At 42.5% G+C, this 576,716-nt stretch overlaps 11 protein-coding genes and 4 long non-coding RNA genes across 25 annotated transcripts; 9 read left to right on the top strand and 6 right to left on the bottom strand.

The window, feature by feature from the left end:
* Window positions 1-96,359: 96,359 nt before the first annotated feature.
* LOC133209409 (uncharacterized) lies at window positions 96,360-456,872 on the top strand. The gene is made up of 2 exons (XR_009724670.1): window positions 96,360-96,585; window positions 456,621-456,872. It is a non-coding gene; the product is annotated as an uncharacterized LOC133209409 (long non-coding RNA).
* On the top strand, window positions 106,737-114,220 carry LOC133209389 (uncharacterized). The gene is made up of 3 exons (XR_009724667.1): window positions 106,737-107,642; window positions 112,596-112,711; window positions 113,984-114,220. It is a non-coding gene; the product is annotated as an uncharacterized LOC133209389 (long non-coding RNA).
* MREG (melanoregulin) lies at window positions 164,625-177,707 on the bottom strand. Its single transcript, XM_061348044.1, has 5 exons — window positions 177,586-177,707; window positions 173,689-173,848; window positions 167,144-167,234; window positions 165,400-165,563; window positions 164,625-165,280 (listed from the first exon to the last, which is right to left on the bottom strand). The coding sequence occupies exons 1-5, from the start codon at window positions 177,672-177,674 to the stop codon at window positions 165,146-165,148; spliced, it is 639 nt and encodes a 212-aa protein (XP_061204028.1). The 5' UTR covers window positions 177,675-177,707; the 3' UTR covers window positions 164,625-165,145.
* Window positions 181,387-185,196, top strand: LOC133209405 (putative methyltransferase DDB_G0268948). The gene is made up of 6 exons (XM_061348069.1): window positions 181,387-181,529; window positions 181,800-181,960; window positions 182,217-182,430; window positions 182,974-183,074; window positions 183,786-183,923; window positions 185,070-185,196. Exons 1-6 carry the CDS (start codon window positions 181,419-181,421, stop codon window positions 185,158-185,160), a joined length of 816 nt encoding a protein of 271 aa, XP_061204053.1. The 5' UTR covers window positions 181,387-181,418; the 3' UTR covers window positions 185,161-185,196.
* LOC133209388 (interferon lambda-3-like) lies at window positions 190,506-192,361 on the top strand. Its single transcript, XM_061348032.1, has 5 exons — window positions 190,506-191,179; window positions 191,446-191,523; window positions 191,691-191,834; window positions 191,918-191,998; window positions 192,097-192,361. The coding sequence occupies exons 1-5, from the start codon at window positions 191,018-191,020 to the stop codon at window positions 192,190-192,192; spliced, it is 561 nt and encodes a 186-aa protein (XP_061204016.1). The 5' UTR covers window positions 190,506-191,017; the 3' UTR covers window positions 192,193-192,361.
* Window positions 205,539-323,189, top strand: UBE2F (ubiquitin conjugating enzyme E2 F (putative)). Of its 6 annotated transcripts, XR_009724669.1 has the most exons (11): window positions 205,539-205,630; window positions 208,176-208,309; window positions 218,168-218,197; window positions 220,670-220,735; window positions 228,205-228,272; window positions 236,473-236,543; window positions 242,563-242,620; window positions 255,670-255,702; window positions 258,064-258,126; window positions 280,697-280,810; window positions 323,177-323,189. XR_009724669.1 is itself a non-coding variant. In XM_061348073.1 (10 exons), the coding sequence occupies exons 2-10, from the start codon at window positions 208,192-208,194 to the stop codon at window positions 280,745-280,747; spliced, it is 558 nt and encodes a 185-aa protein (XP_061204057.1). In that variant the 5' UTR covers window positions 205,539-205,630; window positions 208,176-208,191; the 3' UTR covers window positions 280,748-281,240. The 6 variants fall into 6 exon arrangements, 5 of the variants coding, with proteins under 5 accessions (XP_061204057.1, XP_061204058.1, XP_061204054.1 ...); XM_061348073.1 differs by lacking the exon at window positions 323,177-323,189 and having other exon boundaries at window positions 280,697-281,240; XM_061348074.1 differs by lacking the exons at window positions 280,697-280,810; window positions 323,177-323,189 and adding an exon at window positions 278,143-278,572.
* RAMP1 (receptor activity modifying protein 1) lies at window positions 283,769-306,495 on the bottom strand. The gene is made up of 3 exons (XM_061348043.1): window positions 306,314-306,495; window positions 293,753-293,891; window positions 283,769-284,454 (listed from the first exon to the last, which is right to left on the bottom strand). The coding sequence occupies exons 1-3, from the start codon at window positions 306,471-306,473 to the stop codon at window positions 284,199-284,201; spliced, it is 555 nt and encodes a 184-aa protein (XP_061204027.1). The 5' UTR covers window positions 306,474-306,495; the 3' UTR covers window positions 283,769-284,198.
* LOC133209387 (uncharacterized) lies at window positions 310,484-311,631 on the bottom strand. Its single transcript, XR_009724666.1, has 3 exons — window positions 311,335-311,631; window positions 311,167-311,240; window positions 310,484-310,854 (listed from the first exon to the last, which is right to left on the bottom strand). It is a non-coding gene; the product is annotated as an uncharacterized LOC133209387 (long non-coding RNA).
* FRZB (frizzled related protein) lies at window positions 342,761-361,646 on the bottom strand. Its single transcript, XM_061348068.1, has 6 exons — window positions 361,146-361,646; window positions 351,942-351,989; window positions 347,515-347,580; window positions 345,367-345,571; window positions 345,071-345,134; window positions 342,761-343,335 (listed from the first exon to the last, which is right to left on the bottom strand). Exons 1-6 carry the CDS (start codon window positions 361,597-361,599, stop codon window positions 343,225-343,227), a joined length of 948 nt encoding a protein of 315 aa, XP_061204052.1. The 5' UTR covers window positions 361,600-361,646; the 3' UTR covers window positions 342,761-343,224.
* NCKAP1 (NCK associated protein 1) lies at window positions 374,876-435,975 on the bottom strand. 6 transcript variants are annotated; one of them, XM_061348037.1, is made up of 32 exons: window positions 435,753-435,975; window positions 424,952-424,969; window positions 423,706-423,816; window positions 413,506-413,598; window positions 413,272-413,328; window positions 412,142-412,284; window positions 411,963-412,053; window positions 409,981-410,118; window positions 408,870-408,918; window positions 408,237-408,393; window positions 407,646-407,702; window positions 407,039-407,135; window positions 406,707-406,813; window positions 405,523-405,655; window positions 403,527-403,608; window positions 403,024-403,082; window positions 402,122-402,267; window positions 401,488-401,620; window positions 399,620-399,739; window positions 399,190-399,329; window positions 397,900-398,031; window positions 394,854-395,072; window positions 394,393-394,523; window positions 393,905-394,002; window positions 389,155-389,248; window positions 388,302-388,384; window positions 387,761-387,841; window positions 384,093-384,186; window positions 382,441-382,557; window positions 378,941-379,050; window positions 376,513-376,602; window positions 374,876-375,935 (listed from the first exon to the last, which is right to left on the bottom strand). In XM_061348037.1, the coding sequence occupies exons 1-32, from the start codon at window positions 435,858-435,860 to the stop codon at window positions 375,819-375,821; spliced, it is 3,405 nt and encodes a 1,134-aa protein (XP_061204021.1). In that variant the 5' UTR covers window positions 435,861-435,975; the 3' UTR covers window positions 374,876-375,818. The 6 variants fall into 6 exon arrangements, with proteins under 6 accessions (XP_061204021.1, XP_061204022.1, XP_061204025.1 ...); XM_061348038.1 differs by having other exon boundaries at window positions 413,506-413,592; XM_061348041.1 differs by lacking the exon at window positions 413,506-413,598.
* On the bottom strand, window positions 443,300-448,847 carry LOC133209386 (uncharacterized). The gene is made up of 3 exons (XR_009724665.1): window positions 448,744-448,847; window positions 444,707-444,900; window positions 443,300-443,489 (listed from the first exon to the last, which is right to left on the bottom strand). It is a non-coding gene; the product is annotated as an uncharacterized LOC133209386 (long non-coding RNA).
* DUSP19 (dual specificity phosphatase 19) lies at window positions 448,977-455,803 on the top strand. The gene is made up of 4 exons (XM_061348079.1): window positions 448,977-449,295; window positions 449,469-449,515; window positions 450,528-450,680; window positions 455,442-455,803. The coding sequence occupies exons 1-4, from the start codon at window positions 449,070-449,072 to the stop codon at window positions 455,661-455,663; spliced, it is 648 nt and encodes a 215-aa protein (XP_061204063.1). The 5' UTR covers window positions 448,977-449,069; the 3' UTR covers window positions 455,664-455,803.
* A 2,499-nt stretch (window positions 456,873-459,371) lies between the features above and the next one.
* Window positions 459,372-462,678, top strand: LOC133209437 (uncharacterized). Its single transcript, XM_061348134.1, is given in 8 exon segments — window positions 459,372-459,454; window positions 459,784-459,844; window positions 460,020-460,073; window positions 460,076-460,143; window positions 460,145-460,565; window positions 460,934-461,203; window positions 461,453-461,549; window positions 461,789-462,678. Coding segments are annotated over 8 exon segments (1,944 nt in total).
* Window positions 462,679-465,044: 2,366 nt separating this feature from the next.
* NUP35 (nucleoporin 35) lies at window positions 465,045-473,787 on the top strand. Its single transcript, XM_061348035.1, has 9 exons — window positions 465,045-465,173; window positions 465,822-465,992; window positions 468,040-468,167; window positions 469,727-469,787; window positions 470,355-470,496; window positions 470,876-470,945; window positions 471,036-471,164; window positions 472,641-472,808; window positions 473,150-473,787. The coding sequence occupies exons 1-9, from the start codon at window positions 465,155-465,157 to the stop codon at window positions 473,225-473,227; spliced, it is 966 nt and encodes a 321-aa protein (XP_061204019.1). The 5' UTR covers window positions 465,045-465,154; the 3' UTR covers window positions 473,228-473,787.
* A 28,755-nt stretch (window positions 473,788-502,542) lies between these two features.
* On the top strand, window positions 502,543-521,714 carry LOC133209393 (uncharacterized). Its single transcript, XM_061348034.1, is given in 5 exon segments — window positions 502,543-502,666; window positions 515,773-515,907; window positions 517,857-518,927; window positions 518,930-520,908; window positions 521,607-521,714. Coding segments are annotated over 5 exon segments (3,417 nt in total).
* Window positions 521,715-576,716: the final 55,002 nt, after the last annotated feature.

The raw sequence follows: 576,716 nt of genomic DNA, 5'->3' as shown, positions 1-576,716 counted from the left end.
ACTTTCTTTTCCCTCCTCTTCCACCCTCTCCCTTTCAGTGCTCTAGGTCTCCTGGGCAGCAAGATGTTCCCTGGTTTCTGATGTATTTATTTTAGCTTGGCTGTTTCTGTGGCCCAGCAGTAGTGTCACTTCTCCTGTGGGATGTTCACAACTATTCCTCTGCTGTGGGTGGGAATCCAGCCTAGAGTGAGGCCCAGTAAGGGCTGTTTCTGACTTATTCAAACCGTTTGTGGAAGATTTTAACAAGAGGTTTTTAACAAGAAATTTTACTAAAGCAGGCTGGAACTTCATCCTGCGTTCATTACTCAACTCATTCTGAATCTGAAGTCAGGGCCTCTTACGGGTATGATTCTTACCTAGGGAGCTTTGCTAGTGGAGAGCTTTCGTCCTGTACAGGCATAGGTATTGGTAAGATTTATTTCCTCCAAAGTCACTTTTATTGGAAACGTCTAACTGTAAAGCCAGGCTGAGAAATGGAGCTACCTCAGTCCTATGTCTCATCGTGTAACTTTCTGGTGTGGTTACGTGTTAAAATCTATGTGTGCTTTGAATAATTTTTTTTTTTTTTGAAAGCTGTACCTCATGGCAAAGGAGTTTCTACACTGACTCAGATAATTTCTGCTCTCTCATTAATCCTTTTAATTAATTCCTTACTTTCAATTTTTTTATATTTTTTTTTATTTTTTCAAATAAAAGACAGACTAGGGACAAAGTGGGCCCTCTCCGGAAGCTATCAGTAGAACTGGCTGCCCTGAATTTGGAGGAAGCTGAGGATCTCAATGATTTATTTGCCTCAGCCTTCACTGGCAAAGGCTCTGACCACACCATCCAAGTCCTGAAAAGCAGACGCAAGACTACGAGAATGAAGATTTTAGGCCCACTGTAACAGAGGGTCTGGTTTGAGGCCATCTTAAGAACCTGAACGTGCACAGGTCCATGGGTCCTGATGAAATCCATCCACGGGTCCTGAAGGAGCTGGCAAATGAAGTTGCTAAGCCACTGTCCATCGTATTTGAAAAATCATGGCAGTCAGGTGAAGTACCCAAAGACCGGAAAAAGGGAAATATAACCCCCATTTTCAAGAAGGGGAAAATGGATGACCCAGGGAATTATAGACCAGTCAGTCTCACCTCTGTGCCTGGCAAAATCTTGGAGCAGATTCTCCTGGAAGGCATGCTAAGGCACATGAAAAACAACAAGGTGCTTGGTGATAGCCAGCATGGCTTCACTAAGGGGAAATCCTGCCTGACCAGTTTGGTGGCCTTCTATGATGGGGCTACAGAACTGATGGACAGGGGTAGAGCAGTTGATGTCATCTACCTGGGCTTGTGGAAAGTGTTTGACACTGTCCCAAACGACATCCTTGTCTCTAAATTGGAGAGACATCAATTTGATGGATGGACCACTCGGTGGATAAAGAACTGGCTGGAGGGCCGCACACAAAGAGTTGTGGTCAGTGGCTCAATGTCCAGCTGGAGACCAGTTACGAGTGGTGTCCCTCAGGGATTGGTGTTGTTCAACGTCTTCATCACTGGCATGGACAATGGGATTGAGTGCGCCCTCAGCAAGTTTGCTGATGACACCAAGCTGTGTGGTTCGGTTGATACGCTGGAGGGAAGGAATGCCATCCAGAAGGACCTTGACATGCTTGTGAGGTGGGCTGATGCCAATCTTATGGAGTTTAACCATCCCAAGTGTAAGGTCCTACACCTGGGTTGGGGCAGTCCCAGGCACAGCTACAGGCTGGGCAGAGAAGGGATTCAGAGCAGTCCTGCGGGGAAGGACTTGGAGGTGTTGATTGATGACAAACTTAACATAAGCCAGCAGTGTGTGCTCGCAGCCCAGAAAGCCAACTGTATCCTGGGCTGCATCAAAAGGAGTGTGACCAGCAGGTCGAAGGAGGTGATCCTGCCCCTCTACTCTGCTCTCGTGAGACCTCACCTGGAGTATTGTGTGCAGTTCTGGTGTCCTCAACATAAAAAGGACATGGAAGTGTTGGAAGAAGTCCAGAGGAGGGCCACGAAAATGATCAGGGGACTGGAAGCACCTCCTGTATGAAGACAGGCTGAGAAAGTTGGGGCTGTTCAGCCTGGAGAAGAGAAGGCTCCGTGGAGACCTCATAGCAGCCTTCCAGTATCTGAAGAGGGCCTATAGGGATGCTGGGGATGGACTCTTCATTAGGGACTGTAGCAATAGAAGAAGGGGTAACAGGTTAAAATTTAAACAGGGGAAGTTTAGATTGGATATAAACAAGAAGTTCTTTCCTATAAGGGGGGAGAGGCACTTGAAAGCATTGCTCAGGGAGGTTGTGAATGCTCCATCCCTGGCGGTGTTCAAGGCCAGGTTGGACAGAGCCTTGGGTGACATGGTTTAGTGTGAGGTGTCCCTGCCCATGGCAGGGGGTTGGAACTAGATGTTCATATGGTCCTTTCCAACCCTATTATATGATTCTATGAAATGTTGATAATAGTGATTATTGTGGTCTAGACCTTTATTTGTTTTGTGTTGGGTTTATTTTGCTGGCACTCAAAACTGATAATAATGTGCATGTGCTTTTTTATTATGTCCTTGTTCTGGCTCTGGAGTTACTTTGCATCTTGAGCTGACTTGCAGTTTGTATTTTCAGTCTGTATTGAACTACCTGTACATGAAATCATACAGGTTTGGAGCTGATGCTTTCCAAAGTCCTCACTTTTTTTACCTTTCCGATAACATTTATGTGGTTTGTAGTGTTCCTTACTCTCAAGATGATGAATTATTGTAGTAACAAGAAATATACATGGTTCTCATGGGCCATTTTACATAATTGTTTTTGCCATCTATACTGATACAGTCACATTAAAGAAGTTTCTGTGTGCAAATGAAAGCTTTATCACCGACAGTATTTAGCCGTTGACGTATGTATGATTGCCTTAGCTAGATACACTGCAAGAAGTTTTCCACGGGGACATGACAAGTGAAAACAAGTCAGTTTGCCCAGAACAAGGAGCCATGCCTATGTTCCAGGAATCTGATGCACTGCTTCCAAGTGCTTGCACACTGATTTGAAGTTTTAGGCACATGTCTTCTCCTCTCAAAACCAGCAAGGAGTGTGTGGGGAATGGATGGCATCGTAATTTAACCTACACTTTCTTGCCTACACCTCTTCAGTCGTGGCATACGAGCAGTTACCATGTAATGGATGGAAAACTAAATCCTTTTCCTGGTTATAGCAGGTAACTGCAGTCCAGCCTGTTAAACTGAACAATAAAACACATTTCTCTTAAAATAAGCAGGATTTGGGCCTGTTAGAAGGTAGAGCTAGGGGCTTTCCAAACTGGCTAACTATTAGCATTTCCATAGATATGGAAACAGAGGGTAAAAGGGGGGTTTCAAAGGAAAGAAAAGCCTAAATAGTTTGACACAGTCTGGAGGGGAAAGCTTCTCATTATGTTGTTCAGGATAGCTTCTGGCAACACCAAAAAAGCTGAGCATGATTCTTAAATGAAGTAGGAAGTTTTGCAAACATGCATCATGTGTTATGGTCGTATTAAAAACAAATATCCCAAAGCTTTTGATGATGCATCTGGTGTTTGTACTCATTGAATATGTCCCAAGCCTGCCGTATTTATTAGAGGCACATTTTTACTTAGCTGGCTCATGTAGAAGTTAAAGCAAACATTACCTAAATATATGTCATCAAACAGGGTTCTTAACCCAGCTAGATTAGTATAAACTACTTGCTGACCATTCCACAGCTGAAAGATTTATAGGGGCAGGTAGAAGCTTCAGAGTCTGGAGATATACGTTGCTTCTGCATTTGATTATCCTCTCCAGATTTATACACAATGTGGAAAGAGGTCATAGCTAACTTCTTTCCAGGAACAGCATTCATATTTTCCATAGTGTGCATTAGTATAAGATGCAGATTGCATGCACATTAAATGAAAGGAAAGGTTTTGACAGTATGTCACTTCAATTAATTTAGAATCAGAATGTAGTGTGTAATATTGAAGATAAATGCTACACATGGCATTTATCTCCTGATTGACATTTCCTTCTTGCTGTTCTCAGGTTCTGTTTCAGTGCTGTGCAGGGATGTGGAAATGAGAGTCTGTAAAAGGCCTGTGTCAGTCTTCTGTCTTTAGAGAATATTTTGCTGAAATATAGCTTCTAAAAATCACCCTTTTTTTTTTTCCTCTGGCAAATAAAGCAGACTGAGACCCTTCTTATATGGAAAGCCTTGAAGGAGAAAATAAAAAGGGGAAGAGAGAAACATACCTTTCATAGGAAGTTTCTATAGAAGAGGGAGCATCTGTGCATGGGAAAGAAATACTGAAGACAACAAAATTCTAAGGATCACAGGAAAGTCAGTAGTATTTTACCAATGTTGTTGTAAGATGACTTTATGGTCGAGCTTTGAGTCCTGGAGTACTGGTGGTTAAGCTCTTCTGAAATGCCTGGGGCTCAGGTCAGCATACAAACATCTACCTCCCATGTGTTTCAGACCTAAGACAGTTTGACAGGCCAGATCTAAGGGACTTGTGAGCCTAAGTCTAACTAAAAGACAGTACAATTTAGGTTTCTTGGTACATGAGTCTATATAGGCATGTCTTTTAGGCCTCTGGCTTCCATAGGTACACAGGGTCTGGTAGAAGCACTGCCAAGATGAAGGTAGGTCAGCAGCATCAAGCTAGAGGCAATCCAGTACACTGAACTCCTTACTGTTGTTGGCTCACAGATTAGAGATTTGCAAGGGACTTTTCGTAGCTGAAAGGCTCAGATGCTAACCTTACGAAGATTAATTAAGGTGTCTAGCTTTACCTGTTCCAGTAATTCCACTATTTGATTTACCTTGGCTGTCACCTGAATAAAGCTAAGCATGTGCTTTGTCTCTCCAGAGCCTGCACCCCACACCTCTGTGAGCAGCATTTCAATATATCACTACCCTCAGCCTTGCCACTGGGAAAGTGTGTATGAAAAGTTGCATGACAGGGTCATAAATTACATGGACAGTAGAACAAATTTTGGCAGCACATCATAGCTGCTGGAGAGATGAGAGCTGTGGCATGCACATGAGGAGAAAAGGAAAGGAAGACTTATATTTAAAAGGAAGGCAGAAATTTTGCTACTAGACTACATTCTATTGAAATGAGACCATTTCTGACCTTGATTTCTTTGGGAGAAGGTTTGGTCTACTAATTTCTGTTAATGTTTTCCTTTTTGTCTAACCTCTCAGGGAAGAATTGATGCTTTAAGACCATTAGAAATTCTGCTGTCTTTATAGAAAACCGAAATCCAAACCATAAAGTGAAACTGATTTTTCAGCAGGCTGGAACAATCCCACAAAAGCATGTATACTGTGCATGACTACGTTTAAATCCATGACTGCAGCTATATCCTTAAATTTGTGTGTCAGCCTTTATGGGATGTGAGCCTAAATGTTCTTCCCATGTCTAGTGCCCATCACAAAGTCTAAACACCATTACCATGTAAAATTCATTTTTTTTTCCTTTGAAATTTCATAATCTCATAACATTCTTAGAAATGTGTTTAAAAACTGTAGTGTGACTTTAAGGCGTGCTTGGAAAACCTTCAAACAATTACAAACATGCACACACAAAATATCTGTGCTTAGATGAGGTAATCCACAAGAGGGTTTCCAGTTGGCCTTTGGAAAACCAACTATTTTATATATAAATGTCAACGTTAATTAAAAATCAACACAAAACAGGAAGTAAAAGCCCATAATGCTGTATTGGTTGTGATCTGAACACACTGATTGCGTCCTACCCCATTACTAAGAGTTTATTCCTGGGTTTGGAGGCAAAGAAAGAAGCAGAGATGCGCCCACTGGAGGATGCAGCCCATCAGATGATTTCATATTGATCAGATGATTTCATATTGAACAACTCTCAAAGACATTGTGGAGCCTTGCATATGAAAATGGAGCCTCCTAATCCTTTTGGCATCTGTAAAAATCCCTCCCATGATTTAAGCGTATCGGCAAAAGTCCCCTCCCTTGAGAGCTGCTGTTGTCTGCGTAGGCTTATACCATGAATCAGTGAGAGCTCAACAGAGAGAGTTAGTATTTGTGTGCTTATGCTCTTAACTGGCTTTTATGAGTGGTACTAAATGGCTTTTTGGATACGGTCCTCAGATACACAGAACATGCCTTCCAACACTGCTGCTTCTATCCAAGCTGCTGGAGGGAATAGAAAATGGCCTGAGTTTAATCCATCCTCAAGACAATCTTAAAATTATTCATTTACACTTGTCCTCAAGTGCCACACAGCAGGTTTCACTACTACTGAGTTTTTCCAGAAATATGCTTATTTATTACTGCTGCATAACAATACTGCATTTTATTGTAGGGACGGAAGAATATGCCAGCGCATTCAGGGCACAAATCATTACCTCACTTGAGAACATTCCCAAATCAGAGCACTTTAAATCAGAAGTGATACGCAGAAAAATTTAATTTCAAAACCATGCCTCATAGTGTGTCCAGTGCTATGAGCACCATTTTTTATGAATGCACGGGGACAGTGCAAACATGCCTCAGCTAAGGGTGACTGCTTACATCTTGAAGTCCTGTTCAGTCGAATTCTCTCCTAAATGGTAGACACAATATAAATAGATGGTGAACGACAACCATCTTCTTCCAAAGCTAAATTATCCATCCTGGGGACAGGATGGGGTCAGAATGGTGTGCTCACACTTGGAAGGGGTGGTGGGGTGTTAGGTGAATGGGAGCCCCAGGATAGAAAGCCAGCTGGCAGAATCAGTTCCCCCAGGAATGAAGGGAGTGTTCAGGGTTTCCCTCAGGTTACTGGAATTTGCTTTGCGTGCCATGTGAGGTTTAGACAGTGGAAAAGAGAGTGGTACCTCTCCAGCAAGGTGGTTTGCATGATGCTCATCTTTGATTGTCTTTTTATCCTTTCTTCTGCTATACAGTTTAAGGCAACGAGAGCCTTTGTAAACTGCCAATCCACATGCTTCCCTGATGCAAAAAGTCCCAAGTATGAGAAGGAGAGATTTAGACCTGCTGTATGGTGCTGTGATGAAGGTGACTTTCCCCATTTTTCTCTCTTGCCTGTTTGATCTGACATGCTGCCTGGCCTAATGACCACAGGCAGATAGAGTCAGCTGAGAAAGCAGCCCTGTGCCCTTTCTGCCCCATAAAAAATGATCCACTAGATCTCTGAGGATCCTTTTTAGCACCTGCGTGTGAACACAGATGGCTGGACCTGCTGATGAGCATCCGGCCCTCCTGCTGTGTGGCTGATGTCACTTCCAGTGCAAGTTACGTCACAGTGCATATGAATATGGACTGTGATTATGCAGTTCTAGACAAACATGTTCTTGTTCGCATATATAATTCCAGTGAGTTTTATGTTTAAAGAAGAAATTAATCTCCAGGGAAGGCAACACTTTCTGAGATTCAAATGTCACACTAGAAATCAGTCACTGATTTGCTTTGCTTCATTGAAAGAAGAGACTTCATTTATAAAAGTGAGGTTTTGATGTTGATTTTAAATCCAAGCATAGCTTCAGGGCATTTTGATCTGGGACTTTTAAATTTACATTCATATGTTGCTAGATACTTGTGCTGTATAAATTCTTTATAAATGAACAAAATCTATAGTGTTCATTGGGTGGGAACTAGAAGACATAACTTTGTTAAACTGGTGCTGGAAGAATCAACAACAGGGACAGCATCACCTGTGAACAATGAACAATGAAAAGTCAAGGGTTTTGGTAGGGCAAAGGCTCAGGAAATGCCCCTAACTGCCTGCGAATGTCTAGAAATCAGTGTTCAGTCTTTCCTGCTGCTAGGAAATGTGAATGAGGCTGCAAGCACCTCGAATCTTGCAAAGTAGAAAGGAAACTTTTCACCTGTCCCCATTTACAAGTTGACAGAGGCAATGAGAGTATAAGTACAGTAACTCACTGTGGTAGGAATAGCTTCGCAGTGAACTGCAGAGTCATCCTAAACCCCCATGTTACTTTATAAGGGTACGCTGAGCATGATGAATGCTTCTGGTTTCAAATATTCCAGAGAGAACACTTTTTTATCTCTCTCTCCTCTTCCAGACGTCTACCAACTGTGTTTGCATCTAATAAAATCCAGATGCTTCTTGAAATAAAATCTTTGCTATATTGGCTTGCAAAACTTCTTTTAAAATTACAGTTTTGTCATTCTTAGCAAATGCTCCCTTTCACTGCAGTGGACTCAGAGCAGGAAGCTGTAGATTTTCTGACAGTGAAACACAGACAGGAGGTGTTTATTCTTATCTGCCAATAGTGGTTTTACTGCTCTGTGGTGCTCTGGTAGACAGTTTCTAACATGGCTTGTATCTAAGATTTGTAGACAGCTAGGAAAAACTAGTCTGGTTTCTCCTAACATAGTGTGTCCTTACCTATATGTGGCTACAGGCCATCTGAAAAATACTATAGGGTGTCAAGATGACCTGAGGAATTCAAATAACAGTGTACACATTGCAATTTTGAGGCATGCTTCCAAAGGAAGACATTTTGGGATGCTATGTCAAGGCGTTGTTTGTGACACATTATGGCAGAGGACCAAGCTAGACAAAAAGTGAATTTATAGTGGGTCTGTTATAACTACAGTAATAACCATCTTTTATGCTGGTATCACAGCCTGCTTTCATTTGGTTTAAAAGACCAAAGGATTTTCTGTGCAAGCCCTGGCTTGAACATACCTGCTTTAAATCATCTCCACTATCACTACAGTAAAATACCATGGATCCTTGTGTACTGTATTGTCGATCACCCCGTGCACAAATACCTCTTCCAGAAATCCTCCCTTAACCACATCTTTAGTATGTGCAGATTGTCCCCAACCCAACTGCCATTTTAAGATCTATGTTTCAGGGTTTTTTGAAGAACTGAAATATTCTGATTGCAAGAACTGGTCCTCCTGGGGTCAAAAGGAATTCACGTGGCCAGATGCTTCTGAATGCCTGTTTGCCTTTCTGAAACAAATGCATCTCAGATAATCACTGAGTGTTTTTCCTTAGTGTTTCCTCAGGTCAGGTGCTACATGGAATAGCATGATGCTGAGTATGCTCTTTTTTAATCCTCCAATTGTTTCTGAGTCAAAGAAAACTTTTGGAGCCCTTCCCTTTGACAAACAGAAAGTTTACAGGGAGAAAATCAGTTTTCAAGTTAATCTTTATAGGGAAAAAGAGTCTTTATTTTGAACAAACGTATCATTTATGTAAAGAAAAAAAGCCAAAAGAAATGTTTCAACTTAAATGTCATGGCAGATCCTAATAATAAATGGAAAAATAAACCAGTTTAATGTCCATGAAGGTTTCTAATTATCCTGATACTGACTTGAAAAACACTACTGAGGGAACTCAGGAAGGCAAAATATTAAAGCAAGGATTGCTTCCTGAGAGGTATATTAAAGTGTCATAAAATCAGATGTGTATTTTGGATGTCATAAGTGGAAATGACAGAAGGTGCAATAAATGAAAGAAAAGATGGAGATCTCCATTCTGCAGGTCCTAACGTCAACCATTAACTCTGCTAATGTGTCTGTGTGTATGCTAATGCAGCCTAGTTTGTGTTGAAGGTACAGAAGACGAAGAACATCCAGTGTCTTCAGAATATTTAGATTTTTAAGGAACTTCCTCTGAGAACAAACCAGAAGATGAATAATTGAATAATGGAATTACATTAAGGAAAAAAAAAATCCCAAAACTATTTTTCAAGAACTATCACTTCTGTCTCCAGTTAAACATCTGCTGGGCTTCACCAGTGAAATACAGGCATGTGCAGGTAGGCAAGTCACAGCTTGTATCACATACCAGCCATGTACATTGGCGAGCTGTAGCTGAGCAGTACACCCACTGCTGTGTGATGTCTGTAAGGATTTTTCAAGGCTGTAACACAGAAAACTTGAGCTCATGAATTTCACTGGTTATTGTCTTTCAACTTCACACTGAAGATGCTAGGATTCAAAGTTTGGGATCTAGGTTACTTTCTAGTCTGTGATACAACTCCTTCAGTTCTAAGGAGTTCAAGGCTTCAGCTATTAATCATGACTGCAGAAAGGAATTGGATGTAGACTTGTTTACTAAGGGTGCTTGTAATCATTGGAAAGTAAGGTTACAGGACTCTTTTCTTCTTTTCCTCTTTCTTTCCCTCTTCCCCCTTCTCTTTTTCTCTCTCTTCTGCTCTTTCTCATACTCTTGTTCTCTCTCTTCTTTTATCCCGTTCTTTCTCCCTTCCTTCCTTCTTTTCCACAGATAAACCCCACTTTCCCATTGCACCTTTTCTACTGCCCCTATCTAGACATTTTCCAGTTTGGCCCGAGCCAACCCATTGAAAGGCTGGAGCACCAGAATTAATGGAGTGGTATCAGAACTGATCAGGCAGAGCATGGGGATAACCCTCTGAGTCTTGCCTACAGTGCTCTGCTTTTCTCCATTCCTACAGTTCAGAAAGAGAACAATAATTTTTGGCAACAACATCTTACTGATACTTCTGTAATCTGAAGTTTTCCTTATCCCTTAATTCTCTGCTGAAGTTTTGCTGCTGCTCCCTTTATTGCTGACCAATCTTCACTTGTTTAAATCAGCTTTCATGTTATTGGTTTCAGAGGTGATGGCAAGGTCATTTTGGAATCTGACACTGTCCTTGAAATTCTTGGAAGTTTTGTGACTTTTGGCCACACACAAATGTCCCAGTTATGTTCTATTTATTCTTGACAGCTGTACTAGGGAACTATGTTTTAATTGGAATAACTTGAATTTTTAGCTTCAAGTCACTCCCTAAAAAAAAGAGCATTCAAGACTGAAAAATCCTAAACATAATCGTATTTAATGCAATCTTTATCCTACCTTATCTCTTCTTTCTTTTGTTTTGTTTTGGTTTTTTTTTGAAAGAGATCAAATAAGTGATTTATTCATAGTCCTTTTAAGTGAGCACTAGCAGTTATGTTCGATGTGGTAATGATGTGCAGCAGCAAAAGAGAAATAGGAACTGGATTATGTGGCAAATGGTTCTTTTTTTCATGCATTCTTATGACTTGCCATGGATGGAACATCCCAAGGAATACATGAAGTTTACATACAGAGTAACAGACAGAACAACAAAAATGCCTCTCTTGCTTGCTGAGCTGTATGAAAGCAGCAGTTCTGCTCCTAACGGAAACTGCAGTTGAAGTGCCTCATGTACATGTGTTTGTGTATATGTATGTCTTTTGAAAACAAACTGGAGTGGATCACATTGGAAGAGCTTCACAGACTCATGTTGCTGGCAGAGCCTAGAATAGCAGTGTCATGGAAAAATTAGCTGCTCCAGGCAGGTAGGGACAACAGTTGTTTTCTCACTGCGTAAATCAGGAGGATTTTTCCCCTTCAGTTTATATTCCTAACCTGTTCTGTACATTTCTGCATTCCCATTAGTATACTGAAGACTGATGTTCTTTCATCAACAGGCTTTTAAACACAGATCCATCTGCTCTGCTGGTTTAACCACACTGTCTATTGTAGCCCATGAAAAATGAGGGATTCTTTGGTAGGAATTCACTGGGGTAAATACATTCACTTGTAAGAATTCGGACCAGTCTTCTCCATTGTAGAAACTAGACTGCCCACAGCCACCATTAACACTCAGTATGCCATTTCTTCTAATGACTTTGCAGGGAATTAATATCAACAAAGATCAAGACATAGCCAAGACTGTTGCACTCACTGGGGAGGAGACTGCTGCAAGAGAAGCAGTCAACCCTGTCTTTGATAGAAGAGATAAATCAGATAATGGTTTGCATGGGGTCAGGCTACTGCCTTATTTACTCAGTTTTTTGCTGCCTTGGTGCAATGGATATTGAAGGTTTTGTAGTGGTGGCGCTTTACCTGCTAAGCATGTTCAGCCTTTAGGAACCCCATGGATTCCTCTCTTGCGACTGAGGATACATTATCCATCCTCTGACCCACCCCAGCCACCTTTGAGCATGAGATCCTGCTTGCTCCCATTCCCTTCTCTGGAGCAACACTCATCCTGACTATCACATGGTCTCTCGCTCCCTCTTTATTTTGTATCCTGACTTTCAGTTCTGGAGGACATGCCAGAGGTTATGCTGAGCTCTGAGAGACAAAGGGAGTATGTCCGCCTCCTCCATTAGCTAGCTGATGGATTTGTGAAAGCTTAAGGTGACTGACAGCATTTTGAGCTGCACAGAGGTGTCAGGGTAGGGATTACAACGTGTAAAATGATGTGCATTAAACACCCAGGGTATTTATTGGATCTCAGCTTATAGCAGCTGATTCTCCTCTACATCTATTTTTATTTTACTATACCATTACATACTGGCCTAAACCCAGTCTCTAAGGAGCAGATTAGTGGGACTGTTATGCCATCTTGCTTAATACCCCTCCAGATTTATTCCCACTGAGAACTATAAAAAAAATATTGTGTAATCTCCTCCAGGTTACACAATACATTGGACACATTGGCAATCACACCTCCTTGACAGCAGGATCTCCATCGACTTCAGTGTTGATGAATGATACTGTAGGAACAGAGATACACTTGGCCCCTGGTGTATCATGAGTCTGATTTCACAGGCAGCAATTTTTGAAGAGAGACTGCCATTTCAGGAGACATTAATTCAGGGAATCCATGCTTTGGCTGTCCTGAGCATGTGAAACCCCTCAAGAGAGCATCTACAGCCACGCTGCTGCTGCTCTAATTAATTCTCTTGCGCATTGGCATTTACAAGCAAATCATTTGACTCTCTCTGGTTTATTAAAACACATATTGTAAAGCTAAAGAGGAAATTAAAATTTCCTTTCACACCCAAGACTTTTCCTGGTAATACAAATACCTTGATATTGCAACAGCCAACACGTGCAGACGAAGTAAGGCAAAAGAGTAAGAGACGTGCTTCATGAAGAGTGTGATTAAGGGTGTTCATGGAGGCATGAAATCCTCTGGCTGCAGAGCTGAAGAGAACAAGAATAACCCAAGTAGCTCTTTAGCTGGTGCAGTTTGGTGTAATTTAATTGATTCCTGAGGAGCCATTCTCCCTGCCACAGTGGGAGTGGAAATCCCCAGAAAGGCTTGCATGAGGACCTAGCTAGTCATAAGCCGGCTGTTACAGAGCTTTATTTTACCAAAGGCAGCCCCAAAATGGGCTTGAAGTAAAGGGCTCAGGAGAGAGACCAAAGGTACAGCTATTGCAGCTGTTCCACAGCTGGGATGGAAGATGTGCTCCACTCCACCCTGTAAGATTCTGAAGTGCTTTTGTTATTCACCAAAATAATTACTCGGTGGAAATCCTTATTCAAGGGAAATAATGACTCAAGAGAAAGCAGCCACGCTCAGGGGGAATGAAGCAGCATATCCACGCACCACGCACAACAGCATTTACGAGAACAGGAGGGAAACAGCAGCTTTCCTGGTTGAAACCACAAGTGAAATTATAACCAGGCAAAATCTCATTTGAACCTGAGCCAGGGCTGTGGGCTATCACTCCTACTCTTGTGGCAAGTAAGATGGGGTTTTGAATGATGAGGCACAGTTAGTGGTGTAAAGTGATGCCTCCTGTGAGAAGCAGGAAGATGCCCTGACATTTTGGAACTCCTCAGTGGACTTAACCCTATGTCCTTGTCATCCATCCAATCCATCCATCCGATGTCTTGTATGCCTCTTAGGAATGTGTATCTTTCTTTTTCTTTAACTTAATAGCTGTTATTTTGAATTCTTTCATGATCCAGGTGCACTCCTGGGTGAGAATCTGTTGGACTCGAATGCCTTCATGGAATATTTTTCTGTTGGAAAGTATTGTATCCTCAAAGTCAAAACTTTGGAAACTTAAGCAAAATGTCCACAAAATTTATAGACAATCAGATCCATCATTAGGATAATATCAACATCCCCCAAATCACAGAATATTTTATTTTAAAAATTTCTACTAATTTTAACATTTTAAAGAACATTTTCTTTAAAAAGCCGTTATGAAATGTCATCTACCTGGACTTGTGTAAAGCGTTCAACACTGTCCCACACGACATTCTTGTCTCTAAATTGGAGAGACATCAATTTGATGGATGGAGCACTCGGTGGGTAAAGAACCGGCTGGATGGCTGCACACAGAGTTGTGGTCAATGGCTCAGTGCTTGGCTGGAGACCAGTTATGAGTGGTGTCCCTCAGGGATCGGTGTTGGGACCGGTCTTGTTCAACATCTTCGTCGCTGACATGGACAGTGGGATTGAGTGCGCCCTCAGCAAGTTTGACGATGACACCAAACTGTGTGGTTTGGTTGATACGCTGGAGGGACGGAATGCCATCCAGAGGGAACTGGACACGCTTGTGAGGTGGGCTGATGCCAACCTCATGAAGTTTAACCATGCCAAGTGCAAGGTCCTACACCTGGGTCGGAGCAGCCCCAGGCACAGCTACAGGCTGGGCAGAGAAGAGATTCAGAGCAGCCCTGCGGAGAAGGACTTGGGGGTGCTGGTTGCTGAGAAAATGAACATGAGCCAGCTTCAGTGTGCCCTTGCAGCCCAGAAAGCCAACCGTATCCTGGGCTGCATCAAAAGGAGTGTGACCAGCAGGTCGAAGGAGGTGATCCTGCCCCTTTATTCTGCTCTTGTGAGACCTCACCTGGAGTATTGTGTGCAGTTCTGGTGTCCTCAGCATAAAAAGGACATGGATCTGTTGGAACAAGTCCAGAGGAGGCCACAAGAATGATCAGGGGACTGGAGCACCTCCCATATGAAGACAGGCTGAGAAAGTTGGGGCTGTTCAGCCTGGAGAAGAGAAGGCTGCGTGGAGACCTCATAGCAGCCTTCCAGTATCTGAAGGGGGCCTATAGGGATGTGGGGATGGACTCTTCATTAGGGACTGTAGCGATAGAAGAAGGGGTAACAGGTTAAAATTTAAACAGGGGAAGTTTAGATTGGATATAAGGAGGAAATTCTTTCCTGTTAGGGTGGTGAGGCACTGGAATGGGTTGTCCAGGGAGGTTGTGAATGCTTCATCCCTGGCAGTGTTCAAGGCCAGGTTGGATGAGGCCTTGGGTAATATGGTTTAGAGCGAGGTGTCCCTGCCCATGGCAGGGGGGTTGGAGCTTGATGATCTTGAGGTCCTTTCCAACCCTAACTATTCTATGATTCTATGAAAGTGAAAGAGCGGTCACTTTATCATAGGATCATAGAATCACAGAATTGGTTGGGTTGGGAAGGGACCTTAAAGCTCATCCAGTTCCAAGCCCCTGCCACGAGCAGGGACAACTTTCAGTAGAGCAGGTTGCTCCAAGCCCCATCCAACCTGCCTTCAGTTTTGCTCAGAATCTTGAAAAGCAATACTCCTGTTTGTTGTGATTTAATCCTAGCCAGCAGCTAAGTCCCACACAGCACTCACTCAGTTCCCTCTCCCCACTTTCATCCACAGTAGGATGGAGAGGAGGGTTGGAAAAAAGGTTAAAAGAGGTTGAGATAAGAACAGTTTAATAAATTAAATAAGGTAAAATATTATGATAATAACAATAATAATGGAAATAACAAAAACAGAGTGGAGAGAGGAAACCCAAGTGATGCACAATACAATTGCTCACCATCTGCTGACCGATACCCAGCCCAACCTGAGCAGAGAACATGGGTCTCTGCTTGGGATGGAAGGGATGGAGTTCATTCCATACAACTCCCCCCATTTTATATACTGGGCATGAAGAGTTGTGGTATGGAATACCCCTTTGGCTCCTTTGGGTCAAGTGTCCTGTCTCTGCTCCCTCCCAGCTTCTTGTGCCCCTCCTCACTGAGACTGAAAAGTCCTTGATCAGGGTAAGCAACACTGAGCAACAACTAAAACATCAGCGTGTTATCAGCATTATTCTAATATGAAATCCAAAAGACAACATTCCATCAGCTACTAGGAAGAAAATTACCTCATCCAAAACCATTCTTCTGGGGTGAAAATAAATGCTGAAATTGCAGGACTTTTGAAATTCCTTGTGTGCAGGTTGGTTCTGATAGGAAAGTCAGATTTAAAACACAGGTCAATACTAACCCTCACTGATATGCAAGAATCATAGAATCAGCTAGGTTGGAAGAAATCCTCAACTTCAACCATTACCCCAGAAAGAAATTCCGATGGGTTAGGGGTAGCTTCACTTTTCTGCACAGGTATGCCCCTTGATGTCTCTTAAATGCTTCTGTGTTACAGTGTTGGGGAAACCACCACATAAAATAACCACCTCTGTTTTTCTCAGGACCTTTGGAGCACAACAAACACGAGATCCTCTGGGCTATTTTTTTGTTTTTTGCCCTGCTCTATTAAACAGCAGTCACAACTTCTAGGGTGGGGCTGCTGCCCTTAAAGCATCTTATTGTAAATACCTGCATGGAGTTTATCAGCTCTTGATGTGTTTCGTGAATGGCTGGATTTCTGTTCCAAGACCTGCCACATTCCCTGCATATGGAAGCAGTTCAGGAGTGGGCTGATTTGAAAAATAAGCATGGAATGTGCCCTGAGCTGAGGTGGTGGGAATGGTGGTTTGGATTGAAGGGAGAGCAACTCTGACTTCTTAATCATCCTGTGTTTGCTTATTTATCCCAAAGTATGTCTTTCATTCCCCTGCCCCCTCTGAGTATGTGAGACGGGCTTGTTACAAATATTAGGAAGCATGAAAGGTGAATTTCCCCTGAATTTAACCCATTTCCAAGTTGCATGTTCTCCTTTAAGAACACAGCTGCTTTGACTGCTGGGTTTTGTTTGCTTTTCTTCCAGGAGTCTTGCCTTTCTTTGGCCTGTTTTTCCATCTTCTCTTCCTCCTCTTTTGAGTCATATGTTGACACAACTCAGTGTTGGCCCTGGTTTTTAGAGTGGGCATTGTTACTGTATATAGGTACAAATAAGGGTTATTCTCATGCTTGGCGTGTGAATACCAAAATACCTTTAAATTCTTTTTCTTCGAAGGCAGTTATTTAGTGTCAAGATGTTCAACAGGTGCCAGCTCACTTTCATAGATCTATTCTGGTGGGCACCAGTTGGAATAGATGGAGACAACTGGCAGTTTCCAAATTAATTTTTCCTGTTTTCAAGAGGGACCTGCCTTCTATGAAGTGATCTTTGTTCAGCCTCTAGACCCACACCAGTGAAAACTGGCATCATAACTTTGAAAGGTTCCTTTGCACAGGTGTCCTATTGCAAAACACACAGCAAAACAACATGGTGAAGTGCTGCAATAGAGTATTTGTATCCTCTGGGGTAAGGAAGAGGACTCTTTGTATAGATCATGTTAAGGCATATATCATGTCCTGAAGTGACCTAAAACTTGATTTGCTCCCCAACCCCCCCTGCCCCATAACCCTGTTTTGAGTGCTACAAGAATGCAGTGTTTCCAGTAACATGGAATCATAGAATCACAAAATGGTTTGTGTTGGCAAGGACCTTAAAGCTCATACAGTTCCACCCCCCTGCCATGGGCAGCGACACCTTCTGCTAGACCAGGTTGCTCCAAGCCCATCCAACATGCAGGTATGGAAAGTCCTGCCCCATTGTCAAGTTGTAAATGGTGGTGAATGATAGCTGAGAACTGCAGCTGTGTTGTGGGATGACCATGGTCATTTCATTGTGGCACTGATTTCCATCTCAGGATAGCTCAGCTGGGAATCTTGTCCTGATCTGTGGACCTGATCATTTTGGAAGACCTTAGTCCCTGTGACCACAGGAATGCAGCTCTATCAGGCCACTCCTGTGCACTGGGGTAGCCTCTCCTCACTTGTTTCCTGCTTTCTTGCCATCCTTATTGATTGGAAGATACCACTGGTGAAAGACTGGGCTGATGGGTTTACAAATAACACTTCAGACTTCATAGTAAAAATGATGAACATTTATTAAATGACAAAGATCTGTTCTTCCCCGAGGAAAAGACAAGGGAGTTGCTACACTAAACATTTAACTGATGTCAGGAGAATCAGTGTGCTGTTCTCATTCTCTCTGCTACGACTGCCTTCATTTTCTTTGCCTCTGCTCTTGCCTTCCATGCTGAAGTAGTAAATACTTCAAGGAAAGGACTCTCTTACAGCTTGTTTTACAGAACATCATGCATTAGAGCTCTTGAGCATCATTTTAAACCTCGTGGTGCTAGTGTAAAGTAAAAGTGAACATTGTTTTCTCAGATATTACAGGACATATCTTTAATGGAACTTCTTTTCTCCTTTTATGATGTGCTTTGGTTTTAGAAGGATTTCTGGTCTTTCTATTTTTGTGTTATCCTTTTCTCTCCACTCTTCCTTCTCTGGGTGATGGCTCAGTGTTGCATGGTTATTACATTGCCCTTCACTCTGCTTGGAAGACAGCGTACAATGAGCATAGGTTGTGACTGATTGATAAAGACGGATGAATCTGTGTTTATTTTATAAGAAACTGTGACCCATTTCTCCACATCAGAACAGAGTTGATTGATTGCGCTTTGATGGGTTTTGTGACCCCTTTTCTCCTTTTTTTGCAAATACTGTACAACCATTTTGACTTACAACAGTATAGTCATGGAAAAGAGTCTCAAATATGGAAAGGAAAAAGTGTAACACCCTCCGAAAGCATTTTCTCAGCTGTTTTGGAAGTTCTTTGTGGGTGTTGGAGTGTTTTAATCATTCAGTAAAAACAATGCCGTGTAATTTAGGATTTCAGAGACCATTTACACAGCCTACTCACTATTTGAAGGCTGAAATACATTCAGCTGGTCTTGACCACCAAAGATCTACTTAATTCTACTTGATGCTTTACCATCAGTTCTTACATAGCCTAATTTAAAATAAAATAAGAAAGAATTTGTTGTAGAGGAAGTGATTCAGGAACAGGAGCAAAGATGCCAAAGAGATGGACCCACACAAATGAAATAACAATCCTCCACTGGGGTGAATTAGGCAGAAGAGAAGTACAAATGAAAGCAATCAGAGGAGTCTCTGGGGGGGGCAAGTTAACATGAGATCAGAGCAGTAGGATGAGATGAGTACACTGGCAATCTTTAAAATCCAGGGAGTGACTCTTAACTGGATTAAATGCTGGATGAATGGTTGTAAGTATGAAACCAGTCAATGTGCCTGAAAATGGGGGAGATTTACTTCTCTTTCTTGCAGCAAGAGATTGTTCTGTTCCTGGATTTGGGATCCTTACAGGTTTGTGAGAGTAAGGATTTGAGAATTTGTCTTTTACCAGGCAGAAATAATGTCAAGAGGCAGGATCGAGATAAGTACAAATGCTAAACACTTGCTTAGGTGAAGATGGGCAAAATTGCTAGAGAGGGATAAAAACCCCAGGCATTAATCTCTTGCTTTTCAACCACAGGACATTAAACAGAGTGCTTAGCACTTCTTGCTTCTATTAATCACAGTAGCTGGTGATTAGTAGAAGCAAGAAGGGTTTTATTAAGAGTAAGATGATAAAAGACTGGCTTTATAATTCTGTACAGAGGAACATCATTCAAAAAGGAAAGGCAGAATTTGTAGCAGAGAGAAGAAAGGGAGAAAGTTTTCTGGGATATTTTGTTGAGTCAAATGGGTGGTGGGTCCAATGCTCTGAAAAGAGTATTGGTTTAAAACATGACACAGCAGCTAGAATTAGACAGCCCTTGTGAATGCTGCTTCCTTGGAAAGCTGGGCACAAGTGTCTGCAGCAACAGGAAACCGGTCTGTAAATCATGGCAATATTTACTTTTTAATTCAGTAGTACACGGGCTGATCTGCTTTTGTAGTATAGCTGTAGTGAATGTATTAAATATGCTCTCAACAGCTGTTCTCCATGCTTCCCACTTCCTAGGATAAAACATGGCATTGTCTGTCTACATACCCGTTGCATAACTCTAAAACACGTTTCATGTTTGAGCCTCCTTGTGATAAATTCTACTCAGCTTTAGACTTGCTTTGAGTCTTTCTATCTTGTAAAGGCAGGCATTTAAGGAGGGAGAAAGACAAGGTTGGTTTACAAACCATGAGATCATTTTAGCTGTGTTGCCTACTCTTTGTTTCCTTACATGATCATGCTCCACTCCCCTCAGTTCCTGAACCAACTGACTAATGTCAACCAATTTCACCAGAAGGGTAGAAATGTCAAAGATAATTTTGTTTCTGTAAGTGTCATCAATAAATTGTTGAGTAGGAGAGAGAGAGATCTTGTGACTGAAAGGAAAGTTTGAAGTGTGAGTTCAGGCATGAGTAGGTCTGAATATGCCCAGGGGAGATGTTATGAAAGCTCCTCTAATGGGGAAATGATTGAGAATCCACACATCTGATGTGCCTCAGTAGCAAAGCAGCTTTCACTGCATGTTCAACTAGTAAAATTAATTGGGGGAGATTTTGACTTGTGGCCTTTGAATTTGTAAGGTTCTCTGTTCTGCTTTCCTCTACATTCTGCCAGGTTACTCTTTTACCATGAAAGTCGACATTGTTCTACAGCTCTAACTCTTTAGAATCTGAGCTGTGAAGAAAAATGCCAGATAAATGGAGATTAATGATAAAATTCAAGGTGTTGATGGCACAGCAGAGAGGTCTTTGGAGAATCTTAAATTATAATGGTATGCAGGCCCAGAGGTGATGTGCCACAGGAGCTCCATGAATTTATGAACCATCAGGAAACCATTTCATGGCAGTGATGCTGATAGGATTGATGGAAAAAAATATGCTTCTCTATATACACTTCACTCCATTTTCCTATACCTTCCCATCAACTGACTTAATCTGATGCCTCCCTGGATTAACTCTGAGGTCCCTGTGTTTCCTGAAGTAGCTCAAGTGGCTTTAGAGATATTTAAAAATGCCTACACAAGGCCTTGAACAGCCTGATCAAAGCTGTTTCTCTTCTGAAGAGGAGGCAGGTTGCACCAGAAGACCTCCAGAAGTCCCTTCCAACCCATATTGGCTGTGAGTAAGATTCTCTGACTCTTATGATGTTGCTGGTCTATTGTGGAACACCCTTTGAAGATGTTTGCAAGCTATCCAGTCATTAAAGGGAAAGGCAACTGCTACTTTCAAAGCAGCCCAGTATTGAGGATCCTCTTTTTTCTTCCAATATGTGGAAAGACAGGCAGAAATAAGGCTGCAGAATTGAGCTGACATATTCAGTCTGACTTGCAGGCACCTCATGCCCTGTGACAAGAAGACTTGGACAGCTTGAGGGAAATTGAGGCCAACAAGTTCCTTCAGATCTAGGTCTGGGTGCAGGCAAAGTTGCCAGTGGGAGAAAAATGCTGGCAATGCCAAAAATAAGTTCATTGTCCTGCTTCTCACTTCCTTATGCCCGAGTCCAGAAAAGAAAATTAGCTGAGGCTGTTATTTCTGCTGAAGAGGAGATTGCGATAGGTAGATTTGGCTTTTGCAGGAGGCAAGACTCTGTAGTAACATCAGGCCTTTTCCTCATCATCCATGGTTTGTTCCCTTGGTCTACATGGATATGAAAAAAGCTTTTCAAGTTTTGGAGGGGAAAAAGAACACCTGGAAGCTTTCCACAAGTGTTTGCTACTCAAATCTCTCTTTTTATATCCTGAAAATTTAAATAAGGCCCATAAAGAGAAATCTAGAAATGAGATAGAGCCTAGAAGTCAGAGAGTTCAAAGAGTTGTACCTCTCAGCCCATCAACTCATGGATCAGGCACCGTCAGATCAGGAAGCTGGCTTAACTATCATGATGGTTTTGTACACCATAAATGCTCTTCTTCCCCATTCAGGACGTTTTAGGTGTAAGGGTGGTGAGGCACTGGAATGGGTTGTCCAGGGAAGTTGTGAATGCTCCACCCCTGGTGGTGTTCAGGGCCAGGTTGGACAGAGCCTTGAGTGGCATGGTTTAGTGTGAGGTGTCCTTGGCTATGGCAGGGGGGTTGGAACTGGATGATCTTAAAATCCTTTCCAACCCTAACTATTCTATGATTCTATGATTCTGTGATGCCTTTAAATATGTTACATTAGGCTCAAGGTTTATTGGATATCTTAACAGGACCAGGACTAGTATTTAACCATGTTATGCCGAAGCTGGGGCATTAAGTACAATAACCAGATGTTGAGAGACCCTTGAAAATCTCAAGAAATGGTATAACAGTTTTTTTGTAGACATCTGATTCTTTATTTTGCCAGTGAGGACTGACTATAAGAAATGTGAGAAACTGAGTTCCAGAGTGTTTCTTTGTCTGACCTCTGATGTTTTAATTAGAACTGAGAGGAAATGCCCACTTCCAAGATAAACTTCAACTCTCTTCCATGGGGAGAATGTAAAAAAATAACACACCCTCCAACCAAAACAAGGGGGACAGGGTGGAGAGGGCACACGCAAGGTCTTGGTGACTGTGAGGAAAAATGCTGGCTGAGGAAACTTGTCTGTTCAACTTCGTAAAACACAAAGCATCAGCTATGGTGAACCAGTATAATTTCAATGATGCTGAAGTGGTAGATTTGGCAGTGTCAGGTTTACAGCTGGACTCAATGATCCTAAAAGTCTCTTCCAACTGAAATGATTCTATGATTCTATGTAGCTGCTTTGCCTTGCACCGGATGAATCACTGCTCTCAGTCCTTCTCATGAGGATTGCCTGCAGAGGTTTACATTGGCTATTAGAAGCAATTTCTTCACCAAAAAAGCGTGGTCAGGCATTGGAACAGGCTGCCCAGGGCAGTGGTGGAGTCATCGTCCCTGGAGGTGTTTAAAAGATGTGGTGCCAAGGGACATGGTTTAGTGATGGGCTTGGCAGTGCCGGGTTAACAGTTGGACTCAATGATCTTAAAGCTCTTTTCCAACCAAGACGATTCTATGATTCTTCTGGAAACAATCATTACTGCATATCTGCAGATACATTCTTCACTCAAAGCAAAGCAAAATCTGAAGGTAATGCATTCTTTTTGTTGTACATTAAAACCAAAACAACCCAGAAACCTTCTGTAACCTCCATGATCTATTGATCCTGGAAAATCTAGATACTTAGGCTTTACCTGTTCCCTGTCCCCAAGTCTGATCCTTTCCTCATGATAATGGGATATGTTGGTAGCTACATGAGACAGAGGTGATGCACTGATACCTTCTCTGCCACTGACGCTACAGTCGTGAATTGTGTGGGTTCTCTTGAGCTGTTGCTCAGGGTAGCTGCTGCTTTGGAGTACTGGGTTTGTGTGGCAAGGTTTTGGTAACAGAGGGGCTACAGGGGTGGCTTCTGTAAAAAGCTGCTGGAAGCTTCTCCCATGTCTGACAGAGTCAATATCAACCGGGACTTTGTCTGATGGAGCCAATGCCAATCAGACCAAGATGGACCTGCTGTTGGCCAAGGCCAAGCCCAGCAGTGACAGTGGTAGTGCCTCTGGAATAACATAGTTAAGAAGAAGAAAATGCTACAGGGCAGGAGCAATTGCAGCCAGAGAGAGGAGTGAGAATGTGAGAAACAGCTCTGCAGAGATTCCCCTGCAGCCTGAGGTGCAGACCATGGTGAGGCAGGCTGTGCCCCACAGCCCATGGAGGTCCATAGTGGAGCAGATATCCCCCTGCAGCCCATGGAGGACCCCACACCACAGCAGGGGGATGCCCAAAACAAACTGTTCCTGAAGGACTGCACCCCATGGAAGGGACCCATCTTTGATCAGGTTGTGAACAACTGCAGCCTGTGGGAAGGACTTACATTGGAGAAGTCCATGGAGGACTGTCTCCTGTGGGAGAGACCCCATGCTGGAGCAGAGGAAGTGTGTGAGGAGTCCTCCTCTCGGAGGAAGGAGCAGCAAAGACTATGTGCAATGAAGTGACCATAACCTGCATTCCTCATTGTTACTCCACTGGGTTAAGGAAGAAGTAGAGAATTCAGGATTAAAGTTAAGACTGGGAAGAAGGAATGGGTGGGGGGAAGGTGCTTTTAAGGCTTAGTTTTATCTCTTATTATCCTACTCTGATGTGATTCATAACAATTTAAACTAACTTCCCCCAGTCAGGTGTGTTTTGCCTTTGAAGGTTATTGGTGAGTGATCTCTCCCTGTCCTTATCTTGACCCATGAGCATTCTGTTCTGTTTTCTCTGCCTTGCCCTTCTGAGGCAGGGAGTGACAGAGCAGCTTTGGTGGGCACCTGATGTCCGACCAGGGTCATCCCACCACATTTGGTCAAAGTGCTGATACTTCCCTCTGAGGCTGTACCAAAACCAATCATGATATAGCTGATAACGGAGGAGAGAATGGTCCTTGTCTTACGGTCCCAAGCTCAGGAGCTCTCACTGTGTAAGGTGTCACCGCCCTTGAGGAGATGGTGCCACCCCCAGAGCTCCACAAATCTGTGTAGCAGATGATGTGGGGTGCTTCTGGACCAGTAACCAGGAAATACCATCCGTGGTTCCCTTCCACCCATATAATTACCCTCCACTCCACTGAACCAGGGTCAGTTTTGCCATTCACCTCCCCAGGAGCAGGGAGCAGGATGTGCTGCTTAAAGAGTGATGGTTAGAAGCATGCAGGAGAAGTAATGAAACTGTTTGTTGTCCGTTTTTCTGATGGTTTTCTCTTTTTCCAGCTTTTCTTAATGGAGGGCTAGTGAAAAGGATGGCTGTATAGCTCTTTTAGTTCATAAATGACGGATTTAAGGTCACAGATTACAATTTCATTTGGCCATATCCTTGCTGTAACTGAGTAGTAATTAAAATCAGGCTAAAAATGGGTTGTAACAGAAATCAGAGAAACACTAGTGCTTCTAAAGGGTTGGTAAACAGAATTGCTGAATTGGATGAGGAGTGTGATTTGAAATTGAAAGCCCCTTCCTGTTATGATCATTTGCCTCTAATATATTCAGGGTGAAGGAATACTGGCTGGAAATTTCCTGTCAAAGAAGAGTTTTGATGGAAAATGCCAATTTTTCTCAAGCCCACATTGTGTGATTTAGGTGGCCAAGCCCCTGTACAGGAGTGAGGCCAGGCTCTGTGTGTGGTAGGAGGCTTAGGAACATGGAGCAGTGCAAGGTGGAACACATCATTTTAGCATGTACTGAGTAACATTTAAACCAAATTAAGCTTTGAATTTACAGGATCTTTTTAGTTGTATTGAAAAGGGAGGGGGAAAACAACCTCAGCTCCTATCAGACAGGTGCCCAGCATCAGCGCCCAGGTGCAGCACAAAGTCAGTACTGGGTGATAGTGGGAAGGGAGGGGGAGAACTACAAGGGGATCCAGTGGCATGCACTAAGTGATTGCTGTTTATACTCTTTTAAATGGAGCAGATGCTGTTTAGGTGGTGCTTTATAAGGGAGAGTCTCTATTAGGTGTCTTTGTGGAGTGCAAAGCTTATAGTGAATATTGGCTTTCCACTGCTTTGAAGAGGTATACCTGGGGATTGTTGTGTTATTTCTTCTACTTGTTTTTTTTTCTTGTTTGATCCAACTTTGCACAGAGCTTTCTCCAAGCTCAAAAGCATGTGGGGCTTTTTATACAGGGCTGTCTTTATCTCAAGAAAAAATCTGCTGTTAGAAGTGTGGTCTGTCTGAAGGGGGATTCTAGATGCTGACAACTTTGCTCCATTCTATATGCCCAACTACCCTCAAAGGTGAGAAAGTCTTAGGGAAAGTTGAGCCGACTCTTCAAGTCTCCCTTTTGCACAGGAAGATATTTAAAATGAAGAATAGTCAACATTTTGCTGCTTGTGCTTTCTGCTCCTACTAACCAGTGGTGACTGGAATAAGCCCTTGCATTTCTTTTGCCCCTGCTTGCTTTGGGTAGCTCTGAAGTGTGAGACTGGCTAGAAAATCCCATGAAAGACCAGATATGAAGATGATTTAATGTGGGGGCTTTTTGTGCTCTTTTTCAGGATTTAATGTGGGGGCTTTTTGTGCTCTTTTTCAGCACCATGCTTTCCTGTGCATGAGCTTACATTGAATGCCAACAAATAGTCTGCTACTGCTTTATGACTGAGTGAACATCCTCAATGTGTGTGACAGGTAATGCCTTTCCTTTACCAACTTATGGATATCCTTTCTGCATTTTTTGGTCTGGCTGACTTCAGTTTACAGGTAACACAACTATTCTTGGAGTTGATGTGGAAAAGGGGTGAAAAAAGATAATGTAGCAACAGAAATACAAGTTTTCTGCAGTAGCTCTTCATATTGTTGCATGGTAAAACTGAGTCTGTTCGTACTACAGAAGCTTAAAGACAGCATCTCTTCATGCATGTAGGAAATGAACAAGTGCATAGTGAATGGCTGGCCACAATGAAGAGATACTCACCCACCTGAGACATCACCCATGATGTTCTTGAGAAATAGCATCACAAATACTGGATGGCTTTTTTCCTTGCCTCTTTTCCTGGCCAAAATAATGGAGTAGTTTTCTCTGAACACTTCAGACAGGGCTTAAAAACATTCTCTTAGCAAACAGAATAAAAATAAAAGCGAGTTTTTGTCCAGAAAGTAATTTTGCTTCAGTTTTGTGCCCTTTATGAGAAGGAAAAAAATTTATTTTAAGAAGAACATGTGTAGGGCATAAATAAGAGTTTACTATAATTTGTCAATTATCCCAATTCTAGTATTTTTTTCTCATTTTAAAACCCTGTCTTTGTTCTCATATGAAAATGGTGTAAGTTTTGTTTTCGTATTTGGGGAAGTGCTAATGTTTCTGCAGAAAACATTGGAAGTGTTTTTTGCAAGGAGGTCTAGACAGTGATATTTCCCTCAGAGCAATGCACAAAACGCAGCCTGAGACAAAGCCTGTCTTGTTTGTGGGTTATAGCACAATATAGCAGCTGCAAGCAGTTGAGGGTTAGAGGAATCCTTTCATAGCTGCTGCCTTCCCCACGCAGACCCACCCATCTCTTACACTCCTAGTCCTGGGGGAGCAGGCAGAGTAAGATATTAATGTAAATTTCTTCTTATTCCTGTCATTTTGGGAACAGTGCATGATAAACTGAAATAGATAATGATCTGGGAAGGCAGTATTGTGAATACTCTTTAAAATGTGCATAATGTTGGTACTATTGGTTCCCCTAAAGCCCTTAAGAGTTCTAGTTTGTCTAGTTTTATAACCAAGGGAAGGAGGAAGGTTTTCTGATGCTTTTGCTGTTCCCACTTCTCCCAGTGGAAGAGCAGCACTGGTCCTTGAAGGTATGTTGTCAGCCTACAGGGCATGTGTTGAGTGTCAGATGGGATGAACTGGATAATGGCCATTTGGAGCACCTGCACAAGGAGCTGTGGTGCAGTCTTGTGCAAGTTAATGACTGTGTTCTGGTGTTATGTTTTGCTTATAGTTGTCATAAGCTGTTGGGATGTTTACCCCAGAATTAATCAACCTTGAGGAAGTGCTACCGTCCCAACCTAAAAGGCCTGCTCTGATACCTCCTGTCTACCACAAAAGTGTAGGATTCTTCCTGGAAACTTCTACCCTCTCCTGGCTTTAAACTCTGGCAAGGCTGGCTGCCATTCTGAAGGTACATTCAGCTTGCACCCTGGGGAGGCTACAAGCTTGATATAACTAAATGCTGTCCTTTTTTAACTAGCTGAGAGCCTGGTTTTGCTACAAGTCAGTTTGGAGTATCCTGAGTACAGACAGTAGCTGGCTAGAACAACAGACAGAATTACAACTTGCACTGTTTCTGCAGTGATGGCCCATTGTGATCCACCATATTATCCCCTCTCCCTACTGCTGCCTCTGGCTTTACACCCTACAGTGGGAATTTTATGTTCCAAACACTGGCTGAAGTCTCTCACAGCAGAAAAGACTGGAAGCCATGGCTCAATAACCCTCCTTTTCCTTCTTTTTCTTTCTTCTTTTTGTTTTTTATTATTCCAATCTTAACATTAGTGTCTGTGGATATTTTTTTTTTCTCCTGGCCAGCCCTTTGGTTCCTTTGCTTTGATGTTCTTTCTGGCTCATTTGCTGATTATGCAAGTAAAATAGCAAGGCTACGTTTTCTCCACTGAATTGCCACATTTGAACAAACGTAACATTCTCACTGCAAAGTTACTGGTGCAATTTGTGCATGTGTCTGAGATCTACCCCTTGGAAGTATTTCATTATAAATACAGGAGAGTAGAACAGTGGTATCTGATGTAACTTGTTTGAATATAATTCATTCTAAGGATGTGTCCCATGGTGTGGGCTTGGTGCATGCTCTCGTGCAAATACGTTTTCACCACCAATTCCCTAGTTTCATGTGGAAGAGCACTGGTTAGAAGAGCTGCTATTATCCATGTGTGTAGTGCCACTGGTTTACTAAGTGGGAACTGCCCAGGAGAGTGAACTTTTTGCTGGTTCTAACCTTAAATTATGAAAAGTCAACTATTTATTAAACACTAAGCATGTATCTCTCAAAAGGCTGCGTGGAAAGATGATGCATGTGCACATAGAGTATTCCTCACCTGGCTGGAACCTCTCAGCACAAAATTGGTGGCTCCAATGGAGGTATTGCCCATATAATTACCACCCTGAAGTATGCCTCATAGAAACTGTGATTGGAAGCTCTATAAATGCTGTATTTACAGTCTAAAGTTTTATCCTTCTTGTGTTGATCTAAAATCACTGAGGTGGGGAAATCGTGCAAAATTGGGGCTGAAGCAATAGGCAAGGAAGGGAAGCTGGGGTCAGCTTTAAAGAATATAAAGCAGCTGGAAACCTGTTGCTTTGTAAACAGTATGGGTGGAGATGCTGATCACTAGTAGCTGTGTCAGTAATCTACTGACTTCCATTCACAGGGTGCATTGCTCAACAGGCGTGTGATGACAGCTAGGAGGCAGGATCTCCAGAGCAGATGTGGTAGAAAGCTTTCTGACAGAACATTTCCACACAAAGAAAACTTGCTTTAGCAAATTCAAAACTCGGTAAAATGCTGGCATCAGTGTAGCTCAGTCATAGAAACAAATGAAGATGAAGGATTTCCTTTCAGAATAAAATTTTCACTTAAAACATGCTGGGTTTTATAGTATCGGCCAACTTCAAAACATCACTACTGAACAAGTCTTCCCAATTTTATTGAAATAGAATGGTACGTTTTGATTCCAACAGGCATTTTCCTGAGAGGATGATTTAACTGTTGAAACATGAAACTTCTCTAATTTGGGATGAAAGCTGACTTTGAGGTTTTCAGTAAAATTGACATCTCATTTCCTATGTTTCTAATTAGGAGTTCTGAGAATGTCCAACATAGGGAAGGAAAACTTGAAAGGCAGGTTAGGGGAAATGGCAAGCCCTGTTTTAAACATATGCCTCCAAGTGTCACTTTCATTAATGAATTTCTGTACCGCTCTCCATCATCTTTACCAAGTCTTGGGAAACGGGAGAGGTGCCTGAGGACTGGAGGAAAGCAAATGTCACTCCTGTCTTCAAAAAGGGCAAGAAGGAGGACCCGGGTAACTATAGACCGGTTAGCCTCACCTCCATTCCTGGGAAAGTGATGGAACACCTTATCCTTGGTGCCATCTTAAGGCATATCAAGGATAAGAGGGTTATGAGGGGCAGTCAACATGGCTTCACCAAGGGGAAGTCGTGCTTGACCAATCTTGTAGCCTTTTATGAGGAAATAACACAGTGGATGGATGATGGTAGAGCGGTGGATGTGGTCTACCTTGACTTCAGCAAAGCGTTTGACATGGTCTCCCACAGCATCCTTGCGGCTAAATTGAGGAAGTGTGGTCTGGATGATCAGGTAGTGAGGTGGACTGTGAACTGGCTGAAGGAGAGAAGCCAGAGAGTTGTAGTCTATGGGGCAGAGTCTAGTTGGAGGCCTGTATCTAGTGGAGTGCCTCAAGGGTCGGTACTGGGACCAGTATTATTTAATATATTCATCAACGATTTAGATGAGGGAATTGAGTGTACTATCAGCAAGTTTGCTGATGACACTAAGCTGGGAGGGGTGGCCGACACGCCAGAAGGCTGTGCTGCCATCCAGAGAGACCTGGACAGGCTGGAGAGTTGGGCGGGGAATAACTTGATGAAATATAACAAGGGAAAGTGTAGAGTCCTGCATCTGGGCAGGAACAACCCCAGGTTCCAGTATAGGCTGGGGAACGACCTGTTAGAGAGCAGTGTAGGGGAGAGGGACCTGGGGGTCCTGGTGGACGACAGGGTGACCATGAGCCGACACTGTGCCCTTGTGGCCAAGAAGGCCAATGGTATCCTGGGGTGTATTAGAAGGGGGGTGGTTAGTAGGTCGAGAGAGGTCCTTCTTCCCCTCTACTCTGCCCTGGTGAGACCGCATCTGGAATATTGTGTCCAGTTCTGGGCCCCTCAGTTTAAGAAGGATGGGGACCTGCTGGAGAGAGTCCAGCGCAGGGCAACTAAGATGATTAAGGGAGTGGAGCATCTCCCTTATGAGGAAAGACTGAGGGAGCTGAGTCTCTATAGTTTGGAGAAGAGGAGATTTTTTTGGTGGTGGTCAGTGTTAAACAGCACCTTTGCAGAGCCATCCCTTGTTGTCACTTGTAGCTGTGAAACCAGTTCTGATATCAACAAAATGCATTTTGTCATGGTAAATTAATAGGACAGCAACTGCCTAAAAAGAGCAGTAATTAGGAGCTCTGGATGAGTTTAGGTACTGAAGAAAGGCCCTGTGCAGGGGGATAATTTGGAGAAGAGGAGATTAAGGGGTGACCTTATTAGTGTATATAAATATATAAAGGGGGAGTGTCACGAGGATGGAGCCAGGCTCTTCTCAGTGGCAAACAATGAAAGGACAAGGGGTAATGGGTACAAATTGGAGCACAAGAGGTTCCACTTAAACCTGAGAAGAAACTTCTTCTCAGTGAGGGTGACGGAACACTGGAACAGGCTGCCCAGGGAGGTTGTGGAGTCTCCTTCTCTGGAGACATTCAAAAGCCCCCTGGACACGTTCCTGTGTAACCTTATCTAGGTGTTCCTGCTCCAGCAGGGGGATTGGACTAGATGATCTTTTGAGGTCCCTTCCAATCTCTAACATACTGTGGTACTGTGATAATCAATGACTAAGCACCATAATGCTGGGAGTGCTTCACAGAACCTCATTAGAAGTTGGTGGTGGAAGCAGAATTGTAATCTCCTCCATTCAGAGATCCTCAGATCCATGCCTGATAAAGTAACATACTGTTTGAATCTTTAAAGCTTATTCTAACTTATTCAGCTGTCTTCAGGCTACATCTCTGATCCACAGTGGAGAATGAAGTGGCTGTAAAAAGGACAGGAAGGGAGTGGAGTACAGAGAAAGGGATTTCCTTAGGGAAGGGTTGTGCTGGGGATCCACTAGGGAAAGCAGTGCTAAGGAATGCAATGTGGAGACTTATCTCAAGCACTCCTCAGAACATTGAGTGCCACTGCTATGGACATGAGTTAGCCTTAGGATGAGCTCCTGTGTGGCTGAAGCTAGGGGTATATTTAAGTATTGAATGGAGATAGTGAAGAAAATGTCTGAAGAAGGAAACAATTGAAGATATTGCTGGCATAGGGTTATGAATGTAGGAAGTCCCATAGGAATAACCCTTTTTAGCCATGTCTGCCTCTATGGAAACTATGAGAGAAGCCACAAAGGCAAAGGGCAGACACCTGAAGTGAGAAACCTCTGTTGACAAGGATTGCCTAGCACTTGTCCCTAGGGTGCTCTCCCTACCATGTGTTTCCATAGCCTGATGCCCCAGGCATTGTGCTATCAAGCCAGTGCTCCCTGACGCATGGCCAAACCTGCCTCTTAAGAATGCCACTAATTGAACCTAATGCCATGTGACTTATTCCTTCTCCAGCTGAAAACAGGTGAAGGTGCTGGCTGTTGCCTCATCCCAGAGCAGCTGACTCTGACTCTGTTCCATGACTCCATCATGGGGGGCAGCAAAGATGAAACACTTCAGCTGTGTTGACTAAAAATCAGACTGCTGATTCCACACCAGAGTGTGAAAGGAGAGATGGGAGCCTGGCACTGCAAACCAGCCTCCTGCTGCCTTCTAAGTATTGCAAGTCAGCGCTAAGGAGAGAATTTGCTTATTTAAATCAGTTTCTAGTATCCATGGCAGCTTTGCCAGCTGTCTGTCCTGGTCTCTGCTTGTCTCAAGTCAAAAGGCTTCTCCTCCTTTGGACAGCTTTCTCCAAGGGGTCAGCTGTAGAGGGGCAAAAGCCTTTGCTCCTTCCCAAATAGTGGCTATTTCCTTTGAGGGAATAATGCCTATTTAGGCAGGATGATTTTGCAGAAGATGCGATCTCTCAGCTATCCCCAGGCAAGAAACAGCTGCTTAATAGTAGTGAAAGAAAAATGTGAACAGATTGAAAAAGTAAAGGCAGAAGGGATTTTTCCATGTTTGTTGAATAAGTGTCTTTCATCTGGCTATGAACTCTGTATGCCAGATTTATCACTGAAGAGGCAGTAATAGAAGAGGTAGTTCTGTTGATAGCACAAATTGGAGGAGTTCTGGGGCTGTTCTTGCTCTTCAGTGCTGTCTCCAGAAAGCCAAGTTGATGCCAGAGCTGTGATGCACAGGGAATGGCACATGAGGAGCATTTGTTACCTGTGAAGTTTATAATTGAAAGCAGGAGATGAATATTGCTTTCTTGCTGATGCCAGGCACTTCAGACATAACTGAAAAGCAACACTAGCACATCTTACTGATGTCAGTTGCAGGGTTGGAGGAATCTTGTACCTTTGAGTCATATGAATAAACCACAGTTTGTATGCCTCCTCTTCTGTCCTTGGCTTCTCCAAAGGAGCTTGAAATAGATAATAAACCTTCTGAGGGAGAGAAGATAACCTGTCCTGGATCACAAGGTGATGTATCAGGAACAGACCTCAAATCTTGCTTTACAAGTCAGCATCCTCTCTACCTGCATTAATTTTGTGTTGGTGTGGGGCTAAGGAAATAAGATCTGAGCACCCTTTAATCCTCCTAGAGATACTTGACTAGGGGCAGCACTTTCTATTTCATTTTGCCCTATACTGAGTGCTGTGAAGAGGGCGGAGTAGGTGCTGCTGCCAGTTCTGCAATAAAATTTTTCCCCACATCCAAAGAACTAGCTCTGGGTGGAGTTTAGGTCACCAAAACAAACCAGTCCTACTGGGACTAGGGCTGATGGGACCACTCTTGCAAGACTAGATGTGAATGTCTGAGTGTACTAAATGTAGTCAGTAAATGGCAAAAGCTTGTATTTGGATGAGGCCTTAAATGGTCACATCAGCCACAATCTACTCCATGCCAGGATCATAAAACCATGCTAAATCCTTGTTTGCCAGCTTTTGATAAAAAAGCAAAACTGGCATGCAAATTCCTTGCAGATAAAGCTGTATGTTTAAGCACTTCCTCTCTATAATTCAGTGCCCTTTTAAACTGCTCAAAATTGATTACTTTATTGCAGCTGACACAACTCCAGTAGATAAATATTATTTCTAAGTAAGGGGTGTAATGGTGGCTTGTTATCCTAACATTCAGGCAACTCGTACTGCTCTTCTAGCAGCTTCTGAAACTTCCAGGCTTGTATTTTCAAGCATGGGTGGAGTTGACTACTGAAAGTGTAAAAACTCACTAGGCAAAACCCCATTGTGCTAATGACTGAGCAAGGACTAACTTCAGAAAGCCCTGATTCTGCTTGTAGGAGAGCTAATTCTTCACAGGTGCCACTGGCTGTTTTGCCCTTGCCCAAATTCAGTGAGCATACTTCAAGTCCTAGGAAGTGGTGAGACTTGGTTTCAAGTGCCTCTGACTGTAGCAGGCCTGTGGTAAGTGTGATTATTTCACAAGCTTGGAGGCAAGCCAGTCATTTGGAGCCTGCCACTTCCAGTAAGCATGTACAGCTCAAATCCACATCCAGTGTAATTGTGGGCTTGAGCTAAAATGAAACTCTAGAATGAAAGCAACTAATTCCAACTTGAAATTGGCCAAGAGACATTGAGTTTGCTAAAAGGAAGTACATTTCTACAGTAATGTCTCTTGATCAAGACTGCTGGTACAGTTCAGTCTGCAGAACAGCTTTAGATAAAGCTGCCATATGCTGTCAGAGGAAGTTGCTGTTCAACTCCTACCACATAGGTGCCTTTTTGATAAGATGCTATTCAGGAGCAGTGTTGGCATCTTCATGTGCCACCACATCATTTGTGTGGCATTTCTGGTAGAAATGCAACATGCTGAGCCACAGCTGTGCCTTCAGATGGTGTGTTCTGGTTTTGCAGGGGGTCCTGGGCAAAATGTGTGGTGGATCAGATGCAATTTTAGCTTGCTGAGTGGATCAAATGCTGCAGGGTAGTTAGCCTGAGCTTAGAAATTAGCATAAGCTTACTACTAAGCTCCCAGTCTCTACACTAGCCTAGAGTAGCAATTGTCAGTGTGAATAATACTTGGTAGGACAAGGGGTAATAGGTTTAAACTAAAACAGGGGAAGTTCAGGTTAGCTATAATGAAGTCCTTTACTGTGAGGGTGGTGAGGCACTGGAACGGGTTGCCCATAGAAGTGGTAAGTGCTCCATCTGCGGCAGTGTTCAAGGCCAGGTTGGACAGAGCCTTGGGTGACATGGTTTAGTGTGAGGTGTCCCTGCCCACGGCAGGGGGGTTGGAACTGGATGAGCTTAAGGTCTTTTCCAACCCAAACTGTTCTGTGATTTTTATTATGCAGCCAGCATGTTACATGGTGAACAAATAGGTAAACACATCTGACCACCAAGTATGGGACTGTATGTACCTGCCTGTCTCAGCCCTTCTGGCTCTGCAAGTTGCTACTGCAGGTGTACTTTGAATTGCTGGAGGACTTGCCTTGTGCAGTTTAATGCGAAGTATACAGAACTAGCTTGCAGCCTTAGGTCTTGATCAATGTAGGTGCTTAAAAGCAATATAAATACTGGTGATGCTGCTCAAAGAGCCTGCTGAAGTTTGATCCTGCTTCTGTACCTGGTGTTGCACAGAAAAAGGGGAGGGATGACACAATCCCTGCAGTCAGCTAAATCACTTAATCTATGACTAGTATTGACCCTCAAACACTGCAGCAAATAACACCTGCTTCCCCCATCTTGTTTTAAGATCATATCTCTTTTCCCCTCTTTGTTCTCATAACTGCAGGGGGGCTTGGCTTTTACCTGTGGGCAATCTTCAGGCTGAGATTAGCATACTGATTGGAGGAAAGGAAACCTGAGGGCAGTTTAAGCAGTGCCCAGCTCTTGTTTTGATCCTTGATTTCCCCCACCTGATAAGAGCTGGTTCCTTCTCCCACAGAAAACTCACAAACAGCAGCTGGTTATACAGTAATGGAGATTAAGAAAAAGGAATTTGCTGAAGACCTCAACACGCTGGGAAGCCTCTTGTTTAAACCCTGTTTTGCACTTTGCTATCATAGTTTACTTGAGTTGTTCTAAACCCAAGGAAAGAGAAGGTGTGCTGTCAACTCATGAGTCAGTAATTTTCAAACCAAAGGTGAGCATGTTTTTCTTGGTGGTTTACTGGCAACAAATATTTGTTTGTGACAGAGAGCAGGGGTTGTGTGCTGGCTTGGAGCTGCTCATTGCACCATCCTGCACCTGAGGTATTTGGAAGACCTTAAGGCTGCATGGGATGTGCCTAACAGGCCGTGGTAGTAAATCACAGCCTAAGTTTTTCAGGATGATAATGGATGCTGAGTTTGTTTTGTCAGCTGTATGCTAATACTCTTCCTTTAGCAAAACTTCCTCCCTCCACTTACTCAGTAGAAATTCTGCAGCCTCTAGGCTGTGAAGTTTTGGAGCATGTTCCCCTCCAGCTCTCTTTAAGCTCCTGTGCAATATCTTATCTCTTGCAGGTGATGCTAATGGTGCTCAAACCAGTAGCACCCTCTGGGGCTTGCTCAATTAGGATAAACCTTTGGCAGAGGTGTAGAGGCAAAGTTTTGACTTGTTGACCTATTGCTAAACAGGCTGTGGTATGCTTTTTGTTCAGAGAAATGATGTAAAGTCCAGGTCAAGTTTTAACTTAGTCTGTAACTTTCTTTCTGTCTGTACTTTGAATTCTTGTTCAAACCTGACGGCTTTATTTCTTAGTATCTTCTGTGCTATAGAGCTGCTGAGCAACTTTAACTTGCTTTAGAGGTGTCTGTATTTCAGAGGTGTCTCGGATCTTTCATGCATACTCACTCCTGCAAATACATCAGCTGGTGAGTAATTTTAAATAAATGAATAATCTCACTGAGCTGGGAATATTCCTATGAACACAAGCCCTCAGGGGGTTCCTAGGGGTTGAATGGGTTCCACATGTAAAGGTCTGTGGGAAGAAGTTTCTGTATAAAACACATTTCTAAGCATTTGTTTGTATTTACACAAAATACATTCCTTCAAAGGTAAAGGAATACCTTCCATTTGTAGCTTAAACGAGTTGTTATAGGTAGTTTTGAATTTTTTTTCTATGCCTATTTTTATGATCTTAGTTATGGTTTCCTATAGTTAAAAGAAAGTTTCTCCTTGTTGCTAAGAGAAAAACACAAACAACAAAGCAACTAAATACAGTCAATTTAACTATTCATAAGAAAGCTACACTAAATGTAAAACCAAATCCTTTCTTATTTTTTTTTTATTTGCACTATACATGTATTTCACAGAGCAATAAGAAGTAAAACTTTTGGACATGAGCATGATGAAGACCTACCCTTTAAGGCGGTGATAAGTTGGGTTTGTAGAGCTGCACACTTAAAACATGCCTCAGAACATGGTGTGACTGCAGAGCTGAGCAGCTTTGAATCAACTCTGTGTACTCAAAACTAGATCCCAGGGTTTCTTATTTGATCTTGGATACTCTTTCAGCTCTGAGTGTTGTATTTATACATATCCGCAATGCTGTTCTTATGACTGTCATTAGAAACAAATGTAAGCATTTGTTATGTGAAAGCTGAAATGCACAATAAAGTCACCCACCCCAATGGCTTTAGTTACATTGCAGGCTGTACTACTTCAAATATTACGGCCCTAAGGGCTTGGGGGGAAAGATGTGTCGTCTTTAACATGGATTTTATCTGGGTTTTGTGTTTTTCACTGTTAGTTTTTTCAAGTCAACAGTGAGGGCTTTTCATGTGGAAATACTCGGGGCTCTGAAATTTCTATAAAAGCATTAAAAACATGAAACCCTGAAAACTTGGGGGCTGAGAGGCAGCCCTCAAGAAATAGTGTAAAGGACAAAAGAGAAAAGTTAGTTTAATGAAGTGAGTGTAGGTGAGAGCAATGTATGTGGTGCATGCACACATGCATGCGCTTTTATGTGCAAACAATGCTGCTTACACAGCAGGGGTGGCTATGCATTAGTGTGCGCATTTGATCTGGTTAAGTCTGGAAGTGAGATAATGCAGCTGCACAATGTACAGATGTGCTCAGGAGCAAGAGGGAGGCTCCCTTTGGAGGCAGAGAGCTCATATACTGAATTGTATTTATAGGGTGCTTGAAATTAGAGAGAATGGTCCCCTCAGCCCATCCACAAGTACAAACAAGAAGTGGCTTGTGTGGCCTATGAAAAGACATGGAGTTAATGCTGGGTATTTCTGGATGCAAAATATAGGCAATATTTTGATGTTATCTGTGTAATTCAGTCTACCAAGGTGCATTAAACAGATGCAAGTCTAAAAGGTTTTCAAAACCACGGATCTCTGAAAGCCAGTAGGGTATAGTGGGACATACTCCATACTCTTCTCCCCAGCCTTCTCCTCCCTAAATCTGCCTTTAGCTGGAGTTAGAAGGTAGTTACTGTGTTATGATTGCTCTTAAAGCTTCAATGTGTCCAAAAAGCAACAAATGTGAATTGTCTTAGTGTCTTGTCAAAGGTGTACAGAAATAGGTTTAATCATTGTTAATGTAGGAATGTTAATGTATCAAAATGTGGATGGGGAGTGGTGAGCAGCTGTAAACCATGCATGTAAGGAAATGAAGACCACATATGCAGGGATGCTTCTCACGCATGGAGAACAAAATGCTTTTTTGAGGGAGCTATGCTTGATTTGTACATTATGGTAGACAGTGCAAGTGAAATTGTAGGTTGTAACTGTACATTGATTTCAAATGTGTGGAGAAATATTATGGTGAATATATGGAATGTGTTCTAAATGTAACTAATACGTGCATATAAAAAACAGTGGCATATTCTTTCCCCAAATATACCAAAATGGGCACTACAGGTTTATGTCAACATGCATTCAAAATTAAGATTTTTTTTTTTCATCTGGATTTGGTTCAGGTATAATACATTCTTGTCACTAAAAGCATCTCATAAGATCACAGACTGATTTGGGTTGGAAGGCACCTTAAAGCTCATCTTGTTCCAACCCCTGCCACAGGCAGAGACACCTTCCACTAGAGCAGGTTGTTTCAAGCCCCATCCAACCTGGCCTTTGAACCATCAGATTTGAGGAACAGCTGAGACTTGACAGTTTCCTGTCAGAGTAGAGTATTTCAGAGAAGTAGAAAACAAAAAAAAAACCCTCCTGAGTTGCAGACACAATGCACTCTAAGGCACAGCAAACATAACCATGCAGTTCACAACCATTATTTCTGCTATGTCTGTTACTCATAATTTTCTATTTGAAGCAATGGCTTAAAATGGAGAAAAAGGTGGTATCTCTGACTGGGAAGGTCATCTCTTAGCATGCCTTAGATAACATGGCTCGTACTTTGCACAGAACAACATTTGCTCCTCGGTGACAGTATTGCGGAAACTAGTATTTTCAGTAGGGTAATGTGTACTACTGTGGGGTGGAGGAACCTCCCCAACAAACAGCTTCACTGTAAGCATAACTATGCTTTTTGATGAAAACCTTATACTAAACCACCTTAAGTTTCTGCTTTAGATGGCTTTAAGAACCTGTATCAGAATCAACAATCCTGTAGTTAAGACTGGCACAAGGACACAGTGAAGTAGAAGCAGGGATGTGGATAAAGAATTCAACTATTCCTGAATGCCTTGTCCAATAAACTAAAGCAAAGAAGACTAGTCATTATTGCCTTTTTGGTAAAACCTTTCTTGGGTCCTTGCTGCTTCTTTCTGCCAAAGCTGCTCATCTGGGTTTAGTCATCACCTCTGAATAAGGCTTTTATCTAAATATTTATGTTATAAAGGCTTTTGTTATTGTTTTGGTATAAAGAAAAGTACACAAATTTTGATTCTCCTTCTAACAAAGCATATGGTCCTCATAAGGACCAGTCAGAGACACTTAAAATTGAATTCTGGGTTTCTCTTTTCCCCTGCAGAAGTGAGAAACATGCTGATGTATGGCAAGCCTCACACCACTTCTGACCTCTCCTGGACCTGCCTCTTCAAATGCAACCAGCTCCTTCTTCTGCTGCTGCTTTCAGAGTTACATCTTGACCTGTGCATCTGTCACGAGATCTTCATTTTTTTGTCCTGGTCTTTAAGTGACCTTTCCCAAGGCCTGTGCACATGTGACATGTGCTGTTGCTGTATGTCACATGGAAGATGCTCTCCTCTTTATTTCATAGATCAGGGTTCTCATTCCCTAGTTTGTCATTAAATATGATTCCAGCTCTTTCAAGCATTTCTGTGGCTCCAGAATGGTCTGTTTTCAATAAGTAGTCCAGAGACACAGTGAGTCCAGACTTCCCAATACTGTCATTATGTACAGAGCAAAATAGGAAAATATCAAGAACTAAGTTGTCTTGCTTTTTAGAATGTGTTCCTGAGGATTTTGATTGCTATCCAAGAATGGTCAAATAATCCCTTGTTCATGCAGATGAGCAGTGAATTTCCAGCAGGAATGGTCTTAGGAGACTGGGAAATCCACATGTAGTTTCATCTCTTCCAGGCATTTCTCCTTGCTTTTTGCCAGCCAGTGCTTCTCTTAAACATTTTCATTTTTTGTAAAAAGCCCTCCTTGTCCTATTTCTAAGCTTCTTTGTTTTTTTTCCCCAATCTCCAAAGGTTTTTTCCTTTAACCTAGATATTAAGTACACTTTTTGTCATGTACTTAAATCATTAAGAAATCTCAGTTCTAAAACTCTGAGAATTAGCAAATAAGTTGCTGATATCTGATCATTGCTACTTTAAATTTGAGTTCCGAGTATTACTCAACATACATGGAGCAACTGAGCTATGAACTGTAACCTCATACTCCGAGGATATTTAGAAGTCTCCACCAGGGAGAGCTTGCTGTAAATGAGCCAAGCTGAGGAAAAGCTGCAGTTGAAGCTGAAGTTTGCCCTTTTGATTCTTAGGTTTCAAAGCTAGAAAGTGTGGGGATGCTCCTGAATGCACCTGGTGACAGCTGAAGTTGTTCATGCTATGTGCCAGTCTGGCTTCACTCTTTTTGGAATGCTCTTAGAAACATTTGTTTGGGTTTTTTTTATATATATATTAAGGTCAAATCCATAATCTGGTCACTAATACGGATACGTCCAAGCTAGCATCTACTTAGCTAATACATAAGTAATCGGGGAAGGGCTATAGATGAAACATCAAGAAGGATAATGCTAAATCCCTGGGGCACCTGGTGGTTATTTCACTGTGCTAAAAGTCTGTGCTTCTATGCTCTCACTGCTGCTGGTAGTGTGCTGGCTCCTTGAGTCCACCTCTTCTGCACTACACTTCTTGTGTTAATGTTTGTGTTATATTTATCTAATATATTACAGGCAGGCCTCCTTTTTTAGCACTGGTGGTAGATTATTTGAAGCCTGTAGCCTCTACTTACAATATCGACAAATCCCCATTTGATGCTTAACTCTTAAGGAAAATAACACTCTTTTTCAGTGAATGCTGCCAGAGTGGCTGCCCAGCTCTACTTCATGCAATGAAAGCTAAATAGCTCTCTTTTGCTCTTCTAACCTCCACATTGCTTTGCTGCCTGGGACACTGAAAAGGACCAGTGTACCCGTACCATCATGACACAAGCAGCTTAACATTTGAAAGCAAGCTGTATTAGATCTTGATGAAACAAGGGTGGGGATGGCAGAGACTCTTGTCCCATCCTGACAGTTCTGCCTTGGGGGTTTCTAGATGCACTGGAAATCATGACTTTTCTGGCTTTGGATTAAGCTGTTCCCAAATGTTTGGATTTGCAGGGATACTATCCAGCTGTTACACCCCTTCCTCTTGCAGAGCAGCATGTGTAACCCTCACCATGTCCTTTTTCAAAAGATGGTAACAGACAGTGTAAGAAAAGAGCCCATGTTCCAGATCCCCTCATTTGTCAGAACAAGCATTGCCATACAGCACACTTGTATACAGGTACAAAATCTACAGGCTGGTATTGTCTGATAGCTGCATTCTAACTGGTCTGAATCTAGGAGGGTGAGAGCTCATACATGATATAGGATGAGCTCATCTGGCTGTCAGGAACCTGTTTTGAGCCCATGTGCTTGCAAAACCCTTGGGTTAAAATTATTACAAAATACCAAACTGCAGGGTGCCCCAGGATATCATCTGGATTCATATGTGAGGAACAAAGCAATCAATAGGGAATAATAACTTGAAAAGGCAGTCCTGGAGCCTCTGAAACCACATCAATGTTATTGGGAGGAATTTCCAGACTGGCATCAGCTCTCAACAGCTTTGATTTCAGTTGTAATAAGATATGGCAAAGAGGTCAGGGTTTAGCTTGACAGTTGGTAGTAATATCAAACTCCATACCCACTGCCTGCAGTATCAGAGTAAAGATAAGGCTTGGGATTTTAACTTCTCTTATTTTCTTAGCTTTTCAGCTGAAATCCACTTATTTGGAGAAAAAAACAGCTAAAACCTAAACTCTTGTGTTGCTGGTAAGATGGTCTTGGAATAAAATTGTTTGGGAGAGCTTGGTGCCTCCAGTTCACATGCCAGAACAGAAGACTTCAGGCAGGGTGAAACTTCATGAAATGCCTTCCCAGGGAAGCTTTAATTTGTATAAAAATAAAACCAAATTTATGAAACAATACAGAAATCAGTCCTATGTGACCAGGAGAACAGTGAACGAATCCATTGTTTAGTGCCCAGTTCTGCCTTTGTTTTACATAGCTGGCTGCTTCTCAGGAGTGAAAGATGCAGTAGCAGATGAAAGTGATTTGCCCATCCGTTAGAGGATATAGGGAGCACTTTGAATACTCACAAATACATAATGATTGAATCAAAAGAGCTTAACTCTGAATCGAGAAATTAATCTCATCCTGCTTAGCCTCTGTCAAAATACAAGTGTGCCCAATTTTGAAATGAAAAAGCTATTGGAATTGTATTGGATACATTGCAGAGATGGGTATTGTGGGGGAGAGAATTCCTATAGAAGTCTGGAGTAGAAACATTTTCAGGGAGCAATGGCTTAGCTTGAATTCATCCAATTTTGGCTTCACTTGCTGGAAATTCACTGGTTTCTAGATGAGGCAAATCATTGTTCCCCACAACTGAGATGTGAACAAGCATAGCAGTAAAAAGCTTTACCCATACAAACATTTGGGTTTTTTTTTTTAATACTGCATGCCTCCCTCAGCTTAGTTACAAATAAAACCATTCCAGCAGGCTAAATTACTCGCCCTTCACAAGTATCTCTTGATGGAAGAGCACAAGCTTAGGAACTGTTCTAATTCCCTCCAACGGGTGTAATGAGACCCCACATAACACTTGACAAATTCAAGAACTGACAAGTGGATGTTTTTCTATGCCCAACTTCTTTACTGCCTCACAGGAGCTGTGGAATAAAGTGAGAAACATTTCATGTATCTCAGTACAGGCTCAGGGAGTTGTTACAAATGCTCACTGCAGCAGAAGATGGAGGATAACACAATGAGAACTGAGTTCTGTCATCTCTCTACATATAAACCTGGTAACCACCGTGAGACTGTCCTGAGTATTTTCTAGGGCAGGGATCCCATAGGGGAGAGGGGAAGAACATGGAGAAAAGGAAAACCCATCCCATCAAATAGGGAAAGCCAAAGGTGCTCTGCAGAGTGGGTGTCAGGTGCTTCTTTGAAGCCACAGGAAGGTAACTGCTACTGTCCCTTGCAGTGCTGAGCTACCACTAAAGCTGTTGAAGCCTTGACTTTTTTTTTTTTTTTTTAGCTGTCTGCAGTTCTTTTGGGTAGCCAATTAGCAGCCTCTTGAAGGAGGGGGCATTTTCAGGGGTGTAATTCTAACTGGAACTGAATTTGAGCACTGAAACTGGTAATAACCCTCCAAAACAAAACATCAGTACCAAAAACTTAAGTCAGTATTGGGAAATCTTTGAAAGGCACCAAATGATTCAGATGTAATTGAGATAGAAATTACCTCAAACCTTTTGGCTTGGATAGTCTCAGTCTATGTTTCTTCCCTGTGATGATGTGCTGTTTCCAGTTGCATCTGCCTGGAGCACTTTCCTTTGCAAGGTAGTACTGATTTGAAGAATGAAGTGTCATAATCCACAGGTCTTCCAGCAAAACCTTGAGGCTACAGTATTGTAGATGGCTATAGCCAGAAGCCATTGTGCAGCTTGGAAGCTGAGACACTTCAGGACACCTAAAGCCTCAGATATGTTCTCTGCTCTATTAAACACCTCACAAGATAATGTTTCCTGGTGAGAAACAGCAAATGGAAGCATTAACCAAACTTCAATATATCTTTTAGCTCTCTTAGACATACTAAAACATCTTGATTCTTCTTATTGCCACTAGCATCACTTAGCAGAGTACTAATGGTAAGGTATTAATGTTCTTCAATGTGTAGAATGTTTTCAGAGGGTACTGCATGTTTTACATACATTGGATTGAGAGTGCACAAGCCGTTTGCAGACAGAAAAACATGGTGCTGGAATATTTTGGTTTTCATTCCTAAATTTCATTAAGGAAATGGTAGGTTGACTTCTAGATGCTGTGAGCATTTAATCAGGTGGATTTGAAAGGGAGGCGAGTAGTTTACTTTTACCAGCTTGAATATTATGCACTTTCTCCTCTAGAAGATATATCATGACTTTATTACAGTATTGTGGTATCAGTCATTCAAGGTATGAGCCAGCCATTGGAAATGCTATGGAAGTGCTGGGTATGTCCTGCTTCACAGGATTTTCCCTGCTGCAACAGGGAAGATGAGCTCATACCCCATCAAAGAGACTGGTGGGCTGACATGGTCATTTGTTACACTTGGACTAAGAGGGGTGTGTGTCTAATTGGCAGCACTAATTTTGTATCTTATAATTATGTAGTCATGCCAATACGAATCTGTTGGACAATTCCTTAATGGAACTTTACTTACTGTTCAAATCCTTTGTTTAGATGTGGTGTTTTGTTTGCTTAAGTTGAATGAAGTAATGATCGCTTGGGCCCCTTGAAAAGAAACATTAGCTTTGAGGAAAACAATAAGTTATTTCTCCTTAGCAGCACCTCCCTTCCATTTCTGTTTGTTTCTCTTTCCTAGTCCCTCTGAAGTTCAGAGGTTTTGCAGTCTGAAGTGGTGGTCATTTGGGAAACTCTTGATATAGAGAGATAGGAATTGAATGTTTCTATCTCTGAAATAAATGTATCTAATTTCTTGTTAATGAGAATATTTCTCTTGTTTTGGGGTTTTGTGTTTGTTTTCTTTTGTTTCCCTCTGGGAGAGATTCTTTAGCAGTAAGGCTCTAAGAATGTATGGCTGAACTATCTACTGCTGCTCTGATTCCAGTGGAGTAGGGCCAGCAGAGGCTCTGGCCCACTGTTTGTCCGTTTCTCAGAAATGCTTTTCTGAATAGATTTGCATTGTTTCCCAGAGGAAGGCAAACTTCACTTAATGCATTAATCCAGGCAAGTCCTCAAGTGGAAGAATTATATGGCAAAAAATACACATGGGAGTGAAAGCTACCTCATGTCCAATTTCCTTAACAGGTTATATAGTGCATGAAGCAGTCAATAATAACTCTTACATCTTCATCTAGATATAAGGATCTATCATTTATCTGGCACCTGAATGTGTATCTCTTTTCCCTCTAGCAATTTTTGAGTACTAAACAAATGTCTTGCATATCACAGGACAAAATCAAGTACTTGGAGTGTCTCCCACTTACGTATAGTGAGGTTAAATCTGGCCCATAACAAATAAGCTGAAAAAAAGCAGGTAGGTGCTCATTCTTCAGCAGCTTGCTTCAGCTTAGCTATTTCTGTAAATATATCATAATGATCATGTCATGTAATGAGTAGGGTGAACTCTGAGGCCCACTGGTTTCTGGATTTTGTGGCTGGTATTTGTTACTGGTGTAAGTGATGTCAGGACACTGATGCATCTTGTTGGTAAAGTATCTATTCGTTATGGGCACACATCTTTGTCTAAATGTGCCAGAAAGGTCAGCTGGGAGGAGCTTGCGTGATGTATTGCTGTTGTTGGACACTTGCAAAGCTGGAAGCCTTGCCATGCTTGCAGCTTTCATCCATGAGTGCAGGGATAGCTGCATGATATAAACATTTATGGTCCTTTGTTGTAAAGTCATCTAACTTCAGTTCTAAGCAGCCAGCTCTGTGTGAACAGCCAGACTGTGATGGCCTATCTAATGATATTTTCCTTGAGCCACTATTCCTCCTTGGGCGGAATTCTGTGGCTTATTGCAGGATAGGGTGCTTGTTACTGAATAAGATGACCCCTTGGGCTGAGTTAGTGAGGGGGAGCACTTCTGTCCTTGGAGTTAGAGGGAATTGCAGAAGGTTAAATTTGCATCCCCACTCCAAAATGAATGTCATAGGCAGCATGTGAGCCCCATTGCATACAACCTTCTATAGGTATCTAACTTCCTTGAAGCCCCTCTTTTATAGGGGATTACAGTAGAGGAGTCTTGTCTCTAATCCTGAAGCACCAAAAATATGTTGTGCTCACATGGAGGGAGGAATTCTTTCCATTTCATCAGCTTTCAGGCCTTGTTGCAGACACTGGACTGTTTGACTGCATATCTTCCTGAGAACAGACTGAGTTACTGGCCAGTTCTAATGTCCCTTTTTGCACAACTGACAGCATGTCTCTGCTTTTTTAGATGTGGAACAGTTGTGGCATCTCTCCCTGCTTTGGAGAGAGGCATGTCATGGACTTGTGGCTCCGTGCAAAAGGCCACAGCCTTACTGACAAGATGCCATCATATGAGTCACCTCAGAGTAATAATATTCCAAGCGGTCTGAGCAGCTGTGAGAAAGAGCCTGGTATGAGGAGTCTTCTGAGCTCTAGCCCAACTGGATCCATCCTTTCATGTTGTTTCCCATTGTCCCCTGTTGCAGACTAACTTAAGAGCAGCTAACTGTGGAGCTAGGAGGAAATTTTCAAAGTGCTCCCAAAAAAGACCACCCAAAATTCCTGACCTAAGGTAGAAATGGTAACTGGGAATGAACCCTTCTGTAGAGAAGAAAAGCTATGGCCTACTGCTACTTAGAACAACCTTATTCTCCTTTTTGGGGAACCTTCCTTGGTTACCTTGGTAAGGACTTCTGTTGGGGACTAGAATATGTAACCATATACGAGGGGCAGAGATGTGTCTGCAGGTTTTTCTGCAAGTTGCTCCTCCAAAAGGGGAGCAGAGTGTTTGTGACTCAACGTCACTCCTGGAAGGAGTGGGGGTGACCCCGATCTGTCCCTTTGGTAAGCTTCAGTAAGAGCTAGAGAAGGAAGAGGCATGATGATGGGGACAATGTTATGCTTCAGTGGATGATCTGTGCACTAAAGGTCTATTCTCAAGCAGCCTGGAGGGGAAAAATCCCTTTAGTAGACTAGACAAGGTACAACTTACTTCTGTTTCACCTGTGCTTGTTCAAGAACAGGACAAAGTCTGGCCTGCCAGGTATGTTTGTCCCCAGAACACCGTAATCATTTACCATAAAACACTAGCCACTGGAGCTTCCATGAAACACACTCTGAATAAATATTTTCTCTATTTCTGTGAAAAGGGTCTTTTGATGAAAGTATTAGTACATTTGAAAAACCCATCCCCTCACTAGTTATTTACTGAGTCTTTAAATACACAGGCTGAATAATTGACTCTTGTGAAAGCTCTGCCACTGTAGACCGTGCAGAAATGCCCCATCTCTCAGTTTGGAGGCTCCAGTAATTTCCTTTCTGTGCTGCCGACAGCGATGCGGCTGCATTTGTGTGGATGCTCAAGGGGAGAACTTCTGCCACCACTCCCTGTCTGACCCACCAGTGCAGGACATAGTGTTTCAGATCTTCTTTCCTGTGCACCATGCTCCAGACTGTGCTCAAATGGAGAATGGGTCTTGAAAGACACTGTGAAACCTGCAGATGTCAAGGGGCATTGAGTTTTCAACACCTTATGTTTCTTGTAGGGCTGGGGTCAGTCTTGTCCCTCAATACTGTCTAACAAAAAGACCAGCCTCAATTACTTTGGTAGAATTTAAGGGGTTTCGATGTGGTTTTTGTACCCCTCTTGTGTGGAGGGGAGGGCTGGTAATGTGGTAGTGCTGTGGCAGTGCCAGAACAGCAGAGAGTCCCCAGAACTTACTTGTGAGCCTTGCTCTGTGTATTCAGGCATAGCATAGATAAAAATGTTGTCTATGACTGTGCAGTTGCAAAGGTGATGGGAACGTTTTGCAATCTGAAATCACATTCCTGGTGTATTTTTGGGGGGAATTGAAACCCTTGGTAAAAGTCTGATTTTATTAATGTATTGCTACCATGTACACATTGAAACCAAGAACCTTTTGAGGTTTAATGATAGATTAAGTCTTTCTGCATGATTCTGGAAAAGATTATTGAGGAGATCCCTTTTTATGCTACTAGTGCCATACAAAGAGCCATTAGTCTAAGCTGATATTCAGTTCTTCACATTTAAACTTGGGGAGAGAGTGTTTGACCCAAACCTCTATATAAATAGTCTCAAAATCCATTTAGATACATACCCTGAGTTACAGTAGACTGAACTGAAAACTGCCAACTTCCTTGTGTCCTGAACCCATGGAGCTAGGTTTGTGTGGGTAGGAACTGCGTATTTTAAGCATGTATTTTGAAATGTGTGGTTTAAGGGCTAGAAATTGTGCCTCTGTTCTAGGTTTTTTGTTTTCCATACTTTCCAGGCTGGTCTCTTAATAAAATGATATTGATTGTGCTAATAATCAGTGTTAAGGGGAGGATTCCCCTCTACCCAGCTCATCTTCAGGTCACAGTGATGGTCTAGCAGTGGCAGCACAGCAATATTGTTCTCTAGTGCTGTGTATGAACACTTCAGTGCCCTTTTGAAAATATCATTTCACCCTCATCTGTGCTGTCATGCAGGCAGCACTTAATGCATTTATTTATTCATCTAACTGCCTATTCGACTGCTGTTTTCCATGTTGTTTCTGCTACTTAGAAAAAGCTTGGTGTGCTCAACAGGCCAGAAGAGCCGCATGTTCCAATCCCAATGGAATGGGCCATTTTAGCTCTTCTAAGTTACCTTGGAAATTTATCTCCTGTATTACTATAGCTCTTGTCTTATAATAACAAAGCTCATGGTTGCAGGATAGCATACATAAGATGTTCAAAGCAGCAAAGGGGACAACAACATCAATCTATTTCTTGTAATAGGCAGTGTATCAATCATCCCTTAATGTCAGCATTACATTAATATATTGAACGAGCCAGCCCCTGTTTGAGAAACCATTGAAACTGCCAAAAAAGATCAAACCAGAGACTAGTTGCTATGCTGTTTACCATGTAGAGCCCCTATTCTGACTGGATAAGGAATAAGCTGCTTTCCATGTTGTGAACTGTTTTCTGAAGGGGATCTGAAAGGGGGCTGCGTGAGGGTGTATGTATGAGGGGGAAATGAGCAGAAACAGTATTAGCTGTATCAACAGATCTTAAGAAAATAAAACAATCTGAGCATCAGCCTCAATGTGCAAAAAGACTTTATCTGGGAAGATCTGAGGAGAAGCCTATAGGCTAATGTCATAGCTTCATTAGCTTTGAAAGCAGCTGAGTGTTGGTGCTAGCATTGCTCAGCAGCGTTATGTATGGTATGACATAGGATCCTCTACCTCTAACACCAATGTCCTTGCCAAAGTTGGTGTATGAACGTACGTTTTGAGCTGTCATTTATCACTGTAGGCAAAAATAGGCTTGGCTAGATGTTCTATTTAAAGCAGAGATGATAATAGCACTTGCTATGGTTATAGGCTTCCCACAGTATGGAGGAAACATGACAAATCCAAGCCAACTATTTTTCCGGATTTAGTGCCAGAGCTCAGTTTGCATAGGTGGCAGTATTGGAGACTCTCCAGAGAAAGCTTTTTATCTGACCATTCATTTCTATGAGCTGTTCTCATTTTGAATCCCACTCAAGTTGAGTCTAAACCTGCCATAGTTGAAAATGTCAACCAAGCTGCTATCCAAAACGACTTGCTGATCTCAAACCTACCACAGACTGAGACAAGCGAGTCTCAGATAAAGGCAGAGCTGGACTTTCCCGTTTCCTCTGATTATCACAGCTAAAAGCCCTTTTCTAACAAGTTGAACTCATCCAAAAGGAGTGAATATGGATTATTGGCTGGTTGCGTTCTACAAAAACATGTAGTTTTCACCATTGGCATGGGCAATATAATATCACATAGTATGCTGAAGCCCACCCACCCAGGCAGATAGATGGGTAAATGTGAGCTTGCCTCTGAGTTGTTCTTGCTTCACTTCAGGCAGTTCGGAGGTGAGAGCACTGAGCTGTAATGAGTTATTTCGGCCACTGGGAGTTGTGTTTACACCTCGGCTGAGTGACTGACACCTATGAGTAAGAGCACTGAGTAATAATGAAGTTTGTAATGAGCTCTCAGAGGCCAGGTCTATTGTAGTGAAACTTTGGGGAATTGGGCTGTTGTTCAGTATCTGAAGATACTGGAATTCTCTGGTTCACAAGTAATAAAAAATAATACTCTTCTCTTCCAGAAATAATGCCAAAACCCGCTCTTCTATAATATAGGTACTCTTCTAGAATGTGCATGCATACACATACTTACATGGGAAAAAAATCACAATGTTTTACTTTCTGAGCAGTTCTATCAAGTGGCCGCCCACTTTGAGCTCGTCCCTTTCTGGAAAGCAAAGCTCCTGGAAGCTGAGTCTTCTGCTCTAGGAATCTCTGTCAGAAGCCTTGGAAACATGGCCTCCTTCTTTCAGACCAATGTTTTCTGCCTGTATTTGGAGGGAACCAACAAAGATTGCCACAAATGGGGTCACCTCTGAAATTCCAGGTTGTGAATGGGGATGACAGAGGCAGGTGAATTCTTAAGCATTTGAAGATGAAACATTGCCCAGCAGGTTGAAACCTCTTGTGTGCTATATGCTTTGAGAACGGTGGTTAATGATAAGCTGTCTTGAAAATCGTGAAGCCACCAATTATTCAAAGGCTTGAACAGCCTCTGAAAGCCTTTGCTGACTGATGTTCTCTTATGCTGGAAAGCAAAAGAAGGATCAGAATCTCATGACTATGAGAATACCCTGAGTTTAAGCATGTGGAATGCTGAGGTTCCCTTGTCCTCTAGAGAATTGTTATTACTTTGTGCTGAGTTCTGAAAAACCAGACCACACCACATGCAGAAAGAGCAGGTAATGATGCTGCATGATCTGGCTGATCTCAGATGTGAAGTCGTTCCTGCAGACTATGCTCCCATGGGATTCCCACTGGAGAGGTTTCCTGATTGCAGCAGTAAACATAGTCTGAGGCATTTGGTAAGCATCTAAAATTCTTGTGTTCATTACAAAGTAAGGGCCATTTCACCTTTATGTTCACTTGGCTCCCTAGATTTGCTCAGCCTGTTTCTCTGTTGTATTTTCATGGTTATAGTAGCTACACTGAAAGCCCTTCCCTGAGATTACTGGTATCTTAGGCATACGTTTGAGTAACTCACCAGATGATTTTAACTATGTATAAAGCAATTTGCTCTGTTCTCTAGTCTAGGGGAAACAGGAGCCATGCAAAGCTGGAAGGCATTGCCAGCTGGAAGCAAAGGAACCCCAATCATTAGAGGCCTCCTGAGCCTGGGGTTACAAAATTAATCTGAAGCATAACAGCAGTGTCAGCATAAGGTAGAACTTGCCAATAAGAAGTGAAATGCTGTCTGAAACAAATAGCCTCACAAACCTGTGCAGCTGGATTGATTGAGAAGCTTGATTACTCATCCTTTCCTGTCTAGACAAACCTAGCTTTTAGATTTTATTTAAAAAGTGAATACTTATCATGTTTGATGACTGCCTTGGTGCTGGGGTGAGGTTTTGGGAATTACTGTCAACATGATTGAGGATTGGAGTTTGGGAAAGTATTACTACAGTAGTCTTACCTTTTGCTGTAGTTCAGTGGAAAAAACATGCTCTTCATCGGGGTGGGTATAAAAGAGAGGGAACTCTCCCTTGCCCCCTTTGCAGAGTTTGACCACAGTGAATGTCCTTGGCATATTCTAAGATGGAATATTTGAGAAAATCTTGGCCCTTTTGGGTATAAACAAGAAATATTGAATCCTACCAGGTATAAAACTGAACAAAAGCAAGGTAGTCAAATGTATCAGGTGTATGGAGAAAGGAAAGTACCTGGAAAACTTTTATATCTTGGGGATAGTGTAGCTTGTTTAAAACCATGAAAGCATAAGGTGACTTGTGTAAACTGTGCCCCAGGCTTTACATTGTATGATGGTGGTAAAGTTGTCCCCTTACTTAGAGCATGCCAAGGCAGGGCAAAGGCTTTGTTTTCCCCCTTCTACTTGTTGCTTTTGTTGCAAAGTGCTTTCTCATTATTGACAGGCAGAGAAGGGGATGAGGAACCATGGAGGTGACAGTGTGCCATGCAGTCTTTAAAGGGGGCCATTTGTTGTCAGCCCTCTAACTTATACATCAAGGGCTTGAGAGCTGAAGACCCTGATTTGAACCAGTGTTATTTATTTTGCTAGACTCCAACAGATTCAAGGGAAATGGTTATGAGAAATAGATTTGACACTATCAAAACTCATTTTTGTTGGAGAAAATGAGCTCACTCTTGTTTTCCAACTTGCTCTTGAGTTAATCTGGGCAAAGTATGAAGAATCCAAAGAGATTTAAAATACTCAGGCTTTGCAATAAGACTTTACAGGTGAATAAAGAAGCATGATGGCTTATGATGGTATTTACCAAACATATTCTTTGGAAAAATAATATGTCAGGAAGAAAAATATCTCCTAATGTTGCATTTATGGTGAATTTCAGAGCCCTTCAAAGAAGTTAGAGAATGGTCATGGCTGTTTACTCATAAAGTAGCACAGATAATAGATCTACAACATGGTATTAACTTAGTGCTGCTTATTGCTCTATAATTAACTTCTGAACATATTAGACCTTTTGCAACCCAGCCAATATTGAATTCAGAGTTGGGGATAGCTGAGTATACTTCCCACTTCAAATGCACTTGCTTTAAATGGTTGAAAATAGGAGAAATTAAGTCATTTTAGCAGAAGGGAAAACGTAGGCAAATCTAAGATCTGCATTTATAGAGTCTCCAACTCTTAAACTGGAAGAGAACAACAGGTTCAAAATACCTGCAGAGATGAATGCTGAAAGGGCATGCCTACAGCAGAGTTGAGAGCTAAATGAGAATCTCAGTCTAGTACTTCACTGGATGCTCTTTCTAGGTAGTCTGTACTACCTGAGTCTACTAAGAAGATCACTGAAACATCATTACATGGGGAACCAAACAGAGTACTAGAGATGATGCTGTGCCATACCAGAGTGTGAGCTGACTTCATTAATGGTCTCTTCCTGATCTCTTCATTATCTCTCTATAGACATTGGATATACTAGCTCCAAGAGTGTCTGAACCTGAAAGCAAATTGGATCCGGAAAGTGACTTGGAGAGAAGCTTTAGCAGGTATTTGAGCTGGCCTCTCTTCTTTTATGAAGAGTGTCATTCTAAGTGCTCCTTGACTGGTGTTTCAGGGAGCTGGCACAAAGTGGAGTGCCACGGAGCTCATTTTAATAGAGCTGGACTCATTAGCATTCCAGATGCTGGAAACCTGCATAGCTGGATCAGTGCCGAACAACAAACCTCTTCATCTGTGGCTTTCTGCTGGCCTAAAAATAAACTTCAAACTGACTTTATTAAAAATCTCTATATGTATACCTATATAAACATATATATTTATACATATATAAACACACATTATGGCCAAGCTGGTGTTTGCCCATTGCCTGCTTAAAGGATGAAGTCCTGCTCTGTCCTTTGCTGGTGGACACTGTCAGGTTGCAAGAAATATGTTCACATCCAGGTCTTGAGGTGACAAGTTAGGTTTGCCTCATAGCAAGAGATACTCTGAGGTACTCTGCTAGCTCCCCAGCTCAAAGAGGGACTGTCACTTTAGAGTACTGCATCACCTTGGTTAACATGGCTGTAACCCCTCTGTGACTAGGCTGGCATTTCATCGTGCATATGGAAATCTAACTTCTTGTGAGTGGGATGTTTTGAAACCCAACTTCTTCAGTAAAAGCTAGAATATGTGATTGTATGAAAATGGCAATTCAGCTGGGGTAAGAAAAAGATGAAATGATGTTAAAAACTACCAGGACAGGAAAAAGAATGAGCTAAACCTGTGACAAGGTATGGGTTATTAGCACATCCTTCCCTTAAGATCTGCATGGGGATTTTGATACTCAAAAGTATACAGAGAATGACAGAAATAGATGAAGGGTGTGGAATGGCTTTTTTACAAGAGGTGACTGAAATTGTTGTTTCAGCATGGAAGAGATGAATAAGAAAGAACTGTCTTTAACTCCATGACCTGTGGGGAGAAGGTCAGTGGGGAAGGCTTAGTCACCTCATGGTTTAAAACTCTGAGACAGCAAGTTAAATTGCTAGCTAGATTCTTCAAAACAAATAAGAAGAGGTACTTTGTCACACCACATATGAATTGGGTGCAGAAGTCATTGACAGAAGTTGCCAAGCATCTTTTAATCCAAAAAATCCAAAAAGCATCAAAAAAACCCACAACAAAACAAAAAAACCACAAACAAACAAACAAAACAAAAAACCAAACAAACAAAAAAAAAAACCCAAAAAAAACCAAACCCCAGCAAAAAAAAACCTTTAGAAAAACTACTGCAAAGATTTACTGGGGATTGTTAAACTCAAAGGCCTGCTTAAGCTCAAGAAGTCTGAGCTGCACATAGCCGAAACCTGAGAGAATGGGAGGTGTTGCTGAACGTGTGCCCTCATGAATGTCTGTCCTCACATGCTTCCTTACAGTGGGCTGCAGCAGTTCAAGGGAGGTTACTGTGCTTGGGTGGCCCCATAGTCTAATCCACTGTATGCAGGTCCCCCAGGAGAGGAAAAACTTCCTGAGTCAATAGGCTGCAGTGCTGCAGAACTTGATTAACAAACTTATCCCCTGAGCAACCATTTGAATTTCTACCCTCTTTCCTCTGAGGAGTTAGTATTCTGGACTTGATTATTTTCAAAAGGCAGGGCTGGATCTTTAAAGATGCTTGGAGATTTAAATGCCATGTATTTTAAGGAGAAATCTGTTACCTTATGGATCTTTCAAAAAATATGTCACCTATATTTAAATAAACCTATATAACTAGTTCTTACATGCTCTGTTTTAGCAGCAGAAAGGAGATTTACCTGCTTGTCTGGTAAAGGCCCTGTTCTTTCCCAGGCTTTGCCCATTCCTGCATTTGTAGACATGAGAATTTCTGCTTGGGACCTTAAAAAAGTCTCATCCATCTAAGCAAGTCACCCAGTGACAGAAATCAGATGAGAGATGGCAGGGGAGAAGTTTCATGAATCACAGTAGTGTACAGGCTTGATTTTAGGGGAAAGGGAAGAATGAGGAAAAGCATAGCAAATTCAGTGTGGGAAAAACTGTAGGAGAACGCTGTCAACAAATAACACCCTAGGAAGTGGTCAGCAATGTACTGTCAAATCATAGCTATACTTAAAGATTAATTAGGCTCCCTTCTGAATGGAGATGGTTTACCAGAGTATACTGCACCATTGCAGACCTTCCAAGGATGTCTGAGACGGGAAATACCCATCTACTAGGTGTTTACCTATATATGGTGGCTCAATGAGTGTGTCTGCAAATGATCCTGGTTCCCAACAAGATGATGTTGGGTATAACCACTATTTTCTCCATCATAGCCTAGTTCAAAGTTAGTCTTGTGGGTTTATGGCTGGCTAGTTCCCTCTCCATTCTGTTACATGGTCTCATGTTTAATTAAACACCCATCCATCATTTAAGGAACTAAAAACAGTCCAAAAAAGTTTTGTTGACCAAAGTCTGAAAATATGAAATGTTCTTTGGGGGGTTTTGGGTGTGGATCGTGAGGCACATTTTCGTAATATTTCATATGTCATCTTCAAGCAATGTTTTTAAACCTCAAAACTCCAGGGAAGTTCTGTAGGCTTTAGCAAACAGATGTTAGCAGTCAGCAAAGAATTATAATTCCTGCCCAAAAATATTCCCTCCTGCCTATCAAGATATAGGAACATTTTCAAGATATGTCTCTTATGGAAGTGGGGACACAATGTTTCTGTAGGCCTGTGAATCAATAGATTACAAAGGGGTCTTGAGTTCCTCTTAATCTACCATCAAGGCCACGTATCATTTGGAATGTCCTGATATACAAGAGCATGTATTAATGCACGCTTTGTCCCTATCTTGTAGCTGCCTAAAGTTGACTCAGCTGCTGCTTGTACATTAACAGTCTTTTAATTTAAATGTGTACACTAAGAACCTTCATGTCACAAATTCTGTAATCTGCTTCAGGGATCAGTGGGAATTAACTGTGAATCCAGCCCTCTGCTGCTTTGAAAACTAAGGAAGGGTTGGCCCTAGAGTTCTCAATAGCGGGAAAGCTACAATATCAGGTCAGTGGGAAAAGTTTAGCTTCACCTCTATGGAACTACATCAACTTTCTGGCATTTTTTTTTAAAGCTTAATGGTAAAGGTGTAAATAGGTTCCTGGGACACAGCATGAAACCATGGCTCACCAATCCAAAAGGACTGGGAGCTTCTGCTGTTTAGCAGTTTAACAGTAACTTCATGAAACTACCAAGCAACATGGGGATAAATGCTTGAAAATGAACTGACGTTCTGCTGTTGTACAGTGAGAAACCAAAGGACTGTCTCTACATTCCCATTGCAGAAGCACCACATAATAACGCAACTGCATTATCTTTGGGTTGATGCAAACCCATGCTGCTTTCTTCCCACGGGAGAGCATAAAGGATATTATCCTATCATTCTTCAGAGCTACCATGCTTTAAGATTGAATGGAAGCATCTGAAATGTTTCTCTTTCTTTGTAGAAGCCCAAGGTGGGGGTGGTATAAAAGCCTGTTAACAACTTGCCTATACAGCCAGCTGTGACCCTGTGGCTTCTTGTTGCCCTCTACGTTTATGTCCCTATCACCACCAAAAACTGAAAACACAGCAGAAGAGCTGTGTGTTTAAATCCAGAGGTAGCTGAACTAAATCTCTGCATGTGACTTCCCTGTTCTGCTGCTTTTCCTAACCTTTCCTGGGCTATGAAGAAAATGGGAGAGAGGCATAAAGGAAGTTATAAAGGTTTTAAGTTTCCTTTTAGTGCTTTTGTCAGTGGGAAGCAGAGAATGTTTTGGTATTGGTCATAGTCTGAAATGGTGTACCATTTTCTTCTCATATCTAGCCAATGGATCCAGTGGCATAGCTCCCCTTTTATCCTCTGCTTACACTTGCATGATGCTCGTTACAATGAAGGTGAGAGTCACAATTTCAGCGTATTGGGAGTTCTGATGTTTGAACTTGTGTTGGGATTTATTAATAATTTCATATGGAGAAAATTCACTCTTTGAAATAGAATGAAAATCCTAGAATAGTTAGGGTTGGAAAGGACCTTAAGATCATCTAGTTCCAGCCCCCTGCCATGGGCAGGGACACCTCACACTAAACCATCTCACCCAAGGCTCTGTCAAGCCTGGCCTTGAACACTGCCAGGGATGGAGCATTCACAATTTTCCTGGGCAACATATTCCAGTGCCTCACCACCCTAACAGGAAAGAACTTCCTCCTTACATCCAATCTAAACTTCCCCTGTTTAAGTTTGAGCCTGTTACCCCTTGTCTTATCACTGCAGTCCCTAATGAAGAGTCCCTCCCCAACATCCCTATAGGCCCCTTTCAGATACTGGAAGGCTGCTCTGAGGTCTCCACACACCCTTCTCTTCTGCAGGCTGAACAGCCCCAGCTTTCTCAGCATGTCTTCATATGGGAGGTGCTCCAGTCCCCTGATCATTCCTGTGGCCCTCTTCTGGACTTGTTCCAACAGTTCCATGGCCTTTTTATGCTGAGGACACCAGAACTGTAAGAATACTCCATGTGAGGCCTCAGGAGAGCAGAGTAGAGAGGCAGGATCACCTCCTTCGACCTGCTGGTCACACTCCTTTTGATGAAGCCCAGGATACGGTTGGCTTTCTGGGCTGCAAGTGCACACTGAAGTCCTTCTCCGCAGGGCTGCTCTGAATCTCTTCTCTGCCCAGCCTGTAGCTGTTCGTGGGATTGCCCCAACCCAGGTGTAGGACCTTACACTTGGCATGGTTAAACTTCATAAGTCTGGCATCAGCCCACCTCACAAGCATGTCAAGGTCCCTCTGGATGGCATTCCTTCCCTCCAGCGTATCAACCGAACTACACAGCTTGGTGCCATCAGCAAACTTGCTGAGGGCGCACTCAATCCCATTGTCCGTATCAGTGACGAAGATGTTGAACAAGACCGGTCCCAACACCGATTCCTGAGGGACACCACTCGTTACTGGTCTCCAGCTGGAGCCATTGACCACAACTCTTCGTGTGCGGCCCTCCAGCCAGCTCTTTATCCACCGAGTGGTCCATCCATCAAATTGATGTCTCTCCAATTTAGAGACAAGGATGTCGTGTGGGACAGTGTTGAACGCTTTGCACAAGTCCAGGTAGATGACATCAACTGCTCTACCCCTGTCCATCAGTTCCGGAGCCCCATCATAGAAGGCCACCAAATTGGTCCGGCAGGATTTCCCCTTAGTGAAGCCATGCTGGCTGTCACCAAGCACCTTGTTGATTTTCATGTGCCTTAGCATGCCTTCCAGGAGAATCTGCTCCAAGATTTTGCCAGGCACAGAGGTGAGACTGACTCGTCTGTAATTCCCAGGGTCATTCGTTTTCCTCTTCTTGAAAATGGGGGTTATATTTCCTTTTTTCCAGTCTTTGGGAACTTCACCTGACTGCCATGATTTTTCTAATACGATGGACAACTAGCTCCACATAATGCAACTACTACATTTAGCATTATGTTCTACCAATATTTACCATAATAAGCAAGCCCATTCTCCACATGAAGTTTGCCAGGCCTTTATATTGCAGTAAAGTGAAATTGGCTGACCATGAAAAGTAAATATCTTTCTACTTAATACACACTAATATTATCTGTGCAGTGAATATAAGACCCTCCCATTCATCTTCAAAAAAAACCTTCTTGTGTCTGTGCTATACTGTCTCATCTTACAAAAGATTCATCCTTTGTGATAGTGGGGTAAGGACACAATGGATTCCCTAGGAAAAAGTTGTATTTGTCATATCTTCAGTTTATTCATATTTTTCTGTGGAAATAGATAATACTGTGCATGGATCAGCTCTTTGGAGACCCAGCCAAGATTGAGTGCTTGAAATGCACTTCCCCTTGATTTGGGGTCTGTGGTGGAACTGTTACTTTGAGAGGTATTAATTAAACTTTAAATGATTATGGTGTCTTAATTATGTTAGGGCAATCACCGCTAGTTGAGAAGGCAGGAAGTCAGTGATGAACCTCAACTAGAGAACTGCAGGTATCATAGGCCAAAAACTGTTTTTTTGTGACTGATATGAAGGAAAAGAGATGTTCCAAAAATAATGTTAATGTTAGTAATTTTTTTTCCTATCTCAAAATCCATTAAGTCTTTTGAAAGGCTTCTTTTTGTACTTCAGGCTTAGGACATGCTCACAGGGCCCAAGAAAATACACTGTGTCTTCACTGAACGTGAAGTCAGACATGCTGGCACATTCTCTGATTTAAAGTGAAATCCCTTGCAAATGGCTGAGTCCACCTAATGAAAATCAGAGCTGTGATCTCTCAGTTCAGGCAAGTCCAGCACAATTTTGATGACAGCCTCCTGCTGTCCAAGCAGCATGAACGCCACAATAAAGAAAGGTAGAATTTGCAGATTTACTTACTTATTGCTTTCAATTTTTTAGTAACTGGGTAAAGATAAGTTACACGATTGCCAGGCCAAGAAAGGCGCTCCCTGGACTGGTTTTGAAAGCTTCCAGAAATAGTGAGAGTTTGACGAGTTTGGATTGTAAAGTGCAAAATTCCAAGCACAGAAGTTCTCAAGTGTTTTTAAGAGGCAAAGAAGCTCACAGGTTTTGTTAGAGGCAAAGCAAGATTACATTTATAGCTGCTTCAGGCCTGATGTCAATGGAAATCCCTTTGCTCAAGTTCATCAGGAAGGCTCTGAAGCTGGAGAGAAACAAGATTTATGGAGAAAACTGTAAATGGGCAGTTTACACCTTTCACCCTGTTCAGTAGAAAGAGCTGCTGAAGATTAATCTCCAGCACTTTCATTGCTGAAGGCATTTGAACCACGAGAAGACTCATCAGTGCTAGTAACGAGTGCTGAGATGCTGTCACTTGCATTTCCATGGTTTTGGAAGAGTAAGCAGTGACTGCTGCGCAAGTGATGGGCTTAGAAAACAGTGTCTAGCTGGGTATGTGAGAAGAAGCAAGGCTTGGCGGCGGGGTGGGGGGTGGCATTCAGGAGGGAGGGGTGAAGTGTGACAGCAGACAGCACCACCACCAGTGTACTGGAGACAGGCCAGATACACATATTTGGTTACAGAAGATAAACAACCATCTGTCTAGAAGAGGATGTAAACATCAAGTTTTAACTTTGTGTCAGCCTCATCTGCTGCAGAAAGGAAGCCTTGTGTGTTGAGTTATTCTGCTGCTCTGTTAAAAGCTACTGGAATTTGGACTGTGATGAAAAGGAGCAATTTAGGGATAGATTTTTAAAGTTTTACTCTGTTTTTCCAAAAGATTACTTTCTCACATAGGTCCCTTCTGACTCAGGAAGGAGAAATGATTTGGAAGGGAACAAATCTCTACTGATATCTACTCACAAGAGGAAAGCAGCCAATGAATGTGGGTGATCTAATATTAATAAATGCCATGGATGATGCACTGAATAAGCTCTCAGTTGTTTTGTTATGTTATTAAGTTTAGCTTGAGGCTTCCAAGAACCACAGGCACACTTTTTTGGGCTGTACACATTGCAGTGAAACTTTGACTGGAGTATCAGCACAAGGACTGAAGTCCTCCAGTAGTATATCATGATAATAGCATGATCAGTCTGTAATACATGGGCTGTCAGGCTGGAAACCTACTGAATGCAACAGATCCTTGCATCTCTTTAGCATCAGGGTAGCTGCTGGCCAGGGGTCTGCTGGTGTTGTAAACGAGGATAACTTCTGCCTGAAGGATGACTGAACCATCTAAAACAGCATACTGCTACAAAATGGTGTCAGAACAGGAATGGACTTACATGTGTTAAGTGTACACTTGACCCATTCGACTCATATTGTGTCTTCATTGTTCTTTATCCTAAAATGGTAGCTGAGGACAGGGAGTCTATTCCAGTCAGAATTAGGTTGGGTACAAGCAAGAAAGGTCCCCTTTCTGCTGTGACTGGTCTTTTTATCTTGTTTGTTCTACAATCCATCATCTTCTGCTCAGTCCCTTTTCTCATATCTTATTAAAGCTGTTGAATACAACACCTTTTCTGTTCAATCTTCAACTGCAGTCAGGAGCTGGATGGCAGATCTAGACCTTAAATCACAGATTTCTAGACAATTTTGCTCCCCAGGCTTATTATGGATGTGCTCACAGGGCCCAAGAAAATATATGGTGTGCTCATGGTGTCACTTTTCTTGTTGTTGTATTTGCAAGGTAGGTAAATATCATTTAACTGGAGCCTGTCATATATCTGACTTAATAGAGAAAAAAACGCTTCCCAGTGTAATACTGCATCTTAGACTTAAGTAGAAGACGAGTAATTAAACTGTCTAATTCTCACTGTTGGACTCCAGTCTGCAGGAAATGAAGAGCATTGGATGGGGTTGTTCTGTGCTACAAAACAGAAAATTGAAAAAATACAGGAGAGGTGTGATTTCCGATCACCAAACTAAAATCTGAGGACATGGCATAAGATGATGCGGAGAAGGTGTCCCAGGCCGCTTATGAAGTTTTGAAATATTGGTAAGGAAGAGAAATGTGTGCTGGGAATACAAACACAGCTAGGTCCAGATCCAAGATCACTAAAGGCAACGTACAGGCTCCCACTGAGTCTGTCTGTGTCTTCATGTTGGACCAGCCTGTTTCCTCCACCCTCCCCACTGAGCCTGGGTCTGGAGTATGTCCTTGCCATTGAGACATCCAGCCTTTCAGAATAGGAACCTGACGTTAATGCATCTGGAACAGCCAGAGCCTGGCTAACAGCCTGTTTTGATTTGGTGAAATATTCTTGGCAACTGCCAAGCATTTTTAAACCAGTCCTTCATTAAGTACAGTTTTATATGCCAAAGTATGCCAGTTTCACTTTATATGCAAACTGTTTTGAGGAAACTTATGTGCAGGCTTATATTCATCATAATAGCTGGAGGGCAGGATTCCCTGAGGGAATGAGAACTGGCATTTGCTGTGTCAGGCAATGTAAGTGCTTCTGTTATTTCTGTCATCTTTTATCCATCTCATCTATGTGGTCACAAAATCTCGGTCATATGGACTCCCACTTTTGTGGGGCTCTGGTGGCGTAGAAGTGGCTTCTCTAAACTGAGCCCAAAGTGCTGAGGCCTTTCAAGGCAGTGGCTGTTCTGTTCTGTGTGAGTTGTAGCTGGCATTTCATATGTGGTTGTAGAGCAAGGGATGGCAATGCTGTTTATATCTTCTCCTACTTTTATGGGAGGGGATAAATGCCATCCTCTCAGAAAGCTAATTTTAATAAGCCAAAATCACTTTCTAGGTTAAGATAGTACTGGTAGTAAAGACATAAGTAGCAAACCTTGTTTTCCAAACATGTTTGGAAATACTGAATGGTTAGGTTCAGTACTCTCATTTTCATAGTATTGTCAGGCTTGCTGAATTTGACCTTCTAGGGTCTAATACTTTGCTGTTTAACATTCACATGGCTTGTGTGCCTTTACCTCTCCACAGACTTCAAGGACTTGATCTAGTCTCCTTTGTAAATCCCTTGTGTGAAGGAGAGGAAGAACCAAATGCAACACTTGGCAAGAGCCATCACAGCTATTGCCTGTGGTGAGGAAGTCAGTGTGTGGATGGAGTGGGTTTAGTAGCATAAGAGCAACCACAGACAAGGGAAGGGCTGATAGGCATGTTCCTCTACACCTCTTATCCCAGGAAAAAAGGGCAGGAGCTACTAAAATTGGCAGTTATTGGCACCCCAAGCAAAAGCAAGCTTACATGCATCCTCTTTGGCCCTGGATCAGCTTCTGCACTTGCTGAAACCTTGCAGTGGTTGAATAAGCTGCAGTTCTCCTATGCCCTTGGCTGGGATAGCGGAATTGGCATGTGTGTGGCTCTCCTCCTATAATGGACTTATGGAGGTAGCTCTGGATCTCAGAGGTGGGAATAAAGTGTGTTTGAGAGGTTTTCCCACCTTCATTAATACATAAATGCGTTGATTTTCTGGAAGGTTATCACTAGCTCTGTATTTGCCCATGCCCTTCTCCAAAGGGGATATGTACTCCAGTTCCAGCAGGACTGACTTCTCCAAGCACCATGTGTTTTCCATGTCTTATCCTCTATGTAAATGTGGAATCTATTTACCGAATGCAGGTCATGGCTGAATTAGGCTGGAATAGTGTCCACACTGAGACTATTGAGCCGTGGAGCTGCCAAGCACAGGAGCAAAACGTGAACTCAAGTGTTTGGGTCTGGACATGTTTGGGTTAAGAAATGTCTCTATTGCAAGCTGGCTCACGGCTTCTCAGATGGGCACCTCAAGTAGTCTTGTGCTGTAATTGTCAGTGGCTGGGGTTGCTATAGGAAGGAGCATGGGGAGGAAAAGGAAGGTGCAGTAAAGCACCAGTGTGGCACCTGGGTAAAGTAGGCAGGAGACCTACAGCCATTCTGCTGTACCTGCTGCCTGTCTTGCCTGTGCTGAGCTGGTCCTGTGTCAATCCTTCAGGCTTCCTGAAAGGTGCTACGTATTTTCAGTGTTGATTTGAAAGCCCTTGAAATTAAGGTGTTTCTCTTCTGTTGCATATATTTGTCAGCCATGTCCTGGGCTGCATCCTCAGATTGTAAGCAGCAGATCAAGGGAGGGGATTCTTCACCTATGCTGCACTCTGGGGAGACCCCACCTTGCAGTCCTGACCCAGCTCTGGGGCAACAGCACAAGAGGAACATGGAGCTGCTGGAGCGAGTTCAGAGGAGCCCATGGAGATGCTGTGAGGGCTGGAGCAGCTCTGCTCCAAAGACAGGCTGAGACAGCTGGGCTGGTTCAGCCTGCAGAAGAGAAGGCTCCGTAAGGGGAGACCTCAGAGCAGCTCCAGTGCCTCAAGGGGCTGCAGGAAACCTGGAGAGGGGCTTTGGACAAGGGTCTGTAGGGACAGGACAAGGGGAATGGCTTTAACCTGCCAGAGCAGGGGAGACTGAGATGAGCTCTTAGGCAGAAGCTCTTCCCTGTGAGGGTGCTGAGGCACTGGCACAGGGTGCCCAGAGAAGCTGTGGCTGCCCCATCCCTGGCAGTGTTCAAGGCCAGGTTGGACACAGGGGCTTGGAGCACCCTGCTCTAGTGGAAGGTGTCCCTGCCTGTGGCAGGGGGTTGGAACTGGATGAGGTTTAAGATCCCTTCCAACACAAACCAGTCTGGGATTCTGTGAGTTTAGTACTCTGCTGAGGGTATTGTCACTGGCTGAAAAATGCACATTTAAAATAATATTTTTGTTTTTTTCCTTCTGGGCTAAATGCAAGGTTTTGTTTGACCTCAGGTGGGGGGCAGATGAGTTCTACTTCTTGGTGCACTCAAAAATTTTAAATCCTTTTCGGATGGATCTGAAAAAAATACTGTGTTTTTAAGTTCAGCCAGGAAACCAAAATACAATTATTTGCACAGCTGTAATCATACTTCAAAGGAGACATGACTCCTCCTGGAGCCCCAGGTGCATGGAGAGGCCACTCCAGCCCCTGCCATGAGCTTTGCATCCCTCCTGTCCGTACCCATGGAAATGCAGGACGATCACTGCCCTAATCCTCTGTTGACCCCTGCAGCATCCCAACTAACAGGTTGTGTTTTACAGTAGGAAACTCAAGGTATGTCTACACTATTTCATGAGCAAATGCAGCTCCTCCTTTGCTCTGGGTCATTGAGCTATGTTAATGTGGTGCTGACTTTGTCCTTGCAACTCCATGAACGTAATCGTGTTTATAAGTAAATAGGAGCAGCTTTCATCCCCTTAGCAGCACTCCAAAGACTGTATGAAAATCAATGGGCTTTTTAAACCAAAAATTTCCACAGAAAGGTACCTCTGTGAAAGTATTTTTTCATAACCTTTTCCGTCCCCCAAAGTTCTAAAACTTTTTGGTTATCAAAACATTTTTGTCATCTTCCAGTGGTCAGAATGTACTCCTGATATTTGCATTAAAAACCTGGGGAGCTGCCCTTAAAACTTTGGGAAGGTTGTAAAAAACAGTGTGTTCTTTAAGTGCTTTCCAAAGAAAAATAGTAATTCTATTTTTATGTCAGCAAATAGGTTTATATCATTTCACCAGCTTGTCTCTTTAGCTTCCTCGTACCTCCAGCTTGAGCCAGTGTTCCATGGGATGTGGACAGTCTCGGAAGACCATTGCTCATGTGGCAAGGTGAAAGTTTCTTCTGTCTGGACCTGCTCATCTGTCTCTGCTCATTGCAGGTGGAACTAGATGAGCTTTGAATGTCCTTTCCAACCCAAACTGTTCTATAATTCTTATGCAAAAAGAGAATTCTTAAATGCAGACTGTATTTTAGTGATCATGCTTAAAGATTTGCTTAATATGAGAGGGCAAAAATATGCATTTTTGAGACATTTTTCTTCTTTCTGTCATAGTCTATTCTGCCCTAAGTGCTGTCATGGCTGGTACCTGTTTGGTCCAGAGTTTGCAGCTAAGGGCTGTTCTGTGGCATGTTCCTTTCAGGTGAAAAAAAGAGAGAAGGGGGCTGTGAAAAAAGAGAAGGCTGCAGGTCCACGTTCTTTAGCACAAAGCCATGTGGTTCGATATCCTTTAGGGGTCTGGCCTGTCCAGTTTCTTTCTGCAACTGAGTTTTAGTGGAGATGGGGGAATTACTGAAAGGACTGCAGAGTGCAGCAAGGCAGGGTCTGGGAACACAGAGGAGAAAGTTCACCAAATTAAACCCACTGTGTTTTTTTTTCTTCTTTCCTATTGAGTTCTGTAGCTGATTTTAATGGGTATTTATTCCCAGCTCGCTTTAGAGAGCGGTTATTAAAAACCAGCCTCTTAAAAAATTATTAGAAGTTGTTTCCATTGGCAGGGGAACATTTGTCCAGACAAGGTATGTAAATACTTCTGAAACTGGCAAGGGACCTGTTGTTTCCTTTGGTCACTGACAGTGTTGCCTCTCTTTAATGACTGCATACATATATATATATATACACACACATATATTTATTATTAAAGCTTTTGGGAGCATTAGCACAAGTTGGTTATAGCAGACTGGAGGCTTCTGGGGTGCTTACTTCTCCAGCAATACTCTTTGAACAACTCTGTGGTCCAAGCAGACATCCAGCTGGATATATTGATACTTTACTGGAAGGATCCAGGAAAATGTTATAGCTAAGTTGTATCTTGACTGGCAAGTCCATACTCAGTAATGGTCTGAGATCTGCCCAGCTTGCCCTTTTAGCATTGCTTGGGGCCATCTGTCTCACTTAAATATGGGGCAGGAGTGAAGACTGCTCTGACATTGCAGCCTAATTGCTGTTTTCTTTCTTTCTCTATGATCGAAGACCCTCAAATAACTCGAACTGGTGCAAATTCCTTTGAGAAATGCAAGGTTGCTGTGTCCCATGGAAGTTAGAGGTAATTGAACTGACCTCCCATGTCCTGCCTACCTGTCCCTATAGCATCCTTTCACCTTAGTTCCTAAAGAGACGGAGATGAATCCCCAACAAGCATGACAGCAAATACACACACAGACTTACAACAGGACATGGCCTCAAGGAAGATGAAGGAAGATTTCTGCCAAATAAAATCCCTGTAAGGCTGTCTGGTGTTGGTTAGACACACTGAAACATCTGCTGTGCTGTTGAACACTGCTTCCTTCACTATCTCCTGCTGCTACCCATGTTCTCATACATGTGTCCTGTCTACCTGTCCTGACGTATGCATTGTATGTCTAGACAGAAGTCTGCATCTGCCTGGCAGCTCAATTGAATTCATTCTCCTGGATTGTCTGGACAACCTGGAAATTCTTACTCTGGGATGCAAACATTTGTGGCTTACCTAGAGCTGCATCGTAGCTTTAAACCACAACTATTTTGTGTCCTGGAATAAGCTGTTCATTTACAACTGTACTGGTTAAAACAGCAATAGAGCTCTAACCCAGAGACCCCTGTGCCACACAGGCTGCAGGGACAAGAGACATCCCCTCTTCTGATACATCTGCCCAGATGCTGTTTCTACACTGACTGCTTCTGCATGTATTCAATTCCCACCACTGATAACTGTTAGTTCAATGGTAGGCTCAGTGCCCTGAAGCACTGTTTTCTGAGATGAGGAGGTAACAAGATGTAAATTCATGGCCTTTAGCAACATGTATTCAGTTTTCAGTAACTCATCAACAGCATGATACTGTGAAATTAGTGGGATATTAAGAAAAAGTGCAACTTCAAAGGCTGGTACAGACGCATCGTTGCAGAAAAGGTTTGAATACTAACTATGAGTAATTTAACAGAGCAACACTGAAGAGCATCTGTTTGCCAGATAGTCTCTAGTTCAGAATTATGGTATTGTCCCAGAAAAGACTGAAAGCACCTGAATCCAGAAAGGGGTCCCCACATCCTCAGTCAGCTGCTGCCCAATCCCAGAAGGAGATTCACTGGTCTTTCCTTGGTAGCAAGAGCATCCTAAAGTGGTCCCTATGTCCCCTCCCTTTACCTGCTTGTTTCTGACCCAGTGCCTGGCATGCCTATCTGCATGGTAAATCTGGATCTGAGCAGCTCTGGGCTATAAAATAACCCTATAAGAAAAGTCTAACTTGATCTGTTCACTAATGCTGTCCCCTGAGCAGCCCTGAGATCAGCTGGGTTGTCAAAGCAGAGGGGATGATTGATGGGAGACAGTCAAAGGTGGGAGCTGTTTAAGCTGGCATAGCTGCTGAGACTAACATGGGCTGACTTCACCAACCACCTAAAATCCTGCTCGTAGTTAGGTATGCTTGTGGTCTAGACAGAGCCAGACATTTCAGTACTTAATCCTTGCCCCATAAATTAGTTATCCTTCAGTTTGTTTTATGCACAGGGTTCAAACTAGTACATGTCCTCAGCCTGTTCAGGGTCAGACTGGTCACGTCAGGGTACAGTAGCGTTTGCCCCTTCCCAAGAAATGATGGTTATAGCACATTGAAGAATGAGCTACGCTGAGCTTCAGGTTTTCTCAAGGTGAGTCAAACCCAGCACATCATCCCTGTCATTCCCCAGTGATTTCTACCTTGTAAAATGTTGATTGTGGGATGGAGCAGTCCCACTTACAAGTGTCAGTCTTTGCAAACTTAGGATCCTGCACCCAAACCCTCTCTTCCTGTCAGTACCCAAAAGACTAAACATTTGTCCTAATTCTCAGCTCACTTCTAATGGCTGTGGTATGCTGGGAAATAGAGGGAATGAGAGCACCACCTTCACAAAAACCTGGGTGCTAGGGCAGCCTGCTGCAAAGCAGAATCTGCAAGTTTTAGTCCTCCCAGCAATGGGCTGAACCCCTTTGCAATAACCACCAGTGAAACAGTCAGATGAAACAGGGGGCCATACAACTACTTCTTCAGCCTTTAAAAGTTAAGCTCCTAGGAAAGCTTTTGCACTGGGAATCACAAATGGAAGGAGTTGCTTCCTATTTAAGGTTAGGTGCCAAACTCATGAGATGATGGCATTTAGGAACTACTGTGGTGCTGTTTCAAATGCAGAGCAATTCCTGTTCTGTGGCAGTAAATCTGCCCATACACTTTACAGTGCATCTAACTTGGGTGCTTGAGTTTCAATAGGTGAAAGTGCACTTCAGCTCTGAGCTCTGAGTTAGTGATGGGTGATTATATTCTCAACTATAAACTATTACTTATAGGAAATGCCAGCCTTCAGCTATGCTTGCTTGATCCTCCTGCTCCAGAAAGGTCTTTCTGACCCTGAAGCATTTCTGCAGCTTCTTGACATCTGCTGTTGAAAACTATTTTATGAGCATCGTGCCCAGCTTGTAGCAAACAGTGGTGGCCTTACTTACTGCCTGGGAGGAAAAATGAGAGGGAATCCAAGGGCTTTGGCATGCAGGGCATATAAAGGATACTAATGACTTCATACATTCAGCATCAGTCCTTACCTCTAGTGGCAAACAGGAACAGCTGATGAGTGGAAACACTAAAAGCTCACCCCAACTCACATGTGACACTTTTATTAGGGAGTGAAGTTGTGAGTGGGGAGTCCAGGAAGCCTGTGGACACATCTATTTGGTACCTTCTCACCGCTGAGCTTGGCTGCGTGTGAGTCCAAGGCTGTTCTCAGGCCTGAATTACCCTAATTGTGTGGTGCTGGATTCAACTTTCTAGCTAAATAGCTGGATTTCATCTAACAAAGCTATTGTGCCTTTAACAGACAGGATGCTGTTTTATGGCTGAACCATTCATTCTTTAGTCCCCCCTTTGTCTCACATTTGCTATAGCTACCTGTAGTCTCCCTGTGTCAGTCAGTGCCAGCGGGGACTACTCTGAGCTGTCTTTTCCTTTTAATCAAGATACCTCTCACTATTATTGTTAGATATAGTCTTCAAAATATCCAAGCTATCAGACCAGTCTTTCTCAACATGAGTTTTATCTTGAATAGGCACATAAAAATGCCGGTATGCTTTGGGGTTTCAGAAACAGGCAAGGGGATTTTATAGAGTAGCTTTGTTTGGGTCTTCTTGGCTGTGAGGTTCTTTGAAGATGATTTAAATAAACATCACTTGCTGGTGGCTCATTATGTAGTCAAACAAGGAGATTTTATTGTTTGGAGTTACAGAAAGGAAGGCATCAGCTAATGTAAATAACAGTGGATGATTTTTATATTCATGGTTGTCACAAAATGAAGCTGGGACTTGCAGAGCATCTTTGAAATGATTCCATCAAATCCTTAACAATGTTGCACAGAGCAGGGGAGCAGCAGGGCTCCCTGTTTGCTGAGAAGTTAAATTCTGCCAAGGTCTTTTGCTGGATTAGAAACACTGTATGACTTTCTTTTCACCCTAATAGCCTTACTTTATGAGTATTAAATATTCATGGTATATTAAATATATAGGCATCATTATCTTAGACCTACTTATGCACCCGGTCTGGGGCAAGGGCTGGGATAAGGCTTAAAGAAACCCGATAAACAGACAAAGTAGTGCACAGAGCCAAATCCTGCTTGGCAAAGTTCCTCCAGCATTAGAGCCTTTGGCAGACAATATTTAACAAAGCACTTTCATCCACACTTACAACTTCACACCATTAACATTCTCCATCTCTCTTCCTATGCATTGTTTTCCTTCAGATGCTATTCAAATGGTAGAGATGACCATTATAGCTTTCAAGGTGTTTGTGTCAGTGCAAAGTAGAGGTGTTAGGTATTGTGTGTACCACCACTGCTCATACTTTGGATGGGCTAGTCGTTTTCTGTGCAAAGATTCCCTGTCTCAATTCAGTCCTTTGCAAAATCCCTTCAGCCAAGAGCAGAAAAGTAACAACTACTTTAGTTTAACTGCTATCTGTAGAATGCTTTAAATGCAACATTACATTTGGTTTCTCACTCTGCTGAGAGTGTGAGCAGCTGAAAAATAGCAAGGAAATGGTTAGCTGTGGTTGGGAAGCCTTGCTGGGGATGGGAACCCTCCCCAGCTCCACTCAAACAAGGGCAAAAAGCCACTTACCCCTCTTCAAAAATGAGGGAAATTGAAGGCTCTTTGCAGGTTTAAGGCAAGTTTCTCACTCCTAGGATGGGAACCATGGACAAGTCATGGAGTGTTGAAGTCCTCTCTGTGAAAACTGGGCAACAGCAGGCTGTCAAACTGATCTGTGAAAACTGTGAAGGTCGGAGGGTCCTGTGTGCCTTGGATAGAAAGAAAGTGCCTGAACTGAGCTGGCTTAGAAATAGAGTGACATGCTGGCTAACAAGAGCCTGTGTGGCTACCCAGATAACATGCAGAACAGGCAGTGACAGCAATGTTTCAAGAGATATTTTAGAGCACAGAAAACCATAGAGGATGCAAGTTCCTACACCTGGCCACCTGAATTTGAACACTTTCTGCTAATTCTACTAAATTCTACAATTAGAAACAGATAGATGTGAATTCCTTTGCTATGTTGGTACATTCACTCCTGTTCATCAGGCTTGAAAAAATAATGCATTGATACTGTATGTATACAAGGCAGGTATTTTCCTGGATGAGTGCTTTCCAGCTACAGTGTTGGAAAACCTAGAGTTTTTTTTTTTTAGCATATTGGTTCATATTACCCCCTCTTACTTTAGTTCTGCAATATTCAGGAGCTATCTCTTGCTCAAATATTTGAGTTTAAAGCATTATAGTTGCTTAGAACCAAGCTATTTCATTCATCCCATGGAGAGCAAAAGGATACTGTAGTGTTCTTCCCAAGTATCTGACCCTCTTCTCCATCCCTCACTGTTGTTCAACTGCATCTTGTTCCTCTTGTTCACCTTATAATCTCTGGGTGATAAGGGAGCTTTCTTCTTTATTTTATGCCCAGAGAAGCTGTGGCTGCCCCCTCCCTGACAGTGTTCAAGTCCAGGTTGGGCAGGGCATGGAGCAACCTGCTCTAGTGGAAGGTGTCCCTGCCCATGGCAGGGGGTAGGAACTGCATGAGCCTTAAGGTGCCTTCCAACCCAAACCATTCTAGGATTTTTCACGTGGAAGAAACATAAGGCAATTAGAGATTTCCATAGGGTCAGATAGAGGACCCTGCCTGAGCTGGAGCTGAATCACCCTTTGGTGCAGTATTTATCAAAAGAAGACCTGAGCTTTTGCTTAAATTTTACAATTATTTTTAAAATCCAGTGCTTGCATCTGGCTTTTTTTGAACTCAGAATCATCTGTGGGTGAGAAAAATGTCTCCCTGTGTTTCTAGCCTTCAATGACATGTAACACACATTCCTCTTTTGGTACGTAACTTCTTCTCTAGGCTGCAGTATTGCTTGCTCTGGATGCTCTCCCCTGCTCTCCCTCTCATCCACCCTGATGTGGCTGGTAAGGCCACTCCAGCTCAGTGTACCTGGTGTTTTTCCCCTGCCTGGCCAAGCTGTAGCCCATGTCCAGCACCTCAACTGGCCTCTGAAGACAGAGGCACTTTAAAACTTCCCATCTTCCCTCTGCAGGTACCCTGGTAGCGAAGGCAGTAAATGCTATTTCTGACCACAGCAAGCTGTCCAAAAGAAATAACTTTCACATCAAATGCCCAACAGAAATTCAAGATTATACCCCAGCTGCATGGTGTGTATGAGAATCACATACATGGTTCTCCAAGGGGCTCCCCAGGCTGCAGTACAGGTGCTTGACTTTTCTTGCCCTGGTTTAAGCCCAGCCATTCGTATACCCTGCTTCACCTTGGCACTCAGTTGCCCTTGAGCATTGCATTGCCATGGGTGTGGATCTATTGGAAAACTCACAAGCCAAACCTTCGGAGATGTTTTTCCAGAGGCTGGGAGCTGTGCCCTACCTGCTCATGAGACCCTGAAAGCATCTTATGGCAGGCTCACTGCTGCAAGGAAGATGGTAGCAAAGGGCAGGACATGAGGGGGTATGGCGTCTGACAGCAAATGACATGCCTAAGGTTGTGCAGCCCCTTTTTCTTTGTAACCTATTAGAGGGATCTGAGAAGTGCAAGAGGAGGTAGTGCTGAGAGTTATTGTTCTGATTTATCTCATGAGAACTAAGTTAGAGAGGCCTCCCTGCAGGAATCCTGCCTCTATTTCTCCTTCCTCTCCTGCAAGCCTGGAAGGGGAAGACTGAAGATTTTGTTAACAGAGGAACAATGTAAATAAATATGCTGAGTCAAGGTGCTAACCCATTCATGCTGTAGGTAGACCCCCACTGCCTTAGGAAGGCTGTGATATGAGTCACACCTCAGAGGTCTCCAGCACCAGGAAAGGGGGATCCCTGAGCTGAGGAGACCAACATTCCGTCCTCTTTGCACTGCTCTCAGTTAAGGATGCTGCAGAACCTGGTAAATGGTTCTTCTGCTTATTTATTAACAGGGGTGAGAGGAGAAGGCATTTGCAGCTATGGATTGAGCCTGGTAGGGGCAGAAACCCCCTTCTAAACAGGTGCCCAAATTTTGCTCTGAGCCCTCCAGCACTGCTTACTCTAAAACACATGGTCACTTTGATAGATGCTAGTGCTTGCTGGGGCAAAACCTTGCTATGGAGTTGTGCTTTTAGGAGAGAAAAAGCAAAATGTCAGGTTTGCTTGATGGAACATCTATACTTCCAGGCTTCATAAAGCCCCATCCCTGGCAGTGTTCAAGGCCAGGTTGGATGGGGATTAGAGCAATCTGGTCTAGTGGAAGGTGTCCCTGCCCATGGTGGGGAGTTGAAACTGGTTGAGCTTTAAGGTCCCTTCCAACCTAAACCAGCCTGTGGTTCTATGAAACAGAGTAAGAAACCAAACCAGCCAAAGCTTTTGTTACCCTCCAGGCTGTGCCTCATTCCACATCTTTTCTTTAAGGGATGTTTTCATATTCCTTTGCTTGGGAGCAAATCCTGTTGCCCTACCAACTGCAGGTCTGCTGGAGAGCAGCTCTCTCTCTCTCTCTCCTCACCCTCTGTTCCCCCTTCCCCAGGAGGGGATGGGAAGTGCAGGGCTCTGCATCTGCCTGCCAGGCATTCTGCTTCACTGACAGAACCCACCACCACTATCCAAGACAGGAAGTGTTGTGCAGGCTGGAGGTGACTCTGGGTCTGCTTGTCTAAAGCTTTCTAGTGACTCATCTGTCTGCAACTGATAGGATGTCGTCTGATATGTTTGTATTAAACTGCAGACAGCATTTATGTGCTGAGATACTGAATGGCTGATTTCTGTTTTGACTGTTGTCATGTTGGCTCGCAAAGCATAAGGTGTCACTTTCTGGGGTTAACCATTCTCATTCAGTAATTTTATTAATAGCTTCTAGGCTCATGAATGAGAAAAAACCTTCAACTTGTTGAAACTGGAAGACTAAGAAGGAACTTCTCACTTTTTCCAGTCTGCTGTGGATTTTAGAGGCTTTCCTCAGAAAGAGACACTCAAAGAAGGCTGAGTTTCATTCTGCCTGGGTGGAGCCCCAGCTAATTACAGCACATCTGACTCTGGCTCTGTTATGCTACAGAATAGATTGAGACTTATGAATGAAACCTGTTACACATTAACGTGTTAAATATATCCCTGTAGTGTCTGGAGCTGTGTAGTAGCAGCTTAAAGGTTTAGAATTTAGAATAAAAATATAAGTCAGTAGATTGTCTTAGGTTCATTAAAGAGATACAGATGTAACATACAAATTAAAGGACAAAAGAAATCAGCTTAAAAGGATCGGCTGGGACAACTTGAAAGTATTTCTCTGGCCTCTACCCAAGAAGTAATGATAGCAAATATGCCATTTCATAGAAATGTAGAAACAAATGTGCCATTTCTTTCTTTTTAAGGAATCTGTTTCTTTTGGTTTTAACTGTATTTATTTACATAGCCTGTGACCATTCTGTGATTCTTCTACTTTCTGACTAGACCCAACCTCTTAAATAATTTGGATGGCCTTTTCAAAAAGCCCACAGGCTTCGGAGCTGTGCAGCTTTCAGATGAAAGTTTTATCATGCCTTTCAAGGGTGGCCACATGTCATGTCCCTCATTGCTGATTCAGGGCATTTACCACCAAGCAGAGCATCTCCTCTGAAATGATGAGCTTGGAAGGGAGAGGATCTGAACAGGACTATCTTTTATTGCCTAAGGAAGCCCAGGGTTCCAGCTAGAGGGGGGATGGACTAGATGGCTTTTGAAGGTCCTTCCAACCCAAACAACTCTATGATTCTATGTGAGGAGGGAGAAGAGGCTGCATAGGGGTATAAAAATCCAGTTCTGCTGCACAGCTCCTGGTCCTAATCCCGCACAGTGAGAGCTTGCCTCTGGTCCAGTAGGGTGCAAATGATGCTTGTCATCTTTGGTGAGGATACCAATAATCCTGTGTGTCAGAGGGACAGGGAAATTAATTGATTACTTGAGGAGCTCAGCCTGTGCATTAAGGAACCTGCAGATGGACAGGGCTGCATGAGCCGCTTGCTTAATAACAGATAGTGGTGGATAAACAAATCATGGGGAAATAGGGAAACAGCTGAATGTCAGAGAGAATGAGGACACTCCCTCTCCAGAAGACCAGGGCAGATCTACTGTGATGGTGTTGCATTCCCCCCTCAAAACAGAAGTCCCTGTGGTTGAAGTAACAGCAGGAAGCCAAGTCCCACTCTGGAAGTCTTAGGCAAAGAGGCAGAGGGGCCAGGTTATCCCTCTGGAATTTTTATCGGCTCCAGCTGCTTTTCTCCAGGCTAATTCACCCCTGTCTCTAAGGAACCATGGGGAAAAGATGATGTTTCCAGCAATCTGGAGGGACTCAATATGCCTTCAGGGCACTGGGTGTATAAACAGAAGAATTTGAGATCAGTTACCTGGGCTGTTTAGGTTGGCTTTTCCCTCCCCTTCCTTTGCTGACATGTAACAGAACTTGTACTGAGGTGATTCATCCCCCAGGATTCTCGCAGTTACTGTGGAATACTTTCCCAACAGCATGTACCTGACATAACCAGTCACGTGTACACGCACTGAAATGGTTCTCAAGGAGCTGATGGTGGGCTGGCCTGAAGTTCTCTTAACTATGTTTTCATTCATGTTAGTGAAGTTGCAGTAATTACAAGGATAAAAATTGACAAGTTACAGAAAGAAGCCGACGTCTGTGATTCATGATGGGATTTTGTTGAAGAAGAAGAAGCCCTTGTGAGCGAAGTTACTGAATATATAGAAAAGAGATGATTCCTCCATGGGACTTTTAAAATGCGCTTCACTCAGGTGCAGTTAACAGGTACAATGAAAGCACCTCATTCCTTTGCATACAGCTACTATGTATCAGGTCTCAGGAGAGACCTTATAGCAGTCTTCCAATACCCAAAGCGGCTACAAGAAACCTGGAGAGGGGCTTTTGACAGGGGCCTGTAGAGACAGGCCAAGGGGAATGGCTTTAACCTGCCAGAGCAGGGGAGACTGAGCTGAGCTCTTAGGCAGAAGCTCTTCCCTGTGAGGGTGCTGAGGCGCTGGCACAGGGTGCCCAGGGAAGCTGTGGCTGCCCCATCCCTGGCAGTGTTCAAGGCCAGGTTGGACACAGGGGCTTGGAGCAACCTGCTCTGGTGGAAGGTGTCCCTGCCCGTGGCAGGGGTTGGAACTGGATGAGCTTTAAGGTCCTTTTCAGAAAGAAGAAGAATAAAGACCCTGTTGCTGCTCACCTGTGCCCAGAGCACAGGCTGCTGCTTTGCAAACAATGGGTCAAGTCTTGATCTGCAATCTGGAAATCTTTGGTCAGCAGCACTAGGCAGTTCAATGGAATCTGTGGTTGTGCAGCAGAGCTGCAGGACCCTGTGCTGCAGCAGGTTGGTTCTGCATGAATTACATATTCTTACATTAGAAAAATTATCTGTCAAAGATAGATCCCCATCCAGTGAGCAGTCTCAGTTAAAAAAAGCATGTAAATTTATGGTAAGCCCTATGAACTACTGAGAAATGTCTATTGGGGCCCATAAATGTGCTGGCTTTTGGTCTTGGCCTTAATTACCCTGCGTGCTGCTTTACTGTGTACTTCCAACTCCTGCAAAGAAAGTAGATGGGAGCTGGATTTAACAGCTGCTCACGTGTTAAAGATTCATCCTTCTGGAAATATATATATATATTTAATAGCACTGACCAGTCAGGAGTGTGTTGATTGCATTTATTCAGTAGGATGCTGGAATTCCTTCAGATGAAATCTGAGCCTAAACAAAGTGTGAGCACATCTATAGACTGAAATTGATGAGGAAAATTGCAGTGATACTAATTTCTAACTAACGCTAACTCCTGCTTGAATGTGAGCTCTTTATACAGGCTAGGAAGTAAAGCTGCTTCACCATAAACCCCCAAAGCAGTCTAAAACGTCATATTTTTGTTAGCAAAGTTTGTATTTTAGTCTTTTTATTTCTTTTTCTCCTTCTCTGCCCCTGCTTCCCCTCTTTGGTTTGTATCTTTTGGTTTGAATCTGCTTTACTGGGTTTATTGCACTTTCTCACACCTTCCTCTCTGGAGATTTACAAATCTGAGATGTTTATAAGCTCCAATACTCTGATTTTATTGGTCCTCCAAGAGCTCCACGTATGGCTCAGCCTTACAGTTGGCTAACGTTCTTCTCCATGGTTTAGACAAGGCTGTTAAAGAAATGAAACCTCCAAGGACACCACCACCACCACCACCACCACCCCCCCCCCCCCCGAGTCATTTATCAGACATTTGGCAGGCTAAGTAGCAGCCCTGATAATACTTACAATGGGCTGAATGAAAGATCTATAATTCCTTTTCTGTAGTAAATGTGGGCAACGCTGAATCGATTCCTCCTAGCAACAAATAATGTGACATAAATTACACAGCAACTGCTTAGCAGGATTTAGAGGCTAGTGTGTTTTTTTTCTTTGCCCTGAAGATGAACTTCATTTGCAGTGGGGCTGCCAAATCCATTTCATTGTAAAGAAATTTGCTTTCTGAACTAGATATCCCTAGGGATTGAAATTGTGTGGAAGCAAAGCCAAATCCAAGTGCTTGGCTATCCTTATGGGCTGGATGTATGTTAACAAACAGCATCATTCTTTACATCTTACATTTACCAAGCTGTTTGTTTATTGGCTTTGGGCTGTGTTCCTGGAAGCCTATCAAGCTGCTAAAATGTGTGGAGCCTGTTGGAGAGCTCTGGGAGAGGCTTTCACCTTAAAGTGGGGAGGATCAGACGTAGCTTGTTGCAAGGACCTGTTTTGTAACCCTTTAAGAGCTTCTCTTTGTAGGCTGGTGTGGGGGGAGATCCCATCAGCTATTCTGCCTCCTCCCAGCCCTTCTGGGTTGGCACTTGTGCCCTCCTGTGCCACTTAGGATCTGATCCTCAGGCTTTTGCTGCCAGACAGTGGGACTTGGTTTTCATTCTTCTTTACATGCTAGTATGAATATTGGAAGTCATTGCCTATCCCTAGGGAAATGTCAGAGCAACAACAACGTGTGCCAGAGCTGTAGTGCTGGACAATTTTACCCTTTCTTCTGAGAACTGGTTGTAGAGTAAACCTTCCTTTTTTTCACAACAGCAATTAAGGCTGCTGTTACCTTGCAAGTTAAGAGGTTTGCTGCTGTCTTTGAACCTATGAGATCCAAACTCCAGGGCTTCTGTAGGTGCAACTCTAATGTAAATAAACCCTTTGCTCTAGCAAGCTCTTCCCTGTGAGGGTGCTGAGGCACTGACACAGGGTGCCCAGAGAAGCTGTGGCTGCCCCATCCCTGGCAGTGTTCAAGGCCAGGTTGGACACAGGGGCTTGGAGCAACCTGCTCTAGTGGAAGGTGTCCCTGCCCGTGGCAGGGGATTGGAACTGGATGAGCTTTAAGGTCCCTTCCAACCCAAACCAGTCTGGGATTCTGCAGCAGCAGGATATTTGGCTATCTTTGCCTTTGAAAATCCCCCCCTTCAACCTATCCACTATTGCTATCAACTTACCCTTTCCGGTATGGTTTGGTTGTAAGTATAGTGCTCAAGCTCAGTAAAATGATACAGTCCAAAAGGGGAAGGAAAAAGTGTTCTCCCAGCCAATCAGAGCATGCATTAAAGAATGACTCATGTCTGATGGATTTAAAAATATATGGCCTGTTCTTGTAATGTAAAACATTGCTACAGCTCCCTGCTCTAATACAGTGGAAATTCCATATTTATTTCTCATGAAGCCTATCTGTTCTGTTATCCAAGTGAGTTACTTAGAAACAGCAGTCACTCCAGTGTTTTAACAGGGGACTGTAACCAAACTTTCCTTTGTGATTTCAGTGTAGGCTTGTCTTGACAATCCATGAAGATGATGTAACCAGAAAACAGCCCATTAATCTCATCCGAAGCTTTATATTCCGAGATGCAATAAATCAAGTTTAAATGAGTTTCCACTGAACAAAAGTAAAGAGGCTTTATGAAAAACTTTTATTTTCAGTGAGGGTTTCTTTTACTGCATATTATGATATAATTATTCAAGCAGCATCTGGTTATGGTAAAGTGGAAGTGAATTTCTTTTTGTTGGTGCATGCTTATATTTTGTTTAACAGTTGCTGAAAGAAAATAAAAGGGGGGAGGGGGAGGAATTTTGGTGTTGTATTCCTGGGGGAAAACGCAGAATTCCTTTCTTCATAGCCTATGAACAAGGCTGATTGTATGTTGGAGCAGTGCAGAATGACCAGAATCAGCTGGAGATGTCTGAATGCTCAGCTGGGTAGGAGTCTGTAAACTTATTTTCATGTTCTGGCACCTCTAAAGCACTAGAGGTAGGTTTCTTTTAAGCAGTTTCCAGCATTGAATCTTACCCTGTTCTTTAGCACATAAAATTTGGCATGCTGTGAGTACACGAAAGGATATAACAGAGGTATGTGCAAATGTAGATTTATATGTCTTTGCTGGATATAGATGCTGGAGAATGTAATATATACAAATGTATGTGCATATGCGTGACTGTGTATATACAGTTACATCAAATAAGCACTTGCAGTTAAGGCTGGCTCTCATTTGGTGACTTTGCAGAAGTTGTTCGCAGTGTCTCCCTGTCTATACATGTGTCTGTGTTCCCTCAAACCCCCTCCTTGTTTGCTCAGCTCCCTCAAACAGTGACGCTCCTCACTCTGCAGAGACAAATGTCAGCTCAGAGAAGAGGAGGGGAGGTCTGAAGAGCAGAGGCTTTGCCAAAAACCACTGCTCTGCCTTTCAGCAAAGTCTCCTTACTTCTTTGCAGTACCTGCCAGCTCCTGCCTGCTGTAGGATGCGGAGGCTCTAAGATTACTAATGCCTGCACCAGACCCGTCAGGCTCCACAAAGCCTCCAGTCAAAGTCCCATCAGCCATCCAAAGCATTGCAAAGGAAACAGGAGGCCCTGCAAGGGGAGTGGGGAAGGGGGAAGAGTGCATTTATGTCCTCAGTGTGCTATCTCTGTGATTTTCAAGGCACGTTTATAAGCACAACTGATGTGGAAGCAGGTCTTGGCTGCCTGATGGTGCCTCCCAGCATGACTGCAGTAGATCTCTTGGCTTCAGAGCGACCCTAATTCTTTGGGTATTTTATAAAATTCCCCAAACTACTCAGCAGCTGGAGCCACATTCGAGCATTTCAGTTCCTTTTTCTCATGTAGTCCCCTCTCAGAGTGCTGACCTGGGGCAGAGATCAGCAAAGCTAAGAAGAGTAATTTTTTTGGATGGAGCTGCTAGGCAACAGCACTGTCACCAGCAAAACTAAAGAACCAGCAAGTTCTAACACTGGGGTGCTGTCAGAGCAAAAAGCTCTGAAGACAGGCAAAAAGCTGTGGCAGTCACTTTTTCACACAGGTCAGCTATAACCAGTGCACCATGTCCCTGCTGAAAGAGCAAGAAACCTCTCCTGCGTAAGTGGCTTGTCTGGAGTGTACAAAGCAACTTGGTGACCTTTTGATGCCTGAATTTTTCTATGCAGAAAGTGCAGACAACTGTTTTTTAACCTTGCAGAGCTGAGAGGAGACCAAATCATCAGTGTGAGGTTCCCCCATATCTGTGTTATTGTGTTCCAGCAGTGATTCTGGTTTTCCATAAGTAACTGTATCTGCTTGGCTTCTACTGATTTGTGTTTTATGCAAGGAATAAAAAGTAGAATCTATTAATTTTCCTGTTGAATATTAGAATGTCTGGAAGCATAGTGGGTGTTCGGATAGGGAGAGGTCTCTGTGGTCAAGGATGGGAGGACACCTCTGCTATGGAGGCTGAGTTCCTCCCTACCCTGCCAGGCCACTAAGAATCATAGAATCATCATGGTCACAATGCATCTTGGTTTCTAGAAGTAGAATCACAGACTGGTTTGGGTTGGAAGGGACCTTAAAGCTTCTCCAGCTGCAACCCCCTGCCATGGCAGGGACACCTTCTACTAGAGCAGGTTGCTCCAAGCCCCTGTGTCCAACCTGGCCTTGAACACTGCCAGGGATGGGGCAGCCACAGCTTCTCTGGGCACCCTGTGCCAGCGCCTCAGCACCCTCACAGTAAAGAATTTCTTCCTTTTATCTAACCTGAATTTCCCCAGTTTCAGTTTGAACCCATTCTCCCTTGTGCTATCACTACAGTCTCTGATGAAGAGTCCCTCTCCAGCATTCTTGTAGGCCCCTTCAGATACTGGAAGCTGCTGTCAGTTCTCTCCAAAGCTTCTCTTCTCCAAGCTGAACAGCCCCAGGTTTATGTTTGCTGGCAGGCCCTGCTGAGCTGCAGCAGCCTTGCGCTCTGTTGCTGCCAGAAGTGTGAGCTGCTGGGTCTTTTTCCTCATGCAGAACTCTTCCCCCAATCTTCACATGGCTCTGCCCCAACGCTCACCAAGGGCTGTGGAGCCTGGATTCTCTTCCTCCTCTTTTCTTCCTCCAGGATTTCTGTGCGGATATTTGGACCTGTGTGGAGTTTGGTGAATGAATAGGAAACACTTCTGACCATTCTTAGGAGATTAGGACCAAGGAAATAAATGTCTTGGGTCACTTCCCACTGGATGGAGCAACTAGGGAGGTCATTTCCCTTTATGTCAAAAGTTATTAGGTTGATGCTAGCTGACCAGACATTGTGTCTAAGATAAAAATCATAAACCAGCCATACTGATACCTGTGTACAGAAGTCTTCTGCCTCATAAAATTCAGGTGAAATCAGTAGAGTTTCTCACTGATGTAGCAGGAATCTGAGTGTGCCTCTTTATCTGAATGATCTGTGAACTTTGCACAGTGACAGCAGGGAAGTGGAATCATGTTATCACATTCTGCACTCATGACATCAAATACCATTTTGTTGGAAATCATGGCAGCATCACATTACTTTGTGTTAATACCAGGAGATGAAGCAGAAAGGCTGCAGAAGAAAGGTGTGCTCAAGTCCAACTATTTACATCACAGTTCATGTTCCTGCCTTAGTTCAAGAATGTGCTCTGAAAAAGTCAGTCAAAGTTATTGGGCCTGTTAGGGATGGCATAGATAGAAAAGAAAGGTATTTCTCACCCACAGGAAAGTAATGACAGAGGCTCACTGGCCTGGGTGACGGAAGAGGTGAAGATGTGTGAACAAATTGGTCCTTTCTGGCCTTAGCAAAATATATGAATCCACAAATTTCCTCTGACTTGAGCAAAGCTCTCACTGAACTGAGTAAGAGCTGAAGCATGCAACAGTTGGCTGCAGTATCTTTTGCAGTAAGTAGATGCAGTAAGAAATAGAGTGAAAGAAAATGGTTTCCTGATTAAATATGACCTAGGCTTATAGAGCTCTCCAACATGGGAACAGTTCAGCTGACCAGCAGACCACCTTTGCTGTCTATCTTATCAGGTGATCTCTTTAATGAAAGCCATGTCAGTCTGCTGCTTCTCCCTTCCAAAAAGCATTTATAGGCAGCTTGAGAAACACAATAGGTTTACTATCATGTGTTCTTTTAAGCTAACTAAAGGCATATGTGAAGGCACGCCTTCCTTAATAAAATATTTAGTGAAGGGTTCTATTTCTAGAATCAGCACAGGAATGCTCTTGGGAAGTCTAGATTTCCACACCAAGACTCTCCTCCCTTTTCTAGCTTTAGGACAATGCCCTGCCTCTGTTGGCACTGTCACTTTTTCCTTTCTTGTTATAGTGGTTTACAACAGTAAGCACCCAGGATAGCTGTTGCTTCAAAAACATGATGTTTGCTTTTCTTTTCAGTCCTTAACGAGGCCAGGAACTTTTCTATTAAGGTGCCTTCCCATCTAATTTCCCCTTTCCTCCTATCAAATGCTTTATTGCCTGGACTGTATTTCACACTGCCCATTTCATGGGGCTGACTATCAAGTTTGTGTGTTCTCTCAGGCACTGTGCAGATCAGGCACAGTTTCTGATTTTGATCCTTCTCTTCCTCCCTGAAGTCAGGACATCTAGAAATGGCTGCTTTTGTGCTTCTCTGAAAGCCAGGCCTTCCCTAGCTATACACAGATGAGGTGTCTCCCTGCATCCCCATTCTTGCAGTAAGAAGAGGACAAACAGCATCATCAGATCACATGTAAATGGTCTTGCAGCATCAGCAAAGGCAAGAGGCTTGTTGAGTCAGCCTTGAGTCATAACCATCCAGCACTAGAATCTGGCTAAAGAGGCCTTGATTACTGGCCTCTATGTGGGAGCAAATTGCACAACCTTGAGGAAATAACCAGAGTCCTAGAAGCCCACCAATCTGAGCTCAAAGCCATGTCCTGGAATAAAGTTTGGACTCTCTATTCCAACTGTATGGTTAGGGGAAGCAACACACAGCTATTTTGAGTAAAGGAGATTAATAAAAGAGTTTATTCCCTTCAACACAATTACGAAGTCCAGGGCATATATAGAAGGATGAGTGGGCTTTCTGATCTTCAGGATTCTGGAGGCATATTTATACCTCTTCAGAAGTTTCTCTCAATGGCAGTAGGTTTCTGGGACTCTGGGGTCATTGCAGCCTTGCACTGAATGGAAAAGAACAACAGAGAGTACAAGGAACAAATGCAGATTCTCTCACATGTTGAATTTATGAAAGCCTACATATTTTCATTTACTTTGGAGCATCTCCCCCTTTCCCAAGTCCCCTGAAAACAACCCACTAAAAAGCCTACAACCTCAAAAGATATATCAACTGTTTTACCAGCAGGGAAGAAGTAATGTTTACCAATGTATGTTCATTTCCAGAATGAACTAGAATGAGGGGAAGATCTCATACTTCTCTCTCTGGCATCAAGTGTCAATTGGTTTGTGTGCTTAAGAAATTCAGAACCATGATGTTGGAAGTAACTTCCGGAGATCATCTAGTCAAAAACCTCTACTCAAACAGGGTTGGCTATAGTGGATTGGCCATGACCACGTCCAGTCAGGAGTTTAGTATCTTGGGAAGGTATCTTATTAAACTGTAGTGGAAAGAAGCTGCAAAAGAAGACCCTTGTGAAGAGGCAGAGAGCAGAGCTGCTTGCCTTTGGGCTTGTGCTTGGCCTTATCAGGCATCTGGTCACTAGCGCTGTTCTCCAGAGCTGAGTATCTATCAACAGTCTGGATGAGAGGATTGAGTGCACCCTCAGTAAATTTGCAGACACCATGTTGGCTGGGAGTGTTGATCTGCTGAAGGACAAGAAGGTTCTGCAGAGGGATCTGGACAGGCTGGATAGATGGACTGTGGCCAATGGTATAAGGTCCAACAAAGTACTGGGTCACAACAATCCCATGCAATGCTCCAGGCTTGGGGAAGAGTGGAAAGTTGCTCATGGAAAGGGAGCTGGGTGTGCTGGTTGATGGAGCTGAACATGAGCCAGCTTGTGCCCAGGCAGCCAAGAAGGCCAACAGCATGCTGGCTTGTATCAGCACCAGTGTGGCAGCAGGGCTAGGGCACTGATTGTCCCCCTGTACTGGGCACTGGTGAGGCAGCACCTCAAATCCTGTGTTCAGCTCTGGGCCCCTCACTACAAGAAGGACATTGAGTTGCTGGATCAGGGCCAGAAAAGGGCAATGGATCTGGTGCAGGGCCTGGAGCACAAGTGTGATGGGGAACGGCTGAGGGACCTGGGGGGTTCAGTCTGGAAAACAGAAGGCTCAGGGGGGATCTTATGGCTCTCTACAGCTACCCAAAAGGAGGCTGTAGTGAGGTGGGGGTTGGTCTCTTCTCCCACATAACAAGTAATAGGACAAAAGGAAACGGCCTCAAGCTGCACCAGGGCAGGTTTAGATGGAGCTGAGGAGCAATTCCTTCCCCACAGGGTGCTCAGTTATTGGAACAGGCTGAACAGGGCAGGGCTGGAGTCACCATTCCTGGAAGTGTTCACACACCGTGGAGATGAGGCCTCAGTGCCATGGGTTAGTGGTGGCCTGGGCAGTGCTGGGGTAAGGGTTGGACTGGATGAGCTTAAAAGTCTTTTCTAAGTTAAATAATTCTATGATTTCAAACCCTCAGTCTCAGAAATTTGTGAGAAAGTTGTTTCCATACCACAGGGAGAAGTAAAAGGGCAATTGATGAAATTTCAGGCCACCTTGAAGCATAGAACTGCAAAGCCCAGCAATGAGCTGGAGAGAGGTCCTGGAGGAAGCACAGTTGTGTACCTGAGCTCCTGTGACGCTCTGGGTGGAGGAACCCTGGCTTTCGGCCCTGTGCAGTGTTCCTGGCAAAGTGGCAGGCTGGACCCAGAGCTTTTGCTGCTGGTGAATGCTGCTGGGCCAGGCCCAGGCTGTGGAGGAAATAAGAGGTAATTACGAATGATGGGTTTCTTTCTTTTTCCTTTGTGTTTTCCCTTTTTTCCTTCTTTTCCTCTTGGTAAACTTGGAGAAGCTCTAGGGATCAGCCAAGGGGACCAAGCTCCCATGTGAGACTCTTGGTGAGAGTACCCACCTCGGCAGAGCTGGTGCTCCTCCCATGAGGGTGTGGTGGTGGCATGTTAGGCATCTGGCATGTCATATACCACGTAAACGCATTAGGTCACAGTCTGTCCTGCTCCAATGAGAAAAATCCATGGAAGTCTAACATAGTGGAAAATTACTGAGGGTAAACAAAAGTGTCCAAAGGAACAGAAACCTCTTCTGATGTACAGCCAGGAAACCTCAAGGTTTGCAGGAAGCTGTGCTGGAGATTCAGGGAGTGGTATTCTTTCCTTTGAGTCAGTCCTGAGTCCAGGCCTGGGTATGATCACATCTGATATACAGCTCCTCTGACAGCAGTGTGCCCATGAGCACTGTGCTGGAGGGTTGGTTGCTCACTGGATTTTTCTTGGAAAACTCCTGTCCAGGAAGAGTTCAGGCTTGACCAATGTAGCCAATGAAAGCTGGCACAATCACAGCAAGGGCTTTGTAGCTCTGCTTGACCAAGCAGAGGAATGCAGATGTATTAGATCAGATCCTCAGTTAATAAAAGACAGTATAACTCTGGCTGAATTGCAACTGCAAAGAAATGGTCCAACGCCATTAACAGTACAACTCTGCTGATTAAATGGGAAGGGAGGAGAAGAGCTGAAGACCTGCTTATTTGATATAGTTACAAAAAGATCACTATTACTAGGTTGGATTGGATGGGGCTTGGAGCAACCTGCTCTAGTGGAAGGTGTCCAGCCCATGGCAGGGGGCTGGAATTGGATGAGCTTCCACCCCAAACCATCTGCTTCTAGAAACCAAGATGCATTGTAACCAGTGAGGCAAAAGCAAGCAGGACACTGATAACGGTCACTGCTTGAATGATTTCCAGTTCTCTGTGTCCTGCCAAGGTTGAAACACTGCTCCGTGCAAAGGGAAGTGAACTGGCAGTGGATTTCCTATCTTTACTGAAGACACTGTTCAGACATCTGTACTAAGTAAGTTGGTTGGATGCAATGCTGTGGACAGGATGTAGGATGGCAAATCACTTCATTTGGCACAAATTCACACCCTGGCACAGGAATGACTGGCTCAGAGGCTTGAATACCTTCTCATATTCATGCATGGTTGCCATAGATCTAGATTGTATCTTGCCTGAAATATGTAGAGATTTTTGTGCTGCTACTCCTCTGCAGCAGTAGCTGTTTCTAATAGAGTATTTCTGTCTATAGATCAGTTCATGCACTGTGTTGTAGGGAGCAGAAGATCCTTTAGCTGGAGGACTTTAATGCTTGGGAAAAACAACAAATGACTAAGAACTATGACTTTGTTGTTGCCTTACAAAGAACCTATTAAAAAAAGCAGCTGATGTGGGAGCGTGAGAAGTGATAAGGCCTAAGGAAACACATTCAATAATAATATTCCATCACTTAATACTGGAATGGTAAAATGGCAAACAGCTGGGAAGTTATTCTCCATAAAAGTGAATTCACTGAAAATAATGGGGCTTTCTACTGAGCAATGCTTTATAAAGCAGTGTGTCGATGCAGATGTAGTCCAATGGATGTCAGTGGTGTGGAAGTTCGTTTAAGTGTTTTCCTGGATTAGGTTAGGATTGTAGGACCCATAGGAAATTGTGGAGCTGTAAGAGCACTTAAGCCTATGTTAGTTCATGTTACCCAGAAGCTTATTAGGCTCCTCAAATACAGGGGCTTATGCAATTGGCAGGTCATGTATCTGCAGAAGTTAGTGGTATTACCTTCGGGTATCACATCACTTGACTTTGATCAGATACTCAAGTACATGTAGCCTTGCATAGATGTGAGTGGGAAGGAGAGAGGGTATTGACCACTGCCCCTGGATTATTATTTTTCTGTTGTCCTGTCTCACATGTGGGAAATCAGGTGTTTCTGGCAGTATCCCTCTCCAGAGATGTTAGAATATTTATAAGCCCCATGCTCTGGGACTTGATAGAGATATCTGAATAGGAAGTGGACTCCCTCCTGCATGACCAAAGCCCCTTGTTCACACCCAAGTAGAGTCTACAGCTCACAGTATTGTTTTGCACTAATAGGGCCACTCTATGAATGCCTCACAGACCTGATGGCTCCTGGCTGAGGAGTGGGTGCATATTCTGTGGAGTCCCAAGCTGAATAAACTCCATCACTGAAGTGCAGCAAAGCAGCTTCACAGGTTCATTCAGCTGTTTGATTTCTAAACCCATAGTGATAGATGTGATGATGGTCAGTGACCTGGGTTCAGCAGTAGCAGTCATTTTTTTTCTACTTCTTAGTAGCTGGTGCAGTGCTGTGTTTTTGACTCAGGCTGAGAACAACCCTGATAACATCAATGTTTTTAGTTGCTGCTCAGAAATGTTTACTCTGACCAAGGACTTTCTGAGTCTCATGCTCCGCCAGAGAGGAGGGGAAGCCAGGAGGAAGCAGAGACAGGACACCTGACCCAAACCAACCAAAGAGGTATTCCATACCACAGCACGTCATGCCCACTGTATAAACTGGGGACAGTTACCTGGAAGGGCTAGGTTGCTGCTGGGGTCAGGTTGGGTATCAATTGACGGGTGGTGAGGTGTTGTATTCTCTTCCCTTGTTATTTCCCTTATCATTATTATTATTGGTGGTAGCAGCAGTGGTTTGTGTTATACCTTAGTTACTGGACTGCTCTTATCTCAACCCGTGAGAGTTACATCCTTTCAATTTCCTCCCCACCCGTTCAGGAGCTGGGGGGAGGAAGAAGGGGAAGTGAGAGAGCGGCTGCGTGGTTCTGAGTTACCAGCTGGGCTTAAACCATGACAGTCAGAAAGGGTTCAGCTGTACAAAGGTGGGAGCATGCTGAAATGGATAATAGTTTGCTCTTTCTGCCAACAGCTTTTCACAGAAACCATTTCTCTGATCCCTAAATCCACCCATGAATATTATGAGCTCAGAAATGAGGCCCACAGCCAAACCATTCTTGGTATTGGTTTTGCAAAAGCAAACAAAAAACAAGTGATGAGGTCTGTCCATCTGTTTTTAACCCATTTCTAATTATAGCATGTTTCTCAATACAGTCAATTCCTCCTGTTGCCCTGGTGGGATCACTTAGATGGTCACTGGGACCTGATATTTCTTGCTGAGCCAGATTCCAAGGAACCTGCATATGTTACAAAGCAGTGTTTGTGTGGCAAGATGGTTTCTAGCTACGTGCATAGGTGCTGAAACTCATTAGACCCGATCACTGTCAGTAACCTTTGCTAAGCTGGTAAGAAGGGACTAAATAGTGCAAGAGAGGGAGAGCCTTGCTAGATGACTAGGCAGAGAAATAAGTGCCCTCTCCAACACCAGGAGAGCGGTGTGACAAGGCAGCCACACATTGATCTGACCAGCTCACCTTGCAGGTGTAGTATGTCATGTCATTGGGCTGCTCCAGTGTGTGTCATATTCAGTGACAGTGATGTTATGGAGAGACAGAAAGTATTGTCTCCACTGCTGTCCATAGCTTCCCTGTGAGTCAGTTCAGAGGCAGCTGGATAATCCAAGTTACACTATTTTGGGAAGCTGGGCTAATTATGGTGGTGATACCAAAATCGTGGAGGGGAGAGAATGAAAGATTTAAAGAGCTTGCTGGTGGTGATTTTTTGCTAATAACTACCTACAGGTTTTATATGTTTTTATTAAATCTAGTCAAACTACCGGAAGGAAATTAAAAGTATCTTTCAGACACGTGCATGAATGCTTTTTGGCTAAAAGTTTTGGCTTTCCTGTCATTGACTGGATGTAAAAAATGAGCTTGAGCTCAAGCATCCATTTGAGTTTGTCCTTTTATGCCTCACAAATTATTCTGAGAATAATTTCTGACCAGGATTTTTTTAATCCTAATGACCTCTGCAGCAGACAGTAGCTCTTTCTGTTGCTCACCCTTAAAGCAAAATGAAGCTTCAGGGCAGGATCTTGGTTTTGTGGACAGAGATGGCCTGATCCATGTAACGTGTTTGAGCAGAACAGCCAATTCCACCATAAATAACTTGCAGCAATGTCTGTAGCTTGTTTGGGTTCTGTAGAGTATTTCTGTGTTTGGGTTGTATTTTTTTTCTCAAAACATCCTTTTTCCCTCAATAATTATGTTATAGCATCTAGCAGGGTAAGCAGTGCCAGTGAAAACCCTTCTAAAATGCCATTTTTCATGGTCATCCTGCCGGCAGGACTTAATGACTCATGTGAATCTCACTTCCTCTCTCCCAGTGGGAGATAATAAATCCTAACGGAGTAGCTGCCACTTTATAGCTCTGGGAAAGATGGAGGAAATTAGCTCCATTAGGACTCCTGGATGTGAGACACAGAAGTCTGAAGACTGAAGGAAGCTCAGAAGAAGCTGAGGAACAAAGTGATGGTCCTTCAGCTGTTCTGCACATCTGGAGCTGAAGACACAGAAGCAGCCTGTTTGCATGACCATGTGTTGATGCCGTCTGACACTGAAATGCCCTCGTGTTTGTGTTGGCATAAATGAGCTGAAGTCTGTTCTCTAGTGTTGTAAGACCTCAAGACACCAAAACACCTGAGGTTCCTCACTCCCTTTCGGTAACATATTATAGTTTCTGAGGATTTCGGTCTTTGCTAACAGCCTTATTTTGTTAGGTCTGTTTTATGGTTGCAGTGAGTGTGGGATGAATGTGCTGTGGATTTTCACCGACTAAACAGCTCTGCTGTACTTCTCTGGGACTTGTGGGGAGAGATTTCAGTGTTCCAGCTGGCCTCCAGTCTGGTGGAGATAACTGACATTCATATCCCATTCTCCAAGCACTGTCAAGGGAATGATTTATTGAGTGCAGCCTCTTTCATGAATGATGCATTTGCAGAGACTATCAGCAAGAAGCTCGAATGAGAGACTGGGGTCCCAGTTTGCTAAGCACAGGGATTCACTGTGCAAGGAGATGGCTTATGTTGTCAATGTGTTTGTTAGAAGGCCTAGCATATGAACCCAGCCAGACACAGAAGCCCAAATAACAGTGGGAGGATGAGTAACGAGTCTGTAAGCAGCAGACACTGCAGCACACTGCCATCACTCATTGCTGTCACAGCTGAAGCAGCTGCAGAGGTGAAGTTATGCCATCCCTCACAACCTTTAATGCAAGGCTGGGCTGGAGCAGGGTCTGAATACATAAAAATCTTATGAATTGGCTAGGTAAGCTGAGAGGGTGTCAGCTGAGAACTGTTTGAGGGCAGTTTCTAAGTGCAGGTGCTTTGTTGTAGGCATTACAGAGAACCTTGTCCTGATGAAAGTTGCTTTCAAAAAATACCTTCTTCAGCTCCTGTGGTGATCAGGGTTATCCTCTCTTCTATCAACAGGATACCTGGTCTCTGCCTGCCATTTATCCATCGTGTGTCAATTTAACTCCAAATCAAGAACAAATTCTTTCTCCCTTCCTCCCCCAAATGTGTCCCCAAAGTGAAGTTGAGTAAGTTGCACTTTCTCTGATATTAGACATCTCGTCTCTGGGATTTACTGCAAAAGCAAAGCATGAAAATTTTGGGTGGAAAAACATCCCCGCTTTTATTATCATGTCCCGCAGAAAGCCACCCACATAGCTGCATGAGACAAGTGAGGCTAGAGCTACTAAACAGCCCACAGACCAGAGATTAATTCCCTCCACTTTTCTTTTGGCTTTACATTATGCCTTGTACATCATGTACTTAGTTGAGGTGGAACATCAGTTTTCATCGCTGCTAAGGATCCTTCAGTGATAACTCAGATAACTCTGTAGCATGTGTAGCTGATCAGAAATCATAGAACCACAGACTGGTTTGGGTTGGAAGGGACCTTAAAGCTCATCCAGTCCAAACTCCCTGCCATGGGCAGGGACACCTTCCACTAGAGCAGGTTGCTTCAAGCCCCTGTGTCCAACCTGGCCTTGAACACTGCCAGGGATGGGGCAGCCACAGCTTCCCTGGGCACCCTCTGCCGCTGTAATATGGAAGAATACTTTCCTAATGCTCTGGACATTTAGCTTTTTTTTGCCAAGGAATCAGACTTTTTAAAAAGTAAATGTTGCTTTTTAAACCAGAAATTTGTGAATTGTGGAAAAAGAAATCCATGGAAAACTTTTACCTTTAAGCTGAGTACTCAAAAAATCCAGAAATGCTTCTGGTTTGCACCCCGAACCATACTGTGCTAATTCATGGGAGCTCTAGCACAGATACCTTACAGCACTGAGCTTCCTCAGCTGTGCAGCAGCTCCCAGGATGCCTTCCCATCATGTTTTTTCTTGTGATAGAGCACTGATGCACCCCTTGGCTTACAGAAGATAAGGGGAGAGGAAGATCACCAGCCAAACCCAGAGGTTTCCTTGAATGCCACAATTTTAGTTTTAACTGCAGTAGTCAGGTGTACAGATTTCTGCCCCAAAGTTGAAATTGTCACTAGACATGTTGTTGAAACCACAGGTTTGTGACATTAAGACATGTCACAAGATAATTTCACGTTCTGCTGGCTTCCTGCAGTATTCCATCCAGAACTCCAATCTGCAGCCATGGATGCGTTATTACAAGAATAAAGGAGAGAATCTGATTCTCAGTCTCTTCCTGAGTCTTCATCGTGAGCTGCCCTGACTCTTGGCATTAGTTAGAGCAGGTTTGGTTTGCATTTGTACCAAAGACGGCCAGTCACTGACTCCAGGACTGAAACTAGACTCACCCACTGAAGCCAGATGTGAGGCCACTGAGAAACCTTTTCCCTAGTCTAACAAGGCAACACACCCAGCCCTCCTGGGTGAGAATTATTGTCCCTTAAACCAAGCCTGGCTTCAGCTGGGTGCCAAAGGACAGGAATGCCAAGTTTGTCTTGGAAATGTTGCTGTGTATCTTGGTGTGAGTTGGTCTACTCGCCTCACTTGAGAATGGTGCATAGTTGAAAAATCTCATCTGGGCTCCTTCTGGAAAATCTGAGGGTTAAATTGGATGTGAAGTTAAATATAGCAGAGCTGAGTCTGAAGAGAAGTCTGAACTTCATGTCTCAGTCCAGGAAAATGAGGATGAGAACAAATTTGCATGGCTTAGGAAAGGAATAACACAGGAATGCCTTCTTTACTAATTTAAGGAGGTAGGAGAATGGATATTCAGCAAAACGGAGATGAGAAAAACTAGGAACATTTCTGGTGCACAGACCCTCTGCTGGACTCTGTAGACCAAGGTAAGCCTCTGAGGGACAAAAGGCTTTAGGATCTTACTGGAGCAGTGAGGCAACCTCAGCACTGGCAGTGCAACAGGCAAAACATGACTGCATGTCAGGGTGAGAGGTGAGGTTACAGGAATCAAAAGCCGTGGAAAGGGTGGGGTTTGTACCACATTATTATAACTTACAACATGCCCTGTAAAAAAGCTATGATCCAGACCTCCAGCTTTTTCCAATTGTTGCCATAGTCCAGAGGCTGAGATAGGCTATTGGAGAAAGGAAGGATAACCCCAATGAGTTTTTAGGTGGGGTCATGTGGATTTGCAATGTATTTATTAATACTTTTCACTTGCACAGTGGTTCCAGATATTCTTTGAAGATTGCTGGCTGTTTGCTAGGCCCTTTAGAGTGACCTTCAAGACACCATCCATCGCTTACACATCTGTTAAGAAATGAGCAATGCTGAGGACAGGGAGGGGCTCCTTCCTCAGAAATGTTTGGGATCCACTCAGCTGTAGCATTGGCAAGCAGTAGACACCAAGAAGGATGTGCTTGCCCTCAGTTAAGGATACGGTACTGAGAAAGGCAATGAGGAATGTTGTAGAAACTCAGGGTATGTCTGCTGAGGGTTCACCCATTTCTGAGCTGGGAAATCACTCTGAATTTCAGAACTAGATGATCTTTAAGATCCCTTCTGCCCCTAACCATTCTGTTGTCACTCTATGAACTCAGATAGGATATATCTGATATATATATCAGATATAGGATGGTGGATCAGAAGTATCTTGGGGCAGCTCTCACCATGGCTATTTCGTGGGTCTCTGTTGACTAGAATGCAGTCCTTGGCATTGAATAACAGAAGTGAGAAAACCTTGTTTAAAACCAAAATCTGAGCCTGAGAGTCTTGCCTGTCTGGATGGATGCTCCACTTTTTGTGCTGCATCCAGGAGAGGATAGAGGTAGGCATGAAATCTTCCCTAGCTATTTTGCCCATGGCTGTTACCAGCTGTAAGCTGGTGCCTCTTCTCTTGGTGAGGGCCCATGGCTTTCAACAGATGGGATCGAGGCTGTCCACCTCCTGCACAGAGCAGGCCTGTGCATAACTCCTTCATACTGAGGTTGGTATTTTTTTGTGATTCAAAACTGAATCAGGACTGTGATTCACTGTAGCTTGAAATCCTGAGGGACTTTCTGCTGCTCTCAGCACCCAGAGCAAGAGGCAAGGCACACCCTGCTCCAGGAGGCTCCCAGTTCCGAGGCAGGGCAGCATGGCCATTCACTTCCGTCTGCACACCACTTCACTGGGAGCATAATCTGCACACCCTCTTAGAAACCTATGGAGCAGTTGCTTGTACATGCTGAGAGTTCCTCTCAGCAGAGAGCTGCACTACCCCATAGGATAACAAAAAAGATTGGAGGGAACAATAGGTGTTTTTCCATTGGTGTTTTAGGAAAGTTTTCACTTTTCCTTCCACACTTCCAGTATAGATATAAGTCTGGACCAGAACCAAACTTTGTTTTCTCCTACTTCGTAACCACCCCCTTCCCACAAACTGGGAGCTGCTTATGCCATAGCCAAGAACCTCTCACACATCAGTGGCTCATCTTATGGGTCCTACTCCAATTACAAATGTTATTTGCAGTTGTTCCTGGACTGCTGTAATGGAAAGGTCTGAATATGACCAATGCAGTGCTCTTCATACAAGAACAGGTAATATTTCCACATAGTAGTTGGTGTCTTTCCATTTAAATGGGAAAGACAGAAAGAATGGGGACCAGGATCATGGCAACAAGGAAATGCCCAAAGCAAAATGTTTCTGGTAAGTGTGACTCACAAGAGTCAACATATTTCTTCTTAACCACTGGCTAGCTGAGCAAAAAGAGGAAAAGAGGATAAACAGGACAGGACAACAGAACAGCATCTCTGCAAAGTTTCCAGTCTTCCTGCCCAGTCTCTGATCATTAGTTTCCAAATGTCCTTCCCCCTTTTACAGTTCATTGGCAAGGACAGCAGGTGCTTCAATAAGATCCTTTCATATTATGTTTTCCAGGAAGGTACATTTTATAGGATTCTTCAGGATTAAAGTAAAATCAAAATAAAACTGAGAATTGTAACAGCTTGACTTAAGTGCAACTCTGGCAATGATATCCTGATTGCCTGTAAGTTTTTAGAAGCATCTTCCCTTCATTTTCTCTACTAAACTACACACACTCACACACCTGTATATGAATGTATTTATACACACCTGAAACCTTGAAGAACTAGGGGTTGCAAGCCCAGATTAGACCAGCAGTTCACATCCCTAGTTTCTTGTTTACAAGAGTGGTCGTTGCTCAGTGCTGTAGAGGAATGTGTAGAAAGCACTTTATGAACCAGTCCTCAAGATACTCTGCTTCAGGAAGCTCTTTCAGCCTGCAGTCATTAAAAGTGAGCTTCAACCTGAAATACATACCATAACTTTTGCAAGTACCACTGATTGGTTTAGATAAGTCTGGATATAGCTGTCATCCATAATTTCTTTATGTCCATGCTAAGCTGTCAGGCTCACGTTCTTCAGTGGCAGGGGGCTAGCCATGCACCGCATGGCAAAAATGAGACAAGGGCTGTTTAATCACAGACTGGTTTGGGTAGGAAAGGACCTTAAAGCTCATCCAGTTCTAAACCCCTGCCACGGGAAAGGACACTTTCCACTATACCAGGTTGTTCCAAGGTTTCCCTAGATCAGGTAATTAGCTGCTTGAAATGAACACCTTGAGTATCTTTTCCATTTGTGGGCAGGCTGGGAGCAGTTCTCTGTGTATGGGATATTCTCAATGCAAAGATGCCTGCAGAGGGAGATGAGGCTTATCGTTCTAACTAGCTCTATCGGGATACTTTATGTAAAGCTTTTTTTGAGGCCAGAGGAAAAAGACTAGCACTGTGCTCTACCAAAATACTCCCTTTCCCTCCCAACAATGGAAAATAGTATTTTCTCTGAAAACAATGCATCCACATGTTTTTCTTCCATTAGAAAATAATATATTCTGCTTAGTCTCCAGTACTGGCAAAATCAGAAATATATTTTCCCTAGCAATACTAGGATATCTTATGACATCTTGGAGATGTGGACACCAAAACCATAAAGTTTTTGTACTGTTCCTTGACATAGGGTGAGTTTCCACTGCACTTTTAGCCTGAGTTTGAACCCTGACTTCAGCCTCTCCACACAGAGAAGCCTCCCTGGGGGTGGTTTAAGCCAAAGTGAATTCAGCAGAGGGGATAGATAAGAAAATGCTGCTGTATTTCACTTGAGTTCAAATCACCCACTCACAAGGACTGCTTGTTCTCCATTTCCTTCCCAGACTGCTCCTTACAGGATAAACATGTTCTCCATAGCTGTGCTGCACGTACCAGTGCAAAAGTAGTAGAAGTATTTATATTTATCTTTATTTTCCTTATCAGTGAATAAAATCCGAACACAAGAATAAAGGGTGCAGGACAGAAGGGCTTTTTACTCCCAATCAAAAGGTAAATTGTACTGATAGATGAATAGTACTGGTGGATGCCATTGTGCTGATGACATTTACTGGTGTCCAAAACTCCGTGTATAAATTCAGAATAAAATTTGATATAAATTAGAAATATATTTTTCTTTTTTATTTCCCTGATACTTTTTTTGTTAGGAAACTTGGAACTTAGTTCTTAAAGTACAGTTATCTGTAGGAATCTGCTTAGCAGAGATCCAGACTTCAAGTAAATTTGGAAGGTTCACAATTGTATACTAAATCCTGGAGTGTGCTCACAAGGAAAAGCAATGTTGGACAAATGCAATGCCAACACAGTTTTCATTCTCTTGTTACATCTTGGAGCAGAGACAGATGCAACCCAATATGAAATTCAGAATTGGAAGCTGCTCATCTTCTGTAGCGTTTCTGGTGGAAACCAAAGAACAGAAATTCAGAGTGTGTTTATTTTAATGGATTTTCATCAGAAAACAAGAGCCTATCAGTATGCCATGTATCAGATGTAATACCATGGAAACAAATAATTAGTATAGCCTCAGATTTTCTAAACTCTCTGATATTAAGCTGCAAACCCTCTGTCAGTCTTCTGCTGACATTGCCCCAGGAAGCTATTTGTTTAGTACCTCTTGCTACTATGTAGGATCAAGCAAATTCCTCTGCCTTTGTGGCAAGCCAGATCTCCCTGAACTCAAACTGGGAATAGATGGATAGATGAGGAAGCCTGAAGCATTGCTAAAGAAAATCAATGCAGATGTATCTGACACTTGACAACATATTTTCCTGATTTGAAGTGAGTCAAATTTAGGATGAGATTTAATTGTCAGCTCACTGTACATCTGGCATTGCACTGCCCAGTGGCAACATGTCCTGAATTAATCCTAGCCGGCACTAGGGCTCACAAAAATAATGATACAGCAGCTAATAGGGATTGATATTTTGTCTGTGAAATATCTGTTTTTCTTACCTGGACATAAAGTTAGAATGAGTAAATGTAGGATCACCTTCATCAGGGACTGTAGCGATAAGACAAGGGGGGAATGGGTTCAAACTGAAACAGGAGAAGTTCAGGTTAGATATAAGGAAGAAGTTTTCCCTGTGAGGGTTCTGAGGTGCTGGCAGAGGGTGCCCAGAGAAGCTGTGGCTGCCCCATCCCTGGCAGTGTTCAAGGCCAGGTTGGACACAGGGGCTTGGAGCAACCTGCTCTAGTGGAAGGTGTCCCTGCCCATGGCAGGGGGTTGGAACTGGATGAGCTTTATGGTTCTTTCGAACCCAAAACACTGTATGATTCTCTCTGGATCTGATTGACTTTCTTAGGTGACCTTGGGCAGGTCCCTCCATTTCTCTGCGCTTCAGCTTATTAAGTTATAGTTTTCTTGATTTCTCCATTTATATTTTATTCACCTCAAAGCAGAATGGTTTTGCCTCTTTATATATTTTTATTCACCTTTCAGTGTGAAGGTGATAGTCACATTCAATATTTGCAGCAATCTCCTCATTAAAAGCTCACTCTAAACCATATCACCCAAGGCCTCGTCCAACCTGGCCTTGAACACTGCCAGGGATGGAGCATTCACAACCTCCTTGGGCAACCCATTCCAGTGTCTCACCACCCTAACAGGAAAGAATTTCCTCCTTATATCCAATCTAAACTTCCCCTGTTTAAGTTTTAACCCATTACCCCTTGTCCTATCACTACAATCATAGAATCATAGAATAGTTAGGGTTGGAAAGGACCTTAAGATCATCAAGTTCGAACCCCCCTGCTATGAGCAGGGACACCTCACTCTAAACCATATCTCCCAAGGCCTCGACCAACCTAGCCTTGAACACTGCCAGGGAAGAAGCATTCACAACCTCCCTGGACAACCTATTCCAGTGCCTCACTACCCTAACAGGAAAGAATTTCCTCCTTATATCCTATCTAAACTTCCCCTGTTTAAGTTTTAACCCATTACCCCTTGTCCTACCACTACAGTCCCTAATGAAGAGTCCTTCCCCAGCATCCCTATATGCCCCCTTCAGATACTGCAAGGCTGCTATGAGGTCTCCACACAGCCTTCTCTTCTCCAGGCTGAACAGCCCTAACTTTCTCAACCGATCTTCATACAGGAGGTGCTCCAGTCCCCTGATCATTCTTGTGGCCTCCTCTGGACTTGTTCCAACAGTTCCATGTCCTTTTTATGTTGAGGACACCAGAACTGCACACAATACTCCAGGTGAGGTCTCAGAAGAGCAGAGTAAAGGGGCAGGATCACCTCCTTCGACCTGCTGGTCACACTCCTTTTGATGCAGCCCAGGATACGGTTGGCTTTCTGGGCTGCAAGTGCACACTGCTGGCTCATGTTCATTTTCTCATAGACCAGCACCCCCAAGTCCTTCTCCGCAGGGCTGCTCTGAATCTCTTCTCTGCCCAGCCTGTAGCTGTGCCTGGGATTGCTCCGACCCAGGGGTAGGACCTTGCACTTGGCATGGTTAAACTTCATGAGGTTGGCGTCAGCCCACCACTCTTTCTGATGCAGCCCAGCATACAAATGATATAAAATTATATCTCAACTCCAGTTTGCTTTTGGAGGAATATTTTCATGCAGCCCATGAAGTACAACCAGCTTCAAATATTTCAGTAACTTTGAGGAACTTTTGAGATTAAAACACACTGTGCTTGTTGCTCATAGAATTATGGTAATACGCAAGATTGAAAATCACAGCAAAAGCAAAATATGCCAAATTAATGCTAAACACCACAGCCCTGAGTATGTTGAAACCGTTCTTTGCTGGTGCCTGTAATGTTGTGTGAGTTTGATCCACCAGGAAGCACTTGTTTACAGCCTCAGCAATTTCTATTTCTCTTTCGCAAGAGGAAGGCATCATATTGTCTCAATCCTGCCTCAGTTATCTGGTTTGTTGCTCTGAAGTCATATTGCTCAAGCTCCAGTCTCATTTTCTTCAGCAGTGAAAGTTGTATGGATGAAGCAATATCAGGAGCAATACAATCAAATTACAGCCATTTCTTGGGAAAAGAGTAAAAAATGATAAAAGCAAGCTGAAGGGAAGTAGACTTGGGAGAAGATTCTGAGCAACTTGGTGACACCGAAAAGGAGGAAGGCAGAAATTACAATGGTCTCCACAGAGAACATGAAAGTTATAAAGAAAGAATTCTTTCTGCAGTTGAAGATTACAACAGTATCTGTAGGAGATAACTGGTATCATCAGGAGCTTTACAGGAATTAATTGTATTTAAGCAAGTTATTGCTGATAGAGGTTACAGGGATCATCACTAGTTCTTGGGAGACTTTCCCACACTTAGTCTTGAGAATGCTTGGTATGCATTAGGCATTGCTAGGAGGGACTTAGCCCAGATTTAGTCTCTACTGCAGTCCTAGTACTTCAATATTTAGCTTTAAAAGGAGATGGTTTTAGAGGGGCTTTTTACAAGGGACTGTAAGGACAAACAAAGGGGAATGGCTTTAACCTGCCAGAACAGGGGAGATTGAGATGAGCTCTTAGGCAGAAGCTCTTCCTGTGAGGGTGCTGAGGCGCTGCCACAGGTTGCCCAGAGAAGCTGTGGCTGCCCCATCCCTGGCAGTGTTCAAGGCCAGGTTGGACACAGGGGCTTGGAGCACCCTGCTCTAGTGGAAGGTGTCCCTGCCCATGGCAGGGGTTGGAACTGGATGAGCTTTAAGGTCCCTTCCAACCAAAACCAGCCTGTGATTCTATGATTCATCCATTGAAATGCATCAAGTAGCTGGGCTGCTAGAGACACCTAAAATCAAAGTAGATCACTGGGCAATGCACACTGCAAATTTAACCCCAGAACATGACTGTGCAGATCCTCACAGTTCTACTTGAGGTAAGGACACTAGGCACACTTAGTATCTTGGAAAGCTATAATCTTTCCATATATCTTTTTCTGGTAGTCTGACCTTGAAGTTAGGATATGCTGAGTAGTATAAAAAGATGATAACAGGAGTTGGTTTTTCTAAGCTTCATCCTTATCACATATAATAGCGCAGAAGCAGAGCCTGGCTGTCAAACAGCTTGGTAAGCTATGGAGCAGATCAGTAAGATGCTTCTTCCCAAGCTGCTTACGTGTCTCTGACAGTCACATCATGTTTTCCATGTTCAAAAGCTGATACCTTTCGCACAGAGATTCATGTAGTGCTTTTTCCCTAGTGTGCAGTCTCCTTCTTGGTATAGAAGGGAATAATAAGAGCTAATATCAGGTTTTCTTTCTGTGCAGAGGGAGAGCATACACCTGACTGTGCATCTGCAGATGGTTTCTGCAGTTAGCAGTAAAAAATAGGGGTTTCTACCGTTTCAGGTATGGCTTAGGCGGTGAACAGTACAGTGTGTCTGATAACATGAAATGCATGTAATCCCATCACTAGCTTTGGTCAGGAAAAGAAAATCATAAACAAAACTTCAGTGAACACCCTGACTTCATCCTAATTCTTGCTCTTGGTACAAAGTTTGTTTCTCTAAATAAAGGTCTCTCTTGCAAATAATAAGGGGACGCTGAGAATTTCAGTTACATCTGAGTGATGAAGTGTTAGAACTCCTTCCCAAAGCAAGTCTTTAGCTGATCAGATAAACATTGCACAAACATTTCTGCTGGGGCTGCAAAATCTTTTCTCTCCAGTGTGCCTCAGCCTAGGAGAATGAATAAGGACAGCAGATGATGCTGAAGAGATGTGTCTGCTGCATTTCCTGATTGCAGTAGACAAAACACACATAAAGATTCCCCCCTTTCTTCTCTTAAAATTAATGCTGATCTGACACAACGCCTTCTCTTTCCTTCCCCCAAAATCTGGTATGGTCCCTTGAAATATAACTTAAAGTCTGGGTAGTCTACAGAAGTAGGATCTTTATAGCTCTCCAGCCTCTATAATCTACCAGCAACTGTGTGTGTAATCACAGGGAATCAAAGCTTCCTCTGAGAGGAAATTTAGGCTAAAACGAAGAAAGAAATAACAACAAAAAATTTGTTATATTTAGGGAAAAAAAGGAGGTAAATAAAAATACTGTTCTCTTGCAAAATCATTACTATCACAAGTGAGGGCCCAAGAGCTCATTGCCTGCCCTAAAATCATATTCAAAGCTGCATATCCAGCAGAGATCTTGACCAAAATTTTCCCCAGAAGCTGGCACATTGCTGTAAGAGGGCATCACAGTGTGGGCATGGTGTACCTTCTCACTGCAGAAATGTGATGCATCATAAATTATGCTCAGTATTTTAAGGGCATTAATTGATTTACTCTCTGCAGAAAACACTTCAGACAAGCTGAGTTTAGGTAGAATCATAGGATTGTTTAGCTTGGAAAAGACCTTAACCCAGCACTGCCAAGCCCACCATTAAACCATGTCCCTGAGTGATACATCTTGACATCTTTTAAATACCTCCAGGGATGGTGATTCCACCATTGCCCTGGGCAGCCTGTTTCCAGCCCTTTCAGTGAAGAAATCTTGCCTAATACCCAATCGAAACCCCCAGTCTCTCCAGATCCCTCTGCAGAGCCTTCCTACCCTCCAGCAGATCAACATTCCCACCCAACTTGGTGTCATCTTCAAACTTGCTGAAGGTGCACTCAGTCCCCTTGTCCAGATAACTGGTAGAGATATTAAACAGTGTGGTTGTGACCAACTAGATTTAACTCCATTCACCACCATCTTTTGGGCTTACAAATCCAGCCACCTTTTTACTCAGTGACCAGTACACCCATCCAAGTGTACCAGTCATCTAACAGGAACAGAGCTACTGCAGATAGAAGTGTTGTTTATCCACTGCAAGTAAGAGAGTTGTTTATAAGTGAGTGTGGTCTTGAGGGGCCCATCCTTATTCCTGTCACGTCTGCAAAGCTGCCTGGGAAACATCAGCAAACTGTGTGCACAGCAGATCTCTGTGAACACATGAAGCCAACTTTGTCGCTCCCAAACACTGGTTTCTGCCCTGGGAAAACACAGGCAGTCACCTGCAATTCAGGAATGCCTCCAGTTCTCCCTTCTTCTTGATGGATTCCCCGCTATTGCAACACTCTGACTTTGTTCGTGCTGAAACTACCTCTCAAAAAGATTAGGCTCTGGCATGAAGCTGTGCATGCTGAGGCTTAAGCCAAACTGAGAGCTCAGGATGCTGTTTTCTAAACTAAAAGCTAAGGTGATGTAGCTTTTATTTTGGCACAAAGAAGAACTGCTGTGTGTGCTTGCTGGAGGGGTAAAAGCAGGGTTTATAAACAACGTGCACCTGAGGTTCAGAGGTTTGGCTCCTATTCCACATTTAAGCAGCAGCAAATCTTTTGGAAGACCATGTTGTACCTCAGAAGCTGGGAGAAAGAATTGGAGAAACAAAAGCTTGTAGCAGAGCACTGATGCCTTGTAAATCAACATGGATGGAGACTATTAGTGATGGAACTGTTTGCATTTGGTGCCTCAGCAAGTAGAAAGGAACATGCTACGTAAAAAGCATGAAGCTAATGAGACGAGTAATTCACTTTCTCAAGCAAAGCAGGCCTGTGCAGCAGTTTGTTTTCTCTCTTCTCTTTCCATACACAGCCAGTCCCCATGAGTTTTTATTGTGGATGGACTTAGAGCTGGCCAAAGCATTTACAAATTCTTGTCCTGCAAAGTGCCAGGACTTCTGCATGCCTGCATGTTTTCAACTTCCAATTCTGTTTGCAAAACACATCCATCCTATGGCAGCTGGTGATTTTAGTTGCATAGTAGATTCTGACTGCTCTCGTGAGTAAAAGGCTGCTTGCTTGAGACAGGCTGTGGGATAGGACCTTGGTACTGTAAGCATCTTGAAACACGGACTTTCTCCTTGGGCTTTCAGTAATGCCCCAGGACTGACACTCATAAACAAAATGGTATCTGGGATTGACATTGTTCTCTAGATTAGGGTCCCACATCTGCAAATATTTGCACAGATGTTTATCCCTAAGCACATGGCTGGGCCCATCAGTTGCAAGCTGCTTAATTTGAAACAGCAGGGAGCTGTGCTGGGTTTGGTGGTAGTCCTGCTTTAAACAGCACCAGAGCATACAAAAGGCAGAGGGAGAGGAGTGGTCAGATGAATACATTTCTCTCAGCCTCACTGGCTAACCATCATGGCAGGAGAGAGAGCTTCTAGTCTGCATCCAAAGTGTTAGCAGAATCATAGAGCCATAGACTGGTTTGTGTTGGAAGTGACCTTAAAGCTCATCCAGTTCCAGCCCCTGCCACGGGCAGGGACACCTTCCACTAGAGCAGGTTGCTCCAAGCCCCTGTGTCCAACCTGGCCTTGAACACTGCCAGGGATGGGGCAGCCACAGCTTCTCTGGGCACCCTGAGCCAGCGCCTCAGCACCCTCACAGGGAAGAGCTTCTGCCTAAGAGCTCATCTGTATCTCCCCTCTGTCAGAAGGTGATATACAGCCTAAACTGTGGGGTGCTCAGGCTTCGTCCTAGAGCATCTTGGACAGACCTGAATAGGTGTATTTTGCAAAACCTGTCTGTTTGTAAGCCTGCTGGCAACAGCCCTGCCTCTGTGTGCAGTATGTTAAAAAGTGTGTCCTTTTCAGACGGTGCTGCCTGGATACCACCACGTTGGCTTATTCTCTCAGATTAGGATAACTTCATCAAGTGCATGACAGCTGATGGGCCCAGACGCAGAACTGATTTTCAGCAGCTTAATAAATTACCACTCATCAGGTGAGGTGCAGATACTGTAAGGGTGTGCTCAGAGCCTCCCCACCTGGGATGGAGAGAAACTGGGTGAAAATCTTCAGGAATGGGACTGTGTTGCTTCTCTACTTGACAGTAAATTGCTGTGGCTCAGTAGGCAAGAGTGGTGACTTGTTACACTGGTATACACAGCCACAAGTCTCATCCCGAAGTCATCATTTACAATAGTATACATGAAGGGTGTTTGGTTTTTACATTTCCTTTCACTTCCAGATAGGTGAAAGATGATGCTCATGAGAGATTTCTGCTGAAGTGTGTGATGTAGCCTGTAGCCAAGTTACTGGGACCTTCTGACCTCTACTTTCTTTTGGCCAAGATTTTACTCACTGGCCTCGCTTCAGTGGTGCAATGATACTCCTACTTGGCCCACAGGTTCTCATGACAAAGAACAATGTTTATAATAACTTATTAAGGAATATTCATAGCAGGTATAAATAGTTGCTGCATGTCTTTTCTGTCTATATTGTGTAAATCATTTATTTCTGTTAAATATACCTGGGTATCTCAGATACCTATTTACTTTTAACAGCAGTAAGAGAAAAGGGGGATGATGCAAACTTCTCCAAAAACCAGAAAGTCATTTCTGCTATATTCTGCTATTCGTTTTCAGCAGGCTGTACAATGCAAAGGAGACAGACAGGTTCAGGAACACGTACTGCTTGTAAATAAAACTGCTTGCCTCTGAATCTCAGATGAGAGTGCCTGTTGGAAATGTGCAATTGCAGTTTGTGAAACAGGAAACAGATGTATTCTGTATTGTAACTCTCTGTGGTTGGGAGTTGGGAAGGTAGGAAGAGTATGATGGCTACAGTCAAAGATACACTGCAAAGTAAAGGACTGTTAACTCGGAGAATAAGAAGTAACACTTACCACTTACTGCCATGCTTCTCTGTGGGCTTCAGGGTGCTTTGCAGATAGTAACTAATTAGCTATTGTCCCCTCTGCTTCTGATTTGTGATAGGGACATGAAGACCATGATTCAGTGGTATGGTAAAACCAGCTCTTGGGTTCCTAGCATTAGATCAAACCATGATAGCAGCATGATGCAAAACAAGACAATCCCATGTAAAGTCACTTTTCTACCTCAAAAATGTTCTAAAAAGTGCAACTGGATGAACCCTGCACTGGCAAATGTTATGCTAAGTTAGGAAGTGTCTGATTTTTGACAGCTAGGACAAAGCTAACATAAAAGCATGAAGCCAGGTGAAATTCCATTTCATATACTCTGTATTAGCCGATGGAAATGTGATTGTGTGAGCTGCTGTGATGAAGGCTACATCCATGTTGCAAGTACATAGATCTGGTTCCAGTTACTGTGGAACCAAGTCTGCAGGACCTGGACCTGGAGAACAGAGGTGGCAACTTGCAGTCCCAGCTCCATGCAGCTGGGCTCATAAAAGCAGGTTTTGGCCACCCAACGACAGCTACTGAGCTGCTTTTGCTTCAAATGTGTGTAAGCTAATGAAGCAAGTTCATGCTCATGTCTGCCTTGCTGAGCTTTTGTTCCAGACACATCAGCCATTGCCTGGGCATGTGCTGCTTCTCTGCTGATGGGGCACATTAGGAGATGACCCACAAAATGCTTCCTGCTAGGAGTTTGTCTCCAGTGGCATCTTTATCTAACATGCATTGATGTGTCTATCACCAGAATACCCAGTGTTTAAACTGCTGGCTCTACAGTACCCCTGTAAGATAGCGGTGAGCTATTGTCCCTGTTGACCAATGGGGCAGTGAGGCACCAAGGCAGAAAGCACTGATCCTGAAGGGCTGAATTGTTCCTACTCAAGGCCAGGTTGGACTGGGCTTGGAGCAACCTGATTTATTGGAATGTGTCCCTGCCTATGGTAGGGGTTGGAACTGGATGAGCTTTCAGGTCCCTTCCAACACAAATCAGTCTGGGATTCTATGATTCTACCCTTGGTGCCTATGATGAGACTCACTGTTCTATTGGCAAAGGAAAGAAGAAAGTAGATAGGAGAGATATGTTTGGATGTAGACTGCTGGACTGCAGCTTCCTTGGAGTTCAGAGCTCAGCAGGAGCTCTGAGAGCTGGCTGTTCTCCCAAGACACTGCCTCTCACAGCTCCTGCTGAGCACAGAGCTTAGCAGGCGATCCAAGAGTCTGAGGTTTTCTTCAGATTCCATTGCTGAGCTGTGCCTTGCAGCTGCAAGAGACAGGGGCACCTAAATCCACCCCGGTTTTGAACATGCTGGTATACCCATCTCATTAGCAACATAAGCAGCTGGGAAAGTGGTATGCCATCCTGTATCTCTCTATCATGCACACAACTGTCTGCTTCTCGCAGCATGGCCACTGGTTATGCTCTCAGCATCTGAGCTCCATGGGAAAGCAGGGATACAAATGGATCCGAAACTCATTTCAGGCTAAATTTCTGAGAGATTAATGCCTTTCTTTTCCCAGCAGCTCCAGTGGACTTTGTTTAAATTCCCTGATTTGTTTCTGCTGTTGGACTCAAATTTATGAGCCTGCTCTGAAAAGCAAAGTCATGTTCCCAACTGAAAAGCAAAGACATGTTCCCAAAGCCTGGGGACCGGCATGTGTGAGATGATGGGAAAAGTAAACAGCAGTCCACGGGGAAGAGATTTTACCTGGGCTTTGATTTCTTTCCTGCATCCAACAAGAAAGGAGGTAAGAACTTGACCTAACTTTGGCTTCTTCATTGGCAAGATCAGACAGCCTGTTGGGAAAGCAAGGTCAAGCGGAGGCAAGTGTACAGAGTTGGGAAGCATCAGTGCGACGCCGGGAGCAGAGGGAAGGAAATTGGCACATCGAGTTGTTTTCTTCCGTTGTGCCAAGCAAGAGCAACTGGGAAGAATAGGTTGTTGCAATGTAGGCAAGCGGAAACAGATGGAACTCTGATCCCCCATGGCCAGGCAGCACTGCAGTCAGCTTGAGAAGGGGATGTGATAGAAGCCATGGGATGCCCAAGGATCAGATCAGGGCAGCTGAGGTCACCAGGGTGGATTTCAGAGTGAGAGCTGGCTAGTGTCGAAACACTCTGTGGTATTGCAATGGGAATATGAAATAAAGCCATCCTTACAGCATTTGTTGGGCTGTTGCTAGGCAAACGTTTCAAAAACAATCGTATTTTCCAAACTGATTCCTTCTTGTCTTTTTTTTTTTTCCTCTATTTTTCTCTCCTTTCCTGAGGCCCCTAATAAACTGTGCGGGCAGACCATGATTTTTATTACATTAACTCTTCTTTGCTGTTATTGTGACTTCTCGAATCACACATGAGTTGGTTTACAAAACATCCATCCAGGTATTTGGTGCATTGCAATTCAAGTTCCTTTGGCTGCATTGGTTCCTAAGGCACAGGAATTGTTTCTTCTCCCTAAGAACTGGCTGAAGGAGGTGAGTTTTCACAGTTTATAGCTGGTACAACTTTTCTTCTCTGTGGAGATTGGAAACCCTTATTTTTTAGACATTAAGTGCAATCTGCTAGAATGTGTTAAAGCATATCAAGTGCTTTAAATTAAGTGCACCAGAACAAAGCTATTTACTTCCTAAGATTACTTTGTAAGTGAATCTAAGCTACTTGTCAAATATCATGATTACAGCCATGAAATGATCCGCCTTTTTTTCTTTTGTGAGTGGTGGATGGAAATAAACCTGGATTCACCCTTCCAAATGTTTCCCCTTGTGCCATGACATCCCACTGCCTACACTGATTTGCTGTTTGCCATACTGTTATGGGTGATCTCTCTTGTGTCCTCCAGGGCAGCTTGCTTTCCTCACTGCTATTTGGGGCCATGGCAATGAGATATGGTTGCATCAGTGTCCAGGACATGCAGATCAGTGGTGGGAGTGCAGCCCTAAGCATTGGCCACACTTTGCCAGCAGGAGAAGAAAGAGTCATGTATTGCTCAGAGCCTCAGCTGCTTGCTTTTGATCTTCTGGGCTGTCATTAAGACCTACATTCACTGCATTTAACTGTAGGCATCTACCTGGCATATCTCTCAGCTACTCTGAACCCCTTCTCTGGGATTACAGCCATGAAGCAGTCTCTGCAGCTGTAAGCCCTGCATGCTGACACATGGATGATGACATCCAGAGCCTCCTGGCATGTGACCAACTCCAGGCCTCACTGTCCAGTTTGTCCATCCCAGGAAAGATCAGAAGCACCTAAGCCTGGTTTCCAATGAGCTAGAGGTGAGATCATCCCTGGCACAAACGCCAGAGCAGAGATCTCCTGCCTTTCTCGAAGCCATGGCGTCCCAGCCCTACTCTGGCCCACTAAAGGCTGCTCTTTCAATCTTCCCTCTCCTGAATGTATTCCATCCTGAGTGGAAGGCTGAAGGTAGGAGGTCACCCCTCCATGTTCCCTCCAGGGCAGACAGCTGAAGATAGGAGGTCCATGTCACCCCAGCTCCTAAGCTGCTTGGCTCAACAATGACTGGCAAGAGACACAGGCGGCTGGTTTTCAAGGCAAAGGACTAACATCACTTCCTGAGCTTCATGACATAATGCTGATCCTCACTGCTGGAGCAGCTTTGAGGGTGGTCATGCTGCTTGGCCACAAAATCAGCAGCCAATTTCTTGGCATTGACTAGTGCTGTTGGCTTCATTTGGTTAGTATCAGCAAAGGATTTCTGCTCAGGTTTATATCTGTCACTCATTATTCCTACTCAGTGTCTAGTATCTTGTATTCTCTCCCATCATCCGAAGTTGACAATTAGGTTATCCCCAAAGAGTACATAGGATACATTTGAAAGCACATAACTTCACTCTACTTGCAGAGCACCAATTGTTTCCTGTGTGCAAATGCTTGCTTTTAGCTCCCTGGTTTTCCCACAGCACTTTGTATGCATTCTATCTCCTCAAGTGCCACAAAGGAATCTGCATTGTCACACACAAAAAAGTGGTCTTGAATGAATTAGTCTTTGCATCTCAGCTGAAAAATAATAATTTGAACCATTCCCCTGAAGCAGTGAAATAATATGTGTAAAGTGCCTGAGAAGAGCCCAGCTTGGAGGCTTCTACTGGAAAAAGAAAGTTCAGATACACAAAAAGCCTGGCACAAAGGAGAATGTCATGAGATCAGCCCATAGAATATACTGAGGAAGACAGAAAACGAGTCTAAGTAATTTTGGTAGAAGTTTGCATTTATGAAGTTCTGGCTCATCAGATGTATCAAATTAGGCAAGTGTACAAGTGCTATGTTTATCATACCAGGCTCCTAATGAGCATCTTCTGTCTTCAGGAGCTCCATTTAAACAAACAAGAGGCAGAATGGCTGGGAGGTAATGAGGTGGTGAGAGGAATGTATGTTGAATTCAGCACTTCTCTGGCTAACTCTCAATGCATTAGTCCCACAAGAAATTCCCAAACATCTTGCTTGAAAGATAGCTCTCTTACACCATGTTGTCTAAATGGCCTGAACCACGTAATATCTACTGCCAACAGAGCCCAGACCCCAGCTCAGATCCTGCTTCCATGGAGAGTGTTGGATAAATCCAAGATTCCCGGGGGTGCAGGATTTGCTGATGATGTGAACCAGGCCAGTCTTTGCTTTCTTCCGTGCAGACTTGCTTCCTGCATTAAGCTCTTGTTCCTCAAGTGCTTCATCTAGTCTAATTGGGCTGCTAGACTGAAGTGCTCTGATATTCCAGTGAATATCCCAAACAGCATTTTCATCAGTTCCTTCTCACTGCATGCTCTGACTGTAACTGACAGCCATGAGCAGCAAAACCACCCCAGGAAAGAAAACTATAAACAAGTCAGAAGATCTCATATGCAGAGACGGACAATTTCTCCTTAAACTCAGCTTCTCCCCATGTCACCAAAGGAGTAAACTCACAGATGCAATCTTAAAACCTAGTTAATAGGTAAGCAGGCGTATAGCCTGGCTAAAGATGAGGTTTGCATACCAGAGCGCTGATACATGTCTTCAGTATCGATGACTGTATCTCTGCACTGTGGTTGCCTTGTCCCACATCCTACGTCTCTTACTAGGGTTATGAAAGGCTGAGATGTGGAATATTTTCCTGAACGAATACCCAGTGCCTAGTGGGGGCTTGTGAACGTTCTTGGAGCAGTGATATCACAGCTCTCAAAGGGTAAATTTACCTTTTCTTAAGGGTTTTCTAAATGTAACTATTTCAATGTGTCATATAATCATATGCATTTATCCCTTAATTATTCCTATTATACCTGCTGGAGTTCTTTTTTCCCCTTCAGGGTTGGAATCACCAGTAATTTCCACATAGTCTCACTGGTGATCCCTTTGCCAGAGATGTTCCATTTCTAATGCACACAGCAGTTACATACAAATCAATTATAACCATCTTCACTTACTGTTTTACAAATCTGTGTCTCAGATGATAACCTCCACCCCAATCCCCATTTTCAGATTGTATTTCTTCCACTGAATATCTGTATTTTGGATCACTCTCCATGCGGCCCATTCACCTTTCCTCCCCCCCATTCACTACCCTAAACTGAGTCTTGTTTCACTGTTCCCTCCTCATATTTCAGAGTGCTCAGTGCAACACGGATGTTGGGTGCATGTTTCAAAGTCATTTCAGATGTGAATGTACTCCTTCCTTTTTATTCTCAAGGAATTAATGAGGTTGTTAAATAAAACCAGACACCAACTTTAATCTTTTTACCTGTTCCCTCAGTATCTCTGCTTTTCAGTGTGGAACAGCTACTATTTCTTCTTGTTCTATGGCTCTTCCATCAGTTTGCCTTCTGGATGAAGGGCTTCGCATCTTCTCCACTCTATATGTCTCTTGAGACATCATACTAAATTTTTCTTTCTTTCCCTGCAACATCACCTTCAACTCGTTTGGGACTACTTGTCCATGTCTAAAGCAGGGTTGTGGTTTATTTGGTGCAATAAGCTCTCTTCCTGTGTACGTGTGAATACGCAAAGGAGACTAAAAATGAACATGTAGGCTTAGCACCCCTGCTGTTTCTTGTTCCTAGGACTTTTTGTATTCTGAACTATAATTTGCCGTCAAGGATACAGCTAATGCGGGTTTCTCTTTCCCACATAATCTTCTCTGTGTTTGTAGAGACAGCAGGAGACAGGGTTGTGACCTGTTGGGTTGTGTCGCTCATCCACAGAGAACAGAGAAGGTTAATCTTGGAAATGTTTTCCAGGACTTTGCTCGGACCACCTTCCAATGACTCAGGCTCAGGCTGTTCCCTTTGAGAGCTGATGCTACCATCTAGCAGACTTCACAGCCAGGATTCATCTTTAGCCTCTTGGCTGCTTCTTTGCTCATTCCATCCCTTTCATCCAGGTGCCATGTCCCATTTCCTCACCTTTCAATGTGACTGATGCCTTCAGCACCACTGGGACATGCTCCTTCTGGTTACAAGCTTCACAACTCCTCAGAAAATGCCTACATTTTAAAAAGCATTGTGCATCCAGCATCTTCCCTAAGGAATAGTGAAAGCTTTTGGGTGCTTAGCACATGTGAATTATGGTAAACATGGACTTTTAGCCCTAGTCTCTATTCTGAAAGTTTAGGCTGTAAATAGGACTGCAGAAATATTCACTAAAGGAGCTGTCAGTACACATACATCATCTGTTTATCATTTCTATATTGTACCAAGCTCAACCCAAAGGAAGCATCCTTCCTTTATCTCCTCTCTCTCCAACAGGTTTGAATACTCAACTGTTTCCACTGTGAGTTCATTTCTTCTGCAGGCAGCAAAGTTAGAGCAACTTTTGAGAAGAAATTTATTCTGCAGTTGTTACAGCTCAGGCACTTTTATATGTGGAGCAATACTGAACCAGCAATTTGGAGGTGGCATCTTGGCTTGACTCAGGAATGAAGTGGTGGACAACACTACTAGATTGTTTCACTGCCCCTATGAGACATTTCAGAGATCTGCTAACAAGAAGAGCTATAGTGTCTGTAGCCTGTGACCATACAAATACACATCCACATCATATCATGCAGTGGCTTCTGTTTAATGCAAATGGATACCACCTAATTCTCACAGTGTTTAAGAATGTAGCATAACTGTCTTTGAATGGAGTTCTTTGGGGTCAAAATCCTATTCCCATGAAAGCAAATGGGAATTTTTCCTCTGGCTTTCCTGGAATCCTGATCTGGCAAGCCATGAATGCAGATATGTCACATTTCTTTCTCTTTCTTCATTAACTTACTGTGATTTTTTTTCCTGGGAATCAGATTAGAGAATTCTCATTTGGCGAGATACATCTCTGAGGTACTCCAGTGAGACTGGAACATTTCCTGTGGCTATCATATCCACTTCAGTATGCTTCAAAGTGAGCGTCACAGCCTTTAACCATTGAAACAGGCTTTTCTTTCACAGCAGCAAAACAGCAAACCAGCCTGGATAAGATGAGAGGAAGACCATAAATATTACATAGGGTCTGAGGTATTTGCTGTAAATTCAACAGGAACTTTTCCTGCTTCTCACTGGGAGAGATTTCTTGGGAATAGAAAACTCTCTGGACTTTCTAATAACTTCTTAAGTGCTATTGGGATTTTTAACATTCCATATTACACAACAGGAAGCAGAAATGCTGCATACAGTTGCCTTTAATAGGAAACAGAGTCTATATAGCAGGGGAGGAATATTTTAAATGGTCTTTCCCTTTCTTCTGTATTTTTTAGTTAAAATGTGGTTTAGATAATTTTTCATTTACAGAACTCTCTACGCTGCTTTATACTGACAGCCACAAGGACAACTGGTTATACTCTACAGGCTAATTGGATCCTCATTCTCTCAAAGCTATGGGACTGGGCTGGGAAGCCCAGGAGAAGAGGCTGTCATACAAGTGCCCTCAGGCTTCAGCTCTGTGTTTGCAGATGTTCTTGCACAGATAGGACTGAGCTGAATCTAGATCCAGGCATTCTTTAATGTCAGCAGGACCTCCTAAACTTTAGGTTGAAGCAAGATGAGTTTCCTGTTGAGCCTCTCTTAGAATGGGGCAAGCTTCAAACTTCAAATTGGCAGTGTCTGGTTTTGTTCACCTGGAATATGAGTTTAGGATACAAAAGCCTGACTGGGAATTGCAAGCCCACATAAAGGGAATGGGATGCTGGTTAAATCTACAAGTCAGACTTCTGACTCCTCGCTTATGCTGAGCATCAGAAAAGGCAGGCAGCAAAGAAAGGCAGGTAGGGCCATTCCTGAAAAAAGAGTTTCCATACCCTCCCTAAAAATGCCAAATGCCTCCTTTTCTCATTTACACAAGTGAAAAAAAACCCACAGTCAGTACAACATATATAGCAAACAATAGTTAGCAACTCCTTAGTAACTCCTTCACAGAGAATTTACTCGCTAGGATCTTCATTCACTGAGGCATGGCTTAGCCACCTGTTACAGACAGCTTATGCCGTTTGAGGTTGTGCATGCAGTCAGGGTGTTTTGCTGAACAGGGTTTGCTAGTCATATAGCCAACACCTGACAGCAGGGAAGGATTCCCCCTGCTCCTCTCTCTAGAGAACTATCTTTGTGCTTATTGAGAAATACCTAGACCATTTGAGAGTCATAAATGTGTTTCCTGACTTTCAGCTGAGAGAAATTCCTTCCAACTGATGTTGCTTCTTTATACAAACCGCAGGGTACATGGGCTTGAATCGAACCCAGCCCTTTCACTTGAAGGTTGTTTGCGGCTGTTCCTTGGGTCTGAGCAAAGAACGGGGCTTGAACTTCTCCTTCCCCAAAAGCAAGTGGCTGGTGAGTAACACTTGTGAGTAAGCCTCATCTGATGTCTGTGCAAATGAACCTTTCCACCACCCTGTCTGTAACACGTACAGAGTGATCCAAAGAAAGTTGGGGTTTTCTGTGAAAGTGGGGCTGGAGCAAGCCTTGGCACCGGACTTCACCTCCAACTGCAGGGAAGCTCTGCCTGGAACCCTTGTTTCATTTTCAAATATACATGTGGGATAATGTTTACAGTAAATACAGGTCACCTCCATGTCTGGGAAAGAATTTCATCTGCATGCACTTCCATGCTTTCCAAGAGAGTTACATTTTATAGCATGTTTTTTATTTATAAGTGGTAGAAAGGGGCCTGTGTTGTAACAAATGAGTAATCAATGGATAGCACCCAGCAGCTTGCTGCTGGTTGTGTGTAATTTTCCCATCGGTAAAGTGCTCATAGAGCTCCACTGACCATTTATGAACTCTGTGCACCACTTAGAAATCAGACTGCTGAAAAGGTGAATATAAGAGGCCAGATATTAAAGGAAATTTCATGCCTGGGAGTTGCATTAGGTCCTGGGTGGTTTAGTTCCATACTGTTAGACGACAGTGAGAAAAGGGCTTCTGTGCCTTTCCAGCCTCTCCCAAAAAGAGCAGGACAGGCAGAGTTTTTGTCCTGGAAGTTTGCTTGCATGCTCATCCTCAGAGTCTGGTACTTTTTGCTCATGTTTGTAGTCATTTCCAGGCAAATCTGTTGTGAATAATAACTAGACTGAGACTGAGATCTGGATGTGAGCTCCTGAAGAAAGCTTTTTTCCCTCTCTGCCAGAGGCTTGCATGCTGAGTCCAGATTCAGACAAACCCTTACCAGGCCTCCCTGCAACAGGCTTGGAGGGACAGAGCTGTACCAGAGGGAAGACTGTTTACAGCTTAGATGTGATTATAAAACAACACTATGGTGGGAAGTAGCTCTGGCTGGAGCAGTTGCTGCTGGGGATGGGACCGCATAGCTCCCTCTGTGCTTTTTTTCCCTTTAAATTGGAAGCTGTCTCCTTGCTTGGAGATGCAGGAATCCTGTCTTCACCTTCTCCACCCTGCACCTGAGCTCCAGAGCAGAGGCCACCACAGCCGGGCAATGGGCTTTGCTGGATGACGAGAAGAAACATCAGCTCCAGCCCCAGCTGGGAGGGATGGGAAGGATTCTGCCCTCTTGTAATCTGCTTTTTTGCTGCTCTGGAGTGAGGCATGGGAGAGCAAGCTGATGACAGATCAGGCCTTTTACCTCACTTCAGCTCTTTCCTGCAGGCTCTGCGTAACCTCCGTTTCAGCATTTCTATGCCCTTGGGATCCAGGAGATGCAGATTTCCTTTGCAGTCCTGCTCCTGACCCGCAGTGTGACTGTAAGAAGTCATTTCGCAGCTGCCTGCCTTAGTTTCTCCATGCAGGATTCCTGTCTCTCACCACTCTCTAGGGGATGCTGAGCATGAGGTTTATCCAGGAACTAAGTTACCTGTAAAAGAGATCAAAGAAAGGTTCTGGTTAGTAGCTTCTGACCCCTCTCATTTCTGGGACTACAATCCATTTCTATTTCTGGTTTTGAGCATGTCTGAACAATTTTGGCAAGTTTGGTGTCAGGCGTTTCTGATCTGGGGCTGTCTGCAAGAAAAATAGAGAAGTCTGTGTGTATTTTTGCTTTCCAGGACTGAAAGCTGCTCTAAGTCCCAGAGAGCCTTTTCCTTCATTAATAACATTTTGTGGCTTCTATCATGAGGCATATTTTAAAAGGCTTGGTTTCCATAAGGTGAGTAATAAGGTGAAAATTGTCTCCTGTTACTATTTCTCAAGTCTAGCCCTCCTCCCAGTTAGTATCAGAACTGTCCCCCCTGCCCCTGAGCATTGAATTCAACTGCTTAGGCTTGTTAATAGCTCTTAGGTTTAGCTTCCTGCATAAAGCCATAACTGTAGCTCCTCAGTGGGTATAAATAGACACAAATACACAATGCAGTGATGCCAACTGACATTAACTGGGAAGAAAGCCCAAACGTGTATTCCTTCTCATCACCTCTGCTGTCTTCCGAATGCAGACATACACACATACCAGCATGCATCCTTGTACAGACCAAGACACTGGAAAGGGTTTTGGAACTTAACCTCTTGAAAATCCTACAGCTTTCCTTCTACTGTGTAAATGGATCCGTAGTTTAAATCTGGATATGAAAAAAAATGGCCATAACAAGAACTGTGTGCAGACTTTTGATGGCATTTTTCAAGAACACAAAGTCTGCAGATGAATGTGGTGACCCACCAGAAACACTGCAAGTTTAGCATTCCTTCTCCATAACTTTATGTATACAGTGTTTGGAGGAGGAGGCTTTTCCTGGAGCTTGGGGCTTGGGTGGTTTTTTTCAGAATAATAGTTCTAACCCAGCAAATCCTTTTAGAGTTAAAGGGGAAACCATCTCCTGCAAGTCTGTCTGGAGTGACTCAGCTTTGTGTTGGGCATCTACAGTGCAAAAATGGGGATACGAATGTGTTCCTCAGCCATTTCTCCAGGGATAGCTGCTTCCCACACAACCCTAACCACGGGTCCTTGCTCACAGCCAGCATCCCTCCACCCTGAATGAGGGCTACATTCAGCCCTCAGGGACGGGTGGAAGAAGCAGGATTCTATAGGAGCATGTGCTCACATGTTAGCGTGCATGGACGTACCCACTTCAGCACAGGCAGATCTGAAAAGTGAAGGACACATAGTCTGGGGTCAGCCATCACAGCATCAACGGGGCACACTGGCCCCATGTTCATGGGGCACCATCCTGAAGGCTCATTCCCCAGCTGGAGTTGCCAGCAACAAGAAGCCTATCTGTAGGCAGTGGACATTGCTTATCATACCTTATCTTTGCCTTCCCCCCCACACTTCCCCCAAACTCTGCTTTTGGCAGCTCTCTGAAGGTCATTTCAGCAGCTGGTCAGAAGTGTTTGGTCAAGGCTTTCCTTTTCTTCTCCCCCATGAAAATGGCTTTTAGACAAACTACTTCCCATGGAGAAATTTCCTTTTGCATGGACATTCCTGGAGGAGGGGGGAATGTCCAAAACACTGAATTGCCTATGGAGGATGTAAACATCTGATGATGCTTAGACAGAGGAAAATAACCCCAAACACATTCATTTTCACTGGACTGAAGTGCTTGAGCATGTTTTCTTACAGAAATAACGTGTGATTATCCTTAAGTGGTTTCTGTGACTGATAAGCCTTTTCTAAGGACTTGCTCTGCACTGGTTGCTCAAGGCATAAATTCCCAATGTTGCCTTTTTTTGAGCCTTACGTACCACTTGGAGAAAAGCATCCAAGGGGATCACCTGCATCAGGCTAGATTTATAGGAAGCAGGCAAGAAAGGAGGGGGAATATTTTCACATTCTTTTGAAACAGATTGGAAAATTTCCCTAGGAAAGAAAAGTGCTTATGCAGCTTTAGTTACTGTACATGTGCTTTGGATTGTGTGAAACCCTATCTGCTTTTTCTCAGCAGAGTCCTGATCCCCACATGAGAGAGGCAGACAGACAAGCAGACGGGCAGACCCAGCCACAGGGACTTGCTGCAGAGCCCCTTCAAGATCCTATAGGAAAGTGCTGAGAAATGCCCCCACCGCCTGCATTTGTTGGTTCAGAAGGGTGGGAGGAAGAGGAGGAGATCTTCCTCCTCAGGCTCAGACCCAAGGAACTTGTGAAAGCACAATGATCAGGGTGCAAAGTCTAGAAAAGATGATCATGGCTCCAAAGTGCCTCAAACTTGTAATCAGGGGATGAGTCTTAAGGGTTAGAGGCTCTGTTCCTTTACTCCATGTCTTGATGCTGCTCATGAGGCTGGATACTCCCTGCCCATGGCAGAGCATACTCAGGATGGCAAACCCAGGACAAAGCCTCTAACAGCATGCCCAGGAGGGCAGTGAAGAATGGATAAAACACTTTGCTTAGTCTCAAGTCTCCAGTACTCTATCCTACCTGTGGAAGGTCTCACCTCCTGTCCAGGGGCTAAATGCTCAGACAGCTTTGTTTGCTTTTCCTGGAAATGAGGAGATTCCCTCCTCTGCTGTGCACATGTGTGTCTTGAAAAAGAGCCTGGGGAAAGATGCTTGTGGGCATGTGTGTATGTATGTATGTATGTATGTGAGCAGCCACATTATCACTATAGATGCCAGCAAAATAACATCTTTTTGTTGCTCCTGGCAGGATCCAAGGGCAAAAGCACCTGTGAGAGGACAGAGAAGTCCCCTCGTGCTGTAATGGAAATGTGGTACTGGAGAAAGCAAGGAGCAGCTTCCAGGAGACAACTGGGCTAGCACAAGGACTTCTCCACTGCTCCTGCCCATGGAAATGTGTATTCCCAAAGAGGCTCGGCGTATATGTGAGGAGGAGGAGACAGCTTTCTGAGAGGGGGTAAGGCAGGGGAAGCATTGGGAATGCAAATACCACAAACCTAAATCTGCTAATAATTACAGCCCAGGAGTGCTGCTAGCAGTGCTGCTTTTCAGGCTGGACCCTCACCTTCAACAGATTCCATGGGCACCCCTGGACTCCTCTTGGCTGAAAACTGGGCAAGGTCTGGTAGAACAGCATTGTGGGGGCAGCTTCCAGTCTCCTGAATCAGCATTTTGAAAGCTAGACATGCTGAGTTACCCGCCTCACTTCCTTCCCCCAAGACATGTGTAGCTATATACAGATAGAAAATACACATCTAGCTATTTGTTAGGACACACACTCCCTTCTCCATGAAATGTCAGCCAAAACGTAATTCAAAGATTGCTCAGCCTGGTTCTAGTGCTATTAGGCTTCAGAAACTACACCCCCCTCCAGGAATGGGTAAGAGCTGACACAAAGCAGCAATAACAAAAAATTTCCCAGCTGTTGTGTCTGGCCTTTTGAAAACAGGAATTCCTTGTTACAGAGCCTGAAATCTTACTCTTTCCATTTGCCATTGCCTGAGGGCGCTAGCACTAAAAGGATGTATGAGGAAGGATTTATTGTCAGTAAGGTGCTTCGAGCAGCAACATCATTTTTTTTAAGACCTGCGTATAGACAGACATTAAGGGGCATGGGGGGTGGCCTTTGCTTAGGTCTGTTTTTCTTCCCAGGACTGTCTGCACGTCGAGCCACTTGCAAGAAACACGTTTCGCTCCAAAGTCTAATAGCCCTATACCACCAGCAGAGATGGCTCATAGCTCTTCATGGTTTAGTCAAGTTGGCTGCAGTCAGGGCCAAAGAAACATGAAGCAGAACAGGATCCTCTAAGGAGTATCCCTTGGGATAACAAGGTACGAAGTTCCTCTTGGCCTGTTTCACCTGAGTTTTCTCTGAGGATATCAATTTTCAAAGGAACAAACTGTAGGAATAGCCTGTGATTCCCTTAGCTTCTATCAGAGTATATGTAGATTATTCCCAGAAATTCAGGACTACGATGGGAAGCAGGTTTCAGCAAGACCCGGATTAAGAGCAGAAGCTGTTGTCTTTTAACTTCCTGGTGCACAGGACCCAAGGCAGGTAGTATACCCCTGATAGCATCCCAGGCCAGGGCTACAGGATCTGGCTGGCAGGTATGAAGGAGCTTTAAAATGCTCCACTGAGCTCCAGTGTGCCTTCCATAGGTCTTTGGTCGGTGACTTGATGAAATGGAGCTTCAAGTAAAACACTCAGTAGCCCAAGGTGCTATTGCAGGAGTTCGTTACTTGGTATATCTCACCTCAAGCACACAGAAGCCTACAGCTTTTGAAACAGCACGTTTCCTCCAGTTTGTAACATGCCGCTATTCCCAGGGCAGTCAAAACCTATAGTTTTTTTGACCTGGACATTTTCCTTTCATGGCTTGTGACATTGTCTCTAGCTCAGGTGGTTGGAAATGTGTTTTCAGTTCATGAAGAAGGCTGCAGTGATTTAGGCTAAACTTTGTGCTTCCTCTGACAAGAGCAAAAGCAAATCTTTGGGAGCTCAGAGCTTTCCTCCTTTCAGCCTTCCCCCCGTCAATCTACATCTTCCCTCCATCTGATGATACAAACATGCAGTTATTGCAGTGCAGACTCCTATTGTTCACAAAGTCCTTTAACGGTAGAAACCAAACTTTGTACTTGGAGTGCTTAGTTGGGTACTAGTACAAGCCCTGATTTATAGCCATACTCTACTTTTTATTAATGCTGTGTGCATAATCATGCCACTAAAATCAGATCCTTTCAGTCAGAACTCCACATAGGGCTGAACATTGGGGACTGGGCATTGTGATAAGATTTTCACTGATCAGAATGTCAAACAGTTGGAAATTACACTGAGGTTTCTTCTACAAAGTGCTACTTTTAAAGGTTTGGGTTTTTTCAATATATATAATACACGAAGAAAAAACTGGTTCAAAACACTTAGACTTGGTGAGCATGTAGTGTAAGTAAGTGTAAAAAATAGCCTAGATGAAAATTTGATAATGAGAACTCATGATTTGTCTCATGACTAACACAATTACTTGGAGTTTGTTTTGTAACAAATGCTGCAAATGTAAAATCCTGGAAGAGAGATTTGAAAAGTTCCTGGTGCTTGCTTTGGCTCTAAGAAACCTGTTGGTTTGAGGTGAAGAGCATCTGCAGCTCCTGTTAATTTCAGGAGGAGGACACTACCTCCAGGATTTGAACAACATGTGGTGGAAACAGTTAAAAGAGAATCATCACGTAAGTCAGACTGAGAAAATGATCTCATATTTATTTATGTCCCTAGCCAAATTGGTACTCATTTCCTCTGTGAAAGGTAATAAATTGCCTCAGCTAGAGTCTTCCACATCAAACTTCTAAGCAACATGATGCCTACAATCCCTGTGGCATTACTTATAGTCCGAAGAGCTCATGCATGGCTTCTAAAGCTGAATGAACAGGAAGGGCTCCTGTGCACCACCTTTTCAGTGCCACCTTTCCCAAGGGCTTATGGAGGCTCAGACCACCAGTCTATTCCTTCTTACTTGTCTCAGCAGACTGTGTTTGTCTATTCCATGTTTCTCAAATTATCAGAGCCTGCCAACTATTTCACTGGCCAGGCCTTCAGCTTTGCTCTTACAGTAGGGAAGCTGAAGACCTGGGGTCATTGTTACATCAGTGAAGTTAATCTGTAAGTGAAATATAAAGAGCATAAATACATAAAGCATAAAGACTATAAATAACAGTACAAATTTAATCACTTAGCACAAACTATTAGCAAGTCCATTGAATTAATAGAGTGCCTTTAACCAAGGCTTAAAACCACCTCCATCACTTCTCGTTTTGTTTCTGACCATTAGTGATTCTACTTATACTACATGTACAGTGTTCAGTCCTCATTTCTTGTTTAGCCATCCAGCAATTCAGCATGGAGCTGAGAAAAAAGATTCACCAGTATATCGAATTCTAAGAGTAGTAGGTTTGTACTTCTAAGTTGATCAGTATTTCCAGTAACTGGTAGGGCTGTGTAAGTGGTAATATTATAATTATAGTTACATTCCATGATGTTTTATTTAAACAGACTTTTTGCTTTTCCAGTCTAAGTAACATTACTGTGTTATTTTTATTATGTAGTCCTGTGGTTTCTAAACTAAGGCTTGCAAAACCCTGCGAGCTGACTGTCCCAGAGCTGATCCATGGGTTGCACTTGCTTGCAAACTCAAAAAGAGCCCCCTGCTAGCTGAGATGAAGCTTTGTGTCCCACTGCCAAAGGGCTTGACATGTTAGATGGGTACCCTGGTAGGTGATGATTCCTGTTGCAGCTTAGTAGTTCCATACACATAAAAATTGAAACAGATTTGGGAACCTCTTGCCTACTACATTCTTGTTCTCAAAGGGACGTGTTTTTTTCAGTATTTTACAAAGAATTAACCCTAAAGCATGGCCCTGGAGAAAGAAGGGTTTAATTGGTTCAGAAAGAGCAAAAAGCTGCTCCCATAACTATCAAAGGAGAGTTTGACATTGTTTTATGAAGTTGGAAGAGTTTTAGAGCATTCCATGATGGCTGCTTTGGGTTATAAGAGTTATGATTATGGTTTCTATTGCTGTTCTTTGAGTCACAGCTTGCTTCAGATGCAAATTCAAAAAGTCATGGGTTTGGTGTATAAAATAGAGACAGGCTGGGGAGATGGGATAGGATGCCAACTGCAGGTGCAGTTTCAGCCTGTGGGCTGGAAGGGATGTGTTATACATTTCATTTCCCCCACTGTGGAGCTAATCTGGAATTCTGAAAAGATGTTTCTGCTATAAAATAACTTGTACTTACTACAGAAAGACCTATTCACGGTAGTGTCAATGATGGTTATGGTGGTTGCAACCCACCTGAAAGCACAGAGACAGACATCCTTCCCTCTGGAGCTGCAGGTGTGGCAGAAGACCATTTCTGGGAGAGGATATGGTAACAATAGTAATTTCTTATAAGCAAGGAGATGTCACAGAGTGCTTTTAGAAGCAGAGTCTCCATGCATATCTCCAGGAAGTTATGGCACCCATATGTATAATCTACTTTTGTACACCTTTTAAGGAGGTGTTCACACCTGTGTTTCACAGGAATCACAGAATCCCAAGGGTTGGAAGGGACCTCAAAAGATCATCTAGTCCAACCCCCCTGCAAGAGTACATCACACAGGAACTTGTCCAGGCGGACCTTGAATATCTCCAACATAGGAGACTCCACAACCCCCCTGGGCAACCTGTTCCAGTGCTCTGTCACTCTCACAGTAAAGAAGTTCTTCCTGATGTTCACATGGAACCTCCTATGCTCCAGTTTACACCCATTGCCCCTTGTCCTATCACTGGACATCACTGAAAAAAACCTAGCTCCATCATCCTGACACTCACCCTTTACATATTTGTAAACATTGATGAGGTCACCCCTCAGTCTCCTCTTCTCCAAGCTAAAGAGACCCAGCTCCCTCAGCCTCTCCTCATAAGGGAGGTGTTCCACTCCCTTAATCATCTTTGTGGCTCTGCGCTGGACTCTTTCAAGCAGTTCCCTGTCCTTCTTGAACTGAGGGGCCCAGAACTGGATGCAATATTCCAGATGCGGCCTAACCAAGGCAGAATAGAGGGGGAGGAGAACCTCTCTTGACCTACTAACCACACCCTTTCTAATGCACCCCAGGATGCCATTTGCCTTCTTGGCCACAAGGGCACATTGCTGGCTCATGTTCATCCTCCTATCCACCAGAACCCCCAGGTCCCTTTCCCCTTTGCTACTTTCCAGCAGGTCAGTCCCCAACCTGTACTGGTACATGGGGTTGTTCTTCCCCAGATGCAAGACTCTACACTTGCCCTTGTTGAATTTCATCAAGTTTCTCCCCACCCAACTCTCCAGCCTGTCCAGGTCTCGCTGAATGGCAGCACAGCCTTCTGGTGTGTCAGCCACTCCTCCCAGTTTAGTATCATTGGCAAACTTGCTGAGGGTACACTCGGTTCCCTCATCCAGGTCGTTGGTGAGAATATTAAGCAGCACTGGTTCCAGCACTGACCCCTGAGGGACTCCACTAGTCACAGACCTCCAGCTAGATTCTGCCCCACTGACCACAACTCTCAACCTTCTTCCTTTCAACCAGCTCTTGATCCACCTCACTACCTGATCATCAAGCCCACACTTCTTTAGCTTATCTATGAGGATGCTGTGGGAGACGGTATCAAATGACTTACTGAAATCAAGAAAAAAATATAATAATTTAGGTAACACTTTCCAACAGGGTGAGAGTTCAAAGGAAGTTTTAATAAACCACCCGAGCAGGAACTGGCTTACATGGAAAGATGGCACTATAAAATTTGTAAGGCTATCTCACAACCTTTACAAGTTACAGTTGTTTGTGTGTGAAGTGAATACTTACATGGAAATAAAAGACATACTTGCAATTTAAGGAGTCCAGGGGAAAGTTCGTTTTCATTAAACAATTCATGAAACAAAGGACAGCAATGAAAAACAGGAATTCTCCCAAAATCATCAGCTCTATTAAAACCTGCTTTTTCTGGTGCACCAGGGCAAGGAAAGTGCTAACCCCATGGCAGAGGTGTGAGGTGAGGCCGCATCAGTGCATGTATTCTTCCAACCACACCTGGTTTGAAGGCCTGGCCTGGGGCTGGTGGTCCCTGCTAGCCTGTACAGCACTAAAGCTGATTTCAGGTGGAGATCCTGGGCTATGAGATGTGGCATCAGGCTGAGGGAAGAGTTCAAGAGTGCTGTAAAGGCATGTGGCTTCTGGCTTCCAGATGGTTTTGGATGTGCCGGTATCAAAACTGTAGTCCATCCCTGTTGTAACAGGTGAGCATAGAATCATAGAATGATTGTTTGGATTGGAAGGGACCTTAAAGCTCACCAAGTCCCAACCCCCTGCCGTGGGCAGGGACACCTTCCACTATACCAGGTTGCTCCAAGCCCCATCCAACCCATTCTCACTTCTCTAACATAGTCACCTCCTCAAAACCTGTATTTCAGTGGAAACAGGAATAGAAGGTATCTTATCTCTGGATGTATGAGGAACCTGCTGTAAAGACTGAACCTGAGTGTCCCAGGCTCCTGGCTCCAACTCAAATCACCAGATAACTCCTGCCCTCTTCCTCTACAGCCACTGATCCGGAAAAAGCTATGGCAATAATCTGGTGCTAAACCTTCAGATAGAATAGCTTTGCTGTTAACAAAATAATCCTATAGAATGACTTGGCTCTCAGCTGAGAGCAGGAGGAAGATCTGGGCAGTGTATCACTGTCAGGGCACAGCACCAGGAAATTAAGCTTTATTATGTGTGCTCTGGCAATGGAGTGTACACGGAAGTAATGTTTATAGCATGCACGCCACTGCTCTGTCTCTTAATTCTTAATCCTTTGCCCATCACACTATGGTTGGGGAGTTTTCTGAGGGAAAAGCAAGGCTAATTTCTAGGCTTACTCTTGAGAAATAAATAAATCTGGCTGTGAAGTTTTGCTTCTTTCCTCCTTTGTTGTCAGCTGAGCTGACTGCTCTGCCCTGCCTCTTTCTGTTCACTTCTGCATTGGGCATACCAGGAGGGGCATGAGCCAGAGGTATTCAAGGGGGGCTTCATCACCCAAATAGCTCAATCCCCTGACACCCATTTCCCTCTTGTGCTGTCACTATCAGTTTGTCATGAGGCCAAGACCACCAATGTGCCTCCTGTTTGGAGCTCAGGGCAGAATATAAATGGTTTTGTGCATCATCACTGCTGCCCAAACGCACAGAATAGGGGACAAAAGAGTCACTTTGACACCAGCATGTCTGCCACATGGTAGCATGTCTATGACACTGTGGATTAGCAATGTGGCATTTAAAAGCATTTCCCCCCCCCCCAGCTGTAGGAAAGTGGTAGTGGTAATGAAAGTCTGAAGCTGTGTCTTTGGTTCCTTTCCAATTTAAAGGTTAGATACCAGACTATATAAGGCAAGAGATTTGGTGGCTGGTCTCTAGTTGTATGGTAAATTTTTCTCCATTTCTTCTGGCCAAAGCTGTGAAAGCAAGCTAGAGTCCTGACCCAAAGCGAAGTCCCCAGCTGCTGTCCAGTTGCCAGCATGTCTCTTTGCCTCTGAGAAACTCTGTTACATTGATGAATCCCAGGTTTTATTTTAGAGTATAATAATACTGATAATCAGGGACCTGTCTCTAAGGATCTGTTCTGCAGAAATATTGTGGTGTTCAGAAAAACACTCTCTCTGTTAACAGCAGTGCTTACTGAACCTTCAGCTAGCTTGCATTTGTGTTGGTGAAGTATTTTGCTGAGCATGGCCAAAAGGAGGTGTATAAATGGCAGATTGGTAGTCCACAGAAAAAAGTTTCTCCTCAGAGGCTTTTCAGGAGAAAATGAGGAGATGCTTTCAATATAGCAAGGTCTCGGCCAGTTAGAGACATCCATAGTTCAGACATAGTGCAGTTGCTTTATAGCAAAACAGAACTTTCCTTAACTGCGGAGCTGCAAATGTCACATTTCTAATTGGAGCCCCAGGAACAAGGGGGTTGTGGTTCAGTTCTACTTGGTTAACACTTCTCAGCCTCTCTGTGAGCTTGAACTTTCAATTCATCAACACATTAATGCTAAACATCGTTGAAACCACCAGGTCTCTCTCCGATGGACTTCCTATCAAAACTATTAGTTTTACAGGATCTCTATTCCCAAATATGTAGTTGTTTAAAATTGCTGGAAAACATTTGGCTAGGCTTGTTCAGAACTGGATCTTTGCTCATTTCCAGGGTTCATGAACCTTCACAACTCTCTAGGTGAACTTGGCCTGACTTCCCTACATAAAACCAAATCCCAGTCCAGGTCAGTCTCATTTGGTTTCATGTTTCACTACAGATTCGTTTTACAGCTCAAGATTTAAAGACCTGAGTGTAGAACAGAGACACGGCTCACATAAACACAGGCAATAGCTGTGATAATAGCTGTACATCTCATTTGTAATATCTGATGCTGAAATGTATTTCCCTATAGTGACTCTTGCAGTTACTGTGATGGGAATTAGTCGCAAAGCAGAAACAGAAGTTGTTCATATGTTAAAATAATTCCACCAAAGTTTGATTTACTTCAACCCTCTGTTTGGTCTAAAGCATTGCAAGGTTGCAAAAGTACCCAAATGTAGAGGGAGGAAGCTCAGTTTGTTCAGAAATGACCACAAAAGGGCAAAGGCATAGGCTAGAAATGTACACTGTAATGCATAGTATGTGAAGTCTGACGAAAAGTCTGAATTAGACAATTCTCTCATGCTATTTCCTTATAAAAGCCCAAAGAGGCGGTGCTTTATGTCAAGAAGCATGAGTCAATCCCCAGAGGAGGATGCTCAAATGGAAAACAGATCGAAGGAGGGCTCTGCAGGCTGTGCTGCTGCAGGTCCTGTCCCTTGAAGTGAAAAGCAGAGGAAGGGAGGAAAACTGGGATCAGTAACGCATGATGTGATGGCAGAGTGTCAATCACAGCAGAATTTCATCCTGGCCCAGTGTTACAGCAGCGCTGAGAGAGCTGCTCCAGCAAAGGTTGCGTCAGCACTTTGTTTAGTTTATACACCCACTTACTATCTGCCCTTCGGGCTGAGGCTGATTGTTCTAGGAGTCAACCTGGCAACAGTTCTCTTCATGTATTCTCAGCTGAAGAATTGTTTAACCTCTCAGTCCTGCAGCCCCAGTCCCAGCTTATCCCACCACCTGAAATGCAGGCTCTGTAGCAAGGACAAGGGTTTGCACAGAGCCCCATCCCCAGAAAACACGTGCACCCTCTGCCCCTCCTTTCTTTAGGCTGAAAGCCCTTTGGAGGCTAATGGAACTGGTGGCTATTTTTGAGGCAATTTACAGCTAGTTTGAATATGAACATTGTGTTCACCAGGGAACATGATTTACAACTGCAAGCAGCAGAATCATCCTATCTAATCAGTTACTGCCTGTCAGCAAAGCTGGAATAAATGCATCTTCTGCATCTAATTCTGTTGTGAAGTAAAATGCAATAGCTTAAAATCCGCCATCTTTGTAATGGGACATGAATGCAGTCAACTTGCCTGATAGGTGATGGCTCATTAACCCAGCACAACTTGATCAGACCAAGCTGAGAGAATAAACAGCAATAAATTGATGGAATGAGATGCTCTTCTCCCAGAAGCTCTGGTGTTGCTTAGATAGGAAACTAAGGCACCACTTGGTGTAGTGTGAAGCCTCTTGCTTAAATCAGTCTCTGAGCCTAAAGTTTGGAGCATGGTAAATATGTCACCAGTTCCTAAAGCATCTCGTGGGACCCATATACCAGGAAGACTGACTTCTATGTCAGACAAGCTGACAGAAAATGTAGAATTAGTAGGCACTTGGATAAAACTGATAGACTGGGGACGAGTTAGTGTGGCATCTGTGGGGAGAAATCACACTTCACAATTCTATTACAACTATTTGAAGTGTCAAACAACCCTTAGCTAAGGCTGAGCTGGCTGATGGAGCCAGAAGGCTTTTAATAACCCCCTCACAGGGAAGGAAAGACTTTTCATCAATTACAAACTTATAACACTAGCAAACAAAGGACAAAAATCCTCAGATTCTTCAATGAAGTGTTTTACAAACACTCTAGAGTGTGGCAAAAAAAAAAGTGATCATGTTTGCTAATAATGAACAGTTATTTACAACTACAGCTGACTGCAAAGAGGTCCAGAAGGATCTCCTGGTACTGAAGGGTTCATGGAACCACAGACTGGTTTGGGTTGAATGGGACCTTAAGCCTCATCCAGTTCCAATCTCCTGCCGTGGGCAGCAACCCTTTCCACTAGAGCAGGTTGCTCCAAGCCCCTGTGTCCAGCCTGGCCTTGAACACTGCCAGGGATGGGGCATTAAAATGGGGCAGAGATATTCATTAAAACTGGCAAATGAGATTTGATTTTGCCAAAGGCAAGGTAGAGCACACAGGAGAGAGGCACCCCACCCACAGGCACAGCTGGTTATCACTGCTTTGGAAAGTGTACTATGGATTGGCCTGTGCAAACATCAGCTCAGTGTTCACTAGAGACCAAAAGGTAGGACTTAGCACAGACAAATAACAAATAGCACAGAAAACACTCTTTATGATTAAATAAATCCCTGGAGCAGGGATTCTGTGTGCAGTCCTATTCATCTTGTTTCATGAAGGACATAGTGGAAAGAGGAAGAAAACAAGTGAAAGGATGAGTGCTTTCAAGGGATATGAGAGAGGGCTTCGATCACACGTGGCACAGAGAACACAACATTGAAACTCCTCGACAGGGACTGAAAATGTAACAGGATTCACCACAGTGCAGGTCAGGTTCAGGAAGAAGATATCTGGCAGTCCCTGACCTATTGGTGGCTGCAAGGAGGAGGTCATGCCAAGGGAAAGATCTCTGCAGGCTTCCCTCCTCTTGCTCTCACTCTCTAGATATGGTTATGTGCTGGGTTTGATGGGCCTTTGATTTGAGCTCAAAAAGAGCTGTTCCTATGATAGTTTCTGCCCTAGCTGCCATTAGGGTCCATTCATATGCTGTTTTCTAGCTGAAGACTTTAATGTCCTGTGCTGCTCCAGCAGCTTGCCATGACCATCTCCTGAAGATAATAGTTTGTTTTTCCAGTGCAAATTGCCCTTGGGCCTTCTCAGTCAAAGCTATGTGTGTTAGTGAGGTCTCTGAAATGCTTAAGCTAAAGGACTGATTTGCATTGAAATGCTTTTAGGAATCAGCAAGCAATCTCTCCTAAAAGGAGAGAAGCTAAGGGCACTTGTTCCTTTTCATGCACAGCTTCAGGATGGAAGAGACTTTTCAGGATCAGGTATATGAACCTGGACTGGTTTATAATTCATTCCACCTTTTGGATGGAAACTCACATTCTGGTAAAGAAGTTTTGGGTTTATTTAAATTCATGCTCAATCAGTACTTACTTTAGGTTTACCAAACAAAAGCTAGGTAAGGTTATCTACCCTTGTTCTCAGTGCAACAGATTAAACTCACAGCCAAGATCCTAGTGAGAAAGTTTTCCTGAGAAGTCCTAAAATCTGGTGATGGATGAACTTATGCCATGACCTGAGGATGGTTGTTTTTTGACCAGTAAGTGAAATATCTCTTGTGACCAACCTCACTGTGAAAGTCCAACAAGGGAAGCAGTAGATCTTGAAAGGAGAGCTGGCCAGATAAGAGTATTTGATTATGAAGGGGAGAGATTTTGGGCTGTAATGGGAGTGGAAATACTAATGAAACACAGTACCAGAGGAAAGGACAATCTTTCTGCTAGGATTCAAGCTATTTTGTACTGTGTCACCCACAGCAATGTTCATAGCAGCTCAGCTGTGTACCTACATCCCTCCAAATCTGTCACGCTGTTATATTTTGGAGATTTTTTTAGTCCTTTTAACAGAAGACTTTGGCTTTTCCAAAGAAAAACATACATAATTTCACCATCAATGACCAAAGCCCTGAAACACAAGGTTAAATGGCCAGGAGCAATGGGCCTGCTTTCCAGAAAGCAGGATTCTGGAGGGCTGCAAACGAAAGACACCCAAATTATGAGCTACACTGGAGTGCTGAAGCTGCACATAGGAAGGTATCCAGTGATTGTTGGAGAATAGCTTGTCTTGGTCGCTGACCAGGATGATTGCATGAGAAAGTTATTGCTCTTACCAGATATACACCACGCACTGTGAGTCAGTGGCCAAAATCAATTAGGAGTGATCACATCACACCACAGAAGGCAAATATACTGTCAATCTTCCACTGAGCAACAGGACTGCTTATTAGCTTATTGAGGATATCATAGGAATAGCAAGGGGTGAATAGTTCATGACAGATTATTTATGCATCAGATTTCCTCCCGTCCGGTCTATTTGCAAACTGACCTTGACTTTCCCTCATATATTCATAATTCAGTACTACTTGGTAACTAATTTTGGTGGCACAGCTTCTTTGAGCCTTCTGATAGCTCAAAAGGGGGCTGGCTCTGTAATGGCTCTTAACTCTCTCCATCCAGAAGCCTAAAGGAAGCCCATATCATGCTGGAGATGTACAGGGGGACTCTATCATGATGGAGATGTTTTATGGCAGCAGTATGGTGAAATACAGAGGGACCCAACAGCCAAGTGCCAGGAACAGAACCCCTCTTCTGCCTTCTTTTGAGCTCAGTGCTTTACCCCCTGAACTTGGCATCCACACCCATATGCAAAGCCTGATGATATCCCTGTGTGCCTTCCCACTGACCCCCGTAGGTTTTGAGTCAGTGTTGGATCTCCTCACTCCTCTGTATGTGATATCACAGCCTGCTTTCATACAAATGAGTGGTGAGGTCACACATTCAGGCCCCCAGGTCTGCAAGTACTGAGGTCAAAACCCGTTTCAGTAAGGGGAAATAGAGCAGAAAAGTATTTGGCTCTATTCAGAGTCAAGGGAGATTAGAGGATGAGCTGGGCAAGAGCCCACATGTGTTTGAAAAGAACGTGTCTGATGCTTTGCAGACATGGGGAGGAATGCTTCGGGAGACCAGACTGGAGGAGCTGCTAGAGCTCTCACTTCACAATAAAAGCCCATGCATAAGGGACAGGAAAACTAGTCACTACTCGCAAAGCCTGCCTGCGTTATCAGGTCTTGAGCTTGGTAACGCTTTTCCTTGGCCTGTGAAGCTGGGGTCTGCAATGCTGAGAAGTGACAAGCTTCCTGACACCTAGGAAAAACCAGCTCAAGAGCACTCCCAGCATGGGTAGTGCTTTGGTGGTCCAGCAAAACCACTGATGAGACAAGGCCACTTCTGCATTTTCTAGGGTATCACAGTCTGGGGTTATTTTGATGAAAGTCTGGTTGTGTTTGAAGAGCAATAATTATCCCTCCTGACAATGTGAAGGATCAGAAATTGTCTGCAACATGTAGAAAGTTCAGGGTCACCCTGACACAAGCTCTGAGTCAGACTGCCCAAAAAGTGTCTGTCTCCATGGGCAATGTGTTTGTGATTTCCCTGAATACAAGTAGGGGCCTGGGACAGTCCCAGAGAGGCAGATGCCACAAACACAATACTCCTGAGATGCTTTCCAAGGTAGCTTGGGAAAAGTGCTTTTGCACTTTGGGCAAGAACCGTGAAGAGCAGGAACCTGTCTGAAGACACCTGCCCTGGCTGCTAAATGGGTAGTTGATTCAGCAGTGTTAGGGTCAGCTCTACCCAACATAAAATCACAGAACCCCAGATTGGTTTGGGTTGGAAAGGACCTTAAAGCTCATCTGGTCCCAATCCCCTGCCATGGGCAGGGACACCTTCCACTAGAGCAGGTTGCTCCAAGCCCGTCCAACCTGGCCTTGAACATTGCCAGATGTTTAACCTCTGGCAGGTTAAAGCCTTTCCCTCTTGTCCTGTTCCTACAGGCCCTTGTCAAAAACCCCTCTTCAGATTTCTTGTTGGCCCCTTTAGGTATGTGAAGACTGATCTCCCCTGAGCCTTCTCTTTTCCAGAGATGCACAAAGGTGGCATGTTAAGTGCCAGTGAAGTGGCACAACCAAGGGGCTGACTGCTGCGGTAGATATTAAAGACAGTAGCCACCAAGAGATGTGAATGTTTTCTGAAAGGGAAAGTTCTTAGCAGGATATAAGGGCAAATCAAAGGAGCCCTTGAGAATTCCTAAACCCTACAAAGCTGTAAGTTCCATGAACTCACATATATTGTGGTGACGAATCAGACACAAGGAGATGGAAAAAGTTGCTCATCCTGGCAGGCCCTTTAATTGCCCAAGCTCTCTTTAATAAAATAAACAAGCTTTTCTTTTTCTTTAACTAAAAAAGCCATCACAGCTGGTTTTTCAGAGAGTTTCTCTGTCAGGAAGCAATGGGGTCTTGCTGCCTGATTGATAAAACACACACAAACTTGAAGTAAAGAGGTTTCAACTGTTGTGGTCTTCAGGGCAACACTGCACTCTGTAATATTAAAGATCACTCTGCTGACTCATGCTCTGCTCTCTGGAAACTGGAGCCCTCTCGGCAATTCCCTTCCTTTCCACTCTCCACCCCTGACATTTTTTTCCTTGACAGCAGTTTTCCAATTTCTTTTTCTTTTTTCTTTTAACTCAGACTCCATCCAGAAGAGTACAGCTTGTTGAAGGCAGTGTTTTGCCTCCTCTAATCCTATTGGGAATAGATGGAAGATTACAGAAAAGCATGCAATGGTGGCTGGAGAAAATGATGCAATATCTATAGCTGCTCGTGTACTGTTGTCTTGCACACAACTAGCCAAATGCAAGGCAGACCTGGATGTTTCTTCCCAAATCACTTGAAAAGATTTAGGGTGAGAATTGTGAACATTTCAAAACTACTTTAATTTCAAAGCTTTCTGGAAAACAATACAGTTCAAAACATTCAGTTGAAGTTTTCCCCAAACAATACTATTTCAGAGTGGGGTTCTTTTTCCTATCAAACCAATGATTTTACTTGGGATGTTTTTGTAAGACGAAGGTTAAACTATTCTAACTGTTGTCAGATACACACCTCTGATATTTGTCCCCTTTGAAAGGTCATATTTTTTCTTTCTGTGTTCTCGGTGCGAGCTAATGTGGAACACACTTTGAGCATTCCTGGAAGGTGGTTTGCTCAGGGCAGAAAAGAGTTTCAGAACCAAGTTGTGTTTCCAGAGTGCTCATGGCCCTCATCTCTTTTCAGCCTGGTGTTCAATGTCTATTCTAGTCACTGACCGCTGTTTCCAAAACAGCAAACCCTCAGTGGTCAGAAATTCCCAGTCTGACTTGCTGGCCTCAGACATCTCTCCTGAGAAGCAGAAGGGTAGATGTGTGGGGGGACACATCACATGCAACATTATTAACATTATTAATGCTTGGGGAACATTAAAAAAAAATAAAAAAAAAATTAAAAAAGCCTTTGAGCAATCTGCTCTAGTGGAAACCATGGCAGGGGTTGGAACTGGATGAGCTTTAAGGTCCCTTCCAACCCAAACCATTCTATGATTCTATTACTATGCTAACATTGCCCTTTTTGAGTTTCTTCTTACTCAACTGAGTTGCTACTTAGCATCTGATACCTAATGACAGTTTCAAGATGATCCCCCAGCCTTTAAATCCCTTTTTCAGTTTATTGTTGTTGTCACTGGGTTTATTGTCATAATAAAAGCAATTATTATATTGCTAATCACAATAACAGACCAGCTGGGTAATTCTGGCGTTTGCAATTGTAGGAAATTAGTTCCAAGAGCTGAGCTGAAAGTATAACATGTATTGGGTTTTGGAGGATATAATCCTGCTTTTCCCAGGAATGGCAGGTCAAAAGTGAGTAAGTATTGGCCACTCATGCTGCTACTAAGATTTTCTGTATCTGCTGCTGGAATTTCAAGCTTCCCCTTCTCTTTCCTAGCTCAGAGTTGTGTAACTACTTGAGATTCTAAAGGGGTTTTCTTTTCTTTTAGCAAAAGTGTTGCAGAGAAAATCGTGACAAGTGCAAAAAGAAATCACATATGCTCAGTTGTGTGATTAGGCTGAATGATCAATGTCCTTAAAGCCTGGTGTTGCCAATAAAAATTTTTCACATATTTTCTTCTAATAATGGCTACAGACTGTGTTAATCCAGTAAAAGGGTCTGTTCAGCTCACACTTCTGCTTGCTCACTTGACTATTGTTGGTTTCTGCTGTTAGAATTGTAGTATCAGAGACTGGTTTCGATTTGGAGGAACCTTAAAGCTCATCCAATTCCAACCCCCTTCCACTAGAGAAGGTTTCTCCAAGCCCTGTCCAACCTGGCCTTGAACACTGCAGGGATGAGGCAGCCACAGCTTCTCTGGGCACCCTGTGTCAGTTCAACTGAAAAGAGGGAAGTAATGCTCTCCATAGCATTTTGGGGAGCCAAGTATTAGCATATCTGCTAACAAGCCCATTGCAAATGCTAACACGTGCTCTCTGGTGCAGTGTTTTGCCCCGGTTCGTTCACTAAGACATGGAAATTCTAAGCTATCTAGGGAGTGGTTGTATTTCTTGTAGGATGCCCAGTAGGGACCAATTTGTCTCTTAGTGCAACTGAAGTGATGAGTGTTAGGTGAATTAGGGGGCTTTGGGAGGGTTGTTGGGGTTTTTTGAAAGCTTTTCTTTGTGGTTGATATTTGTGGTGCTATTGGCCTACTTGGCTTTTTTTCCCCCATCTGCTTCTGTGTAGTTTGGTGACAAAATGCACATCCAAGTAGAAAGAAGGAGAATCAGCAAGAAGCAGTTTACTGCCCTGTCTCAGAAAAGCTTCTTGTGAGAAATTTGGAAGAAAAACAAAACAGGCCAGAACTGCAGCTGACGACATAAACTAATTGGCAGAGCTGTTCCAGTTCATACAGGTTTCGGTAGTTGAGGTTCTGGCCACAGATCTCTCATTTCTGGAGAGCATGAAACAAATGAGCTCCTCCAGCATTCTTCTTGCACGGGAAATGCCACACTTGTTTAGTTTAAGATCTTGCTGCTCTTTCAGCCAAGGAGCAGCCATATGAGCTTGAGCTCCCTCTGTATAAAGCAAATAACCATTTTAAAGGAGCCAGCTTTAATGGGACCCTGAAAGGGATTGAGAGAGTAGAAAAATGTCTATATCTCTGTCCTGCCTTTCGAGACTTGCCTTTTTAGGTTCATCTTTACTGGAGACAGAAGAGCAATAAGGGCACAAGATCACCGTCCATTTCCCCAAATCGTGGGTGCCCCAGGCCCATGTGAGGGACTGTGTGACGCAACTGCTATCACAGCCTCCCAGGAAAGTCACTGTTTTTGCAGGACCTGGAACATTTTCCATGTGCCTGCTTGCTGGAACATGAGTGTTTGAGGGCAGGCACCATATTGTTTTGTTCTGTTTCATACAATACTTGGCAAAGAGGAGAGAGAAGGGTGTCTTGGGTCTCCAAAGTGCTAAAATAATACTAGCCCTGTAATAAATCTCCAATTTTTATCATTGGTTGACACTCTGCAGCTTATTTTGGCTCTGGGAATCTGCAAATTTGGAATGTGAAAACTTGTCAATGTGGAGCAAATGAGAGCACCCAGCTTTAGTCTGTTTAGCAAGACACAACTATGAATCACTGCTTCGTGGTGAGAAGCACACAGGATTTCCTGGAAACAAATTCAGGCCTTGACAGAGCTGTTTGATCTTCAGTTGATGTTTTGTTTTTGTTTTCTGAGCAGCAATAACATCATTGTCAGTTATAAACAGACCTTTTTTCCTTGTCCTCAAAGCGAGTCATTAATTAGTCAACAACATGAATTAATTACTGCCTGGCCATAATTAAAGGGGCCGTATTTGTTTTATCTGCTATGTTCTTTCTAATAGTGCATTTGTACTAATATTCTCTCAGTATCCAGTTCTCTCTGCCCACCTCAGGATCAGCTCTCCTTAAAGCCTGGTACAACACCTATCCCTATGGGATGTAATGAAACGCAACCATCAGGCTTACGCAGACATGAAATATGCAGAATAATTACTCTTGTATGACAAAGAGAAGCCCCACAGGCTGGGTTCACAAAATAATCCCTTGTTTTTTCTTAAGGTTTGACCCATGCTTGCACTGCTCACCAGAGCCACGCTGTTACCTTGGAATGGGAATGTCAGTGCTGAGTTTATGGGCTGAAACTTTTGACAATTGCTTTGTCATCGTATTTGGTGGCTAAATAAATGGTTTGTCCAATTCATTCCTGAGAAGGTCTTGCTGATGGGGCTGTGGACAGTTTATATGTGTGTATTTCAAGCTTCTAAAAGAGGACACTTCATATGTCCTCAAATAAAATAGAACTTACTCTTTGATGGAGATATTTCTGGTAGACCAGCAGGGAAGAAACAAAAGCCAAGCCTGGGAGTGCCTTCCCTTTTTCTGGGAAGCCAGTTTGTGCTTGCCTCTTGCCCTTCCCTCACTGGCCTGTGTCCTGTTGACCTTATAACCGTCTTCCAATGCTTAATGGGACTGACAAGAAACCTAGAGAGGTGCTTTTGACAAGGGTTTGTAGGGACAGGACAGGGGGAATGGCTTTAACCTGGCAGAGGGGAGATTAAGATTAGACATTGGGAAGAAGCTCTTCCCTGTGAAGGTCTTCCCTGAGGTGCTGGCACAGGGTGCCCAGAGAAGCTTTGGCTGCCCCATCCCTGGCAGTGTCCAAGGCCAGGTTGGACACAGGGGCTTGGAACAACCTGCTCTAGTGGAAGGTGTCCCTGCCCGTGGCAGGGGTTGGAACTGGATGAGCTTTAAGATCTATTCCAACCCAGACCAGCCAGGGATTCTGTGATTCTATGACACATGCCCTGAATTAGGTGCAATGGTTTGTCCTTTGAACTGAGTTTCTGTAACCTGTTAGTAGAAATGAATGAGACATGCTGCACAGACAGCAAGTGTAGTAAGTTCCAGGAATATATCCCTCTGCCAGATCCCTTCGCCAAACTTGTAATGGAGAAGACTAGTGCTGCAGCAGAGTGAATCTGAAAACCTGTTCCGTTCTTAACAGCATCTCTTAATAACTTACCGTTACGCTTTAAACACACCAAAAATGCATTCCCCCCCAGCACCTCAAGCCAAACAGAAACCTGACATATTCAAAGGGAAAAAATAATCTGATGGCTTCCTTTACTGAAGTGGTAAAACTGCCTTGGTGATTCCAAATTGCTCTGTGTATCTGGGGGACAAATACTTGTCATTCTTGAGAAACTCTTGGTCAGACTGGGCCATTAGTGGGCAGCCCAGGCAAGCTCAGGCATCTATATTAAAAAACTGTGACTTTACCAGATTCATCAGATCCTTCTTGTTCTTTCACAGTATCCTTCCTCTGTCTGTGTGCTGCCAGTCTCTGAAGGACTTGCTATGCCCACAGGTACTGCACGTCAGGCAAATCCATTCAGTGCAAACAGGAAAAAGCCTTCCTTCCTTCCTTCCTTCCTTCCTTCCTTCCTTCCTTCCTTCCTTCCTTCCTTCCTTCCTTCCTTCCTTCCTTCCTTCCTTCCTTCCTTCCTTCCTTCCTTCCTTCCTTCCTTCCTTCCTTCCTTCCTTCCTTCCTTCCTTCCTTCCTTCCTTCCTTCCTTCCTTCCTTCCTTCCTTCCTTCCTTCCTTCCTTCCTTCCTTCCTTCCTTCCTTCCTTCCTTCCTTCCTTCCTTCCTTCCTTCCTTCCTTCCTTCCTTCCTTCCTTCCTTCCTTCCTTCCTTCCTTCCTTCCTTCCTTCCTTCCTTCCTTCCTTCCTTCCTTCCTTCCTTCCTTCCTTCCTTCCTTCCTTCCTTCCTTCCTTCCTTCCTTCCTTCCTTCCTTCCCTGTTCTAGCATGTCTACCCTTTATAACAAGAGACATCTTGATGCTTTGCTAGGTGTGGTGCACGCCCCACATCAGCAGCCACCATACATACATGCATGCACATATCTGAACCAAGCAGTTGCTTACACAGATGTCCACTCAGTCTTCTTTGTTGTAGAGTTTTTGGGTTAGTGGGTTTATATGTGCTCCAAGACTTGACAAGCTGAAAGAAATGAGATATGGCTGGCTGTCACCATGTATGATTTGTGTGGTCCTTGGGGGAACTGCAGAAAGCTCTAGGAGTGAAGTCGTCCTTCCCTATCCCTCCCATTGAAAGAGCCAACCATTGCACCAGGGCAGTACAGCCCCCCGGAGGTGTCTGTGAGGGATTGCTGAGGGGCCTGTGCCTGGGACAGTGCTTGGAAGGGCTGTGGCAAGAGAGAGGGACCTGAGGAAATCTGTGGTGGTGAGGAGGGAGTGGGGCAGCATTCCAAGCAGAACTGAGACTCTTCCAGCAATGGAAGTGTACCTGAGAAGTGGCCATTAGCCCATCCTGGCTGGGGTCAGTTTCCCTGCAGGTGTGACACCTCCTTCCTGCTCATGGCCCCAAGCAAGCTCTTCTCCCAAGAGAATGGTTTGGAGCTTGTCCCTTTATGCAAGATTACACCAGCATCAGCTGATATCATGTTCTCATTCAAAATGCTTTCCCACATTCTTGAGGTGTGTTTAGCAGGTAAGGAAGAGCTGGCAAAACAAAGACTCCTCTGCTGTGTTTAGCTCCTCCTAGCTCCTTTATAGAATCATAGAATAGTTGGGGTTGGAAAGGACCTTTAGAACATCTAGTTCCAGCCCCCCTGCCATGGGCAGGGACACCTCACTCTAAACCATGTCACCCAAGGCTCTGTCAAGCCTGGCCCTGAACACTGCCAGGGATGGAGCATTCACAGCCTCCCTGGGCAACCCTTTCCAGTGCCTCACCACCCTTACAGTAAAGAACTTCTTCCATATATCCAATCTAAACTTGCCCTGTTTAAGTTTTAACCCATTACCCCTTGTCCTGTCACTACAGTACCTAATGAAGAGTCCCTCTCCAGCATCCTTATAGGCCCCCTTCAGATACTGGAAGGCTGCTATGAGGTCTCCACGCAGCCTTCTCTTCTCCAGGCTGAACAGCCTCAGCTTTCTCAGCCTGTCTTTATACAGGAGGTGCTCCAGTCCCCTGCTCATCCTTGTGGCCTCCTCTGGACTTGTTCCAGCAGTCCCATGTCCTTTTTATGTTGAGGACACCAGAACTGCACACAGTACTCCAGGTGAGGTCTCACGAGAGCAGAATAAAGGGGCAGGATCACTTCCTTTGACCTGCTGGTCACGCTCCTTTTAATGCGCCCAGGATACAGTTGGCTTTCTGGGCTGCAAGCGCACACTGAAGCTGGCTCATGTTCATTTTCTCATCGACCAACACCCGCAAGTCCTTCTCCACAGGGCTGCTCTGAATCTCTTCTCTGCCCAGCCTGTAGCTGTGTCTGGGATTGCTCCAACCCAGGTGTAGGACCTTGCACTTGGCATGGTTAAACTTCATGAGGTTGGTATCAGCCCACCTCACAAGCGTGTCCAGGTCCCTCTGGATGGCATTCCTTCCCTCCAGCGTATCAACTGAACCACAGAGCTTGGTGTCATCAGCAAACTTGCTGAGGGCGCACTCAATCCCATTGTCCGTGTCAGTGATGAAGATGTTAAACAAGACCAGTCCCAACACCAATCCCTGAGGGACACCACTCGTTACTGGTCTCCAGCTGGAGCCATTGACCACAACTCTTTGTGTGCGGCCATCCAGCCAGTTCTTTATCCACCGAGTGGTCCATCCATCAGATTGATGTCTCTCCAATTTAGAGACAAGAATGTCATGTGGGACAGTGTCGAATGCTTTGCACAGGTCCAGGTAGATGACATCAACTGCTCTACCCCTGTCCATCAGTTCCGGAGCCCCATCATAGAAGGCCACCAAATTGGTCAGGCAGGATTTCCCCTTAGTGACAGCCATGCTGGCTGTCCGCAAGCACCTTGTTGATTTTCATGTGCCTTAGCATGCCTTCCAGGAGAATCTGCTCCAAGATTTTGCCAGGCACAGAGGTGAGACTGACTGGTCTGTGATTCCCAGGGTCATCCATTTTCCCCTTCTTGACAATGGGGTTTATATTTCCTTTTTTCCAGTCATTGGGAACTTCACCTGACTGCCATGATTTTTCAAATACGATGGACAGTGGCTTGGCAACTTCATTTGCCAGCTCCTTCAGGACCTGCGGATGGATTTCATCAGGTCCCATGGACTTGTGCACGTTCAGGTTCTTAAGATGGTCTTGAACCAGATCTTCTCCTACAGTGGGCCCAAGGTCTTCATTCTCACAGTCCCTGTGTCTGCCTTCCAAGACTTGGGTGGTGTGGTCAGAGCCTTTGCCAGTGAAGACAGAGGCACAGAAGTCATTGAGAACCTCAGCCTTCTCCAAATCCAGGGTAGCCAGTTCTCCTGATAGCTTCCAGAGAGGGCCTATGTTGTCCCTATTCCGTCTTTTATTTGCTACGTACCTCTAGAATCCCTTCCTGTTATCCTTAAAATCCCTAGCCAAGTGTAATTCTAACTGGGCCTTAGCTTTCCTAACCTGGTCCCTAGCTTCCTGGACAACATCCCTGTATTCTTCCCAGGCCGCCTTTGAGCTCTAGTTCATTTGACTCAGGCTTAGCAAGCCATGTTGGCATCTCTGTATCTCCATCCTGGCTTTAAACCCACCCTGTGAAATGTTAATGCTGGCTTCAGCTACCTGAGTGTGGGATCACACTAGACAAAGGGGTCAAAGCATTGAAAGCATTGTGGAGATTTTCTAGAGCCCTAGAGGTCCAAAGGCCACTGACTCCCCTCTGTGTGTGGAATGGAAGAGTAATGAGGGAATTTAAGGGCTGTGTGTTTGGGGTGTTTTTTCTGCTGCTGTCTCACAGGTCTCTTTGAAGATGTATTGGGCCACTCGAGCAGAGGTTGTGACCTATCTTCTGTCTGTAGGAGGTGTGCATGTAGCCAGGAGTCAACATGGACTTGACCTCTGATTATGAGCCCTGGAATGCAGAAGTCCTGGTAGCTGCACAGCAGACACCAAATACCCTCTCTTTAGCTGCAGCTTCTTCCTCGTCCCCCTCACACCCTCTCTTTACTCTGGAGAAACTAGCCCGAGGCCATAAACCAGCAGTGAATATTAACAAAAGCAGCTCAGTAGCGATGTGTGTTCCCCGCTGTGCTGGAGGCCCTGATGATAGGAGTCTTTTTGTCCCAGCCACAGGCACTGCAGTGGCCTCTGCAAGATACTTGGCTCAAACAGTGGGCTTTGGGGCCAATGCTTGCTACTGGTGAGAGCATATTCCCTATTCCCCAGTCGAGGTGGCATGAAAAACAAATACTTGCCTATCCCTTCACGCACAAGCAAGCTTCCCAGTAGCTTATGCAGGACACAAGGAGTTTTATAGGGAGTCCCAGGGTATGAAGACAGTCTGAGAAAGTTGGGGCTCTTCAGCCTGGAGAAGAGAAGGCTGCGGGGAGACCTCCTAGCAGCCTTCCAGTATCTGAAGGGGGCCTAGAAGGATGCTGGAGAGGGACTCTTCATCAGGTACTGTAGTGATAGGACAAGGGAGAATGGGTTCAAACCGAAACAGGGGAAATTCAGGTTAGATAAAAGAAGTTCTTTAAGGTGAGACTGGTGAGGCACTGGAACAGGCAGTGTTAAAAGCCAGGTTGGACAGAGCATCCCTGCCCATGGAATGGTGGTTGTAACCGTATGACCTTAAGGTCCTTTCCAGCCCAAACCATTCTGTGATTCTATGATTCTATGCTCAGTGCTTCATGCTGCCCCAGTGCTGCTGTCCCTCATGGGCAGCACTAATTCAGACAGCTGCAACCTGCTGCAGTCCCCTGGAGCTGCATGTAAGGTGTGTGCATGCTTTGGGATGTGGGGGGGTCATGCTCATGGCTGGCTGGGAAGAACCTCTCCCATTCATCACTGTGGAAAAAACGTGTTTTGCTTCCTGAAAGATGTATTTTGCTGCTCTCCTGGGAAGGCTGCGTGTGAAGGGCTGTCAACAAGTGCAAGTTGTGTGAAGGGCTGTCAAGAAGTGAGGATGGGCCTTATTTTCACATTCAGCTGAACTGGCCCACTGTGCAGCTGGGGAGAGGGTGTAGCTGCTCCCTTTTTATCCGGCCCAGTTGTTGAATGTGACTGCCTCTGCCCACCTTCAAGAGCAATGCCTTCCTTCCTTGGAGCTCCATGGACCTCTCTGGTCTTAGCAGAGCACAGCTGCAAGCGCATGAGCAACTGCTGGGCTGATGCTGCCATCTGTTTCTAATAATCATAGAATCATAGAACCCCATTCTGGTTTGGGTTGGAAAGGACCTTAATATCATCAAGTTCCAACCTCATACCATGGGCAGGGACACCTCACACAAGTCCATGTCACCCAAGGCTCTGTCCAGCCTGCCCTTGAACACTGCCAGGGTTGGAGCATCTGCCATTTCTCTTAGCAACCTGCGCCAGCGTCTCACCACCCTCACATTAAAGAATTTCTTCCTTTTATCTAACCTGAAAGTCCCCTGTTTCAGTTTGAACCCATGACCCCTTGCCTTACTGCTATAGTCCCTGATGAAGAGTTCCTCTCCAGCACTCATTTCTGTGACTGTAGATTTAGTTAAACAAGCACAAAACTTAAAGAAACTTCTGCTTTCACCTGTTATTTGAAATAGTCCAACCAGGCCAGGTTGGACCTGATCTAGTAGAAGGTATCCCTGCCTGTGGGAGGGGGATGGAACTGGATGAGCTTTAAGGTCCCTTCCAACCCAAACCATTGTACCATTACATGATTCCATTATAAAAGCTTTGTACTCCTGCAGAGACTATAAGGGTCCATGCCAGTAGGTACTATTGGTAATAAGGAGCTGTGACCATCAGCTGCTGCATGTGGTAACAGGTCTCTAATCAAAGAAGCTTGTTCCAGCCTGACCCAAGTGGAACCAAAAATAGCACTGATCTGGGAAGCAGGGCATGACTGGCTGCCATGTTTGAGGGGCCTTTGGACTCAGTCAAGGTGCATCTGACAAAATTCCCACAAGGAATGGGCTTGGCAGCTTGCTGGGAGGGAGGTTAGGTTGAAAACAACCACTTAGTTCTGCCACTGGTTCAACATGAATCTCACACAGGGCTCTTAAGATCTCTAAAGCCTAGGTACTTCATTCTTTCACACCTTTGACTCTCAGGTCTGACGAGGGAGTCCTCAAGAACTCTAATGGGAATCAATAAACTGTAAATAACCATTAGGTATATCAGGTTAGATATAAGGGAGAAGTGGATGAGAGTGGACACGCAAATGAAAGTGCCATGAGAACCACAAAACCTGAGCTTGAAAATACTGTATCACAGAACAGTGTTTCTGTTGTGAGCACAACCACAAAACAAGAAACTCATCTCATGATAATTAGCTGTGTGGGTGTTCTTGTTTTTAAACACAGATTTCCATATGCAAGAGATGTGGGCAGTTCCTACTTCATTTATCTTTGCTATTGAGTTGATGTACAAATAAACCATATTCCAGATATGTTATTTCATGGTGATAAAGTGAATAGGATCCCATAATACAGAGCCAGGTTAAGTGACCCTAAAACTTTGAGAGGTATGTTCTGAACTTATGTAAACTGCAATTAATGGGATTGCTCCTAACTCTGGCTTTCTGTAAGCTGATATAACCTTGGCAGAGCTGTGTCTGTTTCTAGAGTATCTTGTTGTCTCCTCTTTTTCTTTCAGATTCCTTAAAGAAAGTAAATCTACTTTATATCTAGAGAACAATGGTTTGTGGAGAGATAGCGTGTTATGGCATCCTTTAACATTCAGATGTGGGGTGGAATACAGAACAAAAAGCAAAGTAGCTGGAGGACAGGCTGTGAATTATGTTCTCTGTGTCTAATGACCTCATTCAGCCCTATGAGGTGTTCAAGTACATGTCTGGGTAAGGGAAGCTGGAAGAATAGCTATGCTTCTGGAAGAAGTGGTGTAGTAACTCATGCCTTGCCAGCACACCTAGGTACCACTCAGATAGTGTTGGCTGGCAATATTTGCTCTATTTGAGTCTTTAAGAAGATAGAAGGTTGAGCTGAAAAGAGTAGGTTTTCCTATTGAGGATACTGGGAAATTTCTCAAGACACATCTACCTACATCTAGGATTCTCAGTGCTTTTTGCAAAACTCAAGTGTTTTGTAAGAGGGAAACTATATAAGATTGTCTAGCTCCTTTTCTGCCACGATCTTCAAACACCTAGGTAAAATATCTGAAGTGGGAAGTTCATCATAAATCATTGTTCTTGGCTGATCCTCCTGTTCTGTTTGCAGCATGCAGCTTTGTGGGGTTTTTTCTCCAGTATTTATGCAATGCAGATGACCTTATTTGTGATTAAATGAGAATACAACGAAAACTTCAGTCAGCTGAGTCGGAAATCATGTGTACTTCCCCTAAATGCCAGGCAGGGCTAAGTGAGCTTTTGGATCCAGTGATTTCACTGTCCTCAAGGCTGAAACTGGATTCCAGCAATACCCACTCTTACCGTTATTCCAGTGATGACTCATCATCATCATCATGGCTTGACTTCGCGAACAAAGATTTGGGAAGGGCATTTACCCACGCTTACTACAAGCACACTGATGACTAAGAAGGCCAATGTGGGATAGGCAAATCTGGCTACAAAAAGCACAGCAGAAGGTAATTCCAGTGATGATTAATTAGCCCTCTGCACGCTCCCTAGTTTGTCCAGCCCTGGCTCTGACTCCCCCTGCTCATGATGCTCCTGGAAAGGATTAATTCTGATTGTCTTCTTTCCATTCACAGTGTCAGTGCCCAAGAAAGGACAATTTCAAGTAGGTTAAAGGGTAGAAGACCTTGTCATTAAGCCTTCATTGAACTCAATGATTGAGGTGTCCAACTGTCCTGGTAGGTATTTCAGCTAAAGAGTGAAAAGGGTTGTTGCAAGGGTAACAAAGAAACCTGTGTAGTTGCCTGACAGTTTAAAGCCATACATAATACATTGCTAAAGCACTGGCTCTCAAGCCCTTTGGAGTAATAAGGGAGACCCCCACTAGTGGTGGATACAGCTCCCCATACATTCAGGCAACAGCGGCAAGTCACAGGCAGAACTGATCTTTCCTCTGTAGCAAAGGCTTAAGAAAAACAAAATGCAGGAGTGAGAAATGTAAGCCTTTTTCCCTACTTTCAAAATTAAAACTAAGCCAAGCAATGCTTTTTTTTTTCCACTGTATTTTTATTTTTTAATGGATCTTTTTCTCATAGCTCTGTTTCCTGAAGTGATTCCATTTCTCAAGGTCATCCTAAGGCTGCAGATCCTCATGGCATCACTCTTCCAGCAGCCTCCCTGGCCTGATGGAGATCTCAGGATTCTTAGGGAAACTGAGAAGCAGCAATAGCTTGTACCTGCACCAAGCTGTGATTTCCTTGTGTCTCCAGGTTACCCCTTTCCTTTGGGGCTTGCACACTAGCATGTTGCTTCTGATTCTCAATTGAAGATGGAGATGTGACCTCATGTTTCAAGGTTCAGAAGTTAATCCTGTAACCGTATTGGATATCTCAGGGTCTGTAGAGCTCCAGGCATTCACCCCCTGAGGTACTAAGGGCACTTCTCGGGTAACTTTAGCCACTGGAAGCTGAGTGTGTGGTTTCTCTAGGCTGGAGGAGCCTTTTGCAAATGCCAGCCTCCATTCAGAGCACCAGAAAATGGTGTGGCTTCCTTAAAGGACTGTGGGCTAAATTAGCCCTTGGTTGTGGGGAGCAGCTGAATGGTTTTTTGTGCCCAGATGATTGGTTAACTGGAAATTTTAGGTATAATTTTTTTCCTTACTGACCCTCTTCTCCCAGTTATTCTCCCTTGTTCTCTAAATCAGATAAGTACAACCCAAAGAGTAAAACCAGGAACAGCAACAGGCATGAAAGCCGAGAGCCTGGGTCTGGCTGTCTTGGAATAAATCAATTGGCCTTTGTACTCTTGAGATAAGGAGCACAAGGGGATAAGGGTTTGTGGCTGAAGTTTGTAAGTTCACAAATGTTATCTGCTTTGTGAAAAGCAAATATTTGATCAATCACACTGTGTGGGATTTTGGGGGGGATATGTACACAATCTTGAATTTGTGCTGTTACTGTTCAGATGTGGTACGGGATGTCTCTTTGGCTTGAAATGGTGTATGAAGGGTTTAGTTAGCAGGATGTGAAAGGCCTCTGACTAAGAAAGGGTTCACCATTAAAAAACAACCTCCACATTCCCCAAAGGGGAAGCCTCTAGCCTCTGCTTCCACAGGCATCTACTGGATGTAGGTAGACATCAGTGTGTAAGTGGACTGCAGAGAGGAAATATAAAGAAAAGGAAGTTCACAGGGTAAATCCCGCTTGCTGCAATGTTCCCATGGGCTGGGAAGCACTCCTGGTCATCTCAAAGATTGCTTTCAGTGGGAGAAGTATTTTGACAGATACATGGAATTGCAAAGCAAGAGAATTTTCTTGTGCTTTGTTCCATGTTTTTGCTGCCAGGAAACAAGAAAAGGCTGCTCCTTGCACATTTTTTCTTAAAGTCGTTTCTGTAATGGCTACTTTATTAGAAAGGGAACATGGAAACTTACAGGAAGGGAATAAAAGCTCAGCCTAATTATCATTGCTCACCAAATGTAGGGATGTCTCCACAGTGGCTCACAGCAATGGCTCAATTTTACAAGTATCCTTCTTCCACAAGTAACTGGTGTTGTGTGCAGAGGGGAAGAATTCAAGGGTAGCACAAGACAGAATGAAACGTCTATGGACTTCTCCACCCAACATCCACCAGTCCAGCCTGGGAACCTCTGAAGCCCACAGGCTGTGTCTACATCTTTGGTCTGGTTTACTCTCTTGTGTATTCTGAGCTGACTACAAGATACCAAAATTTAGTATGTTCCTTTTCTACTTAACAGCATTTTACATACCAGAAATTCTTTCAGTAGCCCCATTTTTGCAAGGTGAAATATATTTTGACATTAATAACACTTAAATGAGTTCACTGTCAGTTTACTTTCTCCACAACATACTAGCAAAAAATGCCAGCTCTTCTTATTACAGTAGATTTAGAAGCCAGATCACTCATTGTTTTAAATCAGGGTGTTTCCATTCGGAAGGATGAGTTGTTCCTTGCTTTTATCAACAAACCAGCTGAGAATTGGGTCATGCAACAAACCCACACACGTGGGTGTAAACCCAGACAGAATAAAAATAGCCTTTTGCACATCTTGATGTGCAAGTCCTTCCCTTCAGCCCCTGGTGAGAACCAAAATCTGACCAAATACTGGCTTGCCTACCAGAAATGGAGACTGGGAACAGAGCTTTAATGTCAACAGCCACTCCCTGAGCTCCAGTAACTCTGAAACCTGCAAATATGTCAGAGAAGCAGTGAGAAGAGCAAACCTAGGATAGGACTGGTTAGTGGCTGGGCTTGAGACAACATCACCAAGATCTACAGTTTCTAACACCAGTGTTAAATACAAAGTATATTGTGCAGAAGAGTAGAAAAAGTGAGAGGGAATTGCAGTCATCTCCCTCCCATGTACCTGAAATGGGAGTCCAGGAAGTCTCTCTGAAGTGTGGAGATAAACCACATCCAGGGAATATTGCAGCATGTGAATATTGCAAAACACGTCTGAGGCATGTACCTGTAGTACTTCTGACGGGTGAGAGAAACTCAGACCTCACCGACTCTAATTCTTGCAATTTAGTGGAAATGGCTCCTGAGCTGATTCCAGCCAGGCAAACAGATGTGCTTTGGTCCTTGTTGCTGCTTTAGGACTTAACCTATGCAGTGCCCAAGACATCTATATGCATTTGAAGTAGTTTTCCACCTCAAATGTTTTCCATGCCAGATCTCTTCAGTGGCAGACTTTCTCTTGCATGCGTCTCCTTGAGCTGCGACAGCATCTCTTGCATCTCTCCTTTTCCCTGTGCAATGCTGTGCACTCTCTGATCTAACCCGAGCTAGCTGACCTGGATTATCCCAAACTCAGTGAGGAGCTGGACCACGTGCTGTGGCTGACTTTGGCTCCCTTTTATCATTCCCTGTGGAAACACACCTCTGCTGGGCAGCAGATTGGCATTTCAGCCTTGACTCCAGCAGCATGTGAACTGCTGTCCTCAGGTGAGTTTATAGGTATGCTTTCTGTTCCCATGAACTTGATGTAGCAGATATCTGCTCATGAATAAATAACTGCAGGCAAGGTTCCTTCTACAACATTTGTGATAGGCCAGCTTTCAATGGGGTTTTTCTGCTGAACATGAGCTCTCTTCTCCAACTAAAGCAGTGTCAGATCAGACTTCTCCAGCCTGAGGTCTAAGCAAAAATGGAAGGCTCTTTCTCTTTCAGCTCACACATCAGACTGACATGTAATATTTCACAGTGCCTGCTACAGGACTCCAAAGAGTTAAGCTGTTGCTTTGGATAAAATCTATCAAAAAGAAATGGAATAAATTTAATTCTGCTATATCTGGACTCTGAGAGGTCTGATGGCATGAGGTATTGTGCCGTGCAGCCATTCGGTGTTCATCCACACTGGTGTCTACCTTGCATTTTAAATTATGTGCAGTAAGTACAAACATGTGCACTGCATTTTCTTACATCTTATTCTAACGTTTCTATGATTTCTTTAATAGACTTCCCCCTTTTCTTTTCCTCTCCGCCATCCTGGGTATCTGGTGTTCTTCTCATTCCAGGGACTGCAAAGCCATTTCTCTGCTTTATCAAGGCCCACTGCAGCCACCAGATCCGCTCTTGCAGAGCAGCTTCATCTCACACCCTGCAGCAGCCAGAGGCAAGAGTTTTCTTGCAAAAGGAGTAGTGTTATTTGGATGCACTTCTCTTTGCAATTCTGAGAGCAGAGGTCAGCAGGATGCAAAATTTCCTCTCTGGCAGTGTCACCAGCTCTTGCAACTCTTGTGTATTTTGTGCTTGAGGACCTTGAGATAAACTCAAGAGGTGAAAAAAAAAGGAAAAAATCTGTAGCTATCATAATTGTAGATTCAAAGCCTGAAAATACAACCCTACTGTCTGACAAACTGAGATCAAAAGAACCCAAGTATTACTACTCGGTAAGCCGCTCGCCTCGTTTCTCAAGGTTTGTTTCAGGATTACTTGTAGCACTTTCCAGTTGGCTAAAGGGCAGGTAGTGTAATAGCAGTTGTACTTCAGGTGTGTAATCATACCCTGAGACAGGTAGACTGTGAGCTGGCCTGAAAACTGAAAGATTCCATGGAAGCAACAGAAGTGATCGAGCAGCTGAGTCTCTCGATGTCCTCTTTAACTCCTCAAAACCCACTAACCCAAAAACTCTACAACAAAGAAGACTGAGTGGACATCTGTGCAAGCAACTGCTTGGTTCAGATATGTGCATGCATGTATGGTGGCTGCTGATGTGGGGCATGCATCACACCTAGCAAAGCATCAAGATGTCTCTTGTTATAAAGGGTAGACACGCTAGAACAGGGAAGGAAGGAAGGAAGGAAGGAAGGAAGGAAGGAAGGAAGGAAGGAAGGAAGGAAGGAAGGAAGGAAGGAAGGAAGGAAGGAAGGAAGGAAGGAAGGAAGGAAGGAAGGAAGGAGGGAGGGAGGGAGGGAAAGAAGGAAGGAAGGAAGGAAGGAAGGAAGGAAGGAAGGAAGGAAGGAAGGAAGGAAGGAAGGAGGGAGGGAGGGAGGGAGGGAGGGAGGGAAGGAAGGGAGGGAGGGAGGGAGGGAGGGAGGGAGGGAGGGAGGGAGGAAAGGAAGGAAGGAAGGAAGGAAGGAAGGAAGGAAGGAAGGAAGGAAGGAAGGCTTTTTCCTGTTTGCACTGAACGGATTTGCCTGACGTGCAGTACCTGTGGGCATAGCAAGTCCTTCAGAGACTGGCAGCACACAGACAGAGGAAGGATACAGTGAGTTATGTGAACTGAGGTTGTCAGTTAAGATGCTTATTCATTTGTTTCTCTGATCTCACATGCATCCTTGCTTCAACGTCTTAGGGTGCTGAATATAAGCTCAACGGACCAGTGCCCTGGGGGATGGAGATGCTTGCCCAGAGCATAAAATATGCTTGAGCAGACCTACTCTAAGACCACAGCAGGCTTAGAGAAGACCAAGGTAGTAATCTGGGCAAGCATGTACCAGCATCTGCGTGTGCCCGTGCACATGTGTGGTTGAGGACAAAGGCTGTTGTGGGGCTCTTGCCTGACTTTGTGCTATATTTATCTTTATTTCAAACAAACATTGTGGTACTATTCTTTGATGGGCTGAAGGCCATGCGAGCCTCTTTTTCCCAGATACTTTTTCTGGGAATCTCTGTTCTCTCCTCAGAGTGCAGAATAAACAAACTAGAAATTTTGGGTTTTAAAATCAAAATAAATAACTATTGTTCTGCCTTTCCCCCTGCCTCCTTCCCTTCCCGTCATCTCCCCAGCTGTCTTCCCTTGACCAGAGCATCCCTTGGGAACTCTGTCCCAGATATGATGGCAGTCCTGAGATAACATATCCCACCATCTCCTCCTGCTGAGACCAGAAGCAAAACCATCCCAAACCACTGAACCTTGCCTGCTATGAGAGGAAGAAAGATATCAGTGTCTTCTGAATCCCAGGCAATCCTAGTATGGCATATGGGGATGTAGATGTGACCTTGTAGAGGGCCAAGAAGAAATCCAGAGAGGGGCTTTGGACAAGGGCCTATAGGGACAAACAAAGGGGAATGGCTTTAACCTGCCAGAACAGGGGAGACTGAGCTGAGCTCTTAGGCAGAAGCTCTTCCCTGTGAGGGTGCTGAGGTGCTGGTACAGGGTGCCCAGAGAAGCTGTGGCTGCCCCATCCCTGGCAGTGTTCAAGGCCAGGTTGGACACAGGGGCTTGGAGCAAGCTGCTGCAGTGGAAGGTGTCCCTGCCTGTGGCAGGGGTTGGAACTGGACGAGCTTTAAGGTCCCTTCCAGCCACACCAGTCTGTGTCTCTATGATGATAAGTTGATATGAAAGCTGGTGACAGTTTTTAACTAAATGTTGCAATTAAAAAAAGAATCCAATAGGGCACTTGGCTGACTGTAATAAGGCAATTTTGGGGGTGTTACTTGGTAGAGATCTGAGAGAGAACCTTTGTTAATTCACATTAGCTGTAGTGCAGCTCAGATCCATTGGTTATTTCTGGGTACCAAGGACATCCGTCGGGGACTGGTGGTTCATTAACCATGTCGGCAAAGCAAGGACACAAAATGGCAACTGGAACAATGTGCAGCAAGCATGTGCCAGTGCCAAGTCTAATTACAGTTTGTAACAAGCTTCATTCTGCGAGGTGTGTGAGAGGTGGAGATGGGGGATCTTCACTGAGGCACTTCTATCCTGAACAAAACAGGCAGTGGAGCATATCCCAGTCTGTGGGTTGTGGCCACAGAGACTGTGGGAGAGGAAACAGCCATTAGGAAATAGGTCGTTGTCTTTAATTGCTGAAACACCACAGCAAGGCCGCAGGCAGAGTGGCTGTAAGGAACCATGAGTTTTCCCCACAGCTCCCACCTCCCATGTGTCCCCAGGCACAGTGAGCAGGACCAGCGAGTCTGGCTCTGCACCCCTGCTCTGTTCTGGGAATCACAGGAAAGGAGCATTTATTTGCAGTGGTAAATCCAGTGGTGCTCCTTGCCTAACCCTGGAAAGACTGAGCTGCTGCCAGCAACTCGTGGTAGTTATGCTTCTCTTGAAGGTGTAAATAGCTGCAGGAGGCTCCGAGGTCAAGGAGAGGAACAGGACATGAAGGCAGATGATCCCAAATAGACAGAAAATGGAAGAATGCTGGGAATACCCAGGTACAAGCACCACTACTTGGCTACTTCCAGAAGGTCTGCAGGAGCCCAGGGAGATGCTTACGTTCCTGTAGCACAAGAAAAGGTGCTTGAGCCTTTATCAGAGCTGTGACTTTGTGCTGTGTCTTTGGGAGAGACCACAGCATCTCCCCTCAGATGTCTGGCAGTTTGGAGATGTTTCTTTTCTCATGAAGGACCCTAGATAATGCGCTCTGATAATAATGGACTAAAAGATGTTAATGGACTCCAAGACAATAACAGGCTCTGATCCCCAAAGCCCTTTCCACACAGGGACTCTTCCCATAACAACAAGCAGATTGGTAAGGAAGGGCTGAACTGGTTCTATTAAAAAATATATAGATAAATAAAAAAGATAGGCTAAGGCCCCTCACTCCTACTAGGTGCAAATAAACAACATCAACAACCATTAAATATGAAATTATATATAATTACTATATGATATATCTATTTATATATAGTAAGTATGAAACCAATCTTAAACATCCAGAGAGGAAGACTCCACAGGCAAGCTTGGAGAGCAAGCATAGGGATGTATGAAACTATTGCTTAATATGTAACCAAAATCGTCCTTGATGCAATTTAAGTCTGGATAACACAGACACTTGAATGTGAGATTAATTGCTGGACTTTCATATAGACAGACATGCCTGTGCGTGGGGAAACAGAAAGATACAGAAGTACTGGGGAGCACTCAGTGTAAGTGCCATAGTCCTACCCCCTACCTCCATCAGCTACAGACAGCATCTCAGTTCTGCAGAGCACCAGCAGACAGCACCCTCTGCCCATGGGATACATAGGATTTTGTCCCAGTTTGACCAGTACTGGGCTTTTCTCACTGCAGCATCCTCCAGGTGTGGACAAAGCCCAGCTTTTATGCCTCGGGATGGCCAGGCCCTGTTTATAATGGACTCTTATTACCAATACTCACGGAAAAGTGCAGATAGGACGTGTTTACTTGATGTGAGTATCCCACCCTGGCCCCTACCAGAAGAGCAAACCAAGAGAACAGAGCTGTATTGGGAATGGCTGAAATAAAAGCAGGACAGCCACAATGTGTGTGGAGCCAAATGCTTTGCATAGTTGCACTGTCAGCAAACACAGCGAGACTTGGAGCAGGGAACCAGAGGCTAGCACGGCTTTTTTCTCTGCTCTTATTTGCCTTTGCATTTGTTATCTTGGACATAAAGAGGTCTGTAAGCCAGGGATTTGGGCAGTTTACCTCAAATAAACCCTAAAAGCACTACTCCAGTGAAGTGGAACAGTGTCTGTTGAATTTAATGGAGCTGGGCTTGCTTTCACCAAGGGTGATTTGGACTCTGAAAGCTGTTTCCTGAAAGCTAATGGCATTTTGGGGGTGTCTCGTTTTGCTTTGTGGGTAACTTTGATTACTTTTTTTTTACCTTGGCTTTATGTCAGTCTCCTCTGCACAACTGAGCGTGTGTACACATGTGTGAGAGGGAACATCCAGCAGTGAAAGGATGCACCACTGTAAAACCAGGCATTTGGTTTTGCTGTGAAATATCCTTTATACTCAGACAGACAGCAAATATTTGACACTGAGCAAGAAAATTAGGTATGCTGTTTGACAAAGCGGATGTTGTGACTCACCAGCATATCATTTCATTGCCTCACCCAGCCCCATCACTTAAAAACTCTGTTTAGGATCAAAGCATCCTGCAGGCAGGCAGTTCTGTTTCTTTAAACAAACCTAAATAATGCTTTATAAGGTCAGCAAGCTCCCAGAGAGTGACTTGGTGGAATACAGCTGCAGATGGATATCTGTGGCATGAAATGAAGCTGTTTGGAGAGGCCACCAGCAGCTGACAGCGTTAACACAGAGGGCTGGGTGCAGGAGCTCTCTGGTGGCACTTTGACAGGTTGGGGATTCACTGATGGGTAAAGGAAGCTCACAGCAATCAGAAGCACTGGTCTCAGCTCTTGGCAGGTAGTGGATCATGGATCATTTCCAGCTGTACTTACTGATCTCTTGAGGGCTTTGGGTTGTTCAGGTGCAGGCTGTAAAATAAGCCCTCTCGTGGGCTGTTGGAAAGAGAGCCAGGAATTGTAGTTAAATATAGGCTTTGACCAAGCAAAAAGTTATCCAAATGGTTCTGTTCTCTTGCTCTATGTAACTGCTAGCAATTGAGAGATCACTGAAATAAAATACAGATCCAGCAACTTGGAGGCCCTGGAAGATAAAAGCCTGACTGCATCTGTTGCATCTCCTAAAAGCACTAAGCTGTTTGATACAGCTTCCAGGACTGGGACTTCTGATGCGGCCCACCTTGAGAGCAGCAAAGCAGAGGAAATAAAGCATCCCCCACTTGGGGTGGCTTCTGGACAAAGTCCAAAGTGGTCTCATGTCCTGTTGGAAAAGCTTGGCCAAAGGCAGGCAGGAGCAGAAAGAATTCAACTCCTAGTGAAACCTTGTTTTTAACAGGATTGGATCCAAGCCACAGTTTGGGAATTCAGAAGGCCATATCCCGTTCTCTGGTTGTCAGTGATGTCAAGCACGATTTCTTCCTAGTTTACTTAGTTATAAAGATGAAGCATTGTATGTTTACAGCTCTCCCGGTGACTTCAGGAAGCCTGGATTGACATCTCTCTAGGGTCACAGGGCAATCTGGCACATCTCTGTTCTGGTCTCATATGTTCTACAGAGGTATGCTGGGTCCCAAACCCGAGAAACCTCAGCAGTTATTGAGGATTAGGAAACTGTCCTTCCCCTAGTGTCTCCTTGTAGCCCTTTGGAAACCCAACAAAAGCTACTAACCCTTTCCCAAAACTCAGCCTATCTATTTTCATGGCATTTCTAAAGAAAGATGCATCAGATCTTGGTGGTTATTCCTTTTCAAGCCAAGCTTCTGCATGTGGATGAGGCTTATGCTGTTGCTGAGGAGGATCTGTGCATTCAGGGGCTGATGGGGGATACAGCAAAGCCCTTTTCAACTCACAATCTCTTGCAAGTTTTCTGCTCCCCCTGGTTATTGCTGGGTGAATGGTGAAGGAAGAAGTACTCAAGTCTGAGAGCTCAGATTTAGTTCAGATAGAGCACACAAGGCAGAGTGGTTTCTCCATCCCTTCCTGCCAAGGAGAGAGCAGGATGTTTATGTACTGCTCAGCTAAAGCTACCAGCGGCCTCAAAGCCTCTTACTCAATTTTGCCTGGTAACTGGGATTTCTTATTGGCATATCCAGTATCAGTGGATCCAGCTGAAACCTGATGTCCCTAAACAAACCGTGCCTTCAAGGTCTGGCTTGCAGCATCCTCCCAGAGGTTCCTGGCTGGCTATCATCCCTCCTGGAGTTCCTTTCAAACAGTCCCTTGTTAGCCCGGGAACAGGGCGCATCACTTGACTGCATGTTCACAGCCCCCATTGCTGCTCAGGGCCCAACCAGCCAAGGGATTTATGAGACATGGAGCCCAGAGGAAAAGATTGGGTAATTGGAGAAGTGGCCTCAAGGAGCCGGTGAGGCTGTTTATCTCAGCCTCCCCTGGGAAGGCAGCTGCACCGTATCACCTCCATCGTGCCCAGCCTCATTCATAACATCCTACAAATGGGATAATGCTCCTTTATCCCCCTGTGCCTGGATTCAGGCCAGCTCAGCCGAGGGGTGCCTTTGTCTTCCCTGGCAATGTGTATGTTCAAAGTCTGGCAGCAGCAGGATCAGGCCTGCCATAAATGCCATTTGCAGGAGGAGAGCACCAGCCATCAGCAGGTAGGACAGAAATCCCCTGCTGCCGGCATCTCAAGGAAGGAAGGAGCAAGGACATGGTGTTGTGGAGCTGAACTAGCTCTGAACCAGCACTGTGTGAGATGGAGGAAGGAGGCCTGATAAGTTATTTTTTGGGGCGTGTTGCTTTTTTAATGCCATCACACATGGGCCTGTGGGTCATTCCTGCCCTGCAGGAGCAGCCCGGCTGCAGGTCAGCCCCTCAGGGAGCGTAAATCTGCTCAATTCGGATCAAAAGCATGTTTGCCACCTGCATGCTTTGTTAACTGGATTAGCCATTTACAGGCAGTCACTCTTTTATGGCTTCAGTGTCTGGGTTTCCAACATAATTCTTCCTTTCCCTGTCTCGGACTCTGTTGAGTCTGGCCCCTCGCTCTCTGTAATTGAAACATAAGAATTGCTGTGCAGCAGACAGACTCAGGCTTTCTTTCTGGGCTTCTTTTCCTTTTTTTTCCCCCTTTAATTTCTTTCATGGTGACCCATGGGAGTATGGCTGTAACTTTAAATACCTTCCAGCACCATCAGCTGAAATGAGGTTGGGGAAGAGGGAGAATTAAAATATGCTTCAAAGGAGTACACAGGAGGAATACAAATAGGAACAGGTACCCTGAATTTAATCATTTGTAGGGTCTTTCATAGAGAATGATTATCAGCTCAGGAGGGGCTAGCGCGTGTAAGGGTAGAAGGAGACAGCTGCCTGCTGCTTCCTCCTCTTCCCAAAGTCTTTTATGGAGAGACTGCTGCACTCCAGGGTGGGCAAATGTGGGGTCCTGGGGAATATTTTCATCTCTCCCATCAAACCACATAGCCTAAATTCATTCCTCACCTCTGTCTGGCAAAGAATCCTCCTAGAGCAGGATATGTGGATAGGTATGTGGACCTAGAGAAGACTAAAACTAATAAAAACCTCCACTGAAATGTCAGAAACTAATTGTACTCACTGATGTGCTCTGACCAAGCAAGGTACTGAGCTGTACAGTGCAAAGCAAGCAAAAAGCCTGTGAAAACATCGCATCTGTCTTTTCCTGGGGTGGAAAATCATTTGAAAAAGCTGTAACAAATGCTGTAAATTCAAACTGAAAAGTTAATAGCTAGGAAAGCGTGTGTCTGCTTCCATCCCCTTGTTTACTGAAGACTTGTATCTGACAGTCAGAGCAAATGCTCTTCACTCCTCACTGTCATTTATCACGTATGAACCCAGGCAACAGGTCACCAGCTCTCAGGGGGAGCCACTGCCCTGGCTCAGGATGAAATCAGTTCTGCATCTTCAAAAGACACAAATCATTCAAAGGGAGGAAGAAATTGTACAAATAGAGTGTCTGGGGCCAGGTCTGGAGACACCTGGAGTGGGCAGGGCTGCAGTGATTTATGTGAGTGTACTCCAGGGCATGGACCCTCCACTTGTGCACTGCTTGGAGAGCTGACCTCAACCAGGAATGCTTGCCAAAGCCATCGAGAGAAGGCTGTGTCCTGAGCCACAACCATCTTCACTGCAGGATAGGAAAGAGTCTTGGGAATGGCCTCTTGGGAACTCTGTGACACAAAGGATTGGGTATCCTCACATCCTGTTGCTGTTGTTGACCATTGAAGCTACAGAAACATCTCAAGGGTGCTGCCTGCTGTGAGCGATGATGCACTACTGGCCTGGGGGATGCAGGCTGACATCCTGCTGAACCAGGGAGGCACTTGAGAAAGGAATTCAAGTTAAAAGTAGTATTTGGTGCACTTAAACCCAGAAGAGAAACTGCTCCAATCAGGTGTGTTTACAACTTTGTCATAGACATCCACGCTGACCTCTTTATTACCCACAATTTGCTGTTCCCTGCATGTAAAGCACCCTTTACATGCAACACTGTAAAATTAAATGGGGAGAGACTTTTTAGCAGGGTCTGTTGCAACAGGGTAAGGGGTGATGGGTTTAAACTAAAAGAGGGGAGATTCAGGCTGGATGTGAGGAAGAAATTTGTTACAATGAGGGTGATAAAACACTGTCAACACCAAGTGCAACTAGTCTTTAATGTAAAAGAAATGGAAATAATGGCAAATAGAACCTCCAAAAGTTGCTCCAAACATAGGAATGAAAAGCTGGGTGCTGTGGACCACTCTCCTCTTCTGGATGATCTTTCTTCAGCATTGAAAAGTGTATTTGTTTTTACCTAGAAGGTGCATGGTGACTACCCACCCTCCCAGATTTAAGCCTCTAGCTCTCTCCACTGAAGTCAACAGCCGTTTTGGCATGAATTGTTACAAGACAGAGTTTTCTTATCCCTAACAAACCTTTCTGCTTAGTGTGGTGGGTGGGAGGCTCAGTCCCAGGCTGATGGTTACGTCTCTACCACATATTTCACAGTATAGCTGTAGGTTTGCCGACTGTCAGTTCACATAGTTTCATGGCTACATCTTGTTCCAAATATAGGAAAAGCCTGGTAACTGCTGACGTCAGGCTGTCCTGTTCCCAGCCAGCCCCCTACCACCTCATTAACTCTGAAACATGCAGGTTTACATTAATAAAAACTAGGAAATAGAGAGGTGTGAAAGGTAAGGCTCAAAGGGAGAAAACAAGTACCATCAAACCTGACTTGAAATAAAAATAATAAAACCTAAGGAAAGACTCTGACAAAGGGGTGATGGATCGAAAAACAAACCCCAGCGTTTGGAACTAAGAGTGTAAATTGTTTAAGGAAAAATAAAGGCTGGAGAGGAAAGAAACTGCTGCTCTGATCCTGCAGATGCTCTGCAGTCATGTGAAGCATGTGTGGTGCTGTTAAACTTCTTGAGACCTTGATAACACATCTAAATAATTGAAAGAGTAAGTGCATTTGTAAGTGGTATTTACGAGTATAGGAGCAAAAATTGCACTGAGCTTACCTTTAAACATCCTGTTTGTCTGTTTTCTAGCAGGGTTTGTGTTGGCTTGCAAACAGGGGGCCAGATTCATAGCTGGTCCAACTGCCCAGAGAGTCTTTTGACACTGAGATTTCCTGCTGGACAAGGAGCAAGTAATAGTGAGAGGATGCTGCATTTGTGACCATGTTTGGCCTCTGAAGTGTCTCCAGGCTCAACTGATCTTGTGGGAGACATCAGGGCTGCAGGGGACTTGGCCCTGATGAACAGCTGACTACAGCTTCACCAGGCATCTGATGCGCTCATCAGCAGGACACCACTAAGCACCTCAGCATGGGAACGGTGGTGTTCAGGTCTAGGGTGCCTCCTCGGATACTTAAGCAGATTTAAGTACCTGTTGGGTTTTCCAAACCATTCACCATTCCCAATATGTTTGCATGTGCTTCTGGGAAGCTTGCTCTCTTCCACAAAGCAGAATTAGAGTAGTAGCACTCGGATACTTTGTGCATCCTGTAATTCTCCTCTTTTGTCATAGACATTGGTGAAGTGGCACAAATTACGTGATTACCCAAACTTGGGGAATTTCTGTGCTGCATCTTGTCCAAGGAGGTAGGTAGGAAAACTGAAAATCTTCTTCATTCAATTGAGCAAATTGAAGCCAAACAACACTGTAAAAATGTGTGTCTGATTAGTTCAGGACCAGTTGCTGTGTGTTAACTGTCTCCCTGTTCAGCAGATCTGGCAGTTCATAAACATTCATGGAAGCAAAAAGGCTGCATCTGCCTTTAATTGGGACAGATAAACCTCAGGCAACCCAAATTCCTGTGCATGCCTGCACATGTCCTTTGCAGAGCTATAGTCTCTCTTGGTGACCTCACTTAAACATAGTCAAAATGATTAAAAGATGCTTTCCCCTTACATTTTGAAACGTGATTTTCCTTAAAAAATGATCTTCATGCTACTGACTGCCACGTAACACAAGCTGTTAGTAGATCCCAAAACAGTTCACAACAATGAGTTAAGTATTAGGCAGGGTTAGGATTTAAAACAAAACTGAATTAACTGATTTTCTGTCTAGAAACACTGATTTATCAGAATTGAAACTATTTGTGGGAATAGGTATTCCCCTGGACTAAGAAAAAAAAAAAAACAAAACTGTTTTAGCATTGCTTTAAAAGGTACTGCTCTGATCTGAATTTAAAGTTTTATTTTCTGGATAGGAACAATGCTTTATCTGGATTCTACTAAAAAGTTGGAGAGCATTTAAAAAAATAAAAATTGAAGCAAAACATCTTGAAATTATTATAGCAGAGTCTTTTGGATAATAGCCTGGTGAATGTTTTAGAGATACAAAGTTTTGCTTGAAGACAGATGCAGAAATATCAAGACCTTGACAGCACCTCCAGCACAGGAAGTCCATTTTGCCGCCAGCACTAGTAGGTGTAACCTCCCCATCCTGCACTTGGGTGATCTGAAGGGCAGCCACAGATGGGGCAGGTCTAGGAATAGAAATGGAGGTTCCAAATTCTAGGTCAATTTCCTATCACCAAGAATGATTAGAGGTATTGAAGGAGTATTTCACAGAGGAATTAATTCACTTCAAACCTGCTCTCCAGATGAGTGTCACAAATCTCCTATTTCACTTCTTTTTAATTAAAAAAAGAAAAAAGTTTAATGTATTTCCTTTGTACCAACCATCACTTCTTTGGTTGGTTGAAATATCTTGCATGCAAATAATGTTTTCAAAACAAATTGCTCACAAAATTTTGAAAATGGAAGAGATTATTTTGAGCAAGAAATGGGGGTTCGCTGAGACCTCCTGAGGTTTGACCTGAATATACCCTTGGCCATGAGAAATGGTTTGCACTTTGTTTTCTTTCTTCAGGCAAGTTTAGGTAAATCCTCTCATCACTTATGGAAATCTTTTCAGAAACCATACTTGTTATTTCTGAGACTTTGATGCAGAAGAGGAATAGATGGGCAGCTGGCACAAGTTTTGTTTTTGACTTCACTGGTGTCTGGACTTGCCCTAGTGTTTGTGTCTCCAAAGTCTGACTCAAACCCAGTTCAAGCCAACGGAAAGAACCCAGCAGCTTAACAGATATAAAGCTGCCACTCTTGAAAGGATAAACTTTTGGTAACACGTGGTTTCATAAATTTTTCTTCTTTCTGATCTGCTGGTGAGCTATCATCAGACTGGGGTTTTAATGATGGTTATTCAGGCATACACAAACACATTTCATCCTGCTGGTGCTACCCAGATGACGCACTCTGCCACACCATCACAACATCTTTTGGCACCAACACTGTACCCAGTGCACACAAACTTCCCCACCTGCCAAACCCTCTTTCCACTTCTTGGCCAGTGGCTGGGCGTATTGGCCTCCATTGCTGCCCTCTTGTCTTTGATTTGATATGGCTCTACCTCTTCAGCTGTCGACTAGCTTGACGGCCTAAAGCTGTTTATTTTAATGGTGCTGGGTCCTATCATGTTGCACAGCCTGCACGGTGTCTTCATTTCCTAATCCTAGTAAGACAAAAACAGTCACCTGAATTTATTACCTGAATTTATTAGAATTTATTACTTGGAAAATTACTGTTCTCCTTAAAGGGTAAGCATAATGCTTATGGGGAGAGGTGGTATGTTTCATTAAACCAACTGATATTAAAAACAGACGAGATTTTGGCTGTACAAGTCTTTCCTTAGGGCAGTTCAGGAGCAGATTTCTCCATGGACTCCCTTGTGCAAGGGCAGCTCCCCAGTGAATGTGTCTGCAACGCCTACAGTTTGTAAGACAAAGAAATGTCTCTGATAATCCATAACTTACCTAACAAGGACTCCCCATGCCAAAAAAACAAAAAACAAACAAAAAAAAAAACCCAAAAAAACAAACAAACAAACAAAAAAAAAATGTTGTTTTTCTTCAAACAAATACTTTTAGAAGGCTATTTTGTGGTAAGTCACTCAACATTACTGATCCTCATTAGATTAGAAAAGTACACGCTTTCCCTCCAGGAACAGCATGTAAGTGTTGGAATTTCTAACATTAGAAATGACTGAAACTGAGTGGTTTGAAATGGTAATTTTTCCTATATCTGAAATTTAAAAGATGACAGTTTTCTTTCCCATGTCCATTCTCATTATTTATCACAGCTTATGCTGTGATTTACAACCATAGCAAGTAAAATGGAAAGGTCTACTTTCAGGCACTGTCTCCCGTTTTCCCGAACATCTACACTGCCACCTTCTGTCTGACAGCTCACAGCTGAATTTCCACCATGATTCTCACATTTCTTATCCTGCCAAATTCATGATGTATGTCAAGGAAAACTTGGAATACAAAGAAGAAACCACGTGTGCACATGCACAGTCAAGATGGTCTGTAAATTGACCTTTGTTTCTAGCAGGTCTCTATTACAGATGACATGTTGCACTATGCCTAATTCCCAGCTTCAATTTAGAGGAAGGGAACTTGACAATGTTTCTCTCCAATGACCCAAAACACTAAAATTCCTTGCTCGGCCACTGTCAAGCCAACAATGAGGCACATGTGTTTTTCCACATTTGCTGAACAGCCTGATCGATACAGGCAATGCTTGGAACATCCAAATAGGTGCTGGTGGAAGACAAGGCTTAGACCACCAGTTAGCATAAGTTCACATTTCTCATTTTGGAGAAGCTACCCTGCTGTCTGTGGCTATCAGTACAAACTGTGCTAGCTGTGTCTGCTTCTACTGTGGCTTAGAAAAAGGAAACCCAAGTGGCACATGTCTATGGCTTATGGATGAAAGAAAAATGTTCCTTCTTTTTTTTTTCCGTTTTCTTGCTTTCCAGTTGAAATATTAGTTAAATACAAAGTTGAGAATAAAACAAAACAAAACAAATTATCTGAAAGCCAGCTGCAGCCAGCTGCACTTTAACCCTTCTCACTTTGCTCATGGTCAAGAATTGTTGGTATTTTACCTTTCTTGGCAAAGGAAGGGGTGCCAAAGTCACCCTCTAGTTAGAAAAATTAATGTCCTTAGCAAACATGCTAATTCCTGCAGCAGCCAGCCCCATGGAGAGAGACACTTCCAAGCAGGAGCAGAGGCCCTGGCCCCAGCCCTAGAACCTTCCCAGGAGAGATGGCCTTGCCACGGAAAGCACAGAGCGATTATAACCGTCTACCCGCCAGCTTTACCAGGTAAACAGTGCTTGCAGGCTTCAGAGACGTGGTGCATGCAAGAAAGAGTTGAGGTTTCCCCTGCATTGTAAACAGGATGGTTTCCCCCAACATATTGCAGCATGGCTGATGGAACAGTGGCATCTAGTGTCCGCGGGGCTGTCCTGCAGGCACCGCTTCCCCGACTGGCTTCGCTGGGCGCAGGCAGGATTTGGCTCCCCACATGGAATCAGAATCACAGGCTGGTTTGGGTTGTAAAGGACCTCAAAGCTCCTCCAGCTCCAACCCCCTGCCACGGGCAGGGACACCTTCCTCTGGAGCAGGTTGCTCCAAGCCCCTGTGTCCAACCTGGCCTTGAACACTGCCAGGGATGGGGCAGCCACAGCTTCTCTGGGTACCCTGAACCAGCGCCTCAGCACCCTCACAGGGAAGAGCTTCTGCCTAAGAGCTCATCTCAGTCTCCCCTGTTCTGGCAGGTTAAAGCCATTCCCCTTGTCCTGTCCCTACAGGCCCTTGTCCAAAGCCCCTTTCCAGGTTTCTTGTAGGCTCTTCAGGCACTGGGAGCTGCTCTAGGATCTCCCCACAGCTTTCTCTTCTCCAGGTGAACAACCCCGTCTCAGCCTGTCTTCATAGTAGAGATGCTTCAGTCCTCTGATCAACTTTGTGGCATGCAGACATCTAGTGGCACGTGAGACCTGTAGGATGTCAAAGACATCAGCACAAATGTCCAAGGTCATACAGGTCATATGGGAGACTCAAGCCCATCTAAGCAGCAGCTAGAGGGCTGAATGGTGTATCAAATGAGCAAAACCAAAGCTTGCTTCCAGTGAAGAAGTAATTGCTCTTGTTGGAGGATGAATTCTCCCCATCCAGGACTATGGCAGTGAGGCAGCATCACTAGGAAGCCTCTGAGAGTCTGTGTCACAGCAGCTCCAGGGTATCATGCTTAACTGTGGTCTTACCATCAGAATGTCCCAGTTTAATATCATGTTCTCAGTTTAAAACCCCAAATACAAGTGCTTACCAGTGCCAGTGATTTTAACTTACCAGAATTTGGAATGAGTTTCACTGGAAGATGCCTCCATCTCTGTTCTTGCCATTAAACAGGAGAGTCCCACTATACCTGCTGTACAGACATGGGTAATTTTTCCTCTGGAGAGCCTAAATATAGCATTTAAACACCTCTGGCAGATCAGTACCAATAGGCAACTGGGCAGTATCTGAACTTTATGTGAGTGTGTTCCATCTCCGGGTTCTGGGTGAAGGGTCCTCTGCTGCTGGTCCCTGACACACAGCCAAAGGCTCACTTGGAGACAAACTGAGTTGCGTTTCCTTCTCCTGGTGCATGAGGAGGCCCAAATCTGAGCTAAACTGAAGTTTAAGATGTGTACCTCCCTGGTAATTTCTATGTACATTAGAAAAGGCAAATTACTCTGTGTTTTGCTGACTGAAATACAGCTTACCGGATTTCTACCTGAAGTGCATGAAAGACAGGGGGTTTCCTACCGAGAGGACAGAATGACAAACTTGAGCTTGGACCCCTATGAAAACCATTTCTGCAAATTTTCAAATTGCAGATTTTTTCAGCATTTTTGCATCCTTATACTTCACCAAAGGCTGTTTTGCAATATTTGCTGCTTACCCCATGACCGGCTTTATCTGAGTGCTGGGACTGACAGACTTTTTTCTGCTCATGTTGGGATCAGTGCACAACGTGATGTATAAGCTCCTGAGCCTGGTGACTCCTCCCTGCTGCACAGAAGTGAGCAGCTCTGCTCTGATTCCATGCTGCTGTGGATTCCTGCTGCTCCCTGTGGCTGTGCTCTGAAACTCCATTATCACAGTATCACAGTATCACAGTATGTTAGAGATTGGAAGGGACCTCAAAAGATCATCTAGTCCAATCCCCCTGCCGGAGCAGGAACACCTAGATAAGGTTACACAGGAACGTGTCCAGGCGGGTTTTGAATGTCTCCAGAGAAGGAGATTCCACAACCTCCCTGGGCAGCCTGTTCCAGTGTTCCGTCACCCTCACTGAGAAGAAGTTTCTTCTCAGGTTTAAGTGGAACCTCTTGTGCTCCAATTTGTACCCATTACCCCTTGTCCTTTCATTGTTTGCCACTGAGAAGAGCCTGGCTCCATCCTCGTGACACTCCCCCTTTATATATTTATATACACTAATAAGGTCACCCCTTAATCTCCTCTTCTCCAAATTATCCCCCTGCACAGGGCCTTTCTTCAGTACCTAAACTCATCCAGAGCTCCTAATTACTGCTCTTTTTAGGCAGCTGCTGTCCTATTAATTTACCATGACAAAATGCATTTTGTTGATATCAGAACTGGTTTCACAGCTACAAGTGACAACAAGGGATGGCTCTGCAAAGGTGCTGTTTAACACTGACCACCACCAAAAAAAGCAGCACCATATCTAAAAAGGTATCTCCTCACCCATGAGACCATCACGTCTTTTTACACACCACATGCTTACATAAAACATGCAACAGTGGTACTATAAAGCGATAGCATCCCAAGGGCTGACTTTTGTGTGGTGTCATGTACTGTGCTCCTCAGACCACTGGCTCTGTTCTCCAGCAGTTGAGCTGTCACTCACTGAAGTTTATCTTCTTTAAAAACACGGGAGGTTTTCCAAAGTGCAGATGAACTACTGGGAAAAAGGAGAAAATCATCGGGAGCAGAGCACCCAAATCCCACTGAAATTAAATTTAATCCCCCTCATCTCATACGAAGACTTTTAGTCTTAGGCTGGCAAACAACCCTACTCTTGCAAGTCAACAGGCAATTGGAAGTGTGTGGAGAACAGGTCGCTGAGGCGTATGCTCTACAAATACCCCAACTCCTTTGCTATCCTCAGTCAATACAAATGTTGCTGCCTGAATAGGGTTGCAGACAGTAAGAAACATTAGTTTTGTAATGTGTCTCGTTTATTAAGCTCAGTTTTCACTGATGTCCTGAGTTGACAAAAATGTTTCCCAGCAAGACAGATGAACAGAAGCGATTCATAAATATATTTATATATATTCCAAACACTGTAGGTATAAACAAATAAAAGCTCTGATTTACTATTTTGGGAGGTCCTGTGTAACCAGCATTTCCAACCAGCCAATTAGGAGCATGTGTGTTAATCAGTGAAGAACTTCCACTTTTTCTTAAAGGATCAAATCCAGTGTTTTAAAATTATTGCTCATTATCAGACAAAACCCAGGACATAAAGGATATTCATTAAAAATCCTCATTAACAGCAGGGACCATATATTCTGAGAGGACACGCAGCTTTATAGTGGGAGTTTTTTCATGTAATTAAGACCAAAACTTTCAGAAGTAAATTAAGATGTTGGGCAGCCAATCTGAGGACAACACAGGAGCCAAATTCTCAGCAGCTCTGACCTTGGCACCTTCCTAATATCTACCTTCTTTTAAGCTGTCAGTCTGAGCAGCCCCAATAGAAACACCTCCAAAGCACTAATGGCTTGGGGTAGAGCACCCAACTGTAACACTGCTTCAAGGCATTGCCAGGGCATTAGCTCTTCTCCCAGAGTGTTGCTCCTCCTTGCTGAATCCCTTGGTGCAGCTGCCACGGGCTGGGGATGAGGAAGAGGAGCAGTGCACAGAGAAACATCAGGGAGTTGCAGACTGCAGTATTTTTCCTCCCTCTCTCATCATCCTGGCTAGCAGGGTCAAAGGAGGGGACAGTGGCAGGCACCAGTGGATGGTGGAAACGTGGATCTCCTTGCAGTTGTTGCAACTACAGGCATCTCAACTTCTGCAGCTACTGATAGCAACACCTGGGACGGCAGGTTCTCCCTGTGCCTACTGCATACACTACTTGGCTAGCGGTCTCCTGTCAGGGCTACACTACAGCAGTTCTTGCTCCCTTCTGCTTAGGAGGACCTTGGGGCCAGCATTCGCCTTCCTGTGCCCTCCCGGTGGGGCACAGCTCACTGACCTCCTCGCTCTGCTCTGGCCGGCCCACTTGCTTCTCTGCAGGAAAACAAGGAGCAGCACTACTTGTGCTAACCCCTCATCAGAGGAGCCTGGTCCCAGAAGGGAAGAAACCCACTACCCATCTTGTGCCAGCATGGCAGGTTCCTCAAGACATCACAACAGAGGTGCACTGTGGGGCCTTCTGGCTATCATCCACTCTTTCCCCACTGGGTCTCTTCGGGTACACCATGCTGGCCATCTTGAAGAACTCATCTGCAGCATCCAGGGCTATAAGCCGGTCCTGACAAAGCAACAGGGGTTCACAGTCACTACACACAGTTCACCTACCTGCTTCCCTTTATTTGAGCTCACCTGCAGGGATGGGGCAGCAGGGAGGAAGGCATGCTAGGAGCTACTCACCACCACGAAGAGGTAGCGCTCAGAAAGCTCCCAGCTATTTGGAAAGATGTTTGTCTCTTCAGAGAGCTTTAACAAGATGTCCCGGGCTTTGCCCATGTTCTGAGAGTCACTGATGATGCTCAGCTTGGTCACTGACAAGAGGGAGTCTGCTTCCTTCTGGAAACCTGGGAAAGGGATGTTACATAAATGAGTCAAACAGGTGAGCAGGGTCATCCCTGAGGCCTCCAGGCTCTTGCAAGGTTCCTTCCTGACCTCCACCTTGGGCTGCTGCATTCCCTGCTTGCTAAAACAAACTAGCATTTCCCTCAGGCAAGCTGTGTCTGCACTTCAGGCAGGTATAAGCATTCAGAGCAAGTTTTTTGCTAGTTTTCCACAGCCAGGGTGTTGATTTCTGATGCTGCCAGAGCTTTCAGGGCTGGTGTTGTTGGAAGGTAACAGTGATAAAAAACCTTTGGCACTAAAGAATGCCTGGGTAATTTTTCCTTTAGCAGTCAGCATCCCTTATAGGAAGGGTATCCAAGGAAGGAATGGAGGAAAATAAATGCAGGGATCTTTCAGTGTAATGGCTACCATTAACTCTTTGTTCAGTTCCAGGGAGCTGGTGGTGGTGTGTCTCACCTGAAAATACCTATGAGGAAAGAGTGGTGGTCTTCAGATTAAAGCACAGCTCTAGATAACAAAAGATAGCAGATTTCACGTCTGGTTGCACTTAGCTACACTCAGGCCAAATGCTCCCTGGCCTTGAGCTTCCCCACCCTTTGCAAAACAGCTCCTGAGCCATTGCAGACGTGAGGGAGATGTCGGAGAGCCACATCAACGTGCAGTAACAGATACAAGGGTGTCAACTGATGCTTCCCGTGTTCACTCTGCACTGGCTATGTGAGCACCTGCATGAAGGTGAACGCTAACACCTAGTCATGAATTCATCGTGTTCCTCCCACCCAGAACAGCAGGTAGGGCAGGAGCAGCTGAGATACCCATCTCTGTCTTCCAGTGATAATGCCCTTGAACAGCCCAAAGACTGTATTCAGTTCCCACATCCTTCTCTCATTAGCTGTCAACCTCCTCCAGAGCATGATGCAAGTCCCCATGCGGATGTGCCAGTATGGGACATCTCCTCGGCCTGAGTGTCACATGCTATGTACGTATGTGAGAAACCAGGTCACACACTGATTTCTCCAGAGGAGCAGCAGCTCAGCACACAGGACCGGTGGGTGCAGGCAGGAAACATTCCAAAAGTAGGAGGGTCACTGTTGAGTCATTTCATTTGGTGAAAGAATATTTCAAATAGGAGTAAACAAAGTGGGTGGTTTAGCTCTGATCAGCTAAAGGCATGGGCTAAGGAAGAAAAATAAGACTTATCTGTGTTCAAATCTGAAAGTAATATTCATTTCTCCCTGTTGATGTTGTTTAGAAAAACCCATGTGAACTCACAGGTGTCCCTGCTAAGTTTCCACAAGGAAGCTTGAAACAGATGACTCTGCATGCTATTACAGGCTTGAAAGGCTCCACCACTGATCATGGTTTATGGGCTTTTTGATGTGCTATGGTGGCCCCATCTCCTCCCAGCCATGCCTGAGCTCTGGAGAATCTCCACAGGCTCTCAGCTCCTACATGGGCTACCTGACGGCATTGTTCAGCAACCTTGTTCTGTTTGCCTATGGTTCTCCTCTACCAGCCTATATTCCCATTCTGAACCATCACTGGTACCACAGAAATCACATCATTTTGTCCCCTAGCTTACCCAAATCCTCCAAAATGTGTTTCCACCTGCTTCTCACTTCTTTTCGGGTCTGCCGTAAGGTATAAATATCATAGTTGAGCTTTTGCCATTCCTGCAAAGCAAAGGGATAAGAGAGTCATTTGCATGTGGGGAGATTTCTGCTGCTTTTCTAGGAATTCTAGCTCTTAGAAACAGATCCAGAGCGGAACTGTTGATGTTGGCACAGAGGGATTAGTATGAAGGCTGAAAAAGGTCTGTGGGCCAAAGCTCTTTACCCCAAACCTTGACACTCCAGCTAGTATCAAAACCTGAGCTTGTGAAAGTACCTTATTCAGCCTTTACAGCTTGACAAACCACAACCACACATTAATATATTGCAACACCTTATTTCCATAGCCTTGCAGTTCAGTTGGCATGGCGCATTTTCTTACAGCTGATGATAGCCCATGGGAAATTAAAAGTTACTGCTCTCAGCATGGTCATACATACAGTGGCTTTTCCAAACTGCTCAGCTCTCCGTTTGGCATTTAACTGGAGTAGGCAGGGTTTCAAAAGTATGAGAAAACAAGAAAAAAAATAGACTTCCTTTCCTTTAAAGGCTGGGGTATCTTTTTTTAAATACCAGAGAAGAGGGATGCACATGGATGGTTGAGGACTGAGCTGGAATCATTTGACATAATAACTATTAGTGGCTGCCAGTTGCTACAGCTAATGCCTCATCTAGCTCTACAGCTTAAATCCTTGCAGTTGACCTCAAGCTTTAAATTCCCTGGCAGTGTTCAAGGCCAGGTTGCACTGGGCTTGGAGCAAGCTGGTCTAGTGTGAGGTGTTCCTGCCTGTGGCAGGAGTTGGAACTGGGTGATCTTTCAGGTCCCTTCCAACCCAAACTGTTATATGATTCTATGATATATCTCCATAATGGGTCACTATCTAAAAGGGAAGGGTTTAAGGTTATTTACTGAAGCTATACCAGCACAATTAAACACATCTGAAGGTCCCTTACAACCCAAACTATTCTATGATTCTATGATTCCATTCTATAAGTATGCATTCCTGCAGAAATCCATATATTCTGCAGGAAAACCAGGAGTACTTTACTAGCTGATTTTAATCAACGCTCACACTGCAAAGGATGCGTTCACAGAAGCATCCCAACAGCAGGTCATAACATCGCTCAGCTAATTCCCCTGTGCTAATAACCTTAATTAATCTCATTTCTCAGCAACAGATTACAGAGACAGACTCTTGTAGAATAAACAGGCATTAATCCGTGCTGTCTGCCTGGGATTTTCCTACATGTCATGCTGGTTTCAAAGGGGTTAAACAATACCCAGGAAGGCTGGATGTACGCTAGAAATACCACTGGTTTTCCGATACCTGGTGCCCTAAGGAACTGATCTGATAAAGAGCTGGAGATTAGACTTTGGAAGAAGCAGCCGGTGGGGTTAAGTCACTGGTGAATTCAGGTCAAGAGAGCAGGGGAAACAGCTTTGCTCACTCTGCACTGCTCATCTTCCCATAGAGCAGAGAGAAAGCAGGCAAGGACATCCCAGTGTTGCACTCAAAATCAATCCTTGAATTAAAATTACCCGTTTGCACAAATCTGAATTAACCACAGGAAGACACAGTAGGTTGCAGTTCCTGGCCCTGGAGTTTTTTGCAGCTAGTTTTGCAAGAGAAAGCAGGCAGGTACCAGACCCTCCTCTCCTGTGGCACCAGCGCATAGCTAGGAACCCAGATCCTCTCAGTGAAAAGGAAAAGGGGGGCTGTATTGTATTCAAGCTTTGTGGGAAGTTTACTGCAGACTTGAAAGGTTTAAAAAGAGATTAAAAGGGCTGCACGATGGTTCTTGCTGGCAGGGATCACTCAGAAACATCCCAACCTGATCGTGACCCCATGGTATAAGCAGAAAGGAAAGAAAACCAATCTGGGCATGCTGCTGGGGATATAAGCGGCATGTCTCTGCCCTCCTGCAGAGATAAACAAGTGCTTTAACACAGACAGTCAATCCAGATGGCCATTGTGGTTCCAAGCCTGCTTCATGCAGATGATTTAGCAAGCTGGGGGTGGGGGGTGGGAAAGATGCTCATCTCCCTGAAACGTAGTTTGCTGGTACCTGGCAGCAGCTTTTGGGGCTAAGCTCCACAGCAAGCAGTGCTTAGCATGCAGGGAAGCTGCTCCTGATTTTCTCTGGATTAACAGCAGAGATCATGAGGATGAGGCTGAGCAGCGATGGGCTGAGCTCTCAGAGGGACTCGTGCCCTGTTCTCCATCAGCCTCAGCAATCCTGAGTTTTCCCAACCAATTTCTTGTGGCAGAGGCATCCTAAACACTGTGGGCAGGAGGCTGTTTGCTGTGTTACTTTAATGAGGAAATCTTTCCACCCCCAAAATTATTCTACCAAGCATCTCCTTTTAACAACACAGCAGAGGAAGAGCAATGCTCATCCTGCCCTCGTGTAGGAATGGGCAACATCAGAGACTTTGCCTGCATTTGTGCACCACATCCTGTGCACCAACATCCTTGGTGTTTCTATGGGTCTGGGACATCCCAGCATTGCTTCAAAATCAATCCTTGAAGAAATAAATGCCCTTTTGCCCAAAATATGAATTAACCACAGGAAAACGAAGCAGGTTGCAGTTACTGCCCCTAGGTGAGAAAATCCTTTGTGCACAGGTCAAGAACATCCCCAGCAGGGAAACTCCACCAGCTGTCTTCTCTGAGTGCTCAGCCCTTCAGATATTTACCTGGAAAACTTACTGTAGTGTGATACACTAAATCTGCAAATGCCAAATGGAAGTGAGGAAATGCTGGACACAAAATACAAGCCAGGTTGGTGCATAACTCAGAGCTCTGGAAAAAAATGTGCCAAGGAAACAGGCAATCACTGTCCAACTTTTCATCCCTGCTCATATGAAAGTTTTCTAGTCAGTACGGAGCTTTCTTCATGTTGCCAAAGCAATCTTCTGTCAGAAACATTTCCTTTATTTCTTTGAAAGTAATTGGTGTCACCATTCTGTCCAAGAGTTACTTTGGAAATGAGGTCAAAACAGAGTTGTCAGGGAAGAACTGAAATATCAGTGCAGGAAGGTATCACGCGGCATCCAAGGATGCTCCTGTGTGGCTCCAATGGAAGTAGTTGAGCAAATACAAACTCTAAATCCACACTCATACACTGAATCATCAATTGACTTTGCAGCTCTGAAAAAGCTTAAACTGGGTTCAGTTTAAGAAAGGCATACAGGTTAAGAGGGTCAGTTCTGGGCTCCCCAGCTGGCATCCCCAACCCTGGACAAACCCATCAGCACTCAAACCGAGCATGCCCCAGCAACAGCAAGCTGAAATACTGACCTTCTCTGCAACCTGTTTAAAAACAAAGAAGCCAGTAGCAGAGCAGGAGGAAGCAGAAAAAGGGTCTGTGTCAGCTCATTAATGGGCTTCCCAGGAGGATCATGTATAGCTCTGCTAGCCAGGTACCTCACAGAAATGCAGGCAGAGGAATTTGCTACCGGGATTTATGATGCCACCTTCCCCAAAGGAATAAGCCAAAAGAAGGAAGAAACACTGCATGTACAAGCCATAAGAACAGTGTTTTTCCCTTGGTCATAATGCAAAACCCTACCTTTAGTTTCTGTTCACAGCCCTGTGGTGCAGCTGCGAAAAAACCTGGCTCCTTCTCTGAAACCAGTGCTAGTGCAACAGCTGAGGCTCTCTGCCCACAGCTGGTTGATGCCATGCACCCCATCAGAGGACACTGAAGCAACAGAACCACCACAAACTGGACCTCTGGGAGGTCCACATCACATACATAAGCTGAGCAATGCGCCCAGGCCAGCTCTTGCTGTTAAAACTGGAAAATTGTCAGAGCCACAGTAGTCCAGTTCCCCACAAAATGCTTTCCTCCACACTAGCAGGGTACATGCTAGAACAGTGACTTCACCTACATATATGCAGTATCTTAAGGAACATCCGGTTTTTCTAGAAAGTCCTCAGTTCACCTCCAGGTATGGGGTTTTGCTTTACATCACACCAGGTTCAACAATGCTGCAGAACAGGGGCATATTTTCCATATCTGAAATATTGACCCCAGCCTTCAAAAGCTTTGACAACAGCTTTGATCTCCAAAGGCTGCATCAGCTTTATCAGCCCCCTTCAGCCTGCCCTTCAGCTATGGCTTTTCTGGTTTTCTGTGCACATACTCTTCCTTGCCCACACTTTGCTTCCAAAAGTGCATCCAAGGATGTGACACTCATTGGCCTCAATCAGAGAGAAATGTGAAGCTGCAAGTCGCTCAGTCTTTCTGACTTTAGGAGGCTCCACTGAATCTTGCCTCATCTACCTACTGCACAGTGGGTTTGGCAACCGCTGGGTGCTCCAGCAAGCTCCACCATGGTCAATGGCCCCATGAGCCTACACTCGCAGCACACAGCACTGAGCAGGAAGAGCAATTGTGTGTGTGAAACAGGGTGCACCAGGGACGTCACGGTGCTTGCTTTGCAGAGCTTCCTGCCCTGGTTCAGTGAGAAGCAGCCCTGCCATCCTTATACAAGCTAAGGGTACACTGAGTTTGGGCTGGAGCTGCCAGATTTCTCACAGTGGGGCCATCAGGAAGAGGCAGGGAGAAGAAACAGTTCCGCCTGGATCACATGTGGGTCCAGCCCCATGGTGGGGGAAAGGAACTGACCCCAAAGGAGGACACCAATGCTGCAAGTTGCTGACAGCCCCACCACAAATGATAACAAGGTGCATTCAGTGTCGGAGCGCCTGGCCCTTTGAATGCATAGTTTGGTTTATTCATTTACCGCAGTCCACAGCACAATGATGTCCAAGCCAGGAGAGATCCATCCTGGGACTCTTCCCAAGTCCTGTGCTAGAAAATACCTAAGAAAAAGGTGAGGAATGGAAAGCATAGACCAAGTGCACAGCACACCGGAAGTTCTTTAAGTGAAGGAGCAGCAATACAGGCAATAGTTCTCCTTTCAGTCCCCTTTTAACCAAGAGAAAAAGAGGACCTATGGTTTCGTAATGTTGGTGCACTGCACACACAAAACCCGCTCCTCCATCTCCTGTCCTGCAGCACCCACATGCTCTCCCTAGGGACTTTGGGAGCAGAGTAGCTCCCAGAGCAGATTATGGCTTTTGCAGCTCAATGCTCCTTTGCAGTTAGACTTTTTTTCCTCTCTCTCAGGGCTGAAGTCTCATTAGGAGGCGAGGGCAATGCAATCTGGCCTACTTTTAAAATGCTTGCCAGTAGTAAGGAGAGATTTTGGCACCCGAGGCCAAACACAGGAATGTTGGCTTTGCTGGCCAAGTCCCTCCCTGTCCTGCCACACAGAAGGAGTTGCAGCTGGAAACTGCAACAGCCTGCTGGGCTTATACATTATGCCTCAGGAGCTTCAGTACTGCCTAAGTACACCCAGCTCTGCAACAACCAAGGACTGGCACAGCCCCCTAAAACAGAGATGTCCTTGTTTCCTTCAGCCAATTTGGGGCAGATGACACTCCCTGTCTTCTTGAAGACAAGCAATCACAAGGCAGAGAAAACAGCAGCGGGGAGGGAAGAGAATATCTTCAGTTATAACTGTAAAGGTTACATGCAGCCATTAAAACATAACAAAATCATCTATTCTAATAGTAATATTTATTCAAACCCCACCAAAAGCCCCTGAAACAAACACATTAAATGGGGATTCTGGTCAGCTGTATATGAGGATTCCATTACCTCATTTTCAGTTACAAATACCATAACTTTGATCTCAGCTTTACCTCTAGAGTTTAAGGCTTCTTGTGAAAGCTGAGCTACTTTTGGTTTTGAGGGGACTATAACAGGAGGAAGAGTTACAGTCTTGCAGTTTCTTGGATGAAATGGAATCATGTTGAAATTAAATGGGAAGCCTCCAGGCTTTGCTGCAAGCATTTTGAGGTCTTAGAAGCAATCAAAGAGGGGGAAATGCGTCACTATTTGCTACAGCCTGCTCCTAATCAGGCCACTGAAATCTGCTTCGCACCCAAGTGCTTTACTGAAGGAAATCAGGGCTGCAAAACAGCCTTTATGTAACAGTGATGATTTTTCCCTTCTGCCACTAAGAGCTGTGCCAGTTCTCTGCTTCTCAATAATTGCTGTACAGCCCATCAGAAAAGTATTTGTCTTGACGTGTCAGTGGAGCAGCAGCTCAGCTCCAGCCACTGCCATTGCCGGGTGAACACCACTGCGGGCAGGGCTAACACCAGTCTGACCAGGGAAAGGCCAAACCAGGGGAATACTGGACACAAACAAGCAGCCTGTGAAGCTAGGAAACTGAGCTGGGGATCCCAGTGCTACCAGTGTATGTTTGGTGGTGGTGGCGTAGAGCTGCTTGCAGGGCATCGTGCATCCCACCTCAGGGAGCATCCCAGGGATGACATCCACAGATGCATCCACACCAGATATAGGGTAAAATCTGGAGGGTGATGGAGCAGATGGGAGGACCTGATGTCTATGTGAGCCACAGTGGGGGACTTTGGGGTGTTTATAGCAGCTTCACGGGTGCTTGGTGAAACTTAGTGCAGGAATGGCACCATCTCACCTCCGAGTCCTTGTCCAGCTGGTTCCTGACCACAATCATGTTGTACAGAATCCGGTCGTCATCTGCCTCTGTGTGGGTCACGTCATGTGGGGTGCTCCACAGGTTCTGCTCCTCGTCCCTTACCAGTGTGGCTCCAAAGGAGGCATAGGGGTTGTTGTTACTGCAGAGAAGGGGAGAGATGAGGCAGTGTTAGGTACTTCAGCATCATCCTTTTATCTCCCCAAGTACCATCGAGTACTTGCCTGTGTGCAAGTACCTGATGGGAAAGAGCGAAGGAGACAGAGATAGACCCTTCTTAGTGCTGCCCCATGATAGGACACATATTGAAATACAGGAAATTCTGTTTACTCATAAGAATGGTGGGAGAACACTGAGGTTCCCCAGAGAGGTTGTTGAGTCCTTGAAGACACTTAAACCCTACATGGTCCTGGGCAGCCTGCTCCAGCTGACCCTGCTCGAGCAGGGATTGGAATGGATGCTCTCCAGAGGTCCCACATCCACCACCACGTTTCTGTGTGACCCTACAGGTCTATTTTCCCCCCAGCAGCCCAAACCCTACCAAATCAAGCACGCAATCCCTGCAGGTGCTCACCACCCCTGCAGCTCTTACCTGAGAGGTACAGAGATGCGCTGAGCTGTGCGGGGACCTGTGCCAACACACAGAAAAGACGTAGCCCCATCTCTATCTGGGGATAGAAATGTCTGCAGCCTGCGTGTGAATTCTGGCCTTAGTGGTCAGCAAAGCAGACCGTCATCTTCTGGGAAAGCTGTCCCCACCAGGCTAAGTCTTCTCTGCACTGGTGGCAGTTCTGTTGATTTTATGGCTTTATGTTGCTACTGGGGTATGCATTTTTCTTTACAGGATTATTTAATTTGGCAGTTGGAACTGGATGGCCTTTAAGATCCCTTCCAACCCAAACCATTCTGTGGTTCTATGAATTCTGCTGGAACATCTTTTAGCAGAGGATTTCCATGTTTCTAATCAAGATGTCCAAACACTTGAGCAGGACAACACAAATGGAGAAGTATTTTCAGCCTTATCCAATAGTCTCACCAGACATCCTGTGGCAATCCCTGCTCACTTCTGTTTATTCCCACTGCTTATTCCATTTGCTATCCAAACCTCATTCCTTTCACAAGGAAACCATCCAGCAAAACATCAGATAACACTGCGGGTGCTTAACCGTGATGCCAAGCCATAAAAAAGATGCTAAGATAAGCTTCAGCACACAGATAAAATAGAAAAAGCCCTTCACATCAGCATTCCTGCAGGAAGCTTAATTAGACTTTTAACAAACCAAAAACCTGAGCAACAGGTAATAAGAGAAAAGACAATCTCTTATAATCTCTCGTTAAAGACAAGCAAAAAAACGTAACTTAGAAGGTGTGGACGGCATAACTCAACCCTTCCTATGCTGGAGCCAGGGTGGGTTTTCTCAAACCATTTTCCAAAGGTGGAGCAAACAGGATCCCAGCCTGGAAGGCATCTCTCAGGAGCTAGATGTGCTCTCAGCATGTGTCCAGTCCCATCCTGCCTTCAACAGGCTTCTTCCCACCCAGTGACTTATCGGTACCCGCAACATCTGATTACTTCAAACAGTAACACCAACAAGCTTTTATGAGCCACTCCCTCACAGCTTGCAAGGCACTTCCGAATGTGCCTCTATTTCCAAAGCATCCAGCAGCATGTCAGGAATACAAGCAGTGCCCAGAGTCAGCAAATCTGTACAAGCACAAGGAGCCCTGCCAACAGGAAACACCCTGAGTGTGCTGGACTTCCAAGAAACATTTAAAATGAAGAAATGGGAGCAAAAATAGGAGCACACAACAGCAGCCTGCTTGGCAGGTTACTGTGGGACCAGAGGGGACCCAGACCATTTCACACGCTGGGTTTTATCCAGAAAATGGAGAGCACTAATGCTTCAAAGCACTTCTGCTCCAAGGGACTTTCAGTCCAGATTAAACTCATTTTGGAGTCCAAATTCTCGTTTTATTTGCATCCCAAGGACACCATCTGAGCCAGATTCCACTTTTGTGCATCAAGAGGCAGACAGGCAGCCTAGATGCTTCCCTGCAGCAGCCCAGCTCACTGGCTTTGTCCAGGGTTTCCTTTCCCAGTCCCACACTATGGTCCATCCCCATCTCCACGCAGAGTGCTGGCTGCTTTCACTGGCCTCATGGGTTGTACACACCCAGGTAAATATTACCTCCTCCTCGCTGCTTTATTCTTTGACACATTGGACTTACAAGGCAGCAACCAGTCCACTTGGGGAAAATAAGGTGAAAAGTCATAAAGTCAACATTTGGTAGCAACACCACCTCCCCAGAATCTGAAACTCAGCTAAAAGATCTGAAATCTCAAGCAAGTCCTTGCTTTTAAACAATGCTGCAATAAAACCAACACTATAGCAATTGTGCTTTCGCAAGATCCCTGCCTTGAAATAAAAGCCCAAAGCCTCCTGAAGAGGGACAAGCCAATGATTAGGCTGTTAGATTATTATGTGCAAGAACAGGTGCCTTTGGAATGCCCACCATTTATACAGGCTTTCCTGCTTAGAGCCAGCATTAAGTGGATCCCCAGCAGAAGGCATGTTACTAAAGAAAGGTGCCTAGGGAGGGACAGGCACCCCAGCCAGCGATGCACAGGATTGAGCCTCCCCGCACGCCTGCTCTGCTCTCCTTAGGTTAATTGCCAATTTCCCACACTGAAAGCCCCATGCTCAGGATTATCTGGTTATTATTTAGGGAACTGCTCTAACAGCACAAAATCAGGACATTTCAAACACTGGTGCCAGCTCTGCTATTACCTGACACCTATGTAGGCCACAGCAGAAGCATCCCATCTTCCTTCCTGAAATGCCCCTGTCCCACCGATGACACGGGTAGGGCACAGTCCCTGCCCCATCCCAGGGCTGGGGATCTCACTGCAGGCTTTGGCAGCAGCCAGGACCCCAGATAGCAGCTGGAAAGGAAGGAGAGGTGCCGCAATCCCCACGCACAGATGTTTTGCAACATGCAAACCCTCCTTTATGTGCTTGCACAGCTCACAGCTCTTCTCCATGACCTGGGGACATCTTTAAGCACAACCCTGATCCCGGCCAACCTCACAGCTCTGTGCACGAGACAGAGGCGACCGACGGCAGGAGGGAAAAACCTGTTCTCTAGGAAGCAACATGCATGTTGCTTTCATGTAAAGCCGGCTCCAGCAGTGTGTTGTTATCTGCTTTTCAGCATCCCCTGCCTGGGAAGAGAGCTCTGCCCAGTGGTGGGGGCTGACCCCCGGCAAAATGATGGGGACCCCTTTTTTGTTCAGTGCCTCAGCCTCCTCTATTGAAACCCCACCACAGAAAGACAAAAGCTGAACAGTTCCTGTGGGGAGGAGCACACAGGAAACATCAGAGATGCTGCCCTTGGTTCACTTGCTAAAACAGCATAGAATCACGGAATGGTTTGGGTTGGAAGGGACCTTAAAGCTCATCCAGTTCCAACCCCCTGCCACAGGCAGGGACACCTTCCACTAGAGCAGGTTGCTCCAAGCCCTGTCCAGCAGCCTGGCACTCATTGTCCCATGAGGTGTCAGAAAGAACCCAGCCCCTGCGGGAAGCCAACCCGGGTGGAAAGAGAACTGAAAGCAGTTTGGTACCAACGGCAGAAAATCCCTTGGGAGCCTTGACCGGCTCTAACTGGGGATGGCCAACCCCCCAGGGAAAGCAGCGGCTGTAAAATCACTGAGAAGGTCTTAGGGGGACGACGGCGCTCGGCGTGGGGCAGCAGACAGGCTCACGCATGGTTGCGGACCAGGGGACCGGACCCATCCCTGCTGGGAGCATCGGGCGGGAAAGGAAGGAGGGGCTCAGCCCCATCTCTCGCAGGGGCAGGGGGCCGAGGGGGTCTCACCTCAACAAGGGCTCCTTCTCTGCCGCCGCCTCCCCGCCGCAGCAGCCGCAGCAGCCGCACAGCGAGCACAGCCAGGCCCGAAGCCCCATCGGCGCCGCCGAAGAGCGCCGCGGGCTGGGCCGGGGCGGGGCGGGGCGGGGCGGGCCTAGCCAGGCCCTCCCCCGGCCAGTCCTTCCTACGGTCCGTCCTTCCTACGGTCCCTCCTTCCTACGGCCGCTCCGTCCCCCCTCCCGGTCCCGCCCCCGGCCGCCGCTCCGCCCCGCGTCCTTCCGCGCTCCCACGGCTGCTCGAAGCGGGTTAATGCAGGGTCAGACCTCTACACCATCCCGCATCCTGCCGCACTCTCGTGCTCCCTCCCGCACCTCTCGGTGCAGCGCTGCATTGCATTCATGGCCTCTTGGCCCTTATGTCCCTTGTGGCTGTAACGGGCTATCACAGGCCACTACTGGACTGATGGAGCGAGTCCAGAGGAGCGAGTCCAGAGGAGGTGCTGTGAGGGCTGGAGCAGCTCTGCTCTGGAGCCAGGCTGAGAAAGCTGGGCTGGGTCAGCCTGGACAAGAGAAGGCTCCTCAAGGGGAGACCTCAGAGCAGCTCCAGTGCCTCAAGAGGCTGCAGGAAACCTGGAGAGGGGCTTTGGACAAGAGCCTGTAGGGACAGGACAAGGGGAATGGCTTTAACCTGCCAGAACAGGGGAGATTGAGATGAGCTCTTAGGCAGAAGCTCTTCCCTATGAGGGTGCTGAGGCGCTGGCACAGGGTGCCCAGAGAAGCTGTGGCTGCCCCATCCCTGGCAGTGTTCAAGGCCAGAAGCATGCAGGAGCATCTGGTCCCTGCAAGAGGCATGGAAGATCTCACATGCTCTGCCAGGAATTCTCAAATGAATTCTAACTTCCATTTCATTCATCACCACACAATCAGTCTTCCCATCTTCCTTATTTAAAAGGTGAAATTATGGGAGAAGGACTTGTTTCTTATTGTTTATGGAAGATCCCAATGCTGGGGCTTTGCTCCCAGCCAGGGCTTTCAGCTCCCCCACATGCTGTGGGGAAGGATTTACAGCAGGGTGAGCAAAGGGAGGAGGCAGAATTTATTTGTTCTCCAACATTTTGCGCGCTCAGGCATGAGAACAACCAGCCAACGTACCAACTGCCTTGAAAAGGATGTAGCAGTCAGCTGGGACACGGGATCCTATGGGAAGAGCCGTAGGAGCTGTGAAACCTGGAGGTGAGTGGGACATTGACTTAATTGCAGGGAAGGAGGATGAATGGCACATCTTTAGGGAAAAGAGAAAACTCAGTTTTAAAGCTTCCCAGGTAGAAAACAGAAGGGCTCAGCGTTGTGGTGTCTGGGTTTAAAATATAGTCATGGAGAAAAGAAATTAGGATTTGTTTTCCATTTGAGAAATGGGGGTAATTAATTAAAGGAGTTCATGAGTTTTGCAACATGTATTTTGTAGCTGCAGGAAAAGAAGCTGGTTAAGAGTTGTGCCTGTGAAATGAGGGAAGGTTTTTCTGGCAGAAAATTAACTGCTGGTGATGGCATGAGCACAATTACAGAGCCAGGCTCGCTCCGAGAGCCACAGCTCTGTTCTGGGTACACCAGAACAGCTCTTCCCCAAATAAGGTAGGAGGTTTTGACAAGGCTGCCCAGAGAAGCTGCGGCTGCCCCACCCCTGGCAGGATCATCAGTTGAGACTCATCTGTACATTGCCCATGGGAGCAGCCTGTGCTATGAGGACCTCAGAGTTAGAAAGAGGGCAGGTGACTGAAGCCCAGGACATCATCTCTTCCTGTGTGCAGCCCTGCTCTCTGAAAAGCACAGGCAAAACTGGGAATATCTAAACCCCAGAGAAGCTGAACTCTTGCCAGATGCTGCAGGACATTGCAGGTAATAAAAACATGCGGGGGCTTGTGGTGCTTATGTTTTGCCTTGGTGCAGGTACACACACACATACATACAGACACCCCAGGTACAATTAAAAGCAGATGACCCAGATGAAATACTCAGGACACAACCCCAGTAACTTCAACCCATGCTGCAAACTGCTTCAAGGCAGCCTCCATCTGCAGTCCCCAGGGGGAGTTTCACTGATTTCTCTTTACATTAGGAAGGGCTTAAAGTTTGTGTTACTGAGGATAGATTCACAGTGCTGTGCAGAATACACACTGAATGGAGCGTGTTTCAAGCGAGCCAGGGCCATGCAGGCTTCACGCTGTATGGAATGACCATTACTATAGCAGGCAAGTGGGTAAAATCCTGCCCCAAGCCAGGGGAGGGGCTTTGCCTAGTCCTGAAATTCCAACGCTGTGTGTTCTATAGGCGGTGCAGGTGTCATGTACGGCTCTGCTCGTGCCTTTGCTCTCTGCTGGACACCAGCACCCCCGTGAGTACAGCTCTGGGGTGCTCGCAGCACGTCACTCCTCCTGTGAGACTCCTTGCAGCACCTGCTGCCCCTCACACCGCTCCCCGGGGTGCGCAGCGCCGCCCCGCGCCCCCACTCGCGGTCCGTAGCTCATCACAGGCGCAAGAACCGCGCAAAAACTCCAGCGCGGCCGGATCCCGGCGGGGAGGAAGCGCTGAGCGCTGTCTTCCGGTCCTTGCTCCGGGGGGGGGGCGGTGCCGGCCTTCCGCCTTGTCCAGAGCGGAGCGAGGCGCGCTGGGAGCTGCCGGGGCTGGGACCAGTAAGAGGAGGGTTGAAGCCGCACGGGGAGTTGGGAGAAAGGGGGCTACTGGTGGGACAAAGCTGCTGTGAGCACACCGAAGGCACCTCGAGGGCTCCCCTCCGAAAAGGGTTTTGACAGGGCTGCTGTAGCCTGCCGGGGACAGCTCAGCGTCTCTTCTTGCACCACGACATGCAATAACCCTTTAATGCCTGGGGTTCGATAGTTGTGTCACTCGCTGTGGTTACATCCTTCTGCCTTGCTTGTTGTGAGCATGTGAGAGGAGCAGTTGTTGGTCAAGCTGCAGGGAGGCCTTTGGACAGGCTTCTGGGCTCTGTCCTCACGCTACCAAGGTGTAGTCATATGGCCAAGAGCCTTCTGGTACAGTGTGACATGTGAAGAGCAACGTGTTATAGAATCAGCTAGGTTGGGAAAGACCTTTAAGATCATCAAGCCCATCAAGGGCTTGTGGGAGCCTGCCCAGTGTGGTTTATAGGACCTGGAGGGGGGTAAATTGATGCTTGAGCAAGGGATCTGTGTGCTGTACCTGTGAAAGCAGCTCTGAATGCTGAGCAGATGGTGCTGTGTATGTGGGGCTGATGTGATGGGAGGCCTGGGGGGTCCTGCAGTGAGGCCAGGCTCGCCTTCCTGTGGGGGTGAGTCTGTATTTAAAAGTGACTTTGGACACTTCTGGGGCAGCAAGGGACAAAAGGAATGCTGGATGGTTCAGGAGGTGCAGGGTGGAGTTGCAGTGATTGTGTTGCTAATGCTAAAACATTGATTTCCTTTAGAAACAAAGCAAACTTTTCTGCAGTCAGATTTTTTCCGATTCTCTGCTCAGTCCCCCCGAATTTCACAGACAATCCAGCTGGAGTGGTGATTTATTTCAGAAGGCACCCAGGTGGATGGGGAAAGCAAAGAAGTAAGGAGAAGAAGGGTTTAAAAACCTAGAAGGCTCTTCCTTGTCAGACGCCACTGGTTTGCTTTGATATTAGCTTGTGGGAGGAATGCCTGGAGAGCATGTTCACACTCTGCCTGAAGCCTCATGGGCAAAGTCCTCCGTGGGTCCCTGCCAGCAACTGGAGACTCCAGAGCTCACGGTCACGTGCTGAGTTGGATCCTGTGGTGACAAACCCGACTGGCTGCCTCCTCCCACATTCCAGGTCACCCCAGCATGGCCACCCAGATGTTCGAGGCCAGGGGGCACGCAGCCATCTACCAGAAATACAGGTTTGCACCAGGCAAAGAGCTGCAGCGAACCATTCTCAGCTACCTGCAGGAGAAGGTGCGTGGGGTATGGCCAGGCTGAAGGGAAAACAGGGTGGTGGCATTTGGTGGGGTGGTGGCATTTGCCTTGATGAGAGTGTCACCTTGGTTGGTGACACTGGGAAGGGTAGATCAGTAGGCCTTAATGCAAGATGTGGGCATAGAAGAGCTTTTTCCACGGGTTGTACCGTTCCAAGGCTGTTCCTGTGTGGATGCTGGGGGAAGAAATGGAGTGAAAGCACCAAAATAGGGTGATAGGTTGCTGAGATGCATCCGCTCCTTCCCGCAGAGGATAAACCCTGCTGAGCTGGTGGTGGATGTCGGCTGTGGGTCTGGACAAGGCACCCGCTTCCTTGCAGAGCACTTCAAGAAAGTGGTGGGAATGGACATCAGCGAAGCACAGATCCAGGAGGCCAGGGAGGGCCCCTCCATGCCCAATGTCTCCTACCTGTGAGTGTCGCAGCAAAATTCAGGTCCTCATGTGGAGGTGGAGTTTTGTGAGTGTGACTGTTATAACAGCCAGCTGGCACCAAGGAAAATCCTATTTGGTGGAATTCTTGGTGTGAGTGGGCATTATCCTAGACTTTGAGTAGCCATGATCTTGCATCCCAAGTGGTCATCATCAACTCCAAGAAATACCCACTGACTTCATGTGCTACGCTGTAATTGCCATATTACACACTGCCCTTTTCCCTTCCCCTTCCAGTGTGTGCCCTGCAGAGGAGCTGCCATTCAAGGATGCCTCAGTGGACCTCCTGACTTCATTCACCGCTGCGCATTGGTTTGATACTGAGAAGTTCATGAGGGAAGCAAAACGTGTGGTCAGGCAGGGGGGTTGTGTGGCCATCAGCACCTACACCATGGACATGAGTCTGCACTATGGAAAGTGCTCTGAAAAACTGACCCAGGTCTTCAGGGAGGTAAGGTGATGAAACCTAAACCTCAGGGCTTCCCCTCCTGGTCTGAGCAGGGGGAAGTGTGTAGTACTTAGAGGCAGAGAGGAAAGTAGTGGGCTTGGGGGATATGGCAAGATGGATGGATGAGGAAAAGAGTGCATTAGGATTAATAGGGCAGACTGATGTGGAGAGAAGGGCTGCAGAGCAGATGTGTGTGGGTGCCGGTATTGTCAAAAGAGACTTCTTTTGCTCTGTTGACAGTGAAAAGAATGGGAAGTTAAGAAAAAGGGGGTTTTTAGTGATGTTTCTTGACAGAGAGTGTTTTAATAACTTGATAAAAGGAGACTTTCCACTATGAGTAACAGCAGTGCAGGGAGCAGGACAGGACCCTTATCTCTATAATAAAGGAGTATTCTCAAGTTCTTGATGCTAAGAAAGATTTTAGTGTGTTTTAATGCCAAGAGTGTTTAATAAAAAAGTACATTTATGAATGCATCAGATCTAGGGCCAAGTGAAACAGAGCTTTCAGGAGGGCTGTGTTTGCTTTTTAATACACTGCCTTTACAGTGCTGGGACCTGCTTTTGAAATACTCACATCACAGAATAAAACTTGTCTTGGAAGACTACAAAGAGATCTTCGAGGCCTTGCCATTCCCAGACAAGAAGAGGTGAGCAGAACCCCCTCAGTGCAGCACCAGCAGTGGGTGGAGGTGGCATCTCCGCTCCTCTCTCTGCCACCAGTCCAGATAGAGTTGGGTTTGCCAGAGCAGGCAGCTACCAGCTTCCAGCTCATGTCTTTGCATTGTGGCCAACATGGGCTGCACTTCCACTTCTGCTGAATTGGATGTGGGTCTATGCTGGACCAGCATGTGAGGTCTAAGGGGTGCAAGAGCCCTTCCTGCTCAAGGCAGAACTGGGTTAGGGATTTTTTTTGTGGTAAATTATGATAATTTGAGGGTCTGGGCTGATCACGTAATGGATGAAGGGGGGACAACGGCGTGAGTGAAAGAACCTGCCAAGAGCTGCAGGGAGCCAGTGCCTGCCTGGGGTAGGGGCTGACTCTGCAGGCATAAAGGACATGTTGGCAGTAGTGGTGCAGATGTGTTGGTGTCCTGGCTCCTGGAGGGGAATAGGCCTGTATTGAAAGGGCTGATCAAGTCACAGGCTACATTAGATGGTCCTTAGAACCATCTCTGCTTCTCTAGTAGTGCATCAGTTGGAGCTTCTTACCTACCAAATGCCACAATTGGATGTTGTTTCCATCTGTTGGTATTTCATGGTAACAAGTGTTCACCACCTTGTCAATCCGTTGTCCTTGTTCCACTCCCTTTAAAATTTAACTTGCCATTTAATGCTGCTTTCTTCCCCATGTCTCCTAGAATTACCAATATCTTTGATAAAATTCCCATGACTGTCGCTGGTGTGGTGGGTTACTTAGGGTCATCTTCTCCATATCAAGCCTTTATGAAGAATGACCCTGAAGCTGCAAAATCCCTCCTCCAAGAGACAGAAAAGAGGTGAGAAATCTGCTTGGGAAAACAAGCAGGGCATAGAGGGTGAGGTTGTCGAGACCCCTTCAAAGCTGGAAGTGAGCTGGGCAGTGATGTGCTCCCTCCTTCCCCCATTGTGGAGGGATACTCATCAGAGATTAAACAGCACATCCTCAGCTCACCACAGAATTATTGACATCAATTTGAGTCAGTTGACTTAAAAGCTTTTGAAGTCCATGTAGCTGTACAGTGGGCTTGCACTGATGTATCCATGTTAAGTCTAATCTCAGAGATGTCTTGGGTTTCTTTGCTATCCTCTTGACTAGCAGAGGACAGGAGAAAACACTGACACTTGCATCTTGACCAGCCCATTTTGGCCCACAACAAGGGCCTGCTGCAAAGCTGGGAAGGGGCAAGTGTGCCTGCTGACTTACTCACTGACCAGGACAACTTCTGTGTATGTGTCTGCCATTAAGACCGCTATGCAAAGCATTTGACACTGTCCCCCATGACAACCTTGCCTCTAAATGAGGGAGACACGTATGTGATGTATGAACAACTTGGTGAATAAAGAATTAGCTGGATGGTCACACTCAAACAGTTCTGGTCAACACAAGAGGGAAATGGAGCTGTTGGAGCAAGTCCAGAGGAGGCCACGGAGATGCTGCGAGGCCTGGAGCAGCTCTGCTCTAGAGACAGGCTGAGAGAGCTGGGCTGGTTCAGCCTGGACAAGAGAAGGCTCCTTAAGGGGGGACCTTAGAGCTGCTCCACTGCCCAAAGGGGCCGCAAGAAACCTGAAGAGGGGGTTTGGACAAGGGTCTGTAGGGACAGGACACAGGGAATGGCTTTAACCTGCCAGAACAGGGGAGATTGAGATGAGCTCTTAGGCAGAAGCTCTTCCCTGTGAGGGTGCTGAGGCGCTGGCACAGGGTACCCAGAGAAACTGTGGCTGCCCCATCCCTGGCAGTGTTCAAGGCCAGGTTGGACACAGGGGCTTGGAGCAACCTGATCTAGTGGAAGGTGCCCATGCCCGTGGCAGGGGCTTGGAACTGGATGAGCTTTAAGTTCCCTTTCAACCCAAACCATTCTGGTTCATCTCTGATTGTGGGTGTCACACCATGTCAGGTGGGAGCTGGCTGAGCAGAGTGAGACCCTTCTTCTGCTTCATTTCAGGATGATGGAGATGATGGGAGTTTCTTCTCAGGAGACCCCAGTGGAGTTCTGGGTGAGGCATCTCTGTGTGCTGGGGTGCAAGACACAGTGAGAGGAAACCCTTCTGAGCTGTGCTGGAAGGAAGGAAGGAAGGAAGGAAGGAAGGAAGGAAGGAAGGAAGCCAGGCTAAAATGGGTTGTCTCCTAGTAGCTCACTTGGTGCCACTCTTATTCCTTGGGAAGATTAATTCTGGGGTCTTAAGATTTGGAGGTGTTGGAAGCAGATAAGGGCTTATGCCGGCTCTTGGGTTCCTGTCCAGGTTGGTCCTCCAGTCTCTGCAGGGCTGCACGGGAAGGGTCCTGTTTCAGACTGGTGTTTGGGCTGCACATGCAGATGAGAATCACAGCTGAAAAACTTTCTGCATTTCTTACACACTTGGGAATAAAACCAGCTGAGAACAAGTTGCTGTGGTTCCTCTTTTGTAAGAGAGGCTGTAGAGCACCTGCTGGCATGGGAATAACGGCACTTTATGGTTACATTGCTTTCCTAGGCCCTGTGTGGCCTCTTGTTCCATGGGACAGGTGGGCTTTAGGTAGAAAAGGCTGTTTGCGCTTCCCCTGCCTGGGCTAAGCTGGGAGCTGTGTGCTGCCCAATAAGGCCAAGCTGGAAAGGGGCTGTTCTCACCCACTGTGTGACCATCCCTGGTGCTTTGCTGGCTGGTGCGGGTGTAGCAGCAGCTTCTCTGCCCCAGGATTGCCCAGCATTGCTGCTTCAGGCCTCAGGAGGTTTCTTGCCCACAGTACACTCAGGAACCTTTTTGGGCTTGTTGCCAGAGGGCCAACAGCCCACTATTGTTCAAAGGGAAGATTAGAGGCTGTGTTTTGTGGTGGGGCAGATAGAGGCAACAGGGTTCAATGCTGGGCACAGCATGGCACAGGTTTCCTCCTGTTTGCCTTTTGGGGATTTTCAGTCCGGTCACAGCCTCTGCTGGGATCTTCCCTTTCCTGTAATTCCTGCACTTGGCAGGAATGCTGCCCTGATGCCATGGGGAGGGTTGTGGCCTCTCTTGGTTACACCTTGGTGCATGGGTAAGAAAGGCAGAACTGATGCCTCTGCTCCCTCCCTTGGAGAGTGCTCCCGGAGGAGGTTTGTGGGGCTGAAGGTGTTTCAGTGGGGTTCTGGGGCTCTCATGTATGGTCCTGCCATGGCTGCTGAGTCTTGAGCCTCCTCGCCCTGGCTAAGGGTGCCTGACCCTGAGTATATCACCACTGGGGTCACCGGATGCTGGCTAAGCTTTTCCAGGGTGGGGAGCAAAGGCTTTGACCCTGCTTGGTGCCTCTCTGGAGGGTGGTGGGTCCCAGGAGGACAGCCAGGGGAAGAAAGACCATCACTGATGCGAGGCTGGTCCCTGTGGGCTTGGGCGAGCAGCAGAATGAAACCTCCCTTGCTGAGTGAGGATGGTGCTGGTGGCTTGTTTTCTGCTCAGGACGCACTAGAGGTCTCTTCCTGATCAGGACACGGCTGTGGGGATGCCTGTAGGGAGCCCCAGCTCTGTCCTGGTGAGGTGAATTCCCATAGCCCAGGGACACCCCTTGTGCCTCCGGTGCCAGCACAAAGGCTCTGGGGACAAAGTGTTGTTTGGGGTTTTTATCTTTAAATTGAACAGGTTTTTCTCTCTTTCCAGTGTCCTCACTGAGTAACTCTGGAGCTACCAGCCCTTCCCTCCCCAGCGCTGTGCGATGCTCAGCACAGCTCCAGGGTGATGCAGGAGGTGACTGGCAGTGCTGTAACACCAGGGATTGCATCACCAGCATGGGACACACCGTGTGGCACAAGCCAGTCCCACGGCACCAAGAGGTGGTGAAGGGTTCTGGGGTGCACAGTGGGGCCAGCAGCACTTTGGTGACACTGACCCACTGGGCTGGTGGGTACAGTTCGGAGATGGTGCCAAGTGGAGGCCACCCGATGTACCTCCCCTGCCACAGCACGTGGCCATGGGCTCCTGCGCGTCTCCCAGGGGGAGTGTTTTTTTAAGCTGGCTTTTGGGGACAGTGTTTTTTGCTTCTTTCTCTCCTCCAAGCCTGGCAACTTTGGCAGGAGACAGTTCATCCCAGACAATCTCCAAAATGGCTCAGGAAGGAGCGATCTGGGCTCCCCCTCACCTGCTCCCGCAGCGTGACTTGTGGCCAAGGCTTTTCCATGTTGGCAACACGCATCAGCGGATGAGTCACAGGCAGTTGCCTCCCCTGCCTGCGGCCGTGCCCGGTTTCACTTTCCTTCTTGCACCCAGAACTTCCCATATACCGGAATTTCTTGTCTGAGGCATTCCAGTGGCTGTGCTGGGCTGTGTGCATTGAGGAGGGAGCTCCATCACTACCCCTCTCCCAGCACAGCACTGCCTGCAGGTGGGGCTGGGAACCACCAGGGCTGGAGCGATGTCTGCGGCAGATCCCCACCACCCTGCAGACCCCATAGGGCACAGCATAGTGTCCCCAGCTCGTGCTGGCTTTGGGATCCCTGTGCAGTCATGGCAGGAGCTGACACAAGCACCTCTGCGAGAGCCGTGCCCAATACAGCCAGGCTTTGGTGGTGGGGCTGGGACTGGGGTGTGCTGGAGCATGGCACTGCTGTGTGAGGTGTTTGCCGGGGTGCCGATGCCCAGCATAGCGAGACCGCGTCCCACTAGTGACAATCCCTCGCTGCTGCTCAGCTACATCTGGGGGCAAGTGGAACATGTGCATCCAAGCAAGGTGCCTAGGAGACCTTGATGAGGTACTGGCACAGGGTGCCCAGAGAAGCTGTGTCTGCCCACCCCTGACAGTGTTCAAGGCCAGGTTGGATGGGGATTAGCTATAATGTCCCTTCCAACCCAAACCGGTCTGTGATGGTACGATTCTATGATCTTTAGCCTTTCATCGCAGCCAGCCTGAGTGCTGGAACTGTGCTTGTGGCCCCAGTTTCACTGCTCAGCTTTCGCTTTTCCTTCATTCCTCTGGATCTCCTTGTGCCTGCATGAAGACATGAGGTTTTGTTTACTTCTCCAACCAGAAATGACGCTCGAGAGCTAAAAGCCACAGTGGTGGGAAAGAGAAGCCAAACTGGGTCCCACAAGGATGTGATGCTGCTCTGGGACTTGACGGGCGACCTGAGTATCCCCAGCCCTGTCCTTGGCAGGGGCCTGTGGCAGTGGTTTGTAGTGGGTCTGTGTGCATGCCAGGGCCGTCTTCCAGCCCTGCTCTGGGTCCTGAGGGTGCAGATGAGGCCATCCCAGCACAGCAGGCACTGGACATCACCTTGGTGTGGGACGTCACTCTCTGGGTGCTGTGGACCTTGCTCCAGTCCCACTGGTGGCTGCTGGAGATGCCAAAAGACCCCGGCCTGGCCCATACCTTGGTTTGGAGGAAGAAACACCCCACAGAAACTGCCCTATGATCTGGCTGGCCTCCACCATGTGAGACCCTGAGCCACCATCACTCTCCTGCTTCTCCACTGAGACCTGAAGAGTTCCAGGCAGGGCCTGGACCTGCTTCCTCCCCTTTCTCCCTGGGGCCACATTTATTTTTACATCCATTGGGATTTTCTGATGAGGTGCCACCTATTAGCCTAGAGAAGCTGTGGCTGCCCCATCCCTGGCAGTGTTCAAGGCCAGGTTGGACACAGGGGCTTGGGGCAACCTGGTCTTGTGGAATGTGTCCCTGCCCCCTGCAAAGGTTGGAACTGGATGAGCTTTAAGGTTCCTTCCAGCTCAAACCAGTCTGGGATTCCATCCCAGCTGAGCTGTACCTTACCTCGGTGACGGAGGTGATGGTTAATTTTGCTGTTTGGGCTTTTATTTCATAGTTGTATTGATTGTGAACTCATTGCAGTGAATAAATCTTAGTCTTATAAACCTGTTCATTTCTGGCGGGAGGCAGAGGTTGAAGACAGTGCCATGGTCTTGCTGACTGGAGGGCACTGAACCCTGGCTGGGGCTCAGGCTCTATAGCAGAAGAGGCTGGTGTGGGAGCCTGGTCCAGCAGCAATATGTCTGTGACATGCTGTGGAAGAAACCCTGATGGGAATGTCATGAAGCTCAGCAAGGAGAAAGACAAAGTCCAGGCTGTGCTGGTGACTGCCCACATTGAAAGCAGCTCGACAGGAAATGCCCTGGAGGTCCTGGTGGGTGCCAGGTTGAACATGAGCCAGATGCGTGTCCTTGTAGCACAGAAGGTGGATGATGTCCGGGGCTGCTTGAGGAGTGTTCCAAGCAGACCAAGGGAAGCGATCTTTCCCCTCTGCTCAGCCCTGGTGAGGCCACTCCTGGAGTGCTGGGTCCAGTCCTGGGCTCACCAGTGCAAGAGAGACACGAACAGACTGGAGAGAGTCCAGTAATGGACCACGAGGATGATGAAGGGTCTGGAGCATCTCCCCTGTGAGGAAAGGCTGAGGGAGCTGGGACTGTTCAGCCTGGGAAGAGAAGGCTCTGGGGCTCTTGGTGTTGCCTACTGACGGGAGAGCAGACAGTGGGCACAACCTGAGACACATGGAAGTCCACGTGAACGTGAAGAAACACTGTTTCTGTGAGGGTGGTGAGACGCTGGCACAGGTTACCCAGAGAAACTGTGGAGTCTCCATCAAAACCAGACACAGCCCTGGGCAGCCTGTGCTGGCTGACCCTGCTTGAGGAGCGGTTGGACTGGACGATGTCCAGAAGTCCCAGCCCAACTCCACGCCTCAGTAGAGCACCTCTGTGGTGGTGTGCCCACCATAGCTGTACCTTCCCATGGCCTTGTGTAAGGACTTAGCGCATTTGCTTTGACCCTTTGAGGTTGGCAGTTTGTTTCCAAATAGGAGCATTAAAATTCGGGTCCTTCCGGAGCAGTGACCTCTACGGCCACCACGTGAGGCACTGCAAAGTGTGTTTGTGCCTCTTGCTGCCTCACTGCAGGTTTGCTTTCTGGATACAGGCATTGCGCTAATTTTGAATCTTTAATGCTTGATGAATGCATAAAATGAAAGCCCAGCAGCGACGGCTTCACATCGCAGGAGGGTACCTTGAGGAAGGATGGACTTTGCTGAGTGGAGGCATCATTCTGGATCTCAGCAGAGAGACGTCCACACATGAAAGCTGCATTTCCAGGCTAAGCAGGGAGGAAACCCCATCCAGCGCTGGTGGCGCTGGCAGCCCCACTCATTTCCAGCAGCCTCCTTGCAGAGCTCTACATCCCACCTGGAAACCACTGTGGAAGTACTTCTGCTTTCACCTGTTTTCCTGCTTTTTGTCATGAACCTGATCTGTCTGCATAACCCAGAGGTGCCCGCAAGCTGCATTGTGCAGTGCCCGCTCTGGCTGTTGCTTCCGTCCCCTCCCTGCCACAGCTGTTGTGCTGCGCTTCCCACGGGGAAACTGAGGCACGAAGTGCTGCTGCTGCTCAGGAGGCAGCGGGACCCTCCGAGCCCACTGTGCCCACTGGGCTGTGAGCCTGGGGACTCCCATAGCTCTCAGCATGTGCCAGGCTGGGTCACGGCCGGGGCTCCCTGAGCTCGCCAGCACCTCTGCACCACTCGACGTGGCAGCAGCGTCTCCCCGTTCAGCTTCATGGAGAGTGCGCTGGCGGCAGCCCGAGCATCCCCCTGCTCTCCAGGTGCTGCCATGCTGCTCTGTCGAGGCGGCAGGGAGAGGCGGGATTCCCTCAGCCGCCGCTTTCACTTTCCAGTTTCTAGCGCCGACAGGCTGTGGATTTTCCTGCCACCTGAATGTGCCGTCGGGGCAGCATAAAAAGCCGTGGAGATGAAGCAGAGAAGGGAGGTGAAGCAGCTCCCCAGCACCAGCCCCCAACCCGACTGCCCGCAGCTGAGTTCACTGCCTGCAGCAGTACAAACAGGGATCCAGCCCGCAGCGCTGTGCTGTGTCTTCTGTGGCTTCTGGCTCCACAAGCTCCTCACCCCATCCATCATCACCTGCTCACTGTCAGGCTCTCGTCAGCACGATGCTGTCCCTCAGCTTCATCCTCCTGCTGGCGCTGGTGGTAGGGACCAGCCTCGGGGCTGCCATCCCCCAGGATGCCCTGAAGAGGAGATGCAGCCTCTCCAAGTACCAGTTCCTCGTGCCCCATGAGCTGAAGGCCGTGCAGAAGATGAAGGAGCACTTTGTGAGTAGGGCTAGCAACAGGGAGCTGTGAGCTGGAGGGGGCAAGGCAGAGGGGATGCCAAATTCAAGACCCTGACTGACAAGGTGGATGCTTTCTGCAGCAGTCTGGGCACAAGGAGGATGTTTCCCAAGGGAGTTTGGGGACAAGAAGCTTGCCAGCCAAACTTCAACCTGGTTTCAACCCCCTCAAGGCTGATCAGGTTTGCACAACATCGCCAGAAGTGCAGATGACATTTTTTCGATGTCCCGCTTGGTTTGTGCTTGCAGGAGGACATCATGCTGCTATCGGGCCAGAAATGCAACACCAGGCTCTTCCATCGGAAGTGGAGCACGCCGGAGCTGTCGGTAAGAGCGCGGCAATGATGTAAGAAGGGGGTACGGCCCCCTCCAGCCAGGACCTCCCCGTACCAGCTCTGTCCATCCGCACCATGGGCGGTCTTTGAGACCCCATCCTCCAGCACATTGCCACCCCTGGCAGTGAGGGTGCCTAACCAGGACACTGCTGCCCACAGGTGCCCGACCGAGTGATGCTGGTGGAAGCTGAGCTGGACCTGGCCATTACTGTGCTGGCGCTCCCAGCTGCGCCCAGGCTCGCGGAGCTGCGCCAGCAGCCCCTGGCCTTCCTCACCCAGGCCCGGGAGGACCTGCGAGGCTGTGTGAGTGTCCCTCCAAGTCCCCCGGCCCATGCACCCCATGCACCCAGGTCAGCTCTGGTCCTTACTCAGCTGCTCTATTGTAGGTGGCCATGGAGGCTACTTCTTATCATCCCTCCGGGAAACTGCGGCACTGGCTGCAGAGGCTGCAGATGGCCAAGGAAACAGTAAGTCAGGGCAGGGGGCTCTGGGGTGTTACGAGCTCCACGCTGCATGGGGCTGCTGCACCTCTACGGTGCAAATCTAACCCTTCTCCCCACCACAGGAGACTGCCGGCTGCCTGGAGGCCTCAGCCATCCTTCACCTCTTCCAAGTGCTGAACGACCTGCGGTGTGCAGCCCTCCAGGAGCAATGCACTTAGTTCCTGCCGGTGGAATGGCACAGCATGGCACGGCATGGAATGGTGCTCACCAGCCCCAAAGGATGTCTCGAGGGCTGGGAAGAACGATCTTTACTGCATCACTGGACTGTAATTTCCTATTTACGCATTTTTCTTATTTATGTGAGCTCAGGAAGCAATTCTTTTTCATAGTCTGTTAAATTATTGGGGTTTATTATGTACTTATAAATGACTCGGGAGGAGGTAAAGAAATGTATTTATTGAGTATCTTTGTTTTGCTGGTTTTCAAAACATGGATTGTTTTTAAAAGAAATCTATTTTTATCTGCTATTTATTACAGAGTACATTATATATATTTGCCTGTATAAGTTATTTCTTACATGCTATTTAATATGCAGAATAAAACAAATTTTATAAACAGATGAGCTGCCATCCTATCTTTTGAATACACTTCACTGTAACTTCATCCCTTTGGAAAAGTGAGGTACTGGGGAGGAGGAAGGATACTGGGTGAACTTTTGAGCATTTGCAAGTAAATCACAAACCTTTGGCACTCATGTTCACCTCCAGCTGCCTGGAGACACCCCAAATGCCCCCCCGGGTTGCCTCTGGTGACAGATGAATGCTGTGGTGGTGGCCCTTGGGACAGGAGCCCTCTGGCCACCTGTGTTGGGTGGTGCGAAACAGGACATGAGGCCTGGAGGAACACACAGCCTAATGCGATGCTCATGTCCTGGCACGGGCTGGGCAAGCTCCTGGTTTGACCACCCCAGGGGCTCTCAGAAGATACCTGATTGATTTAACCACGAAACTGCAGGTCAGGATGAGCATGGACCTTTGAAGGAAGCAACTCAGTCGGGAGACCCAGAGAAGGACCATGAACAGACATGAACTTTGTTCAATTTATTTTCTCAGGTCAGAGAGGTGGAGACAGGCAGTGGAAGGTGTCCCTGGCATGTGAGCCAGCAGTGCTTTAGCTTCCTCTGCAGGCTGATGTAGGGGATGCCAGGAGGGAGATGCTGGGAAGTCAGGTTGAAAAGAACCTTAAAACTCATCCTGCCATGGCAGCGGGTTGGAACAGGTATCTTCATGGTCCTTCTCCGCCAGAAATGAACAGGTTTATAAGACTAAGATTTATTCACTGCAATGAGTTCACAATCAATACAATGTTCAACCTGGCACCCACCAGGACCTCCAGGGCATTTCCTGTCGAGCTGCTTTCAATGTGGGCAGTCACCAGCACAGCCTGGACTTTGTCTTTCTCCTTGCTGAGCTTCATGACATTCCCATCAGGGTTTCTTCCACAGCATGTCACAGACATATTGCTGCTGGACCAGGCTCCCACACCAGCCTCTTCTGCTATAGAGCCTGAGCCCCAGCCAGGGTTCAGTGCCCTCCAGTCAGCAAGACCATGGCACTGTCTTCAACCTCTGCCTCCCGCCAGAAATGAACAGGTTTATAAGACTAAGATTTATTCACTGCAATGAGTTCACAATCAATACAACTATGAAATAAAAGCCCAAACAGCAAAATTAACCATCACCTCCGTCACCGAGGTAAGGTACAGCTCAGCTGGGATGGAATCCCAGACTGGTTTGAGCTGGAAGGAACCTTAAAGCTCATCCAGTTCCAACCTTTGCAGGGGGCAGGGACACATTCCACAAGACCAGGTTGCCCCAAGCCCCTGTGTCCAACCTGGCCTTGAACACTGCCAGGGATGGGGCAGCCACAGCTTCTCTAGGCTAATAGGTGGCACCTCATCAGAAAATCCCAATGGATGTAAAAATAAATGTGGCCCCAGGGAGAAAGGGGAGGAAGCAGGTCCAGGCCCTGCCTGGAACTCTTCAGGTCTCAGTGGAGAAGCAGGAGAGTGATGGTGGCTCAGGGTCTCACATGGTGGAGGCCAGCCAGATCATAGGGCAGTTTCTGTGGGGTGTTTCTTCCTCCAAACCAAGGTATGGGCCAGGCCGGGGTCTTTTGGCATCTCCAGCAGCCACCAGTGGGACTGGAGCAAGGTCCACAGCACCCAGAGAGTGACGTCCCACACCAAGGTGATGTCCAGTGCCTGCTGTGCTGGGATGGCCTCATCTGCACCCTCAGGACCCAGAGCAGGGCTGGAAGACGGCCCTGGCATGCACACAGACCCACTACAAACCACTGCCACAGGCCCCTGCCAAGGACAGGGCTGGGGATACTCAGGTCGCCCGTCAAGTCCCAGAGCAGCATCACATCCTTGTGGGACCCAGTTTGGCTTCTCTTTCCCACCACTGTGGCTTTTAGCTCTCGAGCGTCATTTCTGGTTGGAGAAGTAAACAAAACCTCATGTCTTCATGCAGGCACAAGGAGATCCAGAGGAATGAAGGAAAAGCGAAAGCTGAGCAGTGAAACTGGGGCCACAAGCACAGTTCCAGCACTCAGGCTGGCTGCGATGAAAGGCTAAAGATCATAGAATCGTACCATCACAGACCGGTTTGGGTTGGAAGGGACATTATAGCTAATCCCCATCCAACCTGGCCTTGAACACTGTCAGGGGTGGGCAGACACAGCTTCTCTGGGCACCCTGTGCCAGTACCTCATCAAGGTCTCCTAGGCACCTTGCTTGGATGCACATGTTCCACTTGCCCCCAGATGTAGCTGAGCAGCAGCGAGGGATTGTCACTAGTGGGACGCGGTCTCGCTATGCTGGGCATCGGCACCCCGGCAAACACCTCACACAGCAGTGCCATGCTCCAGCACACCCCAGTCCCAGCCCCACCACCAAAGCCTGGCTGTATTGGGCACGGCTCTCGCAGAGGTGCTTGTGTCAGCTCCTGCCATGACTGCACAGGGATCCCAAAGCCAGCACGAGCTGGGGACACCATGCTGTGCCCTATGGGGTCTGCAGGGTGGTGGGGATCTGCCGCAGACATCGCTCCAGCCCTGGTGGTTCCCAGCCCCACCTGCAGGCAGTGCTGTGCTGGGAGAGGGGTAGTGATGGAGCTCCCTCCTCAATGCACACAGCCCAGCACAGCCACTGGAATGCCTCAGACAAGAAATTCCGGTATATGGGAAGTTCTGGGTGCAAGAAGGAAAGTGAAACCGGGCACGGCCGCAGGCAGGGGAGGCAACTGCCTGTGACTCATCCGCTGATGCGTGTTGCCAACATGGAAAAGCCTTGGCCACAAGTCACGCTGCGGGAGCAGGTGAGGGGGAGCCCAGATCGCTCCTTCCTGAGCCATTTTGGAGATTGTCTGGGATGAACTGTCTCCTGCCAAAGTTGCCAGGCTTGGAGGAGAGAAAGAAGCAAAAAACACTGTCCCCAAAAGCCAGCTTAAAAAAACACTCCCCCTGGGAGACGCGCAGGAGCCCATGGCCACGTGCTGTGGCAGGGGAGGTACATCGGGTGGCCTCCACTTGGCACCATCTCCGAACTGTACCCACCAGCCCAGTGGGTCAGTGTCACCAAAGTGCTGCTGGCCCCACTGTGCACCCCAGAACCCTTCACCGCCTCTTGGTGCCGTGGGACTGGCTTGTGCCACACGGTGTGTCCCATGCTGGTGATGCAATCCCTGGTGTTACAGCACTGCCAGTCACCTCCTGCATCACCCTGGGGCTGTGCTGAGCATCGCACAGCGCTGGGGAGGGAAGGGCTGGTAGCTCCAGAGTTACTCAGTGAGGACACTGGAAAGAGAGAAAAACCTGTTCAATTTAAAGATAAAAACCCCAAACAACACTTTGTCCCCAGAGCCTTTGTGCTGGCACCGGAGGCACAAGGGGTGTCCCTGGGCTATGGGAATTCACCTCACCAGGACAGAGCTGGGGCTCCCTACAGGCATCCCCACAGCCGTGTCCTGATCAGGAAGAGACCTCTAGTGCGTCCTGAGCAGAAAACAAGCCACCAGCACCATCCTCACCCAGCAAGGGAGGTTTCATTCTGCTGCTCGCCCAAGCCCACAGGGACCAGCCTCGCATCAGTGATGGTCTTTCTTCCCCTGGCTGTCCTCCTGGGACCCACCACCCTCCAGAGAGGCACCAAGCAGGGTCAAAGCCTTTGCTCCCCACCCTGGAAAAGCTTAGCCAGCATCCGGTGACCCCAGTGGTGATATACTCAGGGTCAGGCACCCTTAGCCAGGGCGAGGAGGCTCAAGACTCAGCAGCCATGGCAGGACCATACATGAGAGCCCCAGAACCCCACTGAAACACCTTCAGCCCCACAAACCTCCTCCGGGAGCACTCTCCAAGGGAGGGAGCAGAGGCATCAGTTCTGCCTTTCTTACCCATGCACCAAGGTGTAACCAAGAGAGGCCACAACCCTCCCCATGGCATCAGGGCAGCATTCCTGCCAAGTGCAGGAATTACAGGAAAGGGAAGATCCCAGCAGAGGCTGTGACCGGACTGAAAATCCCCAAAAGGCAAACAGGAGGAAACCTGTGCCATGCTGTGCCCAGCATTGAACCCTGTTGCCTCTATCTGCCCCACCACAAAACACAGCCTCTAATCTTCCCTTTGAACAATAGTGGGCTGTTGGCCCTCTGGCAACAAGCCCAAAAAGGTTCCTGAGTGTACTGTGGGCAAGAAACCTCCTGAGGCCTGAAGCAGCAATGCTGGGCAATCCTGGGGCAGAGAAGCTGCTGCTACACCCGCACCAGCCAGCAAAGCACCAGGGATGGTCACACAGTGGGTGAGAACAGCCCCTTTCCAGCTTGGCCTTATTGGGCAGCACACAGCTCCCAGCTTAGCCCAGGCAGGGGAAGCGCAAACAGCCTTTTCTACCTAAAGCCCACCTGTCCCATGGAACAAGAGGCCACACAGGGCCTAGGAAAGCAATGTAACCATAAAGTGCCGTTATTCCCATGCCAGCAGGTGCTCTACAGCCTCTCTTACAAAAGAGGAACCACAGCAACTTGTTCTCAGCTGGTTTTATTCCCAAGTGTGTAAGAAATGCAGAAAGTTTTTCAGCTGTGATTCTCATCTGCATGTGCAGCCCAAACACCAGTCTGAAACAGGACCCTTCCCGTGCAGCCCTGCAGAGACTGGAGGACCAACCTGGACAGGAACCCAAGAGCCGGCATAAGCCCTTATCTGCTTCCAACACCTCCAAATCTTAAGACCCCAGAATTAATCTTCCCAAGGAATAAGAGTGGCACCAAGTGAGCTACTAGGAGACAACCCATTTTAGCCTGGCTTCCTTCCTTCCTTCCTTCCTTCCTTCCTTCCTTCCTTCCTTCCTTCCTTCCTTCCTTCCTTCCTTCCTTCCTTCCTTCCTTCCTTTCCTTCCTTCCTTCCTTCCTTCCTTCCTTCCTTCCTTCCTTCCTTCCTTCCTTCCTTCCTTCCTTCCAGCACAGCTCAGAAGGGTTTCCTCTCACTGTGTCTTGCACCCCAGCACACAGAGATGCCTCACCCAGAACTCCACTGGGGTCTCCCGAGAAGAAACTCCCATCATCTCCATCATCCTGAAATGAAGCAGAAGAAGGGTCTCACTCTGCTCAGCCAGCTCCCACCTGACATGGTGTGACACCCACAATCAGAGATGAACCAGAATGGTTTGGGTTGAAAGGGAACTTAAAGCTCATTCAGTTCCAAGCCCCCACCATGGGGGTTGTGTAATGTGTGATGGCCACACTGGGGCAGAGTAGCTCTGGGTATCTGCCATGAAAGCAAGTTAAGGGTGGGGTGACTGTGCTCGTTTGCCAGCCATGGGTGATGGAGCTGCAAGTGCCACAACTGGCCAGCATTAGCCTAACACCCCTGCCAGCTATCTGTAGCTCAGGATGATCCTGTCAGCTTCTCCTGGAGGCTAGATGGGTAGATGAGGGAAGCTTTCTTCCAGGCAGCCCTGACTTGTAGCAGCCTTGCACTTACTAGGATGTTTGCTTGTATGTGCAAATTAATACTAGCCCAACTTGGTTTTGAATAGGGAAGAGGTTTTGTTGTTGTTTTGGGTTTTTTTTGTTTGTTTGTTTGTTTTTTTAAAGGAAAATCCTTTGGGATTTGAAATCCTGGAATCCTGCAGGATGCAAATAGGGTAAGATCTTTTGGGATTTGGAACATGTCTGCCTAAGGTAAGGCAAAAACAAGCTAGCTTTTTCTGTTGGGGCTTTTGTGCAACTTTCAACATCACCTAAATTATGCTGGTCCTGCGGTGAGGGATGTGGCTGAGCTGTGCTGCTGAGATCTGTTTCATTGTTTTTTTTTCCAAGAGCTGTTTATGCAATGGAGCCTTCTTTTGGAAGGCTTGCTCTTCTTTCCCATATATACACACTTTCATGCTGCTATCAAATAAGCAGGGAAAATCATCTACCGAATTACAGAAAAAGCAGTGGAGTTTGGAAGTTTCTCAGCTGAGCCTCCTTAAGGCTGGTCCTGAGCGGCAGAGCCGCTGCAGCTATGCAGGGAGTGCTGTCTTACAGGTTGGAGATCATGTTTCTGCAGAAAAATCAAGTAAGCCAACAGCCGAGCTTTATTGATGGATCAAGCATTCCTGCTTCAAACCCTCTGACCAGAATCCAGGTTGATCATATGTAAGGAATCAGTGTGCTCTCACCTCTCAGTGGGAGTGTGTTTTGGGGATGCCTGGCACTCTGAGGAACAGCTTGCTGCTGGTGTTATGGAAATGTACTGTTTTCTAATGCACCAGATACTTTTGGTGTTGTAATTTCTACTCTCATTTGGTGCTGTCCGTGATTCAAAATAATAATTCCTGTCTATCAGTAATCATACAGGGAATAATTTTGTTATGTTCCCATGTTGCCACCTGGGGAGTGTTCAATGAGATCTGACTGCTTTTAGTTTGCTTTGATAAAAAAGTTTATTTGAGGAATAAACTTCACTTTGAACCACAGGTGACTTGAGCTGCACGTGTAGGAGTAGCTGATGGGTTACTCATTTTCATGCAAAAAACCAGCACTCTGGACTACAGGGACAAGCCAAAAGATACTGCTGAAGGCTCCCTGGAGTCCAAACTGCTGCCCCAATCAGCAATGATGTGCTTCCCCTGCACACCAGATGTCTCAGTTTAGCTGTCACCTCTGTAGCCACAGTTGAACTATTCCCTCTGGAGAACTCCCTACAACCCACGTCCCCTGTCTCTCCCTCTGCACTCCTGCTCCCACAGAAGTGCTTGCAGTTGAGGCTGGAGTGGCTTTTCTGTCCCAGGATATTCCTAATTTTCTTTTTGATTAAAGAAATCTGATTTCTATGTTCTCCCCAGAAAGGAAGACTTACTGCCCTGAGACAATGATTCTGTGTGCACAAACAACTGTCTCCCAACTGCTTCAGGTAAGTTTTGGCCCAGTACTGATAGACTTGACAGATCAATGTAATAGCCTTTGAGAAGGGGAAAAAATTGAGATTTACAAAACAGAAGGCTGCAATTTGTGCCAAACCTGGCAGAAATGGGAGAAGGTATACTGGGGGAAATGCAGTAATTGAAATAACTTTGGTGCAGGCATTTAAAGGCTCAGGTTTTATCAAATAGCCCCTTGCATCTGCTAAAGTATGACCGAGTTCTCAAAGTAGTAAGGAATTCCAGCTGCTTTGTGGGAAAGCCCTGAGAGAAGGCACTGGCCTTCATAGGCCCACAGTAATGGTCCCATCCCTAAATGCTGGAATGAAAAAGGATGAAGGAGAAAATTTCAGATATGCTTCATACGTATTTCTCCAAGTCACTCCCATGGTCTCTTGCCTGGTAGGATGTGTCTGGGTTGGGTAGCAAAACTGTGCTTTATTGAGGCTGCTTCAAGTGCTATTTCCACAAAGAATCATTTTACTTAGCAAAACAGCTCCCCAGTCATAGAACCGTAGAATGGTTTGGGTTAGAAAGGACCCTAAGATCACCCAGTTCCAACCCCCCTGCCATAGGAAGGGACACTTCACCCTAGACCATGCCACCCAAGACTCCGTCCAAGCTGGCCTTGAACCCTGCCAGGGATGGAGCATTTACTATTTCTTTGGGCACTCTGTGCCAGTGCCTCACCACCCTCACAGCAAAGAACTTCCTTACATCTAGACTGAACTTCCCCTGATTAAGTTTGGACCCATTACCCCTTGTCCTATCACTACAGTCCCCAATGAAGAGTCCCTCTCCCTAGGAGGCCCCCTTCAGATACTGGAAAGCTGCTATGAGTTCTCCATGCAGCCTTCTCTTCTCCAGGCTGGAGAGCCCCAACTTTCCTAGCCTGTCTTCATACGGGAGGTGTTCCATCCCCTGATCATCATCGTGGCCTTCTCTGGACTTGCTCCAACAGCTCCATGTCCTTCTTACACTGGGGACACCAGAACTGCACACAATACTGCAAGTGGGGTGTCATGAGAGCAGAGCAGAGGGACAGGGTCACGTCCTGGTTCCTCCATAGTTTAACCCCAACTCCAAACTCCATGTTGTCACTGGGGACTGTGACCACCATGGACATGAAGTCACACAGGCAAACCATGCTTCAGGAGATGGAAGGAGAAGATTACTCTGTTCAGGAAAAAGAAGTTAAGATTAGGACTGGTCTAAGCAAGAAACCCAAAACTTAAGACCAAAATCATGGTGGGGCTCTTGCTTTATTAATTTTTTTCTTTTTTTAATCTAGACCTGCAGGAGAAAAAATGGCTTTCTAATCTGATTTTGAACCCTGCTCTGGTGTTTTGTTCTCTGGTTTTAGCACTGCCCAGGGAAGCAGCAGCTAAATTTCAGGTCAATGCAGTCCCTGAGCAGTGTCAGCAGTTGAACACGTACACTGGTTTTAATCGGAGGGTTGCGTCACTGCTTGTTATAAAGCATATATCAAATCTAAGCCGCTTGATAGTAATCATGAGCTGCAGCCCATGGGTCTGTTTGCCCTCCTCTTGGCATGTTTCTCCTTCAGTGCTCTGCTTATGAACTGTCCACAGTGATGCAGTTATTGACTAACAGAAATCCAGTTGTTACTGCAGGAACTCTTGAGATCCCTTTTCAATATGACTTTAATAAAGCAGTGTGTACAAAAATGCTCTGATGTTGCCATCACGACCACAATGAAATTACAGTGACCTGCTCTTCCAAATGGCTTGCAGCAGATGTGAGTTGAAGTGTGCAGGAGGAAAAGTGTTACATGTTGCAACAATCTCATGTGCCTCGCATCAGTGATACTCACTTTTTCTTGGCTACATGCATATGAACTAGCAGCTCTAATACTGCACACGCCATTGTCATAATTACTGTCACACAGCATCCTCTTCCTTCTGATACTCCAAAGCCAGTTTCAGGCCTGCTGTGACAGGTCAGTCACAACTCTAATGATTTCAGTCTAAAAGCAGAATGCTTTTGCTTAAAAGAGGGAGGGGGAAAAGCCAACACAGGTTAAACCCAAACAAGCAAGCAAGGTGGTGGAAAGCAAAGACTATTAGTAAGCAGATTATCTGCCACATGAGAGATGTGTCCTCCATGTTCACTGGCTTCTTTCAGTGTTAGAACACAAGTTGTGCAATATCGTGTTACTTTTATCTTTGTAGTCAAAACCAGACCCCTCATCTATAGAGTCCTTCAAACTGGATATGTAATAAAATCCCAGAGTGGTTTGGGTTGGAAGGCACCTTAAAGCTCATTTAGTTCCAGCCCCCTGCCACAGGCAGGGACACCTTCCACTAGAGTAGGTTGCTCCCAAGCACTGTCCAACCTGGCCCTGAACACTGCCAGGGGTGGACCATTCACAGCTTCCTTGGGCAGCTTGTAAGAAAAGTAGCCTAAACCTGCCCCTGTCTTAAGGCCTGAGGCCATGTGGCCTTCTCCATTAAAGTCTGTATTTTTTATTTTCTCTAGGCAAAATGTATGATCCCAGCTGTCCTGGCTTGCTGAGCGCTTGAGTACAAATGCAGAACTAGCATCTCTTCTGAGATTGCAAACTCTGGGACCAAAACATGAGCAGCAGGGACTTCTACTTTATTTTTCAGTGGATGGGATGTGTCTGAATATAGAGTTAGCACTTTTAAAGTAAGGACATAGAAAAGTTGTGTTTAGAGAACCTGTGAGGGAGTTTGGATAATGGCTGTTTCTCTTTGTTCCTGACAATATGAGAACTTTCACAGTTGCTTATAAAGGCAGGAGCTCATACTTTAACAAAAAAAGCAGACTTCCTTTGTTTCATCCCCCAGCAGACATGTACATGTTAAATAAAAGCTTGAGAGAAAGACCAATAAGGACAGAAGAAGACGTGTATTCTTTAAATAGTGGTACAGTATAAATCCAAGATGTTTGTTTCATCTTCTCTCTAGCCTTAGCAACAGTGACAGTGGGGTAATGAGAAATGGTTCGGTAATTGCCTGAAACCCAACAGAGAAGAAACCTTGCATTTGTTTGCAGCAGGACGTGATGTCTGTAACTGCTTGCATTCTTGCTGTGGGAAACATGAAGGACTTTCCAGGTCACAAACACAATGATCAAAAAATGAAATATTCTATCACATGTGCATTAACTGAGATGAGATTACAAAATTACTTTAGAAACTACTCTTGCCAGTGGTTACTTCCTCAAGTGCTGAATCTTTGAGACTCTTGCCTCTTCAGCAGCACCTTTGGAAATATCTTGGTTTGAGGCCTTAAACATGCCTGACTTGGGGTATCCACCAGGAAAGTTTTCACTGGAAAATTCTGAATTCTCCCCAGATCAGCTGGTACTTCTGAAAACCAAGATTCTCTGTAAGTGTACAGTGCTGCTCGAGATCCTGGTCTCTTCACCCTCTGGGGTGCCTCAGAGTTCAGCCTCAGGAGTAGCTTACACTATGCTCTTTGAGCCTAAGTGAGAAAAGGAGGTGAGAGAATGAGAAAAACCTCTTGTCAAACACAACATGAAAGAATGAATAAACATGAGTTGAGAAAATGTGGGAGTGGGAAGCATGTGCACACACCACGTATCCCTTATGATACATATTTTGTGTATATACAACATGTCCACTTAGTTTTTCCCAGACTAGATGTTATGTGGGTAGAAAGGGAACACAGTAAAAATAGGAGACTCTTGCTTCCAGTAAACAGCACTGTCTCTCTGTCTAGACTTGCAACAACACTGTCTGAGGAAAAAGAGTAACTGGGGCATGGGTTTAGATTAATCTGATTTGCAAAGACTTTTCTTCATGCTGTTATAAACTGAAATTGTCAAGTAGTTGCAGAAGGTCACCAAACATCGGGTGGTGATTTTTTCCCATCACTAATAAGAGGAACTGGCTGAGGGTGAGAGGAGACTGAACACCATTACAGCCTGTACTGGACTGTATTGGCTCAGCTTTAATTAGTCTTTAGAGGAGGCAGCAGTTTGTTGACAGCACCTTTATGAATTGTCTCATAAAAATGTTTTACGAATCCCAGCACAGGTCACAGTGGCCAGATATTAACTGAGCTGCTGTGCTGCAGAAAAAGGAAGGACAGCTGGTGATACTTGAAGACAAAATAGAAGCAGATTTCTTGAGTTTTCTGAAGAGCAGCTTAGCGGTTAAGATAGGGCATTTTGAGCCTAATAATAATGCTGTGGTGAGTCTGTCTTGCTTATTGAATTCTTGGCATTGGTAATGGACAGTGACCTTTGGGAGAGAAAAAGTATCAGCAAAAGCAGAATGTGTATCAGTATCTTGAATATTCAAGCTTGTATTTCCAGAATGATGCTATCAAAAGGCAAATAAGCTGGGAAATCCGAGTGCTGAGGTTGACTTTGCAACCTTTGTCTGCTTCAGACTGTCCCAGCAGGCTTTACGACAGGCTCACGAAATTGTGTCATAGGGTCCATAGTCTGCTGCAGAGTGTGAAATGGCTTCGGCTTATTGCTCTTCAAGGTACAGCTATCTTCAAGACATCTTCTTGGTTCTGAGCTGTATGGGAATCTGGAAACAGAACCACACAGAGGCTTTTCTAAGACACTTAGCATCTTGAGTTCCTCACAAACACAGTCTTCAACAGCCTGACAAAGTAGAAGGGACCCTCTGCCATGGCACAGTTGGGGAGGAGGCAGGCAGTGAGGTCTGAACAGGTGCAGCCTCTGTGTTAGGTGCCCTGTCAGGGTCCTGTCTGTCTCCTGCATCTCTATAGCCAGCCGATGGACTTGTTTTGAATCAACATGCACTTGGATTAGCCTGTAATCATACCCCCCTCCCGCGGGTTCAGTGTTTTAGATAATTTTTGAGATTATTTTCCCCTTAAAGTTGGTGATTTTTAGACACCCAGCTGGTGTGTCCATGTGGCATAGACACAGAAGACAGTAAAGGGAGGGCTGCCATGTTCACTCTTTCCAGCCATCGTCGGCACTCCTGAGAGCAGGTTTTTCTAAACACATACTTTATTTCTTCATCTCCCAGTTACATTTTTTTTCCTAGCTGAAAACCAAAGCATGAGCAATTCGCAGTGGAGAGGCTGTTACTAAACTGCGGAACAGGGAAATGCTTTCCGGCCAATTCAGCTGGGTGCTCCTCTTTCCCATTAAGCTTGTGAAAGGGTTAGGACAATTTAAGGCCTCTGAGTGATGGTTCTGCACTGGTTTAACTAGATTGGACTAAGCTAGATTCCAATTTTATTTTTGGTGATGGTGAAGTGTATCATTCCAGTGAATGTTTAGGACACAGAGAGTATTTCAATAGCTGTTTGCCAAACTTTCCTTATGTCTGGTCTCTAGCTTTGCTTCATCAAACCTTCTAATGCTGCTATAATGCTGCTCAAATAGCTTTTATTTTAGTTCCCTTATTTATGGAAATCTACCAAGCGAAGAATTTGGGGAGTTTATGCACATATTTAAGTTTTACAGATCAAAGGGCTGATCTAACTTAATTGTGGGTGTTTTTGAAGTTTCAACTGGTCATATTAGTTATGATGTCAAATAATTCACTGTTGATCACTGAATGCACTCTTATGCTCAGTTGTTTTTTTTTACACTGATTTAATCTGACTATTGCTTCCACTAAGCTGCTGCTGCTGGGATGTAGAGTAACTGAACTAATTCAAGCAAGCAGTAATGCAAAGGCTACAGCCAGCATGTTGTTCACACTCCCCTGAGGAAATCACCCTGACAGTGGCTGGTCTTTTTTCCCCTATCACATCTCCCTGGTGGCTTGGTGTGATTTATGTTCTCCTTGAACCAAATCACATTTCCACAGACCCACAACGAGACGGTAGGAGATGACACTGGTGCTGAGGGAAAGCCGGGCTGTGGCCGGGGCCGACGTCAGGGGCTGGTTTCCCTCAGGCCTCGCTGACCCAAAATGGCGCCGCCCTACCGGCCGCGAAGAACTCCCCACCTCCCTCCGCCACCAAGTCTCGCGAGATCCCAGCAGGCGCGCCCCCGACGCCATCTCAAGTCTCGCGATGAAGGGACGGTTGAAGGGTGCGCGCCTCGCGGCGGTCCTGTCTGCGGCGCTGCCCACTTCCGGTGGCGCCGCTGAGGGAGGGAGGTGGTTCTCCGCCGCCCGCCGCCCGCCGCCCCCTGCCAGCGCTGGAGATGGTGTTGGCCGCGGGAGCCGGGCCCTGACGCCGTGCTCAGGTAAGAGCGGGCCGCTCTCCTTTCTGCCTGGGCTAGGGCTGTCTTCCTTAGCTCAGGCCCGGTCTCTGCCCTCGCCTAAGGCCTGGCTTCTTCCCTTCCCCACCCGGTGCCTCCACATCTCCCGGTGTGGCCCCGACCTGCCAGGCCGCGGAGCCCCGGGACCTGTTCCCTGGCCCAGCTGGGGTGTGTCTTCACCGCAGCGGCCCCCCTGTCCCCCGTGGTGGCGCAGGGAACGGGCACTGGAGGTGCGGGGCAGGGCGGGCCGCACCTTTCTCCGCTCCCGAGGGAGCTGGAGAAATCCAGGGTCTGTCTTGCTCTTCCTTATAAATAAGGACAGTATCTCTCTGTCACCTCTCTCCCCGGTGTCGTGCACTGGTGTAAAGCCTTATTCTCCCTTTGCGGTTGGCAGGTTTTGAGCACTTCCTTGTGCTCTGTCGATGAAATTTGGGGTATAGCTGGAGCGAATCATCTCTTTCCCCCACTGGTCACACTTTTCGCTGATTTCCTAGTTTCTAGGACAGGCAGTGAGAAAACACATCTGTAAATTTATTTAGGAAGTTAATTACCATTGAATTTGATTTAATTTGGATTTGGCATTTAAAAACGTGGGTTTTTTTTCGGGGGGGGGGTGGTAGTTGAGGTTACCTTCAGTTTACGGGGTTTTTTTTCTGTTTTGTGGTGGTTTTGGTTTTATTTGAGGGGATTTTTTTGTCCTTTACAACCCTATGTCACTCTTTGCAGACTCTCATACTTTTCCCTCCTTCTTTGATTTATATATATATATATATATATATATGTATTTTTTTTTTAACTTGCTGTTGTCTTTCTCTTTTCTAAGGAGAGAAAAAAACCCCTTTTGTCTGTTTATTCTTTCTTTCTCTAGTGTAGTGGAAGGAAAAAATCTACTAGGCGTTTCAGTTCTTGAAGCTAACTGCACATACTTCTCAACTTAAGAAAACTTGTCCTTGTTGCAAATCTTACTAGAATTTCATACTTGGATACTACTGTGAAATATGTTTTCCTTTTTAGAAACCTTGTATCACTTATTACATTCTTCTCAACATCCAAGTGTCATGGCGGTTGCTTCATTTCTTGTTTGTGCCCTTTCATGAGTGTTTTGGTGTTGGCTTGATGTTTGGTATAAACCTGGCAGCTCCCTCACAACTTTGGGAAAGCAGTAAGGCTGTCTTCTACAGATGCAGCAAGTAGATTGGCAGCCTAGAGGCTTTATCTCCTGTTTTTTTCTAGGGCAAGAGCAAATAAAATGGACAAGTGAAGTAAATGCTGTTGCAATGCACCTGTTAAACTTCACTTCAGGGCTCGCTTTCATTCTTGCTTGCGAGAATGAAAGAAATATCAAGACATACAGAACTGAAGCTGGCAAAGATAAATTTCTATCTTGTCATTTCACAGAGTGGTTGTCTTCATCTCAGTGATTTACTGGACTTCATTATTTGCCTTACAGTTATCTTGGCTGATTCTCCATTTTATACTGTGAGAGCTGATGTTACCTGAGCATCTGTTTCTTGGTAACTGCTGCATACCTGTCTGGTCGTCTATGTAGACCAGTTCACATACAGACTATATGCTGGCTTTCTACAAGGTTTTTTTCTTCCTTTATTTTGTTGAATTAATTTGTGTGACTAAAGGATAAGTGTTTCTCCTGTCATTTTAGTGGTGGTGGTGCCGAAAGACTATGGACCTTGTCAGCATTATGTTGGTTTTGGCTGAACTGTTAAGAAGAATGAGTTGCCCTCAACTAGGAGTAGTGTCAACATGTTTTAAGCCATGACAGGCTGAATGTTTTGGTTTTATGGTTTTGGCATGCAGCCTACCTTTTATTGTAACTTATTAGTGCAGTTATCTTCTCCAGTGGAGGACTGGCGCAGCAAAAATATCTTCATTTCAGTTACCAGATCTTTGTATGTAACTTTCTCTACCGTTCCTTTGCCCTGTGAAGAGTTACTGTTGTGCAGCTGCATAGCTAATTGCACTATTTGAAGTATAAGTATTTCATTTCTTGTGTCCTGGGAGCTAACTCAGAGCTTGCTTCCTAGTGTTAAAGAGTTGTTCCATTAAACCCTCCCCTTTTTCTAATGTCTGCCAAAAAGTAGCTCTGAATATTGTCCTGTGAAGTGTGGCTGACAGTGGTTGCAAGAGGTTATGGGGCAGAGGCATGTTCACAGCAGTTCTTTCAAAGGACCATTGTCAAGCAGTGGTGTAATCTGGGAGATGGTGCAGTGAAACTGGATTGTAAACAATGATGAAAGTCTGACCTTTCTCCAGCAAAGCTGAACTTCTGTTTGGCCTAATGTACTGTAACCCTCTGTGTTCACATCTGAAATAAGCTTTCATTCTTCAAGTACTTTAGGCTATCTTTGTCATTAATTGCAGTCATGTAAACTGTATATATCGTATTATTTGTTTGTGAAGAATATGACAATAGCTGTTGAATAAGGAGCAAACTGTAACTTGGTTTTGTATTCTCCCCTCTTCCTCATGCTTTAGTGTTGTCATTGACTTTGTTCTGGTGTTTGTGTTCTAGACTGAAGACAGCAGTAATGCTAACTCTGGCAAGCAAGTTGAAGCGGGATGATGGTGTCAGAGGACCCCGTGCATCCAATCCAGCTTCTGATTCAACTCGAAGGGTGTCTGTTCGGGATAAATTACTTGTTAAAGGTGAAAGGAACTCATATTTAAATACTGGGGGATTTACAGTTTGCAGGTGTGCACCAGTGAGCAATACTAAATTGCATTAATGGCTGGACTTGATCTTAAAGGTCTTTTCCAACCTAGTTGATTCTGTGATGTCCAGAAGTATTTTTAAAATTGCATGTGACTTCCCTCAGTATTTATACTGTAGGTTGTTATATTGTCGTACATCACATCCCCAACAGCTCTTTTCCTCTAGGACACTTACTTTCTTTGACTGTTGTAAAACATAAAAAGCTGCCTCCTTACTGCACTCATTGGGAACTGTGTCATCAATTAAAACATTACAATAAAAAATTGTCACAGAAGTGTCACTGAGTATATAGGAGGAAAATATCAGATTTTACTTGCTAGAAAGGTATTTTTTTCTGAGCAAACCCGTAGCTATGTGCGACAGAAAAGAAACTTCTAAAAGTAACATCAGCATTTCTGTGGTCTTTAATGATCTAGATCAGAGGCAGTAAACTTCAAAAAACTTAAAAAATGAATGCAAGATTTTTCATGGGCCTGGAGTCACTGGAGAAAAACCCCCCTCATTTTTGTAGCGTGATATGGTCTGTTTTAAGAAGGCTTCTGTAGGCTGTTGCTGGCTTGCCACTGGTCAGGGAAAAACCACAGGCTTTTACTTTGTGGCAGTTCTGGGTGAATGAGGTAGTTTGTGAGATGATTATTGAACTATTTTACAGTAAAATTGTGGACAGCTCTCCATTTTTTCTGTAGTATAGATAAGCTTGCGTTTACAAATCCATAGGTACTGACACTTTGCAGTTACTATGGGCTTACACTCATGTATACTCCCTTTGGTAACAGATGAGTTTTAAAGCTTGAGCTATGAAGCCTGATGTAGTGTCAATATGTTGTTTAGGTTGATGTTTCTGCTGAAAATGATCAATAGCAAATATGCTAGTGTTTATGTGTAAGCTGTTACTATGAGGATTCATGCCAGTCAAAGGGAGCTTATATTTCCTGGTTTTATTTCAGAATAGCTTGAAATGGACACTGGTATATTTGCATGAGTGATATTGCCTAATTCTAGTATTGCATACGGCTTGTTGAATTAGTGTCAATTCTGCCACATAACTGTATGCTGGAACAAGGTTTCAATGCAACTGCTGCTGCCTTAGTGCACTGGGAAGTCTCAAGTAGACTGCAGGAAAATGATATTCATAATTTTGTTCCTTTGCACTGTTTTAAGAACAGAGTTTTGAAACACTTTAAACCCTGATGTTATAATTCTCATGATGAGTTTGGTTTAGGCTTGCAGTTTGGAAATCCTTTGTTAACTCCAGTTGTGAGGGAAGAGGTATCAGGTGGGAGGAATAAGCTCTTTAACCAGGCTAAGCTACAAAGCCAAATTACCAAATATATATAAGCTGAGATTTTGAGTAACCTGCATATGTAGACTTGAGAGGAAACCAGCAGTATAATATAAATACACTTAAACTACAATGCCTTTGACAAGGTGAGTTGCCATAAGAAACTTTACTGTACCCTTACAGCAATCATTTTTCAGTTATATGACTAAAACTTTACCTAAGTCTGCAGGGAAAGGAATGTAGCTATAGAAAATTGGTTTTGACATTGTATTTGCTATGGCTACCATTAGCAAACCAATGCAGAATGAGTTGACTTCCAGACTGACAAGTTTTAAAAGCAGGTCACTGCTGGCATCCTTCTGACAAGTGTGAGTACTACATCATGATATGCTTGTGTGTGAAAGTTGTATCACGTGGCCCTCCGCAGAAAGTTGTAGGAGCAGCTGTTAGTCTGGTTAGAATGGTTTCTGGACTGAAATGGGAACTGACAGAAGCAGTAGGTCACTTCAGTATAACTACACTGAAAGTCAGAGGAAAATCTAGCAGCTAGCATGGAAGATTTGTTGGGGATATTCTCTTTTAAGCTACTCTTCAAACTAAATGTAGACCATTCAGTTACAAAAGTTTCTAGAATTTGCTTCTTCTCTGTAAGGTAGCTCAGCTGCAGCAGCATCTACAAGATTAAGAGCCTGAGTGAAGATGGGAATTCTGATGTTGATATGTTTTTAAGTCACATGCGGATCTGCAGGAACAAGTTTGATAGGGGGTGAAGAGCTGCCTGCATATAACAATGACACTATGGCATCTGCAACAACTCCAGGGTCTTTTACTGCTTGATTATATAGAACTCTAGTAGACTGGTGTACACTCAACTTCAGGTTCTTGTATTAGATTTGAAACAAAGCTGGTGGGAGCCTGTAAGAGTAGTTGTAAGTAGAAGTTGTCACTAATGCTTGTTTAGGTGGGAGATATCAGATAGGTGAGAGTTGCAGAGTGGGTGAAAGGCTCGATCGTATCAGTCTGCTGGCAGCTGTGAATTAAAACATCAATCTGATCTACAAGAGGAGGAGGAGATGAGAAAAGGCCCAGCATGTTCCTTACTTGTTTGCCCCATCAGCTGTGCTAAGCAGTCCTGTAAATCCCCTAGCCCTGGGAGACGGCTATAGCGCATGAACGAAGGTCAGGTAGCTGCTTGCCTGCACCAGTGGTTTCAATGTGCTGGAGAGATGCTCTGATCCATGGTAAATTGGTGATAGTCTAATAAATTCTGCAGGCAGACATCTAGTTTTAATAGAGGTATCTTCCAGATACACAGTGTCTGGTTTTTATCTGGAGGTAAATTAAAGACAGCCTTATTTGTTTTGATAAGAGAGTCCAGTTCAGGAAGGGTCTTTTTGAAGGATGTGTTATTACACTGATAGCCCTGCAGTCCTCAAATGTATTGTGTACAGTGACCAGTAAAAGAGATCAATGTGGTTTGGATTATGGTATAGGTGACCATGACCCCAGCCACTGATAAGTGTGGACAGTGCTTACAGGCTTGTAAAAATTTGTCACGGACCAGCTACATATGTCTTTTAACTGATATTGCCTTAAAGTAGGAACTATAAATGATAATTCAGGAATGATGTCAGCTATTTTCACTATATGGGTGAGAAGAAAATTCACAAAAATATTTTAAATGCTTTAGTAAAACTGGAAGGACATGAGCTATTAGCAGCGTGTTGTCATGCCCTGTCCTTGAGTTTAGTGATGGGTGCAAGCTAGACCTTTTTTTTTTTTTTTTTTTTTTTTACCCAACTCTGTAAAAAAGCTACTTTAAAACACTGGTGCCCTTTGTTGTTTTTTCTAAGCTGTTCCTTTGTTTACTTACGTGTCCAATATGGTTATATATTTAAATATCAATCATGGCTCGTGGCATTGTTTTGCTGGGTTATTTCATGGATGTATTATCAAAGGAGGAATCTCTGCCACTAAAATTTTATGTAGGGAAGTAATTCTGAGACAGCTGGATATTCTTTTCCAGCTATTCTTCCTCTGGAGCATCAAAGTAATGGCTGCTAAGCAGGGTTTTGTAGCAGCCTGTCCCCTGCTGAATATCTCAGCAGCTGTTGGAGCACATGTGGCAGGTTAGCAGGGTACATCTATCTAGAGTGAGGAGCATGGTGGTGGTTCTGACCTGAAACCCAGAGAAGTTGCTTTGATATCACTGAGAGCATGAGTGTCTAAAGGGAGTGTGTGTGTGTGTGTGTGTGTGTGTATGTGTGTATGTGTGAGGATTAGTAATTCGAGCTGGCAGCCCTTAGAGGCTTTCTGGCCAGGAGAGAAACACCCAGCAGTGACTAACATGTTTCACGATAAATCACATGGAGAAAATGCAAACAACTGGAGAAGGTAGAAAGTAATTACTGATGTGAGGAGGAGGAGAAATGGTTCTTGAAGGGCCTCTGCTGCCTCTCTGGCCATGAAAGAGGCTCTAATAAAGAATAAGTTTGTTAAAAGTTCAGTGTGACTTACTCTTGCATCTCTATTTTCACTGGATTTTTTGGAGAGTATGATCCTAATTATGTAGGCCCAGTATACAAGTTAAAATAGAGAAAGCAGTACACTTGTTTTAGCAACTTTCAATTTGTTCTGTTCTACAGAGTTTATTTTTGATGTTAAATTCATCTCTAAGGGGGAAATTCATTATGTTAGATGGAGGGGCTGCAGGATGCTGTAAGCCATGCAGTGCTGAACTTGACAGGTACATCCTTTCAGAATGTTTGAAAAGGGCTGACGACAAGTCCAAATTGTATTAAAGACTAATACTGTATAATGATTTTGACTGCTAAATTGAATTAAAGGTAGAGAATATGCCAGGATGCCAGTAGCAGCAATGTATATGATTATTGATCACAAAAGTTGTCCCTTGAACTTATTTCCAGGAGTGTGTGTTCCTTTTTCTGTTGTGGTTTTTTTGTTTTTGTTTTTGTTTTTTTGTAAGTGCACCTAAGCAGTTTTATATTACTGGTTTGATTGTGAACAGCTTGAAATAAAAATGCATTAGCATGGTTTATTCCTCAGTTGTCTTCAACATTTGTGGCTTTCACAACTAGATTTATGTAACTGTAAATGTTTCAGGTGTGTGTTTTTATAAGCCTGAGAGGCAGAAGTGGGAAACTGATTATAAAAGTGAGGTGTATGTGCACTGTAAATAAAAATTAGAAGAATCCATATATTTGCTTTCTTCAATCCTTCAAGTACCAGAATATCCCTCCTCACAATAACAGGTGAGGAAAATTGAGAGGAGAGAAAATACTTTTGAAAGCTAAAAAAGAAACCTTCATCAGGGACTGTAGCAACAAGACAAGGGGTAATGGGTTAATACTGAAATGGGAAGTGCAGGTTAGATACAAGGAAGGAGCTCTTCCCTGTGAGGGTGCTGAGGCGCTGGCACAGGGTGCCCAGAGAAGCTGTGGCTGCTCCATCCCTGGCAGTGTTCAGGGCCAGGTTGGGTGGGGCTTGGAGCAACCTGGTCTAGTGGAAGGTCTCCCTGCCCCTGGCAGGGGGTTGGAACTAGGTGACTTAAGGTCCTTTCTGACCCACACCCGTCTGTGATTCTATGGGTCGTGCTCTGTATCTTATAAAAAGTTCATGCATGCAGAGAGCATCAGCATGTCTGAAACAGCTTTGAATTGAAGCTCATTTGAAAATTTACTACTGGAGACTTTTCCTAGAACATGACTGACAAAGGGAGGCCTGATTCAGTGCCTGATTCTTCACTTCTGATGCCTCTGATTTTCAGCATACATGAAGTATTGCAGAGTTAAGAGATTTCCAACCACAGTGGCTTTTTCTGTTGTTTTGATGTCAGGGTAATACATTTTGTAATACTGTATAGAAACTGAAGCATGGGATTTGATGGTGTCTTGTTTCAAGCAAACATTTGGAAGTGGAAGGAGAATACGCATCTCTTACTCTAAACTGGCAGCATTGTGTGGCTTGGTTGGCTTCTAATACTGTTCTGTATAGTTGAGGAGCTAAATAGGGAAAGCTATATAGATAGATGGATGAGATTAGGAGGCAAACGGCATTATACTGCTGGAATTAATACTTTTGTCAGAGTGTTAAGGTATTTCTCTTCATCTCTGAGCAGTATTAAAGATGTACATTAAAGAGGGACTAAATAGAAGAAGGGACTTTTTGGACAAAATCAGAGAGAAGTAAGTATTTGCTGTGGGTAAGAACGTTCATTCCAGTTGAGGAAATAATGCTTTCACTTTGTGTACTTCAAAACAAAACCCAGTGGGAAGCATACAGCCTGACTCTGCGGCAATGCTAGTAAACAAAGCGTGTCTATATTCTGACTTGTTGAGTTGGGGTGGGGAAGGAGCAGAATAACATGAATACAGTCTGCATGGTACTGAATATAACATCCACGTGGGTCTCATAAACCATATGCCTGTACACATGTCAGGAGCGTGTGTTCCTATTTCTATCCTGAGAATTGTCATGAGTAGTTATTGTTTGTGAAATCATTTATAAATAGCCTTGATTGCTTGTATTAAGTTTAGCTCTCACCTGGTTTATAAAGTTCCTGAACTGCTTCTGAGACATAATCAGTTTGCATTCAGCTCTTCCAAAAGTCTGAGTTTAACCCTTACCCTTTTTAATGGTTTAAAATAAAATTTGGATCTGTTCAAGCAAGTGCATACTGAGTCAAGAGCAGGACTACAAATATACATGCCACTTGAGTGTGCTTCTCCACCAGATCACACAAGGTCTGAGGAACACCAGACTGTGTGGTCAGGGGCTGATCTGGGTTTGGGATGGCTGTACCTATCTTAGTTTTTATCCTGTAAAAGCTCTGGCATGTGTCTACACTTCAGGCCTTTCAGACCTACCCAGGATGGCTCATCAGAGTGGGTGCAGGGCTGTGCAGTTTTCTGCTTCCTGGCAATAGCCCCCTTGATTGTGAGAGGAAGTGAGATGCTCACTGAGTGGCTGGTGATGATTGCCATTTTCCCGTGGAAGTTCTGGAGTGTTCTTGCACAATATTTCCTGACATGTGGGTTAAATCTACTGGTTTGTCTTGTCATCTTAAGGAACGGTGTAGTGCCTGGTTGTGAATTGAGACACAGGTACTGATTAGCCATAAAATATGAAACACAGATTGGATTTTCTTTACTGTTCCAACTGTAGTGAGTTTTTTGAAAGAGGATGTGAAATTGAGATGAAGTTTGTTCTTTAATTTACTGAGGCTTTTGTAGCTGTCGGAAGTTCAGTGTGTTGGAGCTCTGGTTGCTGTTTCTACATTTTGCTTATTTAAAAAATCTGTTAAACCCTGACAGTAAGTTGGCAGACTGCACAAGGGGCAATTTTTTACAGAGAATATTCTTGTTAGCGGTATTGCTTTATGTAGAAAATACATAACTTAAAACATCAGAATGTTAATGGAGCTTGAATGATCTAGTCAAAATAATAGAATGATAGAATGGTTTAGATTGGAAGGGATCTAAAGGCTCCCTCAGTTCCAGCTGGAGCCAGCAGGTTGCTCCAAGCCCTGTCCAGCCTGGCCTTGAACACTGCAAGGGTTGGAGCAGCCACAGCTTCTCTGGGCACCCTGTGTCAGTGCCGAAGCAAATTACAAAAATAATTTCAGTGTCAAGACTGTCATTACCAAAGAGTCACAGAATTTGGAAAACTTGAACATTATAGCTTTGGTCCATTAAATGTGCCTAGCTATTGTTAATCAATGTTTATGTGGCACACTTAGTAGTAACATGTTTCCTTACTTGATGTTATTTTAAAATTTTAGATTATTGAAGGTCTTTGACTGCTGGCTTTTTTTTTTTTTTTTAATTTTTATAAAGTTTTGTTTTTAATTTGTGTTTTGTTGCAGAGTTGATTAGAAACCTTAATTTTGGGGAACTTGCCTTTGTTCACAAAGTTATTAGTTATCATAACCTCCCAACCCCCCGTGTCTGCACACGTACGAAGAGCGAGCAAGCACACTGTTCCATCCTCATGGGTGTGGGTGAGCACCATCATTTTCATGTTTTCACAGGAAAATCCAATCATTATGAAAAAACAAAGGGAAACACAGTGAATGCACTACAGGAAGTCTTCACACTTCAAAGGATCTATGAGGATCAGTTAACTCTGACCCTTGCAGGAGGCAGAAGTGAAGCCCCAGCTCATCCCTTTCATTGCTGGGTTTGACCATGTGCTGTCCATTGGTGTTCCTGTTTGCCCTTCTGCCCTTTTCCCAGGATTGAAACAAAGGGTGGGCAGGATTTATTAAAGCCAAACAACAGAAGCATAGAAAGCAGTAAGGAAAACGGCCAACTCCTTAAATAAGAGCTGGCTCCTAAACTCTACCATCTACTGAGGATTAATAGTGGCTCCCACTATGAAAGGCTGGTGAGTTTAAAGGGAAAGGAGTGGGGGAATACTCCTACAATGCATTTGTATAGCTGAAGCCTCCAGTAGTTGGTTAATGCCATGTTTTTAGTTTTACTTTCTGGTTATGCATCCCACCCTCCTTGATTATAGCTGAAATTAAATTTTTGGTACCTTTTAAAGGCAGTTCTCTTTCAAAACTTTCAGCAGAAGCATGTCACCGGTGTTGTCGGGGATTTTAGAGTGCAGTTGTGAACTTTTTAGGTATGTGTGAACCAGTGCTTCCAGTTTGGTGGGGTTTTCTCTCAGTATAGTAGGCTGCAGATGTAGGACTACCAGGGCTGTGCCAAGCAAGTGGGAGGTGGGAGTCAAATATGCATCATGCTCATTGCGGAGCCCAGCCAGGTTTGATAAGCATGAATGCAAGGAAAATTCTGGGGAATTAGGGAATTCTTAGTTGTGATGAGTTTGGGTTCTGCACCAAGAAATAGCTCCCTATATCTTAAACTGAATTACAGTTTTCTTTAGATTTGTGTTTTTCAGAGTTGGCGTTGAACTCTTAAACATTGTTGGTAGCCCAAATTAATGGGCTGTGTCTATGCAGACCAGAAAGCAAAGTTAGGAATCAAGTGGTGGTGGTGGGAAAAACCCTACAGGAAATGCAAAAACATATATCACAGTATCACAGTATGTTAGAGATTGGAAGGGACCTCAAAAGATCATCTAGTCCAATCCCCCTGCCGGAGCAGGAACACCTAGATAAGGTTACACAGGAACGTGTCCAGGCGGGTTTTGAATGTCTCCAAAGAAGGAGATACCACAACCTCCCTGGGCAGCCTGTTCCAGTGTTCCGTCACCCTCACTGAGAAGAAGTTTCTTCTCAGGTTTAAGTGGAACCTCTTGTGCTCCAATTTGTACCCATTACCCCTTGTCCTTTCATTGTTTGCCACTGAGAAGAGCCTGGCTCCATCCTCGTGACACTGTATAATAATATCGTGACAATATATAATAATATATATTATTTAAGTTTCCTAGAACTTTAGAAGTAAAGGCAGAAGAGCTATCTTGATGCATCTCATTCATATTTCTGTGAAATAAAAGTAATTGAAAGTAAGACTTCAGTGAAATACACATACAGGGAGAAAGCAGTGAGTCTTCCAGAGAAGATAGCATGGTAGAGAAAGGGAATGTGCTTCCCTTCCTAGGAGCTGTGCAGCTGACTGGTTACTTTTTCTTTTGTAAGTACCTTCTAAGTTTTATGCATGGGAAATATAATAAAATTTAATTGGAGTGTGTATCTATAACAAACTGTGTTCCCAGATGAAATACCCAACAGACACTGGAGCAAAAAAGAAAAATCGTAACACTCCTGAATTTGACAGTGCAGAGGTTTGAGGGGAGTACAGTGGATGCGCTGACCAGTGCATTTTATCCTACCAGGTGCTTGAAGTGAAGGTTTGTCTTGCTCTGTTTTTTGGTGCTCTTGATGCTGATTTCTGCACACAGGACCACATCTGGCAGTGCCCTTGAATTAGGGTTTCAGTAGCTGTTTTCAAGTGTGCAGTATGTGCTGTCGTGCTTGGAGGCTTCCGTACAAAACAGTGCATGACCTGAGGCAGTCTTAGCTGATGGTAGAAGAGCTTTAACAGTTAGATACTGCAGATGGTGCTGATGCTCATGCAGGCTGTGAACCTCCTGTGCTTGTTTTAATCATTGGACTGGCACCTTGATTCTTGAGGTTTTTCTGCTTTTGTGTTTTGCAGGCTGTGGAATTCTGGCCTTCCAGATTTTAGTGCCGTATATATACAAGTTTGGGGGTTTGGATAATGCCACCTTTTTAAATGCCAGTGCTCTGGGTATTAGAAGCCCTGGCACTTCAGTCTTGGCAGAGCTGAATCTCCTAATCACAGTAGGATACATTAGACTGTAGGGCAGATGAGAGTTTTTAGTAATGAATTGTGGTGCTTAAAGAGAAATTTCAAGGCAAATTTCCATTGCAGCTTAATTATATTTTTAAGTAAAATTTGATTTACAGAGTGGTTTAAATCAAGATTTGACTATTTGGACTTCAGGAATGGCGTTTTGCTTGCATAAATAACAGTTGATTTTTTTCTTCTTTCAACAGAGGTTGCAGAACTTGAAGCTAATTTACCTTGTAAGTATAACATTTAATGGCATGCTTTTTAAGGGGAAAAGGACTGTAGAACTGAATGTTTTGACTGAAGTATGAATGCTAATGGAAGGAAAGCTATGCAAAACTCTGCCACTCATTTTCTGTGTTGCTCCCTCTTAAGGGATTGTAGTGAGTACAGTTAGTATACTTTGGAAGCAGTATTGAGTATTTGGCTCCAAAATTTGATTGCTGGTAGAGTGGGAGCTTCCCTCTTATAAACCACCCAAAAGGTACCTGGAACTGAAGAGTGCATTTATAACCTCACTCCTGTTCTTCCTCCATTCCCTCTTTTTCAGAATAGGAGATCTGGTTCAGAAAATAACCAGTTTCTCAGGAAACACATGAAATCAACCTAGTGCTTTTTCCCATGCAATCTGTAACCTCATATGTGGTACTGAAAATACTCATGAAAAGTAGTCTTGGTTTTTGTGTTGTTTTTTTTTTTTAAAGTGATCCGTATTCCTTTAATAAAAATAAAAGGTAAGATTATGTGATTTTAGGCCTGGCATGTTACTTGTAATGGATGTTATGCTGCTAAAAGCTGAAAATATTAATAGCCAGTTTAAAGTAGTCATTTAAGAGCACAAGGTAAATAAATGGCTTGTTGCTTCTAGAGCTGAGGGCGGGTAATTAAAAATCAAGTGTTTTCTGTTCCTTTGCTTTAGAAAGCCTAGTTCTGTAATGGACAGCAAATCACAAAGCCCTTTTATAAAGAGGAGTAAAGTTCCTACTGCTCTGTGTTTGTTTCTAAGGCTGGGTATTGACAGTGAAGCTGAGCTGCTGCTGAGCTCTCTTTCTTTTCTAGTGTTGACCAGAGCAGCGTCATTCTACCATGAGTTCTTAGAATACAGGCGAGCACAACAAATTTTTGTGTAAGCAAGTTCAGTTGCTTGATCTACAGAACTTCCTGTGGTGCACATTCCTGTTTCAGAGTAACCTAAGACAGTTTTCCCTGCAGGGAGAGAGGCAGGAGCTGCTTGCTACAGACTGTGAATATATGTGCAGGCTGTTACTGTGCTGTGCATTCACACTGTCTTGTCCATATGCTTATCTTGCAAGAAAACCAGTGAACATTCTCTGCAATTATACTTGCAGGTAGCTTGTAATGTTTCGAGTCTTTCCCCAGTTAAGGGGAGCTTTGACCATGTATTTTTCTCTCCAGGTGTTGAGAGAATAATTCTCAATACTGTTTCTGATGAGTATCTTCTATTTGCTAATGATTCCAAATCCAGGTCAATATTCAGAACTTAAAAATCAGGCTTTTCATTGTATAGTCTGCCTGATGAAAGGAGTTACAAGGGCAAAAAATACACAATAGAAGCAGTAAAAAGGATGTCAGGAAGAGGCGTTATTTTGTGTTCTTCTTTCTTGAAGGCAGTTACAGAGATTTCACAGAATAACAAACTTTTTTTTCTGTAGACTCTTCTTTAGGATAACAAACACCTGAGGAACACATCAGGGTTTGTAGTTGCTACAATGTGAATGCATTACTAGGGTTTGTGTCTAGTTCTAGTTATCTTTTCAGGCAGATAGGGTCTATATCTCTGATACTATTTGGCTGCTTGATTACAGAAAAAGAATAGCCAGCCTGATATGTTAAGAAGCTAAAGGCTGTATAATATGAATAATAGCGTATCCATGCATATATACACCTTCTAGTGCCAGATTGACAGCTTGTCGCTTCCATGGTCAAGAAAGGCCAGTTTTGTGCACGGGAAGCCAACTTGGTTTCTGTCATGAAATGCAAACAAAGAGCTTTTATGCTGTGAACTTACATCTGTTGAACTGAAACCACTGACTAATTTTATCAGGTTGCTGGGTTTTTTTCCACACTTCTTCATTGTCGCTGTTCTCTTTAAATCCTTCTAGTCTGAGAATAAAATATGTGTGGTTTGTAATGATGCTCTATATGTTAATGCATGTAATTGGTTATACAGAAGAAACTTGTTCAGTGTGACAGCTGAGCTGGCTTTTGGATGAGGCTTTTAGTAAAGCTTGTGTCTCATTATACCCTACAGGTATAAATAATCCTTTGTGAACATTGGGCCACGGAGGCATGACCTCTTGCAGGCTGCAGTGTATGATCAAATGTTAAGATACACACATTAACATTAAAGAACTTCTAGGAAAGAGATGCTCGTATTCTGTATGTTGTCAACATGCAGCTGTGATCTATGCAGAAAACCAAATCTTTTGGCATTTTAAGCTATTTGAGACACCATGGATTACTGAAAGGAAATAAGTTTCTTAGCTCGAAGTGGATTTCCGTTACTGCAGGTGACCTGTAACAGTACAGGGAGGAGGTGCTTAGAGACAAAGTGTAAGAGGAAATCACTTGACTGGAAGGTAGGGATTAATCAGGGAGTGAATTTGGAGAATATGAAAGATGATATACTTGATCTCCCAGCAGTGGAAAACCGATTTTCTGATCTAAATTATACTTTTGCTTCACAGGTACATGTAAAGTGAATTTTCCTGACCCAAACAAGCTTCATTACTTTCAGCTAACTGTAACCCCAGGTAATTTTTTTGAATGTTACTTTTGGTTTTGTGTGTGCTCATGATAAGGAAACATTATTCCAAGAGTTTGCTCAAGAATCCAGTAAACTTTCTAGTAAAAAACTGGCTGTAATACAGTCGTTATATAGGGGCAGTGGAGAAACTGGGCTGGATTTTGGGTAGTAGATTCCAAAGAAGGCCATCAAAACTGAGCAGGTTTAGGAAATCATCAGGTCTTGTTTGTTCACTTTGAATTTATTTATTTTTTTTTTTCCTCTTGGTTGATTTCAGACCACCTTGCTTTATTTGCACCACATCTAGATAAATTGCTGTACTACAACCCTGTTACAAATTTATTCTTTTCTTACTGGTTGCTTGACTCTGCAGAGGTAAAGAGATAGATGACATATATAATGCTGCTGGAAGACTTCACATCTATGCATGTCTGACGATGCTTAACGAGTAGGAGCCTCTTAGTCTTTGAATACTGAAGTATGTGGAAATATCTTCTATTATTAATGCAACTTAAGCACACTGAAGCTTCTGGTATGCTGTTCAATAAAAATGTTTTCAGAATTTACTGTTTCCACATAAGCTTCTTAATAGCCATCTGAAATGGCTCAGATAGCTGTCCATTTTAGGAGAGAAAGTTCTGCTTGTGTTTTATGGATGAATTTTCATGGAAGATTATTTAAACTTCATGGTCACTTATTTTTGATGTTTTGCCTTTGAGACTCTGCAAATACTTAAATAGGAACATGGACACGTGCAGTACACTGAATTGAGTTACATGTGTCAGGATCAATATCTCCCTGCCAATTAAGTCTTGTAGAGGCACATTTTCAGCAGAATTCCAGTGCAGTATGGCAGTCATCCTGATGTTTTACCTATAGAAACAAGGTTTACCCTTCAAAGGGTAGTAAAATGTTTCTCATAATCCAGTCTCTTGAAGTCAAATGAGCACTAGATGTCGCTATTGCTGCTTCTTGTCTAAAATCCACTAGGACTTCCCTCAGCAGTGAAGATCTTGGGTGGTCTTTGTTAGCATGTCCATTCATGTGACTCCTTTTTGTGATGGGAAAATGAGTAAGACTGCCCTAGTCACTGTAAATAAAGAATAAATGAGGTGTTGTTGCAGGACTTTTAACCTCTCATTCTGTGTAGGAGATGTGCTCATGCTTACTTGGTGAGCATTAGTCTTGTCCCAGTTTATGTGATGCTGCTTTATTATGTTTTGCAAAGGAGTTGACTTTACAAGATCATCACTGCGTGAGTTAGGGGTGTGAAGCAATGATAGCTTCTTCATCCTAATTCTATAATATCTAAATACATAGATATTTATGTTCTGTTAACTGCTGTGCAGGAAGATGTTGCAGTCAGAAGACAGTAGTTGAATGCAGAGCATGGGTTTTGTGCTAGCTTCCTTGCTGAAATGATCTTGGGAATGATATGATCTTAATTAACATGTTGTTGCTCTAAATATAGCTGCACAGCTGAAGCCTCTACAGTTGCAGTCTGACTTAAGTAAACATCTATTTTCAGCTGTGCATAATTCAGGTACAGAATCTTGGGATCAGATACAGCTTAGCACAGCTCTCCAAAGGCAAAATGGAACTCATGCCAAGAAAATCTTTGTAGCTTTCTGATTGCCTTTGTTACTGAGGTTTTTCTTCAGAGTATGCTAAATCTTGGTTTTCTTTGGGATAGCAGAGGCAGGTAGGTGGTCATCACAGATTTTTTTTCTGGCTCAAATGGCCCAAAAATCTTTGCTTGAGCCAGCTATTTTTGTAGCGTCTAAACAATGTTCCATGAATCTTGATAGCCCAGAGGAAGATGCTGCTTTCCTCTTGCTTGTAACTCTCTCTTGCATTGAGGAACTGAGTTCCTTCTAGAAATCCTTCTCATGCATCTGCCTCTTCAGGGAGCACTTTGCAAATACCTCTGCAGCTTTCCAATCATGGATCAAGAGCTGTGCTCAGCACAGCTGCGGGTGCCAGGGAATATCTAATGCTGCCGTGCAGTTCCCATTTAGGACCTATGCAGTACACGTGTATAAACCAGGGTTGGTAGTCTGTGCAGGAAGGAGGCTCTTGCTGGCTCCCTTGGGGTTCTCAGTTTGCTTATCTGTAGGTACAGAGGTTGCATCCTTATATGGTAGATCTGGTAGAGCAGTGTTAATTCTTTTCATATCTAATGTTTAAATTCTCATATATTCTGATTAATATGAGAGCTTGAATTCTGTAACCACATTTTTATAAGGAATCTTACACCAAGCCAGTTTCTGGAAGAAGCTGGCTGTCAGGGTTCCATGGAGGTACTGACTGAACATGGTTTTTAACACTAGAAATGCCATTTGTGGTCAGTGTTCTAGACTTATGTTATTGACAAAGCCTGTGCTTGGTGCTTCGTTTCATGCAGTCTGGGCTTGAAAGGGCAGAGAAAGAATTCTTTAAATTCTTACCAAAAGACTAATTTGAGTAAGAAAATAAACTTTTATCACTAAAGCAAAATTACTTCAGCTCCCTTGGTCTGCACTTCTCATAATAACCTTTCTTACAAGTATTTAATGTCACAAAATTATCCTGGTGACAGTGAGTTTTTAAATTAACTGTGTTTGCAGAAAATCTTGCCAAGGGCAACTGATGATTTTGTGTAATTAAAGAAATTGGAATTCCTTAATGTTATACCTTTCTGCAGTACACCTTGAGTGGATATATCTTAGAAAATGGGCAAGACTTAGATTTTACTGCTACAGTAGACAAACTGTGTGTTAGTGAGGCAGATACTGCTGCCTTTCTCTGTTGTCTGAAGCTGCTTCTTCCTTTTGTCTTCTGAAACAATTGCTCTTTTAAAAAAATGCTTTAGACAGACACTTGGCTCTGTTGTTGTTTTTGCACCAGTAGTACCACTTGGATCAAAACCTAGGAAAAATAAGGAAATGCTTATAATGCAGGCAGAGTGCTGCCTGCTGCACTGATATTTGGAGCACAAAATTGGAATTTGAGACGAAAACATGGTAATGACCTGGAAAAAAAAATGAAGAAGGTGAGTTTTAGGTAGCTTACGCATGAAAAAAACTATAGGAATGTGTATAGCTAATGCAGTATTACTGCAGTTTCCAGACAGTTGGGAGTAGTCGGGTTTTAGTGTGGTTATTTTAGAGCCCAGTTCTTCAGGGAATTAATAAAGAGCCTCTTCTCTGTTTTGTGTGCTGTGAAATGACAAATCTCAGTGAGCATGGCTGAGCATTTCAGTGCTGCGAATTCAAGGAGTTGATATCAAAAGCATATCCTTTGTGGCCTGTCCTAATTATCTTGCATTTTCTTTTAAAGTGATAAAATGATTTGATTTAGTATTTTCACAGCAGTTTCAGCCATCAAAACACCTTATGAATACAAACAGATTATAGTCAAGTTGTTGATAATGAAACTTCAGACTGAAGTGGGAGAGATGCTGGCTGTTAATGCAGCTTGAAGACATAAATTTAAGTGGTAGGAGGAAAACTGGAGCTCACATTTTTGCAAAAGTCTCATCACTGGTCGACTTCTTAAGTTATGTGCTAAAGCTATTTTATTTGACAGTTTTATGTTTGAATTGTAGTACTTTCCTCATCAGTAACTCTGCCAGAATTTGAGTTTTTCCCACCCCTGTTCCATACCTAAAAAATTGAGGGTCTTTATCCTAGTCTGTGTGGATGCTGTGGGACACAGGGAAGGAAACTACCATGTGGAAGAGCCTGTTTACTTCCTTGACATGCTGTAAGCTGACTTGATTCTGAAGGCTTATCTTGTTAATGCCTTGCAAGATTTCTGGCTGGGTACTGAGATTCTTCAGAGATATGAATGTTTAATATACCTTTGTGTGATGGGTAATGAGTAACATGCTTTATTGTGGCTTTAGTGAAAACCTTACAAACATACAGGGAGAACTGTAAAGAAGGAGGGAGGAGAGATGTTTTACGCTTCTATTTTGGCAAATACATTCTTGCTCATTTTGTAACAGAACCAGTAGCATACTCAGTGTATTTCTTTGTTACTGCTAGTATAGACTGATGCCAAGGGAAACCTGAAACATAAAATGAGTTGTAATGCAAGACAGTGTTTAGCATTGAGTTGACTTTGAGGGAGACTTCATCACGAAAGTATGTGGAAATGACCTGCAGTGCAAGGCACAGTGTGTAAAGTGCTCCAAGTCTTCCAGAGATTTTTCAGCCTTACATATAACACAGGAAGATGAATGAGACAAAACAGTTAATACATGAGGTATCTCTTACAGCCTATGGAGGTGTTAATATGTGGTTACAAAGTGCTTGAGCTAATATGAAACATGATTTTGTTAAGGAAAAGGAGTGTTGTTTCACTACCTGGTCCTGCTGCTGCTTTTCTGCTGATAATTTAACTCTCTGCATGCCATTTCATCTCCATAATCCTGCAGGAAACTGCACTCTTTTTGTGGTCATGGTTTTACACACTGAGAGAGGCTCAGCTGGTCTTGTACCCTCCAGCTGAACTTGCCTTTTCTGATATCATCCTGCACATGGACACTGGGAATTTCTTCCAGAGCTGGGTAGAAGTGGAGCTATCCTGAGCTAGGTCTGCATGATGGGGAAGAGCAGAGAAAATGAAGACCAACTATTCAGCTTTTTTCCTCAACCCATGCATCTCTTGAGCAATGCCAGAGTGATCTTTGTCTGTGCTTGAAGTCAAGGACCTACCTTAATGTTCCTGCATACTGCCGAGGCTGTGGGCCTCATGCTTTTGGAGTGCAGAGATGTGGAACATAGCTTTAGTCTTGCTGCTTGACTGGCAGGAATGTTACGGTCTTTTGGCATGCTCTTCTCCCTGGGAGCCATTCTCAAATGTTTCTTTAGGACAATTGTATTACAGTGAGGATTCATTAAATCTGAGGATTTTCTTTTACATAAGGCACATCCATCAACAGGCATCTATTTCACATGAAGAGGGGTAGAATATGAGTTGTTGCCGCACAATTTAAGTCCACAAAATCCACAAAGTCTGCACACTTTAAGTCCACAAAAAGGAACCAGTGAAAATAAGCCAAAGAAAGTAACTTTTTGCTGCCTGACTTCTTGAGCAACCTTAAATGCTGGCATTTCTCCTTTACCTTTCTATACCTGCAGCAGGCTTCTCCCTATGCAAACACACGTGGGTATTTCATGTGATTGCTTGAGAAGGGCTTGTGAGCCCATGGAAGGCTTTGGGGTACATGGCTTGCACTGTAATAAGCACTTAATTCCTCTGTGGTGTGGCTTGTTTTAGTCCTGTCACAGAGTCCTGACCAGAGATGATTCCAACTGTGTTTTTTACAGAGGATGACATCATACTCGGAAATAGTGAGGATTTCTGACACTTTGTTGAAAAGCTATTACGGTGTGCTAGATGGTGAATAAAGTGCAGTTAGCTGTGACCGGGAAGGTAATGTGGTGCTGTCTCAGCTGTTTGAGCTCCTGGGAAATGATGAACCATTTTTCTTATCATTCCTTCCTGGAACAGTGAGTGTCCTGCTTCAAATATTTTGCCCATTTGACAGGGAGCAGTTTCATCAAAGGGATATTTGTATAACTCAGCTTTTACATCTCATTCATTAGAAATGGCTTCTTTACAATATTTTTAACTTGGGATACTTGACAACAAAAGATAAATGCTTTCGTCTTGCCTTTTTTTTTTTTTTCTTTCCATAAAAATCAGTGCATGTGCATTTACTTTCTGGTTGAGCAAAGGGGGCATGAAAAGTCTGCTTGATAAATGAAACGCACTTCAAAGCTGGATTGGAGTGGCAATGGAGAACGTGTTTGAAAAGCCTGTATTCTGGCCAGGTTATTAAACTGAGATTTGCAATGGCTAAAGCTTGCATAGCTGAGTGTGGAGGCAGCTGGAAACATCACTAGGTGGGGTGGGAAATACCAGCCACACTCTGTTTCTGCACTGTGCCTGTGTTACTGTTGAAGCCCAAACTTTCTGATGCTGTTCATGTGCTGAACCTCTTGCAGTCTATACAGGCTCCTGGGAGAAGCTGGACTGTGATATTGTCCCAGCAGCTCTTTTGCTGTTCTGCAGGCACAGATCCTTTGGAGTGGTGTAGTGTGCATTTGAGCCTCATCTTTTGGCAGCATCAGCTTTTACGGGCTTACTTCCCGCTATAACTGAGGATTTGTGTTATTTGACAGGGTGATCCCCTCTTGTTTTCAGTAAGCAAGCTGGTAAGAGGTTGCAAAGAGGAGGAGGGCAGGAGCTGACTGCTCTCTTGTGATTATGGCAGTTGCAGTGTGGAAGCTACAGGCTTATGCTGACAGTGGTGAGATTGTAGCATGGACTGAAACTCAAGCAAGTGATATGGGGCAGTAGTTGGTAATAGGAAATAGAAGGTCATGCTAGATCTGTATAGGGACTGGTAATGCAGCAAGTCCAGAAGACAGCAAGCATCCTGAATAAGGATTCTGATGACCTGCATTAGAGGATCTATTTTGTTTTAGTGGTTTGGAACAAGCAAGATAGTAAAACTTTCTGTAAACTATGGACCACTTCACATAACTTTCCTTTGTAAAGTTGCTTTAAAAAATATACTGTCATACAGTCATAAACAGCCTTCCTTACCTTCAGGCCTTCACCATGGCTACACTGTGTGATACAGAGAGCTAGAGTACACAAGGTGGTTTGAGCCTAATCATTCCTTAGATGTCCCACACCCCCAGTGTGGGCTGGATACCTATCTGTTTCCCTTTCTCAATGGAAGGCACTTTTCAGACCACTTGTAAGCATTTTTGCTTCCAGTCACAGCCTTCTCAAGAGTTGCAGGCTGGCTGCTATCCTGTGTTATCTCTGGTCAGCTGCAACTAGATATTTTCAGATTTTAAAATTTAGCTATTTTAATAATTCACTATTGAGTCTGAGGCTGACAGACTCCTAACTGATAGATTATCCTAAGGTAACTACAATAAAAGAGTAAACTCGCTCTTTTATTGTGGTACACTTCGAAGAATGCTCTTGCACACCATTATTCATACTACTCCTGTTATGTGATTGCTAGCACAAGATGTACTAGTAGGATTTAGCATTAGCAAGTGGAGTATGTATCCAGCCTGTTTCAAGGGTTGGTGTTGTGGTACTGCGTGCTACGTGGCTGATGTGTTGCCGAATTGTGTTCATACAGACGCAAGAAGTTCCATCAAAGGTTCCTCTGTCTCAGTATTGCCTGGTAGTCTGATGAGGAAGGTAGACTTTCCAGTGTCATTCTGAGACTGTTAACTCTTCTGACTTAAAATTCCTGCTGTACAGGTGTTGAGAGTGGAGGAAGAGACCATGTTCATACTCTTTCGGGGCTGGGTGGCAGCTAGTGTTACGGTATAACTAGGTTAAGTGTTTTATGATAACTCTGTGCCATTATTTTAATCTTTGTAATGACAGATCTTTTGTATTATATGGTGTCTGTTCTTTTACTTAACTATTATCCTTGTTTTTCTTCTCCTTTAGATGAGGGCTATTACCAAGGTGGAAAGTTTCAGTTTGAAACTGAAGTTCCTGATGCCTACAATATGGTGGTAAGTATTTGTCATTAAGCTAATAGTTGTCAGTTTAGATTTCCTTTCCAGGTAATAGGACTTCAGAGGGAACTTGGTGTTGACGCTAAGCAAGCATCTTCTATCTGGTACTAAAATATCATGGGTTATAGAAAAATCTTGGTTGGCTAGTTTTCTGGGGGTCATCTGAATTCCTGCTTAAAGTTGAGGTAGTGTAAAAGTTGGATTTGGTTGGTTAATGCATGGGAAAGATGGCATTTCAGTATCTCTTAGGATGGAGGCTCCACTGCCTCTCTGGACCTCTGCTTCGATGTTTAACTACTTTTGTTGTGATTTATTTATTATTTGTTTTCCAGGTAATAATTTATCTTTTCTCAGCTTGTCTGTGGTCTCTTAACCAATTACTGTGTATCTCTAAGAAGAGCCCAGTTCCATCTCCTTGTAGAGCTGTAGACAGCAGTAGGGTCCCCACCTTCAGCCTTCTCTTCTCCAGGCTGAACAAATCCAGGTCCCTCAACTCCTTGTGCTGTGTGTGCTCTGATCTTAACACTATCTTGGCAGCTGTTTGCTGGGCTCATTCCAGGTTGTTCATATATCTGGTACTGGGGAGTTCAAAATGGGACACAGTGATTCCAGATGCAGTGTCGTGAGTCCAGGGAGTGGGGTAGTGGTTTTTTTCTGGCTATTCTTTTGCAGTCCAGTGTTTGCAGCCAAGCAGCCTTGAGGCTTTTATTACCTCAATATTATATGCCTTAAAGAATAATTACTGGTAACTCTTGGCAGAAACTGCTTGGGAGCACAGATAAAACATACCTGAGAGTCTCCCTTGTGACTGAGGTGCCACCTTCGTGTGTTCTCTCTTGTTAATTGTTCTTGAGATCTTAATGATTATTCTCACAAAAATTGGCATATCTAAGAGAAAAGGATGCAGTAAGTGAACAGAGACCTCTTTATGGCCTTCAGACTGGTGGCCTATATTCTGGTACTGGATTTGGGTGCTTAATCCCTGTTGAGAGCATGCAGCAGAGGACTTGGAAAGCACAGACGTGGTGAGAAGTGGCCTCCTAAAGCTCTGCCAGTTCTACTGGTTGTCTCCCAGGCTGTCTAGTTAAATATCTTTGCGAAGTAACAATATCAATGGTTATTAAATGAACTTCTTTTCAGAAGACCTACATATGATTGTGGTGTCTTTTGTAGGTAAATAGAAAGCTCCAGACAGCTTGGCCTTTTCAGGCATGAGAAGTGTTGGCATTTCACTATAGTACTTTACCTTGCAAGGGAGGGGAGATGCAGTTACGGTAAAAATAACTTCAGATGTTATTTTCCCATTTTTGCTGTAAGAAGAACAAGGTTGACTCCAAAAATGGAAAGCAATTGAGGCCCACATTTGGTTGTCCTGATAGTTTGATACTGAAAGAAACTCGACTCATTGGTTTCAGTATTTGCAGTTAGGTATATGAATTGCAGGAAGAAGGAAGCCTCATTTTCTTCAATTTGAGAAGTTTTGATAATTTTTCTTAATTTTTTTTTCTTAATAATTTTTTCCCATCCTTTTGCTTTCTTACATTTGGTGTTGATAGTTCTGAGCTCTTCTTTGAAAGAGGCTGAAGAATGTATAGGGGAGGACACCAGAGACCTTTGGCTCGTTTTCACATGTACCACACTGAAATTCAGCATTATATATAAGTAGTAGTGGCAGTTTTAGCATTGTTTATATACAAATGAGAAGGAGGTGCAGTGGTCTGGAATTTAGTTGCTTGTATTCCCAGACTGAACTTGGAGAATGGCTCATTAAGACTGCTAGCAGAGTAAAAAGGTTATGTTTCTAAAAGCAGAGGACTTAGATTTTCGTTACAGAAGATGACTTCGTAAGTTTCCTAATGTTCCTTTATAGTCTATGAATAAATACTTTTGACAAGGTCCTTTAGGGATGGGACAAGGGGGCATGACTTTAACCTGACAGGAGACTGAGCTGAGCTCTTAGGCAGAAGCTCTTCCCTGTGAGGGTGCTGAGGCGCTGGCACAGGGTGCCCAGAGAAGCTGTGGCTGCCCCATCCCTGGCAGTGTTCAAGGCCAGGTTGGACACAGGGGCTTGGAGCAACCTGGTCTAGTGGAAGGTGTCCCTGCCCATGGCAAGGGGTTGGAAGCGGATGAACTTTAAGGTCACTTGCAACCCAAGCCAGTCTGAAATTCTATGGAGCATGCACTATAGCTTATAAAAAGCTCATGTATGCAAAGAGCAGCAGCATTTCTGAAACAGCTTTGAATTTCACTCTCCTTTTGTAGTAGTATTGGTCAAGGATTATCTGCTCAAGCTGTTTTGGCTTTGTTTTGGTTTTAAAGTGTTTAGGATACTAGCTGTCATTATTTATACACTTCTCTCAGTACAGGTAGCTGTGTTAGTGTTTACATTGTATGGTTTGGGTTGTGCTTTTTTAAGTTCCCCTTAACATCAGCAAAGCATTTCACACTACACTACAGGCCACCCACACTTGTCACACTATAAATACAAAGGTGATTGTTTAAAGCTGATTAACTACATCCTTGTTCTAACTTGACTAAATTGTTCCATCACATACCTGAGAAACATGACCATCAGTATAAAGGGAGAAACCCTTTCAAGTTCCTTGCTGTCATCCTCAGTAATAGCAGTTTAACCACTGTGGCAGTGTTGGGCACAGGGGAATATACACAATATGTAGTCATTATAATTTCTTAAACTTTGTGTTGAAGGTGTTTACCTAAACAACCCTGCTGCAGGAAAGTGTGATGTGTTAACAGCAGAGCTGAATGTTAATTTGGAGCTGGATTTTTTTTAATTCTCAATTGCTATAATTAAAAAATCTTCTGGCTTTTACAGTTCTCTGCTCAGAAATTCTGCAGCAAATGGTAATTATGTTTTTTAATGCAAAAATAAAAAGCTTGCCTGTGTGTAATTTAGGTTGAAAGTTGGATTACGGTTAGGTTATAAATGAAAAAGTGTATCTTAACAAATATTGAGATTAATTATGCTAAGGCCGTAGTTTTTTTCTACCAGGCAGAAGACTGAAAAGTGATGGCAGTGTTCTTACTAGAGCTCTTCAGATCAGCCCATAAGCAAGGCTGGGATATTGCACATCTGCATCCAGCTCTTTGCAGTAGTGCTGAGTGTGTTTGTATTGGGAGTAAAAAAGACCAGACAAGACTAGCAAGTTGTCATAGCCCTGCTTCAGAGCCTCCATCCATTTTCTAGGTAATCTTTTTAGCCTGCAGTAAAAAACATCTGGTTTTAAAGCTACAAAATGCATAATTTAAAGTATAGTTTATGTAAAGTATCCTTTAATTTCTGTAGCATTCTGCTGCCAAAATCCTGCATGCTTGGTGCTCCTCTGGAGGAGAATTCTCTTTGCCCTTCTTTCCTCCTAGGCAAGCATTCTGCTTCTGTACTTGGGAAAGAAGTGGATGTTTAGAATGATGACGTAGTGGAAAAGTACAAAAGAGGAAGACTTTGTATTGTGGGCTGCAGCCGTGATGCATTATTCTGCCCAGGGAATAAAAGTATGGGAGGCTTGTTTGGAAAGTAGTGGGTCTGTGAATACAGAGAATTAATGTATCCTTGGGCTTTAGGTATGACTGACTAGAATGTACACCAGTGTTTGGTACCTGGGCTATAAACTTCCTTACAGCAAAGATTCAAGAGCATAAAATGTAGGAGAGATGCTTTGGAGCAAACACTGCTGTGAAGTGCTGCTTCTTGCCAGTGAACAGTGTGTTCAGCTGGTTAGGGCTTAATCAGACTTCTGTACATGGAGCTGCTATACTGAAGATTATTATCTGTAAGGCAATAAGATGTAATAAGGGTTCTTCTACTATATCCATAATTAAGTGAGCCTATTTAGACTGTTGGAGAGGTGGATTGTTTTAGAAGCATCTGAGCTTGAGAACTGGAAAGAGATCCTGTTTTTAATTAGGTGTTGGAGGCACAAAGATGGTTCAGGTAGATTTGTGCTACAATGCTAGCAGTAACTCGTCACCCCACTGATTCCTTATTGATTCCTGACTGATCTCTGCTTGCATATCCATACATGCATGAGATGGCCCTTAATACAGTGCATACTTCCTAAGTGTGCTGTTCTTTATATCATTAACAGGTGTAACAGTGAAGGAAGGACTTCTTTAACAATGTAATATATTATTTACCAGATAGCCTTTGGATTGTTTTCTTTGATGGTGGTAGGCTATTGTATCAGAACAGAAAGCAATTGGTATTGATACAGATGTTGCAGAGAGATCATGAGAAGAAAACTGGAGCAGGGTTAGCTAATTCTGTAGTTGTGTTCTCAAACCCACCATGCCATTAGAAGTATTAAAATCTGTTGGTAAACCTGTCAGTTGGCATTTAAAGTATTACACTTGTTAGGCTGCACATCCATGAGCTTTTCTGTAAATCAAACAGAAGTTTGTGTTTGTGCTTACAAAGCCTGCTGGGAATGTTGCTGTCCATAAAGATAGGAAGCTGTGAAACAGCAAGCAAAACATTTAATGGTGTACACAGCAAATGCCTTTAGCACCAAGTATTGTTGTGTGACCTCTGCATCCACAGCATCTGTTCCCAAAGCACTGATCTTTTAGTTGAGCAGCTGCCTAGAAATAGAAGTCAGTGGGACATGGGAGCAAATGTTAAAATAATAATAATAATAAAAAATAAATAAATCCAGTGACTAAGGGATTGATTTTTCAGAAACAAACTCCTTTTCTGCCTTGAGTTACAGCTGATGAAATAATGGATGCTGCAAGACTAGGGACTTGGTGCTTTAAGGAACCTGATGAATGGTACAAGTCTGGTTTAATGTTCACATAAAACTAAACTGCTTGCCACAGCAAGTCAGGCCTTGTTTGCAGCTCCCATGGCTTTGACATACCATTTTGTAAGAGTAGACAGCCTTAGAGACTCTCCAGTTTACTAATATTTTTGTGTGCTGAGGTGCTTTAGGCAGTGGTCAATAGCCAGGAGTTTTAACAGCAGAGCTGCTATTTTGGCCTTTTTTTCTGGCTAATATGATAGTTGTGGAAACAGCAAGCAATCCAAAGGGATTTGGTTCGTGAACGATTAGATGTTACAATTAAGGGGCCTCCATCAAGCTCTTTGGTGACCGTACTTTTAAGCCTTTTTTTTTTTTTTGAACTGATGGAATGGGAATTGGACTGGAACTCCATCATGGCTCTGCCTGGAACTTTTGAGGCAGTGCAAGGAAGCTAAGGGACCTGGAGTGCATGACAGGGGCAGTTCTTGTGTCAAGACCCACTGCTACCGTAAGCCAGCTCTTCTTCCTCTATTTGAGCTTGCTAATCCAGTCCATCAAAAGCTCAAAGAGTAGTATGGCCTCATTTCCCTTGACTTGTGTCTCTCTACTACATGGTCTCTCTACTACATGCTTAGCTGTGTTTGGCGTTCAGTTTCAGCCGATCTTGAGAAGCTCTTCAAGGAACTGGTAGGGGAGAGTGACAAAAAATGCCTTGGTTAGCTTGTAGCTTGGTCCCTGAAATGTGCATTCCTGTTAATGCCTCTTTGGGGCTGTTACGTTTTTTAGAAACAGTAAAGAAAAAAAATGGAGTCATAGTTGTAGGACACTTCTGAAGCTTGTTCTGCAAAACTTCCACCAAAACTGAAGTCGGTATATGTCTAGTTTTCAAATGCTTGTAATGCTTTCTTGTACCATTTATATTCACTAATATGTTGAAGTGGACTGGGAATGGATGTGAAAAGATGTTTTTCACTATCAAAACTAATGAGAGATACTAAAAAGGTAAGTGGCTGCTTAGAAAGGGAGAAAAAATAAATCCATTCTGTGTTGTGACCCCCAGTGAAGCCTGGGTATACTGTGCAGCTTTCAGTATCTGAGGTAAGGAAAGATTTTGAGAGACGAAATGGGTTTTGTAAGCTTTGTTGTGCAAAACGTCATATGTATGACCTGGAGCAGGCTGGACGTATTCAAATGAAACATCAGCTCAAGGAAATCCTATGTGAATTTGTTCAAAAGAAGACTCAAAGATAACTTGAAACAAACTTGAAGGAGAAGTTTTGTCTGAAGAGAAATGTCATGATAGTGCTGAAGTTGTCCTGATTGAGTAACAGGAAAAGGAGAAAGAGAAAACTGTTTTAGTGTCAGAGCTAGTTTTTTTTTTCCTGATTTTTAGCAATGAAAAGCACGTTGAAAGGATAAGGAAATTCTTTTGTTTCCATGATACAAAAAAATGAGACCAGTTAATTCACTTATAATTTGGAGATTTAAAGATTTATCATAGAGTTGTAGAAACACAGACTCATAAAATGGCTTGCAGGGACCTTAAAGCTCATCCAGTTCCAACATCACTGCCACAGGCAGGGACACCTTCCACTAGAGCAGGTTGCTCCAAGCCCCTGTGTCCAACCTGGCCTTGAGCACGACCAGGGATAGGGCAGCCACAACTTCTCTGGGCACCCTGTACCAGCGCCTTAGCACCCTCACAGGGAAGAGCTTCTGCTTAAGAGCTCAGTCTCCCTTCTGGCAGGTTAAAGCCATTCCCTTTTGTCCTGTCCCTAAAGGCCCTTGTCCAGATCCCCTCTCCAGGTTTCTTGTAGCCCCTTTAGGCACTGGGAGCTGCTTTAAGGTCTCCCTGGAGCCTTCTCTTCTCCAGGCTGAACAGTCCCAGCTCTTTCAGTTCTGTCTCCAGAGCAGAGCTGCTTCAGCCCTCTCAGCATCTCTGTGGCCTCCTCTGGGCTTGCTCTAAAGATCCATGTCCTTAGTTTGTATAAAGCTTACTTTTTCCCTGCTCATTGATATGTTCACTGTTTGAAGATGCATACAGTTAGAAATTTGCACTTAATCTTGATCTACTGGCATGGAATAAATACTGCTGCTTTCCCTTCCTTGAGAACCAGACATTATCCTTCAAAACAGTGTGAAGGTGTAGCTAATGAAAAGCTGTGCTGTTAGAAAACTTCTAAAAACATGTGTTTTGAAGTCATCTTGATTTGATTTAGAAAAAAATCATTTGTAAAATGTTTGAGACTATTTTCTGCATTTTCAGTAGTGCCATGATCCAGTATTGGGGTAGTCCCAAGTATCCCTTGAGTTGCTGCACAAACGTGAAATAAGAGTGGAGAAAATCAACGTCTGCACTGTATGTTGTAAATTTGTTGTGGTGATGTGTGCTTCTTCTTTTAGTGCCAGACTTAAAGAGATGCTATTGGTAGCTCAGCGCCATGCGTATTCTTTTTTTTTTTTTTTTTTCCCAAGGAGTCTTAGTTAAAAAAAAACAACAAAACACAACACCTTACTAAAAAGGTGATTGGGGGAAGTTGAGAACAAAGTGATACGACAAAATGCATCGTCCTGGCATGCAAATACAGCTTAGGAAGCTGTTTTGTCTTGACTGAAGATTTCCTGGGAATCAGTGGAGGAAAATAGCTCCATCTGTAATATGCGATTTAATTGAAGATGAAAGGTAGTGGTCTGTGCTGATGTATTCCAGTACACTTACTATAAGAAATCACCTGCTTAATTGAAAGCTGCAAATTGTACTTTGGAGAGCAAGGATGGAACAACATGCTGTTGCTAAGCTACTGGAATTTTTTATGACACACTATTTACTTTACAAAACTAGAGCAAATGAGACTGTGTTTTAAGAATCTGTATTTCAGATACCATATGGAATTCAGAAATCTGGTGATCTTGTCTGAAAAGAAGTTTGATGGCTTTTTATGTTAGTGTCTTAAGTTCAGATAAGATGCACCTTCATGATACTTCTTGTAATACTTTATATTCAGTTGCCAACAGGAAGGTCTGCATTTAAAAGAAGCTGTTATTACCATTGCATCCTCTGCTGGTTAATAGGCCCTTAATCTGGATAAGTCTTAGGATGTTAAGGTCTTAACACTTACCATTCAGTGTTAAGAAACTGAATGACCTGGAATGTTTTCTTTCCTCTGAAGGAGCCAGGTGAAAAGAGTAGATTTTCTTGGCTTTCTTTAAAGTTATGTTTCTCTGAGGAAAAAGCATAATACCAACCTAGCTTTTGTGAAGAGTAGCTGAAAGGGCAGAGAAAGCTGGCCCAACTCCCATAGGTAATCAGTGTCTTCTAACATGCAGACCTAGGCTGTGAAATATCAAATGTTTTCCTCTTTCAGTTCTATGATTTGTGACAGTGATACAGTTTTATTTGAAGGGATAACATTGTAATTTGTTTTCTTTCCTGTCAGCCTCCGAAGGTAAAGTGCTTGACAAGAATCTGGCATCCAAACATTACAGAGACAGGAGAAATCTGCTTAAGGTAGTAAAAGCATTCTGTATTTTTAACCTTGGAGGTTTGTCTGTGTGAGAAAGTGTGTTTGTAATTTTCATGCCAGTATGTTTTTCAACAGATCCTGCAAATATGATGCTTAAGAAGCTTGATATCTATGAGAGACCATGAACAACCTGGCTTTTCAGTTTCAGACTTACTATTCATTGTACTTGGGGTGAAAATGTAAACTCCAATCTAAACAAAACTGAACTGTGTTTCCTTCCTCCGTAAATGAATAATTCTTATGCCCTGAGAGGGCTTAAGGCTTTACTTGTTTAATGCCTGAATGTTTTACGTGCTTGAAAACCACTTATATTTCAAAAAGGGAGGAAGAAGGTCCCTTAAACTTTGACAGTAATTATTCTATATGTACCATTTATTGTAATGTTTAACACTGTAAGACACATGCATCAGTTAGAACCACACGGAGTTGGGACATTGTGTGTCAAGGTAGGAAGCCCAAAAGCTTCACTGAAGGGAGAGGCTTATGTTGCTGGGTGCTTATCCCAGCAACATAAATTGTAATGTTTCAGTAAATGTCTCATAAATCATAAATGTTTCCTCTTTAAAATCAGTTTCTGAAGTGTTGTAATTTCAGTGTTTCATCCTGAGTACTTGCTGGTGAAATTGGCCAGAAACCAAGCAGAAACAGGAGTGAGAAGCATGACTGTCATCTCTCAAATTATTGGGACATGAAAATAGATAAAACAGAAGCAATGGATATAAGTGAGACTGAAAGCTGTTCTGAAAATCCAAAACAGTTCCCAGCATATGTAGTAAATTAGTGCCTAATAAAAAGCTAAATTTTTCGCCTAGACTTAAAAAATATTTTAGTGCTGTGTTCAAAGTCCTGAAGGTCCTGGTGAAAACGGAATTCTCACTGAGTAATCTGTTAAACTTCATAGACAGGTCAGGCTCATCAGCTGATAAGAGGTAGAGGGTTGATACTAGTGCTTTTACCCCTAGTGGTCTGATCCATGCTCCTAAGAAGCTTCTGTCAACAGAGTGATAGAAACAAGCCTGAGGAGGCTGTAGTATGTTTGTGGTGCTCACTAGTTCCAGACTGTGGCAGGATTACAGGCAGTGAGGGCTGGTGTCCATAGACCTTACGTTCCCTGCAGACTGAAGGATATAAAAGCACTGGAAAAACATACTAAATCCTCTGAAACTGTGTAAAAATCTGCTTGTCCACAATTATTTGAACCTGGTGATACAGAAGCTGTTTTGGCAAATATGTATTGCTACTTTTAGCAATTCTGTAGTGTTTTTCAGTGCCTTGTCATTTGACAGTAAGGAGACTGATTTACAGTTTAAATTCCACCTAAGTCCTTGTGGCTTAGTCAGTGGAGAAAGCTTAGGTGATCTGAGTCTAATAGCACAAGTAAAAGAATGAGTAAGTGAGCTGTTTGGAATCAGAACAAGAAATACTGTACACCAAATGACAGCTAACAGTTTAACCTCTGACTAGAGGGCAGCATCGTCTGGGATTAAATAAAGCCTCACATTCTTGAGCATATGTCACTGTTTCTTGTCTTTAAACAGTTTTAATCAGTAAAGGTGAATGTAGTGTTGGAACATCATAGTTTTGCTGAAGTAATTCTTCAGCATTTGCACTGAAATGTCAGCTTTATTTGATTGTCAAATACTTTAGCATCTCAAACCTCTGAAATGTCTCACCATTTAGTTGGGAAAACTAAAATAACTTTGATTGCTTTATGCCTGTTGTAATGGACCATGCTCTCTATATATAGTACCTGCAATCAACTTATACAGGAGTCTTTACATTAAAAAAGCTTCAGTTATTTTTAAAAGCAGAAAAAAAATCCTCATTGGTATTTTTCCCGTCTCTTTACTGAACTTACCTCACACCATGGTATGTGTTGGTTCAGTAGTCATCCCTGAATTAAAACTTACATAATTATTATGCTTGTGATCCAGTGTAATAGTTTTAGGAAGGAAAAGTGTTATTTCTCTGTGCTTTACGCATTGTGGTCACACTGGACCGTACTTGTGCAGTGGAGGCAATACCTACACGTGGATGAAAAGCGTTGGGATACCTAGAAAGAATATTCTTGCATACTACATAGACCAGTTGACTACTCTTTTGACAGTGTGTAATGCATGTCGATGTTTTATTTTTTAACTTCTATTGATGTGATTCCTGCCTGAGATGTTTTGTTGTTTTTTTCTCATTGACTGCATAAGCTTTTAGAAACAGTTTAATCACTCAAATCTCACTGCTTTTCTGCCACATGGTGAGGTGGTCAGTGTTGTCAGATGTGTCTTTTTCAGCACTAAATATTGCTAGCTAAAGTTTGGTTGCTTCATGAGGTAATATTAAATGCTGCTGAATGGAGAAGTGTTTGAAGATTGATAAATTGTATCATCTAGTTTTGTAGAATCATAGAATAGTTAGGGTTGGATAAGACCTTAACATCATCTAGTTCCAACGCCCCTGTTATGGGCAGGGACACCACACACTCAACCATGTCATCCAAGACTGTATCCAGCCTGGACTTGAACACTGCCAGGGATGGAGCGTTCACAACTTCCTTGGGCAGCCTTTTCCAGTGCCTCACCACCCTCGCAGTAAAGAGCTGCTTCCTTATATCTAAACTTCCCCTGCTTAAGTTTGAACTTGTTACCCCTTGTCTTATCACTACAGTCCCTAATAAAGTGTCCCTCTCCCTAATGAAGAGTCCCGCCTTCAGATACTGGAAGGCTGCTATGAGGTCTTCATGCATCTTCTCTTCTCCAGGCTGAACAGCCCCAGCTTTCCCAGCCTGTCTTCATACAGGAGGTGCTCCATCCCCTGATCATCATCATGACCTCCTCTGGACTTGCTCCAACAGCTCCATGTCCTTTTTACATTGAGAACACCTGAACTGCACACAGTACTCCCAAGTGAGACCTCACAAGAGCAGAGTAGAGGGGCAGGATTACCTCCTTTGGCCTACTGGTCACGCTTGTTTTGATGCAGCCTAGGACACGGTTTCTGGGCTGCCAGCGCACACTGAAGCTGGCTCATGTTCTCATTGACCAACACCCCCAAGTCCTTCTTTGCAGGATTGCTCCGAATCTCTGCCCAACCTATATCTGTGCTGAGGTTTGCCCTGACCCTTGCACTTGTCTTGGTTGAACTTAATGAGGTTGGCATCAGCCCATCTCTCAATATAGGAATTGTTCACAGAATGAGAAGTTATTTGTGAAAATTCAAGCTGAGCAGCTGGCTGGTCACATCAGTGGCTGGTTTGGTTACTACAGCCTCAAAAGTAGTGATTTTTGCAGTCTTCCCATTGGAACTCAGATATAAAGATTTGAAATCTATCTGGGAGATCTTCTTAGATACAAACAACTGATGTTATGGTGCAGTTATGAGTTCTAGGTTCCCAGTGGCTGAGGACACACTCAACTTTTCTCAGGTCCTGCTGTTGAAGACGAAGCGAATGGAAATAGGGTTGTACTGCTCTTCCCTGTTCCTGGTGAAGGTCCCCACCTTGACAATCTCCTGCTCATGCCACAGTGCTCACCCCCAATCCTTCTGCTCTGCTTCAAGGCATAGAATTGTAGAATCAACCAGATTGGAAAAGACCTTTAAGGTAATCAATTCCAACCTTTACCCCAGCACTGCTATGGCCACCACTAACCCATGTCACTGAGAGCCACCTCTACATGGTTTGTGAACACTTCCAGGGACAGTGACACCAGCACTGCCCTGGGCAGCCTGTTCCAATGCCTGAACACCCTCTTGGTGAAGGAATTGTTCCTAATATCTAGTCTGAACCTCCCCTGGTGCAGCTTGAGGCCATTACATCTTGTCTTCTTGCTTGTTACCTGGGGGAAGAGACCAACCCCCACCTCACTACAGCCTCCTTTCAGGTAGCTGTAGAGAGCAATAAAGTCCTCCTGAGCCTTCTCTTCTCCAGACTAAGCACCCCCACTTCCCTCAGCTGTTCCTCGTCACACCTGTGCTCCAGACCCCTTACCAGCTCCGTTGCATACACTTGCTCACCAGCTTTAGTAGTTTGAAATGCTGCAGGAGTTGCACAGTTGGTTTATCCCTGTCTTGTCTTTTGCAAATTAATTCTCAGGCATCACAAGGGAAGCTTCGGAATGTTTATTCAACCTAAATAGTACTAGGTGAGCTTTACAGCACTCCTGTTGTATGAGATAGCAAAGTGCTGGAAATTTTAGAATGGTCACTTCAAGTAAAAAGGCTTTTCTGTCCATCTTGAAACAGTCTTGAAACTTTGGTGGAACAAGTGACTTGTGTGGTGTATGATGCAGGTTGTCAAAGGCAGCCTCTTGAAGCACTGAGTGGGTGAGAAACTCTGCTGGTTGTGCCATTTGAGAACTTCCTAGTAACCCAGGTCCTCTCTGGCAGTAGGACCCATTGATCATAGATCTTTCAGCAGAAGCTATGTGCAGATGCTTGTTCATCTACCAAACTAGTACGTAATGTGGTTTGTATGTTTCTGTTCATCTAGCCTTCATTCTGCTGTGTGTATGATGCTCTTAAGAGCAGGTCACCATTCAGAGAGCCCTCAGAGCGAACTGGCAGTTGTATCTAGGTGATCCCCATGCACAAGATGCAATTTCTCTAGACACCTTGTGCTGGAGAAAGGTTTTAAATAGAGGCTTAATGATCATTCTCAATCTTTAGGGAGAAGGAGGATGCTGCTCTAAAAATGCATCAGCACATGAGAAGTATTAGGTTTGCATATCTTCGTTGCTTTTCTGCCAGAGCTCTGAGAAGTGTGTCTCCTCTCAAGTCCTGGCTGCTGGAGATGTGCCCAGGGAGAGCTCTGACGCACAGAGGCGGGGAGGGTGTTAATGAGGCTTAGCTGTTGTGCTCAGGCACTTTGAGCTCCATCAGTGGAGATTTTCATCTTTTTATTGTGTGTTAACTTGATCCTCACTTTTAAGTTCACAGTAAGGTATATGAAGAGTCAAAGGGGAGTACTGGAGCACAATTTGATGAGGAGCAGACAGAAAGCAAGCTAAGAAGTCTCTACTTGCTCAAAACCTGAAAATCCTGTTTCTTGCCAGGTCAGGGTTCAGCAGCATTTTTGCTTTTACTTTTGTAATTCGTAGAAATACTGCAGCCACAAGATGTTGTTTTTCACATCCTTGAAATTAGGTTTGAGCTTCACTAGTGGTAGTGGCATATTTCATCTGTTCCAAAGCACAGAAATAAGATGAACAGCACAAGTTAAGGTGGAATGGTCTTGTTCAATATGATCATCCTGTTCCTAGCCTCCCTACATTGTAAAAGGACTAATGCTTATTTCCTTGGATTAAAAACTAGGCATATCCAATAAATAACTAGACAGAGAGGCCGTATGGTCCTGTCATCTACTGTATATAATATATGTTATCCTGCAAGCTGCTAAAGCCTAATAGTTTAAGACTATTGCACTTTAAACCTATTACTTCAATAGTAGAAGCTGCTGCTGGTGATGAATTTTTTGTGCTTTCCTACTTTGCTGTATGAGTTTTCTGGCTTAGATAACTTAGGAACAGAGAAGGAGGTGCTTAGGAAAAGATGCTTCCAGGAGTTTTCCAGACTTTCTCATTCAGATAATTACTTTTGTTTTCATAAACACAAGCAAGACTTCAGTTTGTTTCTCAGTTGTGCTCTGATCTCCAGTATTTTTACTTCCCGTAACTGCTGATGTTTGACCTGAAAGGTCCAGTAATAACTAACCAACTAAATACACCTCAATGATTTCAACTTGTAAATAGGTCAGCAGCTTCACTGGACTAAGTATGTAGAATACTATGCAGATCATGTAGAATTTCTACACTGTAATAGCACTATGTGGAATGTAATTCTAAGAAGACATAACAGTTCTTGTACTTTAAAATCCCAGTATCTAGATATACCACAAGAGGTAATTTTTGTGTTGCAGCTTCTTCTTAAGTTTTTAATGTTTTCTGAAAAGATTTCTGACAATGGTTGTTTATGCAGAAGTTGCAGTGTTTAATACATGTGTCTTTTTTCCAGTTTATTGAGAGAACATTCAATTGATGGCACAGGCTGGGCTCCAACTAGAACATTAAAGGTACTGTTTTTCTTTTAGATGCATACATCAAACTAGATGTATCTTATAAAATACTTTAATGGACTTGGAAAGAGACAGATAATGCGCTTTGCTCTAGAAACAGCTGAGGGGTTTGTCTTTCAGCAAGCATTGGCGATACTGAAACAAGTACAGTGCTAACTGATTACAGAAATGTTTGCTAGTTTTAGCATAACTGTGCACATACTGCTTTGACTGATAACAGGGTTTGCAGGTGACTCTGAGAAACCACGCTCAGTAAGGATGGTCTGCTTTTTTTTACCCAGGTGACAAATGTGAGAGCATGACATGAGCAGGGCTGACAGACAGTAATCCATAAGCCTTGTAATTTCCACTCTATAGATATTCGTGAAAAATCTCTTATAGGTCTTTTCCAACCTAAATGATTTGATGATTTCTCCCCTTCCCCTTATCCCCTTAGGTTCTGGGAGCTGGAAAAGTGGAAGCTGCATTTGGGAGAAATGCCATGTAGAACAGGATCAGGAGTGTAGTTACTGCACTGTCTGGAATTCTGTTTCATCCTTAGTGTTCAAAGCAGGGAACAGCACATCTGCACTTAGGTATTGCATAAAGCAGGACACTCTTGGCTAGTTTAGTCACTCCAGTAGGGAACTAACTGCCCTTCCTTGCCTGCAATGTCATTTTACCCAAGTCACTTAAATACAAGTGAAATGTGGCCTGCTGGTAGTTGTGCCAGTGTGGTTGCAGAATGACTTCAGAGATTGGTCCCACCACAGCTGGGCAGAGTTCAGTCATGGTTCTTATATGAAATACACTTGAGGAGGTGATCACAAAGGACATGTGCTTCAATGCAGCGACTGCTCTTGTCTTGCTGCAGGATGCCGTCAGTTGTCCATTTACTGTTCCATGACCTTCCTGCCAGAAGAGCATTGCAGAGCACAGAGCAGCAATAATCTCCCTTTTGCTTTTGCCAGGAAGCTTGCCAGAATTAGTTCTTAAAGAATATTAGCTGCATTAGGTGGTTGAAGGGTACACATCAGGTGTTTGTTTCTTTTCAAAAGGCAAATTGAAAATTAATTTTATTCTAATACTTGATTTCCTTTTTGGCACTATGAATGAGGTAAAACCTCTTCATGAGCATAAGACTTTCTGGAAAGTGACACGGGCTCCGTGTGTGTGTTGGTTTGTGGGTTTTCTTAAATCTGTTTTTATTTTATTATCTAATATGATTTTTGTTTTGCCCCTTATGTTTCTGCTTTCATATTGGGTTTAAGCTGACGGGGTGGTTCAGTTGACTAGTTCTGTGCCTGTCCTTGTATTTTGCTCCCAGAGAAAGTTTTTACACTACAAGTTTTAAGCTTTGGCATGAGAAATTCAGTACACCAGTACTGCAGCTGGACAAGAGTGTACATGTATTTTTTTTCTGCCTTCCTAGCTTTGTTCACTGTATCTTTCTGATAGAGATTAAAGTACTGCTGCACCTTAAGACTGTGGGTGGGAATAGCTGTTGATGTTACGTGTACTTCCTGTCCTCACTGATGATGGAAGATGTGATTAATCTTCACTTCCATTTTATTCTTTCATCAGTTTGCTAATTGCACATGATTAATTTTGTACATGAAACATCCTGGAATCTGAGCTACTACTTTCACCTTCAAAAAATCAAAGGGGAAAACTTCCACAACCCCAAACAAAAGAACCTGGGAACTTAGTCTGTGGGTATTGAAATAAAACATGTAAAACAGAAGAAGAGATAATAACTTTATAAAGAAAAAAAAAAAAAGGAATCCAATATCCCCCTTGTATTTTTTCTTTACCCATGGGCATTGAAGCACCACAACTACAAGTTCAGATTTTACAGCTTTAAGAAAAGCACCCCAAATTGCAGTTTTAATTTTTTTTTGTCTTGAGAGTCTCCATTTTAAATAAATATACAGTTTCAGTAAGTGTTCTCCTGCTTGTCAAGTTGTCACTTCATGTGACTTGAAGTGTCATCAAAAAAAGTAAGTACAACATGTTGCTCCTAACTTCCAACCTGCCTCTGTAGGAAAGCCATAGTTAGACTGTGTCTCTAGTACAAAAGAAGCTTAAACCCAAAAGAGCACAAATAGCCATTGGGGATGTTGGTAAGCTGCAAGTGCTATTCCACAAATAGTGTTTTTTTTGCTGAGGACACAAATTGTAATTAGATGGTAACTGGCATCTGAGGTGGTCTGGTTTTTGTTGAAGATGTTCTTCATCCATTCCAAGTGTGCTCTCTGAAAGGACTCTTAAATATGGGAAAGGTGAGTCTCGGTCAGAGCCAGGGTTCCTGATAGCCAGTTCATCAGGTGCTGTTCCAGATCTTTGGCTGGTTGCCACCAGCTTCATGCACGCATTCCTATGTGTTTTGAAGCTTGATCAGTCTCCAAGATTCCAGGCTACACGAACTGCTGAGATGGAAAATATGGAATTGTGCTGAGTTATCAACAGTATGGTCATGCAGTCAAGTTTCTTGTCAGTGTGCATTAATAACTGTAGTAGGTGGCAAACAAAAGCCTCGAGATGTGATTCAGGTTGTTTTTCTCTCTTAACACGCTGCCTGCACCCAGTCCTCTAGCCTTCATGAAACCTTTGTTTCCATCATTTATTGAACACCATGCTTTGGAGAACCTGCTTATCTCCACAAGTGGATTACAGTGTAAATTTGCACTGTAGCACTATGGATAGTTTCCGGTCTTAGCCAGTAATGGAATTGAAAGTCAGTATTTCATATTCAACTCATAAATAATATGAAGGCAGCCTGTTTTTTGGAGGAATAGTATCCAAACTTGCCCAATAAAACACTCTAAACCACTGCTGAAATGCTTAATTTGAAATTAGGGATGTCCTTGTAGTCTGTAACAAATTGGCAGGCATTACTTATGGCAGCTATTCTGAGTGCTTTAATAAAAACATTCAGATAGATAACACAGAAGGTTAAAGCCATGTGCACAAACCAGCTCTGCTGTATGCTACTGCATGCATTCATGCTAAGTGTTTCACCTTTTAAAAAGCTAATATTTGAGAAGTTCTGTATTGTCTCATCTTCTGTATCCATATTCTATGCAGCAGAGATTTTACCTGGAAAATAAACTGCTGTGACCTTCTTACCACTTTATTTAATATCGAATGGGTAAAAACTTGAAGAGGCTTTTAAATTATGCCTTTTAACTTTCTGAAATAAAAATTAAAATCTTTAAATACTCTGTAAAAATTATCTGTTAAAATTTTTTTTTAACAGTACAGAGAATTCTTAAAGGGTAGGAAAAAAAAGGTAATTCAGTTTTGCTTACTAGCATTTTGTTGGACTTGGTGTCATCTCATCCATGATTGAATTCTCTTTAAGTTACTAAGTGTTGGATAGTATCTTTTTTTTCCAGTTCTTCCTGCTGCTCAACACATTTCTATGGGCCACTGTGAAAAGCAGCCTGTGTACTTAGAGAAGGCAGTAAAGAATGTGTTCTCTCTGAATTCCTGTGTTAGATAGAATTTCATCAGGTTATGAAGAAAGTTGGGCTTTAATCCTGAAACAGATTATTGGTAGGTTAATGTTTTTAAACAATCTATATAGAATTCTTTAATTTATGTGATTGTAAACATTTTCTCTGTAGAAATATTCCAGGATCCTAAATGCTTAGGTAGCACTTTGTTCCACGGGTTATGTAAAAACTGGTGCAATGCTTTCTAACTGAACTTTGTGTAATCTTTTACTCATAGCTAGCTATGAGTTAGCAACAGGAGCTTATTTGCCTTTCGATCTCCGTCTTACGTTCTGCATCATTTTATTGCATATTTCTTTCCCTTCTAAAACAGTATGCATAAAGCTGAAGACTGTTGAAGTTATTTGGGACCTCTGTTCAGGCTGTCTGAACTTGCTTTTCTACTACTTTTAGCTTTGATGGTCAAAATTTAAGTTCTCCAGGCAGAAAGCAAACAGATGGATTTAATTCCATTCAGTTCTCAGATTTTTGTCACTGGAGATACCAGCTTTTAAGTGCCTAGTGTGAAATAGCTCTGTTGCTCTGATTCTCTGCTTCTTCCCCCTCAATAATTCCAATTGCAAACTCAAAAGTACTTCAGTAGCTCCTGTTAGTCCTCAGCATACATGTCCTTGTACCTTATTTGCCATGAGTATCATCTGACTGGGTAAGAGAGGACTCCTTAGTATTCATCAGCTTCCTCTCAAATGCTTGTTTGCACTTTGCTATAAAATTCTCTGGGGCGATTGATCCTAAAAAATAAAGGCAGAAGAGGGTGTGTGTACTGTGATTGCCTAATTGGTTCTAAAACTCAAACTGTTTCTTCTGCAATTATATCTAACAAACTACAACTGGAAATCAGTCAGTGACTGATTTATGAACCATAAAAACAATAAAAAACCCCACATTTGTGCAGCCCTGCTGGCTGGCTCTGGAGGGCTGAGCATAGCAATGTTAAAACCGGTAATACAAAAATGTATGATAAATGTTCACAGGGAGTATTTGGTCCTTTTTTTTTTTTGTTGGTTTTTTTTTGTAACCCTGTTCTAATAGAGCTACAGTTGGTCTCAGTTGCTTAGAGATTTATTTTCTGTAGGATTTTCGTGTTTACTGCTAAGGTGTATATGTATTTCAGTTCTTCACTGAGCTATTTTAAAGGGCTGGCTTTTATCATTTTTGTGTTACCTGCTGTCAGGAGAGACAGGGGCAGGAATGTCAAACATCAAGATAGTCTTAAACTTACGGCTATGCAGAAAGCTATTTATATCCACCTATAGGAAGACATTTTTTTGTGAGGAATTCCTTTCCCATAGCTTCAGATACTAGGTTAAAAAATACCTGTGCTATTAGGTTATCTAATCTAAAAATAATTCTCATTTACAATAAACTATTGCTATTTGGATTTTACCCATAAGAGGCTTGATATTTAGTTAGTATTTAATACTATTTGAGAAAATATGCCCTGTTTGCTGTTGTCTTCAGGCAGTTAAATTACTTTCTTTGAAATCGTGCAAATGTCAAACTGTAGTCTCTTGGAGAAATAAATCAGAGGGTCCAGACTTAATGTTTGCAGTTACCTTTATCTCAATGTTTAAGCATAAACCTGAGTAGTTTTGAAAGCTTCAGTATAAGCACAAAACTTTCATCCATCATCTTAATGAATGCTTGGTATCTGTTGTCAAAACTATATGTAATTAGTGCAGAGGAGTATTTCAGACAATTGTCACTGTCTTCAGGATGAAGGGAAGAAGTAAACCTGTATGTTCTGTGTCGTTCTCATTAATTCTACTGATGATACTTTTTTTTTCCCTCATCCATCATTATGGTAACATTGTTCTGCTATTGATTTATTCAAATCTCATTTTGGAATGGGTCTTTTATTATATGTAGAAATGTCAGAGCATGTGCTTGTAAAAACTGCCTTGCTGAATGGATTATGTTTGTCTCCCATATTAGTAAAATGAGAATGAGAAAGTAATTGAAAGAGCAAAGCTGAAGGCTTCGTGGCAGTGGCAAAGAGTGCAAATGCCAGCTAATACAGCACGGGAGGAGAAGTTACTGGGAAGCAAAGCATAGCTAGCAAGGGGTTTCTTGTTTTTTCATGAATTTTACAGCCATATCCTGGGATCTTCTTTGTCATGATCACCAAGTGTATGAAACTGAGCCCCTGAGAAATGGTGTGTGTGATCTCAAGGGAGAGATGGACTCTATGTCTTTTGCCAAAATGTAAGTAGTACTTAAGGGTGTATTAGGAGTTCCCAGGGGTTCAAAGACTTCTTTTTGATACGATTTGGAGGGTGGTGTTCTCTTTGTTGGTCCAGATCTCTATGTCCCTGCCTGGTGCTGGACCCCACATGATACGCATTTGCAGCAGGACAGCTGGCCTGACATTATCCAGCAGTTTAGTTCTCACACAGCACAACTGTTCTGATCCCATGGACAGTGGGGACAGGCAGAGATCCTGCTTCAAAATAGTGTTGACCCTCTGAACCCAATCAGAGCCTAGCCTTGGGGAAGTTCTCACCCATGAGGGCTTGGCTACCCATTGTGGCTCTGATCAGCACCAGGCACTAGGAAGAGCCTGTGTGAGTTGAGCCCCAAACAAGTTGTGGGGGAGATACAGTTGTTGCAGTCAGCTGGGTTTGTGAATGCCCTCAATCACAATTTAAATAGGTATTTTACATGTTGCAAGAGGCACAGCGTTACTACAAGGTACGTTTTGATGGTTCAAGCCTCCTTCTGTAAAGGAAGTAATCTAAAGAAAAGTGCAGTGCAAAAACCATATATTTCTTTGATGCCTTTGCTCTCTAAAGTGCTTAAAAATGTCCATTGCCACTGCCTTAATTCCTTTGCTGTTCTTCTCCACCTCTATAAATTGAATAAGCAGCAGACAAAACCACCTTCGGATGCAGTATATAAGCCACCAAATACAGTCTTCCATGTGGATGTGACAGTATTCTGGTTTTGTTAAAATACGCTTCAGGAAAATTTTCTGCAAGGATATATTGTGTTGTATTTTGATTTTATAAATTAGCTTTATCAGCTTTGTAAGAAGAGATTTATTCCCTACTCCATAAATGCCCAGACTGATGAAAGTACTTAAACCAATGTATTGTCATAACCTCTGCTTCATAAAATGTTTAAAAACACCTTTTTCTTTTGAATATCTTATAGCAAATCTTTGTTTTAAATACAGTAGCTGTTATTACTAGCATGATTTTAAAGAGTGACTCAGCAGAACAGTGTGGTACATTAGTAGGTCTAATTAAACCCTGCTTGTTTTCCCCAAATTGTTGATTTCTTGAATGTGCAGTTTGTGTCAGTTTTAATCACTTCAGTATACTGGTCTCCAGGGGGCGATGCTTTAGTGTTCCCAGGGCTGGAGTATGGAAGCTGTAGCAGAATTCCCCAGGGAACAATTTGTAAACTATTATCTCCTTGCTCTGAAGTAACCTTGGGGACAAATGTCAAGGAGTCAGTGACAAAAGTAAAGGATTTTAGACAAGTGCTCCTGCATACTTGGCAATTCACAACTGTCTTGGTCTCTGGGAGAGGAACAGACTGGAATTGTTCCTGGTTTCTTCCTGCTAGTATATTTGAGCACAGAAGAAAACGTTTTCCAGCCTTCCTCCTTTTTTGTGTTTGCTAACTGGAGCAGTTCATGCCGTTTAAACTGCCCAAATGCCTTTAAGTAAGCTACTGTTGTGTTTGGGTGGAAAGCATGAGCAGGAATTGCAGGCACATGAGAAGTGAGATGGCCTTTGTGATTGATTCAAAAAAGCTGATGTCATCATGATCTTACTCCAGATGGAAATGGTGTTTTACCTGCTACAGGAATTTTGCAGGGTACTGGAGCAGTGTTGCATGCAAGATTGGAGAGGAATGGGAAATATGAAAGAGCATTTTAATTGGTAGAATCCTGTTTAGGAGGGAAGCAGGTTTTTTGTAAGCTCAAAACTGCCTACTGTTTCTGGCATGTAAACATAGTGGGGTTTTTAACCCCATGGGCCAGTGATAAGTTTTGTGTGGTCAGTTACACTGTAGTAGTTACAGACAGGCAGTTAGTCTTAGAATGGTTTGAATTCAAAAGTGTCTTCCACAGCTCATCTAGAGCAACCCCCTGCAATGAGCAGGGACATCTTTAATTAGATCAAGTTGCCCATAATCACATCCAGCCTGGCCTGGAATGTCTCCAGGGATGGGGCATCCACCACCTCTCTGGGCAACCTGTGCCAGTGTTTTACCAGCCTCATTATAAAGAATTTTTTTCTCACATCCAGCCTGAATCTCCCCTCTTTTAGTTTAAAGCCATCATCCTCATCCTGTTGCATCAGGCCCTAATGAAAAGTCTCTCCCCATCTTTCTTATAGGCCCTTTTACGAACTGAAAGGCCACAACAAGGCCTTCCTGGAGTCTTCTCCAGACTGACCAACCCCCCCAACTCTTAAGCCTGTCTCCATAGCAGAGGTGCTCCAGCCCTCCGAACATTTCTGTGGCCCTTCTCTGGACCCTCTCCAACAGGTCCATGTCTTTCCTATACTGAAGACTCCAGAGCTGGATGCAGGATGGCAGTGGAGGTCTCACCAGAGCAGAACAGAAGGGCAGAATCGCCTCCACTGACCTGCTGGCCAAGCTCCTTTGAATGCAGCCCAAGGCAGGGTTTGCCTTGTGGGCCTCAAGCACACATAGTCAAAGAGGGAAGGTTGAGATGGTGGTAGAGGGCTGTTGAGGAGACAGAAAGAGAAGCCCAGCAGAGCCAGGGGAAGGTGGGGCTGGGTGGGATGAAGGGTGCTTAATTTTTCTGGGCTGCAGTGAATACAGAAGGAAGCTGGGCTTGTTTGTAGAAGAAAACAGAAGAAGGTGAATGGAAATGGAAAGCCATCTTGAGCTGGGGCAGCAGAGAGCTGCCTCAGGAGACAGCCATGCACTTTCAGCGTGCTGAGTTTTTGTGTGCAATTTCAAGCCCTTTGTACGTCACAGTTTGGAAGAGTTTGGCACTTGTTTCACTGCAGCTACTGCTTCAGTGTGTAAAAAAAACAACAAACACCACAACCAAAAACCAAACAACAAACAACCCCAAAAAACACTACGACCCCACCCCCCCCCAAAAAAAATCAACTACAAACCCCCAAACTAAAACCAACAAAAAATCACCACTTGCTTCAACCATCTGCTTCTGTGACTGCTGTTCTTTCCATTGATCTGAAAGCATTAAATTATATATAAAAATGGTTTAGCAGTGAGCTTTAATCAGTCTGTTAGATCAGAAATTCTCCTTGGGTCTTTAAAGAAGTTTCTTTGATTGGAGTTTAATTAGTGGCTTTTGTCTGACTTGTTTGGTGCCTGAATTAGTGTATTAAATATACTTTGCCTGCTAAAGGGAAATTTTAATTTACAAACATTGGCAAGCACAGCTCACCACTTGTCTGTGTCATGGTTTCAATGGCATGGCTTTTGAGAAGTGATTGTGAGAACTGCCACTTGCAAAGATTTGGTGACTGTCTGAATTAGGGACTCTGACAACTACAGTGCTTTGAGATACCCCAACCTCAGGAGAGGCCACTTCAGAAGCTGTAATTGTGATTTTGACTGAACTGTAAATATTGCCTGAATGGCAGTTTTGGGTGGGTTTTTTTTCCTCATTTAGCCATAAATAAATCTGCAGGCAGGGCTTTAATGCAGCTTTTTGCTCTAGTGCAACACAAAACTACTCAAGAATGAAACAAGGCGATTATAAAGGGTTATTTATAACAGCCTGTTGATGATCTGACTTGTGTTGAAATCCCCATGCTTGAGCTCCAAATGGTGGCTCTGCCATTGAGCAGGGTGCGTTTTCTTCTTTATACCTTCTTCCACTTGCCCGCTATGGATTTAACCAGGTACTGTTCTGCTTGGGAACATTGTCTCATTAGCTCAGGTATCATACTTGAATTCCTGAACTAACATAATAGATGTGAGTCAAACACACTTGCATACCGAAGACCTGCAGTTCGCTCACAAAGGTATCCAATCATGTGGGTGATGTCTGTGCTGATGCAAAGCCGCCAGGAGACCAGGACCTGCCTGGGCACAAGTGGAGCAGAAACCAGATGTAGCAGTTTGGGGAATTCCGCAGCCTTTTCTGCAGGGTCCATCCTGAGCAGACCATGCTGTGCTGCTTTGTTATAAGCCACACATGAGTTTCTCAGTTTTGCTCTGAGGTTATTCCTAAGTATTTGTGCTCTAGAAGCTTGACGTTAAGCATGTGGAAGAAAGTAGGCAAAACGAAGCATAGTAAAGGAAGCAGCCTCATCAAGTATTTGGCCTAGGTACAGACAGATCACTATGTGTGGTTCTCCTTTGAAGTAGCTTCTCATTGAAGTGGAGCAGCATAAAGGTGTGTATCAGTAACATTTGAAGGCAACATATGCCCTGCTCATATGTGTGTAGATAACCTTTAAACTTCTACTTAGAGTTAACTTCCTGTTTTCAGAGTGTTTAGGCCAGAAGTTCAGTAAATGTTGCAAAGGATGATGCTTTATTCCATTAAAAGAAAACAGAAGCTTTTGAACAGTTATATCTGACAAGGGTCTTCAGTGGCCTGCAAATCCTTTTAGTTTGCCAAGGAAATGCAAAGCAAGCATTGACGCAAGGTTTATCTGCATACAACAAGCAGCTCTGCTGAAGTCAGTAACTCAAAGTGATTGTTTTTGCAGTGCATCAGTGTCAAGTTTTCAGATATGAAATACTTGCTTCACTGTTGTTCATCTGTTCCATCCCACTTCCCTTTCTTAATATCCTAGATTTAAATCCAGGCTAGCCTCAAACTCATTGCAAAAAGTATTGCCCTCTGGTGTAGTAACTTAGCATAATTTTTTATAGAACCATGCAGGAGTATAAAATGAATCCCAACAAATCATAAAACCTGAATAGGTGGAAACATCAGAAACAATATTAAGAATCTCACACATATGTTATTCAATAATGATAATTCTTTTATGCTTTTTAGTGTCTCAAATGACTGGAAATGTACAGCACTGAAAACTCACAGCCTTACAGAGGTTTCCACTGGAGTTTTTTTGTGGTGGTGTTTTGGGGCGTTTTTTGGAGAGGTGGTGATGTGCACAAAGCCAGCCCCAGTGAATCAAGTGTCCCAAAGTCGTAAAACCAGGGTTCAGCAAATACCAGTTTTGGAAGGATTTAGGTAAACTTCAAAAGCGGGTGTTTAAGCAATGGAAAAATAACCTACATTTTTATTTTTAGTTGCAACACTTGTGTATGGCTCAACACTGCCTGTATTGGAGCAGAAGCTGTTTTGTCTGGATTGACAATCCCCAACTATCGTGACTCTGGGAGGCTGGAGCTTCAGGACTGTTCAGTGTAAAGAAAAGCTGAGCTCTTCAGAATCACTGTGCCTGGGTTGCTCCTCCGTTTGTTTCTTTTTAGCTCTGCTGATAAGTGGTTGAAGAGTTGTGAACAGTTTGCAGCTCTGTTTTGGCATTCAGGCAGGACTTACAAATGGACAGACCTTAGCGTGCAAGTGTGAGCTCCTTGTATCTCTTCAGGATGTTTTTTAATGCTTAGTATTGTAATTCTGCATCATATTCTCCAGTTAGAGTGTGCTGTCATGTGGTGTAGATGAAAGGTGATCCTTAAAAAGTTAATTGATTCCTGAAGAATTTATTCAAGTGGGAGAAAGCAGATTATCATGCTTTAGTGCCCCATTATCAAAGGTTGTGGGAAATACTTAGTGGGTTAAAATTAGACACAAGGAATTCTTAACACCCCCAAGACATTCCCTCTGCTTCCCTGGAGGACAATACAGCCTTTGAAGGCAGCAGTGGAAGGGGCAGAGCGTCCTCTGGAGCAGAGTGACTGGCTGGAGACAGATTCAGTCTCAGCCATCCCTGGTTACACACCCTGCATCAGTCAGTCCTCAGGCTGCATCCATGCCAGGGGCAGCATCCATGGGGAACTGGAGCAGACCCTGGGAGCGGTGACACCATAGCAGCCTGTGCTGTGTTCCTCACAAACCTGAATACTGGAGAGTGAAGTCAAAACTCAGACCTTCATGCCTGTTCCTACTCTTTAGGCTTTCCACACCACTGAAATTCTCCTTTAATCACTGACTGTGGCTTATTTTTCCCCTGGCACAACTATACTGTACAAATAATTTATCCCCAGAATTGCTTAATACAGGTTTCCTTAATTCCAAGTTTTGCTGACCTTTCTCAGTTTCTGTGACCATAGTTTTAGTTGAACAAGCACAGAATTTAAACTTTTGCTTTCATCTCCTGCTTGAAATAGCCCAGCCACGCCAGGTCAGATGAGACTTTGAGCTACTTGGTCTAGTGGAAGTTGTCCCTGCCCATGGCAGGGGGTTGGAACTGGAAGGGCTTTAAGGTCCCTTCCAACCCAAACCATTCTATGATTCTGTATCATGTATTTTTCATTAGGATGTAATTGGATAGTGGCCTTAAATCATACAGATTTCTGTGGTCCACCACTCTTAAGTAGAGAGCCCTGAATGGGAAATGAGCTGAAATATGCTTGTTTATTGAACTTCTTTGCTGTGGTGAGGAAAGTTTTTACTTTGAGTCTTTATTTTCATTGTAAAAGGTACATTTTAGCCATGAATCAGTTGCATGCAGTGTTTGTCCCACTAGTGGAAATGGGTCAGTGTGAATTTCATGATCAGGCAATCGAGTGCTAGCAGACTGTAAGGGCAGGAGGTGCAGTGCTGATCTTACGTGTCTGGTAGGTGGGAGCTCCAGACAAGAGCCCAGACTTCAGTGGGATGTTGGAGTAGATTAGTTTGGTTATGTTGCTACTAAAGAAAATAATATTTTCTCCAGGTAGAAAAACTTATCCTCAGAATGATCCTTTTAGGTCTCTTTCTGTAATATTTGGATCTTGTGCGTTTTCTTAGCCTTTGAAGGTTGTAAATGGGGGATGTGGACTATGAGGCCAGTGGTAGTAGACCCTCTAAATAAGCTGTGTTTGATGACACAATTTGGAGGCAGATTACTCTGAAGCTTCCTTTTTTGCAGGAATTGCAAACCCTCTTTATTCAGCTGTGTTTAAATAAATGCTTGAAGGCAGTAAAATGATTTGAGACATATGCTCATGTAAGAACAACATTTCTCTATGCTCAGACTATGCCTGAATCTCTTTTCTCTAATATTTTGACAGTTTCATATACTTGTCTAACACAGTCTTAATTTCTGGATTTTAAGAACGGATTGCTGAATTAGGTTTTATACCCACCCTTTGAACTAAGCAGTGCTGTATTCAGTTGGTGTCATATACTAAGGTATCATTCTTCTCCTTGAGTAGAGAAGCAGTAAGTATAAGGCTCCTATACACACTGAAACATCTGAACTTTTGAGTATGTTTTATGGACGCTTCTGAATATGGAGCATCCATGAAATGGGAAAGCTTTTCCAGTATTTTGACTTAAATTAGTAAAGCATTACCCTTAATCTACATTTGATTTCCAGTAATTTCATGGGTTAATAGAAAAATAAAGTATGTGTATGTGATCAAAACACCTGACTTGCATGCCTAACCGACTCTGCTTTTCCTTTGCAGGATGTTGTCTGGGGGTTAAACTCATTATTTACTGTAAGTAAATGACTATTTTTCATATCTACTTTCTTTTTCCCTGTCTGGTTTGGTTTCAGCATCACCCAATATGAACCCTGTCTGTTCCCACTGAAACTGAAGGTTGTTATTTCCTTTGGCTTCAGTGGGTCTTGTGCAAGTATGAAATCAGTTTGTGCTTTTGTTTGTGTAACTGCAGGAGTCCTACAGATCAGCTGAAATGCTAGGTTTTTTGGTACATCATTTTTACTTTTGGTTACAAATCTGTTATGGGGTATTTTGGTATCATGGGATCTTCCATGGTTTGAAATTCCTCCACTGCTTTTCAGGGAATAGAAAATCATATTGCTCTGAGAAGGAACTGTGTTGGTGTTATGGGGGTTTCTTAAAAAATATATTTAGGATTTAATGACTGCCCTGCAGTCTCATTCTTATTCTGAACACTTACATTCTTTGTTAAAGGCCTCAGGACCCACTTGCAGAATTTGCTAAGTCTTTACTGTACAAAAGCTGCATTTTAGGGAGTTCAGGATTATGGTCCCCTTCCACAGCCATTGCAGCTCGGTAGGAAGGTCAGGAAGAAGCAAAGAAGGGCACTAACTTGGCTGCTGCTCCAGGGCATACAGAGGAAGCTGTGAAAAGCTTTGGATGAGGACCATCACTATGGGCTTCACTAACCACAGCCTGGTTTCAGAGAAGGGAATTCCTTCCACTGCTTCCTGCAGGAGGAGGGGTGCAGAGCAGTGGCTGTGCTTCCAGCACACTGTCAGGATCATGATGTGTTTCTAAGGCCTCTAGCACAGCCCAAGCCAGTGGCTAGCTACAGTCACTCAGCTTTCTTGGAATTGAAAGGCTTGATTTGTTTCAGCAACTTCTTTGGGAAATTGATTTAGAGGTTTGGAGAGCTTTTGCGTTTTCAACAAAGAGTAATTGTGCTTCACAGTTAGTCTCTCACTGCATGCTGATTAGCTGGAAGAAAATAAAATTCACTGGAGGCACAGTGGTGTGTCTGCAGTGGCAAAACTGCATGTAAGAGTAATCCATTGGGCAAACAGCCACAGGGTTTGATAGTCACGCATCCCAGACCATGGGGATTTGTTATGGCTGGTGAGAGCTTTGTCTACTGAGCTTGCCTCTTGGATTTCCCTCACACCCAGCTTCTGCTAAAATAGTAGGCTTTGAAAAGCTGGCACTGGATCATACTGGCCTTTCAGATTCTTGTGGGGTTTTCCTGAAGAAAGCCAGTGAAAATGAAGTGGATTGGTGTCCTGCTTTGAGTGAAATGGGAGATTTGCTACTTGAAAACATGTTGAAGAGTGGCACGCACTTTTCACATGTGTGAAACAATGGCATTTCACTGCTGTCACTAACCTTCAACTGGGGAAAATTGTCTGGGCTGCAGGCAGAATAGAGGGTTGTGATTCAGTGTTATTTGTAACATACTAGATGATCTCTAAGGTCCCTTCCAACCCAAACCATCCTATGGTTGCGATCAGCATCTTGGTCTCCATTGTAATTAACCCTATACTCATTCCAAAGTATTTACAGAGATTAAACGGAAAGACCTGAGATTTATCTTGACTATTTCTGCTCCCTGCCCCCACATGTTCTTAGCTCTTTGGCTGTTTGCAGTCCCTTTCCCCTGGGCCCTGTTTTTCCCATGGCACTAAATCTTTCCTGTCAGTCAGACTCCGGGTTATGGAGCTTCTCAGTGTGGATGAAATTGCTTTGCAATGGAAATGGCATTAAGAAAAAAGGTGTTCACTTATGAGGGTGATGAGACACTGGCACAGGGTGCCCAGAGAAGCTGTGGCTGCCCCATCCCTGGCAGTGTGCAAGGCCAGGTTGGACAGGGCTTGGAGCACCCTGCTCTAGTGGAAGGTGTCTCTGACTTCGGCAGGGGGTTGGAACTGGATGAGCTTTAAGGTGCCTTCCAACTCAAACCATTCCATGATTCTATGAAGCTCTTCCTGCTTTATCACCACACTGTTCCCAGGGTTTTTTTAATGGTTTGCCTTACCTTGAACTAAAGTCAGCAGGAATTCTGCATCCTGCAACTTTGAATGTTCCTTCAAAATTTGATTTAAAACTGTCTCAGTTTTCAAGCAGAAGTGCATCACTGCCAGAGAAGTGTCACAGGACTATGTGCCACCAGGTGGGATCAAATGCCTTGCTACTGTTGTCCTTTCATTAACTTGTAATTCCGTTTGCAATCACTTATTTGCATTTACCTTTAATAGTGCTGCCTATCAAGGTAGTGAGAAAATACAGTGCTCTACTCACTGGTCTTGCTTTGATTCATTATCTTGTTCATCAGGGCTTTGGATTCCTTGTATGATGCAGTGAGTGGGAACCCTATAATGTTCTCTGTTCCTTTGCCAGGATCTTCTGAATTTTGACGATCCTTTGAATATTGAGGCTGCAGAGCATCACTTGCGTGACAAGGTGAGTCAATGGTTTATTTAAAGCATGTTGTTCCTAATCCAATACACATACATGGTTCCCAGTCAATCCTTTTAAAGTATAGTAGCTGGTACTTCAGGCAGTCGAGTGACTCACTGTATCAGCCACCAGTTAGTCAAACAAAATGTGCTTTCTCTGGGAAAGTAAATTCAGTGCAGTAGTGTTAGTCACCATATGCTGGACTAGTTGACCATAATGTAGTCATATCCCCAAAATAGATGATCTTTTCCACATTGTTTCTGAGATTTTCCTCAAAGTTGTGCGTGTTCTGTACAGCAAATGGTAGTGAATTGGCTTGGTGCCGTTACGTGAGTAGCCTTTACCTTTTAAGGTCTGTAAAAGGATCTCATCCTTCTGTGTTTCTTTCAAATGTATTTTTTTTTTTTTTTTGCATGTGTTTATTAAGCCAGGAGAAGTCTGGCCTCTTTCAACAGATGAGAACTTTATTTTCTTTTCACTGATCTTCTTTGTTCTGTGTGTATTATGGAAAAACAAAACATACTGTGGGTTGGTTGTCTGATGAACATCTGTGAGATGTACCTCTCAGCTGAAACCGAGCATAGAGGTAGAGGTGAACAACAGTACTGACTTCTCCCCTCTATGGATCTCTGAAGCTGTGTCATGTCACATGATATACATGCATACCCCAAGGACATAAAAATTACACTTGGTATATTCAAGATGTTTTGTTTTAATTAAACCCTTTGGATACATCTGTTGAAGTTAACCTTAAAGACAGAAGAAAGCTTTCAGGTAACTGTTGTTTTAAAGAGTTCATTGTGAGCCAGGCAGTGCACCTAATTTGTCTCATTGTTTTTCAAGAGGGAAAATTCAGGAGAGTTGGAAATTTATATATAACATACTGCAGTTAAACATTATTCTGGACAATTCATTATGTGCTTATGGCTGTCATTCTTATGGTCTCTAGTTTTTAATAGATCATCCTTATACTTGTGGTTTCTAGTCCTGCTCAAATCATGTCATTCTGATTCCTTACCAGAGTAATGCTAGCACATGAGCAAAATTCCCCCAAAAGACACTGAGAACAATATTGCCAGCCTCATTTCACTTGGGATAATGCTATATTTTCATGAACTACACCCTCAGATAAATCACGGAGTGCCAACACCGGTGATACACAAAGCCAGAAGCTATCGGGAAAGAGAGGTTGTTTGACAAACTTTTCTTTGTGTCACTTTCATGCTGTTGTGACAGCTAATGAATCTTTTTTTCCTTTTTTGTCCTTTTTTTACACAAGAAAATACATCACTGCTTGGCTTTTGTTATTTTAATTTATTAAAAGCTTCTCTTGGTGATAAAGTTTTTATTTCAGGTTTGTTTCTGTGGAGGTGGATTTATAATGTTCATGGTGTTATGGAGTCTGAAGCCACGTCTTCATCTTGGGATTTTAAGTTTCTTTAGGAAACTAGGCTTAAAGAAACGTCTCCCTTCTCAATTGCTTGTAGTCTCTGGAGGTTGTTCTAATGAATCTTCTGGGATGAACATTTTGCTTGAATTACTTTAGGACTGTTGCCTTTACAAGTGAAAGCACTAATTTTAATTCTTTTAGAAATCCATTGATAATTGAGAACAGTTGCCGACTACGTATTTCACAGAAGAGCTTTTATAATCTTTCATAACTGTAGGTAGGTTTTTTCAATCCTGAAATAACTAACTATTCAGGATTTTTATAGAATAATCTTAATTTCTCAAACCCTTTCTTGGGCAACTGGTCAAGCCATCAGCAACTGATAAAATGCCAGTGCCTGGGCCAGATTCTGAAGGGGACATTAAGGTATCTTCTGAAAACAGGTAAATCATTGGAGGAAAGTTGTCAGTAATAGCCTGTAAGTAACCATCGTAAGTAAGAAACAAATACAGGCATGTCTGTAGGAGATCTTTAGACATCTTGTTTGGAAATACAGAAGGTTGAATTCTCCCCCCACGAGACTGTTTCTCTGCATCAACAGCTGTCCTTGCCCAGTATAGCTTCTTTAGTTCTGGAGCCACCAAGAATCAGCAGCAACTTGGAAGTGTAAAGCTTCTTTTTTACCGAGTGATTTCACCCTCACTGGGGTTTTCGCTTCTGATTGTTTGGGGTTTTTTAAGAAACAGGAACTACAAAGTCTGACTTGTGAAGCACATTCTCAAAGTGGAAAGGGGTTACTGCTCTTGTGTCTCACCTCAGGTTTTATCAAATGCTGTAAATCAATCTGCCCCACAGACTGGGAAAGAGTGATTTCTTTCCAAGCTGCCCTGTGGGGTGCTAAATTCAGAAGCTGGCAGATTTGGGACCTTTGATCTCTGCAAAGTTTAGAGTCTTAACTGATAATGCCTTCAGACAGTTAGAAAGTCCCAAAGCTCACTGCTTGTGTATCATTTCAAATTCAATCATTCTAAAAGACTGTTCCAAAATAATGTCATGGCCAGCTGTACTTTTATCCTCCTGGCTTTTTATTTCTGTGCTCATACATAGTAAGGGCGCAATCACATTAAGATTTAAGTGTGCCTTGAAAATCCATTTTTCTGTGTAGCTGAAGAAATGCATTTGAAAGTAAATAGTATCTTCAGATTTGGGTTCTTCTTGGTCTGTTGTCAGTGATCACTTTGAAACTAGTTTTCTGCTATTAATGTAATTCCATATATCAGAAGACTAGTCTCAATTGTTATTTGAGGCATCTGAATAAAAAGCATGATACCAGTGCTAGCATGTTACAGGTGTGTTGGATCCTCTAAACACATAAGCAGTAAGACAAAATGAAATTAAAACTCAAAAGTTTTGGAAAAAGTATTCATTAACTGTATTTCTTCCTCAGGTCTTCTGGTTTAAAGTAATTTGTTTAACTGATCTTGCAGTAACTTCTTTGTTCCTCTGTCATATCTGCTCTTTTTTTTGTTGCCATTTTTATATCAAAGGCATTTGAGTATACATTTGGGGACTCAGGTTCTGCAGTGATTCTTTCTGTTCAGAAAAGCTCAGGTCTTTCACCTTGCCATTTCTCCAGAACCATCCCAAACTTCACAGAAACAGAAAGAGCAGCTGGCAGTGGCATCTTCAGTGCAGATCAACACCTTTGCTTATTGAACCAACTGAGTAATATGATCTACTAGCCTTCACATGAGACACCAGCCAACAGCTGTGCTGGAAAGGAATGAAGCATCTTTTTCCTCACCTCCAAACTGCTTAGACTTTTTTTTTTTTTTAATCTTTGGCTTTATGTAAAACTCAAGGACAGGAGTGGCTTAATCCTTTGAGATTTAGGCTGCAGAGCCCAAGAGCAGAGGTATCGTGACTGTTGTGGGAAGTGCATCATTTATTGCATTAACTTGTCTTGATCAAAGCATTTGGGTTGGTTCACTTCTTCATAAATGGAGAATGAATAACCTGCAAGAACATTTCTTCCAGCTTTGAACTAATTGGGTTTGTGTGGCTGGAAGCAAAAGCTTTCCTGTGGATGTTCTTCACTGGATTTTCTGCTTGTTAGATTTAATTGTTAGCAGTTAAATATCTTGAAGTAAGTCTGTCTGAGAATTACAAAGATTATCCACTGGTCTGTAGTGACTGTTGATGAATTTGGGTACAAAACAGTTTGTTTGGATAGTACATTTTAGTATAAAACATTCATACTATATAAAATATAAGAAATTTTATGGTTCACATGCATCTTCTCACTGTGCATTTCAGAGGAGATATTATTTGTGATAAAAAGCACTAGAAATAGCTCTAAAGAAGCATTTTATTTTCAGATAATTTTGAATTATGTGAAATAACTGTATTCCTTTGATGGGTAGTATTCCTTGAAGAAACTGAAAACAGCTGAAATGGCTTGATTTTGCAAAGTAATCAAAAGCATACCTGTGTAACCTTATCTAGGTGTTCCTGCTCCGGCAGGGGGATTGGACTAGATGATCTTTTGAGGTCCCTTCCAATCTCTAACATACTGTGATACTGTGATACTGGTAGATCAAAACTCAGATACCAGCACTGTATTACCCAAGTTTATATGCTGCTTCTATCCAAATGCTTGTTTCTTTATTGGATTGGATCTGGGCAATGCACTCCAAAAGTGCATTTGCAAAAGGACAAAATGTTTCTAACGCCTTCCTCAAGGAATTTTTTAATTAAAATAATGCTCATTTATTTCATTAATGCATTATTTTTTAGCCCAGTTCTCTTTGTCAGACTTGCTACCCTTGCCAGCAGTTTCCCATTAGAGCCATAAACTTTGTTAGACTTTTCCGGCTTCCCAAATGTATCCCTGTGAAATTTTGTGTGCAAACAGTGCTAATGGTATTTGAAGAATTCTGATCATCACTGTTTTCATTTTTTACACTCAGATTCCTAAAGTTGAGTGATAGCTCAAAGCAGCTGGAAAAGTTACCTTAGAACAGAAATAGGAAGGCATTTACTTGAAGTTCATTTCAGGTGGTGTTTAAAAAATGTTATTGTTAAGGTGTTTAAGCTGGTGCTAGAGGAGCAGCCATGCAGGGATCACTCGTGCTAGATGCTCTTAAGTGTTTAGGATCAGTTTCTCAGGTGCACCCTGCCTGTTTAACCTCAGGGCACATCCTGGGGAGAAGTGATGGAGCACCTAAAAGTGCCTTTCATTGTCACATTGCACAGTACAGGGGGAGAACCTTTGCTTTGCCAGTTTCTGAAGGTGGCCCTGAGGCTTCATGTCTGAGGGAGAAGAGATGCTCCTTTGAGTCAGCTTCCCCAGAGCTGGCAGTACTCTTCCTCTACCACAGCAACCGGGAGAGTTGTCATGGGGAAGCAGTAGATGTAGCTAGACATCACAGCTCTCCTTTCTGTTTGGCGTGGGTGGCTCTTCAGTTCCTTCCACCAGATTTTACTGAAGAGCCGTCTGAATAAATTGTCTCTTATACGTTGTTGTAATAACCTTGTCAGTTCTGTTGGTAGAAATGCTTTTGATGGTGGAAATTTTTGAGTTTGCAGCTTGGCTGAAGAGGCAGTTGTGTTTCTCAGTAGCTCTTCGGTGTTGCAGTCACTGCTTTTTCACTAAGTGTTTCGCGCACATGTGGTCCAGATTAAGCCAACTAGGTGTTGTGAAAACATCTGGCTGGATGTTTAGAGGAAAACATTTGCCATGACCCTGTGTCCAACCTGGAAATAATCGCTACAGCATGCATGTTTGCGAGAGGAAGGCTCTCTGAGTTCAGAGTCCACAACTGTTGCCTCTTTTAGTGTTGCACAGGCTTTTTCCTACTTGTGGGGTATTGAAAAGGTCATTATGGTTTTGTGATCCTTTCCTCCTCCTAGCTTTACAAACTTACCTAGTGCAGGTCAGAATACATTAGAGTCCATCTTCGAAGATGTGACTGTCTTGTCTTTCCCTTAGTTGGATGCTAGCCTCTGTCCTGTACTCCCACGCTGAAAACATTCAACTGCTAGGTGCTTTGAAATTTTACTAAATTATTATCAAGGGTTTAAAAAAAATGAGCACATTGTATCATTTTCAGAGTTTGTTCCCTAAGTCCTGGCCAATAACATAATGGCATAACAAATTGAAAGCTGAAAATGTTTTAATAATAAGCCCCTGCTTTCATCTGTCTAGACAACCAAATGGAGAATGTGGATGATCAGAGGATTATTTTACAGCTATTGGGGCAGCATCTTTATCGATTATTGGCAGAGCAGAAGGCTCAGATTGGCATTTAACACTTCATGATAGCTTGGAAAACAGAAGTAAGCCATACTGTGCATCTAAATGTGCAGAGTGCTGGTGACCTCAGTTTCTCCTTCAATGAGAAAAGGATTGAGACTGAGCAGAGTTTGTTATCTTAGTTGTGAAACCAAGTTTGCTTCCATGTTAGTCGGGAGGATCTCATGCTGAGCATTTATCAAAATAGTCTGACGTTTCACTTGATGACCTGTTGAACGTGGCAGAAGAATATGGTAGATAGCAATAAACAATTTTTTCTGGAATCTCTTTCCAACACCATGCTGGTGATGACTTCAAATATGACCTTGTTTAGCCTCACATTTGGTTTGGCAAAGTAAATGGAGGGAAGTGGGTTGGTTACAGCTACCAGATGAAGTGATGCCAGGTAGCGGGTCTTTTCTATGGATTTCAGACCTGTGTTGTCAGACTTAGGAGATAACTATCTGAAAACTTGAGTTTATTATTATACACTGCCTATCTTGTCAGCAGTGTGAATACTCACTAACAATATCTATGAAGCCAGAAATACCTTTTTTTCTGGTGTCTTGAAAGATCTTTATTTCAATAGTAAAACATCTACCATGTAACCTGCAAATTATTTGTCATGTAACACATTTTATTACTCTGCAGAAGCTACAATTAAATTACTGCTTTTGAGCATGTGGCCGCCTGTGAATTGTACAGATTGACCATAGCTGCCATTCTTATCCATACACAGTTGTGTTGCCAACCCTGGCCATTGGAGTCAGCAGCTGTTAATGTGAACATTAATTTTGGCAGATTTTGTAGTGCTTTTGAGCACTGGAAAAAGAATCAGGCTTTCCATGAATTTCATAGGAACAGTTTAACAGCCGTGTCTATCCAGAGTCCTTTAATCAAGCATCCTACTGGATTTTCTTATCTGAGGATATAATAAGGATGCTGGTTGTTACCTGACTTTTTGTCTGATTAGGTAGTGCTCAACACTATGTCAGCTTATGGTCAAGCACTCTTAATTTTGTGCTTACAGATACTCAAACCCAATAGGCTGGACAATTGCAACAACAACAGAAGCAACTTGTGATGGTGCTGCTGGCTAAAAGGTCTTGATGGGGTGCAGTGAAGTCTGTAGGGACGAGATACCTCACAATTGCTGCCACTGTGGGTAGCTGGGTTCCTTGCATTACTGCAGTGAAGCACCACTCTGACACTGCTGGGGTATTAGCATATCACTCATCTAAAAATAAGTCCTTTATAGTTTCCAAAGTACGTACAGTGCTTGTTGTAGAAAACAACAGCTGCTTTTAATTCTTTAGTAGCATTGAGCACATGAACCCATGAGCTGAAATCCCTCTTGAAAAGTAAATAGGAATTATATTTAATAGGAGGAAGAGGCAGTAAACCAGGTTTGGGCATCTTTTAAATATTCGATTTATTTCATATCATCTGAAAATTCACAGATGTCTGTCTGCAAAGCTTAAGTAGGTAGATAACCCTGAAAGAGTAACAGACAAATATGATCCACTGGCTTAAGACTCTTACTTGCTTCATCAGGAATGAAAATTAATGTTTCAACAGTACCAGTCTTTTTCTCCATTGGCTACATTCAAGCCAGGCTTTTCACCTTGTCTTGATTTATCTTACAACATTTAGTAGTAATTGTAAGAGATTTCATTTTGATATCTTTAATAATAAACTGAAGAAGTGAATTTAAATAATTTTTTTTTTCTTTCATAATCATGAAGCTGGTTAACACTGATTTACAGTAGAATTTGTAGATATGTTTTATACTTATTTTTGTGTGTACAGAATAGGGTCTGATGTCTGCAAATTTAGTTTGATCATCCAGCACTGCAATTTTGAGTGTAGTTTCTTGTAGGTAGGACTTAAAGTTATACAAATTCCAAGAGCCCTGAAGCAGAAGAGAAGAAGTTATGGTAAGAAGACACAGTTACCTCCTCTCTCTGCCGAGGTAACAAAGGCCGTAGATACTCAGGTATTCCCAGTTCACTCTAAGTCAGTTTGAGTCAATTAACTCAGTTAAATTTGAGATCTAATGCCTAGGTCTTACTGAAGTCACTTCATGCAAGAAAACAAAGCACACTGATGGAGAGCTTATCACAGGTTTTGCTACTTTGCTGGTTGAAGTGTAGTGATACAGAGAGGGAAACAATTCACCCTGGGCAGGACCAGAAAGCAGTGGGGGTCTGGCCATTCCTCTGGATCCTCTTAGTCCTGGATTAATTCTCTGGCATTTAAATTGCATTCTGTTTCTTATCCTTTCCTTAATTTTTACTTGAATGTTTCTCAGTCTCGCTGTAATGTTGCTACACAGACGGCCTTTCTCTCCTATTTTATCTCTGCTCTGGCAAGTTCAATTTTGAAGGAGTAAAGACAGACTCCTTTCTCTACTGCGCTGCCCTTCTTGCTTGTAGGTGCCAAAGGTTCCAATTATGCACAAAACCTAAAATGCACAAAGAAAGAAGCAACCAGTTTTATGATCTAAGCTTGACATTCTACTTTTTTTATCTGCCTGCAAAATAAATCCTTTTTTCTGCTTCTCAGAACTGAGATTGGACTGTGGTTTCAGTCAGCACTGTACTGCACTGACTCGAGTGACAGCTGAGACTCTTGTCCTAGGGGGTTTCTCCCTTATGTCTTCATTAGATGCGTGAGAAACTTTAACCTTAGAATCAAGACCATGTTTGTGTTAAAAAGAGTAGAGAATGTTTGACGAGGAAATCAGTGAGTCTTAAGACTGAGCTCCTAACAGTAGCTCTTGTGTCTGACTTGGTTCAGATAGCCATTCACCCTTGAGGAGCCCCTCTTGGGCACTGCTTAGAAGACACAAAGCAGCCTTACCTGGGTTTTGAAACCATTCTCCTTGTTCTGCTGAAAGGAGAGTTGATCTTAATGGATTGGCCTTCACACCATTCACTTACCCTTATGATGAGTGGTTACTCATCCGTGATACAATTGCTGCATTCTACAGGCAGTTCCAGCTATAATTCCTTGGCTGAAAGGAAATTCTTTCTCAGATGTGTGACTAAAGTCTGTGACCATCTTCTTAAAAAGAAAAATGAAGGCTGCAATCAGGAGGATTATTTCCTATACAGAGCAGTACAGATAGCTGCTGAAATAGGTGAAAAGGAAGAGAAAGTTTTTGCCTTGATCATTAGAAGCAATTAATGGAACATAATTAATGTAAATTATTGTCAATGGGGGGAGATGCAGAATTGCAGGGCACTTGAGATTTAAAGTAATTTTTTTAATTAAAGTTTCCTAGACTGTCAAACTGTAATTGAGTAGGGAAAGGAGGGTAATCTATCCATATATTATAAGCTAAACAGTCTGGTCTTGAACATACTGAAATATGAGATAATAATAATTAGGTGTAGAACAAAAGAGTGTCTGTGGAGTTGAGAGTAAAGGAATTAACTGCATTGACAAGCCTGACACTTTCAGGCTTTTTCAAGACTAAAAATTATACTTTTAACAAGATGTTCCTATATTTGGTGTGTCACTGTGGTATGAAACAGATGTGTCAACCTCTGCCACTCTCATTTTTGAAGGATTTCTGGTTTCCATCCTTTTACTTCTCTGATAAAAGTTGGATATTGGTTTTGGTCTGCCAGTCTAATAATCTTGTACCAGCAGCAAAGTAATTTGAAGAAATGTAGAATTATAAATACTGATTAAATTGAGTAAGGAGACACTGGAAAGCTTTGCTAGACAGCCAGAAGGTTACGTGAAAAAAAGCTTGTGTTTTTTACGTAACTGCAAATTAAGGGTCTTGATTAGAAACATTTGTTCCTTCTTGTTTATGCCCACTGTAACCGGGTAAGGTGGTTCTGAATCACATGAGGAGGGCTGTTTGTTCCGTAATCACAGGTTTTCCAGCACTTCATCCTCAAGGCATTTTCAGAAGGTATTTCACAGAATCACGAAGTCTCTGAGTCTGGCAGGGAGCTCTGGAAATTGTCTAGTCCAGCCTCTGTGCTCAGGGTAGAGACGGCTGGAGCAGGTTGCCCAGCACTGTGTGCAGTCAGGTTTGGAGCATCTCCAAGGACAGAGACTTCACAACCTCTCTGGGCAACCTGTTCCCATGTCCCACCACCCTTAACAGTAAAAAAACCTTTTTAAAAGACATTTTCTGTATTATTTCGTTTTGTTCCCGTTGCCTCTCACCACTGAGAAGAGTCTTGCTCTGTCCTCTTTTGCCTCCCATCAGGTATTTGTACACATTATAGTCCCCCTAAGCCTTTTCTTCTCCAGACTGAACAGTCCCAGTCAATCTCTAGTCTCTTCTATGACAGATCCTCTCATTCATTAACCATCTTTGTGGCCCTTTGCCAGGCTCACTCAGGAAGTCCCTGTCTTTCTAAACCTGGTGTCGTGGTTTAACCCACAGCCAGACAGCTTGTTACCCACTCCCCCCCTTCTTGCCCTCCCCCTACTCCTGGGGGAACAGAGAGGAGAATCAAAAAGAATGCAACTCCCACGGGTTGAGATAAGAACAGTTTAGTAACTAAGGTATAACACAAATCACTACTGCTACCACCAATAATAGTAATGATAAAGGAAATAACAAGGGAAGAGAATACAACACCCCATCACCAGCCGACCGATAACTCGCCCCCCCCAGCCTGACCAAGCACCGACCGAATACCTCCTCCAACCCTGCAGTCCACCTAGCCCTTCCGGGTAACTCCCAGTTCCCTCTTGGGCATGACGTGCTGTGGTATGGAATACCTCTTTGGTCAGTTTGGGTCAGGTGTCCTGTCTCTGTTTCCTCCCGGCTTCCCTGCTCCCTGGAAGAGCATGAGGCCCACAAAGTCCTTGGCCAAACCAAAACATCATTGTTTTTCAGCTCTGTTCCCAGCTGAAAGTCAAAACACAGCCCTGCACCAGCTACCAAGAAAGAGAAAAATGACTGCCACTGCTAAACCCAGGACACCTGGGAAGCCTGGCGCTGGGCACAGCACTCCAGATGTAAATCATCAGACCTGAGTGGGGTGAAAGGATCACCTCACTTGACCTGCTGCTAGTTCTCTTCATTGTACAGCCCAAGGATGCTAGTGGTCTTCTTGGTCAGCTTGGCAACCAGCCAAGCCACAGTGTCCTTCTCTGCAAAGCTACTTGCCATTCCCCATCATGTGCTGGTGGATGGAGGTATTCATGGGCAAGACTTTGTGTTTCCCTTTGTTGAACTTTGTGAGGTTTTCTGTCTGGTTCGCCAGCCTGTCGAGGTCCTTCTGAATGGCAGCACACCTATGTGGTGTGTAGCCACTGGGACTAAAACCCCGGTTTTACATCATCAGCAAACTCTGCCCTTCATTCATGTAATTAATGGAAAAGTTAAACAGTATTAGCCCCAATATCAACTCCTTGAGTACTCCACTAGGACTTCGTGCCACTGATCACAACCCCTTGAACCCAGCAGTTCAGTTGGTTCAGTCCACCTGGCTGTTCAGTTACCTAGTCCACACCATCAGTTTGTTTTGGAGCTTCACTGAAGTAAACCATTAGAAATTCTTTTACTTTTTAGCCTTTTTTTTTTGTAAAGGAACAAGGCTTAAGCAGTGCTGCCCTGCATCTGTCCCTTCCCTCATCCCAGCTTCCCTCTTAATCCCCGTAACTTTTGACATCCACATCCATTTCTGCCAAATTTGACAAAGCAGCAAAGTTCCTTTGCATCCAGTTCCTATAATTGTCACTAGAACTGTAAGCAGCAACAAAGAAAGGATAGTCTGCAAGTGAGCCACCCAGAAAGTCTGCCATGCGAGCTCAGCCAGGGCTCACTCTGAAGGGATGTTGTTGGGACTGTGTGGGCACTCACCACTCAGAGTAGACCATGAGCTTTGTGTTTCCTTCAGCTGGTAGCAAGGTGATCTGGGCAACCCAAGAGGGCTGCAGGAGGGTGAGGGAATGATAGAATCTCAGAGTGGTTTGGGTGAAAAAGCTCATCCAGTTCCAACCCCTGCCTTGGACAGGGACACCTTCCACTAGAGCAGGTTGCTCCAAGCCCCTGTGTCCAACCTGGCCTTGAACACTGCCAGGGATGGGGCAGCCACAGCTTCTCTGGGGCCTCAGCACCCTCACAGGGAAGAGCTTCTGCCTGAGAGCTCATCTCAATCTCCCCTCTGTCAGGTTAAAGCCATTCCCCTTGGCCTGTCCCTACATACCCTTGTCCAAAGCCATTCTCCAGGTTTCTTATAGCCCCTTTAGGGACTGAAAGCTGCTCTAAGGTCTCCCTAGAGCCTTCTCTTCTCTAGGCTGAATAGGTAGTTCTTTCTGGGAGATAGAAGGCCAGGTTGGACGGGGTGTGGAGCAGCCTGGTCTAGTGGAAGGTGTCCCTGTCCATGGCAGGGAGTTTGGGCTGGATGAGCTTTAAGGTCCCTCCCAACCCAAACCAGTCTGTGATTCTATGATACTGCTGTATACATCAGTTTTTAGGGGGGGGTTTGCACAACTAATTTTTATTTTTTTCAGTACTGGTGCTCTTACGCAAACAATAAAAAGATACTATGCCATTAAGACTGTTTATAAAGGAATTGAGGTCAGGCCTTTGAAGTTACTGCTCATTCATCTTCAGTTCTTGTATCTTAAGGTTTACAGGAAGAGTGGCTTTGTAAAACCCTTTGTAAAATAATACAGTGTGTCATCCTACCTGCTCTGCTAGCATGCATTCTGCTCTCCTTTTCGTGTCTGAACATCTCATTGGATTACTTCTTAACACTGTAGTTGTTTTCAGTTTGTCTGTAAACTGGGTTTCTCTTTCTCTACTTCCACTCTTCCACCCGATCTCAGAATTACTGTGAGATGAAGTTTGTGAGGTCATTCCCAGGAGTTTGCCATGGGATCCAGGGTATTGTTTTTAAAACTCATTAGCACAAGATGTGTTTTGACAAATGTGGTGATTGCTGCAGTACTTCAGGAGTCCCTTGGTCTTTGCTGGGTTTTCTGATGCTTCATCTCCAGTTGAGGTATGTCAGATGTCAAGGACAGCTCTCTAGACAGTTCCTTCTACAAAATGATCTAATTACCGTTTGCAAAAGAAATGCATAAAGACATTGGTAAGCTGTAATTTGACTGTTCTACTACCTTTCTCCTTAACTATTTGTGTTTCTTCATAGAATCACAGAATGGTTTTGTTATGAAGGGATCTTAAAGCTCCAACCCCCTGCCATGGGCAGGGACACCTTCCACTAGAGCAGGTTGCTTCAAGCCCGTGTCCAACCTGGCCTTGAACACTGCCAGAGATGGGGCAGCCACGGCTTCTCTGGGCACCCTGTGCCAGCGCCTCAGCACCCTCACAGGGAAGAACTTCCTTATATCTAATCTGAATCTACCTTCTTTCAGCTTAAAGCCATTCTTCTTGGTGTCTATTTTAGCACAGATCTCAGCTGGTTGCTCCAGTTCTGGTGTTACTGATACATCTTACTAAAAGTATGAGTAATTGCTTTGCAGGATCATTACAGTGGTCTCTCTAGGACTTGAAGCATTCCAGACCAGAGTGCTAGCCTCACCTTTCTTTTCAGTGCTACCTTTTGTACTGCAAACACACAGCAGAATTCTCCATCCAGGACAGCTTATTTCCATTTTTTTGACCGATTTTGTGTGTGTTTTCTCCCACTGTTCTTACAGAGTCGCAGAGTTACCAGAATGGATCTGGGCTTCCAGGAACATCTTGGGCTTTTGATTTGTGATCTGGGTCCAAGAATTTAATGTGCAAATTAATATATTTTCATTTTCAAATTGTTCATTTGATTTTGTTGGCAACTTCGTTGATGCAGTTGGCTGTTAGCTCAAGGAAGGGTAGGCAACAGAAAGGCTGTTTAGAACTTATCAGGACAGGGAGAGGCATGCCCAGATCTTGCTATCATTATGTTGGCTTCAAGCTGGCTTTGTTAGGCCCTCATTCTTTACATTATTTGCATTGAGTCAGTGTTTTGCTTAAATAAGCATAGTCTTATCCTTGCTATACCATTTTATTTATTCATGTTTGAGCTTCTCTTGGATTGGGATCTGTCTTTGCCTGTTGTCTAACGTAAGGTTTTCCACTTAACCTCATTCCCTTGTTTGAGTTGATAGCTTTGCACCAGCCTTGACAATCCTAAAAACACTCTTCCTAATAGGAAGTAGCTGGTTGTGAACATTTTCAAGAACACTGCTATTTATTTCTAGCAGTACAAAACTGTGATGTGATGAAAATGCAAGGGTTTTTTTAACTTTATTCAAGTGAAAGAGGAAATTCACATAGATTCCTGGATACTGAATTGAGGATCATTTCCTGATTTCATCTGCAGGGGGATACATAACATTGAAGAATTCTTCTAATTTGAACAGCCTGGTCCAGTGGAAGGTGTCCCTGCCTGTGGCAGGGTTTTGGGACTGGATGAGCTTTAAGGTCACTTCCAACCCAAATCAGTCTGTGGTTCTGTGATAGATAAATGCACACACCATACGGTTCCAGCCAGTACAAGTGCCTGTGGGCACCACATTTCTGGTGTAGGAGTCAATAAGCGGCAGAAGGAGCTTCTCAAGGGCAGAACTTGATCTGCTGTGTTCAAGGCTAACCTTAGCTTTTCAAGCTTTTACAACACTGGAAAAGTATTTATTCCCAAAAGGCTTTCAAACTTGACATGGTTTTTGTTTTTGAAGCTGTGTGATTTTTGCTGTGGTGTTTTTATTACTCTTTGATTACCGCTTAACTGTCTAGTTAAGAACAGTGGTACCATCCCACTCCAAAACCAGCTTTTCAAAACAATTTTCCCTGTGAGTCATTGCATTTATTTATCTCTGTATTTATTGCAGTAAACCTTTCACTTCCTCTGCACACCCAACCACCCTGATTGGTGTTTGATGTTGTCACTGAAGTTCTTGCAGCCACACTATAATGCATACTTGTTTTTCTGCAACATTACTGCATTTAGACAATGTCACTAAGGTTTTTCTTTCATTGTCTCCCCATTTTATGTTCTGTGTCCGTGTTACAGCCTTTGAAGCCTTTTCCCAGGGGGCATAAAGTACACTAAATGGCATGTGCAAAGGGGCCAACAGTACAGCTAATTGTGGTAACAGAGGTAAATAGGGAAAACATTACTTTTTGATGCCATTAGTCATCTTTCATAACACTTTGATTATGGAACCTCTTTCGGGTTCAGCAAAGTTGATTAAGCTTTTGAAGTGGTTTGACTTGCTGAGGTAATGACAGAAATGTGGAAGAAATGCAGATGTTTAAAGTTTTTGTTTTACCTGCTTTAGGCAGATAAGTGGCTTAAAATGAAAGCTTTTGTTTTGCATTCTTTAAATAAATGCATAGCTTTAAAACAGAACCTTACAGGAGGGTTATTGAATGCAAACAAGGAGTCTGATCTCTTTAAGTGGAGTTCCCCATGTGCCTCACCTGCCCAGCCTGGTTTGTTTGGATATCATTTGACTGGAGTAGAGTATGACTTACAAAAACTCTCTCACCAGACCCAGGCAGCTCCCATTTCCTCTGTGCTTATAATTTATCCATTAAGAGCTCAGATCCCAAGGACAATATCCTCTTTTGGAAATGAGTGACATCCTCGTGGGTGGAATTGTGTTTGCAGCACGGAGGAGGTTAACATCAGTGTAATTGGGATAATTCAGGTAATTTTCTTGAAGGGTTCTCTCTGTAACCCTTTCCAACAACTGTATTGACAAGATGGCCAGTGTGCCTGGCACCAGCCTTGGGCTAACCCCAGTAGCATTGGGGGAGTGCAGGGAAACAAGTACCCAACATCAGGCACTGAATAACCAAGCAGTCTCCATGCTGCCAAGTTCAACTCCCAGGAGGTCTTCTTTGTTTTCAGCAACCTCGGTGAAATCATTAATGGTAATAAGCAAATGGGTCAAAGGGCAAATCCCAAGTCCATAAGCACTGTGGCCATATGACCAGAGGGCTTGTGAAAGTCTCCACCAGCTGCCTTCAGCCAAGCTGCTCCATAAGCCAAAGGGCAGATATGGCAAGAGGGTCAGGACCTGCATCATGTTTGATCCAGGGAAGGATTTTCTTGGGGAGGCTGCTTTGCCCTGTTCAGCTGGCTCAGTTCCCTCACCTTCGCACAAACAGGATTTAGATGTAGTTAGCCCTGGCTGCTCCAGCAGCTTTCACAAGCTAATCCACAGCCCTTTCCTCTTCCAGTAACTTCAGAGGGTGCTTTTTTCTTTTATCTTTGCTTCACTAGCAAACAGCAGAGAGTTTGCAGAAGCATGAGGGAAATGGTTCCTACTTAGGGTCTGAGAATCTCAGTTGGATCATGTTCAGCGTGCTGATCTTTCTATCTCTGCAACACATCTTTGACTTCTCCCCAGGGTAGTGTCCTGGCAGGCAGGCCTGTTCTGTAACCTACCTATATGGACAGATGCTTATCAAAAAAAAGCCCAAAACTTAGTTTTTCTCTTCTTCCCCACAGATAGTTACAGTAAAAACAGCAGTGGCATTTGGGGGGTTTGGTGTTAGGACTTAACTACATAAAGTATTTAGTCGTCATTTTGCAAAATCAGAGTTGCTTGATGTCTGGAAGTGGTGTTTAAAAGGTGAAGTAGGGAAGAGAGGCTGTGGAACTTGATGCCAAGCACAGGAGTCTGTGAGAGATACCTATGTACAGGTTCTTCACCCCCCACTCTTTCTTAGAATTTAAACTGTAATTACAGAGCTTGGAAAAGGGTTCAGGTGGTGTAGGGGCTGAGCTAAATTAGTCAATGGCAGGGAAATGATAACAAGGCAGGAACATGAACTGGAAAAACACCTAGCACTTGAGATTTTCATGTTACTCAAAGGTTTCATTCAGCTCCTTTTTTAAATGGGAGTGGGTGTGGGGGGAATGATAGGTGTGAATGCTTATTATTTTCCACAAGATGGAAAAGAAAGAAAAGGTCTTTTTAACTCATTGGGCTAATGGGTAAATCTACCTGGTAATTATATACTCCCAAAGGTCTGGTTGGAGCCGAGTAATGGCGTAGAATCACAAACTGGTTTGGGTTGGAAGGGACCTTACAGCTCATCCAGTTCCAGTGCCCTGCCATGGGCAGGGACACCTTCCACTAGAGCAAGTTGCTCCAAGTCCTGTCCAACCTGGCCTTGTTCCTGTCATGTTCCTGGTGTTCAGAAGACCCCTTTATTAAACATTTCAAATAAAAGGGCCTGGTAGAAATTGTTTGGAATTTAACTTTGCTGATAACTTGGATTAAAGTAGTGTTCAGTGAAAATAGTGCTTTTTTATTGTTACTGCTATTTTATTTTCTTTAACACTAAAGAAGGAAGGGAAGGTGCAATTGAGTGTTTTTGTGATTTCTTTTTTTTTCTTTTTTTTTTTTTTGTTTCTGTTTGAGTTTTGCAGCATGGTAAATCTAAATGGTGTGAAGGTGGACCAGGAATTGTTTCTCACAGTATCTGGGTGGTTGTAGTCACAATCAAGGGACAGAGGCAGTACACTCTGCATTTTCCTGCAGGGAATGGCCAGTATGGCTTTCAACCTGGAGAACACTGCCCTCAAAGAGGGGGTATAGTCTCTGACACACTTGAGGGCAGAAACTGAGGTCAGTATTGTGAGTCAGAAGAAGAAAGCATTTGCCAAATGCAAATGTGTAAAGTGGTACCAGTAGTGAATTTATTAAAGATAATGGGCTAAATCTGCTTTGGTTTGCGTTTTTTGTTTAGTTGGTATGGGGGGGGGGGGGAGTGTGTGTTTTGTTTTGTTGTTTTTGTTGGGGGTTTTTGTTTGGTTTTTTTATTGTGTAATTAGTATGCATACGTTTGTTTAAAAAGAAAAAGAAGAGATTCCTGAGCTAAAGTTTTCATTACAGCTTTTCTAAACTCCTCTGGTAGCTGTCACAGACACTTGGTATTTGTTTTGGATAATGGAGCAGATCTTTCATTTTCAAATGAAAAGCTTAATAATGGGCAGATAGTTCATCAGTACAACTCAGGACAGTATAAATTGTTGAAAAATCAAAGTCTCCTCTGAGAGGTGCCAAATCAGGTCAAACTCCAGTGTTCAAAAAGGCGTGTAGTTCTTGAGTGCATGCTTCAATATGCTTGTAGAAACTGTAGACCCTAATTCTCTTCTGGGCTTTTGAGGTGGCAGTTTTCCTGTTGTTTCCATAATTGTCTATAAATCCTTTCCCAAGTGCTCCTCAGAGATAAATAACTTGCGATAAATTTCCACACTGGCCAGATACTGAGCTTGTTTCACTGTAAAATATCTTGTAGTAACAACTTTCATGCATTTTTTTAATCTTATTGCAGTGTTGCATGTTTTTAAGACAGCCAGTTGGGACTTCAGTGAATTGTTTTAATATTACAACAGTCAGGCTTGGTTTTGGTTTTTTGTTGTTTTTTTTTAAGCTAATTAAGTAAGGATTTGCTTTTTCGTATTTTCTTAATGCAAATCATTGCACGTGTGCTATCTGGTAAGAACATGCAGTAAAAATGAAAATCATGAAACCAGTAAGTTGTTTGGAATTGATGTCTTTGACCAGAGTTCTTGCCAAAATACACACGTATAGGTTTATCTGCTTAAAGGTTACTTGTTAAACATTTTTGTATAAACAGAACTTCTTTGTTTAAATACAAAGGAGGAGTTCCATGGATATACTGCTTTAGCTTTGCAATCTGTGCTTTAACCCAGTTTTCAGCTAATGATTTATGAAATGTGTCATGGCTTCTATTCCATACTCTTCACCCACTGATAAACTTTGAATTTCCCTTCAGTTGTTTGTCCCCATCTGTTTTTCATGCAATGAAGCAGCGATTTGACCAGCATTACTCATGCAGCAAGTATTTCCCACAGGGCTACTCGTGTACCCCTCATTTTTCCCTCACCTCCCCACAGCTCGGAGCAAAGCAGCTTTGGGTCTGCTCCAGAATTGTGTAAACTCTCCAGTTTAGATGGTTTCTCCTCATACATGAGTTTGAGAGCTAAGCATCTTCAGAGCTGGGCTCCTACCGGGGTCTTGCTTATCCGTGTGAGGACTGGGATAGGACAGGGATCTGCAGGGGAAACATGCTGCAGCCCAGTACCTGGGACCTATAGGATACCTGTGAGACGCAGCAGTGATGCCCTTGGTCTCCATGGAGCTGTGTCTGGGCTGTTCTGTACCTCTTACATCCAGCTGGTGCTGGGGAGTACCTGCTGTGCTTTTTTGGAGTGTGCTTAGAGTTACAGTGTAGTTTCCTATTCCCAGCTGATAGTCTTTTTTTCCTTTAGAAGGTATGAGGAAGGCATCTGTTGAAGTGTACAATCTGATACTTGCACTGTCATTCCTTTCACTGTGCTGTGTGATGGGATGGCCATTGTGCTAAGGGAATATTGGCATTGCCTGAGCTTCAGCTTCATGCTGACTATGAGGCCAGTGCCTGATTTCAAGAGGGAGTCACTGAGTCTCTCTTGCACAGAGGAGCTCTGTCTTCTGGCTTAGCCCCAGACCTCTCCACCCTAAACCAGGCAAGGCTGCAGGTACTGCTCCCACATAGAAACCCAAGCCTCATTCCTCCTCACCACTCAGCACATTTCTAGAGAGCCCAAGAGCAGTTTTGTCCTCCTCTGACTCCATACTTCATATCTTGAAACTTGTGAAGAATATAGTATTGAGGAAGGGCAAATGATAGGAGTTAGAAATTAGATTTCCCTTTTGAAATGCTCCTCCAGGTGGTATTTCCAGCACTCACTGATGGCCTAGCAGAGCTTAATGGCTGTTTCAGATGACATTTCATGTCGTACAGCATCAGTGCTCGTGTAGTAGAATTTTACAGCCAACCCTCTCCCTCTTCATCATGACCTGATGACCTTGATATGGGAAAAAACTTCAACACAGAGGCAGCAGCTGTGCCTCTGGCCAAACTAGCAGTGGGATGTGACCCATGTCCAGAGAGATGTGGCAAAGCAACCACCAGCAGCAGCTAGACAAACATTCTGGCAAGAGCATACATGGTCATTAAGATGAACTGCTTTACTGGGACATATTTCCAGCAGCAAACCTTACGACTCTTCCCCCTCTCATCAGTGTCTATTTTGGCATCGAAAGATGGTTGAGGCACAGGGCACTAATGCAGATGTGGGGTTGGGTACAGTTCTTTGGAGTCTCCAGCAGAAAGGATCCAGCAGCTACATTCAAGTTAGATAGACTTGTTATTTTTAATAAAAGTGGGTGTTTTGCACAACTGGCCTCTAGCCTGTCTTTCTAGTAGTCCTACACTTAGGAGCTGACCTTGAAAGGAAGTTAAGAGAGGGTAAAATGCAGTGCTTTGTTCTTTCCCTTAGCATTCCTAGCAGAATTTTGTATGTGCCTCTTTATAATGCAGGATATGTGGTGCTCTGATTAATTTTTATGCTTCTGATTATTCAGTACTGCACATAAACAGATGTGCATATAGAAAAATGCCCTCTGGTAATGAGGAACTGTTAAGCCATATGGCATGTGAAGATGGAGTATTACAGCTATGAGATGAAAACCTCCTGTTCAGCACCAGGTTCACATACAGCGAGTATCATGTTAATACATTCTTGCCAATGCTGTCAGCCCCTTCATCTGGCGAGTCAGCCCAAGTGACAGCATGGATTTCTGGAGCCTTCCTGCTTTGCTGAGGTCCTGCTTCTGTTAAAACGCTGCTGAGAACACATCTTCCCATTTGAAAATCTTGTAAAGATGCATGTGAAAAAGAGGAGTGTGCCCTGAGCTGTCTGTACTGTGCTGCTCTTGGATGTTGTAAATACAGCAAAGATGTAGTTGGCCCTGTTGCATGTCCAGTGGTTTTTCTTAGCCTAGAAGATCGATGGTATTGCTAATGGGTTTTTTGTCTTCTTGTAGCTAGTAACCTTTTATTTAGCTTTATATCCCAGTAACAGGATGAGTCCAAAAGCCTTCATTTACCAGTTACAGTGTTGTGACTGACATGCTCTGATGTTGTGTGTATGTTGCTGCTGCGAGCCATCAGTCTATAATATTGAGCACGTCCACCATAAGGAGTAAAATAGAGCTTTCCAGCATTGTTTGCCATTATGAGTAATTATTCTGAGTAATTAATACGAGTTTGTATCAAGATAGTCCAAAATGTACCAGAGCTGAAAACTTCATTGTGAGGGTGGTGATGCTCCATTCCTGGCAGTGTTCAAGGCCAGGTTGGACACAGGGGCTTGAAGCAACCTGCTCTAGTGGAAGGTGTCCCTGCCTGTGGCAAGGGGTTAGAACTCTGGGCATCCACAACTTCTCTGGGCACCCTCTGCCAGCACCTCACCACCTTCATAGTGAAGAGTTTCTTTCTAATGTCTAATCTCAGTCACCCCTCTGTCAGTTTAAAGCCATTCCCCCTTGTCCTGTCCCTACATGCCCGTGTCAAAAGCCCCTCTCCAGGTTTCTTGTTAGGCTCTTTAGGCACTGGAAGCTGCTCTAAGGTCTCACTGGAGCCTTCTCTTCTCCAGGCTGAACAACCCCAACTCTTAGTGCATGCCCCTGTAAAGGAAGACAGCTTTTTCTACAGCTCTAAAATAAACTTCATGCTTTTCAGGACTTCTTGACAGTATTAGTGCAAAGTCATGGTGAATATTACAGTGCTCACCTTTATCTACTGTTAACAAAGGAGTAAACAAGACCTCCAACTCCTTGGACAACCAATGGTCATAATTTACAGGGCATTAAACTCACAAACTGCTGTTCTATCTGTAAATTTCATGTTATTTAGCTCTTTGCTGAGTGGTCTGTACCAGAACCGTCAGTGTGTGTTCCAAGGGCATTATTTTATGTACTGGCAAGCCTGAAGGTGTCAAATTATGTCATTTAAAGCAGGATTGTCCGTTGCTGATCCCTCAGGTCATGGCAACAAGGTAAAAGCAGAGCCTTGGCTTGATGGGTAGAGGTTTTCAGTGCTTCCGTGGCCCCTGCTCTCCAGGCAGCTCCAGCACACTGTATTCAGAACCTCTTCATCCTTTGTGTGTCTTGGGGATTTTGTGTTTTGGGGGTTTTATTTTTGAACAAACATAAGTACATAAATTTCCCAGGTTTTCCCGCTTTATATTCTAGCAGCACACAAAACTGGGAGCTGGAAATCAAGCAAAAGGCACTTTGCTGTGAACCCCCCAATGTGTATCTGGAGCACAGACCACTCGGTGTGTTTGTGTTGGATACACTTGGTAACAGGCTGTAAGCACGTGAGGCAAACATTATAGGAATGTAGCATCCCTCTGACATCCTGACTTGGACAAGGATCAAATGAGGGAAGTATGTCAGAATTTCTCTGCTCAGTATCTTCATGCTTTCTAAACTGCCAGAAATGTGTGCTTTTCTATGGATACAGAGGTTTTATGATACTCTCATAGTTTTTGTGTGGAGGGCTGCAGGTGTAATAGTGTTCCCTCTGAACCACTTTCAGAAACAAGTGACTTGCTGAGGCTGTAATAAATGACAGTGATTGATTTTGTGCTGGTTATGTGCTGGCTGTGATATTGTGTAGTTACCTAGGAAGGCCAGAATAAGTGCTTGGGACAGAGCTGTCTCTTCTGTCTGGTAAGGAAAGCTTCCCTTCCTTCTCTAAAATCACAGCCAGATATTTGCTGTGCCACTAGCTGGGACCTGGTCTCCTAGCACAGGTGACCTGTCAGACACAATCTGTCTAGTACCTACATTGATAACTGGTGATAGCAAACTTTGTGCAGTTCAGTCACCAAAGGAGATACCCAGTGGAGCCCAGACATTGCTTGCCAAGGACTCGAGCAGTTGCTTCAGTTCTCATATACAACGTTGGAAACACTGATGAACACTTGACCCTACTGGTTGCTGATGTGGGCATCCACCACTACTGCAGCCCTATGTGAGTCCCTCTCCAACGTGCTTGGGGTAATTCTGACTGTGCTTCCCTCTAGGAGGACTTTCGGAATAAAGTTGAAGATTACATTAAGCGCTATGCGAGATGATGAAGGGAGATGAATGGCAGGACCATGGCTTCCACACTAGAGTTATCCTTACCTTCAACAACAACAACAAAACCAGCCCGGATTGTACTAGTCCTGTGTCCATGTTGTACTGAAGAAGAAAACTAACTTCATAACTTGACCATGTTAAAAGGAGAGTTCAACATAAATACAGCAAGAAATTGTGTATGTTGGGTGAAAAAGTTGTTTGGTTACTTTTAAAAATGTTTACTCTTCTGAACTGTACTGTATATCCTGTTGATGAGATATGCTTGAGAAGTTAAAAGAAATCACTATTGAAATTGTAATTACACTTTTTTTAAACTCTTGCCTAGTTTGGAGGGGGGAGATAAAAACCCAACCAAACCGATGAGGTGGCGTGCTTTTAGAACACTTCAGGTTGGCAATAAAATGGTCTCTTGTGAACCAAATCACAATCCTGTTGCCTTTGATGAGCAGAAACAATAAAGAAACAAAAAAGAAACAACAAAAAAAACCACCCCACAAACAAACACAAAAAAAGGAAACAAAAAAAGCTTTCTCTACAAGTCATTCAGCTAAAGCTTAGAGCTTGCCAGAATGCTAGTGCTAAATGAAATTCTACTACTGGTATTGAAATTCTTGATGATATTTAATGTTAAGGATGTTTTTATTACACTTTTGGAGTTCTCACATTGTTATTTTCAGCTCCTGCTTGGGCTACGGTATTTTTCTTTTGTTCTTATTCATTGTGTGAAGTAGTTATAAGAAATACAGGCTAATCCCTAACTTAAGTAAATGTGTAGTATTAGTAAAACTATGTACATATATACAATATATATTATATATTTCTGTGAAAATTTAACAAAAGGGAGATTTTTTTTCGTAAGAAATCTGCCTTTGGCTTTCCAATCTGGATGTGGCGAAGGAGCATCAGACACTGATCTGATAAAGGTAATTTCAAGCACCATGATCTAGAGAATACCTAATAGTGTTCTTCAACGTTCTGCACTGAAAGGGAATGACTGATAATGCAGCTGACAAAAAGAACGCACTGCACCTCTCTGAAACACTCCTGCACACCTGGCTTTCTTGGTGATTAGCAGGGATATGATGCTATAATCACCTTCTCTGTTAAGTAGCTGTATACCAAACACAGTATGTGTGTGAGCAGAGATCCTCCACAAGAGAGTACCATGTACCTCAGGAATCACTTCTGAGTAAACGCTGTGAAGAGTTGCTGCCTGGCGTGGGCCAGAGCTCCCCATTACTCCCCTGGGGATCCACTTGTGGGGTCACACAGAGGAGGTGCAATGGAACCACGTCAAGCTTTTATAAATAGATAAACCATAGAAGTAAATGTTGGTGCAGTTTCATACAGAGCAAGTGTATGCGTGTAGTGCTCGGGTGTTGATGGTTTGTTATCCCATTATTACACTTTATTCTTTCCTACTGTCCCTCTGCAGACACTGAAGGAAATCAAAATTTATCTCCATCATTAACGTGGCAGAGCTGGGCTGCAGATTTTAAGCACGGTGCAACCTCGCTTAAAGGCTTAAGTTCTCCCTGTGCCTTTTCTCTTACAGCTTCACAGGCTCCTGTGGCCGTTACTGGAGATCTAGGAAAGCAGATAAATTAAATGCAGGGAGTGGCATGCAGGAGGAGAGCCTTATCGTGAGCTTCATCTTTGGGTTATGTTGCCACTGTGGCTAAAATGAAACATGGATCAGGGTATTATTTTAAGCAGGCAACTGTGGTGAGAGATCTTTGCTGGCAGAATAGTAATGTCGGGAAGGTAAGGGGTAAAACACTAACAAAAATAGAAAGATTGGAAAATAGGTATAGATTTTGCTTGCCAAGTCAGAAGGTTTTTCTTCTTTTCAAGCTGAAAATGCTGAACCAGTTTGCTGTAACAAGGGTGAGTGTTCCTTGCTGTAGTGGCACCCTGGCACCGTTGTCACCTCCCATCCTTCAATAAAATGGGTGAAAGTCCCTGTTTCTTGGCTGTCATCCATGTCACTCATGCCTTGAAGCCATGGCAGAGCAAACACAGGGTGCTGCTACAGCGAGCCAGGAGCAGCTGTGTCAGGGAATGCAGCAGGTTTGGGTTACAGCAGCTTGTGTGAGCACAGAGCCAGAGGTGCTGCCACCAAAGCCAGTACCCTCCCAACACAGCCCTGCTGTATAATCCCTGCACCATTTTCTTGCTTACCAGGAGCAGATAATATTGAAGTTTGGATATTACTACATACTGTAGAAGGTGGCTGAGCAGCACTTTCTTCCATCCAGAGTATATGGGCAAAAATGTTACACCTCGCTGTCATCCTAGAAAAGCCCATCAGCTCATGGCCCGGGAAAATAAACTGAATTACTCTTTTCTGAACACAAGAAGCTATTTGGGGGGTTTCTATTTTTATGTGTATTTATATATATATATATATATATTACATCTGTATAGATGCAACTAATCTATGCTCCTTCCAGCCACCCTTGATTTCTGCCTCTCACCAAAGCACTAAGCTGGGCATTGCCAGGGGCATGTTTCCTGCACCCTCTATGGATCTCCTGTGATGGCAGAAGGCAAAACTATCCTGTATGTCCCCAGAGTGTCACCTTTGCTCATGGGTAGTTGGTGGATGGAAGCTCCTGAGCCAACAGTACTTGTGCAGGAATCAGCTTCTGTAACTTCCAGGCAGTCTTTGGAACAATTTACCGCTTTTTCTTATTTGGGTTTATGCTTTTTAGTTTTGGGCTTGGTGGGGCTTTTTTTTCCCATTTATTTTTATTGTAGGCAGGTTACTATCTTCCAGAAAGCCTCTTCCTGGAGAGAAGGCTCCGGGGAGACCTTAGAGCAGCTTCCAGTACCTAAAGGGGTGACAAGGAATGTGGAGAGCCACCCCTAAGAGTGCCTATGAGGTGGAGGTCAATATTACTGAAGGGGAGGGTGAGGGGGGAGCCTCCAGGATCACAGAGGCTGCTTTAGGGCAGTGAGGGGAGGTCATCTCGGAGTGAGGGCTGAGACTTCACACCACAGACAGGCACCTGGTTTATTCATGTGTTTATTTGGGTAGGAAAAGCACCTTATTCCCGTTGCTCGTTAGCGCTACCAAGGCCACCACCAGTGCCACCACCACCACCTCCCACTGCCACCCTTCAACCGTAGCTCCCCATCTCTCAAGGCAAAACCCAGCCTGTGCAGACACCAGCCTCATGCTGGGGGAGAAGATGCCTTTCCTGCTATAGAAAACAAGGACAAAGGAATCCGTGGTGGTCTCATTGCACCCAGACCCATTGGCCTCGTCATTACCTCCTGATGCCAGGCAGGTGGCACACTTGTGGTGCAAAGGAGGAGCTGTGGCACTGCTGAATCTGCCTCCAGGGCTTTGTACCCCCCATTGATGCTCCTCTGCCAAGGTCTTCCGAAAACCATACAGTCCAGAGGCGGTCCCTCCCCTGTCCCAGCAGCAGGGTGTCCCTACGCAATGCCCTCACTGCGTTTGCTCCTCCATACCACCAGTGCGGTCATCAGCAAGGTGATGAGGATGGGCAGCAGGATGAAGGGGCAGAGGATGTTGTTGGGGGGGTCGTGCAGTGCCCGGCCAGAGGGGGAGCAGTTCCTGAAGTACTGTTTGTGCACGGCCACGAAGAACTCGTCCACCAGCCGGTTGGGCCAGTAGCAGTCAAGCCTCTCTGCGATGAGCGCTGTGCAGTTCGTCAGCTCCCCATAGGTGCTGCAACACAGACAAGGGCACTGCGGTGGCACCGGGGACTAGCACCCTGACAAGAGCTCTCCCCCATAGCACATAAAATGTTAAATACTTTCTGTTACGGATGTGTTTGTTATTTGAGGAGAAGGCTGCCTGGAGACTTCAGAGCAGCCTTCCAGTATCTGAAAGGGGGCTACAGGGATGCTGGAGAGGGACTCTTCATTAGGGACTGTAGCGATAGGACAAGTGGTGATGGGTTTAAACTTAAACGGGAAGTTCAGGTTAGATTTAAGGAAGAAGTTCTTTACTGTGAGGGTGGTGAGGTGCTGGCACAGGGTGTCCAGAGGAGTGGTAAATGCTCCATCCTTGGCAGTGTTCAAGGCCAGATTGAACAGAGCCTTGGGCAACATGGTCTAGTGTGAGGCATCCTGCCCATGGCAGGGGGTTGGAACTAGACAAGGTCTCTTCCCACCCAAACCATTCTATGATTCTGTAAGTAAATAAAACAGTATTTACAGAAATAACTAGAAGCAAGGGTTTGGGTTTTTTTAGTTGGTTGGTTGGTTTGGTTTGGTTTTGCACATTTTTGCAGAATTTCATGGCCAGACCAGTGCCATCAGAAAATACCAATTGTGCCCACATAACTATCTGGCACCTTCAGGGGAAGCCCTTCAGAAAACCCATCCTGAGCCGCCAGCAGCCGGGCAAGCTGCTCTGCCTTCAGGGCAATGGGTCAGCCAAAAGGGGACAACAGTGAGTACATCAAATCTACTTAAAATTCTCTCTGAATTGCTTAAAAACAGGCGGGTTGCATCTGAATCAAGAGCATGCACTTCTGAAGCTCATCCCTTTGCCCTACCTTATTCTGCAGGTCCACAGGACCACAACCCATCCCACCTCTCACCGAGCAGCACATCCATTTTTTGAGGCTATGCATAAAAAACATGTATACAGAACTGTTTCTTTCCCCATGCCAATTAGGCTTGATCCTGCAGAAGAGCAAACCAAACCCCAGCCAGCCAATTAAAAAACCACCTGAGGGAACAAATACTTTCTAAGCAGCTTCCCAGCTACTTGCTGCACATTCTGCATCTCATCAGCAGGGTTTTTGGGCCGGCAGCAGTTGTCTTTTCTGTACCCATTGGTACACGGCAGCGCAGGAGGGAGCCCCGTCATTTAATTAATAGGGTGCCTGGAGCTACTAAAAGCAGCTTCTGCTCAGCACCCCAGTATGCCAGATTACCATTTCCCATCCATCAGCATCCTTAGGAGATCTCGAGAGCTGAAGCATTGTCAGGAACCAGAGGGAGAGCGATAACAGAGAAGCTGTTTTTTAAAACTGAAGGGCTGTACAGCAGCTGGCTTAGCCCTTCCCCAGCTCAACCCATGCTTCTGTGTTGATAAATACCTGCTCCCACCATTCATAGGCAGGGAGTTGGAACTGGATGAGCTTTAAGGTCCCTTCCAACCCAAACCAGTCTGTGACTCCATGATTTTTTGCCCTTTGCTCACACAAAGCTCACACAAAGACCATAACAGCCAAAGCCAAGCTGCAAAACTTGGCTGGTGTCAGAGGAGTTAGTTAAGAAGGTATTTGGAACTACAGGATGTCTTTCTATTGGGCGCCTCTGCCTCCACGAGAAGGTATTTGAAACCCTTGCCACTTGCAACAAACGTACAGAAAAAATCCCGGGCAGAGCACTTGGGTTGGTCCAGCTTTCCCCAGCCTTCGAGAAGCATCCCTAAGTCATGCTCCCTTTTCCCAACCAGGCTGGGGCTGCTCCAGGATCTTTCCTGGTGCCAAAAACTGCCTGCAGCCCAGCGACAGCTCCCAAAGCAACAGCAGCTCTCAGGGACTTGCCTGAGCTTTGAGATGGAGGGATGCCCATGGCTGGAGGAGCGCTGAGTGTACAGGGTGTCCTTAGTGATTGTCAGCATGTCCCCAGAGACCACCAGACATGGGGAGACAGGGAAAGGAGCAGCAGTCTGCCTGAACGTCACCTTCCTCTTCTTCCACCTCTCCTCTCTCTGGCTTTGCCTTAAATAGCAACATTTGAAATTAAAATGCCTGAAAAGACCAGCTTTAATTACTGAAACAAAAATAAAAATTGGGATTAGTTTGCTGATGTAGGAAGCACTGGAAACAGGGCAGTTTATCCCAAGCCATCCACAGGCAGTGGGCAGGGAGACAGGCAGCCCGCCCTGAGGGGCACAGCTTTGCTTAGTTCTAAATATTATTTCCCCTACCCAACCTGAACTGCAATTAAAACTGTTTACCTTGTTGCCATGGAAACAGTTTGGATTGAAAGGATGCTGCAGCAGGAGGCCAGGCAGTGTGGGGACCATGTGGGGATGAATGCCCACAGGCAGACTGGGTGGGAAGCAATCGAGGCCTAATTTACGGTTCGATGGGGTCTGAATGCTTACTCTGCTGTAAATCCTAAGCAATGCCGCTGGTTTTGTACCACTGCAACCCAGACTGGAATTTATTCCTCGCCAGCACCTAGGTGTGAACAGTGTTACACTGGAGAGACTGGTTGGTGTTCACAGGATCACCAGCTCCCCCCTTTTGCCACAGGTATCAAGATTTTTCCTATCCTCCCCAAACCCCTTTGTGTCAGAAGGAAAAAAAAGCAACCTTACAAGCCCCAAAACAACACAAGTCTTTCCTTTTGTGTTGCAAATTAAGAAATTGATTTCTTCCTCTGCAAGGCTTCAGGGCAAGCTTGCAGACATGCTAAAAGGATATCCAACAGGGACCTGGCAACCTGAACATAAATAAGTAGACAATGAGATAATAAAAGAATGGGTCAATCTGTTTTCTATAAGATAATGGATAAATAACCCAAAGGCAGCGAGTGTAGTGACAGCTGTAAGAGCAGCCCCCAGCCAGGGGTAGGAGTGGGACAGGGTACCAGGACCTGGCAGCATCATCCCTCATTTCTGGTCCTGGCTGCAGCTGTCAGCCTGCACGCTCACACGGGACAGCTCCTTCCCCACAGGATGAGGGGAAGGCATTCCCCGGAAATCTTTCGGCTTGCCACAGGGCGGAGATATTTGGAATGAATGTACCTGGCTCGGCTGGAGTGACTCCTGCAGCTGCGGCACTGCTCAGCGCAATGAGCATCTTCCTATCCCACTTACTTTCATGCAAAACTTCTGGCCACAGCCTGCCAGCAAGGCAAAAACAATTTATAAGGAAAACAAAACCTTTTTTTGCAGCAGGACAAAAACTTCAGGAAAGCTATTGAGAAGTCATCAGCTCCTGCTGGTGGTGGGCATGTAGCCAGCAGCCCAGTAACTCATGCAGTCTCAGCGCCACATAGAATCATAGAACCATAGACTGGTTAGTGTTGGAAGGGTACTTAAAATCATTTAGTTCCAATCCCCTGCCATGGGCAGGGACACCTCACACTAAACCATGTCACCCAAGGCTCTGTCCGACCTGGCCTTGAACACTGCCAGGGATGGAACATTTACCACTTCTTTGGGCAACCCATTCCAGTGCCTCACCACCCTCATAGTACAGAATTTCCTTACGTCTAAGCTGAACTTCCCCTGTTTAAGTTTTAACCCGTCACCCCTTGTCCTATCACTACAGTCCCTGATGAAGTGTCCCTCTCCAGCATCCTTGTAGCTCCCTTAAGATTCTTGAAGGCTGCTATGAGGTCTCCACGCATCCTTCTCTTCTCCAGGCTGAACAGCCCCGAAGTAGCTGTTCTGAGAGAGACCACAGCTAACCTCAAAGCTCAACCGCCATACTGATGAATCTGGACCTGGAATCAAAATAGGGAAGTTGATCTTCATGATTATCAGTCACGCACAGCTGAGTTCCCCATCAAAGCAACTCGGCCAACACCACAAAGCAGAGGAGCCCACAGCACACCTCCAGCTAAACAGTCATCTAGCTTTTGAATAAAAGGGTAGCCCTGGAAAACAAAACTCCAGGATGCTCGGTCTAAATCATCCTTGGGCCAGGGATCCATGGGACAACACCACAGAAGGGCTGGAGAGACCAGCTCAACTCGATCAGTGAGCAACCCAGCAGACACCAGCACACAGGAAAATCACTCATCCTTTGGGGAGGAAGAGAAGGAAAGAAACTGGAGAACCCAAGGGAAAACACCTCTCAGCGGTCCTTCCCTCTTCCCAGGAGATAGCGTTCATGGCATCCCATTCCTGAAGTGTGTAACAGCTCACACAAGTTTACCTGCTATATGGTAAGACTTGCACATGAAAAAACATCAACTTTCCCCAAATAAGCACAGCTAAGAAAGCCAGCAGAGCTCATTGATGATGGACCAACCTCAGAGTTGGTATTTGTCTACATGGTCCAAGCCCAACCTCATCAAACACTCCTGGTCCAGAGAGGCCCCTCTGTTACACCTGAAAGCAGCAGTTCCAGTAATGCAAGAGCTCAGTTAATACCTCTGAGGGTAAGATGAGAGGAGGATAATCTGCAGCCTATAAATAGGACCAATAAACCACAATTACAAACTCTGCTGAGACAACTCATTTATTCAGATGTTCCCATCGTGTCATTCTCAATTGAGCAGTAAACGATGGGATTAATGGGCATTTCCCTGCTAAATGCCATGTACGAGAAATCACAGCCCCAAACCAGATGCTGCTGATGGTACAGGGCCTAGCAGAGGCAAAACCTTCAAACATGTCTCTTTCTTGTTTCAGACAGGTTTCAAGCATCAAAATTCCTTTGTCAGGGAAAGATACGGAGAGGAAACAGGCTCTAGGACTGTTCTGTTTCTTTGTTTTGTGCCTAGGAGAAGCCCAATCTTTCCCCCTAAAGCTGGAGGGTCGACCAGCCAGCCTATGCCACCCCCTACCCACTCCTGCTGGGACATCTCCTAACAGTGCTGCTTCTCCTAAAATCACAGAATCCCAGACTGGTTTGGGTTCGAAGGGACCTCAAAGCTCATCCAGTTCCAAGCCCCTGCCACAGGCAGGGACACCTTCCACTAGAGCAGGTTGCTTCAGGCCCCTGTGTCCAACCTGGCCTTGAACACTGCCAGGAATGGAGCATCACCACCCTCACAATGAAGTTTTCAGCTCTGGTACATTTTGGACTATCTTGATACAAACTCGTATTAATTACTCAGAATAATTACTCATAATGGCAAACAATGCTGGAAAGCTCTATTTTACTCCTTATGGTGGACGTGCTTAATATTATAGACTGATGGCTCGCAGCAGCAACATACACACAACATCAGAGCATGTCAGTCACAACACTGTAACTGGTAAATGAAGCCTTTTGGACTCATCCTGTTACTGGGACATAAAACTAAATAAAAGGTTACTAGCTACAAGAAGACAAAAAACCCATTAGCAATACCATCGATCTTCTAGGCCCCTGTGTCCAACCTGGCCTTGAACACTGCCAGGGATGGGGCAGCCACAGCTTCTCTGGGCACCCTGTGCCAGCGCATCAGCACCCTCACAGGGAAGAGCTTCTGCCTAAGAGCTCAGCTCAGTCTCCCCTCTGTCAGCTTAAAGGCATTCCCCTTGTCCTGTCCCTACAGACCTTTGTCCAAAGCCCCTCTGCAGAAGGATTAAAAGGGGATGGCAAGTCCCAGGCACACTCAGGTAGCAGGGATCTTGAGCAAGGTGGCCACCTAAAATTGCTGTCCTTCCAGAGCAGCTTATTTGTAGCAGTAGCTAAGCTATTTCTACCTGATTTTCCCAGTGTCCTGAGGGCACAGGAAGATCAGAGAAATGTCATTGCTTAACTAACCCTGAGCCTTGCTTTGCCTTGAGCAAAGGGACTCACACAATCAAATTACACACTGCAAGTTTATCAGCATTTCCTCCAAGTGTCTCAAGGATAACAAGTTTAATGGAAATAATTTAGGAAAAAAAACCCACAACAAACCAGGACATGGGAGATGAAGAACAAGCTCTTTAATACTCCTGTTTTCTGTGCAATGGTGTCCTGGGTTCAGCAGTAGCAGTCATTTTTCTCCTTCTTGGTAGCTGGTGCAGTGCTGTGGTTTTGACTTTTGGGCTGGGAACAAAGCTGATAAAAATGATGTTTTGGTTTGGCCAAGGACTTTGTGAGCCTCATGCTCTGCCAGGGAGGAGGGAAGCCGGGAGGAAGCAGAGACAGGACACCTGACCCAAACTGACCAAAGAGGTATTCCATACCACAGCACGTCATGCCCAGGATGTAACTGGGAGTTACCTGGAAGGGCTGGGACTGCAGGGTTGGAGGAGGTATCGGTCGGTGCTTGGTTGGGCTGGGGGGAGCAAGTTATCGGTTGCCTGGTGATGAGGTGTTGTATTCTCTTCCCTTGTTATTTCCTTTATCATTACTATTATTGGTGGTAGCAGTAGTGGTTTGTGTTATACCTTAGTTACTAAACTGTTCTTATCTCAACCCGTGGGAGTTGCATTTTTTTTTTCTGATTCTCCTCTCCGTCCCTCCAGGAGTAGGGGGAGGGCAAGAAGAGGGGGGGAATGGGTGAACAAGCTGTCTGGCATTGGTTAAACCACGACAAATGGCTTTGCTGAAGGAGGAGATGGATTGCATCTCACCAGGCTTGCAGATAGGACCAAACCAGAATCAAAAGTAAAGTCCTATCCCTGGGACACACTCAGCCCCTGCACAGGGACAGCTCTGCTGGGATGTCTCCACAGGTGGGAGTTTATCCGCAGCGAGGTGGTTATCCCCTTCTCCTGCCATTCACTGCATCTGGACCACATCCGGATGCTGCCTGCAAAGGTGTCAAGAGAGACATGGGACAGTTCCCATGGAGACCCCAGGTCCTGGGACATTTCTGAGAACCAATTGAGATTTCTCAGAACCAGAAAACCTCCTACAGACTTTCCAATCTCTTTTCTTCCCTTCCATTTTGTCACCAATGAAGAGGAAGGAAAACCCAAACTGTCCTTTTTAAAACCTAGCTATCTATCGGGGTATGTTTTCATACACGCACACACATATATTTTAATTTGGCATAGAAGAAAGGGTCATGAAGCAAGAAATCAACCAAAACCTTACAAAACCTCTGATTTTTGTGCAAAACACTCATGGCATGCAGCAACATCCACTTGCCACTTCCAACTGACCTTGATCCCCACTTGTGTCTCAAGCCGCTTTGCTTTCCCAGAGAAAGGCCGCAGCACAACTACACTGCACAATGTGGAAAGCCAGCTCAGAGTGTAGAGCAGGCTTCTCAGGCCCTCACCCCAACACATGGACACCCCTGGCTGGTCTTTGCAACTTCAATCAAAACCATCTCACCAGGGGAATGAGAATGATTTGTGCCACGGCGGTACTGAAAAACTCTGCTCTGCTGATTAGAAATAGGAAAGACCCCAAACCAAACCAGAGACATACTAAAAAAAGCCACTCCAGAGCACTGTGCTCCACATATGCAACATCCCTGCTCTCCCTGATGCTGCTACACTAAGTAGGGTTTCATTATCACCCTCTTATCTCCCCAAGGTTGCCACCAAGTGCTCCACCAGAAAAGCAGACCGCACCTCTGCTTCTCCTACATCATAAATCACTGCTAATTCCCTGACACTGATCATAAACAGGAGGCTCAGCAGAAGGCTGCCAGGCCACACACTGTGCCAGCTACTTCTTGTAGTTGCTAAGAAAAATCAACACACAACTTCTACAAGCAGCAGGCAAACCAGCAGATCCAGTGGGATGGGTTGGGATTTTCTCACAGAGAGGTTTGAAGGCATTTCAGTGGGTTGTGGGGTTTTCAAGCTGAGTTAAGCCGTTAGGGATTGTCTGGAGAACCTGAGTGCTGAATAAATAAAAAAAAGGAAAACCTCATGGAAAACATGTCCATCGAGCAGTGAGTCACCAGGAGATGTAATGGAGCTATGACAGGGATCCTAATCTACTGCCTTATTAACACATTGATACCCAGCATACAGCAGGCATCTCCAGTCTCCCGTTGAAGCTGCATCACTGGGGTGTGCGGTTTCTTCATATGTACATAACTGTACTGAGCAAGACCACCATCCTGATTTCCAAACACTGCTAGGGCGGGCTCCTTGAAAGCCCATTTTATCACAGAATGGCTGAGGTTGGACAGGACATCTGGAGATCCTCCTTCTCTTCTTCAAATGCCCCTGATCAAGCAGAACCACCTCCAGCTGGTTGCTCATGACCATGTCCAGATGGTTTTTAAACATCTCCGAGGACGGAGACTCCTCAACCTCACTGGTCAATGTGTGCCAGTGCTCAGTCACCCTCACAGTGAAAAAACATTTCCTGATGTTCAGAGGGCACCTCCTGTGCTTCAGTTTGCACCCACTGCCTCCGGTCCTGTCACTGGCCACCACCACCACGGAGCGCCTGGCTCTGTCCCCTTTGCACCCTCCCTTCAGATATCTATATACCTTAATAAGATCCCACGGAGCCTTCTCTTCCCAGGCTGAACAGTCCCAGCTCCCTCAGCCTTTCCTCACAGGGGAGATGCTCCAGACCCTTCATCATCCTCGTGGTCCATTACTGGACTCTCTCCAGTCTGTTCGTGTCTCTCTTGCACTGGTGAGCCCAGGACTGGACCCAGCACTCCAGGAGTGGCCTCACCAGGGCTGAGCAGAGGGGAAAGATCGCTTCCCTTGGTCTGCTTGGAACACTCCTCAAGCAGCCCCGGACACCATCCACCTTCTGTGCTACAAGGACACGCATCTGGCTCATGTTCAACTTGATCTCCAACAGGACCCCCAGGGCCTTTTCTGCTGAGCTGCTTCCCAGCTGGACAGCCTCCAGCATGTCCTGGTGCCTGAGGTTGATCCTCCCCAGGTGCAGGACTTTGCACTTCCCCTTGTTAAACTTTGTGAGGTTCCCATTTCTCCAGCCTGTTGAGATCCCCTCTGGCTAGCAGCATGACTCAGTGGTGCATTACCGACTCCTCAGAGTAGCATTGACCCCTGGGTACACACACCACTGGTTGCTGGCCTTCAATTACTTTGTCCAACAACCACCTCCCTCTGGGTGTGCTCTGTTCAGCCATTTTCCAACCCACCTCACTGTCTGCTCATCCAGCCCACACTTCATCATCATGGGAATCAGGGCAGACGGTGCCAAAAGCCCCACTGAAGTCCAAGTAGAATGTCCACTTCTCTCCCCTCCGAGCCCACCTGTGGTCCCTCCACAAGCAAACAGGATAGAATCAGAGAATCACAGACTGGTTTGGGTTGGAAGGGACCTTCAAAGCTCATCCAGTTCTAACCCCACTGCAGTGAGCAGGGATATCAAAATTAAAACCCACCACTGACCACCTTACACCCCAAAATCAAAGATGGGTGCAGGCGGGCCAGGAGGGACATTACTTACCGCACAGTCTCATCCCAGTCACACCAGAGCCGTTGCCCAATGCCCTCCATGCTGAGCTGGAACTGCTTCAGGCAGTAGTGCTGGATCATCCAGCCGTAGTCTGCCTCCTGGCACGCTGTCACTGTGATGAAGTGATGGGCTGGAAGACAAGACGAGGAGCAAGCAGGGTTAGCCCCTGCCTCCCACCATGCAGTCCCCACACAGCTTCGCACACTGAGGGTGTCTACCAAAGCAAAGCTGAACATCACATCACACCCTCCATCAAACAGCTCCTTCAAACCCTCCTTCTGGGGGGGTTATTTCCCTTTCCACATCACTATGACTATGCAACATCATCTGCCATTACTCTCCCAAGTGCTTGACGCTACATAAATCAATTATTGAAAATATGCCATGTAAGTCATAAATAAGGATGCAGATTTATTCTCTGCTGATCCCATGACATACATACTGCAACTTTAAATTTCCAGGGTTTTGGCTTACAAAAAGAGTAAGAGGATGTTAGGGAATAACCCCACAGCTCCCAGTCAGATCCCTGTTGCTGCTGCTGAGCAAAGGACCCCAAAAAATGAGCTGCATGATGCCACACTTGGAAACAAACATCCACCTCTGGTGGACGTACTTCTTTACAAGTTTGTGCACAATTAGTGCGATGCTGCTAGTGAGTAGAAAGGGAGAAGGCAATAATGCTACAAAGGGAAGAAGACGCAGGCTTGAAGAAAACAAACCTTAGGAGAAATGATTTACTGAGCCTGGCTATAAATAATATCCTGGTCCCAAAGTGCCAGCTAGTGCTTTTGCAGCTCCTGGAGTACATTGTAGGCAGGCATCGCATACCAGCTCTATATTTTGCTACACATAAATAACTTTGTGCAAAATAATGGGGCTTTATTTTTATCTTATTTTTCACCAAAACAGAATTTAGCTATTTATTTAGCAGTCTGCATATGAAAGCCATGGGATATCATCCTGCCCCAGGGATGACCTCCTTGAGCAGGCCCTCTGCAGCACACATATATATTCTAGGAGTGCTTAGGGACCAGCATCCCATGGGAATGGGCAGGAACTCTGTACCCCCTGCAAGATTTGGACGCCAATGGGTCCCCAGACCTTTGGGTGAGGTTTCTGGATGGCCACAGGGTTCCCATGCTGCCTCCCACCATGGCAGCCACTTGAGCCCAGCTCAAAATAAGACAATGTGAGGTACCAAGCCAAGGAAAGGGAGGTGAGGAGCATTAAACCCTCACTGTTGCAATAATAAACATGAATTTATTTTAATTGAAAGCTCTCCCCAACTGACATCACCCAGGGCTCACCCTACGGCACCTGCATAATACAACCTCAGCCAGAGAATCAGAGAATCAGCTATACTGGAAAACACCTTTAAGATTATCAAGTCCAGCCAGAGACAAGCCCTGCTCTGAAATGGGAAGATTTGGGATGCTGAAGCAAAGCACCAAGGGAGGAAGAGTAGCAGGAGGAAGAGGAAGGTATAATATGCGATCATTTTACTTGAGAGATGGGCTGCAAACCTCAGCCCAGGCAGGCTCAAGGACAGTTGATGGCTGGGAGGCTTTTCTCCTCTTCCCATCCCTTCAAATCTGGATGAACCAAGTGAACAAGTGACATGGCTGAGGGAACACCAGCATCTAAGGCAGGTTCAGGTGCCACCCCAAGGGATCACCCCTTAGTGAAGACCATGCACTGGAAGGACAAGTGCTCTGCAAACATTATGCCCATCACACAGCTAAACAGCTTGCAGAGAAACTGCCTCCAGCAAATGTTTTCAGTGGGGAGCAGGAGAAAGCTGCATGAGGGAAGAGAGGAGGGGTGGGGAAGGAAAACAGATCACAAACCAGCCAGATGAGCTGCCAAGGGGATGGAGGAGCAAAGGAGGAAATGAAACCAGGCAGACATGAGCGAGACATGTGAAGTGCAGAGACTGAGGAAGACAAAGCCACTTTAAGAAGAAAGTGAAGCAGGAGTCAACAGAGCATGGCCAAGCTGCCCTTCACCTGGCTTCGCTCCTCCCCACTTCCAATTAGCATGGATGGCCCTAGAGACAAGTCATCACTTGTATACCACAAAAACAACTATCCTTGGAGATGCCCAAACGTTTCCTGATAACCACACAGCTGCTCCTGCAGAACAGACCCAGAGGAAAACACCTTAACAGGCAGCTCCATCTTGGTTGAGAAATGCTAAATAAATCATGGGGATGAAGTAACTGAGAACCATAAACTGGCTGTGACGCCTGCAAAGCCACGTGTATCTGGTAGCCAGCATAATAACAAGAACAGGAAAAAAACCCAAAAACCAAAACCCAACCCAACCCAAGTGGAAAGAAAACCCCAGGGAGCATTAAGCACCTGTCTTTCCAGCAAGCTCAAAAGACACTGCTGGGTTGGACGTGCAGGTATATGCACCCAGGAGAGAACTAGCACGTGAGCTTTGTCATCCCCAAGCATGCAACTTGTTCCTGACTCTTGTCTCAGTGCTGAAGGTCCTTCCAAGGCCCATCACTGTCTCTTTCCCCCATGGGGAATGTTCTCCAGGACCTCTGCTTTCCCCATATGAGGACTTGCCTTCTTCAGATGGTGACAGCCATGCCTTGGCTTGGTAACCCTATGGAGCAGTGGAGAGAGCGTGCTCCTGGAAGACGTCTCTCCCATACCTACCCATGGGGTCTGTTTGCAAACCCTCTTCCCTGGGGAAACAAGATCCATCAGCCAGTGACCAAGACATTTCACAAGGACGTTAGACTTTTAATACTGTGAAGGACTCTTGTTTTATGCATTAGAAGGAAAGAGCATCCAAGAGGAGTACGGCTCCACAGATCTTTAAGCACTGCGAGGACCGAGCTGGGCACAGTGCGCACAATTCTTGTTTTCAGCTGGCCAGGGAGAATTGGCTTTAGCTTTAAATGCACGTTTTAAGATCAAAGAGAGGAGAGCCTCCTGCCACATCTTCACACAGTCCCTGCTAAACACACAGATATTCCATGCTGGCTCCTGGACTTTCCCCAAACCCACATTCATCAACAAAGCAGGCTGGGATGGGCTCCGGATTTGTAACAACAGAGGCAGGGGGAAAGCAGGGAGGGATTGTATCTATCTCCTGGGTCTCATTCCAGAAGGTTCTCCTTCCCCCCTCAGCCCTGCTGACAGAGATGGTGTAAGTCAGCTGCAGTCAGCTGTAAATAACTGAGGTCTGGATCAGTCACGTCTCTGCACTTAGCAGCATCCATTTGTGAAGGCCATAAGGAGCTGCTGAATAACTGATCTCCAAAACCTGACTATACCAGGGCTGAGGTGCCTCCCAGAGCTCCCTTTTCATGTGCCCTCAGCACTTCCTTTGGAAAAATGGTATCAGGAGCTGTGGGAAGGCAGTGGCTCTCTGGGAACATCCCACTGGAGCCATGCAGTATCTCCAAAGCCCTGTTTGGTTTTTAGGTGCTGCCTAGACACAGAGCAGGGGGTTCTGTCCGTCTTTCCATGTCTCCTCAGCCTGTGCATCATACAAATGCCACCACCACAAGCCATCCAAGCTTTATCCTTGCAACATGTATGTGCACTGCCTTCTGCATGCAAAGATGTTTTCTGCTGCAAGGAGGCACCATCTGACATGGTGTTCATCTTGCTGAACAACCTGCAGTGATGGATGCGCTTCGCTGCCAAGAGGAGCACTGATTGCCTGCCAAAAGGCATAACTTCAAGGAACCTCAAGTTGCCTCCTCACAGGGAACATCTGGAGACCAGTGGTGAGGAAGTGATTGGAAAGAAGTCTTTTCCAGGCATCCCAGATTCTCTTGATTGCCCTGGGACTGATGTCCTGGAATGTCCCGGGAAACACCTCCCAGAGTTTAGGTAGCTGAAAAACCCCCACATTGCTCATGTATTTCAGCAAAACATCAATGTTGGTCCTGAGTTGTTACAAAAACCTAAGCAAAATAACTGGACTTTTTTCCATTCCACTTCTTATAGCTGGAGTCTGGGCCAAGAGCTCTGGGCTCACAGCTCCAGAAAACAATTTGGTGGACACCACCTCTTCCTTTTCCCTCTGCCATTGCAGAACCTCTCTTGTTGGACCCCTTCAGGTATATTAATGTAAAACCTCACAGGTCTCATTAAATCTCAGATCAGAGATAATTGCAAAGTGACAGTCACAGCAGGGCTGGCAACGAACAAGCCACACGTAGCTAAACCCAAGCACCAGCAAAGCCCTGGGCTCAAAGAACAAATATCCCAATATCTTTTGCTGGGCTTCTCCCAAATGCTGTGACCCCCTGTGAAATTATTAGTTCTCTCAGCAAGCCTGAGATGAACTTTTCCATGCGGTTGTTTTGTGGTTTGGACCCAGCTGCAAAATAGAATCCAACAAGAGCTGGAAATCTGGTGCTCATCTGCTGCATGTGCTTCAAGCCCTGCCTTTGCTACATCCCCACTCACTGGGATGAAATCCTGTACTGGATTAAACCTGTGAGATTAAACCAGGTAAAGCCCAGACAGACAGATGTGCTGTGTGCTGGCAAACCAGGTACTCAACAGGGAACAATGCTGAGAAGGAGTCAGTAGCCTGTGTCTAACCCCAAACTCTGGGAGAGCAGGTTTGAGGTGGGGGGATTTTGTAGGCATGGCCCTTGGAAAGCCACTCTGTACATGCGGAGAACGTGTTGTTTAGTCTCAGGACACCTAAATTTGCTTTTCAACCCTTCTCTTCCTGTTGGGACCCACACTTACAAAGAGATCAGCTGAGCCAGTCCTCATCAAGCGCACTTCTCAAGCAGAGTTTCAACCAGCAGAGCTACCATGTCCACTGCTAATTAGTAACACAACATAATTAAGCTCCAGTTTTCATCTTAAGACAGGTGAGTATCTGATACCCCACAAAGGGGCTCAGGCACCCTTGGGAGCATCCGTGGGTTGTATCAGAACAAGTCCCCTCCCAGCATCCCAGTGCTCTGCCCGGACTGAAGCATGAAGCCAAGGATCAGACCCAGCCCAAAACGCTTGTGGGAGAATGGGGAAAGGGCATGAAGGCAGAGGATGAGTATGAAAAACATCCCAGTTTGTGGCCAAAATGTGGAAAACTGGGGGCGGGCGGGGGGGTGTTTGTTGACTCAAAGCCAACAAACCAGCAGATGGTTTTGTGGGGGATGGAGCAAGTGCTCACAGGTCTAAAAATAAACCCACTGCTCCAAGCAGTGCTCATACGTGAATGGCTTGAGCTGGGTTCTGGCTGGTGCCTGCAGACCACTAACATGAGAGCATCACTGACCCAGGGACCTCCCTGAGCACTGCCCCTACCAGTCCACACCTTCTCCTAAACCTGACTTTGTGCTTCTCAGACAGAGGAGGTTGGGGCAGCCACTCTGTATATACCCTCTAGCTGGCATGGTGGTAATTAGACCCCCAAAAGAGGTACGAGCCTGGCACTGGGTACCAACCTCCTCTACAGCACACCTATCTGAGGAGCAACTTCTCCATCAGCCTGAAGAAGCCCGTGGGGTACAGCTCCAGACAGAGGGCTTACAAACCAAACCAGCAGGAAACAGGTCTTGTACAAGAAACCTCATGCAGAGAAACAGGAGAGAGGCAGGAAGTCACCCACACCAGTAGGGGAGAAGCAGGAAGAAAGGTACAACTGCCCCTTCCAGCATCTGCAGCCCATGAGCCCCTTGGAAGGGTTCAACACCCTCTGCTTAAATATATACCTCCAATGGGGCTGCTTTTGGCTCCAGAGCTTGGTTCACCAGTCAAAAAATGAAGCTGGAGCTTAGCAAATATGTGACCCCCTCCAGCTGGAGGTGAGGGACAGCAAAATGCAGATGTCGGGTTTGGGGAACCATGGTGGCTGGCTCGACACTATTTCTCTGTGGGAAAGGAGGGAGCTGCCTGCAAACCCCTCTGCTTGCTGACAGCCTGGGATGCATCCCTGCAGTCAAATGAAACCTCTGAACCCTGGCAGAGCTATTTCTGTCCTGGTTTTGCATGGGGAATGTATTTTTAAAGCCTATCCTCCCTGCCTTGCTGGGTCAGGCTGGGGGCACTGGCACCCACTCCAGGCTGCTCGAATCCAGCAGCCTGGGGAGTGGTGAGAGGGGTGGAGTTGTCCAAACCCTGCAGGTGACTGTGGGGGAGACAAAGACCCATCCCCTGCTCAAGCAGCCTGTGCAAGCCCCCCCACCAGCACAGGATCATCTCATCCCAACCCATCCCATGGCACAGACACAGTTGCAAACACAGCCCCAGCAAGGTCAGATGCAGGGCTCACCCCATGGTTTACCTGTCAGACAGCTTCAGTGCTGTGAAGTCACAAAAGCTTTCAAAAGACTTAAGGACTGCAAAATGAAAAGAGACAGGGGTAGGAAAGCTCAACCATAGGAAACCACACATTCCCCTGAGAAACACGTAAGTGGTTGTGGCTCTGCCCATGCTGCTTTGGGGAGCAAGCTGCTGGAGCTGCTGTCCAGGGCAGAGCATCACCATGGGCCCCCCCAGGTCTGTGTGTTGCATCTCCTCCATCTGAGCTCACTCAAGAAACAGCCTCCCCAGACCCCACATAAATATTTGCTGGCCAATTCCATTAAACCCCAGCAAAATGAGACCTCTGTGCCAAATAAGCACCATGGAGGGGAGTGGCACAGCATAAATGCCATGCCACGGCATAAGCAGTAGCAAGGGTGAGTGTAAAACCTTGCTGGTTTGGGAGACACCAGATACGTGAATGTAGAATTGGTAGAGAGAGAATTGACCAGGCTTGGGATGGCCCCATTACGGACCTGGCCATGTGGAAAGTTCAGGCAGCAGATGTTCCCCAAAATGGTCAGAGAAGCTGTGGCTGCCCCATCCCTGGCAGTGTTCAAGGCCCGGTTGGACAGAGGGGCTTGGAGCAACCTGCTCTAGTGGAAGGTGTCCCTGCCCGTGGCAGGGGTTGGAACTGTATGACCTTTAAGGCTCCTTCCAACACAAACAATTCTGTGATCCTATGATCTTTGGGAATGAAGCACAACATGTGGGTCTGACAGATACACTGTGGACCTGCCAGTACTGTCCCACTGCTGCTTCCGGAGGAGCACCCCCAGAAATCCTATTTCTGGAAGGACATGGACCATATGAAGGCAGTGTGATGATGCTCCAGAAACACTTCTGGGGATAAACACTACCGGCCATGAAGACTTGCTCACGATAAAAGGCAGTAAGAGGAGAAGGTCAAACGGAAACAAGTGGATCACAAATAAGCATCAGCACCAGCTCAGCTGCACACCAGCAGCAGGACACAAACGCCTTCCCAGCAATTGCAGCAGCTTATACCAGCATCCTGAACTTCCCGGTCTCCTCAATGTACCTGCTTGAGGTAACTATAAAATGATAGTGAAAACTCAAACACCCCCATCCTAACAAAAAACAGAGCAACAGCAAAGTATCAGCTCGATGGATATATCAATTCCTTCACAGGCACAACATGACGCCAAAACTGAAACCTCAAATATCCTTTTAGGTATACAGTGTTCAGTTGTATGCAAAATATATCATTAGTCCTGGCTGGAGAAAAAAAAAAACCATCTATCTCTATTTTGCCTTGTCTAATAAAATGAAGGGGAATAACCTTTCCAGGAACAGGGATGAAGTCCCCCTTTTCCACGAGAAGATAGTAAAGCAGATTAAAGGTATTTAGGTTCTTCAGGGAAAAGACAACTCTAGTTCTCCTGAACATCAGGGTGATTAGTTTCCCGAAGTCTTAAGAAACGTGAAAATGTTTGGGGATGGTGTAAGGCTTCCAAAGCACTAAATTACTGCAAGATATAGCAACTCCCTCAACAAGCCCCACAGAAAACTGTTTCCCCAGGCTGTATCCCTGCCACTCTTAGGAGATATTTGGGCAACAGAGATACTGCTGCACTATGTTAGTCCTCTTCCCAAGTTCATTTTATGGAGCACCTACAATGCAACAGCCCAAACAAAGGATAATTTAAGATCATTCTGATAGAGGTTTTCACATAACAGCTCCTGTAAGATGCAGAATATGCAAAATAGACGCTGGTACTTTGCATCCCACAGCCCAGTGCAGGATAGTCCTGCTTAGCTGAGTCACAAAGAGTTCACTTTTTGCCCTATAGTATTGCTGTTAAATAATTGTAACTACTAAATACACTGAAATAGGCTGTTCAAAGAGCCAGGACGCTGCTTCAGTTTCTCTCTTCACCTCAGTCTCCCCACATGTGTTAGCAGGCGTTACGGTATGTCCTTGTTACCCATCAGCCAAGCACACTTCCAGGAACAGAACTTAATGTGTTCCTAGATTTGATTCTGTGTAAGGCAAAATGACAAATATTCTTCTTCCCCCCCCCAAAAAAAAAATCATGTGTTAAGGAAAATAAATTCAAAACCAGCTGAAAAGGGAGGAAGGAGGAAGGAAATCAAAACCTAGGCATGCTGAAAACCAACTGCTGTCTGACTGCAAATCAGGAGAGGGAAAAATTCTGTCATGAGCAATTAGTTATAAAGGTAATTACAACCTTAATGAACAGTGGGCTCATTTTAAAAATTATTTGCCTTCATTAACCCACTCCTAGCTCAAACCAGGTCTGACCATTAGCACCATCAAATACCCACTTGCTGACCCCCAAGAGCTGAACCAGGGATCCCCATTTAATTCTGGGCATCCAACTTTCACAAACATCAGGGGCTGAGTGGATGTCAACCCAGGGAGACAGAGGTTTCCAGCATCATCATCCCAACACCTTAACCCAGCACTGGACTTGTGCTTTAGGATTATTTTTAAAGCATCACAAAGCATGCCATGCCAAGAGGGGCCAGATGTCAGCTCAGTCTCAAAGCGGAGCTGGTCTCAATGGATAAAGCCAGGGAGAAACAAGCACCATGCTCAAGACTCAAGAATGTTCTGAAGGCAAACAGTCTTCTCCCACCCCCAGAACTATTTTCTTCCTTCAGCTATTTCAGTTGATTGAGGCTATAATAAGAACAGGGAAACTAACACCAAAGTTAAAAGTGCCTGGCATTGATTTGGAGACAACACACTTTCGATCCTGTTGGTTCAGGTTTCAGTGGGTTTGTGTGTGTTAAATGTGAATTATTCTGGTCCATGGCACTATGACCATTTTACTGAACTACCTTAGAAATAAAAAGCAGTTCCCAGGCAAACGTTATTCACTCCAACAGATTACCTATAAAGAGGAATTTAATAAATAAATATATATAAAAATTAACTGTGGAGAAAACCAAACTGTCTTGTTGGTTTAGTTCTCACAGGCTGCAAAGAGTAACAACTTAATAGAATACTGTCCATGTACACTTTCCAGGCTAAAACCTGTTGCTGAACCATGTGAGCAGCCCAGGGATAATTCATTTCCCTTTTAACTGAGGATTCTCAATGGAGTTTTCTCTCCTTCCAGCTGAATAACGTGCAGAGATGGCACTTGTCTGCAAGTCACACACACAGACCACTGCTGTTTTCTCAACAAATGATACCTGAAGGATACAGGGAAGCATGGAGGGATCGCATCCTGCCCCTGGCTGAAACCCAGTCCTGTCAAGAGGTTTTGACCGAGGCTGCTGTCTGTTTCACATGCCACTGGGATGCTTTCCCGAGGGGTCAGGCTGTGGTTTTACATCCTCAAAAGCTCAACCTGTAGAAGCTCATAGACAAGGTAACTGAAACCATTAAGAAGGTTCATTAGTGGATTTGGTCATAAACAGTATGGCTTCAGAAGCAGCATCCATAGCACCACAATGGTGCCCTGGACTTGGACTTCCCTGGTACTCACCTATCTGCAGCAGGAATTTGCCCAGCAAACCCTAGCCATGGCTACATTTTAGAAGGGAAAAAGGTATTTAGCTACCTGACCAAGTTGAAACACACCACATCTCCCCCATAAGCTCCTCTCCCTCAAACCCGGTGCTGCCCCATGGTGTTCTCCATCCTTACTCAGTGCAGGGTCTGTGCCAGTGAGGGCCGTGACCCCTCTCTCTCAGCCTGTCTCCAGAGCAGCTCGCTCCAGACCTTGCAGCATTTCCATGGCCTCCTCTGGACTTGCTCCAACAGCTCCATGTCCCTCTTGTGTTGACTCTGCAGCCAGCTGCAACTCAATATGATATTAATTGATGTATTAATGTTTTCCTGGCCTTATTTGCAATTCTCTCTTAGCTCTTTCAGCAGCACACCTATCTGGAACCCACAAGCCATCACAGCAGCAGAGTACAGCACTGTGTGCAACCAGAAACGGGCACAGGAAGCGACAGCAAATGCCAGCATGGGGAACATCCTCCCCCGCAGGATCTCCAGCCACCTGCTAGCATGGTTGTGAGTGGCACCACAGCCCTGAAAGCAGCAAGTGTTGCCCAGCCCTTGTCACACCAGCCAGTATCCCTGGGGATGCACAAAGGGACACTGGGTGATGCCACAGGCATTTCCCTGCACCACCTCCAGCCAGCAGTGCAGCAGAATGCCACTGAAGGGGCTTACCTCTCTATATACCTGTTTGGCTTGCAGCAGAAATAACAGTTTGCCTGTTAAGTCCCCCCTGCACAACTCTAACCTGGCTCCTGAACCATAATCCCACCCCATCCATCATCACCAGCAATAATGACTCTCCTTGTGAAACCCAGCCCTCGGGTAACCCTTTACACACCAAAACAAGGCTGCAGAGCAGTGTGGTGCTGATCATCACTGTTCCCAGTAACAATGAGCAAGAGCATGGCTCATTCCCTCTTTCTGAGCAGCCAAAACCCAGAAAAAGCTTACTTTTACCTCTAATGAAAGTGGTTAGCTTGGAATACAGCTGGATCTCCAGCCTGCTGAGTAAGACCAGGGCAGTGGATGGCATGACCATCACTGCTTTTTAGGGACACCGCAGCCAGTTGCAAAGTTACTTTAAGCTTGAGCTTTACAAGAAAGGCTTTTCTTGCATGGGAGGAAAGCTCAGCTGATCCTGCCAGCATCTGGACCCCAGCCTTGGTACAGTCAGGAGGTTATGGTGGCAGGGGGACAGCCATTCATAAAGCTCTCAACCACCTGCAAGAGAAGATGCTTCAGTGACCAGAGAAGCTGTCCAAGAGCATGTCCCAAGGCAGTGGCAAGCACGAGCTGGCAGTAAAAACATGAGCACAGGGCTGTAAACCTCATCCTCCCTGCCTGCTCACTGCCTTTCCACAGCCCTGTCTGTGTGTAAAGCAGAAAGGCTCGAACAGGGGGGATTTCTGTTCTGTTTTTTTCTTTAGCAATCCATCCACCACCCAACACTGCTTCAGTGGCTCACACAGAGGCAGATAGCCTGCTAATGGGGATGGAATAGAGAAGCCTGGAGTTATCACCAACTTCTGCTCTCTTCGCTTCCTAAAATTACAGTGCTCAAACCAAGGGAAGGAAAGGGCAGCAAAAGGGGGAAAGAACTGGGAATACAGAGCTGACAGAAATCCTAACTAAGCAGGAAACTAACTAACTAACTAGGAAACTAACTAACAGTCCTCGCAGTCAGCAAAATCAGCCTCAGGTTTGTGTGTGGGAATGCTCCCTCTTCAGCCAGGGAGCCCAAAGCCTGCAACCAAGCATGGAGAATGTGCTTCATCTAACGGCACAGACTTCTCGTTCCTGGGAATAACCACCAATTACAGAGTAGTAAATAGATAACTGTGCGATACAGATAAGACCTTTACATGCAGCATAGCTCAATGCATTATTCACCAGGGTTTGGAGGAGAAAACTGAAGAAGGAAGTGAAAGAAGGAGAAATCCAGGCTTCCTCACAGAGTGCTTTGATTTCATGGGCGATCAGTGTTAGGACGAGGGTCTCAGCTCCCCTTTACGTAACCTTAAACAAGCATATTTCTTCCATAGAGCACCAATATGTGATCCTTCCAAGCTTTCTGCTGCGGATACATCAGTTACAAACACTGCACAACCTGTTGCATATGAAATGCTGGGAGCATCACTGAAACCCAGGCACTCTGCACCCTGAGAAAATAACCAGGCAATGCCAGGATTTCCAACCTGGTTTTAAGTCAATCACCTGCAAAACCCAGAATGCCCAATCTCAGCTTGCTTAAGCAAGCACTCATAGCTGTGTCCTCTCCCTGTGGCTCAGAAATAGGTAGCCAGAGACTCCTAAAGCAGCCTCCTGGTAATTAATTTCCACTTTTGAAACAAATGCCAAAGGATGTCTCCCCGCACAAGCACGCCTCAGTAAAATCTCACCCACCAAATGGGAAATCCTACACAAAACAGGCTGTATCTGACAGCATCTTCATCATTCATTTAGAGGCCAAGTGAGACGTTTTGTTATGTCCTGGAGCTCACAGATTATTCCTCCTTTCCATTTCCACCTGCTTTCCCTGCTGGAGACTTGGCACATTTCAAGATCGGGTCAGGGGTAAAGCCTCCGGGGAGGCGACCAGTGTTGAGCACCGTCTCCTCTCGCAGGGCAGAGGCACCGTGGTTTCAAAGGGTGCTTCTCCCGCTGCCCCCCGTCCCACGGTACCGCCGCTCTTTCCGCGTCCCGTCCGGCACCGGTAAGTTTGGAGCCCGGGGGTGCGCAGCTACTTACCCAGCACGAAGCAGAGGAACCGCCGCGGCAGCAGGGCCATCGCCGCTGCGCTCTGTCCCGCACACCCGGCCCCCGGCAGGGAGCGGGGCGGCGGGCGGGATCCTCCCCCAGCGCCGGTCGTGGCTCCCCTCCTCTCCGATCCCGGTGGTGGCGGGGACATGGGGCGGGCCCAGTCTCCGGCTGCCCCGCGTAGCGCCTGCCCCACCGGCTCCTGGTGCGGTGCGGTGAGGTGAGGTGCGGTGAGGTGAGGTGAGGTGAGGTGAGGTGAGGTGAGGTGAGGTGAGAGGTGCGGTAAGGTGAGATGCTCCGCCGGGGGTCCTTGTGCACAGCCTCCGGCTCTCTCGTTTAGTTGAAGCTGCGACCGAAGGCAGGTGGCTTCAGCAGGCTTCACCTGAGACCGTCATGCCTGGGGAAGGCAGCGTTAGCTCCATCTCCTCCCAGTGGAACGGGCAGGTGAGTGTCCAGAGCCACGGGACAGGGAACAAAACAAAGCACCCAGAAATCCCTTTTTTCTTATCCCTCCTTGCACTTCCACCATAGGAATTTCTGTCTAGCCTCACGCTAAAAATACTCCCTTCCTTCTTTTTACAGTGTTGAATATGAACATAGAGGATGCAATGCAATCTTAGGAGAAAATGTTTAGTGGTTTGTTGGGAGGTTTTTTGCTTGCTTTAACTGAGTGGAAAATCCTGACTGAGCTCATACAGCTCCACCTGCAGCTTATAACATGGAGTGCTCACTTAGGATATGATTCAGATAGAGGGTGAGGACTTCAGCCGCAGGGAGGTCGTTGCTTCCTGTATCTGTTCTCACACATTTGAGAGAACAAGGAAACAGGAATGACCAGCACAGGGTGCTAACTTGAGTGTTTCACATCATCCATGTTTCTGCCTTCCCAGCAGAAACAAAACAGCTTGCATACCAGAAAGCCAGTTCTGTCCTAAATTGTTAATAACACCTGCCTAGTAACAGAATCATGTCTGGAGAGCCCAACCAGCAGAATGTGCTGTAATGTGTTAATGTAGCGCAAAGCTTATGGCTGCTTTCAGATTGATATGAACAGGGAAGAAACTGAAGTTGAGGCCTCCACTGCAGCTTCAGGACCAAGTTTACAGTACTGGAGGCTAAAGACAAGGCTGGGACTCCCAATGCATTGCCTACAGCAGCGCTGCTGAGAGGGAAAGGGTGAGAGCTGGAAACAGCAGAACATCAGCACAATTTTTTCAAGAATCTTTTCTTAAACATATTACATGCTTCTTACTATGGAAAGATGAGAATTCTTTTCCCCATTACTTACTAACGACTTGGCTATCTCACAGCCTCCTCTTGAGGAAAGTAAAAATTGTTATAGGTCAGCATCTCTTTAGCAAAGCAACAGAGAACAAAATGCTATCATAGGAATAATTATGACTATAAAGCCCACACACCATTTAAAACAAACGAATCATTTGACAGGGAAAGCACAACACATTCGAGGCCATTAAAACCTTAGTAACTAAAACTATTTCCAAGTGTGAGATTTTATGAGTGTACATCCATATCTGCAGCCCTGGACAAGTCAGTGGATTAATACAGAGTTCTCTTTTGTCAAATTTATGTTGATTCAGAGAGGCATCTGTAAAAGCTCACAGGGCAGTCAATGGGCAAAGTAACAAATTTGTGTCACACTAATCCCTTCAAAAGGAATTCAGACAGACATGCATCTTGGCTGAGATTCCTTCATGCTTTTCATCACTATGTATGTAAAATCCTGTCCTATGCCTCTGCATATCTAACACAATCTACAGTCATTTTTTTTCTGACAAGGACTGAGATTAATGACTTATAAGCATCCATTTGTATATTTAATGCGTCTATGGAAGCTTTTCTAGCCCAAGCTCCTGTTTTGTCTTACTGGGCAGAACCACTCTATTCTTAGTACAGTTCTCGTATCTAATGTACAGCAGCTCTGGTCAAGTTAAGGCTGTGTTGTGGTTTGCTTGTGCACTACAGTAACATGTGCGCAAGCATCTGCCTAGAGAATTCAGTCTGAAAAGCTACATTGAATGGGTGGCAAAGATACTCAGATATGTAAAACTTAATGCTATTCATCTTGGAAGAGGTGGTATTGATTAAAGCCAGACTGACTCCTTGACATCCTCGAAACAGGGGCTTTGAGACTAAAATCAAAGTGTCAAGAATTTGATGCAGTCTGGGGAGGAAGCAACGTGGAAGAATGAATATTGTACAGGTTGTGTTTGTAGGCAAAAGTGAAGCTGGAGCATTGCTAAGAACATCCGGGACAGTGCAGGAAACCTGATAGTGGCACTGCTAGCAGCCCTAAAGTAAGCAGAATACCAGGCTTATTAGGAGACTGAAACAAGCATCAGCTCCAGGATGTCTTCTGCAGGAGTATATCCCTGGAATTCTGGGCTGTGTTTTTAGCATGTTCAGCTTGTTGCAGCTTCCTGCAGCATCCCGTGCTGTGTCATCACAGGTGTCCTTTAAAATGAAAAAAAAACCTAAAAGAAATACAGTCTTATTCTGTTAAGATTTCTACTCCAGAACTCATCCATCACAGAGAAATCCTCAAGTTTTAAACCAAAATTGAGCCTCTGCGGGGTTACTTTTATGAACTGCTACGCAAGGACTGGCCATTAGGTGTCAGCTTTGTACAGAATATGTTTGATAGTCTCCACTAAGTTAATCAGTACCATAGTTGACATAATAAGCCCAGCAGTATACTTAAAAAGTGCACAGAGCTAGCAAGCCAGCCTGTTTACAGATGTTCTGCTAAACAGCAAGTGATGCTGAGAAGCTATTGCTTCCGTGGATTCATTCACATCCTTCTTTCAGAGCTTTATACTAAGTTACTTACTAATCTAGTCAGGCTGTACAGCTACACAAATTTGGGGAGAGGGGGAAAGGTATTTCAATGTATTTCTGTAGGCTAGAATACCCACTTATTTACATGCCTTTTCTCACTTCTGACTGGGTTTCCTTACAATGGCAGAGGTCCTTGCCACAATGGTATTGATGGACAAGCCACTTAGGATACCATTGTTGTTTTCCCTCACCTCCAGCAAAGCAGCCAAAATTGTGCCTCTAGATGAATAAAAGAAAGAACTGTTTACTTAACACATTGTGCAATACATTTAGGACTTAGTGACCATGTATATTTGATCCATTAGAAATCAGGGCGGAAAGGAAATCCAAATCCTCCCACCTGCTGGCCTGTGGATGAAGTCCTCTAAGTTTGTTAATTATTTGGTAAAACTGCTCAAGTTCAAATTAACAGATAAAATAAAGACATCATGTGACTTACTGGAGTAGGGAGATGGTTTAAACAGGAAGTTTTCTCCAGTATCCTGGAATTGCATCAACTAAGTACAATATTTAACTCATTTTTGCAAGTAATACATCTCTTTACTACTAATAAATATTCCTGTTATGGAGAAAGAAAAAAATGACAGATACAGATTCAGCTCAATAAGTTATTCTAATACAACCAGTCACATTATCCATAGAATGGGTTGGGTTGGATAGATGATGTATTAGAAATACAACTACTACATGCATTTATGTGTAACTGACGTTTCCACTACTTTGAATTAGATCAAATATACATTTCCCAGTGGACTAGCAAGTTTAAAAGCTAAATTCCCAAAGGTAGCACATCTATCTAGTTTATGAAAGCAACACCAGCAATTACTAACTGCCTTATCCTCCAAGGACCAAGCTGGGCAAATATAAAATACTAAACTTAAACAGAGATGTTTCTTAGATTTATATTAAAAACCCCAATAGCTGCCCCTCCAGTATCCCAAAATCTTTCTTGTATAACACTGCAAGACATTCACTTTAAAAAAGCGTTACCAGGGGAAACTCAGAAGAGGAGAAAAGCAGGATGAAAACTCAGGGCAGATTACTGGGTTCTCAGCTGGTTTAGGATTAAGAAAAACTACATGGAGTATCAGAGTTTGATGCAGAAGCACATGACTGGTGCTCTCACTCTTCTGAAGCAGCATGCCAGGAATTTGTTAATGACACGTAGTATGTTTTCCTATCCTAACATCATTCTCTATACATATGCATATGCAATATGCATATACATATGCAACATGTTACAAGAAGTTTTAAAGCTCTTCATTTGCCATGTGAAGGATCCTTAGCAATAATTATTTACCTTTTGTTTAACTTCGAGCCAATAAGGATCTTCAGTAGATGGTTTGCCATCAGGGCACTTTGTTTCTGCAGGTACATGTGTAGAGCAAGAGGTTTTTGAAGAAGTTATCTTCTCAGAAGCAGAAGCAGTGACGGGGGCTTCCACAGCACTGGAGGCTGAAGTGAGTGTGTTACTTTGATCATTTCTCTGACTCTCCTCAGCAGGTTGGATGTCACGCAAAAGCGTATTTTTAAGCACTTGGGAAACCACATATTTACTCTCTGGTACAGTATTTACAATTTTAATAGTTATTTCTTTTCCTTTTATCTTTTTCTGGTTCATTTCCTCTACAGCTAACTTGGCTTTACTAATGTCTTCAAAGGAAATAAGTGCACATCTATGGCATAAAATTTAAGAAAAAAAAAGAAAAAAGAAACTAAGTAAAGCACATTAAATTACTCTTGGTAATAACACATGACGGTTCTCAGCTTTTGAGCATTAACTGTATCTCCATTAAACTCAACAGAAAATTTCAGGCTCAGCTTCTCATAAGGTGAAAAGCTGTCTGCAGTGATAAGCTTTTGTCGACCTATCTATATCTCTGTTAATTACTGAAATGAATGAACAACTATGTCCTCTCTCCCATGATTTGCTTACTTTGACAGAAAAAAAAAATAATCTGAAACAAGTAAAACTTCCATTAATATACCTGCAGTTATTAGATTCCGCAAATACAAGAATGTCACAAATATGATACTTCTGGAAATGTGATCTTAGATCAGCCTACAAAATAGAAGAATATGTGGTTGCAAGTGTATGATATGAAAGAATTCAGAAAGAGGCAAGACATTACTGCATTGTGTAAATAAGGACGTACCTCTGACACTGAGGAATTTAGGCCATCAACACAAACAAAAGAATACTCATTTCCACTCCTTGCTTCTAACAATGAATGTGAGAAAGTAAAGTGTTACTATTTTTGTTCCAGCTCAAGCTAACATCTCAGTAGATTTCAGAAAGCATAGATGAAAAACCTGTTAAAAACCTGTAAGAGTATCTTCTTACAGAAAACAAGCATCCTGAGAAGCAGAATAGTTCAGTTTGTGAGATCTGCTTTTCCTGAGTGTTCTCTGAGGTTTGAAGAGGCAGAAGAGGCACAACCAGAGAAAACACTGGTCTGAACTAACAGGTACCAGTGCTAAAGCATGGGCAGTGTACTCCAAGTCCCCACAAGATCTCTGCTTTCAACAGACTGGGACTTCTAACTATGCCCACCACTGGGACCCAAGCATCCAAACACAGACCATTCCCTGTTCAGAAGTCAGTGTGGAGAAGGAAGCAGAAAAAGAAGGAACAGGTTAAAAAAGAAAGATTTCCAGCTAGGTGACTGGCTGGACATCAACTAAATTTAGTTTAACCACTGTAAGTGAAGTTTTCAAGGAAAACTGTGGATGGAGGGAGCTGAATAGCTGTACAAGGATTCATGGCAAGTCAATGGAAAAGAATCTGAAACCTAGCTAGCATTTTTTCCAAGTTTATTTATGCTTGTGGAAGGATCACAATACTCAAATAACCAACACACACCATTATTAGGTACAGCAGCTTAAAGCACACAACCTCACCTCTTAAATCAGCTGTGTCTTGTTCTTCTTGTTGCTTTTTTGTGGTTTTGGCTGTTACTGAAGGATTTGCTACTGTCAAGTTCTGTTTTGCATCAAACCAATCTTCATTCCCTTCTTCATTTTTCACACAGCCTTGATGGTTGAAATAATTTTCAGTGTGTTAAAATTCAAACCATGGTATGTCATGTGAATGAATAACAAATCTGGATCTTCTCTGAACAGCTGGCGAAGAGAAGATTTGTCTTAATTTTCCGAGGAAAAGAATTTATATTGAAAACAAAAAGCAATTAAGAAATTATCTCACAGGAGACATAAGAAGAGTACATTTGGAAGAACTTCATCTTAACTGATAGCGGAGAAAGTGCCCAGGCCAGCCCAGTCCAGCTAAGGTGGATTCCCATGTTGGTGGCACTCTTCCTAATCTCACCATGTAGGTGACATCAGTGCCAGGATATTCTTCTGACACCTTAGGTGTGGGAGCAGGGGCTGGAGGCGTTTCCACTTTGGGAGCTGTTCTCCAGGACACCTGATAGCACTCTACAGAGGGGGAGTAAGCAGATACCGTTTTAGGTATCCAAGCAGGCGTGGATTGCCATGTTGGTGGCATTGTTCCAGAGAGTACCATGTGTAGGACATGCCCAGCATCGGCTTTCTGTCCTGGCACCTTTCACTTAGGATCAGGGTTTGGACGTTCATGCTTTGGAAGCTGGTTTCTCAGTCACCAGAGAGTGCTGTCCAGTGAGGTTTCACACAGATGGAGTTTTAGGTGGTGAGGATGTCCGTGTTGGTGGCACTGTTCCGGACGGCACCATGGGTAGGACATGCCCAGCTCCTGGTTTCGTCCTAACACACTAGGCTTAGGAGCAGCGGCTAGAGACTGGGACTTAGGGAGCTGGTTTGTCGGCCACGTGAGAGTGCTGTCCAGTGAGGTAAACCAGAGATGGAGGTTTAGGTAGCAAAGTAAGGTACTGGTGCCGGGGCTGCGGGAGCAGCCTGAGCCGAGCAGGCTCCTCGCTGCTGTGTTTGGCCATGGAAAGCGTCGCCTCGCGCCCATCATCCCTGAGGAGCCGCCGTGGGCTGTGCCTCGGCCCAGGACGCTGGCTCGTCACACGGCTCTCAGGGACCCTGCTGCGGGACCCCGGGCAACGCGCCGAGGAGCTGAGGGACTCGGGACACGCGAGGCCGCGGAGCTGGTGCTGCAGAGCGGTTCTGAGGTTCACTAGTGTTTGTGTGACCTGTGTCCGGAGACATACGGGTGATGTGATGGGGGAGCGAGGCGGGACCCCTCCCGGTCCTTCCTGGGAGCAGGGAACGCGTTTCCCAGCTGTCCACGCACGGCCGGGGCCGTGCTGCAGCGGCATCAGCTCCTGGCACACAAAGCCCAGTCGGGAGCATCGGGGCGTCCGTCGGTGCCGGAGCTGGGGCTGCGCCCGGTTTTGCTGCTCGGGGAGCTTCGTACGAGGGTCACTGCCCAGAACTGGCGCCGTGGGGCTCCGGCTGACGCGAGGGGCGGGGATGGGTGCCGGTGGAAGGTGTGGCCGTACGGCGCGGGGAGAAGCCGTTGCCGAGAGCCACAGCCAGCGTTAAACTGGAAGAGAGGAGCGGTGGTGGTGGAAACCGGTGTGGAGCTGGCGTTGCCGGGACTTTGGCTGGAGCTTTCAGTCCAGCTCCGCGTGTTTTGCCCGGGAATGAAGAAAGAAAGAGGAGAGACGCGCCGCCGGGTACGGGGACCGCGACTGCAGGTGACGGGGCTGCGGGGAGGCCAGGGGAAGGCGGTATGAGCGAGCAGGCTAGCAGTAGGACCCGAAAAGACCCCAGCGGCGAGCGCGACCTGTGAAATTATGGGGCGGGGCAAGGACGGCGGGGGACGGAGTTCCATCTCTAAAAGGAGGGGGAGGGCGGGGCGATGCCTATTAAGGGGGGGGGGAGTGTGCCGCGAGCTGCGCCGGTGGGGGGGCCGGTGGTTGTGGTACAGACGGGGACGCTGGGGCTTCCGGGTCCCGGGGAATAAAGCGCGAACAGACGGAATGTGGCGCTCGTGCCCTCGCCGGCTGTAGGTCACCTGCCTTTCCCGGGCTCGGTGACCGGGGCCTGTAGGGCTCCAGCGGCGGCTGCGGCTCAGTAGAGCCGCGCCCGAGTTCGGGGAGCCCCGTGCTCCCAGGACGTGGCTGCAGAGGGCTCCGAGCCCCGCAGGGCTGAAACTGGCTCCGGACCTGCCCGGGGCTTCCCGAGAGCGTGGGGCTTGCTCGCGGGGAGGGCACTTGGGCTCCGGCACACGTGGCCGGGTCCTGGGAGCGGAGACCGGAGACCGAGCCTGGGCTCGGAGCTGACCAATAAAGTCTTGGGCGTTGGATTCTGGAAACCAACCGGCTGCTGGGGCTGCTTCCTGTTCAGACACAGAGACCGGGTTCTGCGGTCTGGGGGCTTGAAACCGGGGTCAAGGAAGCCAGATTTGGGGCTCAGAAATGGAGACCAAGCCCCACATGTTGGAGTCGAGCCCGGCTCGTGATCAGTTGCAGGGCTCAAAGAGAGCCCAGGTCCTGTGTTTTGCTGCTGAAAAGCCAGGTTCAGAGCTTAGAAATGAAGTCCTGTGTATGGAAGTCTTGACATGAGGCGACTCATTGGGCTGATGCTGGGGCTCAGAAACACAGACCAAGTCCTGCACTCGGGGGCTCAAAATCACTTGGCCAGCTTTGAGCTCAGGGACCAAGTCCTGAGTTTTGGGTACTTGATACCAGACTCCTTGGCCAGCTCTAGCACTAACAGGGGAAAAAAAAAAAAAAAAAAAAAAAAAGTCCACTAAAATACTGAGGTTTGTGGGTCAAAAGACCAGATTTAGGGCTCATAAAGAGATTAAGTGCTATGGTTTTGGAGTGTGAACCTGGGGTCACTCAGCCAGTTTTAGGGCTCCACCAAAGCCAGGGCCAGGATGCAGGGTTCTGTCCTCCGGGTAGTTGCTGCAACAAAGAGCTGGGGAGCACAAAGTAGCCAGGGACTGCACCAGGAGCTGCGAGCCCACAGCCAGGGCAGGGAACCAGAGGCAGCCGCGGAGAAACCCAGCAGCAAAAGGCAGGGGGAGGCAGTTCTGAGTGCCTTTGGCCAGCCACCGGCATCGGGCACTAAATGAGCAGCAGCTCCCCTGGTCTCTGCTCCCGCTCTTTGGAGATCCCCCAGGAATCTCAGGCAGTAGCTCACTCATCCAGGCTGGGGGTTCTGATGCCAAGGTCATGCCCAGTTGTGCGGGGATGTCCAGCCCCCACAGCCCAAACTGTGCTGGCCTGTGCGGGGCTGGAAACGCTCTGTGTGCAGCCAGAGAACGTGTCTGCGGGATGTGGCTGATGCAGAGGGTTGACCGATGTACAGGGGGGTTGTACAGGGGGGTTAGAGGAATTTGCTTGCGTTAGAGGAATTTACTCGTGTTAGAGGAATTTACTTGCCTAGACAAGGTATTGTCTGTTGTAAGTGCTTACTAAGCAGAACAAAGACACCAAGTCCTATTGATAAGCAAAAGCAGGCACCTGGTCGTATTGATAAGCAGACACCTGATTATAATGATAAGTAGCTATTGATAAGGAAAAGCAGGCGCCGGATACAGGAAGAAGCAGATGGTTTATGGCTGGGGCACCGACCAAACCCTAAGGCCATATGTGTAAAGACTAAAAGGTGACAAGTTCAAGAAGAGGAAGACTCATTTACTTCATCTTGAAGACCCCTACCCACAGGAGGAAGACTCATTTACTTCATCTTGAGACCCCTGCCCATGACCAGAGGGGGCACTGCGCAGGCGCAGAGGACTTTCTAGGTCATTATAATACGAAGCGGGGATAGAATATGAATATGTATAGGCGTATTGTGCAACCTTGTAACTTTAGAGGATAAATGTAGAGGGAAACAACACTGAGGGACGCATGACTTTTGGAGGACCAATCCCCCGTGCGTCTTCAGCTGAATAAAGCATACCTACTTTGCAACTTTAACGAAGTTGTGGAGTCTATTCCGCTCTCATGGCAAAACCACCAGAACTCGCCTCACACGGGACCATAAAATCATTAATTGCCCCACAAAGGACCCGGGTCGCCACACGGCCTCCCGCTTTCCGCCCAGGACCATACGGTATGTGCTGCTACCACCGCGCCCCCTGACGGCTGCGAGTGGTACCGCGCCCCGGGGCCAGTTCTACCCTTCGGGGCGCTCGGCCCTGCCTGGACAGACCAATCAGCGGCTGCCGGGGGCTGGGGGGGTGTGGCGAGAGCCCTGCGGTGCCGCCCTCTAGCGGAGGAAGGGCAGGAAAGCAGCGCCTGCGGCTTTTGTGGGGGAATTGAGGGGAAGGGTAGAGAAAACAAGAGCTGTGGGAAGAGGGAGGTGCTGCGGGAACATCAGAGCATTCCAGTTGGTACCCTTCCTCTTATCCAGGAGGTCACTGATCAGTCTTCCACCTCTCCTCGAGCCCTGGGAGCTTGAAGAAATTCCTTGCTCCATGGAATTCTAAACTCCAGTTCTACAAAGCTATCACTTCCACGTTGCCTCAGCAATGTTGTACGTGGTCATTCCCTGCCCAGCCATGGTCAGTCAGTGAACCATCTTGAGAAACAGAGTGAAGAATTAAGGCAGGAAAGAACACATCCCCAAACCTGCTCCAGACAGATTTCCAGCTGCCGGTGCTGGAAACTAGCCCTCACACCAACGAGACGTAACCTGAACCCTTCAGAGCCACAAGAGCTGTTGCTGCTGGAAATCCATCTGCAGTTGGATTTCGGCCCCAGCCCTGCCTGCCCAGCCTGGATCGTGGCTGGTTTTGTAAGGCAGGATCTTTAGCGTTGAGCTGAGAGGTGTCCAGCACTTACCTCACACCTCTGCTGCAGCCTGGCTTCAGCCCTATGGCTGCACCGTGGTGTTAACACCACATCTGGGTGTGCTGAAGTGAAATGCCAAAGGTGTTGGGTGTCTCAGATCCAACTTCTCTGCCATTCTGCACTCACACTGTATCTTATACCCCAGCCTGTACTGCCAAGCCCACCTGAGCTCCTGTACTCAGGTTGTAAAAGTAACACTGCCCTTGTGTCTCCACCAGGAGAATGATCCCTGCCCCACAGACACCAGCAGAGTCACCCCAGGCCCATTTTCCTCCCAGCCCCAAGTGACTGCCTGACTCCAACTCAGTCTCCAGTTACAGCTTTTTCACTGGCTGCAGAAAGTGACCGTGGCCAAAACCCTTTTCATGTCACCTACTAATCTAATAAATGATAGAGAACGGTAGTTAAGCCACACAGGAGAAAAGAGCACAAAGTGCCCCCTTATACTCACTGGGTGTCCTTTCAGTGCTTTTCTGGAGCTAAACATGCTGGTTCTGTGTGCTGGTATTTACTTCTGAGATCCAAGAACAGTGACAGATGTGATCGCAAAACAAGATCCTGCCTCAGCACGTGCCCCAAGGGCTACACAGCGGGGAGCTCTCTGTAGTTCCTCTCCTCCGAAGGCACATTCTGCCAGTCCCTCAGCAGCACCTCTGTGAACTCAGTTTAAATTGGCCTTTCCTGAACGTGTGGCTGTGAGTGACACAGACTGTTCCAGGTGAGAGCTCCCTAGTGCTCGGGGCATTTCAGAAACCCACCACCTCCATCAGAAACACTTCACCTTGTGCTGTCCTAACTTCCCACCGAGGTACTCACTCGCTCCTACTTTCCTTGGGGGAATAGCCCTGAGCTTCCTTCTTCCCTGGTATTCCTGATGGATGAGCTCCCAGAATTCAGAGCCAGAAATCCTTGCTGCGACATAAATCCTGGACTGATGCAGGATAGATTTTGATACTGGTTTTACTCTCTGGCCTGCCCTCTCAGCCATTGTGTGTCACTATGGCACATGTGCCAGTGACGCTGTGTGGGAGCAGTGCAGAGAGCAGGCAAGCTGCAACTCACACAGACACGTTATTCAACAGAAACCCAAAAGCACTCACCTTGAGGTGGCTCTATTAACTAACTATTTAATTAAAGATTGCACCAGGGTACAAAGCAGAAGGGATCGGTGTCCTCTGAGGCATCACAAGCATCTACGGTAACGTCTCACACAACAGCAGTGTCACAGGCCCTGCAAGAACAAAACCAAGTCTATAACTCACATCCTTGCACAGCAACTTCCCCTCTAACTGCTACAAGACTTTCAAATCAGGAGGAGAAATCAGAGCACAAGACAGCCCTGTACTGCATCAACATCTTGTGAGCTGTTCTGAGGGGAAAAAGCAAATACTCACCCCGCATGCTCACAAGCAATTCACCCAGGACACAAATCTGTGTCCTGCTCTACTTTCTGCAGGCTCTGTCCCCACAGCAGCAGCACATCACACACAAACAGCACTTCCAGCTTCACAGGGATAGTCCTATTGTCTCCCAGGAGAAGAGGCAGCTTTGGAAGGAGGTGTTTCACTTTCCAGATGATTCTTTCTCTTCGTCAGGCCAAATGGGCCTGTCAGAGCCCCTGAGGCATGTCATGAAATGTAAATGCCTGATCCAAGTGCAGGATCGGTGCTCCTGTCCCTGTACAGAATCCACAGGGACCTCCTGGCTTCTTAGAGCCACCCATGCTGCTGGCTGGAAATGGTGACAGCCTGATGCTGCCCTTGATGTGCTTGGGATGGGTCTGGGATCTGGGAAAGCTGGAGATGCTTCTCCCTTGTCCCCACAGGGATTATTTTAAATGGGTCTTTCTTGTTTCAGCTGTTTTGAGTTGATTTGAAGGGCAGTAGCAAATCAAGTAGTAAATGTTCAGTTTGTAGTCTGTGCCCATCATTTGCCTGTTCTAATGAGAACACAAAGGTGTGAACTCCGCACATAAACACTCAGATCTGATGCCACAAATCCCAAAGACTACAGTATGTGGAGTGACTCTTGGCACCCCAGAGACGCTGCTCACCACTTGCCCTCCCTGTGTATCGCTGCTGAGAAGACACTTTGAAATGCTCTTTCTGCTCCCTTTCGCTCCAAGGGTGCTGAGGGCCTGGCTGGGAAGGCAGCCCTGGAGATGGCAGTGGAGATGTCAGTTGCTCGGTTCCAGCTGCAGCTGATCATGGGTTTCAGAGTGCCCAGCAGGTCTTTATCACCCCTATGGTGTCACCTGAAGCCTCCCCAGCCACACACCTTTCTCCATTGTCCCCACCTCTGTATTTAAGCTCAAGTCAGGGGCTGCTTTTCATTTCCCTGAGAGTTGTGTTATACATCTTGTTTCTATTTAATTGGTGTATTCATTTCTGTCTTTATTGCAAGAGTGCTGTTGTGATGCCTTTAACTCCTGTTTAGGTACTGTGGGGTTGTGAATATGGGGGACAGTCTGTTTCCCTGATGTCCTTTAGTTTAGGGTTTTTTTGTTTTCTGATCTCATTGCCATTTGCCTGCATTGCTGAGCTGGTACCAGTATGTGATTTCATGGGGTTTTTGCTTCTATTGCCTAATAAGAGGCAGCTGGAGCATGTTCTTTTTAACACATGCTGGTTAACTTCTGCCATGCTGATTGCACCTAGAAATGTTCAGTCTGCTCACAGCACAATGGCAGAGCTTCTTGTTATTCTATCTCTGGCAAGCTACTTATCTTTTAAGCCTAGTTCAGATTAAAGGGGCTTTTCTGGTGACCTGTACCTGTGGAGGGGATGACAGGAGGCCTCTTGAGAGTAAGGACACTTTTTCCAGTTGAAGTCAGAGTTGTGTTCTTGCTGTGCATGTGGAGATGTAAGTAGGGTCTGGAGCACTCACTGTCATTCCTGGGATTCCTTTCCTCTGCCCTTAATCTGTATGAGGAAGGAGAAAGCGTGCAGTGATAATGGCAGGATGACTATTACCAATTCTGATACGAGGTCTGGATTTTGGGGGAGACAGGAACGGGAAAGGCAAAACCTGCCATCCCAGATACAAAGGCCACCTACACCTAGTTTAACCTCGGCCATACAGACTGTTCTTTCACCTTCTGCCTCCTGCCATGGAATTTTAGGTGGCCAAGCAAGGGTGGATTGCCATGTTGGTGGCACTGTTCCAGAGCTCACCTTGTGTAGGTGATGCCCAGTACTAGCTTTCTGTCCTGGAACCTTAGGCTTAGCATCAGGATCTGGACATTCACACTTAGGGAGCTGGTTTTTGGGGCATCTGAGTGCACTCAGTTTAGGCAGTACACAGATAGATTTTAATGTGTCTAAGCAAGGGTGGATTCCCATGTTGGTGGCACTGTTCTGGTGGTCACCATGTGTAGGTGATGCCCCACACCAGCCTTCTGTCCAGATACAGGCACTTTAGGCTTAGGAGCTGGGGCTGGACATTTGCACTTTGGGAGTTCTGCACCCTTTCTACAGGTCAACATCCACGAACTCCAACCTGATCCTGATTGCAAGTGACCAGTTGTTGTGTCCTTTTGCAACTGGTGGTGTTCTTCATGAGTCTGCGCAACTCACTGTGAATTACGTAAACATCCCAAACTTCATGGGCTCCTTACAGTTTTTTTTAGGCTTGCGTGTTCAATCTGGCTGGCTGCAGGTTGCAGTTATATGCATGTTATTGCTGCATATGTCTAACCTTTCCCTAGAAGACCCCCAGGTAAACTCTGCAACTCGATAGCAAGTAGCCTGCTACTCTCACTCTGTATTAATGGATCCAGTTATGTTGCCTTCAAAGGATGGGGAAAATACAATTCCTGCAAAGGAATCAATAATATTGAGGACTAAAGGGCAACCAGTGTTTTAGTATTAGAGAAAAAGAAGGAATAGGGGGGACTTCATAAAATTTCCAGAAATTTTACCAGATTGATGAGAACTTCACAGAAAACAAACCAAAACAAACCCCACCAAGTAATATTTTAATATTTCAATGGAAATAGAGCAAGTATCTGCTATTTCAAGTTCAGGAAACAATCTTGCACTTGAACAAACAAGAAAATGATCATTTACACACATAGATCTAAGCATCTGTTGGCTATAGATAAACTACAGTGGGACTAGAAGTTTCCCTGCATCATCTTCTTGAGCAACAGGAAAGTGTGAGCTTGCAGAGGAATGCAGGGATGTTTCCTGGGTTGTGAAATTAACATCATGGAAAGGGATACATAGCCCACTACAAAGAGAGAGGGGACATCTCAGAAGGGGACAAAATAGCAGTAAGGTTGTAGTGGTCTGACTTGAATAGTAGGCAGGAACTGAAGGTCTGTTTTCCCACAATTAGGAGAACTATAAATAAGGAAGTTCAGAGCATTAGCACACCAGAGCAGGCAGAGTACTTGAAAGAGAATTGGGTTTGTGGAGGTACAGGAAATATTCACATTTAAAGCTATTACAAACTTACTAATTAAATACCTTAACATATAATTATGTCTCTTCATTTGTATTCACCGCCTTAGATTATAGATGTAGCTACAGGTAAGCAAGTAAAGGAAATTTGTAACATTAACAACAGAAGTAGATATTTCAAGCAAACTTCTGAATAGCCTGTGCTCAGTATGTAGCATTTTGTTCCTGTAGCTGTATCCTACTTCAAGGGTGAATCTGTTCCAGCAGTCTGGTACAGAATTCATCTGGGAAATGCTGGAGTAAAGTCTAAGATTGCAAGTATTTTTGTTCACCCATCCTCTTTAGTTCCTGTTACTTGCCTGCAGAATTGGGTCTTAATTTATCTTAAAAGTATTAATAACCCCATTGTTTCTTCTATTGCTGCTTAAATAACTGGAATTCCAGACAATAGTCACATCAGAAAGTTTGCCCCTTTCTTGCCTGGATAAATAAGGAAAACTGTTGATTTTCAGCAACTGGACAGTGTCAAACCCCTGCCGCATGTCATTTCTCAGCACTAAGGAAAATGCAGAATAAGGCTGCTTTGGCTGCTGCTGCCCTTGAGCCATCACATGTTATCTCAGGCTGTATTTAAGGATAAAGCAGGAGGAGGAGCATAAGTGCTGCTTTCACAGCTCTGTAGTGCACTGAAGGTAACTGCCTATATTGAATCGTAGCGATGGACCCCATCACCCCACTGCTTTGGAAGATCAGCCCAGTTTCATGTTAGCTTTATTTTTTTTTTGGTGGGGAGGACAGCATTCAGGTTTGAATGCAATGTTAGAAACTAAAGAATTATTTTTTTCTTCATGTGACTTTTAGCCTGAAATAAAGTATTTCTTTCAACTTCACTTGTTATACAAAGATATTCACAAATATATTTTACCTGCACTGTTTATTACAAATCCAGTTACACCATAACATTAAATGAGATACAGCATTTGGCAGGCTTTAGAAGACCACAGATGACAGATACAATAAACTGCTGTCACCATGAGGATGGTCAGACACTGGAGCAGACTGCAGAATCTCTATCCTTGGAAATGTGTAAAACTCAAGTGGACAAGCTCTTGAACAACCTGATCTAACCAGATTTAGATGACTTCCAGTGGTCCCTTCATTCCTATTATTCTACATTTCTGTTGATTTCAGACATTGGTAGGAGTTCCCAAAAACCATAAGAGAAAGTTTCACAAAGGCTTAGCTCATTGATAACTTCCTGAGAGTAAGAAAAAGCCAAATTTGGGATGGCACTTAGTTACTAGGAGGCTCCACTCCATTAGAAGATGAACTAAGTGCTAGCACTTAGTCCTTTATGTACCACACTTCCTGCAGGAAAGCAAATCATAATCGTAGATGTTCTCATGCACAAGGATAGTTTCTGCATCTCTGTTTGGACACTATCATGTAAATAATCTTACTACCCTAAGAAGATAATTAAGCATAAAAGAGGTCATAACTGCCAATTCAGATACCTGAGCCTACCTAGTAAAATGCGTTGGAAAAGAAGATGCTTTGTATGGCAAGGTGTTTCTGAATTTCTAAATTCATCCTATTTATGTACTTGAGAGTGGTTTTTCTGCACTGTTTACAAGCTGACAGTTGGAACTTACCTGCATTATTTTTGAAAGAATGAAGGGAATTAAGAATTAAAAGCTTTTTGGGCTTGGAATTTCCCTGTTCTTGGGACTGCTCAGAAATCCTTGGCTTCCAGTCAATTCCTGCTCTTATACTAAAACCAAGAAAGTAAAACTTAAAAACTGATTTCTAACACAGATGTACAAAAAAAAAAACCCCAAAATGCAACAACAAAAACAACAACAACAAAAAAAAAACAAACACAAAAACACCCCCCCTCCCCCCCAAAAAAAAACAACAAAAAACACCAAAGAAAGTTCTAATAGAAAAAGGCACTTGCTATATTTTCGTAGTGTTGCTCTGAAACACTGATCTTCTGGACTCAGAATTCACTTGAGAAAGGCTATTTTGTGGTTTGATCCATCTCCATCAGTAACTTATCAATAATGTTACAGTACTAGAACGATACTATAACTTGGCAGGAAACACTTATTAGCCAATACATTTCCTAAAAACTACAAAAATTCCCTTTTTCCATGTTGGAACAAACCCCTATTGTGATTTTTTTTTATTCCATGCCAAGCAGCAGAGGCAGGGAAGACCTTCCTGGAGGTTCATAGCAGGGCCAATGAGGTGAAGAGCATTCAGCTTGGGTCTTTCTTCTCCCTTCCCTACATTGTTCAAGTTGTGACCCAGAAGTCTGTCTGCCCAATGAAATATTACCATTTGGATGGTAAGGCAGAATGGTCTGGCTGTACTCCCATTGAGTTAGTCAAATAATATGGCTCTGACATCTTCTATGGAGAAAGAATCACACATGTAGAAGCAGGCAGCCATTCAGACGTGAAAAGAAATGCAAAGCTAGACATTCTCCTTGAAAACTCAGGTTAAAAAACATAAATTTGCCTCCCAACTAAGCCTTTAACTTGTAGCATATCGTACAGTCTTCCCCAGCTATCTAAAGGGAAGAACTTCTAATGAGGTCATTTGGGAATGCATAGTTAGCATATTTTTTAATCTCTGTGCTTAAAAGTAGATTTGTTTTCTTAACAAGTGCTCTTTCATCCACCTGATGTGCTACAGCCATAAAGACTGACCTGTTTTCAAACCCAATTTGAGTCAGTCGGAGTCTCTACACAAGTTAGATCAAGGCCCCAGTAATCTTCCAAAATATAGTTAACAGAAGTAAGATAAACAGCATCTCCCAAGTCTTTGGAAAATATGATGCCCTTCTGGTTTATGCACTTACTTCCCTCTAAAGAGATTACAACACAGAGTGAATAGTTAATATGCATTCTTAACCAACATATTATTCAGTTTGTTTAAAAGGTTCAATTTCTATTATGATGTATCCTGCTGACAAATTTAAAGTAGTCAGAATTCAGGAATGTTTCTGGGAGTTAGGAAAGGGTAAACGTGTGTCCTTTCTGTGCATCTGAGAGTCTGGATGTTTCCATTCTGCACAGCTTTATTAAAGGAGAAAAAACCCACTGACAAACACCACCAAAACACAACATCAACAATAAAACTAAACAAAAAACCCACCCCAAAAATCCCAGCGCAGCACACATGGGGCACTGTATTAAAAACCCCAAAGAAACAACACCAGAAAAACCTTACTAGGAAAAACACACTGAAAACCCCAACCCCTCCTATTCCAAGAATATCAAGAATGTTAATTAGTGGCAACAGTAAACAAGAAGATTCTTATTATTAACAGAAATGTCGTCTTCTTGGCTTATATGGATCTTATTTACCATGTAGTATCTACCTGAAGTGTAGCATAGACATTAGGTGTCCTGAGAAATGTGAACAAGGTGACACTGTGTAGAATTGGAGACCTTGTGTTGTCTCATTTCTTTCACTAAATTCTGAATGTTATTACTGATGCTTTGTGTTAAACAGATAAATAAAATAAAATTCTCAGTGCTAGACACCAAGACTCACCATGAAACAGCTAAGGCATTCTTAACTTCCTCACATTACCATTTCCTACTTTGCTCTGAATCTTAAAGAGCCTACAGACATCATAAAGACTTTTTTGCCTTTACAGACGTAACTGAGAACCAAGAGTAAAGTTTTCTACTCTATTTCACCAGACAGTTGTTATCATTAGTTTTGGCATGGCTCCTTACCCACAACTTTACTTTTTCCAATAAATCAATATATTTTACCACAGTGCTGTCACTGTATTTATCATACCACTAGGACGTACCACTTCAAAATTAAATAGAAAGCAACTGTAAATTAAGCTACAATTATAACAAGAGCTCCTAGCACTTACTTAGGTCCTTTAGACCCTGGTCTGAAACCCACCTTAGTAATGAGAGTCTTAAAGAACCTTAAGCTGCATCCTCTGGAGTGCAGCGTCAGTACCAGTTGTGGTAGTGCAATGTCAACCATAGAATCGTAGAATAATTAGGGTTGGAAAGGACCTTAAGATCACCTAGTTCCAACCCCCCTGCCATGGGCAGGGACACCTCACACTAAAACCATGTTAGAGAATTAAATATTCCCATCACTTCCCATAATGAATCCTCACAGTAATTAACCACTTTCAATACTATTTATCCGTGTTCTCTCTGGAGAGAGAAAAGAACTTGCTATTGTTTAATAGAAGCTATGGCTCAAGACCAGATTTTTCTACAATTATTTCATATTGTCTTTAACTTTTGAGGTTCTAGCTTATAAGCATCTGAGATGCTGGGAGTTAGGTATGACCTATATGAACTGTACCATATATACCACATATAACTATGAGTTAGATATAGTCTTGCTAGCCTACTTTGCATTAACTTTGTACACCAGTTTCACTGCACAGCCATCTTCAACGTTGGCCCTCCAAAATGCACCTTACAAAGTATCCAGTTTTCATCAGTTCACACTGAATTAGCATCCTGCTTTCTACCCTACACCTTAAAACTCATCCTTCCTCTTAAAATAAAACCACCCAACCAACAAATTCCTGTGTGAAAATCTCCACAGAAAAATTCTACTATCAGCAAGTTTTGACATGAAAACCTTCAGCATAATTCCCTACCATCAACACATTCTTATCAGAAAACTTCACATTACCACAAAGATTCCCACTCAAAAAACATCTGGAAACAAAGCTCCACTGTCCCAGTGAAAGCTAACCCAACCCCAATGCTGAGTGCAAACTTAAAACCAGGAGCACACTGTGATTATGTTGGCATGTGTTAACGCAGATCTGGGTTTGAAAGCTGCCAGTTTTCTGCCTTACAGCTTCACATGGCATTCGGTTAACATCAGTATTTGCACTGTAGCAGTATTTGTGGCTCCTACCAGAACTTCTGCTTGCATTACCTGCCTGTAGACCCATACCCCGAGCAGAGATATGTCCCTGCACATCTGAAAAGGTGCAAGTAACATGCAAATTCAGCATATTCAGAACTTCATAGCCACAGTTGCAAAAATCATCTTCATCATCCTCATCATCATAAAATTAGAGCAAAACCTTCAATTCACCCTGTTAAGATTCCCTGGCTCTCGTGCTCATACACAGACCCTCCAACACTGAATACTGCTCTCACTGCAGAAGGTGAGAATTGCAGAAATACAGTTAAAAAAACATAACCGCTCCATGATTCTATGAAAAAACCCAAACCAAACAAGAAGTGACATAGCTGTAAGCCAAACCTGATGCTGTTTTACAAGAGTAGAACTGGCAGTAATTTCTGGGTCACTTTCAGGAACATTTGCAAGCTTGATAAAACATTTACAACTCCTCTAGCAGAGGATTCTCATTCCTACAAACCTCTACCACTGATTAAAACCCATGGCCCAAACACACCATCATAAAGCAAACAAACAAAAAGTAATCAGTAGGTTTCATTCTAAGGTACTCACTTTGTGTTACTGCAGGAGGCAAAACAGCCGTGCCTTAACAGCTTCATTTTAACAAAGTCTATAACTACTTTCCCCTTTATCTTTCCCTGAACTACTGGGAGGGCCAGTAATGGTCCACAGGTTGTGGCATTTAATTTTATGCTGCTTCTGGCATAACAGGGCAGCTGCAGCCCTTGCTTCACTTTGGGCACAACTTTAATTAGCTGTGATGCTCTGGGTGTAATTACAGCATACAGTTGATTTTTCTGTTTTTTTTTTTTTTTTTTTTAAGGAATTATTAACAAACAACAAATTCTCTCACTGTGAAAAGAGATGTTAATATTAAAGTTGTTTAGTCTGGAGAAGTTGTTTAGTCTGGCTTGGGGGGCACCTTATTGCTCTCTACAAGAAGAGTGGAGCCAGGAGGTGCCTGGTCTCTTCTCCCAAGAAACAAGTGATGGGACAAGAAGAATCAGCCTCAAGCCGCACCAGGGGAGGTTTAGACTGAAGACTAGGAAAAATTTCTTCGCTGAAAGGGCTGTCAAGCATTGGAACAGGCTATCCAGGGTAGTGGTAGACTTCCATCCCTGGAGGTATTTATAAGAAGTGTAGATGAGGCCCTTAGTGACATGGTTTACTGGTGGACTTGGCAGTCCTGGGGGAACAGTTGGACTTGATATCTTAAAGATCTTTTCCAGTCTAGTTGGTTCTGTGATTCATTAAAAAGGTTACACTGGTAACATAAAGAAAGCCTATACTTCAGGAAGATGCTGCTCATCATCATATGATGCTATGCCGACAAGTATCCCCGGTAAGCTCACTGGGGCTTGTCCCTTTCTTGGGGAATGGTGCAAGCAGTAAGACACAAGCCTGGAGGCCCACAGTGTAAATCCAGAGTTGGAGTTTTCCATATCCCTTTGGTTTACAGGCTTGCCAGACAAGGAAATGCACAGTACTGGTCATCACTTTTAAAAAAATCATGCTTGTAATTTTCAAGAGAGCCTGAAAATACTGAAAAATACCATTTCAGTGGTTCTGTTATCATTGTAGAGGTATGGAAAACATTTCCCATGCTGAATAATCTTCACCATTCAAAGCACTTTGCTATTTAACTGAGAATTTCAAGTATGCTCAAGATATTGCAGCCTAAACCTCTTCCTTTAGGCAGAGCTGACTGCTATCTGTGAGGACACATCCTCCTGTGACTAAATATATCAGTGTACAGGAAAAACTCCCACCTTGTTATTGCTCTGGCTTTTGTGAATGGAGCAGAAAACACTGTTTGCCTACCCTGAAGTCACAAAGCCCCATTGTGTGGCATGGATAAATGAAACTCTTGAGAAGGAATGAGCTGTTTCTTATTTTACTGACAGCTGCTAAGAGTCCCAGTTAACAGCACAATGCTGGCACAAGCTAGCACACATCCTAAAATCCACATTATAATAAAAATTTGACATGAATATTTTAGCAAGATGGTGTCTTGGTATTTTTAATACATTTAAGCTAAAAAAATGAGCTTTTTTTTTTCTTTGTGAAGCAAATTAATTAATAATCACTAAAATTAATACTTAAATTAATAAATAGCACTGAACCCTGAAGCTTCTAAATAGGCATCTGGGAAGCCACTGTCTGAAATACCTATTTCCAGGCTGCCAGTCCATCTGGGAGACAGTGGGTGAAGTTTGCCAACCAGAAAGCTCACCTCCACCCAGAAAAAGTTTATTGGCATTTCAATGTAATGCTCTCTCATTATCCAATTATACTTTATTTTGAGACAATCTTCCCTGACAATAGTTCATTGTGAAAACTTCACTGCCTGGACACACTTCCATTTGGTCAACATTTTTGCTAGAAGGCATAGAATCATTTAGGTTGGAAGGGACCTTTAATATCATAAATGATTGTAGATATTGTAAAAACAGCATTAGGAAAAAAAAAATCTCTTTGTAGGGAGACTTGTTAGCATGTGGCTTTTTCAGATGCAAGCAGTTCAATTGTGATAAACTGGCATTAACATCTAACAACACTACTAGCTTCTGCTTCTATTTTTCACTTTGGATGCCCATCAAAGTGGTATTACTGATTTGAATAAGCACTGCCTCATTTTGAGGCTGGTAGCTATGTTATATTAGGCACTTTTTTGTCATATCACATCATTACCACAGAAATCAATTTTTAAAAAATCACATTTTTTACGTGATAAATCCAGTCTTCATCAGAGTTCAGCTGCTTTACACTTCCAAATACCACTTTTGAACTGTCTGACATCTCTCTTCTTCATTCAAAGTGACATTCAGCTAATATTTATTAACTTTTCCACTGAAAACAGAGACTCTTCACTTGCAGACACTGCAAACTTTATATATAGGTATGTATGCATAAAAACCCCTGCATGTATATAGCCTAAAGCTTGATCCTTGTTACTCCAGTTTTACATTTGCCTTAATTTTGCTCAGCATCCAGGAAATTCAAAGGAGGCCAAAGAAAACCAACAATACTTGTATCAAGATTTTTTCTTTTCTTAATTTATGCAACCTTTTTGCCATGAAATGAACCGTTGTACCTGTGGGCAATGTACAACCTAGAGCAGCTTTACCAGTCTGTAACATGTCATGTGGGAATGTAATAAACTTTTTTACTTAACCCAGGTAAGCAATACCACAGAGACATATGTATTGATTTAATATATACCCTTAATACCTGGCACAGCAATGGTAACCCCTGTTAGATTTCTGCCTTGGTTAAACAAGCAGCCAGACATGAGATTCCCAAGATGAAGCTTCAGCTCGTGCAGCAGAACGTAAGGGGACAGTTTAACTCTCTAGCAAGTGATTTCCCATTCTTGGCACCGGGCACTGTTCCAGGAATAACCCTGTGGTTTCTCCCCAGAATCTTTGCAAAGTTGTACATCTTTTGGTGATTCACAAGCTTGGTTTTTCCTGGATTTTGCTGCCTACAGGGTTATGAAGGCATTTTCCTAACTGGTTCTCTGGCATCCTTGGGAGAAACAGCAGGTAGCCCACAACTAAGTTTGTGTAGCTTAAAGGGATAGTTTTAGGTGTCTGTTTTGCTTTGGTTAGCATTGACTGTGCTGTGGCCAAGCACAGAAAGCCTGCAAGATGGAAATGGCTTAGCAGTAGAGGAGCAGGCATGCATATGGATAGGACTAACTAGGATATATCAGAAGTATTGTGGGGTCCTCATATTCTTTAGATCCAGCTCATTGCACAAGACAAACCCCAACACACCATTAGGTGGATGCACCAGTTAAAAAGTCAACTAGAATTCATTAAGTTCTGCTATTTAAAACTAGCTTTCTTATTTAAACAAGATAGGTCAGCACAAACTTGTTCGGATTGCTCCATTAGTTCCCTATAAAACTATAACTGCTACAACTAAATTTTGAATGTAGGTTGGTATTTGACTGTAAAGACTTTGATGCTGAAGGTGTCACTTTAACTGTGCCTGGTACTACAGGATGTTGTCTGGGGTCCACTGCAAGGTAAATAAGAGGTCTGATAAATAAATTTCTTCTCTATATTGGTTTGACACCTGAACATGGAAAAAGACAAACAGTTCATAGTAAAGAGATCTGGAAATAGGGAGATAATTTCCTTCTCCTTCCAGCAGAGGCTGTGCGCATCCTTTAACTGCTTTCTTATGGAAGCTTCTCGGACCCCTGCCAGTGGTTTATTAAGGATACTAGGACTTCTGGCAGCAGTCCTTGCAGAATCTAAGCAAAGTCTGAGGCAGTGAGGTTTGGCTGTGGTGCCAGCGTTGATTATCTTGTTGACTTACTTTGCCTTCCTGGAAAGGAGCATGATACAGTGAGACACTGATGTAACAAATCTCTACCTTATTATGGCTGGGATTTTATCCCACCCAGAGCTGGCTGCCATTTATCTTCAAGTTGCCTGCATAGTGCATCACTCACGCTAAGTGATTCTACCCCTGAGCTATATATCCACCTCCTTCCCAACTTCTTTAGTCCCCCAGCCATCAGCCTTTGTGAGCCTTAAAGTCCCGAAGGAGACCTATGCTAAATATTAACCCTTCCCTTTCCACCAAACATAAAACCCAACTGCTTTACCACATGTCAAAGTCCTTATAAAACACACACCTGACATACAGCAGCACTGGGGTCAGTTTTGGATGTGCTTCAATGATGAAACTTACTTTTTATTACAGATGGTTTTAAGAGAAAACATCAGTTAAGTGATAGATTGGCAAAATTCAAACTTACCTCGCAGGTCTGAATCTGATTTGTTGGAGTTGCACACATCCCTGCGTTAATGTATTACCATATAATTTCTTATCCCAGTTTCAGACTGGGCTACACCATTTCAAGCCACATCACAATTTTCTTCTATCTCCAAAAAAGCATGTTTTCCAAAATTAATGGACTTTTCATCTGAAAGATATGCTTTACTCTCAAAGCTCTGTGGCTAATGCACATTTCTTTCAGAGAATGATTTGCAGTTTGTTCTTTAACTGACTGTTGGAGAGGTCTTTCAAGGTTTTGCGTATTTTTTTTGTCTAAAAACCTAAAATCTATCCTCAAAAGTATGGCATTTAAGGGGAGTTTAACCTGAACCATGTAATTTACAACAGCATGAAGCGAATCTACATCAGTTGAGTTTATAGGTGGAAGTGTCTTCCACATACCACCAAAGCATATCAAATAACCCCTGATATGAAACAGTTTCAGAATCAGCCACAGTCCATATAAACACTCTTAGAATATGATCAGATTAAGTTGCTTAAAATACTGGGCATATGGAAGTCATCAAACGCTGACATCAGAGGGAAATCAGGCTTCTCTTCTGAAAGAGTGGAACACAGGATAGGTCTTAGTGTAAGATCAGCAACTTTTCTGGGCTGTTTCCTGCTCTGAAATGATTTAGCAAAATACTTCTAAAAAGTGTCATAGACATCCAAAAGGGTTCTATAAAGTGTTAAACTATTTGTATCATTTTGACATATACTAGGGTGGCTACTTTAAAAAGAACAATGCAAGTAGGAAAAAACCCCACTATCAAACAGAAATCAGCCCTAAAACATATATGAGACTCAACAGAATAGGTAAGCATTGAAAGCCCACTACAAGCATGCCAGCAGACCTGAAATGATCTCTAGCATTTTGCTGGACAGAATACCTGGCAAAAACATGTCTTTGACAATGATGCACATTTCTCTTCCTACAGAAATTTAATTAGATGTGTTTTCCATGAGTGACAATGTGATATTTGAGGATACCTGTGGATAATAGAAGAAGTGAATACCCTTTACAGGTATACCCTGCATCTCTTAAGAAGCTGTAAGGGGAAGAAATTTAGAAACATTTAGGACATAAAAATATTTGTAATAAATTAGTTTAAGAAAGTGATTAGAAACACGACTGTGATGATGACCTCCTCTGTAGGGTCTGATGCACAGTGAGAATATTCCTTTGATACCCATGCAAAATGTCCACTGCGGGATGATTTTTTTCCTAATCAGAAAAGTGAAAGGAAATATTTATTCATCTTCTTAATGGCAACACACAAAAATCTCTTAGTTGAGTTACAGAGGAAGGCAATGTGCCCTTCAGCTCTTCTAGAAGAGAGTATGCTACCAGGCTTTTCCCCCAGCCACAGATGATATTCCAAGCCTGAGGACATGCCTGCCTCTGCCTCCCTGACACATTTGCGCCATTCAGCTCCATTCAGTGCAGCATTTACTGGGCTGAACAACATTGGAAAGACAGGACATCACACAGCAGAAGTGGGTTTATATATCTAGTCCCTAGCTTTATTAGTCCCTCCCCACCACATCCTCCTTCACCCTGGCTTGCAGACACAGCCTGGGGTGTTACTCCTGCAGCTGATAATGGCCATGAGCAGAGCAGAGGAGCAGAAGCCAGGATCCAGCTGTGGGTTGCAGCTGTGCGGGGCAGAGGAGGATTCCTGTATGGCCTAGGAATAACCACAGAGGGAATTGCCCAGGAGAGGATGAGAGGTGCAATATGGAAGATGCATTGCCGAAAAAGAAATGTAGTGGAGCACATGGAACTAAGGGGAGAGATATGAACTATTGGTGGAAAGTAGGGATGGCAAAAAAGGAGAGGGAAAGCTGCTTCAAAGCCTGAAATGCTTTGGTGAACAGTGCATTAAGAGATCCCCAGGGGTTGAATGAGATCTTTGGGGAGGGAGCACCAACTAAGAGCAGTGACAGGGAAAGCTGTTTGTTAAATAGGTTTTCCATGAACATACCAACAAAGACAGAAATAACCTCACATTTACCTTCTCAGCTTTCCAGGAACAAAGTACTCTGAAATCCAGCTGAAGGCAGAGAGAGGTATGTCTCCTGTCTCCTGTCTCCTCTGGATGGCAAATCTGTTAGCAACAATGTGTATCCTTCTTCTAGCACATGGAGGCTATGAATTAATTCCCCATGGTTGATTCAACCCTCTAACGCTGCAAAAATGCCTGCACTAAAACGAAGAAATTTCCTTGCTCCCAGGCAGAAAAGGTTAACTCCTTCCTTGCTGAAACTGCAGCCTTTAAAAACCCACATTGATTTTCAGATAGATTCAGGGCAATCAGCAGGAGCAGAAAAAAAGCCTTGGGCAGACTTTAATGCATGTGTTGAATTTGATTTTTGGAACAGAGGAGTTCTTCAAAGTTACTTGCTGGTTTCAAAGAATGCTGCAGGACTTGGTATCACTTGTAAACTATTCTACAGCAGTAGGGGAGGAAGAGTTTTCTCTATAATAGAGGGTGGTTACAGACATGCCCAAGTGGTGGCTCAAACAAGCAACAAATTCCATCCTTCATTTCTTGCAAATGCTTGAAATCACATAGGATGTCCATCTGTCTTGTGTGGCTGATGCCTGGATATTTCCCATTATTTCTATTCATCCCATTCACAGATCACTGGAGAAACTTTCTCCTATCTGGCAAGTGGTGCCTGAAGAAAACAAATGAACTCTCCTGGAGCCAAACATCTGACTGGTCCCAGAGGAACAGGGAATGGCAAGAAAGCCCCTACCTCCAAGCACATGGGCTGGCACAGTAGAGCAGTGTGAAACCTATTCACCATTGGGTTCATCCTGCATATTCTCCAGGAGCCCTCACAGATCCTTAATTACAAACGTAAATCTAAATTCTCAGAAAGATGGGGATGCAAATCATGAGGAAGGACATCAAAAGTGGAAAAGAATTTTAGCTTAAGGGAGACAAACAGCCTTCTGGGAATTAACAGAGACTTTACAGTGGACAAGAGAGGGTTACCAGGGATTCAACATGAAAAGTCAAGGATTAAAGCACTTTTGAGTTAACCTGTTTTCAGGAATGTGGGCATCAGCACTTGCTTCCCATTTATTGTGTGATTTTAAGTAGGGGAAGGACCAAAAGCCTGATGTTCAGGGCCATTTAAGGTAAACCAGCACTTTTTGGCTGTACATGGAAGGCACAAGAACATTTTGGGCTCCAGCTGATACCAAACAGTTGTCACAGCAGCCATGTGCTAGATGGAGGAGAATTTCTTTGCAGCAGAATTTGTAGCCTAAAGAGCCTCCACAACCCCATCCAGAGCTGGTCCTCCTGCCGGCTGCAGATGCATAGTGACATTAAACAAGAACAAATGTGCTAAAACCGTGGACTGAAATTCAACTGGCAAATGCTAGCTTTTTTTTTTTTTTGTCTTTTTTTCTTTTTCCTTAGTGGTATGTTAAGAACATCCTGTGCTGTGTTTTGCACTCAAGAAGAAACTGTCCATGCTGAGCAATGAGTTACTCAGTGCTTACACATCAGTTGAAAGGCTTCGTCTCACACTGTGGTATTTAAGGCTGCCCAGTACTTCTAATAACACCCAGCTCTCCATTGCCAAGATGTAAGCCCTGAGCTGAAATATTTAGCAACTGAATAGCTGCACAGACTGAAACGTTAAATATCATCTGGTTTTGGGCTGGGGTTGTTTTGTTTTGCTTTGGTTTCAGACACAGTCATTTCCAGGGGCAAAGCTAGGGAAGAATGCTTCGTCCACCCACACAGGCAAGGAGAAGCCAGACCTCTCTCAGCAGCTCCAGCACTTTCATTCCTTTGCAGTCTGGAGTTGGGGGAGAAATCTGACATTAAATCCTGAGGGCTGCCGCAAGGTCAGTGATATACCAAGAGCTGCTAGGCATTTTTGTTTAAATTTTCCAGAGATTAGGCAAATTTCCCTGTAACTGATACCCTTTCAAACCACCTTGAAAGGAGACAGAAGGCAATGGAAGGAAGCAAATGTCCCTGGTATGCATCAGCCTGCGGCAGGAGGCTTGACTCCAGCTGCAGGAATAGGGGACAATGAACGGAAGAAAGGGAGATAAGCAGCCAGGAAACAGCAGGGAAGAGCGAGGCAGAAAGACACAAGAATGCAGAAAGGGAGAGGTGAGAGAGGAAAAGCAAGACCAGCATCCAGCAGTGAACAGGCGGGAAGCCCACATCAGAGAGGAAGCCCTCAGGAAACATCAGATGGGATGCAGGAGCAAGGCTGCTGGGATAAAGGCTCCAGGAGGCCAGGGGGAGCAGGAAAACAACACAGGGAAAGGGGAGCAGAGGGACTAGAAACCTCACTGTGAAGTCCCTGGAGCATGGGATGGAGAAGCCTGGTTATCCCTTCACTCAGACAAACAACCTCCCAGAAGGAAAAGCTGGAACAAGCTGGGATTATGGATGGAAGACCTGCTGACCAGTGTCCATTTAGGGATACTCAGTCTGGGACAAATAAAAATAGGTGGTGCAGGTTTGCCTCTCTCAGCAAAGAAAGGGCCATAAGAAGACACACCACCTGAGCCAGAAATGGGTCTATATTGAGGACAAAGACATTCAGTCTTCCCAGTGGACCATATAGGATCACATGACCAAAATCTCTCCAAGTCTCCTATTTTAAACCCTAGATAACCACACAAAAATCTTTATATGGGGAGGTCAGATTTGCTATGTTAAGTGTTCAACATTTAGGAAGCCCTAATGTTAGAGCTATTGATGGTTTCTGCATTCAGTCCCACTATTCACCTGTGATGGCATGATGCTGTCTTACAGTAACATGTTATCTCATCTGTGGAAACCTGAATTTTTTAACTACTTAGCACCTCCTGAGGCTGCTGAAAAGCCACCCATTGCACAGCATTTTGGTGGCACTGTCTGACAAAATTACTCACAGGAATGAACAACTTTATCTTCCATGAGAAATTATCATCCAGAAAGCTAAACTGAACCTATCAGAAATACCCCATAGCTGCAGGTACCCAGTTTGAGACAGAATGTTTCAGAGTCTCACATTTTTACTGCATTTCACACATAGGATGTGGAAGGTTACTCCTTTATGCTTGCTAGCATATGGCATCTTCTGCCCAGGAATGGAGAATGTTGTGCATCACTTGCTGTTCACAGTGCATTGCTTGGGAAAGGTGCTCAAGAGCAGAGCCACAGGTTCTTTCTGCTGCCTTCATCCTAACAGCCCTTTTCCATCATTCACCCCTGTCTCCCTTCAGTATCGCTCATTAAAGCTTTAAAGCCCTGCAGTGGGTGAGATGGCAGCTGACTGGCCTGAAGCACCATATCTGCCAGCACAGGATTACTCTAAATGAATAATCTCTCCTGCATGACAAGGCTTATTTGGACCTTGTGTAGGCATTAAGAGGTGCTCTGTGAAGTAGTTATTCAGTTTTCCATGACCAACCTTGGATTGCAACAGCAGGCTTAGTTGGTGCTGACATGGAGTCTTTCCCCTGGGTTTTACTGCATAACCTGGGCTCATTCATAGGGAATCGCTGAGGGAGTCATGCAGCCTCAGAATTTCCTACATCCTCACCTGTCCTATTTCGTAACCATAGAGAAGCTGCCCATCAAAACAGCTATGGCTCCTAACGTGGTGCAGCTAATTCTGCATCTATAACATTCCACCAGGATGAGCTGAAAAATCGAGGTGTACTTCACGTCCAGGAAGAATTGTGTAAGGCAGCTTCAGGTTTGGAGCACGGGCGGATGCTCTTCAGAGGTTAGGAAGCATGGAAAGAACTAGACACTGATTAATCCAGTGCTCAGGGGAGGGAGGTTGCCATCCCCAGGGTGACAGGTCAGAGGGGCTGTCAACTGCATCTCACCCAAGAACCCTACAGAGAACAAAGCTACCTTTTTTCCCCTGAAATAGAGAGAACGTTTTGACAAGGAGAGTCAAGTCCAAGCAGTTTTGCTGCCAGCCTTGGTATGAGCAGTGCCTGGTCAGTGCTGCTGCAGCTGATGTGGTTACAAACAGCTTTCTGGATGTGTTACTATTTGGTGTTGTCCTTGTTAATACTCTGATGCAGTAACCATTCAGGAATGCATCTTGTGCATTATCTCTATTCTATACCCTCAGGAAAGGGCAACTGTATTGCAGGGATGTTATCACTTTGTTCTTCCTCCGTTCATTCATTTTGCTGCTGAAGGCTTGCAAAGCACCGAAGTGTGAAGAAAAAAGGTAGACATGGCTTATATGCAGCAGGACAGCAATTGTCACCACAGCCTGCATCTACCCATACTTCAGCATCATTGTCCAAAGCAAATAAAAATCAAGTAACCTGTACCATATTATGGTGGGAATGAGAATCCCCCTACATGGATTATAAAGCTCTCTCCTGCAGGACAGGGAGCTGTTGTACTGTCATACAGATGAAGCAAAGGACTTTTAAGTTACACAGGAGCACTGCCAGAGTGGGAAGGAAAGCTAGGCATCCCAACTCTATCTGCTCCACAGACTATCAGGACTGCACCTGGAGCAGACATGACCAGCTGGCATGAAATTTATGTCATGTGAGGGAAGGGAAACAGTAATAGCCAGTAAATCTCTCCCACAGAGCTGAATTTAAGTGTCACCAGCTGTATTACTTCCGCAGTGCATAATGTTCATTTATTCATTCGTTCTTACTATGTCGTTGAGTTACCTGACTAATTTATAATATACAGACCCTTTAAGAAGTGGATTTCGGCATCTTACAGCACAGCAGCAATGAGCAGGGGAACCAGACTGGCAGCCCTGCAGAGGTAAGGACCCTTGAAGCCTGCTTTATCCAGCAGGCACTGGATTCACCCAGGTTGTAACTCAGAGCAGACATATTTCATCCCATCATCAATGTTATGTTTGACTAACACTTTTCTCAAGCTTGGTACACCAGAATCTTATAGCCCTCCCCAATTCCATCTGAGTTCTATTACATGAGCTATTTGATATCCTCCCTTTAAAACTGCTGACATCCTTTCCTTGCCCTCGCTCCCTGTCCCTTCCCCAAGGATGTTGATCTTGCATTTTTCTCTGAACAAAGGCTTTCTGAAAGCAGGAGCCCCCCCCCGGCTGCCTCCTGCTACTGGCTCCCCCTGCAACCCTGCTCAACTGAATTGTGCTCTTCTCATTAGCATCAATGTGAAAGTTGCTCTCACCCTATAGACTCTGCTTATTATTGACTTTAACAGAAGGAATTGTATACCTAAATAACACCACGCGGGCTGAAATCAAGCTCTGTTGTTTCCTTCCTATTGCTAACATGTCCAGAGCAGATTTATTAAAACCAGGAGTCAACCCCTGGAGAAACTAGAGACATTGTATGTGAATACGCAACTTTGGTGTTTGTTCCTCCTGCCTCTTCCTCTGCTGAGCTGCCTTCTGATAAGCAGCTTGCCAGGGTAATTATCCACAGAGATTTTAAGCTGCATATTTTTCTCTCTCTGGGCTAATATAACCCAGATGTGGGAAAGGCATGGTTTTAATCAGTCCTTCCATACATCCCATGACACTTGGTCACATGTGCACATGTAGGTATTTGCATCACCCAGTAAAATAACTACATTGTACACAATTAACAAGCTGGCTGTCACATACCATTTAGTTTGCCCTTCTTTTGTAGGAGCTTAGTGCTGCCTTTGAAAAAATCAGTTCTGCAATGAAACAAGTAAATACTCCTAATGATTACAGAGTGCTCTTTCCATAGCTACAAAAGTTTTCCTAATAGATTGACTATGACCGTCAAGTAGTTTCACTGCAGGTAAAAAGGGAAGGTTAAAAGCTATATAAAAGTATACAGACAACATGTAAGAGCTTGGGAAACAGGTAAACCAGTGTTCTTCCAGCACTTGGGACAGTCATTTAAGGGAGACACACCATCAGAGCCCATATTAGAAGTGCTCTATAACCATCCAGGGTCCTTTTTTCCCGAAGCCAGTGATGAAGACAGATTCTAGGGAGAACAGAGCCCTGCATGAACTGCAGTGTCACTTACTAGCACCACACTGAACAGCACAGGAATCACAGCTGCTTCTCTTCCCTGGTAACACCCATGGCCAGATGATGTTTTGGCAGGTTTGCTCCCAGACGACTCCTCCTCCAGTACGAATACTCTCAATATCAAACTTAGATCCAGAAAGTTAAAGGAATCAGCTCAATACACATGGGTTCACGTGGATTCCTAGCCATTCCAGCACTTGCTGCATGGGAAACCCCTACACGTAACAGCCCCAGACAAGATTCTCCTCACCCACCATCCATCTCAGGCAACTGCTGCCAAGACCTTGACCTTACAGAGGTGAAAGTATCTCAACAAGCTAACCATTACCTCTTCAACTGCTCCCTTAGCTGAGGGATGAGACAGGTAACCAAGCCTCCTGGCTGACACAGTGCAGAAAGGAGCAAACCCACCACTAGCACCACTGCTCTCCTTCAGAGGAAGCCACATCACCCTCTCCTCCTCATTGGGGATGCAAAACAGCAGCAGTCAATGACATCAAAAACACCTGCTTCATCTTCTGGTCAGCAGCTTGTTGATCACATGAAGAATGGGCATGAGTTTCAGCCTAGCAAATAAAACTTTAAGGACTTGCAGATGATCAGAAACCGGTTCTCATCAGGAAATAAAGTAGATCTATTTCTTTCCTTTAACCCTAGCAAGGGGAAATAAAATATGAAGCAAGAGTATTTTACTTTAAGAGAGGGCTGAAGTAGATTCTGAATGGGAAGCAGGACCTTTACAAATAATTTGAGTAAAACATCACCTGTTAGCAGACACTGATGTGCCTTGAGTGCAGGACTGGGGTGACAGCGAGGGGAGGCACAAAGCAAAGCTCAGCACAACTTGGGGAAGATAAAAAGGGTAAAATTTACATCATAGAGTCCAATTCTAAATTAGGTCTTGGGTCGAGAATTGTCTCAACCTAAAACCTAATTAAGCAAGATGTAAAATAACAACCTGCTTTCTTCAGAAGGATCAGAAAATGGGGACAGGAGGACAGCAGTAAACAAGATTAATCAGAAGTTTGGTTTCCTTGGCTTTTTGTAAAACAGATTTTCCTTCTCTCATTAAATGTCTGCTATTCACTGATTTCTCAGAAAGAGATAAACTAAGACCAAAGCTTAATAATTAAATATCCTTGACTATTGACTTCATGGGACTTGCTGCTTCAGGGATGATGCTGACCTTGCCATGCCTACTGTGACCATCACAGGCCTGCTTGCTGCTAGTGTGGCTGGAAAACAAAGGAACCAGGAAAGAGAGCAGATGAAAACAGAATCACCAAGCCACAAAGCTCGAGATGCATCACAGTGATGTTTTCAAATGCCAATAGCTTTGTTGTTGTTTAAATAATTTTCATTCTTCTAATTCAGCTTCTGCTTTGAAGTCCTTCCGCTGCTTCCAAGCCAGCCTGTTGCAGTACCCTGAGCAAACACTGAACTAGCCAGAGGATTAATATTCCACTGCTAGCCTTTAGAGCCATCTTTCCCCTAAGTTACCCCCCCATTTTTAATTACCAAAAATAAAATAAAATTAAAAAATCAGTATTGCAGGAAACAGTTCTATCCTTCAACTTGTTTGGTTGCCAGCCCAATGGAAAACTTACCCTGAAACTTGCGGTTATTAACTGAAATATTAAACCAGCATGATTACAAATATTCCCAAATATTTCTGTGTTTACTTATTATCATCATTATTTTCAAAATACCTAACAATTCAATACTGTTTTCTTAATGAAAGGCACCTGAGACAATACTGACAGGTAGAACCCAACAGCCATTTACATCTTAGTGGGTTCCCCTCTGTAGACTGCAGCAAAGAGGGCTGCCCTTTTACTTCACAGTATCACAGTATCACAGTATGTTAGAGATTGGAAGGGACCTCAAAAGATCATCTCGTCCAATCCCCCTGCCGGAGCAGGAACACCTAGAGAAGGTTACACAGGAACGTGTCCAGGTGGGTTTTGAATGTCTCCAGAGAAGGAGACTCCACAACCTCCCTGGGCAGCCTGTTCCAGTGTTCTGTCATCCTCACTGAGAAGAAGTTTCTTCTCAAGTTTAAGTGGAACCTCTTGTGTTCCAGTTTGCACCCATTGCCCCTTGTCCTATCATTGTTTGCCACTGAGAAGAGCCTGGCTCCATCCTCGTGACACTCCCCCTTTATATATTTATATGCACTAATAAGGTCACCCCTCAATCTCCTCTTCTCCAAACTATAGAGACTCAGCTCCCTCAGTCTTTCCTCATAAGGGAGATGCTCCACTCCCTTAATCATCTTAGTTGCCCTGCGCTGGACTCTCTCCAGCAGGTCCCTGTCCTTCTTAAACTGAGGGGCCCAGAACTGGACACAATATTCCAGATGAGGTCTCACCAGGGCTGAGCAGAGGGGAAGGAGGACCTCTCTTGACCTACTAACCACCCCCCTTCTAATACACCCCAGGATGCCATTGGCCTTCTTGGCCACAAGGGCACAGTGTCGGCTCATGGTCACCCTGTCGTCCACCAGGACCCCCAGGTCCCTCTCCCCTACACTGCTCTCTAACAGGTCGTTCCCCAACCTATACTGGAACCTGGGGTTGTTCCTGCCCAGATGCAGGACTCTACACTTTCCCTTGTTATATTTCATCAAGTTATTCCCTGCCCAACTCTCCAGCCTGTCCAGGTCTCGCTGGATGGCAGCACAGCCTTCTGGCATGTCAGCCACTCCTCCCAGCTTAGTGTCATCAGCAAACTTGCTGATAGTACACTCAATTCCCTCATCTAAATCATTGATGAATATATTAAATAATACTGGTCCCAGTACCGACCCTTGAGGCACTCCACTAGATACAGGCCTCCAACTAGACTCCGCCCCATAGACTACAACTCTCTGGCTTCTCTCCTTCAGCCAGTTCACAGTCCACCTCACTACCCAATCATCCAGACCACACTTCCTCAATTTAGCTGCGAGATTACCCGATTTTAATTTCTTTTAAACAGGTGAAAATAGGAAAACAGAAGATTATTTCCAATATGTTGACTCTGCAAAAAAAATCTATATAAGCACAAGAATTAAAGTTTTTTTGCGCTTTTTTATATTGTCAACTGTAATATAAAAATATGACGTTGGTTCAAAAGTCAGAGAAGGTCCGTGTTGGTAACTACAATTCTTTTATTGGACATATTTTACTGAGCATTGAACACTTGTTTATGTAGGCACAGATTTAAGAATAAACCACAAAATCGAAAGGATAAAGTGCAGACCTGTACTGATAAGCAGGCCTGGTAAAGTCAGTCTACTCTTTCAATTCAGCAGAGAAAAGAAAGAAAAGGGGGAAAAAACTGCCATTATAAGAGAAGTATATTATAAATTACATTCTGTGGTAGCAGAACTATACAACCTTTCCTGTGAGGTCCACAGCACTGGAAAACTCAAGTCCCCTGTGTATAAGCACGCTGAGTTTGTCGCAGGAAATATCTTAAGACTCTGACTTACAGAAGTGGTTCCTTTATATGAAAACCTAAAGGGATATTGATTAAAACAGTTCTCTTAACATCATTTCTCTATATAGAATCATAGAATAGTTAGGGTTGGAAAGGACCTTAAGATCATCAAGTTCCAATCCCCCTGCCATGGACAGGGACGCCTCGCTCTAAACCATGTCACCCAAGGCCTCGTCCAACCTGGACTTGAACACTATATATTTCAGAATAGAAAATTATGCACTCAAACAACCTCCCCCCCAACAAAATGTTTCAGCAAATAGTGATTGAGTGAAAGCGGAAGTCAGTGAAAGCCATGACTTTAAGCAATGGTCTTGGCTAGATTTCATTCATGCTTACATCTGAATTTTCTCATTAAGAAGATTCAGAAATAGAATGGTAAATTGTACATATCCTTGTCTTTCCCAGTCTCATAAGGGCAGTTTTCTACAGGTCGTAGTAACAGCGAAAAAAATATATATTTCCAGAGCTTGCACAAATTAAAAAAAAAAAAAATATGCAGAAAACAAGAGGGAGAATAAAAACTAACATAACCTAAAACATTATTTTGTAGTAAACAATAGAATATAACGTGCAATAGTGCAATTTCTCCTTTGCTGCTCCAACAATGAAGTCTTGGTAGATAGTCCACTGCAAGTCAAGGTACGGCATTCCACATCTAACTACGTGCTTGTCGGGCACTGCTGGGTTTGCCAGGCTTTGGAGCCGAGTCGCTGTGTCCAGGCTCTCGCTTCCCCTTCCCGAGGTGGCGGAGTTTCTGATCCCAGCGCTGCATATTGAAAGGCAAAGAAATTACTAAAGAGATTGCAAAAGAAGAACTAAGTAAGTAAGTTGTCTGTAAATCAACTGCATGTCTTTACAAACAGCAGCAACAAAACATGAACCTTCGCTGTTTCCACTGTGCTAGCCTGGAGGAATGCGAGGTCACTGGTAAATAGAAAAAACAACTCCTGGCTTTCTCGTAGCCTCTGTGAATGAAAGGTTCTGGTGTCCCCAACATAAGAAGAACATGGAGCTGTTGAAGCAAGTCAAGAGAAGGCCACAAGGATGATCACTGAAGCAGCTCCCGTAGAAGACAGGCTGAGAAAGTTGGGGCTGTTCAGTCTGGAGAAGAGAAGGCTGCATGAAGACCTCATAGCAGCCTTCCAGTATCTGAAGGGGGCTACAAAGATACCGGAGGGGGACTCTTCATCAGGAACTGTAGCAATCAGACAAGGGGTGGTAGGTTCAAACTTAAGCAGGGGAGACTTACTTAGGTTAGATATAAGGAAAGAAGCTCTTCCCTGTGAGGGTGCTGAGCTGCTGGCACAGGGTGCCCATAGAAGCTGTGGCTGCCCCATCCCTGGCAGTTCTCAAGGCCAGGTTGGACACAAGCTTGGAGCAACCTGCTCTAGTGGAAGGTGTCCCTGCTTGTAGCAGGGGGTTGGAGCTGAATGATCTTAAGGTCCCTTCCAACCCAAATGATTCTATGATTTTCCAAGTGAGAAAATAACTGAATTCCAGAAAAAAGAAAAAAAAAAGCAACCAACAAATGACACTGCCACTTGAGAACTAAAACTAAACAGAAGTCAGCCCATAGTGGTAATGTGGTACTCTGCAGCCCTGGATTTTGTGAGGTTCTGCCAAATCAAACAACAATTTTAATAAGATCTTTGTATCTTTTCACTCATGTCATCTCTGTGGATGTGACAAATGCACACACAGAGAAAATCCTGCATTTGTAATCAGAACAGTATTTTCCTGCCAGTCACCATTAGCGCTCTTGAAGAAAGTGTTGAGTGGAACAGGAGACTGGTTTGCACTGGCACAACCATTAGGTCAAATCAACAGCAGAGCAGTTAGGTCAAAGTAAGACTATTCTGTGTAAAGTGACAATCCTAACAACACTGAAGTCACGGGACACTTTTTCTGTGCATCAAAACATAAAAAGGAAATCCTTCCAGATCTTGCAAGGCATTAGAATACATTTAAATTAGAAAACATTAAAATACATTTTAATATATTGCTTGCATTTGAGCTCATTGCTTCCAATTCACCATGACATGACTTCTTTATCATGAACCTCATTCATCTAAGCCAGGAAAGTAAATTTAAAATAGTTGCTAATCCACACAATTTGGTAAATGTACTGTATTTAAATAATATTAAATCTAAAAAGTGTAATTTTATCTTGTTCTGGGAAACACTTGTAAAGCCCTTTTTTAATTAATCAGTATCACAATCCCAATGAAATAGGTCTGTGTTGCAGAATTCACAGCTTGCCTACAGAGATAAAACACTCCCACTGTTTGTTTTTTGAGACAGGTGTTGATTGCTGAGGCACTAGTGTATTTTGGATATTTCAGTGTATCTCTTCAGTTCATTCAGCATGCATTTCTATGTAATATACCAAATAACACACCAAGTTAACTTTTAATGTGTACTTTGTTCCCTCATTTTGAAAATATTAGGTAGATAGTTCACGGTATCTGCAACAATTGACTTTTGGTGAGGTATTTTCTTACCTTTACTTTTTTACCAAGACGATCCTTCCATTTCTCAGCTATGGAGCCTTCCACCAAGAGTAACCTACACAACAGAGACAACCAGTTACTCTATCAACAGGCACACACAAGCTGTACAACCCAATATATGCAAGACTAAGATCTGTGTATCTGCAGAGACCCCTGCGCCCCACTGAATACCAGTAAGGACATGTACGGAGTCTCACCAAGTTTCGCTTTCCTGGTGGCTCTGAAGTTCAGCTTTATCATCAAGGAAACAAACAACAAATATGCTCCAAGGACAATCAGAAGGTTACCTGGAGCGCTCCTCATCTTCATAGCCCATAATGATGTACTCTTCGTTGGCACTGAGTGGTGGGCACAGGCAGCCGGAGTTCGTGTGCAGGTTTACAGTGTCCTTTGGGATATTCACCAGGGAAGATTTTAGGATCTCCTTTACTTCCACTACTGCAGTGACATCATGACATTTAGTCTTCACCTCCTTCACTTTAGCCCGAATGACTGGGAAAAAGTCACAGAGTGTAGTTAGCAGCAGCAGATCATGCAGGTCACCCCTAAGCCATTCTTGGTGACCTCTAGGATTAGTCTTTTGCATGGTCCATTATCTGAAGCTCAGCTGAACTCCAGCAATATCCCTGCCCCCATCACTTTATTCCTTCATCCTCTACTAATAGGAGTCCAGGTAGCTTAGTATATCTCATAATACTACTGCCATGAGCAGGAGTTACGTAGCAGTTGAATTTATGTCCTGTTTAAGTTGGGCTTTAACTTTAGCATCCCTTCTTCTTTGCCATTTTCCCTTTAAATATATTTTATTCATTCCTTATACGATCTCCTCCTCCCTCAGGCTGTCACTGCTCCTTGACTGCTTGCAGTACAAGGGACCAAGCTTTATTTGTCACTCTCAGCCTTTCATGAAACATGAATGTGCATTAAAACTTCCCATATCTCATCCAACTACTGCTGGATGACAAGCTCTTACCTTTTTATTTCTCTCTCCAGTGACCCAGCACCAATCTGCTCTGCTCTTTATGAGCTCCAAATGCTCCTGATCTTGACCCGATGACCTGTCTAATTGTTTCCTCCCTCACCCTTTCTTTTTGCCTTAAGTTGCATAGGAAGAAAGTTGCCTTTCACAGGGAACACTTTTCATTCTCTCATGGTGACCAAGTGAACTGATACCACATACAAATGCAAAGCCAATCCAGAGGTCATGCTCTAGAGAATGCCACATCTTTCACAAATAGCAGATTCCCTGGATGCCAAATTTCTTCCAATCTATGTGAAAAACGTATTATGAGAGAAAACCATGGACTTACACATCTTCTCTCTTCACATGCATTGCCCGTGAAGACCATCAACCACATTAAATATAGCTGTCAACAATTAATAAGCTGTGCATTTAATATACGCAATTTATCCCAAGTGATTCACTTCCTGAAAGCCTTTTAAGATTTTGAAACAAAATCTTGCTGTGGTTTGGAGTTATTTCAAATGCAATTTGACTCCTCTTTAATTTCAAGAGCTTGACAAGATGGGCAGTAGCATTATCAGTGACTTTCTACCATGTGCAGGTACTAGTCACTTTGTAATAAAACAACATAAAACCTACTAGTCACCTAAAAAAAACAGCGATGTCTGAATAATATAATAAAATTTTTAGCTTTTAATAGGATCTATTTTTAAAAGTTTATCTGACCATAGTTGCATAAATGCATAATCTTAATAAATATTATATAATCTCTACCATTTAAATGAAGTCTTTAAGTTCACTGAGCTTAAGGCTATTCACATCATTAATGGGAAAAAGGACGGGCCTGATTGTTCAGTTCCTGTGACATGTATTCACTGGCTTCATTGACTTAATTGACTTAAAATAAACAGCATGAAGAAAAGTAGCAGCCTGGACCTTTCATATGCCTGAAGAGCAGGACAATCTGGACAACAAAAGATATAATATGCACTTTTATAGATATTACTGACAGCATAACAGATGCTTGCTGCTGGCTCTGATATGCGAGAAGGAAAGAACCTTGTATGCCTGTTAGATCCCATGGTGAGTTTGCAGGTATGAAAGTGAGTAAAAACATACTTTCCTGCAAAAGCAGAGCATATGGGAGCTGGGAAGAAGAGACAGTTCAGACACAGCAACCCACAACATCATTTTTGTCATATCCCCTTTCACACTAAAGAAGTGCATGAATCCCAGCTGCCTGTGCTGATGCTGAAATAACACTCAACGTCAACAAAGACACTCTTTCACTAACATTAAGCTATTCCCCTCCAACCTTCTTATTTGGACATGTTTCGGGCCACATCTTCCATCTGTAATATGTGCCATTGGATTTCCCATCAGTAATTGGGACCAGAGGCTTTTTTAATGAGAATCTTCCCCTTACTGTAGCCTTAAAAATGTTGGGAGCCGGCCATGCAGCTGTTCTTACCATAGTTATAGTTGTTGCGTAGGTAGGTCTTCTGGGTCGCTTTTATAGGCTTGCATTTGCAGCGCTCTGTAAAACCAGACAGTTTTGTTTAGCATGAAAAGAGCACATGTTCAACGACCATCTCTCCCAAGCTCACTCCTAACAAAACAATTTCTTTATTACAGGAAAGTGAAATATTAAAAACCACAGGGCATTCCTGAGCTGTTCTGTTGGAAGATATTGTGGAACTCATGATTGGAAGATGTTGAGGTCTCATGGACCTCAAAGGTTTCCAGGAGAAAACTTGACACGCTGAAATTTAAGAAACCAAACTAAACTACGTCAACCAACTAACCCTGCAACAACAAAGGCAAAAAGACTTGGGAGTATGAAGGGACAAAATCTTCCATTTTAGGGCAATTCAAGGTTTAGTCTTGGTCTCTTCTGTGCTTGCAGGAGCTGCAGCTCTACATCCTTCTCTCTTCAGTATTGCATTTACTGAACACCCTCCTTTCTGCATCTTTAACTGTACAGGCTGTAATACAGACACAGAAAGCAAATACTATGACAAAGCATGACTCGACATTTGATTGGAGACTACATAGCTCAGCTCAATTTAGCAAACTGGGATATTCTGGCCAGCAGGCCCTCACTGTAAGGAACAGGATTTTTGTGGCTAATTCTCGACATACAGTCCATCTTCGCTGTTGTACTGTAAGATTTCCTGCAGTGGCGCAGCCCTTTTATAAGTTGTCCAAGAGCTACAGTCAACAGATGAAGCATGTTGCAGCATAGCGGGACCAAGTGGCTCCCTGCTCAGAATGCTCCTGGGATGGTCCCAACTAAATGGAACCTCAACCATGTCCCTTCAACAGTGTCCCGCAGGAGGTTCAAGAGAGACTGAGTTTAAGAGGTTGAACAGCTTCACTTGACTACTTCAGGTGTTTGGTGTCACCTCTGATCCTGCTCTGGACTCTTCCTCAATATTTGTGTAAATTTTACACAGTTTTATTATCACCCAGAACCTCAGGTTGAATTAAAATAGAAGCATTATTAGGCCATCCCTATGGTGGTAAGGATGGCCTTCAAAAGATAATACAAATGAGCACTGTTGAAGCAGCATTTCCAGTGGTGCAGCTTCCAGACAGCTGGGAACAATAATGGAGGTAAAAATATTTCCATTAGTGCCCAGGGAGTGCTCATGCTGAAGCTCCAGACTCGTGCGTTCATTAACACCACCAATACTGCATGGCTATTGTTCTAAAGTAAATAATTACTTATTTCAACCTAGTGTCTAAGTGGAGTTTGGTGAAGCCATTTCAAATAGCAGGCCCCAGTATTACATGATCATCTATTTTGATATTTGACTTAACATTTTATTGGAAGTAGACTTAATGCAGCCTATTTCTATACACCATCATGCTAAAATACCAATGCATATAAGCTAGTGATTTAGTTAAATCTAACATGAAGAGTCTGAAAAATAACCTCTTTTTTTGCTATATAAGATTTTTGCATATTAAAAAAAATAAATGGATCTTGGTTATGGACTTCTCAAATCATTATTTACTACTGAAAGAATTTTTGTAGCTGAAAATACAAAAAGAAGAAAACAAAACAGGAAAAGAGAAGAACATTTCTGAAGAAGAGTATATTGTTTCCTTGAATTTCAAACACATCCTCAGGAACCTACATATAGAGTCCTACAGACTTCAGCTTTTGTATGAGTTTATTACAATAACAAAGGCAATGAAAGGAAGTGATTTTTGGCTTCCCTTCTGCCTGTGGGAGCTCATGCATACTTTAGGCCAAATTATACCCTGTTTTATGAGCTGCCTTGAAACAGACCATAAAAGATGTGCTCCTATGACCTACACTTCCACAGGCATCTCAGCATTCAAGTCCAGGAAGTCGTACACTTTAATGTTCTCCTGCTCTACAGTACTTTGCTCTATGGCACAAGTAGAATAAAATAGTCCCTATTACAAGACAAGAATACATATCCTGAAATTTCCCTTAATTTTAAGATTAGCCTCAAATTTCCCTTAATTTTAAGATGGCATTGGATTATTTTATTATTTTTTTAGTCTTGTTATAGAAACAAATTATAGACCTGCCGGTGTTTTTAAAGAAGGATAACTCCTAGCTGCCCCAATGCTTTTCAAATTTACATTTCAAAGAACTTTACAAAACACTGCATTATTCCTAATTACTATCTAGACATACAGAAACTAACACAGAGTCACTTGCCAAAGTCAGTTATAAAGTCAATTTTAAAGGTAGAACCAGCTCATCTCTCCCAATGCCTGTTTCAGTGACGTTCGAAGAAAGCACAATGTGAGTATTAGAGAACATATATTTGATCAGTGCCTGTTTCTGGCAAAGCTGACTTTTTCTCATGGAGTAGGAACACCTACAGAAGGTGGCTATAAAAGGTACTGTATCTCTTTATGCTGAGAGGAAGTCCTATCTTGCATGATAGCCTCCTCTGAAGCTGCCAGAACTACCAGGAGAGCCCTAGAACCACGTCATATCCCAAGTAGCAGATGCTCACACCAGGTTTGAGATCTCAGCTAACTTTTCTATTAAATAGTCTTTTTTAATACAAGTCAATATAGGACTAATAAAAGCTCAGAATCTCTATCTTTGAAAACTTCTCCTTGTAAATGCCAAAACTATGCAGGAAGAGGATACCAAGAAACATGCCATCTTAAATATATGTGCATGCACAACATAAAATCTGTCTGTAATACTGACCAGTACAAGCACTCAAACCTGGCAAATGTTTCCCTGACAAATTAAAGATAAAAACCACCCAAAATCTTGAAAAATTTTTATGTGACTCAGAAAGAATCTGATGAAGCAAACAATGTAGTTCACCACAAAGGTACAAAAGGTCTCCTCCAAAAAACTCCCATGCAGACTCAGAGGGAAAGTTTTGCCAGGGATAAAAGGCGCCTTGAACAGAGGTTACCCAAGAGTGCTGCTCACTGCAGCAGAAATGGTCTTTGTACCACGACAGGCAGTGCCCTTCCTTTTCATCAGCAATTCTTCTGCCCACCTTCACCCTATTTTTCAGATGGGTTTTCTTAGGTCTGGTTTTGCTTTTACTAGTAAAAAGTCACAACAGCAGCAGTATAAATTCCACTGCAGCATCACTTACTGGTATTACACACCACCTACATCCCTAAGAACAGACAGATATTTGTAGTGTTTTTTATGTAAGGCAACGCTGAAAGTATCCCCTTTACTTCCATACTGAAAGTGGAGCTAGTATGCCCTTTGTACAGACAATGAAAGCCACACTTGAAAATGACTTAAAACTAAGATACTAAGATTAGTAATAAACATATTTAGAAAGTACTTCAGGCACGGTCCCATGCACAATTTGAAATGGACATTGCTAAGGGGCTTATCTTATTGGGTTTTTCTAACTGTAGATGGCTTTCTAAAGGATGTACACTGTGATTTAAGTAGCTTTTTGCACCTACATAGCAGCTACTTTCACATTGGGAACTACCAGTCACATTTTAAAACTGTATTATAAGATGGGCATTATTAAAACCTTTTTACAATTTGGTCACAGAGATTAATGCTGACATTATCCAATTTTATGTAGGTATCTAGCTTTACGTTCCACAAATATCCTTAGGCATTTATATTAACAAACTGAGCATCAGTGTGCACTATTGCTCATCTACACCTCTGGAAAAGGAAAGACACGATGGCCAACACTAGGTTTCTAAGTGTCATCTTCTTGACAAGGTTCTAAGAGGAAAATTTGCGAAGGAATCGTAATAAAATTCTGGGCAACCTATAGCCATTGGCTTGCTTGAGCAACAAATCCCCATTTCTGTAACCTGCTATCTACTGCCTCAGCCTTGCTTCCTTGTATTGCCTATGCCTAGTGGTAACACTCAAGAGGTTTGACTCAGTTCCAACAAAAGCAAAACAAAAAGTAACAGGGAGCCTGCCAGAATAAAACCAGTCTCAGAAGATCTCAACCTCCTCAGGTTAATGGGAGTTTTGCCATTAGCTACAAAGAGTGTCAAACTTAACCCACGAGTTTTAAGTCAGAATTAGCCATTATCTTCTCTGGTTTTGCCCAGTGAAAACTCATTTAGTGATTATTCACACTGTTCAGTACAAAATGCCTCATGAAATCAGCACAGCCCTCTTGATTTGCTGGGAGATTTTGCCCTGACAAAAGCAGAAGAGATGAGCACTAAATGGTGGGCTAAAGAGTTAAATGAGCTGTGGACCTCTTGGTCCACAGGCTGAGAAGCCCAAAATCTCACCTGCCGATGTGATACAAAAAAGCACAATCTACAGGATTCCCAGACAAGATAGAGTATTTAAACAACACCCAATACCCCTCTTACTTAATCAAATATTAAACGGATGGAAAGACTATAGCTTGTTATACAGCTTTATTAATGTCTACTTACCAATGCCGGTGCCTCTACAATTGCCATTATTGGAATCCATAGGGAAATCTGGCATGTATATAAAGAAATGTTAGTATTTTTAATTTGGTATCATTTCAATATACCCACATTGCTATGTTTTCTTATTCTCCAGTATTTTGTATATTAAAACTTCACTTAATTAATAAACACTGTAACGGTCTACAGGCCAGCCTGTTTAAAGTTGACACGTTATGTTATCTGAACTTCACCCAAATCCAGCACATGATGTTAAATGCTTTAGCAAATTAAATATCCCATTTCTACTAGCGCACAGTCTGGCAGGTTTAGGTTGAGGATGGAAATTTATAGCATGAACTTAAGAGTGTGTACAAAAAGTACGTGTACTGTTTGAATTTAATTAGATGATGAAGGAGAAATTACTTTTGGTTTGTTTTTTGGGTTACTGAGGAAATCAAACCAACCAACCACAATCATTGAAGCAACTGCCAAGGCAAATGTTTCAGACCTTTCCCTTCCCCTCACTTTAAAAACATGCTGATTAGTTTGAAGGACAGATAAGGAACAGAAGGAAAAAAAAGGCACTATGTCCAAAGCACTGCTTTTAGACACATTCATAAGTGGAATGTGTCCCACATTACTAAAACACCCCATTTCAAACCAATTGTTTATTAAATCACACAATTTAATGGATGTATACATACACTTAATGATAAAAACCAAGTATGTTAATGCACAGAATGTTGTACAAGTTATGGGGAAAAAAATTCAAGAGAAACAAGATTTGAGAGAGCCAGTACACTTTATTAAAATGATACATAAAATAGGAAAACAAATGAGCTTGCAAGGGAAAAGCATTTCTTTAAGTTTGCATGCCCAAATGTTTCTGCAGGTTTTTGCAGTTCTGGAAGCTACCATACAAACATCATGTTTATTATATCCTTCTATGATCCCTCACGCAACACCACTGCTTTTACAGTATAGGACAAACGAATACCTGACCATGTAACAAAAGCTCCTCTCTTGCAGCTTGAGCTGTAAGGATCTGGCCATAAGACAGCCCAGGACACTGATGATACTTGGTATAGGTGAAGGTATAGGTTTAGATGTGTGAGCTACATTTTAAGGGCTGAGGCCATTATTTAATCACAAATTCTGTAAATATATAATTAAAATACCTGCTTACGAGAAATCTACTATTACTTACTTAATCTTCTAATTTGGCCATACTTCTTTTTTAAAAAAATATTAAAAACCTCCACCTTAATACATATTTATACTACTCACAGCGTCATGAAACTTCCTTTTCATAAATGACAGGGCAAGAGTAAATCTGAAAAACAACTAACATAATAATTAACTTCAGAAAAATTCAGACCTCAGGACTAATTATTCCTACCAACATAAAGAACAAAGGATATAGAAAATAGCATAGAGTAGATGCTCTTATGTCCAATATCCTGTTGCTAATAAAAAAACGCACATCAATTTTCTTCCAAAGAAAGTTCCAACTACCACAAGATCTTAGTTTATAGAACAAGCCCAACATTTTCACGGAGCCAGTTTGGTCTTTGGTTAGCAGGTACTTCCATTGCAGCTGTAAGGCTCCCCCATGCTGCCTTGTACCAAACCAAATTACACACACATATTCCTGCTTACTGCACCTAAGCTATTCTCACATTAAAAATATCCCTGTTGTTATTAGTGGTATTTAAAAATTGTGACCTCTTCCATTAGAGTAGGATTGAAAAAAAGAGGTCTTCATCGAATTTACATGTTCTTTTATGCTGCAACAGGTGCTTTCTTGTATTCCAGGACACGAAGAGAGTGGAATTTAAATGGTTTTCCTCTTGCAAATGGTAAGTAAAAGGATGACCACATTTATTCTCATTCTTCCTCTCCTGGACCAATCCTCTGTTGCCTTGTTCATTTAGACAAATTGTAGCTTTAAACCTGCAATTCCTTTTGACATAGTAAAAGCACAAAAGAGCGCTCGGGTCCATACACTGACCATCCTCCCATCTGCTCCCACTGCAGACAGAAGTCTGTAAAACCTCCAAGCCACCAACCAGCAGAAGCGGCTCTACCTCTCCATGTGCCTAAGACTGGCCTGAGATGTTTCATCACTCCCTGGGCATTCAAGACCCCTGCATAGAAAGCTCTCCACATTCACTGCTCGCCTCATTCGGTTGTCTTGGCCAGCTTCTCAGGTTGCCTTCAAGGCTGCCTGACTTTGCATGTGGTCAGGGTGACCCTTTCTGGTGCTTCATGTGGCCCAGCAAGCTACAGTTCCTACCAAACCAAATACTTCATTTATGAACAAAGGGATGGTTTGTTCACACCTTCATGGCATATTCCCAATGCAAATAAAATGGTTACTGGGGTGTCCTGGTTTCGGCTAGGATATAAGGGTGCAGAAAAAATCTTCATCAGCAGAGGAGCCACGGGAAAGTATCACATTAAACGTTTTATATCTTTACATCCACAGAGGGAACACAGAAGGATAAAGAAGCCCTTAAGTGAACTCTCCCCTCCTAAATCATGGCTGATCCAAGCAGTTATGGCTTTATGATATTCAAGCAAACCAAGTCAAGTCACTCTGGAAGTACAACTCAAAAGCAACCGGAGCTCAGTAAGGGGGTCACAGCCTTCCCTGTGATGTACACACTTGGATGTACGATGCTCATGTGTCTTGGCTGAAGAACTGTCCTTCAAACTCACACCAATGCAAGGAGGACTGGTAAACACTCAACACACCCAATATAAACCTGGTCCTGCAAACAAACACAGAACTAAACTGCTTTCCACCAGAAGCTGACTTCCACTCCTACGTACACCACTCATTATATTTGTACCAAATTACAACATGCCACAACCTCAACCCATTCCTAATTCTGCAGTAATTCGTTCATTCACCAGGTCACTCGTCCTGCCCCAAACCAGAGGCTGCAGGTATCTGATGAAGCAGCTGGCTGTGCAACAGACGCAATTCAGACATGGTGTTCAGTACAGCTTTTGATGGAAACAGCTCCCACTTCAGAGCCTGTATGTAGGCTATGGTGTACAAGATGCTGTGCTCTGCAACTGTGGCAGGGTGTCTGTCAATGACAAAAGAAGGAGTAAACAGGTACTGATACATAGTGTCATGATTCATTTCCCTGCTTATGAGGGCTTGGGTGAGTCAAGCACTGTCCTCGCCTTGATGCTTACCTTTCCTGGCACATTCATCCTTATTTAGGGAGCAGTTTCTACTCATAAAAGAGTGGGCTTGTGGAGGGGACCGGTGACCTCCACCACTGTATGACACATCTTGGGAAAGGCTTCCCATCTCCCTGATCCTTCCCCTAGTCAAGCTCATACCGGCTGGTCCCTTCTCATAGGGAACAGATGGGAAAAGGGTCTTGGGCCAGTACCGCCACCACAAAATCCCACTCCGTGACCCCAGGAGGCTAAGAGGCAGAGATCTCTCTCCACCAGGAGATGCACACTGCTCATTCTTCCAGTTGTAATGCAGATGGGGGGGGGGCCCCCCCCAAGGAGAGCTATTTTTAAAGATAAACCACTGACTTCCTATTGTTCCACTTCTCCTCAGAGGCGACCTCTGTGCCAACTCTTGTCTGTGCAAAACAATCTTTTTGAAAGAAATATCTGTCACTGATGATCAGAAGGATTGCCAAAGAGGAAGTATTATCCAGAGCTGCAATCCAAAGGCTTCCTATTAAATGCTGTTTAAGAGGAGGGGAAAAAATCCAAACTATTTTTTTCCAATAAGCCATTTTCATTAACTGCTTTTCAGAGGGATGCTATGTAAAACAAAAGAAAACCCCAATCAACCAAGCAAAAAACCCAAAGAAACCAATAACAAGGAGAGCTGAATAAAAGCCACTTGCATAGTAAGTGTACAAAGTAACAACGCCTAGGACAACAGATTTGGATAAGAGGTTTGTGAAAAGGAAACAATTACTAAAACTAAAGTTTTGAGCAAACATCTTACTTACATCAGAGCTTAAATAAGCTAAAAAAACCCACAAACAATCAAACAAAGAACAACAGCAAAAGAGCACAATCCTGATATCACTGCAGTTATTATTTAACTATATATAACATATTATTTATGTCCCAGCTATTACTGAAGACATTCCAGGCACCCCGCTCCCAAGAACAAAACCACAGTGAGTGGCTCCTTGGGGACTTTCTTCAGATGGAGAAATCTTCATGGATTAAGGAACCCTTCCAAAATGCATTAATTGAGACCTTGTAACTAACTTCAGCTCTTAAAAGCGAAGCAGAAATAGGAAAATTAATCCTGGTTACAGTTTAACATTAGACCCCTGCAACTCCAGGGCGCAGAGTAGCCTGTAACATGGCAATACAGCTGCTCCACATAATGAATTACTCCACATATCAAATCCCACTAGGTTTTGATGACATTTAATGGCCTAGGAATTGACTTGACACTTAGATTACAAAAGCCATTCGAGGGGACTCAGCCTACAAATTCAGACGAACTCTAGCGACAATGGTAGCAGCATCAATGGTTTCATCACTAGTAAGGTTTAAATTCCCTTATTTACTTTTCCTGCCTTCTTTCAGGCTTAAAGATTGCACTGACTTTGTTCTTTACCTGAGAAATGAGGCTGCTTCTAGGTTTTCAGCAAATGCCTGAACAAACATCAACTTTATAAATTACAACCTGGGCACAACTGCTCGTCCTCAGTACAGTCCCCTAGCACCACTGTGCATTTCAACTACCATGAGTAGAGCTATGCAAAAACCCTGAGCCAGAGCAAATTTGATCCAGATTTTAGAAACCACTGTTTTGAAAATGAAGTTAATAACACCTGAAAAATAAGCAAGAGAAACAGCTCTTTCACTTTTCTTTTAAACATACAATGCCGAATTCAAGTACGGGTTACTACGAACTCATCCAGGCAGACAGGCTAGTATGGAGGACTTGGACTACATGGAGAAATCACGGATTAATATGATTCTATAAGTATTTATGATTATTGGTTTATATAGGTTTATTTTACCTTAAAATAAGATTTCAGAAAAAAATGTCTCCATCACTTGAATAATATTTCATTTTCTTTAATGTTTAAGGGTGGCTTTTAGTTTTTTTTCCAAGAAATCCAGGAATTCTCCTCAGCCATCCTAGAAGAGTCACCCTAAATGGCTCAGACACTATCTATACATGGTTGGTACCTTGTGATGCTGCTTCTCCTTTCTCCAACATCTCATTAATGTGTCTCCAAGCTATTTTTCTACCCAAATAAGATATAGTGGGACAGACCCAACAGACAGATCTGTTCTCCAATATACATGGTACCGATCACATTGCTCTGGTCTTACTGATAGTTGCCTCTTCAGAACAGAAATAAACATGTTGCTTGAGTTATAAACACTCTGCTAGAGAGTAATAGCCAAGCACACGTGCTGAAGTGCTTTTCTGAACCAGCATTCCAACACCAATGATGGCTGTGGTCAGGCTGGTCATTTATTATGTGTAAAATCACAGACAGGTCCCAATGCTGAAATTTTAGATTCAAGACAGTATTTATTCTGCATTTCTTGCTGCTTTACAGACTAAAGATTTGACAGGACCCTGAACAAAGGAAGCAGATAACCTGATAGATGTAAGGAGGAGTCAGCGTACACACACAGAGGCTGAAATATATGGAGCAAGCAAAGGGGACATCCTGCAGATGAAGACAGCCTGAACCAATGTCTGCTAGCAGAACTGCTTTCATCCTCAAAAGCACGGGACAGAGACGCAGGATCAAAGCTATAGGAGACATCAGATATCAGCATGCAGCGATCTGACATTTGGGATGTTATCATATTGTCAAGAGACATTTTCAGCCTCCATCCTGGCCTATGATTTGTTGGATCCTCCACAAAAAGCCACAACAATCAGTGTCACACCTGCCTCCAGCACATTCATACCAACCTGGAGCATCCCTCTGCTGCCTGGCTGTAAAGGAACCTGGGTGTTTCCCAAAGATAATGAAAAGTCAAGCTTCCCACATTACATTTATTTGAAAGTGGTCTCTGTAACTTGAGGAACTTCAGCCCCCCAAATCCCTGTTGTAGTACACCAGCTCACACTCATTCTGGAAACCAGCACAAGCTATCCCTCAAACCAAGCCTTAAATAAGCAGCGGCTTGTTTAGACACAGCAGAGGCTACTCATCCCTTTCAACTTGTGAGCAGCCCTGAAGAACACTATAGAACATCATTCGCTCCTGCAAAGAGGAAGTCTTAGATCTTAACACCCAGGCTGCACTTGGGAAGAGGTTCCAGAGGATGTTTGAGGAGGAATCACAACCTGTGCTCCAATAGCCAAAAGGGATTCTCTTGCTGGGATTTGCCACAGTTTTTATAAACCACAGTTTCTCCACATTTTGCAACAATCTATTGGGCACAGGGAATGCACCTCACCAGAGGGGAGCTTCTCATCTTTTACTGCAACGTCAGCCAAAAAAGTCAAATGAACTTCAAACAATCTTCAACTTGGCATCACTGAAATAAGAGTCAAGACCAACTACTTTAATTTTCGTGAATGTCTGTACAACCTCTTCCTGGGCACAGAGGAGCAGATGGCAACTGATACAGCATGATAGTCACCCATTGCAGCTTCCTGCAGGCCACTCATCCTGCCCCTGCATCCAGCTGAACCATGCACCTGGAAAGATGTATGGTCTAATATTGGAAAGGGAATGGAAATTGGGCTTCCCAAAACCCTGCACCTGCTCCAACAAGGACAAACATCTGACCATGTTGTCCTTCAGGCTGCTGCCTTATGGAAGGGACTAGATAAATGCATTAACTCTTACCAGTACTAATGTACAGACCTCAAAAGGAAAGGAAACAGTAGACTCCTGTTAACTTTGCAGGTAGCTAAAAATGGAAGAAAAATTGAGATTTCACTTTTGAAGAATAAAAGGACCCTCTTCTACAACAGAAACCAATGAAACAATGGATTTGTATTTCTGCCTGCTCTATGAGATGGAGTTTACAGACAGCACAAGGAGCTCAGGAGATAAAACAAGAGCAGATATTCTGTACGCTCCCCATTAGGCAGCTGGTTATTCGTGTCTTCTACTTGGCTGCAATCCTTTATTTGAGAATTGAGTTTGAAAGTGTTCACCTTACTTCTTCCTAGAACAGGAATCCTTCACTGCTTTCTAAGCAGCAGTTTTAGTCCCTCAAGAAGGATTCTTTCAGTCTGGTGCATAATGCAACAGTTCAAAATTTTCAGCCCAGAAATGAGAATGACATCAGGTTCTCATTCACTGAAAGAGAGTTTTCATGGATCCAGCCCTGGAATCCCTCAAAGAGGATATTGTACTGCTGAGGTCCTCAGAAATAGGTAACTCGGGGGCAATTTTAGGCAAACTTCCTCCCTCCAGATTTGAATGTGATTGCTTTCAGATCGCTGAAGACCTGCCAAGCCATTTTTAAGGTGGTTTTGAAAGCACCTCAGTGTTGTGGAGAAAGGTACTCTGTGTTCAAAGCCAACCTGCCCCAAAACATCACAGCAGGTCTGCGGCCCCAAGAGAGCAGCAGCAGCAGTAAGGGAGCTGCAGGCAAAAATAGCTGGTTGGGCTCACAGGCTGGGGACAACTGTGGGGGGAAAGAAAGATGGAAAGGTGTGAGGGGAGTAGTTAGAAAGGTTAGAGAGAAACAGTAGTAACCACTGGAGATACCAGCGTGTATAGTCACCGAGATGAGATCTCAAGACTTAGAGAGGTGAACTTGATAGAGTCAGAGAAGGAACGGGGTTAGTCTGGCCTACAAATAAATGGGGAGGAGTGGAAAGCGCAGCTTACCTGGGAAGGCTGAGCTGGGGAGCACAGTCAGGAAACTGAAGCGTGAGGTTTCGTTAGGAGAGGAAAACAGGAATTACAGTGTTTCGCACTGCTGGCAGTGGGATACATAAAGCATTTGGTAATGGGACAGAAGCACAGTCAAATACTGTGCTGTGCATAACATGGTAAAAAAAACCCTTTCATTCACAGGCCACTGCTGGGGAAGGATGGAGAGATGGGATGGTGGGATCCACTGTCCAGAGTTCCCACAGCCTGGCAGCACAAGGAGCCTGCAGGGTGTGCAGGTGCTGCTCTGCCTCAGCATCCAGCCCCTCTTGGGTGCTACCTTGTGCCAGCTCTGCTCACCCACTCCTGTGACGGAGAGGTCCAGCAGACCCACCAACACTACAGCTTTGCAGCAAGGAAAAGGAGCTTGGCTCCACCAGCAGCAAATGCTTTCCTCAAGTAAGACAGGAACTGTGGTCATTTTGTAAAGGTCAAAGCTCACTCGGGATAACAGCAGATGCTCCTGCCTCCTAGCACCCATGGATGGCAGCTGGACACCTGGCATCAGCCAGACTGTGGGACCACAATGAGTGCAGCCAGTGAGGCAGACACAGTAAAAATGCCATGGGGCTCCAACAGCCCCTTGGAGGCTGCAGGGGTCAGGTACCACTAGAGCAGCCTCAGTGCTGGAGGCAGCTAAGAATGAGTAGTAGTGGAAGGCTGCATCTCAGCTGGGCTCGTCTTCAGACTGTACCTTGTGAGCCCAGGGACCTAATGGGGAACCTGTGCTGTAACTGTGCCTTCAACGCCGACCCCAAAGATGAGCTTGTTTTCTGCCCATCAGCTGTGCACCTCGGGCACTGGCACGGGACGAGGCTGAGGGGACCATGTCCTTCACTGGACACGGCTCCTTCCAACAACCTGCTGGCTGCGCCCAGGGCGTGATGGCCGGGGAGAGCAGCCCCTCTGGGGTGGTGAGTGGATGGGGATGCGCCAGGGGCTGCTATGAAGGCCAGCACACCGCGCCCGGGCAGCTCTGCCTTGGGAACGGGCACGGCTGCCGGCGGAACAGCAGCACGGGGCATCGAGACACTTCCCGTTTGCACGGAACGAGGGCTGTCACTCCCGCACTTTTAAGGGCTCCTCGCCACGACGGCAGGTCTGTCACCTGACACACACCCTCCATCCCAAGAGCAAAACTTTTCCAGCAGCGATGCGGATGGTGAAAGCGGAGAGAAAAGAGAGAAGCGTGTGTGCGTGGGCAGAACACAGGCTCGGAGAAAGCCCCAAAGAGCGGAGAGGGCAGGACCCCCCCGGGCTGGCTCCCCTCCCTCCCTCCCACTCGCCGGCGCCCATTGTCCGGGCGGGCGGGCGGGCGGGCGGGCACGGAGCGGTCCCGTGCACTCACCGGCGCCCTCGGCGGTGACAATGGCCTCAGGGGAGATGCAGACGCCGCGGTCGTACAGCGGGAGCTCGTCGCAGGCCAGGCTCTCGGGCCAGGCGTGGCGGTATCGGACGAGGACGGGCTCGCAGCCGGCGCGGGCGCGCTCGCACACGGACTTGCAGGGCTTGATGGGCTCGTGTTGGAAGTCGATGGTGCAGATGGGCGCGTACATGGCGCAGAGAAAGAAGAGGAGGTCGGGGCTGCAGTTGGTGCCCAGCAGACCCTCGAACTGCTCCATGGCCAGCACGGCATTGGCCTGCGTGCTGTGGTGCAGGTGGTTCGGCATCTTGGTCATGTTCCAGGGCAGCGGCTTGCACAGCGGGATGCGCACCGGCTCGCAGGCCGCCGCCCGCCCCGCCGGCGCCCGGCCCACCACCAGCAGCCCGGCCAGGGCCAGCACCGGCAGACCCTGCCACATGCCCCCGCCGCGCCGCGCCGCGCCCAGCGCAGCGGAGGGGCCGAGCGGCCAGACCTCGGAGCGGGGGGCGGCTCCTCCGGCCGCGGCGCCCGCGCTGGCCCCGGCGCCCCGCCCGCAGACCGGCCCCTCCGCGCCGGGCGGGACAGGCCGGGACGGGGCGGGGGTGCCGCCGGGCCCGCCTCTGCCCTCCGGCCGTGCAGGGGAGCCCTCCGCCGTCCCGCAGCCTGGCATGGAACAAAGGAGAGGTGGTCGGCGCGGGGCAGGGGCAGGAAAGGCTTTCTGTGCGGTGTGAATGGGCTAGCGGGTTTACGCTGAAACACGGGAAGGTCAGGTTAGGTGTAAGGAAGTTCTTTACTGTGAGGGTGGTGAGGCACTGGCACAGGGTGCCCAAAGAAGTAGTGAATGCTCCACCCATGGCAGCGTTCAAGGCCAGGCTGGACTGAGGGCTGGTGTGAGGCATCCCTGCCCATGGCATGGGGTTGGAACTGGATGATCTTCACTTTTTTTCCAACCCTAAACATTCGGTGGTCATATATCCCTCTAAGGCAGACATACCTTCCATCCTCTTGGAACAGCAAGCACTTGCTTCAAGAAAACGCTAAAAACGTTGCTGGAAACATAGACACAAACACAGTGACTTCAGATCAGTCTCTCAGAGGTATATTCCCATATTATTTGGAAGTGCTGCATACAGTTCTGGTGTCACCGACATAAGAAGAACATGGAGCTGTTGGAGCAAGTCCAGAGGAGGCCACGAGGATGATCAGGGGTTGGAGCAGCTCCCATACAAAGACAGGTTGAGAACACTGGGGCTGTTGAGCCTGGAGAAGAGAAGCCGCATACAGACTTCATAGCAGCCTATGGACATGAGATGGGGCAGCCATGGTTTTTTTGGGCAACCTGTGCCTGTGCCTCACCCCCATCACAGGAAGAGTTTCTTCCTTATATCTAGTCTATATCTGCAACTGCAAGTACTTTCTCAGTACAGCAAATGCTGACATCCCAAAACTCACGACCCCTAACATATGTTCCTATGAGATCTGCCTTTAAATCTTTCAGCATCAGTGTGAAGGTACCTCCTATGCATTTAGCTGGCAAATTATCATCCACCTGGTGCCAAAATTTCTCCTCTGACTGAAACTTGGCAAATGCACTCTGGGTACTGACCTGGAACACTGTTATTTTTACCAAATACCTGTACTTCAGTGTCTGCTGAGTTATCTGCTGTTACACAGAAGCACTACATTCAGCCTCAACACCTCTTTAAACTGGTGAGAAGGCTGGTAAAGAAAGAAAAGAGGCAGTGAAGAGGAGAGCCTGTGGTTCCATGCTATAAATACATGGTTGTAGTGCTTTGGAGAGGGTTACCTTAGGGAAAATGAAGCAGCTGGAGCAAAAGAGCAAAGAAAGAACCTTCTCTGTGCCTTCACATGCAGTTGCTGCAAAAACACTGGAACTGTTAACCGGAGCTAAAATACATGAGGAACATGGAGTTCATTTGATAGCTGAGCTGCGTGCTGCAGCATCTAGAATTTGGCATCAGCCTCAAAATACTGTATGGGAGAGGTCAAACCCACCACCCCTGTTTGGCAGAGGAAAAGCTTTGCTCACCACTGTCCAGGCTGTCTGCTCCTGCACCATGCAGCCCTGGGGGTGCACACTATTCAGATGACCACAGGTGGTGCGCAGGTTTGCACCCAAGTTCATATACAGGCACAAAGGTTGGGCAGGAAAGTAGCTTTTACTGTGGATGCCCCCACACTGCTGATAGGAATTGCATCCCCTTGGAACAGGCTACCCAAAGAAGTGGTAAATCCCTGGCAGTGTTCAAGGCCAGGTTGGACAGAGACTTGGGTGACATGGTGTAGTATGAGGTGCCCCTGCCCATGGCAAGGGGTTGGAACTGGGTGATCTTAAGGTCCTTTCCAGCCCAAACCATTCTGTGATTTTATGATTTAGGAGGAGAACAAAATATCTTTCTACAGCTTGCATCAGTAAGGGCAATGTTAAACTTCTGGGGGTGACAACGATCAGATCCCTAATCTGGTACACCTCCAACAGGGGTTAGTCAAATTATTGTATTAGCATCGTATAAGCTTGATGTCCTGTAAGACTCGCAAGAATGTCTTCATAAAAGCATGCCCAGGCAGCAGTTTGGGATGAGCACTTCCTGCCTGCGAGTTTCCTGGTGGGCTCTGAGGGGGTGGTACCAACCTATACATTTAAAGAATAATAATATAACCAATACTATCACACAGACTCATTTCCTAGAGGAAGCAAGTCCTTGGTAGAGCTGAGGAAGCAGGCAAGGATTTATCCCTCATATGAAAGTTACAGAAAGAGTTTATTATTGTTATTATGCCTCACAGGAATCACAGTAACCCACAGCAATGCAGACCACAGCCCGGAGCCACGCTGCCTCAGTTGCTCATCTATAACCCACTGGAAAAACAAGAACTCAGTGGCTTTGCAGCGACACAAGGATGGATTTCTGTGGGACGTGGCTGGCTAACCCTCACAGCAATGAGGATGTCCAAGCGACTTTATTTGGGTACAGAAACAGAGCAGCATGAGAAGGGCTCCAGAGAACACATAATGGGATTGAGGACTTTGTTCTTTGCACCCTTCCCCAAAAGGAGGCCGAGTAAGGAGCTGCTTCCAGACAGCTGTCATTAATTCATTCCTTCACTGTTTTTTTCCTTAAGGAGTGTCTACTCTCTCCCCACCCCACTTGTGTTTCTCTAGGGGAACTCAGGTAAACAGCAAGGGGCTTAAGAAGCTAGAGCTGGTTTTATGAGATGCTCTGATGTCCAGCTCAGCTGGCAGAACTGTGCATTACCAAAGCTTCACCACTTAAAATACAGAAATGCACGTATTTTAAATGTAAGCTGGAAGAACTACATTCTGAACAGAAATATTACCTTGTTAAAACTGAAATTCAAACCCTTCCTTGTAACAGTAAGAAACACATACAGGCTTGGCCAAGAGAAATGGGTTGTAACCAGGGCATGCACCTGTGTGTGTTTGTTGGCATAAGCTCTGTCTTCAAGTGCCTCAGTATCCCTTCAGGTATATGAAACATTCCCATATATACATTCCAGCAGCTTACTCTGTGGGGCAGGAGGTGTTCATAGGCTAGAGAAGGCACAGGGATGACAAAAGTCCAGCATCTACTCTGGCTTGGGGAACAGTTCAGCAGATCAACAAATCTGTAGTTACATTTCAAAGGGGAATGATGTTTAGTAGATACTGTGGATGTCCTAAACCCTACTGGCACCATAGCGCAGAACCTGTGATAGGCTGTAAGCTCTAGGTGACATTATTGTCAGTCACCTTTTCCCTTTCAGTTTCTTGTTCTGCCAGACCCTTCAGATCAGCAACCAGAGTTCAGAGAAGACACAAGCTCATCCTATGTTTGGTGAGCTTCCTGTCACCTTCCTGCTTTGGGCTGCACAGGGGACTGCTGTTTATAAACCAGGCACTGTGTTTTATGGTCTGCTCCTGCCCATTCCAAATGGGAAAAGAAATGCAAGCATGACCATAGCTGTTCAGACTGTTCCTAAGGAGAAAACTAGCTGAGATAAAAATACTTCTTCAGAACAGGTTTGTGCTTTCCTGAACCTTTCTATATCAACCTCAGGATTACATACAGTTTAATTTGCTTACATGCACTGCCTTGAAAAAAGAAACACAAAGCCACAAACAAAAAAAACCCCACGAAACTCACCAAAACCAACCCCTAAAATACTTTATGCACAGCTGTTACTAAAACCATAAAATCATTGACTTACAGAGTCATAAAAATGGGATTTATTGTACATTTCCTGTTCCAGCCCAGGTCTTGTTCCAGCTCCCTCAGGTAAGCAAAACACATGGGACTATTAACTTATTTAATCATCTTTCAGGCTTCTCGGTGGATGACCTGGAAGTAGTGGGGAAGAAGAAGAGGTTCTTTTAATACAGCCTTTCAGACTTGTAATTCTGGGGGTCTGTTTTGATTAGACAGCTCATTATTAACTAGCCCATGCCCTCAGGGGCTGCATACCTCCTAGAATGATACATTCATATTAATATTGCTCACATTACCTACCTCTTCAAGTCCTAGCAAAAAACAAGCCAACCTTATTCACCCAGTATTTTGCATCCTATGTAAAATTAATAGTATGGCTAGAAAAATATGTTGCTTTACCTTTAAGGACAAAGAAGTCCAAACTCACATGCATTTCAAAGACAAAATGATGCCAATAGCAATTCCATTTCATATTACCTGTTACAGGCATTCAGTCTGCCGACACAAACTCACTTGTGTTTCATTTGTACACATCTCACACGGCAGCCTCATTTTGCAGGGTGAATTTGTTTGCTGCTTGGGTTTCTCCCAGATTTTTGAGGCCATGGCAGGGTTTACAGTATCTCAATACCGAAGTTTGGTAGCTGCAATTCTGATTTTCCATCTGGATGTCGGAACCTGTATTGGTGATCCTGCAGGAAAGCACAGCCCTGTTTATTGAAAATGGTTTGTGCTTCTCAAAGCACTCAGACACAGTCTGACAGAGGACAAAAAGCTGAACCTCCTGACATGCCTTTGCAATCCTCTGAGTCCCCCCAGCTCATTTTCAGTGCAATATATTGTGCAAATCTAGCACAGGTGATGACAGTGGAAGAGAAACACCCTTGTTTCTTGTTTAGCTGATATCAGAATGTCCACAACTTTCCTCATCCCCTGGTTTAGCATGCATTAAGTGCACAATCAAGCAAAAGCCATGGATGGAACTTCCATTTTTTTCCTTTGAGAGAGCACATCTTAAAATCAGAGGAAATATTTCTATCTATAATCTATAGTTGCTAAATCCATGAGCATTGCACCAAAGTCAGAATTCATACCAGAGAGCTTTTTATTGTTTCTAATCTTTTATTCATCTGATTATCATGTTCCCTTGTAATTCTCTCTTGTTTGTAAAGGAATTGTGTATAACCTGTGATCCCATTCAGAACTATGTTTTCACATTTCAAAATGCAGAAAAGCAGAAGGACTTCTGAATAGCATCATCTATGCAGCTCTGTTTCTATTTAAGTCAGAAGCTGTGCATGAAGCCATGCTGGAGCCAAGCGTGCGACCACGGATAAGCCCAGGAGAGAGCAGAACCTAAGACTGGGAAAGCATTTGCCTGTGTTTCAGAGCAAAGTAGCTCCATTTCCACTTAATTCCACCGTTCTGCTGTGTTAATAATAGCAATTCCCCAGTGCAGAGATGAAGAACAACCATCTACAGTCACTCAACTGTACTGATTGAGATGTAATTGACGTCCTGATGGCAGTTCTGATGCTTGTAGGGGAGGACCTGCTGCTGCATCAGAGTATTGATGCTCAAGTATTGCTGACTGGGAGTTAGCCTCCATGGTAGTACTATGTACAGGTGTTCAATTTAAGCAGGCATTCAATTTGTTATTCTAATGCGACAAATTATTACACTGTATAGGGGTGACCATGCAGATAATGAAAATGACGTCCTTCACTCACTGTGGGCCATTCAGGCCCAACAGAATCCACTGAACCCTCTCTGAGTTACAATTGCTTCAGATGGAGCATTTAAGGCAAAAGAAACCCACAACCCCTGCAAAGCTCTATAATACCATATACATTACGCAACATTTCTAGTCTGACCTCTGCAGAAATAATTTGAGATGCCCAGCTTAGAGGCCATAACCACTCCGAGTTTAATTTTGTTAACCCATAAATCAACTGTTTCAGATTTACAGCCTCTCCCATTGCATGGCCCAAGTCTGCCCTTGCTCCCACTTACCCAGATTTATTAGCAGTATTAAGCATCAAATCACACCCATGCCTAAAAATAAGTCCTGCACAAGCAGCCAAGTTTTACAGAAACACCTAGTATTGCCAGGTGCTGAAACTCAGTCAGTCCCCCCTCATTGTGGTGGGAGCTGATTAGGTTTGACATGCTCTAGGATGAAGCATTACCTGTAAATAGAAGCCAACACAGTTCACGTGTTTTTCACTCCTGTTTTTAGCAGTTACTGGTGAGATCACAAAGGGCTCTGTAGGGGAGCCTCAGCAAGTTCAGGAAAAGAAACATCACTTTTGCTGAGGGCTTTTGCTCCCACCTGTGAGCCACACAAACAGCAGATGCTGCAGGCAGCTGAAAACTCTGAAATCAAATCCTGTAAAAACAATTCCACTTGAACTCAACACACACACACACACACAGAAGATTTTAACTCTTCCCAGTCCAGATTCCCAGCTGCTTGAGGTGCAAGCCTCACTTGCCCCATCAGACCCATGCAGCAGGAACCATGCACAGTCAGTGGTGCTTTCCAGATAAGCAGCTCCTCAATGCTAGTTTTTAACCTCAAAGCTCAGGTTCTTGCCTTGTTTCAGATTTACTGGAAAGCTTTAAATTTGGGCAGAGTTCCTGAGGCTGCAGCTGTGACTTTGTATTTTGCCAATTCATTCTTACTTCTGTAAGATAGGTATAGAAATGTATATATATATAAGTAGGTATAAAAAGACTCCCCAAAATTAAGACAGAGCTGGTGGTCTATAAGCACATAGAATCATAGAATAGTTAGGGTTGCAAAGGACCTTAAGATCATCTAGTTGCAGCCCCCCTGCCATAGTGAGGGACACCTCACACTAAACCATGTCACCCAAGGCTCTGTCCAACCTGGCCTTGAACACTGCCAGGGATGGAGCATTCAGAACTTCCCAGGGCAACCCATTCCAGTCCCTCACCACCCTCACAGTAAAGAACTTCCTCCTTATATCCAAATTTCCCCTGTTTAAGTTTTAACCCATTACCCCTTGTCCTATCACTACAGTCCCTAATGAAGGGTCCCTCCCTAGCATCCCTATAGGCCCCCTTCAGATACTGGAAGGCTACTATGAAGTCTCCGTGCAGCCTTCTCTTCTCCAGGCTGAACAGCCCCAACTTTCTCAACCTATCCTCATATGGGAGGTGCTCCAGTCCCCTGATCATCCTCGTGGCCTCCTCTGGACTTGTTCCAACAGATCCATGTCCTTTTTATGTTGAGGATACCAGAACTGCACACAATACTCCAAGTGAGGTCTCATGAGAGCAGAATAAAGGGGCAGGATCACCTCCTTCGACCTGCTGGTCACACTCCTTTTGATGCAGCCCAGGATACAGTTGGCTTTCTGGGCTGCAAGTGCACACTGCTGGCTCATGTTCATTTTCTCATTGACCAGCACCCCCAAGTCCTTCTCCACAGGGCTGCTCTGAATCTCTTCTCTGCCCAGCCTGTAGCTGTGCCTGGGATTGCTTCGACCCAGGTGTAGGACCTTGCACTTGGCATGGTTAAACTTCATGAGGTTGTCATCAGCCCACCTCACAAGCGTGTCAAGGTCCCTCTGGATGGCATTCCTTCTCTCCAGCATTATCAACCGAACCACACAGCTTGGCGCCATCAGCAAACTTGCTGAGGGCGCACTCAATCCCATTGTCCATGTCAGCGACGAAGACGTTGAACAAGACCAGTCCCTGAGGGACACCACTCATTACTCGTCTCCAGCTGGACATTGAGCCATTGACCACACCTCTTTGTGTGCAGCCATCCAGCCAGTTCTTTATCCACCGAGTGGTCCATCCATCAAATTGATGTCTCTCCAATTTAGAGACAAGGATGTCGTGTGGGACAGTGTCGAACGCTTTGCACAAGTCCAGGTAGATGATGTCAACTGCTCTACCCCTGTCCATCAGTTCTGTAGCCCCATCATAAAAGGCCACCAAATTGCTCAGGCAGGATTTCCCCTTAGTGAAGCCATGCTGGCTGTCACCAAGCACCTTGTTGTTTTTCATGTGCCTTAGCATGCCTTCCAGAAGAGTCTGCTCCAAGATTTTGCCAGGCACAGAGGTGAGACTGACTGGTCTGTAATTCCCTGGGTCATCCATTTTCCCCTTCTTGAAAATGGGGGTTATATTTCCCTTTTTCTAGTCATTGGGAACTTCACCTGACTGCCATGATTTTTCAAATATGATGGCAAGTGGCTTAGCAACTTCATTTGCCAGCTCCTTCAGGACCCCCAGGTCCCATGGACTTGTGCACGTTCAGGTTCCTAAGATGGTCTCAAACCAGATCCTCTCCTACAGTGGGCCTAGAGTTAAGTTTGAAGTCATTACATAATAACATAATCCACAGCCCAGCCTAAAGTAAGAGCCCAGCTTCTCCCGAGAACCTTGTTTGTCTGCAGAACCCTTTCATTGCTCACCAGATCTTTTATTCCTTGGCTGCAGTCTACAGCATTCAGCACAACCAGTGATTTACAGTCACTATATATGCAGTGGGCCATGCTAAAGCTCTTCCTCCCCAGAAAGAAGTTATTCAGGGGATATTTTGGGAGCTTTGGGACTTTCAGATCATAGTTCATAATCTCTACACATATACTTTCGCTGAGGCAGAATAAAAGTCACGCCCTGAAAATTATTGTGTTTACCTTCATCCAGTTCCCTGATGATATTAAAAAAATAGAAATGGGGTGATGGTGTTGAGAACTGAACATGTTTAAGTTACTTCTTTACTCAACAAACTTCTGTATCTCAACTAATACCAAGGCAAAAAGCTAGTAGCATTTTCTCAGTGAGTGTAAGATTTGAAGCGTGGCCATTTCTCTGTCCCTGCCCTAGCATTGCTTTCACAGGATCCATAAAACTAACCTCTCAACAAGCTTTTCTCAAGCCAGAGTGTTATTTTGTTTCCCATGTTTAGAGACTGTCCATTCAACAATGCTGCTCTTCTCTCCCCAAAGCCAGAGGCTCGCTTACTGATACTGGAAGCACAACTCCTTTAGCAGTAGAGCTCACAAACATACACACAAGAATCTGCAAGTCTGACTGGTCAGGAACAAACCTCATCAAGGTTTTGTGACTTCGAAAAGCTTACTTATTTTACCTGCTTGCCAAGAACTAATTAAACACCTGGTGAGTTCCTCATCTGATGGCAGGGGTGTCTTGTCAGCACGCTGGTATCATTCGAACACAAGTTTAGAGGAAGAGATTTTCCAATACTGCAGGATGGTTTATTGCTAGCTTTCCTCAGGGAGAAGGCAGCACATTTTCCCTGCTTTGCTTCTCAGCTCCAGTGCTTTTGCAACTACCCACATGCTCCAGCATCCAGCAGCATGTATCATGGTTTAAAGATGGTCCTCAGGGGTTATAAGTGGCTTTAGTTTCATGCAGACCTAGAAGTTGAGGTCCAGGTACCTAAGCACCATCCCAGAGTCTATGTCTTTACTCACTGTTCTCCACCCCATCACCTTCCTGGGAAATTAGAACATCAAGACACAACTCCTTTTTGCTGCTTGGATCTGGGATTTTAAGCAGCTCTAAAGTGATGTTGGCTTGAAATGCTCCAGGATCCTTGTTCAAGGGCATCTGATACCTACTGCAGCTATGCTAGTGTCAGCTCGGCCAGTACAATCCACATGGGATGGTGTCCATCTCCACCAGCTGAAGTGACCAATTAAACCCAGATGAACTCTGATCCCACACAGCCCTTAGCAAATGGTTGACAACTTTCAACCAGCGCCTGTGCCACCACAGATTAGCCAGCAAACAATTAGTATTATATGACAAATGCATTATTAGAGTCTTGTCACTATGGTTTCCCTCTGAACTTTAACTAGGTGCAAATTCACCTATTTTCTTGGCATTCAAAACAGAATCGTTACGAGAATAGAGGTACAATTATTTCCTGAAGAAAGTCACCTCTAAAGCAAGTGTCAGAGGCTCAGCTCATTTTCTCAGCTGCTTTTTGGCTATTTGAAGTACTCTGTTATCCAAATAAACTGCTGAGATGAACTGTTTCACCCACCTGGTCTCACTGTAACACTAACCATCATTCTCGGCATCTTGCATTTAATAATAAATAGAAACATAAATAGAACCAAATCCAAACAGCACAGACCATCTTCAGTATTTCACGGTAACAGGCATGAGATGTTTATGCCCAGCCTTGTTGACTCCATCTTAGCAAACACATGCTAAGGTGCCTTACTCAAAGTTTTACCCTTTCAGCATCCTTTGCCCTTATTTAAATGATCCTAAAGCTGAATGCCTTTTGTACAGAGTGGAAAACAGATGACACCCAAGAATTTTAAATGCAATTCTGGCATCTGGGATTTCAATATAGACTGAATCCATGAAGTGTCAAAGACAAGTTCAGAATTACTAAACGGACTGAGAGTCACTGAGCATCTTCCCCAACTTTTCTGAGCACGCTTAGCGCCACTTTCAACTCTCCCCTTACTCCCCTTTTCATTCCTTTTCTATTGCCATAATTATCACAAAAGTAATTTACAGTACATTCTTGGTTTTACTTCTCCTGTGCAAGGAATGGTTTCCTTGTTGGTCTGCTGTGTCCTAATTATACATTATAATTCAATTTTTATTTAGAAACAATGCTGCTCTTTCCAAGTCTTTTGCCCTCCGCACTGGCTCCATTGAGTTCACCTCAAACTACTCAAATCCCTTTGTGTTATGGCAAGTTCAACACAGGCTTTTCATTCTAATACCAATATTTTCTATTACAGAACCGTGTAAGACACACTGATACTATATCCAGGGAGCAAGTCATTTTGACCTAGTAGCACTAGGAACAGCACAACTAACAGCAAATGAATATCGTTTTGCACACAGGTCAGGAGGCCATTTTCATTTTGTTCTGTGATAGTACAAATACTTACAGACTTTATAGCATGACGAAGAACAAAAGTTTACAAGACTGGGTCAGTTCAAGTGAAAACTTGTTATTTCAGGGGAGGATTGACCTTTATCAGAAATGATTCAAAAACTGTACTTGAAACAAAGAAAACCAGAACTTCATATTTTTGAAAACTGGTTATTTGACAACATGTAAAAGTGTGGTCCTTATCCATGAAACCAAACATGTGGCTGTCTTTTAAGTTACCTTGCTCTGCACAGCCAGCTGTGTTGGTGTTTCAGGGCTAGCCACGAGGACTGACATGAAAGCAGTTTCCCTGTATTCATTCAGTCCTTAAGTGAATGCAACTACCATAAATTACTTCTGTAGTATCTGAAGTGTATTACAGTTAAAAGATGTTTGCCCTGAGTTCGCTTCTGCTTGATGGAGCCATTCACCAAAAAACAGTGTTAGTTCAGACACAGCCAAACTCAAGAGAGTTTTAAAGCTACTGGTAAGTAACTGAGAGCATTTTAGTCTGAAACACAAATGCTACACCCCAGGACCAGGGAAACTTTTGGCAAAAATACAGTTGAGAGGTAAGGCGTATTTACTGTCAAGAACTCTTGAATCTGGAATGCATAAGCTCTGAAGTCGTACAAGTCCATGATGACCTGCTGAAGAAGACTGCTATCTTTCCTCAAATCACCAGCCTCATGTCAACATTTTATGGGGAGAATGCCATTCCCCAGTGCATCAAAGCCAGTCTAATCCAAGAGTCTCCAGTCTGGTTACCAACTCCTTTTCATATCTAGAGAACAAATAGCTACAGCAACAAAGTATTAAGAGTAGCCCTTGTTTTCACTGGCAATATTTTGTCCTGATTCACACGTCTTCTTCAGTTATAAAAATAGCTTTCTGGGCAGCAACAGGACATTATTCTTCCATGCTCCCTCTTAGGTGAGGCAGAGCTCTCCCCCATGGGTAGACATTTGATCCAAAGTGTCTCCATATGGGCCCAGCTCAGCCGTCCCTGCTTCATGCTCCAGGAATGACAAACACTTCTGGAAAGGCACCAAAGGCCACCTAAGATGACTCAATGTACTATGCCAGCAGTTGAACTTACTAAGTTGTGGACACGGTGTTGCTGGCTCTGGAGGAAGAATTCCTTCTCTACCTTCTTCCCCAACAAACTTGGTTTAGAAGACTTATTACCGTTTCTGTAGGGCATGGACACAAGTTTGACTTGAGGACTATGCTTGATGGGCTGAACCCTAAATAGCTCTGTAGTAGCTCAGCTGAAACCAGAAACAACAGAAATACGGCACAGAATAAGAAGCAAGGACACCCTTCGACCTCTACCCGAACTCCTTTCTAAAACCAACCAAGACATGGTGGAGTCCACACAATTCTCCCCGTTTCCCTTCCCCCTTTCCTGGTTCAGTGCTGAGAGTGCTCCCAGTTCTTGCAGGAAGGGTGGTTTAGAAAGGCATCATCTTAGGCATTTGTGTGCCAGGCAGCATAGCAAAAATCATGTCAGCGATCCTGCAGGAACTACTGAATCTAAAAGGTTCATGACTAATCTCATCTGTGTTAGAAGCAGCTTCTTGCAGAGATTCTGCACTCATTACCTGTTTGTCAGAGATCACCTATTTTCTAGGCTTAGTTCAGTGATACCTCAGTTAGTGGAAAGCTGACAGGGCCCTGAGATCAATGACCAAACACAACTGCTTTGTACTTAGAAAGATTAAAGACACAAAGTAGGCTATTTCTTAAAGCTGAGTTTTTCAAGAGTCAGTCCTGAAATAGGCATTATTTTTCCACAAAAGGATACATTACAATTAAAATCAAGACATTTGAACATATTAGATCATAAATATTACAGACTAGAACTCTCAAGTCTTGCTTTTGACCTAAGTTCTTTATGAGCAAACTTATTTGTTATGGTACAAAATTATCAATTTAAAAACAACTCCATGGTTATAACATAAAATACATTGATTAGAAAAAATATAGATGTACTGTCTTACTTCCTTAGGACAATTTTATTCCAGTGCTTTCTTCCTCTGGACAGAGGAAGCTATTGTAACTGAGCACACTACAGCTCTTTCATAACAGAAAAAGTTACCAGCATGCACAGAAATTGCATCAGGAACAGGAGCTCTATACAATGTCCAGAGCCTGCTGAGAAACACATTGCTTTTATATGCTGTGGATTAAAGAGCACAACCATCTGGTCAGCTTTCAGGCTAAATGAGCCAGTGCTCTCCTGCATGCCAATTTGCACCACTGACAGAAAAAGGCCTATGGTACATCTGCTTCAAGAATGCCTGATGTTACACTTTTAGCAACAATCTCCTGTTTTATAATTGTTTCAAGTTTTGTAATTTAACAATACACTTATTTGTATGGGTACAACTGGCATCACTACATACTGTATAAAGCTTTTTCTCACTTCATTATGCAAAATTAAGATTCAAAGAACAATGGCACTAAACTGACACTTTTTACATTGTTTTTAGTTCCTTCTTCCAACTTTTTACAAGATTCACTATCGCAGAAGCCAAAAGGGGAAGGATTAAAAGAAGCCTTCGCATAAAAGCTCTAAGGATTGATATTTAATGAACTGTGAGATATAAATCAATGAACAGTACAGTTTAAGCTTAAAATACTAGGATAACATTTATATTAAAAATAATTCACCTACAGATAATACAGTCTAGTGTTTATTGTATGTTATGGAAGGTACACTTGAATTTCAAAAATTTAAAACATATAAAAAGTGGTTAAGGGCTAACATTTTATCAACATGTGATAACTGTGTAAGAATGTTTATTATACAGCAGGGTACAATGGTAGTGTTAATGCCAACAGGGCACCACAGAAGTTAGTTAAAAAGAAAAATTCCACTATGCTTTATACAAACAACACCACTTGCTGTTGTTTAAGAATACTGGGAGAGGATCTGTTGGGAGGATAAGCAGGTCCTAGAGCATTTGTAATGTTAGATAGTGTCAGTATGTAGATTGGTGAATGTTTCAAAATAAAGCTAGAAATGCTGTAATTACTTCACAGAAATACACATCCAATATTTGTTTTCAATAAGAACAATAGGTACAAGATTATAACTCTCCCTATATGAAATAATTTACACACAGATGAAAGCTACACTATCTAAAATAATCACTAAATACATTTTTCTTCTGGGAAATAAACAAGCAATTTTTGTTTTGCATGATCAATATCAAAAAACATATAGCAGAAGTAGTATCTTTTAAACATAACTGATGCTCTAAAGTTTAAAAAATAAAATAAAGTAGTGAGAAAAAAGATTTTCCATGAATGTGCAACCTAAAAATCAACCAAGCTTATATTTTGCAGTACAACCATAATAAGAAACCACTGATCAGAAATACAACTTTATGGAAAAAAGTTGGTAATCCACAAAACTGTTCATCAGGTCATGAAGTAAATAGCTCCACAGTTTACAGATAAAACTGAGGCCACACAGAAGCGTGCTATGTCTTATCTCCACTAAGTAGATCCTTAGGCAGAGGATGTGACACTTTGTTTGTAGACAGCATGGTATGCATTTCTGAGCAAGACGTATGGGAAGCAAGACTCCAAGAGATCCATTGTTAGGAAGGGAGACTCCTGCACAATCTGAAACACACCAGAAATACAAGGTTTTGTAGAACACCTTCCACTGCCTGCTGCTGGTAATCTATTTCATGCAGATACTTCTGGTCTGCACCGCACCACCACTCATGTTTCACAACATGAAAGAAATAACACAAAGTTTAAATGCTGGGGAGAAACACAGTGCTACAAACTCACTGCTTCTCAAAGATAGTCATCTAGCTTTCCAGCATATACAGCACTTCTGCCATTTCCAGAAGATACAGAATACTGAAAGGAAAACCTCTGAACAGAGAGGTTTCTCTCCCACACACTCTGAACAGTGCTTCCTGTATGTGAAATTTCATTTTAATATTGTATGTACTAAGTGAACAATGAAAATGATCTGAACAATGCAATACAATGTTCTAGGCAACAAAGATACAAATGTGTGCCTGTGTTGGGGGAATCAAAAATATTAATTCCTGACATTAGAATGCTGGGAAGAATGACAATTATTTCTACTGGTTCATGAGCTACAGCCACCCAATCCCTCCTTGTTAAATGATGCAATGCAGAGCCTGCTCCTTCAGTTAGTAACACAAGTAAAACAAACACTTACCATGTCTAGTAGTAGGTAAACAGATTCTCTGTTCCTCGTAGTAGTTTTGTCTGTCTCCTGGCCAATCTTCAGTAGACTAGATGATGCAAGCTACGTGAAATGCGTATTTTAAAGGAATAAAACAATGTGTTGATCAGTTTCTGTTGTTTTCTTACACACACACAATTATCTTTCTAAAGAAACCAATATCCCAGCCAATGGATGCTGAGCTGTACTAGCAACAACCAAGGACAGTAAGCCTGAGCACACGAACAATCACCAAGCTTTAGTCTCAGTGAGCCATTTTTGTTTATTTCTAGTAGTGCTATCATTACAAGTATATGCTATTCTAATAGAAAAAGTGACAGAATTAATTGTGAAGAACTGTTCACTGTAATCACTGGTTGACCATTACTAAGTCTATTGAAATCAATGATAGAACTCCTATAGGATCAAGACCTTGCTTCTTGTGTCGTTCCCAATAAGCAGGTAAACTTACTGCATTTTCATAAATTTTGAAGAGACTGAAGTTCTAACTGTTTGAAGTTAAACTCATTTTGCAATAGAGGATTGAGTTCTACTTCCTAAGCTGTATTTTCAACTGAGGAAATGTCATCCCAAATGTAAATGGACAGTATTTTATCAGACCGTGAGCAACCCTACAAATACTAGTTTCAGAAGATATCCTAGAAACTTCTAACACGTACTTAGATATTTACAAGTTCAGGGTGACAGAATATGGTAAACTAGGTCATTTGCAGATATCATTCTTTTCTATATTTAATTAACTTTGACAGGAAGGTGGATCATCTCCTGCAGTACATTTTCCTCCTGAGACACATGTTCTACTTCAGATTAACAGCAAGTGATATATAAAAGGTGCTAGAAAAGAAAGATTAACAAAATATCCGAAGGATCAAGTCATGGTCTGTGCACTAAAAGCAGTGGTCTGAAACCAGTTCATAAACACTGAAAAAATGCAAACCTCATACCAAAAGTCTTTAAATCACATGGAACTATACTGGTTTTCTTCACTTGTCAAATGCATGCAACTCAACACAACCATTTGTCTTTCATCCTTTACAGCCAGCAGTTATATTAGACAAGGTCAACGGCAAAAGGTTTTGTTTTTTTACAAAATGCAATGAGTGAAAGAGCCTTTTAAGTAGAATTAAAAAAAAGGAAAAAAAATGTATTTATGTGGACTTCTAGGGACATAAAGTTTCCATTATCCCACCCTCTTAAGTGTGTGAGGCACCTAAAATGAAGAGGGAGGTGATATTTTTTCACATTTCAAGGCCAAACAGCAAAAATCAAGAATCACTCAAGATCACTAGTAATTTTTAGAAATTCAAGTGAAGCTGCTGTTTTAGCCTTTAGTGTCCCTTTGAGTACTGACTAATAAAGAGCCACTTGAAAAATTCTGTTTCTACCAGCACACACAAAAAAATATTGCAAATGCATTCCCACCATCTAAAGGGTTTGATTTTTTTTTTTCTAAGCATCACTAAGGATTTCAGCAGCTTTGATTTTTAACCTTCTCTGAAGCATACAAATTCCTCTTCCCAAGTATCCCCATAACATCCTGCTATCAGAGGGTTACTGTTTCAGAAGGGCAGACATGTCAAAAGGTACAAACTCAAGAGCCACTCTGGAGTTACCTTCCTTGAAAAAAGTGAACTAAAGAGTCCAACCCATCACGTGAAAAAGTCTGCTAGACAGAATCTTGATTCTATATGCACTGTACATTTCTTTTTCCAATCAAGGACCACATAATGTAAGAGCCAGTATACGCTAAAATACTAAAGATTATATTAAAATAAAAATTATGACACTTGTACTGATTTGCTACTGATACCTTCCAACATCCCACACAGCTGACTATTGCTAAAGGACTGCTACTCAATTTAATCTACATATTGACCTGCATTAATAATATGATTCTCTCTTGTGCACCAAACCCAGATTAGCAATTACATTTACAACTCAAATTAGCATTACATTTTCTGCTTGAATTTCAAATACTTCCTGAAGTCAACAGATACTTTTCTTGTTAAGATATGAATTTTACCCTATTGTCAGACCAAAAGCTTACTCACACCTGATTTTCTCCTAGCCAAAAATCACCACTTTGTTATTCAATAACTTTAGTTTCTCTGCCATCTGTAACAACAGGAAACTAAGTAACATGACAGACATTATGAAGCAGTACTGTTATTGGAGCAAATGCTGGTTAATTAATAATCATTCATGCTAATCTAAACCTTTATAGTATGCCTTTGTGATTAAGATTACTCATGGCTGATTGCCACTGTAAAGCTAACATTTGCCATGACACACACACATGGATAATTTCATGACAGATTATGTATGGATAGGGGCATAAGGGGGCGAGAATTTGTTCCCCTCTTTTTGGACAGGGTAGCTCTAGAAATGAAGTTATACATACGGCCAAAAATTCTTTCAGACGGTCTTCAATGCTTCCCTTGTGTATGGTAAATAATGCTGCAGCAATCTGGTTGATAGCTTTTGCCAAGCAATGAATGTTGTTGCAATGCCCTGAACAAAAAAATAAACAAATTACCTCAGCATTATGCTTGAAAGTAACAGTATGCTTTGGAAAACATCATGGAAAAATAAATGAACTTATCACAATGAAAGATAAATGTTTAGCATCTTACACAACAGGAGCAAAGTGCTCTTTCACACTGAACTTGGCAACAGTTAAACTACGGAAGTACAGATCTCCCTTCTGAATGCTGTAATGGTCACAACAACTTGACAAAGATCCCTGTGGTTTTTAGAAATTAGGAAAAATAGTATCTAGGAGGATTATTTGTCTTCTACAAAACTTAAGAGTATTACCACTTGACTAGACTAAAAAGCCAAGTGGCAAGCAGGACTTTTTCAAGCTAAATTGGCTATTTTTCTTTCCTCTATGTAGATGAACATGGCATGATGCTCAGACAGCACTCACCAAAGACACCTACAGGAACTGGAGAACAAAATTGTTGAATTGCTCATTGCCATGCATAACATCTTGCCTAAAATTCACCCAGGCTTCAGAGGCCTGGGAGATTATTATTATACCAGTTTTCAAATAGAGCAGAACAACTGCTCCTCAGGAGGTATCCCTTCCAGGCAAAGTTAAGCCAAATCTACCAAGTTAAAACAAAACTAATAAACACCTGGGCAAGTACCTTGTGACAGCACTAGCATATGGAAAAAAGGTGGTTTCTGAAGGAGCTAACAAATATTCATGCACACAAGCACTGCTGGTTCTTACCAGTTTTTTCTGACCCCTGCTGAGCACTGAACCCTTTTTCATTCAGTCATTTATCTTAACTCCAAAATCCCACTTAAACAACAAGGTCAGCTAGACCCCACCACTCTACACATGAAATTGTTACTGAAAATTAATTTTTTCCGTCATTGTACTGCCCAATTTACTCAGCATCATAATATCTACCTGCAGCTCTTCACTCCTCTAATACCCTCAATAACTTTATAGGACACCAACATTTTCTCACCTCACTCTTCAGCCCCTGTTCCGGCTGCCTATGAATATGCTGATTACTAGGTCCCAATGAAGATCTCTATGGATCTCCACCAGCAGTCCCCCTTGTTTCCCCCCCCCCCCAGTTGATACTCCTATTTCATCTCCTATTTTTAATTAAATATTGCTGCATGAATAAACTAGCCCAAAAAAGAATCACAGAATCCCTTTCCATCATTCAAGAACACCTGTAGTGCTTAATTCTGCTGATTTAAATTTGAATTTGTTTTTGAAGTGGCTGGCTTTTTTTAAGTGACTTCATTTTTTATGTCTCAGACTGTAGCATGCAGGGGAATTCAGCTGAGGAACTGCTGTCTTCCAACAGGTTTCAAGTATTTAGAAACAACTATGTCTCTTGCAGACCAGGGTTATATTCTAGCCTCTAGACAACAAATTAGTTCTCTAGCCTGACGTTTGACTAGCAGTTCAGATTTCTTACTGGGAACAAAAGAGTCTGAGCCTTTATCTGGAGTTAGTAGAACAAACAGGCTTAATCTTGAAGTAGGCAGAGAGAACACAGACACTACTGAAGCTATCCAAGAACTGTTTGTATTTGGGAGGTATGCTTGCCAGATTAGAAGGCTGAAACTCCTTCAAATCCGTGACTTGTTCATGGACAAATTCAGGGTTTCTCCAGGGAATTTACTTCATAAAAAGCAGCATTTATGAAGTTCTCATTCTGGAAACAGCATCCATATTAAGCATCTAAAGCCAAGTGTTCTACAATAAGGGCAGAACACAAGAAAAAGTAGTCTTATGCAAGGCAGGCAGGACTGACAAGGTCTATACCATTTGTTCAGTTAGTTTTGTAGAGTGAACAGATTTTATGCATTCCTTTTGCCAGACTCTTTCCTCTCAATAGAAAAGAGCCCACTCAGGAAAGAATTCCGTAATACAGAGGCCACATGTATTAAAACCAGTAGCAACTCCTAACACAGGCTTGTTTGAGTTCTAGATGTTACTTCTCTCCAGTCACAGTTTTGAGATCTTAACAACTGTACTTTAAGAACCCACTCAAAAACAAGGCTTTACCTGACTTCATGTTAAGTTACTGCATGTAAATAAAATCACAGAAACTGGAATATTTAAGCTACATGATACAAAACAGACAGAAGATAAGAATTGTATGTTGTTTCAGCCTGCTAAGAACCTGAGGGCTAAGATGATCTTTGGAAGAGAGGAGAGCCTGGGGAAGACAAGCCTGCATGAGTTCTTACCTGTTGGAGAACCTTACTTATGTGAGATGCGGAGAGCTGAATGTGAAAATGTAATCACTGTTAAAAACCTTTAGTACTGTCCCCCTGGCCAGTTTTGAGACTCTGCAGTAGGTATGCTCTTGAAGGAGAAACTGGTGCCACGAAGTGCTTCCAGGGGATTTATTTCACAAAACTATGAAGTAGTAGTATTTAAGAGATATGCTCTTAAATCAAGTTCATTTGGAGTTAACAGATCCCTAATCTCTCAAAGTGAAGAATACAGTTAACCCCCATTTAAGAAAACAGTCTTGGGTCTCTCAAAAAATATGTTTTTCATGTTACACTAAGTGCCATAGACGGCTTTCAGAAGTTCTGGTACTTTAAGTTTTCAGAAGTTCAGACGTTCTTTGAGAGCTAAATTTTGACTGGATTAAAAATAATGCAACCTGAAGGAAAAAAAAAGTAGTAGAAAAAAAAAATGCTGTACCCAATAAATGGATGCAACATGGTCTTTCATGCAAGCTGTGATACACATCACAAAGAAAATAGCTTAGACAACTCAAAGGTGACTTTTGTGTGTGTTGGAACAGCTTTGTCAGTCCTTTTTTTCAACTTAATTTTGTCTGAAAGAGAACATTTTCTTGTGGATTACATGCAAAGAATTTCCTTGAGGCAAAGATTTTATTTTTCATAAGGAAGTTGACCTACTCTTAGGATATAATTCTGTTATATACAGCTTTCACCTTCCAGATTCTGTTTTAAAAATTTATGCTCACTAATATGAACAGTGTATTAAATATAGGAAAGATTCCTCGTATGACTGGCCCAAAGCCAATGTAAAGATTACTCAAACATCTATACTATTACATAGTAAGTCTCACAATAATCAGTGTGGAATGTATACTCTAGCAATTCCACACACTAGGATGAGACTGCCCCCTACAGTTTTTTGACTGTTCTTATAATTTCAAGTGGAAGACTTGTTTTTCATATAAAGTTACCTTAAATAAGAGTTGAGTAAATGCTTTTTAAAGTAACTTTCAGACGAACTTTCCTGGATAAGGTCTAATTTAACTGGCTGTTACATTTTATTCATTACAGAACATAATTAAATATTTAAAGCAAACATATGAAATAAACTACCAGGACTATTATGAAGAAACCATCACAGCAAATATGTAGCCGAATCCACATTACCTTCAATGGCAGGGCTATACTGAGACATCACATTACTAGCCAAAGTCGGCAAGGAGACCGCCACGAAGACCATGAGAAGGCAAGCAATCTTATATTCTTCTTCTGGACTAATGTTTTCTAAAAAACAAAACCGATAAAGCTCTTTAATTAAAAAAGTAGTTTGCAGTATTTCCTTTCAACTGCAGGAAATTTAGAATGTAAAATTTTGACAAAACTGAAATTTAAACCCAAGAACAACAAACTCAGTGTTTGTATTGTGAAAGGAGGAATATTATGTCAGTCTTGCCAAAAAACACAGGGCAGACCTTTAAAAATTTCCAGTTTGTTATCCATAAGAAAGAAGGCAAGCTGCTACCACCCTAACACTTCTAACAATTTAGTTACTAAGATTTTACTAGGCTGAGCAGAATGGTATTTTTTCATATGCTTTGAGGTGAGCATTACTCTGGCATTCTCTCTTTGGTAAATGAGCAGAAGGTGATACGCACTCACCTCAATTCACACTAAAACCTTGTTTTCAAGAACAGCAGCATCACCAGGCACAAGCATGAGATTACTTTCAGAAAAAGTCAACAGTTGGTGAAATACAGTACCTGTGTAAATCTGTGTAAACCCAATTACTAAAAACCAAATACCTCAAACTGCAAAGGTAAGAATCAAAATATGAGCTCATAACCCATCATGAAAATACACAGAAATTCCCTTTTTCACCCAGCTTAAACATTTCACAGCTAAGCCACAGTGAAAATAATCTATTTTAAATGCCATTTCAGATTCTAGTTATCTTACAAAGAGACACTTACTTATATTATGCACATAATCTATATAAAATAATTTTTTTTTTTGAGGTACACAAAGAAATTGTGCTTGACATTCAAGTTTGAATATTAAAATGCTGCTTGAAATTAGCAGTGCCTTCTGCTCACAAAAGATCTACTATTAAAGCAAGAAAAAACAGCATTCATGATCTGATAATAACATTAACTTTCCATTACACACAGAGGGGAAAAAAAAAAAAAGCAATAAGGTAAAAAAGTCTGAAGACTGTCAAAGAGCACTTAAGAGTCTTAATTCATGCCTTCAAACCTGCCAGAGTAAACAAAACTGAAAAATTTAGACAGTGGTGCTTTAAAGTGAGTGAGAAGAAGCACTATACATGTTAGAACACTAATATGTTTATTTTACCATGTTTCCCCTTGTCAGCTCCATGTTAACACTTGCATAACAGTGTTGCGAAGTTCATGAAGAGCAGCACTCTGGCATTTCAGCTCCCAGTATCTACTTACCTGACACAGACCTATTACACATCTATAACAAAACTAATCATATCCATACCTATTCACAATAGCGTCCTATTTTCATTATCCTTAGATTACAGCAGTTTCCACCATTAGCTATTGAACAATTTCAACATGTACCCGTTACGTATTTCTAGGTCAAGTTAATTTGGATGTAGTTGAGAAGATCCTCAAGCTAACACATCAGTAAGCAGCAGGCACAAACCATGTTCTTCTGCCATTTAAAAAGTCTAATGGAATATAAAGGACTCAAGATACAGATGTCTCCTCCCAGCATCTGAAATTTCTGTGCCTTACTGCATTTTTTTTTTCCTCCCTCTATTCTAACACATTTTTTAATTTGGAACTTCCTACCTGATTTTTGGGAAGACAGTGCTACAACCAAGGCAGGATCAATCTCACAAGGCAATCCAGCAGCTGATGACAGTTCATATACATTCATTGCCACCTGAGGACCAGAAGAAAGATAAGTACAAAACTGAATGCTTTTGTGTACATGTGATCACTCTGTCATGTTTAAAACGTTCATGTTAGTGTCTGAGGCACAGAGGAATTGCAGAAACTTGGCTATATGAAGGTAAAGAGACTCTAGATTTTTGTTGTTTCTAACCTACATTGAACAGCTGGGTCAGTACTTTGAGTATTTTTTACTTTTGAGTACTTTTTAGTACTTTGAGTATTAGATTTTCTTTTTGTCAAGCCAAACAAAGCTTGTATAATTCTCAACACTACCTCTAAAGCAAACATCTTGACTTTGAATCAGCCATTTCTACATATTTCTTTACTGTTCAAAAGAAACCAACGTGTTTTCTTTACTAGATCTAAACTATCGGCTAACATCTGCAAATACAGCATTTTTAGACAAAAACAAAAGACAATCTGGTGAAAAAGTGAGGCAGAAATCTTACAACATTCAAATTTCATATAGATTCAGTGTCCAGGAATTCCAAGTGCCAAGAATTAGACTCTACATGGCCCTAACAATAACATCTTGAAATTTATTCCATTTTCCACAGCGCATCCCAGGCTGTATCTTTTATTGCCATTAACAAATGTTCCACACACTTCTCTTTTCCCAATTTACATACTGGACAATGTACCTGAAGCTGTAGTTCAGCAGAATCTCTGAAAAACGCAACTTTATACCAATTACAGAAGACTACAGGGAACGTAAGCAATGTGTCTTGTATTTGAGACGTGTTATACTTTGCGCATAAATCCTCACATATAGCTCTATCAGCTGCATATAGGAGATATTGTGCAGACTAACCTTATCTGTGTGCTTTAGCCTGGCTGCTCAAGGACCAGTTCTGATATGAAAAGTACATAGTATTGCTTAGTAAATGCTATGCCACGAGCAGGGCATATATTAGCCTGGGTAGGGTCCTGCATCAAAATAATTACAGAGCATCTGGACAGGAGCTAATTCACAACGAAGTGGTTAATGAGCAAGAGTGGAACAAATGCAAGCCTGTGTCTAAAAGCCTGTGTAGACATTCCAATAATTTAATATTAAAACCCCCAAGTAAACAAAAGAAACCCCCATTTCACCAGTTAACCCGAAATTGTAAGTTTCAGGGACACCAAAATAAGAATAAGACTTCATAAGATATATTCATTAGATATGAAAATAAAAATAACATTTCGTAACAAGTATTGATTCCATCAACAGCTTTAAAGCTATTTACACTCTGCCTGGTAAATTCAGTACATAGGAAATTATTAAATCCTAAAATATGCCCAATTACAACTTACTGGGCAATTAGCCCTGTAAGTTGTATATTGTACAAAGCCTTATAAAGATCTGTCTGTTGACACGCTTCCATTTAAGTGAAAAAAACCCAACCCTGATTTACTGTCCCGAAAGAAGCCTTTGTTGCCTACAATTGTACTGCTGTATGAGACAAGGCCAGGAGAAAGCTCAATGAGCTCCTGATTGGCCACAGGGCTTAATTGTTAGCAGGCTCATAGCACAGCTCTGGCCCTTCCAACAGGATGTTTTCAAGACAAAGCTTGGGCAGAGTGGCTGGGTAGCACATGTCAAGAGTTCCCAGTATTCCCAGCAGGCACTATGGACAAGATTACATAGGTTTGGCTCCTTCTCCATGCACAGTCCTCCAATGTTATCCAGCAAGCTGTGTACTCTCAAACAAGCTTACATGGCATCATGCCACACTGCAAGACATGACATCTGTGGTTGGTATCACGCAACCAGCCTGGTGGATAGTACCACAGCAGTCATTTATTTGAGACACTTGGAACTAGGAAACATACACACACAAAGTAAGTATATTCAGAAATCACAGCAGAACTACAGCAGTCCCAGAGAAGGCCAACAGCCAGATACTACATGAAGCAGAGACAACTAGGTGCTACAAAGCAGAGAACAGTTCTCAGCATGGTTTAATTTACAGTTAGATAGCTTTTTTTCCCCATCCAGTTGTTCCAGTGACTTCCAGAAGAGAAGCAGCAAGTAGTATACTTTTTCATATCTGCTGACACAAATGAGTTCAGTGGTATCTTCAGAGATCCACTGAGATGTTTCAAGTGATCAGTTAGCATCAGCTTAAAAATATCAATGGTAAAATACTGCCTTCAATGATTAGTGTTACAGCCTTGACCCCACCGTATCTTTCAGCACCCCTTTGATACCAGAGAGTGTCTAGTAGGAGGTGTGGAGGTCTTTCTAAAAATGTCAAGCAAAGCAAGCAGTGAATTTCCCTTCTAATTTCTTTTGCATACTGATTCCTCAAGTTCAATAATGGAACAGGATGCTTTGGTGATCAGTGATTTTCCCTGTAACCAAAGGTAAGAATTACAAAAAGGCTGAGAAGTGGAAAGGAACTTACATAATTCAGATACAATTTTTACCATGAGATCATCAGCCAGTATCCTGTAAGTTTAATTTTCCATTGCATTTCCAAAGTATTCCTCTACTATCACATGAATTCCAATCTTTTCTGGCACATCAAATATTTATGGCTGATTTATCAGCATTGCGAGTTTCAAAGAGCACATGACAATATTTTGGAAAGAAATAGCACACACGAAGTTTCAGTAACTTACATTTTTCATGCAATCTCCGACTCATTTTCAGACAGATTGCCAAACCCTCTTCTGAAATCATGAGGGCTACAATAACAGACTTGAACTTTTACAAAGGGGAAAGATGTTTTCTATTTAGTGAATCTTCATACCTAAGAGAACTGCAGTTTCTTTCCTCAAGAGTATGCTGCAACATGTAAACCTGAACTTCAGGAATAACAATATATTCCATTGCTCAAAACCCATACTTTTGTTCAAGAGCAGACTCCTAAAACTTGTTTCTGTGGAAGTGAATCAAGAGTTGCACAATGTATATCCCACTACCCATTTTCCGCAAATCAAACTGCCATGATACCATTACCATTAAGAAGCCTGCAAACCTTCATAGGCCATATAACAGTAACAGATTAAAAATCAGCTAGGCTGCAGGTACTGTGCGTACGTCTCCAAGAGCCATGGGATGTACTGGCACGGGTTTCTGGATGGAAACATGCTACCAATCAGAAGCAACGCATCTGGGTTAGCCTGCTAACTTTTTTTCCAAACATTTTAGACAGTGAGTTCACACAAATTTTTAATTTAATGTCAAAATCAGACTTGCAGCTATTACACACATAGAGCTCCAACCACAGGGTCCTTGAAACATCTAGTTTTACCAGTTACGCTGCTCACAGTAGAAAGCAGCTCAGTGTTGTTCTCTTATATCACTTAGTCATAATAAATTCTGTTCTTCGTTCTTTCCATCAAAGTTTTCAAATGTGGTCACAACCAGAGACTCGCGCTTACCCTATCAGTAATTTGTTGGGTTTTATTCCCCAGAACAGTAGGAGGCTACAGATGCAAAACTACTTAGCTGCTTGTAAGAAAAGGGTGTTCTTTGTTTCTTGATTTTTCACAGTAAGCATGCAAGTCTTGCCCCTTAAGTATTTTCAATAAGCTCCAAAAATGACTCCATCACCCTCTAGGCCAAACATTACCTTCATGTCAGTCTCTCTTGGAATGTGATCCTTAAAGTCCTCGATGGAACTTACAAGGAAAGGAATGTGGTAGGATAAGACCTAAGAGAGACAAACACAGAATGAGAAAAAATACTTCCCATGTTATTGATCAATTAGACACTACCATTATCTTACTGGACTAGAATTTTTTGGGGTTTTTATTTTACACATTAATTTGGTTTTAGATTTAAGACATTAAAGCCTAATAAACACAAAATCAAGCTGTTTGTAAACAAAGGGAAATGAAAGCTTTTAAGAGGTACTAAACACAGAAAACACTGAGGCATGCTCGAACTAAAACCTGTATGTTTTAACGTAACATTTCTCTGAACAGTACTCAAAAAAGAAATTCTCCCATCCCCAACTTCCAGTTTACAGTTCAGTTATGCCTGAGTATTGCCATTTTACCCACATGCCAACCTCTTAAGAGGTAGAATTTCTAAATAGTGAAGCTTCAAATACCCTATAATTCCATTAAACCCAATGAAACTTATTCAGAACATATTCAGTTATTTCTTACATCTCTAAGTGCTTCCTGTGCCAAGGACCGAAAAGACAAGATAACACCAATAATCGTCATTCTCTTCAGAACACTATCAACAGCTGAAGAGAAAAGAGAACAACAGTGAACAAGAACATGTTGATCCTTACAAGCTCAGTAATTAAAAAACCAGAAAGAAAGCATTCACCAAAATACTGAAAAAGGAAAGGTACTGAAACAATGGCATTCCTTAAAAGAGCTAAAATAAACAGTGCTAAAGCAAGTTTTTATAGCTGAGTTGACAACAAGATTTTCAGAATACCACTGTTAACCACTTATTGGAATGAGCCCCCTTACACACAGCTGACAATACTGGATGCTAACATCAGTTCTGTGTTTTCTTGAGGCCAAAAATGTCTACAATAATTATTATTTTCATTTAAAATGTTTATGTTAATTACCTGTTAAAGCCCTTAAAAAGAATGCAGTAATTTACACTGTGTTGCAGTCAGAAGAGAAACCTGTGTCAAGAAAGCCTGTGTTTTATATTTGTTTTCTACAACCATGCACCTCGTCTGCGGATTACTGCTGTTACAGCTACGTGTTATAATCCCTGAAAAGACACTCAAAGCTCACCGCTACTATAATGCTCTAATTAACACTAAATCTCATTAACTAAATTAGCACTAATTAACACTAAACCTCATTTTGTCTGTATATGAAAAGACTAGAAAATTTATAAAAGATGCACTGATTTATATGACTGCGCTTTTTTTTTTTTTGGTGTTTTTGTAAACCTAATACAGAGAATGCAATTTTTCTTATTTGCTTTACAAAGAGCAAGATAAAAACCCAATTCTGTACCCTTATTAGGACCCTGCTAGTTACCCACATGATAATCTTTTAAAGAGTGCTGCCATCTGGTCTGGCTTGTCAAAGCTGGTCCTCATTTGTGTGAGAACTTCAACATTCTCCACCACAAGTTTCTAAGAAGAAAGGATTCAGGTCAGGTATACATTTCAGCATGTTAAAAGGATAAATAAACTCTGTAGGATATTTCAGTCTGGCACAGAGACAACCAAACTCATGGAATACAGATGTTTTCCAATGGGACTAAAATATCAGTATTACCACTAGGCACTACTCGACACAAAAGCAAGCTCTGAAATAAAATGCAGATACTCCTTGGAACATGATATTTATATTCAACAATGTGTAGAACTTCTTAAAGCAAGGAACTGAAGCTCAGTGAAACAAGTCAACATATCCTCACGCTGTTCAGCTTTTTATAAGAAAAGTATACATATATCAATAAATATACAGATTCACAAAATAATCCATTCTTCTGGATTGCTCTTTTCACTAGTTATGCTGTAAGGATTAGAAATTTAATGGTGGTAAAGTTGAAAAAAGGCATTAAGAATGTAAGAGTCAGATTGTTACATCTTAGTGCAGTTTACTTGACATTTTCTTCCACTATAATGTAAAATAAGATCAAAGACATTCATTCAAGTTCCAACACCTTTGCCTGAAACAGCTGAATTCAAGTGCAATATTCTTCATGTCAGTTTGACCAAAAGAAAACGCACGTCTGTTTCCAATTTGTAAGTGCTCTCATTCATGCCACTTGGGGTAAATGCAATAAATTTCCTAAGATCATTCTCCAAATATGTATCAGATTTAAATTTAAATTACAGAGATTGCATAATCACATCTATAAAATGTCAGATCCAAAATGGGTTTCTTGCTAACTGAGGAACTGACGTTTTGCCAAGTAGTATTTTTAAACCTCTTGAAGCAAGAAATAGTACTTTATTCTTACAGATAAATATTTCTGAGTTTGAACGCAAAGTATTCTATTTCAGAAATGGAAAACATTATCTCTGTTTAGGTAGAGGACAGCCAGCAGTCAAGAAAATGTAGGTATCTTGTGTGTTTTTGAGCATTAAATGAAGTGTTTCCTTTCATTTGAGTGCTTTGTATACTAAACAGTATCAACAGAAAAGAACTGAAAGATAGAGGAAGAGAACAAGATATTCTGGATTGGGGGTGATCCTTCAAAGTGATTATTAATAGTTTTCTTTTTCAAGTAGGTGGATTCCCATATATCTTAATTACCAGGCAGCACAAAAGGAGCAATGAAGAGGGATCAGGAAGAATCTGATGTACATCAAACACATAGGCCACTATAAGCATGCAACATAAGATATATCATATAAAAATCTAATAGAAGACATAGCTGCACAAACCTACTGCTAAGGATCCAAGAGTGTCTGATCTGTGATAGTTCTACCTGCTTTAATAGTTTTATTTTATTTCACTTCAATCCACACTGAAAACAGGGCAGAACCTAGCAACTAGCAAGCAGGGAAATTAATTTTAGATTAAGTATTCCTATGACTACGGAAAGAGTAAAAAGCAATGCAACTTCAATTATAATGCTGCTATGAAAGCAGTGGTAGTCTATGGTTACCCCAATCTCCCAATCAAGCAGCCTGTGCAAAGCAAATCTGTCCAACAGCACAGACCTCATTGTGTCATGGTTGTGCTATTACCATATGCTCAAATGTACTCATAATCCACCCTGTCTTCCCACTTTTATTTTTCTTGTCTTCAGTGAGAAGCAAGGACAGAAGTAACCTATACAAGACACAGCAAACTAGCCAACTCCAAGAACGTGTGCACATGTGCACGCAGACACAAAAGACGTAATTCTATGCTGAAAGCCAAAGTGAGACTGGTGTGCACTGAAATAAAGATGGGCAATTTCAAGCCAACTAATGTATCGGAAGTTGGCAGATGTGTCATGTTTAATTTAAATCCCACAAAGCTCTCTAGAATGCAAGACTGAAGACAACACCCCACACACACTGTTACTGAGTCAAGCTTTCAGCTTTACCAGCATATTAGTTTAAGGTTTAAAAGGAATGGGCTGAATACAGTTTGAGTAGTTACTTAAATAAGGCAAACTTTCTCTCCTTGCCCCAGTCTTAAACTTCAGAAATAAAACCAACACCTGGTCCCACAGCAGGAAGCAAACCAAGCATGTTGAACCCTACTCTTAATAAATTCCCTATTCTATCCTCTTGTTGCTTCCTTCTCCTGAACACAGATGTTTCTCAGTGCTTTTTTGCTAAGCCAAATGCATCTCAGCCAAACAGACGAACATTTTATTACTTAATTTTTTCTCTCCAAATATGTAGTCGTGTGCATTATGTTCCACTTATCCTGAGCAGCACCAGAAAAAAAAGCACAAGAAGAACACTTAAAGTTGCTTTTTAAAAAAAAAAAAAAAAAAAGGATCTACAGTATCAGTCGTGCTGGTTTTGAGGATGTATGACAACTCCACAGGGAGTGGACAAACACTTGCCTTCAAAAGTAAACAGGGGAGATTCGCGTCAGCTGCAAGGAAGCAGTGAGTACCCTGTGAGGGTACTGAGGCACTGGCACAGGATGCCCAGAGAAGCTGTGGCTGCCCCATCCCTGGCAGTGTTCAAGGCCAAGTTGGACACAGGGGCCTGGAGCAACCTGCTCTAGTGGAAGGTGTCCCTGTCCCTTGTGGGGGGTTAGAACTGGATGAGCTTTTAAGGTTCCTTCCAACCCAAACCAGTCTGTGATTCTATGAAACACAGCAGCAGCCAACTAACAGCTACCCAATGGCTTTGTGTTCTACTTGAAATGCGACAGATATCAATTTATGCATGACCGGGAGTTACAGAATTTAACTGTAAAACCAGTGGTGTCACCTGGAAAGTCTTATCCTGAAACTCAAAAATTGGACTGTAATCAACTGCCCTGGCTTGCTGGTCATTCAGGTATCTGCACACTCTTCTGCAGTGGCTTGGAAAACATGAACAGCCCCTTTCCTTGAGCTGTAACACTGAATAAAGGCTTCAAATCACTTAGGGCATCCTACATCCTAGCGACTCAGCAGCACTGAAATTCACAGTGTTTACAGAGAAAACAAGACCTTTGAAATTCTAAAATTGGATATATTAAAACCACACACCTTTAAAGGCCCAGTATGTTAGTAATAATAAATGTTGAAGAAAAAAAAGAAGGTTCATTAGATCTCTTAAGCATTCTGAACTGAACATGAGCCAGCAGTGTGTGCTCATACCCCAGAAAGCCAACCGCATCCTGGGCTGCATCAAAAGAAGCGTGACCAGCAGGTCGAAGGAGGTGATCCTGCCCTTCTACTCTGCTCTTGTGAGACCTCACTTGGAGTATTGTGTGCAGTTCTGGTGTTCTCAACATAAGAAGGACATAGAGCTGTTGGAGCAAGCCAGTGGAGGCCATGAGCATGATAAGGGGACTCAAGCACCTCTCATATGAAGAGAGGCTGAGAGAGTTGGAATTCTTCAGCCTGGAGGAGGGAATGCTGCATGGAGACGTCATAGCAGCCTTCCAATATCTGAAGCGGGCCTACAAGGATGCTGGAGAGGGACTCTTCATCAGGGACTATAGTGACAGAACAAGGGGTTTAAACTTAAACAGAGGAAATTCAGGTTAGAAATAAGGAAGAAGCTCTTTACTGTGAAGGTGGTGAGGCACTGGAACGGGATGCCCAAGGAAACTGTGAATGCTCCATCCATCATAGAGTTCAAGGCCAGATTGGGCTGAGCCTTGGGTGGCGTGGTCTAGTGTGAGGTGTGCCTGCCCATTGAGGGGGGTTGGAACTGGAAGAGCTTTAAGGTCCCTTCCAGACCAACCATTCTGTGTATTTTTAAAACAGCGCGTATGAATCATTACAAAAATGCCCTTATTGTAATAAGGGTTTAAATAAATTAAAAATTATGAGCTGCAATAACATCTTGGAATTTAATTCAGAAACGGCACTAAAGCCAACCAAAAGCAAATACACGCTTAGTGACAATTTTATAGTATGACTGTCTGGGGATAGTAGTACATGTTATTAAATCTATTAAAACCTCTTCCCAAAAAAAGTTAATTAAAGAGGCACCAAGTGCTTCCTTTGTCATTGTTTGCTGTTCTGAGTATACATGCAACTAGCTTCCCTGACATGTCCATACTTCCCGTATTTTTTCATAGTACCAAGTTTATCATTTGTTAGTGTTGCTGAGATAATCAGGTTATTATTTATCAGAATACAGACAATTATAATAAATTGATATACCCCAGCCAGAGCAAAAGATGTATCTAAACCCAAGGAAAAATAACAAAGAAAAAAGACCTGAAGTCTCCCATCCATGCAAACTGAACTGCAGGTGCTAACACACACGGGAAAGAAAGTAAGTCCTTATAGATGACTGACGCGTGAGATTTTCATGCTAATTTTTGAGAATCAAGACTTGATCAGGTGCTTCACAAGTGCCTGGAGATCTTGAAAAGCCTGTCTCTTCCTACTGGTGATACAAAGAGACCTTACTCCTAACTTAGGGTATGCAAGGTAGAAATCAACAGAGCCTGCATGATGTCCTGTCCGTTCACCTGTTGAAGACTCTGCGATACCCAAATACACATGCAAGTGTACTACAAAGAGTAAAATTCACAGCTTTATCTGTTTGCTTGATGCAGTCATTTCACAAAGATGGACTGCAGAAACACAGCTATGGAATATCCTAAAGGAAGCTTAACCAGGCAACTACTCGCCTTCCCACCCACCATCTTCCCAAGGTTACCTTAAGCTCAGCAACCTGTGACGAAATGTGCCACATCAGACTTTCACTTAGGAACTTCATGCCATATGGTCCCAGAAGTTCAGAAAGGGCTCTCATTTCTGAGAAATAAAACAAAATGTTCTACTTCAAACATTCCTTCAATTATTTGATGCTCATGATTTATCTAGCACTTATATTTTAACTGCAAAAGTATTTTACCACAAAACAGAACTTCAGATACGAGAACTTGTAACATATAGAACTGAAGCAGCAGCCAACAACACATCTTAGGCCCATCTATATAAAATAAATGCAACAACCATACTTTGATCAAAAGGAAAAGCAAACCCCCTTGAGACATCGAGGCAGCAAGAATAAAAAGTATTTAAAATACTACTGAAGGTTACGAAATGCTCTCTGTAATAGAATGCTCTAACAGTAGCTGTTATTCCAAATACTCAAGCACAGGGTAACTATCCCTCGCATTCAGTAGAAATATTCAAGTTTACCTGATATGTCAGAGTACTCCTCAGCATTAAATGTCAGTTCATTTTCTGTAGGCAAATTCACAAATGCTTTCATGGCTGGAAAATAGGCTATGTGACCATTGCTGACTTGCCGTAGCAAAGTTTCCAAATACCTTGGCAGAAAGGGAAGAAGTTTTAGATGAAAAGACACATGTTCACAGATACTGTATAGAGGTGAAGTGTATTTGTGTGAAAATGGATAGCAAAGCCTGTAGACTGAAGTTTTACTTTCATAGTTCAACTGTTATCTGTATCTTACTCTACATTTCCCCCCTATAAAACATACATTTCACAACATGCAAACCCTGAAGTGCTTTATAAGGTAATGGGAGAAGTAAACTCAAGTTGGAAATTTAAGAACATTTCAAACTCCACTTCTCCAATTGCAAATATTTTATTAAAAAAAAAAAAAATTGTTACAAGTGTTTGTATAAATTACTTACCAATTTGTGTACAGACTGGTAATGGTTGGCTCACCATGACTATCTAAATGCTGGGTTTGCTGAAGCAGAACATTGTTAAATACTCGTGTGATGTCGATCTGTACATAATTTTCTATTGACTGGAGGACTGTCATATAGGCTCTTACACTGGTTAACAGCTCTGAAGGCTTTGCAATCTCTTGTGTTGCTTGATTATACATAGTCATTCCAACAATTGACCTTATAAAAACAAATTGCATTTATTAAAATTCAGAGACAAAGATGCAGCTATAAAAATGATTTTGTATTCAAAGCTTTTACCTGAGAACATCCTATACCAGCACTTTTAAAAATAGCTCTAGATGCTGAAGATAAGTGTATTTTGTGGCTCCAGCAAAAAATTTCATGACACTGAGATATTCACCAAGCATTTTTAAAATAAAACTTTCCCCCATATATGTAAGAGCAATCCACAACATGGAAGACCTATTTATTAAAGTAGTTGTTAATATAGTAAAGGTCTTTCTAAATGCAAAACTTCTAGGAAATGTAACAGCAATGATGTATTAAAGTGTTCAAAGCATAGTAACTAATGCAAAATTCTTTGACCACAGTTGCTGTCATAGTTTTAGTTTTAAATATCCGTCAAAAAATCATATAGCTATGATTATGTACTGAAAACATTCAAAGCAAACCTATCTTGTGTTGCTTTGTGTAAGTATCTAGAGGCATGTCTTACTATTTTGTAATAACTATGCCTACTGTATTTGAGCACCTAAACAAAGGCACAGACCCTGAACCTCCTTTCTGCCTCGGCTCACACAGTATTAAAAAACAAAACAAAAAACCCTTCAAAGATCCCTTGAAAGACCCCTTCTGCAATAGAGATAAGCTTTCCTAGAGCATCCTTTTTTCTCATTTTAATTACATTTTAAATGTCCTAAATAACTTTTCAGAAACAAGACTTGCAGCATTCATTTTAGGGTTATAATGGTCTCAGACTTTCAGAACTAAGCTCCTGAGTGGCGTGTACTTTTCTAAAGCAGAACAGCAACTACAACAACAAAAAGAAATCAGTACCTTCATCAGAGGTGAACAGAAGAGTTATTCTAGAGGAGGAGATCAGCTTATTTAATTGAATTTTTGTTTGGAAATGCGCAAGTCTATTTTCACAAGTTTCTCGTTTTAAAATCAATTCAAAACTGGTATTATTGCAAGATTAAGTAGCATAATAATAATCTCTAGTCCTATCATACATAAAAGAGCAGGTTAAAACAGGAAACAAAAAAAACCCTCCTAACAGTAAACCACAATTTATTCGAAGGTCAACTAAACCTCTGGAAGAAATGCCACTTAAATAGCTGAAAATAATTATAAAGGAACTTTATTCTGTTTGGCTAACAAATCTCATTTTGTTCATGAGGCAAGGAAAAGGACAGCAGTCTCTGAAAATCTGAAGCCTGTGGCTTCAGCCCTGACTCGTAAGCCAACCTCCCCCTCAAATTAAAAAATACGCACAAGTGACCACCACTGGTTTAAGTTCACAAATCTGAAGATTACAGCTGACTTCTTCTAAAGCTGTGAAGTTATCTTCATTTTATGCCACCCTTATGCGAAAGATGAAGTGCTCTAATGACCTAATACCTGCTTGAAAAATATATGCCTAGCACTCCTTGGCATAAAATACAACTAGGATCATTGGCTGGTTTAATATGAAATCCTCTCCAGAAATTGCCATTTGTCTATTTCTGTAAGGAGCAATGGGGAGATCAGGGTAAAAACACACAGGAATATTAAGTGGCAACACTTTATTATTTTAAGAAAAAAGGTAATTAAAATACCCTCTAATTTGGCTTTGCCAGGTCTTGGGTTCTGATTTTTACATATCCTTTCCGCAAGCCAGTAAACTCAAACACTTAAGACAGCCCAGCATTGTGCAAAAGAATAATGGGAAGAGACTCCTTATACATGCCTAAAAATAGGCATCACCAAATCCTACAAAATACTCAGGACTAGGAATGAAGGATCAGGCTGTTAAACAGGTGACATGTATTTCAACGTTATTTTGTTTTACAATAGGAACTATTGCATGTGTGCGCATACAACTTAACTGTCATATGGACAGGCTGGAGAGTTGGGCAGGGAGTAACTTGATGAAATATAACAAGGGAAAGTGTAGAGTCCTGCATCTGGGCAGGAACAACCCCAGGTTCCAGTATAGGTTGGGGAACGACTTGTTAGAGAGCAGTGTAGGGGAGAGGGACCTGGGGGTCCTGGTGGACAACAGGGTGACCATGAGCCGACACTGTGCCCTTGTGGCCAAGAAGGCCAGTGGCATCCTGGGGTGTATTAGAAGGGGGGTGGTTAGTAGGTCGAGAGAGGTCCTCCTTCCCCTCTACTCTGCCCTGGTGAGACCGCATCTGGAATACTGTGTCCAGTTCTGGGCCCCTCAGTTCAAGAAGGACAGGGACCTGCTGGAGAGAGTCCAGCGCAGGGCAACTAAGATGATTAAGGGAGTGGAGCATCTCCCTTATGAGGAAAGACTGAGGGAGCTGGGTCTCTTTAGTTTGGAGAAGAGGAGATTGAGGGGTGGCCTTATTAGTGCATATAAATATATAAAGGGGGAGTGTCACGAGGATGGAGCCAGGCTCTTCTCAGTGGCAAACAATGATAGGACAAGGGGGAATGGGTGCAAACTGGAACACAAGAGGTTCCACTTAAACTTGAGAAGAAACTTCTTCTCAGTGAGGGTGACAGAACACTGGAACAGGCTGCCCAGGGAGGTTGTGGAGTCTCCTTCTCTGGAGACATTCAAAACCCGCCTGGACACGTTCCTGTGTAACCTTATCTAGGTGTTCCTGCTGCAGCAGGGGGATTGGACTAGATGATCTTTTGAAGTCCCTTCCAATCTCTAACATACTGTGATACTGTGATATAGTTGGAATTTCACTTACAAGTTTCACAATCCACCTTTAAAAACTAGTTTTATGTAGTAAGTATACAACACTTCCAACAGCAAATCAGTAAAGACTTATCTTGTATAGGAAAACTTCACAATATTTCTTACTTGGTAAAGCGGATTTCCAGGTGAGATGTTAAATATTCCCTTGGTGTAAACGTGTGTTCCCAAACCACCATGTTGGGTACGTAATTGATAGAGAAGCAGAGCTCAGAAAGTGCAGTGTGCAGTTTGTCCAGGCTTTAGGAACAGGCAACAAGAAATTAAATATTTAAAGAAACATGGAAAGTACATGCTGGATGTAGGACACCAAGAGCAGGTACAGGTGTAACTCCTCCTTTCAGTATCTTTTTCTGCTTTCAGACACTTTTCTAGCTTAATTAAAAAACAGCATTTTGGGTAAGAATGCATCCTACAGCCGCATACTGATCTGCATCACATACAGTAATGCCAGATATATATACATATTTTTCCCCTCAAAAAACAACAGTCTGCAAAGGTGTTTTTTCCTAACTGAGCTAAGCAATACAGTAATTATTGCTACTAGCTACTAAGAACGTAAAAATATCAGGGAAGGAATCTTAAGCTACAGTAAATTCTTTTCCCTCACCTTCTCCAATCTTCACAGTTCACTGATGTTTGGCTGTTGCAACTGCAGCAAAACCACTTCCTTTTCAGCAGTGTGTGTGTGCTTAGGCACTGCCAGCCACAGCACTAAATATTTATTGTTTCCTTTTCTTAGATTCCTTCCTCTTCATACTTTTATCACTCTCCCATCTGGTCCTCTGATCTCTCCTAACAATTATCTTCTACCTTTTCCTCCCCTATCATCTCTTACACCCCAAACTGTAGTAATTAATCTTTCCTCTTATCTCTTTCAGGTGTTTTTTTTTTTCTGGTTCTGTTATCAGTTTGCTGGTGTTTTCAATTCTTCTCTAGCCACTAACAAGGAAACCTCCAGCTGGCACAGGCACTGGAGCCCAAATGCATCCCAGCAGCTGAAGGCAGCGAACAGCCTTTTGGCAGCACTTCCAGCCCAAACTGTGCTTTACCTGGTTAACCTAGTTAAAGCAAGGCAGAAACCAAGACACCATCCACTCCTTGGACTCTCACAAACATTAGTATGACTACACAGGAAACCTAGCTACAGCACTGGGATCCTTTCTGCTCAGGAAAGGAAACAGCCAAGGGATAAATTCAAGAAATACACATTCCTATAGCTATTCATAACAGAATGCAGTCTCTATACAAGTAACAGAAGCATCACATACAAACTACAAAGCTGCTGTATTTCCAACTAAACTCACGCAAATACATTAAGCAAGAAGCATTCAATATGCAGAACACACATATTTTGACTTGGTATTCAAGGTGAAAGGAACTGAAGAGGCAGCTTACTTTGTCACAACCAATCTATTTTTCCTCATGCTTTCTACTCCTGGTTTCTCCCTTTCGGGTTCTCCTTTCTTTCCAGTCTGCTTTTTTGACTTTTTGTTCACTGCTTGACTGATGGTTTTGGCACAATGCTTTGGCAGCAACTAGCAAACAAAAAGAAACAGCCCCTCCAAATTAAAATCCAACTTTTCAGCAACCATGAGATAGAAAATAAGCTTATGGTACAGGTGGAGATATCATCACACAGGTAGCACATTCTTTCTTGGACTAGCAACTACACAATTCTAATACTGAAGTATTCCTCAAATCACCTATTTTATATACATGAAAACTTCCCCAGAATGGGGGCGGGGAGGGGAGGGAAGGCAAGCAGGAAGTAGAACTTCAGAAAGTTGAACAGGGAAAAATCTTAAAAGGAAACACAACCACTCACCTGATCACTCAGTGTACACTGTTCTGTACAAATGTCTGTGATAAGATTTCGAGCTTGCTTAGCCATTTCATCCAAGAACATGTTGCACAAGGAAAGACTACGATCTCCAATATGATGTCGCTGTTAAAGAAGGAAACAAAAGGAAGTCTGATGGTCAGTTTCCCATTAGTCCTGGACTAAAAATAACAGTTCACTAAATCATATAACAATGGTATGAGAAATCATAAGCTTATTAGCCCTCAATAATCTCAGCTCCAGGATTTTTAATTTATTTTTTCTTTTGAAGTAACCATAGCATTTTCGAAGTCATGGACATGGCATATTATCACTGAAAATATTCTAATTACTGTATTTTGCAAAATACTTTCTGGAAAAGGAGGCAAGTGAATTCTAAAAAGTAGGTTTTCCTGTTTAATTTTGGACCAAATCTAGTTAAACATATTCCATCCCCAAGGTTTCTGTTTAATCTCCTCTTCATTACTTTGTACCAGTACTAAATCTAGAAGAAAAAGAACATGAAAATCAAGCTGCAGAAAAAGCAGTGTCCTTCACACCACTGAAAAATAAATAAATTAATTAATTAATTAATTAAAAAAGTCAATAATGAAGCCCACCTGCATTTATTTCTGGTTTCAGTTTGTCAATGGATCTGCACAAGCACAGTCTGTGTCTCCCTAAAATCCTTCTTTCCCCACCCATGTTTGCTTTCTAACAGCCACACCACCACACACTGTACACACTACAGCAAAGATTATTTTTCAAGAATGATAATAATTACCAAGTTATACAATTCAGATATTGAATTCAAAGTTCTGCTAGCTGTGGCAGAATGTGCTTGCTGCAGCTGAATTCACAGTAACTAGTGTACAGGGGATTCTGGCTACTAATTCCTTACTGTTATTAGAATTGTTCTGAAAGACATTTCTTGTCCTGAAGGGAAGCTTTCCTGGAAACTTTTTAGAGGTTCTCTAGTATAAATAGAGTTTGCAGCTGTTTAAAGCAAAGTAAATGGAGAAAATAATGATCTAGTCATACACCGAGATGGAGTTTAACAGAAGAGGATTTAATGTTTTAGTATAAAAAGCCACATCATGCATATTACAATAGATTTTATTCATCTAATTGATATGAGCACTGCTAAGAATGAAACCACACTTTCATGAGCACTACACAAAAGTGGCGAAGTTAACTCCCAGAGTAATTCCAAAGTCAATGGACATATAGGAAATGTACTAAAGGATAAATTTCATTACAACACAAATAGAATTTTCTCAGAATTAAACTACTTCCTTTAACAAATGGTCCATTTCTTTCAGCAACACTCTGCATTTTTCCCTTTGTAGTTCTAACCAAGGAGGGTTTGCATTACCCAGGTCTTACCAAAACAAGTACTTGCATTACACCATATATCACTTGGCATTATTCTTTTTTGTTATTATTTTTTTAATCTTACTAAAGAAACACTAGAACAAGCCATACAGGACTCCCAACTTCCTATCTCCTTTTTCTATCTAGGAGTTTATAAACCACTTCAAAGCAAAAGTGCTGCTTATAACTTTCAATAGGCATATGGGATTTACTAGCATCTAAGCCTGAATGACCCACAAAAGTCATCTAACCTTTGGACCTTAGCTTAATTTCTCTTTAGAGCAAAGATAATAATGCTTACTCATTTCAGAAAAGGATTTTGAGATCAGTGGACGGAGAACCACATAAGAAAGTACTGACTTATTTTACCTCCCTTTTTACCACTCTCCTCCCTTGAATCTTATAATACTGAAACAAATACCTTCTTGCAGTGTTCAGCTCTGGTCCTCTCTACTTTCAAAAGAGATGAAAATAACTAAGACAATATATTTAAAAATTACCTCTTCTGGGCACAGCTCATGGGTACAGCTCATAAAATGAGTACAAAGCAGTGGGAATGCAATTGAGTATCTTGACTGAGATGGAAGCTCCAAACACTGCTGAAACATCTTCTCAAAAGCACGACTATAAAAACTGATCAGAAATAGACATTTAAATGGAATATATACATACTTCTGCAAACAAAGTCTGCTTCACATGCAAACATACTATTTGTATCAAATTTCTGGTTATACCAAAAGCTACATCATGCTTTTGAAGTGGTTTGTTATCTGCTTTTGCTTCTTACTTATTTTACTTTCATTTCTCTATTACCATCATATTTTTACTCAGATGGTTGCCACACAAGCACTGCAAAAAGCCTGCACATTTTGCAAAAATATATTAAAGAGCAATCTGCAAATGACCCCAGACAAATTATGTGACTGCTTGGAGAATCTCTGTGACAGTTCTTCAGAAATAACTTAGTTTGATAAAATTCATTTGATAAAATTAATTCTAATGGAAACTAGAAAGTCTCATTGATTCTCCCACTGGCTATCTTCCTACCCAAGTCTGCTATTTAAAAATGACACTTGCAAGGACAAACCAAACAATAAATAATAAAAAGCTTCTACAGTCAGATTAGTAACATACCAAAATATAGAAAGATCTGAGGTTTCGACCAACATCTCCACCAAAGAATCCACCATTTTTGTGTGGAAGATGATTGTGTTCATCATCTTTCCTAGTTCTCTATGGTCTGCAAGACCAAGTGAAGCTTTAGAAACACTCGTGTAGGCCTAGAAAGACAAGAAAAATGTTAAGATTGCATCTACAGCTGCCTTTTTTGCAAATTCCTTGTTATTGCCCAATACAAATGTTAAATACTGACTATGCTATGCATAGGACACCTGTGTACTTAAAGACTATGAATAGACTATTTTACCTTTCCACTACAGCTTAAGAAGCACAAACTGCCTTTCAGTTGAGTCTCTGAACGTCACCCGAATATGACACCAACTCACAGATAACTGTGGAACAAATTTATTGACAAAGCACAAACATGCACTTGTGAGCCCTCACTTTAACCACCAGGTTTTGAGAGGCAAGAGAACGTATATTTTGAATATATAAAAATAACATGTCTACCAAATCTTGATACAATTGCTTTACAGTCTAAACAGTACACATGCACATATCCCCTCTTTATAAAGTGGGGATACGGTTACTGCAATGCACAGGAGTGATCTCACTGAACAGCCTCTACCTTCCCCTGGCTGGACACAGCCTGTACAGTGCGCAGTCATCAGCTGCTCATCCTCAACATAGTATTTCTGAACTGTTACAAGCACCTCAAAGAATTACTTATAAAAAGCATGCAGTGCAGACAGTTACAAAATGTAGCAAATTATCTGCTTAAGTAATTGCCTGATTTTAAATAAATAGGTTCTTAGCCTGCCACCCACTTGCAGTGAGAGTAATCTAGAAGAGCAGTAATTTATTAAACATTTTAGTTTTAAGTTAGGAAAGTGTCACACATATTTACAAAGTCTTACCTGCAATCTAAACCAATCTAGTCTCATTCCTCTGAAGTCAAACACCTCTCCATCTTCAACTGCATCACGGGAAAAAAATACAGAACATACAACCTTTATAAAAACAAACTACAAACTCAGACACACTGTATCAGACCTTCTAAGAAACCCCAAAGTACTCAATAATTACTTGGGTGCTGAACCTCATGCATTTACCTACAAATTTCAGTCCAGCACAGCCATGCTAATAGGAGTCAAAACATTTAGATGAAGATGTGTGTGACATGCTTTCTAAATTAAAAGGTAGGATTGTTTCCCAATAGCATTCTTCAAAAGCTCTGCCTATATAGAACTGCCCTGGGAAAGGAACACAACAAGCAGCAGATACTGTCATGAACAAGAAACATGGGAACAAATTCAGTTTATACAAGTTATCTCCTTCTACTGGTGGCATGAGACAAAAAGAGACGAAGCTTCCCAGAGGAATCTGCTATTCTGTTACCATCTTCCAAAGCTAAACTTACCTTGTTTCACGCTTAGTGAAGTCATTGTGTTCACAAAAGAGGACATGATAATTGATTCATCCTCTGGGCACACTGAAAGATTCTAAAATAAATGGTGTTGCTATTATTATTTCAAACTTGGTTTACAAAACGATGTCAATACCCATGCCCTGTTTATCAGCTATGCTCTGAAATGTACAAAAATTTACACAAATTAATGCACAGAATATTTCAAATTGTGCTATTTAACAGCTTTCACTTTTCAACTCATTGCTTGATGACAGGAAAACTTGCTTCCAAACCAGTGTCTGCTCAAAACTGAAACATCTGTCAGCAAACATGCTCATGCACTTTTACACTGCTGTCACTTACAAACTAGACACTAAATATTTTCCTGTTACACAGCAGACAGTAAACATTTTTCTGATCTCTACAGGCACCTGATCTGTCTGCAAAGAAAACTGGCTGTGGCAGGATATAGAGGAGCCCACATCAGCATTGCTTTGCTTTCCAAAAGGCCCCCTCTCAGCAGCTTTATTACTAACCCTGACTTCAGTGACTGATACCACCTGAAAGATTTTGTCAAAGTTTGCCACTTTTACAAAATGCAACAGTTCACAAAAAACAATTTCAGCAACTAGTAATATCATATTTCTATTAAATAATACAGAAATTTCTCATAATTCCAGCTATGACCAATACTTTAATGTAAAGGCTGAAAAAAAAAAATTCAAGTTGTCACTCAATCATCTGTCTAGTCTTGTGTTTGATACATGAATTCATTACAACTAAAATTCAAGCCACCTTTTCCCCTCATTTCAGTGTGATCCTAAGGATTACCCTGTCTAAACACAGAACACTTGTGTCACTTGTAAGCTTTTAGAAGTCATTGACTAAATCCAGAAAGTAATTTCCCCAGAAATGAATGGCAAGTGTAAAAAATATTTAACTCTGTCACTCAAACATCTATTAATATGTAAGTATTAAGAGTTAGAAGAATAAAATACAAAACCACTTATTTTTGGTATTGAAAGTAAACTCAAGAATTCAGCCACATTTAGTAATTTATACAGTGATAAAAACTGGTATTTAAGCTGTTTAAATAGATTGTTTAACTGAACAGTAAAGTAATTTAGTTCCACCTTCTAGTAACTGATGGAATGCCTGAAGCGTGAAATTGATTTTTGAGCCATACAAAGCTTACAGTACACACTTGGCAAGTTTTGAGTAGCTCAGCTAGGCAGGAAATTTGGGCTCCATCTGGTGGTCGCTACATATTAAAACTAAAACAGTTGAGAAAGCCCATCAGGCTTAGTTCATCAGGCTAAGCAAGAAAAGTTTTAATGTTCCTTTAGTGACTGTACCCGTTTCATTGTCTCTAAACATACATACATACAATAGTTTGGGTTGGAAGGGACCCTAAAGATCATCCAGTTCCAACACCCTGCCAAAGGGCAGAGACACCTTCCTCTAGACAGGCCCCATTCAAACTGGTCTTGAACACTGCCAGGGATGGGGCAGCCACAGCTTCTCTGGACACGCTGTGCCAGTGCCTCAGCACCCTCACAGGGAACAATTTCTGCCTGAAATCTCATCTCAGTCTCCCCTGTTCTGTCAGGTTAAAGCCATTCCCCCTTGTCCTGTCCCTACATGACCTTGTCCAAAGCCCCTCTCCAGGTTTCTTGGAGCCCCTTTAGGCACTGGGAGCTGCCCTAAGGTCTTCCCAGACCCTTCTCTTCTCCAGGCTGAACAAGCCCAGCTCTCTCTGCTTGTCTCCAGAGCAGAGGTGCCTCAGCCCTCTGGAGTTGCTCAAGCAGGTCTGTGTCCCTCTTGTGTTATACTTACAGCAATCAAAGGTACAACTCTCATTTCCAGAATTAAACAGGAAGTTAATTTGCCATATTCCATAGTGTTCATCAAATTCTACAAACCAGAATGTGTTTCATAAAGTCATTCTGGACAAAGAAAAACCTTTAAAGTTTGCATTTGAGAACCCAAACCCACAGTCTTGTCATACCTGAACAAGCTCATTCAAGACCACTGCATCAAAGCCAGAGAGATACTGCACATAGTATCTCTGCATCACTGGTCCATATTTTCGCACATGTGCTCTGAGCTCCTCCATGTAGAATATAAGCTCAGCTATGTGTCTAGGCAAGAAAATGAGGAAAAGCTTACAAATACTAAACACCCAAAATATGAAAACCTATTTGTATCATTGGAATACTTCTCAAGAGGATTTCCTTTTATACCTTGCTTTTAAAACTATTATAATACGTAACTGCTGTATGAAAATACCTTTTAACATTGTAAAATAAGCTTTCATAGACAATTTTCTCTGCAAGGTAAAATCCACTCAATAGGAGTTAAGTTAGCAGGATACTATCACGATAATCCTCAAAGGTTTGTATAACTATTCATTTAATATTTTGAATAAGAAGTGCTTTTATAACACTCAATTTTCTTTTTTTCTTTTTTTTTTTTTTTTTTAAACCATGAGGATGGTTAAATACTTGCACAGGTTGTTTCAGAGCAGGTTTGGGACCTCCATCCAGTGAAGAAACCCCAAAGTTATTACAATCACAAATAGCCCTGTGATTGTCACTTGTTTAAATTCCTGCCATCAATACAGACATTCAGGCTGATCTTGTGTTCAATAACCTTGAGAACTCAAAGACAACCAAACAGGCCTTCTGCCTATCCACATTTGTAAGATCTCACCATCCCATTTTTCATTTTTAGCTTGTTTATGATGACACTAATGCTGTATTACATAAATCTTACCTGATTTAAAAGACAGTTTTACTACAAGAGACATTTTACAAATCAACAAATCAAGCTTTTTGACAGTTTCCTTCCCTCCACCATTGACTTGTTCAAAGCAAATATCACTGAAAACACATGATAAAGCTTTATTTTTGCTTATTCAGGGGAAAACCACATTCAACTTTTATACAATATTTTTATTTAGTAATTAAATTTTCTGCAGAGAATGAATTTTCACTGATGTGCTCCATTTTCTAATGGAATACTTTTAAGTTTTCTGGTTTGATGGGAAGATTAGTATTTCCAGGTTAGGATTTTTTTAACAGTCCCAACTCTTCCATACAGGCAACCTTCTCTGAGATTCCCTTCTCTTCAAATGCATTTTTTCTGTGAAATTATCAAAAAATTAAGGTCTCACACTAAAAATTAACATACTTATCTATGAAATCATCTGCGCTCTTCTTTGGCATATTATCTGCATGACGAAGAAGCCAAATAATTTCATCACGAGCAAAGGATAATGCCATAAATACAAAAAGTGCCTGAAAAACAGAAATTGTTCCGAAGTTTATAGATACATGCAACAGTTGGACAGCTTGTGTACATTAAGAGTCACCCAGACTCTAAACCGAAATATCTTAAAACCTAGGTAGGTTTCTCAGAGTAAAGTGCATGTCTTCCCCTGCCCCCATACACACTAAATGGCATATTATCATTGACACACAGACTATAGGATTGCATAAACACAAAACAAAAACCGCAATTACCTTGGGACCCAACAAGCCTGGCTGATCAGACAGGACAGTAGCCAGTTCTTTGAGTGCAGAACGTAAAAACTTGCGTCTCTCTCTATGCATTGAACCGCTGCATCAAAAGAGCAAACCAAGACATCATCCAATGTGCTAACAACAGAACATTTGATTTTTTCCAAACATGTAAACCCAAGCACAGGCAACTCATATCATACCAGCTTCTGAAGTTCACTATTTCAAAGGATGTAGCTCAATTAAAATTGGCACCCCCATCCCCAACATTGTATATTCCTGAAGTCTGGTTAACTTTAAAATCCAAGTTCTCTGCCCCTGCTCTGTGATGTGCATTTGACTCCACTAACGCATTTCTGTTTTAACTGCATTAAGTAGTTAGACAAAAAGAAACTGGAGAGAAAACTAAATGTATCCATCTGATAATTTGAAAAATAATCTAAAACTTTGTAAATTAAGTCGATAACATCATTAAGCAAATCCAGATTTAAAGCATCAGTACATTATATCATTTGAAAATGTACAACTAAGGACTCAAGAAATCATTCTTTATAGCTTTAAGAAAATCAACATTAAAACACAACAGAAAACTTTGTATACAGACACTTACGCATGTGAAACAGCAGCTTCTTTGCATTCCCTGATGTCATTAATACGCTTGTTGTAGCTACAAGTGAAAAACAATCCAGTACCATAGTAAGTACCAGTAGCACAAGTTAGCAAGGGCCAATTGGGATGAACTGCAATGCCACAGCAAGCAAGATACAGCAAAAAGCTCACAGGAGGCTTATTTCCCTGAACAGAGCACACTAGTAGAAGTCTCAGCTTTTTTTTCTGAGTTTTCATATATTACAGCAACACACAATTTTTCAAGCAAACAGTACATTCATTTCTCTTCACTAGATTAAGATTTGTGGACAAGAGCATTGATTTAACTTTTGCCATTTCAGACTGACTCTTCAGACTGCCTCATAACTGAGTTTTTTGTTTGTTTTTTTTTAAAGACATGACTGGTATGAAATCAGGCTCCTTAAAGTTATACATTGAAGAAACAATCAGGATATTAAGCAAAAAAAATTTGTGTGCTAACTATCCTTAAGCAGACTTTACATGAAGTCAAAGCAACATTTTCGAAACAGTTCTTCAAGGAATTTTTGATTTTTAACGGAAGTTCTGACAGGTGAAAAAGAAAAGAACATACCCTCGTATGTTTACAAACAAGTCTTCTGCAGCTTTGTGAATATGGAATACTTCATCTCTAAACAGAGCCAAACAAGAGCTGCTTTGAAGTGCAAGTTTCCAAAGGTTCAAAGCTGTAGCATCACTATTTAGGATTCCATGGCACAAAATAAATCCAACTTCAGAAGTCACATTGATGTATGTCACAAACCAGATGCACAAAGACAGTAAGAGAACAGAGATTGTTGTGTGTTTTCTCTTGAATAGTTCAAACAACTAATTAATAATCAGTTTAATGGATAACATTGTTTTATATATTAAAAAAATACCCCACACTGTTCTAGTGGAGGTATTTTTGTAATGTTTTTGTAACATTAATTACTTCATGCTAATTCTATTTGGCTATTTTCATCATTTACTAAAGCACGTACTTCTAGTGAAAGTCTGGACTAAACCAATGACAAACTTGGTTTCAGCAGCACTTGCTGAATTCTAAACTTTACTGCAGGTAAAAGTATAGTACGTATAAATGAGATTTGATCAAGCTCTCTAGAATATGAGTAAAACAGCTTTTGTACAGTACAGAAAAGTTATCTTTTCAATGTTAACTGATTTTTTAAAAAACAACCATGAGCTGTTTCAGAAGGTTACTCACAAATGATCCATTTTTCCATTGCATCCAGAGAGAGGTATTCACATGGCATCTGTTGGAAAAGCAGTAATTTGTAGCAAACCAATTATGTAAAATATATTTCACGAGAAGTACTTTTTAGAAAAAAGGGACAAATAAATCCTTAAATGCTAAGTAATCATGAAAGACTGCTGCTGATTACTAACAAGGCTCTGTTTCATCTCTTTAGAACTGAGGGTTTGAACATTAAATGAGCTTCCATACCTTGAAGTAGACAGTGAACTGACCTTGACAAATATTTAGGTTCGACAAACACTGTATTTAAGAGCAAAAGGCTTGTGAAGTATACTAATCACAACCTGACATGCATTAATGCTTGAATTCTTTCACAAAGATCGTACAAATATAGAATGATTAGGGCTGGAAAGGACCTTAAGATGATTCATATCGCAGCTGAAGCAGCAAATGCAAACAGTCAAAATTTAAAAGAATTAGTTCGATTTTCATCTGTTGGTCTACAGACATCTGAGACCCCACACAGGATCCCTTCCTTCAGGACTGCAGAAGTTAACATTGTTTCCCTTCATCATCTGATCATCAAATACTGGAAACTAAGGCATGAGCTAAAGCAACAGAAGCTTTAATTAATGCAAGAAAAACCTTTCTTCTGTATTCTCCAAAACAGCCTATTTACTTCTCTGATTAAAACCCACATAGAATCATAGGATCAACTAGGCTGGAAAAGACCTTTAAGATCAGCAAGTCCTGCCATTCCCCCAGGACTGACAAGTCCACCACTAAACCATGTCACTATAAACTGTGCTTTACTACTGCAGTGTTTCTAACACATCTATCATTTTATCCATATGGAGCTCTATAAATACCATTACACAGTACATCAATATCTGCATAAGATTAATCTTATGTTATTATCATAACAGAAGAGAATAATGAATGTTATTCAGAAGAGAATAACGGATGTTATTCTCATAACAGAAGAGAACAATGGATCTGCGTTTTGGCTTTTTGTGGTTTACAGATAAAGGTAATGAAACAGAAAATTAAAACACCCCCACATTATTTCATGGAAAACTTTGCCTAACTTTATCATACAGCACAAATTAAAAGGCCATACTGTGTCAGACTGTGCAGGATTAAGCATAGTACTGGGGGCACTGATGAGGCTCAGTAGTTGTGCATTTCTCCACTGGTCAGCTGAGAGATTTCTTCGAGGATAAACCATCTGGAGTGAAATCAGAGCATCTGAAAGGGACTAAAAGTAAGACCAATGTTGAGTTGAGATGGACATGGGAGGGCATGAGGAATCAATTAGGGACAACAAATCTGTGATACACAACTGCAAGTTGTTCATTATGTACTCAAGCATCCCAATTACTGTGTTATTCCCTTCTTTGCCACTTCATTTAGTATGTCCTTTCCTCTTTGTTAGCAAATTAGAATTATTTTGAGCAGATACGGATTACTGGAGCACCTTCACAGCAGATTAAGCTTCTTATCTGAGTTAAGTGTGGTCCTACCCCTTTTCCCTGCCTTTTGCATCAATACTGGTGCATGTCTGAGTCCTCAGGGAGCCAGGTCTAAGTGCTAAGCCAGCAGAAAAGATCACTCGGGGAGGTGAGGGATTCATCGCTGAAGCTAATTTAAAAGACTGAACAGCTGTCATGTCTTCCGCAAACTAGTCAGATGGATGAAAAGGACAACTTCAGTGTGCAGTTCCATGAGAGTGCAACCTAAGAATGCATTTCTATAGCACAGTGCCTGAAGGTATCCCTGACCCCAACTTACACCTCCAGCACAGAATAAGCCGAAAAGCAAACAAAAATGACTGAAGAATGGCTTTACAAAACATTAAGGGAATGGACTGGTTCACTATTAAACAAGAGTATAAACAAATAAAATGCTAAAAAGTAAAACAGCTTTCCTAACAGGGCAAAAGAAAAGATTAATTTCAAATGAGATCTTTAGCTGAATAAGTCTTAAGGCAGGAATCATGCAGAGGAAAGTAAAAAAAAATTCTGATTATTTAGACAAATGAGACATACTCAAAACTGTTTTGACTTCAGAGGACTGAGAGAAGTAGCTGGGAATCTCTCTGAACTTCTAGTTACTACCTTGAAAAATTTAAGGAAATTAAGAAAAAAATCTCAAGACTAGAGAAGGAAAAACAACCAGTACCTAGACTTCAAAACAGGAACAAACAAACACAAACCTTAAAATCTTTAGGCAACAACTTAGCATTTAACTTCAATTCCTGCCAAAGATTCCAAAATAAGGTGTTAGGGAATCAATTTGCAAGCATCTAGAAAATAACACCACTATTAAGTAACAGTCAGTACTGATCAAACAAATCTAGTTTCCTCTGACAGACAGAGTAGCAAGCCTGGTGGACAAACGGGAAGTGATAAGCAAGATAAGCCTTGCCAAAGTCAACAAACGGATCAGTCTCTTTTCCAAGGTATTCTCATATGAAGATACAGTGTAGATAAATCATCACAGAACTGCAGCACCACCAGCTGCATAAGAGTGCGAGCTTAAAAGCATTTGTAAAGTAAAGGCTAAAGGAATTGGGTTCATTTAACTTAATGAAGTCAACTGAGCATGATACTCAGCTAAGCTTTTGAGTGTAGGAGCTATTATTCAAGAGGAAGTGGTGATATCCAGGATCCCCAGTTCAAGGAAAGCCAAAGCAAAAGCCCTCAGGTTACAAAGCAGAAAAACACATTCATCTAGGATAGTAAACTAGCAAAAACCTGGTTTCATAGAAACATTTGCAATCTCCTTCATTTCAAGCTACAAACCAAAACAGAACATGCATGCAGGTATTCACAGATGATCCAGAACTGATTTTTAATCAATTGTTAATCCTTAGTAAATGAAATAGAACCTTACCAATGGGTCTTAACATTGCTGTGTTTCTATAGGTTCTGTTATTTAACAAGATATCAATCCCCAGCCTCAGACATCCATTATAAATAAAAATTTAAACTTTATACCTAATGGCCTTTGACAAAACAAAGGGTTATTATCTTGCTTATTTATTTTTTATCTCTGCTTCTCTCAGTTAAGGTTAAGTGCCTGTGAAAAGTTGTTACATACTTTACTGTGAGGTACAAATTCCTCCATCATTTTCTTTAAAGGATTTTCATAATCCACAATCATCTGGCCAAGGCGTGGATATTCTCTGTCACTAAAAGCAACAACAAACAATTCACTCAGGTGTAGCTGTTGCTGTTATTACTATCACTATACACATTACTTCTGTAACAGATTTTTACCTTGCTCCATGTGTCATTTCATGGGCATAGTTATACAATCCAATGATAGCCTTCCTTTCTTCAATTCGAGACAGCAATATCATCAGAGTTGTATAGGTTATAATCAAATCTAGGTAGTTCTTTGTTAAATCAAAGTTTACAGTCTAGAGAGAAAAAAACAGTGAATCATAACTCTCAAACTTTTAGAAACAAGCACAAAACTTGTTCTTTACCTTATCACTTATTTTCAGCATTTTGTAAATACAATGGACTGCCCTGGACAGGAGTTTTTTCCTGGTTGCATACAGACCTCCATATAGTCCTCATTTATTCACTCAGATCTCTAGAACTGTTTGCATTCATGAAAGCAAGCATGCACATAAATCCTTCCAGGCTTACGTGTCACAGGTTAGCTGACAGATCGTAAAACTTCTTCTGGATGCAAATGAACAGTCATAAAGTGCCTTGCCTATGAATTATATTTAAATCTGACTTGATAACATAAAAAGCTAGCATATATCCCACCAGCGTGGTAACATCATCTCATAGGATATATACTCGCTTCTCTTTCATATTATGAACTTAAGTCAGGCAAATTTGGAACAATGGCTAAAAGTAACAAGGTGACATTATACACAATAAGAAAGCTAAACCCATGAGGAAAAGGTGTTTGAGGTTTGGTGGTTTTTTGGTTTAGTGGTTTGTGTGTTTGTTTTTTTTTTTAAATGTATATAGCTGCTCTTGTATGTGTTTTAGCCAACGCCAGAAGTCACATCCTCACACAGCTTAGGTGGACACTAGTAATATTATTGCCTTGTGAGCCTCACATGGCTTAGGCATACATATGGCAGTAAACCCCCCAAATTAACTTGCAGATGCAACAAAGTGAAAATTACAGAAAGATATGTATGTCTGGTAACAGACAATGCTGTTACTAGTGTCCATAGCAGCTTGTTTCAAACAGTATTGTCTGATTTCAAGCTGTTATACAAGTTAGAAATTTAATTATTACTGTGGTTTTATTTCTCCTGCATTTATAATTAGAGATGTTTACATTAACCCAAGAAATTTAAATCCATTCAATTCTCCACATGGGGCTCTGATTTGAAGTGTTTTAAGAGACACTTGGAAGTTTAAACCCAGAAACTTACAATATCAAAGAAGACTTGGCAAGCATCAATAGTGTTCAGCAGCTCACAAACATGGTCCTTGAAAAACAAAGGAATAACCTCAGTTTAAAAAGATGTAAGTAAATCACTTTACTATGTTTAGTGATGGAGACTGATTTTTTATTTTAAGAACTGAGCTACAAGTTCAGCCATTTCACGATTAAAAAGACAGAAAACTGATGTGACAGAACAACTGCTGTATTTCTAACACCTTACCTTAAATTCCATAACATCAACAAAGGTGAAGTAGTATAACGCCAGGTTCTTCAGAATCTCCGATTTTTCTTTCTGGAGCTGAGCAAGCTGTTGCTAAAAGAGAAACATAAACATGCACACTGTTCATAGAAGACCTGGAGAAGCCTGCTGAAAAGTAATACCTGTGAAGCACAGAGTAACCACCAGGCTATGCAAAGAAGCCTTAACGTGGTTTTCTAAGGCTGAGGTTCTGTGTCTTAAATCCACACAGAGTTCTCAGAACAGTTCATTTTAACAGCTGCCAACTATGCTTAGAGGTAAAAGTCAAATTAGTACACATTAGTACCAAAGTCATACTGTTTAGCTCTGCTAGAGATGAAAATGGGTAGTTAGGAAAACAGTGTTACAATATGTAGAATTAGCCAAAGCAGAACAGTACATGAGCACAAACCAGCATGACAAGAAAAAAAAAAAAAAGAAAGAAGTGACAATGTTACTTGAGGTGGGAGAAAAGGTGGCAGGTTACAAACTTGACTACAGAAAAACATTATGCTTTCAAATTCTGAACTTACCAAAAAGAATATCCAGGCAAAGCCACGTTAAGCATGCAAAATAAAATGTAGATACAAACATAAAATACAGTAACGGTTCTTTGACCAGTTCCATATAAACACAATAATACATTCAAACAAAAGCAACAAAATAAAGAAACAAAAGAAGCAGCAAAACACTAGCATTAGACACTGGTGGATAAAATGGAAAAGGCAAACATGAATACAAAGGCATAAGAGAGTACACATGGATTGTTTTATTTTCTAAACAGACAATGAAATATGACTGAATTTCCATATTTATCAGAATGTGCTGCAGGAACCAGAGATCACTTAATCACAGTTAATAACACAGAAAGCACAGCTGTAACTCAACAGCTATTCTGTTTATCTATGTATTAGTCTCGCAGCACTGCAAGAATAGTTACTTAACTTGAAATATACAGCTACAAATTAAGTCTCTTTCCTGATACATGAACTGAGTTAAAGCAGTCATAACACTGGCAAGAAAAAGCGCTCTCCGAAAAGCAGTGAGACTTTAAATTAAAGACCAATCAAGTTAAACAGGATTTCCTTCTCAGTGAGAGAAATCAATTACAGTTAAGATTGTTTCAAACTGGTTAGCTTATTTTCATGAGACCTTAGAAGAGAATACACTTCATCTCTCACTCCTTGTAAAGCTGTGCTCTTGCTTTTATGTGAAGCACTAAAATGCCTCTAAATTAAAAAAAGACTGCCTGGATCACTACTGCATATCATACATAAGATAATTTTTGCTTATTTCCTCTGATTTGTTAAAGGTGATGATGATTTTTAGAAGCCCTGAGATTTCCATTATAGCCAAGGAAGACCAGCATACAGAGTTACAGATTAGAATGACCACATTATGAAATACTCCTGCTTACTCTTAAACCAGTACAAAGGATTTTACTTTCAACACTGACTTCAAATGCCTACCCTATATAATATTAAGTTTCCCTCATACAATCATCAGCTGTGACTTAAATGAAAAATGGGTGCACGTACACGTTTATTTTGTAACTTCTCCTGATATCCACATGCACTAGTAAATAGGATATTTGCATGTAAACTGCTGCTTTGTAAAACCTGGCTTCAAATGTTAACTGCCTTGTGCTCAGATAACAGAGCACCCAGCATCATGATGTGCTGAGCCTGGAGCTGCTCCATCTCTGCACAGCTCAGGTACACTTCCAGGTAAACTAGTGTCTACACCTGGGAGCTCCCCAAAGCAAAGAACATTTTGTACCTTCAGAGCTGCGTCAGCAGTCAACAGTTCTTAAAAAATGAACATTCATCAACTAAGATGCTTTGTTTTAATCTTCACCCTGGTCCTATAGCTTAAAGGGTTTCTTGCAGCTGGTTTGTTTTCAGAACAGTTGAGCAGAAGTAACAGTTCATTTCTGTGCAACCAACACAAGTGGGAATGGGATGAATTTGAGAAGTCATTTCACAAATTTTCAGCAGCAGACCACATGGCATTATTCAGAAATAACACTAATTCTAGTGTAGAGCAGAAGACAAAACCAGAGCTCACATTGCAACTGTGCATATGCCTTAACTTTTTTCCTACTGCAATCCTAACTCATACTAAGCAAGGTGTAATGCTGAGTAAGACTATCAGGACTGCTTCTGCTCTGGAGACAGGCTGAGATAACTGGGCTTGTTCTGCCCAAAGGAGGCTCCAGGGAGACCTTAGAGCAGCTCCCAGTGCCTGAAGGGGCTACAAGAAACCTGGAGAGAGACTTTGAACAAGGCCCTGCAGCAAGAGGACAAGGAAGAATGGGTTTAAACTCAAAGAGGGTAGATTTAGGGTAGATTTAAGGAAGAAATTCTTCCCTGCGAAAGCAGTGAGGTGCTGGCACAGGGTGCCCTGAGAGGCTGTGGCTGCCCCATGTATAGAGTTATGGTGGTCATTCTTGGGGTCCTAAGGTGTCAGTTAACTTTGATATTAATATTTTAAATAAAAGTAAACCACATCAGTTCTCATGACAAATCAGCAGGGTGCAAATAGCTCAATTCATACAGGACAGCTGTATGTGACATTTAAAAGTGCAGCTTACAGCATGTCCTGGATGTTTGTTTGCATTTTATCACTCAAGAATGTGGGTGTAGCTCTTTCCACACCTACTGCAACAAAACTTTCCATTAGTAATTTCCTAACAGCTCTTCAGAAATAGCTGGTGTTACTGAGGCTTTTTTCCTTGCAATTCATTATCAGCAAACAGTTCTGCTTCCAGCATTCAACAAAAGTTTTAAAATAGGATAGGCTGAAGAACCAACTCTTATAACATTACTAACATAAAAAAATTATTTTCCCTATAGCTAACCATGCCTTGCTGATGGGTCAAACCAAACTGTTTTAATTATTCTTAAAGAAACTGAAATACAATTATACCAAGAAGGCCAATGATATTTTTGTTGAATGAAGTGAATCAGATTTAAGACATATGAAAAGCTGTAGAAATTTCAGCGTAATAGTGCAAGATTTAAAAAAAAAAAAATAAAAATTATTTTGTCCATTAAATACCACATCTCTGATCACATATATACTATATATAAATCAGGACTTTAAATACCAGAGAGCAAAGCTGATACTTTGCTAAGCAGGTTATCTACAAGAGAAGGAACTGATTTTTACTAAGCTGTCTTGTGCCCTATCTTCTTCATATGAAGTCCTCAAAATTTTTACACAACTGGTTAGGTACACAAAGTACATTAGAAGAAGTACATTAATAGAAGCCCAAACCAAGTAAGAAAATGAAAGACAGCCTCAACTTAAAGCTTACATGAACACAATGGCTCAGAGACAAGAAAGCAATGGCTCAAAGACAAGAAAACAATGAAAATATTACCAATGTTAATCAACACTTATTATGAATGTTCACGAAAAGTATGAAATAACTAGAACTGGTTGTTCAGAGGATTTTAATGTGTGAAAAACCAGATGATAACTGCAGCTCTGTGTAACTATTTTATCAAAATTATTAGACTGGTAGCAGTAGTATGTGAACAAATATCTTATTTCATGGTCCAGGAACAGGCTGTAGGTATAGGAATTTTCTCCTTGTACTACTGTGGTTTTTTTTTTCCAGCAAGTATATATTTATTAAACACTTGCATCTGATTTCTACAAACCAACACCATATATATCACCATGTCCTCCAAGAAGACACCATCAACCCCATCTTACTAGCTGTAACACAAGACCCCAAAAGCAATATTACAAACTGACTCTTAAAATTCTGGGAACAGGGGTAAATAATCACTGCCAAGTATTCTTACTCTCATTTATTATCCTCACTGTGCTTGCCACCTGTAGATTCTTCAGATGAAGATTATTTAAGTTCAACTCATTTGAACAAAGTTCTGTGTCTACAAATCCACAGCAGAACAACAGGGAGAGAGAGATGGATCTAATCGAATAAAGAGAATTAGGTTGAAATTCAGTAAAGTAACTGTACAACGATGCCCTTGGTTTCTTATTTCCAATTAAAAGCAGCTTCTGAAGTGACATGCTGCATATGAAAAGATGTAATAGAATATTTAACATGTTTACTAACTGCTGTATTTCTACAGCACGACCTACTTTTGGTTTGTTTTCAGGTTTCCAGCACTAAGTTCACTATTCTGAAAAGGAAATAGCACTCGGGTCTCTCCACAACTGTTCCTGGGGTGGTCCAGGTTATTCATCATGGCAGACAACTGGAGCGCTAATCGATCTGTCAATCATAAGCAACAGCTCTTCCATTCTCTTTCTTTTACATAACTCATACAGCAATTCCTACATTAGGCTCATCACACATGATCATATCATACAAGCTTTGGTCACAGGTCTTGACATCTTCCAGGCAACTATTCAGAGATTGAAAGTCTCATCTGCGCTACTCTATAGATAAACATGTTTTGGACATACTTCTGTAGCTGCCTGCATTCTTACACTTCTGCCAGGAAATCATGAAAGAACTATTCATTTAAAATGCACAAAAACTAACTTTGGAATGCCATCTCAGAAAGATTGCTTAACTAAAACACTGTTCAGGTATTAATGAGCAGGGTTTGTTTCTTTTTTTTTTTTATGGCCTAAGCTGTCAATCATCAAATCAAAAAGTCTTAATGGATGCAGCAAAGGGGTTAAGTATTACACACATTTATTCCTTTGCAGGTATTGTTTATCCTATTAAGCAACAAGAATGAGTACATGATTGGTATGCCTTGGCAAGTGATTCACATGGGCTGATCCGATTTATAGAGGTGTACTACAATGATTTTTTACAAATAATGATGAAAATTAAATGGCATTTGGATGCTACTCCATCTCGCATTCATACACAATCATGGGTTAAGCCATGACATAAACATCACTTCTGACAGCATTTAGGATTTTGAAAAAAATGTAAGTTACATTAATTACTCATAGGTTACATTATGAGTTTTGTTTGGCAAAACATTTTAAAGAAGTTTCATGGTTTCACATTACCATTTGGAATCACAGTGAAAAAATGCTCACTTTCAAATGACTTCAGGCTGAAAAATTTTACCTACTATTCTCTGATTATATAACAGTGTAAGTCATTTTAGTCTGCAAAGTCATTCTTATGCAATTACTGAAGACATACTTGCTACTGCATAGGAAATCGAAACAGCAAGTGTGGTTGTATGCGGACACGGCATTAGCAGAGCAATTTAAATTATGAGTGACTTTTTAGTAAAAATGCTGTTAAAAATTTATTTATTGCAGATATCTTGCGGTTTCTTCTCAGGCACAACTGCTTGTACAAAGCTGAACAGGGACTAATTTCTCATCAGATGGCTTTACTTATGTAGGGGGTTAACTCCCATAACCTAAATCGATGCCCTAGTAAGTTTTGGAAAAATCAATCTCATTTGTGGTTCCTTCAGCACTGCAAATTCCTTGAGCAGTAGCAGAGTTGAATAGGCAGCTGCGCACAAAAAGCATGGCATACTCTTACCTGACCAGGAGTTTAGTCTTAGTGGCCAGAAGGCCAGTTTGTTTTATGGCAGATTACAGGTTTTTATTGCTTAAGCAAGCAGTAAGTTATCTGAAAAATCAAGTCTCCCATACAAGAAACCTAGCACTCTAGAAATCTGGAGAAAAATATTAACAGTTCACTGATTTGGGGGATTTAAGTGACTTGAGTCACTCTTGAGAAACCAGCTACCACAGTAGTAATGACCACAAAATTTCCTCAAAAATAAAACGATCATATCCTAATGAAAAAGTTTTACCAATACATGAGGCAGAAGAGCCAAGACTCCAATGTTATTTTTCCTCTGAAGAGAATTTTCTCTGGAGAAAATTTCTGTATCTTTACAAACACTGAGCAAATTCCAGTATTAAAAGCTTCATTAGAAACAAGCAAAGGAAGAGCATTTTCCTTAAGGCACTGGACCCCTTGCAGGGGCTGAAAGGAATACTTTGGAAAGTAAGTTACTTGTATTTAGTTGAGTGCTTTGAAAAAGAATAATTACTGCAAGCACCTATCACAAAAACAAGATTGGTTATAAAGTGTGCATTTCAGACATTTTATTATAAAAGAAAGTGTGTAATAAAAGCATGTTTAATGTCTTCTGATAAGCTTTGGCCAAGGAGGTCCAGCTACTCTGTGCCCACAATGCCTCTCCCACATTCAGCTCACTTGCTATGCAACCAGCTCACTGTGAAAGACACAGTAAGCAGACCAGGCATACATGCTGGCATCTTAAAGGAAAAAGCTAACACTCCCATGAAGTAAAAATGTAAAAGTGAACTTATTCATACCTACAGATATAACCCAGGGAGGCTGGAGACACCTGCACTGCTTCTATATACTTTACTCCCATATGATCTTACTTCCAGTCCCCATTGACACAATATAGCAGAAAAATGTTGCAGTTAAATAGGTAACTAAACCCTCAAAATATTAACTCGTAAGAGACTGAATGTGTAGTCAATGCATTAACACAAAAGTACTGGGAAGAGAGCTACAAGAAAGAAGATGAAGATTAGTAGTATCTGGAAAACAGAGATATTTCTCCCACTAAGCACCGACTTAGAAACTTCTGAGTGACATTTCACTGGTCTGCTTACCACCAAGCAATGACTAAGCCTCAACCTCTCCAAGAGACATTTAAAAATATAGCAAGTTTTCCTACAGGAAAATTGCTGAGGAGCATTCTGAGTGAAAGAAAAACATATGTTCAAGAAAGAAGGCAGATATTCTCACTACTTCCCATCTGTGGTGTTTTAGAAACACAAAGACACAGAGCTTGACCTATGCATGCAGCAGATTTTCAAGACCCTACCCACTATCAACAGACAATCTACTACTTTTCTCTCAGCATCTCCAATGCCCCATTGTGAAGTATTATTCTGGTTTTGCAATGGCATTAAACAGTTGGATTGACTAAGAAGAGACAACCTTTTAGCTTTTTTTTTTTTTTTTTTTTTTTTGAGTTTGGTATGTGCTGTTTGTATTTCTGTGGTGAGAACCTTGCCTGTATGGCTTAAAGGAGGATGAGGTCTAAAAGTCCTTCAGAAAAATCAGGTTGCTTCCACATCCCTTACTTTGGAACTTTACTTCTGAAGACAGTGAAGGAAACTCAGTAAAAGTGTTACCCTGAGTCAATACTAGCACAATCAGCTCACTGATACGAACAAGAACAAAGTCACTATAAAGCTTTTTGGAAGGCTTTTCTAGCTTGGAAGGCTTTTCAAAACAAAGCTTTAGTCAATTTAGAATAATTATAAATACTAAGGTTTCCCAGACACTGAAGATGGGAACTGTATAATAATAAAAAGTTATCTTTTCCAAATAGGACTTTAAAATGGTTTCTCGCTTTGTCAATCCTTCCATTATTTTTCTATACATACATACCATGCCCTCTGCAAGTTATTTCATACACTATTAAGCAATATTGTATTGCTGGCCAACATTGTTAACAGTTGATTTAAGAGCTCAGTCATCAAACTGCACATTTTCAAGGTTATATGGTACATAATGGTGACTGGAGAAGAAAGGGCAAGTATAAGATCACATGGACTGCTCTCAGACAATAGGCGAGTTATGAACTGATGAGGTCCAGAGTTATCTATGATCAACTCTTTGGAAAATTACCTACTCCATATTATTTTTCAGCCTCATCAACAAGGATTCATCAGACACATCACTGCTTGAACTGCTCATAAACTTGAACTCTTGGTACAATTTTGAAGCTCAGCGGTTGTCAGACACTGCTCTAGTTTGACTCAGTATGACAAATTCTGAAGTAGGAACAGAAAACCAGGAGCTGTATTTTTTTGTGAATAAAGATGTAAAAGCTATCAATAGCAAACATCACAAAATCACTTGTCTTAAAGGAATAAAAATGCAGGCTTTTCAAGATAACTGATTACAGAAAACACTGCTCATACTCTTTGATAAAACGTTATTCACCTCTGAGACAAAACACTGTTTTTTTCTCAGGTATGGGCATTTACAAACAGCTAAAAGTGGGTTAAAATTAAACATCAAAAAAGCAGGCACAGGCTATTCTCTAACTGAATGCAGGCTTGTTTGGCAACATCACCTATGGACATGTCAATAGGTCCTACTAACTGCATAAATGCACAATGCTAAGCAATGATGACTGCTGCAATTGAATGCAGGAAAGCCAAAACCTCACAGAAAGGCTGTCCTGGAATTTTCACTGCAAGGAGGAAACAGGTTATGATTTCTCAACAACTTCCCCATCTGTAGTCTTCCATAACAGTTCATTAATTGATGTGCTCCTGTCCCAGTAAGCTTCTTGTCCTCGTAAGTCTCTGTTCCACTGTTTACTTACTGAAGCAACTCCTTGGTGTGCCCTAATACATGGGAGAGCTGGCTGTTTGCAAGTGGTAGGAGGAAGACAAGGGAAGGGCAAGGAGAGGAACATCTTCCTGACCAGAAGCTAGATGTTTACACCTTCTTGAAGCTAAGGTTTACAAACAAAAAAATCAATCTGATGTCAAACTAGAACTTTCTCTGCACATATCACTTGTCTCATTAGGAATATGTTCTGGGTAAAGGTTTCTTTTGGGAAACACAACTAAGACAAGCGAACTGCCACCAGCTCTCACTGCATGGAGGGAAACCCCAGCTGCTTATTGCTAGAACTCAAAATCCCTACTTTAAGCTGTGATCACACATGAGGACGGTAGGCTTTCGATAACTTTGATAAACGCAAGCCTGGCTGGTTCATGGTAAATAAACACAAAGGAATGACAAAACATTATGAGCATGTCCTATTTTAGCAACTGTGACTGTCAAAATGTGTTAAGTTAGCTTTGAGCTTTTCCATAAACTTCACAGTACCAAATCCTTAAGTATGTCATTAGTTGAGCTCTAAGTTCATAATCAACAACGAAAACACATATAGAGCATACATGCAACTGCATTAAATAAATTCTATGTCCATAATTTTTTAGTAATAGATCTGCCACTGAAGCTTACAGAATGTAAGCTTCTCTAGAAGCATTTACCAAACGCTATTTAAAGACTATTTTTACATAAATTTTACAAAGAATTTGCCATCTTTGTTTACTAACACAATCAAATTCAATACAAAGATGGGCAACATCAAACATGTACCAGTTTTAAAGTGAGAAAGCACATTGTTACTGAAACTGTTTCCTCCATAAGGGAAGGTTTTTCTCTTCTTTTTCCCCCCCCACTGGCATGACTGAAGACATTGCATAAAATTCTAGTTGGTATTGTAAAATAAACTAATTATTCCAGCTACCATTCCATAGAAACCTGAATGCTTAAAGCATGCCTAAACCTCTCAAGCAGACATGCAAGTAGCTGCATGCAGGGGACATGCAAATCCAACACCTACCTCCACTTTCCACCTTTGGAAAAAAATGTAAGCAGGTAAAACAAAGATCTTTCCCTTGACTTCCAAATTGAAATAGAGAAATAAGCATGTATCACCTGCCAAAATGCCTGCCTGTAATCCAGTAATTGCCTCTAAAGGGTACATGTCAAATTCAGCAATACTGAATACCTCAGAAGGTGAAAAATAATTTCCTATTGCAACTGAACTTGCTACACCTGAAGAAGAAACAATTGTGTTCCTGTATTGTTGTACTTCAACAAGGTTTCTCCTTACGTACTAAAGCATTCTTTATTCCCACAGGGACTGACCCCATACACAAGGGCACCTGTAAGGCACATGCACCTCTGAAGTACTAACACATTTTTCCACTTTGCAGTCAGGTGTCTTTTATTGATCTGCTGGACAGGTCTCATCACTAAACAAGTTATGCCACTTCCCTCTTCTGCAATCAGTCTCGTCACCAGGAATTTCTGCTATCCAAGTGAGGCATGACTTTTACAAGGATTAAATTCATTTCACAGTTCTTTGACATGGAACAGAAGAGAGTAGGCAAAGAGAAAACCAGAAAGTGTCCTAAGCCAAAAGAAAATGACTCAGACTTACGGTATACTACACTCTCTTTGGAGATAGCTCTTTCTGAAGTACCCTGTCAGACATTTGATTCAACTACTATACTCCAAATGCAACCATTGACATCAGATACTTCGTAAGAACACATAAACCCTTATAGATTTGAGCACCACGTGCCAAAGGATATTGAGAAAAATATGTATACAGCCATATGGTTACTTACATTGTTGTTGCGTGTTTCTACTGCTGGGAACTTCCTGACTATGAATTTGACAGCAGATTCCAGGTTTTTGTCAATAAGATAAGATGGTTTGGCTTTGGGGTCACCGCATGCCTATAAAAAAAATACAATAAAAAATGAAGTAAAACCAGAGTCATCCATCTAAAGCTAAGTGAAAATTGCAAGTCTGAAGACAAACTAGAAAGATTCTTTTTTTGTTTGATTTTAGTGAGCAGGTGATAAAATGAAAGGCAAAGTGCAGGGACTGTCACAGCTGAAATATGCAATGGGAAACAGTACAGAGATGCTCTTCTACTGAAAAAGATGCATGGAAGTATCAAAGCAGTTAGTGCAGAACAGCAGTGAGGGAAAACACTCAATCCTAAAAGAAGGAGAAAAAAAAAAGGTTTCCTTTTAATGCTATTCCTGGTTTGAGGTAGTGTTGTATTCATCTGGAGTTAAACTGTTAGAGAATTCAATCATGTCATCATCTGTGGCGGACAGTGCTGGGCAAATTAAGTGATTCAAATATCCTTTGTGAAACAAAGCTAAGAGCCCCACCACCAACCTGCATTTAGTTTCTCTCTGAATTGTTAACTGCAAGACAATTTTCCATCTCACAATAAAGCCACCAGTACTTGCCTAAAGTATCCTAGTTCCTTGGATTAAGAAGTCAGGTTTTGCTCATTTTCTTTACTCCTACAGTAGCATAGGCTGCGCTTTAAAAGCAGCAATAAAAAATGTCATTAAATTCTGATTTGAACAGAAGTCACAACTAAGTGTTAGGACTCTTAAATAACTTATATAGACACATCAGAACAGCTGCTGTGGAAAAAGGACTGAGAAAGCATCTACTTTTGCCAGCTATAGCGCCTGGTGTCAGACACACTAGTTCTCAACTATGCTGACCAGCGAGCCATGCTATACCATTTAGTTTGGAGAAACATATTAAAAGCAGTGCTACTTACATGACAAGATTTGTGCTCAAATCGTATTTTCTCTGAAAGATTCATTTAGTTTTATAGTCCCCAGGGATTTGTAAAAGAGTTAAGTGTCTCATGCAAAACTAAATTACATGCTAGGCACTTCTACGCAACATAGTGTGAACTCAAATGACAGCTCATTTAAGAACTTTTCCACATTGATTTCTCTGACCGAGTTGTGGACCGTAGAGACAGAAGTCATGGAGTATGAGACCGATTCTGAAAGCGGGCAAGCGGGCAAAGGGAAGGTGAAAAGCTTTGCAAACCTTCCAAACTTGTCCTTGCTGGGAAAGCAGTGTAATAAAAAGAGAGAAAAATTACATATAAGCAAATTACTCTTAACTTCTAAAATATGTTACATTTAAGTGAACTAATACACTACGACCTACATCCAAGAGAACATTACGACTGTCTGTTACCTAAGCAGAATACTTTCTACAGGGTGGTGATTATACTGACACTCACAATCAACTCTGCATAACAGTAAAATTCTAGTAAGTACACATAAAGTGCTGCATATATACTGAGACATGTAACTTCTAATAGTACTTCCAAACTAAGTTCACATAGGGAGAGGAAAAAAAAGTAAAATAATATCTTAACAAACACCACATGCAACTACAGGGGGGAAGAACGGAGAGAAACTCAGTGAAGTTTTACATACCTGAAAAAGAAACGGTAGCCAAGAAAAAAAAAAAAAGTCATTATTTTAATTTTCTAAAATTCCTACTGGCAGTATATGACCATCATGATGTATGCTAGCATACTACTCTGACAGCAGAACTTCCCCATTTGTTAATTTCCCCACAAAAAAATACTGTATTTATAATGAAAATAAATTCAGTGACATCCACAGTATCAGTTAGATATTAAATAGTTGCTTTGATATTCCTACAGCAGCAAACAACATGTGCCACAAAAGATCCGTTCTTTACACACTTTAAAGTCTTCACGAAGTTTCAAAACTAAAAAATTATACTGTAAATAGGCATCAGAAAATTAAACAGTGTGCTTCAAACTGATGAAGTCTTAATTTAACCAGATGTCATGGGTTTGTCAGAATCTGTCAGATTATTTTAATTTGTTGTCCTTGCCACAGGCTAACTAGCTTTCTGTACTAAAAGAAGGATCACAAACTAAGAAAACACCTTAATAAAAAACATAGATTTGTGGCCTGTTAAATTCCAAAATGATTGCTGTTAGGAGGCAAGAAATCTGTCACTGCTGACTTCCTGAATTTTTCAGGCTGAATTCAAACACTAGCAAATAAACTCCTTACTCTTCCTAGCAATGGATGGTTTTCCTCCTATAAATCAGCTTTTCAATATGCTTATTAATAATTATGCTCTCCCCAAGCCCTTACACATAGATCATTCACACAGACATCCAAAAACACAAACATGCACATCCTCCTGTGCCTTCAGGGGCTCCCTTCCCATAGATGATGAATGTTATTACCAGTCTGACTGGCAATCCCCTCAATACATCTGAATATGCAAGACAGTGCTTTGCTCCTTCCCCTTGTTTGTTTGCTAGCATCACACTTAAAGCAACCATAATTCTTCCTACTAATAAACTACTAAATATTGATCCATAGATAAGAAAGAAAACTGCTGCAAGATGTAAAAGGTTAAAGGTATCCTTCATACATTTCAAAGAAAGCTGTAGAAGCCTACCTACGTGAAATAAATAGAAAGAAGATTAAGTCACCACTAAATTAGTGGGTTGATTCTTTTTCCATTCCTCTCCCATATTCCACAGCACCTCACCTCCTTTCTAAGAACCAATATTATTTGATTACCAGCTGTTGCAGCATCAGTACCATTTTCACCCATGCTGTTATCTGCATTCAGTATAAAATGTCAAACACTCTACATAAGCTAAACCTTTCCTAAATGGCAAACAGACCTATGAAGCTCTAGCTCACTATGGCTTACTCCAGAAAGCATAAAAGAATGAAAAAACCACCCCAATCCCTGCACTTTCATACAAACGTTGTAAGGCACATAACCAAATTTTGCACTGTAGAAAGAACAAAGACAGGCAAGAAAGGTAGCTTTTGCTTTTAAGAGCTATATTAGTCAATAAAAAAAACTCTTGTCACTCTGTAATACATTATATTGTGTCTATTTATAATATGTATATGCATAATATATATGTGTGTGTATATATATGTATATGTACATAATACATTGTGGTACAGTATATGAGGATCACTTTGCCATATACAGCTCCCTAGTATTCACACAAGTCTTTGGAATTAACCAAATGCAGTAGCCCTTTCTCAATCAGCCTCAAATATCACTGCTTCCCCTAAGTGGCCTGCAGTAACTTTTCTTCGTTTCTTACCTTTTTAAAATAAAGCCAGAATGGCTATATTTTTTGAGCATTAAGAAGAAAATCAATGTTCTTATTAATGCAGCATTCACTGAATATAGCTCTGAAGCTATGGAATTCCAGCTGCTTCAGCCCTGAAATATTATACTAGAAGAATCTCTCAGCAGTCATCTCTACATTCCTTTGTACATTACTAAACAGCTGTCAACCAGTTATGCTGACGATGCAAAGCTACTGTTGGAGACTAACCTAAATAATTAAAATAATAAAAAAAGACTCAAGCACTGGATTTCTATCAGATTACACAGCATTTCTTCCCACAGCACTTTAGAATGGAAGTTGAATAAGCTCTCAACTAAGAGAGCATTTATAATTCTGTGTATTCAACTCTTAACAAGAACAATACAATTTCTATGCCTAAGAGATTCGTTGTCCAGCATATTCACTTGCAATCATGTGTACAGGTCACCAAACCTCAGAGAGATCAGACTACATGTACTGTTTAGAGATGCTTCACTATCCCATATGTTTCGAACTAAAGCAGCATTTTCCTACCTACCCTAATAATCTAGATAACTACATTAAATACAACACTTTACTCCTGACTTGAGGGCAGAGGACGTTGGAGGAGAACAACCACCACCAAAAAAATCCATCAACAAAATTACTACATATATCCAGCTGATCTGACATGAATAAAAAGCAAGCTTATGTCCAGGTACAGTTGTCAAAAGTCAGAATCACGGTACAGCATACAGGGTGCAAACTTGCCTTTACAACACCTAAACTTCCTTCTTTTACTTAAACATGACACATGCCCTTGAGTAAGAACACTGGAAAGTACTGGCCAAGTTACATGGTACAGTATGATTAAAAAAAAAAACCAAAACACCCCAACAAAATAACAACCTAAATGTGTTACTATATTATGGAAATACAGTAATATAATTAGGTCCAACCTATTCCAAATTATTAGCAGGGCTGTTTCCCAATAAAGGGGAGACAATGCCACTTGAATCAATAATTTCCTATTTTCATCCCCCAAAACTCCTACATCAGCAGATAATCACAAAACTTGTCATATTTTGCAGCAATTTAACTTGATTTACGGTTACTGCAGAGTCAAGATAAAACACTGCTGAGCACAGTTCCACTGGACAGTGGCAATATATACTGAACTAGTCAACAAACCCCCTTATCTTCAAGTTTCGTTTACAAATGAGTGTGCCCTAAAAAACCATGAATTTAACCAGTAAATTGATAGAAGTTCAACAACAGCAAAACATATGCCATCTCCAAGCTGGTTATTCTCAGCTGTAAATGGAAATACACTAAGATTTCTCAAATTAAAAAAATGGGAAAAGCTTCTTTATAGTTTACTACAGCATATTCTCTTGACAATCAAATAAAACACACACAGTAAAACTGCCCTTCTTCTCTTGTAGTAGCTGCTGGAGTAAAAGACGTCACCCTAAAATGCAGCTAAAAGTTTGAATGCCTGGTTTGAGGGTATGCATCCTATAAATTATACAAAAAATATATGGCAAACATTCAAAGAGACAGGTTCATTATTAACTCTAGATTTCTGTAGGATAAACCATATTATTTATTCTCTTTCCATCGTACATTTAAAATAATGAGATTGCCAACTGAAAATCTCTTATTTTTAAAACTACAGAGGAGAGAAAGGTGAGTAATCAGTGAAGACTGAATGCTTTGAATAGTGAATACGTAAGGAAGCTGTTCACACTGTATTTGTCTTAATATCTCTGATCAAGCCTAGAGTAATGGCTTTGCTGTATTTTAGGTTTTGTGAAAGCCTAAGTTTATTATTAACAGGCTAGTCCCGGATAAGCTTTGTGAATGAAGCCTTGTCCCTCTTAATAGCTATGCAAGCAGGTACAAAACTCAGTCGGTCACACATGGACAAATTACTAAAGTACAGTTTAATACTTTCGATGGCTAAAATTTAACGTTCCTATACCAGTATCATTTAGATAATCTTGTACTAAGTACATAACTTTACTGATGCATGCAGTTACATACACAATACTTGTACAAAAAGTAAACCTGTAATTTGATAGATAAACTGTAATATTAAGATTCAACCAGAACTGTATTGCTCCCATGATCCAACAAGGATCTGGAATCAGAAGAAAGTCTCTAACTAATTTTCATACAGTCTCTATAGGCATTGGACATATCAAAAATATAGCTCAAAATTATTATAAAGTTAATGGCTATTGCATTTTACATGTACTAAGGTTCAAAAGTTTGAAATATTTCATATTAATTCAAAATTACAATCAAAGGTGTTCAAAGTTAGTCCAGTGTCTCCTAGAGCTAAGCAAGACATCTTCCCCACCATTGCTCGTTATTTGGTGTGTCTTGAACCCCAAAGTATATATTTTAAATCCTAGTGTATCTTTGCTCCAAGATCAAACCCATTACAATGTAAATTCTCGTGAAATCAGAAGGCAATGACAGAAAGAACCTTGAGAAACTGCCTACCCTACCTTCCTGTTCCAAGGCAGTCTTGACTGTACCTGTGTCACTCCTGGGAGATGCCTGCCAAATCTTTATTTGCAGGTCTCCAATAGGCTACATTCAAAAACATTCTCACAGTCTTGTCTTGTATCTAAAAATCTTTTCCATTAGAAAGTTCTCAGATCTAACCAACTTTTTCCACTACAATTTAATCCACCAATTCTTAACCTCTGTGGCCATAAAGAATAGCAAAAACTATACAGCAGTCCTTAAATACTTAAGAACTTGTACCACTTATTAATTTACTTTAAAAAAAGTTTTCCATATTCTTAACAGGTAAAATTTTCTGCTCCACTGGTCTTTCTTATTATTATGCTCTGGACTTTCTCCACATCTCTCTCAAAAAGTGCATCAAAACAGTTTCCTTGCGGATGAGTCTCAACACATACCATACACAAGAACAGGATTACTCTCCTCTATCTTCAGACTACCTTGCTCACACGTCTATAAAACCTCATGTCATCCCTGATACTTTGCAGTGACAGCTGGCTCACCTTTGCCCTGGCAGGTGAAATGCAAAGGTGTCCTGGGTTCAGCAGTAGCAGCCACTTTTCTCCTTCTTAGTAGCTGGTGCAGTGTTGTGGTTTTGACTTTCAGCCTGGGAACAGTGCTGGTAGCACCGATGTTTTTAGTTGCTGCTTAGTAATGTTTAGTCTGACCAAGGACTTTCTGAGTCACATGCTCTGTCAGGGAGGATGGGAAGCCGGGAGGAAGCAGAGACAGAACACCTGACCAAGAAGGTATTCCATACCACAGCAAGTCATGCCCCCTATATAAACTGGGGGCAGTTACCCGGAAGGGTCAGACCACTGCTTGGTCACCCTGGGTATCGGTTGGCAGGTGGTGAGCGGTTGTATTCTCTTCCCTTGTTATTTCCCTTATTGTTATTATTATTGGTAGTAGCAGCAGTGATTTGTGTTATACCTTAGTTACTGGACTGCTCTTACCTCAATCCGTGGCAGTTACATTCTTCGATTCTCCTCCCCATCCCTCTGGGAGTTGGGGGAGGAAGGGAGGGAAGTGATCCAGCGGCTGCGTGGTTCTGAGTGACAGGCTGGGCTTAAACCACAATAAAACGAAAAATGAAGGTTTCACCACCACAAAGCTTTCCCTAAAGTATAAAGAAACTCCTTAATAAAATAAAGCAAGGCAATGCACTCTCTATTCTGAATCTAAAATGGGAATTGAATTCAGGTGCATCCCCTGTGCACATGATCTTTAAAAACCTAAAACTGGATTTAGTTTTGTGTCAACATAAGACAGGGCAAAGAGTAGTAACTGGGGGGTGGGGAGGAGGTAATTCCTATTTGCAAATGAAGAAACAATGCAAAAGAATTCTGGTCATCTACACTCGATGCAAAAGGATAAATCCACCTGGTTTTCTCTCTGTGTATTTTAGAAGGTATCATGGGACACTTCTATATTGTATGAAAAGGCCATATTGTTTCTTTATAAAATTAGTATCTCTTCCGAGTTAAAAATACAATGTGACCTGGTATCATCAATGTGACATGTTATTTGTGTTTGCTTCCTGAGTCAAGGAATTTGTTTTATTTGTTTTTAGTTGACAGCACTGACTGTGTCTTTGTTTAGGACTTCCTCCTCCTACCAGTGGGACACTATTCTGAGCCATTCCTCCACGATCACAGGCACAAACAAATGAACACAGACTGTCATCTTAATCTTTCAAGAACTGCTGACATTTATCAAGCACTGGAAGCGATACTGCCCCACCCTAAGATGCTTCCTGATAACCTGAAGACATTATCTGTTCTTTCCAATACCAACCATCCAATTCAAAAGGTGTTAGTTGTGAGCTTTTCCTCCAGGGTCAAAGCTCTGCACTCCAGCTCAGAGCTCAGTCAACAGGGTGATCTAATCCTACACTCTTCCAAACTTCAGAGCTCTGCAGATCGGAAACTTCCCCTCCTTCTGCCAGCCACCTACATTCTCTCCTACTTTCTCCTGAAGAACCACTCTGGTGCCTGAGCAGAACAGTGCATTTCATACACTGGCTCTATTCAAACCAGTAATCAAACCACCAACTGGCTTTTACAACTGTCCCTGCAAAGTTTAGGCTTTGTCAAGTCTTCTCCAGGCCAGTTTCAGAACCTTTGCAAGCTTTTTCTTCATCCTTACCTCAGAAGCACCATAAAAGACTGGTGAATTAAGACATGACTTCTCTTCAGCCTTGGCTGGTCAACTTGTCATCATTTTACCACAGCAAACTTGATGCAGGCCCTTTTTCCCCTCACAGCATATGCCCTCCCTTGCTTTTTTGAAAAGAGCATGCACTTTAACTGATGCAGAAGAGAAAGTAAACAGGCAAAACGAGAAGCGCTCAGTCTTTACAATGGCTAACAGTAACATCCTCAATACATGTAAAAATCCAATATTCCCACTACTGCATCTTTAAAGAACTAACTGGCAACTAATCACCTGCTAAAAGATTTTAAATGTGGCTTCATACTAACTTATGTGGTGCTCACAATAGGTTTTGGGGCAACATTTTTTGTTTGGAAAGATAAAGATCAAGTCAGCTAAAGCCCCTGCAAATACTTACTCTGCTCCTTATCTATGACTTCTGTTTGGTTATGCAGTTTATATCTAAGAATTAGTTTAAGATTCTCATTCTCCAGATACCATGTATCATAAGAATTTTGAAAATCCAAAGAATTTATGACATTTTAAGAAAATTTTTTTGCACAAAACCATAAAACCTGCACCGTGAAGAACAGCAGAACATTGCTAACAAAGCAATTAATGCTAAATACAGACTCATCATATCTGAATAACATATAATCTAAATAATTCAAAACCTCAACTTTCACCCCTAGCAGCTGTGTTTACAACAGCACTACTTTGACATTCAGCAAAATCACACTCTCTTGGTTTGCTCCAGCTAAATCTCTACTTCTGGTATTTTAACATGAAATCTTTTATTGTAAATAATTCCCAGTATGCAAGTGCTTTATAAACAAACAGAAGACAGGCCCACAGAAAACAGTATTATTTCTCTGCCACCACTCTTGAACAATACTTACTTGACAGTACTGGCAATGCTACACAAAGCTTACCAACACAGCCTCGGTCTGCTCTGAAAGGTAACCACAAAACCCAACCTTCGTCTGAGCCAGGACAGCATGAAAAGATCCTCCTGTCTTTGGTTTATACAGGTTTAGTCGTAGGGAAGTGATGACAGAAGAGTGACATGGTAAATTATAATACAGGTCCTAGCCTGGGTAACCGAAGATGAATTCTTTGAAAGTAGAAGGTACAAACCAGGAGAGAAACCACAATGGCAGGATTCCCAAGTTTGAGACTAATACAGTACAAAAGACAGCCAAAAGGAGACAGCAAATGATCATCCTTCAAAACAACAGCAGCAACAAAAATTCTATCTCTATACAGAGCAAACATGAATTTTGTCTCACCATCCACCATTACCTTAGTAACTCTACTTTTCATGTTTTCCATGTCACTCTTGCAGGAAAAACTCCATCCATTCATATACTCTATCTTAAAGCCAGCAAGCTTTAAACTATTTCAGAAAGCAGCAACAGCACAGAATTTCAGTAAATAGGAAACGATGAACAATGAACAGCTATAAGCACAATGACATCAAACCTCAAACTTATATAGGAAGACAAAGTGTAAGTTTCTAACTGCTTTTAACAACTTCAGTAATTCCTTGGGAAGTAAAGTTTTCCTGTTTTGGTTCTAACAGTCAACAAAATTCTTGCTCCTTTAAAATCTCTACTCCCTAGATAGTACGTAGAGCAATCCGTAAGGCAGCCTGAGAATACTTCACCTCTCACTTCCTCTTATTAAAAACAGTCAACAATTCCTTTAACCGCAATACCACGTATTGTGTGGTTATGTCTAGTAACTTGAGTTTCAAGATCATCTTCAATGGAGGAAGCTATGTGAACCTTCAACAGCAGTTTTGGAATTGACTTTTTAGAGGGGGAAGAAGTATATATATGGGGAAATAAAGAAAACTAAAGTGTTTCAAGCAGCCAGCTATGCTGCTTGGGATCTCTATCCCCAGAAAAACACAGTGATCATTCGCAGGACTTTTAGGGTTTACCATCAGACCTATCCAGTTACCACTGTTAAGCAATGCTGACTGCAGCTTAAGAAAACAACTCTTTGAATCACAAATCGCTACATGGATACATAGAGTTGTGGCTGGGACACCTCCAGATCTGTAAAACTGTATGCCACACAATAATCAAGCTGCTTGGCCAATGCCTCTTTTCTCTCTGTAACGACTATGCAATTTCAGATTCAGGTCATAGCATTTGGAGGAACATTGGTAATACCTCCAGTGCTGATGCTCCCCTCCTGAGAACCTAGCCATTTGCAAGACTTCACTGGCACAAGTAACAGCAGAAGCAGCTACCACCATATGCGCAAATCTGCCCAGGACTCTGCCATCTAAGCATGCCAGCAAAAAATGTATGTGTAGGCACTGGACTGCTCAACACAAGTGTTCCCAAATCAGAACACTGGTCATGAAAATAAGAGCCCAAACTCACAATGGGCAAGACATGGCTGTATATCAAGACGAGGCACGATTCTTCCTGTCTTGTTTCCTGCCTTCTCCCCCCAAAACCCTGCTGTGCTTAGCCTGTTCTTCATCTGGAGTATTTTTCTCAAAGCAGAACAAGTGCACACACAAATGACTTTCCTGATTTTACTTCCTCCATAAATAAGGAATTTGTTTTGTGTAACAAGAGAATCTCAACTTTTAACAGTTATTAAGCATACAAAACCACAAACTAAAAGGAACCTCGCTTCTATTTCAGAAAGACAGGAATTAGAAATAATTTAATTTAAATTATTTTTTTTTCTGTCAGTGAAAATTTGCAAAAAATCTCAAGTGCACATGAACTACTGATACTGCTTTGGATCAACACTGACTTCTGAATACTTCAATCATTTCTTTTATTTCCTGTAAACACCACCTTAATTAAAATCAACCCTGCACTTGGTACAGCTAAGTAGCTCTTACTGCTTCTGGAGTGCCACTCTCCCATATGAGCAAAGCAACCTGACAAAGCACATCCTCGAGTTCAGATCTGTTAGGCAGGATCACCCCTGGCAGAAGCCTGGCTTCAGAAGTAATCAGGTAAACACCTAAATCTCCTAAACTCTATTGCTACAGTGCAGCATGTGAATGGAACAAAAATTGTAACAGGCTAAACCTGTTAAATTGCTTGAGTGGAATAACTAACATTTTCTTTAAAATAATAAACTCACAGAAATAACTGCGTTCAAACCAAAGCAATAAAATCCTAACCTATCCATTGCTGCAAGTGGATTGAGCAGCTGTACACATTCAGATAACAGCACGTTAGGAAAATTACGCCTGTAAGGATATATGAAGGACCCGGTGCAGGGGCTGGCCATGAACTACGTTATTTCCTATGGAAAACGCACACCGACTACCCTCCGGAAGAGAAATTAAACAAGCTGGGAGGCGTACCCCGTCCTCCCCGTCACTACCGAGACCTGCTGCTCCCCGCACCACCGAACCAGCTCACCTAGGCTAATTCCGATGTTCTCCATTTCGGGAAGGGGGGTAGCAGCTCTGGCACCCATGGCAGCTTCAAACATGTGCTCCATCTCACGCCGGGAGCTGCTAAGCAACCGCGCGCCTCGAACTTATTGAAATTAAACTTACTAATTTTACCCCAAATCCTTCCCTTCGGTTTATCAACGCGGCGTGGGAAAGCCCGTGCCGAGCAGCCCACTCCAGGCTCCCGTGACTCACGCTTGGCGGGGAGGGAGCGGCTCCGGGCGGCACCGACTGCCGCGGGGGGCAGGCCGGGCCTAGGCCCAGCAACGGGGGGCGCCGGGCCTGCTGGCGCTCCGCAGCACCGGGCCTCCCCTTCCTACCGCCCGCCAGGTAGCGAAGCCCCGGCCGCGCCCCCGCCGCGCCCCCCGCCGCCCCGCAGGCGACGCAGCGTCGGGCCGTGTCGGAGCGCCCGACCGCCACAGCAGATGCCCGCCCTGCCCGTCGGGCCCCGCTGCTAGGCCGCAGCGCAGCCGGGTTAGCCCCAAGCCGCGCAATGCCGACGGAGCGCCGGGCTGGCTGGGGCCCGGCGGGGAAGCAGCAGCGGCGGCGATCGCGCCGGAGCGGTTCCATACCCCGCCTCCCCGCCGGGGCCCCCGCACCTTCTTGATGTTGTAGAGCCGGGTGAGCATGCCGACGCCCCGGTCGTTCAGGATGGTGAGCTTCTCCGCCAGCTTCTGCTGGCTCGGCTGCAGCACGGACCGCGACATCCTGCCCCAGTGCACTCCGCGCCGCAGCCAGCACGGGACCCGCCGCTCGCGGACCCGCCGTGGCGCGGCCGCCGACCCGGCACTCCCGCCTCACCGCCGTGCGCCGCTGCCGGCCTCACTCGCTGCTGCCTCCGCGGGGCGGGGCCACGGCGGGGCAGCACAAGTCACGTGGAGATGTTCTCGGGCGCCCCCTGCCGGCGCCACCCGGGATCTCACCGCTCCGTGCTCTCGGAAGCGCCTCCACAGCGGGCAACCACCGGGGGCAGACGAGGGGGCCCCTACAGGTGGTGTCGAGTCATAGACCCATAGAATCAACCGGGTTGGAAAAGGCCTTTAAGATTAAGTCCAACCGTTCCCCAGCACTGCCAAGGCCACCACTAACCAATGGCACTGAGGCCTCGTCTCCACCGTGTGTGAACACTTGCAGGGATGGTGACTCCAGCACTGCTCTGGGCAGCCTGTTCCAATGCCTGAGCACCCTGTGGGGAAGGAATTGTTCCTAATATCTAATCTGAACCTCCTGGTGCAGCTTAAAGCCATTACTCTCTTATCCTAAAGTCCACGGCTGGCTGCTTTAGCTGTGGTTTTTAACAGCAGACCCATTGAGCTGCATTGCAGCCCCAAGGTGTGTGTGAAGAATATCCATTTTTCTTCAAGGTTAATTACAGAACCTGTCTGTAGGGGTTTTTTTAATCAACTGCAATTGAGACCTGAAGCTCAGAAAAGCATTGCACAACTATCATCATTCAGCGACCTCCCACCACTTGTGCAGCCAGACAGGGGCTCTTCATCAGGTAACTGTAGCGATAAGACAAGGGGTAATGGGTTCAAACTTAAACAGGGGAAGTTCAGGTGAGCTCTTAGGCAGAAGTTCTTTGCTATGAGGGTGCTGAGGCGCTGGCACAGGGTGCCCAGAGAAGCTGTGGCTGCCCTATCCCTGGCAGTGTTCAAGGCCAGGTTGGACACAGGCGCTTGGAGCAACCTGCTCTAGTGGAAGGTGTTCCTGCACGTGACAGGGAGTTTGGACTGGATGAGCTTTAAGGTCCCTTCCAACCCAAACCAGTCTGTGGTTCTATGAAATACCATTTCACCAATTAGATGAGTCTTTTTTATTTTTTTTCTCTTGAAGCCACAGGAGCAAAAGCATAGATATTTAAGGAACAGTGGTATTTCCATGCTCTGAGTGTCAACGAGAGGCTTCCATGAGAGCCACCCGTCACCACAACCTGATACTGAAACAGTTGCATTGCTGAGTGGCCAGCACAGCCAGCTGGCATGCAGGGCTCCTGACTGCAGTTACTGGGAGACAGGCTTCAGAATCAAGCTTCTAATCTCCTTTTTTTTTTTTTTCATAGTGGCACCACCATCTGTGCCTTTTTTTGCATATTAATACTTTCATTTAATTTTCAGGTTGTATTTTCACATTACAAATCAGAATCAGAGGATATCCATCCTTAAACTAATGGATTTTTAGAAAGCATAGAAATGAATGTGAGAAGCCTAACTGTAATTAAATTGTTACTGGCCTCCTCCATTTTAGCAGTTACAAGATAATTTATGATTCAGAATGAAACCAGGAAGCAAAAACTTAGAGTTTCAATCTGATGTCTGCTATTGACTCATTCTCTGGCCTTTATCAGATGATTTTCTGCCTCAGCTTTGTGTCCAAGAGTCGGGAATACCTGGGAACAATGCCGTAGTGATTTATTAGGTTAGACCTGACCTTTCACTATTGGGGTCAATGGAAAACATTAGAAGCATTCAGATAGCTATTTAAATTTATAAAGCATAAAATGCTATGTAATTTCACAGTATTTAATGTATAATATCTATAGTAATATTTTTACATAAACACCTTCCATTATTATTTTTTTAAATATCAAATATAATCTTTCTAGTTGCAATTTAGATGTTTCCCGTGGAGTTGCACTGCAAAATAAGAACAAATACTACTATTGAGAGCCATTTTTCTGTTTCTCACCTACAGCTAAAACAACAGCAGCCAATTTTTAATTCCGCATCCAATTATTTCTGTAACCATACTGAGTCTTCTAGAAGTTTAAAACATTAACAATCACAGAATTTGTAATTTACATGGTGCCAAGCATGTGGAATATCAGCATTGTGACATTGTGTTGGGCATTTTTGTGCATCATATTAAATCATCTATGATCTAATATCCCAATCTTCCTTCCTTCCTCTGGATTTACTAGAAAGACTATGGATTACAGTGGAGTCAAAGTAACTTGGTTTTGATTAAGTTTGGGCTTACAGAGCTCACTAGAGGCCCTTCAAGCTCTCTGTAGCTACTAATATAGTTTTCAATGTGAAAACAATCACAGTTGCTCTCTGCACTGCACAGATAACAGGTTGATGTACAGAAGGCAAAAACGACTCTCTTGTAGTAATGACAGAGCATCCTGTTTTTAACTCCCACACTATTCATGAGGCTGTTTACAAGATCTTATAAAGAGCACCTCTGGTTGCTATAATTTTTTAATCAAATGGTGGGTGCTGAGTTAGCTGCCTTTCTTGAAAACATTGAATATTGGAATAGGGAAAGGATAGTATCAGTAAACAAGAACTGATACTAGCAATTTTTGCTCCTATGCAGCCATACAGACCTAATACTAAATAGGTTATCTGAATCGCCACTGTAACGTGGTCAGCCAGATTATTAACAATAGCCTTCTAACACGCAAGCAGATACATTAAGCCAAAAAATACTCTGTTTATGTACAGCCTGACCAGTAGACCAAATGTTTTCAAGCACAGAGTTTCCCCTACCACACTTTATGAAGTGAGGGCTTTTCAGCAAAGGTATCAGTGAGGTACCAAGACCTGATTAGGAATGGAAGTCATACCACATCTCAACTCTAACAAGGACATGGAAAGAGAGTTCAAAACTCAGCAACAGAAGATGCTACTGCCCATGCAGACACAAGATACTGCTGATGAACTAATGTGATGCCAGCATCTTGCACATCTAAGTGTAAGGACTGGTGTCAAGCTTGGAACTACAAAGCACGTGTTTTTTTCCTCTTGCTTTTAAACACTTAATGTTTATTAGAAGGAGAAAATGTGCACATCTAGAGAAGATACGGTATAGCTGAAAGTTAGGTTTCATAGAAATTACATAAAAAACACTTGGAAACTTTTGCTAAATGTGAAAGGAGAAATCTCAGTAACAGAAAACAGACATCACCCAGACAAATTTCGTTAACATGAATGAATGTATTTAAGCAGTCAACAGTTTCATCATCATTTTAATGGTGGTTGGGTAAAGCCCATGCTGTCATACTACTTTTGCTGCTACAACTTTATGTAGAAACTGCAAAAGTACATGTAGGTTTTTGGCAAGAAGATTTATTTAGATTATAAAAACGTCTGCATTGTATAATCTGGGCTCACCAGTCTAGCAGCAAATGTAACAACCAAGTGGAAATACAAGCTTTGTCAGTAACAGCATAGCTCTTACAGGTGTGGCAAAATTAAACTAAGGGAAGAATTAGGCTGACAATTATTTTTAAAAGACATAACTACTACTGGCTTGATGATTTATTAATGATTAACATTTAAACAGCTTTCTGCATTTATTCCAGACATAGGAGTTTAGGGCAAGTTCCAAACAGCACTTAGATTGGGGTGGAGCTCTGGTCTGGTCCTTTTAAAGTTAACTTTCTGGTCCATTTGGGGTTTAATTGTGCTATTCGCTATGGGGCTTTCAGACAGTAATGAAAATGCTGTTTGAGAAGCTTTAATAGAATAATCACCAAGTTGCTACACATGTATCAACACTACTCGGTGTTCAGTGAAGCACACAAATGGTATATAAAGTTTTTTAGCATTGCTACCTTGTGTAATGGACAATTTACTTCTGCAGAGTAGACTGTATTGCAGCTTAAGTATCTACCACACATCAAGCTTACATTTCTGTAGAAGTATTTCTCTTATATACATTACTTTTCCTGTGTGCATTTCTTTCTGCATTGGTTTAACTTCTTCTGTTCCGGGGACTATTCAAAACTCCATGACCAGTGAGTGAAATGGCAGCTCTCAGGAGCTCCACTCTCCGTAAGTGATTACAGCACAGTCCACTGCATAACTTCTGCCCCTTTGGCCAACAGAAGCCAAGAAGCAATTTTTACAGACTCATTTTGTTTAATATTTCCTTTTCAGGTAGAAACAATTCAAAACACAAAGCCAAACTGTTACTTGAACAGATCTGACTTCTTAAATGGTCATCATAATCCCAATTATTTGTCTCATGCCATAGTATTTATTGTTAATAATCCATAAATATTTTTATATTGTTAAACTTGTATGTAAAGGCACAGAATCTGAAAACTTTACCACACAAAGTCTGTAATATTGTTTAGATCACCTCTAAAACTAATAAATAGCATTGAACACAGTTGCCTTTATCAAGCAGACTTTTAATCTTATCTGAAGCAGCAACAGGTTCAAAAGACTATCCCCACTAAACCTAGCTGACAGTCATTATATTTTAATCTATAATTTTCTTGATTAATCCAAACCTTTTTCATTATTTAATCTGTCATGAAGCCGGTAGGTCTGCCATTTCCCATGTTCTCCTTTTTCCCTCTCTAAAGGCATTTTAATCTATTGTCTCATTAGCATACAAGTTCATATGTGTGCCACCTCCCTGTTCAATTTTGTGCATGTCTTAAGTCCTTCTAGCTGAGGCTGTACACGACATACACCAGTTGCTCAGAGATACCAGGCCTTTGAACTTAAAATAACATGAACAGCAGACAGGGGTAACATAAAAGAGCTGTGCAAAGCCAGTCTGAAACAGAAGGTGACTACTACAGCAGTGATTTTCTCATGCGCTTCAGGAACCTGCTAATTTGAGAATGCATGAGCACTTTTGCTCATACTGGAAGAACAAGTATGATGAGCACGCTCCAGAACTTCTAGTCTGACACTGTGCAAATGAGCCTTGATCAGTAGAGAAGGAGGTTGCTAGCAACACTTAAGAGCTAGCTTTCTCGGTGTGTCCCAGGTTCATGACTAACCAGTAATCAAATGTCAGTCTGGTGGCTATGGAAGTTTGTGACGGCAGGAAGAAAGTTGGCTACCTGTGAGCTATCACCATGGGTAAACAGAGTGAACTCAGAAAAGTATTGGTGGGCTAAGAGTTGTCTTGTTTCAGCCTGAAGCAGTGATTACTTTTCACACAGAGGTGGAAGCAAGATAGCAGATTAGATCCAATTGTGTAGTTTCAGAGTCAGGATTGCAGTTAACTCTTCCAGAGACCATTAACAAATGGATTAAAGTTTTCTTGTTGGCTATGAAACAAAGTTTAGGAGGATTGGCAGAATGAGTCACCCAACTCAAATTAAGGTCTTGACCTGGTATGGGTGTTGACCTTAAATTAGGTTTCTACACAGGTGTTACATCACCAGCTTTAAAAACATTCTGGTAAATACTGAAATTAGAAAAGGCACTGGATTAGGAGTCCACCTAGATTAGAAATCGCATTTTAATTGCAGTTTCCTTACAGGCTGAAGAGTCAAGAAGAATTAACAGTGATCTTCAAGATGTCTGTGAGGCCCCTAGATAGACAGGATGCCTAATGTGGTTACAAATCTTTATCATACAGATGAGTTAGCCTATGTTAACTGCCCACCAACCTGACTAAATCATGAGTGATCAGTGCTCTCTTTGAAAGTGGGATGTGGTCAGAAACTTGTGTGTTGATGTTGGAATAAAGATGACAGCTAGTTGAACAAGACCTATTAAGGTGGTCCTGCAGACAGAAAAATTGTGGGGCTTCTGTTGGCCACGCATCTTCATCTACCTACAGAGCCTTCTCTGGCAGTCACATACAAGCTCAGGTGTCCTGACCTACTTTAGCCTTTGTTAAACTTCTCAGATAAATGGGGCAGCGCCATGGACTAATGACTGGCTACAGTTATGAATGTACAGAAATAACCTATTAGAGGTTTCTTTGTCTCCTCTCTTCCTCCCAGCAGAAACCAGGGGAATAGCATGTACCTCTTTAAATGCAATAGCCTTTACAGTCCATCCAGCAAAGATTAAGAAAGAAATCCTCTGCCTTAAACTTACCCTATATTTAAGGGAGGAAAATTTTATCCAAGGAACACCCCAAAAATAAAAGGTTTTCCCCTGCACTGTTTCTAGGAATTAATTTATCAGTCAGTGAGGATCCTGAATAGTGATTACAGCAAAAATCAAGCTAAAGTGTTCACTTTGAAAGTCTGAGGTTTACATTTGACAGAACAGGCCAACTGTAGATTTTTATAGATAAAATATCCCCAAATAACGATAGATGCATCTGTCTCAGTCCTCACAGCAAAAATAAATGTACTTTCTTTGTTAACACATGCAGTATCACATTACAAACTTAGTTATGCTGGTAGTATCATCAATAATATTGACTAATAAAGCTTTACTCCCTCACCTCTAATTTGTATTCTCTTACAGTTCACAGATACAGCCTCTTCGGTCAGGGATTTTATGTAATTAAATATGAAGTGATTTTATGGAATTTTTAAAGTTTATAATGCTAAGCTTACTCATTTTTATTATTCACTAGACCAGAAAGAAAATAAAAACAGAGGAACTTGATCAGACCAAAAGCCCATGCAGCTCAGCACCATCTCTATCCAGTGGCCAAAGAACGGAGCACTAAGGAAGAGTGTCAGAACAGGGAAGCACATTCCACTGCTTCTGCAGAATTTACTCCCAGACACCAACAGTTTTGTGGCTCAGGGACTTTATGAGCCAGAGACACTGTCTTGCATTTAATACCTGTTGATCTACTTCTCTTCTTGTGAATATGTCCATTGCCTTTTGAACCCATTAAAGCTTTTAGGATTCTGTAAGCAAAGGCTCACTTAGCTTAACTGTGTCTTGTATATAGGAATTTGAAGAAATAACATAGGTCAGCTCCTGGCTGCTAGACTGGTATTTTGAGAGGCAAAGGAAAATTAGATCTCACCTTGTTAGTGAGACGGAAGTTATTAGAGATCTGTGGGCTGGCTGGATCAGGCTATAGACGCAGAATGAGATAGGGCACAAATCGCTTAATTTTCTTTCCCTGCCTGCAGGGGATTTCTTCCCACACACAAGCAAGCAAGTAAATGCAATACTAACAGTATGCGAAGGCAAGAAAAGGGCATGCAGAGGAACTGTATTCTCCAATATTACTATTTTTTTCAGGAAATGAGGTGCTATGCTGATGCATGTTCCACTTCACCTTAATCCCTACTTACAGAAGGCATTTCCTCATGGTAAACAGTAAGAATAGGTCCTACTTCTATGTCAGGCTAGGAGCATATACAAAGTAATGCTCCTGCTGTTTTTGGTTTATGATCCTGACTAGCAGGTCTAATGGTTTCCTTCTGGAACTGAAGCTAGAAAAACTTACTATGCATCCTGGTACAAATTGCAACAATATTTTGTTATGCCTGTGGAAGCTACACATAAGCTAAATCTACACATAAGATGCTATGAGAACTCTGAAATAAATTTTGACTTTACCTTCTTTAATTTTAACTTTCCAGGTTGTAGGCTTGGTCTTTGCTGCAAGAGAAACTTCTGGTGACTTTTGTTCTAAAGTAGCTTTCATGTCTTTGACCACTGAAATAAATCTATAGAAAAACAGGAAGTCTGGGAGACAGATTAATTTCATTTGTACAGAAGTAGGCTTCTAGAAGCTGCACAGCAAAATGGAAATTGCTCTTTGAGTGTTCAGATAAAAAGCCAAATCGTGAGTAGTCATAATGGTAAGCCATTGAAAAATCATAATTTTACCTTTTACTTCACCCGTGCCCTTTAAAAAGGAGAAAGGAAAACATACTTTGCGTTTCAAAGGACTTGAAGAGATAATAGAAGCTCACCTATTTATCTTGAAAAGCTCAGATTTTTCTCTTATATTTTTAAAGGTCCTGACCCTTACAGGTTCTTTTCAGGCCTTACTGCAACGTTCATCTTAAGTAGTATTTTTTCTGAAGTGAAGGTAATCTGAAAATGAAATAACACAGAAATGGTGGGGAACAACTGACTGGGTGACTGATGGTCTATGATAGCTGTTGAATTACCCATCACTCCTTCACAGAGCAGCTAGCCTGACTGGAAGGTGTTTTGGATGTGTACATTTGTATTAAAATGGGTCATATTTTTGTAGTCTCTTATTAGACTGTTCCTTACCCTGATTAACTTTGCCTGTGTTCCTACTACTGAGCTGATATACCTGGTTTTACACCAAGGTTCATGAGCACGTTAACATTATGCATATATATATAGATAGATAGATAGATACAGATATTCGCTCAGACATGGCTGCACTGGAGAAGAGAAACTTGAGTGCAAACAGGAGTGGAATTCAGATCCTATTTACATAACACAAACATAAGTTGTGCCAGATCTTCCTCACACCAACAGATCCCCAGAGATACTCCCTATGGCTATTTATTAAACATTTCAGGTTTGCCTTCTACCCTGCTCCTCAATGCTCATTATTCAACATAATCCGTGACACACTATAAAAATATACATCAGTGAATCAGCCTGCTCATTTGCATGGATTACTCACGAAGTGTGGTGAGAGCAGAAAGGAATGTCCTGATAAGTATTTGTAGGGCCATGGCTTTGGTTATGGGCAGGGCTTTGCCTCTGGGGAGATTTCCCTGCAGCAATATGAGAAGATATGACAGTGGAAATACCACCGTTTCAGGCTAACTTTGTAAGAATAAGCTAACAATGCTGCCTGAAATAAATAAATAAAATAAAGAGAAGCTGCCTACCCTTCATGCCAGGGACAGAAGATAGCATTTGGAAGAGGTCCACATACTTACCAATATTATTAGGAGGAACCACTGGGCCTCTGATTGTTCATAGCCTTTTGCAGCATGGAATGGGTTTTCTTATGCATGTTGCCAGAGACAGATCACCAACTCAGTCTCTCAGGCTACAGACTCAAAGGCTTGAGGAACTGTCTTTATTTCCAGGCATGGCCAAGATGCATCCTTTGCTCTTAGCTGAAGAAACACTGCATAGGTAAAACCGGTAAGAATGATGCAGCATACATTAGAATATTATACATATATTAGAAGCATACATATTAGAAGCATCGCATTAATGGATGTTTCGATTTGTATGTTAAAGGGGTATAGGAAGAGAGAATATGTAAATGTGTCCTTAGGATATATACTACTTCTTACAATGGGAAATCTTATGCAGCAGTAAATGAGCACACTTATGCAGAACTAAAGCACTCCAAAAAAAAATAAAGATGACTCCTACCACCTCTGGCCTCATCCTATTCTCACACACAAGTAAAGGTGAGTTATTCAGCGAATGTGTCTAGAGCATTTCATGTGTTACAAATTGGCAGTGACAGAAACCCAGAAACAAACCAACACCTTACACTGAAGCTGGGCTCACTAACAAATAGGTCACAATACATGTAACTACAGCAGTATGTATAGGAATGTCCTGTCAACTTTTTGTTTTGTTAACTTCTGTACACAGCCTTCAGCATGATCCTGCTTCCCATAACTTTCCCCATTTGGACCAGCTACTATGCCAATACTTTTTAAATGCCATGTGCTTAACAATTTGCCCCTGCCTTCACCCTACTTCCTGCTACCCTAGAAGACAAAAACCTCAGTGATGTAGTGGTTTCAGCACACATAACTGAGAACCCTTGTGGACTTTTCACTCCACTATATTGAGTTCCAGAAGAGGCCTTGCTACAAACTCATCCTTACCCATAAAAAGATATTCCAAGATTTTGTCTAGACTTTGGTAGCTTTTTAAGGTCGTATATTTCAATTCCCAGTTAGGGTGCCACTTAAGACAGACTTTCCAGGCACATTACTGGATATCAGGATGAAAAGGTAGTATCTGCAGTCTTGTTGAGGATATGGGATGAAGGTACATAACCAACTGGAAAAGAGGATAAGTCATTCTCCACCAATGTAACTCTCACTTTGCTTTGACTCTAGAACATTCCTTCTGTGCCCATCAGAAGCCTAAACACAAGCAGACAAGCCTAAAGGGTAGAAAGCACAAGGATAAGAACAAATGCATGGTTGTCTTTCAGCTGAAACCCCTCTACATGAGGGAAATGGCATGGAGCACAGGCACATGCCAAGAAAATGCCTGTGAAGGGAAATGTGAGCATGTCATGCTCTAGCCATGCTTCTGTGTACCATCTTGCTCTGTTGCTTAGGGTGTGAATGATCCTGAGCTTGTGCCTCCAAACTGCTTGCTTTTTCAGAAACAGAAAAGACAGCAGGAGTAGGCACCACATCTTGACAGCTTTGCAAAGCTGGAGCTTAGACTCTGTGTCAGGTAGGGGCTTCCATGCTGTGGGGGGCACATTCTGGAGTGTATAAGGCAGACTAGTCATTGCTAGAAGTGCTTATATGTGTGTTGGCATAAATGGTGGAGAACTAGTTACTAAGTCAGGAGGCTACTCCCACTCAAGTCAGTATGGACAGGAGCTGCCTGTTCCAAGGGGACCAAGTATCACGGAGTGCTTTGAGAAGAGTCGAACAATTTAAAATTTAAGCTATTCTTTGTACTTGTTTCAAGTATGACATCATCATCCTTAGATACTGTCATCCCCAAATATCACAATGCACTTCCAAAAAGGCTTACTGGAATTTTATACAATAGCATTATTTCTATTTTAAATACCTCTTGATGCATGCTATGGTCACGCTTGCCTTTCTCATCACCAACACTATATTCATGATTCACTGTCACCCTGTGACCAACTGCTGCACACAATTATTTTAACCTCAGTTATTTTCAGCTAATGAACATACAGTCTGCAGCAGAGGCTTCTATTATTAGTTAGATATTAGCTGACAGTATTTCGATTTTTCCCAGATTTCTCTTATTCCTCAAAGACATCTGGTTACTTCAGTTTGAAATGTGAAGTAATTAGTACACTCATTAGGGTCTGAGTCTCTGCTTCAGTCAAATTACTGACATAAGCCATTGACTCAGTTTTTGGTGCATTTTACAATCAAGTTCAACCCTTCAGCATGCATTTTTCAGAGTGCAAGGTTGGTTTCTCTAAGTCAGCTATCTAGAATGTCTGGTTACCATTTCTCTCATGAAAGCTAGCTCTTTTGCACTGATGATTACAGGCAGTAGCTGGACCAAAATGAATAGTGGAAGGAAACAAAGGCAACAGAAATATAATATATCATCATATGAGCTGTGTATGAGCTACTTTCTGTAATAATTAGCATCCATGTTACAGTTTTTACCCACTAGAACAGGTTCTGCTGAATTCCTGGCAGATGAAACAGAAGAACCTTGAACTTAAAAATGACTTAAACTCTACTGCGTTTGCATTGGTAGCTTATTCAAACCCTGAAGATCCAGCAATACCATAAATGCATTCAGCTAATGAAGAGGAGGCAGCACCTCGCTCCTGCTGTATCTTTAGAAGTATCTTCTACCCTCAGCAAAGCACGCAAGAGGAAGCATTTATCTGTGAACCGAGATTCCAGTTTTAAACTCTACTCTCATTATTATCTTCTCTTCCATCTTGTGATGGAAAATATGAACAATTAACAGTAGCATATAAATGCCTGTATCACAAAAAAATAGTGTCTGAATATTCAGGATAGATCTAAGACTCGTGATATGGACGCACTAATAATAATGTACTAACTCTGCATATAAACATCTACCGAATATTTGGATTTCGGAGATAACAGTAGTAGAGATTTCATGTCCAGCAGGGACCCCTGGCGTTTAAAGTAGTTATAACAATGATATTCCTAACAGAATGAATCTACTTTGGGATCAGCTGCGTTTCTCTGTTCACACATATTGCAGACTCTTCCTCAGAGGTTAAGGAAAAACAGATAGTTAAACTTGGTTTAACTTCTGCATTGTTTTAACTGCTAAGAGCCACAGTCCACTTTCAGAGAGGCTACTAAGTACCATAAAGAAAGTTACAAGAATGCTTACTTGTATTTAAAAATTCATTTTTGTTGCAGAAAGTGATTACTGAGAATTATGTTTTGTCCTGGAGCTTCTGTTTTGCACCTTTGTTACTTCGATCTCTGATTCAGCCAACATCTCTGCTCTGTTCCTCCCCCTGCGTCTTCCTTGATTTTATCTCTTGGTTTAGACTCATGCTTTTCCAGGCAGTGTGCAGGGTATTCTGCCTTTTTCATTTGAACTTGATTTTATGTCTAATTCCCATCAGAAGATTGTCTCTGGCATTCCTGGAAAAACTTTTGCTCTTGCCGTTCCTAACACCGCCCTCTGCTTCTCAAATCGGCAATGCATCTGCAGACCTCTTTACATGGAACTAAGGTGGCTTTGTTCTGTACTGCATTCTAGCAATTATCAGAAGATCTTTTCACAGTCATCATACCCTGCCATCACAGCTTTGAGGAATATTATAACATCAGAGGGGATGTATTGTAGTAACACATCTTTATTCCAAAACCAGCATGAAGGAATCTAAACCCCCCATATATATTTGTTACAATTTGCATTTAATTCAGATTATATTTAAGGCATGATTTAACAGCATTACCTTTCCACTCCACAAACACAAATTCCCCATACTCATATGCTAGCTGTGTAACACTACAAACAGCACTTTATAGAGAACGTGTGTAAACATGGACATTCAGTGGCTGGGGAATAAAGGAAAAACAGGCTCACCTTGCCTCCTTTTTATTCCTATGCTGCTTTAATGGTATCTGCTACGTTCTTCGCTGGGACACCAAAACCCCAGAAATAATAATTTAAAAATATAAATTTACCCACTCCCAAAGGTTTAGTTGAACCCAAAACTTTCTCCCAGGCTTGTAAGTGATAAACAAAAATCAGTGACAAATCTGCGACTGACCCCACCACAAACAAGACCGCCCTTGAGGGTGGCCCCAGCGCCTCGCAGGGAGTTCTGTGGCATACTGGCAGCTCCGAGGACACGCGCAAATGGGGACGGGAACGATACTGGCAACAATGGACCTGGACCTGGACCTACACCACGGCCCCTTCACTGCGCTCCCAGCCATTGCGCGTCGAGGAACCGCCCCCGAGAGGCCGGCAGCCAATGGAGGCTGCCCGCGCTCTGCCAATCGCGGCTCGCCTGGCGCGGAGCATGGAGGCTGGTGCCGCTCGGCCTACGCGGAATCGTGCGGTCAGTCGCGGGTGAGCCGCTGTGCTTGGGCTATGCACTCCCTCGCCCAGGAGATCCGCAGCTTCTCCAGAGACAACTTGCGGAAGCAACGCACCCGCGTAACGACGCTGACCGGCAGGAGGATCATCGAGACGTGGCGCGGAGCCTGCTTACAGGTGGAGGAGGAGGAGGCGGCGGCGGCGCCCGGCGGTAGCGGCTATGTGCAGGACCTCAGCGCTGACCTGCAGGTCGGCGTCGTAAAGCCCTGGCTGCTGCTGGGTGAGTGCGGCCGGGGGGCAGTGGCTGCGTGCCTCGTCCCTCCTGACCGGGCCGCGGGCCCGGACCCTGACCCACCGCTCGTTTGCCCCGGAGAGCCAGCGCTCGCTGCGGGGAGCGAGCCCCGGGGCCTGCCGGTGTGGTTTCGCGTAGCGACCGGCGTGCTTTCTTCCCAGGGTCGCAGGATGCTGCTCACGACATGGAGACGATGAAAAAGCATAAGGTAACATAACACAGAAGTCGAAATGCCTCTCGCGTGCTGCTTATTGGTGCGTTTAAATTAAAAAGTCTGAAATATCCCTAAGAAAAATTATATTACATTTTAATTTTTAAAAGGCTGCTGGTTTGCAGGGAGATGGATGCCTGCGAGCTTCACCAGAAGCTGGAATCCTTTGCTGCAAGAGAATTGACTGTTCAGAGATGTTTAACGGCAGGCGTTTCAGCTCCGGACACCGGGCAGTGTCAGGCATCCCTGCCTTGTGGGGAGGGGTGAAACAAGGAAAACAAAGCAGCAGCTCTAAGTCTGTCCCGAACTTTGGTCTTACTCTTCTGCGTTACAGTAACGGGGTGATAAGGCCTTCGAACAGTGGTGCTTCTGCAGGACAGGGGAGTGCGCACCAGTCTGGCATCTGGTGCCATCTAAGTGTCACTTCACTGTAAGTTAAAATAACCCACGACCTGGCCGTAGCCTGAACAGGGCAAAGATGACAGGAGGCCAGAGGTGGTCTCACCTGACAAGCGCAGGTATAGTTTACTCTGAAATCCTTCTGCTGCACTGGCAAGTACTGCTTAGTTCCTCAGCAGAAAAACTGAAGTTGATGGGTTAGGGTAGGCTTGAGATCTGGGGGATTGCTGGGTGGTCTGTGCTCTCATTCCTGTTGCTTTCTCTTTTATTTTCCACCTGTGTGTTGAGAGCTCCCTTTTCTGTTGAAAATCCGTACTTTAGTCTGTGTTTAGGTGATCGCAAATCTTTTAATATCCTCTCAAAAATAACCCAAAACAACAAAGAAACTGAAATTTGGCACAGTATATGTTAATGTGCATTAAAACTTTGCACTGAGAAAAGCATACCATAGACAGCATATGTACGTAAAACTGAACATTGCAGTTGCGTAAAGTACAGTCTGTGTATGCCTAAAGAAGAATTCCATCTTTGCTATTGCTCATTTTACCTGCTATCGTCAGAAAATGCCCATTTCTCTCCTGTATTTTTTTTTTTTCCTTTTTTGACTCAGGTTACTCATGTTCTAAATGTGGCATATGGAGTGCAAAATGCCTTCCTTGATGACTTTACATACAAGACCATTTCTATTCTGGACCTCCCAGAAACTGATATTATCTCTTATTTCCCAGAGTGTTTTGAGTTTATTGAGAAAGCCAAGATACAGGTATGGTATATCAATTATTGATGTTAGTAGTTATCCTGTTTGGATTATTTATTACACTGTTTAAAATCTAAACCAGCTTCTTTTGTCAAAAGAAAGTATGGTACTAAAATCATAGTTTTGCCACTGCCTTTTTAAATTTTAAATTGAGAATCCCAGCAATTTCTAAGCATTTGTAGAGATGTGGCACTGCTTTAACCCCCATTCTCTCCAGCACTGGTTTTTCAGGATGACTGTCTTACATGTTTTAGAAAAATGCTTCCTTAATACAGTAGGACCAATGGCTGACTTCAGATAAAGAAATCAGATTCTATGTCCAAGTCACTGCATCTGACAGAGGAAAAAGATGAAACATGACTTTCCATAATTTGTCCATTGGGGATGTTGTTTTGAATTAGAAGCAAGCCTAACAGGGCTTTTACAGATCTGTGTGGTTTGTCAGCAGTAGTCTGCCATTCTTGTGCTTTCCCCTGGATCATCGATCGAGTTGTGAATCCACATACAATTACGTACCAAGGCTGTCAGAGAATGTTAAGTAGTCTTGGAGCCAACCTGGGATTTAACTGCTAACAAAAGATATGACCTAGGGAATGGGGTGAAGGCACTCCTTCTGGGGTTGCCTGGCAGCCTTGTCTATTCCTAAGACCATCCCTGACTTCTATTTGTTAAATTCCAGCTTACTGTGTAATTTGTGATAACTGTTGCTTTGGTATCAAAACTATGAATTGACAACCAAACCTTATTGCATGTTATTCCACCATATCTACCATATTCATTATTTATGTAGGTGTGGATAAAAGCAGATAATCTTGCCCCAGCTTTCTTGGTGTTACACAATGTTCTTTCCTTCTTTCATTTATTATTTACAAGCTATGTGATCCACATTGTCACTTAATGACCTTTTTAAGGTTTCTAGTTGCGGTTTCAACTTCATTTCAAAATGAGACTTGCCATTCATAACCGCATAGTGTTGCCTTCTGCCTCTGATGTTTGTTTTCCAGTTACTGTTATGTAATTTTCCTCAAAAGTTTTATAGCAATGTTAATAGTTTTCTAATGGGAGAGTTGGGTTAAAGAGTGGGTAATTGATGGAATAGATGGCTTCCAGGATCACTTCACAAAGCATGTAATAGTAGTGTGTGGAGACGGATCTCTGGATGGTTTGAATCACTTTATTTGCTTTGTTAAAATAGTGTTAAAAGATCTTATGAGAAATTATATCATGGAGTGCTTTTCAAGTAATCATTTCCTTATATGGGGGAGGGAGAGGTGCTCACTGATGAGAGAACATGATACATGAGAAATCATTACTAGAACATCATTAACTTACTGAAGGAGTATGTGAGCACTTGAATTTGAGAATGCAAATATAGCCTGTACTGTTCAGTAAGTCACTGCCAGCTGGTAGTTGTAATAGGATTGAATTTACTAAAATGGTAACTGCTCAATTCTGTATACATCATGGTGAAATTCTCATACTGATCAGAGCTCACCTTCTAGGCTCCAAAGTGGCAGGCAGATTTTCCATTACCCATGTCAGATCACAGTGCTGTGAATAAAGGATTTCTTTTTTATCTTTCTGTTTAATATCAAATTATAAAACCTCTAAAATCTTGTTCTTCCAGGCAAGAGATCTTGGCTCATTCGTGAACATCTCTCCTTATTGCTCCCTCTCTCACTCCTAAAGAAAAAGCCCTAGCACCACTGTAAAGTGGATCCCTAAGGAACTACATTAGTTTATGGCTCTTCACCAAAAGCTTTATCCTTTTTAATTTCTTTCCTCGGTGAGGCTTTTTGCTCACTGTGTATAACCACTGTATAATAACTTTTCTCTTGGGGGAAGGCGATTTTGCTTCCCTCTGTATAAAAATTAAATGAAAACCTTGGTCTTGAATCTTCAGAAGTTCTTGCAAGACCATGAACAATTTCTGGGTAGGCAGATTAGGCTAAATGGATCAGAACAAGGAGTTCCCAGTGAATAGACTAATGACATACTTGCAATCTGTTTCTCACTTTTATTTTGTAATAACATTAATACAAAATTAGTTAAGAATTATGTGCCAAATTAATCTTTGTATAAAGAAACGAGCTTATCAAAGGAAGATAAATGTTCTCAGTATTAAATTTGATTTTATGTTGTTGCCCATGCTCATTCATGTTCAGTAGTTTTGAGGTCTGTTGCATGGATATCACTATATAATTTTTGGCAATTTTCATGGTTTAAGCCAAGCTGGTAACTCAGAACCATGCAGCTGCTTGCTCATTCCCCCCTTTTCCCCACTCCTGCTCCCAGAGGGATGGGGAGAAGAATCGAAAGAATGTAAATCCCACTGGTTGAGATAAGAACAGTCCAGTAACTAAAGTATAATAAAAATCTACTACTGCTACCACCAATAATAATAATAATGACAAGGGGAATAACAAGGGGAGATAATATAGAACTAAAAGGGGAAAAGGGAAAAAAAACAATAAACAACACGTGATGCACAATACAGTTGCTCACCACCCACTCACCAATATCCAGCCCTACCTGAGCAGCTATCTGGGCCTTCCAGTAACTCCCCACAGTTTATATACATGCTGTGGTATGGAATACCTCTTCGGCTACTTTTGGTCAGGTGTTGGTCTCTGCTTTCCCCTGGCTTCCTGTGCCCCACCTCACTGGCAGAACATGAGACTGAAAAGTCCTTGATTGGAGTTAGCGTTACTTAGCAACAAGTAAAAACATAGGTGTATTTATCAGCATTGTTCTCAGACTAAAGTTGAAAAACAGAGCACTGCACCAGCTACTAAGGAGAAAATTGGCTACTGCTGCTGAACCCAGGACAGCAATGTACAACAGAACAGTCAAAAAAAACCCCAAACAAACAAAACAACCTTAAAAGAAATGTGAAAGAGGAGAATAGAGCATGAACTATTAAAAGAAAAATAATCACTTTCCGTGCTTATTTTTTACCCTGAGTGCCACTGGTAGATAATTGATTTTGATTATGGTATGTCTGAAATAACTTCCATTAGATCAGTAAAAACTACTCCAGACCTACAGTGGATAAGCTTCAGAATTTGCTTCATTAGCAGTGGCATAAATATAATTTCTAATGTCACCATTTTCATGTCCTTATTATAAAGGAGATTTTACACGTCACCACCAGCACTTGCTCAGGTAGTTGAAATAACATGTGTGAGTCTGCTGTCTGCTCTGTTGTAGTCTGTGTGACTGGGAAGCATACCCCTGTGGATGTAAGGGGAATGAGGGTAACAGTTTCCAGAAGGCAGTGCAAACAGGATGTGATTTCCATTGCAAAAAAGGGTGGTATTGTTACTCATTGTGCTGGGGTGCAGGAGCTTAGATTCACCTCCTAGCTCTGCCATAATCTTACAGTGTTAATTTGAGCAAGTCATTCTTCTAGTCTCAGATTGGCATTCCTTCAACAAGGATACTAACACTCAGTTTCTTACCTTTTTTTTGTGTTATTTAAAGGGAAAAATTTTTGGAGGAGGAACCATTTTCTGCTCCATGTGTTTGTTAATATACCAGATAATTGCAACTCCTCAGTCTGTAACATAACCCATCAAGTTCCTAGAGAAAAACCCTGGTGGTTATAAGTTCTCTTTTACCTCTGGGTAAAATGCCCTATGAATAATTTGTGCCTGTTAGGGCAGACAGAGCAGGCTATTTGTATCTTGAATATATATGTTTAGCCTCAAGTGTCTGAGCACATTTTGTCATGTTTCAGTATCTTTCCTCAGAATATGGATGTGCTAGGCGCTTGGGGGGATTTTTATTGTGAGAGAGGCATTTACAGACAGTTTGGGCCTGGCCTTTTCCAGGACATAATCTGATGTACAAACATGAAGCATGGGCCTTGGAAATGTCACCTAAGCCGCACTAGGTCAGTCTTATTGTCTTTGGGTTAACTCACACCCATTATTTCTTAATGAAGACATTTGCAGTGTCTTTTTAGAGCCATTCAGGTGTCTCAAAGATTGCCTGAGAAAAGCTGAAAATAAACCCATTAATTTTATAGATAATTCATGAGAAGCCTGAATAATTCATGATAATTCATGAGAACCCCAGGAGAAACATTTGTGAATTTGTGGGAGATTCAGTAGTTTTGGATTCAGCACCTTGGCCCTCCGTTAAAAGGACCCTAGTTGTACCAGCTGCTACAGTGTACCAGCAGTGTGACCGAGAAGTAGAGATTTGTTGCAAGTTACACCCTATCTTTTCTGATTTTTCTGTTCCTATGCATGATCCTGTTTATCCAGAACCTTCACTGAAGAACTTCAGAGTATTCAAGAAACATGAAACTAGAAGATGTTCTAAAATCTGCCTCTGTTCCTAGCTGTTCGCTGCCTTGCCATGTTTTTAACCTTGTAACAAAAACCAGTCAAGTTTCTTTCCTTGTTGCTAACTTTAAAATTGGCAGCCAGTTAGATCAGGTATCTTAGTATCCCACCTGTCTGCAGTTTGCCTTTTACATGAGGGAGCTGCTGCAAGGTCTTGGGGAAAGGCACAGAGGAATGTTTTTTTAGTTCTAAGTTATGAATTAGATTTGAAGTATTGGGTAATTATAAAGTGGCTTTGGTTAGAAAAATACTTATTTTGGGGCTTGTATATTTGTGTTTGGTGTGTGTAAATATTTGCTCTGAGCTCAGCAAGGAGCTTTTAGTAGGTCTAAATAGACCTTTAAATATTGTTTCTAATACTTGTTGCTATCTGCTTAATGAATATTCCAGCTTATGTTTCATTTGTTTCTTGAAGGATGGTGTGGTGCTGGTCCACTGTAATGCAGGAGTCTCCCGTGCAGCAGCAGTAGTCATTGGTTTTCTAATGAATTCAGAAAGACTGAGTTTTGCTAGAGCCTTTTCCTTGGTGAAAAGTGCAAGACCTGCAGCTTGTCCAAATCCCGGCTTCATGGAGCAGCTTCACAAGTACCAGGAACAGAATATAAAGGCAAATGGAAGCATAAATGATCACAACTGATCAAAAGGGAGAAGCAAAACAATCTGCTTTGACTGTACAGTAACAGATGTTGGATGTACTTTAATGTCATTTTGCAGTTCAGTTTCACATATGCATTTTAAAGTCTTTACATATTTAGGTTTTTTTTCTTACCCCACTTTGACCCCCTGGTCTGAAGGCCAGATGGTATTCCACTGAATTCAGAGGTGATTTTGGCCAAGAACAAGCTCTCCCTCGAGTACTAACAGAAAGACAAAGTTCAATTTTCCTTGAAGTATTAGAAAAAAAAAACCACCCAGAATTATGGTTTTGGTTGGTTGGGTTTTTTTTTGTTTTGTTTTGTTTTTTATTTGACCATAGAATCATAGAACAATTTGGGCTGGAAAGGACCTTAAGATCATCTAGTTCCAACCCCATCAGAAAATGCAGGAAATAGAGAAAGGAAATAAAATAACTGAGATAAGTTGCCCTGTTCACTTTAATACTAAACCAAATGTCTGCACTGTAGTTGGTTGTAAAAGCTAGATAATAAAATGTTGATACAATAAAGCACCTTGATATTGGATTTTAAATTTATATTGCAACTAAAGAGTATTTAATTGAATTTTGTGTAACCATTAAATGTTTTTGGAAATTAAAACAGATGGCCTTTTGAGAATGCTCAAAATATGTTGGATGCTTTAATGCTTCATGTGTTTTTACTATTTCTCATCAAGTAGTGATTTGAAATGTAGTAACACGGTGTTTCCAAAGTGCCTGCACCAGGCTATCTGGGATTTTTAGTAGATTATTTTGGTGGAGATACAAAATGTGTTTATAATGACCTATCTCTGACTCACTGCTACTGCCTTTTCTTTGCATTTGATCTTCGTGCCAGGTTGGATGGGCTTGGAGTAACCTGGTCTAGTGGAAGGTGTCCCTGCCCATGGCAGGGGTTGGAACTGGATGAGCTTTTAGGTCCCTTCCAGTCCAAACCAGTCTGGATTCTGTAATGCTGTGATTAAGTTGCTGTCCCCTCACTCCATTTCATATCAAATATAAAGAACAGACATCATAGCATTGGTACTGTTGATCCTCCTGACAGGTGTTGGGCTGGAATTACAGTATTAAGAAGGCATGGTTTTGTTTTGTTTTAATGTATCTGTAAAATATGCTAATATTTTTATGGCCTTTATGCCAGTTCCAAATTATTTGATATATTAATATGCAATAAATTAAAAAGGACACTGTTTGGATTTTTTTTGTACTGAAGTGATTTGTTAGGCATGGTTTCATTATGTGAAATACAAACTCACTCCTCTAAACAAGATAACAAGGTTTTATTGAGGGACAAAGTCAATAAAGCAAAAGCAACAGTTCTGGGCGCATGACCGTAGCCAGAGGCGCATGTGATTAGTATTTGTTACAGGTTTATATACTTTCACTACTGCATTAGTCATACACATATTCATAATTCCCATGTATAGGCGGGGAATATTATAACTAGCTCCAGGAACTTACTATCATAAGTCTCCTTTTGGCGGCTGTGCGCTGCTCTCCAGTGATTGTGGGCAGGGGTCTTGAGGATGAAGTAACCAGTCTTCCTCTTGCCAGCAGGGGTCTTCAGGATGAAATAAGCAGTCTTCTTCACAGTGTATTTTTCACCTCCGGCACAGTTGGACGCCCCAGGAATCACACAACTAGCTGAAACCAGCCATATCTGCAAAGATTTAAAACAGCGTGACCTTTCTGCAAAATTTGTTGCAGAATGGGCAGACAAGGAGTATCCCAAGCTAGCAGATGTTTGGGAGGCTCTGTCTCTAACTGATAAGTAGAAGGATGGTATGAAATAACTCATTTCATGTTTAGTGGGGCCACTAAATCCTGTTATCTCACCACGGACTTATAACACAAACATTGTTCTTCAGAGCTAAAGGTACTTTAGAAGGATGGTGTGAAACAATTAACTCATATTTAGTGGAGCCACTACATTCCATAGACTTACAACATAAACATTGTTCTCTTTCTACAACCTAAGTTAAGCTAAAAAGTACTTTATGTTTTCCAGGCACTAGCTTTTCTTAAATCAAGTCCCCCCTTCTTTCTTTTACCTTTACAAATTCTTTTGCTATGTGACTCCGTTTTTCTCAAGAGTTCTAGCCCTTTTTAACTTGTCTAATCTTGTGTCTTTAGCGAGCTTTGTTTCTGTTATTGTAAACCGGTACAGTTATACCCACATAACCACCTATGATTTGCAAAAGCCAAGACATTTTTGTGTGTTTATCACAATTAACTGGTAGTGTTCTCTCCTTTTAGCACTAGTTGGAACTGCAGTATATCATCGTATATGATAATAAATTAATTGCTCATAATAAATGCTAATGCAAGGTTTAGGTTACAGGGTGGCTGATTACTGTACTGTGGTCACCATTTCCACGGGGACTGGTCATTGCATTTCCATTGCAGGTGTGCTGATTCGGAGAAAACTCCAGGAACAAACTCGCCAGCAGAGTTTCAAGTTGACAAGCAGGTATTCTTTATTGTGGCGCCGGGAGACACGGGGGATAGCTCCTCCTAATGTGTGTTCCCGTACTGCCATGCAGGCCATCCTTATATGGTCACTGGGCATATTACATCATTTTCCAGAAAGTTTCCGGCATGCATACAAAAATGTGATGGTGGTCTTTAAGGGTCGTTTACTTTTCCCAACAATCTTCATAACCATCTTAATTAACATTACAGATGTAGCAATCATCCTGTCCTTCTACTTACCAGTTAGTTTAACTGCTCCCATCCTGGACATCAGCTAGTCTGGGATACTCCCCAGTAGATGTTTACACCAGCTTAATGGCTTTATTAACACCACAAACAGGAATCATCCTGTTCTTCTACTTACCAGTTAGTTTAACTGTGCCCACCCTGGACATCTGCTAGTCCCAGATACTCCCGGTCCCCAGGTCCTGTTTTTCTCTTCTGCTTTTCTTAACACCTTTTGTACTAAAGTCCTGAGGACCTGAAACTGTCAACTACCTTAAAGTGATATGCGGGATACGTTGTTACAATTGATGTTGTTCTTAAAGCGACAAGGAAAATGGGACGACATGATCTATGCAGATATGTTTTTCATTTTAAGAAACCACCCGGAGTGACAGACTGCACAATTAATATGACTCCGCCAGATCCCTTAATTTTTGCTTTGGAAAAGGACAGGGAAAAACTGAAAGCTAAGATGGAGAGATGTTTTTCAGCTTGTGATATTGGGGAAAGATGTTTCTGGAAAATAAATACGAAAATTATATATCACAGGTACCTCCCAGAGGAGCACCCTCTGTATCTGTCCTATCAGATATTGATAAGGAGGAGATTGCTGTCATTGGCAACGTACAGTACATTCATATTCAGAGTTAAGAAAGGGTTAAACCAGAAGCGCTGTTGCAGAGGCAGGCATCTGTGACCCCTGCAGAGCAGGGTGAGCAGCTGTGAGGGAAAAAAACAAAAGGAAAACCAAGGGGGAAAGGAGGGGAGCTCGAGCAGCTCCTTGTGTTTGAGCACTGGATGGGTGCTGGGGCAGGCAAATAAGTGGGAACAGACATGTTGACAGATGGGACTGAGGGGTTGTTGAATAAATGTGGAGGGGAGTAACGGAGGAAGCATGGAGAACGTATAGGAATTGGGAACAGGTAGAAAAGAAAAGCTAGGTCGTGCTATAGCCACGGCTGCGGTGGTTGCTTTGAAACTGGTGGAGGAGGAATGTCGGGTGAAGGTGGGGGAGTGGACTCTTCTTCTGTGGAATCGGATCGGTGTGAGTGCTATGAGGAGTTTGGACACTGGAAGTGAGACTGCCCTGGGGGTGGTGTGCCTGGGGTGGCTCTGATGACAGAATTGTAACTAGACTGACAGGGACCGGGGGAGTCTTCCCCAGCGGACCCACTGGTTATAATGAAGCCAGGGGACAAAGAGAAGGAAGTAGAATTTTTAGTTGATACAGGTGCAACATATTTAGGGTTGAACAAAGCTTTAATGCCTGTAGGGGATGACTATGTTATGATAAAAGGGACAACTGGCCCATGTGAAAAGGCGTGCTTTTGTAAACCCCTGAAATATCAATTGGGAAAGCAATGGGGCATTCATAAGTTTTTGTATATGCCTAACTCCCCAAAAGCTCTTTTGACGAAAATTTATTAGAACACTTGGAAGCAACCATTACTTTCAAAAGAGGCAAGGTCACTTTAAAAATATACGACCAACAGTATATAGAGAGGTTAAACTTAGTTTGGTTACTAAACACGGCGAAGGAAAAGTCAGGGAAAATATACTGGATCAGGTATTTCCAGGAGTATGGGCCAGTAATGTACCGGGAAGAGCAAAACCACACCTCCTATCCAAATTAAACTTAAGGAAGTAAAACAGACAGTCAGGGTCAAACAGTACCCCTTGAAAAAGGAAAAGGAAGGAAAAAGGAAGGAATTAGACCAGTGATTAAAAACTTTCTGCAACTAAGGTTATTAAGAGAATGACAATCTGACTCCTATTTTGCCCGTCTGTAAACCTGATGGGTCATACCAAGTAGTACAGAACCTACGGACTGTTAACAAGGTAACAGAGGATCTCTACCCTGTAATAGCAAACCCATATACTTTATTAACATGTTTAACACCGGAACTAACCTGGTTCACTGTTTCAGATCTGAAAGATGCCTTCTTTTGCCTCTCTCTTCATGAAGCCAGCCAGAAAATTTTTGCATTCAAATGGGAGAACCCCAAGAGCGGGCACAAAACTCAGCTCACATGGATGGTGTTGCCCCAGGGATTCAAAACCAGCCCTACCCTGTTTGGAGAACAACTGGCAAAAGACATAGAGTCTTGGGAAACTCCATCAGAAAACAGAAAATTGTTGCAATATGTGGACGACCTCCTAGTGGCCGCACAGACTGAAGAATCTTCAGTGGACAAAGGAAGCCACTCAAGCCTTCCACCAATTAAAAAAAACACAACGCCTTGATGTCAGCACCAGCCTTCGGACTCCCAGATGTGAGTAAGCTGTTCTTTCTTTTCTCCCATGAGAAACAATGAACTGCCTTAGGGATACTAGCACAGGACTTGGGCCCATACCAGTGAGCAGTTGCTTATTTTAATAAGCAATTGGACTCTGCATCCAGAGAATGTTCTGGATGCCTCAGAGGCCTTGCAGCAGTCGTGCTGAATATCCAAGAAGCACACAAATTCACCTTGGGCCAGAAAATGACAGTGCTAGTGTCCCATACAGTGGCTACAGTGTTGGAAGTGAAGGGTGGACGCTGGCTTTCCCCTCAGAGGTTCCTGAAATATCAAGCCGTCACTGTGGAACGAGATGATGTAGAGATAGTGGTAACTAACATTGTCAACCCAGCTTCTTTCCTTAGTGGAAACGAAGGAGAACTGGTATACCACGACTGCCTGGAAACCATTGAGGCCACATACTCCAGCTGTCCAGACCTGAAAGATACCCCTTTGGACAATGCAGAAACCTGGTTTACTGATGGGAGCAGCTATGTCCTCAGTGGAAAACGACACGCTGGATATGCAGTCACCACCTGCAGAGAAGTAATAGAATCTGAACCTTTGCCAATAAACAACTCTGCACAAAAAGTGGAACTGATTGCTCTGACTAGAGCCTTAAAAATAGCAAGAGGAAAAAATATAAATGTCTATACAGACTCAAGATATGCATTTGGGGCTATACATGCACATAGAGCTATTTAGAAAGAAAGAAGACTGTTGAATTCGCAAGGAAAAACCATCAAACATGCACAGGAAATAATGTGATTGGAAGCAGTCCAACTACCTGAAAAGGTAGCAATCATGCATATCAAGGCACACCAGAAGGTGAGCTCAGAACGGAAGGAGGGAAATGAGCTGGCAGACAAAGAGGCAAAAGAAGCGGCAAGAGGTGAGACAACAATAGAAGGGGCCCTAATTCCTGATGGGAAAATTTTCCTAGAAGGTAGGCCAAATTATAATAAGAAAGATCAGAAATTAATTTCAGACCAAGGCGGAACCTTCAATGAGGAAGGGTGGGCTAGCATAGCACAGGAAAAAATAATTGTCCCCTCCTCTTTGTTATGGTCCCTAGTAAGGAGTGAACATCAAAAAAGAACTGGGGGGTGGATGCCTTGCATAAATATGTAGTAAGCAAAATTATGGCTAGAAATTTGTATGCTACTATCCAACAGGTAACCCGCCAATGTGATCTCTGCCTTCAAACAAATTCCAAAAATAATCCTAAACCCAAAGTGGGCCAGATTGGGAGGGGTAATGGATCAGGACAACCGTGGCAGATCGACTTTACAGCACTTCCAAGAAAAGGGGAATATAGATACTTATTAGTATTCGCAGATACCTTTTCAGGTTGGCCGGAAGCCTTCCCCACTAGAACTGCAAAGGCTCAGGAAGTAACAAAGACAGTGTTACAGGAAATAATACCACGCTATGGGGTTCCAGCCACTATGTCTTCAGATAGGGGACCACACTTTATTTCAGATGTGGTACAACAAATTAGTAAACATTTGGATATTGATTGGCAACTTTGTGCTCCTTACCACCCTCAGTCAAGTGGTCAGGTGGAGAAAATGAATCATCTACTCAAACAGCAAATTGTGAAATTAGGCCAAGAAGCCAGTCTGCCTTGGCCCCAGGCACTCCCACTGGCCCTGTTGAGGATTCGAACTAAACCAAGAGCATGGGAAGGGTTAAGTCCCTTCAAAATACTATATGGGAGACCATATGAGATTCAACAAGGAACATCTCCCCAAGTGGGAAGAGAAATTATGAACACCTATATAACAGAGTTAGGGAAACAACTTAGAAAGATTGAAAAACATGTGGCTGGGACTCGAAGCAGGGGATTGGATAGACCAGTACATAATACACAACTTGGAGATTATGTATATATAAAATCCCTCAAACCTGCAGGCGAAGAAAATCTTGAACCAGGGTGGAAAGGACCATTCCAGGTATTACTCACGACTTCTACAGCTGTTAAGATCAAGGAGCAGAGTGCCTGGATTCATCTTACTTGAGTTAAAAAGGCTCCGAAGGCCCCCTGGAAAGTCACACCAGGCGGCAACGAATTGAAGCTAAAACTTATCTGAGTGAGATAAATGTACTGTGGGTGGAAATGTTCAGTAACCTAGTTTGCAGAGTTTCAATCAAGGAAATTGTCCTATATGCAATCATGATTTAAATTAATAATAGATGCAGTTGGCATGACCCAGAGCAATGTATCCCTAGCTATTAGTTGTATACAAGGACAATTATGGATGCAGTCAGTAGCTGCCTTAATTATAAGGGAAGGGAGTGAAGGTTTTTTCCCTACTGAGTTTCAAAAGGTTGTTTGGGATAATGCCAATGATTTGGAAAGGAAGCTCCAATCTTGGTGGACCCTGGTAAATCTCACCTATGACCCTATTACGAACATGGCCACAGCTTTTGTGCTTACTATATGTAATGCCACAATTCACATTATCCACCCCATTATTGCACTAGGATTAAACCATGAAGGAACAGTGCTTTATCCCTCTGAACATACAGTATGGGCCCGAATGGTAGGTAAGAGATGACAGACTGTATATTTAAAATCTTGTATTACATGAGAACAACAAGGGTTCATTTGTGAAGGTAACACAATTGATACAAAAGACACATGTCTTGATGTGGAACAAGGCATTTGTCATTCTGAGGTTCATCCAGATAATTACTTGAAAGACTGTACTTATATATATTGGTCAAGGTTGTTTATGCTTAAGAACTGCTTGTACTTTTGTGAGGATAGATGATAATGAAATCGTAACTGCTAAGGACCATTCTAATTTTTGCATTTGTAACTTTATTAGGATTACTGGATGTGACTTCATGTATTTAGCACCGGTTGTATCCCACCAATTGATAAAGTCTAATTACACAACGTACCACAAATTATCACCTATACCCATTGGAATGGACCTTACATTGGTAAGGCAACTGATAAAACACAAAAACCTCATTAACATTTTAAACAAAGGTCAGGAAAATGGAGAGAAAACTTTAATTACCATTCATCATGACACAGAAAAATAAGTAGTCTTGCAAAGGGTAAGACAAGATAAAAGTTACCACTGGTGGGATGTACTTTTCAGATGGTCACCCACTGCAACTGACATTCTAAATCCGTTGTGTCACCCCATTGTTGTTCTTCTAATACTAATCAGTATTAGCTTTGTGTTATCCATTGCGTTGTTTGAAATTAGAAGATGTTACAACGAATAATGATTTTGACTTCTTTACCAAACGTACATGGTAAAGCATTGAAAAATACCTTTCGCGGAAGCTGGTTAAAAGTAAGCCTGTATAATAAGTAAAAGAATTTACTAACTTTATAGAAAAGGGGGGACTGATACTGGGAAATAAAGGGTTAACATTGTGCCTGCTTGCTTAAGCAGTTGCTGTGCTTGGTGAAGCAGAACCCTAGGAGTCAAAGTTGCTAGAATGGTGAAGCAGAATTGTAGGAGTTACAGCTGCTAGGCAGAATTGTAGTAGATGAGATTCACAGTTTAATATTTAAGACATTCTTGTTCAAATAGTATCTTTAGAAAGAAAAGGAACAAAAGATAGCCAGAGTAACAAAATTTATAAACTTGACAAGTTTCTGCTTTAAGATACATAAAACCGGCTTGTACTGAACCTGAAGTTTGGACAGGAGCCGAAACCCTATTGAACATGCGTGAAAGCAAGAGGTTACTCGCGGTGATGAAGTACAGCCCTTCATCCTCACGACCCCTTAACGACCACCACCAGGAGGCACTGCGCAGGTGCACCACTGGGATGAATGCCAGAAAACTAATTATAATACTAGACTGGAATAGGTTTTGCATATGTATTAGGTGTGAAGCAATCTCATGTTTAAGTAATCATTATATGTAATATAAACGAACTGAGTGGCAAAGGGGGGCGCGCATGCTTTTGGAGGAGAAATCCCCATGCACCTCATCGCTGAATAAAGCATACCTCCAACTCTAACGAGTTGTGGAGTCAATGCGCGTATCACACGCACCGCAGTTATTTTTCATTACAAAGCCATCACACTTAACATTGCTTAGAAATGATTACATTTTGTGCTTTTGTGCCTCCTTGTCTCACTGTGCATGGCTCTGTGCTGTCAACCATAGAAATGGCTGCCGGTCCTTTCCCTGGCATGCAAGCTTTCCTGCCTCGCCTCAGCGGCCAGGTTTGTGAGTTCTCAGGCCGTAGGAATAAGCAAAGACAAGCGCTTGTAACGACTGCTACGATTATGTTCAGCTGTGTAACTACCATCATATGGCCCAGGCCCGACCGCCAGGCGCCTGCCCGCAGAAAAGTAAAACCCTTCCTGCCCGCGTTACCGCTCGTAAAATGGCGGGGGGGTGGGCGGGGGCGGATCGGAAGTGCCGGCGGGCGGAAGTTCCGTCGCGTTTGAAAGCGCCTGGCGGAGCAGTTGCTAATCCTTTCTCATCGCTCGGGTCTACGGTGGTTTCCTTCACCATGGAGCCGCCGCCCGCAGGTGAGTGGGGCCGCCCCTCCGTTCCCCGTTCCCGCCGCTGTGCCATGCTTTCGGCTGTTGGGCGGCGCGAGGCGCCTCAGGTGGCCGTTGACCGTTGACCGTCTCTTCTTGCTAGGGCTGCCTGTGGCCTGGTGAGGTGGTGAAGGCAGACGCTGCCTGGCTGAAGTGGGTCATGGGGGACGAGACCAGGGTGCTCTTCTTCCTCGAAGGGAATGTGAAAAGGGGCCGTGTGGCTTAAGCATGCAGCCGGGGCCGGGTGGCGGCAGGGCTGCGGGGAAGCCGCGGTGCCGTGTCGGAGCACGTTTGCTGGGCGGGGACGGAGTAGGACCCGGGGGTGCCCTCATTGCTTTTACATTGGAAGCGCTCCTGAAGCGAAGTCAAACCTGCAATTTTTCTCAGGCCCAGAAATCCAGCCGTAACCAAAGGAGCATATTTTAACAACAAAGGTGTCGCCTTGTATCAGTTCTTGTAGTTGGAAACAGCGTAGGATTGTGATAAACTTTGCTCGCTTGGAAAATAAATGTTTATAACTTAGTCATTTACTGCGTATTGTTTTACATTTCTTCAATAAAACCGTTGTTGAAGCAGTGGAAAAGGCTAAGTGACTTGGGGCCATCCATGCTTCTCAGCTTGTTTTCATTAACACAGGAGCTGAGCCGATGACTCTCGGCTCCCCGACATCTCCAAAACCTGGAGCTAGTGCTCAGTTTCTTCCTGGATTCCTGATGGGTGATTTACCTGCGCCGGTGACTCCGCAGCCACGCGCTTTAACCGGCCCTTCAGCCGGGGTGATGGAAATGAGGTCTCCACTACTCACAGGTCAGAATTCGCTGATTCCTAAGAAACTGTCCTGAAAGTAAAATTTGATTTGTCTTATTGCTCTATGTGACTGTTGCAGACTTGAATTATTGTAAGTTTATAACTTGATGTAAATGACCTCGTTAAAAAAGGGGTAAACTCAAGTGTATTCAGTGAAGTTTGGTTAAATTTTTCAAAGTAGGCTTAAGTTTAATAACTTTTTTTAAACGTGGGATTTTTGGTATCCGTAGAGGTTGCTTTTACAGGCAATATGCACCTCGCCTAGTGTGAAATCAGTTTGTACAGCTCTTGACAAGTTGATTGTACATACAACCATTAGTGTTTTCTCTTGGTTTAAAAGGGAGGTGCCTGCTGGCAAACTAAATGCAGCTTGTGCCAGCTGCAGGTTTATTTGCAGTGAATTCTAACAAGTCACCAAGGCTGTCCGACTTCTAAAAAACAAATGGAGAAAAACTAAAAATAATTACTATCTAGTGGTTGTATTTGCAGTCTTGATGTCTGCTATAATTGGGGTGGAGTAGTGACATTTCCTAGCTGTAGATGCTTATCTCTTTCAAACCACCCAAATGATCCAACTAGAGAAAGTTCTTACCCGTGCTTCTGAATTGTGGAATGCCATGCCTTTTTTTTCTTCTCTGAGAAGTATGAGTGAGTAGGTCTCCTGGGTTAAGCTGGACTTAAACCATGACAGTAGGCGATAGCTTCACTGATTTATTTCATGTGATGGGTGATCTTGGCTTTTGTATTGAATCGGTTGATATAATGTATATATCTTGTTAGTGTGCTAGTCATTTTGAAGGAGAAATTGAAAATTAAAGTACTGCAAGGTAATGTAGATATTATTTTCATTCCATTTCAAGCAGAATTGCACTTGCTGATCTTTCTGGGTCCCTTTCAGCCTGAGCTGTTCTATGATTGGTGGTGTGTTGGTTTCCTGCTTCTTGTTCTTGTTAATTTCCCCTGTTGTCTGCCTATTGTTTGCTCCACTCCACTTCCTCCTCTCCCCCCCTCCCCAAGCCTCTTAAGTAAATATTTATGAAATTGAAAATAGTCATGTGTATTTCACCTGTTTTTGAAAGGCTTCATTACAGCCTTAGAGTATCAGTTCTAGAGAAGGGAGAACCAGTAGGATACTAACACAGGTCTCCTAAAACGAGTGATTAAGTATGTCCCTTAAACTAAAAACCTTGATGAGTGTGCACTTTATGATACGCTGTAACAGTTTCTGGATGTGTTAAAACATCAAAGGGGAGTCTTGAAGCTCAGAATTTAGAATTGAGAAATACTGTGGAAAAGTTTAATTTCACATGTTTTGCAAGTGAAAACTGTTAAGCCAGACTACTTCCCCTCCCTCCCCCCTTCTTTTTTTTTTTCTGGGGGAGCCCACACAGGGAGTTCAGAGGTATGTCAAGATCTTTCAGTCAGTTTAATTCTGTTATATTGGAAGTCCCAAAGTTTGAGAAATGGGAGAGCTTGTTTAACTTCATCCTGCTCATAACGTCACTGCTCTTAAGATCCTATGTTTTTAATATGAAATCACATGGGAAGGAGAGGAATTTGGACAGTGGGAATGTGACAGCATGTGCAATGTCTGTGTGCATTTTGATGTTGTTCTTCAGCATGTAGAAGGTCTGAAAAACCTTGCTTTTGCATCTCTGCTACAGAGAACTTAGTCTCTGAAACAATTACAATGGATTACTAGCCTGCCTTGAAACAGGAAGATGTAGCTATGCTCAGAGCTTCGTAAAAATAACAAGTGCATATAAGTAATAACAAGTGCATTTACTACTGCTATAAATGTGCTGGGTTACTAAGAGGTATAAAAATTTTAGATAATACTGAGTAAGGAGGCAGTTTGACACAAACATGATGTTCTGATATAGAACATTCAAACCTGAACAATTTGATATGCCAGGTAGTTTTGCAAACCCCCAGTGAGACAATTAAGAGCTTTCAGTTGAATTTACTTTTGAAGTTTCAAAGCAAGTAGCAGTGGAATAAAATTACAAGTTTTCTCATGCTCTGAATTTGTTTCTTTTGACTGCAGGAGGATCTCCCCCACACCCAGTGGTACCTACGCATAAAGATAAAAGTGGTGCTCCACCAGTTAGAAGTATATATGATGAATTCTCTAGTCCTGGACTTGGATCAACACCTCTGACCTCAAGAAGAACAGTAAGTGGGTTAGGTATTGGCTTGTTCTTAGCAGAGGATGTGACATTTCTTAATGCTTCAGAGAATTCTTTAACTCAGTTGTATAAGCTGCTGTAGCAAAATGACTGAGTCTTCAAATCATGAAATTGCTTAGTCTGGGTGTTTGGTGTGCCTGTTCTGTGCAGTCTGAATGAGAACTGCAGTCGTGAAGCTATCTCCTGTTGTTATGGATTTTTGATAGTGTAGAGAATCAAAAATGCAAATCATGTCTCTGCTGTGTTTTCTACATAGCAAGTACAGACTTGTTGCAGCTTTTTGCATTCTTATAAATTTATTGGGCTGCTAATTGCCAGAAGGATCCAAGTATCTTTTTGTTTACTGGGCAATAGAGGCATTTACTGAAATAGAGGGAATTTTGTGCTGAATAAAATATCTAACAAAAGTTTGGGTAGAGAGGTGGGGTCGATTTTGTAATTGTAACAGTAATTTCTAAAAGGTCAGTCTAATAATGAACTACTTACTTTAGCTGAGCAGTCAAGCAACTGTTAATAGGTTCTTTTTCAGTGAACATGATTCCTTTGATCCAAGGAGGAGGCCTTTCACTGAACGAGCAGGCTTTTTATTGAATGTTGCCTTCTGAAAAGTTTATTCTGAAAGTTCAAGTCCTCTGTGAAGCACAGGATCCCCTACTGTCTTAAAGGACTGGATACTTGAAAAAGAAAAAAAGAGCAGCTATCAGAATGCCTGTTGGTATGTCTACAGGCGCTCCAGTTTGATCTAGAAAATGCCATGAGTCAGGCTAAAAGTACACAAAAAGTGTTCTGAATATTGAAGTCATATCTTAAAAAGAAAATGCCTTGTAGTAGCTAAAGCTGAAAGCATACTTTCCTTCAGTGCACTAAATGGCTGAGAGGGAAAATAAGTAGTGATGAGGAATACAAGTGGGGGTTATATTCCCATGATTTGTAAGTCCTTTAGGCAATTGAAAATCAGATGCTGGTAACTAATGATACTGGTTTGCTTTCCATCAGGGTGCATGTGACTGTGTGAATTGCTGTATTACTGCAATAATAAGATGCCTATTTTGAAAAGGTTAAACTATCAAGTTTCTAGGTATTGATACCTAAAGCTACTTGGTTTCATGAAGTATATGTGATTGGTGTTAGGTAATGGATTTTTTAGTTCCTAAAGCTTGCCCTAAGCCTAAACAAGCTTTCTTCTTATATACCATAGTTCGTTCTTGTTAGGTGATAAATGTTACAGACAGACCCTGAATCCTGTTGCCTGTGGTGCTTTCCTTCTGTAGTTTGGTTTACGCTCCCATGCTACCTCAGATATTTGCATTTAAGCCTATTTAAGCTAGAATGTAAAAACGTTGTTAAGTAATTTTTCCTCAATAACTTAATAATCTTGTATTAAGTATACATATAAATGGCTGTTATTACCCTTAAAAGTTACTCCTAACTTAAAGCAAAAAGTTAATATTCTTGCCTGATGCTTAAGTTACCTGAAAATGGTTTCTTCTGATCTGAGATGTGTACCTGTAAGAATGATTTTTTACTTTATGTATTTTAATACAGGCTGTCTTTTCTCTAACACAGAGCCCATTGGTTGGAACTATGCCATCAACCCCTGGAACAGGTAGATGTCCTGCCACAATGTACCATCTACTGTTGTAATGCTTCCCTTCATACACAAAAATCATCACTGTTCTAGTACATCAACTCCTTGCTAATTTGTAAAGGAGTTGCATATTTATTAGCATTTCAAAAGGAATTTGTATGTGACTGAATTTCAGTCATCTTATTCCTTATTCTAAATTTGTTGTTGAACTGAGCCTAGAGGTGGTTGTACTTGAGCGAAGCAGCTGAGATTGATGGGTTGTCTTCCATCTTCGTAAGATTTTCTGTCTTGTGCATGAAACTGTGGCTTCTTGATAAACTTAATTCTGCTGGTTTATTCCTATTTGGCTTATGTATTAAGTTGCTAGTGTTCAGAGGTCAAGGAAAAGCTATGGTGCTGGTCATAAAACTGACTAACATGCCTGCAAATGTGAGGTTTGGCTGACTTACTGTTTGTCTGCAATTTATCTCCACCAGACTCTTTTGTATGCAAGAAAAGTGCTTGATGATAAATTTATTCCTTCACTATAGTCTCCTGAGCTTATCTGTTTTGCAAAAATAATTTAATACCATTTCAATTTAACAGCTTCAAGTGTGTTCAGTCCTGCAAGTATTGGGCAGCCTAGGAAGACTACTCTATCTCCTGCTCAGCTAGATCCTTTTTACACTCAGGGTGATTCCCTGACTTCAGAAGATCAACTTGATGACACATGGGTAACTGTATTTGGGTAAGTTGATTTTCGAAGTGTTAGAAAAGACATGGGTGAAGACTTTATTGCATATGGAAAGTACAGGGATGTTGCTGTTGTCTGGCATTCCTGGGTTCTGCATGAAATATAGCTGTGGTTAAAGCCAGCAAATGCATATGTTTTAGTGAAGCACTCTAACTTAAGCTACATGTTAGTTTTTTCAAGTTAGAAAGGCACCATTCTACTGTTGAGGTGTGTGGTAAAGTAAAAATGCCTGGAAGATGATATTCCCCAAGTTACTGCTTCTAAAATGGCATTAACAGTAGTCTTTTTTTTTATTTTTAAAACCCTTCATAGGGTTGCATTTTAGAACCAGAATTCTTAAACTATTAATTTTTTAACTATTTTTGTCTTTCAGATTTCCTCAAGCATCAGCTTCATATATTCTTCTACAGTTTGCTCAGTATGGAAACATATTAAAACATGTGGTATGTCTTAGTTTGGGACTTACTTCTGAAACCATTCTGGCTCATTCTTTAAAAAGCTAAATTTCACAATTTTTACTTAATCTCATGCAGATGTCCAACACAGGAAACTGGATGCATATTCGATACCAGTCTAAGCTTCAAGCCCGGAAAGCCTTAAGCAAAGATGGAAGAATTTTTGGTGAATCTATCATGATTGGAGTCAAGCCATGTATAGATAAAGTAAGCTAGCATCTGCCTTCATTTAAAAATAAGGCACTCTCCTTTTGGACTTCCTCTTTTTTTTCTTTCTTTTTTTTTTTTTTCCTGGCCTTTTTTAATTTTTGAACTACAAAAATAAGTATTTCAGTTTTATACGGGTATACTCTGTTATACCTTACATGAGGTTTTTCTGAAGTATTTGGCAAGGTTTCCTGCTGAGAAGAATCATTATTCTAAATCTCTGTGTTCCTTAGAAGGTACAGTGCTCATAATTACATTGTTATAGAAGATATGAAGTGAAACTGTAACATAGGAGACAATTGAGAGAGTTTTCCAGACTGGAATTTATATTATTTAGGGGCTGGAATAGGTACGTGATGGCAGATTAAGATTGTTATTGCTCCTAACTGTCCCTCTGCTTTTATGTGACTGATTCTGGCTTTTCAGTTTATCTTAGTACATCAGACTGAAAATTTGTTAGCAAGGCAGTCCTGATCCTATTCTCCCACCTGCCCCCACAAAAAAATGTCATTTTTTTGCAAGTAGTGTTTTGGGTAGACGTGTGTGTGTGTCAGTCTAATTTTATCATGAGCTGTTAGTTTCTAGGCATTGGGAATGCCCTGACTGTTAATTCTTGCAAGCACTTTATATTGGATAATGTACATGAGCTTAAGCAAGTGACAGTCATTTATAGTTCTGCTATTATATGGTGTCCTATTCTATATTTTTGATAGTGTCTCCTGCCAGACGTGTTTCTGAATTTCTGCTGTCTTTAGGCTGAATGCTGTGCTCCACTGAGTCAAAATGTAGTGAATTGAGTCTCCACAGGCTGGTTGTCATTTCCCACCTTGTTTTCTCTGGGTTCTTGTGGAACTTTTGGTTCCCATCAAGTTGCTTGCTGCTTCTCACTTGCTACATGCATTCCTTTCTAAACATAAATTTACAAAATGAAGCATCTTGACTCCTTTTCTAGCATTTGATAAGGGGATTGGGTGACAGTCGTTGCCAAATTCAGCCTGAACAAAAACCTGTAAGTTGGTAAAGGCTTGGAAACTGTTCTGTGTGCATCAGATGGAATATTTTGGAAGTATTTAAAAAGAGGGTGTTATATTACTTAGTCAAACTGGGACTGAAAAATGTTACTACTTGTAGTTTGTTGCAAGTCTTGCAATTTATTTTCTCTAAACTCTTTCAAACTTGGCTGACATTTAGTACAGGCAGTGAACAGATTGCAGACTTTCCCTACTTCTCAATGGCGTAATCCAATATATAAACGATTGCAGCAAGGAAAATGCTTAGTGGTGGTGTATACTTGTATGCTCTCTACTGACAGGCAATTTACCTGTGTTTTTTGCTTGGTTTGAGATGTGAACATATTCTATCAAACAGTTTGACAGAATAGCTCATTCTAGATAATGAAGGTGAAAGAGTGTGGGTTTTTTTTTGAGTTTTTTTTTTTTAATCTTTGTTTATATTGAGTTATCTCTCTCTTTTAAGAGTGTGATGGAAAACTTGGAAAGGAGCTTTATATCCTCAACATCTTCAGTTTTCACTTCACCTACAAAATCTGTCAGCACACCAGTACAACTTGCAAATAATACTACAAGGATTTCTACAATGAGACCTCTTGCAACAGCATATAAAGCTTCCACTAGTGACTATCAGGTATTTTAAGGGAAATGGAAATGTGTTTTTGTGCTATCTCCTTTGAAGTTGTATGAGGCTGTACACGCATGACCTTAGTGTTCTCCTGTCATTTCCTTAAAGATGTGGTTCAAGTACAAACTCAGTCTGTTCAGTCTCCAAAATAATAAAACTCTATACATTAATGACTTGTCACTTTTCCAGTGTTTAAGTCCTGGTTTTGAAAGTCTTTTGAACATATTTTGTCAAAATACAGAAGCACTTAGGAAAGAAAGAAAACAACCTGGGTAGTATAAAAAGAATTAACTATATGTTGACTGATATTTTTATCTCCTCCCTCCTTTTCCCCCCTTGTCTTCTAGGTGGTTTCTGACAGACAAACTCCTAGGAAAGATGAAAGTATTGTATCTAAAGCAATGGAATATGTGTTCGGCTGGTAATACACAAGAGGAAGTAACACTAAGTTGGTCAGGGTTTCAAATATGCTACTGGCATCCATGGTTAGTTGTATAACTGTTGGTGGCAGTATTTTAACTTGCATCTCACCTGATACGCCTTCAGTTGATTCAGCAGACATGTAGCTTGCACTTTAAATGATGGCAGTGTACACATGGTTTTAAACACCAAGTAAGTGTAAATATAAATGCTTTTTTCCCATCTGTGCTCTGATTGCGTGGTTTTAGAAACAAATGTCAGCACTGACTTTTCCTCCGATTACTTTCTGTAAATAACTTTCCTGGAAGTTGGAAATGTTAAAATGGCAGCTCTATTTACTGACTTCTGTAATTTTGTTGGGGTTTTCTTTCTGGAAAGACAATGGGCTACTTACAGGATGAACACTGTGCACAGCTGGCTCCCAGGGACAGGGGCTGTTCTTAGTACATGTGATTTACATGTTTTTATTTGGATTCATTGCTGGTTTATAATTATCTCTGGCATAATGTTCTAAATGTCATAGCAAGCTTTTCACTGTTTTATTAATAAAGCTAAATAAAGTTAAGTTTTTCTTAGGCTGTTTTTTTTTTTTTAAATTGGTATGAATTCTGTTAGGAAAACTATTTACTGTACTCCTAAGTATGAAGTTGCCTAATGTTAAAGTGTTATCAGCAGAGCAGATGCTGCTGGTTTTTCCTGAAGTAATACCAACTGGTGTTAAAACTAGATAATACTTAAATGTCACCTTCATGTGCATTTTATAGCAGTGTGTACTTAGAATGCTACAGCTTGTTACCTGTTAAGACAGAAAACATTGACATATTGAAAGAGAAATAGAAAGATTCAATATGTCAATGACAAGAGCTACTTTAATTTGAAGACTTCTAAGAAATTTTTTCCAAGGTCTCATGTGAAGCTCATACCCTTTGAGATAAAGGTTTCTTTGTGATCTGGTAAGAGAGCAATTTTTTCTCCAATACTTTGGAAATTACATGCAACTATTACTTTTTTTGTGACTATGTTAGTGTGGGTCAACATTGGCATTTTAGTTGGGGTCAGTGGTGTGTTGGTCAGGTGAATTCAGCAGTATTCATATCCATGCTTTGCTTCACACTGCAGTGTTCTCTCAAGGTTCCTCAACTGCACTATTGTAAGAGATTAGTCCAGGAGCATACCTGATGTCCTCGCATGCTAATGAACATCGAGTTTTCAGAATTAGGCAATAGATGGTCCTGAGAAAAATCCCTGAAGCACTTAGAAGTCAGGTTTGTGTATCAGGGCAGTTGGCTTAATTGTATGCTTTAGAAGTAACCTATGTACAGGCAGATTCAGAGATTTGAGATGTGTTTTACTGTATTTGCTGACCAATGCTATTGAAATATTGCTTGCTACTCATCCATTTGCTTTTGATGAAAGGGAACTACCCAGACCTAATTAATATCTGAATGTCTTTTCTCAGAATACATTTGGCTTTTTCTTGGTGAAAAATATTTCTCATGCAGAAGAATTCAGAAAGAAAATAGGTAGTTCAGCTAAATTTTTATTTGGTTAGTTGCTTTGCAAAATACACTTCTGGTGTGCTTCAGACTTGTAATGATGTGTGTTGGATTTAATTCAGTGATGAAGATTGATTGAATTTGGATTGTGCAAGTCTGAAACTAACTACGTAACAAAGGAGTTGGAGCCAAGTCAGTAGTTTGGCTGACATGTTTTACCAGGAAGTACCACAACTGTGCTAAGTTGTGGGATTTTTCCAATGTTTACTTTGGTCTCTTGTTTCTTTTAGCTTTAGGAATGATTTTACTAATGGGTCATTGCAGCTTCCTGTAGAGTAGAAGCCACTCGAGAGTAATGAATATTTATTTTGCTTTGGAGGTAGTAGGGAAGAAAGTTTAGAACAAATAAAACTTTACTTCTGGGCAGTATCATTAAGCAATTATCTTCATATGGCTTCTGCTGGTAAAGACTTCTGGTACAACTTCATATCTTGTCTTAGTGCTGAGCACTAGTTAAACCCTGGTATTGATGGTTTGAGTTTACAAAGTATGAGAATATTACAGTCCCACACTGCACAAACCACTGCCCAGCTTTGTTGCAATGTATTCCTGTGATTTATAATGACCTGTTATTATGTGAACGTAGAGGGGCCATGTGTGAAAGGACAGAGGATATTGAGAATCACATGCGTGAAGAATGAAACACCTGGAAGGTGTTCAGCTAAACCTTTTCAAGGTTGCTATTGTTGTTACTTAGCATTCAGTTCTTCCTAATGGTTAACTCTGTACCTGTTGCTTTGCAGTAAGGAAGGATTCCCCTCTAGCTGTAGCTAGATGTGATCTACATTAAAACCAAAGTTAAGGACTTCAGCTAGTGAAGTAATGAACTCATGAAACTCTTGTGGTTTCAGTTGTATGGGGTTTCTTGTAAGACTGTGGACAACATTTTTCATGGGATTATAGCTTTAGTTTAAAATAAAATGCATAAGTACTTTTTTGCTGTTGTCTTCATCACAAGCATTTTACTCAGGGATATAATTCACTTGGTATGCACAGTTTAAAATTCTATGAGGATTTGTTTCACTGTTTCATTGTTTCAATGGTAATTTCACTACAATTTTAATAGGGTTTGTTTTTTTCTTTGAGACTTTTAAACTTGGAGATGGTGAATGTTTTTGTCCTCATTTTTCCCTCCCACCTATCCTCAATTTAGCTTTCTAGTAATTTTCAAAATTATATTTATTTGGGAAATTCATGTGCACTGACATAAGGCAAAGATTGAATGTTAGTATGTCATGTGTGCTTCTCATTCTAAGTTGTAAGTGTCTACTTCCACCGTGTGGCAGTTCTTCAGATTTTAATGTGAGGTTTAACTGATACTGAGTGGAATATAGTAACTTAATTATACTTTGGGAAGTTCATGAACAGTGAGAAAAAAGCAGTGCTCAAATGTCTCCTAGTTGAAGTGTTCTTGTAATAAAAGAAGAAAAGATAAAGATGAGTTTACTAAATATATGAATTGGGAGTAATGCAGAATTCTTAATATTCCTTCAATTATAGTTCTTACACTTGTTTAAAGTATCATCTTGAGATGGAGAAATTGATCAAGTGATATTTTAGCAGGTAATACCACAATATCCATTTTGGATTAATTTAATTGCCTTTTCTGATTGTCTGATTGTGTGTGTAAAAAAAACCAACAAAAAAAAAAAACCATGACAAAACAACCCCCAAAACACATTTTCTTTAATTTGAGTGTAGGTAGACCCCTGAGTCTGCAAAAATGTACTGCTTAAAGCTGTTTGGTTGTTGAGTGAGAGAAAACAAACTTGCTTACAACTTGATATCATGAGTTGGTTTACTGAAATTCAGACTGCAGGTGAGAACACTCTAGAATAAACATTCTAATGTTTCTGGTAACATCAGTCCTCCAGTAGCTTTATGGCTATGTGGTTAAGACCTTTTTTTAATTGTTTGGACAAGAATTAAAGGTGTTCTATTAATGTGTGTCTCTTGGCAAGTATCAAAGTGCAAGCAGTAATGACTGTCAAACGTCTATTAGAATTCATAATTACAGTTCAGTTGAAGTTACCTTGAAAAATAAATGTGTAATTAATAATTTTGTAAAACGTTTTTGGCCTTCTAATAAGGAATCATTTGACTCAAGTGTATAAGCTGTGCTATCAACAGAGTAATATTTTCCAATTTTCTGCAAGCAAAACTTATATTTAAAATCAAGAGTGCCTGAGAAGTTGTAAATTGTGATGTCCTATATAGTGGATATCTTGCTTCTTCAAGGTTTTCAGTTCTGTAGGTGAACTTTCATTGTAAAGAGCTTATTTCCGATATAAGCAGATATAGTTAAAGTGACCTCAGAACTATGGTTTCTCTAATGAAGTGCTGGTTTTTGTTCATTAGAGTCCTTTTGTATGTTTAGTTGGCAAATCTTCTGATTAGAAACAGCATGACAGTAAGGAATTGCTCTGAACAGTCATTGTTTTATTTTGCTCAGTTGTTTATTGCATCAGATTTTAGTGTAGTTTACTGCAGAAATCAGTTTATAAGCATCTGCCATTGTAGGGATGAACTGAATCTTCAGTATGAAAACCAGAGGTTTTCAGTTATTTTTTACTTTGTTCTGTATGTCAAATTATGTAGTCAGCATCTTGTTCCAATGCCTTTGGAGCCCTGTGTGTCCTGTGAGAATGTGCCCTTGAAGCAGAATTAAGTTCCAAAAAATACTCTTAACTTCTCAAGGGCATTTCAACCTCCTGGTGTTAAGAAGATAACCTTGAATACATGAAGAAGGGATAACCTGACAAATTAATATCTCTGCAGATCTTGGGAATGGTAGTTCTGTAGTGTGGTTTATCCAGTAGTTTTTAATAGACTATTTCATAGAATTGGTTGTAAGGGACCTTAAAGCTCATCTAGTTCCAACCCCCTGCAATGGGTAGAGACTCCTTCCATTAGAGCAAGCCTGAAGGTAGTCCAAGCTGATTATCAGAGAGAGTAGCTGAAAATTCTAGTTGTAACCCAAGTGTGTTTTTTTTGTTTTTTTGTTAGTTTTTAACCCAGGTTTTGAGTGCCAGCATGCTTGCATAAACTGGCAGTTGTTTTTTTGCCAAAACTCGTTTGTTCTCTTGGCAACTAAGTATATAGTTGGTTTGAAAGAATCATGGTTGCAGCAGTGGCTGTCATGACAAAGCACTATAAAATTCAGCTAGTGTCAGTTTCCAGTCTCCTGCTCAGCAGTCCAGACTGCAACGGAAGTCAGATCTTGCTTCCATAAAGTCATAAAACTTTACTTGCACAAAATGCTTTCTCAGCTGGCAAGTACTTAGGCTTACTGGGCTTTCTCACTGAGTGCTCTTAGCTCTCCTTTTAAATGTGTTTACTGTGTAGGATTGCATTGGTGGATAAGATCATGCTGCTGACTTCAGTGAAATAGAGCGAAGGCCAGCAATATTTTCCAAACATGCCATATAATAGTATGTGGTGTCATATTTCAATAGATTAAATTACCTATCATAGGATACTATAATGGGCTATTGATTTTTAGCTGCCACAGTTTCTCATTCTTTGTAATTGGATTGTGCCTGTGAGCATACGAGAATGTTCATTTGCTGATTGAAGGTCATAAAGTAAGATTTGTGTAGAGGCCAACCTTATACCCAGGCTGGAAAACAGACTAGTATTACATTATCTTTTCCAGATGACTGTGTTAATGATGGAACTTTCATAGTATAGGTTTTGTTCTTGATAAATTGAAGAAGAGTGACATTGTTATTCCTCTGCACTTACTTAGGCTTACCAGCTTTCCAGTTTCTAGCGAATGTGGAGGCTCTTTAGAATGAGAGGTTTCTAACAGCTTTCACTCCAGGTACATTGTAGGAGGGGGGTAGGATGAATGTACATCTTGACTATAAAGGCTTAAAGCATCTTTCTAACAATTAATTTGATGTTGTTCGCAGACTCTTACATAATTGTTTAAAATGCACTTTTAATTATTTTGTTAGAGACAACTATCCTAGTAGACATACAATGATTAACTGGAAAATTACTATTTTAATGGAGTAGGTGATGGTAATGATTGTCTTTTCAGCTTTAACCATTTAGTCATCCCTGAGCATTTTACTAGTTGAGTTCTGAAATGTTTCAGTTTTGTTTTGTGCTTTTTCCAAGCTGTATATGGAGTTGCCACTGGAAAAGGTCCTGAAAGGTATAAAATCATAGAACATCTCACTGGAAGGGGCCTGTAAGGATCATAGAGTCCAAGTCCTGGCACTACAAGAATGACATTAGTACGTGTTACAACTTTTTACTAGTCACAGTACAGTTAATGGCAGCTGGCATTCTGGGCCCCAGGAGATAAAAACAAGTTTATTTGGATGAATTCAAGCTGTATCAAAATCTGATGCAGGAGCAGCTGCATGGCTTCTTTGTTTCAAGAAGACTTTGTCGCATCTGACTCTATGGGCTTATAATGAACCTTGAGAAATGTTATTTGTGTATGCCAGATACTGGGGGTGTCATCAGCTGAATATGTAATGTGACAGACTAGGCCAAGCATAGTTACTTATTAAAAAAGGGGTAACAAAATTTGTAAGGCATGAAGAATTGTCTGAAAAAGTGATTGGGAAACTTCTACTGTACAAATGTTTTATCACCACATACTGTAAAGTGCACCAGATAGTGGAAGCTTATGCTCTGATATGTTCTGCTGTTGCAGATGTATTTGAAAATTTTAAAACTGAATTAAATGTAACTTTGACATACAACTATAACAACAGTGCACTTAGCTCTGAACCCTAACACCTTGCATAAACACAAGTGAGGTCAAATAGATTTGTCCTTTGCTTTCAAACCTATCACAACATGAAGAAAGTAAGGAATGGTTTAGCAACATTTTCTCAGAATTCTTCCTCTGACCTTATTCAGTACAATAAAAGTGCATGATAAAAATTGCCACCTTTGTTTCTGAAAAATCTGCTACCTCTGAACTGTATTAAGTGGGAAGTGCATATGGTCACTGCTGTAAATGCTTGTAGTGAAAAAATAGTGTTTTCTTCACCTAGCATGATTTCGATTGGCATTCTGTGCTAGATCTCTATTTGCTGGATGAAGGATTTCTTTTTAATAGCTGGAAGCAGTTCTGTGGGTATCCTCCGACCATCTGGAATTGTTGACATTTGAGTCCCTGTAGGATGGATTTGGAACCACTAGGCATACAGTTTGTGTGAACTCTTTGAGCTGGAAAAAAGTTCTATATAGGGATTTGATTCCACAATTTCTCTGCTAGGTTCTGTTAGATTTTTCCATCTCTCTCAAAAATTCTGCATTGTGAACTGGGAGAGGCTGGTTCCACTGAAAGCTGTGCCAGCATTGTTGGAGAACTAAAAGAAAGGAGACTGGTACCTGTTCCTAAAGAGAAACATACTGAAGCTCTACAAGTTTCCTTGCAGCAGTATTGCTGCATCAGTACTTTAGCCCACTGAAATTTGAGCTGTCAGGGTAAATAACATCTGGCAGTTGCTTTGTTGGCTTCAGGTCAAATATTGTTACTGAGCATGAATGATGATCCCCATGTTAGTGTAAGGACTGACACATAACCACTGGAATGGTTATATGAGGTGCTTTATTGCAGTGCTGGGAAACCAGGCGCACGTGCCCAAATCTGGCTTCGACCTCGTCACATCGCGTTCACAATTTATACACTGAAGGTTACATAACTAATACATATTAAATACAGATTACATCATTAACTAATGCATATGCATTAAGGATTGCCACATCAGTCTATTATGACATCAGCCTCTTCTGCGCTTGTGCAGCCCCCCTCTGGTGGTCGTCCTGATGAAGTAAGGAGTCTTCCTCGGATGAAGTAAGAAGTCTTCCTCGGCTTGTTCTTTTCACCTTTTTGTCCTCTGGACATATCCCAACCATTATGTGGACGCCAGCATTGTTCTATTTTCCCTTGACTACCTCTGGTAATTTCTAGGTTCTGCTTGGATAGAATTTCACAATATACCTCTCTAAATTCACCCATACACCCTTCACCATATATGGTTATATAAGCTCTTGCTACCAAGACTACCATTGTATCACTGGTTACAGGTTAACCACGATACCGGACTGCAGACGGAACTGCAAAATTATAGCTCTTTCTAATCTACAAAATCACACTATTGATTTATAAACCTCTCAAACATAATCGTTCCTACCATTTTATATGGTCTACCTCGACTTCAGCAAAGCGTTTGACACGGTCTCCCACAGCATCCTTGCGGCCAAATTGAGGAAGTGTGGTCTGGATGATCGGGTAGTGAGGTGGACTGTGAACTGGCTGAAGGAGAGAAGCCAGAGAGTTGTAGTCTATGGGGCGGAGTCTAGTTGGAGGCCTGTATCTAGTGGAGTGCCTCAAGGGTCGGTACTGGGACCAGTATTATTTAATATATTCATCAACGATTTAGATGAGGGAATTGAGTGTACTATCAGCAAGTTTGCTGATGACACTAAGCTGGGAGGGGTGGCCGACACGCCAGAAGGCTGTGCTGCCATCCAGAGGGACCTGGACAGGCTGGAGAGCTGGGCGGGGAATAACTTGATGAAATATAACAAGGGAAAGTGTAGAGTCCTGCATCTGGGCAGGAACAACCCCAGGTTCCAGTATAGGCTGGGGAACGACCTGTTAGAGAGCAGTGTAGGGGAGAGGGACCTGGGGGTCCTGGTGGACGACAGGGTGACCATGAGCCGACACTGTGCCCTTGTGGCCAAGAAGGCCAATGGCATCCTGGGTTGTATTAGAAGGGGGGTGGTTAGTAGGTCGAGAGAGGTCCTCCTTCCCCTCTACTCTGCCCTGGTGAGACCTCATCTGGAATATTGTGTCCAGTTCTGGGCCCCTCAGTTTAAAAAGGACAGGGACCTGCTGGAGAGAGTCCAGCGCAGGGCAACTAAGATGATTAAGGGAGTGGAGCATCTCCCTTATGAGGAAAGACTGAGGGAGCTGGGTCTCTATAGTTTGGAGAAGAGGAGATTGAGGGGTGACCTTATTAGTGTATATAAATATATAAAGGGGGAGTGTCATGAGGATGGAGCCAGGCTCTTCTCAGTGGCAAACAATGAAAGGACAAGGGGTAATGGGTACAAATTGGAGCACAAGAGGTTCCACTTAAACCTGAGAAGAAACTTCTTCTCAGTGAGGATGACGGAACACTGGAACAGGCTGCCCAGGGAGGTTGTGGAATCTCCTTCTCTGGAGACATTCAAAACCCGCCTGGACACGTTCCTGTGTAACCTTATCTAGGTGTTCCTGCTCCGGCAGGGGGATTGGACTAGATGATCTTTTGAGGTCCCTTCCAATCTCTAACCTACTGTGATACTGTGATATGATTATTTATCTTAAAAACTTCACTCTTTTCTAACACCCATAAGATGAGATTTTCCTCTCTATTTAAATGCTATATTGTTGAAAACTTGTACAATAATTTATGGATGTAATTTACATGATATTTTTTATAATGCATGAAGGGCAGAAAAAAAACGAAGATTCAGTCTGATGACAGAAATGAGTTATTGAAGATACAGTATTAAAAACCTGAGGAACACTACCACACAAGTCAGTCAATAGGAGTGGAAGACTGTTATTCTTAAAAATAAACCCAAACCCCTAAACTTATCGCAAGTAGTCTATGGAGACTTTGATTTTTGGGTAGGATTGATCATTGACTGGATCATTTCCTGTTAACTGCACTTGAAATTTCGGGTACAGAGTGTATTGCAATCATTCTCTGAAGCCCCTAAGAGCCTAAAAATCATTTTACTTCAACTATAAATCTAATTGTTCTTTTCTGAAGTCTTACTGTATTTTATATAATGTTTTCTCAAACTTTTGACTCCTGAAGTTAGTGAGCATCTTAAAGTTCAAATCTTCAGCTGTGTAATGACAGGACTTAACTAGTTGGTGAATTTGACAGCATGTTAAAAGATTTTTGGATGTATTTTATTATTTTAATAACTTCATAGAAACAAATGTACTAATGACATAAAAAGAAATTCAGGGTAAGTAGGGTAAACTTCTGTGAAGTTCACAGGCTAATGGAAGAGGCCTCAAGTGTTCAGCACTACTTCTGAAGCTGTCTTAACATTTACATGAAATGCCTGGGAGTTGAGGAAGTTGGTTGGGCTTTTGTTGGTTGGTTGGTTGGTTGGTTGGTTGGTTGGTTGGTTGGTTGGTGTTCTGTTGCTTTGCTTCCCCCCTCCCCCCAACTGCAGCCCAGTGCTGTTAGAACTGGTGTTACAGACTTTGTGTTTGGTAATACAAGGAGAATATGAACCTAGCCATTTTAAAAGAAAAATAAATTAATATGGGTTACTGCGGCAAATTCAAACAGCAACCTGATGAGGCATAGGAGGTCAGAGTGCTTGCTTAGACAGGATCTAGAGTTTCACATATATTGGGATTAAATAGGAACGTATTTTCCTTCAGCTAGTTGCAAAATAAAAGAACATCTATTGTATGCTATTATTATGAATGGCTGATTATGATTCTATTGATCAGTTTTCTTTCCTATTTCTATCCATTATTTTTGTCTAACAGTTTCCCTCCCAATTTATTTCATGCTGAAGTTCAAAAGGAATACTTTTGCTTTCTATGGAATGCACATAAATGTTCTGCTCTGAAAAATGTAGCACACTGTTGCATTGCCTTTATCCCTTAACGGTACTTCAATGGGCATATAAAGCCTTTTCCTTTTGTACTGTGTCAGTGTTCAGTCATTGATCACAGCTGTTCTCATTATATCCCAGATTGAACTTGGTGCAGTGGGAAAAGCCTTTGTCAATATGAAGAGACACCAATACCTGGCAATTCATGTGATAAACCAGTGCATCCTTTTTATACATTTTAACTGCCAAGATTCCAGGTAGGCAAAAAGCCACATGATCTTTACCATGTGGGGTGAAAAAGTATTGGAATAGGAAATCATAAAAGACAATGGCCTCTAAGCTTTATGTTACCACAGAAGTGTATGTTTCCAGAGTTTCACTATTAATGTGGAAAGCGTTTTGCTCTTGCAGGAGAATCTTTGTCTAGAATCCAGAATTGTACTCATTTTTAAACTCTCATTCTTGTCATAATGCCTTTTGTAAGCACTATATATGCACTTTGGAAGAAGGTAAATACTGCTCTGCACAACTGGAAATGTGTGATTGATGGAAATTGGGGTCTTCATTTTATACATACGGTAATAAATAAACTGGAAGATTAAATGACTGATTCCAGCGCTGCATGGTAGATCTGGAGCAGCAGAACTTATGGAGGCCAGATAACGTGTAAAAGAAAGTTCTTCACTTTCTACTAATGTTGCTATGAAACTAGCTATTTCCTTTTTTGCAAGAACTCAGTGCTGGGTAGCTTCTGCTAGAAACCTCTGGTTGAGGTTGTATTACTGCATCTTGTCTTTTGCTGCATAAACAAACATACATGGAAGGGCCTGCTCTCCTCTCCGCCCATGTCCTTTTTATGTTGAGGACACCGTAACTGTACACAATACTCGAAGTGAGGTCTCATGAGAGCAGAGTAGAGGGGCAGGATCACCTCCTTCTACCTACTGGTCACGCTTCTCTTGATGCAGCCCAGGATGCGGTTGGCGTTCTTGTCTGTGAGTGCACACTGTAGCTAGCTCATGTTCATTTTCTCATCGATCCACACCCCCAAGTCCTTCTCCACAGAGCTGTTCTGAATGTTTTCTCTGCCCAGCCTGTAGCTGTGCCTGGAATTGCTCCGACCCAGGTGTAGGACCCTGCACTTGGCATGGTTAAACTTCATGAGGTTGGCACCAGCCCACTTCACAAGCGTGTCAAGGTCCCTCTGGATGGCATTCCTTCTCTCCAGCGTATCAACCGAACCACACAGCTTGGTGTCATAGGCAAACTTGCTGAGGGTGCACTCAATCCCATTGTCCATGTCAGCAACGAAGATGTTGAACAAGACCGGTCCCAACACCGATCCCTGAGGGACACCACTCGTTACTGGTCTCCAGCCAGACATTGAGCCATTGACCACAACTCTTTCCGTGCGGCCATCCAGCCAGTTCTTTATCCACTGAGTGGTCCACCTATCAAATTGATGTCTCTCCAATTTAGAGACAAGGATGTCATGTGGGACAGTGTCGAGCACTTTACACAAGTCCAGGCAGATGACATCAACTGCTCTACCCCTGTCCATCAGTTCTGTAGCCCCATCATAAAAGGCCACCAAATTGCTCAGGCAGGATTTCCCCTTAGTGAAGCCATGCTGGCTGTCACCAAGCACCTTGTTGTTTTTCATGTGCCTTAGCATGCCTTCCAGAAGAGTCTGCTCCAAATTTTTGCCAGGCACAGAGGTGAGACTGACTGGTCTGTAATTCCCTGGGTCATCCATTTTCCCCTTCTTGAAAATGGGAGTTATATTTCCCTTTTTCCAGTCATTGGGAACTTCACCTGACTGCCATGATTTCTCAAGTATGATGGCCAGCGGCTTAGCAACTTCATTTGCCAGCTCTTTCAGGACCCACGGATGGATTTCATCAGGTCCCATGGACATGTGCACTTTTACGTTCTTAAGATCATCTTGAACCTGATCCTCTCTTACAGTGGGCCTTAAGTCTTCATTCTCACAGTCCCTGCATCTGCCTTCCAAGACTTGGGTGGCATGAGCATTTGCCAGTGAAGACTGAGGCAAAGAAGGCATTAAGAATCTCAACCTTCTCCAAATCCAGGGTAGCCACTTCTCCTGATAGCTTCCTGAGGGGGCCCACGTTCTCCCTAGTCTGTTTTTTATTTGCTACGTACCTGTAGAATCCCTTCCTGTTTCTTTCACATCCCTAGCCATGTTTAATTCTAACTGGGCCTTAGCTTTCCTAACGTGGTCCCTAGCTTCCTGGACAACATTTCTGTATTCTTCCCAGGCCGCCCGACTCTGCTTCCACATTTTATAAGGCTCTTTTTTTCATTTGAATTTTCCTCAGCAGCTCCTTATCCACCCAAGGAGGTCTCCTGGCCCTCCTGCTGCACTTCCTTCTAGTTGGGATGTAACAGTCCTGAGCTTGGAGCAGGTTATCCTTGAACATCAATCGTCTTGGGCCTCCCTGCCCTCTAGGGCTATATCCCATGGAAACTTACCAAGCAGGTTCCTGAAGAGGCCAAAGTCTGCTCTCTTGAAGTCCAGGGCAGTGAGCTTGCTGCACGCTCTTCTCACGGTCCTGAGGATCTCAAATTTGACCATCTTGTGGTCACTACAACCAAGGCTGCCCTGGAGCATCACATTTCCAAAGAGCCCTTCCCTGTTGGTGAGCACCAGGTCAAGCATGGCACCTCTCCTTGTCGGCTCCTCTGTTACTTGCAGAAGGAAGTTGCCTTCCACACAATCAAGGAACCTCCTGGATTGCTTGCGCCAGGCCGTGCCATCATTCCAACAGATGTCAGGGTGGTTGAAGTCCCCCATGAGAACGAGGGCCTGTGAGTGTGAAGCTGTTCCTATCTGTCTATAGAGCACTTCATCCACAGAGTCCTCTTGATCACCTGGTCTGTAACAGATCCCACAGTAATGTCCCCCATAGCTGTTCTCCCATTAACCCTGACCCACAAGTTCTCTGATGACTCATCACCTGTCTCCAGACAGAGTTCCACACTCTCCAGCCTATCCCTAACATAAACAGCAACTCCCCCTCCGTGCCTGCCAGGTCTGTCTTTTCTAAAGAGCCTGTAACCTTCCATTCCACACTCCAGTCATAGGAGCTATCCCACCATGTTTCTGTGGTACCAGTGATGTCGTATCCCTGTAACCATGTACACATCTGTAATTGCTCTTGTTAAATTGAGGAAACTTCAACAGAATTATTAGTGTTTGAAATACAAAATGTATTACGCTGTTTTAAAATGGGAAGTCTCCTTTTGGCATAAATTCAAAGTCAGGTATTTGATTAATTCATAATTGATTGTAATTTCTGCTTGTAAATCCTTCCCTACCAGGAACAGTCTAACTGGAGGTTGTCCCACATCTCGTAATGCAGTTGAACAGCTGATTCTTTAATTTGCCATTCTTCTATGCTGGAAAGAGAACCCTTTTATTCATGGAAATACAAGGTAAGTTTATCAAAACAAAGTTTTAATTTATTATATTTTAGAATATCTTTATGTTCAAGAAAACAGAAAATCTGTAATTCAAAATAAGATTTATGTTCTGCTATCTCATGTCTGGCTTAACCGGTTTGCAAGTACTGGGACTATCAGACTGGTTTTGTGGGGATTGCTTTGTCCACCAGGGATTACTAGTTCCAGCATCATATCGTGTTAATAGAACTCAGGAATGACATTGGCTTCACATGTTCATGCTGTGCTGAAACTAGTAAGTTTCCCTTAATGGGCTTGCAGGGGAGCAAGGCACAGAGGCACCTGTTCCTGTGTGGGCAGTGAAACTATCTAGACTTGATTTATCCCAGTTGCCTACTACCCTTCATAATGGAAAATTAATCATATAGGTAAGGTAAGTAATGTTTTATAATACATAAAATATATATATTCCACATCTACCTATAATATAAAGTTGTCATTCATCCACATATGGGTGCTTATGCCCTGCTTTATGTCATAAGAAAACTTAGAGCAGAAGAATCAAAACAAATTGAAGAGAAAAAAGTTAAAAAAAAAGAGGAGGAAGGTGACACTTGGGACCATGATGATTCACAAGAAAGAGTGTCTTGGGGAGGCAGCAAACTGACCACCTAGCACTGTTTTTTACACTCACTGAATGCTTTCAGTTATTAAAATGTAGTGCTGTCCTGCTATGTAATTTCATTGTGGGTTTTCTTCGGATATACTCTCATGCTAATAAAATCTTTAGGGCATTTGATACTTTAAGACCTTTGAAAAAAATTTTCGAGTACTGCTCGACTGTTTCTTTATTTCTTGCTTAAACACATATGGAAGAACAGCCTGACAGCAGTCCTGGGTAAAACTTTTTCTTGGCATTAATCAGACCAGTCTGAGGATAAGGGTCCCAATTCAAGGAAGGAATATGTAAGTTTTTATGATATCCCTATTTAGGAAATTATTTGGGTATATGTTCCATTTAGAAGATGTGTTTAAATAGTATTGACTTAAGCGTAGGCTTCACAGGAAACCTCAATCTTACATTATGCATGAATGTTTTGCTGAACAGAAAAAAAATCAAATGTTTGATAAACTGAAATATATTTTTATAACAAGAAAGTACACAAAATATTTTTCATTATTTGTGCTTACAGCACTGTGCTAGTAATGCAATGCAAAACTTGCATATAGTTACATGTGTTCATGTGCAAAAATGACCTATTTTGTAGTTTCCAGATATGAAAATGTTTGCAAAATGATGTACACAAAGCAGAGATTTGATTGCAGTTTTTAATGAAAAATAGTGAAAAGATAGTGGTTTCTGTTGAAATTCAAATGTTTTTGCAATCTGACTGTAAGGTGACAAAGCCTACTTAAGCAATGCTATGACAGTACTGAAACTGTATGGAACAGGATATGTTCTCAAGGAAATACTTTCTTAAATGCACCCAGCAACAGCTTAAACTAAGCAAAAAAACTAATCTGCAGAAGCAAACTCTATTCTCTCATTAGCTCTTTCTAGTTCATTAGTTTTAACATTTGGAGTTGGAATGCCACTTGGATAAGAAAGCATCTGATTACTTTCTGCAGTGCTGTCTGTCTTGATATAGTGCTGACTGTGTTATTCTTGCATCTAATGTATTTAAGTTGGCATGAAAGTGAAAGACATAATTGTCATTACATGTGCTAAGCCAGGCAGCAGGGGAAACAAGCTTGACTGAATGCTTGGATTTCAACCAATGGTGCAGCAAACTGATGTTAGTTCTGAAAATGAAAACTCTTACTGTATATTCATCAGCTACAAACACTGTGAGCTTTAAGAATTAAAATCTAAAAAAAAAAAAGAAACTGAAGACACTGCTTGGCAAGTTAACCCTCTTCAGTTTAAAAGCATCAGAAGGAAAATTCCTGTGAATAATAAAGGTACTTGTTACTAATAACAATTACTGATTTTATGCTGAAGGACATATTGTGTGGTATTTTTATTTTGAGGTGATGCACTCCTTGGCAGCAGCAGACAATAAAAATGGATAGAAATTTTCAGTACCATGAGCTGCTTCAAGAACTCTTGTAGGTCAGTTTTTCAGACTATGCTTTGAAGGTAAGAAAGTCGCATCAGCAGAGTTCCAGTTGTCCTTGAGAGCTTTATGCCAACTTTGAACTCCTTGCTTTCACCACAGTACATAACTGTCCCACCGTGTTTGTGGTCTGGCAGTACTCTTATTTAGAGCACTGCCCTGCTCTTGGAAACAGGTTATTCCTATTTATGCAGCTCAGCTTCTATAGCTTAAAAGCATTTTCATCTCTCTTTTTTTTTTTTTTTTTCCTTTTCCAAAGGCTTGCAGAGTGCATGGCTATTTATTAGCATGTGTGACAGCTTAAATGGTTCTTGTCAACAATTACCCATTTAGAAAAGTGGCAGTCTTTATTTGTAATGTAACGAAAATGAACTTTAGACAAAAATCTCGTGTTTCTTCAAATATAAAGTGATACCTCAAAAATATATTCCATGACATTAAAAACAGCCCAAAGAATAATTTGTGCTCTGTAATGCAGCACTAAGGAATAAAATGTTGTTTTTTTTTTTGTAACTTCTCTTTTGAAGACCAATTTTTTCTTACGCTTGCCAGCAAAGTTATGGCCCCACATATATCCTACTGGTTATACCAATGCTGTTTGACAAAAGCAGTCATGATGTAGCGTAAAGGGGGTATCGTAACAAGTAAAATGTGTCAAATGTAAAATGGAGAGGAAAAAGGGTTTTAATTTCCAGCTGTTCCAGCAATATTTCCTGGAATACTGGCTTTATTCAAACTCTTACAGAGTTTTTTATATGGAGAAGAAATTCTGCTGCCGCTGAAACTTATAATTGATGAAACACTGGTTCCTGTGTGAGCAGGGTTTGACCCCTAGGGTCCTCGTACACTGCTGGTTGTGCCCTATGGGGAAATGAAGGATTTACCATTGTTCTTGCTGAATAGCTTTGTGAATAACTAGTGAGATCCAGGATAGATTTAAGATCACAAAGTGGTCAGTAAAACAGAGTGACACGGACGTGAGTGGATCTGTTTCCAGAATATTTGATATGGAACTTTAGTTGGGAAATACCTAGAACAAATCATGCTGTGTGGCAATCATATTGTTTGCTCTGTGCACGTGAAAACATCCTCAAGCGTATTCAATTTTTTCCTCATGCACTTGCCATTCTCTCACTCAACAATACAATTTCAAAGTGTTTATAGCTAATTCCAGAGCAGAGAAATACTTTGCTTATGTGGAGAGAGATCATGCATACTTAATAGTATATCTGTCTCTTTGAAGCAGATAGAGCAATTAAAAATATTTAATAATTATAATTTATGTGCATAATTACATGCATAATATGTGTATAATTTATGTGTAGACAAGGATGGGGGGGAAAGTCCTTTTACTGGGGAAGTAGGAATTACAAAATGAAGAGCTGAGCTATCAAGATGTGACTGCAAATTTTAATTTCATGCTTTCCCATTTTATATTCATTGTTGCTGGTTTATGAGTATTTCTTGTGGAAGTGGTAGTCCTAATACAAAACTCGAGAAGAAAACAGAACGCTAGAGTGGAAATGCGATGGACTATGTGGATTAGGAATTTGTGATGTTCTGTGCCTATGGTACATCTCACTGTCTATCGTATCTTCCTAGCACAATGACATCTACTTGATTTTTGTTTTCTGTCTTGTTTTTCAGAAGGCAGTGATGACATTCCTGACTGCTATAGTAGTAGTTTGGTGTTAACAGTTCACCAACCAAATACATAAATCTAGGAGATCAAAAGGTCTTATGGCTCTGTAAGGATGTCCCTTTCTAGATATCTAGAAGTTTCCAGATGCAAAACTACTGACAAAGAAAGCTTTCGTAGGAGTCCAGAAATTGTCCTGTAACCTTTATCGCACTGGACAAAAAGGTGACCTGCTTCATGGATATAGAATGGACCATGCTGAGCAGCCTGGAAACAGTATTCTGTTTTCCAGGGTCTTTCAAACAATGCAGAAACATATTGTGGGTAAATTGAGAATCCATACTTAATGAACAAAGTATCTGAATGAAGGAAATAGTCGAGGTAAATGTCTTTAATTTCCAAAATAACTTATCTGTTGGTAAAGATTATGGGCTATAAAGAATTTTATTTATTGTGCTTCTTGGTTTTCATTCAATAGGGCAGTTGTTTTCATTGTAGTTGTTTTCTGAAGGACACTGACACCCTGAAGTAGCTTCTTCAGGTTTAATAATTATACAGCCAACCAGACTGCGAACATCCTTTATCTGTAGTAATAGTAAACAGTGTATGTGTGGTATGTTAACACTTAAATTAGTCTTTTGTGTTTCTGGCAATTTTGCTTCAATGAAATGTCAGTTCACTTGGCATTTTTATGAACAACCACTATTTTTCTTGATTTCTAATGAAGCAAAATCTTCCAGGGTTGCACTCTGCATTTTCCCCCTACTATTCTTGGGATGCCATAGTGGCTTTGAAAAACAATTTACTTCAAATTCCACTTCTGTTGCCAGCTAGACAAAAAAATGGCTGATGTACAAAAATGTAACAGGTGGAAATCATATTAAAGAACATGCAGATTATGGTAGAGAGTAATACAACATAGTGAGGAGAGGCTGTTGTCAGAGCCATAAAACTAGCTGTATTTAGATGTTTATAGTTGCGGTTTGGTACTTCGTCTTGGGAGGGAAGTGAATTCTGATATTAATATCTGCATTATTCTCTCATAGTGCAGGGTTTCTCTCTTCCATTTTGAGATGTACTTGGTGGGGATGACCTTTCAGAACTGTTCATTCAGATTGGAGTTTGTGTCACTATTTTATGGCACTAATGATAGTAAATTGGTTATGTAATTCCCAAGTATCTTGCTGTTAACAGGTAAGAAACAAACTTGTATGCATTGTAGGCTTGAAAAAGTTAGGGCAATACAGCTTTCAGAGTTAATTTTCTGCTTTGGTAGAAAAGGATCAAAGAAACTGTATAAAAGACAATTTAGGCTTTTGCACGTGGCATGCTAAAGACAATAGTATGACTTACAGTGTAAATATAGTATAAAATGTAATAGCAAAGCAGACATGATGAAACTGGAGAATTTTTATCTGTGCCACTCAAGGCAGTTCTGTTTCATTAAATGGAATTTTGATAATTTGTGATAAATAAGGTTTACCTTTGAGGTGTTTCTTGAAAATGTGACAAGCTTGTCAGCAAAGCTGTAGGGAGAACTGTCAAAACCAGAAATAGGAACTAAACATGGCTGTGAAAACTAGAAATAGAAACTAAGCAATGCTGATTACAACATCTCTACAAGGGCCTAGGGAACAACGTGAATTTATTTACAACGAAGGAAAGAATTTCCTTAGCTTTTGCCCTATGCCTTTGGTTTAGGATCTGATTCTGTACAATTCAGACAAACTTCTAGAAATGTTAACAAAACCTACCTCCTGCATGAAGTCTGTGCCTGAATCACCATTTGAGAGTTTTCAGAAACAGTTCTGCAGCTTTTGCATGAGTTTTAAACTGATCAGCTTCATTCCTCCTTTTGTTTGAGAAAGAATCAAAGGCTTGTTTGGGTTATTATGAATGTTACTTATAATTGCACTGCACTGTGATTATCCTTTAGGTGCTGTTGGCCAATGATACTTGAACTTCAGCACTGTAGTGGTAGTGACCTTCAGGATGATTTTCCTAGACCTTATAGGGAAGTAAGGGCCTTATGTGTAGTGGGCCAAAGATGCTGAATGGTACCAAAGACTAACCTGTGTGCTGCAGAACTTCCCTGTTCTTAGGTAATGTGGTTGCCTGTTTTTATGAATGCTGTACCCTGAAGAGCTATGGAAACAAAAGTTACAGCACAGTAACTAAGCTCAACAGCTGTAAGCGCTCATGTGTTTGAGAAGACCAAAGCCTTGCAAAAGCCTAGCCAGGAATTATGAGGTACTAAACTGGTAAACAGCCATGCTCGTGTGACTTGCTTATAGAGTGAAATTCTCATTTTATTGCAGTATGAGCAACAAAACTGAGCTTCCTGGTCTATCTGTGGTGAACAGCCTCTAGTCTTCACTTGGATCACTAGTAGAGAGCAGAATGTATATAGCAAGTTAAGTCAGTGTTGTGTCAGAGAATATGAAGGATTATCAAGAATAGTGAAGCTGGAGAGCTGTTTTTCCCAATAAAGATGGAACTCACACAACGTAGTTTCTGCCCAGCTAATCTGGAGGGTAGTAAATTCCAGCTACTCGGAATTTATTTGTAATGCTTGTAGTTGCAGTAGCACAGCCATTCTTCCAAAGCTCATTTTCCATCTTGTATGTGTGAGCAGACATCCAAATGCTTGCTCTGCACGAGCACAGGTATAGGAAACAGGCAGACAGATTTTAATTGAACTTTATTAAATGTTTAAGTAGATGAGTACTATAAGGCATTCTTGTTAAAGTCTGACATCTAATGGTCTCATGTTTTTTTCAGAATAGGAGTAACTACTTTATAATAAGGCCAGGAAAAACAATCAGCTTTTAAATTGAGGTTATCTGCTCTTTTGTTCACTGCACTACCTACAATTTGATGAAGATGAATCAATTCACCCCATGTTCTGTGCTACAAATATAGAGGCTATGAAAGCCTCTTAATCTAAAATACTCTTGCTATTACTGAAATTGAATCTGCTGTGGCCTGTCACCAAGTAGATGCACTAGGCTCATTCTTTCTCACTTTATGACATCTGTAGTGTTCTCATTAGCTAAACTGGCCAAATGGTTTGTGGTGTTAATTTGATGAGTAAGGACTCTGTGTAGTGTGTGAAGATGGAGTGAACTCAGTTTCATGAAGACTCTCCCACCAGTCTGTACAAGAACTGGGACAGGTGGGATGTGTAGGGATAGCAGTTTGCAAAACAGATTAAAGCTCCATTGGTGGGTATCTTTCCTTCACTGTACTAATCCACAGCAAAACCCAGTGTTCTGGTTCTAAGACTTGAAATATTTTGGCATAAGCTTACCCTGGAAAAGGTGAAACCTTCCTTAGTTTTAAACTTTGAGATGGCTGAGTTTCTTCTTCACAATGTAGCTTAATCCCTAAATTCTCAAGAGACAGAAATACAAAATCCAGCTTGCTTTTTCTCCAGTCAATGTAGATAAATAATTTGGGTGCTGCTTGTTTCTTGGGCAGACTAAAGGTATTTCAGTCTTTTTATATATATATATATATAGATAGATCAGAATTCTGTAACAGTTTCATCAGTTCTCCATGACATGTTGTAATGCGTTTCTTCCTTGATGTTCTATGAAAGTGCTATTCATTGCTGGATCTGTAGTTTGTTGCTGTTATGGGGATCCTTTGAACTAATAGAGAGTGGATAAAACCTCAGTGTGGGGACTCTTATTTTCCAAACAGCATTCAGAAGGGATATGGCACTGCCTGCATTTGTGGTCACACTGTGAAACCAAGAGCTTGTTAGAGCCGTGAAGCAGACGGTGAGTGCTTGTTCTATGGCCTCAGGCCTCTTTCAAACTGGAGAGAAGCCCTGGAGCAGCACAGCAATCTGGCAAGAGAAATTTTTCCAAGAGCAGTGGAAAAGCTTAAAGAATGAATTTTGAAACAATTTTAGCTAGCTGGTTAAAATTGGCACTAAAACGTGGGCATGGTGGTGGAGGCAAAAAGATATTTTGCTGTATATTTCTAACCACAATGAAACTACCTACATCTGAAGGAGAGACTTGCCACAAGGATTTTGTGTTTGTAAGCCTTGTGATAGAGCTACTAGCTACAGGAAGACCTCAGGAGAGGGCTGACGATGGTATTTCCTGTTCCTTTTTGGTACTTATCAGAGGTTTTAGGTCCATCATTCTCCAACTCATGCTTCACTCCTTCCAAAGAGACTGTAATCTGTAGTAGCCCTTTGAGCTAATTGCTTGCTTGTTTGTTTTGAAACAACAAAATGAAGAGAGAAATAGAAAGAGGCAGGCTGCTGCCTTAACAAAATCCCAGAGATAAGAGAGTAATTTTCTCTGTGTTAAAAAGGCCTGCAGCCCAAGTCTCTTTTGTCTGAAAGTGACATATTAGTCTCAGAGTTCCTTAGAAAAGAGGAAAAGTATTGGCCAGTAGGGCCATTTATTTTTGTTTCTGTGTATTTAGGGAGAGAGAAACACAGCAGATATTGCCTGGATCAAAATGAGTAGTTGAGTATGTATTGCCTCCTCCCCCCTGCCCATGATTCAGAGAACAAATACCCATGATGATATTTTTAACCATGCTTTTCTGAATTTTGTTGCCCTTTCAGTTAAAATAGTAACTGTAACCACCAAGGAATTGGATATATATAACTCCATGAAATAACAGATTCATGGTTGAATTTCTCTGTTAGCTATTTCTTTAACACTCTGGGACTCAGCTGCAGAAGTTCATACGTAGTTTTTTTTTTTGACCAGTTTTCCTCCCTTCTACAAAGAAAACTGGAAGTAAATGAAATAGATACCATTCATGCTGGGTAACAGAGGATTGACTCAGAAGGCACTAAACTACATTTTTAGTAATCTCTGAACAGTAAAATAAGAAAAAGACTGGCTGAGAAGGCTGCTCCTGCTCTCAGGTGGCTTCTTGTGGTACAAATCTACTTAAGGCAGAAGGTACCCTAAGTAGAGGGTCTGTGAGGATCACTTAAAGTCCACTGACTGTTAGTAGCAATCCTGGCAACCAGATTACAAGTATGTATACTTTCTGATTTTTGGCTGTGACTACTGTAATTTCTAAGCATTTTTTTTTCTACTTAAAAGCACCAAACAAATATTCATATTGGGATAATCACTCATTTTGCTGCCTCCATATTTGCTTCTGTGATAACTAGCATTAAGAATTTTTAGTTATAGTAGGGGCTATCGGCCAAAAGAGACTGAGGGATGCATCATCCCTCTGCCAGTGGCAAAAATCAAAAATGCATGAGAGGAACAGAAGGGATGGGGGAAAGAAAATTATATAAATAGGTGAATTAACCTGTCTCAGACAATACAGTGTAAAGCTGGGCTAATCCTCAAGAAACAGTCTGAAGATTCAGGGCTCATGCTCACTGAATGAACAGCTGTAGCCGTGTGAGACATTACTACCCTTTAAGCAGAGTGTTTTCATCCCCACAGCAGACATGATCTACCTTAGTTCTCCATTTTGATGTGAGCTGCTTCATCAGAGATGTACAAAAGCTCTGCTGTGGGAAAGGGACTGCATAGCCTCTGCCCTGGGGGCACTGCAGCCCACAGGGTGGGTAGCTGGAGTGGACCAGCTTGACCTACCACAGCAGTGTTCATCACAGCTTGCCTTGCCTTTGATCACATGTTCTTCTCTGCTGAGTATATACTTATTTTTGTGATGAAAAAGTGCTGATGATACATGCTGTGGGTGTTTTGGTTTTTTGTGGTTTTTTTTTTTAAATGGTAAACTGAAGTGGGGACATACCGATAAATGTTAAAATGAAAGTTACATACATGTATCTTACCTGTAGCATGCAGAGGTTGGTCTGTTACTCTGAATTTAGGTTTTAATTTTAAGTGGTCATTTGGATTAGGCTTCATCAACTGCAGTTGTTCTTAAAGAAGTGGCAATTTGGAAGGGTTCAATTTTGTGTGCTGCTTGCTTGTCTTCTAATATTGATGATTTAAGCAAGGAAGGTAGAAGACCACAGCAGCATAGAAGTGTCAGTGTGCACCAGTTGCAAATGCATCTTTGAGGCTCATCCTTCCTATTCCTGATGTGCACATCCGTCTTAAATATATCTGTGATCTGGGTATCTGTGAAATACCACAAGCAAATGAAAAGCTTCCTGCAACTATCATGTCCTCAGTAGCGTAACTTTCATCTGCTTTGACTTACCAACGACTTGTAACTAGCAGAAAAATCCTCCACTCATTGTCAACATGAGAGCAGCATGCAGGGGTCATATTCATCTATTCAAAAACCTGTTCTGAAGTCTCTGAACTTGTTTCACAAATCAGTGGAGCAAAATGGCTTTTGTGAATTATTGCTGTGAATAAGACAACAATCAAACCTGCTATCTGGAGGATTATATCTCAGAACAGATTTTGCTCTAAACTTCCACTCTATTTTGTAAAATCTGGTCTGAACATGGTTAAAACCCGTCAGTAAGGGCTGTTATACCTTCTAGGTATTTGTGAAAAGCTGTCAGAGCCAACAGTGTATATGTATCTAAAGGCTGATTTAATCTTTAGGGAAGTTCCATCCAGTTTTGGATTTCAGGATGTTCTCAAAGAATTGTCTTCTGTTTTGTGAAAATACTGCAAAGAAAGAAAGAAAATATAGCATTTCCTAGTATTTCCTTCCAGGCTTCTCCTTGAATGATCGTGCTTTCTAGAAAGCTCTGCAATATGCCTGAATGCAAGTGTGCAATCTTAAAAACATATTCAACAGACAAAGTGAAGCGTTTTCCAGTGCAATCATATGCAAGTAAGTACCTGCACTCGTCTGCATTTTGTTGGTGTAGCTATGGCAAGTATTTTTTTTAAATCAAATTCAAACAAAAAGTGGGCAAAGCACTGTTCATATACAGAAACTTACTATCAGTCAGTGTTTTCTCTGCACTGAAAGTGCTGTACCCAGCAGTCAGGCACAGTTAGATGTGGGCCATATCAGGGTGCTCAATAAAGTGTTTGGAGTGTGATCAGCACAGACTTGTTTTGCAGGGCAGCCAATTTCCCAAGGTTGTACTGCATAGTCAGGAGACTCATAGTGTTTAAAGGTGAAGGTCAAAGCCCAGCTATTTCAGTTAAGGCTGTGTTTGCCTGTAATTCTGTATTGGACTTTCCCTGGGGGATTTACAGCAGGCTACTCCTAATGCTCAGAATCCTCTATACATGCATGAACGTATTCAAGACATCATCAAATTCTTCTATGCTCATTGTGTAATTTAAGGTGACTGGTGGGAGCAATAGCTTACAGCATGGACTCTTTCACAGCTGGAGTTCAAGAACACCATATGCCTTTCCTGAAGTTCATTGTGCACAGGTAGGTGAGGCAATCTCCTGTTTGTGAAAAATTATAGTGAAAACCAGATCTTAACACACTGCCTTTGTGCTCTGACCTACCTTTTTGGCTCTGTAGCAGCAACAACAAAATTTTCTTTGATTATTATACACCATACATTTGAAGAGCAGAAAGGATCTGTTTCCAGCTGCTGTCTATTTTGGGCTTCCTATTCTGTCTTCTCCCTCTCTGTGAGACTAGAGGAGAGGCAGCCTTCTGGAAATCAAAACAAACCAGATATTAAACTACTGACAGAGTCACAGTTGTTGCCTCTTTGGTATCAGTGGTTTGAGTAGAAAAGAGACTTTGAAGGAGTGGTAGCCACTATGGATGTTGTGTTGCTTAAGATTTTACAAACACCTGGAGGGGTGTGGAACCACCTGTGATGTATATTAAAAATGTTATGTGCAAATTGGGTGTTGTGTGTTCCAAGAGGAACAAATGGTAAGCATCGACAGAAATGGCTTCTGTGGGAGGAATTCCTTCTGGGTGGTTTTTTAGTGTGGTTGTTTCCTGATCTAAAGATGGCACAATCAGACTATACTAACCGTTTTCTGAAATGATTCAGAATTCTTTCCTACTTTTCTCCAAAACTGTAAAAATTACACTGTCTTAAATCTGCAAGTTAATCCTGCCAGAGTTTCTGTTAAAGAAAAGCCTATCTGTTTACAAGACCTGTTTTTTGTGAGGATGGAAGTTTATACTTTGGAGAGTGGAGGGGGTTGGATTCTGCTACCCTTTTCCTTCTTTTATAATTTTCTTTTTTTTTGGCTTGAATTGACAGCAAGGTTCTGTCCTTGTCCTTTGTGTTCGTGAGTCTCAGGAGAGCAGCACATACCATTTCTGTGCTATTTTTATTCCTTCTTGTGGTGATCTGTTGGTACTTTTAGCCTAAATCGTATAACCTTGAGGATTAAGTAACGGCAGTATGGGAAGTCATTTCTGGAAGAAAGTCAGTTGTTTTGCTGAATGAGAAAAGGGAAGTTTTTGTTGTCTGGAGAGGATTCTTGAGTAGCTTTTTATCTTTGATGTTTTTAAGCTATTAATTACATAAATGTCTGGGGCAGTGTTTTTCACACTAACAGAATAATTAATCTTAATTGCTTTGATTGTTTTGCCATACTTGAGTGGGTGATTAGAAACGGCTTTATATCCCAAAACAGAATAAGGTGCTTACCCAAATGTCTGTGAGTTGGTGACATGGTTTAGTGTGAGGTGTCCCTGCCCATGGCAGAGGGGTAGGACCTAGATGATCTTGGGGTTCCTTTCCAACCCTAACTATTCTATAATTCTATGATTTGATGCGTGGAAGATGGCAGTGCATCACTGACACTGCTCTAGTGATACGACCTCCTTTCTGCATCATTCTTCAGCCTATTTGTGTATAGAGATTCCCTCATGAAACAGTAGATTTATTGTGACTGCATCTTTATAGACCTGCTTTCCCTAGGTTAGAGACAGCCAAAGCATGAGTGACAGGGTTCAAACAGTGGTTCTGATTGTTGGCCATCTGTCAAGTGTGGCAGTGTACACATGCCCTGGTAATGAAACAGGGTCCAAACTTGCCATTCCCTCATGTGGACCAAGCACTTGGTAAATTTCCTTCTGGAACCACTTGGTGATTTTACATTATTTTAATGGTCTTTGGATGCCTTTGAGTATAACTTTTCCTTTGGAAGAAGTCAGCTGATGAGCAATTCTTCTGCTGCTGTTGAGAATATCAGTTCTGTGTTTGAAAACAAATATATACATAATGTACACACATGTATGGTACATACATAAAATATATAAGTCCAATGGAGAATTAGAGCTAAATGCAGCCCTATCTTAAGATGGACTTCCTTCTTCATCTTTAAATGGCATGGATCTCCTTTGCATGTATAGCAGCCTCTGGGAGATGGCTTTCCTCCAGGTCTTTGCTGATCACACTCACTGAGAGTATTGAGATTAGACACATGTGTATAGAAAGACATAGGAAGACTGGAAAGTCTGGAAACCCATGTGAAAATTGTGTGTTAACTGCTGGCAAGCAGCCAGGGCAAATATGTGAGAAAATTAATATCCTTTTTTCCAGATAGCTGGGCAGTGTTTGGCACTCAGGTCTCTCCTGGGCAGTTAGGGATGCACTTATGTGCAGTAGAGCTGTAATTCTGTGTGTTTCCCCATTATTCTTAGTTCTAAATTTGTCTTCACCAACAGTGCCACATGCTGAGAGTCAAGTGGGGCTTTTTACACCTGTATCCACAATGATATGTCTTCTAATGAAATTCATTGTGTACTTAATACTTTTGGTTTAGGGCATTAAGTCAGTAGCAGGAATAGGGAGCCCAGCTCTCCTGCCTCCCAGCTGAGTACTTAGTAAGCCCAAACTGATGCTTTGTCAGCTCAGAGCAGCCAAAACTCCTTTGTATTGTATTCTGTCTGGCTATGATTTCTACCTGGGTCATATTAGTGTCTAAGCTGTACCCAACAATTCTGATGTACATGTAAGGGATGTCAAGATAGAAGGTGCTTTAAATGATAATCACTCATAGAATCCTAGAATGGTTTGGGTTGGAAGGGACCTTAAAGGTCACCCAGTTCCAATCCCCTGCCATGGGCAGGGACAACTTCCACTAGAGCAGGGTGCTCCAAGCCCCAGTGTCCAACCTGGCCTTGAGCACTGCCAAGGATGGGGCAGCCACAGCTCTTTGGGCAACGTGTGCAAGTGCCTTATATCCACTTACGTTTCTATACAGTTTATTTCCTGAAGGTCCTACACTTACTGACTGCTGATTAATTGCTGTACAATTTTGGCTGAATATTTAAATCCCTCCTAAGTGCCTTCAGTCCTGTAAGCCCTGGAAGCTGTAGAACTTGCAACAGCAGTAGTCTTTCTGCCTTTGGAGACCTCTCCATGTATGTAGCTGGTGAGGATTAAATTACAGAGAAGGCAGTTAGGACCTATACCCAACAAATTCTCTGCTGAGATTAAGCAGTTGACAGAGAGGTCTTGTTTCTGCTTACATAGGTTTTTCTTAATAAGCTCCAGCAGATCTATGAACAATTTAGTTACTACGGAGTTTCTCAAGGGTGCATTTGAAAAATTAAGGAAACTTGAATTTTCGGGATGATTTTCATGACTGCCTTGTCTGCATGTGGCAAAGTGAGCTAGGATTTCCATTTTTCCTGCATGGTTCTTGCTTTACTTTCTCTTTCTCTGCCTGTGAACTTTATGCAACTGAAGGAGGAGAAACTCAGCAGGAATCAGTCAACTACTGAAAACTTCAGAATTGTTGTTTTAAAACTGCAGAGATGTTTTAAAGCTGGTTTTACTGCTGAGACTGGAGGGAGGAAAGGATTTTAAAGTGGCATTAGGGCATAAGAGCTATTGCAGAGTCCAACTGTCCCTGGGTTTTGAATTACCAGGCAGATTTTTGAAATAGCATAGTATTTCATGTTTGACTTCAGCCATTTTATTCTCTAACAAGGAGGAGGAATCCAGGGCAAGAGTGTCAGCTGAATTGTAAGTGAATAAAATTACAGGCTGTGGCTGGAAAAGATCATTTTCGGTGATACCTAAAATAGCCTGGGATTGCCAGGTAGGTTGTTCTTCTCCCTGTTCAGAGCTCCTCTCACCAAGAGCAAAGGAAATGTATTTTTTGGGTACTATTGACAGTGAAAAATGGTGTAAGATACTACTTAGCACCATTCAATTACTTATTTAGCCAGGAGTATACACAGCTATTGAAATGAACTGCTAACCAAAATATAAGACAGGTAAATTTAAATGTAAAAGAATACTCCTCATTCTTCCCTGCTGTCCTTTTGAAAAGTAGATGTTTGGGCATTTGTGATAGATTGATGCAGTGCATCACTGTGTCATTTCTGAGCCATATATGGCTTTTGTAGTTAAAGCCAGCATCAAAATATGGACTAGAAATCAGCCAAAGTTTTCAGATGGGAAAACCCAAATAAATTCCCTGTTAGTAATGGTTTTACTCCTGGTGTCAGGCTGTATAGCCAAATGGCCTATTTAGGCTTCACATTGAGGATCCTGTTGAGATTCAAGTTACACAAAGGTTTTAAGGGTTAATATTTTCTTGGTTTTAGGACCCAGCATTTTTTGTGAGATAATCATACTAAAAATGTATCTATATTGTCCCAGACCTGCCAGTGAACTTGTAAAATCCATTTCCTAAGCCCTAATTTGGACATAATCAGACAAAAAACCTGTGTAAAAATGGTTTATACCTGCTGTCTACACGATACACTGCCGGCTGGTATCTGGGTATTACTGCATACAGTGCTTCTGCCAAGATCAGGGTGTTAAATAAGCAGCCTGTCCCTGTGGACAGCGTTGTCGTTTTCACAGCTGTGGTCTAAGTGTCCAGCAGATGGTGCAATGGGCTTTTTTGTTGGGTGGGTGTTTTTTTGTTTTTTTTAGCTACAGAATCTGGAGGTTTCCGTTGGGTTGAAATTAAATGATTTGTATGCTCTGATCTGAAGGTAACATTTTAAAAGAAATGAATTTAAAAAATATACAGCTTCTATATTATTTTTCTGAAGAAATCGGTTGAATTTGATACACATTTTTATAACACCTTCCCTGTCCTTATAAATACTTCTGAAAACAGAACAAAATTTTTAGGGAAGCCATGACTTTGCTTAATCCCTGTAAATGGAGAAGTGCAGACTTTATTGCAGCATCTGACAAAGTGGGATATAGCACCTGTACCTCCTGTAAGGAGCAAGAGTTGCTTGAAGATGTGTCTGCAGATGGTGAGTTCCCAGTATAGTATGTTTCCAGTTCGTAGTTTAAACCTAGTTACTTTCTACCTCTAGACAGCAATTTCTTCATGTTAATAATTGGTGTCAGACAAGACATTGCTATATTTCCACTTAATAATGATTAATTACAATTAAATAGATGACTGCTTTTTGCACAGATAGATAAAAGGTCTGCCTATTTGTTCTTGATGTTGCCCTTCGCATACAAAATCAAAGGGTTTAATTTGATGCTGAAAATTGAAGGCCAGAATGCTGTTGGCCAAATTTCTGCAGAATAGCCCAAGATATCACTACTGGTTTTGAGCAGAGTTGATGACAATTTTGTAATTCTTATGCGAAAAACCCCTAAGCAGGCAAACACCGCGCCCCCCCCGCAAATCTATGTATATATATTTTGAGGTTACAATTAGCAGAAATCACAGTAACAGAAAATCTTAATAACAGAGAAGTGCAAAGATGTAATGAACTTGCCCCTCTGATTCTCTTAAAATGTGCTCACCAACTTGTCAAAACTTCTGAGAAGCTGTGATGTGGAAAAATGCACACTGAGGAATTGAGAGAAGTTGTTGAAGTTCTACAGAGGCTTAAATCCCTTGCAGCAGATGCTGCTTCAATATTCCCTTTTACTCAATTTCTGAGTAAGCTACACAAGCTTAGCTTTAGAGCCAGACGTGATGAGTAAGAAGAAAATCGTGTAGTCTTTAGAGGCAGAGTCAAACTGTTTTTAGAAGAGTATGCACAAATTCCTCCCAGGGTTATATGGGCTTGCTTCACCAATTTGCTCACGGTATTTATTTGTCAACCTCCTGTTAGTAATGGAAAAGTCCTCATACAGCTGAAGACCTGAACAACGGAAATGCACTGAAAGTGCAATAGGCTTTACTGTAATCATGAAACCACAGTCTATAGATATTTTACATCTCTTAAAATTGTGTTTCTAACTCTCCCTTTTATGGGCTCCTGAATGCAGTGTTAATGTGAATGAAATGCTATCAGATTCAATTTAACCCTAACCCTAACCCATTCTTGTGCCTGATGGATTTTGATGGTAAAACAGCTATAGGCCACTTAATTTATTTTAACAGATGTGGGTGCCAGGATCCAAGTTCACATCCAGAGTTCAAACACTAACTTTTTAGGCTGCTGTGGGGCTTCCACTCTAAGCTATTCAGATGTAGACCTGATCCAAACTGCAAACTGTAGTACGTTAGCACAAGCTTTGTCTAAACTTAACAAGAAGCAAGAGTGCTACAGCAATACAGTTGAATGGGGTTTTGACTGGAGATGTTGAGAGCCTGACTGATTTGGAGGATATGCTCTTTCACAATTGTGGCCAAAAGGCAATAGCGTGGAATGCTGGAATTCTTACCAAAACTATAAAAGTCCTTTAAAAAACCAACTGATGCACTTCTCAATGTGTTGAGTCAAATCCTGAAGCCCATTGATTCTGTCTTGCCTACAGTAGAATCAATACCCAGTGTCCCTAGTAAACATTAATTGAGAAGTCTTAAGTTAGTACTTCTTTAATAGAAGACAAGTCACCATTTTCTTTCCTTCTATTTTATCTCATAGAAGCAACACTAGAATTTGTGTCAAAGGGAATGGCGTGTGGCTGATCTGTGTGGTCTTTGTGAACAGAGAGAAGTGCTCCCATCATCCAAGCATCTTGTTTTTAATCTCTGGGGAGACCTGCAAATAGATATTCAGTGTAGCTGGAGCTTTAGTAATATTTAAACAGGTGAGCATCTTCCTCTCACACAGTATAAAAGGACAAACTAAATAAAGAACAATAAGGGGATGGTAGAGTAAAACCAAGTCAGAGGCATGCAGAATTGTGGTTTTTGTTAGGAGCTCTTCTAATACTCAGAAATCATGTCTTTTAATCTCACATATTAAAGCCTCAGGCATTACTAAATTAAACAGATTATTTAGCTATTTGATTTTAAGATTTAGGGAGAGCACTCCTGAGTTATCTGTGCAGCAAAGGAGAGAGGTGTATACAGCCTACTATTTCCTGATGAAATTTATGCACAGCATCTTACATTTATAATTTTAAGCCTGTCACTGTCACTCAAGCTCAACTTTCTACCACACCTCAGTTATGCTTAGGAAAACATACCCAAGATTTTGCTATAAACAGGAAGTAATGTAAGAGATAATAGAGTGCCAGAATTTTAAGTATGTTTTATATCTGTAGAAATCTGTAGACCAAAGCTGGAAGCAGTGAACAAAAGTAATCACTGTGCATTATTCTTCATCTTTTTGCATTTAATAGTCTGATTTTAATTTTGAAAGGCTTGCTAAGCAGCATTGCTACAGGACTAGGACACCTTCTGTCTCTTTTCCAGGATTTGATATAGAATGCTAATTTTAAGTAACTTTTCTGATGGCAGCTGAGTTAGCCTAGAAATTATTTAAATAAATCTGATCTAACTTGCAGGGAAAATATTTTAAGATTTTTCCTTCTGAAAGTGTATTTTTTTAATATCTCTGATTTCTTCCAACTGAAATATCTACTGTATTCACAGAATCCTTACCCCTGCCCTTTTTCTTCCTTCCCAGGCAACAGAAAATAGACATTTTCCATATATCTTACAGCAATAAGTTATTAATGAACTCCATAGATTTTTTCAAGGATGACTTGCTGTCTTCTCTCTTGAGTCAGGGTCTTTTTCTTTATATCATTTGTATGGCCTTCACCCGATGTGGTAATGTGGCCTTGATTCAACCAGAACTGGAGCAGGGATCGGATGGGCAAAGCGATCTCCCATTCTGGGTCTTGCTTGAGGTGCTATTACAGAACCTGGCAGAAAGAAAGCTAAAGAGATTTATTGAAGAAGCTTTTACAGTTAGGGCTATGCAGATTATAGAAATCATCATAATGAATTTGGTATAATATGGAATTCAGAGAAAAGGGCAAGTATCTAACCAAAATTGCATTGAGTGCTAAAAAAAAAAATAAAATCAGTGATGTTGGATGTGTTGGAGATCCAGCTTGATTTGATTTTTTAAATTTTTTTATTTTTTATTTTTTTAGGATTTATCACCCAGTTTATTCACTCTAATTCAGACAGATTAAAGCATAAACCTCAGCTATCACCCTGCAAATATCAACAGGATTAAATAATATAATCTTTGGAGACAAGTGTTTACATCAAGTAATTTAACCAATCAGTTAAACTTTTCCTTCCCAAGCATGTCTTTCACCTCCCTTACCTGCAGTGGAGATCACCTGCATTCAGTTTGGTTTGCATTAATAATTTCCAGTAAGAGTTCAGTATGTGAAATGAAGCGAGAATGCTTATAGAGCTTTACAGTGGACTGAAGATATTGGTATCTGTGTTTTGAAAAAGGGCACTTCTGTACCTGCAATGATCCTATATGGATAGCTATACGTAAACATTAACCCCCTGTATTTGTATTTTGTTCCACTGAGGAGCTGACCTCACTTGTTGCTGGCATTTGTTGAACTGGAGGATGGTTGGCCACTTCTTTCCCAGGCTTCTGGCTGTTTCAGCTTGAAGAGAGAACTCCCAGAAACATCCTCCCTTATCAATAGTTTATTAAAACCTTTGCCAGACTCAGAAAGAAAAAGTAGTCGTGATAGAAACCAGGGGACAAGGGAAGCCTTTATGACCATCTGTAGCACGTTCAGTCTCTTCCTTCTTGTGATTTTTCTGCTTAAGGGTCGAGTGATGCTACCTAGTGAGCCAACTAGCCAAGCTCTTTTACTCCCACTTTATTTATTTTGCCCCAGCAGGTCCCTTTGGCAACCTCTCTGCCTGGGAGGGAGCCCTAGGGGCTGGGTAAAGGTGGTGTTCTCCGTGCATGGTACCTTTACCATGGCTGGGCCATGTGGTATATGCAGGGAGCTGCTGGATTGGTACCTGCACGAGTTTTGTCTTGAGTGCAGATGTGTTTTGTTGTTTGGTTTCAAAGAATTCAAACCAGTTGCATCTTCTCATCCCAGAAGAGATGTGGAGAGGCAGCTCTTGTGGCTCCAGCCTTTCTACTTGCTTCTCCCTTTTTTCATCTCTCAATAAACTTCTTCCACTTTTCCAAAGAAACCAGCTTCAGTTTTCTGAGAATCAGAAGACTGAACCAGAATCAGTCTTCTGAGTGTTGCAGGTTTTGTTTTTTTCTTTGTTGCTATTCACATTGCTGCTGCTCAGCTTGGTTTTGTTATTACAGCTGTTAATATTGCATGATAAAATGAACTGTTAATTGCTGAACCTCTGTGGAGCAGACAACAGGCTGCTTACTGCCTGTGGTAGATGTGGGAATCTGTCAGGGACTGTTGGGATTCAGTGTCAGATCAATTGTGCACTGGAGGTTTGCATCAGAAGGTAGTTTGCAAGTGAGGAAGCAGATCCGGTATTAAGCATATTTTTCAAACTGAGCAGTTCCTCCCTCTTGCTGAAAGGTGCTCCTTGAAATGTCAGTCCGGCTTACCTATAAATTACTTGCTGGGTTGTAAGTGGTACTAGCTCATGTTAGTACTGCCAGAAGCTGCTACAAGTCATATTTCTCTTGATGTAGGAAATGGAAATGTTTTTCTGTCATAGGTTTGTCTAAAACAGTGCCCAACATTGTAGGAGCTATTTAGAGACATTTGCAATTTACAAAATAAACCTTATCAGTCCTCATGAATGCTGATTTCTGTTTTTTTCCTCTTTCCCCTACTTATTTCAATAAGGACCAGCTGTCTCTGCTGCCTGCCTTTGTATGATTTGCTGTTATTTAAGGAAAGTTGATGCAGATTTGTTGTTTTCACTTATTTTTTTTATGAACATGTGAGGATATTTTACCTCCTGGGCAGCACACTCCCTTCCCCCCCTCAGCTCATTTTTTGCTCTTTCAACAGTATTAGGGAATACTATTTAGAAATATAGAAGGCAAAAACTGGAGAACAGCTTGCTGAGTGGGTCCTTCAATTTGAGACTAGACAAATCATTCCATATGAATTTATGATCCAATATGATAGCATAAAGAGCAAATGTAATTTCACGTTGCATTATCATTTATTGGATTTACAACAAAACTGCAATTACAGTGGAGCCTTGCTTATGGAACTGTGATTAGACATGATCAGCATGCACACTAGCAAGAGTTCATACTGTTGCAGTGTAGCTGCTGCTAGCACGGAAATGTGTTCATTAGAGATAGCGGTGAGGTTTTATTTAGGAATAATGAATCCGTGACTTAAAAGTGCATGCATTAAGTTCCAAGAAGCACTTGTGGTGCAACAGTGGTGGTGGCACTGACCTTTGACACAGTAACATTCCTCTAAATTTCTTCATGTCTGAGTGAAGGAAACTGTCTACAGATTGATGTCCTATCTACTGTTTCAGCCTCCGCTTATAAACAGAGTTGGTGAAATTTCAGACCCTTTTTTACCTCTGCTAGAAAAAAACCACCACTCTACAATGTATGTGTGCTGGTGTCACAGCAGAAGGGTAAAATATTAGTAGCAGGCCACCACTACAAACGTGACATGAATTAGTTTTCTCTCCTGATTCTCTTAAAATACATCTACCAGTTTTTCAAAAATTGAGATGCCACAATGTTGGGAATTTTTTTCCCCTTGAATATTATTCAATAGGTAATCACATAATCTCAGAGGAAGGATGGAGGGAACGGTGGAGAATGATCCTGGAGAAGATCCGTCCAGCAGCCTGCCTGCCCATTTTTTGCTCTTTATTGATTTTATTTCAACTGCAATTATTTCAACTACAGAAATTACAATTGCACCAATCAAGTACAACAGTGCCATCTTGAAACTGACATTTGGGAAGATAGTCACGTGCACAATAGGGGCACAAGTGTAAGGAAAGAAATCCTTGCTAGGCCACTGATTTTAGTTTGGATGGGCTGTAAGAGAAAGTGATGATACATTTTTTGTTTGCTTTGTGTGTTAGTTGGTGTTGGTTTCGTTGTTTTTTTTTTTATATACTTTTTTTTTTTTTTAGAAATTGCACCTGAAGAATATTTTCACTTAGAAATCAAGAAAGTAAGAAATTCAGAGAAGCTTACAGAAGGATAACATAATGCTTTCAACACTAAGGTTATCCAATTCTCCCTTTTCTCTCAACATATAGTGCTGTTGGTTAGCTGGAGCATGGAGAAATGCAGTGGATAGCAGATGTATAGGAGTGTTTCTGTGTGCAACTGGCAGCTCACTGGCAGAAGTGCAGTACTACTGGGTGGACCACTGCAGACACTGGTGCATCTGATGAAGGTAGGGCCGCTGGCATATGCTGAAAGCATGGATGCATGCTTCTAGCCTGGAGTGGGTTTACATCGAGACAACTCAGAGCATGACTTGTGTCTGCAACCAGACCATGCAATACACTCTGGGCTTTCATTCTCTCTAGTTTTGTTCTTGATAAAAAAATCATCCATCTGTATGTGTGTTCCTTCCATCAGTGTGAAAGACGAGTGAGTAGGCTTTGCTGTAACTGGTCCATAAGTATAAGTTAGTGATCAAATGTGATTGCAGGGAAACTTATTTTCTTGAGAGCACACATTTAAAAAGAGATACTAACACCATGTAGTGCAGTAACCAGACACTGCAATATCCCTGGTAAAATGCCAATGTTCCAGAGAACTGACAATCCAGCATTTGTTATTTACCTATCCAAAATACTTGGCTTTGAAAAAGCAGCACTGAGTGCTAGCAGAAGTGTGTTCACTGCAAATTTAACACAACATGCAATCAACTTCAGCACAGAGCTAACTGTAGGGGGTTTCTTTGGCTCTACTTAAAAGGTAGAAAGTATATTAATTGGTCTCTAATTCAAGCTGAAATAAAGAAAGGAGAAAGATGAGATGAGCTGTCAAGGGAAGCAGCTAAATTCTCTGGTGTTTTTTGAGTAGTGAGTTGAGAGAAAGGAGCACTTAACCCTTGAGAACTGCACGAAATCATTTGTGAAGTCATTAGTCTTATGAATTGTTGTTAATTATTTGAAGTGAAATATCACTCAGAGGAGTTTATACTAAAAATCCTATTCTACTGACTTCTGCAAGAGCATGCAATAAAAAGCAATCTTTCCCCCAAAGATCTTTTAAACTTAATGGCACTCTTTATTCACACTGGTTTTGATTCTCATTTTCATAACTTAATTTGGTATTTCCATCCTCTCTTTCATTCTGGTACATTGCACCTGAAGGTCTTACCCAGAGCTCCGTTGGTGTTTGACAAATATTAAATTCATGCATCCTTTTTTATGTCTGTCTGTCCTCTGGTTTTCCTCTTCTCAGCATGGGGTTCCTTTTCTCACATTTAACTGTCCTCCCCTTGTATTTTCTTGTCTCCTTTTCTGCCATTTCTTCTATTGTCTCAGTCTCCACTTTTTGATTTTTTTTGACCATTCTTACGCTTCTCTCATCTTTTCCATGCACTCTTTTTGTCTGACATTTTCCCTCTTGGTTCTCTTTCCAATTTGGTGGTGGTGGTGGGGGGGGGGTCGGGAATAGATCTGGGAAGAAGTAACTCTTTTCTTCATTCATCCTAGATGTGCTTTTTCTGGTGTGTTGTTCTACCCTTCACCCTGTCTTCAATTTCTGTATCCAGCCAGACTCCACCAACAAGAAAGGATCTTTAGGGAAAGCATAGCTTTAGTAGAGTAGGTGATGCTGCAGCATGATGCATGGCAGTGCTGGGTGCCCCAGTTGCTGCAGGATCTTCAGTACAAGACAACCACACTATGTTTACTTGGGATATAGCCTGAATGTCTCAGAGCTTTATAAATTAGAGGCTTCCTTTGTGAGCAACCTGGCAAAATTTCAACATTGTCTATTGGATCATGGTGGCGAAACAGAAACTAGGCAAAAAGGGCAAAGTTAACTCTTGACAGCTTGTCCTTGCGCTCTGCTGTTAATTATGGTGGCTTGCCATAGTTTATATTGGCAACAATTGCAGCTATATTGCCAAGTTGCCTTTAAACAGGATTGTTGTTGTTATAGCTCTTGTTCAAGAGCTGCATTTTACAATTAGGCAAAATACACAAGATACATTATCTATAACAATCTCTTTTAATGATAGGAATGGATATGGGAAATAGTCCAGAGTATAAAATTAAAGATATTTGAATAATTATAGTGTAATCAAGTCAAAATTACTGATGCCTTTATCTGAGGCTAGACTATGTGAAAAACAGCACAAGAAAATACATGCTTTGAAATCTGAAAGGCACTGGTATTTGCTAACATATTTGCATATACTGGACCAAATAAGTCTGGTTTATGTCTGTCAAAGATGTAAAGTAAAAATAGGCCACTAAGCTAGTTTTTAGAGGCTTGGGTATATTGACAGAAACTGGGTATGCTGAAGTGGAAGAGAAGAGTTTACAGGTCATGGAAGGAAGGGCTGGCCACTTGGGAAGAATATAAGACTGCTGCTAGAGGATGTAGGAAAGCAGCTAGGATGACTAAGGCCTCCTTGGAATTAAAGCTGGCGAGAAGGGTCAAGGACAGCAGAAAGAGCTTTTTCAAATACATGGCAGATAAAACTAACACCAGAGGCAATGTAGGCCCACTGATGAACGGGACGGGTGCCCTGGTGACAGAAGATACAGAGATGGCAGAGTTACTGAATGCCTTCTTTGTCTCTGTCTACTCTGCCGGAGGCAGTCCTGAAGAGCCCTGTACCGCTGAGACCTCAGATGAAGACAGGTCAACGGAGCAGTTTGCCTTAGTCGATGAGGAATGGGTTACAGACCAGTTGAGCAATCTGGACATCCATAAATCCATGGGTCCAGATGGGATGCACCCGTGGGTGCTGAGGGAACTGGTGGAGGTCATTGCTAGACCACTCTCCATCATCTTTACCAAGTCTTGGGAAACGGGAGAGGTGCCTGAGGACTGGAGGAAAGCAAATGTCACTCCCGTCTTCAAAAAGGGCAAGAGGGAGGACCCGGGCAACTATAGACCCATCAGCCTCACCTCCATTCCTGGGAAAGTGATGGAACACCTTATCCTTGGTGCCATCTTAAGGCATATCAAGGATAAGAGGGTTATGAGGGGCAGTCAACATGGCTTCACCAAGGGGAAGTCATGCTTGACCAATCTCATAGCCTTTTATGAGGAAATAACATGGTGGATGGATGATGGCAGAGCGGTGGATGTGGTCTACCTTGACTTCAGCAAAGCATTTGAAACAGTCTCCCACAGCATCCTCACAGCTAAATTGAGGAAGTGTGGTCTGGATGTGGTAGTGAGGTGGACTGTGAACTGGCTGAAGGAGAGAAGCCAGAGAGTTGTAGTCTATGGGGCGGAGTCTAGTTGGAGGCCTGTATCTAGTGGAGTGCCTCAAGGGTCGGTACTGGGACCAGTATTATTTAATATATTCATCAATGATTTAGATGAGGGAATTGAGTGCACTATCAGGAAGTTTGCTGATGACACTAAGCTGGGAGGGGTGGCCGACACGCCATGAGGCTGTGCTGCCATCCAGCGAGACCTGGACAGGCTGGAGAGTTGGGCGGGGAATAATTTGATGAAATATAACAAGGGGAGACATTCAAAACCCGCCTGGACACGTTCCTGTGTAGCCTTATCTAGGTGTTCCTGCTCCGGCAGGGGGATTGGACTAGATGATCTTTTGAGGTCCCTTCCAATCTCTAACATACTGTGATACTGTGCGAAAGTGTAGAGTCCTGCATGTGGGCAGGAACAACCCCAGGTTCCAGTATAGGTTGGGGAACGACCTGTTAGAGAGCAGTGTAGGGGAGAGGGACCTGGGGGTCCTAGTGGACGACAGGGTGACCATGAGCCGACACTGTGCCCTTGTGGCCAAGAAGGCCAATGGCATCCTGGGGTGTATTAGAAGGGGGGTGGTTAGTAGGTCGAGAGAGGTCCTCCTTCCCCTCTACTCTGCCCTGGTGAGACCGCATCTGGAATATTGTGTCCAGTTCTGGGCCCCTCAGTTTAAGAAGGACAGGGACCTGCTGGAGAGAGTCCAGCGCAGGGCAACTAAGATGATTAAGGGAGTGGAGCATCTCCCTTATGAGGAAAGACTGAGGGAGCTGAGTCTCTATAGTTTGGAGAAGAGGAGATTGAGGGGTGACCTTATTAGTGTATATAAATATATAAAGGGAGAGTGTCACGAGGATGGAGCCAGGCTCTTCTCAGTGGCAAACAATGATAGGACAAGGGGCAATGGGTACAAACTGGAACACAAGAGGTTCCACTTAAACTTGAGAAGAAACCTTCTCAGTGAGGGTGACAGAACACTGGAACAGGCTGCCCAGGGAGGTTGTGGAGTCTCCTTCTCTGGAGACATTCAAAACCTGCCTGGACACGTTCCTGTGTAACCTTCTCTAGGTGTTCCTGCTCCGGCAGGGGGATTGGACTAGATGATCTTTTGAGGTCCCTTCCAATCTCTAACATACTGTGATTCTGTGATACTGTGAAACTCCTTTGTGGTTCAGTTTGCTGGCATGTCTCATCTGTTTTGGTATGCTGGATTAGCAGCATAAAGGTGAATTTAAAGGTGCTCAACAAGGTGGCTTAGAACTGTCTGCATTGTAAATACGTGTTTATTGGATTTCCTTGGAAAAGCTTCCATTTTTCTAAGTTTCAGTCTCCCATTTCTTATTTGATGCTACATATACTCTTTAAATAAAGGTAAAAACCAAAAAGACCAAGGAGCCCAAGAGAGGGCAGAGACATGACTTCAAGGGATAAAGATTCATTTTCTTACAGTCTGTTAAAAACAAGCAAACCAAACCAAACAAACAGGAAAACCTCAATAAAACACCAAAGAAAGAAACAATCAAAAACCACAACAAAGAAACAACACCCCCTCACCCCCACTCCAAAACAACCAAATACCTACACCCTCCCTCTTTTCAGCCTGTGAAGCAAACCACCTCTCTGTAATTCTTTATCTTCAATAGCAAGCACTGAATCACCCAAGCAGGAGAAAAAGGAACAGTTCAAAGCTCTGGCAGACTTCCAGTTTTAAGTCTCAGGCACTGCTTGTGTCAAAGGAGAGCTGGAAACAGAGCTGTGGACTCTAGTCTATTTATTTAGTTGTGCAAAAAAGATGGCAAGCAAAGTATTTATATTATTTGATTTCATTGCAGAAGGTGATAGTCTATTTTTTTAAGGGATTTTGTTCCCAAAAGTATTATGAAATATTAACAGCAAATCTTTTAAGAATTTTAAATCCTTAAACCAACTGGCAGATAATTCTGGGTTTTGTATTAGTAGAGAGAAAGACATTAGAGTTCAGCTACTTGTTAAGATTTAAAATAACAGGAGCACTAAGAAATCTTTAAGAAAGTTGTTGCTAAGGTCAAAGCGAGCCCTTAGATTTTTCATGCAATGAGCAAAGTTGTCCCAAACAATGAGAAGGGAAATAAATGAGACCTGGTGAGCTGGAAAACATTTTCAACAGTGTTTCACCTGTTCTCTGTGGATTTCTTTCTGCCTTCCCCTTTTTTTGGAACATAAAGATGTTAGGCATCACAACAGAAAAACCTCAGTAAATTCTGTCTAATCAGTACGAATATGAAGGTCATGAAAAAGGGAAGCTATTTCAGTGATGTTTTTGAAGAAAAGGAAGCAGAGTTTTATTCTGTTAATAAATGTAGACAGGTAGTATGATAGATAGTAAAGAGTGATGTCCCTCAGGGCCCGGTGTTGGGACTGCTCTTCTGATCTTGTTCAACATCTTTGTCACTGACATGAACAGTGGGATTGTGTGCATCCTCAGCAAGTTTGCTGATGACACCAAGCTTTGTGGTTCAGTTGATACGCTGGAGGGAAAGAATGCCATCCAGAGGGACCCAGACATGCTTGTGAGGTGGGCTGATGCCCATAAAGTTCAACCAAGCTAAGTGCAAGGTCCTACACCTGGGTCGGAGCAATCCCAGGCACAGCTACAGGTTGGGCAGAGAAGAGATTCAGAGCAGCCCTGCGGAGAAGGACTTGGGGGTGCTGGTCGATGAGAAAATGAGCTGGCTTCGGTGTGCGCTCACAGACCAGAAACCAGCCATGTCGTGGGCTGCATCAAGAGAAGCGTGACCAGCAGGTGGAAGGAGGTGATCCTGCCCCTCTACTCTGCTCTCATGAGACCTCACTTCGAGTATTGTGTACAGTTATGGTGTTCTCAACATAAAAAGGACATGGAACTGTTGGAACAAGTCCAGAGGAGGCCATGAGGATGATCAGGGGGCTGTTGCATCTCCCATTTGAAGACAGGCTGGGAAAGTTGAGGCTGTTCAGCCTGTAGAAGAGAAGCTGTGTGAAGACCTCATAGCAGCCTTCCAGTATCTGAAGGGGGCCTGTAAGGGTGCTCAAGAGGGACTCTTCATCGGGGATTGTAGCAATAGGACAAAGGTTAATGGGTTCAAACTTAAACAGGGGAAGTTAAGATTAGATATAAGGAAGAAGTTCTTTACTGTAAGGGTGGTGAGGTGTTAGAAAAGAGTGACATTTTTAAGATAAATAATCATATACAATGGTAGGAATGACTATATTTGAGAGGTTTATAAATCAATAGTGTGATTTTGTAGAGTAGAAAGAGCTATAATTTTGCAGTCCGGTATCGTGGTTAACCTGTAACCAGTGATACAATAGTAGTCTTGGTAGCAAGAGCTCATATGACCATAAATGGTGAAGGGTGTATGGGTGAATTTAGAAAGATATATTGTGAAATTCTATCCAAGCAGAACCTAGAAATTAACAGAGGTAGCCAAGGGAAAATAGAACAATGCTGGCGTCCACATAATGGCTGGGATATGTCCAGAGGACAAAAAGGTGAAAAGAACAAGCCGAGGAAGACTTCTTACTTCATCCGAGGAAGACTCCTTACTTCATCAGGACGACCACCAGAGGGGGGCTGCGCAAGCGCAGAAGAGGCTGATGTCATAATAGACTGATGTGGCAATCCTTAATGCATATGTATTAGTGAATGATGCAATCTGTATTAGTTATGTAACCTTCAGTGTACAAATTGCGAACGCGATGTGACGAGGTCGAAGCCAGATTTGGGCGCGTGCCCCTGGTTTCCCAGCGCTGCAATAAAGCACCTCATATAACCATTCCGGTGGTTATGTGTCAGTCCTTACGCTAACATTTTGGCGACCCAGATGGGACCTCGCGGGCATTGCCGAGGCGGATCGCGTTTCGGTCCTGCGCCAGCCGGCACCGAGAGATTCTCGGGGAGCCATCGACCGCGACCGACCTCCGCTGCTCACGACGGACCTCTGATATGGTAAGGAAAGGTGCTTTTTCTTTTTTTCTGATTCGGTCACAGTGCCAATTTTGTAAAGTATGGTTTGGTAATTATGGTACCGAATTTTTGTGTGGTTTGGTAATTAAGGTACCAAATTTTCATACGGTTTGGTAATTATGGTACCGAATTTTGGTAAAGTGTAAGGGTATAGACTTCTGATAAGCTTGGCTGTAGGCGAAGCCTGCTTGGTTTGGTGAAACTTTGGCTTCAAAAAGTCTACCAGAGAGATGCGGTGAAAGCTGCATCTGGCCTCGCGAAGTCTGATTTGGTAAAGCCTGCCTGTTAGACGTGGCGAAAGCTGCGCTTGGTTGGGGCTAGGGAGCTCCCGGGGTAAAAGCCTAGGCGCCGTCCGTTAGACAGTAGCGAAAGCTCTGCAGGTTCGGCAGAAGTGGTATTGGTATTGGTATTGGTATTTGTGCTGCAGGATCAGCATCTGTCTGTCTAAATGTTGTAACTTAGTGGTGAGTGTGTGGTGTGTGTGAAGTAGAGAAAAAAGGAGAAAAAAAGAAAAGAAAAAGGAAAAAAGGCGAAAAAAAGAAAAAGAAAAAGGGAAAAAAAAAGGAAAAACAAAAAGGAAAAAAGAAAAAGAGAAAAAAGGAAAAACAAAAGGAAAAAGGAAAGAAAAAAAGAAAAAGGGAAAAAAAAAAGGAAAAAAAAAAGAAAAAGAGAAAAAAGAAAAAAAAATTGCTGTCGTTTCCCAAATCCTCTCCATTAGGCTGTATTTTAAGCCATTGGAAGGAGGGTGGATTTGGGCAGAGTATGCTGAAAAGCAAATTAATTAATTATTGTAATGTATGGTGGCCACAGTATGAACTGGGGGATCAGGAGAAATGGCCTGAAAAATGGGACTTAACAGTATAATACTATACTGTAGTTGATGTTATAACAGGAAAGAAAAATGGGACAAGGTCCCAAGGTAATTCTTTTCTTTAAGAAATAATGATGAGTGGCAAAAATCTCATGAAATAATGGTTGTAAAGGTAAATGTTAATGAACAGTGTAAGGAATGTGTTACTGAGAAAATGTATGAAGTGCCTTGTTTTAGACAATAGCTTACAACACCGGAGGGATATTGAAAGTTTGGATTTGTCAGTCGCTCCGTCAGCCCCGCCAGCATTAAATGAAGAAAGGGGGGGGAGAAGATGAGTGATAGTGATCTCGAGAGTCTGAATAGTTGCGAGTGTAAAAGAGATCAGAAAGCAAGTCTCCCCATTACCCCAGTCTTGCACAGAACTCGCCAGAGGGGAAATAAAAGAGAAAAGAGCAGACTCAGACGTCCAGAGGAGTGCTTGTGCCTTTAAGACAGGGAGTTGGAACAGAAGGACCGGTGTGCATTAAAGTACCCTTCTCACCTGGAGATTTATTTACCTGAAAACAATCAGCAGCAGAATTTGTTGGCAGCAATCCAGGGGAGAGAACAAAGTTTTTCTAATCCGAGGGGAAGGGGGAGAGGAAGTATGCGGGGATGAGGATGAAGAAGAGGATTCTATAATCCGAGTGTAGAAATGAATATGGCAAAAATAGGATATAATCAGTGTGCAAACTGCAAGCAGGAGGGACACTGGAAAAATGAATGTCCATTAAAGGGAAGACAATTTATGTCCCCAAGGAACCCCTTTGTGGGATCGGAGACAGCTCAGGCAATGGTGCTGGGGGAGTATAATAATCAAAGTTGACTAACCAAAACAAAGAATAAGGAGCCCCTTGTAAAAATACAATTAGGAGAGGAAGAAATAAAATTTTTAGTGGACACAGGGGCTACCTATTCAGTTTTAAATTATTTGCATGGAAGGTTAGGAAAGAAAACAACTACAATTGTAGGAGCCACAGGGAAGGAGGAAACACGGCCATTCCTACGACCCCTAGACTTGCTTTTTGGGGGGAAAGAATTGACACATGAATTTTTGTATATGCCTGAATGTCCTGTTCCACTTTTAGGACGAGATTTATTAGCTAAATTGGACGCAACAGTTGTTCTTGAAAATGGTGAATTAACCATGCAGGTCCCGGAATCGAAGGCAGGACAAATTTTGGTTTTGAAAAATAAACCCATGGCCTGGATTCCGGAGAAGGTAGAACGAACTGCAATACTGACAGTTTGGGAAACAGAAATTCCAGGAAAATCAAAAACTGCTCAACCAGTAATAGTGGAATTAAAGGATGGAGCTAGGCCAGTAAGAGTTAAACAATATCCCCTGAAACTAGAAGCAAGATATGGCATTATAAAAACAATTGAAAAATTTTTGAGACATCAAGTTCTAGAGGAATGTGAATCAGAGTATAACACCCCAATTTTTCCAGTAAAGAAACCTAATGGTGAGTATAGGTTGGTCCAGGATTTGAGGGCCATAAATGAGATAACAAAAGATATCTACCCAGTGGTCGCAAACCCTTATACATTGTTAACATCTGTGAAGGAAAAGTATAAATGGTTTACAGTGATTGATTTAAAAGATGCCTTCTTCTGCATTCCTCTTGACAAAAATAGTAGAAAATTGTTTGCATTCGAATGGGAAAACCCACAAAATGGACAAAAGACACAATTAACATGGACCAGACTCCCACAGGGATTCAAGAACAGTCCGACACTCTTCGGGAACCAGCTAGCCAAAGAACTGGAAGTGTGGACCACTCAAGGAAAAGTACAGGTACCGAGATCACAATATCTCCTATTGCAATATGTTGATGATATCTTTATTGCAACGGAACAAGAGTCACTGTGTATACAGGTAACCATTGAAATTTTAAACCAATTAGGTTTGAACGGGTACAAGGTTTCAAAGGAAAAGGCACAAATTGCATGCACGACTGTGTTGTATTTAGGATGCGAAATATCACAAGGGCAGCGAAAACTGGGAATAAATCGCATAGAGGCGATTTGTGCCATTCCAGAACCACGGAACTTACATGAACTAAGAACATTTTTGGGCATGGCAGGGTGGTGCAGATTATGGATAATGGACTATGGACTCATTGCTAAACCCCTATATGAAGCCCAGAAATCACCTGTCTTTGGAACAAAACACAGAAAGAGGCCTTTAGGAAACTGAAAAAAGCGTTAATGAAATCTCCAGCACTAGGACTCCCAGATCTGACAAAGGATTTTCAATTATTTGTCCATGAGAGACAGAGACTAGCACTGGGAGTGTTGACTCAGAAACTTGGAAGCTGGAAAAGACCAGTAGGATATTTCTCAAAACAACTGGACCCGGTAAGTGCAGGGTGGCCTGCATGCTTGAGGGCAGTAGCAGCTACTATTGTTTTGATACAGGAGGCCAGGAAACTGACTTTGGGAAAACACATTGAAGTGTTTGTGCCACATATGGTAACAACCATCTTAGAACAAAAAGGGGGGTACTGGTTATCTCCTAGCAGAATGATGAAATATCAAGCAATTTTAACAGAACAAGATGACATGAGTTTAAAGACTACTAACCTGTTAAATCCAGCAGCCTTTTTAGGAGCAGATCTAGAAGGAGAGATGCTTGAACATAACTGTATAGAAGTCATCGAACATACATATGCAACCAGAGCAGACCTGAAGTATACACCTCTTGAACAACCAGACTGGGAACTCTTCACAGATGGAAGCAGTTTTGTGGAGAACGGAACACGATATGCAGGATATGCTGTAACGACACTGCAAGAGGTAATCGAAGCCAAAGTATTACCTCCAGGGACATCAGCCCAGCGGGCAGAACTGATAGCTCTCACAAGAGCACTAGAACTGAGCAACGACAAAAAGGTAAATGTATGGACAGACTCAAAATATGCATTTGGTGTAGTGCATATTCATGGAGCATTATGGAAACAGCCTAAACAGGTGGCCGTTATGCATTGCAAAGCACATCAAGGAGGAACTTCAAAGATATCTGAAGGAAACACATTGGCAGACCGAACAGCTCGACAGGTGGCCCGGAAGGTATGGAATATGATGGCACTGATACCTCTCAAGGTAAGCCCATTCCATACCTATCTCTCACAGAATCCAGACTATTCAGCGGAGGATGAGAAATTGGCAGGACTTTTAAGAGTTCAAAAGAACTCTGAGGGATGGTATGTAACAACAACTGGACAAGTGATAGTGCCACCGGCAATAATGTGGAAATTTCTACAGACTGAACATCATAAGTGTCACTGGGGTGCAGAAGCATTGGTAACTTATCTAAGACAAGGAATAATTTCCACACAGATGTTAACTATGGCAAAATCAGTGGGATCAAAATGTGAGATTTGTTTGAAAAATAATCCGATAGTGAGGAGGCAAGTTGAAATGGGAAGGACCAGAATAGGGATGGAACCAGGAGATTATTGGCAAATTGATTTTGTGGAATTACCAAAGGCACAAGGGTATAAATACCTATTAGTAGGGATCGACACCTTTTCTGGATGGCCGGAGGCCCTTCCCTGTCGCACTAATCAGGCAAAAGAGACGGTGAAGTGGTTGCTCAAAGAAATCATTCCAAGATTTGGTGTTCCTTTGGGAATGTCATCAGATAGAGGCCCACACTTTATTGCAACAATAGTACAAGAAATAAGTAAATTATTAGGAATAACATGGAATTTGCATACCCCCTGGAGGCCTCAATCTAGTGGGCAGGTGGAAAAGATGAATCAGACAATAAAAAGACAAGTTAGCAAAATATGTCAAGAGGCTAAAATAAAGTGGCCACAGGCACTGCCCATAGCCTTGTTACGAATCAGAATAAAACCTAGAAGTGGAATGTCAGTAAGCCCCTACGAAATCCTCTATGGAAAACCATATGAGGCACCAGAGCCTAATCCTAATCCCCACATTAAAAGAAATCAGGATGTTTATAATTATGTGCTATCTCTAGGTAGAACCCTAACCAGACTAAGAAGCACCCTGGTGTGGAACAGGCCATTGTCCTTGGAGAATCCAGTGCATGATATTCAGCCAGGAGATCAAGTATGCATCCGAAACTGGAGTAAAGAGCTGTTAAAAGAGCGGTGGGACGGACCTCGTCAAGTACTGTTAATGACGTTCACTGCAGTAAAGGTAGAAGGGGTGGACTCTTGGATACATTATACATGAGTGAAAAAGGTCCCGAAAGTCTGGGAATCACAGATATTGAGTCCCACAAAATTTAAACTGAAATGTAAACAGAATGTCTAGATTTTTCTATAAGATTGTGGTTATTGTCTGGATACTAATACCATTGACGGTTGTCCCCTTTCTGGAAATCACGCAAAAAACAGATGTTTTAACACAGTTTGTCGGGCAAAATGCCACTCTGATCTTCAGGTTTACTAACACCACTCCAATAGGATTAATGTCAGTAAGAATAATCTGGAAAAAGGTAGACGAAGTCTCTCAAAAATCAATTACAAGCAACAACTAAAATGACTTTGCAAAACAGAATGGCATTAGACCTGTTTTTACTCAAGGAACATGGTGTTTGTGGATATTTAAAGGATAGAATAGATCATTGTTGTGTTCACATTCCTAATGTAACTGCAAACATAGAATATGATATTTCCCAGCTGACCAAAGTGGAACAAGAAGCGGAAAGAGAAAGAAAATATATTGAACAAAATTGGATTGGAGCACTCTTTGATAGTTTAGGCCTTCACCTTACTGGATGGATCCGTTCCTTCTTGCAAACTGTAGTTGTAATGATGATCATGTTTTTAATGTTATATCTGATGTTTTTTTGTATTCGAAAGGAAATAGCCCGGAGCTATGCATGGACCCATCGAATTATAGGAGCAGTAACTAAACAACATCCAAATTCTCCCACACCTCCTCCTATTTATCAGGAAACAGCTACCTAAGGGAATGAAAATACTTAACTTAAATTGAGTGAAGTATTTTCAAAGGGGGGAACTGTTAGAAAAGAGTGAAGTTTTTAAGATAAATAATCATATACAATGGTAGGAACGACTATATTTGAGAGGTTTATAAATCAATAGTGTGATTTTGTAGAGTAGAAAGAGCTATAATTTTGCAGTCCGGTATCGTGGTTAACCTGTAACCAGTGATACAATAGTAGTCTTGGTAGCAAGAGCTCATATGACCATAAATGGTGAAGGGTGTATGGGTGAATTTAGAAAGATATATTGTGAAATTCTATCCAAGCAGAACCTAGAAATTAACAGAGGTAGCCAAGGGAAAATAGAACAATGCTGGCGTCCACATAATGGCTGGGATATGTCCAGAGGACAAAACGGTGAAAAGAACAAGCCGAGGAAGACTTCTTACTTCATCCGAGGAAGACTCCTTACTTCATCAGGACGACCACCAGAGGGGGCTGCGCAAGCGCAGAAGAGGCTGATGTCATAATAGACTAATGTGGCAATCCTTAATGCATATGTATTAGTGAATGATGCAATCTGTATTAGTTATGTAACCTTCAGTGTACAAATTGCGAACGCGATGTGACGAGGTCGAAGCCAGATTTGGGCGCGTGCCCCTGGTTTCCCAGCGCTGCAATAAAGCACCTCATATAACCATTCCGGTGGTTATGTGTCAGTCCTTACGCTAACAGAGGCACTGGAGCAGTTTGCCCAGAGACATGATAAATGCTCTATCCCTGGCAATTTTCAAGGCCAGGCTGCCTGGAGTCTTGAATGACATTGTCGAGTGTGTCTACCTATGGCAGGGGGTTGGAACAAGGTGATCTTAAGGTCCTTTCCGACCCAAACCATTCTATGATTCTATAATACATGATTTTCCTGTTCATGACTGTTTTCCACGGGAGATGGAAATTAGTAAAACAAACAAAAAAAATACATAGAGAGCTCCCTCTTACACATAAAACATTACTGGTAGTAACAGTGTAGTTGTATTTGATGTCAGGCTTATGAAACTGGACACAAACTAGAACTGCAAAGATAGGAAGAAATATGGAAGCCAATGGTCATGAGGTGTTTTGCTGCCTTATAATAAATTCTTGCCACATTCAAATAGAATTTTGAAACAAATAAGAATTTGGACTGGAATACCTAGTAAAAAGAAGATTTCTGGTTTTATTCCTTATTTAGTAAGAAAAGTTAGAGAATAAGGAAGATTGGGGTGTCGGTTCTTGATGCTTGGCTCTGGTCCTGAGAACGTAAGAATAATGTCTTTGGGATGGCTGAGCGGAAATTCTTGGAAGTCTTGGGCAGTACCAGGGACAGGTTTTAATTTGCAGTTAGAATTATTCTGAGCTGCAATAGTTCTTCCTATAGTGCTGTCTAATGAAATTTTCAGGAGTCCTGCATGTTGATCTCCATGCATGGTCTCTTGCTTCATGGAGGGTTGCATCATAGTAATGTTCGTGACATGTAACATAGGCTCACCTACAAATCCCAAGAGTACGGAATTGAAAATAAGCAGGGAATATTATGCATTAACAAATTGTGTGACCTATTCTTACAGCAATCAGAATAGTTGTCAGAAAACTAAGCAGCAAGCTTTTCAAAATGGCTAAGAAACTCAATAAAGCCAAGTGGTTCTTGGGTCTGGCTGAGGCATCTAATGCTGCAGAGGCATTACAGACCTGAAGTTGATCCAAATGAGGCCCTTGGCATGTGCAGCTGATGAGCGGGAAGAAGTAAGTGGTACTTCCAAGTTTAAGAACTTGAAGTTCTTCTGATATTGTATGTATTTAATTTGCCTGCTACTAATTTTAGGAGTTACTTGTTTAAAATGTTGTTAATCGCCAGTTAAAATAATTCACTAATGAACTCGGCAGTCAGTCTACATTGGGCTATATAATCTTAAATCATGTTACTGTTTCAGAGTATCTGAACTAGTGGATATTTAGATAATGCCTTTGAAGAGCAAGAATAAAATAAGAAAATAAGAGAAAGTATAAAATATTTTCATGTAGCTGTTATTTAACTATTTGATTGTGTCTTCTAGTATCTACATGTGGTTAGAGACAGCTGAAAAGCATCTCAGAATTGTTTTGCAGAGTTCAAACTGTTGGGATTTTTTGGGGCAACAAAACCAGATTCTGTTGGAAAAGGGAAATACTGGAAAGGGAAAGTATTCTGTTGCAAAGAAAGTTTGTTATTGATTGTTATTGCTTGGGATTTTTTTATTATTGCCCAAATAATGCTTCAATAAGCACTCTCTTTTTAAGTGTTTTGAGCTTTGTTCTTCCTTAGATCAAACCCCATTATTAATTTGAAATGCATGATTCATTTTATGGAATGTCAGTGAAGTGCTGGGTTATCCTGAGAGCATTGTCACTGTCACAGATGTAGACTTACGTGGAGAATAACGCTGAAGATTCTCATAGGCAGTGATCTGCCAGATAGTCCTCCAGACCTCCTCATTCCTCATGCTGTAGCAACCACTGATGAACATTTATGAAGTGAACTAAATCAGAAATTACCAGCCACTTGGATTCTGCTGTTAGAGCAGCTTAAATGTTGCTCTAAATGGCATATATTCTCCTCACAGATCCTGCAGGGCTGTGAGGAAAAAGTTTGGTTACCAGGCTTTCAAAAATCCTAGGGAGGTCCCTGTCATCTCAGCCATGTCCTTATATCAGCCATAAAGGTGATGACTATGGTAAAGGTTATACCAATTGTGTGTTGCTTGTGATCTTCTGATGCTCATTCCTTCTATAGGTGGATTTCTCTCTTAGGATTGTTTTTCTGAGTTCAGGGAGAATCTGTCCCAGTATTGCTGTATCTAAATCCTTAGTCTGTAACTTTCTGAAAAGAAAGGATTCTGAGGTGACATAATGCTGGCAAAATAAGCTGGTTTTGATTGGAAGCTACTTCTAGCTGGAATCTTTTCAGATGAGGAAAGTAATGATATACCCTGTCCGTGAAAGATTGAATAGGATGGCAGTGGTAGAAGGTTATCTCCAAGGACTAAGCTAAGCAAAGTTATCTGCAATCAGATAGTTTCTATCAGTGGGTATTCAGAGTAACCTGGGAATTCCTTAGCTCTCATAAACTCATACAAACATGTCTGTAGACCAGCCTAATACCCTGTTGATATCAGATTCTGCTTGTATGTGTGGTGAGAGTGAAGAAGCTTACAAAGTAGATATAAAATATATACTTCTGATATAAAGGACAAGGTTCTGTTCTGTACTACCCTGGCTGGATGAACTTGCAGTAAAGGCAACTCCTGCCTGTAAACTGCCACACGCTTGCAGAGTAAAATGCCGAGAGACATCATGAATGCCTCCCTGACTGGAGAGCCTAGCGGGCAGGTGAGATGGCAGCCAGCAGTGAGGTTGGCAGTTGGAAGGGCATGGTCCCCAGATCCTTATGGCAGTGAATGTGGGGTGAAAAGTGCTCGCAGCTCTTGGTTAATTGTGTAGGAGTGGTTTTGAGCTTGCTCTGCCCAGTCTTTCAAACAAGCCTGCCTTGACAGGGATAGCTTGGAAAAGCTATATCCTCTGCACCCATTAATATCCCTCTACCCTGTATTGTTCACAGGGACACAATTTTGGCCATGAGCCTTCAAAGCTAGCTGTCCAAGTCCACGGAATCTCTAGCAGCAAGCTAAGAAAACTGTAGAAGGTAAGTTTTGGACAGATAGCTCTCCTCTGTCCCTGTCAAATATTTTTAAGGTCAAACAGTTTGATGTATGGCTTATGAGCAATAACTGGGAATAGGCAAGTATAACTCCCTTTTTAGAAGTGTGTTCTACTGTTTCTTTGATCATCTGGGTATATTTCAGAGAGTTTTAATTCACTTTAATGCTGCTGAGTTGTTTTCAGACTTTGCCTGTCAAGTCATGGATTTCCCCTTTGCTTTGCCTATAGATTGTAGTGGCACAGAGAAAAGGTCCTAAAAGCCTACCTCTGTTCTCTGTTACCTACACAAAGAAAATCAGCTTCAACGTTGGAAACACTCATGTCTTCACTGCATTCTTTGCATTCTTTGTTTCACTGACTTCACTGAGAATGCTTGTGTATTTAAAGTTGAGCATGTGCTTAATTACCTTATGAATCAGGGTCTATACGCATAAAATTAAGTGTATGTGTAAATGCCTGCATATTCAGGGTCCTCACGGAAACCATAGTAAAATGGAGTTGCATTTTACATTCATTAACTGAGCAAAAACCTCATTGAAGTCAGCAGTCCTTCTGCTGAGTAAGGCCAAGAGGCATCTGGCCCATACAGCTTGCATCCCCAGCTGTGACTCTTCATGTACAAGAGTTAAAATACAGCTCTGATGCACCAGAGCGCAAGTGAGGAAAGAGCCTTAATTAGCCTGCCACAAAAATCCTACAGCAACTTGCCATGTCTGCAAGAAAATTTCTAAAGCCTGGGTATAGAATGGAAAAGAAGACATTTATTCATAAAAGAAAGCAATTCAATTTGTGGGTTAAAATGAACTTCTAATATAGAGAGAGTCTGATGTTATTTCATTGTAAGCAATGAGTGTCCTGCTGAGAGACAGCTCAACTAACAAAATACATCTAACTTACACATAAGCTAAGAAACCCCCAAATCCAAACATAAAACAATATGAGACAACATAAAATCACACCTAGCAAACATGGTTAAAATATAAGCATTTGATTCACAGATTGAAACCCAGAAGAACATGTTATTTAGTTATAATTCACTGAGAAATCCCACCTTATTATATGGCCACAAAAGACTAGTGAGACTGTTAATAGTATATTTGATTGCAGAGAAATGATAAAAAGGACAGAACAATGCTGCTTGAATTTTTGTTATAATATGGCACTACCCTATGAGTATACCAAATTGTAAAAGAGAAAAAATGTGATGGTTATTGTGTATGTGAAACTAGAATAGCAAAATTGGTTGTGATTTGAAATAAAAGAATGATACTGTGCAAGTTGCAGCAGAAAGAGCAGCAATAGAGACTGGGGAGACAGATGAGGCAGAGAGGCTGCTTTTATCAGGAGTCTGAAGGAAATTAGTTATAGAAATATGGAAAATAGTCTCCAATGTTAGTTTAAATCATGTGATAATAGTTTATATAGCATTGTCGTGTTCATATAGGGTTTTTAATATCACTTATTGTGCTAATAATCATTCAAGCATAATGTTTTTTTAAAAAGCTATTTTCAGCAATGCAAAAGGAGCTGTTGAAACACCAGCTCTAAACCAAAAAGCAAATATTAAATTCAGAGTAGGCTATAGTAGTTGAAAGACATCAGTTATCTTGTTTATACTCTCCTATTAACTTATTAAAAGACATTAATTCCCACTTTTTTGAAATGAAAACCTCTCCATAAATTGTGGGATAGACAGATCTATTTTTTGAATGTAAACTTCTAGTAATTCTTGTAGTTTTATTTTATGTTGTCTAATCTCAGTATTAAATGAAAGTCACCATCTAGCTAATGTAGAGCAGAGCAATAGCTAAAGGGCAAATGAAGTATCTATCAGAGATGTAACACAGACCAGTGTCATAATCTCTACTTCCAACCTTAAACAAAAGGTTATAGTCTAGCATAGAAAAAGTCCAGCAGTTGTGACTCCCAACTATCTTACTTTCTGCCCTCTGATCTGAGAAATAGATTTCTCAGTTTCACTTCAGGCTGGGAGCGGAAACTTGACAATATCTTAGTGTCCTGCCTTCCACAGCCTGCAGGAAGGAATGGTTGTGTTTCAGCCAGTAAAAGTTTTGGAGGGAAAAGGAGCAGCTAGTAGTGCCCACCTTTGGGTTGGACACAAGGAAGGATTGGTACAGAGCCTGTGCACCAGCCGAGGTCAAGCATAGCAGCAACAAAAGCACTGTCTGCAGTAGTAAGCTCAGAAAAGACTAGGCTTTCGGTTAAATAAATAACTTGGTTAAATAAATACTAACTTTTGGAAGGAAAAAGGAGGGTAGGTGCTGGTTTTAGCTGGGATAGAATTAGTTTTTTTCCTAGTAGCTGTTTTTTTGGATTTGAGCTGGAAACAGCATTGATAACCAGGAGTGTTTTAGTTAGCCTGAGCACTGCTTACACAGAACCAAAATGTTTTCTGCTCCTCACACAAATAGCTGCATGGGCCTGAGCTGTCAACTGGGGTTAAACTGTGATATTATGCAAGCAGAAAATTAACACAGATGGAGATGGCGGCATAAGAAATAAAGCGAGAGGAGACATAATGTGAAAAGGAGATTATTGGGCATTAGTTGATCAGGAGATGGAGACACAGTGAAGAGGTAATAGGAAACAAAAAGAATCCTCCAGGGCACTAGCAAGAACTATGTGTAAAATTGAAGAGTTAAGAAGCAATGCCAGAGCTTTTTTTTTTTTTTTTTTTTTTTTTTTTTAAGAAGTGTAATTACATTTCTCCTTCTGCATGTTTTTAGTTGTGGCTGGCAGCAGTAAAATGCCAAAACTTGCAGTTTTGGCTTTTTTACTGCTGATGTGGTTATTTAATGTGCAATGTATTGCACAGTTATTGCTAAAAATAATTGCAAGATGGAACAAATACTTGTTTCATGGTAACCACAATCAAAACAAACAGGAAGATATTCTTAGGAAATGAGGTAAGGTTTCAAAGTGGGATGTTTCTGTGCTTAGACAATTTGACTCATTTTACACCAGAATCTTCTTTCTGAGGACACTTCCCCCCCAGTCTTTTGAAAGCAAAATGAATAATGAATTTTCTCACAAAGACACATACTGCAGCTTGCGTCAGATGCAAGTAACTGGTGGAAACCCTTGAATTACTAAGAGGTAAATTGTAGAAAATGATCTTAAATGCCCCTTTCTGCAGGTTAGAAAATGGAGCTGCTGTTTTTGGTGTGTCACACAGAACGGTGGAAGACCTCATCTTTTAAAAACTTTTTTCAATTCAGTTGAATAATTCCTACTCAGGGTTTATTTACTTCTCCAATGTCTTGCTTAATTTGATTTGTGACTCTTTCTATTATTTTTTTGTTTTGTTTTAAAGTCAAGGGTTTTTAATGTCAGTTTCTCAAATGCCTCAGCAGTAACTTCTGTTATCCTTGACATTTCTGTGTCACCATAATATGAACTGCTGCAGTAGAAAGCTTAATCCTCTAATCTGGTTAGCTCAGATGTATTGTGCATATAGAGACATTTTCTTATTTGGTGTATTTATTAACAGCTCTGAGCACTCTGTTCATGCTGGCATCTGCGTTGGGAACAGTTTTATTATTGGAAACTGTAGTCAAACAGTGGGCTTATGCTATTCCACTAACTGGAATAACAATGCTGGTTCATGTGATTGTAGGATTCAATGTTTTTCTTTTGGTTCAAGATGCTATAAAATATATGTTCATATACATATATTGGGGTGTGTGTATACATGTGCCGGGTTAGACAGGCAACCTGGTTTAATGGAAGGTGTCCCTGCCTGTGGCAGGGGGTTGGAGCTGGATGAGCTTTAAGGTCCCTTCCGACCCAAAACATCCTGTGGGTGGGTGTATTCAGATTGCCAGTATTCAGATCTCCTTACTGAGATGGGCGATCTGAATATTAATCCAAACTTCCCTAAGTTTTCTGTGGAATTACTTTATTTCTTATCTGCTACCCCCAAAGCTTTTCTGAGTTGCTCTCCCTGGGCCTAACCATGCCAATTGATTATATTCAGGTCCAACATACGCAGGCATCTGGAGCCTGAGATTTGTCAATGTTTTGGTGGGCTGTGTGTGTCAATAGCATCTTATTTTTAAAAAGCATAATAATTTGTGCTTTTTCTGTCACTTCAGTAATACTATATGAAGTACATGCAGGAAGTACTTTTAGGTATGGTACCTGAGATATTAGTCCATTAATGCATAGTTGGCTAATGTCCGCTGTTGAAGTCAGAAAACTGGTCTGTATGAGTTTGCAGGATAACCAATCTGCCACTTAGGCATTCATTTGAATGCTAAAAGTGACACCTAGCAAAGAGTGAATACATAATATATAGAAATACTGTTATAAACTTAAATAATATCTAGAAGTGCAGATACTTTTATTAAACTCAAAGGAAATTGCTTCTCATGTATGTATAAAATACCCTGATGGGCTGGAAGATCATTAGTGACATGATTTAATCTAGACAGTATACAGTCAAACTAAAGGAAAGTAGCACATAGTATCATGATTTTTGGAAGGAGCCTGAATAGTCAATATAGAAAATACAATACTGTATCTCCATGAAATCATACTATGAGTGTTCTATGCTGGAAACATAATAGAAAAATGCCTTTATTCCTGTACAAGCAAAACTTTCTTCAGTCTCTCCTTCCCCTCAAAAAAAAGCCAAAGGAAAGAAAGTCTTGATGCACAGTCTCCCAGAAAGCTGCAAAGCAAGAAGGTCCTCAGCACTTATGTTGTTTTCTATTACCAAATGCTCTGAAATCCAAAAATTAAAAACAAAAGCAAATAATATTTATATTTATCTGTCTGTATGTGCTGTATTATAAACAAATGTTCAAAGCTTTTGGAGAAATTGTCAATAATGACTATGATTCACTGTAAAAATAGTATAAGCTGGCTGGGGACAAGATAAATTTATAACATACAATTGTTTTGAAGAATGGAAATCTATTTTTCTTAAAAGTTGGCACACTTATTAAGAAGCCCTTTGATGTAACACCAAGGTCTTGGAGAAACAAAACAGTGCTAGCTGGTTTCATCCTATATTGACAATGGCATTTTGGATTTGGCTATGTATGAAAAACTGTTTCCAGCTGAAGTTGTTGGCACAGTCACTGAGTGATGTTGCTGTTGTATAGAGAAAATAATTTCATTGGAAGGCTCCTAAGGGTTGCACTGAAATCACAGAAGTAATATCTGTGCATGTTGTAACATAACATGCTAAAAAGTCCTGAGGAAATGACTGCAAAAAGGTATACTTTGACAATTTTGGAAAGAGGGAATCTTCATTTTTTCCATTGCACTGTTATGGGGTGCTCTTGTTCCCCAGTAACTTCGTGACATCCATCTTCTATCCTTGAATCTGTATGTTTCGGATTACTGTTTATTGCTACCATGGTTCTTGAGCTTTCTCTCTTGAGCTCATTATTTCCCCTTAATTTTTCCCCTTTTTACCTATCTTTGTTTCTTTCTGTATGTCTGTGCTAATCCTTCCAATTGCTAAAGACTGGCAATGCCAACCTTGCACATATCTGTTTGTTACCATCTTCCCTACTTAATTTTTCTTGGATAGCTGCACATAAATGCTCCTAATAAAAATCACTGAGAGTCCTGTAACATCTGGACATGCCTGACTCCGGGAAGTGTTCAAGGCTTGTCCATTCTATTTATCATTTCTGTTCTCACTGACACTTTCTAGGGAGTCATTGAGCCTAGTGCAATAGATAGCCCTTATTCAGATGAGGAATTGCTAATGAGAATTACAAATGCATGTAGTGGTAGCTTTTATAGGATTAGATCTAATAAAAGGTCACCTGATACAATTACTTAGGTAAATGAGTTTTCCAGACCATTTCTCCCTTTCTGGTCGCACTATTACATTGATACTCTAATGTCTCTCTTTTTGCATGGCAAAGAGAATTGTGCAAGAACAATTCAGTGTATTGAGTTATTCACAGTCATTGTGTTTGACTGTGTCCTACTGACATGGTATTCTGTTCTGAAAAATATTGGAAATCATTTTACTGATGGAACTGAAGGGAAACAATGAGTGATCACGAGACAGTGGATTCAGTAAGCTCAGTGCAAATCATTGTAGAAAGTTTTAAAAGTGCCTTTGTCTGTAAAATGTCAGTGCTTTTACTTTTTAACTCCTCAAGGTTACTTTGAAAACAAATATTTGAAGGCTGCCAAACAGTCTTGATTATTCTGAGAGCCAGTGAAGAAAGAAAACAAAAACATCTACGGTTAGAGACAAGCAAGCAGTAGGAATGATTAGAAAAAGTGATGAGAGGTGCAGCTGATTTTGTGGATTTCAGGTAAGATGGTGTAGGAGTTTTAAGTGTGCTTCTGTAAAATGTGAGCTCTGGGTGTGGTGGGTCTTTTAGATAGAAGGCAAAACAAAAGTGTGCCAGTTTCTTGCTCTACAAGAGCAAGTGTTTCATGCCAGTAAGCAGCAACTCCTGCAATTAAAATACATCAGTGTCATCCTGAGCTCTCCTTGTTATGGTATCAATGTCATAAGGCCATGCCCATCCTTCCATCCTAAAACCCTCTTCATGAATGAATGTCTCTCATTTATTTCGGCTAAAGTTTCTGTGTGGTCTCAGTCCGTGAGAAGCTTGCATTCTTCTGCTCTTCAACAGTTTGGTTCATTCAGGGCATAAAATCTGAAAAAATTTAAATTATTTTTTCCTGGAATAGAATAGCATAAATTGCATAAAAGCATACTAGCTATTAATTTTGAATGTCAGTTAATTTTGCCTTGGTCTTTATTTTGCTAATGATTCGTAAGTTAATGGACTGCCTTCATATCTTGATTTGAGAGCATTTAAAGACTGAGCATTAAATGTAAACCACTGTTTTAGAGTCAGATTCCTTGATTATAGAATGGTTTTTATTTTAGTGAAGAGTCTATCCCTAAGGAAGATGAAAAATATAACTGAAGTGATGACAATCAAACTACGGAATATGGGAAAACCTGAAAGTAAGCTGCCATTCTACGAGTTTCCTGGCAAATGAGATGCTGTACTCCGGAGTCTTTATTTTTCAGTCAAAGGCTATGAGAACAGCAAGTGGCAGGATGTGAATCTATTCTTGTGTCAATTACTTTAGTAAAAGTGGAAAACAATGGTACTGCAGTCCGTGAGTACCCTTGAAATGGTCAAGACCTGCAAATGTCCAAGGCTCTGCTCAGCACAGCTGGTTTAAGGATGCACACCATCTCCTGAAAACAGCTCTGCAGAGCTCTGTAATTTTCTCCCCAGTGTGAGGGGATGTTATAGAGGGTTGTTTATTATTAACTTTAATAGAATTGAAAGTCAAAGTATACAGACACCTTGTATCAGATATGGCCATATGATGAAAGTGCACAGTATGCCTTGTTCTTGAAATAGCTGAATATAAACTACTACATTCGGTGATGAGTGTAACAAAGCTGAACCACAAGAAACACCACAGTTCTCCAGCCAGGAAAAAATACACAAAATACATAAAACCCAGGTAATGTAACTCACCCTTCTGACTTAAGACCTTCTGCTAGTCCTTTACAATAGCCAGCAGCATAAGAATAAATGAAATTAACCTGCCGTTAAACAATTCTTCATAGCTCAGAAATGACACCGATATTGACAGGCGTATGTGAAGCACAGGTACTGCTGCCTCCCTGCAAGTCTGTAATCATATGATTGTGTTGCGTGACCATATAATTTTCTGTGTTTTGAGTTCCTTTTACTTGTTCTCTTACTTGAAGACCAAGTTGGCAATTTTGTCTTTCAGGACAATCTGATCTTTCTCTTTGTAGTCTTATGAAATTGGTTATGAAACTCTTGCAGAAGTAAACCCTGACTCAGTGACAAAGCAATTATAATTATCCTGGTTTGATGCTGAAGTCGAGTCACATAGTGCAAAATAGTCAGCTGAGTAAACACTTGGGCTACTAGACCCTAGAACTTAAGAGTTTTATTGAAAGAATACTTTCTTAAGGATCACTAAAAAAACAATTCTGACTATGATTCTGGCTTACTAAAAAGTAGGAGAGCAGATAGATTATGCTTTCAAAAAACTTTCCAGCACAGATTCATACTCCACCCTAAAGTTCACATTAAGTCCATGGGTGTTTCCAATGTTGTAGGTACTTAAACTCTGAAATCATAGATCCATTAAAGACAATTTTGGAATTTCCCTCACTGGAACCAAAATCTTCTCATCTTTCAAAGCTCAGTTACCTTTGGCCTCAGCTTGGTTCTTTTTTCCAAAGCTTTTTAAGTCTGATTCACAAGATAAAAAGCTGTAACAAGAAAATGCATAAGGAGAGTGTACAATAGAGTTACACAGTAGTTGAGTTTGAAAGATATGCTCAGTCTTTTTTGATTTATCTGCTTTCAGCACTTTGAAAGACTATCCTTCGCAATACTCTCTGAAGTGCTTTAGCTCATGCTGACACTCCATGTTTGGTCGTAAAGAGTGCTAATACCTTGGCTAAACTGATAGCTGGCAAGTTCTGGAGAGTTCTCTGTTGTATATAGAGTAGAGTGGAGGGTGTACCTGCCTCAAAATTGCTTATTTATACAAGAAATATTGAAGGAATCCAAAAAGTTCCTATTCTCAAACTAAAAAAAACCCGAAACAAAAAAAAAAAAAACAACAAACAAAAAACTCCACCACACACACACACACACAAACCCAAACAAAAAAACCCCAACAAAACAAACAGAAATTTTGAACTGAACTCAAGGGGCATGTAGGATTTTTGCAGACTATAACTTCTGGATACAGCTTTCATGTCCTGAAGCAGTGCATAAATGCAATTAGAGAATTGTATACAGCCTTGTGGCTATGAAGAATAGATTTTCAGCATATGATTTCTGATCAGAAAGTTCTTATGAGGACTTCATTTATGGCAAAGAGAAATTTAAAAAATAAGAACTTTTTTCTTCTCTAATAGGGCACATTTTGTTGTGCTGTTCTAAATAAAGACCATTCTGAAACAAACTGTGTTGGAATGGTTGAAAAAAGTTAGACTTTTTCCAACACAAATCAACTCTGGGTTTACAATACATAAGATGTGTTTATAAAGTCCCAGCAATTTTTATAATACTGAACTGTGGTAAATTCCTTTTTGTGATGATATTATGCTAAATTGATCAGTTTTAAGATTATTCTTAAGACATAGCTGACATTATTTTGTCACTAATTGAACTGTGGTGTATTCTCTGCTTGTATAAGGGAATTAAAGTTTCCTGAGAGCTTTGGCACATCATGGATTGTAATAGAGCTTTCTGAAGTGTTGATGTTTATATATATGCTTTAAACCAGGGATTTTATTAGACCAGTAAGGATTTTGAAAACAGTAAAAATAAATTATATTCCTGAGGGTCTAGCCCATTCCTTCCTGAGGATATTATCTCAGTGGTACTTACTGGTGTTTGAAAATAAAATTATTTTTTTCATAAATATCAGAAATTCAGTTCTGAATAGAGACATGGGGGACACCCCATTGAATATGAAAATGTCTTTTCCTATAGCCAGTTTTCAGTGTAGCTAGTTTCACTGCATGACATGCAAGAGAGGGAAATGGTGGTAAATTAGACTTTCAGACATAGGTCCAGATCCAGACATTCCACTGTTTAGCTGAACTCAGATTTGAGATTTATACAACTAGTAACGACCTGTACTTCATCGAAGACCTACACTGTATCTATTTGGAGAACCGGGATTTTTGTTCCATCTTTACTTGGTTGCATCTTACAGCTGTGTATCTTGAAAGTACTTATGTGGCTTTCAAACTGTCCTAATTGTAATAACAGTGAAATGGAACTCTGTGAAACAGAACAAGGATAACAGATAGCTCAGACAGCTTTGTATTTTTGGAGCATTTTATCTTTTTTATAACATTGTGTGCTTTCCTTTGTTTTCTCTATAGCTGACCCTAAAATGCCTGTTCTGCTTTCGTCTGTAATACATCCTCTGAGGCATGGTGGTCCAAAGAACTACTGCTGTAGATACTTGAGATCAAAGCAAATACCTATTAAACATGCTAATGAAAACACCTTAAAAACAGTTTAGCACGTAAGTACATTTTAGCATGAGAAAAATGTTACTCGGCTAACAGCAGTAGTTTTCATGTAGAATATGATGTAAGACAGTTGATAGATCTACAGCACATATTAATTCACTTTATGAAGTGGACTGAGTTAAGTGACATAAAAAGAAATGCATTATGCTACTGCAGTGAGTATAAAACAGCCCTTACAGGTTGTTTGCGTTTGTAATTCTCCTTAGAATACTAGAAGTAGGAAGTGTTCCTATTGCTCACTTATATTTAGTGTGCCAAATTAGTTCAGGCAAAATATAGCTGCCCCATTCAATTCTGAAGTTAACTTTTCATAAAGTATTGAGGTACTGCTTAAACTAATGCGTAATTAAGAGTTGTAATGCTATGAATAAATAAACTGCTGAAATGTATACCATAACAAAGGTATAGCTCATTAGTGTTTGCCTAACTTTGTGTATATTGTAAAGATTAATAGCAATCTAAATAACATTGCAAACACTGCAAAATCCCAAATATTTCTAAATGAGGTTTGAGAAAATATTATATGTACATCCTGGATAATCTGTGGATAAAATGTTATCTGCAATTAGAAAATACAGCTTCTTTCATTTTCTCTCTAATCTGTTCTCTGTTCCCTGCATCTTCATGTGCTGAGCTGAGCTGTATGCATCAGTGCAGGAGGAAAGCAAAGGACAGCTCATGGGAGGAAGGAAGAGCATGTGGTCTCCCTACTGTGTTGCTGTATTCTTACTGTATGTGAAGCACAGAGAAATGAAAGAGCTCCTAATAGCTCTTCCTGGATGATCATACAGCACTAGTGGAAATTCAGCCTAGTGAAAGTGCTTCTCACGATGCATAAGGAAGTGTGATCATCCCATCAAAACATAATATTACTAATCTGTATGAAAAAGACTGATGGAGTATGATATCCTGCCAGCTGTGGCTTAGAATTCTCCTTTCTTTCATTTGTATTACAAAGAAGGAAAAAAACATCGTCAGTGCAGTGTATGGAAACGATAGAGAAGGAAGTAATTTAAAAGTGTTTTTTCACTTAAATTGAAGGACCTAAAGGACCAGTTCAGTTCTTGGTTTAAACAAGCACATCCATTTGACATGCTGTAGCTCTCCAAAAAATACAAGTCAAAAATTGTGGGCTGTTGGAATAGAAAGCACATGATTTACTTTATTTTGATCTCTAACATGTATGAATTTACTAATGCAGGGACATTTCTTCCATGCCTTATAGTGGACAAGTTACACGGGCACATCAAAGGTCTAATCCTGTATCAGTGAGTATGTATGTTCAGATGCTATATTTCATATGTGCCATTTCGGTTGAGGCACTTTGTGGTTCTTACTGTCTTCTGTGGCATTAAAGCAGTTGAGAAACTTTAGTGATTCTGGACCTCAACTGTGTGCTTTACAATCAAATCAAAATGGCTTTCAGGAATGTCAGCCAATATGAAATGCTGATACAGAAACTGTTTCCTACATAAAAAGTTGTAACATCACTCCTGAGCGTAACTATGTTATGAATTTTGAAGTGTACTGACCAAATGTTCCAAAGGGAAAGGGCAAACGTTATTGAAGTCCTGGGGCAACACCAGAGTTACAAGGTTTGGTATTTATTCAGCTATTCTGGATTAAGTGTATCATTACTCTGCAACACTGCAAAATATGACCCCCTGATACTCCATGTACTCCACCAAAATATACCTCAGTGAATAATAATATGCTGAAAATAAAGTCAAGATGTAATGACACCAGTCATTTCAGTCTGTTAAAACATGCACCAACAAAATGTTTTAGGATTCCTGAACAAAATATTGAGAGTTTATTAGGTTTCGTGTTTGTTACTCTCAAAGTTTAAAAAAGGTTTATTTTTACCCCAGCCCATAGCTTTTCTTCTAACAGAAAAATTCCCCCTGAGATCCATATAAATGCCTGGTTAATGCAAGTCAGTGAAGCTCACCAGGTTTTGTATGGGCCACTGATGTGAAAAAGCACTTCAGAAAGAGTGCCACTGAGTTCAACAGTTGTACAGCGTTCATTCATGTGAAGTAGTTGTAGAGCAAGGGACCTACCACTTCAGAGGTTTAGTCTTTCTCTTGAAGTTAAATATCCATTAGTAATTAAAAGGGCAGTAGAATTTTGTCGCAAAACCCCAGAGCAGGCAGGACAGGTGAGGGTAAAAGAAAACCTGGAGGTGATCTTTCAAATGTACTGAATGGTATCTGCACATATCAAATTGTTGATAACTTCATAAAAAGCCACTAATGTTCTAGTATCATTTTACAGGTTAATGCAGTAGCTGTGTCTATATGAAAATGTGCACCTGTGAGTTTTTCAAGCTTGGTTAGAAATACCTTTGTACAAAGATACCAGGATTACTCATAAGGGAAGCAAGTACCTTTGAGACTCATTAAAAAAGAAATAAATTGCAGGTGAATGTTCCCCTTTCCTAATAAATTGAGCATCATATTAATGCTCAGAACTAACAATTTCACTTTATCATCACAATGGAACACCAAATTAAGATTTTGGGTAAGTTCTGTATTTGTATGTATATGATGATGTGCAATTGTGACAATTTTTATAGTTCAAATGACTAAAACATATGGGAGAAGACATCTATGAGCATTTGAAAAGAGTATGTGTTTCACTGGAAGGTTGAAACAGAATATAGGAGCTGATTAGATGTGCCTGCTGCGTAGCCTGTGTATGAACTTGAACCCAAGGAATTTGGGGACCTGTAGTGCTACTGACATTATACATGGCAGTGTGTAACTCAGAAATTAAAACTATACCTACCACTTGTTTTCAAGTTTGGTTTCACAACTTTATCTAGAATATGATTAATAAAACCAAGAAGACCAAACCCCTCTCCCCCCAAAAAAAACACAACCATCCCTACAGCTGTATGAATGTAAAGGTAATTATCTTGAGCAAAATATTTTCCCTGATGAGTAACTAGCGTAATCAGTTGTCTTTCATTTTAGTATGTTTTAATTTCACTCAAATCTGAGCTTCTGATGTAAATTACTTAGTTCAAGTAGTAAACTTGTGTTTCTAACTGGTTACTTATGGAACAGAGCATGCAGTAAAATGAATAATAGAAGGGAATTTTTAAAACTTGCGAACTGACCTTTGAAATGTCAAAATTTGGATGTTTCCTGTAATCAACACTGTGTGATGATGAGAACAGTAAATGTACAGATCCTTGGTTCAGAGTGTGTGTAATCGAAATCCAATGAGAGATCAATGGCCTTTTGTTGACCTTTTCTGAAAAGGTTAAATGACAACATTTATGGGAAACTTTTCTTTTGCTTGGAGGATTATTATAAATGGATTTATTGCATTTGGGTGTTCTAGCTGTGGAGAAAAACTATAGCTATGAGGTCAATGTATTTATATGCATAGGCATGTAATTTTCTGTCATTCACCTTTGTAGGAGTGTAAATTCTACACTTTAAAATATGTATACACATACTTTAATGTATATATATATTATTTTAAATTTCAAGTCCATGTTGTTACTAATGTTCCTAAATCAGTGAAATGTCACTTCCAATGTATGAAATGTTACCTAGTTATTTTTAAGTTCTTAAGACAAAAGAAGGGCCTAGCATGGATCCAGTGGGAAATTATTTTCATTCTGGCAACAGTGACAAGATGTTGGAAATGAAATCAACAAGATGAAATTAATAAGAAAAGCTCATATCGTATCATTAGAATCCACATCCCACTTTGTGGGAAGCAGGAGTCTCAGAGGTACATGTTACGAATACCTCCACTGAGGCATTTTGGTCTGAGTAACTGTTGGAAAAAGATTTTGTGCTGATGTTATGTAAAGTAGCACCAAAAAGTTAGAAATGACACAAAGTTGTAGATTAGACATGGTCATCACCAGGATATCAGCTTTTTGATGCCTCCCCTGCATTTCAACTCTCAAACTCTCCTGCAGTTTGGTAATTGAAATGATGAGAATATGCGATTAAGTTTTCTGAATGATTGAAAGGAATTTTTTTTTTTTTTTGTGGTAAAATTACATGCATGTGTTCAGCTTTCAGTGAGGACCTGCACTGCTTGTTTATTTTCTGCTTAGATTTTATTTCTTGAGAAAGATCTGTTTTTCATGTTTCTGTGGAAAAGAATTGATTATGAGTTCTTAAACTTCATTGCAGTAGTCTCGTATGCTTGTAGCTTAAACATAATTGCTTAGAAACCATTCCATTATTGTATCAGTCTTATCATGAATTACTGGGAAATCATGTAGACAACAGTAGCATTGGCCGGACTGTGTTTTATAGTGTGTGGGAATTAAAATCATGTACAGTAGTTGCAGGAAATTAAGTTTTATTAAAATGTGTAAGGAATTGATCAAACTAATTTGTTGAGTATCTGAATGCCCAAGGTGTATGTTGTGATTTGTAATTCCATGCTGTGACACATTTATAAGTTTAAAATGTCTTCTTCAAATTCCCGACTGTCTGTGAAAGCATTTGATTTGTCTTAAACTAAATACTATTTGGGAAAGAAATGGCAGGGGTGGGGGATTCTGCAGTGTAAAGCTTGTTCTTTTATGTAGCAGTGTAAAGCTTGTTCTTTTATGTAGTAGTGTAAAGCTTGTTCTTTTATGTAGTAGCAGCTATTGAAAGATAATTTGTAAGGCATGTTACAGTTCTGTAACTTTGATGTTGCCTCCAAAATGCAGCATGTTCAATGAAAATGGGCATCCAAATACAGGAGAGAGCTTATTGGCAGTTCAAGTCTTATTAGACACCAGACCATCCCCACAGAAATACTCTTACCCCTGAGGAGCTCAATGAGAATTTGCACTTTTACACAACTTATAGTTGTAATAAATCAACAGGGACATGCTTTTAACAGTTTTACTGTTCACAGAACTGTTTGCCTGTTTCATGGAAATTCAAGTGGGGATCTGAGAGCCTAACTCGGTCGTTGTCTCCTTTTGCATCGTTCATTAATAAACTAACATGGCTAATAATATAATTATTCTGAGCATAATGAACAGGTTTGATGGCTCTGGTGACAAGTAACCTGCTTCCATGCTCCTTGCTCTACTGGTTCTGTGCTCACTGTAAGAGTAAAAATGGGGTGAGTGTCCTGGGTTCAGCAGTAGCAGTCATTTTTCCCCTTCTTAGTAGCTGGTGCAGTGCTGTGTTTTTGACTTTCAGCCTGGGAACAATGCTGATAACACCGATGGTTTTAGCTGCTGCTCAGTAATGTTCACTCTGATCAAGGACTTTCTGAGTCTCATGCTCTGCCAGGGAGGAGGGGAAGTTGGGAGGAAGCAGAGACAGGACACCTGACCCAAACTAACTGAAGAGGTATTCCATACCACAGCAAGTCATGCCCACTATATAAACTGGGGGCAGTTACCCAGAAAGCCCAGATCACTGCTCGGGTCGGGCTGGGTATGTATGTGTTGGCGGGTGGTGAGTGGTTGTATTCTGTTCCCTTGTTATTTCCCTTATCATTATTATTACTGGTGGTAGCAGCAGTGGTTTGTGTTATACCTTAGTTACTGAACTACTCTTATCTAAACCTGTGGGAGTTACATTCTTTTGATTCTCCTCCCCATCCCTCCAGGAGTGGGGGGAGGAAGTGGGGGGGAGTAAGCAAGCAGCTGCATAGTTCCGGGTTGCTGGCTGGGCTTAAACCATGACAGTGAGGAGGGAAAAAGAAGAGATTCAACAGTGTAAAATATAAGCTATAACTGGATGTAGAAATAAATCTGTAGAAAACTAAGCAGTTTTTATCAGGACCCCCTTAAGAGTTGAACTGCAGTTTAAATGAAAAAGACTGCTTCCATATGAGAAAACCAATGTGTCTAAGTGACATACAACATTGATATACAAGTATATAATGCCAAATTACAGTGATCAAAAGCACAGGTAATTTACTTAAGTGGTCAGTTCTATTAATATTTCTTTACAGTATGCAGCATGAACTATTTTTAGAACTATCCTAAACTTAAATGTGTCAGTTGTTATTTCATCCCATTATTCTGCATCTGAAGCTTGAGCTACAAGTTGTGATGTGTGGTGTTTTTATTTGCATTTGCATTTGCAGATAAATGACAGTTGAGAGTCTGATTTTTCTAGCATGTCTGACTGACGCCTTTTATGTTAAATACGGTCAGTAGAACCAGGCCAGAAATATTTAATCTCATGATTATTATAACTGGTGCTTAAAAGATGTGTTATGTCAAGACAGTTTTTTCACAGCCTTCCTCTGAAAGGCAAACTGACTACCTTTAAATTCAGGCATTGTACATGACACGTCAAGTTGTTGTCTTTCAAAGTAGTGGAAGGAATTGCTTACTTTTTTAATAGTTTTGGTCTTCACTATGAAATGAGCTTTCAATTAATGACTCCTTCATTAACAGCATGGATGAGAAAAAACAGAGGATTAAAAGTCATTGAATAGATAAAAGAATGCAACCATTTATTCTCATATTCTTGTACTTTGGGTAAATTTTCAGCACTTTGTTGTATTTTAATTCACTGTACATAACTAACCTTTGTAAACCTTTGTGTTTTGCTGTAAATAACAAGTGTCAGAACCTTGCGTGCTCCAGTCTATTGTTTAAATAAAAAGGGGTGAAGATATTAAGCTCTTAAATCTATCACAATGTGACATACTTTGCTATTAACGCAGAAGTTAATTTTAGTAGTTATACTGCAGATGATATATTGTTTTGACATCAAATCCTTGGACTGACTTGTTCGGTAAGGAGTAAATGTAAATACTCAGAAGAATAAAGACTTTCTTGATGTGAGCCAATGTTTTGGTCACAGTTCTGCACTTGTCTTTACAAATCTTTGTTTCTAAACATCAAAGAGTAAATCAGCCACTTGGAGATTCAGGTACTGAATTTTGCTTTCATAATTTAGTTTGCAAATGTATATTACATTGGCATATACTAAGGACAGGCTTTAACTTAGCTTTAAAAATACCTGTGATGGTAAAATATTTGTCCTTCCAACGTGAAACAAATTGTACAGATGTCAGTGGAAAAGTTCATAGACTTTTTTGGTTGGTATGTTTTAGTGATAAAATCATGATGTTGTTTACCAGAGGAGATGCTCCATCAGGGGATGCATTTTGAAGTTAAATGGAAGCAAAGAATTCTAAGACTACTTATGAAGTGCTAATGCTGTGAAGCAGATCTGAAAGTCCTCAGGTAGTTGCCTCCTTGGAAACATGAGAAAACCTCATGTAATGTATGTAAGTTTTAATGTTCATCTCTTTGCTTCCTTCTATTCTCTTCAACCCTTAATGAACTGAAAATTAAAATTTTTCACAATGCCCCATGTAAAAACTTCTGTTTGTACTACAATAAGCGTCAGCTGCTTTGTTAGCTATGTGAGACTGTCCTGGATTTTATGAACAAATCCATTTTGGTTGAATAAGATTATTGTTGGACTATCAGAAACTACCAATAAAGAGGTAGCAATAATATGTAAAATTCTTTTAAGTTTAGGGGTGTTGTATGTCTGTTTTTTTGGTGGTTTTATTTTTTTGTGGGTTGTTTTTGGTTTTTTTCTACATAAGTATTTGAAGCACAAGGCATTCTCCTACTGTTGTCTGTAGGTTCCCAGGTTTGCCATAAAGCAATTTTTTTTTTGTTTTGTTGATTTTGGCTTTTTGTTTGGGTGTTTTTTTTGTTTTGTTTTGGTGGGTTTTTTAGTTTAGAAAGTGTGCATGCCTCATGATTTTTCTCATGGATTTATATGCTTCAGACTTAGCATTAGAAAGTGTGTGTGATGTGAAAGTTCATCTAAAGAAACAAATCCCACCCAGCTGGCTGTTATAGTAAGCATATCTGAAATATCATCAAATGTCATCATGTTGTTCTCCTGGTGTGTAAGTCATAGAAACACAGACTGGTTTGGCTTGGAAAGGGCCTTAAAGTTCATGCAGTTCCAATCCCCTGCCACAGGCAGGGACACCTTCCATAGAGCAGGCTGCTGAAAGCCCCATCCAGCCTGGCCTTGAGCACTGCTGGGGATGGCGCAGCCACATTACATTCTCTGGGTAATCTGTGCCAGTGCCTCAGCACCCTCATAGGGAAGAAATTCTGCTTTATATCTAACCTAAATTTCCCCTGTTTAAGTGTCTTTTCACTGTGTTCAGCCAAAGGTAACTATTATGGTAGGCTAAGAGTCATGGTTTTTTTGGGGAAAATTATAAAGCTTTGTGAACTGTATACAGAATGTTTCTGCAGCTTTACCTGATAAAGATGTTCCAGTAGGGAGAAGTGCTGTGGTAATTCATAAAGGAAACTTTTAGGTATGATTCCATTTTCTTTTGTTGAAAAGACTCATGGTGTTTAGAAATGCCACTTTCAAAAGAGAAAGGTTGCTTCAGCTTTTTTTTCTCCCCCCCCCCCCCCCGCCCACCCATTAGATACCAGTATAGATACTTCCATTAAAAGTTTGTCACTGTAATTTTCCTTTCCTGAACAGAATTCAAAGTGCTGATGCTACAATTTTTTCAGCTTGGTAGAAATAAGCATTTTGTGTTCACATAACATAGTCCTACATGTAGAAAGTGTGGGTATCTTTAGATATGCAGTGGCTTGCTGTTTGAAAGGATATATTTAGCAGATGCACTGAGTTCTCTCAGGATCATTTAATAAATTTGGTCTTGAGAGAAACAAATTTATTAAATGGTCCTTTTCTGTGAGTCAAAAATAAACTTGAATCACAGAAAAAACACATTCACAAAATAAAATAAATACTCCCTATGTTTTTAATTCCATGATCACTAGACTCAACTCATCTTAAATGGGAAACATAAGCCTGTTGTAGTATTAATTTTCTATTAACAAACAGTTGAAGAAACTCTTAAACAAACCTCTTAGAGTGCACCCTTCTATAATCAGAACTTAGCATAGGCAATATAGCTTAGTGAGTGAGGTACTCCAGCTGATTTTCTATTTTTGTCCAAAAAAGTAACATTAAGTGACCTTCCTTAGATTTTGCTTCTCATTATTGAAGGTGAAAAATGACAAAGCAAGCAAACCAAATGGTTAGAAGTTTATACTGTCAAGTCTGATAGAAGTATTTTGTTGCGCAATTTTACTGCAATCTGATTTGGAAAATACAGCTACAGAGAACTGGGAGACATGAATAAAGTTACCAGATATCATATTGATTTAGAAAGGAATAAGTAGGTTTCTTAAAATATTTATCTTTTCTTGGATGAGCCATAAGAAATGCTGATGTAACTACATATTGCTGAGATAGGTGATGTTGCAGGTTAGGCTGGTGATGGGCTGACAGTAGAAATGGCAAGGATTAAGGGCTGAAGGACTGTGGACTGTTGCAGTATGATCAGTGGCTGCTGCAGATTACTGTGAGATTTATAAGGGTTTTCTTGAAGTACTCAAAGTTCAGACCTGGCAGTTGGGTGCATGAAGTGAATATTTGCTCCTGTGATTTGAGACCAGGATGTTGATAAGCAGCAGTGGATTCAAATAGGGTTCATGGCAGGTATATATACAGTAGTGTATTATATGTGGGATGAGCAATTTATTGGAGATTCAGAGCTTGAGTTCAGATACTGAGATATCAGTCACATGAGATTTATATTGATAGGTGTTTGCCTTCTTCCTACAGATGAAAATCCCCTGTGAATGACTTCAGAGAGTTGCATGTAAACCTGCTCTGCAGCCCGAATGTGAGTCACTGGTTTTTCTTTTCTGCTTTGTCATGAAAAGTATATTTTAAATATGCTTGTATATACTTTATACGTGCTTATGTGCATATTTAAATCTCAGCTGGATGCATAGGTAGCTACAGTGTGCAAAATATGATTAATGAGATTTTTTTTTTTTTTTTTTTTGTTAAATCTGCTGTTTCTCTAATATTACATCTCTAAGATGCACCATTTCAAACCTCAGGTATTCTTCTGAGACTATTTGGGCGGTATAATGCATTATGCTTGGTGGACACTGAACTTGAATATAAAGGAAAATTCAGATGTAGAGTCTTTCTATATCTGTGTAAAACTGTGGCATCAACCTGATACAAATTTGGTGGGATGATTTTTTTTTTCCCTTTGTTAAGGTCTATTTCTGCTTAGAACTGATGAAGTACTATTTTTCCATTCTATGTTATTGCAACTCTTTTCTCTTTAAATCACTGATTTAGTATTTTGTATTTTTATTCTATATGTTATCTGTGTACATGATTATTTGAAGCACAAGGCATTCTTCTACTGTTCTCTGTATATTCCTAGATTTGCCGTAAAGCAATCTGACATCCTTATTGGAGCAAAGATAATAAAAATAATTTATTCTAAATTGTAAAAACACACGGTAGATGTCATTGACATAAATCCCTGTAATTGCCATTGTTATATCATGACAATTAAAAAGCACTATAAGGAATGAGGTCTGATTCAAAGACTACCAACAAGTCCAACTGGATGAGAAAACCAGATTTCTATGAAGATGCAGCGTAAAAGGAAAGAAGAGAATATTCCACTATTTGATACACAATCCCTGAGAACACTCAGCAGAAGTAGAGCTTTCTGGAAGCTACAGCAATTTGAAACTACACCATGGAGAAATTCAGCTGAGTGGGGTAATCTCTGTACAGATCTGAGATACTAGATTGAAGAGCATATTCGCCTTCAGCTCTTCCACTTGGTTCAACATGATGGATTGTGAAAGTAAAAAACATAGATGATTGTGTGGCTTGATAAGAAGATTTCTATTCCTCCTCTTGCTCTTTTGCTTAGCAGGTATTTCTGTCACTGTCCTGATGCCCCTGTGTTCTCACACACACCATTAATGAAGATGTAACTTTCTTTGAGCTCTCTAAGTTTTCTGTCATCTTCAGAGATCTTTGAACTGAACCCTTGTAGACATTCTCAAAGGACTTAGGCACTCCAAAGTCCTTTTCATATCTTTATGTGAAGATACTTTATCTCCCTCTCATTCTTCTAATCTGTTCTATTTCTATTATTCACACAGAAACATTATCTGGTTTTGTGCCCAAGAGAGGGTAGATGAATGTAATTTGTCTGCAGCTTCCAATTCCACCCACTCCTGTTATGTCTCTAAGACTCTAAGGATTTTTTACTTAATTCTCTTTTCATGTATTGTGATCATTACCTTGACTTCATCCCATTAATTACTACCATACATCTTTACTGAACATTACAGTCTGAAAATGAAACATAGAAAACCATTGTGGGCCCGATCCAAACATACTCAGTTCAATGTTGATCTTTTGATTTGCTTTGTGGTGGATTTAGAATTGCAGGTGATTGTTTCCCTTTGAAATAACTTTTTAACTAAAAAAAAGGAGTAGCCTGAAAAAGGCTACTGAAAAAGTTATGATGCTATTTTCTGGATCAGTCCTGAATTTCTCTGTTCCATTAAATCCCTGGAGGCTGGATAACTAAAGGAGCTTTGGATTAGCTGTCTGAAACTAATGGCATTAAATCAATTGCTACAGGAATAATTAATATGGGGAGCTGGATGACATAATGATGGAGCATTGGCATGGGATTTGGGAGGTTTGGACTGCATTCCTGGCTCAGCCAATAACTTGCCTGACAACCTCAGCAAAGTCACTTTACTTACTTTTGCCTTATTAAAAAGTTCCATGTGGAAAGTGCTTTGAATTCCTTTGATGTCAAGTGTTATAACACCACCATATATATTGCACGTTCACGTAGGTGAACTCTGTTAAATGTCAAGAAAGAAAGTGGTGAGTGCCTCTGGTTAAAGAACCTTTTCTGGAAACTGCTTGAGCCTCCTGTCAAATCTATCTCTGCAACAGTCTCATACAGGAAGTGAAAGGACTATAAAGATGCCCAGAGGTTTTCTGTATCTTACAAATAGCCCTTTAAGATGGTAAGACCGGTTTAGTAATGATATATCATGTAAGATAAGATGTGAAGAACACATCAAAGTGGGCTTCTGCGGGAGTTTATCCTGGTTATTGCAGTAGTCAGCCTTTTCATTAGGTCACAAAATAAGACACTCCAGGAAGGAATAGAGAGAATATCAATGATGATAGAGAGTGCTGGTCTACTGTTTTAGGTAGCAATTTTATTGATAGGTACCACTGAGAAAGCTTCATACCACTTCTTTTTTATGGATCAGAGTTCAACTGTCAGTAGGAGGATCAACTACACATTACCTGTAACAAAAAGGCAGCATTCGGGGCTATAGAGGATAAGTCATCAGACAGAACCATGTAAGGTTTGATTTTTCAAACTGGTTGGACTTGATCTCTTCACTGGGAATCTAAGAATGAGGTGAATCAAATGGAACCATTAAAGGTTATCTTTGAGAAAGTGTGGAGGATTTATGAAATGCCAGACCCTTGGAAAAGGGCACATACGATCTTTATCTCTAAAAGAGAAAAAAAAAAAAAAAAAGAAGAATCAAATGAATTAAAGACCAATCAATCTTCCCAGGAAAAAAATACTGACAAAACATTCAAATCACTTGTAAGGGAAAGAAAATGAAACCGAACAAAAAAAAGAAAGTCAATAAAGTATGAAACAACAAATGTGTCAAAAGCAGAAAAGCAGATTACCTAAGTTTCAAATCAATTAACCAGTGCTCTTTCCTTCTGCATGTACATGCACATGTTAATGTACTACATGGCAGCTTCAAAAGTGAACTGGGAAAAGTGCCCAGTAATGCAAAGTGCGCTAAGATTGATACAAGGCTGTCTGGAAAGCCATGTTCACAGAGAGATTATCAATTATTCACTGCAAAACTACCAAGCAGGATTCCCTATACACTGGTTGCAGCAGCACTCAATGTTTTCACTGAGAACTTGGATGCTGGGGCAAAGGCTATGCTTAGTAAATATGCAGGCAATGCCATCCCAAGCAGCTTCAGGCTTGTTGCAAAAAGCCAAAAATGCAAAAACTTGATAATTTGGAGAAATGGTCTGAAGAATAGAGTGGAGTTGAATAAGCACAAACATGAGATGCTGAACATGTACAGTGATTACCAGCTGTGTCAGTTCAGAGTAAGTTGGGTGGCAGATCTGCAAGCGAAGAAACTGGAGCCTTACTGAGCATCACTAGTGGAAACATTAGTGGAAACACTGTCAAGCTGTTTTGCAAAGTACAAGCACCCACTAGATGCACAAGGAGAAACATGCCCTGCAGGATAAGCGAAGGTACCTGGTCAAATCCTATGTCTATTTCCAACATAGTGCTTCACTGCGGATGAGGCTGGAGAATGGTAAGTGAAGGCAATGAGGACTAGTAGTGAAGATTAGTGAACTTGTGTTATTTCATCTAAAAGAAAAGACATGGGTGCTACATGATAATTGCCTTCAAATTCAGAAGAGACTGCCTCAAAGGTAGGGAATAATTTTTCTCTATGTCCAAGTGAATGAGACACAAAGTCGTGAGCTAAGCCCAAAGCAAGTCATTTAGATTAGACATTGAGAAAAGGTTTCTAACAGTATGAGTAGCTCAGTGCAAGCACAGATTCTGTGCTCTCCCTAGACAGTCTCCATAACGGGAAATTTTTTAGAACAGGTTAGACTAATGTCTGAGTGTTTCATAGTTGGCTCAGCCCTAAATCACCCATACTGTTCTCAGTCCTATTTCTCATTGGAAGGGCAGACTAAAAGCTACCTGGGTTGTGTTATTTTGGGCTTTCATTCCAGTCATTTTGTTTTTTTTTTTTCTGGTGCACGTTCTGTCTTTTACTTCTGTTACTACCTTAGTGTAATTTCTGTACAGCTAGTCAATGATAGTTTCATTAGAAGGGGAATGTAAATAAAAGTGATGAGAAGAATATATTAATGTTTGTAAAGTACTTTATGAGCCCTGGCTGAAAGGCAGTATATAAGCACAAACATTTCTATGGGAAATCAATGAATAAAATATTAAACCAAATTCAATAACAAAATGAAACAAACATCCCCAAAGTGCTATACTATGCACATAAAACCTATAAAAATATATTGACCTTAAATAATAACAGCCCATTTTTCAAGAGGTTTTCTTTTTTCATTTACCAAAGTTCAGACAATTAATCAGATCTATGTAATCAAAAGGAAAGTTTATTATTACCTAATTCATATTGCAATCCTAGCATTTGAGGTGATTACATACTATATATAAACACATCCCTACTATGTAATCATTTAAAGTGCTGCCAACACTGTATAGGTAGTTCAAAATGAACACTGCAATGCAAAACATTAATAGCATTCCATAGTACATCACATCATAGGACAGTCTAACCTGTTCCTGAAATGAATTTGACTTATTCATAAGTAAGATGATGAAAACTGATTACTGTGAACTATTTTCTTTTGCATCAAATAAGGGATAATCTTCCCCTCAAGGTTTTGTGGTTTTTGGCTTTTTTTCTCCTTGAAGAAAAGTCATGTTTTGAAGAAGATGGTGTTTTTAAAGCAGCTACAATTAATCAATCACACTTGAACCCTATGTCATTGCTTTTGTTGGGTTTACTTAATCAGTTAATTTTTATGTGACCTATTCCACTTGACAGCAAAGAAATATGAATTTTCTGTTTCTGAAACACGACTTCTTTCTCTGGTATGTGTCCAGCAGTCTTAGGATAGTTAAAGAAGAATAAAGATGTAGATGAGTTAGTTGAAGAATTTTTTTAGTTGCAAAATTAATGAATAGTTCAGGCAAGAGGGTTTGAGGGAAAATATAAAGGATCATAGCTTAAAATGAGCAAATTCATTAACCAGAAGGTAGACCGACAGTCAACAGTTGCTTCTTCATTGATGTTTATAGGATATATAAAAATACATAACACCACAAATAAAAATCCTGTGAACAGCCTGTTCTTTTCCTTTCAGAGCCAGGCAATTCAAATTTGCACTTTCTCTAACACTGATCCCAGCTGTAACTAAAAACAGCTCTAGATGCAGCAGCAACTTAAGAAGGACATCAGGAGGGGGTTTATGAGATGAATTAATGAGAGCTAATAATGTATTCTATATTTACAGGTCCTTTTATCTAAGGCTCTTGGAGCAATTTATAAACATTTCTGTGCTGCTGCAACAGAAGAAAGTTGTTCCATGAAATTCTCAGGAGTATGTAAGGCCTACTGATGCAGTGTAATAACTAGGCATTTAATGACCAAGTCACCTTAGAAAAGGAGACTTCAGCACCTGAATTTTGATAACTTCATAATCATTAAGATGTTTTCAATGCCTCCTAATTTACTTTATGTAAATTTACTTGATTCTGTTCTCTCACCCACGTTGGAGCTGTTGGAGCCAACAAAGCATAAATCTGCTGAGAACTGTCACCATCATGAGATGGTCTTTTGCCCTCCTGCATGGGAAGAAATGGGTCAGTTGTTGGATGTGTTCATCCAAGAAAGTTTAAAGATTTTTTTTTAAATGAAAATTCACAGAGCCACAGAATAGTTTGGGTTGGAAGGGATCCTCAAAGCTCATCTAGTCTAATCCCCTTTGAGACAAAGGGGCACAAAATCACAAAATGGGATATAGAAACCTGTATAAGTAGTTTTAAGTAATGTTAAGTTTGATGGCTTTGTAACAGTAGCAATGGAAAATTACTGAGGTGCTTGATACATAGAGAAAAAAAAAATAGAGTACAGCTAGAGAACATACTGAGAATTCTCACAAGATAAATCGTTATAGTTGGCATAGTTTTAAGAAAAACAGTCTAGAAGAACAGGACACAGGGATAAGGGGTATCTGGGAACTGCAGGTGTCCAGGATGGGCTACAGTTAAACTAACTGATAAGTAGGAGAATAGGAGGATTATTATGTCTCTGGTGCTAACAAACCAATTAAACTGGTATGAGCATCTACTGCGCGTGCTTCAAAGGCTGCCAGAAGTGATGAAGTTTGTTGGAAGAAGTAACCGACTCTCAGAGACCACCACCACAATTCTGTACGCATGCAGGGAACTCTCTGGAAAATGATGTAATCCATATGTAGCCTCATGAATATGTATGTATGCCCAGGGGCTATATAAGGATGGCTTGTATAGCAATACGGGGACACACGTTAGGAGGAGTTATCCCCCATGTCTCTCGGCGCCGCAATAAAGAATACCTGCTTGTCAGCTTGAAAACTTTGTTGGCAAGTTTGTTCCTGGAGTTTTCTCTGAATCAATTTGGCACCCCAGATGGGACCCTCTCTGCTCGGCTGCAGGACCCGCTGAGGAGAGGGCTCCCTAGGGCCCTCGGGATTTTTTCCTGGAGGAACCCCTCAGCTCATTTGGATTGCTGCGGGAGCAGACAAGGACCATCTCCTAAAAGGTATTCTTTTCTTTTATATAGTCTGTAAGGTGCAGGGGGCACCTCGGTTTGGTAAACTGGTCTGGTAAGTGTACGCATGGTTTGGAAGCCTTCCATAAATCGAGATAGGAAATCTCGTAGGTAAAGGCATATACCCGGCTGCTAGCGTCCGTTTGGTATACACCCACAAGAAGCAGGGGGCTTCTTGTGGTTTGGGTCCTGCAAGACGCAGGAGGTGTCCTGCAGAAAAAGGTTTTGGATTTTACTGGTATTTGATTTATTTTGTGGCTTGTTATATTAAGGATTTTGGTCTTGTGATTTTGGTATCAGTGACAGACTGTTATAACTAAGCAGGGGGCATCTTGTGATTTAGGTCCTACAAGACGCAGGGGGGTGTCTTGTGGAAATGGTTTTGGGTCCAGTGTGCTATCAACAGCCCATAAGGGATTTGATTCAGTGATGCTGTCAGCGTGGGTCCCTGAATAGGTTAGTAGAATCACCCTTCGATACAGTGGGCTGTTCAGTATGGTTCCCACAGTGGGATGCAGACAGGTTGGTCGGACAGAAGGGACTCATCCTTCTTGGGACACTGACAGGCTGGTCAACTATAAAGGGTTCAAGGAAACCCCCTATTAATGTTACAATATGGTCTGAGCTATAAGGGTTAGGAAGTATTGCTTTTGATTCTACTGGTATTCGCCTGTTTTGTGGCTTGTTACAGTAATGATTTTGGTCTTGTGATTCTGGTACTGGTGACAGGATGTTATAACTGTGTTATTAACTGTTGTTTGTTTGGTTGAATTTAAGTCTCTGTCTTTGTCTCAAGTGTTGTAACTGTGTGGAGTATGCCTGGGGATCCCATCTGTGTGTGTGTGTGTGAATGTGAGATTGATAATGGAAAATCAGCAGAGTGAAGAGATCTTGAAAAAGAATCCTTTTGGGTGCATTTTGGCACACTGGAAAAAACTTGGAGGGTCTCCTGGGGGCTTGGTAAATAAGAAAATATTGGTAAAATATTGTAACCAATGGTGGCCTTTGTATACTTTGGAAGATCAGGAAAAATGGTCTAAAAATGGAACTCTGAACTATAATACATTGTTACAATTAATGTTGTTTTAAGGGGGCAAGGAAAATGGGATGAAGTAATGTATGCAGATATGTTTTTCACTTTAAGAAATCGCACAGAGTGACAGACTGAATGCAAAATTAATATAGCTCCACCAGATTCCTTAATTTTGGCTTTGGAAAAGGACAGGGAAAAACTGAAAGTTATGCTGGAGATGCTCAGCCTGTGATATTGGGGAAAGATGTTTAAAGTTAAAAAACAGTAATCAGGAACATAAGGTGGAAAATCACGTACTACAGGTACCTCCTAGAGGAGCACCCTCTGCCTCTGTCCTATCTGATATTGATAAGGAAGAAGAGATTTCTGTCACTGGCAACAAGCGGCACATTCACATTCAGAGTTAAGAAGGGGTTAAACCAGAAGCACTCTTGCAGAGGCAGGCATCTGCAGGCCCTGCAGAGCAGGGTGAGCTGCTGTGAGAAAAAGGGAAAAAAAAAAAAGGAAAACCAAGGGGGAAAGGAGGGGAGCTCGAGCAGCTCCTGTATTTGAGCGTGGGAGGAGGGATGTCGGGAGGAGGTGGGGGAGTGGGCTCCTCTTCTGTGGGACCGGACCGGTGTGCGTGCTATGGGGGGTTTTGGACGCTGGAAGTGAGACTGCCTGGGGAGGGCAGTGCCATGGAGTGGCTCCAGTGACTGAACTGGAACTAAACTGACAGGGACCTGGGGAATCTACCCTAGCAGATCCACTGGTTACATTAAAACTAGGGACTAGAGGAAATAAAGTGGAATTTTAGTGGATACAGGAGCAAATTATTTGGTGTTAAATCAGAGAGAAAAGAATTCGTTACAGATGTGGGAGCTACTGGCCACCAGGAAAGAAAAAAAAAAAAAAAAAAAAAAAGGCATTCTTTCTGAAACCTTTAAAGTACAAATTGGGAAAACAAATGGGAATGCATAAATTTTTATGCATGCCAAATTCTCTACAATCTTTGTTAGGGCAAGAAGCAACATTTAAAGAAGGCAAAATGGAATTCAGAGTTAAAAACAATTAATTGCAGTTTTGAGTTTAATTCAACAAAAAAGCAAAAAGGAGGACCTCCCTGAAATAGAATAAATCTTTAATCAGGTATATGTGGGAGTATGGGCATCTGAAGTTCCAGGTAAGGCAAAAAAATGCTTTGCCTGTTAAAGTGGAAATAAAAAGGCGGGGGCCTACCCAATTAGAATAAAACAGTATCCCTTCAAATTAGAAGATCAAAGGGAATAAAAAAAACCTGATAAATTTTAAAATATAGATTATTAATTGAATGTGAATCAGAATATAATATTCCTATCTGGACAGTAAAGAAATATGATAAGAAAAGTTGTAATTGGTTCACGATCTCAGGGCAATCAATAAAATTGCAGAGGATATTCGTCCAGTAGTAGTTAATTCATATGACTGATTGACTAAACTGAATAATAACCAGAAATGGTTTGCCATCCTGGATTTAAAGGACACTTTCTTTTGCTTACCATTGGCCAAAGAAAGCCACAATTATTGGCTTTCAAATGAGAAAATCCTGACAGAGGAAGGGAAACTCAATTAACTTGGACAGCATTACCTAAAGGGTTAAAAAAAAACAGTCCAGGAATTTTTTGAAATCAGCTAGCATGAGAACTAGAATCATGGAAGCCACGTACTCAAACGGGACTCTGTTACAATATGTGGATGACCTGTTAATTGATACAGAAACAAAGGAAGAATGTATCAAGTGGACAGTGGAATTGTTAAATTTTCTGGGACTGAATGGTTATCGGGTAACCAGACAAAAGGCCCAACTAACCCAAACCCAAGTTTCCTACCTAGGATATGAAATAACAGGAGGACAGAGAAAACTTGGAACTGCTAGAAAAGAAGCCATTTGCCAGACTCCAAGACCATCGACTGTCAAGGAGCTCCGGACATCCCTGGGAATGACTGGATGGTGCAGACTTTAGATCCATGATTATGGTGTTCTGGTAAGACCACTGTATGAACTGTTGAAAGGAAACTCTCCCTCTTTAGAATGGACTGATACAGCAGAGGGAGTTTTTAGAAATTTAAAAACAGAGCTAATGAGAACTGCAGCTCTGTGACTCCTGGATGTGACTAAATCCTTTTGGCTATATTCCTGTGAAGAACAGGGAATAGCTTTAGGGGTCCTTGCTCAGAAACTAGGACCCTACAGAAGGGCAGTGGCGTATTTTTCAAAACAGCTGGATGAAGCGAGCAAAGGATGGCCCAGATGCCTAAAAGCTATGGCAGCAGTTATCACAAATACTGAAGAGGCTTGCAAATTTACTTTGGGACAAAAGATTACTGTACTAGTGTCCCATGTGGTATCAGTAGTCCTGGAGCAGAAAGGAGCCCACTGGTTATCTCCTTCACGTTTTTTTAAATACCAGGCCACCACTGTAGAACAGGATGATACAGAAACTGTGGTCACTAACGTTGTGAATCCAGCATCCTTTTGCAGGAACAATCGACAGAACTACTAACACACAACTGCTTGATCACCATGGAGACTGTATATTCGAGCTGACCAGACTTGAAAGAAAAACCTCTGGAAAATGGTGATTCTTGGTTTACTGATGGTAGTAGCTTCATGAAAAATGGTAAATGAAAGGCAGGATATGCAGGAAATTCTACAATTACTGGAAACTGTTCAGCTACCTGAAGAAGTAGCTATTATGTACTGTAAAGGACATCAGCAAGGTGACTCTGATCGAGAATTTGGAAATAATTTGGCCAATTTTGAAGCCAAACGAGCAGCTGAACAATTTCAGATCATGTCCTTAATCCCTGATGGCAAACTAACAATTGAAAAATCTAAACCTAGATATTCAAAAGAGGATAGAAAATTGATTGAGGATCTTAAGAGACAGGAAAATAGAGGGTTGGGCTCAAATACCTGATGGTCAAATTGTAATCCCCTATAACCAGCTCTGGATGTTAGCTTGGGAAGAACATAATAAAACTCATTTGGGTAGCAACTCTTTGCATAAATATTTAGACAAACAAATCTGTACACCACAGTTCAATTAGTGACAAAACAATGTCAGCTATGTCTTAAGAATAATCCTAAGACTGAAAATAGAAATCAAACTGGGACAACTGGGAGAGGAAGTTATCTGGACAGCAGTGGCAAATAGATTTTTCTGAATTACCAAAAAAAAAAAAAGGGGGGGTTATCGATATTTATGGGTATTAATGGATACTTTTTCAGGCTGGCCAGAAGCATTCCCTTATAGAACAAATAATGCAAAACAAGTGATTAAAATATTATTTAACGAGATAATAAGCTCGTTTTGGGGTACCAGAGGCAATTTCTTCTGACCGAGGCTCGCGCTTTAGTGCAAAATTGTTACAAAAAAAATTAGCAAAAAATTAGAAACTGATTGGCAACTACATGTTCCATATAGGCCTCAGGCCAGTGGGGAAGTAGAAAAAATGAACCATCTGATTAAACAACAAATTGGTAAAATATGTCAGGAAACGAATTTATATTGGTACCAGGCATTACCACTGGCTCTATTAAGAATTCAAACTAAACCCCGGTTAAAAGAAGAGGTTAGCCCATTTGAGATTTTGTATGGAAGCCCGTATCAGTCCCAGTTTAACGGAGAAAGTCTTCAGGAAGTGGAAGAAGGCTATCTCCGACAGTTTCTGATCAATCTGGGGAAACAATTGGAAGAGATAATAGGGAAAAGAGCAAGAGGTTTGGATTATCCAATTCACCCTTTCAGATCTGGAGACTGGGTTTATGTTAAGAATTTTTCAGGAGATCCTCTACAGGAGAAGTGGAGCGGACTATACCAGATATTATTGATCACCTTTACAGCAGTGAAGATAAAGGAACAACCTGCTTGGATACATTATTCAAGAATAAAGAAAGCACCAGAGCCAGAGAAGACATGGTGGATCGAACCTTCAGTACCCTTGCGTATGAAATTGTGTCGGTCATAATTTGGACTCATATGATAACTGGCGCACAAGCTTGGGACCAGAACTTATACCTGAAATTAGTGCAGAATGTTACTATTGTTTTAATCATAGTGACTGTTGGCTGTGTGCACAGTTGCCTAAATCAGGAGAAAGCCTGGATCTCCCATTAACTGGAGTTCCAATTCCTAACACTGTCTCATGGACAAATTTGTGGGTGAACACTAGCAATCTGTATTCGAAGGAAAGGTTAACATTGGGAATAGTTAATCCTAACCCGGGTAATAAATACTACACCTGTGCACAAAAATATATTACACCAGGAACCAGGGTAGGAGATCAGGCTTGTTTAAATGCCATAGATGTAAGTCACCATTCAAATTGCAATCATACAATTAATATTGTATGGTATATGGTATCGTAGTTTAGTGCTGGCCTGTTCCTAAAGGGAAAGGATGGTATTGGTTATGTGGAAAAAATGCTTATAAGATTCTACCCCCAGCTGGAAGGGGGCATGCGCCTTAGGTGCTATAATACCCAATTTTACTATCATCAACAGGTACCCTTCTGGGACCTGGATTAGAAGTTTTGCTAAACGAATCAAGTGAGGGTTTAACCCTATTATTGAACAGCACAACTCATTTCATAGTTTTGTAAAAGGGCTAATTCCATCTTTCGCAGTAAGTGAATTAGAGAAGGCAATTATAAAATATCTCGGCAACCATAGAGGAAATGGAAAGTAAAAACATTGATATAATCCAGGCAGAACAACAAGAGATAACTAGCCTATCTAAGGTAATATTACAAAACCAAATGGCTCTAGACATGTTACTGTCATCACAAATAGGGGTTTCTTCCATAATCAATGAAAGTTGGTGTTCCTATACAGACTAAAGTGGCAGAATTGAAACAGATCTGGAGGAAATTTGGAAACAAACTAAGATATTTCAGAAAATGGCCATGGATGACGCCTCCTGGGGTTTTGAAGAAACATGGAAAAAGTTAACTTCATGGTTACCCAATCTCTCCTGTTTGAGGCAACTGGTTGCAGGAATATTGGCGTTAATTATTTTAATATTGATTACTTGTGGTATGATACAATGTTCCCTCTGGTGTTGTAAACGGTCTATGATAAATTACGAAGATTGGAAATGGAATGAAACTAAGCACCAGGTAGAAACGGAAAATTATTTCAAAAAGACTTTTGATGGTAATGGTAATATATAAAATGTTGCAAAAGCATTTGCAAAAGGACAGAAAAAGGGGGGAATTTGAGACAAAGGGGCACAAAATCACAAAATGGGATATAGAAACCTGTATAAGTAGTTTTAAGTAATGTTAAGTTTGATGGCTTTGTAACAGTAGCAATGGAAAATTACTGAGGTGCTTGATACATAGAGAAAAAAAAATAGAGTACAGCTAGAGAACATACTGAGAATTCTCATATATAGTTGGCATAGTTTTAAGAAAAACAGTCTAGAAGAACAGGACACAGGGATAAGGAGTATCTGGGAACTGCAGGTGTCCAGGCTGGGCTACAGTTAAACTAACTGATAAGTAGGAGGATAGGAGGATTATTATGTCTCTGGTGCTAACGAACCAATTAAACTGGTATGAGCATCTACTGCGCGTGCTTCAAAGTCTGCCAGAAGTGATGAAGATCATTGGAAGAAGTAAACGACCCTCAGAGACCACCACCACAATTCTGTACGCATGCGGGGAACTCTCTGGAAAATGATGTAATCCATACGTAGCCTCATGAATATGCATGTATGCCCAGGGACTATATAAGGATGGCTTGTATAGCAATACGAGGACACACGTTAGGAGTTATCCCCCGTGTCTCCCGGCGCCGCAATAAAGAATACCTGCTTGTCAGCTTGAAAACTTTGTTGGCAAGTTTGTTCCTGGAGTTTTCTCCGAATCACCTTTCAATGAGCAGGGACATCTTCAACTAGATCAGGCTGCCCAGAACCACATCCAGCCTGGTCTTGAATCTATAAGCCCAGTGGCTGTGGCCAGAAACAAAGGCAAAGCCACACTTCATGCCAGGTGAGGGCAACCTAGAAGGTAAGAGAAGTCTGTTGGTACTTGGTGAAGGGAAAAATGATTAAGTGAAAGGACTGATATGGAGCAAGGTTGTTTTACTTATGTGTAGAAGCACTGACCAAGCACAAACTGGTAACAGCTTTCTGGACTAGGTTCAAGAGTGATCAGCAAGCCAAGAGGTGCTAGTGGTGCAAGAAAGAGTGAGGCATAGGCAGTGCCTTCACAACACAAGTTCTGTAGCAGTTTAAATTGATTTACTGATATAGTCTCCAAATTTAAACCTGGATCCTGCTGACGTTTGGATCTCAGCAGTCAGGACTCCATGTATGTTTTAGGATGATGGCACAGGTACATACTCTGCACATAAAAGGAAGGATGGGATGTTTTACGGTCTTAGATCTGAGTAGTCATTTCATCACAAGTCCTAAACCAACATCTGTTACAACTGTCATCTGAAAGGTGGGTTTCTTCTACAAACGTCATATCACTTGAGGGAAGGAGAATTGTCTCTTGAATAAACCAGAATGGTGATTCCCGGGAATGTTTCTTAAGGCTGTACAGAACTATGGACTGGACCACCACATTTTGATTAAAATTTCTTTGAAGTATCATGTCATAATGAGTGAATGCAATTGATTGTGGGAGCACAGCTGGGATCTCAGCTGATGAAAATAGGCAGAGGGGGTCCATGCTGTCTGAGAAAACATCCCAAATATTTAGGCCACTTAAAGTGAAATATAGTAAGACTTCTTGGCAGTATTTGGTGTTGGGCACTGATGTAGAGAACACATTCTCAGAACTGATGGTTTTATGGTTTCAAATAGTTCACTGCAATGTAATTTGGCTTGTTTGGTAGATATTGGCTCATGACTTTACTGTATTACATCATGTTTGTACCAGTTCTTGATTTTTCTCATTTAGCTGTAGTTTCTGTCTTCTGTCTGTTAAAGGAGAGCAGGAAATTCTGCAGATTTAAGTGATCATGAATCAGCATCATTGTCTGGAAGCTTGAAAGTTGCTAAACATTGCCTGAAATGGGATAGTCTCTTCAAGAAAGGGGCTGGTTGACAGACATCTTCATGTGTAGGCAGAAGACCAGATTCAGTCTGTTGTTTGTTCAGTAGGTTAGAGATGATTGGGAAGAAATGTGGGGCAAGGGCTTTGTGACATCAGCATTTCCTGACATGTCTGATTGTGAGTCTGAATACGTCATCCCGATTCTTACATAAGTATTGATAAATTTCTGTATGATCCCCTGTGATAATCTGTAAATGAGCATAAAGTCATCTTGATCTGGCTCTGTTTTAACTGCCAGGTGAAAGAATCAGAATTAAATGTCTTATCTAAAAGCCCTCTTCTGAACTTCATTTATGCTGAGAACACAACCAAAATTGATTATGATGGTGTTAATCTATTCCTCAGATGTTAGAACCTAATCCAAGACCCACAATTATCTTTCAATCAGTACCAATGATAAATGGGGGAATACACTGTGATTTCTTAAACTAAGATGCTATTTATCTGCATGTTCCTTTGACTCAAATAGCATTAAAGCTCAAAAAACCGAGGAGTCTGTGCTTAATATCTTTAAATCAACCAGGCCACCATCCCTCTGAGTAAAGACAGTTTTACAGCTAAATCAGAAATGGTTTTATGAAATATCAAACTTCCCTGTCAATACACTTTGCCTAGTGCTTGCTTTAATTCCCAACAGAGTAAAATAAGATGTTCCTATTTCATAATATTTGTATCAGACTTAAAGTGAATCACAGTACTACATCACAGTCTGTTTTTTTTCATATCTATTTCCCAGTTCCTTTATGATGTTGACAGAACTCCATCTATTCCAAGTTCCTCTCAGATACACAAGTCCTCTGTCAGGATTCTATATTTCCAGCACTCAGATGTGATGCTTTTCCTACTCTCCTGTGGAACCACATCCTAGTGCAGTTTTTCCAGTAAGATGAAAAATGGAGAGCAGAAGAGCCACACTTTCTCTTACTGCAGGCAGAACTGAAAAGTAAAGTATCATCCCTGGCTTGGAGGGAATGAATTGACTTTACTTTGTCGTTCACTCCTCAGGCTCCTTCCCTGCCAATGCTGCTAGGAAGCTGTCATTAGTATGGCATTAACTAGTGCACATCTAAAGATGATCACAGACTTTTTTCTCTTTTTTTTTTTTTTAATTTTCTTTCGAGATCCACTCTAAGAAAAGAAACCCCCCTTTATTGTTTCACTTCAGGGTGTATACCGGTAGATGGAGCTAGCAATTGCTCTCTTCACGATAGTGCCTCATAGTCTTGACATTTTAAAAAAACAATGTTTTATGACAGCAGCAAGAATTACTTCTCTTTCTGAATCTATATTCTGTCAAAGAATTTATTTTAGGTCCTGCTGAAGTGCTGTCACTTTCATTTAAGCTAAAGGTCCTCTGCAGCAGTCAGCTCCACGAAGGGTCTCACCTTGTCAACAATTCCACATAAACCTGAGATTAGCAGAGAAGCTGCTGAAACAAAAGATACTTGTTAACTACAGCAAGGGTCAGGTACAGAAGGCTGATGCTAGATGCTTCAAAAAGAAGGCTTCAAGGTGCACAGAAGAAATGCAAACTTTTATTAGGAGTGACTGCCGCCTGTGCTAACTTGCGTTGCTTCACAAAGCAGGAATTTGGCAATGGTGCCGGGCAGCTTCCATGATGTTCTTCAGCAGAGGTGGAGCACACGCCAGGGAGATGTACTTCAATCAGAATTACAGGGCAGGAGACTGCTGGTCGTCAAGCTTCCTATTGATGGTACTCTTGGGAGGTGAGTTAAGAAGCCTAAAAACCCTCCTGTAAATCAATAAGATTGAAACTGGCTGTGACAGGATCTTTCTGTGCCATGCTAGGAAGGTGCTCTGCCAAGTCCTAATGTTAAATTCTCCTCAGTTTTAAGGTCCTAAACCAAATGAAGGAGCTAAAGCCACCTTTCACCAAAATCACATTCTTTCACCTACTGTTTTATAGGTGGAAGAAGGCAGTATGATAATGGCCTGCAAGTCCAGTTCTGAGCATTGAGCACCCAACAAACACAACCTGCAGGGAGAGGCAGAGAAAGGGCTGAGGATATGATGAACAAACATGGATTTTTGTTCTGATAATCAGGTCTGATTTTTAAGAAGCCGGCATTTAGCACTAGTCTCTGTTCCCTAGCCTGGTGTTATATTATTCTGGTGTACACTGAAGCACATGAATTTCACATAGTCACTGGTCTTCAGAGACCTTCTGAGCTTAGCAGAAATGGTAGGAAAATATGTTATTACCATTTTACAGGTGAAGTTTCAAACTGTAGACAGATGGAAAGTGAGGTGGGAAGCAAGTTTTCCTGTGTCTTAATTTTGGCATCTAAATAAAAATCCTTCTCTGAGATAACCACAATTCTGTTCTCTAACTACTATATCTTCATGAAAATGTATTATGTGCAATTTGCTAGCTTGATTTTTCAAACTGAATGGCATTTAGCAGCGCTCTGATGTTCTGGGATTACTCCCTGCTTGGCATTACATAGAATCACAGAATGGTCTGGGTTGGAAAGGACCTTACAATCATCTAGTTCCAACTCCCCTGCCATGGGCTGGGATGCTTCACAAGCTTCTTATTGAAATTTCTGAAGTGTGAGGTTAGGATCCTAGTTTTAGATACAAATTTTCACTTTGGAAATTATGGTCAGCAAGTGTACAGACTTAAAAACAAAAAACAAACCAACCAACCAAGCAAGCAAAAAACAAAAAAACAAAAAAAAAAAAAACAAAACAAAACAAAAAACCAAAAAAACAAACCAAAACAAAAAAAAACCCCAAACCCCATTATCCTGGCAAGTGAGTTCTCCTCTTAAGTTTTAACCCTGGCAAGGTTTTAATTTCTCTTTCCTCCCTCCCAGGGAAAGGATTCACCAAAGACACAAAGCATGATCAAACTCTCAGATCAGATGTGTGATATGTATAATTAATGGCATGGAACAAAGTGATAAACCCTATCCTGAAAATCCTAAATCTTTTTTTTTTTTTGTGAAGCTGCCTTCTGTTTATATGAAATTAGTTACTCCAGAGCAAGAAAATAGTGCCAACGCTGCAGATTTCATCTGAACTGAAACATTCTGGACCTTCTAAAAGAATCACAGGCTCATGGCTTTCCTTTAGCCTGTATTGTCACTTCCCTGTTTTCGATAGCTGCTTGCTCGAAGTGTGTTGAAGTGACTTGCTCTGCCATACAGCATTAGAAATGTCACATTGCACTGCATTCCTGAAACCCAATGTGATGAAGGCAATCAGAAGCAAGTGGTTTATATCTACGGCATATTTGACCGGTGCATCAGCAAATGTGAACTTGGTATTTTCTTGGTGGAATTCTAAGAAAGCGAATTATGTTTTCAATGCCTACTTGAAAGCCATATTATGAGCCTTTCATCTTTAATTAGCAGGTATTCATATAAAGAAACAGGATATCCACTTTGCCTAGTTGATGATTATATGAATTTAGATTATTTTTTTAAATCAAATCTTAGTCTGGAAATCCTTGTTTTCCAAGTTGCTTAGGTGAAAGGCAAAGGAGAGTATTTCTGATTCCCCTGGAGAGCTAGAAATAGATCCCATTTAAGGGTCAGGTGATACATAACCAGATCCTGTAATTGTAGGTGAAGGTACCACTGGACCTTTATTCAAAAGGGATTCAGGGAAATCACACATAGAAAAACTATTACGGAGAAACCTGAAAAATATTATCCATCAGAATAATTACTTTAAAATTATCAGTCAAGGAGTACTAAGCTCCATATGGGGAGTTTTAGGTTTGAAATGGCCTCCATCTACTGAATAGTTTCATTCATACAACCTAAATGTGCCCTGCAGACAGCCCAGGTGCAATCATGAAGATTCACTGGATAAGAAAGACACAAGTTAAGGTCTGGTAAATGAAGAAGCATGCAGCCTGTAGGGGAAAAATGTGTCAGGAAGTACTTCATGTGATCTACTAAAGCCTATTCAGCCTTTAATAATTTTATCATGGGCCCTTACTGAATCACAGAATGGTTGAGGCACCTCTGGAAGTCATCCTGTCCAGCCCTCCTGCTCAAGCAGGGTCACCTAGAGCACATTGCTTAGGACTGTGTTCAAACCACTTTTGAACCAAGTATCAATCACATATTGAAGATATACTCACTTTTTGCTGACATAGGAATGAGCTGCCAAAAAAGTCTAGTTAGTAGCATACAAGGGCATGGCCTGAGCAGAGCTCTCTGGCACAGAAAAAAGCTGTGCCTTTGGGTATTCAGATTCTGTTTGAAATTACTTTTAATACTTGACAGATAGTATTTGTTTGGAGAAATAAAATAATCACTATGATGTTCTTCATCCCCTTCAGGCAACAGAACGTTTTGGCTTACATCAGGGAAAAGAACTTAATTTTTCAAACAACTAGTTTGAATTGTTCTTTTGGCACTGATGCTAATACATGCACTATGTGTATGCCAAGTATTCTGCATGTCAGAATATCATGATTAATCTTGGAAGGGAGGACTCCTTTTCAGAGAAGACTCTAGGGAGTTAGTTGTCATTTGAAAATTCTCTGTATTTCAGTGGTGTTGGGTATGATATGGAAGGCCAACAGTGACAGAGGCAGTGCTACAATATGGGATTAATCCTCTCTGTGGACCATAGGACTCAAACTCTTGGAAGAAGCACCACTGTCCATTCTGTGAAGTATGACTGACAAAAATTCCTGACATCGGAGTGAGTTACATGAAGGAGATGCCATTGGCATTCCTCCTTTCCTACCTGACCTAATTGCATGGAAAAACTGTTTTACCTACAGTTAGGTAAAACTGAAAAACAGTTGTCAAACTGTATTCGATGTTTAGTATTTGCTGGTTATATTGTTTAGTGTTGCTGTTTGGTAGTAGAGCCAAAAGGAACATTTTCTGATACTTCATGCAGGGACAGAGAACTCAGGGGAAGTCCACTCCACCCTTAAAATCTCAGTTCATGTTCTTCTGAAACCCAAGAGGTTTTGCCAACCTGCTGTGTTTAAACTCAATATCTACTCTGTCATCAGAGCACCAATTTGTTCTTTCTTTTGTCCTGAAAATGACACTGTTCCATGAAAGTACAATCCCTTCTGGAGAAGAATGTATCTTTTCCAGAAGTGGAAATTAATGGCATTATGAGACTTTAATGTAAAATGCACAGGAATGCTTGAAAAAAAATAAAATACTTTTACAGGCTTATTTTAGAGCCAGTACATTGAAAGCCTGTATCTTTGTGGCTGAGGAGACATGTTTCCCTATGTTTTCTGAGGCAAGTGTTCAATATAGTTTTATTTCTGACAGTATGTATGTTATTAATTTATGGAAGCTAAAGGCAAAATGAGATCTGGAAAAGCATTTTTATAATGACTGTAATTCAGGTATTTAAAAAGACTTTATGCAGGTTCTTTCTATAGCCTGTTGTTTCTGTGTTTTGTTTTTAGTTTTTTCCTGAATGAACTAGTAATTTTTCCTGTGTTTGGTAAGGCTACTATTTCACTGTAAGTTTGTACATGAAAAAAGTACTTAGAAACATCTGCTCTGTTTTTTTATTTAATTAACAATTAAATGCTTCCTTTTTTGGTGGTTAACATAGCAACTTGAGTTGACCTCACTTATTCTATTCAAAGAATGTGAGTACATTAATTACACCACTGCCTTCCTCCTCAGCTCATTTTAAGATGATGTAGTTTCAATTTGTGTAGCCTGTCCTCATATTATACGTATTTTCAATCTGAGTTTTCACCTTATTAACAGCTGTACCACTTCACAGTGCTTCATGATTCTATTAGACCTCCACGTTACAAGGACAGAATTTAGCAGACAGAATTCAATTTCGTTACCCTTAGAAACAGGGCTCGGGATACCTGGGAGTCTTATTTCTCCTCGTTCTTTCAGACTCTTAAGTCTTTTATGCTCAGTACTTCATCTTTATTGCAGACACCACTATAGCAGATGAGCAAAGTAATTGTAAAGTCTTTTCATACAGGGCTTCTCTTCCCTCCTTGATGTCTGCAGTTTATAGCATACGTCAATGTGTGGTCATGATTGTACAATGCACAAAACAACAGATTTCCGCTGAAATAAAATAAAACTCTTGAATTGGTTCACAGCAGAGCTCACTCTTCTTGGGTTCATAAGCTATAGGCACCCCATATGTGACAGGACTGTGTTTTGCTCTTTCTGCATTTCAGGGGGGAGGTTGGTATGTATGATGAACCAGACACCCAGATGGGGCTCAGAATGAGGGGCTAGAGCATTCCAACCCTGCAGCAACAGTCTGCCATGTGTGCACTGGCAGGGGCAAAGGGTGACAGCTACCAAGCACAGCGAACTGACTCCAGCCACCCTCTGCTCCACTTGTCCTGGTTAAAGCAGTAAACTATTCACAACTTTTCACACTATTCATCCATTACTACAGAAAAACTTAAGAGCCCTTCTTCCACCTAGTTCCTTTACCATCCTCATACCAGAGTGCCTTTTTAAGCTACAATTCCTGGAACTGTAGATAAGTAGTTTCTTGTAGGAGATGAGACTGAAGATTTACAGTATGAGCTAGCAAAAAGTGTGAGCTAGCACAAAGAGGTGATAGCAATTCCTCCTTCTGCTAATTTGTGAAATCTAATAATCCACTTCAGTCTTTGAGAGCAGTCTGGTTTGCTTTGAGAGCAGTCCAGATCAACCAAAATATTTTATGTGCAAATGACCTTTTTGCTCAAGCAAGGAAAATGGATTAAATATCGTAAAATCATAAAATCATTTGGGTTGGAAAGGACCTTAATAACATCCAGTTCCAATCCCCTACTATGGGCAGGGACACCTTCCACTAGACCATGTCACCTACAACTCTGTCCAACCTGGCCTTCAACACTGTAAGGCATGGAGCATTTACCACTTCTTCGAGCAATTTGTTCTAGTGCCTGAGCACCCTCACAGTAGAGAACTTCTTCCTTATATCTAAACTGAATTTCCCCTGTATCAGTTTAAAACCCCTTGTCCTGTCACTACAGTCCCTGATTGAAGAGCCTCTCTTAAGCATCCTTGTAGCCCCCTTCAGATACTGGAGGGCTCCTCTGAGGTCTCCACTAAGGTTCTCTTCTCCAGGCTGGACACCCCCAAAAATATATTTGTTTCAGATTGAATTGATATAATTTGTGATTCATTTTTTGAACCAACTTTGTGGTACTGAGGACAAAATATTAAGCAGTGCAGTAAAGAAGGTTACTCTGAATTTACAATTCATGCCTGATTGATTGATAGGAAATGCTGGTACCATGAGTGAATTGTTAGTGACTGGACACCTTTCTAGTGACTTTCTGTGCCCTTAATTCCATGTGCTGTGGGCATGTATGGGTTTCTTACTGTGTGAGGATCTGACTTGTTTCCTTCTCCTGTATGTTATAGATGCATAATGAACTTAGAGGTCTAATAAAAGAGCATGAGAATGTATTTCTGAATATCATAAAATACAGTCTCAGTGGGAAGCCCTTTGGGGATATTTATTTATGTATGGTTAAGGTCTGCACCCTGTATGTGTTATGTGGTGATTGCTTGTAGGGAAAAAATACATATTTATACATAATGAAGTAGTGCACAGTACATTCAAGCAGATATGCTAGAAATAAAACCAGGAGAGAAAGTAATTCCTTATACTATTCTCAGTGGTGTGCTGGGACTATATGGTTTCCTAAATTATACCCGGGCATCTCCAATAGGTGTATTAATTAGATGTCTCATATAATACTTCACTGGCTGTGCAAAAACTCAGGATCTAGCACTACAAATAAAGCTTCACTGACTTTTTTTTTTTTAAAGCATAGTTTTGTGTTGCAATATTTTCAATTTATTTTCAGTTTTCAGTATAAATAGTAATGAACAAAATGTTTTCTTTAACATCACTTTCCTTTGTTTGCTTCCCCCTTCAGACAGGCAATCAAGGCAGCATGGTGGGAACAAGAGTTAACTAATTCAAAACAATAGTCCTTGTAAGCACGCTGTTAGCTATGTACAGTACCTTCAGCAGGTTTGTGTAGAAAGAAAGTAGATGATACATTTGCCTGCAGACTAAATATTAGGTCTGGTTTTTTTGGTTGGTGTTTTTTTTGTTTGGGGTTTGTTTTTTTTCCTGTTCTTATGCCCAGTATTGATTTAAGTGAAAAAAGCCTTGCTACAAAAAAAAAAAACATAAATGGCTGGGAGGAAGAGGGGGAAAACATCCCAATATGCTGCCAAAGAACTAAAATGCATTATCAGCTGATAAATGCAGGAGATCTGCTTTTCTCCCTCCCTCTCCCCCTGCCTCCCTCATCAGAATTAACTACTTATGAAGCACTGTCAGGTTGCAGCCCTGGAGACAAAATGTAACAGTGCATGGGCCAAACCAGTATTAGATACCTGCCTGTTAAGATGCTTCAGCTAGGAACAGAAGTGATCATTTTGGAAGTATGTCACCTCAAATCATTAATCAGACACACTCAGCCCATAACTTCCCTTCTGAGTGGTCCAACAAGGACACCTTTCTATCAGTTACTATGTCTGCTGCCATCAAAGAAGGTTTGGTGATGTGAATGTATTGTTATTTACAACTAAGTGGAGGTAAACATTTTTCTAAATTTAATTTCTGTTCCTTTTATTTGTCCATGTTTTTGTGGCTGCCCCACCCCTGGCAGTGTTCAAGGCCAGGTTGGCCAGGCTGTCCCTGCCCATGGCAGGCGGCTGGAACTGGATGAGCTTTAAGGTCCCTTACTACACAAACCAGTCTGTGATTCTGTGATTTTAGCATAGAATTAGAACATAATTGTAACAAAAATACCCACGGCTGTCTATAGCTCTCTATCTCTCTCTCAGAACACCACCACAGGACATCAGGATAAAATGAAATATTTTTAGATGTGGTATTTCTGTACCCTTCCAGAATATAATGGAAAGATTGTTTCTGATGATTATTTAGTAATATTTGTACATATAGGTACATATGCATATCTGATCTCTTTTCTCCAATATGGCGGAAAACAGAGTCATTAGTATAGTAAATATTCTTTTCATGACATGAAAGCTGCAGGTAGGATAATCGAGATTTAGTCCATGTTCTGTAAAACCTGTAATGGAATTAATTCAGCTCTTTCTTTGGAGTATACAGTTGCACAGGTAGATCTTTCTAATTAAATAGTTCATCTTAGTATATAGAAGCTTTTACAAATACCCCCTCTGTGCTGGCAGAGCCAGGTAGGTTGGGTGTCCCATACAGCAGCATGTGCTCAGCCTCCTCCAGCAGTCAGGAGTGCCCCTTCAAAGAATCACAGAATGGTTTGGGTTGGAAAACACCTTAAGATCATTCAGTTCCAACTTCCCGCCATGGGCAGGGATGCTTCACTCTAGACTGTGTTGCCCAAGGCTCTGTCTTTGAACACTCTGTCCTTGAACACTGAGGGATGGGTACATGAATCCTCCTGAAAGTGCCCAGGGCTCTGCCAGGCCCTATCCATGGCCCACCAGGATGTAGACCACCAAATGCATGTGCAGCATGCTGGAAGTTTTTCCAATCATCTTTCTCTTCACTGTGTTCTTCTTCCACTGGTGGTCTCTCCTACTGATATAGGCTGTCAGGCAAAGAGATCGTGCTCTTTCAACAGGCCTGTGATGGAAGTTACAATGCATGGTCCCAAGTTTTAGATGACAGCCATCCTTCTTCATTCAACTGAAGTCTGTGGGTGTTATAGAAAATCAGACCCAGAAGAGAAAGCATAGTAATATGTTTGTACCTTTCACTGCTTCTTGAGCGTTTGCGTGGATTCTGAGACTCAGGTCAATGCAAAATTTCCTACCATCTTTTTTTTTTTTTTTTTTACTTAAAAACAGTCCTTTTAGAATGACAGGCTTTTTCCTTAAAAAATGACTTCGTTCAACCAATGTTTTTGCGCAACCATCTCTGCTGCACTGGAATAGATAGAAAATTGTTCCTACATTCAGCAAGAAGCTGTTTTAAATTCAGTCCTGGTTCCAGAGATGCTATAAACATCCATTTAGATCAGTTTAAAAACATGGTTGCTTTTACTGAAAGCAGTGTTTGGGGTGATTTTGTTTTGATTGTTCAACACTGTTGGTGTTGAAAATAGGTATGTCAGCATTTGAAAGATGATCCTCAAGCACTCAGATTTTTATAACAACAAAACAAATTCTCATTAGCAAGCAATTTTAAAAATCAATAACATTATTTTTTTTTTGCTATTAAGCATATAGAGTGTTTATATTTCCAGCAAAGAATGAATTAATGGAAAATAAATTTCTGTTATGCACTAATGCCACAGCATTGCAATATAATATATGTGAGGCTGATTACAATTCAACCTCTCAACAGGATTATACATGATCAAATCTTCTGGAGTGGGAACTATGTAACTTCAATGATTGAAAACAATGTTAATGTTTAAGTTTGTCTTTTTTTTTCTTTTTTTTTCAAATCAAATCTTGTTTCTTGTTAAACTAAGAAAAACAAGTGTCAGCCTATATACCTTCCAGATCAGGCAGACCTCTTCGGTGTCAGGTCCACTCAATACACAGCCAGCTCAGCAACACTTAGGAGCGTGTGACTGGTAGGATTAACCATATAAGCCTAAAAACCTCCGCCCTTTTTGAAGTCTAAGTACCAGATCAGCACCAGGTAAGGTCAAGGCAAAAAGCCCCTCTCTAGCAGGTAGGACAGGGCTCCCACACTGGGATGGGTAGCTGTACTTTCATCCAGGAGCAAGGCTGAGCTTGTCCACTTTCCACACTCGGAGACTTCTCCGAAGTGATAATGCACTGTAGGAGGCTTGGGACCTGAAGTAGGTATCCACCACTATCAGCACATGCCAAACAATCAAACATCTCCCAGAGGACTCTTTCAGATGTTAGCTTAACAATTTTAAGTCACCAAAATGTCTTCTGAATTTCTATGTTCATGGGCACAATGCCAATGTCTAACAAAGTTATGAACTTCTAAAAAAAATATTTATGAGATAATGAGGTAATACTGAACCTCTTATTAATTGCTAATAGTTACAAAAAAAAAAAAACAAACCACACCAAACTCAAACCCAGAAAATCAAGAGCAGGTGTTTGGTTTTGATACAGAGCTTGTTAAAACAATCTCCCTCTCTTGCTTTTCCAACAACTCAATATAAATGTAATATAACTGCATCAATGTTCAGTATCTCATAACTTTCTAGAAGGCCTCGTACACATGTTGGTTAATGCTCTCAACAAAACCAATGTCACTAATCTTACATATAGTCAACAGATGTGGCTGAGGAAAGAGAATCAAACTGAGTAAGAAGTCTGCTTGCAAGTGATATGAATAGAAAAAACACATAGAGGAACGATTTAAGTAGCTCTGCTTCCTTGAAGAGATAATACTGTAGTCAGGAAAGAGTTCAAAAGCAATATACATAGTACTGTGAAAAAAATAGAATCATTGAATAGTTTGGGTTGGAAGGGGCCTTCAAACTTCATCTAGTTCCAGTCCTCCCTGCAATGAATAGGGACATCTTCAACTTGATTAGTTTGCCCAGAACCACACCCAGCCTGGGCCCTTCTATCCTTTCCGAATCTCCTTCCCACTCCCCCCTTCAATTTCTTCCACTGTTTTGATGGAGGCAAATACAAAGTATTTTGGCTGTAACAGCCATTAATTGAGTGGTCTGCCTTTTTAGAAACAAACACTTTTTAAATATTATTTTCCTGATAAGGAAATTAATTTTTCTTGGTGCTCCCCAAGTCTGTCTGAAAAGACATTTACGCTGAGACAAGGATGCACAAAAGCATAAAATGTAATCAATCCTAAGTAACATTAAGTTTGGTGGCTTTATAATGGAAAATAACTGAGGTCCTTGAAGGTAGTTGACATAGTTTTAGGTCCGTAGGACCTTAGTACAAAAAGTATAAGAAAGACAGACTAGAAAAACAAGACATGGGGATGGGAGTATCCCGGGACTAGCAGATGTCCAGGGTGGAAGTAGTTAAACTAACTGAAAAGTAGGACAGGATTATTGCTATGTCTTTAATGTTAATTAAGCTGGTGCTTCAAAGACCGCCAAAAGTGATGAAGATTGTTGGAAGAAGTAAACAACCCTCAGAAACTACCACCACATTTTTGTATGCATGAGGAAAACTTTCTGGAAAATGATGTAATTAATGTGTAACCTCAGGAATATGTATGTACGCCGAAGGACTATATAAGGGTGGCCTGTGTAACAATACGGGGACACAGGTTAGGAGGAGCTATCCCTCATGTCTCCCGGGGCCACAATAAAGAATACCTGCTTGTCAACTTGAAACTCTGTTGGTGAGTTTGTTCCTGGAGTTTTCTCCGAATCAATGCTATACAGTTGCCTAAAATTAAATAAGAAGAGGACTATTCTGTTGCAGAACTGTTATCAACTATCTCAAAAACCTGTCACCATCAGAGTGCTTAAGCTGCCTATTAACCAGAAATAATGCTTAAACTTACAGAGTAAAGAAACGAGTTCCGTGGACTAACACTTCAAAGGAGTTGGCTGATGTCAGAAGACACACAATTTTCATAGTGTTTAACCCATGTATTTTCCTGGCTTATACATCTCTTCCTTTGGAAATCATTAAGGGAATTGTTGAACTAGCAACTTCCAACATTGTTGTGTTGCAAGATTCCTCCACAGCCCATTCAAACTCTGATAAGCTTCCAGGCTATTGGTATGCATGTCTTTTTGTATTTTTAAGCAAGACTGCCCTCAGGGCTATTTACAACATCTGCTGTGAAGACAGGAACTCCTGCTGTCACTGAAAAGTCAGATTGCCACGTAGTTTAATGAAGCCAAGACACCAGACTTGTTCAGTGAAGTCAGGTGAAGCTTGGACAGCCAACAGTGTGAAAATCAGTGAATCAACAAACTTTCGGTATGAGAAAAATGAGAGAATTCAACCCAGAAATGAATGCTACAATTTAATGAAAAATAAAAAAAAAAACCTCAGTGATGTCCCAGCAGCAGAGTATGTAGAGCTACTCAAGACATAAAACCCCAATCTGTCAGCCCTTGCAGCATACACTTTTTAAAAAAGCATTTAAAATTGTTCTCATTTCTTCTTCTGAAGCCCCCAAAGATCCTGACTAAGCTATTCAGTGAATGCCAGTATAAAACACTTTTCCTAACTTAAGATAGGGTAGGCTACTGAGCAACCTTTTTTCAGTTTCTTGTACAGTAACAATGAATCTTTAGATAAGAGCACTCCTTTCCCTTTCCCTTTCCCTTTCCCTTTCCCTTTCCCTTTCCCTTTCCCTTTCCCTTTCCCTTTCCCTTTCCCTTTCCCTTTCCCTTTCCCTTTCCCTTTCCCTTTCCCTTTCCCTTTCCCTCTCCTCTCCTCTCCTCTCCTCTCCTCTCCTCTCCTCTCCTCTCCTCTCCTCTCCTCTCCTCTCCTCTCCTCTCCTCTCCTCTCCTCTCCTCTCCTCTCCTCTCCTCTCCTCTCCTCTCCTCTCCTCTCTCCCTTTTCTTCCCTCCCCTCCCTTTACCCTCCCCTCCATTCTTTCCCTCTCCTCCCGTCCCCTCCCCTCTCCTCTCCTTTCCTTTCACTTAGATATTTCTGAATCTCATAAACAAGAACCAAAACAGCACTTTTGATTTGAGCCAAGTAAATTCAAAGGTTTCTAAATTTTTCTAACCATTTCTAAATTTCTAGATTAAAAGGACACTAATTATGATCTTTGAAATCGATTAGTTTATATTGTAGTGTCGTGGTTTAACCCAGCCAGACAGCTTTCACTCACTCACTCCCCCCCTACTTGCCCTCCCCCTACTCTCAGAGGGATGGAGAGGAGAATCAAAAAGAATGCAACCCCCACGGGTTGAGATAAGAACAGTTTAGTAACTAAGGTATAACACAAATCACTACTGCTACCACCAATAATAGTAATGATAAAGGAAATAACAAGGGAAGAGAATACAACACCCCATCAGCAGGCGACCAATAATTCGCCCCCCCCAGCCCGACCAAGCACTGACCGATACCTCCTCCAACACTGCAGTCCCCCCAGCCCTTCCGGGTAACTCCCAGTTACATCCTGGGCATGACGTGCTGTGGTATGGAATACCTCTTTGGTCTGTTTGGGTCAGGTGTCCTGTCTCTGCTTCCTCCCGGCTCCCCTCCTCCCTGGCAGAGCATGAGGCCCACAAAGTCCTTGGCCAAACCAAAACATCATTGTTTTTCAGCTCTGTTCCCAGCTGAAAGTCAAAACACAGCACTGCACCAGCTACCAAGAAAGAGAAAAATGACTGCCACTGCTAAACCCAGGACATGTAGCTACCCTCGCTGACCTTTATTTTAACTTGAAGACAATTTCAGGATGAAACCCACATTTTTTGTGTAAAAAAATTGTTTACTTTTTCCAAATTGATAATTCCAGTACGAACAGATTAAAAAAAATAAATGGCTTGATAGAAAATACAACCAAATGTCTCCATTTAATTATATATAAAGAAATGGTTGAAATGCATACATAGGAAAATGGCTAAATTATTTGCCAGCTCCATTTTTTATTCTTTTTTATATTCTTTCTGTATTTTTTTTTGCCAGAGGCTTAATCCTGCTGCTTTTAAAATAGTACATTATCCCCAAGTTCAAATGAGATCCTGAGGGAAGCACTTAAAAGGAAGAAAAATGGGGATATTTATACTTCTTGCCATTTCGCAACTCAAATATCTAAATTAGAAGAATAGTATCCCTCAGTTTCCCATATGACTAACAGAGAGAGAACATTCCAGCAGGCAATCCAAAATGCTAAAGTTTTTGAGATGAATAGTCTTTTGGAAGGCCTACATTTTCCCCCCCCTACACTGCATAAATAAGGCACGGAGGTTAAGCGGGGGCTGGTGGAGCTGGTCTGAAAAGAAAGGAAAGAGCAGTTTTGGTAGGAGGCTTGCCAGACTGGTCAAGGAGGCTTTAAACTAGATGTGTTGGGGGAGAGGGGCATCATTCCATCCCAACACAGGCAGTCAGTTGCCAGCACCTATAATAAGTGCTCAGAGCAGTGTAGAGATATTCCAGCCACTCCAGCCAATGAGCCAGCTTCATTTGGAGCTCAACTCAGATGCCTCTATACAAATGCCCGTAGCATGGGGAACAAACAAGAGGAATTAGAGATGTGTGCACATCTACGGGGGTATGATATAATAGGCATTGCAGAAACATGGTGGGATGGCTCCTATGGCTGGAGCGTTGGAATGGAAGGTTACAGACTTTTTAGAAAAGACAGGCCTGGCAGACGCAGAGTGGGAGTTGCTGTTTATGTTAGGGATAGGCTGGAGAGTATGGAACTCTGTCTGGGGCAGGTGAGCAGTTAACAGAGAGTTTGTGGGTCAGGGTTAAAGGGAAAACAGCTATGGCAGACATTACTGTGGGGATCTGTTACAGACCGTGTGATCAAGAGGAATCTGCGGATGAAGCACTCTATAGGCAGATAGGAAAAGCCTCACGCTCACAGGCCCTCTTTCTTATGGGGGACTTCAACCACCCTGACATCTGTTGGAATGACAGTACAGTCCAGCACAAGCAATCCAGGAGGTTCCTCAATTGTGTGGAAGACAACTTCCTTCTGCAAGTAATAGAGGAACCGAGAAGGAGAGGTGCCATGCTTGACATCATGCTCACCTACAGGGAAGGCCTTGTTGGAAATGTGACTCTCCAGGGCAGCTTTGGATGCAGCGATCACGAGATGGTCAAATTTGAGATCCTCAGGACAGTGAGAAGAGCGTGCAGCAAGCTCACTGCCCTGGACTTCAAGATAGCAGACTTTGGCCTCTTCAGGAACCTGCTTAGTAAGGTTCCATGGGATATAGACCTAGAGGGCAGGGGGCCCCAAGACTATTGGTTGGTCTTCAAGGATCACCCGCTACAAGCTCAGGAGTGTTGCGTCCCAACTAGAAGGAAGTGCAGCAGGAGGGCCAGGAGAGTCCTTGGATGGATAAGGAGCTGCTGAGGAAAATTTAAATGAAAAAAGAGGCTTATAAAATGTGGAAGCAAGGACAGGCAGCCTGGGAAGAATACAGAAATTTTGTCCAGGAAGCTAGGGACCAGGTTAGGAAAGTTGAGGCCCAGTTAGCATTTAAACTTGGCTAGGGATGTGAAAGATAACAGGAAGGGATTCTACAGGTACGGTGCGAATAAAAAACAGACTAGGGAGAACGTAGGCCCCCTCAGGAAGCTATCAGGAGAAGTGGCTACCCTGGATTTGGAGAAGGCTGAGATTCTTAATGCCTTCTTTGCCTCAGTCTTCACTGGCAAATGCTCATGCCACCCAAGTCTTGGAAGGCAGATGCAGGGACTGTGAGAATGAAGACTTAAGGCCCACTGTAAGAGAAGATCAGGTTCAAGATGATCTTAAGAACGTAAAAGTGCACATGTCCATGGGACCTGATGAAATCCATCCGTGGGTCCTGAAAGAACTGGCAAATGAAGTTGCTAAGCCGCTGGCAATCATACTTGAGAAATCATAGCAGTCAGGTGAAGTTCCCGATGACTGGAAAAAGGGAAATATAATTCCCATTTTCAAGAAGGGGAAATTGGATGACCTGGGGATTTACAGACCAGTCAGTCTCACCTCTGTGCCTGGCAAAATCTTGGAGCAGATTCTCCTGGGAGGCATGCTAAGGCACATGAAAAACAACAAGGTTCTTGGTGGCAGCCAGCATGGCTTCACTAAGGGGAAATCCTGCCTGACCAATTTGGTGGCCTTCTATGATGGGGCTACAGAACTGATGGACAGTGGTAGAGCAGTTGATGTCATCTACCTGGACTTGTGCAAAGCGTTCGACACTGTCCCACACGAC

The sequence above is a fragment of the Neopsephotus bourkii genome, unplaced genomic scaffold, assembly GCF_033783945.1.
Source record: "Neopsephotus bourkii isolate Nb327-2 ecotype Australia unplaced genomic scaffold, CSIRO-AGI_Nbou_v1 NB_335, whole genome shotgun sequence".
Lineage (NCBI taxonomy): Eukaryota > Metazoa > Chordata > Aves > Psittaciformes > Psittacidae > Neopsephotus > Neopsephotus bourkii.
This window is presented reverse-complemented; position numbering and strand designations above follow the sequence as displayed.

What these genes read in the sequence shown, in the direction of transcription:
- MREG (XM_061348044.1), bottom strand. Translation starts at nt 177,674, where the DNA reads ATGGGGCTTCGGGCCTGGCTGTGCTCGCTGTGCGGCTGCTGCGGCTGC. An exon ending in AGCTGGACAAGGACTCGGAG is followed by an intron (nt 167,235 to 173,688) that starts GTGAGATGGTGC and finishes TTTGCTTTGCAG; the next exon opens with GAATGGCAAAAGCTCAACTA. An exon ending in AGCGCTACCTCTTCGTGGTG is followed by an intron (nt 165,281 to 165,399) that starts GTGAGTAGCTCC and finishes TTGCTTTGTCAG; the next exon opens with GACCGGCTTATAGCCCTGGA.
- LOC133209405 (XM_061348069.1), top strand. Translation starts at nt 181,419, where the DNA reads ATGGCCACCCAGATGTTCGAGGCCAGGGGGCACGCAGCCATCTACCAG. An exon ending in CCATTCCCAGACAAGAAGAG is followed by an intron (nt 183,075 to 183,785) that starts GTGAGCAGAACC and finishes CATGTCTCCTAG; the next exon opens with AATTACCAATATCTTTGATA. An exon ending in CTCCAAGAGACAGAAAAGAG is followed by an intron (nt 183,924 to 185,069) that starts GTGAGAAATCTG and finishes GCTTCATTTCAG; the next exon opens with GATGATGGAGATGATGGGAG.
- LOC133209388 (XM_061348032.1), top strand. Translation starts at nt 191,018, where the DNA reads ATGCTGTCCCTCAGCTTCATCCTCCTGCTGGCGCTGGTGGTAGGGACC. An exon ending in AGAAGATGAAGGAGCACTTT is followed by an intron (nt 191,180 to 191,445) that starts GTGAGTAGGGCT and finishes TTGTGCTTGCAG; the next exon opens with GAGGACATCATGCTGCTATC. An exon ending in GGGAGGACCTGCGAGGCTGT is followed by an intron (nt 191,835 to 191,917) that starts GTGAGTGTCCCT and finishes GCTCTATTGTAG; the next exon opens with GTGGCCATGGAGGCTACTTC.
- UBE2F (XM_061348070.1), top strand. Translation starts at nt 208,192, where the DNA reads ATGCTAACTCTGGCAAGCAAGTTGAAGCGGGATGATGGTGTCAGAGGA. An exon ending in GGATAAATTACTTGTTAAAG is followed by an intron (nt 208,310 to 218,167) that starts GTGAAAGGAACT and finishes TTCTTTCAACAG; the next exon opens with AGGTTGCAGAACTTGAAGCT. An exon ending in ACTTGAAGCTAATTTACCTT is followed by an intron (nt 218,198 to 220,669) that starts GTAAGTATAACA and finishes TTTGCTTCACAG; the next exon opens with GTACATGTAAAGTGAATTTT.
- RAMP1 (XM_061348043.1), bottom strand. Translation starts at nt 306,473, where the DNA reads ATGTCCCCGCCACCACCGGGATCGGAGAGGAGGGGAGCCACGACCGGC. An exon ending in GTTCCTCTGCTTCGTGCTGG is followed by an intron (nt 293,892 to 306,313) that starts GTAAGTAGCTGC and finishes CTTGTCTTCCAG; the next exon opens with CCCATCACTTCATCACAGTG. An exon ending in GACTGGGATGAGACTGTGCG is followed by an intron (nt 284,455 to 293,752) that starts GTAAGTAATGTC and finishes TCTGTGTTGCAG; the next exon opens with CACCTATGGGGAGCTGACGA.
- FRZB (XM_061348068.1), bottom strand. Translation starts at nt 361,599, where the DNA reads ATGTGGCAGGGTCTGCCGGTGCTGGCCCTGGCCGGGCTGCTGGTGGTG. An exon ending in TTGTAGAGGCACCGGCATTG is followed by an intron (nt 347,581 to 351,941) that starts GTAAGTAGACAT and finishes CTGGTTTTACAG; the next exon opens with AGCGCTGCAAATGCAAGCCT. An exon ending in ACGCAACAACTATAACTATG is followed by an intron (nt 345,572 to 347,514) that starts GTAAGAACAGCT and finishes ACTTTTTCCCAG; the next exon opens with TCATTCGGGCTAAAGTGAAG.
- NCKAP1 (XM_061348037.1), bottom strand. Translation starts at nt 435,860, where the DNA reads ATGTCGCGGTCCGTGCTGCAGCCGAGCCAGCAGAAGCTGGCGGAGAAG. An exon ending in CTGGAAATCCGCTTTACCAA is followed by an intron (nt 395,073 to 397,899) that starts GTAAGAAATATT and finishes TGTTTTTATAAG; the next exon opens with GTCAATTGTTGGAATGACTA. An exon ending in ACTGTCTTCCCAAAAATCAG is followed by an intron (nt 382,558 to 384,092) that starts GTAGGAAGTTCC and finishes TTTGTTTTTTAG; the next exon opens with AAAACATTAGTCCAGAAGAA.
- DUSP19 (XM_061348079.1), top strand. Translation starts at nt 449,070, where the DNA reads ATGCACTCCCTCGCCCAGGAGATCCGCAGCTTCTCCAGAGACAACTTG. An exon ending in AAAGCCCTGGCTGCTGCTGG is followed by an intron (nt 449,296 to 449,468) that starts GTGAGTGCGGCC and finishes CTTTCTTCCCAG; the next exon opens with GGTCGCAGGATGCTGCTCAC. An exon ending in AGACGATGAAAAAGCATAAG is followed by an intron (nt 449,516 to 450,527) that starts GTAACATAACAC and finishes TTTTTGACTCAG; the next exon opens with GTTACTCATGTTCTAAATGT.
- NUP35 (XM_061348035.1), top strand. An exon ending in GAAACATATTAAAACATGTG is followed by an intron (nt 470,946 to 471,035) that starts GTATGTCTTAGT and finishes AATCTCATGCAG; the next exon opens with ATGTCCAACACAGGAAACTG. An exon ending in TCAAGCCATGTATAGATAAA is followed by an intron (nt 471,165 to 472,640) that starts GTAAGCTAGCAT and finishes CTCTCTTTTAAG; the next exon opens with AGTGTGATGGAAAACTTGGA.